Here is a 574,290-nt window from a genome sequence, read left to right on the forward strand (position 1 = left end):
AAGAGATTCCCAGTATGTAACTTATGTATTTTTAATTAATTTCTGTCTTGAGTGTGACCTGAAAGTGTCAGTATAGAATAACATCTCTTAACATCACACTTATGTGAACTAATATTGAACAAGCATAACGTGAATCTTTTGAGCATGTAATATTTCTTGGCCTACTTTGCCTCTCTTCTGGGGGTTTTGCTCTTGAATGACTCACTGGCATGAATATATATAGCATTTGTCTAAAAAGGACAGGCGAAGCAAAATCCTCTCCAACAGCTCTCAGCTACCTGCTGCCCTCCAGATGTTTTTGACCACAATGCCCATCACCACCAGCCACCATGAAGGGGGCGGACATCTGGGGGGGGGAAGCGTTTGGCAACCCCACCCGCCATTGAACCCAATGTGTTTTGACTTTTTTTTAAAAAAAAAAAACATTTTTATCGATTTTAACATACAAATTATAAAACATACCACACAAATTATTACAAATACAATCTTGTTGGGCTTCCATCAGCACCTCGGATGATCTTCCATCTTAAACCCTTCTTATGCATTACTTAATTTTGTATTGTCTTTACCTTTCTTATCCCATCCTCACCCCTTCTTCATTTTTACAATACTTCCCATAATACTCCTCACAGAACTTCTTGCAAACCTACAAACGTCTGATCATCACAAATACTTTTCATATAACTCGTAAATTTACTCCAGGCTTCGGTAAATTTCTGGTCACGTCGGTTTTGGATCCTTCCTGTTAGTTTGTCTAATTCTGCATAGTCCATTAACTTCATCCTCCATTCTTCAATCGTCGGCAACTTTTCTTGCTTCCATTTTTGGGCTATTAATATTCTAGCTGCTGTTACTGCATATAAAAAAGCTTACATTCTTTTCTATTTATATCACTTCCCACCATTCCCAATAGAAATGCTTCTGGCTTCTTTATAAATGTATATCTCAACATTTTTTTTCAGCTCATTATATATCATCTCCCAGAAGCTTTCCACCTTTTTACATTCCCAAATGTGTTTTGACTTTATGTGATTTTGGCCCGTGTAAGTTGCACGGTTTACTGTACAGTGGTACCTCAGGTTAAGTACTTAATTCGTTCCGGAGGTTCATACTTAACCTGAAACTGTTCTTAACCTGAAGCACCACTTTAGCTAATGGGGACTCCTGCTGCTGCTGCGCTGCCAGAGCACGATTTCTGTTCTCATCCTGAAGCAAAGTTCTTAAACTGAAGCACTATTTCTGGGTTAGCGGAGTCTGTACCCTGAAGCGTATGTAACCTGAAGCGTATGTAACCTGAGGTACCACTGTACAGCACTTGTCCCAACAGCGTGGTGGTGGTCCTGGAAGTAGGCCCACTTCCAGCGATGACGTTAAGCCCTCTCTGCAGTTTATCTCTCATAACATGATCACAGAGGAAGTCCTTGAGAGCTAATTAAGTTAGAATTGTGCTTCAGGTGATACAGAGGTCCATCAGCCACAGTTCCATTTGTCTGGAAGCACTGGAAGTCACACCTATTTACCATGGCCTTTTTGCACTTGAGTTGTACATTTTTAGGACCCTTTGTTACTCTATTATTTGTAGTTGTTTCCCTGGCTGTTGTTAGACTACAACTCCCATCATCCCTAGCTAGCAGGACCAGCGATCAGGGATGATGAGAGTTGTAGTCCAGCAGCAGCTGGGGACCTAAGTTTGAGAAATGCAGATTTAAAATAATAAAGAATTTGGAACTCTGGTAGTCTGTTCTTTTTTTAATTAAAAAAACCCCAAACATTAAGCAAGTAGCTATGGGTATTCCAGTGTGTAGCTGGCACAAATGCTAATATTTATAGCTCCACAGGTAAAAAGGATTTTGCATGAATATGATGTCCACGTGATCTAATCGCCTTGATCTTGAATATCAGTGGAATAAGCTAGCAAGATATAACTTGGTTTAGCTCTGATTTGCATTTCCACCCACAAACGTTTCAAAATATCAAATAAAATACGATTGTCCTGATTCTGTAGCAGATATAGATTATCTGATTCAACCTCTCCCTCCAATTAATTAGTAACGCTTTCCTAAGTGGATATCTGCCAGCCAAGGCTTGATTCTTGGAAACAAGTTAACTCCTTAATTCCCAAACCACACCACGTACAGGATTTTTAAAGCAGTAGAATGCCTCCACGCAATGTCTGCCACATTGAGCTCCTGAAGCAAGTATGGGATAACAAAACAGGCAGAATATACGGTATTTAGTGCTTGTCTCAGTATGAACATAACAGATTAAGTGCAATTCTAATCACCCCACAGAAACCAGTGTAGCCCTTTCCTTTCCAATAGAGCTTCTGTTGTGCTGCTGGGCACACGAGCACTGTGGCTGGGCCCTTTATGTCAATGTGCTTATCAAAACCTCCCCTAGGAACATGCAGCAGTGTTCACTATCCTTGCTCCTTGTTTGCAGCTCTACTGCTTTTCCTGGAAGTAGTTCAAAGTCTGGGGAAGGACAAGCCACCAGATATTCCTAGGGAAGGTGCAGAAAGGCTGTGAACAGCCGGGCTCTGACGCTTCATGCCTGGGCGAAGGAAGCCTGAGTATATGCTTGGGTTTATCACACATGTACTCATAACGTAAGCTGAGGACTCTCTTTTTTGTTTTCGTAGGTACATCCGAAAAGCACCTGATGGAAGCTTTCTGAGCTAGAAACTGGCTCCAGAGGATTTGGCAACGGTAGCCTTGGAACTTTTGTGAATCCAGTTGCATTTGTGGGGAAATGGCCGAAAATAAAGAAAGGAGTCCTAAAAATCCAGATGTGAGGCCTAAAACCAGCCGGAGTAGAAGCGCAGACCGAAAGGACGGCTATGTATGGAGCGGAAAGAAGCTTTCCTGGTCAAAAAGGAGTGAAGGCAGTGCTGACGCTGAAACGGCCAGCACCTCAGGGAAATCCATGTTTAGTTTAAGGAACCAGGAGAGGAAACACAGCTGTTCCTCTACTGAGCTGGACTTGGAGCGTTCCTGCGGCCACAGACTCCTAGGCCGCTCCCTTAAGCAGAAACTGCAGGATGCTGTGGGCCAGTGCTTTCCCATAAAGAACTGCAGCAGTCGACATTCTTCGGTGCTTCCATCAAAGAGAAAGATCCATATCAGCGAGCTCATGCTGGACAAGTGTCCTTTCCCGCCACGATCCGAACTGGCCTTCCGTTGGCATTTAATCAAACGGCACACTGCCCCCGTAAGACAGGCATCCGAAAGTTGGTTAAGTATGGAGTCGTCACAAGGTGAAGGGAGGAACGGGGAACTCAGGGGCGTTGAGAGTGCCGAAGGAGGAGAGTCAGCGGTTTTGCAGGCATGCAGCATTCCTGACGTTGCAGCCTGCAGGTGCGACCCTCAAGGTGACCCTGCCGCAGGCAAGCAGCTAAGGAACAGCAGGGAGGAAAGTGACATGGACTCGGACGATGAGGTGGTGACTCTATGCACTAGCTCCAGGAAGAGAAACAAGCCACGGTGGGAAACGGATGACGAGCTGCTGCAGCTGGAAACCCCTCCTAAATATCACACCCAGATAGATTATGTCCATTGTCTTGTCCCTGACCTCCTTCAGATCAATAATAATCCCTGCTACTGGGGAGTGATGGATAAATACGCTGCAGAAGCACTTTTAGATGGGAAGCCAGAAGGGACTTTTTTGCTGCGAGACTCTGCCCAGGAAGATTACTTGTTCTCGGTCAGTTTTAGGCGTTACAGCCGGTCCCTTCATGCCAGGATCGAGCAGTGGAATCACAACTTCAGCTTCGATGCCCACGACCCATGCGTCTTCCATTCTCCCGACATCACTGGACTCCTGGAACATTACAAAGACCCAAGCTCTTGCATGTTCTTTGAGCCGCTTCTCTCGACTCCCTTAAACAGGACTTTCCCCTTTTCCCTTCAGCATATATGCAGGACAGTTATTTGCAACAACACGACTTACGATGGCATAGATGCCCTTCCCGTTCCACCCTCTGTGAAGTTGTATCTGAAAGAATATCACTATAAGTCCAAAGTTAGAGTCCTCAGGATTGATGTACCAGACCAGCAACTCTAGAAGACTTTCAGAGAGACCTTTGGGAGTCTCTGTCCTTTTCCCTCTAAATAATTGTTTCCCCCTGAAAAAAATTATTTATAGTCTCAACTGAACTCTGCCTGAGCCTTATGGTCCAAATAGATTTTTATTCTGCAGCTCCAATAGGCAGATTTTTTTGGGGTGAAGACACAAAATCTGTGCTTTTATTGGTAATAATATTCTATAGGGTTTTATGGAATTTCAAGTAGATTTTTTTAAGTTTTCACGCAAGCCTAACCTTTTAGATTGAAGCTAAGTCAAAATGAATTTTGACTTGCCTTTTATATACTGTGATTTATATGCAGTACAGGCATGTTTGAAACACTGTATGCAATGTCTACTCAAGAGTGACTAATTTGTATTTTATACCTTTCTTTGAAAATTAGTACATGGTCCTCTCTATAAAAAGTAAAATTAATGTCTATTTATGATGCTGCTGCTGCTGCTGTGTGGTTTCTTAATCTTGGTCATAACAAAAATATATTATATGTCTTTTGAGTCCATGTGACCATAATCTGGTATAGGGCACAACATAATTTGGTCTTCTGATCATTTTTTACTTGTTTTAAAACTATGTACTGAGCTTAGATTGCCTCGTTTGGAAATAACAGTGGTGCCCCGCAAGACGAATGCCTCACAAGACTAAAAACTCGCTAGAAGAAAGGGTTTTTCGGTTTTTGCGTTGCTTCGCTAGACGAATTTCCCTATGGGCTTGCTTCGCAAGACGTTTTCGTCTTTGTTTGTTCGCTTTTTTCTTAAAGCCGCTTGAAGTGGCGCAGTTGCGACGGACCGTGCTTCGCAAGACGAAAAACATCGCAAGACGAAAAGACTCGCGGAACGAATTAATTTCGTCTTGCGAGGCACCACTGTATCTACCAATAACCCAGAACGATAATGCACCATATTAAGCGATGCCAGTGTAAAAAGTTAGTAAATATTTTACAAGGAATTAAATAATGGGCAGGGCATCCGATTGGGTGCAGACCTCACAAGCTATTAACTATATGTGCTAAAACAAATATGATTAAAATGTGCTGAAGGGGGCACATCTAAGTTCACCAAATCCACTCCTTCCTCTTCCCTGCTCATCCATTCCTTTTACCTTCCTTTCTTCCCAAATAAGACAACACTGGGATAGCTCAGTAGGTAGAACACGAGGTGCTTAACCTCAGGGTCGCAGGTTTGAACCCCACGTTGGGCAAAAGATTCAGGCATTGCAGAGGGCTGGACTAGATGACCCTCGTGGTTCTTTCCAACTCTTCAGTTCTAAGAAAGAGAGATGTGGACCTCCTGCCTCTCTCTCTCACACACACGCACACACATCAGTCTTGCATAGCGTTGCCATGTTTCAAAAAGTGAAAATCTGGACACAAAAGTTGCTGAGCTTTTTTTGGCACAGCTGTTGAGCTTTTTTCTTGGTTTTTGAGCTATTTTTAAGGACATTTGACAAAAAAGTCAACACTTCCAACATGCGTTGCCATACTTCTGGGTTTCCCTGGACATTTTTGAAAATTTCACCCAAACGCAATTCACGGGTATGTCTGGGGAAACCAGGGCGTATGGCAGCCCTAGTCTTGCTTAGATTAGCGCTCTCTTGTCATTTTCCCACCCCCAAAACTGCCCAGCTCTAACCACTGTAGTTTTACATGGTTAAAACTACAGTAACCTTTCTCCAAAAGCGTGGACAGTACCTGGTTGGACAGATGTATTATATCTGCATTCTTCAGGCCCATTGCATAGTTAATACAGGAGAGTATTTTCACTGCAGACATTGGGGGTTCTCTGTGAGCAGAGACAAACAGGTAGCCTGAAGACCGAAGTTTATAGGAAAACACGTCCTCTTTCAGGCATGCGTCTCTCAAAGTATAAATTGAACTAGATACGCGCTTTGTCCTCCCATCTCAAGGACAGCACTGTGTCCCCTCAGGACTAAGAAGTAGATTATTAGGTTTTTTCCTCACTTGCTATTTTAAAATAGCTTTCGAACTCCAGAGGTCTCCCTGGAGAGTCAAGAGGGCATTGGGTCCTCGTACAGCAAGCGCCAGACACTCACTTAGAAATTTATGAATAGGTCTTGGTGAATTACCTATTCTCGAGGCACACTTTTTAGCATTGCTTCCCTGTCATTTAGTTCCTTCTATTTCTTTCATAAAACTACCTACGGTAGTTTTCAGCTTTAATAATATCAATGGGAAGGGTCTTTTTAAAAAAAAAAAAATCAAACCCCAGGCAGTGGTGTAGCTTTCTCTTATTCCTCCCACCCTGAATGTACCTTCCCCCCCACGGGATTAATATTTTAGAATTAATCTTGTTTCATTTAAAAAGAAGGAATCCCAATTTTCACTTTTAAAAGTTCTCAAGACGACCTATATCTGTCCCTGTAGTTGCTCCTTTTAGCTTTTATTTCATCTGCATTCTGATACTATTCCTCCTCTCCTAATTGCTTTGTATTTACATTTGCTTCTCCCTTGTAGCACTGTGAGTAAAGGTAAAGGGTAAAGGGACCCCTGACCATTAGGTCCAGTCGTGACCAACTCTGGAGTTGGGGGTACAGCTTCCGGGTCATGTGGCCAGCATGACTAAGCCGCTTCTGGCGAACCAGAGCAGCGCACGGAAACACCATTTACCTTCCCGCCAGAGCGGTACCTATTCATCTACTTGCACTTTGACGTGCTTTCGAACTGCTAGGTTGGCAGGAGCAGGGACCGAGCAACGGGAGCTAACCCCGTCGCGCGGATTTGAACCACCGATCTTCTGATAGGGGAGGGCTAACTCCCACCCCACCCCATTTCATTGCAGTACAAAAGGAGAAACACTCTGTTTCACAAGCCTTTTAAGTGTGGAATCCAATAAAGCTAGCGTTTTCCTAGAGGCAATGTAAGGACCACGTCTCAGACTATGTGCAGGGGTCAGCAAACTTTTTCAGCAGAGGGCAAGTTCACTGTTCCTCAGACCTTGTGGGGGGGCGGATTATATTGGGGGGGGGAGAATGAATTCCTATGCCCCACAAATAACCTAGAGATGCATTTTAAATACAGTGGTGCCTCGCAAGACGAAAGGAATCCGTTCCGCGAGTCTCTTCGTCTTGCGGTTTTTTCGTCTTGCGAAGCAAGCCCATTAACGGCTTAGCGGATTAGCGCTATTAGCGGCTTAGCGGGCTTAGCGGATCAGCTGATAAGCGGCTTAGCAGATCAGCTGTTAAGCGGCTTAGCGGCTTAGGATCAGCTAATAAGCGGCTTAGCAGCTTGGGAAAAAGGTGGGGGAGGGAAAAAACCCCGCAGGAACTCGCAAGACATTTTCGTCTTGCAAAGCAAGCCCATAGGAAATTCGTGTTGCGAAGCACCTCCAAAACGGAAAACCCTTTCGTCTAGTGGGTTTTCCGTCTTGCGAGCCATTCGTCTTGCGGGGCACCACTGTAAAAGCACACATTCTACTCATGTAAAAACACCAGGCAGGCCCCACAAATAACCCAGAGGTGCATTTTAAATAAAAGGACACATTCTACTCATGTAAAAACACGCTGATTCCCGGACCATCCACGGGCTGGATTTAGAAGGTGACTGGGCCAGATCCAGCCCCTGGGTCTTAGTTTGCCTACCCATGGACATGGAAAACATGTTTGCAGCGGGTGATATCCAGGTAGGTGCTGCCACTAGCACAAGAACATTTGACTGTGCACCAGAAATTCCTCTCCCTCTTCTCTCCCTGCGCACCCCCTAAATCTGTTCTGGGGCTTCCCAGGAATATACTTTTTATATTTTAAACTACAATGAAAGCAACTTATTTTTTAAAAAATGTTTAAGGAAAATCACATGGCATATGTGCAAAGATAGAACCTGCATGTCTGGCGGGGTGTGTGTGTGCACGGGAAATAATGGTGCACAGGGTTTTGGTTTCTGGAACATGGCAACTGCACTTACTAATGTTCATCGCTTGTTACTGTGTGTTGAGGAAGGGGAGTATAGAAAACCTTTTGTTGGAGCCAGAACAAAGGAATGTTATTCCCACCTGCCTTCTCTCTCACTGTCTCTCTCGCTCTCGCTGTGACCAGAGAGAGCCACAGAGCTCCTTCCACCATCTTTTATGCGTCTCTGCAGGAATGTGCTTTAAGTATACCCTGACGCATGAGCAAGCTTGAGAAAGCACCTTTCATGTTGAGGGAACCAGCTGGCAAGAGAGCCGACAGTCTCTGCTGTATGTCTGCAGATTTCCCCAGAGAAGCCCTAATTCCCATTTTCATTTTTCTTAGAAAAGAAGCCTAGTCCGTGCACGGCCTGACACAAGAGGGGAAATGCACAGGTTCCGTTCATTGGTTTTGTCAGAAACTAGCCTGCTCCTGCCTCCCAGTGTTTCTTGGCCAATGAACGAGGTTGTAATAATGACGGACATTAATGAAAACACATCTAGTCAAAGCGAAGGCTGAAGTTGCAACACCCACTGAAGGAGTTTCTGGGTTCATTTTCAAGCCTTCTGCTGGGCGTATTTGCAGCATTTTTAGTCTAGAGCTCGCCGGCACTGCAAATTCCATTCAGAAAAACGGCTGAATAGTCCTGAGAAAGTCTCGGGAGGACAAAACCCAGAAAACATTTGGCTTGCAATGCTGCAACAGCAGTAACATCCTCTGTACTAACATGAATGAAAAATGACCCTAGCTGGGGGAAATGGCTAGCATGGAAGCCACCGTCGTTCTGAGCCAGAGAAAACCAGGATCGTTTAGTTAAAAGCAGAAGGTCAAGGGATAATCTTACAACTTGCTGCAATATTTATGTTTTCTTCTTAGATGTAGCATTCCTTCCTGTGGTGTCTTGTTTCCACAACAGAAGCCCTTTTTCTCCGCCGAACTTTACTATCTCGGCAGGCAAAACAGCTCATCTCATTGGCCACTGCGTGAGCAAAAATAGGGACTGTCCACTCCTTCCGCCCTGCTAGTGACCGCAGCTCTTTTTAGTTGCAGCATGCGACATTTAGGGCCCTCAAGGGTAGAGAGATTCCACGTTAGCCAACCAAATGCCAAGCCAGGAATCAGGGTGAGTTGGTGGCTTATAAAAACTGCACTCTTCTGTAAAGAAGAGACTTTACAGTTAAATTACCGTATTTTTTGCTCTATAAGACTCACTTTTTCCCTCCTAAAAAGTAAGGGGAAATGTGTGTGCGTCTTATGGAGCGAATGCAGGCTGCGCAGCTATCCCAGAAGCCAGAACAGCGAGAGGGATTGCTGCTTTCACTGCGCTGCGATCCCTCTTGTTCTGGCTTCTGAGATTCAGAATATTTTTTGTCTTGTTTTCCTCCTCCAAAAATGAGGTGCGTCTTATGATCTGGTGTGTCTTATAGAGCGAAAAATACGGTAAGTGTCATCAACCAGGAAAGACAGGCTACTCGAAGCCTATCACAATAAAAGCATCCAGTAGGAAAATATTGCCCAAAAGTAGCTGGGAATGGGAGAAAGTGAAGTTATAACAATGACGACTTTTATTGTTGTATGCAGCACAGTGGTCAGGGATGGTAGGTGTCGTCCAAAACATCTGGCAACCTCCCCAACCTGCTGCCCTCCAGATGTTTAGGATACAAGATCCATCAGCCCCAGCTGCATGGCCAATGGCCAGGGGCAATGAGAAGTGTAGTCCCAAACAGGTTGGGGAAGGCTGATTTATTGAATCGAATCACCGTGTGTGTTTATGTATCTGTGGTGACTTGCCTGGGTTATGAATCTGCCACCGTGGTTCCCTTAGTTCCCAGCAGAGTACAGTCATACCTCGGGTTAAATGTGCTTCAGGTTGAGCATTTTCAGGTTACGCTCCACGGCGACCTGGAAGTAACGGAACGTGTTACTTCCGGGTTTCGCCGCTCGCGCATGTGCAGACGCTCAAAATGACATCACGTGCATGCGCAGAAGCGGTGAATTGCAACACGTGCAGACGCGGGTTGCGTTCACTTCAGGATGTGAACGGGGCTCCGGAACAGATCCCATTCACATCCAGAGGTACCACTGTACCCTGTTTGGGTTGGTGGTGTAATCCTACAAGTATTAACCCTTGCAGAAGAAGAGCTCTAGCGATCCGCTTAAGCCTCCAAAATAGACTCCGGTTCTCCAGCTTTTTATAGTAGGGCAGACAACAACAACAACAACAACAACAACAACAATAATAATAATAATAATAATAATGTATCTGAAGAAGTGTGCATGCACACGAAAGCTCATACCAAGAACTAACTTAGTTGGTCTTTAAGGTGCTACTGGAAGGATTTTTTTTATTTTTAATAATAATAATAATAATAATAATAATAATAATAATAATAATAATACATTTTATTTATACCCCGCCCTCCCCGGCAAGAGCCGGGTTCATGGCGGCTAACACCAGTAAAATCTTAATAAAAATATAGTGGGTGGGGAATCCAATTTAAAATACAGGTTAAAATGCAATTTAAAAAGCAGCCTCATTTTAAAAGTAGGCCACAGATCAAAACCATAAGAGGAGGGAAACATAAGGGTCAGACTGAGTCCAAACCAAAGGCCAGGCGGAACAGCTCTGTCTTGCAAGCCCTGCGGAAAGATGTCAAGTCCCGCAGGGCCCTGGTCTCTTGTGACAGAGCGTTCCACCAAGTCGGGGCCAGTACTGAAAAGGCCCTGGCCCTAGTTGAGACCAATCTACTTTTAAAATGGGCTACTTTTAAAATGAAGCTGCATTTTAAATTGCATTTTAACCTGTATTTTAAATTGGTTCTCCCCCCCCCCATTATGATTCTACTGTAATTTTACTGGTGTTAGCCGCCCTGCGCCTGGGTCTGGCTGGGGAGGGTGGGGTATAAATAAAAATTATTATTATTATTATTATTATTATTATTATTATTATTATTATTATCACCCTATGGTTGGAAGCAGCAATGCTTCTGAACTCCTGTTGTTGGAAACCACAGGAGAGGAGGGGTCTCTTGTGTTCAGGCCCTGCTTATGTGTTGGGGCACCTAGTTGACCATTGTGAGAGCAGCATGCCGGACTAGCTGGGCCATTGATCCAGCAAGCTCTTATTACGTTCCCATGTTCCTTAGTCCACCAGAAGACAGGCAGGTGGTCATCTGTAGCGGCCAAAGCTTCTGAACTATTTTTAAGGGCGTTCCACATTGATTGCTAGAGCACAGCCAATCACTGTGGTGGCAAACAACTGGATGCCTGCAGCAAGCTCCTGCTCTTCCAGGAAAAGGTGCAGGCAGCAAATCAGATACAGCTGATAAAATGCACTCTAGGCCTGTTGCCTGATATGCAGGGTTTCCGCTAAGGTGGCTTTCCTACGCATGGCCCAAAAACGAGGGCACAGATGTGCGTAGAATCTGCCGATCCGAATTTATATTTATAGCTGCAGAATTTAGAAATCATGGGAGGAGTTCAACGTCGGGCTCCTCTGATCGTTCCGCCATCTCCTCTTTCTTGCTTTGGGGGGGGGGGTTCTCCTGGTCCTCCAGGGCAGAATTGGGGCATACGGAGAGTGCGCATTGTGCTTCTGCTGGCATGCCAGCTTAGCTGAATCCCGCCCCATTTCCGTAGCCATCATCAAGAGTGTAAATTAGATAGAAATGCAGAACATCTCACTGTACAGGAGAACACACCTGTATGGCAAGTGACCTGTGCACAGTTCTGCTGCCCAGTTGCTCACTGTTGAGGGGCAACCTCAAGACCCCTGTGGGTCTCCTTTCTTAGGGTAAGAGCACCTCAGAAGAACAGTAAGAAAAAGAGGGAACAGCCCTGGGGCTCAACAAGGCAAAATTCATTATTACAGCTCAGGGCCAGCACACCCATAAGGTAAGGTGAGGCGACTACCTCGGGCGACAGGATCCACAGAGGTAGCAAAGCCTGGTGGAGATCTTTATTCAGCCCTTCTTCCTGATATAGATCTTCACTCACCCCTTCTTCCCTGGCAGGGAGAGTGGCATCTTGTGGTTTGCCTCAGGTGTCAAAATCTCTTGCGCCAGCCCTCTTACAGCTCATGGCAATAATTTTGAGTGCCTTATTTATTGAATACCAGGACTTTCTCTCCACCACCCTATTTTCTCTCGTTCTTTAGAACAGTCTAGGACAGGGGTCAGCAAACGTTTTCAGCAGGGGGCCGGTCCACTGTCCCTCAGACCTTGTGGGGGGCCGGACTCTATTTTTTTTTTGGGGGGGGGGGAAATGAACAAATTCCTATGCCCTACAAATAACCCAGAGATGTATTTTCAATAAAAGGACACATTCTACTCATGTGAAAACATGCTGATTCCCAGACCGTCTGTGGGCCGGATTGAGAAGACGATTGGGCTGGATCCGGCCCCCCGGACCTTTGTTTGCCTGCCTGTGGTCTGGGACTAGACTGCCCCTCAGACAGAAGGCAGTTTCAAGCAGGAATGTCCAGTGTGAAGAAGAAGAAGAAGGAGGAGGAGGAGGAGGAGGAGGAGGAGGAGGAGGAGGAGGAGAAGTAACAAATGTTGCACAGCACCTTAATGGACTGTCCTAGAGTTAACATCAAGTTTCTGGTTAAAAGCACACTCTAGCGAAGGTCACTGCCAACACACAACCCTTATCTACAATTAAGGACAGTGGTGAAAATGAAGACAATTCAAGTGAGAAAGGAGGAAAGTGTGCAGACAATGGCTTAAGGGTTATATTCACACAGGCCCTTTGTAAATTTGTGTGTGTGTGTGTGTGTGTGTGTGTGTGTGTGTGTGTGTGTGTGTATCTCCGTCTCCAAACCTTTACACTCAAAATGCTATTCTGTCCTAGGAGAGAAAGATAAGCTTAACTCTTGCTTCCAGAACATCCCCAGTTTGTGAAACATCCCAGTCTCCGCAAGAATCAACTTCAAGCCATAAAAAGATGGCCGTATCTCACTTTTTATAGAAATTTTGTTCCTCATAGAAGAAGAGGAGGAGGAGGAGGAGGAGTTTGGATTTTATATCCCACTTTATCACTACCCTAAGGAGTCTCAAAGCGGCTAACATTCTCCTTTCCCTTCCTCCCCCACAACAAACACTCTGTGAGGTGAGTGGGGCTGAGAGACTTCAAAGTGTGACTAGCCCAAGGTCACCCAGCAGCTGCATGTGGAGGAGCGGAGACGCGAACCCGGTTCACCAGATTACGTGACTACCGCTCTGAACCACTACACCACACTGGCTCACTACACCACCCTATTTTCTCTCGTTCTTTACTACCACTTTGGTAGTAACAAGCAGCTCAAGACATTATGGTGCCTGAAGCAAAGGACAAGAAGGTGTCTTTCCCCAAACCAACTGGAGTGGTACAGTGGTGCCCCGCAAGACGAATGCCTCGCAAGACGAAAAATGCGCTAGACGAAAGGGTTTCCGTTTTTCGATGCGCTTCGCTAGATGAATTTCCCTATGGGCTTGCTTCGCAAAACGAAAAAGTCTTGCGAGTCTTGCGATTTTTTCCCTCCCCCCCCTTTTTCTAAGCCACTAAGCCGCTAATAGCCTTTTAGCCGCTAAGCCGCTAAACCTTTAATAGCCGCTAAACCGCTAATAGCGCTAATCTGCTAAGCCGCTAATAGGGTTGCTTCGACAGACGAAAAAAGCGCTAGACGAAGTGACTCGCGGAACGGATTAATTTCGTCTTGCGAGGCACCACTGTAGTTGAAATTTACTCCAATATTGGGGGCATCCTGCACTGCACTCGAGGGCAGCAGGCTAGCATAGAAGTTAGAGGGCACTCACAGCTCAGTCCACTCTGCAGCTTGCATATAATAGTAACTGGTTTTTTCCCTTCTCTACTCTCCCACTTGGAAAACTGTAGTTGCTATGTGGGACAGTCATGACTCATAATGACCATTAGGCATCACTGACCTGTTTCCCAGCTCTGCATGCTAATTAAAATGGAAACAGTGTCACTAGATGATGAGCAGCCTTGGATGCAACAAACCACATGATGTTCTGCATGTTTGTAACACAGACTTTAGGCTTGCAAGACAGAGCTGTTCTGCCTGGCCTTTGGTTTGGACTCAGTCTGACCCTTATGTTTCCCTCCCTTTATGGTTTTGATCTATGGGCTACTTTTAAAATGAGGCTGCTTTTTAAATTGTATTTTAACCTGTATTTTAAATTGGATCCCCCATTACGTATATTTTTATTATAATTTTACTGGTGTTAGCCACCCTGAGCCTGGCCAGGGAGGGTGGGGTATAAATAATAATAATTATTCTTATTACTACTACTACTACTATTATTATTATTCCTCCGCCAGTGGTCGGAATTTCTTTTTTTGTCATTCAGATCCATTTATTCAGGCCCTACCCTCCAGAGCAGGAGAAAACAAGCTTTCTCCATATTCCATGTGACAGCTCCTCAGATATTTGTGAGGCATGGGTGGCGCTGTGGTCTAAACCACTGAGCCTAGGGCTTGCCGATCAGAAGGTTGACAGTTCGAATCCCCACGAAGGGGTGAGCTCCCGTTGCTCGGTCCCTGCTCCTGCCAACCTAGCAGTTCGAAAGCACACCTGTGCAAGTAGATAAATAGGTACCGCTCTGGCGGGAAGGTCAACGGCGTTTCCGTGTGCTGCTCTGGTTCGCCAGAAGTGGCTTAGTCATGCTGGCCACATGACCCGGAAAAACTGTCTGCGGACAAACGTCAGCTCCCTCGGCGAGTAAAGCGAGATGAGCGCCACAACCTCAGAGTCATTCGCTACTGGACTTAACTGTCAGAGGTCCTTTACCTTTTTTTATCCTGTCTCCTCTCAGTCTCCTCTTCCAGGCTAAGCATACACAGCTCCCTCAACCATTCCTCATAAGGCTTGGTTTCCAGACCCTTGATCATCTTGGTCACCCTCCTCTGCACATGTTCCAGCTTGTCAATACCCTTCTTAAACTGTGGTACCCAGACCACACGACTTCAGGCAGGGCCTGACCAAGGCAGAATAGAGGTACAGTCATACCTTGGGTTACAGACGCTTCAGGTTGTGTGTTTTCGGGTTACGGACACACCAGAACCTGGAAGTACCGGAACGGGTTACTTCCGGGTTTCGGTGCTCGCACATAATAATAATAATAATAATAATTTATTATTTGTACCCCGCCCATCCGGCTGGGCCTCCCCAGCCACTCTGGGCGGCTTCCACAGAAACCAAAAAACACTAAAATATCATACATTAAAAACTTCCCTGAATAGGGCCACCTTAAGATGTCTTCTGAATGTCAGGTAGTTGTCCATCACCTTGACATCCGATGGGAGGGCATTCCACAGGGCGGGCGCCACCACCGAAAAGGCCCTCTGCCTGGTTCCCTGTAGCTTCGCTTCTCGCAATGAGGGAACCGCCAGAAGGCCCTCGGCGCTGGACCTCAGTGTCCGGGCAGAACGATGGGGGTGGAGACGCTCCTTCAGGTATACTGGGCTGAAGCCGTTTAGGGCTTTAAAGGTCAACACCAGCACTTTGAATTGTGCTCGGAAACGTACTGGGCGCCAATGTAGGTCTTTCAAGACCGGTGTTATGTGGTCTCGGCGGCCGCCCCCAGTCACCAGTCTAGCTGCCGCATTCTGGATTAGCTGTAGTTTCCGAGTCACCTTCAAAGGTAGCCCCACGTAGAGCGCATTGCAGTAGTCCAAGCGGGAGATAACTAGAGCATGCACCACTCTGGCCAGACAGTCTGCGGGCAGGTAGGGTCTCAGCCTGCGTACCAGGTGGAGTTGGTAGACAGCTGCCCTGGATACAGAATTGACCTGCGCCTCCATGGACAGCTGTGAGTCCAAAATGACTCCCAGGCTACGCACCTGGTCCTTCAGGGGCACAGTTACCCTATTCAGGACCAGGGAGTCCTCCACACCAGCCCGCCCCCTGTCCCCCAAAAACAGTACTTCTGTCTTGTCAGGATTCAACTTCAATCCATTAGCCGCCATCCATCCTCCAACCGCCTCCAGGCACTCACACAGGACCTTCACCGCCTTCACTGGTTCTGATTTGAAAGAAAGGTAGAGCTGGGTATCATCTGCATATTGATGGACACCCAGTCCAAACCCCCTAATGATCTCTCCCAGCGGCTTCATATAGATGTTAAAAAGCATGGGGGAGAGGACGGAACCCTGAGGCACCCCACAAGTGAGAGCCCAAGGGTCTGAACACTCATCCCCCACCACCACTTTCTGAACACGGCCCAGGAGGAAGGAGCGAAACCACTGTATAACAGTGCCCCCAGCTCCCAACCCCTCTAGACGGTCCAGAAGGATGTTATGGTCGATTGTATCAAAGGCCGCTGAGAGATCCAGCAGAACTAGGAAACAACTCTCACCTTTGTCCCTAGCTCGCTGGAGATCATCAACCAGTGCAACCAAGGCAGTTTCAGTCCCATGATGAGGCCTGAACCCTGATTGGAAGGGATCCAAATGGTCCGCATCCTCCAGGCGTGCCTGGAGTTGTTCAGCAACCACACGCTCAATCACCTTGCCCAAGAATGGAAGATTTGAGACTGGGCGATAGTTGGCCATACTGGCCGGGTCTAAAGATGATTTTTTAAGAAGCGGTTTAATGACCGCCTCTTTCAGCGGATCTGGGAATGTTCCCTCACAGAGGGAAGCATTCACCACCCCGCAGAGCCCATCGCCCAGCCCTTCCCGGCTAGCTTTTATAAGCCAGGATGGGCAAGGATCAAGGAGACAGGTGGTTGGTTTCACTCGTCCAAGCAGCCTGTCCACATCCTCGGGGGTAACGGATTGAAATTGATTCCATGCAACTTGACCAGACAGGGCTCTAGCACTCTCCCGCCCCAGCCCTGCTCCCACGGTGGTGTCTAGCTCCTTCCGAATATGAGTGATTTTATCTGCAAAAAACTTTGCAAAATCGTTGCAGGAGATCTTGGGGTCTTTACAAGGCCCCGGTGGTAAAGGTGGTTCCGTTAAATTGCGGACCACCTGAAAGAGTCTCCTGCTACTATTTTCTGCAGATGCAATAGAGGCGGTGAAGAAAGTCTTCTTCGCCGTCGCTATCGCCACTTGGTAGGCTCGACGTTGAGCTCTAACCTGTGTCCGGTCAGATTCGGAGTGAGTTTTCTGCCACCGACGCTCTAGCCGTCTCAGCGATTGTTTCATCGCCCTCAGCTCCAAAGAAAACCACGGGGCTGTCCGGGCTCCATGCAATCGGAGAGGGCGCTTCGGAGCCAGACAGTCGATAGCCCTGGTTAACTCCGCATTCCAGCGGGCCACCAGGGAATCAGCTGAAAGGCCATCAACATGGGATAAAGCATCCCCTACCACTCTCTGGAAACCATTTGGATCCATTAAGTGGCGGGGGCGGACCATCCGAATTGGTCCCACCTCCCTGCAGAGGGGAAGGGTCGCGGAGAAGTCCAGTTGCACTAGGAAGTGATCTGACCATGGCACTTCTTTGGTTTCATTTTTACTTAGTGTCAGATCACCCACGTCGCTAGAGGTGAATACCAGATCTAAGGCATGTCCATGACTATGAGTTGGGCCCAACTTATTCAGGGACAGCCCCATGGAGGCCATGCTTTCCACGAAGTCCCGAGCGGCCCCTTGTAAGGTCGTGTCGGCGTGGATGTTAAAATCCCCTAGGACAACCAAACTAGGTGTCTCCAGGAGAACATCCGCCACGACCTGAAGCAGCTCGGACAGGGAATCCTTGGTGCAGGGGGGAGGTCGGTACACCAAAAGGAATCCTGTACTGCCCCTATTGCCCAGCTTCCAGAACATGCACTCAGAAAACTGGGTCTTCCCAGTAGGACGCCTGGTGCAGACTAATGACTTCCTAAAAATCACTGCAACCCCCCCTCCCCGCCCACGTGACCTGGGTTGCTGTGCGTAAGAGAAACCTGGCGGGCAAGCGGCAGCAAGGACGGGCCCATCTGCCTCGTTCAACCAGGTCTCTGTCACACAAGCCAGGTCAAATCTTCCATCCACAATCAGGTCGTGGATGGCAGTGGTTTTATTCATCATTGACCTGGCATTACACAGCAACACCTTCAGGTTATGTGGGTTTCCCCTGTTGATTCCAGTATCCATCTGGTCAAGGCCAGACCCGGAGGCAGGGATAGTCTTCAAACAACGACTAAACCTGCCTCCTCGGTAATGACATGGTCTGGTCTTAGCGTAACTCCGCCTCCTGCCCATGATCACCGAGATCGGATGTCCCAGTGCTTCCCCCCCTGTGGAACTTGTCCCAGCCATCGTGTTGGCTGGGGCCTCACTCCCAGGCAGCCCTGATCCCGCAGAAGTGCCAAATCGCAACCCGAGCGTCCACTGTACTCTTACTTACTGTTAATGAATGTTAATGAATTGTTCTGTGGTTTCTTATTATTTTGGGCAGCTTTTAATAATAGGATAGCCTCTCAAGAGTGGTTAGCCTGTCCCCTGCCCATGCCTCCCTTTAACTGGACTCTTAAAACTGCTTTGTTCCAGCAAACATCTTTTAGTTAAATCCTGTTATCCTTTTTTATCAGTTGCTCACACAGGCTTTTTATGACTGTGTTTTGGCTACTGTTGGTTTTATTTTCTTGCTTTTCATTGTCTTGTACTTTTTAGATTTGTAAGTCACCTTGACTTTTATAGACAGGCTGGGTGTTGATGGCAAAAATAAATAACCAATCATTTTAGACACCTGGGAAGTGTGAGGTATAAATAAATAAAAGCACATCATTGTTTGATCGATGGTTTTATGTGTTTAGATACCACGTTCCTGCCAAGACATCTGTCTGCACAGGGCACTATGGGTCTTTGTGCGGCGGGGGGCAGTGTTTGGTACATATTTATATACCTCCCAATTAACCATAGGCTCTTGGTAGAGGGAATGCTCAGAAGCGGCAGCTAAGAAATATGTAAGAAATGGTGTTCAGAATTCCCAGCAAGTACAAAAAAGAGCCTGTTGTCTTTGTCCATAGAGTTTTCTTGGCAGGGATACTGGAGTGGCTTGCCGGTTCCTGCTCCAGGTGCATCACGTTCGGTCAAAACTCTCCACTATGACCTGTCCATCTTGGGTGGCCCTGCATGGCAGAGCTCATAGCTTCTCTGAGTTATTCAACCCCTTTGCCATGGCAAGGCAAAATATGGTTTGAAGCTCAACATCAAAAAAAATGAAGATCATGGCCACTGGTCCCATCACCTCCTGCCAATTAGAAGGGGGGGGGGATGGAGGCAGTGAGAGATTTTACTTTCTTGGGCTCCATGATCACTGTGATGGTGACAGCAGCCACAAAATTAAAAGACGCTTGCTTCTTGGGAGAAAAGCAATGAGAAACCTAGACAGCGTCTTAAAAAGCAGAGACATCACCTTGCCAACAAAGGTCCGTATAGTTAAAGCTATGGTTTTCCCAGTAGTGATGTATGGAAGTGAGAGCTGGACCATAAAGAAGGCTGATCTCCGAAGAATTGATGCTTTTGAATTGTGGTGCTGGAGGAGACTCTTGAGAGTCCCATGGGCTGCAAGAAGATCCAACCTATCCATTCTGAAGGAAATCAGCCCTGAGTGCTCACTGGAAGGACAGATCCTGAAGCTGAGGCTCCAAGACTTTGGCCACCTCATGAGAAGAGAAGACTCCCTGGAAAAGACCCTGATGTTGGGAAAGATGGAGGGCACAAGGAGAAGGGGACGACAGAGGACGAGATGGTTGGATAGTGTCTTCGAAGCTACCAGCATGAGTTTGACCAAACTGCGGGAGGCAGTGGAAGACAGGAGTGCCTGGCATGCTCTGGTCCAGGGGGTCACGAAGAGTCGCACACGACTAAATGATTAAACAACAACAAAAAAGAGCACACCAGCATGGGATTAAACATCCCACCACCCACTCTGTTCCTGAAAAAAAGAGTTATTGCTTTGGAGCAGGCACAGGCAAACTCGGCTCTCCAGATGTTTTGGGACTACAACTCCCATCATCCCTGACCACTGGTCCTGTTAGCTAGGGATGATGGGAGTTGTAGTCCCAAAACATCTGGAGGGCCGAGTTTGCCTGTGCCTGCTTTGGAGTATCAGAAATTATGGGTACCTCTGGGATTACTTGTTTAATATATTATTTAATCCATGGGTAGGCAAACTAAGGTCCGGAGGCCAGATCCGGCCCAATTGCCTTCTCAATCCAGCCCATGGATGGTCCATGAATCAGTGTGTTGTTACATGAGTAGAATGTGTCCTTTTATTGAAAATGCATCTCTGGGCTATTTGTGGGGCATAGGAATTCATTCATTCTCCCCACCCCCCAAAAAATATAGTCCGGCCCCCCACAAGTTCTGAGGGACAGTTGACCGGCCCCCGGCTGAAAACGTTTGCCTACTCCTCTTCCAAGGTGTTTGTGCTAGCATAAGGTAAAGGTAAAGGGACCTCTGACCATTAGGTCCAGTCGTGGCCGACTCTGGGGTTGCTGCGCTCATCTTGCCTTATTGGCCAGTGTACAGCTTCCGGGTCATGTGGCCAGCATGACTAAGCCACTTCTGGCGAACCAGAGCAGCGCACAGAAGTGCCGTTTACCTTCCCGCCAGAGCAGTTCCTATTTATCTACTTGCACTTTGACGTGCTTTCGAACTGCTAGGGTGGCAAGAGCAGGGACAGAGCAACGGGAGCTCACCCCGTCGCGGGGATTCGAACCGCCGACCTTCTGATTGGCAAGTCCTAGGCTCTGTGGTTTAACCCACAGCGCCACCCGCGTCCCTTTATGCTAGCATACATTGACTCATTTCTGGTCACTACCAGGTTGGACTACTGCAATATGTTCTACATGGGGCAGCCCTTGAAGAGTTTTTCAGAAATGCCTTCTGATGCATATGCAGCGGTCAAAGTTTTCGCTTTTCAGCACACATCACACCAGATTTCTATATATATATTTTTGCACTGTTTTCCAATTTGTTTCAGGCACCCTTCCCAAATGCTCATAGGCGCCGACTCCATGGGGCTTGAGGGGGCTCGAGCCCCCTCAAAAATTTTTTTGGGGGGGCTCAGCCCCCCCAATAATCTCAGGCGGGCGCCCTTCCAGCAGAGCGCCGCCGCCGTCCCCCGCCTCCTCCTTCGCCAGCCAGCCAGCCGCGCGCCCTAATCGGAGAGCCCCGGCCGGAAATCCCGCGAGAACAGGGGAATCCCGACTGGCCACACCTCCCAGCCAGCCAATCGGCTGGCTGGGGGGGCGTGGCTTGCCCTATTTAGGGCCGGAGCCACTTTATTTGCATATTCATGAGCTTATTTATTATTCATGAGCTTTCCCGGGCCCCCCCAATATTTTTTCTAAGTCCGCGTCCCTGCAAATGCTTGCTATTACCTTAAATGCCTGAAAATCAGCTCATGCAAAGCACTGCTTCGTCCTGCATGAAGTTGCTCACACAAAATGTTCAGCGGCTAAAGAGGTGCACTTGGTTGGGTGTTATGTTCTGAGTTGAATAGGATCCAAAATGCAGCAGTCTGATTGGTCTTAGAACAATAGGATTCAAAATGCAGCAGTCTGATTGGTCCTAGAACAATAGGATTCAGAATGCAGCAGTCTGATTGGTCCACAGGAGCCACCCAATCCAGCTCCAGGTGGAAGTGAATCCGCAACCTGATTGGCCTACAGATGAATCCTGGAATTAGCCAATCACGTGGGGCTCATTGTGTAAATAATGTATATAAAGCAGACATTCTGGGGGAACCTCCATTCCTCCTCACCGCTATGAGCTGAATAAAGAGCATGAAATCCACTCTCGACTCCAAGTATATTTCATTGGAACACCACAGCTGTCAACGTTTCCCTTTTTTAAAGGGAAATTCCCTTATTCCGAATAGGATTCCTCGCAAGAAAAGGGAAAAGTTGACAGCTATGTGGGACACGAGAGTGGGCCTTCTCAGTGGCTGCACCCCGACTGTGGAACTCTTGCCCAATTGCACGTTGCCAAAAAAGAGGCCAAAACAGGACAACGATTTGCATAAACTTTGCATGTGGCAGTTTATATGTGTAGATGCAGGTTTTTTGTTACTACAAACTTTACTGAAGAATAAAACTTTTACAATCACACAATACAATTTATGCAACAATACAATAGTTTATACAAGAAAATCCTCCCTTTAAAAAAAATAATGAAGTAACTTATTCATACGTACGCTCAAACACACACCTTTCCCCTGTTTTCACCAAAACTGGTTCTGCTTCCTTTTTCAAAGGAGTAAAGGAAATAATTATTAAGGCAAAGAATCTGGTAATCTTTTTATTAACCGCTGCTCTTTGCAGCGCTGTTCAAATAGAGAAAACTTTAGCTGATATCTGTTTTAAGAACCGGTGGAGCAATTTGTGGAATTTAGTCCTTCGAGAAACACTTACCGGGCACGTCAGATTTTTGAATAGGAAAGCGAAGTCAGACCCGTTTATTGTAGTCTGGTGGGAATTGACTGAATATATCAACAAGGAAAAGCTACATCTTCCTTTCTCCACCAGTTTCACAAGACATTCGGGACAAATGAATCTCTCCATGAATAATCCATCACCTTCTGTTTATTACAAGTTATACTTTACATCTCCTAATGTGCATTGCATTGTCAACTAGTGTGCAACTGTGTTGTCATGCTTCTCTCTCATGCTTGATATTTTGCTTCGCCTTAGTCACCATCAGAAGTCCATCTAAGTTCCTTCGGTTTTGATTTTATATTTGCTGTATCATTGAAAACCCATAAATATTTTTTTTTTAATGACAAAACCCACAAACACCTTTCCCCATTCCTCATCTTTTCCATTCAGGGCTATGTTTTCTGAAACTTATTAATTTACTCAGAGCACAAAAGATAGTCATACCTCATGTTACGTTTGCTTCGGGTTGAGCGTTTTCAGGTTGCATCCCAGGGCGACCCGGAAGTACTGGAACGGGTTACTTCTGGGTTTAGCCGCTTGCGCATGCGCAGACGCGCAAAATGATGTCGTGCGCATGCGCAGAAGTGGCGAATTGCGACCTGCACATGTTGCATTTTTTCAGGTTGCGAACGGGTCTCCAAAATGGATCCTGTTCGCAACCAGAGGTACCACTGTAGTCCACTCCAACATCCAATCATAGATGTATAATTTTTTATAGATTTGTTTACTGCATTTATGTATCCTGCCTTTTCCTCTAAGGACCTTGAGGTTGTGTACATGGCTGTTCCCCTCCTCACAACGACCCTGCGAAATAGGCTAGGCTGAGAGCCACTGCCTATCTCAGTAAGCTTCCTGTCCGAGTGGGGATTTGAACCCTGGTCCAGACCCTCCAAGTGTCCCTATTTTCCAGGGACAGTGCCGGATTTACAGAAGCCATCCCAGTTTTCTGATTTGATCCTGGCATGTCCCACTTTTCCTTAGGACATCCCTATTTTCATCAGGGAAATGTTGGAGAGTATGGAGTTATGTGACCCCTGGGCCAAGGAGATAAGTAACTACACAACCTTTAGAAGACATCTGAAGGCAGCCCTGGATAGAGAAGGTTTTTTTAATGTTTAATATTTCATTACTAGTACGTTTCCGAGCACAATTCAAAGTGTTGGTGCTGACCTTTAAAGCCCTAAACAGCCTCGGTCCTGTATACCTGAAGGAGCGTCTCCACCCCCATCATTCTGCCCGGACGCTGAGGTCCAGCGCCGAGGGCCTTCTGGCGGTTCCCTCACTGTGAGAAGCCAAGTTACAGGGAACCAGGCAGAGAGCCTTTTTGGTAGTGGCTCCTGCGCTGTGGAACGCCCTCCCACCAGATGTCAAAGAAAACAACAACTACTAGACTTTTAGAATTCATCTGAAGGCAGCCCTGTTTAGGGAAGCTTTTAATGTTTGATGCATTACTGTATTTAATATTTTCTTGGAAGCCGCCCAGATTGGCTGGGGAAGCCCAGTCAGATGGCCGGGGTATAAATATATTATTATTATTATTATTATTATTATTATTATTATTATTAATGTTGGAAGCTGCCCAGAGTGGCTGGGGCAACCCAGTTAGATGGTCAGGGTACAAATAATAAAGTTGCTGTTGTTGTCATTGAATAGGACTCCCCTATTTTCATCGGAAAAATGTTGGAGGGTATGCTGGTCTCCCAGATTGTAGTCCTACGCTCTAACCACTATTTAACACTGTCAAACCTAGAAACAATGGCTATGTCTTAAATAGAAAAATAGTGCCTCTTGCACTAGTAGGGAAGAGGGGAACTAAGTGAGTCCTTCTGAGTCTGCAGTTTCAAAGTCCCATATGATCTCCTCCACAGTGTTTTTTTTAAAATCTTTAAACCAGACAGCCCTTGAAGCAGAGGACGCCTTCAAAGAGAGCTGCCCTCCATAAAATGGGACACTCTGTGTACATCTCCCTCCTCAAATAAATTTGCCTGGCTTCCTCGAGTTTATTAAGGAGGGTGGCAAAGACTTATTCTGTCCTGCCCTGCCTTTAATCTGATTTAACCTCCTGCTGTGGTGATGCATTTTTAAACAGGCTCTGTTGCTTTATGCGCTTCCCATGCTGCCGTTTTAATTATTTAATTGATATATTGCATTTGCTGTCATTTTCATTGGGTTCTGCATTTCCCCCCCTAATCGGATGCAGTGTGCTTGTTATACCAACCAGGTGCCTCTGGGAAGCCTGCGAGCGGGAGCTGATCATCAAGATGCTTTCCCCAGCTTGTGTTTCTGGACAACTGGTATTCTGAACATAGCTGTCAACTTACAGATTTGAAAATAAGGGACCAGCCGCCTTGAAAATAAGGGATTTTCAGAGCACAGGTATGTTCGACTTCTGAGCCCCTCCGAGCCAAAGGCAGAAAGCCCAGCCAGCAGCCAAACGAAGCCTCAAGCGGTGGTTCCCACAGCGCAGCAACCCGGCAAAGGGGATGCAGCAAGGAAAACCTCCGTCAACTCTCCTCTGGGAAGCGCTGAGCAAAGGCGAGTCCCCAGGCAACGAGGCCGATTTGATCAGCACAAGGCATGCAAGCTCCACCCCCCAGTCGTTCTTAGGCTCCTTAATGGGTGAGCAACGCAGCCAAGCAACACGGTTGGAGCCTCCCTCCTCCCTGGCTGGCAGGGAGGGAGGGAGAGGAGCTGCTTACTTTGAAACCCGGGAAATTTAAGGGACATCATCAATAAGGGACAGCAGTGGGAAACGGCGTTGGGATAAGGGAGTTTCCCGCCAAATAAGGGACGGTTGACAGCTATGATTCTGAAGCACCAGTGGTGTGGAAGTAGACCATTGCCAGGAGGGCCAGCAGCCACTGGTAGTCTTAACCTCCACGAATCAGTCTGATCCTCTTTCAAAGCTATCCAAGTTGGTTATCCTCGCCGCCTCCAGTGGGAGAGAGTTTCACAGTTTAACACTGCGCTGCATTCAGAATTTGCTTTCTTCTGCCTGTTCTGAATCAGACATTCAGCTTCTTTGGATGTTCCCAAGTTCCCTATCCGCTTTCTCCTCTATGTATCACACACACATACACAGAGCACACATTTATTATATAATATTGAGAGTCTTTTTTTAAAAAAAAATCATTTTTATTGATTTTCCAATAAAAAAACCTCCAATTAAATATCCAATCATAATACTTCTATTAAAATAAAAAACTAAAATAAAAAAGATCAAATTATAGTCCAAATTGTGTTTATTAATTTTTTGGGGCTCCGGAGCATATCTCCGCATCTTAGTCCTGCTTCTCCTTGTTGTTTCCCTGTTTTCCACATCTCGATATTGACGCTTCATAATTTTTTGTCCCTGGGTCCAGGATTCTCATTCATGTCAAACGTCATATACTTTCATCCGCCGAACACAGCTTTGTTAATATATATTTTTCCAACTGCCTTTTTATCAGCTCAGCTTCGTCTGATTCCGTTCCAGTTCCAAATCTGTTATCTTTGACGGCGCAGCAACACATTAATTGTCAAAACCTTCCTTTTGAACTTTATTAAACCAGTATCTTCCAAATTAAGTTATTAGGCAAAACTGTTTGCAATATTGAACTGTGTTCCACAATACCAGTCATTTGGCGATCAATTGGCCTTTGGAGACCGCACTCTCCCCTCTCCGGGCCCTAGAGGGGCGGCTGCTAGACATCCCTTAGCCTTCTCTTTCGCTCATAATGAATATAAAAAGCTTCTGCAAACAGCTGCACTGTATAGTGTTCCAAATTATTGTCTCGATTCATCACAAAGCCAATCAGTGTGTGCTAATATTGAGAGTCAATGTGGTGTCAGGCTTGCACCTGGGAGACCGGGGTTCAGATCCCCACGTGCTCATGAAACTCACTCAGTGGCCTGAGGCCATGCACTCAAGTCTCAGCCGAAACTACCTTGTTGCAGACCCCCTCAGTGTCCCTATTTTCCAGGGACGGCCCCGGATTTACAGAAGCCATTCTGATTTCTGATTTGAACCCACAACGTCCCTCTTTTCCTTGGGACGTCCCTATTTGCATCGGAGAAATGTGGGAGGGTGTGGAATTATGCGACCCCCCCCCCAACCCAAGGAGATAAGTAACTATACAGCTTTTAGAAGACATCTGAAGGCAGCCCCAGATAGGGAAGTTTTTCAATATTTGGTGTTTTATTATGTTTTTATATATGCTGGAAGCCGCCCAGAGTGGTTTGGGCAACCCAACCAGAAGGGCGGTGTATAAATAATAAAATTATTATTAGTATTGTTGTTATGGAATAGGAGGTCCCTATTTTCATCAGAGAAGAGTTGGAGGGTATGTTGTTGTAAACGTGGAATGGAGAGTGGGAGAACGATGTATGCCAGTTTCATCTCCTTGGAGGAAAAGGTGAGATAAGAAGAAGAAGAAGAGGAGGAGGAGGAGGAGGAGGAAGAGGAGGAGGAGGAAGAGGAAGAGGAGTTTGGATTTGATATCCCGCTTTATCACTACCCTAAGGAGTCTCAAAGCAGCTAACATTCTCCTTTCCCTTCCTCCCCAACAACAAACACTCTGTGAGGTGAGTGGGGCTGAGAGACTTCAGAGAAGTGTGACTGGCCCAAGATCACCCAGCAGCTGCAGGTGGAGGAGCAGAGACACGAACCCGGTTCCCCAGATTAGGAGTCTTAACCAGTACACTACACAACAAATAAATAAATAAATGCACGCAAACACTCATGCACAAAAACTGTTAAGTTGTGGGCGAACATAGCAGATGACACAATGATTTCTCCAGAGAAGCTCTTTATTGTAAGCTGGACAGAACTGAACAGCAAACAGCTCAGCCGGCCTGCTTTTATAGGCAGCCGGCTATCAACATTGTAGCAACAACAACCCAGGGTTTCCCGCCTAAAATAACTGACGTGGACCTGAGTGAAAACTATCTACACTATCCCCCTGCTGGCCCAGGGTGAGAACTTTAGTACATAACAAAAACCCTGATGCATAAATGTTCTGTTTCTTTAAAAAGGTAAAGGGACCCCTGACTGTTAGGTCCAGTTGCGGACGACTCTGGGGTTGCAGCGCTCATCTCGCTTTATTGGCTGAGGGAGCCGGCGTACAGCTTCCGGGTCATGTGGCCAGCATGACTAAGCCGCTTCTGGCAAAACCAGAGAAGCACACGGAAACGCTGTTTACCTTCCCGCCGGAGTGGTACCTATTTATCTACTTGCACTTTGACGTGCTTTCGAACCGTTGTGGGGATTCGAACCGCCGACCTCCCGATCGGCAAGTCCTAGGCTCTGTGGTTTAGACCACAGTGCCACCCACTGTTTCTTTACAGTGATATAAATTCTGCCTCAGTTCCTTTAAAATGTAACAGCCATCTGTCCTGGGTGCTTTAGCTGAGATTCCTGCACTGCAGGGGGTTGGACTAGATGACCCTCAGGGTCCCTTCCAACTCTACCATTCAATGATTCTATGACTGTAGATACTGAATCACAGGGATTTAAAAAAATTTAAGAAGTTACACAGACTTGTTATGTGTTATAACGACTTTTGCACTTTTAAAACATTTTAAGTGATCTTGGGAGGATTAAGGCCGCAAGGCACCCTGTAAATGCTAAAATAAATAAACGAGGACTCCCGCTCTGTCCTCACAACAACCCTGCGAGGCATTGTTCTGTGAACCCTTCTCTTCCCTCCCCTTTTATGAAGATCACCCGCCCTGAGACCCCACAGCTAATTCTCCCCTGACCCCCTCGCTGGCCCAAGTAGGACCAATTCAGCCAGCTAGCCCTGGGGATTATCTGATTGATTTTTGATTTTTATTGTTATTCATGTTTTTATTCTATCTTTTATGCTGCTTTTATAATTAAGTGTTTTAAAGTGTTTTAAATTTGTTGCTAGCCGCCCTGAGCCTGGTTTTTGAACCAGGAAGGACAGGGTATGAATAAAATTTATTATTATTATTATTATTATTATTATTATTATTATTATTATTACCCAGAGACAGCGACTGGTCCAAAGTAATCACGTCAGCTATGTATTAGTGTGAATTGTGTGAGAGTGAGAGAGAGAGTTAAGGTGGCTGTTTATAATTTAGTGAAAGTCAACAGGAACCTATTGACAATTCTCGGCCAAATTTTGCCCGTCTCCATCACATCGCAGCACGTTAAAACAGAACGCGGAAGCCTGCACTTACTGGCGTGTGCTGAAAACCTGAGGACATACATGTCTATTTTTGGTCATTCCCTAAATGAATCATGTGAACATCATGCCTCGGCATCCCAGCAGACAGGTAAATATATGTAGGCATCAGTATATTTGAGTGCTTCTGTTTCGAAAACCAAACCTGCAGTGCGTTTCTTTAAATAAACTGCCCCCCCCCCCGGGTTCCAGTGCAAAGAAGTCACCCTTGTATGATCCATTCATATATGACCTTACTGTAAAGCAGACACATGCTCTTAAATAATTAAAAATATGGGGGGGAGGTTAACTCAGTTTTTTGTGGTGGGGGGGACGTGCCCTGGGGTGGAGGTAGGGGCTTAGGAAAGAGGCACAAGGAAGCTTTTAGCCAGATCTTCGGCCAGGTTTATTGATGACCCGGTGATCAATTTCATGTTCTTTCCTGGATGTTAAAGCTAATGGGAAGTGAATGGCTTTTAGTTAAACGTGCGTTTTTTTCCCCAGGACTCGGGGACCGAGACCACGATCTGCGAAATGATGAGAAATAAGCTATTCCCTTAACCTTTTTTAAACAGGGCAAACGTGGCCCCCAATGTCATCCTGCCTGCCACTCATTAGAGAAATGGCTCTCGCTTTCGCCCCCCTCCCCCTTTTTTTCATTTTACGAGAGATAACATAACCCGCCCTATTATTTATTCATGAATCGTAGCCATTAAGACGATAAATCAAATTATCAGCTTCCTGTCTCGCTCCGGGTTTAATCATTTTTTATGGCTGGCGTAATACAAAGACAGCTTCCTTCCTATGAAACAGGAGACCTCTGACGACCTATTTATTAGGACCCTGCATTTCCTCCCCATTTTTAAGTCTATCCCGGTCATTTTCTCTGTCAATCGCAGCTGTAATAAAAATCCAATAAGGAACTTGAACATTCATTGAATGGAGCAAAATTACCCATGAAACCAGGGGGCTTTTTAACCTTTCTTGAACATACAGTACTAATAAGTGACTTCTAGTATATTCAAGCTTTTCTCAAAATTACTGTATTTTTTGCTCTATAAGACTCACTTTTTCCCTCCTAAAAAGTAAGGGGAAATGTGTGTGCGTCTTATGGAGCGAATGCAGGCTGCGCAGTTATCCCAGCAGCCAGAACAGCAAGAGGGATTGCTGCTTTCACTGCACAACGATCCCTCTTGCTGTTCTGGCTTCTGGGATTCAGAATATTTTTTTTCTTGTTTTCCTCCTCCAAAAACTAGGTGCGTCTTATGGTGTGGTGCGTTTTATAGAGCGAAAAATACGGTGGTATGTAAGGGACAGGAAATATCAGCCAGTGGAGGTGTGTTCACATCTGAAGCAAAAACATTATATATGTATGTGTGTTCAGATTGCTTCCTCTGTGAAACATCTTTAAGCGGTTTAACAATGAAAACAGCAGCAATAAACACAGAGAGCAACTGCAAACATAAACCCAGTTTCAAATATGATGAAGACTGGGGTAAAGCTGTCCGCTTAAAAGGTTTGTTGGGAAACCAAACCGGAGACGGTGACTGTCTGACATGTAAGAGGAGGATGTTTCAAAGTTAGGGGCCAGCACATTCAAGGACCTGCAGCCTTACATCTTACAAAATGGGACTTCCAGGTGAGCATCTCATCAGGTATCAGCAGGATGCGTTCTCCTGCACAGCGCAGGAATAATGAGAAGAGCCAGCCAGCAGTAGATCACACCGAGCAAGTTGGAGTTTTTATTAGCAAAAACAGGAGGGTCAGGCCTAATGAGCGCAGCATATCATCTCCGGCAGGTCTGGCCTCCATGAAGCCGTTGCTGAGGCTGAAGGTTGGTTCTCCCCAAGCTATCTGAGACTGCGCCTGAATGAAGCAAGCTTCTCCTATGCTCTTTTCATACCTCTTCTGGTTCTGGGAGACAAGGGGGGGAGCTTCTTGCAGCAGGAGGGGGAGATATCCTTGCCTTCTCACCAGCCTGATTAATCTCTGCCTCTTGGCCTTCCTCTTCTCCTGCTTCAGCTTCTGCCTCTGATTCTGGGCTGTTCTCTGCCACAGACTCTCCCCGCTCACAAAGCCTTGTTGCCTCTTCAGCTTCCAATACCTCCTCTTCCTAGTCTCCTCCCTCGGACCACTTCTCATTGTCCCACCACCAATCCCTGGACTTTGAGCCTTCTTCCCTTTGTGGTTCCCCAGCTGGTTCCCCTCACCACTCCTCTGTGTGCGACTAAAGGTAAAGGACCCCTGGATGGTTAAGTCCAGTCAAAGGCGACTATGGGGTTGTGGTGCTCATCTTGCTTTCAGGCCAAGGGAGCCGGCGTTTGTCCACAGACAGTTTCCGGGTCATGTGGCCAGCAAGACTAAACCGCTTCTGGAGCAACGGGACACCGTGACGGAAACCAAAGCGCACGGAAACACCGTTTACCTTCCTGCCACAGCGGTACCAATTTATCTTTTGAGGTGTGCTTTTGAACTGCTAGGTTGGCAGGAGCTGGGACAGAGCAACGGACGCTCACTCCATTGCGGGGATTCGAACCGCCGACCTTCCGATTGGCAAGTCCAGGAGGCTCAGTGGTTTACCTGTGTCCGACTAGTCCATGACAAATAACATAAATGCTAATACGGAAACAGGGATGGGGTGGGTTCAGCCTTATGCCTTCTATTTCCCCCTCCACTTTTTATTTATTTACTATACAGCGGTACCTTGGGTTACAAACACTTCGGGTTACAGCCTCCGCTAACCCGGAAGTATTACCTCGGGTTAAGAACTTTGTCTCAGGATGAGAGCAGAAATCGCACACCGGTGGCACGGTGGCAGCGGGAGGCCCCATTAGCTAAAGTGGTACCTCAGGTTAAGAACAGTTTCAGGTTAAGAACGGACCTCCAGAAAGAATTAAGTTTGTAACCAGAGGTAATCCCTGGGTTCCACTTCTGTGTCTTGAATTCACAAAGCTCAAGTGGAAACTCGGGATTTCTTCGGAGCACAGCTGGGGGAGCCTGATACCCTCCAGATGTTATTGAACCCCCAACTCTCATCAGCCCCGGACAACATGGATCCAACTGTCAGGGGCAATAAGAGCTGCAGTCCCCGAAAAGCAGCCTCTGCACAAAATCTTGATAAGTCAGCTGCGGTCAAAAAGCCACCTTTTTTGTTTTTGTATTTATAAAAGATGTAGATCAACAGAGCGACAGCTCAAAGCATCACATCCCCGGACTTAAGATTGTATTACGAAGCTGCATCCTTCTGCTGGATGAAGGATTGGTTTTTGTTAGAAAACACTGATGTCCTAGATCTGGAAGGGTTTAGCAATGCTTTTGGGTGGCATGCATACTTGTGGTACGACAAGATAAAGTTTCATAAATTGTTCAAAAACCATATTGTCAGGAAAGCTTTATTCATTGTCTGGACTAAATATAAGGACTTACTTGAAAGTAAGACTCCGAGGTGGTTATCACCGACGGAGGCCAAGGCCATAAAACTACGTAACATGGAGAGTGGCTGGGTAAAATACTGTGAGATAATAGAAAGAGTTGGTGATACTTGGAGGTTGCAGAGTTTTGAAAAATTGAAAGGAAAGGTGCGAGACTGGTTTCACTATGCCCAAATTTTAGAGATCTTTAAAAAGGACAAAAAAATTGGCTTCCAGGTGGAAAAATCAAAATTAGAGACAGAACTACTTGAACCTAAGACGAAAGTGCTTTCAAGAATGTATAACTTGTTGCTTAAATGGAACACTCAAGACGAGACAGTCAAATCAGCTATGATAAAATGGGCACAAGACATTGGGCACAACATTATGTTTGAAGACTGGGAAAGGTTATGGACCACCGGTATGAAATTCACGGCATGTAGTGCCTTAAAAGAAAACATTATGAAAATGGTATACAGGTGGTACATGACCCCAGTCAAACTCGCAAAGATATATCATCTGTCTGATAATAAATGTTGGAAATGTAAGGAGGCTGAAGGAACATTCTTTCACCTCTGGTGGACGTGCCCGAGGGTGAAGGCTTTTTGGGAAATGATTTACAATGAGTTGAAAAAGGTGTTTAAGTATACCTTTCATAAGAAACCAGAGGCCTTCCTCCTGGGCATTGTAGGCCAGAGAGTGTCAAAGAAAGATAGAACCTTCTTTTTATACGCAACTACAGCAGCAAGAATCCTTATAGCAAAACATTGGAAGGCACAGGAGCTACCCACGCTGGAAGAGTGGCATACCCAACTGATGGACTACATGGAATTAGCCGAAATGACGGGCAGAATTCGAGACCTGGGAGAAGAGGCAGTGGAAGAGGATTGGAAAAAATTTAAGGACTGTCTTCAAAAACATTATAAGTTATATGAATGTTGAGAATTTGCTAAGTTTTGGGAAAAACATGCTTCAGTATTGAGATTTGATGATGTTGGAAATTAAGTTATGACTGCGAAAAGTTTAAATTTCTAGAGTTTATAATTAGACGAAAGTACAAAAACACATGAAACAAGGTATCAATTTGCTGTTTATTGTTTATTGTAAAGAAAGCAGGGGATGGAAGACGTGGGGAAGTCCAGTTGATTTTGACAAAAGATCTGGAAAAATGATTTTTTCTTTTTATATTTAACTTCTTTTTTCTTTTTGTAAAAATGCTTTTGTCGTGTTGTTGACGATGTATTCTGACCTTGGAAAAAAAAAGCAATAAAAAATATTATTTTTTTTTTAAAAAAAGCATCACATCCCCTGACTGACAATAACAACCTTCTCAGGTTTTTCCTCCTCCAGGCTTGTGAGGAAAACAAGGTTGCGCAGAAAGGGAAACAGCGGGGAAGTATTTTCACTTTGGGAAATAAGCAAGCAGTCCAGTCTGTTGCCGAAATGCCATGTGAGAGGACAAACAGGGTTTGTGTTATCATGTAGGACCGCATAGACCTGAAAGGTGAGGGTTTGTTATGTACTGAGCTGAATCCTAGAATAGGATCCAGAATGCAGCAGTCTGATTGGTCCGCAGGAGCCACCCAATCCAGCTCCAGGTGGAGGTGAATCAGCGACCTGATTGGCCTCCAGGAGCAGCCAATCAGGTTCCTGGAGGAGGTGATTCCACAACCTGATTGGCCTACAGGAGCAGCCCAGAATTAACCAATCACGCGGGACCCATTGTGTAAATAATGTATATATAGCTAGACGTTTTGGGGAAAGTTTCATTCATTGCTACTGAATAAAGAGCTGAATAAAGAGCATGAAATTCACACTCGACTCAAGAGTATATTTCAGGGTTCACTCAGGTCCACGTCAGTTACTTTAGGCCGGAAACCCTGGTTTGTTGTTGCTGCAATGCTGAGAGCTGGCTGCCTATAAAAGCAGGCCGGCTGAGCTGTCTGCTGTTCAGTTCAGTTCTGTTCCAGCTTACAAATAAAAACCTGCTTTGGAGAAATCACTGTGTCGTCTGATATGTTCACCCACAACTTAACAGTTTTGTTTTGTCTCACGGGGTGCAACCCAGAGACACTCAAACCAACACTGTATCTTACGAGAGGTGGGCAAGCGGCAAATCCTCATGAATGAGCCAATTTGTCAGGCGTACAGGAACGTGGTTCTTTGGCAACAGACTTCCGCCGCCGCTGCCGCCATCGCCTGTGGAGCCCAATTGATTCGCCCTCCCCACCCAGCTGCAGCTTGTTGCATCAATTTGTCAGGGTTTAAATATCAATTAAAAGGACGGCTCTCTCCTCGGCCCGCCTCTCCCCTGCTCATGTTTGCTCCCTTTGTTCGCCTCCCCTCCCTCGCAAAACACTAATGAACTGTTTAATGCCCAGGAGGCAATTTCAAATTATCTAGCGTAATGAGGGGGCTGCAGCAGAAGATTTATTACCCTTGTTTGATCATCTGCTAATGCATTATTCTTATTCTGATCAAGAAAACAACCTGGGGTGGCTGGAAGTCCTTTTGCGCCTCTCTGTGGGGTCTTTTCGTTTGGTGGGGTGGTGGTAGTTGTTAGCAATGGACCACACATGGCACAAAGCATCTCAGCCCACCAGCTAATTCAATTCTTGTCTGCCGCTAGGGACCAAATTGGATTAGGCCATTTCCTGGTTCCACTGCAACTATCACAGATGAAAGTATACTGTATAAGCAAACACACAACCCTTTTAACTTTAGAGAAAAGGTGAGGAAGAAGGGACCTGATGGATGTGTATAAAATTATTCCAGAAACGATCCTAGATTTACAGAAGCCATCCCAGCTTCTGATTTGATCCTGGAATATTCCACTTTCCCTTAGGACATTCATCGGAGAAATGTTGGAGGGCATGGAGTTATGCGACCCCCAAGCCAAGGAGATAAGTAACTACACAACCTTTAGAAGACATCTGGAAGGCAGCCCGGTACAGTGGTACCTCGGGATGCGAACGGGATCCGTTCTGGAGCCCCCTTCGCATCCTGAACGCAACATAAGCCGCGACAGTGCGTGTCACGTTTTGCCGCTTCCGCGCATGTGTGTGATGTCATTTTGAGCGTCAGCACATGCGCGAGCGGCGAAACCCAGAAGTAACGCGCTCCGTTACTTCCAGGTCGCCGCGGAGCACAACTCAAACACACTCAACTCGAAGCACATTCAACCCGAGCTATGACTGTACAGGGAAGTTTTTAAATGTTCAATGTTTTATTATGTTTTTATATATGTCAGAAGCCCCCTAGAGTGGCTGGGGCAGCCCATACAGATGGGCGGGTATAAATAATAAAATTATTATTATTATTATTATTATTATTATTATTGTTGTTGTTTTGTTGTTGTTGTTGTTAAATTATTATTATTATTATTATTATTATTATTATTATTATTATTATTATTATTATTGTACCTTGGGTTACATACACTTCAGGTTACAGACTCTGCTAACCCAGAAATAGTACCTCGGGTTAAGAACTTTGCTTCAGGATGAGAACAGAAATCGTGCAGCAGCGGTGCAGCGGCAGTGAGAGGCCCCATTAGCTAAAGTGGTGCTTCAGGTTAAAAACAGTTTCAGGTTAAGAACGGACCTCTGGAATGAATTAAATACTTAACCCGAGCTACCACTGTATTATTATTATTATTAATAATAATTAATTAATTAATTAATTAGGACACCCCTATTTTCATCGGAGAAATGCTAGAGGCTAGGCTTCAACAGGCAGGGATATTTTCCTCCAGGCATGGATGGAGCCCTTTTTCCTTGGGGTTTCAGGAGAGGCTCAAAAAGTGGGGTTTTGAGGACGGCACGTCTAAGCAGGTTTCCAGAAAGATTTATTTTCCATTTTATTAAGCGTGCAGATGCGAGGAAGGAAGAGAGAGGGACGTGAAGCAGTGTCATGGCACAGCGCTGCTGCCATCCATCACGAAACGGGCAACGCAGCGGATACCGGATCATCCTGGAAATGGGTTTGGCGAGCAGTGATGGAAATGAACTTAGAAGCGCAGTCAGCTCCCTTACGGAGCTGAAGGAGAGATTGATTGCTTCCATTATACAGTCTGACTTCCCCTCAAATGACGCCCGAGGCTGCTGGAGTATTCCCACTTCTGTATCCTTGCAAACCTCCTCATGGGAGGGCAGCAAGTCTGAGACCAATGCCCTGGACAGGCAGGCCAGAGGCTACTGGGGGGGGGGGGACCCTGGTATTGCAATTTATGAAAGCTCAGAGGCAGCAGGACCACCCACCCCCCTGCCCCACTTTCCCATCAAACAGCCCCTTGAGCAGGCCCATTCGGAACAAATCTCTTCAGAATGCTCTGCACCCCCCTGCCTTGCAGCAAGTTTGCAGCAAGTCTAATTTATCACCGAAATGTCTATAAAACTCCCCGAGGAAGACCGGTTCTTGTTCCCCAAATGCCCCTCTGCAGCCTAATCTCTTCCTTTGTTCATAAATGGGGAAAAAGGAACCGGTGGGTATTACATTAATAGCCCTGAGAGTCGGAAGAATTAGGCGATTTCCATGGAATTCGCTGGATTTGCTACTGCCGTCATAAATATCCCCAAGGGGTCGGGGAGGGGGCTGGGAGGCCCGGTTATTTATACTGCATTAGCAAAGCCATATTTGGAGAGCATGTTAAGCTGACAGCATGTTCAGCAGAATCGAGTCAGTTCGATAGCAAAGGCGTTGCCCAGTGTTTTTTTTAATGGGGGTACGCATACCCCTAAACATTTTGTGAATCTAAGTTTGGCCTCGATGAGGGGCAGTGTTTCAATAGGAGTAGGAAAATGAGAGTTTCCCTAAACATTTTTTTAAGAAAAAAAGCACTGGCGTTGCCTATTGGTCGGAATGACGGTATTAAGGTCACGGCAGAGGGATGGTGTAATTATGATGATGATGATGAGGATGATGATGTTAATAGGCATTTTGCAAAGCATGAAAGAAACAAGATTCTGCCCAGTCTAAAATATGTATTCCATGCTTCTTGTCCCCTTCCCCATTTTTGCAAACTTGGTTAGGCTGAAAGAGTGAGAATATCCCACAGTAAACTTTGTCATGAACCAGGAATTCAAACCCTGGTTCTCCGTAGCTCAGGTCCAAAGCTCTAGCCACTGTACAAAACGGCCCCTATTGCTAAGTGTACTTGTAATAATAATAATAATAATACTAATACTAATAATAATAATAATAATTTATTACTTATACCCCGCCCATCTGGCTGAGTTTCCCCAGCTACTCTGGGCGGCTCCCAATCGAGTGTTAAAAACTGAAATATACTCGGAGTCGAGAGTGGATTTCATGCTCTTTATTCAGCTCATAGTGTTGAGGAGGAATGGAGGTTCGCCCAGAATGTCTGCTTATATACATTATTTACACAATGGGCCCCATGTGATTGGCTAATTCCGGGATTCTCCTGTAGGCCAATCAGGTTGCGGATTCCCTTCCACCTGGAGCTGGATTGGGTGGCTCCTGTGGACCAATCAGACTGTTGCATTCTGGATCCTATTGTTCTAGGACCAATCTGACTGCTGGATCCTATTCCAATCAGACATTTTGGATCCTGTTCAACTCAGTAAATAACAAAAACAATACAGTGGTGCCCCGCAAGACGAAATTAATTCATTCCGCAAGTTTTTTCGTCTAGCGAATTTTTCGTCTTGCGAATCACGAAATCCCATAGGAATGCATTGAAAATCAATTAATGCGTTCCTATGGTCAAAAAAAGTCCAAACAAAGCCAAATTTGGTACAACAACAGTTTATTAACTGCTCTTTAAAGTCACACATACTGTAAAGAGCAGTTCAAAAATTGAAGGGAAAATAAATTAACTTTATAAACAAAACATGTCTTTGTTTTTAGACAAAGGAAACAAAGTCGCGAGACGTTTTCGTCTTGCGAAGCAAGCCCATAGGGAAATTCGTCTTGCGAGGCAAATCGAAAACGGAAAAACCTTTCGTCTAGCGAGTTTTTTGTCTTACGAGGCATTCGTCTTGCGAGGTACCACTGTACAGCATTATATTCCATTCACTTTTGTTTCGTAGAAATGAGCAGCAGCCCCTTGAGGATTAAATCCCGCCCCCTCCATGACAAAAAGCTTTGAGCACATCATTATTAATACACTTAATGCAACAGGGATTAATGCAATTATCAGCCTGGATTTCCTTTTCCTGCTGGCTGATGGCATGTTGAAACGAGAGTGCTTTGTGTCCACGCCTGTGGAACGCCAGAAGGGAAGGAGTCATACACTCCTCACTTTCAATTGTTAATTATTTCTAAATTTGCATCTCTCAATATAAATCAGCATGTGGATCATGCAAACCTGTATTGTTTTTTATCGCACGGCCCAGCAGAGGGCATTCCACAGCTCCAAGAAAGCAAGGAAGAATTCTGTGCTTCCTGCAAGGCGGAATGTAACTCTGGACTTTCTCAGATGATCTCAAGTCACAGGGAAGTTCATCTGGAAACAGGCACTGAGATATCCCAGAACAGCACTATATCTAGGTCAAAGAAGGCTTAAAGGGACCGGAAGCACACTGCTAATCATCAATAACACACTGAATAACAATTTCAGTGAAATATGACCACACCAGCCCACGCACGTCAGGTGGTGGCATTCTGTTTTTTTTTTTTGTTTTGTTTTGTTGTTGTTTTTTTATAAAATTTTTATTGGTTTTACAAATTTTTTAAACACAAACGAACACATAAAAAGACAAACAAACACGTATAATTTCATAACATTTTTCATAAACTTCTTTTCCGGGACTCCCCCATACCCCCCCTTTCTGCATCCCAATGTTTTAAATATTTTTTTAACAACTTCTATATATACCTTTCCAACCTCTGTCATCTTAGTTATCTCTATCATCTGACCTTATATCGCTGTATCCCTTTATTCCTGAAAACCACAACACTCTAACATTCATCAAGTTTATAATAGTCCTTAAGATAGCTTCTAAATTTTCTCCATTCTTCTTCCACCGTCTCTTTTCTTTGGTCACGGATTCTGCCTGTCATCTCGGCCAGCGTCATGTAGTCCATCACTTTCATCTGCCATTCTTCCAGAGTTCTTGTGTCTCTCCAGCAATGGCTTTCGCTTCTTCGGCAATTTTACGTGTGGTGGAATTTTCCTCTACCAATTTGTTTATAGATTCTGTATTCTGATTTAGTCTTACTGATATTTCTGTTAATTTTTGTGTATTTTCTGAAGTCTGTTTTGTCAGAGACTCCAGAGATTGATTTATCTTGAGCAGGGCTTCTGTCACGGCTTCCATAGAAACAGCTGTCCCTTTTTCTTGTCCTGTTGTTCCTGCAAGTCCGGCAGTTACGCCTGAGATTGAACCTCTTTTCTTTGTCTGTTGCTGCTGCAGCTGTTGTTGTTGTTGCTTGGTCTTGGCTCTTGTGACTATCTCTTCTTGTGAGCCACTCATGTCAAGGTCGTTTCCCACGGGAGTTGTTCCCTACTGGAAAAATCCACTGTCTTAGGCCGTGCCAACCTTTACTTTACCCTCTAGGGGGAGCAAGTCAAAATGGCCAAAGATAAAATGTCCAAATGCAGAAACAAAGGGAATATCCAAAGATGTGGAGAAATTAGGACAATTGAAGCAAGTATAGCTGGAGACTTATAGCTACAAATTGCCACAGTTTCCCAGTAGATACTGTTTCGTATTACTCTAATACACCGTAGCCAAATAATACAGAGACTTTGTATCAAGTGTAACTTTTACAGGAAAAAGTCAGTTCAGTGTCCTATTGTCCTATAAGGCAGACCGTTTCATGCTTTTAAATAGCTGAGGCAGCGGAGGATTTTTCTTTTAATTAAATCATGCAGTTACCAAAGTCTCTTTCACCTCCCCTCTGCCCTGCTAGCCAGAGGGGAGATCTAAGGTCCAAATGTCAGGTTTAATTAAATAAGATCAAAGTTTTAAACGGATGCAGCTTAAAGTTCCGTTGCTTTCACTTTCATGTAGTCAGGGGGAGGCAGACTTCCTTGATTTTAACCTCCCCGCTTTCAGCCCAATTTTCAAATTTAAAAGGGTCCCAATTCTTTTTCTGCTCTTACTCACGGGAATTCAGTCCAGATTTTCTTTTCAGGAAGGAATCGGCGCTCTCCGCTTATGGCGACGCGGCTTCACTCCGCAGGCTGGGTAGCGACTCTCAGCACCGCGCTCACTCCCGATGCCGCTCCGGAGCCTTTAAAAAGGCTCTTTCACAGTACCGGGGGGCGCAAAGGTGCCCACCGAATCTCCTTGCTCTCAGGCTTCCGCGCCTGAGATTTTAAGGGTCCCCCGCTCGCCGTAGCGGGTAAGACACGAACTTGCGGAGCAGTCCTTCTCCGGAGCTCGGAGGGAGGACCGCCATTAAGCGCTGGCACCGACCGGAAGTTCAGGTGGTGGCATTCTGGACTGACTAGTGATTTAAATCGATTTGATTTAAATCAAATGCACCCTGGCCAACATGGCATTTTTTTGTCTTCTCCAGAAGTTTTTCCAGCTGTGCTGATCTGGGGTTTACCCCTTTTGGGGCCAACATGGTTTTATTATTATTATTATTATTATTATTATTATTATTATTATTATTAATACCCCACCTTTTTCCCTGATATGACTGTAGGCCGCCAGGGCTTCTGCCATAATAAATGTAGTCTTTCTAATATATTTTTTTTAAGTTTTAATTTATTTAACATGATTATTACAAAATATAAGCAAAATATTGCAAATACATACATATATATTTCAAATAAGCACATATATATGAAAAAAGGAACAAAAGGGGGAGGAGAAGAAAAGAAAAAAGAAGAAAAGAAAAAAGAAGAAAAAATAAAGAGAAAAGAAGAAGAAGAAGAAAAGTTGGAAGAAAATGTAGTCTTTCTGACAGGCTTCACTGATCTGGTGCCCTCTAGATGTTTTGGGCAACTCAGCCAGCTAGTAGCAAAAACTAGCAAAGACTGTAGTTCAAACACTCCGCTTAAATCCACCAAAGCACTTTGGTGTAGTGGTTAAGAGCGGTAGTCTTGTAATCTGGGGAACCGGGTTCGCTTCCCCTCTCCTCCACCTGCAGCTGCTGGGTGACCTTGGGCCAGTCACACTTCTCTGAAGTCTCTCAGCCTCACTCACCTCACAGAGTGTTTGTTGCACGCCAGGCCCTCCTGTCTTCCACTGCCTCCCGCAGTTTGGTCAAGCTCATGCTGGTAGCTTTGAGAACACTGTCCCACCTTCTTGTCCTCTGCCGTCCCCTTCTCCTTGGGCCCTCCATCTTTCCCAACATCAGGGTCTTTTCCAGGGAGTCTTCTCTTCTCATGAGGTGGCCAAAGACTTGGAGCCTCAGCTTCAGGATCTGTCCTTCCAGTGAGTACTCAGGGCTGATTTCCTTCAGACTGGAGAGGTTTGATCTTCTTGCAGTCCATGGGACTCTCAAGAGTCTCCTCCAGCACCATAATTCAAAAGCATCCATTCTCCGGCGACCAGCCTTCTTTATGGTCCAGCTCTCACTTCCATACATCACTAATTCTATAATAGTGTTGTGTGTGTCTATATAATATCTGTGTGTATATCATAGAATTATATCTGTGTGTGTATATCATTCTATGATATACACACACATATTATATAGACACACACCACACTATTATATTTTAGATACAGAGCTGGATAGACACACACACACACACACACACACACACACATATATGCAGCTCTTAAAAAGTACCACTCAAGGTACTGAGTTCGAAACCTCCCCGACCCACCCGAGATACGTGCACTTCCCTCCTCCGGCCAGCAGGGGGCACCACAGAGACTCCACCTCTTCCGGCGGCGGCGGCGCATGGGTTAGGGCGGGGCTGTTTTCCCCTGCCGTCACGTGTCCCCTGCGAGGGGCGGGGGAGAGACTCGGAGCGACTTCTTCGACGGAGGGGGCGGAGCCCAACTCCGCGCCTGCTCGCTGGCGAAGGCAGCGGGGCAGCGTCACGTGATCAGGCCCCTCCCCCCTTCCCCTCACTCGCGACGCGAGAGCGAGGCTCGTTTCCGCTTCCGGCTGGCTAAGGAGGGCGTAGCGGTGGCCCGGAGAAAGAGAGAGCCAGAGCGAGGCTCATTTCCGCTTCCGGCTGCTTCAGGAAGGGCATTGAGGGAAGAGGCGGAGGAGAAGCGGCGGCGGCGTCAGTGGCGGGGCTTCCTCGACGCGCGCGCCCAGGTAGGCCCCGCCATGGGGGGGGGGAAGGGGCCCGGCTGAGGCGAGGGGGGGCTGTGGGGAGGGGAGGGGCGCGCCTCGTGAAGGGGAAGGGGCGGCCCTCGTGGGAACGGAGAGCGGCCCCCGGCAGCTCCAGCCTCCCTTCGCCCCTCGGGCTCCCCGGTCCCTTTGTTTATTTGCTTCAGGAAATCTGCACCCCGCCTGGTCATAGGGCCGAAAGCAACCTCAAAGCGGTTCCCAAAAAATTAAGACCAGAACGGCGAAATGTTACTACAGTGGTACCTCGGGTTACAGACGCTTCAGGTTCCAGACTCCGCTAACCCAGAAATAGTGCTTCAGGTTAAGAACTTTGCTTCAGGCTGAGAACAGAAATCGCAGCAGCGGGAGGCCCCATTAGCTAAAGTGGTGCTTCAGGTTCAGAACAGTTTCAGGTTAAGGACGGACCTCCGGAACGAATTAAGTACTTAACCTGAGGTACCACTGTATTATTATTATTATTATTATTATTATTATCATCATCATCACAATCATCATCATCAATGTTTCTTACGGCAAACAGCCAGTGTACTAAATCCAGAATTTCTGACAATAAAAACGATCAGCATGGGATTTAACAATCAATATGCTATTTAAGTGGAATAATAAATAATAAGAATAATACCAACATCAATGTTTCTTACAGCCAACAGCCAGCTTACTAAAACCAGAATTTCAGCATAGTTCTTTACACAGACAGTAAAAACGATGAGCATGGGATTTAACAATCAATATGCTATTTAAGTGGAATAATACTAATATTATCAATGTTTATTGTGGCAAACAGCATACTAAAACCAGAGTTTCTGCATAGTTCTTCACATAGACAATAAAAACAATCAGCATGGGATTTAACAATATACTAATTAAGTGGAATAAAAATAATAATATTTAGTATTTATATCCTGCCCGTGGTTCCTGCACATAGAAAAGCATAATAAAACATCAGACATTAAAAACTTCCCAATACAGAAATTGTGAAAGACCCACAGCCCCACTTTGACACAGACCAAAAGTTAAAATGCAAAAGGAGGTCAAAGTCGCCTCTGCTTTCTGAGCACCTGGGCAGGCTTGCCTAAACAGGAATGTTTTCGGTAGGAAGATTCCCTCTGAATTCCTGTTGGCAGGGAGTTCCACAGGACTGGGCCCATGGTACTGAAGGGTCTGCTTTTTTTTGCCGTCAGGTGAGCCTCAACAACTTGGGGGGTCAACAACACTCCTGATCTCAGCGGTAGAGCTGGAGTACAGTGGTGCCCCGCAAGACGAATGCCTCGCAAGACCAAAAACTCGCTAGACGAAAGAGTTTTCCGTTTTGGAGGTGTTTCGCAAAACGAATCTCCTATGGGCTTGAATCTCCTATGGGCTTGACGACAATGTCTTGCGAATTCCTGCTGGTTTTTTTCCTTCCCCCCCTTTTTCTAAGCCGCTTATCAGCTGATCCGATCAGCAGATAAGCCGCTAATAGCGCTAATCCGCTAATCTGTCAATGGGCTTGCTTCGCAAGACGAAAAAACTGCTAGACGAAGAGAATCACAGAACGGATTCTTTTTGTCTTGCGAGGCACCACTGTACAAGGGTTCAGGTTACCCATGGTCAGTTTTGCTCCCCAGTCAGTTGTCTCTCTCGTTTATTATTAGTGTTAGTGCTACAGCTACATACTCTCCTGGAAAAGGTTTTGAGAAGGGCAACCAAAATAATCAAGGGGACATATATATGTAGTTCCTTTTATTTAGTCTTGTTGAAGCCATTACAAAAGACAGATCAAGGGGGTGGAACAATGCAAACCCCCCCCCCATTGGAAAGGTTGCTGCATTTGTTGCTTTTTTCAGTTTAGAAGAAAGGTTGGACAATGTGTGTGTGATAGGAGCATACAAGATTATGCATGGTGTGGGAAAAGCAGATAGTGTGAAGTTTCCATTTTCATGGTATCAAAACTCTTTAGGACACCTGAGGCAGCTGAATATTGGAAGCATCAGGATAAAGTACAAGTGCTCATTCCTGCAAGAGGCAGTAAGAGGCCCCTTCTCAATGGCCCCTAGCTATAATGGCTATGTTCTCACCCCAGTGTTGGAGGCAGTATGCCACTGAATACCATTTGCTTGGAATTGCAAGTGGGGGAGAGGTGTTGTTCCGTAAGCACCTGTTTAGCCTCTGTGAGAACAACTAGATGGACAGCTGGCTTGATCCAACAAGATACAGTGGTACCTCAGGTTACAGACGCTTCAGGTTACAGACTCCGCTAACCCAGAAATAGTACCTCGGGTTAAGAACTTTGCTTCAGGATGAGATTAGAAATCGCACAGCAGCAGTGGAAGGCCCCATTAGCTAAAGTGGTACTTTAGGTTAAGAATGGCCCTCCAGAACGAATTAAGTTCTTAACCCAAGGTATCACTGTATTTGGTTGGCGACTGTGAGAACAGGCTTCCTCCAGCAGGGTGGTCTTTTGTTCTTAAGCCTCGTGTTCTTAAAGACAGTAGGTTTGGGAAGCCTTGATTCCAACACAGGTGCTGGGGAAATAGAGTCGATAGGGGAAGAATATGTTGTTATTTTAACGACATGCAGTGGGGGGGGGGTGGCGGCTGGGAGAGTCCTGAGCTGAGGACCAGGTAGTCCCCATGTCTCCATCGTACATATGCCTCAGGTACATCACCTTAACCTGTAGTAAGGGTGGGGGGGGAGTTGGGGAAAGCCATGATACTTTACCTTGCAGCCTTATGTAAGGATTAAGGAGGAAATACCTTTGAGCAATCTAAGCTCTGCATCAGTGGTTTATCAATCCACAGGCTGAAGTAAGCCATGGAAACCTAAGTGACTCGGCTGGGTGCTTATTGGAGTAAGGGAGAAGCCCTGCATATCCTTGGTGATAAATCCTTGAGGACCTAAATATAGGTCAATGATCGCACCCCTGAGGAGGAAGTAAAGGTGCATGGAAATTACCTGAGGCATCCCAAGCTACAGCTGACTGGTGTGTGGGAATTCCTGAATATCACCATTTGCCAGAAACCACAGCCCTGTCCCTGTGCTTGGGATGCCTGGCAAAGTTGCAGTGAGGATGAGAGCAGAATGAAGAAATTTTATTTCTGGCCTGACTGTGCTGGCTGCCAGTTAGTTTCCGGGCCCAATTCAAAGTGCTGTTTATGGCCTATAAATCCCAATACAGTAAGCCCACAACTTACGCAGATTTAACTTGTGCACATTCAGCTTCACACATATGGCAAAACACAAATTAAAAGGGGAAAAGCATTCGCGGAAAAAAGACTTAGGCAACCCCCCCCCCCCCCGCTATTGAACCCAGTATGTTTTGACTATAGACGATTTTGGCTTTAGGCACAATCCCCGAAAGATGACTCCCACATAAGTTGCGGGTTTACTGTACCTCAGGGACCACCTTTCCCCATATGAACTGACCCAGACCCTGTGATCATCATCACCTGAGGCCCTTATTCATGTGCCCCTTCCACAAGAGGTCTGGAGGGCAGCAACACAATAAACGGGCCTTTTCTATGGTGGCTCCCCACTTGTGGAATTCTCTCTCTGGTGAGGCTTGCCTCGCACCTTCATTACTTATCTTTAGGTGCCAAATATTAACGTTCCTCTTTTCCCAGGCCTTTGGCCTTTTAAACTGCTTAGTTTGTTATTTTGTTATGCATTTTTGTGTTTTTATACTGTATACCATCCTGTGATCCTTGGATGAAAGACAGTATATAAATTTAATTAATTAGTAGTAGTAGTAGTAGTTTCTATCTAGGAAAAAACCCAAACCACTCTCATGCATCAAGACACTGATACAAAGTGTTGCTGACAATTGTAAATGAGATGCTGTAGTTGTGGGGCTTGGAATTTAGCCATGTTTACTAGAAAGTAAATGCTAGTGAGTTCTGCTGCCAGAGGAGTGCGCCTAGAATTACAGCTGTGATACCATCACAGGTCTCCATGTCACTCTTCTCTCTTAATACCTAAAGAATAGCTGTATTTTATGTATGAACAAACGCTTTCTCTGCTGGCACACCCTTTAGTGTTTGTGTGTATAAAGATCAGGTATGCCCTCTTGCTTTGCTGTTTGTTAACACACAAGCTTTATAAACTTCATGGAGACCCACGATCAATATTTGCACTCCTGTGGCAATCTAGAAAGCAAGCTGTCGCCGTACATGTTAACGTACACTGTATGGATTGTGAATCCCTACTGCAACATTCAGTAGACGTCTAAAGTGCCTCTCTGTTTCTGTAATGCTTTTCGCATTCTGCATCTCTAGGACCAAATCGGATGGAAAATGCCCCCCCCCTTCCACATCAAATCATGTGGGGGCCTCAGGTGTCTTCTATCACTTACTGAAGGTTTTTTTCGGGCGTAGGGTGTTCTGGCACGTCCAGAAATGGCTTATTCAAAAACAGTTTCCAGTTAAATGATGGTTTTTCCCTCCCTCCCGTTCCCTAGGGCTCAGTATGTTTAAGCAATAATGCAGTATGTTGGTGCATTTCCTTATTTTTTATTTGGGTTTGTGACATAATAATAATAATTTATCATTTATACCCCGCCCATCTGGCTGGGTTTCCCCATCATCATGGTTCTTACGTAAATAACTGACCACAGTTTTCCATTCTGCTAGGATGATTCCTTCCACCTAAGATTATTTTGTAGGGCAAGGTTTAATGAGCCACTTAAAAGCTGAAACTGCACCACCTCTGGAGATATTTGTTGATCACAAGTGCTGTTTTGCTTCTAGTGAAGTGGTGCCAAATGGTTGCCAACAATGAAACAATTTAAGCTAAGCCATGAGGGAATTGAGACAATTTAGCTCTGTGTTGTCTGCTGAGATTTCAGCAGCTAGACAATTTGCAGACAAGAAGAATAACACAGGATTCCAGATACGCTATCGTTTGTTCATAGGTAGGTATGATTAGCTGTTGTGAAGAGGTCGGCTAGTTGGTCCTTTGAATGCATCAGAATCACGTTTCTCTCCCTCGGAAGCTTTTACTGCTGTTTCTAACAAACCACGGTTTAGCATTTTGTTCTAACCCAAGCAAACTGTGGGTTGTCTTGCTGAAACAGACAAACTTCAATCCTTGCTTTATGAACCTTACTTGTTTCAGTAAACCATAGTTAAAATGAACTTCAAGGTTGGACGTACCACTAAACTGTGGCCAATTGAAAACGGAGGCAAAGGCTTTTGATCCCCTTATGGTCAGGGGAGGAAGGTCGTGTGAGAGCCTGAGACTTGTCCAGGTTCAATCCCATAATGATAAACCATAGTTTATCTTGACACTCTATGGGCTGAAGAATATGAGACAGTGATTCACCCTGCTCTGACCAAAGGATCAGATCAGCAAAGAAGATTCTTGGAATAGCATTAAACCAGAGCAGGTCAAAACTTGGTTGGGGTTGCTTCCTGGTCTGATCAACAAGAGAGCTTAGCTTGCTGTCGTCACGCTGTTCTCTCAGATTTCATTTGCCCCTGCCTTATTTGAGCAATTCCTCCAACACACAAACATGTCCCTACCACAAAAGTATCCAGAAGTCCTGGGGAAGTTGTGCAGCCAGGCTGAATTAGTTTCAGTCGCTTGCGTGCGCTTGTTGTATAATCCAGTTTCACTGTTGCAGAATTCCTGGCTTCCCTTGGTGGGTGCGGCTGTGTAGCTAGTACCAAGGACCTTTGCATCTCTGTCATTCTGGTCATAGCTGTGCCAATCCAAGGCTTAGTCAGCAGCTGGCTTAAAGGTCTTGCCTCTCTCCTCCATTCCCCTTCCTCATTCATGGCATGGGTGTGACAGCACAGAGGTCATCAAAGCCCGCAATTAGTGCTGAGAAGCTGTTCTATTTTTAGGCTTTGCCTGAGTGTTGATCAGGATGGGGAGGGAGGAATAACTCTTGGTTACACTCCTGCTAGAGTAATTCAGTACAGTGGTGCCCCGCAAGACAAATGCCTCGCAAGATGGAAAACTCGCTAGACGAAAGAGTTTTCCGTTTTGGAGGTGCTTCGCAAAACGAATTTCCTATGGGCTTGCTTCGCAAGACGACAATGTCTTGCGAGTTCCTGCTGGTTTTTTTTCCTTTCCCCCCTTTTTCTAAGCCGCTTATCAGCTGATCCGATCAGCAGATAAGCCGCTAAAAGCCGCTAATCTGCTAATCCGTCAATGGGCTTGCTTCGCAAGACGAAAAAACCGCTAGACGAAGAGAATCACAGAACGGATTCTTTTCGTCTTGCGAGGCACCACTGTATTTCTGTTACTTCCCTGCTTCTCTTCTTGGAAACTAAGGGTTGCTGTTGTCTGACTAGACCCATTGGGATTAATGGACCTAAGTTTGCCTTGTCCACTGGCTCCAGTGGCTCTGCTTTGAGTAGGACCAACATTGCGTACAAATCCAGAAGAAAGAAATGTTACACACACATATGCAAGTGTGAATAAGAACAGAGCCTTCTGCCAAGAGATCTGTCCCAGCCAATATTTGTATCTTGCACAAGTGCCTCTACTGCACTTAAGATATTAAGCGCATCAGGGACACGGGTGGCGCTGTGGTCTTAACCACTGAGCCTCCTGGGCTTGCCGATCGGAAGGTCGGCAGTTCGAATCCCTGCAACGGAGTGAGCTCCCGCTGCTCTGTCCCAGCTCCTGCCAACCTAGCAGTTCGAAAGCACGGCAGCGCAAGTAGATAAATAGGTACCGCTGTGGCGGGAAGGTAAACTGCATTTCCATGCACTCTGGTTTCCGTCACGGTGTTCCTTTGCTCCAGAAGCAGTTTAGTCCTGCTGGCCGCATGACCTGGAAAGCTGTCTGCGGACAAACGCCGGCTCCCTCGGCCTGAAAACGAGATGAGCGCCACAACCCCATAGTCGCCTTTGACAGGACGTAACTGTTAGAATTTCAGCTCCGGTCGTCCGAGCTGATATGGCTCATCTTCCTTTGAGCCCAGCAGAGCATTAAAACAACAAAGTCCACAACGGAAGGATGAGGCAGGCATGGGCTACATTGCTATGCTTTATTACTAAGCTATACAGAGAGCAAAGAAAAACACATCTCCTCTCTATGAGAGCAGAGAGCAACTGAACAAAAGAAACGAAAGAACAAAGGGAACAGGAAACCAGTAACATCACATCCCGTCTCCCTTTCCCGTGAGAATCCAACAGTATCTGGACTTTCTGGAATGTAAACAGTCCTGTGACTGCAAGCAGCTGCTCAGTGAGAGAAACAGAAACTAACAGTAACTGTCCAGAGGTCCGTTACCTTTTTACCTATTAAGAGCACAGGGAAACTCTGGCCCTCCAGATGTTTGGAACTATACCCATCATCCCTGACCACTGGTCCTGTTAGCTAGGGATGATGAGAATTGTAGTCCAGAGGGCCAGAGTTTGCCTATGCCGGATCAAGAAGATTCCTGCTGCGCCAGACCAAGGGCATCCTGTTCTCACAGCGGCCAGCTGTATGCCCATGGGAAGCCCACAAGCAGGACCCGGGCACAACCGCAGTCCCCCTTACCTACATTTCCTGTGCAAGTGGTATTCCTAGGTAGACTGCCTCTGATATTATGGGTACTTGATGTTGGTCCGGATGGGTTGTAGGACGTCCTGTGCGTCAGGGGATTCAGCGGGGCTCCTCTGTGTTCCCCCATTGGGTGGGGTGGGGTGGGGTGGTTTTGCCACTCCTCTCTGGATCCCTCATTACCCCAGTTATGTTAGGATGACCAGAATGGGTGGATCACATGGAAAATAGGAGTATGCTAAATTTGGGGGGAGCATCTGCTCGTGCTCTTAACTGTAATTAAGGGTTCCTTAAGAACAACTACCTTCCATATGTACCCTCCGGGATCTTCTGTTCAGCATAATATATAAGGCATTGTTTTCAGGTTTGGCAACTGGGCCCAAGGCCTTAGCCTCTTCCATTGTGCCTCTTTGGCGTGCCTTCCCCAGGGAGGGCCAAATGACCCCATTGCTGTATGCCGGCTGGTGCCAGATGAAGACCCAGATCTCTAGGGAGGCTTTTGAGGGAAGCGGAATGGATGGAGGATTCTTGTCTGTTCTTGTTTTCCCTGCTGATCTGCTGAACTTTCTGGATGCCTGTTGTGATTACTGATTCTACTGTTGAAACTTAACTGTTTAGCTCATGGTTTGATTGTGCTTGTTGTACGTTTTCAACACTTCCTCGGGGGAAGAAATATGGGATAGATTTTTCTCAAGTTATTGTGCAGCATTTAAAGGGGTGAATGGCAGCGGCAGGTGCTTAGGAAGGGGGGTGGCAAAGGTTCTGAGGGTGGGAATAGTTCGTTGCAAATTGCAAGCATTCAATTATGTATTGCTCAGTGTTAAATGCTGACCCAATAACTGATGTGCCGTCAGCAGATTTACTGACACAGTTGTGTCAGTTGCCTTTAAAGGCAGAACTTCTTGCTAAACACGGGTAGCTCCGGCTACCTTGACCTGGAGAGTTTGTTCTTCTGACGTGTGTATTGTGATGGTTCCATTATTTTTCTTTTGTGATGCTCTTCCTGGCTGGGGACTCAGTCCTTATTCAAGGGTCTTAGTCAGAATCTTTTATCCTAGGGAAAAGGGATGTTGTCTCCTAAGACTCAAATGAGCAGCAAGCGCTCACTTCAACTGGTCCCTTGCACTAACATGGGGCCCTTTTCATTCACAGTGATACAGGGACCTTTTTATCCAGCAGAAATAGGCAGCAGCAGCTTTTATCTAGTGCAGTGATGGCTAAACTTGGCCTGCCAGCTGTTTGGGGACTACAATTCCCATCATCCCTGACCACTGGTCCTGTTAACAAGGGATGATGGGAGCTGTAGTCCCAAAACAGCTGGAGGGTCAAGTCTGGCCATCACTGCATCTAGCAGGTCCAACCAATAAGATGATTTGTGGTTTTACAGGATGCTACCAATGTTGGGTGGGGTTGTTTTGATTTATACAAACGTTGTTGTATGTGACTTCTTTCTTTCCCTTTTATGATATTGTGTATTAATGTTTTTAAATGTACCTCTGGTAACAAGTGACTAATAAGTCCCATTAATAATAATACTGACGCTGATGGCACTGATACGGTGGCAGCGGGCAGTGACTCAAATACAGCCGTACCTTGGATCTCAAACTGCTTAGTTGCCGAACGTTTCAGCTGCTGAGCGATCGAAAACCGGAAGTGAGTGTTCTGGTTTTCGAATGATTTTCAGAAGCCAAACGTCCGGCACGGCTTCTGCAGCTCCTGAAGACAATTGGAAGTTGTGCCTTGGTTTTTGAACTGTTCTGGGAGTCGAACGGACTCCTGGAACTCATTCTTTTTGGCAACCAAGGTTCGAATGTAGTGGTTTGTAGGAACCTAGTTGATGGTGAAGGTGGCTGAGCATGCAAAGGCTTAATGACGTGCAGTTCAAGAACTCTCATTTGTGCACCAAAATGCGCTTCATCTAAATTACATGCCTGCTGTAGTCTGAAATTCTGCATTAAACCAATCTCATTTATTTCTTTTACAGGAAAATGTCAGCTGCTGACGACTTCTCGGTAAGTCTTCCAAGTTGGCTACTTTCTAAGTTGCAACCAGGGGATTTGATTTAAATCAAATTGATTTAAATCACTAGTCAGTAAGACTTGATTTAAATCATTTTTTTACAGAAATACTCATTCTTGCTGCTATAATCTTAATATTTCTTTAATATAATCTTAATATGAAGGTTTCATTTTTGGAATAAATTCTCAGAGTAGTTTTTACAGTTATATAAAAAATTACTGATTTGTAATTATGTATTAGAAATACATAGACAGATAATTATGAAATTATTGTGAGGTTTAATAAGTTAACTTTATATTTGGACAACTTTTCTGCTGTATATTTAAATAACTATTTATTTAACAGAAACAGTAACATTATAGCATATGCATCCATGTTTGTTAACTGATGTGGTTAAACGGGTTTTTTTATATAAAAAAACTTAAACTGAGTTTTGGGCACACATGAAAAACTTAAAACAAATCCTTATTTCCTGATGAATAACCTTTGGACTATAATGTAACTTAGTTAGAAAACTATCTTTAGAAAGATTTCCTCCCCAAAAGCATTTTATTTTAAAAATCCAATTTAAATAAAAAATACCATATTTTTTATTTTTATTTTTAAAAATCAATGATTTTTATCCACCCTTGTTGCAACCAATGTGTGATTGCATCGAGACCAATTCCGATGTTTGAACAGATGATGGTGTGTATTCCAATGCAAACCCAAGAGCTGAATTTTTTATGGGGAAAGAAGCACATTAAGTTGCTATAGCTTTTTCCTCTGACCCTTGAATGTTACGGTTGAGCTGCTTCACTTTGTTAATGCAGTTAACCTCCCCCATCCCACATAATGTTAGTGGTTAATCTCTGCCCACTGGGACTATAACCTGCGTTGTTGGGCGGGAGAGTTTGAGATTGTCCATCTGACAAGCGTGTGGTTGGAGCCCTGATAAGAGGAGGCAGAAGGTTTAAGAGAAAGCTTTTCCGAAGAAGGGAAGGCAGGGCCTAAACCATGGAGACATCTTGATAAATTGCAAGGCAGAGGCGACGTCAGCGTGGAACAAATGTGGAATGGAGGGAGGGAGAGAATAGGCAGGCAACCATGGACTGGAAATGGCCTGAACAATTGTGACCCACCAGTAAGCTATGTGGGTTTGCAGAAAAATTCCCAGTGCCCCAAATCAACAGAGACCGGATTAAGTAAAATTGTCTTACTATAACAACACTTTTTAAGGTTTAATGAGAAACCTCACCATCCCACTATATATAAGGGTCTAGTGAGTTCTGTTTCAGTGTATCTGAAGAAGTGTGCATGCACATGAAAGCTCATACCAAGAACAAACTTAGTTGGTCTCTTAGGTGCTACTGGACAATTTTTTTATATATTTCAACACTTTAAAAAGTGGCTTGTTAAAATCTCCAAGCTGTATAAATAGTTTTTCCCCCTTAATATCGAACAGTGTTTGAGCTGATGTGCTTACCTGGGGGAAATTTGAGAAAGGCACACTTAACCCGGCAAGTTCACATGTTAACTTGGAAGTGGTTTTACTTGGGATACTTCAGAGTTGACCATTGATCGCCTTAACCTTCTCTAAAGAACAGTAAAGCGGAGGTGCTGAAATCTTGGTTGGTCACAGCGAGAAGCCGGCCGCCCCAGAGTCGGGTCAGGACTCACCGGTAGAGAATTTGCTGTGGAAAGGCACAGTGAGTTCCCCCATGTCTTGAATCTGGTGTCCTTCGATGGTGGGATGAGCAAGGAAGGTATCAAAACAGTCTAGAGAGAGATGAGAGGTTGTTCGTATGTGGCTGATGCCAGAGATGGTGGTGGTGATGATGATGATAAAGTGTAGGCTCCTCTGGTGGAGTAGCAACAGTGGTGGAGTCTCACCCCGTGTTTCGTTTTCCTAGCTGGCGGATGCTCTCCCGGACACGTCTCCTGCCAAGAACGCCTCCTTGGGCAACACGAAACCTGCTCAGCAGCCCGGCCAGCCCCCCCAAGCCTGGCCCACATCCAACCCCTGGAACAACCCGCCAAGTGCTCCCCCCGCGGCAATGTCGGGGCTGCCTCCCAGCACGTCCACCTCCAACGTCCCTTTTGGACCCCCACCCACAGGAATGTACCCTTCCCTCCCCCCCGGAGCTCCTGCCCCCTTCCCGCCTCCTGGCTCGGCTTGCCCCCCTCCTGGCACCCCTTACCCGCCCCCAGGCCCTGCCCCACCCGGCCAGTACCCTCCTCCAAACATGTCCTTCCCAGAACTCCCCAGGCCCTACGGGGGCCCAGCAGAGCCGGCCGCGCCCCCTGCTGCTGCCGTCGGGCCGTGGGGGTCCATGTCTGCCGGAGGAGGGTGGGGGCCCGCCGTGGGGGGCCAGTACCCTGCGCCTAGTGTGCCGTACCCACCCCCGGGGCCGTATTCCACTCCCACCCAGGCACCGGGGGCCGCTCCTACAGTGCCGTGGGGCGCCGTCCCCCCCGGACCATGGGGTCCTTCGCCACCAGCCCCATTTCCCCCGCCCACAGGGTCCTATCCGGCTCCAGGACTGTACCCAACGCCGCCGAATCCTTACCAAGTGCCACCTGCGCCCGCTGGAGCTCCGTCCATGCCGGGGGGCCTTCATGTGAGTACAGCAAACTGCTTCTTCTTCTCCTAACAGTCCCTTCATTTGCAGCTCGGCTTCAGAAATGTCCTCCCCCAATTGCTGTGCTTCATCAGAGCCAGCGAACCTCTTCAGAGGCAGCTGTTGAATTGCAGCTTTTAATTTGATAAGTTTTCCATATTCTTTTTATTTGGGGTTTTTATTTATTTATTAGATTGATATACCGTCCCTTCATCAAAAGATCTCGGGGGCGGTTCACAAGATAAAAATACAAGATAAAAGCGCAAATTGTTAGAACAGAAACATCAAAACAGTAACCCTCCCTCCCTCCCTCCCTGATCTTCTAAGGGAAGCTTTTCCATGGCAGCTTGTCTTAGGAATCCCTGCGTATAACAAAGAATCGGGGGGGGGGGTGTTTTCTGGAGTGCCCTCTGATGCGTAGTGTTTGGCCTGCCTTGCATCATCTTCTCACAGTGGTCAACTTGATGCCTGTGCGAATCCTGCCAGCTGTCAGGAGCTCGTCCTACACTCGACTAGGACCCTGGCATAGACACATGCCCGACTGGGATGTTCTCTCCCTCCTGGTCGATCGTTTGGGAGCTTCAAAATCTTACTTCTGCCCGAACATCACAGCGACCGATGCCAACCGACACTGGCACACTTAGGGATCTGCAGAGTCTTCACAGTTGCGTAACAGACCTCAGCAACTCAGCATATTGGCTAATCTACTTTATTTACATATAAACACACACGGAGCACTGCAACATGGCTCCTTCTCTCTCTAGCATCAGACAGCAGAGAAAAAGAACAAAGGACAATAGTCCCACTTCACGGAACACAGTAACACAAACATCCTGTCTCCGTCACTTCCCACTCTGTGGGGTCAAAACATACACCGTCATGTGATAGACAACAATCCCATGACTGCAATCATGGAGCAGCCCCTTCCCCACCTGTGATTCCAATGCAGCTGGCATCCTAGTGGCTCCCACAGGGGCGGGAGAACATCCCCATTGTAGCCAGCAGTGGGCAGCAACCTGCTGTTGGGGGTGGGAAATAGCCAAGGATACATTGCTAAGTGCAGATCATAGCCTCTTCTGCCCATTTCAGTGAGTCACGTTTAGGCCCTTACGCTTCAGGGGAAAAACCTATTGGTGAGTGACAATGGTCTAAAAAACAGGGAATCTCTAGGCAAGGCTTCTGCTGGTCAGAGGGTGTGATTTCCGTATGCAACACTAATCCTATCCCCATAGCATGTTCTGTAGTCACTGCAAGAACAGCCCTGGTAGCATCATTTTTTAAAAAGAAAAGAATCTGCTGCCTGTCTAACACTGTCCTTTTCCCCATGCAGATAATAAACTGGCCTCAGTCGCACACAATAGGCTCAGATATAGATTTAGATCTGTTGAGAGAAATGCGCGTTTAATGGCGTTGCACATTTGTCAACCCCTCAACCCTTCGTCTGGCTCCTGGAGCAAACCCTCTGTAGTTTGATCTTGGAACTGCAGAATTTGACTGACCTCTCTCTCTCTCTTTTTATTCTTTCCCCCAGCCTTACCGTTGAACTTGTGCCGGGCTGATGAAGTGCAGTCTCCTCACCTACAACTGCTATTTACAAGAGAAGTTAAACATTCGTTTTCTGTAACCTTTTGGAGTCTCAAAAGAGCTCGCTCGCCTTCTGCCTGCTCATCTGAGGCACGGAGGAGGACTCTGCGTAAGCTGGACTCTGTTCAAATGCTGAAGTAACCTTTTTGTTTGTCAGTGAATTAGGATAAAACATGCCCCAGCTGCCCGATCCTTGCTTGGGAGGTGAGGACCCCACCATGGAATATGCGGCTGTTTGCCCAGAGAGTTAGGACTGCTCCAGAATAGTCCAGGAATTTGATGGAAGGCCTGGACCCATTGCTGGACTTATGTCTGTGTGTTCAGGTTAATCAAGTCAATTCAATAAACTCGGTGTATTCTGGAGAAATTCTTGAACAGATAGGCCAGACACATTACGAGTCACTCATCAAACTGAAAAGAAGCAAACCATGTTAATCTGGAGGCAGTTCTCCACATCGCATTCAATTTATCTTAGCCATGTTCTGGGAGATAGTTGGCAGAGATTTAGATCTGACACTTGATGTCTAGCCTCCAGGCAGCTGTGAACATCGTTGCACCGCCCAATTTAGGTGTTCGGGCAGTTCGGATAGATCATTCTGAGGGGCTAGTCTGCCAGCCGAATTAGACTTCACTGTTTTCATTAAGAGAATGGATTTTCCCTCTGAAATGGTCCACATATTAAATCTAGAACAAGAACTGCCATTGGGTTGACTGATGAGCCCTGATAACTTTTGGGTTGTATTTGTCCTTCAGATGGAATTAAAATGTTTATTGTAGTGAGGAGGCAGGAATCCGACCAGAATAATCCTCTTCTTGCTTAGTGGCTCCAGAACCCATGGTCCTTGCATAACCGCTGCCCTCACTTGGGAACAGATGGTGTCTATTATCAGAACTCCACAAAGCGCAGTTGCACCTTCACCTGAGTGCTGTCGTCTTGTTCCCAAATCAGATGGCAGAGTCTAATATCGGATTAAATAGGAAGGTCGTTCTGCAGTGGGGCGTGTCTCCTGAAGTCTGTTCTCAGGCCGTCTTGGTTCAACAAAGTAAATTGCGTATAGCCAACACCGGGCAGTGGTTGCAGCAGCAGTTTTAACTTGCCTGTGTGTGTACTTTCCCCTTCCATTCTGGCTTCTCAGACTTCGTCCCTAGGCTCTCCTTCAGACAGCCCCTGTAGGGGTGGCACCATGCGCTCATCTGGTTGCTGTTGGCGTCAACAGTGTTGCAGGACAGGACAGCCTTGCCAGTAAACCCACAGTTTAGTTGTCTGCAAAACCAGCTGTGTTGTCTGTTTGACAAACCTCTGTCTGCTCATCCAAAGGATTCATAGGCAAGTGACCATTTAGAAGCCATCTGTGGGAAATGGCTCTGCAGGAGGGCACCCTGTTGCTCATCGGTGTCTCACCCCTGAGAATTGCAAGGCTGGGTAGAGTAGAGATGAGATGTTCTTCTCTACCGGCTGCAAAAAAAAAAAAAAAAAAAAAAACTGGTTAATCATGGCAGGACTAGGTTTCCCTTTGGGTTCCTTCCGACTCTACGATTCTGTGCTGTGGAGTGGACATGGAACAGGGAGTTTAAACAAACAAAATTTTAAAAATCTGCATGTGTGTAATGGAGGGGCCTTTCCAGTCTGTGCTTGTGTAAGTTTGTGGCAAGCGTTTATTTCCCCTTGGCTGCATGCCTTCCTTCCATGTTGCACTTCTCTGATGGGGATATTGCACCCTCCCAGAAATTCAGAGCCTAGTATTTTCTTGGTTGTGGGGAAGGGAGAATGCATTTTGCCCCCTGGCTAGCACATTCATTGTTGTTGTGATTTGCTCGGTGGTATGTGACTTTGCAACACCCACAACTATCGGATATTGTTCAGTGTGGTAATTGAGGTTAGTGACCGGGGACAATTCCCCTCTCCATCCCCAACTCCACCAGTTTTGTCAAGAACTCCAAGCCTAATAAACCCTGAAGTAAAAGTCCTGCTAACCTTTCAAAAAAAAAGAAAGAAGCAACCTTTGGTTTTATGTTCTAATATGGCTCTTTGAAGTCTGTGTACTGTGCTGCTTCTGTGCTAGAAATCCCCGCCCTGCATGCACATTCAGCAAAGTTATTTGTTCTCCTGTTTGGTGGGATGCATTATTGGCACTGAACAGGGACTTGCCAAAGTATGCAAAAGCTAAAATGAAGCGTGGGCATGCATTGACCTGTGGAAAGGCCCCAGAATCGCCGTTTAGCACTTGGGAGTCGTTTACCGTACTTGCCATTCTGTCAGGTTTTGGACAGGGCGGGAGTGGTTTGTTCCAGGTCTGAAGCGTGCGATCTTCTGAGGTGTGCAGGAGAGAAATGCGAATGTACCTTCCATAGACCAGCTTAAGACGATCCACGTGTATGTCTTCTGTGTGCTTTTTTTTCTTAAAAAAAAAAAGAACTCTTGGAAATAACGAACGATAAAGGAGTTTTTCACAAGGCTGGAGCAGACCAGTGGTCGTGCCGAACCTCAAGCTCATAGGACAGACTTTTCCAAAGGTCCGTTCAGTGCCTCCACCCTGAGGCCGCCCTTCTGTAGAGACTGCAGGATTTGTAGTGCCCCTGGAGAGGATGAGGAGAGAGACCGTAGACCTGGCTAAGAGCGCATCGCATCGTCTGTGAATTCAGCTGTAACCCGCTTGGCTGAAGCTCCTGCAAAAGTAGGTGCTAAGATCCCACGAGAAACTGTAAGGGCCTTCAAGTCTCGTCCAGCCTCCCTTCTGTTCCTATTGATCATGCACATGCAAAAGTGTTGGGGAGGCGGTGGAGTCACAAAGTGTGTGTCCTGTCCCCGGCCAGCAGCCAGTGCAAACAAGCGGTGGTATCTCACAGCCAGGACAAGGGGGTGGTTTTGGCTATACACTGTTTTCACCTTTTGTGTTGGCTTTGGAACCTAAACCCCGCGTAAGATGCGGCTCTGCTGCACCATGCAGGTGTACTCAGAAGTAGGCCCCACTGAACTTGACGGGACTTATTCCCAGGTAAGTGGGTATATGATTGCAGTCATTGGACCAAGCAGCTTGGACAGAAAGGCTGGCTGGCCACTGCTTCATCTGTTCCAAATTAAGAAGATGAAACCTGAATTCAGGGCTCTGCAGATTTATTAAACCTCTGCCCAGATGCCATGCCGAGAGAGAGCCTGGATTCTGTGCGGAAGTTTGTGCAGGGCACCACCCGTAACCATTCACTACTTTGGCATAATTCTGGGGTGCTAGGAAGCGGCAGGAGCAGAGGACCAGGCAGGTTGCGGAAACCCCAGTCAGTGACAAACACACCCTTGGAAGATCTGCCGCAGTTTCTGAAAGCTGAGATCCTGTGTCCGGATTTCCACGTTCTCTTCCTTTTTCACTTCCCTCAGAAACGCTGCCCAAACACAGCAGCAACTAAATAGGAGTCGGTCGACAGATGCATTGCTCTGGTTCATCCTTCCCACAGCCAGGCGCCTGTCAGATGTTTTGAACTGCCAACTCCTGTCACCTGGGTGGGCCTTGATGGGAGCTGGCAGGCCTAAACATCTGGAAGGCTGTGGAGAAGGATGCTCTGGTGACACCATTTGGATAAAAGGGATCATGCATTGCTAATTGGCATCTGTCCGTCTCAGGAGACGATGGAAAAGTGCACCTTCAGAGACCGATACAGGAGAGAGATGTTTTGTTACAGCTGGGGCAGATGAGGGTGTCCGGTTGTGCCACTGCAGGTGCACCATGGCGTATCTTCTCTCTGTGCTCCCTCCCAGTGTGCATATGTGGAAAATATATATATATCAATCAAAGTTTCTCTTCTGGGTATATATGGAAAAAGTCACAGCAGTATATGCAAGGGAGATGGAAGTCCTCTGAATTAAAATGCATTTTGCATCTTTGTGCTCGGCTCCTCCAGGAAACATTTTCCAAAAATAACAAATAAAAATCCAAAATGGACCAGACTTGGTTATGGACAAAGCATCCTTCCTGGGGATTCACGATCTCTGCTTATTATCCCTTGATGTTACTTGGACCGCTCCCACCCACCCCACCCCCGGTCATGAGACTACTCTTTCTCATCCCAGGCAATTGTTCGATGCTGTGTAGTAAAACTTTTTAATCATTCTGTCCAGAGTGTGAGCAATTTCTAGCCCAATTGATGCTTGTTATGCAATGGAATTTGTATCAATCTGTACTTTGTGAGTTGGGGTTTTGTTTTGTTTTTTGAGGGGGGAAAACTGCTGAGAAATTTGGGGTTGGGGTTTTTTTTGGCTTGTGCTTCTGGGGTGGATATTTAACTGCATTTGTTTACAATATGGAATTATTAAGCAATCACACTTCTGAAGCATAGACCATATCACCTGCTGCTGTATTATTATTATTTTTCTTTCTAGATGATAAATTTGTTGTATGATGGTAGTGAAGAGGCTTTAAATACAGGATTTGATATTTTTTGAAAATGCTGTCATTTTTTGTATACAATTGGACATTAAACGTATTTTCAAGATGACGGTGTTCAGAGTGCTTAGAAAGGCTTTTGTCTTAGGTGATGAAAGCTTCCTCCCACCTCGCTATATGACAATAATCCAGTACCCTATCTTAAGAACATAAGAGCCTGCAGGATCAGGCTAGTGGCCCATCCAGTCCAGAATTCTGCTCTCACAGCCGCCAGCAACTGGTACAGTCATGCCTTGGAAGTCAAACGCATTGCAAGACGAACGTTTTGACTCCCAAATGCCGCAAACCTGGAAGTGAGTCTTCCGGTTTGCAAACGTTCTTTGGAACCCAAACGCCCGTCACTGCTTCCGAGCTTACTGCAGCCAATCGGGAGCCGCACCTTGGTTCCTGAACGGTTTGGAAGTCAAACGGACTTCCGGAACAGATTCTGTTAGTCTTCCGAGGTGCGACTGTATTCAGAAGCATTTATGCCTCCCAAGAGTTTTAAAGTGGTTCTTTATCTCTAGTCACTTCTGTGAACACACAACCTGACTGTCTGTCTCTGTTGCATCCCAAAAGGAAGGAAGGATTGGACTCTGATTAATATAATACACGCAAGACTTGACCAGCAAGACTCTGGGAGGAGGTACCAATAATAATTCTGTCCACCCCTTGGCCCAGGTCGTTTTATTAACAAAAGAACTTTTTACACAGTGTTCGTAAGAACCAATCAGATTTCCTCCGAGCATTTCAAAAAGCCCCACGTGGGGACAAAGTTAAAGTTAAGACTACAAAGATCTAATTTGAGCATGCATACATTCTGAGAGTAAATAACACAAGACTAGAGGAATGCATTCAGCAAAACCCCGGAGGTCATAAACAGGAGAGGAAGGATGGCAGTACAGTGGTGCCTCGCAAGACGAAATTAATTCGTTCCGCGAGTTTTGCCGTCTAGCGAATTTTTCGTCTTGCGAAGCACGGTTTAAACGGCTTAACAAAGTCGCAAGACGTTTTCGTCTTGCGAAGCAAGCCCATAGGGAAATTCGTCTTGCGAGGCAAATCGCGGACGAAAAAACCTTTCGTCTAGTGAGTTTTTTGTCTTGCGAGGCATTCGTCTTGCGAGGTACCACTGTATTTACCATCTCCTTGTGAACACTCTTCCTGGCCCTTAAGATCTATCTAATTACACTGGGCAACAATTTTTTACTTTTTGAATGTTGTCTAGATTTCTACAACTGATTTAGGGTATTTTTGCACTGCTGAATCAGGAAATGGCACCCGTTTCTCTCCATCAGGTCAGGTTTTTGTGCTATGTTGATTTGAAAAAAATCAGATCTTGTGACAAAATCAGTTACATTTTTGTGGCATTATCAGCTGATTTTTGTCAACACATATCATCCTAAATATGTTTTTAAGAGAAAAAAATGTTTTTCCAACTACATATATTGATTACCTGATAGAAACATCGATTACTGTAAACTGAATGGTGGGCATTGCTAAAGGTAAGTACACGTAAATTGCATGTTGCTTCACCATTTTTCAAACTTCAGGGCTTGAACTTCCGTTTCTTGGAACTCCTGGAATGCTCAGCGGCAGGGAGGTCTCTCTTCAGAGTCCAACAGTAGTCGGCCAAAATGACTGCGTCCCAGCGACCCTGATACCTGATCTCCATCTTTTTCATGTCCTGATGGAATCTCTCCCCCTGCTCGTCACTCATTGAACCCAGGTTCTCAGGAAACCGGTCCATATGTGAAAATAGGTAGTACATCTTGATGCTCATGTTGCAGCCCAGGTTTCTGAAAGCAGTCAGCATGTTGTTGACAAGTTCTGCGTAGTTTCTGGCCTTATTGTTGCCAAGAAAGTTCTTAACTACCAGAACAAATCCTTCCACGCTTCCAGTTCCACTTCGTTCATTGAGTTTCCGAACTCTGGATCTCTGATGAGCTGACGGATCTGAGGACCGTCAAAGATGCCAGCTTTCAACTTCTCCATGGTCAATCCTGGAAAAGCCTGGCACAAGTAAGTGAAGCAGTCACCATCCTTGTCCAGAGCCTTGGTGAACTGCTTGATTAAGCCGAGCTTGATGTGCAGCGGTGGGAAGAGTATTCTGTCTCTGTCCACCAGAGGGTCATTGATGACGTTCCTTTTTCTGCAAGGCACCAATTCCTCCTGCACAGGCCAGTCCTTCTTCGTATAATGCTGAGCACGGTCCCTACTATCCCACATGCACAGAAAACATGGGTACTTGGTGAAGCCAGACTGTTGTCCCAATAAAAAGTTCACCATCTTCAGGTCAACACAAATAAACCACTTCTGCTGATCATAACCAATTTTCTCCAGCACATACTTCACCCCTTCATAGTTCTCCTTCAGTGTAGTTGAGTGAGCCAGGGGTTTTGATCCCCCAACTTTATGCTTTGCAGCACCAATTTATGGAAGATTTTGAGGTTTTATGACTTCAAACTGATCCCTTTTCGACATAATCACCCAGAACTATCAAACCTGAAGACTTCTTGTCATTAAAATAATCATTTCCAATCAAAACAATTATTCGACATGGCATTTTACCCCCACCAACTTCTTTTAAGATGCTCCACACAAGCGTACATGTGAACAAAAATGTAAAAAAAAACGACATGTGGCCATAAACTCAAAAACTTGACCTGATTGAGCAAAACCAATGTGATTTTTTGATTCAGCGCATCGGATTCGCCCTAAATCAGCTGAAAAAACGCAGTCAACAAATTTGTTGTTGACCAGTGTTATTAACAAACTACATCAAAGCTACCTTCTATCTTTATGACCCAGGATGCCTGGGGAAGCAACCAGTCTGTGTTTTTGAATGCTTATATGTGCCTGTCAGGTGTAGAGAAAGCAAATTGCAGAGGTGCAGAGGTTTGTGGGATTCGACCAGAAATGATTGTCAATGAATCAAACCCAGTCAACGCAACGCTTTCATCGCGGACACAATGGCTTGCTCCGTATTTCATAATTCCTCATAGCAACAACAAAATAAGCTGCAAAAACAAAAATGCAAAATAAATAGCAAAAACAGACAGACCTCAGTGTAACACTCAAAATGGAAGTATGGCACTCAAAACAGGGCATATTCAGCTTCTGAAAAAAAGTTAGCAAACTGGAACACTTCTGGGTTTGCAGTGTTTGGGTTCCAAGTTGTTTCAGTACCAAGGTGTTTGAGAACCAAGGTACCACTGTATCAATTGAAACTGTCATTTCCTTCTTCAACCAGGAGAGGGCGCAAGGTCTACTGTCTTTAAGCACAGACCTGCAACCCTGGCATTTTGGGAAACACTTCATTTTCTTGCAAGATGGTTACTCCTCTCCTTAGGCTGGATTTGCACATGCAGCAGGAGGATAGGTAGAATAGCCTTTACATCTATCCCAGCCAATCCCCCTGCAGTGCAGAAATCTCAGCCAAAGCATTCATGACAGATGGCCACCCAACCTCTACTTAAAAACCCCCAAGGAAGGAGAGACCAGAACCTTCTGATGGAGTCCATTTCTGTGCCTTCACCTTCCCTGCCTGGACCTAAAGTGGAATATTGCACTCTGCTGCTTCATTTGGCTACAGACTTATCAATGATAATAATATAATAATTTATTATTTATACCCCGTCCATCTGGCTGGGTTTCCCCAGCAACTCTGGGCGGCTGCCAACAAAATATTAAAATACATTAGTCTGTTAAACATTAAAAGCTTCCCTAAATAGGGCTGCCTTCAGATGTCTTCTAAAAGTCTGCTAGTTGTTTATCTCTTTGACATCTGATGGGAGGGCGTTCCACAGGACGGGTGCCACCACCGAGAAGGCCCTCTGCCTGGTTCCTTGTAACCTCACTTCTCGCAACGAGGGAACCGCCGGAAGGCCCTCAGCGCTGGACCTCAGTGTCCGGGCTGAATGATGGGGGTGGAGACGCTCCTTCAGGTATACTGGACTGAGACCGTTTAGGGCTTTAAAGGTCAGCACCAACACTTTGAATTGTGCTTGGAAACATAAAGGTAAAGGTACCCCGACCATTAGGTCCAGTCGCGGACGACTCGGGTTGCTTGCTCATCTTGCTCTATAGGCCGAGGCACCCGGCGTTTGTCCACAGGCAGCTTTTGGGTCATATGGCCAGCATGATTAAGTCGCTTCTGGTGAACCAGAGCAGCGCATGGAAACATCGTTTACCTTCCTGTCGGAGCAGTACCTATTTACTTGCACCTGACGTGCTTTCAAACTGCTATGTGGGTAGGAGCTGGGACCGAACAAGGGGAGCTCACCCTGTCGCGGGGATTTGAACCGCCAACCTTCTGACCAGCAAGCCCTAGGCTCTGTGGTTTAGCACACAGCGCCACCCGCGTCCCACTTGGAAATGTACTTGGAGCCAATGTAGATCTTTCAAGACCGGTGTTATGTGGTCTTGGCGACCGCTCCCAGTCACCAGTCTAGCTGCCACATTCTGGATTAGTTGTAGTTTCCGGGTCACCTTCAAAGGTAGTCCCACATAGAGCGCATTGCAGTAGTCCAAGCGAGAGATAACCAGAGCATGCACCACTCTGGAGAGACAGTCCGCGGGCAGGGAGGGTCTCATCCTGCGTACCAGATGGAGCTGATAAACAGCTGCCCTGGACACAGAATTGACCTGCGCCTCCATGGACAGCTGTGAGTCCAAAATGACTCCCAGGCTGCGCACCTGGTCCTTCAGGGGCACAGTTACCCCATTCAGGACCAGGGAGTCCTCCACACCCGCCCGCCTCCTGTCCCCCAAAAACAGATAAGAGCTGTGTTCAGGATTTGGGTGTTTTTATTCCTCCTGTGTTTTGGGGGACAGTGTAGGTATGATCGGTTCTTGCTTACAGGGCAAGAGAAGCAACATTGGCTTAAAGCGCAACCAAGAATATTAAGCTGCAAGCAGAGCTGCTTATTTCGTGCTGTTAGAAGGACCTTCCCAACGAGAGGCCCATGGAGTCACAAATGCACTTTAAACCACTTCCAGAGCTGTTTTGTGGGGCGCAGCCAAGGAACTCTGGCAAGGGATTCCTGCGGCTTGCCTTCTAAAACCTCATTTCCAAAAATGGGATCTCAGAAACATGTCTCTTGTTAACATGAACCCACGATTTGCATGCAACAAGGGGGGGGGGCTTGGGTGAAAAACAGACCTCTGGTTCCTTGAGGGCAATTGGGACGCAGAAATAGTAAAAGCCAACACTTCTGCCTCAGGTGATATGCTTAACACACCTTGCACAATCTCCCAATTGCAACCTTTGCCAATCTTGGCTCTCTTGTCTAGATGATGTTGGGACAACAATTTTCATCATCCCTGACCATTGGCTAAGCTGCCTGCGGATAAAAACAGTTAAAAGCAGCTACATTAAAAAATTAAAATCAGCGATAAACTAAAAACACAGCAACATGCAAGATTTCTGCATGGGCTTGTCTATGCAGAAATCTTCCTAGTAGGTGTTGCAAAAAGTGCTGTGAAGGTTTCTTCCTAATAATAATAATAATAATAATAATAATAATAATAATAATAATAATTTATTATTTATACCCTGCCCATTTGGCTGGGTTTCCCCAGCCACTCTGGGAGGCTTCCACAGAGACCAAAATACACTAAAATGTCACACATTAAGAACTTCCCTGAACAGGGCTGCCTTAAGCTGTCTTCTGAATGTCAGGTAGTTGTTTATCGCTTTGACATCTGATGGGAGGGCTTTCCACAGGGCGGGCGCCACTACCGAGAAGGCCCTCTGCCAGGTTCCCTGTAGCTTTGCTTCTCGCAGTGAGGGAACTGCCAGAAGGCCCTCGGAGCTGGACCTCAGTGTCCGGGCAGAACGATGGGGGTGGAGACGCTTCTTCATGTCTACTGGGCCGAGACCGTTTAGGGCTTTCAAGGTCAGCACCAACACTTTGAATTGTGCTCGGAAACGTACTGGGAGCCAATGTAGGTCTTTCAAGACCGGTGTTATGTGGTCCCGGCGGCCGCTCCCAGTCACCAGTCTAGCTGCCGCATTCTGGATTAGTTGTAGTTTCCGGTTCACCTTCAAAGGTAGCCCCACATAGAGCGCATTGCAGGAGTCCAAGCAGGAGATAACTAGAGCATGCACCACTCTGGCGAGACAGTCCGTGGGCAGGTAGGGTCTCAGCCTGCGTACCAGATGGAGCTGGCAGACAGCTGCCCTGGATATCAATAGGCAGTGAGTTCCACAGTTCCCAGGTTGTTGCGTGGATTACTGGAATAATGTATGTGAACTGCTTCAAGGACTTGAAAAGGGCTGGAATAAATTGCTACGGGATGAGATACAGTGGTGCCCAGCAAGACGAATGCCTCGCAAGACAAAAAACTCGCTAGACGAAAGGGTTTTGCGTTTTTTGAGCTGCTTCACAAGACGAATTTCCCTATGGGCTTGCTTCGCAAGGCGAAAAACGAAAACGTCTTGCACGTTTGTTTCCTTTTTCTTAACACCGTTAATACAGTTGCGACTTGACTTCGAGGAGCAACTCATAGAACGCGGTGTGGTAGCCTTTTTTGAGGTTTTTGAAGACTTTGGTGATTTTTGAAGCTTTCCCAAAACTTCTTTTGCAGCCATTTGGTAAGTTAAACTTTTAAAACTTTTTGGGGGGTTTTTGGATTTTGGGTTGGGGTGTTTGGAATTCAAGGACTTGGTGTTGGGGAGGGGTTTGCAAGAATCTGGAAGCTTGTGTGTGTTTTTTCTGCATTTTTATGATTTTCTGTGACCATTGGGCCACTCTGCTGTTTTTTTAAAAAAAATCTGGATTTGAATTTCTGTGTGGTGGGTGGCTGGCAGAACAGTTGGGGAGGGGGTTCTTCAGCAAAAAGCAAAGAGTGGAAGAGGAACCTTCTTCGAGTTGTCCCCCAGAGTCTTGGAAAATGTACTGTACACTTTGTTGATTTTTAAATGTTTTTCTGTTTAGAAACTTAATTTATTGTTCCTTCAATTTTGGAAATGCTCTTTACAGTATGTGTGACTTTAAAGAGCGCTTAATAAACTCTTGTTGTACCAAATTTGGCTTTGTATGGACTTTTTTTGACCATAGGAACGCATTAATTGAATTTCAATGCATTCCTATGGGATTTCGTGCTTCGCAAGACGAAAACTTCTCTAGATGAAAAAACTCGCGGAACGAATTAATTTCGTCTTGCGAGGCACCACTGTACTCGAGGCAGCTGCTTTGTGACTCACAGCAGCTTTTGTTTTTTTGTTTTTTTTAATAATCTTTTATTAAGTTTTATCAATAGAAAAATTCAGAAAAATACAAAAACAGAAAAATACAAAATTACAAAATACAAAGATACAAACATTAAACACAAAAAAGAAAAAGAAAAAACACATATAAAAGAAAACAAAACTCCCTCTTTTTTTGATTTCTCATCTTTAGTTAACTTATTTTCCTGACTTCCTCACGCCTCCCTTTTTTGTATCCCTTTTAAAAATTGGTTCAGCAAATTCATATCCAATTTAGCTTATCTATTATCAATCCCGTCTTACATTTTACCTTGTTGCTAGAACCCCTTCAGTTCATTTCAACGTCATCAGCATTCAGAAATTTTACAATGTTTCTGTAAATAATAATAATAATAATAATAATAATAAATTTTATTTATATCCCGCCCTCCCCAGCCGAAGCCGGGCTCAGGGCGGCTAACAACAATAAAACAGTACAAAAGTACAACATAAACAACATTCTAAAATCATTCATTATAAAAATTAATTAATTCAAGCCACTGGCAACCATTGGGCCAGAGCTCTGCGAAGATTGCCGAGGGAGGGAGTCAGGCTGTGCCCTGGCCAAAGGCCTGGTGGAACAGCTCTGTCTTGCAGGCCCTGCGGAAAGATGTCAAGTCCCGCAAGGCCCTGGTCTCTTGTGACAGAGCGTTCCACCAGATCGGAGCCACAGCCGAAAAAGCCCTGGCTCTAGTTGAGGCCAGCCTAACCTCTCTGAGGCCTGGGACCTTCAAGATGTTTTTATTTGAAGACCGTAGGTTTCTCTGTGGGGCATACCAGGAGAGGCGGTCCCGTAGGTACGAGGGTCCTAGGCCATATAGGGCTTTAAAGGTTAAAACCAGCACCTTAAACCTGATCCTGTACTCCACCGGGAGCCAGTGCAGCTGGTATAGCACCGGGTGAATGTGATCTCGCAGCGAAGACCTCGTAAGGAGTCTCGCTGCAGCATTCTGCACCCGCTGGAGTTTCTGGGTCAGTCTCAAGGGCAGCCCCACGTAGAGCGAGTTACAATAATCCAGTCTGGAGGTGACCGTCGCGTGGATCACAGTGGCTAGGTCAGGGCGAGAGAGGTAAGGAGCCAACTGCTTAGCTTGGCGGAGATGGAAAAATGCCGCCTTTGTTATAGCTGCAATCTGCGCCTCCATGGAAAGGGAGGTGTCGAAGATTACACCCAAACTCTTAACGGACGGTGCTGGCACTAATTGCGCCCCCGCAAGAGATGGGAGTTGCCCCCCCAATCCCATATCGCCCCGTCCCAGCCACAGGACCTCTGTCTTCGAAGGATTTAGCTTCAACCGGCTCCCACGTAACCATCCAGCCACAGCTTCCAAACATCTGGTCAGTGTGTCTGGGGCCGAGTCAGGATGGCCATCCATCAACAGATAGAGTTGGGTGTCATCGGCATACTGATGACAACCCAGCCCAAAACTCCGAACAAGCTGGGCGAGGGGGCGCATAAAGATGTTGAAAAGCATCGGGGAGAGTATCGCACCCTGAGGTACTCCACACACCAAGGAGTGGCGCGATGACAATTCCCCCCCAAGCGCCACCCTCTGTCCCCGACCAGAGAGAAACGAGCGCAGCCATTGAAGGACTGTGCCCTGGATCCCCACGTCGGCAAGGCGGTGGTCCAGAAGTTCGTGATCGACCATGTCGAAAGCTGCTGATAGATCTAGAAGAATCAGCAGCCCCGACCCGCCTCGATCCAGCTGTCTACGAAGGTCATCTGTTAGGGCGACCAGAGCCGTCTCGGTCCCATGACCAGCGCGGAAGCCGGACTGGAATGGATCCAGAGCCGATGTTTCATCCAGAAACCCACCAAGCTGTTCAGCAACCGCTCTCTCAATCACCTTACCCAGGAACGGAAGATTCGAAACCGGGCGGTAATTGGATAGATCTAAAGGATCTAATGATGTTTTCTTTAAGAGCGGGCGCACCACTGCCTCCTTCAGTTCCCCTGGGAATGTCCCCGTGCCAAGGGACAAATTGATGATATCCCCCAGGAGGGCCCGCACCTCGTCTGGACACGCTCTAATCAGCCAAGACGGGCATGGGTCGAGAGGACAGGTGGTGGGCTTTCCAGCTCGGAGGAGTCTGTCCACATCGGCTGGGGATATCTGGTCGAAGTGGTCCAATACTGGACCCGAGGACAGTCGAGGGGCCTCCAGTTCCTTTATTGTATCCAAATTGGCAGGGAGGTCATGGCGGAGCGACAAGACCTTCTCCGCAAAAAAGCTCGCAAATGCCTCACAGCCGTGTGTCAATTTGTTATTTAAATTTGGCTGTCCCTCAAGGGACGTTAAAGACCTGATTATACTAAATAATTGCGCTGGGCGAGAGCTAGCGGATGCAATGGAGGCCGAGAAGTATGACTTCTTAGCAGCCTTCACCGCCATCTCGTAGGTTTTCATAAAAGCCCTATAAGATGTTCTTGAGGCTCCGTCACGGGCACCCCGCCATACTCGCTCTAGCCGTCTGAGGTCCCGCTTCATTTTCCGGAGCTCCTCGGTAAACCAGGGAGCCCGGTTTCTGCGGGGTCGCAGAGGGCGCTTAGGTGCGATCTCATCGATGGCTGCCAGGAGCTGGGCATTCCAGCCCTCAACAAGCTCAGTCAATGAGTCGCCAGGGGGAGCAAGGTCCCGCAAGGCTTGGCGGAATCTCTCAGGGTCCATCAGCCTCTGCGGGCGAGCCCAAATTGGCTCGCCACCTAAGCAGGGTGGGGGTGGAAAGTCAATCCTGGCTTTCAGAGCGTAGTGATCAGACCATGGCACCTTAATCGAAGGAGACATGATCACATCTATACCGACGCCAAAGATCAAATCCAGCGTGTGGCCTGCTTGATGTGTGGGGCCCGAAACAAACTGGGAGAGCCCTAGTGTCGCCATGGAAGACACCAGGTCCAGAGCCTGTGAGGAGGGAGTGGCATCAGCATGGATGTTGAAGTCCCCCAGTACCAATAGGTTAGGGAACTCCAAGGCCCAGCCGGCCACCGCCTCCAATAGGCCTGACAGGGTGGCTGCTGGTGCGCTAGGTGGCCGGTACACCAGCCAGACAGCCAAGCTCTCCTCGGAGCCCCACACTAGGCCAACACATTCGATGCCGGGGATCGATGGCGATGGTAGAGCCCTGAAAGGACAATCTTCCCGGATTAATAATGCCACCCCTCCCCCCCGGCCCACAGTCCGCGACTGGTGGAGGACAGAGAAACCCGGGGGCGCCATCTCTCGTAAGGTAACTGTTGCCCCTTCGCGCACCCAGGTCTCCGTCACACAAGCCAGGTCGACCCCCTGCGAGATAAAGAAATCTCGCAGGGTGGCGGTTTTATTGCCTATAGACCTGGCATTGCACAGCACCAGTGACGGAGGTGAGTAATCCTTGCTCACCCTACCCTCGTCCCTCGGGATGGGGCGCAGATTGGAAAGGGTACGAGCGTATCCATATCTCGATCCCCTTCGCCTGTAACATCTGCCCCCACCGCCATACCTCCCTCGCCCCTCCACGGTAGCAATCCCAGGCCTCATAGTGGCCTCCATTGATGGCAATTAATAGTATTCTTTCGTAGCCTAGAACAATAAAACCTTAAAACAATAAAAACAAAAAACAAAAACAACCCAGAAAACAATAAAACAATACAAACAAAAACTGCAAAAAATACAAATTCATCAAAATCTAACAAATTCCCCCACCCACCCAAATATCCATCCCACCCCCATATATAGAATCGAAAGGGAAAGGGAAATATTAAAAAACAAAAACAAAACAAAACATGTTAAAAACAGCTCTGCACTCCTCCAATCTTCTTCCACAAGCTCTTCTCCCTGGTCTCGGATTCTGCCAGTCATTTCCGCCATCTCCGACTCACAGCAGCTTTTGCAAGAGATAAGTGTGTCACATCAGAGATTATACCCATGACTGTGACTGAGATCTGGGTCCTTCCTGCTCACGAGGTGACCCTGCCGTTATTGAGCAGGACACACCTAGGAATGAAGAAAGCAGCTGATATGAATTCCAGCTCTTGGTTTTCTGTATACTTTCAACAATATTTAATCATTGCACTTATATCCCATTCCCCCCCCCCTCCTGTGAGGCAGATTAGACTGAGAGACAGTGACCAGCCCAAGGCCATTCGTGACTGAGTGGGAATTTGAACCCAGATCCTAAACTGAAACTCCTAACAGCTGCACCAAGGGAGGGGAAACTGTGGCCCTTTTAGATGCTGTTGCACTACAACTCCCATCAGCCCCAGCTAGCATGGCCAGCGCTCAGGGATGATGGGAGTTGGAGTCATTATATTCATTGGGACTAAAAGAAACTCATTTTTGGAGCTCACACGTATCCCAGGCATATTTACTCAGAAGTAAGTCCTATTATGCCCAATAGGGCTTTCTCCCAGGTAAGTGTACACAAGAGCGCAGCCTGAGCTTTGAGACGCAGACTTGCTTTAGGGCATGGGTAGGCAAACTAAGGCCCGGGGGCTGGATCCGGCCCAATTGCCTTCTAAATCTGACCCGCGGACGGTCCAGGAATCAGCGTGTTTTTACATGAGTAGAATGTGTGCTTTTGTTTAAAATGCATCTCTGGGTTATTTGTGGGGCACAGGAATTTGTTCATTCCCCCCAAAAAATATAGTCCGGCCCCCCCACAAGGTCTGAGGGACAGTGGACCGGCCCCCTGCTGAAAAAGTCTGCTGACCCCTGCTAGGGAGTTGATAGTGAATTGCCACCACCTGGCCTGTGGAAATACTTGCTTCCCACCTGGGGCAGACCAACACTCGTTGTTTATAACGTTAAAAATGCGTTATTAAAATGCAACACCAGAGAGCACTGTAGAGCAGCAAGCTACTGCCAATGGAAAGTTGTTATTCAGCATTGTAGAAACATTTAGCAGATCATTGTAGATGCAGCCCTGGTCTACCTGCAATCCGGTAAATATTAGGAAAACATTGCAAGTTTCGGGTGTAAAAGGCTGCTCCTTGTACACAGTGGAGCAAATTCAGTGGATGAGATGAAAGGTTCAGACTGATTAAATTTCTGACCTGCCCTTCCATGGGAGCCCAGGGTGGCAAAGAATGTATTTAGACTAGCCATACTAGGCTAGGAACAACTTTCTCATGGTATGAGTTGATCAACAGTGGGAAAAAGGCTACTTTCTATGGAAGGTGATGGACTCTCCTTGGTTACAAGATTTTAAGCTGAGTACCTGTCAAGGATGGTGTAGCGATGGATTTAATAATAATAATAATAATAATAATAATAATAATAATAATAATAATAAATTTATTTGTATCCTGCCCTCCCCGGCCAAAGCTGGGCTCAGAGCGGCTAACAACAGGTAAAAATAGCACAGTGTACATAAAAATCGCACAGTCAATTAATTAAAATACATTCTAGAATATTCTAGAATGTAGAATGAATTTCCTGTATTGGTGGGGGGGGTTGGGCTAGATGACCACTGAGGTCCCCTCAGATTATTTGAAAGCGGGGGAGGGCGGGTTCAAGAGAAGGCCTCTGTCACCCTCTTTTGAATTTTAAGAGATTTCGGAAACAGTTTATGAAAAAAAATTCCACTGAAGTCAGCCAAATGCCTCCAGGTGATACCAGAATTACTCCCTCTCAGCTCCTGGGTCGCGATCTGGGTGTCCCATTCCTCAGAGGGGAGTGAAACTGTGGCATATTTCACACCCTTTTTTGAAATGCTTTTGTGCATAACTGCGGCTGGGTGGTGGATGCCTCATGACTCATTGCTTGGCATTCAAAACTGTTTTGAGCTAAGCTTAACAAAACAACCATCATAATAAAACGGTGATTTTTCCCCCCCTCTAGCAGTCCTCCCGGTATTTTGGAATCCAACACGATGCAGGAAACCACTGGACCTCATTGCAGCACAGGCATGCAAGGCATAGAAAGGGCTAGTTGAGTCTATACGACATGAGCCTCTTCATCTAACACCAGTCCCGAAAGACCTACATTGGCTCCCAGGATGTTTCCGAGCACAATCCAAAGTGTTGGTGCTGACCCCCATCGTTCAGCCCGGACACTGAGATCCAGCGCCGAGGGCCTTCTGGCGGTTCCCTCACTGCGAGAAGTGAGGTTACAGGGAACCAGGCAGAGGGCCTTCTTGGTGGTGGCGCCCTCCCTGTGGAACGCCCTCCCATCAGATGTCAAGGAAATAAACAACTACCTGACTTTTACAAGACATCTGAAGGCAGCCCTGTTTAGGGAAGTTTTTAATGTTTGATATTTTATTCTGTTGGGAGCTGCCCAGAGTGGCTGGGGAAGCCCAACCGGATGGGCGGGGTATGAATAATAAATTATTATTATAAATTATTACAGTGGACCCTTTGCATACGAATATATTTCCTTCCATGGGTCCAAAAATTGTACCCCAAAAATTGGCAAGTAGAAGTGCCGCTTCTGCACATGTGCATGGCGTCATAGAGCGATTCTGCGCATGTGCGCATGGCGAAATCTGGAAGAATACACTTCCGGGTTTGCCACGTTCACACCTGAAAGTTACGTTACCCAAAGGTAACATTAAACCGAGGGTCCACTGTGTTATTATTTAATTCTGTTGAAAAGATTTACGCTCAACTCTTACCCATTGTGCCTGCTTGACTGTTTTGGTGGGATTGGCAATACTACAGCTGCCCCGTAACACCCATTCCACATTTGTAAGAACTTGACCATTTAGTGTAGCAGAACCTACACTTTGGAACTCCCTGCCTCTTGATACCAAGCACTGTATTCTTTTTGGAGCCTGCTAAAACTATTCTTATGGAAGTGAGAGCTGGACCATAAAGAAGGCTGATCGCCGAAGAATGGATGCTTTTGAATTATGGTGCTGGAGGAGACTCTTGCGAGTCCCATGGACTGCAAGAAGATCAGGCCTCTCCATTCTGAAGGAAATCAGCCCTGAGTGCTCACTGGAAGGACAGATCCTGAAGCTGAGGCTCCAAGACTTTGGCCACCTCATGAGAAGAGAAGACTCCCTGGAAAAGACCCTGATGTTGGGAAAGATGGAGGGCACAAGGAGAAGGGGACGCCAGAGGACGAGATGGCTGGACAGTGTTCTCAAAGCTACCAGCATGAGTCTGCCCAAACTGCGGGAGGCAGTGGAAGACAGGAGTGCCTGGCATGCTCTGGTCCAGGGGGTCACGGAGAGTCGGACATGACTAAACGACTAAACAACAACAACAAAACTATTCTTGTTTAGACAGGCCTAGCCAGGTGCTTAGAAAGTTTGTGTGAAATCTAACCTGTTTTAAAACTTTCTGTAAGTTTTAAACTATCGTTGGAAATGTTTATTGATTTTATTTTTATCTTATTGCAAACCACTTTGAGGTGGTTGGTTTCTTTTACAATCAAGTGGTGCAGAAACATTAACGGAAATGAATAAAACGAAACAAATGGAAAGCAATGGGCAGATGCTTGAACCTTAAATCTCAGTTTTTGGATGTTAAATGGGACCCACATTTTCCCCGCAAACTCATAAACTTCATGATATTACGCCTGCCCGTGAGGGACTGTGCCACTTCACATTTATCTCTGGGTGAATTTCAACCACTGCCCTCTGCTGCTCATGAACATTAGCAGAACCTCACGAAAAGGCAAATCTTTGTGACCCCTTAGGAAGCCGTCCACGTTGCACATGCAGATGAAGCGTGGAAAACAAGTTCTGATGAATCATCCATGTGTTTGTTTCCATAGCAATAAGATCAGCTGTTCTAAGGCTCTTAACCAGTGCTTTTTTTCCCTTAAAAAAATATTTAGGGGTACTCTCATTTTCCTACCCATGTTGAAATACTGCCCCTCAATCAGGCCAAACTTAGATTCACAAAATGTTTAGGGGTATGCGCACCCCAGAAAAAAGCACTGCTCTTAACTCCTACGAGGCAATGCTCTTCTCTTGCCTTCTGCTAACCTGGCACCGCCCAGAGGTTTTAGGACTACGGTTCCCATCTGCTGGGGGTGTTGGGAGTTGTAGTGCAGAAACCTCTGGAGGCGCCCGGTTAGCAAAGGCTGCTGTAGTCTAATCTGAGCCAAGCCTTGGCATATGACTGCCTGGTCAGAGGCCTTGTGACCTTCACATTGCAATTTCACCTTTGTCCTCTTGAGCTGCTCTCACCCCCAGCAATACAGGAATAGGCAGCTGTCCCGTACGGGGATCAAACCTGCAACCGTGGCATTTTCAGCACCACGCTCTAACCAGATGACCCCAACCCCAGCAGAGATTTAAAACTGCAAAACATGCAGAGAAGTAGAACGTGAAAATATAGGCAGAGGGCCTTCTCGGTGGTGGCGCCTGCTCTGTGGAACACCATCCCACCAGATGTCAAAGAGTGACTATCTGACTTTGGAAGACATCTGAAGGCAGCCCTCTGTATAGGGAAGCTTTTAATGGCCGATGTTTTATTGTTTTAATATTTTGTTGGGAGCAGCCCAGAGTGGCTGGGGCAACTCAGTCAGATGGGAGGCATATAAATAAAATTATTATCATTATTATTAGCTGTCAGGCCTTTATTATTACAATAGGTGGGTGTGGGGCCAAAATGTCATCCGTGCCCTTGAAATAATCGTGGTCCCTTTTTAATGTTACAAAAGCATCCTACTGCTGGTCCATTTCCAGAACAAAAATACGAATAAAATACTATTTTTAAATCAGTGCTAGTTGTTGTTGTTTAGTCATTTAGTCGTGTCCGCCTCTTCGTGGCCCCCTGGACCAGAGCACGCCAGGCACTCCTGTCTTCCACTGCCTCCCGCAGTTTGGTCAAACTCATGCTGGTAGCTTCGAGAACACTGTCCCACCATCTCGTCCTCTGTCATCCCCTTCTCCTTGTGCCCTCCATCTTTCCCAACATCAGGGTCTTTTCCAGGGAGTCTTCTCTTCTCAAGAGGTGGCCAAAGTATTGGAGCCTCAGCTTCAGGATCTGTCCTTCCAGGGAGCACTCAGGGCTGATTTCCTTAAGAATGGATGCGTTTGATCTTCTTGCAGTCCATGGGACTCTCAAGAGTGATAATACTTAGTACTAAAATACTAAGTGTTAAAGTATCAATTCTTAATACTAAAATGCTAATAAAACAGTGTTTTTATTAGTGCTAGTACTTAGTACTAAAATACTTAGTACTAAAGTGTTAATAGTACTAAAAGACTAATAAAAATGACACCGACCACCCGTCCATAATATACCTGGACACATTCTCTATGTGCTACTCGAACAAGTGCCTTTTTTTCTCTTGTCTTAAATCTCCCTGAATGTCTACAAGCTCAAGCCTTAGGACAGAAGGAGGGGAAAAACTTTCCCATGTACTGTACACTTTCTCCCTGCCATGCAGATATTTGCAACCTTCCCCCCGGTCTCCTCTCTCTCGCCTTTTCTCTAGAGGGAAAAAGTCCCCGCCGCCACCCCTTTTCCTCGTAGGGGAGTCGCGGACATCCTGGACGGGGCGGGATGCCGAGGGGAACCCCGGCTGGGTGGGTGGGGGGCAGCCCTAGGGTGGGTGGCACCCGTGAGGGCCAGGCTGCAGAAAAAGGCGGTACAAGGTCGTGGGCGGTGGGGAGGGGCATTTGGGGGGCGGGACACCCGACGGGGCGGTCCCGGGACGGGGATATGAGACGCCTGGCCGGCCCCGCCCGAGCCCGTCTCGGCTGCTGCTTTCCCCCTTCTCAGTCCGAGGTTTCGACGGGATCCTGCCAGGTAAGAAGGGCGTCGAGGATCGGGCCCAGGAGATTTTGGGGGCGCTGGGGGGGGGTTGGCCGACCTTCCACACCCCACCCCGAGAATGGTGCCACTTTTGGGGGTTCCTTTCTCCAGCCCCCCACCCAGCTGTCGGTGTTGAGAGACGGTTCCAAAAAGGGGAACCGTCTGAATTTTGTTTTTGGAGGATGGGGGTCTCTGGTCCAGGAGGGCGGGATTTGCCAGCTCCAAACCCCCGCCGTCTGCGATGACCTCCCGGCGGAGATTTGAGGGGTCCTCCTCCTGCCCCCGGTTTGGGCATCTGCGCCCTCGAGGGGCGTGGAGGAGTTGGCTAAAGAGACCCCCGCCAAGAGCGCATCTGGCTCAGAGCTGACTTCTCCGAAGCTTGCAGAAGCCGTCCAGGGTCAGCCCAGCCCAAACCAAAAAGGAGCCGTAGAGAAAAAGAGCCTTTGACGTCTCCTCTGCTCCCCCCCAGCCTCTGTCAACGTCTGAATATGTGGGTTTGTCAAACTGAATCCGTAGCCTATTTCACAGCATGGAGCTCTGCCACCCTGCGAGGGTGATTCATCCCCGTCAGATATTAAATCCACACGCATGGATCTTGCAAGTTACATAAGGAGAGGCTGCAGGATCAGGCCCATAGCCCATCCATGCTCTAACCCAACTCCCTAGAGACTGCGATCTACTCACAGAGTTTAAACTGGCAGTGATCTACCCAGTGGCGTAGCGTGGGTTGTCAGCACCCGGGGCAAGGCAAGTAATTTGCCCCCCTAACCCGTGGATTTGCGCCCCCTAACCCGTGGATTTGCGCCCCCTAACCCTAACCCCCAGATGTTGTGCCCGGTGCGGCCGGCCCCCCCTGCACCCCCCACGCTACGCCACTGGATCTACCCCCTTTCTTTGGGAATTTGGGTCAAAGTTGTTGAGTTTTTTCAGGGAGGAGGTAAAATGTTGAGCTTTTTTTTAGGGGAGCCACAGTTGTTCAGCTTCTTTGGGGGGAGCCAGTGATCTACCAGTGATCTACCACAGATGTCCAGTGATCTGCCGGTAGATCACAATCTACCTGTTGGACATGCCTGCTCTAACCAGCTGAGCTATCCATGGATTAGACAAAAGAGCAGGGGACAAAATGTTGGTTCTGCTCCGCCTGCGCATTTGCAGACAGCCATGCTTTGGAGGTGCTTCGGATTGGACCTGCGACCTTCTGCATGCCCAGCATGTGTTCTAGCCACTAGCACTGCAGCGCCAGTCCCCAAAGCTGTGGGGTGCACCATCAGGTTGCCCTTTCACATCCCACTACAGCTGGCCAGCAGCGGGTCGGACTCTGTGTCTCTGCAGAGGCAGGGCAGGGCTGGGTGTAAGGCACAGCGGGGAGAGTGGAAGCCCAGAATGCAGAATTGTAAAGTAATGGTTGTTTTGTGCTCAAATCTACGCGGAATGGGGTTGGTGTGTGGGAGAAAAAAAGGACAGATTTAGTAGTGGTGCAGAAATATTGAACTGTGACTCTGGATTTGGCTTTTGGCACATGTTGGCAAGCAGCCAAGCAGCGAAAAGGCTTCTGCAGTTGTACAGAATAGTTCTGCAATCCTGCATGCAACAGCCTCTTCTGTCTCTTTCAGAAGTTGCTGTTTAGGTAAGGTAAAAGGTAAAGGACTCCTGGACGGTTAAGTCCAGTCAAAGGCAACTATGGGGTTGCGGCGTTCATCTCGCTTTCAGGCCAAGGGAGACAGCATTTGTCCACAGACAGCTTTCCGGTTCATGTGGCCAGCTTCTGGCGCAATAGAACACGCGACAGAAACCTAGTTGCTGTTTAGCTTCAGTTAGGTCACATCTGCATGGATCTCTTTCCACAGAGCTATAGGTAGCAAACGTTTGCTTTTTCTGCATCCAGTAGAAATCCATAGCACCGATACTGAGAACCAGCTGGGTGCGGTGACTGTGCTGTAATTGATAATCGCAGTTCATATCCTGTGTTTATGTCCAAGATCCAAAACGGCTTACAATCCAGATTCCTGTTTAGTAACACTTGCAAGAGAGTCTTCCGTCTGTATGGGCAGAGGCAGTGATGCTTCTGCAAGCCTGTTGCGTGAGACCACGGGAGGGCAGGGTTTCCCCCTCTCATTGAACCCTTGGCTTGGCCACTGTGGGAACTGGGTGCTAGACTTGGTGGCCCACTGGCCTGATCCAGGAGGCTCCTCTTAGGGCGCAACTATCATAGAACAAAGGGACGTGGGTGGCGCTGTGGGTTAAACCACAGAGCCTAGGACTTGCTAATCAGAAGGTCGGTGGTTCAAATCCCCGCGACGGGGTGAGCTCCTGTTGCTTGGTCCCAGCTCCTGCCAACCTAGCAGTTTAAAAGCATGTCAAAAGTGCAAGTAGATAAATAGGTACCACTCCGGCGGGAAGGGAAACGGCATTTCCGTGCGCTGCTCTGGTTCACCAGAAGTGGCTCAGCCATGCTGGCCACATGACCCAGAAGCTGTACGCCGGCTCCCTTGGCCAATAAAGCGAGATCAGGAGTGCTCTGATGGTGTTTCCTGCTTGGCAGGGGGTTGGACTCGATGGCCCTTGTGGTCTTTTCCAACTCTATGATTCTATGATTCTATGAGATGAGCGCCGCAACCCCAGAGTCGGCCACGACTGGACCTAATGGTCAGGGGTCCCTTTACCTATACCTATAATAGAACAACAAAACAACAACACCACAAACTGGCTTATAAGTATAAAACCAAATTTACTAGAATAATAGCTAGAATAGAGGTAGACTTGTAAACATTTAAGCAACAAACATACTAAGGTGCCATGTGCAAAACAAAGCCTGGAGATACTGTAAACATGGAGTGGATAAATGTACAACTCTATCTTAACAAGTGACATATGCAGTAAATGTTATACAGACTGGATAAATGAACCGTTCAGCAAGTAGCGTAAGTCCAGGCGCAGAACGGCAACCCCCTGCCGCTACAAGGGAAGGGTAGTGCACTGGAGAATATGAAAAAGTTTTTGAAAGCTGTTTTCCAAAGATTGAACTGGATGAGATGTTCTTCAATGGGTCTTGAGTTGGAAACACAAAGCCGTATGCATGGATCAATCACGGGAAGGCAAATCAAAACCACCACCCCGATGAGAATAACGCAAGTGGGCAAACGGAGACCTGTTTTCCGGATATATTACAGGTTTCGCTACAGGCTTCATCAGTCCGAAAAGCCAGTCATACAAAACGGTTTGCTCAGGATAAAGAAAGTATTCCAACTATTATAGAAACAACAGCAGCAAAGGGAGGAACTGACTTTGGCCAGTTCAAATCCCATTCATCAGCTCAGCCTACCTTTCAGGGTTGTTGTAATGATAAGGTGGCGTATGCTACATCCAAGCATTGATGCTGACCACATCCAAATATGCCACCCTCAGCAAAATGGGAAGAAATGGTGCAAGGTGCCTAGGACCCTCGTACCTATGGGACCGCCTCTCCTGGTATGTCCCACGGAGGACCTTAAGGTCCATGAATAAGAATAGCTTAAAGGTCCCAGACCCTAAGGAAGTCAGATTATCCTCCCCCAGGGCCAGGGCCTTCTCAGTGATGGCTCCGACCTGGTGGAATGCTCTGTCCCACGAGACTAGGGCCCTGCAGGACTTGATTTCCTTCCGTTGGGCTGTAAGACAGAGCTATTCCGCCTGGCCTTCAATTTGAATTAGCCTGATCCTCTATTCCCTTTTCCCTTTCCTCTTCTATGAAGAAACCCTTTCTGGGACCCCACGTTTAAATTCTTCCCTGGTCTCCTTGCTGGCCCTGGTAGGACCAATTTGGCCAGTTAGCCCTGGTGATCATTTGCTGTCTACTGACTGGGTTCCCCTCCCAATGACCCATGAATTTTTGAATTTTATTGATATTGATGCTGCATTTTATGTTGTATTTTATGCTGTTTTTAAGTCACATTTTAATCAGTGTTTTATATTTGCTGTTAGCCGCCCTGAGCCTGGTTTTTAAATGGGGAAGGGCGGGGTATAAATAATAAAAATTATTATTATTATTATTATTATTATGCATTTTAATAATAATAATAATAATAATAATAATAATAATAATAATAATAATAATAATTTTTCTTTATATCCTGCCCTCCCCAGCCAAAGCCGGGCCCAGGGCGGCTAACAACAATAAAATAATACAACATTCTAAAATCATTTCATTATAAAATTAATTTAAATCAAATTGATGGCAATCATTGAGCTAGAATTCTGTGAAGATTGCCAAAGGAGGGGGTCAGGCTGTGCCTTGGCCAAAGGCCTGGTGGAACAGCTCTGTCTTGCAGGCCCTGCGAAAAGATGTCAAATCCCACAGGGCCTTAGTCTCTTGTGACAGAGCGTTCCACCAGACGGGGCCACGACTGAAAAGGCCCTGGCTCTGGTTGAGGTCAGCCTAACCTCCCTGTGGCCCAGGATCTCCAAGATGTTTTTGTTTGAAGACCGTAAGGTCCTCCGTGGGACATACCAGGAGAGGCAGTCCTGTAGGTACGAGGGTCCTAAGCCAAATAGGGCCTTAAAGGTTAAAACCAGCAAATGTTGCTAACTGCCCTGAGGTCTTCAGATGAAGGGTGGTAGACAAATAAAATAAATAAAATAAAGGTTGGTAATAATGATATAGTAGTGTTCGCGCCTGATGCCAGCTTGTGAGTGCATTTTATTTTGCAGATAAATGCAGTGCTTTTTTTCCTGGAGGGACACAGGGGGACGCATACCCCTAAACACTTTGTGAATCTTAAGTTTGGCCTCATTTAGGGGCCTACTCAATATGAGTAGGAAAATGAGAGTACCCTAAACATTTTATTTAGGGGGGAAAAGCACTGGATAAATGTATTGTATTTTGCAGAATGCTTAGACAGCTAAATGTGAAGATATCTAAGCAGTGTATCAGAGCAGAGGGTTAAAAAAAAAAAGTTAACGGAAACTTTTGTGCGATTTGATTCTGGTGAGACTTCCTGGTTTACAGCTGCTCTGCCCCCCCCCCCCCCCGTGACTCCCAGCTTTTTCTGCGGTGGCTTTTTCATTTGCCACAATGTCAACATCCCTCCTTTTGAAATGACAGCCGTGTGAGAATAGAAGGCCCCTTTTCTGTTCTCCCTTGCTTGGTAATGGGCGAGGCTCTGTAATCCCTTGGGCATTATTTCTGCATTGTAGATCTGAGCCCCGCCCAGCGCTGATGCTCAGCACAGCCTGTAGCCCTTGACCGTCCAGGGTGCTCCCAGCTGGGGAGGAGCCCATACCTATGGGGCAGGGTGGCTGCTTTGGGTGAAGAAGGACACAGGTTCAGTCCCCAATGGCCTCTCCAGTTCTTTCTTTCTTCTTTGGCGATCACTCTTAGATTGTCTTCCATAAACAATGAGTCCATAAGTGACTGTGGAGGCCAATTCTGGACCCACACGTCCTTCCACAGTGGGGACATAGGTTTCCGGGCGGGAGCTGATCACGGTGTGGATTTGCCAAGCGTGGCTTCCTCTTAGCACGTTTCTCCCTTGCGTCCTGAGTTCAAGTGTCTTCAAAGCCCATGACACCTTTGGTCAAGGCTGTTCTCCAACTGGAGCGCTCGCACGCCAGTGTTTCCCAAATGCCAGTGTCTATACTACATTTTTTTAGATTTGCCTTGAGAGAGTCTTTAAACCTCTTTTGTTGACCACCAGAATTACGCTTTCCATTTTTAAGTTCGGAATAGAGTACAGTGGTACCTTGGGTTACAGACGCTTCAGGTTCCAGGCGCTTCAGGTTACAGACTCCACTAACCCAGAAATAGTACCTCAGGTTAAGAACTTTGCTTCAGGATGAGAACAGAAATTGTGTGGTGGCAGTGGGAAGCCCCATTAGCTAAAGTGGTGCTTCACGTTAAGAACAGTTTCAGGTTAAGAACGGACCTCCAGAACGAATTAAGTTCTTAACCCGAGGTACCACTGTAGTTGCTTTGGAAGACGATAACCAGGCATCTGCACAACATGACCAGTCCAACGAAGTTGAAGAATCATCACTTCAACATGGGTGATCTTTGATTCTTCCAGTACACAGTAGTGGGTGACAGACGAGACCCTTGAGAGCTGCTGTAAGTCAGAGTAAGCAACACTGGGAGAGATGGGCCAGTGAATGTGACTCAACAGAATATGGCTTCATCCATTCAGATCTGGTCTGAACTGACACACTCCTAATGTAGCAACTGCTTCTCCGGGTTAGAACAAAGATCTGTCTCGACACATCTTCTTCACAAGCACCTTGGCAAAGGGAGGGTATTTGCAATGTAAAAGCAGAAAAATACATAACATAGTAACAAATGAAAACAGTTACAGACACACCCCAGTTTAATAGGCCTGTGAGGAAAGGAATGTTTTTGCCTGGCGCCTAAAGATATGTAACAAAGGCGACAGGTGAGCCACCCTGGGGAGAACATTCCACAAACGGGGAGCCACTGCAGAAAAGGCCCCGCTCTCAGGTTGCCACCCTCTGGACCTCTCGAGGAGGACGGCATACAATGAAGGGCCTCAGATGATCATCTCTCTGGAGTCACTTCAGAGATGCACTTCTTGAGGTTTTGCGGTCCTGAGCCATTTATAGGTCGGGCCAGATTCTGCGTAATATGAGCATATGTCCCAGTAAGTAACCTGGCCACTGTTGTAAATAAAAATATGCCCTTTTCCCTTATGGGGTATCCAAGAGCCCATATAGAGTCCTTACATAGGTTCCCTATTGGTAGGAGAAAATAACAGAGGCCAACCAGAGAATATTGAGAAGCAAAGCAGCTAGTAAGCCTGATCTTTATTGATCTGTTGCAACAGGGTACTCCCCTCACACGCAGGAAAGGAGGAGGACCCACAAAAATGCTGTGCAAGGGCTTATAAAGACTTTTAAAATTCCCATCCTCTAGATCCAGACCACCCCCAGAAACATTATGCATACATCACAGAAGGGGTGTAACCTAAGACCACCCCTCAGATACATCCCACCTACATCACAGAAATTTTAATGTTGTTTTTCTCCTGTCACAGTTTATCTCCTGTCTGGCAAGTTACTTGATTGGATTGCCTGGGGAGCCTGGCCATTCTTTTGTAGTGGTAAAATACTTATTTCCTGGGCCAGGTCACAGGCTCACACCTTATTCAAACAGACATATCCTTCAGACAGGATTTGTGAGGAAAGAGACAATGGGGAGGCTTTTCCAGTTTAACCTTGCAGAGAAAACATTTGGTCAGTTTAGGAATCAAAATGGTTCCAGGTTGGTCTTCCTGTGTTGATCTATGTATGTGCAGTTATGAACATTACCATATATCTAAGACCATAAAATTCCTATCACACCACTTAATTCTGTACCAGCTGAAGTTTCTGCAGCATCTTCAGAGGCAGCCCCACGTATGATGTGTTGCAGTAATCTATCCTAGAGGTTACCAGAGCATGGAGGAAAGAAGTTAGGCTGTCCCTGTCCAGATGGGGGCACAGCTGGCCCACCGGCCGAAGCTGATGGATGGCGCTCAGCGCTACCAAGGCTGCCTGAGCAGTGCCAGATTTACGCATAAGCAAAACAAGCTACAGCTCAGGGCCCCACCCCCTTGGGGGCCCCAGAAAAATCTGAAGGGAAAAGATGTACATTTCCAAAATGTAAGATAAAAAAACAAATAAAATAAAACCTACATACAGCAACAGTGTTTTGTTTTGTGTAGGCTCCTATGATGTAAGGCATGGGTAGGCAAACGAAGGCCCGGGGGCCGGATCTGGCCCAATCACCTTCTAAATCCGGCCTGCGGACGGTCTGGGAATCAGCGTGTTTTTACATGAGTAGAATGTGTCCTTTTATTTAAAATGCATCTCTGGGTTATTTGTGGGGCATAGGAATTCGTTCATTTTTTTTTTCTTTCCAAAATATAGTCCAGCCCCCCACAAGGTCTGAGGGACAGTGGACTGGCCCCCTGCTGAAAATGTTTGCTGACCCCTGATGTAAGGTAATGGGCCCCGCCTGCTAGCCTGCTCCCTAAGGAGAAAGGACAGCTGGACATATAAAGGGCCCCATTACCTTCAGTAGTTTAGGGTCTCATCCAACTTAAATCCAGCCCTGCGCATGAGCCTCAAGTGAAATGGAGGCTGAGTTTTATTTATTTAATTCTAGCATTCCTCTCCCAGTTTTCTAGCATGGGGCAGATATTCAAAGCGGTGAATGACATAAGGAAAGCATTAAGAACAGGCAGCAATAACAGCGAGATAGTCGTGCAGAAACAAAACCATGCAACCCTTTTGATCTCGGCTGCCTGCAATTGTGTTGAAGGCAAGGGAGTTAATTGCCTGTTTGGTACTTCAGAGGCCCAAAGAGAATGGGATTCTGTTGTCTAAATAGTTGGTGTTCCAAGAGGGCTGCCATTATCAGAGTTTTGGAGCCTCCTGATTTGTGTTTTGTAAAGGCATTCTCTGCTTCCGGGAGAGCAGCCTGGGCTTGCCTGCACCAGAATGGACTTGGTTCTTGAAAGGGCATTGTAATGGCAGGGAGGGATGGTGAGGACGGAAGGAGGAGCATATTCAGAAAGATGCAGTGTCCTTTCCATTGTTGACATTGCACACAGTCCTGCAATAAGGTGCTTTAAGGCATGGGTAGGCAAACTAAGGCCCGGGGGCCGGATCTGGCCCAATCGCCTTCTCAGTCCAGCCCGCAGACAGTCCGGGAATCAGCATGTTTTTACATGAGTAGAATGTGTCCTTTTATTGAAAATGCATCTCTGGGTTGTTTGTGGGGCCTGCCTGGTGTTTTTACAGGAGTAGAATGTGTGCTTTTATGTAAAATGCATCTCTGGGTTATTTGTGGGGCATAGGAATACGTTCATTCCCACCCCAAAAAAATAGTCCGGCCCCCCACAAGGTCTGAGGGACAGTGGACCGGCCCCCTGCTGAAAAAGTTTACTGACCCCTGCTTTAAGGCATCCCCAGCATCTGTCTGCAAATAATTCTATTGTATTCCTGGGCACAATTGTTCAGCTCTACAAATCTATGATTCTATGAACTTGTGCTTTAAAGAGTCTTGTATTAAGTTTTCTTGATCACCTCTGGTGAGTCACAGTTGTCTCCAGGTGACCAAGTGGGAAAGTTTGTTGTTGTTGTTGTTGTTGTTGTTGTTGTTGTTGTTGTTACTACTACTACAGGCCATCAATATGCTAGAAAATGCTCATGCAGGTATGAGTAGACCAGGGGCAAGTACCTTTCTCTCTGAGCTAATCTTGCAAATAAGTACACAACTTTGTGAACTTGGAGGAAGAATAATAGTGCCTTTGAGCATGGTCAGAGATCCTTACCTTCAGCACTGAGTAAACACAGTTAAATTCCTTGTGGTTAGGGCCAGGATGATACATGCTAGATTTTCAGTAAGCGTACTTTGAGAAATGTTTTGCGTGGTTGGTACTAAACTGGCATTTGTTGCTAAACTTTGCAACAAAGCTCAGGGAGAAAACAAAAGCAAACTCACCCAGTCCCGTTGGGCTGGTTTAGAGCAGTGTTTCCCAACCACTGTTCCGCGGCACACTAGTGTGCCGCGAGATGTTGCCTGGTGTGCCGCGAGATGTTGCCTGGAGGGAGGCGGGCGAGTCGGGCAGCGAGAGGTGGGGCGGCGGCGGCGAGGAGAGGCCGCCCAGCGCGGGGCTCTCGCCGTCTGCCTGCCTGGCTGCCTGCGAGCTCGGCGGGCAGCGCCTCCGCCCGCAGCGCCCGCCTCGCGGCTCTCATTCCCTGCCCCTGCCAAAGCTCACCCAGCCAAGCCGCGCTCTCCTTCCTGCCTCGCTTTGCTGCCTCCTCCCACCCCCAAAGCTTGGAGGTTCCCCGGCAAGGGGGAGGGGGAAAAATTGAAACTTACACTTTCGTGCGTCCCTCCCGGCGTGACGCTGCGCGCTGACGTCACGGGGCTGTAATGGTGGTGTGCCTCGAGATTTTTTTCATCAAACAAGTGTGCCTTTGCCCAAAAAAGGTTGGGAAACACTGGTTTAGAGCTGGCTATTGAACAACCTCTACCTATCCTAATTTGATTGCCTAATTGGGCTGGAATGTTTGGCATGAAGGCTCTCTGTTTCGCTGTAGCAGTTAAACAGGGTGGTTGCTCAGCCTTGCAATCTTCAGGTCTGATCCCTTTTCTCAGTGACGCTTGCCTAAAACTCTGATCATCTTAAATCTCACTGCCGCAAAACCTGGATTCTGCAGCTGGAATAAATTGCACAGGAGTTTCTTCCTCAATTGATAGTTGGTTTGCAGGCAGATCTGAATCTTGAAGTCTGTTTCGTATTGCAGATGAAGGTCTTGATAAACTTCCTCTTTGCGTACCAAATACCAAAGTGCCTGTAGTGTAAGTCCACCTTCAGGTATCAGGTAGAGGTGAGTCACTAAAGATAAGCAGGAATCCACATGCCTGGGATATAGTTTCTGGCTCTTGAAGGCTCCATTCTGTCTGATCCTCGCTATCCCGTCCAGGATGAAAGAAACTATACACACAAGATAGACTTGGGCCTGCCTGCCTGATGGGAAAATCAGACTGATTTAAGAGCTGCAGAAATTAAGTAATATGCAAATAGGGTAGAGAATAGGGATGTCAGGAGCATCCCAGATCATAAGATTTCAGGGCTCAAAGCTGAGAACTAAGGTAATGTCATTGGGGAGGGGGCACACACTGATGATGTCACAGAGATGATGTCATGGGAATGCCACTAAGCACGACACATCAAGCATTAACCTGAAAGACCTACATTGGCTCCCAGGATGTTTCGGAGCACAATTCAAAGTGTTGCTGACCTTTAAAGCCCTAAACGGCTTCAGCCCAGTAGACCTGAAGGAGTGTCTCCACCCCCATTGTTCTGCCCAGATACTGAGGTCCAGCGCCGAGGGCCTTCTGGCGGTTCCCTCATTGCGAGAAGCCAAGTTACAGGGAACCAGGCAGAGGGCCTTTTTGGTGGTGGCGCCCGCCCTGTGGAACGCCCCCCCTTCAGATGTCAAGGAAATATACAACTACCAGACTTTTAGAAGACATCTGAAGGCAGCCCTGTTCAGGGAAGCTTTTAATGTTTAACAGGCTATTGTATTTTAATATTTTGTTGGAAGCTGCCCAGAGTGGCTGGGGAAACCCAACCAGATGGATGGAGTATAAATATTGTTGTTGTTGTTGTTGTTGTTGTTATTATTATTAACTGCAGTCACTATGACCTTTTGCAGAGATGGAGTCACCGAGCTACGGTTTTTTCAGAGATCCCCTTGAAAAGGGGTTGACTACTAAACCGCTTTAGGAATTGTATCTCTGCGAAGAGAATAGGGGTCTCCTGAAAACATTCAGCACCCCTTAACATATGACAGCTCACAGAATTATTTGGCGTTCACCATGTCTCTTTAAAGTGGCCGTGGCTTCAGGTTTCCCGGCCCTACAAAGATGCCATTGGGGGATTGAACCCGGAACCTTTTGCATGTGTGGACAGAATCTCCCATAGCCGAAGAAGCTGAGCATGTGCAGAGACCTTGCCAGCTCCTAATAGGACAGAAACTGGGTAGTGCACCATCTTGGAGTGTTGGAATTGGATGGAGTGGGGAGTGACCCGAATTCTGATCCTCCTTCATCTTGCTAGGTGACCTTGAACTGACTCTTATCCTCACAACGACCCTGCGAGCTGTGCCAGGCAAGCCCCAGGTACATGCCTCTGCTGAGGCCAATGATAATTATAATCTATTACCTATACCCCACCCATGTGACTAGGTTGCCGCAGCCATTCTTTCCTTTTTCTTTTTAAACAAAATGTTTATTACAAAAGAAAAGGTCCTCAGACCACACATATGTACATAACCAGGTGTCTGGGGATTGGAAAATTCATCAGCCAGCTCTATGGATAGCAAGAAGCCTTGCACTTTCCTTCATCGGGGTACTGAATACTCGTGGTGCAAAAATGATTCGAAGAGCAGGCAGCTGCTAAGAAGATGCTATTGGCTAAAGCCATCAGTGGACCGTAACAGTCTCTTGGTGATTACCCTAAAGAAAAGCTCTTTGTTGGACTAGGCTCTCAAGCACCTACAGCCTGCTGACAGCCTGTTATTTGCCAGCGATTAGGGGGTTCCTCAAGGGACACAGGTGGTGCTGTGGGTTAAACCACAGAGTCTAGGGCTTGCCAATCAGAAGGTCGGCGGTTCGAATCCCCGCAATGGGGTGAGCTCCCGTTGCTCGGTCCCTGCTCCTGCCAACCTAACAGTTCGAAAGCACAAAAGTGCAAGTAGATAAATAGGTACCGCTCCGGCGGGAAGGTAAATGGCCTTTCCGTGCCAGAAGTGGCTTAGTCATGCTGGCCACATGACCCAGAAGCTGTACGCCGGCTCCCTCGGCCAGTAAAGCAAGATGAGTGCCACAATCCCAGAGTCGGTCACGACTGGACCTAATGGTCAGGGGTCCCTTTACCTTTAAGGTAGTCTCTGTGGGAGTATATTGTATTTAAAAATGTGGTATCAGAGTTTTTAGGGGGCTAAACAGGTTGGGATAGCTGGGAGAGCAGGCATGTTGGTTTTTGAATGTCTGATGTAGATTTTTTCAATTTTGTTGTTCTGTATGGGACACCGACAATAAAGATTATCGTATCATTGTATCGTAATTGATATTCAGAAGCATTGCTGCCTCCAACTGTGAAGGCAGAGCTGAGCCATCGTGGCTAGTAGATATGAGAGTCATCTTCAAATATCTCAAGGGCTGTCACATGGAAGAGGGAACCAGCTTGTTTTCTCCAACTCTGGAAGGTAGGACTCGAACCCATGGCTTCAAGGAGATTCCGACTAAACATCAGGAAGGACTTTCTGACAGGAAGAGCTGTTGGACAGTGGAATGGTCTCCCTCAAGAGGTTGTTGACTCTCCTTGAAGTTTTTTTTTAGCAGAGGTTGGATGGACATCTGTCAGGGATACTTTAGCTGAGATCCCTGCATTGCAGGGGGTTGGACTAGATGACCCTTGGGGTCCCTTCCAACTCTACCATTCTATGATTCCATGGTGAAAAGGTAAAGGACCCATGGGTACTTGTTTAGTCGTGTTCGGCTTTTTGTGACCCCATGGACCAGAACACGCCAGGCACTTCTGTCTCCCACTGCCTCCCGCAGTTGGGTCAAACTCATGCTGGTAGCTTTGAGAACTACATGGGTAGTTAAGTCCACTCAAAGGTGACTATGGGGTTGTGGCGCTCATCTTGCTTTCAGGCCGAGGGAGCTGGTGTTTGTCCGCAGACAGCTTTCTGGATCATGTGGCCAGCAGGACTAAACCGCTTCTGGCGCAACGGAACCCTGTGATGGAAACCAGAGTGCACAGAAACATGGTTTACCTTCCCGCCACAGTGGTACCTATTTATCTACTTGCACTGGTGTGCTTTCGAACTGCTAGGTTGGCAGGAGCAGGGACAGAGCAACGGGAGCTCACCCCATCACAGAGATTCTGTGATAGCCCTCTCCTCCACGAATCTATCCTTATCGTTAATGGCAGGGAAGGATAAACTGTAGAAATAGCATACTTTTAATCAAATCAATCATGGGTGGGGTGAAGTGATGAGTCACCGTTTTGCAACGTGAACTGTTGCCACAAACCTCGCAGGACTGTTGTGAGGAGGGCTTCAGCAGGGCAGTGCTTGTCGTGCCAATGCGCCGTGGGTGCATTGTAAGTAAACTGTGTAGGGCAAATACACTTTCTTAACATGAATGGGGAGCATTTGATTTGAGTCATGGGCGTGTCGAGGCCTGAGTGAGTCATATTTGCACAGAGCTTTCGCCTGAAGCCACGGACAACGGCTGTGTGTTTTCCCAAAGTGGATGCTATGGCAATTTCCCCGAATATCTCTTTGAAAGGGCGTGTTCGTGCGTGTTTTGTAGGCTTTCTATGAAGTTTGTGGGTCTCTCTCTTTTCTTATTTGGCCAGCTTTCAGGGGAGTGTACCCTCTCTGAAAGACAGCTCTGTTTGTGTTAAGAAGTGGGGGGGAAACCTGAAATATGTTCCTGGGCGGTCTTCGCTTCTTGTTCCAAGATGAGTCAACATCATGTGTATACTCAGAACATAGACGGAAATGAATTGGTAGCAGATCTGGATGGCTCACTGCTAGAAAGCAGGGAGAAATTCCATTCGGTTTGCATTTAAAGGCAAAGCTACCTAATTCTCACTGTTTGAAACAACACAAGCGCCGAAAAACTAGAGAACTGAAAAACACCCGTCCTTTGAAACTGGTGCAGTTCTGGATTTCGCAATGCCCTTCTGCAGCCAAGTAATGTGCAGGTGCTGCAGTAAAGTCTTTATGAAGATGTACACAGTGAAAAGAAAACACGAACATGCTTTATATTAGGCAAAATGGCAAGTAAACATTTAAAGAAGTTTGCACTCCAATGCTGGTGAATTTACATGAGTGCTTGAAAGCAACATCTGGATTCTGAGCTGTTTCTTTGCCCAAAAATAAATAAATCCCAGCCTTTATCAAGCTGGTGCTTCTCCAGATGTTTGGGGCTACAACTTCCATCAGCCACAGCCAGCAAACATCTGGGAGGGGCACCAGGTTGGCAAAACTTGCTCTATCCATTGCACCACAAAGCCTTCCTTGGCTCTGCCAATATTTGCATTTGGCCAGTGGAATCTATGGCTGCTGCCTTGCACTCACCTGTTCTCTTTTTCTGTTTTGTTTCAGGAAGATGTCTGACGGCTTTTCAGTAAGTATCTGCTCTCCTGATGCAGTAGTGCTTTTGATGCCAGTTTAAAAAAGGACTACTGTGTTGTTGCTGTGACCTGAGACCTCACGTGGTCTTGGCCTGAGAAAGCAGGGCGCTTTCTGTATCATCCAGAAAGCACCAGCCATGGTTTCAGCTGAGACATTTAATTGCACGTTTAGTCAAAACCCAGTTAAAACTATATATCGGGGGTTTTCCCCATCTATAAGATGCCCCCATGTATAAGACGGCCCCTATTTGGGGGGCAACAAACAATCACCAGTCCACACTCGGCACTATCCGTGTATAAGATGCCCATTGATTTTTGACATTACAGTGGTACCTCTAGTTACGGACTTGATCCATTCCGGGGTGTCATTCGCACCCCAAAAAGTCTGCAACTAGAGCACTGCTTCTGTGCATGCACGCAGTATGACAGAGCGCTTCTGCGCTAGTAGCATCCGTGCAGCTATCGTTGCAAAATTAAAAGTCTGCTACTTTGGAATATCTGCACCTATCTTTCCTAATTTAAAAGCCTCTGGGTTTTATTTTTACAAAAGTTAATTTGAATTTCCCCCCCCCCCATCTCATTATAGAGTGGACGCTCGGGTTGCGAACGTGATCCATGCAGGATGCACGTTCGCAACCCGCAGCGCCACGTCTGCGCACGTGCGGGTTGCAATTCGACGCTTCTGCACATGCACAAAGTGCGATTTAGTACTGTTCCGGTACTTCCGGGATTTGACGGGTCTGTAACACGTAAAAACGCAAACTGAAGCGTCTGTAACCCGAGGTATGACTGTATCTCATTTCCCAGAATGATTTTATTACCTTACAAGGCCACCGTATATGATTTTTCTTTACATTTCCAGCAAATATTTGGACCTCTTATACATTTTTGCTAACTGTTGCTTTGTTCTCTACACAGTTGTCTGATGCCCTATCTGGGGGCGCCAACAACCCGAACGCCAACCCAAATGCCCAGCCAAACCCGTGGGGAAATCAGCCCGGCACTTTCCCAGGATATCCCGGAGCGTTCCCCGGCCCATATCCTGGAGCACCCGGCGCATACCCGGGGGCCCCTGGCGCGTATCCTGGGGCCCCCGGCGCATATCCAGGGGCCCCTGGCGCGTATCCTGGGGCCCCACAAGCAGGTGGCGGATACCCTGGAGGCCCACCCCAGCCAGGCGGATTTCCCAGCGCACCTGGAATGGTTCCACCAGGTGCCTCCGGCATGTATCCTGGCCCCGGACAGCCCCCAAGTGGCGGAGGAGCACAGCCGACCGCACCGCAGGGTGGAGCCGGATTCCCATCTTCCGTTCCGTCCGGAGGAGCACCTTCCGGCCCATTGGTGAGAAACTTGCTTGTTTGCGTGTGCGTCTAGGCTAGGAAATCTCTCTCTCTCTGATCTGTCTTAATTTCAGAAAATGTATACACTGCATTGACGGTAAGCAATAACATCAAAAGCGGCTTGCAAGATTTAGGGTTCTGTCTCTTTTTAAAAAAGGAAACAAATACCCTTTGTTCACAGAACGGAAAGTTACTCCTGGATGAAGCTGTGAATAGGATCAGTTTGCAATATTCCCCATAGATAGGTTTTTCTGCTGGACACCAATTGCCCACTCAAAACTCCATTCCAGAGAATGATGTATTATTTTACTGTTGTTAGCCGCTCTGAGCCCAGCTTCGGCTGGGGAGGGCGGGATATAAATCATCATCATCATCATCCTCATCATCATTACATGAGTTCCGCAGCTTAAGGCAAAGATCTGAGGGTTGGCAGAATTAAATTAAACTAGCCAGAGTCATTTCGTTATTATTAATTTATACCCCACTTTTATATACTGATTTGTATACCGCTTCTATGCCCAAATGTTTTCTATTCCTATCTGGTACCACAGAACAGAGAAACATCTGACCAAAATTGCTGTGGAAATAATATTTTTTGATGATTGCACCAAGGTTTTTCCCCTCTCTAACTTATTAGTTGTGGCTTTAAACAGTTATTCTATTTTACCTATATTTTGGTGATTTGTTTATATTTTATATAATAATAATAATAATAATAATAATAATTATTATTATTATTATTATTATTATTATTATTATTATTATTATTTATTTATACCCCGCCCATCTGGCTGGGCCTCCCCAGCCACTCTGGGCGGCTTCCAAATGAATATTAAAATACTATAATACAGTGGTACCCCACAAGACGAACGCCTCGCAAGACGGAAAACCCGCTAGACGAAAGGGTTTTCTGTTCTGGAGGCGCTTCGCAAAACGAATTTCCCTATGGGCTTGCTTCGCAAGACGAAAGCCCATAGGGAAATCTCCGGGACAGCGGGGAAGCGCAGCGAGTCTTCCCCACTGTCCTCGGACCTCCTCCGAAGGCTGGTGGTGGGAGGAGGGCTCTCCTCCCGCCGCCAGCCTTCAGGGCAGCCTTCCGAAGGCTGGCGGTGGGGCGGGGAGCCCTCCGCCCGCCGCCAGCCTTCGGAAGGCTCCTCCAAAGTCTGGCGGTGGGGCGGAAAGCCCTTCTCCCCGCGCCAGCCTTCGGATGGCTGTCCTGAAGACTTGCGGTGGGAGGAGGGTTTTCCTTCCCACCGCCAATATTCAGAATGCTGTTCTGAATGTTGGCGGTGGGGAGGAAAAACCCTCCTCCCACCGCAAGCCCCGGGAACAGAGGAGAAGCGCTGCGCCCCTTCCCCTCTGTTCCCGTACCTGTCCTGAAGGCTTGCGGTGGGGAGAAAAGCCCTTCTCCGCACCGCCAGCCTGGCAAGCAGTTTCCATAGGAACGCATTAATTGATTTTCAATGCATTCCTATGGGGAACCGTGCTTCGCAAGACGAAAAACTCGCAAGAAGAAAAAACTTGCGGAACGAATTAATTTCGTCTTGCGAGGCACCACTGTACATCAAATATTAAAAGCTTCCCGAAACAGGGCTGCCTTCAGATGTCTTCTAAAAGCCTGGTAGTTGTTGTTCTCTTTGACATCTGGTGGGAGGGTGTTCCACAGGGAAGGCGCCACTACCGAGAAGGCCCTCTGCCTGGTTCCCTGTAACTTGGCTTCTCGCAGTGAGGGAACCGCCAGAAGGCCCTCGGAGCTGGACCTCAGTGTCCGGGTAGAACGATGGGGGTGGAGACACTCCTTCAGGTATACTGGGCCGAGGCCGTTTAGGGCTTTAAAGGTCAACACCAGCATTTTGAATTGTGCTCAGAAACGTACTGGGAGCCAATGTAGGTCTTTCAAGACCGGTGTTATGTGGTCTCTGCGGCCACCCCCAGTCACCAGTCTAGCTGCCGCGTTCTGGATTAGTTGTAGTTTCCGGGTCACCTTCAAAGGTAGCCCCACGTAGAGTGCATTGCAGTAGTCCAAGCGGGAGATAACCAGAGCATGCACCACTCTGGCGAGGCAGTCTGTGGGCAGGTAGGGTCTCAGCCTGCGTACCAGATGGAGCTGGTAAACAGCTGCCCTGGACACAGATTTGACCTGTGCCTCCATGGACAGCTGTGAGTCCAAAATGACTCCCAGGCTGCGCACCTGGTCCTTCAGGGGCACAGTTACCCCATTCAGGACCAGGGAATCCTCCACACCTGCCCGCCTCCTGTCCCCCAAAAACAGTACTTCTGTCTTGTCAGGATTCAACCTCAATCTGTTAGCCGCCATCCAACCTCCAACCGCCTCCAGGCACTCACACAGGACCTTCACTGCCTTCACTGCTTCTGATTTGAAAGCGAGGTAGAGCTGGGTATCATCCGCATACTGATGAACACCCAGCCCAAATCCCCTGATGATCTCTCCCAGCGGCTTCATGTAGATGTTGAAAAGCATGGGGGAGAGGACAGAACCCTGAGGCACCCCACAAATGAGAGCCCAGGGGTCTGAACACTCATCCCCCACACCACTTTCTGAACACAGCCCAGGAGGAAGGAGCGGAACCACTGTATGACAGTGCCCCCAGCTCCCAGCCCCTCAAGACGGTCCAGAAGGATGTTATGGTCGATGGTATCAAACGCCGCTGAGAGATCAAGCAGAACTAGGAAACAGCTCTCACCTTTGTCCCTAGCCTGCCGGAGATCATCAACCAGTGCGACCAAGGCAGTTTCAGTCCCATGATGAGGCCTGAATCCCGACTGGAAGGGATCCAAATGGTCTGCTTCTTCCAGGCGTGCCTGGAGTTGTTCAGCAACCACTCGCTCAATCACCTTGCCCAAGAATGGAAGATTTGAGACTGGGCGATAGTTGGCTATATCATGAGCTGCTTTGAGGTTGTCTCCCAGGTCCTAGACCAGTGTTTCTGAAGCTTTTTTCTTCTTTGGGCCACACTTTCAGAAGAAAAATTTGCTCACACCTCACCAAATTTCCTCTTGATAAGGAATACATTGGGAGGGGACTATTCCTAAAGGTAAAGGTAAAGGGGGTGGCGGTGTGGGTTAAACCACAAAGCCTAGGACTTGCTGATCAGAAGGTCGGCGGTTCAAATCCCCACGACGGGGTGAGCTCCCGTTGCTCAGTCCCTGCTCCTGCCAACCTAGCACTTCGAAAACACATCAAAGTGCAAGTAGATAAATAGGTACCACTCTGGTGGGAAGGTAAACGGCGTTTCCATGCGCTGCTCTGGTTCGCCAGAAGCGGCTTAGTCATGTTGGCCACATGACCCGGAAGCTGTATGCCGGCTCCCTCGGCCAATAAAGCGAGATGAGCACCGCAACCCCAGAGTCGGCCATGACTGGACCTAATGGTCAGTAGCAGTGCTTAAGTTATAACATGGAACACAACTATGATCATGAGATGTCCAGAAAGTACAAAACAATGCAGCTACATAAGAACATGTAATATTCCCAAAATAATTATAAATGAGCCCCTTACATATGTACCTTAAGTATGTATACAAATTCAGTGAGAGGTGTGTGCTTGCTTTTGCCGGGTAATCTCACTTATATTAGGTCTAATTTGAGGCAAACAAACCAACACAAAGAAGCCTTTCTCTTTTCTGATCTTGAAAATCCCTGATCTCAACAATATGCTGTGCAGAACTATAGCCAATGGGTTGCTGATGCTCTTGCTCTGAGTTTGGAAAGATAACTAGCCGCTATTCTGCAAATAAATAAATAAATATTTTGATACTATACACTGAAATGTTCACATGTTCCTGTGATTGTCCTTGAATCTTCCTGCCACACCCATTGAGACCCACTGCCCTCCACCAAAACTCTGAACATTATACCATCTTTTGCAGAAAGTTCCCTGTGACATCCCACTGCCGGCAGGACTCCAGCCTCGCACTTTATTGACCATTGTTGGGACGGTGAATCCAAGGGCAACCTGGTAAAGATGGAATATAATAATAATTTATTATTTATACCCCGCCCACCTGGCTGAGTTTCCCCAGCCACTCTGGGCAGCTGGAAAAGGGCTTGGGGGGGTGGGGGTGTTCCAGTTTTCTGTAGGAGGGGATTGCATGTTTGGGGCCGAATTACGGCTGTGTTGTCTCCCTCTTACTCATGGGTAGGCAAACTAAGGCCCGGGGCCTGGATCCAGCCCAATCGCCTTCTCAATCCAGCCCACGGACGGTCCGGGAATCTGCGTGTTTTTACATGAGTAGAATGTGTCCTTTTATTTAAAATATATTTCTGGGTTCTTTCTGCCTGGTGTTTTTACAGGAGTAGAATGTGTGCTTTTATTTAAAATGCATCTCTGGGTTATTTGTGGGGCATAGGAATTCATTCATTTCCTCCCCCCCAAAATATAGTCTGGCCTCCCACAAAGTCTGAGGACAGTGGACCAGCCCCCTGCTGAAAAAGTTTGCTGACCTCTGCTCTTCCCTGTCCCTTCTCCCTAGGCTCACAACTAGGAAGCCATAGATAAGGGTGGAGATGTGCTATTTTGAGTCAGCCAGGGGGAAGCGCATGAATGAGCTGGCTAAGCATGCTCTAGACCGGGCTGCTATCCCACATATCCTCCAGGCAAATCGTCATCTCTGAGCGGCTTTTCACAAAGCTTACGCAGTCGTGAAGGAAGATGAGGACAGGTGACCTCACCTAGGCCCGAAGTCACACACCCCCCTAAGCAGGCGCACGCATCCTTCGCCCGCAGATTATAGCGCTGGCCCAAGTATACCAGCCTGTACCTTCTTGGGACGAGCAGCCTGTGACTTCCTGGGACGAGCCTTTTTAAGAAAAAGGCTGTCCAAAGATTAAGAGGGGGGAATGAAGGAATGTGAGGACAGGTGACCTCACCTAGGCCCGAAGTCACCCCCCCACCAAAGCAGGCTCAAAGCTTCTCAAAGCTTTTCAAAATCATTTTCTCAGCAGCTAAGCATCAGAAACATTCCGCTTGCTGTAACTAAAAAGATTGCAACAAGGTAGAGAACAGAGCCCATTGTCTTCTCAGGCCTTTCTCAGAACCACATTGCAACTTGCTTTCTCTCCGGGAACCATGCCAAAACACAAGAATGAAACAACGGGAACACTCTGAAACCCCCTCACCCCCTTTCCTGCCAAGAGTCCACAATAGTTCCAAGACAGCTTTCTGTACATGCTCAGGAACCTCAACATGGGGCAGGACTCCTGAGGAAGGAGAAACGGGGAGGGAACTAGAAAGGGGTATATATGTTTGTGCACATTACTGTGAACTCGTGCATGCTTTTTGTGACTTATCACACTTGCTCCTTCTACCAGTTCATGGATGGTAGAAATAAAAGCATTTTCTCCGAAACTATTACTTGAGTGTCTGTTGACTCCCACTTCCCTTTCCCAGGTGCAATATTTTTCCCACCCGAGGGCAAAGCCTCATAAGGCTACAGTCGTTAGGATCAGTGGTTCCCAAATCGTTTTGGGCCCCCGACTGCTTGTTTCCATAAACCCATCCCTGGTGCCTCCCTAGCCGAGCCTATAAAGAGCATTATCCAGAATAGTGGTTTGCACAAACCGCTAAGATAGGTAAAGGTAAAGGGACCCCAGACCGCTAGGTCCAGTTGCGGCCAACTCTGGGGTTGCGGCGCTCATCTCGCTTTATTGGCTGAGGGAGCCGGCGTTCAGCTTCCGGGTCATGTGGCCAGCATGACTAAGCCACTTCTGGTGAACCAGAGCAGCACACGGAAACGCCGTTTACCTTCCTGCCGGAGCGGTACCTATTTATCTACTTGCACTTTGACCTGCTTTCGAACTGCTAGGATGGCAGGAGCAGGGACTGAGCAATGGGAGCTCACCCCGTCGCGGGGATTCGAACTGCCGATCTTCTGATCGGCAAGCCCTAGGCTCTGTGGTTTAACCCACAGCGCCACCTGCATCCCTAAGGAAGATAATAACACAGTGAAATTCAGAACAGCAACAATTAATGGTGCATTTATTCAAAATCCAGTTAAAAGGTTAAGTCAACAAAATTGACGAACTTGATCCCTGTGATACCAACTTTTCAGATAGTCATTTATATCTCTAGTGCCCCTGCCCCTCCTTCTTGTTACTCACCCCCCATGTAATCTGACCCCCCAGGGGGGCAGGACCACCCACTTAGTTAGATGTCACCCTGTCTTTATTGAGCTTTCGTCCTAATTTGCTTAGGGTGCATATAATTTCCCCCATCCTTCATCTCACACTTTTAAATGCATTTCCTCATCACATTCCTTACTGCAAAACTGTGTTTATTATTATTATTTGAAAAGCCATCCTGGAACTCTTAGCCGGAAAAGAGCTACAAATTGCACACCCATCAGCCAAATTTGCTCTGGCAGCTAAGAAGTTCTGTCCCAGCTCTGTTAATGCTTTCTAATTTTAAATTTTTATGCTGTACATTTTTTATGCTGAAAATGTTTATAGGTTAGGTTGTGCAATTTCAGAGGAAAGCCTTGCTCTTGCCCTCTGCTGTACATTGTAAAGACCTTTGGCTTTATGCAATAAATTGATTATTCTTTAAGGGGATTTGTTGGACTCTGGGAGAACACTGTGACTCTGATAACAGCGGTCTTAATTCCTGGCTCCCACTGTGTGATTTATGATCAAATCTTGAGACATTCCTCAGGAGACGGTTACAGCTTGTGTCTCCCTGTTGCAGCATTAAAGTGGATTTGAAGAAGGGCAATGACATCGCCCTCCACTTCAACCCCCGCTTCAATGAAGATGGCAGGAAAGTTATTGTTTGCAACACCATGCTTCATAACACCTGGGGGAAGGAAGACCGGACGGCCCCCAGGTTCCCTTTCGAGGCTGGCAAACCTTTCAAGGTAAAGGGGGGCACAGGGAAATGGGGTTCTCTCTCTTAACTGAAGCAGAAGAGAGATGAATGAGTTAAACGTTTGTGCTGTACAGTGGATGCTCGGGTTGCGAACATGATCCATGCGGGATGCATGTTCGCAAACTGCAGCTTCTGTGCATGCACAACCGCTGAAACCTGGAAGTAACGCATTCCAGTACTTCTGTGTTTCGGCGGGTTTCCGTAACCCAAAAAAACACAACCTGAAGCATCTGTAACCCGAGGTATGACTGTATAATGAAAGCACTGGCTGAAATTGATGTTTTAATGATGGGCAGCTTATTTTACCATGAAAATTAATTGCTGCATTTCCACAAAGAGCTGTGCCTAAAGCAGTGAACGACAACTTCCATCAGCCCTAGAAAGCATGGCCACGGGAGTTGCAGGTCCCCACACCTGATCTAAATCCACAAAAATTACATCTGCTTCTGGACCACTCTGTTTCATTACACCATAAGCCTGCCACCGTATTTCTGCATTGCCTCTAGTAAACATCCATCATTCAGTTAGCAACATATGCATTTCAGCAGCAGTCTTGCTTAGTGGTTATAGCAGTAAGAATAGAAGATGACCACAACCTAGATTGGACGGTTTCAGCCTCCCGACCAGATGTTTCTGGCAAGACCACAAGCACCCAGTATTTAACATTTACACTTTTTTGTTTTATCAACTCTAGTCTCATTTTCCATTTATTTGCGTATTTGATGCATTATTTGTGTATTTGATGATATATAATCAACAAATACTGAGGGTAAGGGGTTTGCAAACTCCTGCCGTGTGAGCTGTGTCATCTTCAAAACTACAGCTTTGTCTTCAAATTAGGGGTAGTGAGCTGTACATTTAGTAAAACCACCATTTACCACATCCTGTACCAGAACCAGGATTCCACGACTTGACTGTACAAAATTGCATCAGCAGCTAACCGTGTGATGACTTTTCCGCACAGGAAAACAGCTTTTTTAGATATATAAAAAATATATGACTGCTTAATTGTCATTTCTAAGTGGGGTACATAAAACAAACCATACAAAGGATAGAACAATTAAAAATCACCATAAAACTAAATACCAGCATGTAATGCCTGCTGGAAGAAGAGTCTTTGCTGTGTGCAGCAAGGAGGTTGCCTACCTGATCCCAAGTGGGAGGGAGTTCCACAGGCTTAGACCTGCAGCAGTGGTTTACGGACTTGATTCAAGAGTAGAGCCACTGAAATTAATGCAAGTTAAGTTAGTCATGGCCGTTAATTTCAATGAGTTTACTCTTAGTAAACTTCAGTTGAATATGGCCCTAAGCCTTGATTGCCAGAGTGCTAGGAAGCCATGCTCTGTTCAAAGAATTTGGAACTTAAGTTAATCTCTGCTCACAGCCTCTGCCAATCTGCTTTCCTGGTTCTTTCAATGTTTTGAACGCCTCTCCTTTTCCAGATCCAGATTCTGTGCGAAGCGGATCACCTGAAGATAGCAGTCAACGATGCCCATTTGATGCAGTATAACCACCGCATCAAGGAGCTAAACCAGATCAACAAGCTGTGCATCAATGGCGACATCACCCTCACCAGTGTCACACCAACAACCATCTAACCCAAGGCTGCAGCAACCCAATACGCCAACTCTGCGTGCATTAAAACCGCAGCTTTCGTTTTTCTAAAAAGATGTCCGGCTGGCTTCGCTTTGTAGGGCAAAGTTTAATAAAAATATATATACGCAGGACCAGTCAAGGAGAGGCTGAGTGTCATATGTAAGTCCTCAGAAGCAGGTTTCTAGTCCTTATGGGCACCAGAGGGTTAGAAAGGGTGTTGGCAATGGAGGGAGGATGGAGTGGGGATGCAGCTGAGCAGGACTGCTAGGAGGGTTTCTGATTTTTATTAGTAACTTTTTAAAAGCTAAACATCCATCAGATATTCAAGCAAATAATAATAATAATTTATTATTTGTACCCCGCCCATCTGGCTGGGTTTCCCCAGCCACTCTGGGCGGCTTCCACAGAGACCAAAAATACACTAAAATGCCACACATTAAAAACTTCCCTGAACAGGGCTGCCTTCAGATGACTTCTAAAAGTCTGGTAGATGTTTTTCTCTTTGACATCTGGTAGGAGGGTGTTCCACAGGGCGGGCGCCACTACCGAGAAGGCCCTCTGCCTGGTTCCCTGTGTAGCAGGAACCCCCCCACCCCAATCATTCTGTTTGCACAAACTTCACACACACTCACACTCACACACTACATATGCCACATTTCTGTTATAAATTCATAGAAAATCAACCATACATCGGATTTGCACTGTTCCATTTTTTACTCCATGTGACAAAGACTATTTTAATATCAAAGGAGGGTGGCTTGGTTTCTGGTCAGCCATAATCTCTTCAGCATACCAGCACATCCACAGGAGCCCTGCCCAGTTGCTATGTCAACCCTGATAATCCCAGACAGAAGACAATCAAAAATCACAAAGAACAGTGGATTCACCACAGGCTGAAACAAAGGACAATGATCAGATCTTCCCTCTGGGGGCAGGAAACTGCAAACTCCCCATTGTCACCTGGAAAGTACTCATGGGGAGGGGGAAAGGAGGAACCAGCCAGGTGACAGGACACTCAGGTTACCACCACAACTCCTCCCTCAACCCCTCCTTCCTGAAATGTATGCATGATGTCAACCCCTCCTTTCTGTAATGTATGCATGATGTTTCTGGGGGTGGGCTTGACCTAGAGGAGGGGAAATTCAAAAGTTTTTATAAGGTCTTGCAGCCCATTGTTCTGGGTCTTTCCTCTCTCTTGCAAGTGAGGGGAACACCCTGATGCATCAGTTCAATAAAGGCCAAGCCTACAGGCTGCTGTTTTGCTCCAAGTTATCCTGGTTGGTGTCTTTACTTTTTGTCCAAGAGAGCCCTCAGATTTTTCCGTTAACAGTTGGCGACCACGAAGGGACACTTGGTTCTCCTGTAAAGGTGAGAGGGGAGATGGAAGGGATCGGGCGCCACTGGGCAACCTTAGCCCAGGGATCCTTCTTCCTCTCCCTGCCTCCTCTTTGCGGGCGGTAATCAATCGTCACCAAAAGCTCAACCAGGGGAGCAAAGGCGAGGTCAAGCCGGCTAAAAAGAAAAGGATCCTGAGATTCGCGGGGGACATCTTCGAACGTGAGTATGGTTTGAAGTAAATACATTGGGAGGGGGGTGGAAAAGTAACGTCCCCACGACAGCCAGACTTTCCTTCTTTCATTTCTGACGGTATCCTTCGGAGTCGGCCGGGTACGTTCTCTCTCTCTCTCCTTTTCTCCCCCGATTCTCCCCCTCGGAGGGTGGCCAGGGAAATCGCGGAACTTTTCTGTCTGACGTTATCTCTCGGGGTCGTCTAGGAACGTCAAAACCTTTCCCTTTCTCTCCCCACAAATTCTTACGCGGTGCTTGGCCGGGGAAATTGTGGTACCTTTTGCTGTTTTCCGGCGTTCCCCCTCGGGGTCGTCCAGGAACGTCTTAATCTCTCTCTCCTTTTCTCCCCCGTTTTCCGTCTTGGAATTGAGTCCGGGAAAGCGTGGCTCCTTTACTGTTTCTCTGACGTCTTCCCTCGGAGGCGTCTCTACAATTTGTTTTCTCGACCCCCGATCTGGCACTGCACTGCACAGGCGTCCAGTAGGGAGCCCGAACTTAGTCCAAAAGGCTAGGCAGGAGGCTGTTGTGGAGGGTAGAAGGGGAGGTAGAAGTTTTCGGGCCAGGTGTCCCGAGGTAGAAGTTTTCGGGCCAGGTGTCCCGAGGTAGAAGTTTTCGGGCCAGGTGTCCCGAGGTAGAAGTTTTCGGGCCAGGTGTCCCGAGGTAGAAGTTTTCGGGCCAGGTGTCCCGAGGTAGAAGTTTTCGGGCCAGGTGTCCCGTGGTAGAAGTTTTCGGGCCAGGTGTCCCGAGGTAGAAGTTTTCGGGCCAGGTGTCCCGAGGTAGAAGTTTTCGGGCCAGGTGTCCCGAGGTAGAAGTTTTCGGGCCAGGTGTCCCGTGGTAGAAGTTTTCGGGCCAGGTGTCCCGAGGTAGAAGTTTTCAGGCCAGGTGTCCCGTGGATGAAGTTTAAGTTCATGTATAAGATTTATTGAAATGAGTTTGTAGCTTGAAGATAAGTAGGAATTGTGTTAGTCAATGGTACTTTGAGTACTGAAAGGATCTTCTATCTGTCCCCCCTTTCTTTCCCATTGCCTTTCCTCCCTTGTGTGTGTGTTTCCACTCTTTCTGTCTTTAGCGTACTTCGTTAACGAAAAAAAAAAGCCCAATAATAACATATGAGAGAATGGGAGCTCACTAAACACCCTAGCTGGACTCCTCCTGGCAACAAAGCTTCCATGAAGCCTTTTGCCCCAGAGAGGACTCTAATATGCCCCTCCAGCTTGTCATCTCCAATTAGAGAAAAAAATAGAAATAAAATAAAGGGGCAAAATGGTCTTTCCAAGTACAAAGTACGAGACCGCTGTAACTTTTAGTGGGTGGCTTAGGCCCACCACCTAGAACCCAGGGCACAGTGGCCACCTCAGGGATCCTTCAACAAAATCAGGGTGTGAACTCTTAGGGAGAGCTGAACACATCAAATTTGTGTTGTTAAACTATAATCTAAAGCTAGAACATGAAACTGTAAACTTAATGGTGCTCAGAGGCAAAATAAATAAATAAATAAATAAAATGAATAAGAGATGTATTCAAAGATTTAGAAATATTTCAAGGGTTTGTATTTACATTGGCCTTGGCATCCACAGACTGTTCTTAAATGCACATAGTTTTAAATTGCAAGCTTGCTTCAAAATTTTAAATCTAAGGAAGCCATGTTGCGCCTATCGATCTTAAAACAAAACAAAATGGAGAATGGAGTGTGCAAATGTTTGTTATTTGAGAGAGGCTCTAAAAGAGAGTTTCCCTCCCAAGTGGTGAAATCCTGTATACGTGCTACTTGTGTTCTGAAAGGGGGATTACCCCACCTCTTTCTTCTAGTTTTAAGTGAGGAGGGTGATTCTAAGTCTAATGGCAAATGATGTTTGTTGTAACTTTTAAGTTTGTGAGAAGGAGAAGTTAACCTAATGTTTCTGCTGCAAAAGCCTAGTTGAGCACAACTGCTCTCTCAAGCTAAAATGCAGTGTATGTATTTCATTAAGCGTATGCCTATAAAAGTATGGTGTTCATTCTAAGAAAAAATATTTGAGTCCAGTTTTAACTTCGATTTGATTGGACAGAAGAGTTATTGTAAGGCTCCTGATATCAGTCTCTATAAGACTTCATGGCCTCTTTTGTTAGAAAATGCCCCCCCCTCCCCCTTGTTTTTTCACTCTGCCTCTTTCAGTTGTTTTCTCCCTTCTTACTTCTGTGCTAGGTAAATTTACTCCCGAGTAAGCTTCCTTTAAAGGAAACTGCAAAGGGGGGAGGGGGCAACACTTGTGTATTCCCTTTAAAAAAATCAAATCTAGGGCTGCTTTAACTGTGCTTTATAAGAGATCCTCTCAGGAGTATAGATGTTTCCTTTCCCAGCTGTAAATCTGTACTTAAATGTGTATGCCTCTTTGGTAGTACAAATCTTGCTGTGAAATCTTGCTGTGAACCCTATATTTTGGAGGGTTGGACTAGATGACCACAGGGTCCCCTTTCAACTCTCCCAATTTGTGGCTGTGTGGAAGACCATGTGTCTGCAAGCATTGGAGGGTAATTCTTAAATTCTGGTGTGGTAATGGAGTTGAAATTCAGCCTAGCTTTGCTCTTTAGTTTTAAAAGGTGAGAGGTGAAGCCCAACTGGTAATATCAAGCATTTGAGTGATTACAGTGTTTGCAAATGGTAAGGCTGAAATGGCTGAGAATGTTAAAAAAATAAAAAAATAAAAAAAAACAACCTATGAATTCTAACTCTGGCCATTTTTACTCATAAATAAGAGAGCGGTTGATTGTTCCGCGAATGGCCAGAGGGATATTAGCCCTTTCCTGTACATAAAGGAAGCAGTCTCAGTTTGCTTGGGCTGAAATTGCTAGCTTTGGTGAATACTTAAATTGCTGAGTTTCTCTTTTTGGTTTAAAATCAAACCCTGTTTTCAAAATCTACTCCTTACCCTTCCCTTCCCTTATTCAAATGGTAATTTAGCCAAAGGATGCAACATTTTCAATAGTATAAAAGGTTTGCTGAGACATGAACTCTGCACATGCACAGAGGCTAGATCAGCTAAAGAAGAGAGAGAGAGGAAGGGGGGAACTGTAAGGGGGGAGAGGAGGTTTCTTCCAAATGTAAAAGAAAACTTGGAACCACTGAGGAACCATTGAGGGAAATCACCCTTAATCTGTCTTTCCTCCAGGGGCTACTTAAGACAAAAGGCTAAAAAAAAAAAAAGCTTTCCAGGTTCCAAATCTTAACATGCCAAATTCTTTTCACAGGTAAATATCAGAGCATTCCCCCCCCCCTCAATGGGAATTTTAGGAACAGCATTTCCTGACAGACTTCTCACATGAAATAATTTTCCCTTTTAACAGGATATGTGAACCCCGATAACAAAGTGTTTGTCCCTTTTTCCTCCCACAGCAACTTTCTTTCTGTTCTGTGAAACAAGTCTGAATCCCTGCTACAGTTTGACTTCCATCTCTTTGTGGCTTTGACACTTTTTTTTAAAGTTACAAATAATCTGTTTTCATTTATTTAATCTGTCTCTCCATGATGTCTATGAAGTTAATCGAAGCACAACCAAACATTGTTTGTGGAATGGTATTTGTTTACCTTTTTGCCTGAGCATCTCTTATTAATTCTGTCATTTTGGCTAGTGCAAGGTACCTGCACAACTTTAAATTGCCATTCATTTTCTTGGTATTAACTCATTTCCCGTATTAACATTACAGTTGATGTTGTCACATCAAAAAACACTATTTCATTTTCATTTGGGATGTTAGAATGCCAAAACAGATTACTTCAGGTTACTTATTAATTGTGTGTTTTAGCATTTATTTATTTGGTTCCTCATAGGTCTTTTTGTGTGTGTGTGTTTTACTTTGGGGACATGTTCATCACATGTTGAAAGTCAGTTTCATGAAGTTCTTTTATCAAATAGCACATGGTGAATTTAAAGTTTTTTCCCCCCCATGGTTTTCCCATTTTTTTCAGTCTAGTAGTAATCTGCGTGGTTTTGATAATATATTTAATAATAATTCTTTTCTAAATCTGATGTCTTTGTGTCAAGTTTGTTTTCATCTGACTGGTAATCTAATTTTTTGCTTTCTTTTGTATTCTTAACCTTTGTATTTTTTACAGTTCTCTTTCTCTCCAAAGTGAAGGAAAGCAAATGAACTTGGCAGATAATAACAGTAGTTATAGGAAAATGTGATAATAATATTGGAATGAATGAAACGCTTAATTCGCTAAGATTTTTATTATTTGCAGCTTCCCATGGAAACTGGAGGACATCCTTTTGCCTTTTACCCCTTCCTTTTCTAACTGTCTTTAAGCCCCAAAACCCTGCCCCTTACAGGATATCACCTATACAGATGTGCAATGATGAAAAGCAGCAACAACCCCTCAACTCAGTTCTTCCGTCATCACAAGACACCAGAGTTTTCAAGTGCCCACAGCTATCTCTTTCAAAGGATATAGACTGCAAGGGGGGTGGAGTTGACTTGCAAGGACATCTTTTCACTTGAACCTCAAGCCTCTGTGCTCCAGGATTCAAAAGATACATGCGTAAAAGATCACAATTGTGTCAAGATATGCAACTGATATTTAATTAGTTTGTTTTGTATTAAGCGTTATTATGTAGGAATGTTGAAATGTGTCTGACAGTGTGTTATTTCCACAAGGGGGGTATTTTTGTGTGTAATTTTTATGTTTAATGTCTTATTGCTTGCACACCAATTCTCATGCATTTTATACTTTCTGATAGCTCACACTATTGTGTAGTCCAATGTTTAGATAACCACATTTCATTGTCCAACCTGGCACTCTGCCAACTTTCCCTATCCATTTTAAAATGTGCAAAAACTTGCTTTACCAAGGAGAAGCTTATAAGATACATGAAGGTGCACATGCTTTGGTTTAGCAGGAATGATCCCTTATAGAGTTAAATTGACTTATTTGGACAAAGTGCCCTTTTAAGAACGGTTTTCCTTTAACAGACTGGTTTGAAAGGTTGAGAACCATGGGCACATAAATTCAAATTGGACTCAGTTTGAATTGGGCAAGTGTATCCAGGCTGCAATTAGCTCTTTGATCCTTAAAGTGCAAGTGAGCAACTCCCATGACTGCAAGACCAGAGCCTGTAATAATAATAAAAATCCCATGGATTTTGGCCAAGGCAAAGACATTTCTCTCAGGACGTGTCCGAAACCTGTGCCAACTGTGGTGGGTGCCAGGCTACATGATAAATATGAAAGCCCTAAGTGGATTCACCAGGGATTGCCACTACTGCGACACCATGCCGATGTGAGACCAAAGAAAAGCTACCTTGACACCTGAGAACACACAAATGGCGGGGGGGAAGCAAACTGCACTTTTCAGTCATTAGTGGACCTTCCTGCCTAAATGTAAAGCATAGATCACTATTGAGAAAATATTTCTTCCAAGGTGCTAGAATACCACAAGTAACTGAGCAACAAAATATTAATTTACTTGATATCCTATGTCTAACTATGTGCACTGTCACACCATTATATTTCTATGCAAATATCCTTAAAGTAGCATGATATCCAAGTCCCTTTCAGGTTCACATGGACACACACATCTGGGACGGAGAATACCAGGTTATTATTTACCACCTTAAATTGTGCGGAGAAAAGGATTGCAAAGTAGCCACCTTTGCAATCTTATCTCCGAAGGGGGGAACTGTAGCAGGAACCCCCCCACCCCAATCATTCTGTTTGCACAAACTTCACACACACTCACACTCACACACTACATATGCCACATTTCTGTTATAAATTCATAGAAAATCAACCATACATCGGATTTGCACTGTTCCATTTTTTACTCCATGTGACAAAGACTATTTTAATATCAAAGGAGGGTGGCTTGGTTTCTGGTCAGCCATAATCTCTTCAGCATACCAGCACATCCACAGGAGCCCTGCCCAGTTGCTATGTCAACCCTGATAATCCCAGACAGAAGACAATCAAAAATCACAAAGAACAGTGGATTCACCACAGGCTGAAACAAAGGACAATGATCAGATCTTCCCTCTGGGGGCAGGAAACTGCAAACTCCCCATTGTCACCTGGAAAGTACTCATGGGGAGGGGGAAAGGAGGAACCAGCCAGGTGACAGGACACTCAGGTTACCACCACAACTCCTCCCTCAACCCCTCCTTCCTGAAATGTATGCATGATGTCAACCCCTCCTTTCTGTAATGTATGCATGATGTTTCTGGGGGTGGGCTTGACCTAGAGGAGGGGAAATTCAAAAGTTTTTATAAGGTCTTGCAGCCCATTGTTCTGGGTCTTTCCTCTCTCTTGCAAGTGAGGGGAACACCCTGATGCATCAGTTCAATAAAGGCCAAGCCTACAGGCTGCTGTTTTGCTCCAAGTTATCCTGGTTGGTGTCTTTACTTTTTGTCCAAGAGAGCCCTCAGATTTTTCCGTTAACACCTGTAACTTCACTTCTCACAGTGAGGGAACCGCCAGAAGGCCCTCGGCACTGGACCTCAGTGTCCGGGCAGAGCGATGGGGGTGGAGACGCTCCTTCAGGTCTACTGGGCCGAGGCCGTTTAGGGCTTTAAAGGTCAGCACCAACACTTTGAATTGTGCTCAGAAACGTACTGGGAGCCAATGTAGGTCTTTCAAGGGGAAGGGGAAGGGGGTGGGAGAAACATTTCAAAACTTATCAGTATAGGAGTACTGGCACCTTCAGAAGTCCTAAGGTCCAACATTGATGAATAACGATGCCAATTCAATTTGGACTTGTGGGTGACCATACCAAAATGGTAGAGAACCGGGGTCCTTTAAGTGGTGCTCACCAAACTTAACATTATCATGCTTATTAAATTTGTGTTCAGCCTTTCATCTGTAGAATCCCAGGGCAGTTCATAACATAATCACCTCGCCCCAACAGCGTTCAGTCTTGCCGGCATACCGCGGGCAAAAAAACCTCCCAAACAATACTGCTTTTATTTGGACTAGAGCAAACTCTGCTGTGGACCCTTTTGTGGACCCCAGGTGTATGTGTACCAAACTTTGGGAAACTGGCCCGGAGGATGGGCAGGGTTCGTTTTACAGCCTCTTGTGGTTCTGTAAGAGGAAGTTATCTTCCTCCCTAGAAGTGGAGGTGAAAGGCAAAGGAAGGCATAATCCTGTGAACAGCATGTCCTCCAATTGAATCTGGCAAATCACAGCATAAACTAGGTTAAAAAGCAACAACCCACAGAGCTTTCTTATTCACATGAATGGTGCAGGTCACAGCACTCACATTTTCCTGGCCCAGATTAGCACAGAATACACCCCACCCAGTTTGTTACAATACAGGACAGGTCTGAGCTGAAACAGAAATTGATCCAGAACTGTTTTGGGGGAAATCTTAGTTGATTTTGGGAGGGAAGAGGGATTATGGATGAGGAAAGATGTTAAAGTACCCACATAGATGATACTGAAAGGCAACTCAGAAGACACAGACCAAACTTTAATAAACATTTAATAGGAGTACTTAAAAACAGAAAAAACACAGTAAATTTCCTTTTACCCACTCCCCTCACCCACCCCGGTTTGTAAAATCAATCTTATTCTGCCCCTTCTAATTAAGTAAGTGGAGAGAAAACAATGAGGTCGTTGCTTGGGTTGGCCACAAATTTCTCCGCCTGGTTCCTCGGAGTGACGAAAAGGCTTTCATCCAGGCTGGGCTGTGGGGAACAAATAAGGAAGGTTATATAATATAATATAATATAGACAGGAAAGCAGTAAATAAATCATGTCCATGGAAATCAGGTGCATGTTGCACACTGCTGAAAAATTCAAACTTTTGGAAGGAGGCTAGAAATCTGCTCTCCTGCTTTAGAAAAAAACTTTATGGCAGCAAAAGCAGTTTGACAGCATAATGTGTCAGCATCGCCCTTGAGCCAGTGCCACTAACTGGACTCATCCACTTCAGCCCCGACTGGGATAGGCGCGCTGGGTAGCACTTCCAGAGACCACCTTCTGCACAGGAACAGGTCAAAGTGCTGTGGACTCACAGCTTAGAGTTGTCAGCACCGGATTCACTCCCACAAGAAGACAGTCGTTGCACAGCAGAGTATAGCAGAGTATAAATGACTCGGAGAGCAGCTCTGTAGAATATCTTCCTTTATTCTATCTACAACTATTATACAACTATATACAGAGCTAAATGAGTCTAAGCATAAATGAATGCTGAACCGCACTGAGTGTCTGCAGCTGCTCTTAGCAGCAACCTTATCTAAACACACAATCTCTCTCTAACACTCAGTCTCTCTCTCCGACACACTGACTGACTGACTCTTTGATGTGGTGCTGGAGCAGAATAAGTAGAGAGCAGAACACGCCTCCTCCTCTCTGGAGAATCAGCAGACTCCTCAGGAGATTCTTGGATATGGGAGGGGTGAAATCTCCTCATAATGGACTCTCTCAGAAAGTGATGAGCTCTCCATCATTCAAAGTTTTTAAGCAGAGGCTAGATGGTCACCTGGTTCTTTAACTGATTCCTACACTGCAAGGGGTTAACTCCTTTCGGTCCCTTTCCAACTCTACAATTCTATGACCTGCACTTCCCCTCTTATTTCAAGACAGAATATACATTCATCTGCCTCCTCTCAATAATAGCCAAGTGATAAAAGACTGACAAGTGCTTTCACAAACAGCATCCAAGCTCTTTTCATTGCTGTGTGCCTTACACCCACTTCACACTTGCATGCATGCATGCAATGAACAGCTTTCTTAGCAGAAGTGACTCAGAAGCTTCTTGCTTAACAGCAACTGCCTCCAGGGCTTTCAAAAAAGTGACCTAACCGGTTGGCGCAGCAAACAGCCTAAAAGGGAGATCAAGGATCCTCCCACCAAATTTAGAGATACCATCTGACAGATAGATAGTTATCATAAACTGTAGTGTTACAGTTGCTTGTCATAAGCAGAAGTAGTTCCCGTGTGGATTAGAACGTAATACACTGAATTGCCTCATTGCCCAGCCTTAAGAGAAGTTAGTTACCCTAACTTTCCCCCTAGGCTTTTGATCTGCCAAAGTAATGAAGGTGACAAGGCTGAGCGATATATCATTGTATTGTTCAAAACTGGTTTGAAGTCCAGATTGTGATATCGGTTTCATAACTTTTGACCTGGCAATATATTGTGAATCGTGTGTGCATGCACGTGCTATGCAAAAATTACAATGCGGGGAAAACTGTGAAACTGCATTTCCTTAACATTCCGCACCCCACCCCTCATCCCCTATTGTTGAATTTAGATTGTAGGCTGCTTTGGGGCAGGGACCTGCCCATTTGTTCTAATGAAGCTGTCAAATGCTTTTCAAATAAAGAGTCAAGAAGCTGGATAGAATGCCATCCAGAGAAATTTTCACTCTGAGAAAAAGATCCGGTGAGGAGATGTGTTCATGCTCAGTTGCTCTGACGAGCCCATGGCTGCACTTTCCTAATAATCTATGTCCATTTGTTACTGTTTTCTAAGGAGTTGGGGTTTTTTTTTTGGGGGGGGAGGTGAAAGAGAAAGGGCTTCTTGACATAAGCCTGATTTCATTGCACCAGACAGCTGGAGTCCTTTGCAACTCAATGCAGCCTCCTTATGGCACATCATAATCTGCATTATGCTTAATCTCCATGTAGAAGACTAGGGGTTTTTTTACTCTAAAATAATGTTTAAAAATGGGGTCGTCTTATACACGGGGGTCATCTTCCCCCATTTTCATAAATTTGAGTCCCCCAAAATAAGGGGTGTTATACACAGAAGAATATGCTATATATATTTAACAGGAAACCATGGCATCAGATTCGTCGCAGTAATTGGAGAAATGTTACAGTTGCTAGTCTTTAGAAGTCCACCCAACCCAATTAGCTCCTTTTCAAACAAACATACCTGGAGTTCAAGCACTGCAGCTTCGCTGGAGAAGTCACCGAGAAGAGAACCTGGAAAATAAGGATATATTTCCGGTGGGCTTTTTAACCTAACTTAGGTCTGGTTCAGTAATATGTAGGAGAGGGTTTCTAGTGGGCTGTGTCAATAAGGTTTGAGGATACACATCTCGTTACCAAGTACCTATGGTTCATGAATGACAACAGGGTCTCCCCACTGTCGGAATGCAACCCCTGCACAAATGGGGAGTTGCCTGTAACAAACAGGAAATATTTTCATTTCAAGATATAGTAGTCAAACACAAGGAAGTGTCAGCAGGGTGAGAATATAGGAGCAACGAGACACCCACCCCCAATGCTTAACATGTGAACTTGGAGGTCTGCCACACTGTTCACAATGAGACTTCCTTTTCCTGAAAAACAAGCCTGGGGTGGCAGCCTAAAGGTTCTGGGCCAGAATGAACAAACCCTGTTAGCCCTTGCAAGGTCTAGAGCGAGTGGGGTTCCCCCTCGTCTCCCACGGGCCCCCATATTGGCTCAGTGGGGTTAAGAGAGCCTCCAAACAGCATTTGTTACAGGCCTGTGCTCAATTCCTCCTTCCATCTACAGCTTAAAGCAGCTGATCACGCAGGCTGTACCCCCATAGAAGATTATGCCACAATGCATTTTTTAGTCTTTAAAGTGCACCAAAAACACAATGTGGTGAGTGAGATACAAGCAGCTCCTTGAATTCAAATTCCGAACTGTTCACGTCATCACAGAATAATACATGGACCTCAGCCAGAGGTTCTTCCCGCTGCCTAAAAAGCCCCATGGAAATCTACCTGTTTGACATTCTGGAGTGGGCAGCTCTTTAGCCTGGGAGCAGGTTCCTTCAGGCTGGGAATCCTCCTTGGGGCTCCATGAAAGAACATCCTGTTCGCCCAGATCTGCAATCGTCTGTTTCACCTCTTCTGCAGCTTCTGGAACTTCTATTTTATCAATGGAACCTTCCAGGCCCTGAGAATCGGTAGAAATCAAGTCATCCATATCACACAAGGGTGATCCGCTGTCACAAGTGGTTGTTTGTATATCCTAAGAGTTCAGGAAGGAAGAGAGAGAGATTTCAAGGAGCAGAATGAGAAGGGGGCCATTCTGAACTTTCAGGACAGGCACACATTCAACATAGACGATACAACTTACAGCAGCTTCTTTCGCCATGTCTTCTGCTGCAGCACAGGGTTCCTCCGCAGCTTGGATGTCACTGGGGGGAGACCACACGTGTTCATCATCAGTCAGAAACTTGCATGTTAGGTTTTTAAAACGTTCATCTTGGGGGAAGGTGTGCATGGTGTGAATGACAGCTGACAAGGGCAGCCCAAATTCTCCCTCTCAGTTTACGTCCAAGATACTGGACGAACAATTACAAGGGCAAAGTTTACAGCGTGAATTAGCACAGAGAAGCACTTGTCTGAAATGAACAGCTGCTTCTCCCAGGCAAATATGCCAGCAGCAGGATCCCACCCCCTGCCCCAATTGCATCTTTCCTGCAGCTGGAACAAAATGTTACAAAGCTGTGTTCAGCACTGGAAGAGACTGAGGTGACAGAGCTGTACCCGTGGCCAACAAAAACTGGGTTATGCATTTTTGCCGGAGGGAACTGAGATGGGAGAGGAAGGCAGCGCGTTTTTAAGTTGTGCTCTCCGCAAGGGCATTTTCAGCACGAGTTAAAATGAACAGCTTCCAATGACAATTCAACTCCAAGCCATACAACCAATCATCTGGCACAGGGAAAAGAAGGCAGAGGTCTGGAGCAGAGCGCTGTGGTGCAGGAAGAGAGCAGGTCTTGGTTGTGCCCCAAGAGGTGGCAAAAGCAAATGAGGGTTTCAACTTTGGTGTTCCAATCCTCTAGCTCAGTGTGGATTGCACCCAGCAGCTGCAACTAAACTGCTCAACAGCACCAGCCTTCATAAACCTTGGGGGCTGAATGGAGCCTCTATTCACCAAGACAGAATACTGTGGTGGGGACAAATGGAAAGCGGACCCGTTTCATGCTTTGTGTGTGAACACCCAAAATAATTTTTGCCATTTACTGTGCAAAACGCTGTGTTTTCCTTGTCCAGGGAAGGGGGAGGCTGTGGCCCGATGATGCTGGACTACAGTTCCCATCATCCCTGACTGTTGATCACATTGGTGGGAGCTGTAGGTCAGCCATATCCGGAGGTCCACAGATTCCTGACCCCGGAAAAGATCTGGAAATAGCCACTGACGAGGTGATTCATCTGGATCTCACTAACACAGACAGTGATTTCTGCACCAGCCGAAAAGGGCTCACATTCCGGCCAAAAGCATACCATTGTTCAGAAATGCAGCAGAGGTCAGTTCTGGCAGGTTCCAACACCGCACTCGGATCCGGAGGAGGAGGAATGGCGTTGGACGTGGTTGGCGTGCCTAGCCTTACAACACAGGTATCTGCACAGCTCTGAAGCAGGGCCCTGTTGGCAGATCTTGGAGTCATCCGCCTGGAAGTCCTGCTTGTAGATTGAGGAGTCCTGCCTGTGCGGTGGAGAGAGGAGGAATAAGTCAATGGATATTCTATTAGGATGTCATGCATGTCAATAGAAAATCTGAATTCTTCAGAATTGCCCTGTGTCCTGAAACATATAGAAACTGCTTAAATCTGACATAGGGGATGGCGGAAGATTGGCTCCAGTCTCCCTTCCTGTTTGGACTGGTGTGCCAGCTGTGTCCACTCAGAAAACTAGGAGATGGCTCCCACCATTCATACCCTGAAAACTTCTCAATGGGATTGCTGAAGAATATCCTTTGTATGTAAATACCCTGGAAAATGAGCTAGGAACTTTAACAGGTACAGAGTACAGAGTGAAATCCTCACTGGCTACGGGGCCCAATTAAAGGAGAGGTCTTAAACCAAAGAACTGAGTCTTCGCACTTTTGGAGTTGTTTCAATAAACCTTTGTGCTGTGTGGTGGGTGTGTATGTCTATGGAGAACAGGAAGAACACACACTGCCTCTTAGCTCACAGTATGTATAACCAAAACATTTGGTCTGGGGTAGAGGCTGGGGAGATAAATTCATGGTTCCCCTACCTACTATTCCTTTTCTAAAGAGAGACCTGCTTCACCATCACCTCCATGCTCCTCATTCCCAGTAACTGAGTAAGGCATGCTCACTAGAAGCGCACTAGACTTCCAGAGGTGCCCCCTGCAGCAAAGAAGCTTCCCTTTCACGCCCAAATTCACTCACAGAAGGAACTGCTCCAACACTGACCTGGGAAGGGCCTGGGTGATTCAATTTTGAAAAACCCTCCATCGAACGTCACTTTCTCCACTTCCTTTGGGGTTTCTTGAACTGCAACTTCCACCATCAGCCCTTCTGCTTTCATCCTGTTCTTCACGGCTGCCTTTATCGCTGCAAGGCGCTTTCGGGCTGCTCTTCTTTCAACAGAGCCACCCCCTGCTTTGGTTGCCCTTTGAGGGGCTGCCTTCTTCTGAAAGACCAAAGGCAGGACAGCATTTTCTCCCCACCTTCTAAGAGCTCAGACAGAAAACTGGCACAGTGCAGGACCCTTCAGCCTTCCGGATGTAGATAAATTACCCGCACCCCTGCCGTGCTTGCTGGGGCTAGTGGGAGATGAATTTAAGCAACACGTGAAGAACTAAAGATTCCCCATGCCTCCCACAGCAGCCAGGGAAGTGCCAATTCAAATCTCAGCCAAAGCCTGAAACCAGACTGGCCTGAATCCAGGAATGTCTATAGCTGCTCCGCCACAACCCTCTCAATTATCTACCACAGAAAGGAAGCATTTGTGACCAGGCAACAGTTGCTACAAATCTGCTGCGTCCAGACCTGGCTTTTTCAGTAATGGTTGCAGCTTAAGTCCTGCAAACTTATGATTGCAAACTTTGGAACTAGCTGGCACAGTGACTTTAAAGGTAAAGGGACCCCTGACCATTAGGTCCAGTCATGGCCGACTCTAGGGTTGCGGCGCTCATCTCGCTTTATTGGCCAAGGGAGCTTCCAGGTCATGTAGCCAGCATGACTAAGCCGTTTCTGGCGAACCAGAGCAGCGCATGGAAATGCCGTTTACCTTCCCGCCGGAGTGGTACCTATTTATCTACTTGCACTTTGACGTGCTTTCAAACTGCTAGGTTGGCAAGAGCAGGGACCGAACAACGGGAGCTCACCCCGTCATGGGGATTCAAACCGCCGACTTTCTGATCGGCAAGTCCTAGGCTCTGTGGTTTAACCCACAGTGCCACCCGTGTCCTACAGTAACTTTAGGGCTAGCCAAATACAGCTGGCCTATTATCCTGTGGGACCAAACTTCACCAACCTGAGGACCTCCAAATGTTTCAGACTACAACTCCCATTAGCCTGTGCCAGCCCAGCTGTGCTGACAGGGGCTGATGAGAGTTGTAGTTCCAAAATATTTGCAGGGCCCCCAGGTTGACAAAAGTTCCACTGGGATATAGAGCCCTCTAGTGGTGAACTATAGAATGACATGGACTCCACTCACTACGGAAACAGCAAAATCGCTGGTTAGATTAACAGAATTGTTGGAAGGGACCCCAAGTGTGATCTAGTTCAACCCCCTGCAATGCAGGAATTAAAGCTAAAAGTGTGCAGATGGAACCCTGACTTTTTCTCCTAAAGGCACTCTTTGATTTACTTCTCTAGAACACATTTCAAGCAATCAGTGTACTTCACACTATCTCCGATGAAAAAGAAGAGTTTGGATTTGATATCCCGCCTTTCACTCCCTTTAAGGAGTCTCAGAGCGGCTAACATTCTCCTTTCCCTTCCTCCCCCACAACAAACACTCTGTGAGGTGAGTGGGGCTGAGAGACTTCAGAGAAGTGTGACTGGCCCAAGGTCACCCAGCAGCTGCATGTGGAGGAGCGGGGAAGCGAACCCGGTTCCCCAGATTACGAGACTACCGCTCTTAACCACTACACCACACTGGCTCTCCTGAAGGTTGACCAGTGTTATTACCACCACCGCATACTGAGAGCAGGGGGCTTGCCAAAGGCCATGACCTGGAGGTTGCAAGTCTTACAGATCACTCTTACTTAGCAAGCATCTCTCTCTGGCACCTTCTACTATTTGAACTGTGTGTTTGCGCACAAATTCAAAGAACCGCACAGGGCTCCCCCTCCCGACTCTGGTCAGAGTGCCCAGTCTCCCACCCTGCCCTGTTGGTCAGCAAGGGGGTGATGGGTGTGAGGATGGGGGATGGCATGGGCCACTTTTTGGTCGGACGAAACAAAAACATGATCCCCAATGAGCTTACAAACCAAAATACAGCACAAAGGATACATGGGTCAGCGATGTGAGTGCAGTCTGTGATTGTTTCAGTCGCAGCTGCTGAGGCTACGTGACAGTTACCCTAGAGAGAAAAGGTTGGTTTCCTGCCTAGAGGCCTAGTGAAGATCTACTCCAAAAAGTGAGAGAAGTATTTGTGGGGGTTTTTTTAGCAACCTCCTGGAGTTGCTTTGGGAAAGTCTGTCTTTTGGTAATCCTGTTAGACTGACACCCCAAGAGCAGAATTACAGAAGCCTCTCATACCTTGAGGGGTCTCTTGGCCTGGACATCGTCTGCCATTTGCCATCCATTCTCCTGGAGTTTCCTCAAGTTCTCAAATTTTTTCTTTACGTCTTCTACCTATATTCAGAAAACCAAAAGCAATGAGAAACAACGACGGTAGGACTAACCAGCTCAATTAGTCTTATTTATTAAACTGATTAATGTTGCTTGTTACTTAAAAGGTTCCCAAGTGACTTAAATTTAAAACTTCACTTGGCTGCATTCTTTGAAAAACAAGACAAAGAGCCCTTAATGCCCAAGAAATTTACAGGGTAAAAGACAAAGGGTTAAACGTGCAGAAATCATGAAACAGCTTCCCAAAGCTGATTTGCACACAATGCAAGTGGGAAGGATAAATGTCCTGTATTGAAGTTGTGGGATGACAATGCGCTCTTGAAGAACCACCTGAATATGAGACAAGCTTTAAAAAACAGAGATCTTACTTGGAAGTTCACCATATCCCAGAATCCATCCAGATCATCACAGGTTGTTTCCTTTTCTCCGCGTCTGAACTCACAGTTATCCACCAGCCCTTCAAACTGCTTGAATCTCTCAGCTATCAGCAGCCTGGTTTGCCCAACAGTGGTACGGACAAGATCTTTGGCTGTGGAAATGAATATTTCATTATGTATAATAAAGTGTTTGATGAGACATTTAAGAAGCCTAATTCGTACAAATCTCGCTTGTGTAGCTTGGGAGTGTCAAGGCCAAAGTCACTCGGGCCAACAGACTCGAGCAAACTGTTCCATCCAGGACAGCAATTTTGCAACTCCTCCTTCAGCTTCTTCACTTACCATCCTCTGGAATATCCGCCTCAGCTGCTCCATCCCACTCAAGGCAATGTGATGCCAGTCTCTCCGCCTCGCACCGAAGGAGGTTTCTTTAAAAGAGAAGCACACAGACAGAATGAGTACAGTCATAAAAGGTAAAGGGACCCCTGACCATTAGGTCCAGTCGTGACCGACTCTGGGGTTGAGCGCTCATCTCTCTCTATAGGCTGAGGGAGCCGGCGTTTGTCCGCAGACAGCTTCCGAGTTATGTGGCCAGCATGACTAAGCTGCTTCTGGTGAACCAGAGCGGCACACAGAAATGCCGTTTACCTTCCCGCTGGAGCAGTACCTATTTATCTACTTGCACTTTGATGTGCTTTCGAGCTGCTAAGTTGGCAGGAGCAGGGACCGAGCAACGGGAGCTCACCCCGTCACTGGGACCTTCTGATCGGCAAATCCTAAGCTCTGTGGTTTAACCCACAGCACCACCCGCGTCCCTGAGTACAGTCATACCTCGCGTTAAATGTGCTTCAGGCTGAGCATTTTCAAGTTTCGCTCCGCAGCGACCCGGAAGTAATGGAGCGCGTTACATCCGGGTTTCGCTGCTCACACAGACGCTCAAAATGATGTCACGCACATGCAGCAAAACTTGACCCGCCCTCCAGAACGGATCCCATTTGCACCCAGAGGTACCACTGTACGTGGCAATACTGGAGACAGGGTGGGCTTCACACAAACTTTGCTCCAATTCCCAGCCCTTTAAAGTAATTTGCATTTCCATTCCACCCTTCAGCAGCAGAGCTTCAGGTGGCATCCATAGGGGTTCCCCGCTTCTTCCTCACAATGTGCCCTGCGTTGGAGGTTTCACCGAAAGAGGGTGACTGCCTTGAAGTCATCCCGGGAGTTGTGTGTCCAGTCTTGCCAGGCCCTGGCCCAACAAACCATCCACAACATCACACATGACCTTGGTCTCTCAGCCTAACCAACCTTACATGATTGTTGTGAGGATAAAATGGTCCTCAAAAGCTTATTTACCATTTGAGGCCCCGCTAGTATGACTGCATTAAATTCCGTTATAGATATTGCTGCATATATTGAGTATTGTACTAACGACGGACAGCATAAAATGGTTTTAAGGAAATAATAACGATAAATCTGGGAGAGAGGTAATCTCCTTGGATGATTAATAAGTTCTCATGCTGTTCTATTAAGTCGTAAAACATCTGTGGAGGGCTTTCCCAATGCCAACTGAGCCAACCCCTCCATTTAAGAGTTCAGATGTGTTTGAGGTGTCAATGGGCTCTGAGCTGAGTGAGAAGGAAAGTGTGCCAGATTAATGGGCTAAAAATGAGCTTTAGAGACAGTGCAGCTCAAAGGGAAGAGGGCAGCTAACTAAAATGTATTTTACTGGGTCAGGCATTTTGCTCTGCAGTTACTTTGATGGCAAAGTGAATCTCATACAAAGCAGAGGGACTACCCATCAAGAGAGTGTTCCGTCAGCCAGTGTTCTCTTCAGTCACGCTCCCAAGTGCATCAGTCTGGACCCCTCCGCCCTTTTGTACAAACCTGAAATAGGGCACATTGTGTTGTGGCTCTCCAACTGGGTCGGATGAATCGCTTGCTGGCAGATCCACTTTCTGTGGACTGATCTGCTTTGCAAAGGGAGTCACATCCATTGTTTCTTTAGTTACACATTCTGAAAGATGAAGGATATTTTTACAGAGAAAACTGCAGAACACTGTAAAAAGTACAGGAAAAAAATCATGCCGCAATATAACTCTGTCAGTCCGCCTGGTTGAACGAATTGCCTGCCTTTTGACGACTTATCAAGTTTAAACTTATACTGTATATCCATAAAACCGTAATACAGTGGTACCTCGGGTTAAGAACTTAATTCATTCCAGAAGTCCGTTCTTAACCTGAAATTGTTCTTAACCTGAGGTACCACTTTAGCTAATGGGGCTTCCCGCTGCTGCTGTGCTGCTGCCACGCAATTTCTGTTCTTATCCTGGGGCAAAGTTCTTAACCCGAGGTACTATTTCTCGGTTAGCACATTCTGTAACCTGAAGTGTCTGTAACCTGAATAGGTGCTATTGGAGGATAGAGGAAGTTGCAACAACTTACAATTCAAGACTGTATCACTCTCCAGTCTCAGCCGCAATGATAAATCAACTTGAGCTTCAGTCCACTAAATGGCACAATCTTAAAAGTAGGTTTAGCATTTTAATTGTGTTTTACGAAGTATTTCGGGTGGACATCACATGAACAGCATGCAATTCCTGTTCCTAAATTTGAGACTTTCATTAGCTGCTTTGAAAGCCTTGTGGTGCTATGAAGCAGGAAAGCCTTACAACAAGCCTATAAGCCAGGTTGGCATTGCAGGTGGAGGGGTTGGGAGAAGGGCAACTTGACTAGGACCAGTTGTGAGTTCAAAGTGGAATATGGGACTTTTGGCTGAAAGTTAGCAACTGTGCTACAAAAGCGCTCTCCCCCCACCCCACCAGACCCACCTGTGTCAGCATCTGGAAATTCAAGTACAGATGGATGTTCCTGAAGATCTGCCTTTGTCATTCCTGGGCTAGAGACCTTCTGTTTAAGCCCACAGTCCTGTGGCAAAGCTTCCAGAGCACCTTCTCCAGGGACATGGCTAGGAAAAATAATAATTTACTTGGCATTATGTTTTACATGTATGTTTTAATGCATTTTTAATCTTTTGTTGGAAGCCACCTAGAGCGGCTGGGGAAACCCAGCCAGATGGGCAGGGTAAATATATTATTATTAATTATTATTATTAGGCAAGCATCTGAATTGACAGAACATTAAAGCATTTAAGCAGTTTAAGTTCCATTAATGACATAGCACAGAAACTCTCCTGCAAGGGAAGGAATGGGGGGGGGGCTGCTTCTCTTACATGGCATTTTGACTGGGTCAAGGCAGTGCACTCATTTGCCACAGCTACTTCAAAATAAACAGCAGGCAGCTTTCCACTGATGTTTTTAATGAAGTCAGGCTTGCAAATATTCAGATCACTCAGGAAATCTGAACACTGGATCTGAGCCTTCAGAATATTGGCCTGAGCCAAGGTGTCAACTCTAAAGGACTTCCCAGATCTCATGGTTCTATCAAATGATGCACATCAAGAGTGGCTAAAGTCCACAGCAATTCATAGTAAAACCTTCGGAGCTGGAAGTACCAATTTTTAATTTCTAAAAAGGACAAGTTTTGCCGAAGTCAGAGAGATGTTACAAAAACATTAGGGCAACTCCTTATCTCATCAGAGGACCCTATGGTAGCCCATTACCTGGTGGTCTCTGCAGGGCTCCAGCAAAGATTGGGCGACAGGAATACATCTGCCTTGGAAGGGGACATTGGCTTGACTTTGTAGGCGGTCAAACCCTCCAGAGGCTTGAACACAAAATTCTGAGGGGCAAACGAGCGCTCTCTCCTTTGTGGTGCAGGAGCCAGGATGATAGGGGCTGGAAGGTTTTCTTTCTCCAGGTTTCCTTTCTTCAGCTTTGCGGCTGTAGCCATAGGGATTTGGGAGATCAGAGGCTCCACTGAATGATTCTCTTTCATGCCACTCAACACCTGTAACAGGACATAAAGGTTTTTTTTTGTTTTTCTTGAATGATATGGACTTTTCTCAGCCAGTAAGGAGCAGACAACATGTCACCCTAAATGCATTGTAAGGGCGACACACACACACACACACACACACACACACACACACACACACACACTCTTTCCATCATCATAACACTTCTAGAAATATGCATGCAGATAGGAGAACTAGAAAAGCAAATAACATTGGAAATGTTGGCTAATGGGAAGCGAAGTCCATTGACGTATGGAGAGCCACCCAGTCCCCAAACCCTGCTCAAGATTCTTAATCTTTCCCCCATTACATGTTGATAACAGCAATCTAACAAACAGGGCTGTAGAGATTATTGATATGAAGGTTGCAGTGTCTGAAACACTAGGAAAAGCCAAGACACTTACTGTTGCCTTTGCATTTCTGACCCCTCTCTGCTGCTGCTTGCTGTTACTTGCTTCCCTTTTCTGCGGCGGAAAACCTAAAACAAGAACAGCTGCAAGGTTCTGAAAAGCTCATCAAAACAAGGAAGGACAAGTCAGAGAAGTTTCTCAAAAGCTTTCTATGGGGACACATCCCAGATATTTGAGAAGGGCAGTTGTAGTGAAGAAGCAAAGCATTGTGGGGAGACCAAAAAGGCCAAAGGATTTATGGGGAATGCGTTCTTGTTGCTTTAAGTGGAGACTTGCTGTCTATGGGAGTGAGAATCCTTATCGTGGGCATCTGCAAAAAGAAACTCTCCAAGTGATTAGTGGTATTCTAGCACCTGGTACTTAACAAAGCTGTTTGGGTGTGAATGAGTTATCAACCCTAATCACTCTGAGAATGGGTATCTGGTGAGTCTCTGAAAATAAGGAGGAACCTTTTGATCCAAGTTCCTGAGAATTAACAAGCTCAGCTGTCCCAAGTTAAGTTATTAGTCAATTAGCTGACCACTGGTGAATTTAAACATCATCAAGAATTTTGATTGGATGGGAGTTCTGTTTCCAAGTGAGTTTTAGAAATAAAGACTCTGAGAAAGTAGCCGGGGTGCACTCTGCAACCCGCCCCTCTGTCAGCTTACCACCTTGCTGATAGTCGTCCTGCCTGTGGGTCTTTGTAATGAAGATCTTTTCTGTCTTTGAGATGCAGATTCCATTGAGGACTTTGAAATTACACTAACTTTGCCTTTGTTCTCATTTGTAAGTATGTTAACTAGCTATACTTTACCACCTTATTGTTTTCTGTTTGAACTGTATAAGAGAATGTGCCTACTTTTAAAAGTATGTTTAAACCTGTCTTTTTTAAATAAATTTTAAAAAGAGAACTTTCCTTGTCCTGTGTGCCATTCTGGGGGGAAGTCTGAGTCCAGAAGCCTGACCAATCAGTTTCGCACTACCTGTTGAATTTCTGCCTGTATTTTTTGTGAAAGTAACTTGCAGGGCAGGGCAGCCGGTAACTAGGAAGCATAACTTTCTCCCTTGAGTTAAATTTTCTGGTGCCCTGGTACAAGGGAGTGGTGGCAGCAACTACCCTTTTGATGCGTTTTGTCCTATAAAAACCTGAACCTGACCCAGCTGGATGGTAAGGACAGGTGAGGGATGGGCGCGTGGCCGGAGCATTACTACAGCAGTAATATTTAGAGCGCTGCTTCCAGTCAGTGTACAGACTATTGAGCTAGATGGACCAACGGCTGACTCAGTATGAGGCAGCCTCCTATGTTCCTGGAGGAAAAAAACATGTTGAAAGTTCAATTTGGGCCAAGAAGAATATGCATTGCTTGACTGTTTCACTCCCCAATCCACAGCTATTTACTACCTCACTCACCTGCGCTCACAGCAGGCCGAGATATCTGTGGTATTTTGGTCAGAGCAGCAGCGGTGGCCCTTGTAGCTCTTCTAGCAGCAGTTGTGGAAGTTGAAGGCTGAACCCCTGAAGGTGGGGGGGAGAGAAAGAGATGATGTGTGCTCCTTAAAACATTTCACATTCTGGATGCAAGACGTCAACAGCACAACCTACTCAGAATCAAGTCCCACTGCGTTTTAGCAGAGGCTGTACGTGGCATTAATTCACAGAAGACCTGATAACTGGACAGGACCTGCCGTGGGAGCCAATAGATTTCTGTGCGTGGCTGTTGGGAGTCACACTCATACGATTAACAAATGCAACCAATTCCAACTGCAGCCACATTGCTTTGCATGTCCAGGAGTTCAATGGAAGACTTGAACTCAGAGCTCCAGGAGCAGTGCTTTCGCACTACGCTATCCAGAAACTCACACATATAGTAGCCCCAAAAGGTCTGGGGCAATCCTGCAGTGTTTGGATGACGATGCATACCTTTCCTCTCTTTGGAGGGTTTGTCTACGTAGATCTGCCTCTGGTTATGCTGAGCTGTTTGCGGAGTGGAGCCCTTGCTAGGTACCATCTAGAGAGAGAAATGGAGTCAGGGTTTCATAAATGCTTAACTTTGTTACTGTGAGACAGACACACACACAAAAGGAGAGAGAGAGAGAGAGAGAGAGAGAGAGAGAGAGAGAGAGAGAGAGAGAGAGAGAGAGAGACACCACCGGGATGAAATTTACGGCATGTAATGCCTTAAGAGAAAATATTATGAAAATGATATATAGGTGGTACATGACCCCAGTCAAGCTTGCAAAAATTTATCATTTGCCCGACAATAAAAGTTGGAAATGTAAAGAAACTGAAGGTACATTCTTTCACCTTTGGTGGACGTGCCCAAGGATTAAGGCTTTCTGGGAGATGATTTATAATGAAATGAAAAGGGTATTTAAATATACCTTTCTGAAGAAACCAGAGGCCTTTCTCCTGGGCATGGTCGGCCAATTGGTGTCAAAGAAGGATAGAACTTTCTTTTTGTATGCAACGACAGCAGCAAGAATACTTATTGCAAAGTATTGGAAGATGCAAGATTTGCCCACTTTGGAAGAATGGCAGATGAAGCTGATTGACTGTATGGAACTGGCGGGAATGACTGGCAGAATCTGTGACCAGGGAGAAGAGTCGGCAGAAGAAGACTGGAAAAAATTTAAGGACTATTTGCAAAAATACTGTAAAATTAAGGAATGTTGAATGATGTTGGATTGAAATTAAGTGGTTTCAAGCTGTAATGGTAAAAGGAATATGATAAAATGGTTTTCTTTTTGTAAGCAAGAATTTAAAGTTATAATAATCTAAGATGTTGGAGAGAAAATAAGGTGTTTTCTTTTTCTTTTTTTAAGCTGTAATGCTTTGAGATAAGGATTTGCTGTATAAATAATTTGAACTGGATATACAAGAAGGGGAGGTATGAGGAGGTCGGGGAAATATGTTATGAGAAAATAAGTTGTGAAATTTATGTGTTTTTAATGTTTTTATGTTTGCTTTTTTCTTTTTCTTTGTAAAAAATTGGAAACTCTAATAAATTTTTTTTTTTTTTAAAAAGAGAGAGACAGAGAGAGAGTTTACCATCCATTTACTTCTACAGGGCCTTCCTTTAATTCCCAATAAGACAATTACCTCAGTTATATGAACCTTACATCTATTTTTGCAAATAAACCCACTTGCAAATATTCTGGCCAAACATATATAGGTAGATTAGGATTTACTTTGCCATTATTAAATTTTTATAAGGGCTCAAATTAACATAAAACATTTGCAAAGCTACAAACTTTTTGAGTTGGCTATGACCCTTAATTTCAAGCTGCAAACACATAACACACAAACCTAACCCCATATGGAAAAATAAATAACAACACCAACAATAAAGACTACCTACCCCTGGTTTATTACCAAGCTGCCATAGTTCTAGCAGCTCATTTTTCTGTTCAAACCACATGTAAAAGAATAAAAATGTAAGACAAACCACTGATTGCGGTGGTCTAGCTGGTGGTCTGATTGATTCTTGCAATTGGTTCTTCACCTTTGACCTTGTTAACCGCGTTTCCTAGGAATACCCAACAGATAGAGTAAGCACACATCACCCCCAGAAACACACATTTCCTACTAAATTTTAAACCAATAAAATTTATTTTTAAATAAAAAAACCTGTATTTGCACCTCCTAACCAGAGTAGCCAACCATATGAAAGAATGGCCAGGCTGTCCAAAATCAGTGACCATAATCAGGTATCCTGACAGACACGAAAAAAGCAACTCTCAAATTTATGTGACAGACCACCACCTTCTATGATGTATGCATGATGCTTTTAGGGTGGTCTCTACTGAAGGGGTTGGACAATTTCAAAAGTCTTTAAAGGTTCCTGCACACTTTATTCTTGGTCTCTCTTACCTCCTTACCAGGAGAGGAGGGAGCTTTGTTGGAACAGAAAAATAGAGACTTGCCTTGCTTTCACTGCATCCTGCCTCCATCCATTTGTCTCTGATGGATTATGGACTTAGGGGACTCAGAACCTTGGGGAGTTGGGCAGCAAAAGCCACCCCCCCCCATTCTTCTATAACATACCTATCGGCATACCTCTGTGACCAGCAAACCCCAGGGCAAACCCCATGCTCAAATTTGTTCTTACAAGGTACATTTATCTACTTTGAGGTGAAAACCTGTGTACACAGTACCGTTTACCCTACACCCAGTGCGCTCAAACTGCCAGTTTGGGAAGTGGTATACACACAATGTTAGCTACACTCCAGATCTATCCTGTCATTTCCTTTGAAATATTGTGCTTTGATGCACTCCCCTCCCCCCTAAAAAAACCACCAGTTTTCAAACTGAAAGAATGGCCTAGTTGTGCTTAAAGCCAGTAATGTGTGCACAGCCCAAGTCACATTAGAAGGTTGCATGCATACAGTGGTGCCCCGCAAGACGGAAAACCCGCTAGACGAAAGGGTTTTCCGTTTTGGAGGTGCTTCGCAAAACGAATTTCCTATGGGCTTGCTTCGCAAGACGAAAATGTCTTGCAAGTTCCTGCGGAGTTTTTTTCCTTTTTCCCAAGCCGCTAAACAGCTGATCCTAAGCCGCTAAACAGCTGATCCGCTAAGCCGCTAAACTGCTAATGGGCTTGCTTCGCAAGACGAAAAAACCGCAAGACGAAGAGACTCACGGAACGGATTCTTTTCGTCTTGCAAGGCACCACTGTATCTTATTTTTTCCCTGATCAAAGCGCTTGAAATGAGAACTTATGTACTTTCCTTATCCTGCTTCAGGGGACAATCTTATTCAAAACAGCCTACCCTGGCAAACGCCTGCTCTGAAGGCCCTTGACTTTAATAATGGAACACAAGTGACTGTCAGCACCACAATTACACATAACACACATCAATTATTAGAGTGCCCATTGTGAATCAGGCTGATTCCTTCCTTCCTTAACCACTACCCACCAATCCCTTTTTTTCTGGTCCACGTAAGGCATACCACCCCTCCAAAATCAGAACCTATTTCAAACTATAATATTCAACTCTGGTTTGGACAAACTAGGGCAACCCAACAACATGGAAAAGAAACACAGGAGAGTTAAGTACACGTACCACACTTGCTGCTTTTGTTACAGTCTCCCTTGGCTTGCTGAGCACCGGTATATTTGATGGTTTTGAAAGGAAGCCAGCTGCCTCTGGTTTGAATTGCCCACATTTAAATACAGGCTTTCTCTGCTCTTTTAACTTCCGTAGTTCTTTCTCAGCTTTGTAACGCTGTAGCATTTCCAAACGCTCCTGTTCGCGAGACTTAGCTGAAGCACTTGATTTCTGGCCTACATGGAAAACAAAAATAACTTTAGATCCCATCAGAATAACTTCAGAGGAATTAACAGTCCAATCACATCTGTGTTTACATCAAAACATCTCGTGGATTTCAATATGATTTACTTCCAAAAGGGACCTAAATTGGAGACAGCCATATTCATCTACCTATCCACTATTACCCCAAGGTCTCATTCCTGGTCATTCATTGTCATTTCAGTCCAGAGGATAAAATATGCAAAATTAGTATTATCTGCCACTACATGAATCACTTTACACTTGTTTACATTGAATTGCACCTGTCATTTTGTTGCCTGTTCACCCACTTTCAAGATATCTTTTTGGAGCTCTTCACAATCTTTTTGTTTTAACCACTCTGATAAATAATCTACTATCATCAGCAAATGAACCTCTCCCACTGTTCACCTCTAACTTAACATCTTAACATTTGGGTGCCTTAGGAATTCTGGGGTGGGTGACGTCTGAACTTGGTCATTTATCAGTTTCTGTTTTGTTAATAAGGCCTCTGTAGCACATTAACTTTGTAGGTGTAGGAAATTCTACAATGACAGAGTCTAAAAATCAGTGCTTTGTCAAAGACGAGTTGCAAGTCTTTACTTACTTGACTTTGTGCTGCTCCTTAGGAAGTATCCTTCACCTGACTCCTCCAGCAGTGAAGGCTCACCATTTCTTGATGCCTGTGCGTTGACATCAATGAGTCCAAACTGCCTGCCTTTATTAAATTCCTTGTGTCTGCTCTCCTTTTGGGAAATGGACTTTCGGTGGGCAAGTTTTGTCTTCAAGGCCTCCGTACTTAGGTCCTTTCTGTACCGAGCAGCAAAAGTGGAAGCCATCCTGCTGTTTTCTACCTGTGAAGTGAGAAAGATTATAGGCTATGGATGCCCGCCCTTTTGTGGCACCCTACTTCACAACAGTAGTGATGTATGGAAGTGAGAGGTGGACCATGAAGAAGGCTGATCGCCGAAGAATTGATACTTTTGAATTATGGTGCTGGAGGAGACTCTGGAGTCCCATGGACTGCAAGATCAAACATATCCATTCTGAAGGAAATCAGCCCTGAGTGCTCACTGGAAGGACAGATCGTGAAGCTGAGGCTCCAAGACTTTGGCCACCTCATGAGAAGAGAAGACTCCCCGGAAAAGACCCTGATGCTGGGAAAGATTGAGGGCACAAGGAGAAGGGGACGACAGAGGACGAGATGGTTGGACAGTGTTCTCGAAGCTGGGAAAGATGGAGGGCACAAGGAGAAGGGGACGGCAGAGGACGAGATGGTTGGACAGTGTTCTCGAAGCTACCAGCATGAGTTTGACTAAACTGCGGGAGGCAGTGGAAGACAGGAGTGCCTGGCGTGCTCTGGTCCAGACACAACTAAACAACAACAACATATATAGGGTGCCTACATTCTGGACTGGTTGCATGGCAATTACTTTGATAAAATACATATTTTGTTATGTGCAAATGGCTTGAGACACCTATTAGGTCCATAAGTTACCATATAGCCTATATTCAACACAAAAACAGGGACAATTTGTTGTTGACAAAGGACAGCTGGAGATATAAAGGGCCCCATTACCTTCAGTAGCTTAGGGCCCTAATCCAGCCCTGCCCCAGACATCCCATTAACAGTGGGGTTTTTAATTTTTACTAATTTAAAAGCTGATATCATCAAGTAAAGATTCCAAGCAATATCAGGAATAACTTGATGATAGTAGGAGCTGTTTGACTGGAAAAGAGGTGGTGGACTCCCCTTCCTTGGAGGTTTTTAAGCAGAGGTTGGGTAGCCACACTTGCACAACAGACTTCTGCCTATGCAAACAGGACCTCCCATGTGCAGATACACACTTCCCAGGTGTCTCCTTGGCAGGCAGAGTTGGAAGACCCTCTGGAGAAGTTTGGGGTGGGATGCTCATGGGGCTGGCAGGGAGAAGACAGGAAAGCAAAGTCTGTCACATCCGCTGCCAGGACAAAGATCTTGCCCTAGAGGTTTTTTGGACTGCCCTCCAGTTCACTTACATTGACAAGCTACTTGCTTTGATGCGAACATAGGTAAATGGTATTGCAACAAAACACTGTTTAAAAGTACTATAGGACCTACCCACATGATGCTGACCCAAACGTACACTAACACTATGCAGTAGAACCAAAGAACATTAGCCCATCTCTCTCCCCTCCCTTTTCCTCCAATTACATGATGTCTATGGCAACAGTGCCTCATACTGAACGAAGTGTGAAAAAGACCACAGATTGAAAATGAAGACACAAAGTGTACATGTTTGTTACTTTCCATTACAGATTTTCTTCTGTTACAAAGCAAACTTTAAAAAATGAAACTGAGTCAGACATTCCCCCCCCACCCCCGTTAGTACAAGGTACTGCCTGCTTTAGGAAATCAGCCCTGAGTGCTCACTGGAAGGACAGATCCTGAAGCTGAGGCTCCAAGACTTTGGCCACCTCATGAGAAGAGAAGACTCCCTGGAAAGACCCTGATGTTGGGAAAGATGGAGGGCACAAGGAGAAGGGGACGCCAGAGGACGAGATGGTGGGACAGTGTTCTCGAAGCTACGAACATGAGTTTGACCAAACTGCGGGAGGCAGTGGAAGACAGGAGGGCCTGGCGTGCTCTGGCCCAGAGGTTCACAAAGAGGCGGACACGGCTAAACAACAAAAACAACAACAAATGCCTACTTTGCCTGCAATAGGAGTCTTGTATAGCTCAATATACAAGAAGAGCGTAGTCCAGCATCCAGTTCTCACAGGGGACAATGAGGTGCCCCAATGCGGAACCCTCAAGCAGGATTTGAGCGCAACAGCACCTTTCCCCACTTGCAATTCCTTGTAAATCGACCAGACAGAGAAAACTACAATATCCCTGCATGCAGAGGAAGTGGCTACTTGAGGATGTGCAATCAGGAAGAATGTAATGCTATGAAACAGCATCCTGATGCAGGGGTCAGCAAACCTTTTCAGCAGGGGGCCAGTCCACTGTCCCTCAGACCTTGTGGGGGGCCAGACTATAGTTTGAAAAAAAGATGAACGAATTTCTATGCTCCACAAATAACCCAGAGGTGCATTTTAAGTAAAAGGACACATTCTACTCATGGAAAAACATGCTGATTCCTGAACCGTCCACGGGCCGGATTTAGAAGGCGATTGGGCCAGATCTGGCCCCTAGTTTGCCTACCCATGTCCTGAGATATTTGGATGGGGGTGGTTTGCAAATTTAACACATAGTAGTAAGTTCCTTATGTATGGAAGTGAGAGCTGGACCATAAAGAAGGCTGATTGCCGAAGAATAGATGCTTTTGAATTCTGGTGCTGGAGGAGACTCTGGAGACTCCCATAGACTGCAAGAAGATCCAACCGATCCATTCTGAAGGAAATCAGCCCTGAGTGCTCACTAGAAGGACAGATCCTGAAGCTGAGGCTCCAATACTTTGGCCACCTCATGAGAAGAGAAGACTCCCTGGAAAAGACCCTGATGTTGGGAAAGATGGAGGGCACAAGGAGAAGGGGATGACAGAGGACGAGATGGTGGGACAGTGTTCTCGAAGCTACCAGCATGAGTTTGACCAAACTGCGGGAGGCAGTGGAAGACAGGAGGGCCTGGCGTGCTCTGGTCCAGGGGGTCACGAAGAGGCAGACACGACTAAACAACAAGAACAAGTAAGTTTTCTGCTGCAGGATCAGGCCAAAGGGGGCCCAGCATCTAGATCTCACAGTGGCCGACCAGGTACCCCAGTTGGGAATCCCACTTGTGGTTCCCACCAACCGGCACCCACAAGCATTTGCTTCCTCCCACCTGCGGAGGCAGAGCAGAGCCTTCGTGGCCATTGACTCCAATGGGTCTACTCCGAAAAGGACTGGCATCGCAGGCCACCTAATATCCCGGAATTATTCAGAGGACAGCGCGCTCGTTGGAGAGCAGCCGCGATAGCAGCCTCCGCGAATCTACTTAGCCCTAGCCGTCCAAGTAGGCGGCTATCTTGTGGCAGGGAGTTCCGCAGACACGCTCCGCGAAGGAGGACTAACGTTCGGCCGAAGCTTCCCCACTCATAAGACGACGAACGAACCGCCGAGGGACCGGTCCTCCCCCCCCCCTCAGTCCCTTCTCTCACCCCCCCCCCATTTATGGGGCCTTCTCATTCCCCACGGCCGCCCGCTCAACTCACCAAACGCGGCCTACCGGCTCCAGCGTCGACCCCCGAACCGCCTTTCGGCTCTCCTCAGATTCAAATATTATAGTCCCCGCCGCTGATTGGTCTCCGGAGTCAGAATGCAGGCCGCCCATTGGCTGCTTTGCCCACCAATTGGAGGCTCGCTTGCTCAAGCGCGCTTTGGTGGGGGGTGGAAACAACAACGTCGGCCCCGCCTTCTTCTTTCGGGCCGCGTCTCTCTTTTCCACGCCCTCCGCCGCACTCCAGGGCCACTGATTGGCCCGAAGTGGAGAATTCCGTCACTCGCTCTTTCATTGGCTCCGAAGCGGATAACTCAGCCACTCGTTCTTTCATTGGCTGGCTTCTTCCTTTCAGAGAGCCGCTAGCATAGAGGTAGGTAGAATGTAGAGTCACACGCATATTAGGAACTGGCGGGACTCGATGCTCCTGGAAACTCCAGGAATTCGATGTTCTTTTTTAAAACGTAGCTTCTACTGCAACCGGCAAGCAAGCAACAGAATTTCTGTTGTGTCCCCCCCCTAAATCAGGTCTTATTTATTTAATGTGAAAAGAGACAAACATTGATTCTATTTTTTAAAGAATTTTAAATCGTAGAATAATAGAACTGGAAAACGTACCAAGGGTCATCTAGTCCAACCCTGTGCAATAAGGATTCTTATTGCATGGATTCATGCAGGAATTATACATGACAAATGGCCACCCAACCTCTGCTTAAAAACCTCCAAGGAAGGGGAGTCCACCACCTCTTTTCCAGTCAAACAGCTCTTACTATAATCAAGTTATTCCTGATATTACTTGGAATCTTTACTTGATGATATCAGCTTTTAAATTAATCAGTAAAAATTAAAAACCCCACTGTAAATGGGATGTCTGGGGCAGGGCTGGATTTAGGCTCTAAGCTACTGAATGTAATGGGGCCCTTTATATCTCCAGCTGTCCTTTGTCAACAACAAATTGTCGCTGTCTTTTGTGTTGAATATATGCTATATGGTATTTGATGGACCTAATAGGTATCTCAAGCCATTTGACATAAGATTGTTATCAAAGTAATTGCCATGCAACCAGTCCATGCAGAATGTAGGCACCCTATATATGTTGTTGTTTAGTCGTTTAGTCGTGTCCGACTCTTCGTGACCCCCTGGACCAGAGCACGCCAGGCACTCCTGTCTTCCACTGCCTCCCCCAGTTTGGTCAAACTCATGCTGGTAGCTTCGAGAACACTGTCCAACCATCCTCGTCCTCAGCCGTCCCCTTCTCCTTGTGCCCTCCATCTTTCCCAACATCAAGGTCTTATCCAGGGAGTCTTCTCTGGTGTACTGGAGCCTCAGCCTCAGGATCGTTCCACCAGTGAGCACCCAGGGCTGACCTCCCCAAGAATGGATAGGTTGAATCTTCTTGCAGTCCATGGGACTCTCAAGAGTCTCCTCCAGCACCATAATTCAAAAGCATCAATTCTTCTGCGATCACCCTATATATAGAAATGAGCAAGTGATATTTTACGGCGCAGGCTAGCAGGCAGGGCCCATGACTTCCATCATAGGAGCCTACACAACACAAAACACTCTTGTTGTATGTAGGTTTTATTTCATTGTTTTTTTATCTTATATTTTGGAAATGTACATCCAGTTTTGTTTTCCTTTCAATTTGGGGGGGGAGAGAGATAGAGTGGGGCCCTAAGCCATAGCTTGTTTAGTAAAGGGACCCCTGACCATTAGGTCCAGTCATGACCAACTCTGGGGTTGCGGTGCTCATCTCACTTTACTGGCTGAGGGAGCTGGCATACAGCTTCCGGGTCATGTGGCCAGCATGACTAAGCCGCTTCTGGCGAACCAGAGCAGCGCACGGAAACGCCGTTTACCTTCCCGCCAGAGCGGTACCTATTTACCTACTTGCACTTTGACGTGCTTTCAAACTACTAGGTTGGCCGGAGCAGGCTTATATGTAAATCCGGCACTGGCCTGGGGGGGTTAGTGGAAGGCTGGTGCCTTTGGTGGGGGCACATCATGTTCCTGCTGAGGCACTTGGTGCAGCTTTGGTCCCCTGCACCCCGAACTCAGCTCTCACCTAGTAGCTGTCCGCATGAACCAGCAGCTACACCTCATTTGGACCTCCCTTTTGCAGCCCCTTCCCTGAGACTACACCCAACCCAACAAAATATGTCTAGCATATATTGCTTTCAAAAAGTTGCTGCTTTCACTGGGGGGGGGGGGAACTATTCTCTATTTGTTACTGTTCCAAGGGAACCCGAAAGATGCGCCGTGCGCACCCATATTACATTTATTATGTCTATGTTCAACAAGAAGAGGAAGTGGGTGGAGCTCAGAGACCGGAAAAAGAACTTCCGCTGCCCTTTTCCCCACGTTGTTGATTCTGTTGCTGGTTTAACCCGAACTTTTGCAGAGCCAGGTTTTTGCTGTCTGTGAAGCCGCTGCAGGTCAGTTGGTGGTTGGGGTGTTTCTTTGGGGGGCAAATATTTCTTTCCTCTGGCTTTCCTGTCTCCTTTCTTTCTATTTGTTAGATCCAGCCCCGACTTTTTTTAAAAAAATAATTTTTATTGAGTTTTCCACTTAAATCATATTCACATTTTGTTACATAATTCTATGACTTAATATATTACTCTGTAAGAGCACCGACCTCCTTCCCTCCCTTTTTCTGACTTCCACATAACTTTCCATATGCTTCGCATTTCTATAAGCACTTATTTACCCTTTGTCAAATTATAATACTTCACCTTGTTATTGGTAAATCAGTTCCTTATATTTACATTACAAAACATTTCAATTCAAGCCTACAAACGTTTTCAAATGTTTACAATTTTCTTTCATGTAAAATATAAATTTGTTCCAGTCCTTTTGAAACAGTTTGTCACGCTGATTCCGAGATCCAGCCCCGACTTTTCGCATTGAAGAAATGCACGTAGTTTCGTTGGAAGGCGGTCAGCCTGTGGAACTCGCTGCCACAAGGCGTAGTGACAACTGGCTTTGAAAGGGGATTGGGCAAATACATGGAGGAGGGGGCTGTCAATGGTTGCAAGGCACGAGGGCTATATATTAATTACAGGGAATCGCACGTGGGAATAATGTTGACATACCTCGTTCCTGCTTCTATACATACCACGGGCCTTTGGCCAGCCCATGTAAGACTAGGAAGCTGGACTCAAGGCGTCTTTGCTTGATCCAGCTGGACTCTTCTTCCTTGATCACTTACCAAAGAGCTGTCTGTACTTTTCAGTGAAATCAAGATACTTCGCTGAGCCTGGTTAATAATAATAATAATAATAATAATAATAATAATAATAATAATAATAATAATAAAAAATTTATTTGTACCCCGCCCATCTGGCTGGGTTTCTCCAGCCACTCTGGGCGGCTTCCAACAGAGATTAAAAATACATTAAAACATCAGTCATGAAAAACTTCCCTAAACAGGACCGCCTTCAGATGTCTTCTATAGTCAGATAGTTGTTTATCTCTTTGACATCTGATGGGAGGGCGTTCCACAGGGCGGGCGCCACCACCGAGAAGGCCCTCTGCCTGGTTCCCTGTAACTTCGCTTCTCACAGTGAGGGAACCGCCAGAAGGCCCTCAGAGTTGGACCCCAGTGTCCAGGCTGAATGATGGGGGTGGAGACGCTTCTTCAGGTATAATGGTTATAATATTCGTAGTGGTAATAGCCCATGAAAACTTTTTCTTATCTTCCTTTGTGCATTTATATGTCAGGTATAGAGATAGGGATATATAGCAAGTGCTAAAGAGACACAGTAAACAGTTTAAAAAAATACATATTTTTGTTGCATCATATGGTATTATTTTAAAAGCCAGGTTTATGCCAGGGTGGGGTGTATGACCTCAGTTAATACTGTCAATATTTTCTGTGCAGTAGATTTCCAGCAGATCTTTGTGTCCCCTTACCTAATCTTTCCAAGTAGAGATGCAGCGATTGCAGCTGGGGTGTTTTCCATGGGCCCAGCCATTACACTCCCATAAACTGACATAATGCTAATGATAATAATTTTATTATTTTTACCCCGCCCGTGTGGGTTGCCGCAGCCACTCTGGGCAGTTGCCAACACTCATAAAAACATAATAAAACATTCAACATTTAAAAACTTCCCTGAAAAGGGCTGCCTTCAGATGTCTTCTGAAAGTTGTATAGTTACTTATCTCCTTGTCATCTGATGGGAGGGTGTTCCACAACGTGAATACCTTGGCAGAAAGTACGATATATATCCATTTAACTATTCTGTCCTGCCAATTAGCTACATAGGATTATCTTCTCGTCCGTTTTCCCCTTATTGCTAGTGGTGTCGTCAAATATTTGGCAGGGCACAATGCATGGTTTTGCCGGGGCTGCATTTTCGTTCTTAGGTCACAAGTTGTCTGGACCACATATTCTGCAAAGTCACTGGCTGAACCGCTTACTCCTCCCCAACTTTCCCGCCCCGACCTGGCCACAGTGATCCATGCGATGGTCACCTGCAGGCTTGACTACTGTAATTCGCTCTACGCGGGGCTGCCCTTGAAGCTGTCCCAGAAACTCCAGCGGGTGCAGAATGCAGCAGTGAGGCTCCTCACGGGGTTTCTGCATGGGAGCATATTCACCCAGTGCTTTTCCAGCTGCACTGGCTCCTGGTGGAGTACAGGGTCAGATTTAAGGTGCTGGTTTTGACCTTTAAAGCCCTTCACGGCCTAGGACCCTCGTACCTATGGGACTGCCTCTCCCGGTATGCCCCACGGAGAGCCTCAAGGTCCATAAATAGTAACACCCTGATTGGTCTCCGGAGTCAGAATGCAGGCCGCCCATTGGCTGCTTTGCCCACCAATTGGAGGCTCGCTTGCTCAAGCGCGCTTTGGTGGGGGGTGGAAACAACAACGTCGGCCCCGCCTTCTTCTTTCGGGCCGCGTCTCTCTTTTCCACGCCCTCCGCCGCACTCCAGGGCCACTGATTGGCCCGAAGTGGAGAATTCCGTCACTCGCTCTTTCATTGGCTCCGAAGCGGATAACTCAGCCACTCGTTCTTTCATTGGCTGGCTTCTTCCTTTCAGAGAGCCGCTAGCATAGAGGTAGGTAGAATGTAGAGTCACACGCATATTAGGAACTGGCGGGACTCGATGCTCCTGGAAACTCCAGGAATTCGATGTTCTTTTTTAAAACGTAGCTTCTACTGCAACCGGCAAGCAAGCAACAGAATTTCTGTTGTGTCCCCCCCCTAAATCAGGTCTTATTTATTTAATGTGAAAAGAGACAAACATTGATTCTATTTTTTAAAGAATTTTAAATCGTAGAATAATAGAACTGGAAAACGTACCAAGGGTCATCTAGTCCAACCCTGTGCAATAAGGATTCTTATTGCATGGATTCATGCAGGAATTATACATGACAAATGGCCACCCAACCTCTGCTTAAAAACCTCCAAGGAAGGGGAGTCCACCACCTCTTTTCCAGTCAAACAGCTCTTACTATAATCAAGTTATTCCTGATATTACTTGGAATCTTTACTTGATGATATCAGCTTTTAAATTAATCAGTAAAAATTAAAAACCCCACTGTAAATGGGATGTCTGGGGCAGGGCTGGATTTAGGCTCTAAGCTACTGAATGTAATGGGGCCCTTTATATCTCCAGCTGTCCTTTGTCAACAACAAATTGTCGCTGTCTTTTGTGTTGAATATATGCTATATGGTATTTGATGGACCTAATAGGTATCTCAAGCCATTTGACATAAGATTGTTATCAAAGTAATTGCCATGCAACCAGTCCATGCAGAATGTAGGCACCCTATATATGTTGTTGTTTAGTCGTTTAGTCGTGTCCGACTCTTCGTGACCCCCTGGACCAGAGCACGCCAGGCACTCCTGTCTTCCACTGCCTCCCCCAGTTTGGTCAAACTCATGCTGGTAGCTTCGAGAACACTGTCCAACCATCCTCGTCCTCAGCCGTCCCCTTCTCCTTGTGCCCTCCATCTTTCCCAACATCAAGGTCTTATCCAGGGAGTCTTCTCTGGTGTACTGGAGCCTCAGCCTCAGGATCGTTCCACCAGTGAGCACCCAGGGCTGACCTCCCCAAGAATGGATAGGTTGAATCTTCTTGCAGTCCATGGGACTCTCAAGAGTCTCCTCCAGCACCATAATTCAAAAGCATCAATTCTTCTGCGATCACCCTATATATAGAAATGAGCAAGTGATATTTTACGGCGCAGGCTAGCAGGCAGGGCCCATGACTTCCATCATAGGAGCCTACACAACACAAAACACTCTTGTTGTATGTAGGTTTTATTTCATTGTTTTTTTATCTTATATTTTGGAAATGTACATCCAGTTTTGTTTTCCTTTCAATTTGGGGGGGGAGAGAGATAGAGTGGGGCCCTAAGCCATAGCTTGTTTAGTAAAGGGACCCCTGACCATTAGGTCCAGTCATGACCAACTCTGGGGTTGCGGTGCTCATCTCACTTTACTGGCTGAGGGAGCTGGCATACAGCTTCCGGGTCATGTGGCCAGCATGACTAAGCCGCTTCTGGCGAACCAGAGCAGCGCACGGAAACGCCGTTTACCTTCCCGCCAGAGCGGTACCTATTTACCTACTTGCACTTTGACGTGCTTTCAAACTACTAGGTTGGCCGGAGCAGGCTTATATGTAAATCCGGCACTGGCCTGGGGGGGTTAGTGGAAGGCTGGTGCCTTTGGTGGGGGCACATCATGTTCCTGCTGAGGCACTTGGTGCAGCTTTGGTCCCCTGCACCCCGAACTCAGCTCTCACCTAGTAGCTGTCCGCATGAACCAGCAGCTACACCTCATTTGGACCTCCCTTTTGCAGCCCCTTCCCTGAGACTACACCCAACCCAACAAAATATGTCTAGCATATATTGCTTTCAAAAAGTTGCTGCTTTCACTGGGGGGGGGGGAACTATTCTCTATTTGTTACTGTTCCAAGGGAACCCGAAAGATGCGCCGTGCGCACCCATATTACATTTATTATGTCTATGTTCAACAAGAAGAGGAAGTGGGTGGAGCTCAGAGACCGGAAAAAGAACTTCCGCTGCCCTTTTCCCCACGTTGTTGATTCTGTTGCTGGTTTAACCCGAACTTTTGCAGAGCCAGGTTTTTGCTGTCTGTGAAGCCGCTGCAGGTCAGTTGGTGGTTGGGGTGTTTCTTTGGGGGGCAAATATTTCTTTCCTCTGGCTTTCCTGTCTCCTTTCTTTCTATTTGTTAGATCCAGCCCCGACTTTTTTTAAAAAAATAATTTTTATTGAGTTTTCCACTTAAATCATATTCACATTTTGTTACATAATTCTATGACTTAATATATTACTCTGTAAGAGCACCGACCTCCTTCCCTCCCTTTTTCTGACTTCCACATAACTTTCCATATGCTTCGCATTTCTATAAGCACTTATTTACCCTTTGTCAAATTATAATACTTCACCTTGTTATTGGTAAATCAGTTCCTTATATTTACATTACAAAACATTTCAATTCAAGCCTACAAACGTTTTCAAATGTTTACAATTTTCTTTCATGTAAAATATAAATTTGTTCCAGTCCTTTTGAAACAGTTTGTCACGCTGATTCCGAGATCCAGCCCCGACTTTTCGCATTGAAGAAATGCACGTAGTTTCGTTGGAAGGCGGTCAGCCTGTGGAACTCGCTGCCACAAGGCGTAGTGACAACTGGCTTTGAAAGGGGATTGGGCAAATACATGGAGGAGGGGGCTGTCAATGGTTGCAAGGCACGAGGGCTATATATTAATTACAGGGAATCGCACGTGGGAATAATGTTGACATACCTCGTTCCTGCTTCTATACATACCACGGGCCTTTGGCCAGCCCATGTAAGACTAGGAAGCTGGACTCAAGGCGTCTTTGCTTGATCCAGCTGGACTCTTCTTCCTTGATCACTTACCAAAGAGCTGTCTGTACTTTTCAGTGAAATCAAGATACTTCGCTGAGCCTGGTTAATAATAATAATAATAATAATAATAATAATAATAATAATAATAATAATAATAATAAATTTATTTGTACCCCGCCCATCTGGCTGGGTTTCTCCAGCCACTCTGGGCGGCTTCCAACAGAGATTAAAAATACATTAAAACATCAGTCATGAAAAACTTCCCTAAACAGGACCGCCTTCAGATGTCTTCTATAGTCAGATAGTTGTTTATCTCTTTGACATCTGATGGGAGGGCGTTCCACAGGGCGGGCGCCACCACCGAGAAGGCCCTCTGCCTGGTTCCCTGTAACTTCGCTTCTCACAGTGAGGGAACCGCCAGAAGGCCCTCAGAGTTGGACCCCAGTGTCCAGGCTGAATGATGGGGGTGGAGACGCTTCTTCAGGTATAATGGTTATAATATTCGTAGTGGTAATAGCCCATGAAAACTTTTTCTTATCTTCCTTTGTGCATTTATATGTCAGGTATAGAGATAGGGATATATAGCAAGTGCTAAAGAGACACAGTAAACAGTTTAAAAAAATACATATTTTTGTTGCATCATATGGTATTATTTTAAAAGCCAGGTTTATGCCAGGGTGGGGTGTATGACCTCAGTTAATACTGTCAATATTTTCTGTGCAGTAGATTTCCAGCAGATCTTTGTGTCCCCTTACCTAATCTTTCCAAGTAGAGATGCAGCGATTGCAGCTGGGGTGTTTTCCATGGGCCCAGCCATTACACTCCCATAAACTGACATAATGCTAATGATAATAATTTTATTATTTTTACCCCGCCCGTGTGGGTTGCCGCAGCCACTCTGGGCAGTTGCCAACACTCATAAAAACATAATAAAACATTCAACATTTAAAAACTTCCCTGAAAAGGGCTGCCTTCAGATGTCTTCTGAAAGTTGTATAGTTACTTATCTCCTTGTCATCTGATGGGAGGGTGTTCCACAACGTGAATACCTTGGCAGAAAGTACGATATATATCCATTTAACTATTCTGTCCTGCCAATTAGCTACATAGGATTATCTTCTCGTCCGTTTTCCCCTTATTGCTAGTGGTGTCGTCAAATATTTGGCAGGGCACAATGCATGGTTTTGCCGGGGCTGCATTTTCGTTCTTAGGTCACAAGTTGTCTGGACCACATATTCTGCAAAGTCACTGGCTGAACCGCTTACTCCTCCCCAACTTTCCCGCCCCGACCTGGCCACAGTGATCCATGCGATGGTCACCTGCAGGCTTGACTACTGTAATTCGCTCTACGCGGGGCTGCCCTTGAAGCTGTCCCAGAAACTCCAGCGGGTGCAGAATGCAGCAGTGAGGCTCCTCACGGGGTTTCTGCATGGGAGCATATTCACCCAGTGCTTTTCCAGCTGCACTGGCTCCTGGTGGAGTACAGGGTCAGATTTAAGGTGCTGGTTTTGACCTTTAAAGCCCTTCACGGCCTAGGACCCTCGTACCTATGGGACTGCCTCTCCCGGTATGCCCCACGGAGAGCCTCAAGGTCCATAAATAGTAACACCCTGATTGGTCTCCGGAGTCAGAATGCAGGCCGCCCATTGGCTGCTTTGCCCACCAATTGGAGGCTCGCTTGCTCAAGCGCGCTTTGGTGGGGGGTGGAAACAACAACGTCGGCCCCGCCTTCTTCTTTCGGGCCGCGTCTCTCTTTTCCACGCCCTCCGCCGCACTCCAGGGCCACTGATTGGCCCGAAGTGGAGAATTCCGTCACTCGCTCTTTCATTGGCTCCGAAGCGGATAACTCAGCCACTCGTTCTTTCATTGGCTGGCTTCTTCCTTTCAGAGAGCCGCTAGCATAGAGGTAGGTAGAATGTAGAGTCACACGCATATTAGGAACTGGCGGGACTCGATGCTCCTGGAAACTCCAGGAATTCGATGTTCTTTTTTAAAACGTAGCTTCTACTGCAACCGGCAAGCAAGCAACAGAATTTCTGTTGTGTCCCCCCCCTAAATCAGGTCTTATTTATTTAATGTGAAAAGAGACAAACATTGATTCTATTTTTTAAAGAATTTTAAATCGTAGAATAATAGAACTGGAAAACGTACCAAGGGTCATCTAGTCCAACCCTGTGCAATAAGGATTCTTATTGCATGGATTCATGCAGGAATTATACATGACAAATGGCCACCCAACCTCTGCTTAAAAACCTCCAAGGAAGGGGAGTCCACCACCTCTTTTCCAGTCAAACAGCTCTTACTATAATCAAGTTATTCCTGATATTACTTGGAATCTTTACTTGATGATATCAGCTTTTAAATTAATCAGTAAAAATTAAAAACCCCACTGTAAATGGGATGTCTGGGGCAGGGCTGGATTTAGGCTCTAAGCTACTGAATGTAATGGGGCCCTTTATATCTCCAGCTGTCCTTTGTCAACAACAAATTGTCGCTGTCTTTTGTGTTGAATATATGCTATATGGTATTTGATGGACCTAATAGGTATCTCAAGCCATTTGACATAAGATTGTTATCAAAGTAATTGCCATGCAACCAGTCCATGCAGAATGTAGGCACCCTATATATGTTGTTGTTTAGTCGTTTAGTCGTGTCCGACTCTTCGTGACCCCCTGGACCAGAGCACGCCAGGCACTCCTGTCTTCCACTGCCTCCCCCAGTTTGGTCAAACTCATGCTGGTAGCTTCGAGAACACTGTCCAACCATCCTCGTCCTCAGCCGTCCCCTTCTCCTTGTGCCCTCCATCTTTCCCAACATCAAGGTCTTATCCAGGGAGTCTTCTCTGGTGTACTGGAGCCTCAGCCTCAGGATCGTTCCACCAGTGAGCACCCAGGGCTGACCTCCCCAAGAATGGATAGGTTGAATCTTCTTGCAGTCCATGGGACTCTCAAGAGTCTCCTCCAGCACCATAATTCAAAAGCATCAATTCTTCTGCGATCACCCTATATATAGAAATGAGCAAGTGATATTTTACGGCGCAGGCTAGCAGGCAGGGCCCATGACTTCCATCATAGGAGCCTACACAACACAAAACACTCTTGTTGTATGTAGGTTTTATTTCATTGTTTTTTTATCTTATATTTTGGAAATGTACATCCAGTTTTGTTTTCCTTTCAATTTGGGGGGGGAGAGAGATAGAGTGGGGCCCTAAGCCATAGCTTGTTTAGTAAAGGGACCCCTGACCATTAGGTCCAGTCATGACCAACTCTGGGGTTGCGGTGCTCATCTCACTTTACTGGCTGAGGGAGCTGGCATACAGCTTCCGGGTCATGTGGCCAGCATGACTAAGCCGCTTCTGGCGAACCAGAGCAGCGCACGGAAACGCCGTTTACCTTCCCGCCAGAGCGGTACCTATTTACCTACTTGCACTTTGACGTGCTTTCAAACTACTAGGTTGGCCGGAGCAGGCTTATATGTAAATCCGGCACTGGCCTGGGGGGGTTAGTGGAAGGCTGGTGCCTTTGGTGGGGGCACATCATGTTCCTGCTGAGGCACTTGGTGCAGCTTTGGTCCCCTGCACCCCGAACTCAGCTCTCACCTAGTAGCTGTCCGCATGAACCAGCAGCTACACCTCATTTGGACCTCCCTTTTGCAGCCCCTTCCCTGAGACTACACCCAACCCAACAAAATATGTCTAGCATATATTGCTTTCAAAAAGTTGCTGCTTTCACTGGGGGGGGGGGAACTATTCTCTATTTGTTACTGTTCCAAGGGAACCCGAAAGATGCGCCGTGCGCACCCATATTACATTTATTATGTCTATGTTCAACAAGAAGAGGAAGTGGGTGGAGCTCAGAGACCGGAAAAAGAACTTCCGCTGCCCTTTTCCCCACGTTGTTGATTCTGTTGCTGGTTTAACCCGAACTTTTGCAGAGCCAGGTTTTTGCTGTCTGTGAAGCCGCTGCAGGTCAGTTGGTGGTTGGGGTGTTTCTTTGGGGGGCAAATATTTCTTTCCTCTGGCTTTCCTGTCTCCTTTCTTTCTATTTGTTAGATCCAGCCCCGACTTTTTTTAAAAAAATAATTTTTATTGAGTTTTCCACTTAAATCATATTCACATTTTGTTACATAATTCTATGACTTAATATATTACTCTGTAAGAGCACCGACCTCCTTCCCTCCCTTTTTCTGACTTCCACATAACTTTCCATATGCTTCGCATTTCTATAAGCACTTATTTACCCTTTGTCAAATTATAATACTTCACCTTGTTATTGGTAAATCAGTTCCTTATATTTACATTACAAAACATTTCAATTCAAGCCTACAAACGTTTTCAAATGTTTACAATTTTCTTTCATGTAAAATATAAATTTGTTCCAGTCCTTTTGAAACAGTTTGTCACGCTGATTCCGAGATCCAGCCCCGACTTTTCGCATTGAAGAAATGCACGTAGTTTCGTTGGAAGGCGGTCAGCCTGTGGAACTCGCTGCCACAAGGCGTAGTGACAACTGGCTTTGAAAGGGGATTGGGCAAATACATGGAGGAGGGGGCTGTCAATGGTTGCAAGGCACGAGGGCTATATATTAATTACAGGGAATCGCACGTGGGAATAATGTTGACATACCTCGTTCCTGCTTCTATACATACCACGGGCCTTTGGCCAGCCCATGTAAGACTAGGAAGCTGGACTCAAGGCGTCTTTGCTTGATCCAGCTGGACTCTTCTTCCTTGATCACTTACCAAAGAGCTGTCTGTACTTTTCAGTGAAATCAAGATACTTCGCTGAGCCTGGTTAATAATAATAATAATAATAATAATAATAATAATAATAATAATAATAATAAATTTATTTGTACCCCGCCCATCTGGCTGGGTTTCTCCAGCCACTCTGGGCGGCTTCCAACAGAGATTAAAAATACATTAAAACATCAGTCATGAAAAACTTCCCTAAACAGGACCGCCTTCAGATGTCTTCTATAGTCAGATAGTTGTTTATCTCTTTGACATCTGATGGGAGGGCGTTCCACAGGGCGGGCGCCACCACCGAGAAGGCCCTCTGCCTGGTTCCCTGTAACTTCGCTTCTCACAGTGAGGGAACCGCCAGAAGGCCCTCAGAGTTGGACCCCAGTGTCCAGGCTGAATGATGGGGGTGGAGACGCTTCTTCAGGTATAATGGTTATAATATTCGTAGTGGTAATAGCCCATGAAAACTTTTTCTTATCTTCCTTTGTGCATTTATATGTCAGGTATAGAGATAGGGATATATAGCAAGTGCTAAAGAGACACAGTAAACAGTTTAAAAAAATACATATTTTTGTTGCATCATATGGTATTATTTTAAAAGCCAGGTTTATGCCAGGGTGGGGTGTATGACCTCAGTTAATACTGTCAATATTTTCTGTGCAGTAGATTTCCAGCAGATCTTTGTGTCCCCTTACCTAATCTTTCCAAGTAGAGATGCAGCGATTGCAGCTGGGGTGTTTTCCATGGGCCCAGCCATTACACTCCCATAAACTGACATAATGCTAATGATAATAATTTTATTATTTTTACCCCGCCCGTGTGGGTTGCCGCAGCCACTCTGGGCAGTTGCCAACACTCATAAAAACATAATAAAACATTCAACATTTAAAAACTTCCCTGAAAAGGGCTGCCTTCAGATGTCTTCTGAAAGTTGTATAGTTACTTATCTCCTTGTCATCTGATGGGAGGGTGTTCCACAACGTGAATACCTTGGCAGAAAGTACGATATATATCCATTTAACTATTCTGTCCTGCCAATTAGCTACATAGGATTATCTTCTCGTCCGTTTTCCCCTTATTGCTAGTGGTGTCGTCAAATATTTGGCAGGGCACAATGCATGGTTTTGCCGGGGCTGCATTTTCGTTCTTAGGTCACAAGTTGTCTGGACCACATATTCTGCAAAGTCACTGGCTGAACCGCTTACTCCTCCCCAACTTTCCCGCCCCGACCTGGCCACAGTGATCCATGCGATGGTCACCTGCAGGCTTGACTACTGTAATTCGCTCTACGCGGGGCTGCCCTTGAAGCTGTCCCAGAAACTCCAGCGGGTGCAGAATGCAGCAGTGAGGCTCCTCACGGGGTTTCTGCATGGGAGCATATTCACCCAGTGCTTTTCCAGCTGCACTGGCTCCTGGTGGAGTACAGGGTCAGATTTAAGGTGCTGGTTTTGACCTTTAAAGCCCTTCACGGCCTAGGACCCTCGTACCTATGGGACTGCCTCTCCCGGTATGCCCCACGGAGAGCCTCAAGGTCCATAAATAGTAACACCCTAGTGGTCCCGGGCCCTAAGGAAGTTAGATTGGCTTCAACCAGAGCCAGGGCCTTTTCAACACTGGCCCCAGCCTGGTGGAACGCTCTGCCTCATGAGACCAGGGCCCTGCAGGATCTGATTTCTTTCCGCAGGGCCTGTAAGACAGAGTTGTTCCACCTGGCCTTTGGCTTGGAGCCAATTTGATTCCCTCCCCCTCTTTCTTTTTCCTTTTTCCTTTCTCCTCCTGTGATGAGGCTGCATTTTAATATTTTAATGTTTCAATATTTTAATGTTGTATTTTAATCTTGTTTTTAAGTTGTATTCATTCAACTTGTTTTTATTATTGCTTGTTAGCCGCCCTGAGCCTGGCCTTGGCTGGGGAGGGCGGGGTATAAATAAAAATTATTATTATTATTATTATTATTATTATTATTATTATTATTATTAACTGAAACGAAGACTGCAGTCTTGGGGTATATCTGCTGACATTAATCCTGCATTCAGCCAGCTTCTTCTCTTCCCCCTTCTTGCCTTCTCCGTGGTCTCTTTTTGCTTATAGGATTGCACTGCCTTATACTTAGTACGCAGGTAGATGGACTGCCTGTACCGGGAGTTGCTCTCCAAGCAGGAATCTGCTGCTGTCAGAGACTGAACGTAGGATGCTCTGCATGCGAGACAGATTCTCTACCACTGAACCACACCTCTTCAGAACTACCTTATATTTTTAGTATCTGCATTGTGCGTAGGAAGCTTCCTAAGCGTTTAAGGACAATCGTGATGCTGATTATTTATTAAATTGTATACTGCCCTTTGCCCGCAGGTCTCAGGGGGGTTACGACCTGTAATCACAATACAGTGGTACCTCGGGTTACATACGCGTCAGGTTACAGACTGCTAACCCAGAAATAGTGCTTCAGGTTAAGAACTTTGTTTCAGTATAAGAACAGAAATCGTGTTCCAGCGGGGCGGCGGCAGCAGGAGGCCCCATTGGCTAAAGTGGTGCTTCAGGTTAAGAACAGTTTCAGGTTAAGTACGGACCTCTGGAACGAATTAAGTACTTAACCCGAGGTACCACTGTATAAAAACACAAGACACATATAAAAAATAAAAGCAAAAACAACCCAATAACCACCACCCCATCCCATTTTGAAAGGGAGGCCAGTGAAGAAATGGCCCGTTCTCGTGTTGCTAACCTCCGGACCTCTTGTAGAGGAGGCACATGAAGAAGGGCCTCAGAAGATGATCCTAGGGTTCGGGGAGGTTCATTTGGGAAGAGGTATTGTGGTCCTGGACACAGGTGGCGCTGTGGGTTAAACCACAGAGCCTAGGACTTGCCGATCAGAAGGTCGGCGGTTCGAATCCCCGCGACGGGGTGAGCTCCCGTTGCTCGGTCCCTGCTCCTGCCAACCTAGCAGTTTGAAAGCCCGTCAAAGTGCAAGTAGATAAATAGTGGGAAGGTAAACAGCGTTTCCGTGCCCTGCTCTGGTTCACCAGAAGTGATTTAGTCATGCTGGCCACATGACCCAGAAGCTGTACGCTGGCTCCCTCGGTCAAAAAAGCAAGATGAGCGCCGCAACCCCAGAGTCGGTCACGACTGGACCTAATGGTCAGGGGTCCCTTTACCTTTACTATTGTGGTCCTGAGCCGTGTAAGGTTTTATAGGTCTAAACCAGCACTTTGAATTGGGCCCCGAACATAACTGGTTTATAACTGATTATAATGTGTTTAGCTAAGCTTCTCTCTGACCTGTCAGGAGTAAGCATGGATCAATGGTACCAAATAGTATGGGAAACAGCCCTACTAGAAAAATTAACCAATAAACTGAAACTGACACAGGGACAAATAGAAGAAGACGCCTTCACCCCGGTATGGCTCCCCTTTATCACATACACAGCCCAACAAGACAATGACAATAATCCACCAACAGCATACAAATCAATATGGCTAACCTGATCCAAAACACCCACCCACCTCACTCACACACGAAAACAAAGACCACCACAGCCAACCACAAATGAACAACCACACCCTAGGCCAACCCCAACCTCTCTCACCACCAAAGGAACACAAGTGAACAGCAGAGAACCTGCACAAGCAACATTGACACCAAACCCTACATATAGTAAGTAAAATAGAAATATCGCCACCTGACCCCCCCTCTCCCCCCCACCTTTTTCCCCTTTCTCTTCCTAATGTCTAAACAAATGAAACTGATTTGTAAAAATGTTACATGGGGAAAATAATAATAATAATAATAATAATAATAATAATAATAATAATAATAATAATATTATTATTTATACCCGCCCTCCCCAGCCAAGACCGGGCTCAGGGCGGCTAACAACCAATAATAAAAACAAGTTGATTAAAATACAATTTAAAAGATTAAGGTACAACATTGAAACATTAGGGTGCAGCCTCTTCATAGGAGGAGAAAGGAAAAAGAAAGAGGGGGAGGGAATCAAACTGATTCTAAGCCAAAGGCCAGACGGAACAACTCTGTCTTACAGGCCCTGCAGAAAGAGATCAGATCCCGCAGGGCCCTGGTCTCAAGAGGCAGAGCGTTCCACCAGGCCGGAGCCAGTGTTGAGAAGGCCCTGGCTCTGGTTGAGGCTAATCTGACTTCATTAGGGCCCGGGACCTCTAGGGTGTTGTTATATAGGGACCTTAAGGTCCCCCGTGGGGCATACCGGGAGAGGTGGTCCTGTAGGTACGAGGGTCCTAGGCCGTGAAGGGCTTTAAAGGTCAAAACCAGCACCTTAAATCTGACCCTGTACTCCACCGGGAGCCAATGCAGCTGGAAAAGCACTGGGTGAATATGCTCCCATGGCAGAGACCCCGTGAGGAGCCTCGCTGCAGCATTCTGCACCCGCTGGAGTTTCTGGGACAGCTTCAAGGGCAGCCCCGCGTAGAGCGAATTACAGTAGTCAAGCTATGCGAGAGAGAGAGAGACATTGCACACACTTTTGTAAATCAAGAAAATCTTTAATTAAAAATAAAATGAAGCTAAGCTTCTCTCTCTGGCCATTTGCGTCTAGGAGGAAAGATGGTGCGCAAGTTGAAGTTCCACGAGCAGAAGCTCCTCAAGAAGCTGGACCTGGTGAACTGGGAGGCTGCCTCCGGGAACCTTGCCGAGCTGCGAGTCCTCCGCCGCTTCCGCTTGCAGCGCAGAGAGGACTACACCCGCTACAACCAGCTGAGCCGCGCGGTTCGGGAGCTGGCCCGCCGCATCCGGGACCTCGGCGAAGCGCCGGAGTCGGCGGCTTTCCGGGCCCGGAGCACTGCCGCTCTCCTAGAGAAGCTGTATGCCATGGGGTTGGTGGCCTCCAAAAGCTCGCTGGAGCTGTGTGACCGCGTCTCGGCCTCCTCCTTCTGCCGCCGCCGCCTGCCTTGCCTGCTCCTGAAGCTCCGTATGGCCCAGAACTTGAAATCGGCCGTCACCTTTGTGGAGCAGGGGCACGTGAGGGTTGGGCCCGAGGTTGTGACGGACCCAGCCTTCTTGGTGACTCGGGCGATGGAGGACTTCATCACCTGGACCGACTCCTCTCGCATCCGCCAGCATGTGCTCAACTACAATCAAGAACGGGATGATTTTGATTTGGCTTGCTAATTGTCATTTTTTAAAAAGTGGGGGGCACCTTTTCCCAATTTGTTAACCTGATTTATTTATTAAATTTGTACGCTGCCCTTCATCCGAATATCACAGGGCGGTTCACAACATAATAATGCCAAATTTATACAGAATAAACAAAAACATCTATCTCTTGTGCGATCCTTGTGGACCACAGGGGTAGGTAGGCCTGGAATGCTTAGCCCAGATAATCTCCAAGGGCCCCAACATTTTCCCCACTTGGCAGTTAATGCCCTGATTAATGTGGATAGTGTTGATATTTTGGAAGGTAATTGTTTACCGTTGCTTGCAATAGTGACTCAGCTGTCTGGGTTGTGTGTGTAGATCCTAAAGATGCCTGTATCTTATATTCATTTTTTTTTTAAAAATTCATTTTTGACCAACATTATTCTAAGTAAGATAAAAACATGACAAAAAAAAAAAGAAAGGTAAGAAAAAAAGAGATAGAAAAGAGTTTCAAGAGGAAATAAAAAAGATAGTGTTCAGAGATTAAAGAACTTCCAATTCTTCATCTGTCTGCTATATATAAACAATGTGGCTGGGGAAGACCAGCCAGATGGGTGGGGTATAAATAATAATTTATTCTTATTAATCACTTCATACATGCCAATGTAACACCTAACAAAACCACTTTCTTTTTTTTAATATAAAATATTTATTAAGGTTTAACATAAAACATAAGTTTACACAAAACATAGGTTTGCACAATAGGATTTACAAAAATCATAAATTTACAATATAAGAATTTTTAAAACAACAACAAAAAAAACCTCAACAACCTAAAAAGAAAGAAAGAAGAAAAAATCACATAGAAAAGATATCTAGACAAGAAAGAGAAGATAGTAGCTAACAAAACCACTTTCTATAAACAAACATTATCTTCCATCCCCAAATCCAAATGTCGTTGTTTCATTTTCTCATCACTTCATTTTCTTATATCTTACATTCCGATGGCAAAGGTTGAACTGCAATGGCACCTTCTCTTTACTTTAGGGAAGAAAACAAAATGACAGGCTTGGGACTTGGATAACACACAGGGAGAGAGATGGTCTCCACCAGAGGGAGGTGGTGGACTAAAAGTTGTCGGCGCATGCTTGGAAAAGCAAATGGACTGGCTGGCAAAACATACAACACTCCATACAAATACTCTATATCAAACATTCTCTGTGTCATAGACATCTTACAGGAGCACACCAGAAGTGAAATAACGGATTATATTTGACTGCTCCCTAGCAAACAACCCCAAATCTTGATCCATCTTTAATTAAAAAGCCAACAACCAGTATCATTCACTTCTGATCGCGGACTGGATGGCTGCCCACAAGTAATCCACACAGCTATTCTTTTCAAGAATCCCCCCCCCCCTCCCCTGGCACCTCAGCAAAATAATTTCCTCTCTGTCTCTATGGTAACACGTTCCTTGATGGTACAGCAGAAGTCATTCCGTTGCTGAATTTCTTGGCTGGTACCTCAGTCTTTGAATCAATGCTTAGTGTTTGTGCATTTCTCTCTCGCTGCTCTGCTGTGCTGGCCCCAGTTGCGAGCAAGAAACCTTCCCCTCCCTCAATATTTCTCACTTTGACAGTAGCTTTGCCACCGTAATGCGTTTTGAGATGACTGTTACGGTTGGGAGAAGCGAGAGTAGCGTTCTGTGTGTTTCACTGTCACTCAATATGTTTAGAACTCTTATCGTCTTTTTGTAAAATTGATATTGGCTTTTGCCAAGTTTAAAACAGAACCATGCACCTATCAATTGCTTCTGAAAACAACAACAACAGCAACAATAATAATTTTATTTATACTACGCCCTTCCCGGTTCAGAAAACTGGGCTCAGGGTGGCTAACAAATTTAAAACACTTAACCGATGCAACGAAAAACAGCATAAAATACAGTATAAAACGTGAATAACAATAAATTCTGAATTCAAAAAACAATTTAGGGGGGAAATCCATCCGATAAACATTAGATGATCACCAGGGCTAGCTGGCTAAATTAGTCCTATTTGGGCCAGCGAGGACAACGGGAGAATTAGCTGTGGGATCCCAGAGCGGGTAATCTTCATAAAAAGGGAAGGGGAGGGAAGGAAGGGGAATAAAAGATCAGGCTAAGTTCAAATTGAAAGCCAGGTGGAATAGCTCTGTCTTACAGGCCCTGTGGAAGGAAGTGAAGTCCTGCAGGGCCCTGGTCTCCTGCGACAGAACATTCTACCAGATCGGAGCCATCACTCAGAAGGCCCTGGCCCTACATAACAACATGTAGCCACAGAATATGATTCTTTGGCTATCCGTTATTTTCTTACTGCATTTATATGCCACCACTCCTCCAGGGAGCTCAAGGTGGTGTATTTAGTACTCCTTTTCCCCATTTTATCCTCGCTGCAACCCTGCAAGGTAAGTTAGGCTGAGAGTGGGTGACTGAACCAAGGTCACTTGGGGAGCTACGTGGCCGAGTGGGGAATCGAACCCTGGTCTCCCAGGGCCTAGTCAGATGCTAACAACTACGCCATACCAGGGAAGGCAATTTATGATCCATTCCGTGGCGTTCTAAAACGCTTGTTAACTTTCAATGGGTTTTGAGCATGTTTGAATGCTTAGATTGAAATTCTGTATACAATTTAGGGTTGAATCCAGTGCGGAATACACCCCTTGAAGTTAATATACATGGCTAACCTAAATTTCGGGACGCGGGTGGCGATGTGGGTTAAACCACATAGCCTAGGATCAGAAGGTCGGTGGTTCGAATCCCCGCAACGGGGTGAGCTCCTGTTGCTCAGTCCCTGCTCCTGCCAACCTAGCAGTTCAAAAGCATGTCAAAGTGCAAGTAGATAAATAGGTACTGCTCCGGTGGGAAGGTAAACGGCGTTTCCGTGCGCTGCTCTGGTTCACCAGAAGCGGCTTAGTCATGCTGGCCACATGACCCGGAAGCTGTATGCCGGCTCCCTATCAGCCTCTGCCACTATGGCCAGAGATCAGAGCTGATAAGAGCTGTAGTTCCGAAACATCTGGAGGGCCACGGCCTCTGTGTTCCTGTCATTTGTTGTTGTTGTTTAGTCATTTAGTCGTGTCCGACTCTTCGTGACCCCCAGGACCAGAGCACGCCAGGCACTCCTGTCTTCCACTGCCTCCCACAGTTTGGTCAAACTCATGCTGGTCTCTTTGAGAACACTGTCCCACCATCTCGTCCTCTGTCGTCCCCTTCTCCTTGTGCCCTCCATCTTTCCCAACATCAGGGTCTTTTCCAGGGAGTCTTCTCTTCTCACGAGGTGGCCAAAGTATTGGAGCCTCAGCTTCAGGATCTGTCCTTCCAGTGAGCACTCAGGGCTGATTTCCTTCAGAATGGAGAGGTTTGATCTTCTTGCAGTCCATGGGACTCTCAAGAGTCTCCTCCAGCACCATAATTCAAAAGCATCCATTCTTCGGCGATCAGCCTTCTTGATGGTCCAGCTCTCACTTCCACACAGCACTACTGGGAAAACCATAGCCTTAACTATACGGACCTTTGTCGGCAAGGTGATGTCTCTGCTTTTTAAGATGCTGTCTAGGTTTGTCATTGCTTTTCTCCCAAGAAGCAGGGTTTAGTCTGTAAATGAAAAACGAAAAACAAACAAACGTGGCACTTGTAGACAAAGAGATCTGTGTGACACAGGCATTGTTGATACTTCAGAATAATGAAGCAAGCTGTAATTTGTGACAGTAGGAACAGTCAAACTCCAGTTCCCATCAGCCCCAGTTGGCATTGCTGATGGTCAGGGAGTTTGTAGTCCCCCAAAGCACTGTGCGGGCACAAAGTTGCCTAGCCTTGATTTATAGCCTAATGAACCTGTCATTTTAGACACTGCTGCATCCCTAAGAAAATGTTCAGAATGTTTGTCCTTTCCTAGCCTGAAACATTTGCATCTGCAACCAACTTCACCCAACATGCACCCAAATCACAGCTTATACGTTTACGGGCAAGAGGCTGTGTTGTCTTTAATGACTGCCTACGAGACAGAAGCGGGACACGGGTGGTGCTATGGGTTAAACCACAGAGCCTAGGACTTGCCGATCAGAAGGTCGGCGGTTCGAATCCCCGCAACAGGGTGAGCTCCCGTTGCTCGGTCCCTGCTCCTGCCAACCTAGCAGTTCGAAAGCACGTCAAAATGCAAGTAGATAAATAGGTCCCGCTCCGGCAAGAAGGTAAACGGCGTTTCCGTGCGCTGCTCTGGTTCTCCAGAAGCGGCTTAGTCATGCTGGCCACATGATCCAGAATCTGTACGCCGGCTCCCTTGGCCAATAAAGCGAGATGAACGTCGCAACCCCAGAGTCGGCCACAACTAGACCTAATGGTCAGGGGTCCCTTTACCTTACGAGACAGAAACCAGCAGGTACAATTTTTTCCTGGCCTGCAGATACACAGAGGAAGAAAACAGCACCTACTGATACCTGCCTGTCGTGGAGCTCTGCAAGTCGTACCTGTTCAGTGCGCAGGTGCTCGGCAAGTCGCTGCTGCCTTTTTGCAATCTCTTTCCAAGGCTTTGCGTTCACTGCGTAATTGGCACTTTAAATCTGTGGCTGCGCATAGCTGCAACCGGTGCATAATTAAGGTGGCTTTCTCTGACACGACGCAGCAGCAGCAGCCGCCCACATGAGGCAAGCCCTTTCTGCAACGCTGCCTGGCAACTGAGAGCTCCTTCTGCTAGTCATTTGCTATCGCGTTCCCACTGCAGAGGCTTCTGCCAGCATTCCTGGTTCTGTGGTGGCTAAAGTACAAGTGGGATAGCACATCTGAACCTTCCTCGTTCCAGCTTTCTCCAACTCCACTAACTGATCACCTTTCACCTGTGTAAGCCTTTGCATATCAGTAATGGACTGTGTCAGGCAGAAGGTCTTTGGCAATCACTTCTAGCCAAGCAAGATTGCCTTCCATGAACACGGTCTTAACAGTGAGTCCATAAGTGACTGTGGAGGCCAGTTCTGGATCCACACGTCCTTCCACAGTGGGGACAGAGGTTTCCAGGTGGGAGTTGATCACGGTGAGGTTTTGCCAAAGTGCCTTCCTCTTAGCACGTTTCGCCTTTTCGTCCTGAGTTTGAATGTCTTCAAAGTCCATGTTACAGGTAGGTAGCCGTGTTGGTCTGTCGTAGTCGAAACAAAATAAATTCCTTCCAGTAGCACCTTGGAGACCAACTATGTTTGTTATTGGTATGAGCTTTCGTGTGCATACACATCTGAAGAAGTGTGCATGCACACGAAAGCTCATACCAATAACAAACTTACTTGGTCTCTAAGGTGCTACTGGAAGGAATTTTTTTATTTTGTTTCAAAGTCTATGACACCTTTTGTAAAGGCTGTTCTCCAACTGGAGCTCTCGCAGGCCAGTTTACCAACTGTTGGTGTTTATACTTTGTTTTTTTTAAAAAATATTTGCCTTGAGAGAGACGTATAAACGCCATCTCCAACTCCTCAAAAGATTCCATCAATGGTGTCTCCCAAAAAATTTATACACATCACTTGGGAAGACAGGCAAACTAATGCCAGTGTACTGGAAGAAGCAAAGGTCACCAGTGTTGAAGCAATGATTCTTCAACATCAACTTTTTTGGACTGGTCATGTTGTGCAGATGCCTGATGATCGTCTTCCAAAGCAACTACTCTATTCCGAACATAAAAATGGAAAGCATAATGCTGGTGGTCAACAAAAGAGGCAGAAGTTAATAATGTTTTCTTCAACCTTTTAAGGACAGTGCTAGATCTTGCTGTTCATTTTCAAGGTCCTTTAACAGTTATTATTGGGTGGCCAGGAAACGAGAATAAAGTTGGTGCATCTTGCATACCTTCTTCATCTGTTTTTCTTTGTCTTGTGGTTGTTACATTCTCACGGCTGCCTCCTGTTGCCGCTACCACACCTCCTTTGCTTCCTCCCAGCTCTTCCACCTCTTTTTCTTTAGTATGCAATCTGAATATACTTTGGCCTGCTAAAGTTGCCCATGTTCTTATATTAGAACCATGCCTTTGTTAAGCCTTCCCCCTCCCAAAAATGCATGCACGCTCTCACACACGCAGAGTTCTTAGCATTATTATGATGGAAGATTGGGTTAAATTATGGAAAACTGACTTTAAAATTACAGATTGTTCCCTATTGAAGGAGAATTACATGAAGATGATGTACAGATGGTACACAACACCAGTGCAGTTAGGGAAAATGTACAAAACTAGTTCAAATATATGTTGGAAGTGTAAGGAAAAGGAGGGAACATTTTATCATATGTGGTGGGATTGTAAGGTAATCATTTTGGGAAATGATATACAATGAATTGAAGAAAATGTTCCATTTAACATTTGTTAAAAAACCGAGGCATTTTTGTTGGGGATCGTAGGGAAAGACCTCCAAAAAAAGCTGAAAAACATCTTCATGTATGCGACGACGGCCGCGAGAGTTCTGGTAGCACAAGGATGGAAGACTGAAGAAACCCCAACTAAAGAATCATGGCAAGAAAAATTGATGGACTATGCAGAACTGGCAAAATTGACATATAAGCTATGGGACAAGGATAACTGTGACTTTAAGGATGAATGGGAACCTTTCACAAAGTATCTGAAGATGCAACAAAGCGAACTGGACTCCTTGACAGGTTTTGAATAAACATTCACAATTTTTTTACTGATAATAATCAGCTAAACAGTTTGAGGATCTATACAACTTTGTAACATGCAGAAAATAGCATTATTGGAGAAACCAAAGACTGGAAATGAGGGAAGTTGGAGGGGTGGGGTGGGGTTCGGGGGGGGGGAGGAAAAATGGGGGATAAGGATATGTTTTTGGATAATATGTTTTGTTATAACTTTGAATAATAATAAAAAAGAGTTCTTAGAATTAGATCAGACCAAAAACATTCTGCAGGACGGCTCAGCTCTTCCGCAAGGCTTGAAAAAGGCACCAACATTTTGTCACATTCATTGCAGTAATGATTCCAACCTGACCTGGTAGAAAACTAACGGTCTTCATTCACAGAGGTTGAACTGCAAACATTCCGATAGCTTTTTGCTCCCTGAGTGGTTGGAATGTTGTTGAACGTTCTGTGCCATCCCACTAGCCCAGGTGATTGATATCATAGGCTGTACCACCACAGGAACAATGCAATACGGACTAGGGTGCAAGACACCTTTTCATTTCCAGAATGGTTCAGGTGTCACAGGTCCCCTGAATAGCCAACGATTTATTTTATCTACTTTTAAATTAAATTAATAAGCTTAATAATTTATCTGTGATCAAAATAATAATAATAATAATACATTTTATTTATATCCCGCCCTCCCCAGCCGAAGCCGGGCTCAGGGCGGCTAACAACAATAAAACAGTACAAAAGTACAGCATAAACAACACTCTAAAATCATTCATTATAAAATTAATTACTTCAGGCCACTGGCAACCATTGGGCCAGACCTCCGCGAAGATTGCCGAGGGAGGGAGTCAGGCTGTGCCCTGACCAAAGGCCTGGTGGAACAGCTCCGTCTTGCAGGCACTGCGGAAAGATGTCAAGTCCCGCAGGGCCCTAGTCTCTTGTGACAGAGCGCTCCACCAGATCGGAGCCACAGCCAAAAAAGCCCTGGCTCTAGTTGAGGCCAGCCTAACCTCCCTGTGGCCTGGGACCTCCAAGGTGTTTTTATTTGAAGACCGTAAGGTCCTCCGTGGGACATACTAGGAGAGGCGGTCCAGTAGGTACAAGGGTCTTAGGGCATATAGGGCTTTAAAGGTTAAAACCAGCACCTTAAACCTGATCCTGTACTCCACCACCTGACCATTAGGTCTAGTCGTGACCGACTCTGGGGTTGTGGTGCTCATCTCGCTTTACTGGCCGAGGGAGCCGGTGGCCAGCATGACTACCGTAAGCTGCTTCTGGCGAACCAGAGCAGCACACGGAAACACCGTTTCCCTTCCCGCCAGAGCGGTACCTATTTATCTACTTGCACTTTGACGTGCTTTTGAACTGCTGGGTTGGCAGGAGCAGGGATTGAGCAACGGGAGCTCACCCCGTCACAGGGATTCAAACTGCTGACCTTCTGATCGGCAAGTCCTAGGCTCTGTGGTTTAACCCACAGCGCCACCCGCGTCCCTACTCATACACCTTTAGGAGCCAGGTAAAAACATTTCTTTTCAACCAGGCCTCGGGCTGATTAATATTCAGTGGCCTGTTAAATTTGTTAGGGGAAGGGTTATTTTTATTTTTAAAAAACGGAAACTTTTTTTATTACTTCTATCATGCATTTTTATCCTGAGATCTTTGGATGAAGGGAGGCATATCAATTTTTAAAATAATAATAATAATATACATTTTTATACCACCCTTCATCCAAGGATCACAAGGCAGTTTACAATATAGCAACACAGAAGCGCATAACACAGTAACAAATAAATACAGTCACACACATACTGAGTTTAAAAAGCCATAGATTGTTTAATTAGCCAAAGGCCTGGGAGAAGAGGAACGCTTTTCCTGGCGCCTAAAGATATGTAACGAAGGGGCCAGGCGAGTCTCCTTGAAGAGAGCATCCCGCAAGCAGGAGAATGCCACAAACTTCCCTGTGGACCTCTCGTGGATAAAGCCTTGAGGTATTGTAGCCCTGAGCTGTTTAAGGCTTTGTAAGTCAAAACCAGCACTTTGTATTGGGCTGGAAAACTAACTGGCAGCCAGTGCAGTCAAGTCTGAATTGGTGTAATATGCTCAAAGTGTTTGGCACATCCACTGCCTCGCCTGCAGATGTAAAGGAGAAGGGCTGTGTATTAGCCATGACAATGGAACTTCCATGTTCAGCAGCAGTATACCACGATACCAGCTACAGCGGTGCCCCGCAAGACGAATGCCTCGCAAGATGAAAAACTCGCTAGACGAAAGGGTTTTGCGTTTTTTGAGTCGCTTCGCAAGACGAATTTCCCTATGGGCTTGCTTCGTAAGACGAAACGTCTTGCGAGTTTGTTTCCTTTTTCTTAAAGCCGCTAAGCCGTTAATAGCCGCTAATAGCCGTGCTTTGCAAGACGAAAAAACCGCAAGACGAAGAGACTCGCGGAACGGATTAATTTCGTCTTGCGAGGCACCACTGTACTGGGGAAGACTGCGGTCTTAATGTCCTGCTTTCAGACCCTCTAAGTGTCCCTATTTCCCAGGGACGTCCCTGATTTAGAGAAGCTGTCCCGGTTTCTGATTTGATCCCGAAATGTCCCACTTTTCCTTGTTGTTGTTTAGTCATTTAGTTGTGTCCGCCTCTTCGTGGCCCCCTGGACCAGAGCACGCCAGGCACTCCTGTCTTCCACAGCCTCCCCCAGTTTGGTCAAACTCATGCTGGTAGCTTTGAGAACACTGTCCAACCATCTCGTCCTCTGTCGTCCCCTTCTCCTTATGCCCTCCATCTTTCCCAACATCAGGGTCTTTTCCTTAGGATGTCCCTATTTTCATTGGGAAAATGTTTCATTGGAAAAATGTTGGAGGGTATGGAGTTATCTGCCCCCCCCCCAGCCGTCTGAAGGCAATCCTGTAGAGGGAAGTTTTTTAAATGTTTTATTGTGTTTTTACATATGTTGGAAGCTGCACAGAGTGGCTGGGGCAACTCAGTAAGATGTGGGGTATAAATAATAAAATTATCATTATGGAATGGGACGTCCCTATTTTCGTCAGAGAAATGTTGGAGGGCATGTGCTTTTCTGGGTGGCCGCTGTTGACGACAGAGTGAGGGATGAGACATATTTTGGGTCCCACTCAGTCTCCTGAAGGTTTCCTTTAACCATTGTCCAAATGGGACCACACGACTTAGGAGCAGCTGCAAAGGCCAGGGTCAGCAAACTTTTTCAGTCGTGGGCCAGTCCACCGTCCCTCAGACTGAAGGAGGTGAGGACAGGTGACCTCACCTAGGCCCGAAGTCACCCCCCCCCCAACCAGGCCTCAAAACTGTCCAAAATTCCTTTTCTCTCTTTTAAAAATCCACAACTAAAGTTTTCCTCTGCTTTCCTCACAAGATGCTGTTGCATAGGCAAACCGTTACCTTTATCAGTACGAGAGAGCTTCAAAAAGGCTAATGAATAGTCCCAAGACAGGAGCTTTCTGTTCATGCTCAGAAAACTGAGGGGAGGGAACTGGAGGGGAATATTTGCTCTGTGCAAATGGCTGTGAACTTGTATTTGCTTTGTGAATTTATCACGCAGGTGCCTTCTGCCACCCCGGATGGCAGAATAAAGCTTTTTCTCTGATTTATCCCTTTGGTGTCGTTTGACTCCTTCTTCCCTCTCCCCAGGTGCAACCTTTTTCTTACCCGTGAAAAAAGGCCTAGAAAGGCTACAAGACCATGTGGTGGGCCGGACTATATTTTGAAGAAAGAAAAATGAACAAGTTCCTATGTCCCACAAATAACCCAGAGATGCATTTTAAATAAATTCTACTCATAAATAAAATTCTACTCATGTAAAAACACGCGGATTCCTGGACCGCCCATGGGCCGGATTTGGACGGCAATTGGGCCGGATCCGGCCCCTGGGCCTACCCATGTGCAAAGGCATCTAAGCACCTTTCCACCCCTCGAGGAAAATGTCTCCACTGACACGCAGCTCTTATCCTATCTTGAGCAAAAATGGGGAGCTGTGCACAGTGTCTGCAGGCAATTGTTTTCACGGTTAAAGCAAACAGCACGGTGATAAGGTGGTATACGCCCATGAAAAGTCCTGATAAGCGCAATAATTAAATAATCCACTGCCCACACACCAGAGCTGCGGAGGTTTGGCTGATCCCCTAATTACTCTGACAGAATCAGACTTCTTCCTTGGACCGTGATAAGATAGGGCTGTAATTTTATCTCTTGTTTTCTTCATGCCTGGGAAAGGCTGTAATGCTGAGAGGCTAAGTGTCTCGGGGAAAGTTATACAATATGCAGACCATCCTTTAGCTGAAGATTGTCAAAGCTTTGCATTGTGGGGGTGGCTGGTATCAGGCTGCCTGTAAGATTAGCACCACATGTTAAAAACAAAAAGCCCACCAAACCAAATAAACTTTAAAAAACTGGCACCAGGCTCAAGTTAAGGTTAGCACTTTCCGGGGGGGGGGGGCGCGGAGAGAGAAAAATTGGTATTAAACTACAGTGGTACCTCGGGTTATGTACTTAATTCATTCCAGAGGTCCGTACTTAAGCTGAAACTGTTCTTAACCTGAAGCACCACTTTAGCTAATGGGGACTCCCGATTTCTGTACTCATCCTGAAGCAAAGTTCTTAACCTGAAGCACTATTCTGGGTTAGCGGACTCTGTAACCTGAAGCGTATGTAACCTGAAGCGTATGTAACCCGAGGTACCACTGTAAGGTTACCAGTTTTTTTTCAATGAATCCGGGGGCACTTTTCAACTTCAGTAGGAATGATAGGATTTTATCAGGGGATTGATTTGTAAATCTGGGGACTGACCCCAGGAAATGGGGATGTCTAGTAACCATATATTAAACTGGGTTTAAGAGTTAGTACCAAGAGACACGGGTGGCGCTGTGGGTTAAACCACAGAGCCTAGAACTTGCTGATCAGAAGGTCGGTGGTTCGAATCCCCGCGACAGGGTGAGCTCCCATTGCTCGGTCCCTGCTCCTGCCAACCTAGCAGTTCGAAAGCACATCAAAGTGCAAGTAGATAAATAGGTACCACTCCGGCGGGAAGGGAAACGGAGTTTCCGTGCGCTGCTCTGGTTCGCCAGAAGTGGCTTAGTCATGCTGGCCACATGACCCGGAAGCTGTACGCCAGCTCCCTCGGCCAATAAAGCGAGATGAGCGCCGCAACCCCAGAGTCGGCCACGACTGGACCTAATGGTCAGGGGTCCCTTTACCTTTAACCTGAAAGAAACCCAACCTGAAGCTTCTGTAACCTGAAGTATGACTGTATAGAAATGTAAATAAATAAATAATAATAATAATAATAATAATAAAGCCAGCCCCACAACCTGGCACTACTAAAGCGGCCGCCCTCTTACGTTTGAGCCTTTAACACATAGATTTTTGTGCTTTTATACTATGAAACGCGCTGTGATCCTCGGAGGGAGGTACAGTGGACGCTTGGGTTGCGAACGTGATCCATGCGGGATGCACGTTTGCAACCCGCAGCTGCACATGCGCGGGTTGCGATTTGGCACTTCTGTGCATGTGCAAAGAGCAATTTAGCGTTTCTGTGCATGAACTACTGCTGAAAGCCAGAAGTAACCTGTTCTGGTACTTCCGGGTTTCGGTGGTCCGTAACCCAAAAACACACACAACCTGATGCGTCTGTAACCCGAAGTATGACTATATAGAAATAATAATAATAATAATAATAATAATAATAATAATAATAATAATAATAAAGCCGGACCCGCAACCTGGCACTACTAAAGCGGCTGCCCTCTTCCCTTTTGTACATTTTTGTGTTCTTCCACCGCCCTGTGATCCTCGGAGGAAGGGCGGCATAGGAAATGAACCAATACTAATAATAACCCCCATAAGCGTGGCGCTGGGCCCCAGGGCCTTGCCCGCGCCGGGGCTTGTGTGGGTGTCCCGGGGGCTGCGCTTGGCCCTGGGCCCCAAATCCACTCAGCCCCGCGGGGGCGAAGGAGGCCCGCCCGCCTGTCCCTCCCTGCCCCTGCTGAGGCGGCGGGGAGCCGGCGAGGCCCGCCGGTCGGAGCGGGCGCCTGGTCGGCCCAGCCCTGCCTGTCGGCCTGCTGCCGCCGCAGCCTCCCCCGGCGGGCGGCGCCCCACTCGGCGCCGCTGCTCCGCCCCGGGCCTTGGATTGGCGGGAGGCCGCGGCTCCTCCCAGCGCGGGTCGGGGGCCGAGCGAGGGAAGCGGGACGGAGGAGACGTCGGCGAAGGTAGCGCAGGAGGAGGAGGAGGAGAAGCGCCGCCGCCGCCAGCAGAAGGAGCGTCGGAGGCCCCAGAGCCGCCCCCTCACCAGGTGAGGCGAGGCCGCTCGCGGGAGGGCCCGCGCCGGGGGCTCGCGTGGAACCCGCCGCGGGCCTCGGGAACCACAGCGGCGGGCTTCCTTCACCCCCTCACCGAAACAACCCTCGAGGGCGCCCTTGGGAGCCCCACACCCCCACTTCCCGCTTTTCAGCGCTATAATAGGACTTGCCCCCTATATGAGGGGTTCCCCCCCCCTTGAAGGCTTGTAGGGGAATTATCCTTCCCTTTTATTGGGGGGGGTGATATTTGAGGCGGGGTCGTTCGGGTTTCAGCCTCATTTTGGGAAGAGGAATCCCTCCCCCCTGCACATATTTTGGGGTGTCTGTGGGGTCGAGGCGTGGACTCGAGGTGTCTCCATCCTTTTTTTGGTGGGGGTCTGGACCTCCTCTTTACCTTTGGGGGGTGTGGGGGCTTCTCCGTATTCAGGGCTTAAAATCCTGCAGGATTTGGGCTGCCTTTGCATTTCGGGGTTGTTGGTTTTTGTGTGGGGCGGAGGCTTCTTGTCCCCATTCCCCCCCCCCTGCTTGAGTGTAGGAGGACCCCTATATTTAGGATTTTGTCGTGCTTGGGGAATATGGAGTTGGAGTCCCTGCTGCTTCCAGGGTTTGGGGTGATGGAGAGATTTTCTCTTTCCAGGAGGCAGGGATTTGGGGTGAGGGCTCCTTTCTTCACACTCATATTCTTCCCCCCTTTTCCCCTACTCTTTGGGATTTGATTCTGTGCCTTTTGAAGGCTTCCCTTAAGCAAAAAGGTTCCCTTAAATTCGAGGAGGCTTGACCCTGATGCTCGAATTGCAAAGACTTCCTTGTTCCATCACCAGGGACCTCGGAGGAGCTTCACATCTCAGCCCCTTTTTTTGCTTAGGGGATTAGGAAACTGGAGCAATTGCCAGCCCAGGTCCCAAAGGCTCCTTATGACACGATGAATTTGCAACACAGAAGGAGCGTGCAGCTTGCGGATCTTGGCCTCCCACACCTGGGAGCAAGCCCTGTTGAATTCAGCAGGATTTACTTCTGAGTAGACATGATTGCGATTATTTTGCTGTTGCATTTGTTAATCTCTTTTCTTACAAAGGTAGCTCTTTTGCACTGAAGCCAGTTAAAAGGCAATAAAAACCTAAAACAGGCAATTTGGTGTAGTTAGCAAAAGGAAAAAAGGCAGAACTACAAGTCATGCTTTTTATTGTGCCGTCCGTTAATTTAAATGGGACTTTATTTGTTTCTGTCTGTGTATATAGTTAACTGGACATGGTTCCAAAGATTTCAGTGAGCTAGCATATATTTTGCCCTTCAGTTTACTCACTTACTTTTGTAATTTTAAATTTGTTTTAAACTGGATTTAATAATGTGTTTTAATTGTTGCTTCTCGCCCTGGGATTTTAGTGTGAAGGGCAGGCAATAAATTGTAATGGTAATAGTAAGGGAAACCCTGTATGCCTGCTTACACAATTTTTCTCTTACCTGCACAGGTAATTGGCTTGTGTGACGTGTCATGTGCTTCTTTCCAAAGGGAAGGTTTGAGAAGGGACTGTGGACTCTCAGTGCTGGAGTCCTCAGTTTTTACTCCTTGGCTGTAAAAATATAAGGTATGTTCGGGTAGCTCTGTTTGGTCTGAGCTATGAGGAATCCATGATGGGCATGACTGTTGCCTTTTGAGTTGGTGGCAGAATAAGTGGTATTCCTGTGGTAGAATAAGTATCTTTTCACCAGTGCACACTTGTGGATATGAAGAATGAGTCCCATGGTGTTGACTCCTTAATGCATGTGTTTTGTGGGTGCTCCCAGAGAATAAAAATGAATGGTGTTTTTGCTAATGCTATACAAATACTAGCATTCTTCTAAGCTAGTTATGCAATATGTGATCTTGTAAAATGTACTGACTACTGTACCTTAGAAGAGCTAGTTCTTTGGGGAAAAAACTACATCTTCCCACTGCTACCCCTTTAACAGAGGTTCCCATGGCTGCTTCTGCAAGAGGAATTTCAGTCATTCATCTCTTTCCCTTTAAAGAACACCTGCCATTGCTATTGATGCTGCTGGGGGAAAGCAATTACCCCATAACTAGGGTTCCTGCCAGCCAGCTTAACTTAGGAGAGCATTACCTGCCCGCTCCTTTTCCCACAAGGGCTCTCACACCTGTGTAGCTTCTGCTCCGCGGAGGGAACAGATGAAAAAGAAGGTGATTCTGATAATAGGGTTGCCATATCTTGAAGAACAAAAAAGAGGACAGCCTGAGCTGGTGAAAGAGGGGCGCTGGTGTATGAGGCCGCCGCTGCACCAGTGTGCCTCTTTTCCCAACTTGGGCTTGAGCTGGCAGCGGCTACAGTGTGCAGAGCTGCCTTAGCCAACCCCCAAATAAATAAATACCCCCCCCAAATCCCAGACATTTCCTTTAAAATGTAAAAATCCCCCTGGATGGGCCTGTTGGTCCCCCCAAAAGTGGACATGTCTGGTATTTCCCAGACATATGGCAACCCTAGCTGATAAGGAATTTGCTAATGGTGCCTCATTCCCTTGAATCTGTATGGGGTCCGGCTGTAGAGGGGATCTGTCAGTTTCGCCTTTTGCTGCTTCATTAGGGCCAAGCTGTGCAGGCCTCATATTTTATCTTTAAAAATCTTAAGTTGGCAAGCTTTGTTCCCTTCCTCTCTGCTGTCCTGCTACAGTTTTCAGTTAAAATGGTACAAAGTTGAGAGACCCCTTGGGAACTCCATAGGTACATGGATGAGGCTGCACACTGTCCCTGACTGACTCCAGCTACAAAAGCTGAGGCTGCTGAACAGGCTCTTGAGCTGCGGTGTTGTTTGCGAGGGTTTTTAGTTGGGTTGGGTTGTTGTCGCTGTTGGGGTTTTGTGATTTATGTGGAAATTCTTCAGTTTGCTTGTTTATATTTTGATGTTTTATTTGTTGCTTATGACTACTTCTGCTATGTTGCAGTTAGTTATGTATGATTCGAATTGTGGAAAGGTGGCAGACAAATAAATATACAGTGGTACCTCAGGTTACATACACTTCAGGTTACATGCACTTCAGGTTACAGACTCCGCTAACCCAGAAATAATGCTTCAGGTTAAGAACTTTGCTTCAGGATGAGAACAGAAATTGGGTTCTGGCAGTGCGGCAGCAGCAGGAGCCCCCGATAGCTAAAGTGGTGCTTCAGGTTAAGAACAGTTTCAGGTTAAGAATGGACCTCCGGAACGAATTAAGTACTTAACCCGAGGTACCACTGTATATGCCTGTATGTATCCAGTGTTTGAAATTAGCGAGCCACATTTTGCACCTGTCTTCTGACCACTTGCGACCAAGTGAAGATGCCCGGGCACCAGTATGGCGCATGACATCTCCACCATCTGGAGGTGCATTCCTGGGGATCATTGGATCTGGACTGTTTTCACACACTAATACCCCATCCTGTAGAATTCTATCAGTTATATTTTAGCTGCACGACAGAATGAATTTCTGGAACCAAAATGCTTTTTCTATGCAGCCTGAGCAGGAGCAGTCTCCATTAAGAAGAAGAAGAAGTTGGGATAGTCCACTATATATGTGGACTGTCCCTGGATCCCTGTTCTTTAGGTTACCAAAGCTCTTAACCTAGCTCAGGGTTGTCATCTGAACTAGCCAGATGTTTAACTGATAATCAATCACAGTCAGTCCACCATTTGAAAAATAAGACATTAGAGCCATCTTGCCCCCAAATGGCAAACTAGACATTCTGTTTTGGCGCCTGTAACCTTGGTTTCAGGAGCCATTTGGCTCCAGAGTTCCTAACACCATATATATTATAAGCCATATATCTGAAGCAAGGGAGGCCAGAGTGCTACCTTGGACCACACTTGAAAATCATATAATTATGGCAGAAGCTCCAAATATAATGACTGGGAGAAATCGAGACTGAACCTTTCTCCCTAACATGCTAGATAACTTGCATAGCTGAGTGCTGAAATATTCCATTCCCACCTGCGGCAGCCTGAAGTGGATCAATCCAGGAGAAGCTTTACTATTTGATTTTACTGAGAGTATAAACTGGTTCTTGCCAGTTTCTGTGTCCACAGTACCAAATTGCCCATCTACAGTTGCCTGATGTTAGGAATGAAATCCATGCCATACAAACTGGCAGTACAGTGTCTTAGCGGTGAGCTCTGCAAATGCAGCCTATTAAAATGCAGTGGACATTTTTTAAAATAAAAAGTGATGCGTATCTTTTCATCCCTGTTTTCGTGCTTGTATGATCAGTTCTGTTCCCTTCCCTTTCTTGGTCTCATTGCTGTGTGGCAGTTACATAAAGTGCGTATTGTGGAACAGGATTGGACAGAGTGTCGTCAGATGCGCAGTGACACTTCAGGATTCACTGACGACACTCTGCAATGGGCTCAACACAGCGTGCACCGAGTGAGCTGGCACCAGGCTTTAAATGCTTGGCACATTAGTGTCTCTTTAAAAATTCCTTTTCTTGAAGCCTCGGCATTGCGCTCATACTAATTGCATGGTTTTGGGTAGGTTAAATATGCTTATGCCATTTTTAAACAAAGGGCATAATGACAGTAGCTAGCGATTCTTGCTTTGGTGTTTGAGGCTTAAAGAATGTCTACGATGTGCATTTTGAGCCGCGGTTCCGAATATGTTATTAGGATGCCAGCCCTAATCTTTTATTAACAAATGGAAGAATGTGACCCCAGGTTGCTGGGGTGGTGTGTGTGTGTGTGTGTGTGTGTGCGCGCGCGTGCGTCTGTGCGTAAGGATTTTTTTATTTTTAAGTACAGCCTTTCTCAAGTGGATCTACCAATTAATAAGCCAACATGTTCCCATGAATAGAGTGATGGGAATTCACAGCGGATGCAAACTTGAGAGCCATATCAAAATGTGTTGCATCTTTTTTTCTATAGAAGGCATTTGCTCTTTATTTCCACTCTGCCTTGCTTCTCCACCCTCCCACCCAAATGCTCTTCTTTTAACAAATGGACCAAATGGACTTCAGGACTCTTCCCCAGATGATGCCTCTCACCAGCCCTGCTCCCCATCCTCCAAAGTGCCTTCACCTGGCTGGAATGTGTCCTTTACCTGTGATAATTACTCCATATTTCCTGGATGGAGAATTGTGTGTGGGTGTCGGGAACCTATGACAAAAGCCAGAAGCCTTTGACTTCTGTGTTGCGGGAATACAGTGGACTGTACAAAAATAAGGCTTGCATCTGTTTCTCTGCCTACTTTTGCCTCTGGTCCCACCCATGATTTGCATGTGGCCCCTGGAAGATTAGCCATGGCGGAATGTGGTCCTTGGGCTGAAAAGTTTCCCTGTCACAGCTTTGACCCATCACATGGTGGTTTGTGAGGTAGGCCCCTTCCTGCCTGCCTCCTAGTGAGCAGTCCTTCATTAAATACATTTTCATTCCCTCCTGTATACCCTGATAGGGGAATAATAGAGCTGCTCCCCACATGTCTGCTCAAAGAGCTTGGCTTCCCTACAAGCTGGAAAGGAAAACTGCTGTGTCTCTACAAGGAGAGCAGATGCAGACACACACACACTCCATTATGTAGGTGTTGGTTGATTGAGAACACAACTATTCAATGCATCCTCTCTGTCTTGAGAGCTCTGAGCTTTTGCTGTTGCTTTTGACCCAATAAATGTTCCTGGTGTTGTTGTTTTCTGGATGGCTGGGGTGATGGGCACTTCAGGGATCTCATTTCAAACCTCTGCTATGAGCATGCTTGTTGGTCTTATGAAATGTCTCAAAGATGGAAGTAATAATGGCTCAAGCCAATAAGACGGTGTTAGAAACTCAATTATACAAACTAGGTGCCAAATGGCTCCTTAAAGCAGGGTGGTGGTGGTTGTTGTTGTTTAGTCGTTTAGTTGTGTCCGACTCTTTGTGACCCCATGGACCAGAGCACGCCAGGCACTCCTGTCTTCCACTGCCTCCCGCAGTTTGGTCAAACTCATGCTGGTAGCTTCGAGAACGCTGTCCAACCATCTCGTCCTCTGTCGTCCCCTTCTCCTTGTGCCCTCAATCTTTCCTAACATCAGGGTCTTTTCCAGGGAGTCTTCTCTTCTCTTCTCTTCTCTTCTCTTCTCTTCTCTTCTCTTCTCTTCTCTTCTCTGTCTTTCCAGTGAGCACTCAGGGCTGATTTCCTTCAGAATGGATTGGTTTGATCTTCTTGCAGTCCATGGGACTCTCAAGAGTCTCCTCCAGCACCATAAACAGGGTTACAGTCGCCAAAATGAAATGCCTAGTTGCTGTTTTTGGACCAGATGGTTTGAAAGTCATATTTTTCAGTATGATGTTTTGGTTCCTGGAATTCATTCTGATTGTGCAGATACAATATAATGAATAGAATTCTACAGATTGTGTTGCCAGTGTGTGAAAACAGTCAAGATTCAAGGATCCTCCAGGTGGTGGAGACATCAGGCACCATCCGGGTGCCCTGGCACTGATAGCCAGGTGCAAAATGCCCCTCGCGCCTGACGAATTTTGAACACTGCAATAAGGATACTGTAAAGTCGAAATAAAAAACTGGAGCAAAGCACCTTACAAGCTAAAAGCACATTTGAACTTTAGGGGCGGGGGCTGCCGGTAGTTTGGTGCTTAACTGAGCTCCATAATGAATGAATGGTCTGGAGTGCATCGTTAGCCAAACCTGCATTTCCCACCTTCTCTTTTCCAGGGTTTGTTATGCTTACAGGATTATGTGTGACTGTGCAATGTTTTCTCTTTACGGAAGAGGGGAAAGCATGGTGTGGCTTACTTATACATAGAGGTGAGCTGTATTTTTTGTGTGAATTAGCCTGGCTAGACATTTGAACTCATCAAATCAAGAGTAGCTGTGCCTCTGACTGTCTGAATCTGTTTAGAAACCAGCTGGGTGGCCTGGAGGGGATCTTGTAGGCAAGCACACAGAAGCCCAATACTCTGGCTGCCTTTCCTGATGCTCCTGCACCACAGATCCCTACTAAATGAGACTTAAGATAAGCGGGGAGAAGGCTTGGTCAGGCCCTGACCTCCTTAGCTGCAGAGGTGGAGACTACACCACCAGGTGCCTTCAGAGCATCTGATAGCAGCTTGCAAGCTAATGATGGGGGATAATAAAACCCCCTCTTCAGATGCTAATCCGAAGTGTTGGTCCCAAGGCTGACATAAACTGGGAGTGGAACATCTGGCGTAATTTGTGAGCAGCGCCTTCTTAAGAGAGTAGGCAATACACTGCAGCCTTTCTCTTACGGTTTATAGCTTCCTCAAGTCTACCATTGACTCTTCTCTCCCCAGTCATAACATGTAAATGCACTTGTTCCGATCATAAACGTCGCTTCCCCTCTGGACTTTTGCTTGTGATGAGTTTGGCCTTTGAAACCATAGCTGGCAAGTTCTCTGCTGTGCATTTCCTCTTTAATAAATGGATAATCTTTTGCTTCGGGGACTGGGTGTGTTTGGGATACTGAGTGCAAAGGAGGGAAGGAGTGTCCAGAAAGCTAGGGAGTGAAAGAGTCTCATTCACTAGCTGTGCTGGCACTGCATCCAGCCTTGTGCCTGCTGTTGCATGGCACTGCCTATCAGCGGTTTTTATTGGGTTTTCAGTAAACGCATGGCAGCAGCTGAAATAAAAACTAGTGTGATGAACAGTCATTAAACAAACAACGCCACTCCCTTACGCTCACCCTGTTTCTTCCTAGTCTTGTGTGAGTCGCTCCCTTCTAGAAAATATGTATTAAAAAAACCTGGGCTCAGATCTCTTTGCACACTCTTCATAGTATATCGGCCGTTGTTTTTGTTGGCATCCGTCTGACTCGATAGACAATGGAGCGCTCCTCCAGGGCTGAAGTCAAACCACTGCGTTCGCAGTACTGAAGTGACCCCCGGGGTGCAAGCCTGGCCAGTGTGCATGGAGGCCCTGGGCTGCCCAGGGAAAAGACCCCCCTCTTGGACTCCAAAGGAAAGCAGAGCAATATATTTGGCTGGAAGAGTCTTCTGTCTAAAACCCTGTCACATGGAAGATGGAGTAAGCTTGTTTTTTCCTGCTCCAAAGGGTAGGGCTCGAAGCAATGGCTTCAAGTTACAAGAAGGGAGATTCTGACTAAACATCAACTTTCTGATAAGAGCTGTTCAGCAGTGGAACAGACTCCCCCAGAATGTGGTGGACTCTCCTTCCTTGGAGGTTTCCAAGCAGAGTTTGGATGGCCACCTGTCATTGATGTTTTAGTTGAGGTTCCTGCGTTGTGGGGGGTTGGCCAAGATGAGCGTTGGGGTCCCAACTCTACAAATCCATGATCCTGGAGGGCTGCTGCCATGAGTGTAGACAATGCTGATCTTTGATGGACCAATGGCCTTGACCTCCATGTAAGATAGCTTCCTGTGTTCCTGTATCTGTTGCAATAGGACTTCACGCGTTTATAGAACAAGATACAGTGGTGCCCCGCTAGATGAATGCCTCGCAAGACGAAAAACCCGCTAGACAAAAGGGTTTTCCGTTTTTCGATGCGCTTCGCAAGACGAATTTCCCTATGGGCTTGCTTCGCAAAATGAAAAAGTCTTGCGAGTCTTGCGATTTTTTTCGCTTCCCCCCCCCCTTTTTCTAAGCCGCTAATAGCCTTTTAGCCGCTAAGCCGCTAAGCCTTTAATAGCCGCTAATAGCGCTAATCCGCTAATAGGGTTGCTTTGCAAGACGAAAAAACCGCTAGACGAAGAGACTCGCGGAACGGATTAATTTCATCTTGCGAGGCACCACTGTACTGGGTCATCATGAGAACCTACTGATCTAAACACTGTCTGTTTCCATTGTCAGGAGGGCTGGAGCTTGGGAGAGACCTGCTGTTTCAGCATTGAAGCGGTTCAGACTGATAGCTGCTGATCCTTGCCATATCCACACTGGCTTCTGAATGTTGCATGCAGAATACCCCGTTAGCTGGGGGAAATCTTTTGTAGGAACAAGACTGGCCAAGTTTCTCCAGCTGTGCCAGTCTGCAGGTGGCTAAAGAAGTGTCTCGTAAAAATCTGATGGTTGACCTACAACTCACACTTGGGGGCTTAGAGTTTTGTGTGGTGGAAGAGTAGATAGTGTATTTGACCCTGAAGGCACACAGGGGTAGCTGCAGATCATTTCCTGAAATGAGGAGGGTAGGAGTGTAGTAAACTGCCTTACCCCGAGTCACACCATTGATCCATCCAGCCCCGTATTGTCCACATTGAGTTGGGGCAGCTCTCCATCCCTACCTGAAGATGCCAAGGACTGAAACTTGGAAAGCTGTGCTGTACCACTGAACTACAGTCCTTGAAAAGAAGGGGAACTTCACACCTATTTGCCTTTTTTGTGTTTTAAAACAGCTCTACTGCCCTCCTGCCTGTTTCTGGATACAATTCAGAGTGCTGTTTTTAACTTTCAGGCACCTGTTATGGCTATGGCTCCAGGCACAGGTATCTAAAGGACTGCCCACTCCCATACAAACCAGCACAGGCATTTGGGGGGGGGGTCCCCACTGGTGGCTGTTCTCTGGGTGTCTCCAACACCGAAGGGGCAGTGGGTGGCAAGTGTGTTGCGTGACACCCTTTCAGAGGGCAGCACCCAACTACAGCATATCCTCTCCACAGAGAACAGGTGCAGGGTTAAGTTTTAGGTGCTTGGGTGATGACTTCACCAGCCTGTGCTTTTAATGAATGGTGGTTTTGATCTCGTCTGCTGAGAACTTCAGCGTGTTGTTATTTTTGCTGCTCGATGGCCGCTTTTCTAGCACACCATTTTGATCTGACTCTTTTGAACTTGAAAAACTCTGTGTTGTTTCTATTCCACAACTGCTTTTGTTTTCAGTTATTCCCCACTCCCCCAAATGATTTCCAAAGCACGGTTCAAAAAAGTTAAAAGTGAGAGAGACAGATATCTTTGAAATGGACTGGAAAAAAAATCTCAAAATGTCAGGTTTGTGCCTAGGATCCTAAAGCATTTCTCCAGCTGACGTAGACCTAGCGGTTGTGTGTAGTTTAGTCTTAAAACCTCATGGTGCTGTTTTCCTGTTTGGTGTATGTGCACAAGGGAAGGGTAGCCTGGGAGCCTGCATAGATGTAGCTTTTTGCCATCAAAATGCTATGTGTCTTTCGACCTTCTGATATATATATATATATATATATATATATATATATATATATATATATATATATTTAAACATAAGCTGGGGAGACATGGTTGATGATTCCCCCTCCCTGTTTCTTATTGGAGCTTAGTGGCCCATGAAAATCCAAATACGCTTTCAGTTTAGAGAAATGCACAATTGCAAACAATAAGTGACTTTTTCAAAATGCCCTCCAGCGGCGGCAATTTCTCCTTGCGCACAAAGCAGTCCTGTTTACAACTTGGGAGAGTTATGTTAAGTGGTTTTTCCAGCAGATATTTTGAATCCTTTGAAGCTGCCTCCCAGCCATACAAGCCTAGAACATAGGTGCGAAAACCACAGGGGTACCATTTGCTGCTCAAAAGACCTGTTCTTTCCTTCAGGGCAGTTTATTTTGCTAGTTGTTTTCCAGAAAACCCACATTATGCCCCCCCTCCCTTGTGAGCAGTTTGTGGGTTCAAAGGTCACAGTAACTTAAACATGTGTGCTTTTCTGTGCATTTGGCTGTCTGGAGGACCGTAGGAACTGAGCTGCGTGATTGGGCTGAATTAACTGCGTCTGTTGCGTTTCTTATCCTTCTTTATAATGCATTATTTTCCAAAAAGAAAATTAAAATGTGTTAACGCAACCTGATTCCCTATTTGGAATTTTCCCAACCTTGCATCCGAAGCCATGGGTTGTACCCAACAGAGTTGTCTATTTAGTGCAAGGACTTCCCCTCCTTCTCCCCCCCCCCCATGTCCCCTTTTCCAGCCCAGATCTGCTCCAGAGGGTTGGTGGAAGGTCCAGAACAGACTGGGGCAGGGAGATGACACGTCCTCGGCTTCTTTCGATACAGATCCATGGACTTTCAGAGGTGATATTCCACTCAATAGGAGTTGGTGGGAATCGCAAGTCGGGAGAGGGGCTGTTGCACTCAGCTCCTTTGTTCAGGCTTCCCATTGAGGCATCTAGTTGACCACTCTGAGAGCAGGATGCCGGACTGGATGAACTATCCCTTTACCCAGAAGCCAGGCGCTTTTGATGTTCTTAACGGGTGGATTTCTGCCCTTCGCTGCAGCTTCCTACATAGGAATCTACCTTGTGCCGAGTCAGACGATTGGTCCATCTAGATCAGTCTTATCTACACAAATGTTTCTCAAACTTGGGTCCTCAGCTGTTGTGGGGCTACAACTCCCATCGCCCCTGGCTAGCGGGACTAGTGGTCAAGGTCAGGGATGATGGGAGTTGTAGTCCAATAACAGCTGAGGACCTGAGGAACACTGGTCTATACTGATTAGCAGTGGTTCTCCAGGGTTTCAGACCAGGAGACTTTCCCAGTCCTACCTGGGATTTAACCAGGGACTTGTTGCATACGAAAGCAGATCCACAAGCAGCCCCAGGACTCTGCAGTTTGGAAACCAATGGTCTGGCGGGATGCTTAGTTTCGTCTTATCTCCCCTTCTTTCCTTGCCTTTCTTTGTCTCCACAGCCAGGATTTTACCCTAGCAGTCTTGGTGCTTTGATATTGCTGATTTTTCCGTGTGTGTGTGTGTGTTTGCTTCTATCTGCTTGCAGTTCTCTCTTTAAGTTTGTGATTTTGAGCAGTAACGTCAAATGACATTCTGCTGCAGGAGAAGGTCTTGCTGATTAGAGCCAGCTAACTTGGGGGGGAAAGTGAGCGTAATGCTTCTGAGGTCATGAGGGTTTTCAAAACAGCAGAATGCGGTGAGTGTAACAGCTGCAAAAAGCATCGTGTTTAGATGATGCCTGGAGTTGGGCTCTTGCCAGTTTTTAAAAGATAATTGGTTGTAATTCGACAAGCAGTGCGCTGGTTTTGCGGTGCTTGGATGCAAACCTGCGTCTGTCCTGATGGGAGCCAGAGAGGACACTCGTGATTCAGAATTCAACAGATGACAGGGTTGGCTCACTCACATGCTTCGCTCATGTGCGCCTGTGGCTTGTTTCAGCTCTTTTACCGAATAAAGAGAGACTGATGAATGACCACGTAAGCTGCTGTTGTGATTGCTCATGCATTCCACTGGAGTCCACACACCGCTGCTCTTGGTATTAGATCAGAAGGGCTGCTTTGCTATGTCAAAACAGTGTCAACCTATCCCGGCACCTTGTCTGCTACCGTGACCAGCCAGCGGCCTCCAGAAGCTTACTAGCAGAACTTGGAAAAAGATGGTCACCCTCTTTATCAGCCTTCCCCAACCCTGGCACCCTCCAGATGTTTGGGGCTGTGATTCCCATCAGCTGTGTTGGCTGGGGTTGATGGGTAGCGTAAATCCAAAATGGGTGGCACAGGACCTGTAAATTGTATCTCTACATAGCCAGACCTCCAGGGAGTGACAGGCGCAACAGCGCTCATCCATGAGCAGTCCCTGCTTTCGTTTTTATTAAATTTGTATACCGCCCTATACAAACAGGGCAGTTCACAACACAAAGTTACAGCAGCACAAAATACTTACCGGTAATAGAAATAATTACAACAATTAACAATACTAATGTATATAAACTACAGCGGACGCTCAGGTTGCGAATGTGATCCGTGCGGGAGGCACCTTTGCAACCCTCAGCGTCGTGTCTGCACACGTGTGGGTTGTGATTTGGTGCTTCTGCGTGTGCGCAAAGCGCTGAAACCCAGGAGTAACCCGTTCTGGTACTTCCGGGTTCGGCACAGTGCGCAACCCAAAAACGTGCAACCTGAAGCGTCTGTAACCCGAGGTATGACTGTAATAAAAAATATGCTCCCCAACAAAAGCCTCTAAAACAATCCCCCAGCCCACCGATACCAATACAAAAATCCAAATTAGCACGTAACATTTAAAAACAACCCCACCCTCCAGATAAAACAACACCCACCCAAGTCAAAACCCCACCCTTGGTTAAAATAACCTAGCAATTTCCTGCCGGTCTGCTCATTTGCCCTCCACCAGTGCCTGCCTTACTCTAGTAGTAAAAGCGGGGGTGGGGAAGCTACACAAAAAAAGCAGAGTTTCTCTATTCCCCCCCCAAAAAAAACCCCTTTTTGTAGCTGAAGCTCTGTTTGAGCTTTATCCTGCCCATCCTTTCCTTTCCAAAGGCGGGAGTCTGCCTTGGTTACCCTTAAGGAAGAGTTTAGGCTTAACTTGCAGCAACGATGGCGGTGAAATCAAAAGCCACGCGTGCCGAACAGCCTTGTAGTGGCTCTGCTGCTTTTAGTGCATAGGGAAGTCCCTTGTGCTTTGCTCTGACATGCGATCCCTTAAGGTGCTGCCCATCTTGGCATATACTGAAAGAATGTCAGAAATGGCACATGTATTCCAATGGAGTCTTGCATTTGCAGCTCCCATTATTTCCTCTGGCCGTTGTCTCCGGTGGGTCATCCTTGTCACTCATTTTAGTCCATCCCATCAGTTTTTGCCTATTGCTTCTCAGAACCTTCGTTTCTGGCGATGGGCGGGGCCAGAGGCCGAAGTGGGTGGAGCAATGTATGTGGATTTTACCTTTGTTTTGCAGGCTACTTTCTGCACACACTTGCACATGCCTGTACCCTTCCCCCAAGCAAGGAGTATTATTGGAGTTCAACTCGAAAGAGGGTGCAAAGCAGTGCCAGGTAGGGGTGTGGTCTAGGGAAAGGGGGTGTGGCTTGGGAGAGTCCCAGGGGCAGATAGAGGAGGACAGAAGGGCGGCCTTTGGCTTCTGAAAAGAGGCAATTGAAATTCAGCAAGTTCAGATCTCTCATATGTTTGAAGCTGCGTTGGGTTTAGCCACACTTTCAAGTTTCAGAGAAGAAAATAAGGATAAGGTTAATCAAATACAGGTATTTATTTGCTTTTTTGAAGTTCTTGATGGTGGCAATCCCTACCTTTCCAGTTTACCTCTTTCTTTCAGAGACGTGTGGAGGCCAAGAAAAATAAACTGGTACTTGCTCCTTAGCTTTGACGTGAGGCACAAATAAGCTTGACAGCTTCGGAACAACTGATGCTATCAATAGTGGGGATTGTCGTCACTCTTGTGGTTTGTGGTGATCTCTTTATTATGATTTTGGAGATAATAAGGGCTTATTCGTACATGGTAAGGTATGAAAGGTTTTCTCTGTCGTACTGAAATTAACGCCCTGGAATTCTTTTGATAGGCACACCTCGCTTTGGACCATTCTGGCTCAAACACACAGAGAGAGCACTGTGGTGTAGTGGTTGGAGTGTTAGACTAGGACCTGGGAGAGCAAGGTTCAAATCCCTGCCCAGGAATGAAGCTCTCAGCTGGGTGAGTCTCTCAGCCGAACCCATCTGACTAGGTTGCTCTGTGAGCATAAAATGGGGAGAGGGAGAACCATGTATGCTCCCTTCAGCTCCTGTTTATAGGTCTGGAAACTCCGTATTTTGGAGATGATAACCTTGATATTTCTATATTCAGCAATCTGGCCCCTTCTCTGTGTTTTTGACAGGACCAGCCAGTGCTGGGGAGGACTCCAGATTGCTGAAGGACTGGCTTACATGGTCAGGGATGGAAGAGCTACTTTTTTCCATTTTCTTTGACCAGATTCAGCCTTAGAACGATCTATGGGTAGGCTGTTCAGTCTCATGAGAGCCAGTGTGGTGGAATGGTTCAGAGCGGTAGACTCGTAATCTGGGGAACCGGGTTCGCTTCCCCGCTCCTCCACCTGCAGCTGCTGGGTGACCTTGGGCCAGTCACACTTCTCTGAAGTCTCTCAGCCCCACTCACCTCACAGAGTGTTTCTTGTGAGGGAGGAAGGGAAAGGAGATTGTTAGCCGCTTTGAGACTCCTTCGGGTAGTGATAAAGCGGGATATCAAATCCAAACTCCTCCTCCTCCTCCTCTTCTTCTTCTTCTTCTTCTTCTTCTTCTTCTTCTTCTTCTTCATGTGAAAGTGAATGCCAAGATGTTCATAACTATCGTACTCAAATGTAAGTTTCCATGTGTCCTGAGACTTGGGGTGTGTGTGCCGATGACAATGATAAGTGGGGTGACTGTTTCAGTTTCCCCATTCATATGGAGGATGATAGATCTACCCTCCAAAATTCCTAGAAGTTCACCTTATCAGTGCCTCTGAGTCATGATGGCCATATTCTAAGGTCAGGGTGCTCATTGAGGAACAGAAATGGGCTGTGGCCTCCTGGTGGGCTTCCAAGTGGTGTCTCAATGGCCACTGCAAGAAGCAGGATACTGGACTAGGCAGACCTTTTGTCTCATCCTGCCAGGTTCTCTCATGTTTTTCTGATGACTCCAAAGTAATCTGAATTAATGCTTTTATTTCACCTTTAAATGCCTGCAGAATCCACATTCGATGGCAGCATTTTCTGTTACCTCTTAAATGAACCAGGATGAAACATTTGCAGAGGATATTCAATACCCCCTTCATTGTTGGTATCATGTGTAGAGGGACGTTGTTCTTTCCTCTGTGCTTCTTAACATTTAACAACCTGGGGAATTTGTGTAACCTTTCCAGCAACATTAAATCTCTCTGACGGAGGGCTTCTCTGATTTGTCTTGTTGCTGCTGTTTCAGTGTTCCCAGCATTTCTGAACTATTTTTAGCTTGGCTTGTCATTTGGTACTAGGTGTTCTTGAGAACTATTAATTATTAAGTTCACTGGAATTCTTTTGTTGTGCCACTGCCGGTGTTGCTATACACACACACACAGATCAGTACATAGATTTTTCACTAGAAGCTTTATTGCTCTTGGTCTCCGTCTTCCCCCCGTCTTTAGCAGTCAAATTAACTTAAAACATGTGATGTGGCCTTAAAGCAAGGCTTTCCCATAATTTTCATAAGAACATAGGAAGTTGCCTTATACCTAGCCCAGACCCTTGTTCCATCTAGCTCAGGACTGTCTACACCAGGCATGCCCAAAGTCCGTTTCGGGGGCCCGATGGTCGATTTAATCTGGCCCCTGTGGCAGTATATGTCCTGGGGTAATTCAATCCTAAGAAAAGCTCAACAACTTTGGGGTAAAATTGTAAAAAAAAGCTCAACAACATGTTCAGTTCATCAAATCTGACCCTCTTTGAAAAAACTTTGGGCGCCCCTGGTCTACACTGACTAGCTGCCAGGGTTTCAGATAGGGAATGTTTTTAACCCTACCTGCAGACGCTGGGGATTGAATTGGAACCTTCTGCACACAGATCAGGTGCTGCTATTCCCCCTTCTTCACTAATACAGTGGTACCTCGGGTTAAGTACTTAATTCGTTCCGGAGGCCCGTTCTTAACCTGAAACTGTTCTTAACCTGAAGCACCACTTTGGCTAATGGGGCCTCCTGCTGCTGCCACACTGCCGGAGCACGATTTCTGTTCTCATCCTGAAGCAAAGTTCTTAACCTGAAGCACTATTTCTGGGTTAGCGGAGTCTGTAACCTGAAGCGTCTGTAAACTGAAGCGTATGTAACCCAAGGTACCACTGTACTAATATGTATAGCATTGCCTTTAAGTAGGTGTTCGTTCTCTCTCTCTCTCTCTCTCTCTCACACACACACACACACACACACACACCCCAACACACCTTTTGGTCCTTGTTAGCATCTTGCATAAACTAAATTGGTTCCTTTCTGGAACGTGTACACTATTACCTTTACATACATTTAATACTCTGCTTTTTTTTGTTTTGTTTCTGGTGTCTTTTCTCACCTTTTCAATAAGGAGAAAGTGGTGAAGCATGACTTTTTATTACATCAAATAATACTGAACATGCTGGCAATGGCAGCTCTCGACGCTATAATAACTTCTTCAGGCATGTCCAAGGAATTTCTTTCTTAAAAAAAAAAAATTGAATGTATTGCTTAACTTAAAGTCCCAGTTAAAACATGGAGACAGTAATGGCTTGGTCCTTGTAGACAAAAGTTGATGTTGGATAAAATCGACCTGTGCCAATTTTATTTACTTACCTGACAGCAGGCAGTGTTTTTGCTTGCCTGAACTTTGATCTGATTTTACACTTTCTGCCAGTTTGGTTGTTCACAAATGCCACCAAAAACCCAGTCTGAAAAAAACAGGGGTTAGTTTCTTTTGCAGAGCAAACCTCTAACCTTTCTGGTGCTCGACAGCTTATTGGTTCCTTGCTGCTTCTGTTTTTTAAGCCCAGGGGTGGGGATCCTGCGTCCCTCCAGCTGTTTGCTTGACTCCGAATCCCATCTGCCCCAGCCAGCATGACCAATGGAGAAGCAAGATGGGAGTTGCAGTGCAACTGCATCTGGAGCGTCTACATCCCTCCACTACTCTAGTAAAACACTGGAGCCCGCTCTCTCTGGCTGATGATTATTAAACTTGGATTTTAGGGGCTATTTTTTATTTACCGTATTTTTCGCTCTATAAGATGCACTAGACCATAAGATGCACCTAGTTTTTGGAGGAGGAAAACAAGAAAAAAATATTCTGAATTTCAGATGCCAGAACAACAAGAGGGATCGCTACGCAGTGAAAGCAGCAATCCCTCTTGCTCTTCTGGCTTCTGGGATAGCTGTGCAGCCTGCATTCGCTCCATAAGACGCACACACATTTCCCCTTACTTTTTAAGAGGGAAAAAGTGAGTCTTATAGAGCAAAAAAATACGGTAATTGGCCACTGGGAGCAGCCTTCCTGAGATCCAAGCTGCCTAGAGAGCTTGGGATAGGAAACACTGCACAGTAGCCCTGTGGATCTCTGTGGGAGAAGAGGATTTTGGGTTGGGGAATGAAATCTGGAGTACGAGGAGTAGTAGAGAAGGAATCTTGCTCTCTGGCTCTTGTGTTTTATGTAAAGCAAAACACAGAAAAGGACGCCAAGCCCAAATAGGCCTCTGCTCCAAAGCAGCAGCCTCTGAGCCAAGTATCTGCTGAGGTTAGATGGGCTTTGAACCGGGGAAACTATTAGAGTCTTGATTAGGACTTCCCAGGCTTCCAAGATGTCCTTTCTTTGCTTGACATATTTATTGCAGCGCTGTGGTTTTAATAAGATGCTGAACGCCAGCATCCCAAGGATTTTCGTACGCCGGGAATTTTCCTCCCTTGCACGTCCAGCTGTCCTTCCCTTGCGGAGCCAGTAGTGCGGGAAGCCGTAATGCAGACCTGCAAGCTGCTGACCGTGTTTCGAGAGAGGCAACGAGGCCAGTTTTATAATAAATGGCATGGGATTATCTGTCATTCTGTGCCTGCTGCAGAGCAACATTTAATTGCATTCTGCACGTCTAAGCAGACTTCAAAGGAAGGTTTCACTTTTTCAAAAATCATTCCACCACACCCACTGGTGCTGTAATAACTTGCACACAGCTCCCAGTGAACTTGGCCTATTAAACTTGCTGGATTTGTTATCCCACCCCGGGGTTAGAATAAATAGGCCTCCCGTGCTTCTTAGATGCTCTCCATTTCATAATCCACTTCCTACAAAAGCATGACGCTTAATGCAGTGGTAGACCCGTTGACAAATCCCTTTTCCCTTCGGCGGCTGTTGGTGCGTAGGGAGGTAATTTTCAAATTTTACACAGAATCGCAACTTTTCCTGCTTTATTTGCCCAGTCTTATTTTCATTGTGTTAGTGGGCGTTTGAATAACGTCTGTGATGTGGAATTAGTGGAGGCAAACAAGGAAACTCGGATTACAGCAGGTAGATCATTAACAAACTTGTGTTTTCCTTACGACTTAAAACTTCCTTGTTCCGAGGGAAGCTGTTCTGTGGCATTCATCCCCATAGATGCTTAATTCTCTAATAAGGAAGTGGATTTGGTGGGCGCCAGCTGCTGGGAATTGGCAGGTGGGGAGAATACCATTGGTCTCAGCTCCTCCTTGTGGGCTTCCCATCACGGTGACTGCATTGAGGATAGAATGATGGACTAGATGAGTGTTTCGCCTGATCAGTGGTTTGGGTAGTGGTACAATGAGATTCATAGCTGTTTTAAGACCAACATGGATGCTATCTTGTTCCGCCTGTCTTTGTTTATTTTTTTAAAAAAATTTGAGGCATGGGACATGTTATGTTTTGCAGCCCGCATAAGGGAGAAAATATCTGTTGCGCTCAGCTGGCTGTTTTAATCACTGTTTGCACAGTAATTTGAGCCTCTGAGAGGCTGGGAGCCAAATTTGCCGGTCTCTCCCTCTTTTATTCCGGCTGGGAATGCAGGTCACTGGGCAGCGGATGGAATTTTTTTCGGCTGGGTTTTTTAAATTTTTTTATTTTTGAGCCAGCACTTTTTGCTTTTCAGCGAAACAACAAAGGAACTCTCTCACCCGCTTAACAGGGTGGCTTTTCCCGTGGTCTTGCCAATAATGCCCCTTTGGGTCTCGTTCCAATTCCTAACAGACTGTGAGACTCTCCAGGCAAGGACCAAACGGTTCCTGGGGTCTGCAGACGGCTTTTGCATGCTTGAATGTTGCCCCTGTGGGAGGGGGAGGAATTTTTAAACACATGGAAGACAAGTGTTATTGGGGAGAAGAGCCTTCATTATACACCTTTAGGCGCCAGGCAATAAGTTCCTTTTTAACCAGGCCTTTGGTTGATTTGATTGACGTTCTGTGCCCTTTTAAAATATGTTTTTTTTTTTAGGGTGGGGTGGAGTTATTGGTTTGTTGTAGTTTATATTTTGATTATGTATTTTGCGGTTTTGTATTTTGATTTTATGCTGTAAACCGATCTGAGACCTGCAAGTATAGGGCGGCAAATAAAGTAAAATAAAATAAAACTTTCACAACATCTGCTTTTTGAATCAAGTGGTATACAATCAAACCTCAGTTCTCGAACGGCTCTGTTTTGGAACGCTTCGACTCCTGAACGCCGAAAAGCCAGAAGTAACTGCTCCAGTTTTTGAACAAATTTCGGCAGCCAAACATGCTACATGGCTTCCATTTTGAGTTCCCCTATTGTATTGAGGCTTTCGCTTTCGATTTTCGGTTGTCATACGTTTTGGAAGTTAAACGGTCTTCCGGAACAGATTATGTTCGACAACCGAGGTTTGACTGTAGTTGGTTATGTGATCTCCCCCCTCACCTGTAGTCTGAAGTGGTACAGTCCAGGAACATTTTACTCTATGGTGAGCAGTCCCTCTGGCTCAGTATAGTCCACTGACCGGCAGCATCTCTGCAGTGTTTCAGGAAGGAGTCTTTTTCCAGGCCAGCTAGGGATTGAGCTGGGGACATTTTTCATGCAAAGCAGGTGGTCGTCCACCGAGTATGACTGTTCCAGTATATATATATATACATTTTTCTCTCTACGCGTATGTGTGTACCCCACCAAGCATGTCACATGGAATCCTGAGTGATCCTAACACCACAATATAAAAACAGCATTAAGCAATAAACCATTTACCGTATTTTTCGCTCCATAAGGCACACTTTTTTCCTCCTAAAAAGTAAGGGGAAATGTGTGTGTGTCTTATGGAGCGAATGGCATTGCACAGCATCCCTTCAGCGAAGCGGGAGGAGAAACTGAAGGGGCTCCATTTCTCCTCCCGCTTTGCTGAAGAGGCGCTGCGCAGAGAGGGCCACCTTAACCTCACTGAGATGTTGTGAAGTTGTTGTGTGATAGCCCTTATTTAGCCCCCTGAGCAACTTAACAAACAGACAGGAGAACATTATTCTTGTTTTCCCTCTTCAGTCAGTCTTGGATTCCATCACTGCTCAAACCATGTGCCTCTGTCTTTCCAAACGGCCAGATGATCCCATTTTTTTTTCCTGAGGCTTTCTGTGAGAGAATGAAATCCAAGCACTAATGCCTGTTAAAATGCTTCTACTGTTCACTCACAAAATCAAGCTTTTGAAAAGAGGCTCTACAGAAATAAAAGATTCAGAATCTATTTTTTCTTGTTTTCCTCCTCTAAAAACTAGCTGCGTCTTATGGTCGGGTGCGTCTTATAGAGCGAAAAATACGGTAAATACAGTGGTACCTCGGGTTAAGTACTTAATTCGTTCCGGAGGCCCGTTCTTAACCTAAAACAGTTCTTAACCTGAAGCACCACTTTAGCTAATGGCGCCTCCCGCTGCTGCTGTGCTGCCGGAGCACAATTTCTGTTCTCATCCTGAAGCAAAGTTCTTAACCTGAAGCACTATTTCTGGGTTAGCGAAGTCTGTAACCTGAAGCGTATGTAACCCGAGGTACCACTGTAGTCTTGAATCAAAACCCAGTACAGCAGTGAGTGGAACCAAATAGAAAAACCTGCCTAGCAGTTCTTAAAAGCACAAATGCCAGTGTCAGCTGATAGTATTCTGAGATGCCACTCACTTCCCTGTGCTACACCCAAGTATTGCATGCATGCGCAGCCTGATGGAAGCACAGCACACTCATTCCCGTTGCAGAAATGAACTTTCCTGGGATCTACGGATGAAGGGCACTGTGCGAAATAAACAAATAAGTCAGTAGCCTTATGCTGGCCATGGGCTGCTTCCTGGTTCCTCCTGAGGTGGAGGTGAGCTGTTACATTCAGGTCCCACTTACAGGCTCCCTATGGGCACCATGTGGGGCTTTGTGAGAGCAGAGTGCTTGACCAGTAGTGCCCTTATTAAGAATTATATGTGCTTTTCAACTAGAAGGATCCAAAACGATTTTTCCTACAGGCATAAATGGCTCTGCAGAGGCCCACCGAGCCTTTGTGCCCTTCATACCAAAAACAAAACTGCCGTTAGATGATGAAAAGCCGTACGCCTAAGAGAAAATATGTGAGCTCTGTACAGCTGTATATGTGAGCTTTCCCATGGCAGAAAGCACTAACCCCAGAAGCCTGGCAATTAATGGTACTGAGAGCGGCGTGGGCTTTTTCAGTGCAGTGGACTCAAAATCTTCAACAGGCAATGTGCAAAAAAGGGTGTTCTCCCTCTCAACCCCCTACATGCACACTTAATGAATTTTGGAAGCAAACCAGCCGCGATCTGAATAAAGAGCAACAAAGCAGCATGCTGGTTTTTTAGCTGGCCACAGTTACGTTTCACTTCTGGTTTGCTGCCATCTGCTCTCTTGCTGTGGAGTTAGCACTTTCCTGCTGCTGGTGGAGTGTAAAAATCCAAATTAGTTTCCTCTGGGAGATCTAGCAAGTAGTTCTGAGGCTCTTTGGAAGTGGGAGGTGGGGGGGGGGGAATGACATTAGCGGTATAATGCAGGCAGGACTAGTGATTTGGAGCCGGCTGCTTCTGTCGCTGTAGAAAGTGAATAACCTCATCTTGTTAGCTCTCAACTTCATAGAGGATTTCTATTTCCAGGATAAAGTGTGGGAAGGGAGAAACTGGTGCAAAATGAGAGCAATTTTGTCAGAGTAACTGAAGCTGGAATAGAAGGCCAGTAGTTGCGGGAAGTGAGCCTGTAAAACGGCTCAGAGCTTGTTCAGTAGTTGGCAAGGGGCTAGAAACCGCTCTTCTCTTTCTAAAGGCATCTTCAGATGAACTGTTTCTGGAGCCCTCGCCCTGATTTGCTTACAAGCCCTAAACGGCCTCGGTCCTGTATATCTGAAGGAGCGCCTCCACCCCCATCATTCAGCCCGGACACTGAGATCCAGCGCCGAGGGCCTTCTGGTGGTTCCCTCATTGCGAGAAGTGAGGCTACAGGGAACCAGGCAGAGGGCCTCCTCGGTGGTGGCACCCGCCCTGTGGAACACCCTCTCTTCAGATGTCAAGGAAATAAGCAGCTATCCTATTTTTAAAAGACATCTGAAGGCAGCCCTGTTTAGGGAAGTTTTTAATGTTTGATGTTTTATCGTGTTTTTAATATTCTGTTGAGAGCCGCCCAGAGTGGCTGGGGAAACTCAGCCAGATGGGCAGGGTATAATTAATAAATTATTATTATTATTATATTACACAAAGCTTATGCAGGGGTTAGATTGGGGGTCAGCAAACATTTTCTGCAAGGGGCCGGTCCACTGTCCCTCATACCTTGTGAGGGGGGACGACTATATTTTGAAACTCCCCCATCCCTTCTCCACAGCACCGGACGAGCCCCGGTAGCTGCTTACCTGTGCCTTGTGAGTGGCAGTGGCTGGTGGCAGAAGGACAAAGGGCTGGCTCCGGAGAGGGGCTGCTTAAAATGGCGCTCAGCCAACTACAGCTCAACAGAGCACAGCCTCCTCCTTCCTCTAGGCAGGGCGGGGAGAAGCCAGGAGGGGGGAGGGAGGAGGCGCCGTCGCGGTGTGTGTTGGGGGGGGAATAGCGCAGCCCGATCAGTATCGCCACACTGATCCACGCGGCGATTCCTGGGCCGTCTGCGGGCCAGATTCAAAAGGCATTTGGGCCGGATCCAGCCCCCGGGCCTTAGTTTGCTGACCCATGGGTTAGATCAGGGGTCAGCAAACTTTTCCAGCAGGGGGCTGGTCCACTGTTCCTCAGACCTTGTTGGGGATCGAACTATATTTTTTTGGGGGGGGGGATGAATGAATTCCTGTGCCCCACAAATAACCCAGAGATGCATTTTAAATAAAAGCACACATTCTGCTTATGTAAAAACACACTGATTCCCGGAGCATCCATCCACAGGCTGGATTTAGAAGGTGATTGGGCCGGATCTGGCCCCCAGGCCTTAGTTTGCTGACCCATGGGTTAGATCAGGGGTCAGCAACCTTTTTCAGCCATGGGGCGGTCCACCATCCCCCAGACCATGTGGTGGGCCAGACTATATTTTTGGGGGGAGGGGGAATGAATGAATTCCTATGCCTCACAAGTAACCCAGAGATGCATTTTAAATAAAAACACACATTCTACTCATGTTAAAAAACGTTGATTCCCGGACTGTCAGTGGGCCAGACTGAGAAGGCGATTGGGCCGCATCCGGCCCACGGGCCTTAGGTTGCCTTCCCCTGTGTTAGATGATACCCAGTCTTTAGTCAGCATTTGTTCCGATTTGTTTATGGGATGGTTAGATGACAATGACCATTAATTCTGATTTGTTTGGGCTTTGCTTACAAGTCCTCCTGTTAACAATTCAGTCACCCCACACTCTTTCGTGCCTTTCCTCACAACTTTCCTAACTGCAAAAAGTCCCTTTTTTTCAAAGAGTTATGCTACGGCGACAGCACGTTTAACCTATTTTAATGGTGCAAACCTAAATTTATGGTATGCGTTTGAATTCCTTCTGGAAAGGAGTGACTGTCCGCGGGCCCCATAAAACTGTCTTGGACCTCCTGTTTTCTCATTTAATGCTCAAAGGAGCAATGTAGGTCGTAGCCAGTATAAAAGCTTTTTAGAAATGAAATTAATAATGCTATTACTAGTAATAACAACAACAATAATAACAAATCTCATTGTAAAAAAAGGCACCTAAACATTCAGTTGTGGTGACTGTAACCTAGGTTTAAGGTGCTATTTGATGGTTAGCTTAAATATCTGAGTTTCTAACACTGCTTGGAGGGTCTCTCTTTCGCTCCCTCTCTCCCTCTTTCTCTTTCTCTTGTAGCCCTAAGTTTATTTAAAAGGCTTGCAGTCGAATCATGTGCACATTTACCTGGAAGGAGGCCCCTCTGCGACACTTAGGAAGAGAAGCAGCTAATCAGCAGGGACAAACTTCTGATTCAAAGATTCTTTGGGTGGTTGGTCTGCAGTAAGCAGTCTTGATTCAGTAAGGCTGGCATTTTCCCCTTTCCTGTTTTTGATGGTGTCTCCTTTTGCCAACCCTGGATTTCGTCGTTCCTCCCTAGATGAGCTTAAAAGAGAGGGAGGGAAGCATATTCCTGAGAATGTGAAATGCCAAACAAGGACCCCAGCTTCTTGAATGCGAAACGGTTTTTGTTTGGGTCGGGGAAGTGTCGTGTGGCGTTGCCTTCCTTACGGGCTCCTACATCTTGGTCTATTAATAAGCTGCAGGTCTATTAATAAGCTGCAGGTCTATACTTAGCCGAGCAGCAAGGGGTGGGTGTACCGCTGCTTCTGCCTGGCAGGGCCTGGCGTTCCTGGCCTACTTCTGTGCAGCAGAGTGTGTTTGATGGTATCGTGCCTGCAGCTTCACAGCCTGCCGTTGTGGGGAGTGAATGGAAAGGTGCATCGCATGCTTTGCTGCACCCAGGGCACTTGAGGTATTAGATCGGATCGCGCCGTCCGTTGTTCTGGTATCGTTCTGTACAAACGTCACACATCAGACGTTTCAGCTGCCCAGGCAAGTTCAGAATCCGGAATAAAGGCTTCCGCACAAAATGTGTAGACGTAACAGGATCGGGATGAGCTGTGCTCATGTAGAAGATGGAGGGCGGTTAGAATAAAGGACTTTTTCACACCGTGCATGGCTCAGCTGTGGAATTCTCTCCCTCAAGAGGCAGTGATGGCCACCAACTTTGGATGGCTTCTGAAGATGAAATTCATGGAGGATAAAGCAATTGTTGGGTAGTAGCCACAATGGTTGTGTTCCTCCACACCGTTGCAGCAGTAAATGCCTCTAGAATGCCAGTCGCTGTGAGTAATCCCAAGTGAGGAGGAGAGTGATCTTGTTCTTGGGTCGTGCTTGTGAGTTTCCCATTGGGGCCTCTGGTTGTCCACTGTGAAAACAGGATGCTAGATGGGCCATTGGCCTGATCCAGAAGGACTCAACTTTCGTCATTACTTTTAGAAAGATGTAAGTTTCTGGTCCTCAGCATGGCAAAAATGGGAGATCTATATCTATCTATCTATCTATCTATCTATCTATCTATCTATCTATCTAACTAACTGTCTATCTATCTGTCTATCTATCTGTCTGTCTGTCTGTCTGTCTATCTGTCATCTGTCTGTCTGCCTACAACAGTGGGAGGAGGTCTGTCTATCTATCTATCTATCTATCTATCATCTATCTATCTATCTATCTATCTATAGCATTTTGTTGCCTTCATCAGAGGAGCTCAAAAGTGGCACATCAGCCTCACAACAGCTGTGTGCTTTAGGTCTGGTTGAGAGCCAGTGATTTGCCATAGGTCATAAGCTAAACTAAGGAGGAACATCAGTCTGGGTTCAAGACCTTTGGCGATAAAGCCCAAGGGAAAGCTGTATTGCTGATACGTTCTCTTCCAGTGCTTTGGATTTTTACATTTTTTAACGAGGGTTTTTATTTGGCTCCATTGTTTTCTAAGTTTCCTTTGGTTAAACGTCTTACGATGCATGTCGCTAGTTAAATTTAAAATAAACACAGACTTTGTTTCATTGTTGAACTGACTCCTGACCGTTGGGTAGGTCAGGACTTTAAATGATGAAATGAACAATGAATGTTAACCTTTTTGCTTACGGAGCTTCTGAATTTGCATAACAGGATCTTGTCCGAGAACGTTTTTATCCCAGGTTCTGAAATACCCTGATGGGAGGGACTTGGTGGTGAGAGCTTGTAGAGCCATGGGGCAGGGATGGGAATGGAGAGCACGCTGCTACTGTGGCTCCAGTCCTCGCTATGGGACCGAGTCCAGAGGGTAGCATTGGGAGAGTGGTTTTTGGCCCCCTGGTGGTTATGCTATTTTATTTTATCCCCAGTGCTATTTAGTCATAGAACTGTAGAGTTAAAAAGGACCGCAAGGGTCGCCCAGTCCAACCCACTGCAATGCAGGAATCTTTTGCCCAACGTAGGGCTTGAACCCACCACCTTGAAATTAAGAGTCTCACACTCTACCAGCTGAGATATCCCAGCTTCACAAGGTAGTATGTATATGAAGTTGTTGGGAGAGGTCACAAGGATTTTGGGGGCAAGGTGCTTTAGGTGCACTGATACCTGCTGGCTGGATTTCTCCATAACGTCTCAATTGGGAGAGGCCATGTAAGCCCTGGGCTGGTACCCTTTGTGGTCTCCGACTTGCCCTACCGGCCACCACTGGCCAGGGTCCTTGAAAAATGGAAGTGCCCTGAGCAGCCTCTGAAAGCGGCTGGTGATGTCAGAACCTGGACTCCGTCCAGGCAAATCACACACTCAAGGTTTTGGGGTGAGGTTGTCAGCATGCAGAGGGCCGGGAGGCCAGCTGGCTAGCCCTGCCTGGGCCGTCTCCTTCCAGCTGTCCCGCTGCGAAGACCTTCACCTCTGCTCCAACGTAAATTAGTGACCCGGGCTTCTGAGCCAGGGCACACTATCAGCAGATCGAACTGCGCACACAGAATAGGCGTGAGGCTTGTGGAAGCATACTACAACTACAGATTTATTAAGCATAAATCAGGACAAAGAAACATGTTGTCTCTCGTTGTCTCAGAGAGAATGGGAAAAACAAAAGCTATACACAACTGAAGTTCCCAGCAAGCTGGTCTGGAATGTAAACAGACATGTGACACGCAACAATTCCACACGTCTGCTCCTTAAAGTGGAATGGAAATGTCAACAGAGCTTCTGCTGCTCTGTCCCAGCTCCTGCCAACCTAGCTGTTCGAAAGCATGCCAGTGCAAGTAGATAAATAGGTAACACCGCGGCAGGAAGGTAAACGGCACTTCCGTGCATTCTGGTTTCCATCACGGTGTTCCATTGCACCAGAAGCGGTTTAGTCCTGCTGGCCAGATGACCCAGAAAGCTGTCTGTCGACAAACGCCGGCTCCCTTGGCCTGAAAGTGAGATGAGCGCCACAACCCCATAGTCACCTTTGCCTGGACTTAACCATCCAGGTGTCCTTTACCATTACCTTTTTGGTTTGTTCTTGACTTGCTGCTTGGTTTTTTTGTCTGGGGGAGACAATCTGTGTAAATGGCAAAGAGCCTCCCTCCGCTTTGAAACTTGAGGAAGGGGAAGAAAACCTCACGTTTCCCTGAATCACGGGAAGGCTATTGTTCTAGGGCTGCCCCTGTAGGGTCATGGGATAAGCTGGCAGGACTGGGAAGGGCTATCTCTCCGTGGCAGTGTTTGCCATGCTTTGCATGTGGACTGTCCTGGGTACCATCTCAAGCATCTCCAGTCAGAAGGCTCTGATCACAGGTGACCAGGGGGAGGGGACCTCTGCCTGAGACCCTGAAGAGCTGTTTCTAGATGAACCGATCGTGTGAGTTGCTTGAATAACATTGAATTAGCCAAAACAATGGCATTTGGGGCATTTCTGTTGTGTGCAGTGATTTTGCCCAAACATTGGGTGTAGTATGATGATGATGATGATGATGATGAGTCCACCTGACTGGGTTGCCCCAGCCATACACTGCATATTTTGCAGTGATGTTTTGTGGCTGTCCTTGAGCTTTCTGTGTTGAGGGGAGCTATAAATATCCAGGAAGATGAGAGGTTGTGGCTGCTCTTGCCTACCGTAGCTTTTGGAAATTCATTGCCCTCTCTTTCCACTTTGAGTTGTCATTCCCAACACCCTCCAGAGGGAAAGAGGCCTGTGATGTTCTGGGCGGCAGTGCTTTTAATACATCTGGTTGATTGTGTCCTCTGGTAATTTTTATGATGTGTCCTTTTTATAAAGATGGAATGTTTGCTGCCTGCTAATTGCCTGCTGCCCTCTAACCTCCCCTTCCTTTTCCTTTTCAGAAATGCCCTTCAAAGGATTGTGCCGAACACCGAGGGTGCTGTGATGTCTGAAACTGCGCAGAGGGGCTTCTCCCTGAAGGTACTGCTCTCAGTTTGCCCCAGCGAGGTGCCTATGTGCCCCTCTATGTATTTGTTTTGGGCATTTTGGGGGTGCTGTGCAGAAAATCTCTTCCTATTTATACAGTTTGGATGCTGATTTTTATTTTATTTTTAACGGGTGGGAAGGGATCTTTCATTGTAGCAAGAGACTGCTTGGGAGCTTCCTTCTGTTTTGCACTTTACATGTTCCAGTCAAGAGGTATACCCAGATCCAGTACTTTTTTATATTGATTGATTGATTGATTGAATATATAAACCGGCCTATACCTGGAGGTCTTAGGATGGTTCACAGAACAAAACCAACAACCCAATAACCTCCTCCCCCCCAAACCCCCCAGATTTTAAAAGGGCATAGGATGTCAATCAAATCAACCGAAGGCCTGGTTAAAAAGGAACATATTTGCATGGCGCCTAAAGATGTATAATGAAGGCGCCAGGCGAATTTCGCTTGGGAGAGCATTCCACAGTCAGGGAGCCACCTCAGAGAAGGCACCTTGTCTACATCCTCGAGCCTTACCAACTAAAACTCATCCAACACAACAGGACTAGACTTTGCTCTGGACAAAAGGCCCTGTACAACCTGCAAAAGCTCTGCTGGATGACATATGGAGGATGCAGTGGAGGCAGCAATATATGCCTTCTTTGCTGCCTTTATTACCACTAGGTAGGCTCGATAATGAGCCCTTACCAGTGTTTGGTTGCATTCATTCGGATCTCTCCACCACTTGTGTTCAAGCCGTCTTCCAGCTCGTTTCCTCGCCCTAAGCTCTGGAGTATACCATGGGGCCAAATGGGCTCCTTGAAGTGGGAGAGGACACTCAAGGGGCGATTGTGTTAATAGCCTGAGCTGTCTGGGTGTTCCAGAGGTCAGCCAGGGCTTCAACAAGGGCTCCAGTCATATCAGCCGGAACACACACACACCGAGCCGTTTGGAATCCCACTGGATCCACCAGCCTCTGAGGGCGGATCTTCCTAATAGGCCCCCTGCCTCTGCGGAGGGGAGGAGTTGTTGACGGCCTAAATCTCAACAGTGACATGTTGGGCCAGTGACATGTTGGGCCAGCCCCATAGTTGTCATAGCGGCCATGAAGTCCTGAGCCACCCCAGAGCCAGCTGCCTTGACATGGATGTTGAACTCTCCCAGAACCAGCAGTCTGGGAGTCCTCAACACCGCCTCCGAGACCAGCCCTGCCAGCTCAGGCAGGGAGACTGCTGGGCGGTGGGTGGTAAACCAGCAGAATCCCTAATCTGTCCCTATTGCCCAGTGCCAGGAACACACACTCTAGATTACCCCCCAACTGGACAGAGAGCCTGGAGATGGAGAGAGAATCTCTATAGACTCCCCCTCCCCAACCCTCGAGTCTGGCCTGATCCTGCAGTGAGTACCCAGGTGGGCACAGCTGGGTGAGACCAACTCCACCCATCCAGGTTTCAGTGAGACATGCCAGATCAGCCTCTTCACCCATAATCAGATCATGGATGAGGGAGATTGTTTCCTGGGCTGACCTGGCATTCTACAGCAGCAGTTGCAGACCCAAGGGCTGGATGATATGACAGCCACAATTCCCCAGGCTGGGGGAGGGACTGGCACATGGCACACTCACTAAGTGCCTGTGCTGTGTGCCCCTTACCCGGCCTGCCCCTCCTCCCACGCCATACCTCCCCCTACCCAGAACCACTGAAATTGGGCCTCCCCCTGCTCTCCACCGCACCTCTCCTTCCAGGAATATCCCACAAAATGCCCAGTTAAAAACAGTTAAAAACAGTTAAAGCACTAAAAAGACCAATTTAAAAGGATATAAAAATCAAATTAAAAGCAATTTAAAAGAAAAAGCCCTCTCTGCTCAGCAGCAGCAGCAGCTCTTATGAAACCTTTGAGGCCCTGCCCTGGGCCTGGTGGAGAGAGGCGATGTATGTGGTTCTCCTCCTCTCTTTCATCCTTACAACAACCCTGTGAGGTAGGTTAGGCTAAGAGAGGGTGACTGGCCCCCAAGGTCACCCAGTGAGCTTCATGGCTAAGTGCAGATTCGAACCCTTCTCTCCCAGGTCCATGGTCCAACACTCTGAAACATTAGGCCACACTGGCTTTCATGCAGAAGGTAGCTGGACACAAGCAAATATTACAAGTTCAAAAAGGCAAATACTTTCTAGGACGGAACAGTAAGATGCATGTCCCCAGTTTTAATTCAGGAGAATATTGGACCTTGGGTGTATGAAATCTGGGAAACTGTTGTTGTTATTGTTGTTGTTTAGTCGTTTACAGTGGTGCCCCGCAAGACGAATGCCTTGCAAGACGGAAAACTCGCTAGACGAAAGAGTTTTCCATTTTGGAGGTGCTTCGCAAAACGAATCTCCTATGGGCTTGCTTCGCAAGACGAAAATGTCTTGTGAGTTCCTGCTGGTTTTTCCCCCTCCCCCCCCCTTTCTAAGATGCTAAGCCGCTTATCAGCTGATCTGATCAGCAGATAAGCCGCTAATAGCGCTAATCCGCTAATCCGTCAATGGGCTTGCTTCGCAAGACGAAAAAACCGCTAGACGAAGAGAATCACAGAACGGATTCTTTTCGTCTTGCGAGGCACCACTGTAGTTGTGTCCGACTCTTCGTGACCCCATGGACCAGAGCACACCAGGCACTCCTGTCTTCCACTGCCTCCCACAGTTTGGTCAAACTGTACTCAGTGCAGTTGGGGAAACTGTACTCAGTTCTTATTGTCTGCATTGGGATCTTAATTAGTAGAACTTGGGAGACTCCAAGAGACAAAGAAATTCCTGGTGAAACTCACACCCTCCCTCCTAAGTGTTGCACATCTGCTACCACTGCTAGGTGAGCAAAAAGAGACAGTCTTCAAGCCATCCATTCAAGCTGCTTCATTTGGAGAGGTCACATGAGAAGCTTGTTGTGTAAGCTGTTGAATCTGCCTTACGTTGGTGGGGTGAGTCCTCGGTAGATCTGAGAGCTAGCTGGCTGAGCTTTGTAGTTTGCAATCAGCTCAGACTTCTGTTAACCACTTCTGTAGTTGCCTGAGGTGAGCAAGACTCTCCTCCAGGTGACCAGATGGAGCTTTGTAAAACTGGAAGTGCATTGGGGTTTGTGGTGTTGGCGTCATGTTGTTGTTGGACCTTCGATGTGCTACAAAGTTTCGTTGGCAGCTGGGCAAGTAAGTTTTGTGGATCTGTTTGCAAGGCTAGCTCAGTTTCTTAAGTCTTGGCTCAGCCCTACTCAGATCTGTGACTCAGAAGTCATGCTCTAAAATCCCAGGTGTGTAAGAGATGTCTACATTTCCTCAGTCATGAGGAGAAGGCATACTTGGTTCAAACAGAATTCTAGGTCTTGTTTCTAAAGTTTTTGGGGTACAGTTCCCATCATCCCTTACCACTGGTCCTGCGAGCTAGAGATAATAGAAGTTGTAGTCCAAAAGCAGCTGGAGACCCAATTTGGGGAAACCCTGGTCTAGATTCACGCTCTGTGATTCTGTGAGCTGCTCCCAAAAGCAAGTGAGAGTGAGTATCTGGAAAGTAAGGTAAAGGTAAAGGATGCCTGGACAGTTAAGTCCAGTCAAAGGCAACTATGGGGTTGCGGTGCTCATCTCGCTTCAGGTCGAAGGAGCCGGCATTTGTCCACAGACAGCTTTCCAGGTCATGTGGCCAGCAGGACTAAACTGCTTTTGGCACAATGGAATACTGTGATGGAAACCAGACCGCACGGAAATGCTGTATACCTTCCTGCTGCAGCAGTACCTATTTATCTACTTGCACTAGTGTACTTTCAAACTGCTAGGTTGGCAGGAGCTGGGACAGAGCAACGGGAGCTCACTCCGTCGCGGGGAGTCAAACTGCCAACCTTTCCGATCGGCAAGCCCAAGAGGCTCAGTGGCTTAGACCACAGCGCCACCTGTGTCCCTAAATCTAGAAAGTAAACCTGGATTTAAATGGCAGGTAGACCTTGGGTCAACCAATATTCTGGCCCCTCATCTTGGATCCATAAAGCTTTCTATGTTCTTGTCTTCTTGTCTACACGAATGACACCAGCAATTTTTATTTGCAGCTGTGCAGAATTACATAGTGCTCTCTCTTTCCCTGACTCTCCCTCTGACATCCCATGTCTTTCTCACCTATCTTCACTCACACATACACACATAGAGTCTGGAGGGTCTATAAAAGTAGACAGGACCCTACAAGTTCCCCAGTTGGGCTTTACCCGGAGATGCTGATGTTTGAACCTGCGGCCTTCTGTGTGCAAAGCTTGGGCGTTCTCTGCCACAGGAGGCATTTTAATTCCCCAGCCTGCCACCGTGCAACAGGTTGCTTTCTGTCTGGACAGGCCTTGCCCAAGAAAAGGCCTGCAGTTGGGTATAAGTAGGGGGCTCTGAACCCATCTGTGCCTCGCTCAGGCAGGAGCCGGCTCTGCTGCCTGAAGCTGCTGTGGTTCCAGAACACGGGGTTCTCCGCAGCCCCCATCATTCCCATGGTAACAGGCTGATGTCACATCTGGTGAAGGACGTGGTTTCAATGGCTGGATGACGCAGGGCTCACGCGTGGCTCAGGTGGAGGAGCAGATGGACTTTTTGCCGGGCTGAGAGTCCCCTGAGAAGGGCGGGAGGCAAGCAGGGCCGCTTCCTGCACTGAGGACTGAAATTGGGCTTGCAAAGAGGAGACGGTGAATGTGTGAATCAGCTGCCTTTGCTTTCCTGCCTGTTGCTGACCGACCTGGTAGAGAGGATGGCATGGTGCAGGTAAAACCTTTGAAAACAAGCCTTTATTCTGTGCTGGGCATGGGCGGAGAGGAGAGGACCTTTTCTTTCTCATCTCCCAAGTTTCTGTTTGCTTGGGGGGGGGGAGACTTTCCAATGTCGTCTTGTTTTAATTCTGTTCCAATTGCCTCATTTGTTCTCTGAGCCACTCTCTTCCCCGCCCTGCCTCCTCCATTCTCTCCCCCCTCTCCTTTTATACTTAACTAGGAAAGGGAACTCTCCCCTGCCCTCTTTGTGTGATGGTCACATTTTCCGATATCCTATGAGCAGATTCCAAGATTGCAGAGTGGGGTCCCCACCCATTTGATTTGGCTGCAGCCTTTCGCTCCCATGAAAGCAGGGGCCGATTGTTCCGATTCCCTGTGTATATGTGCTTTGGCAAGGCTTGAAGGCACTTCCAATCACGGCTGCCCATTGTTGGCTTGCAGAAGTGGCCCCAAATGAAAAGGGTGCAGCCCCAGGGCAGTAAAGATTATGGGATTGTTCTCCTCCCTGCCCTGCCTCCCTTGTCCTACTACTACTACTAATTTCCATGACATACAACTTTCCCTTCAGCAACTTCCCTGCTGGGACTTCAGTCCAAAGACCACTGCTTGGTAGACAGGAATCTTTGCATCTCTCTGCCCCCCCACCCAAAAATATCTTTTAGTTTGCTCTCTTTCTTTTGTGACCACGTTGGGGATTTCACAGGTGGTGCTCTTGGCCTCATTCCTACGTTTTGGAAGTTTTTAATGCCAATACTGCTTCTTGGTTTAAAAATAACAGCAGATATCAGAAATAGACTGGAAAGAGAAGCTGCTGAATTGCAACTCATTACCAAACTTAAAACCATGGAGAGACCTGGTTTGAACAAAGACATTGGATTCTTATCCCATTATACATGACTAAGCCATTTCTCACCTTCTCACCCCTTGCCTTTTCCTGTAAGACCTATTACAGTCGTTAAGAGTCGTCAACAGGCTCATCTCAGCTATCTGCCAATCTCCCATTCCCACCACCCTTCTGAGTAATACCCCTCCCCACCTTCTCACTATATAGAAGGATCTGGCAACTTCTGTTTCAGTGTATCTGAAGAAGTGTGCATGCACACGAAAGCTCATACCAAGAACTAACTTAGTTGGTCTTTAAGGTGCTACTGGAAGGAATTTTTTTATTTTGACTATGGCAGACCAACACGGCTACCCATCTGTAGCAGATATCAAGGAATTGAAATAGCGCACAGCTGGGTCCCATTTCCACACAGCACATTGTTGAAACAAGGGGTCTCGCTCCTACGGGAGATAGTGATGCAGCCACCAACTTGGATGGCTTTAAAGAGGGATTAGACTAATTGTTGTTGTTGTTTAGTTGTTTAGTCATGTCCGACTCTTCGTGACCCCATGGACCACAGCACACCAGACAAATTAACGGAGGATAAATTGGTAGAGCATAAGACTCTTAGTCACAGGGTTGTGGGTTCAAGTCCCAGGTTGGGCCAAAGGTTCCTTCATTTCAGGGGGTTGGACTAGATGATCCTTGTGGGCCCTTCCAACTCTACCGTTCTATAATTTCTCTGATTCTAAGGGCTACTAGATGCCGTGGCTATGCACTGTCAGAGGCAGTAAATGCCTCCGAATACCAGTTGCTTGAATGGGAGATGTTCTGTTGTGCTCCGGTCCTGTTTGTGGGAGAGGCCACTGTGAGAACGGGTTGCTGAAATAGACAGGCCTTTGGCCTGATCCTGCAAAGTGCTTATGTTAAATTCACTAGTCTGAGTTTAGAGCAGAGGTCAGCATCCTTTTTCAGCAGGGGGCGGTCCACCGTCCCTCAGAGCATGTGGTGGGCTGGACTATTTTTTTTGGGGGGGATAAACGAATTCCTAGGCCCCACAAATAACCCAGAGATGCATTTTAAATAAAAAGACACATTCTATTCATGGAAAAACACGCTGATTTCCGGACCGTCTGCAGACTGGATTGAGAAGTCGATTGGGCCGCATCTGGCCCCCGGGCCTTAGGTTGCCTACCCCTGGTTTAGAGCATGTACTCTACCAGTGAGTATTTGGCCCTTAAGAGTTTGCTAAAAAAGCTCCAGAGCTGGATGGGCAGCTGAACAATATCCCTGGCATTTGGGCTTCCCTTTTTCGTGATTCAAAACCTCTGTTTTAGAGCAAAGTCTAACCAGTCCTAGCTGGATTGAGCAGTCTGCTTGTTTTCTGGGATTCCTTTGAATGAAATGTACTTCATTTAAAAAGGAAAACAAAAGGAGCTGAGTCATGATTTGTGAACATGGTGTTACATGATGAGTGATCTTTGCAGTCCTGTCAACAAAAACTATGTAATTACTAAGAAGAAGGGCTCCAGGTTCAGCAGTAGGTCACCTGTGAGATTGCAAAGAGTTTGCAGGATGTTTACCTTGAGGTTTGTGTGTTATTCCTCCTTTCTTCCTTGTTCCTTGAGAGCCAGTGTAGTGTAGTGGTTAAGAGCGGTAGTCTCATAATCTGGGGAACCGGGTTCGCGTCTCCGCTCCTCCACATGCAGCTGCTGGGTGACCTTGGGCCAGTCACACTTCTCTGAAGTCTCTCAGCCCCACTCACCTCACAGAGTGTTTGTTGTGAGGGAGGAAGGGAAAGGAGAATGTGAGCCGCTTTGAGACTCCTTAAAGGGAGTGAAAGGCGGGATATCAAATCCAAACTCTTCTTCTTCTTCTTCTTCTTCTGGTCTGGTGCCATTCTAGTGGTTTGATTCTCTGTGTTTGGGGATGGGACGGCGTGTTATAAGGAATCTTTTAAACCTCAGACTTTAAAGGCAGTTATTTCCAGACTTAACGAGAGGCTTTCATACTCTGAAATGCAGTTTGTGCTGTACTCTGTATGTGTATGTGAGATTACTTCATTTCAGGGGGTTTGACTAGATGACTCTTGGGAGTCCCTACTCCTGTCCCTTGCTAATTCTGTGCCTCGGTGGCTAAACGTATTCTTGGGCAGAGTAAAGTCCACTTTGCTCCTTCCCCAGGTCCTGCAGATGCTGTACTGCCTAGAGCTAAGCCGTGGCTTGACATAGCACTGTGTCCAAAGCTGGGATCATGGTTCGTCTCCAGCTCCAGCTCGTGGTTTGTTTGGACTGGAGCAGGAGAAACCACAGCCTTGGGTTTGCACGCAATGCTAAGCCAAACCATGGCTTAGCTGAGGGTAGCCAAGCAGCAGCAGAATCAAGAGAGGGTCAAAGCAGCCAGGATTTTTCCTTTGAGTACCAACCTGCTCAGTCATTCACACTTAGCCATGTGCTTCCATGTGAAGCAGGTCATTGTATGAAACTGATTTAGTGATTTTTACCGTGTTTTAAGAACCTTGCTTATACACCACTTTTGAACATGGGGAAGAAGTTTTAAATCAATGTCCAGTCTGGTGTTGGACTACACCTCCCATCAACCCCAGTGAGTGTGGTCAATAATCAGGGATGATGGCAGTTGTAGTCTGGCAGCACATTGGCTACTGCACTATACTAGAGTAAGTCTGTGTCTACACACACAAACACACACTGAATCTTTCCTGGGATCCACAGCTGGTTCTTGGTTTCTCTGCAGTTAAAAGGAAACAATTCTTTAAAAAGTGGAGTGCATGTGTCTTGCCTTTTAAAGAAAACAATCCTGAATGGGGCAATTTTTTGTAGCCATTAGTTTCCCTGATTGTGTGTGTGTGTGTGTGTGTGTGTGTGTGTGTGTGTGTGTGTGTGTGTTTGCAGCGCAACTCCTCTCACAGCCATGGGCTTTTTGCTGGTGGTCCAGCACATCATTTCATTCCTCTGTGGACTTTCCCCCCTCCATTCTTCAGGGTGTGAGGCTCTTCCAGCGACTTTCCAGATACTTGTCAGTGTGAGCTGGGAGGGTGTGTGTTTTAGTAGCGGTGATGAAAACAGCAACCCCCAGCTGGAAAACTGTCAGCTCTCCAGTATCGGGGCTGTAAAACAATGCTGGGATCACCCAGAATGGAAAAAGCAAGCGGCTTGGATTTCTACACACACACACACACACACACACACACACACACACACACACTCTCTCCTTGGAAGAAGTGATTTGCACAAAGTCTTGCAGAATGTTTATTAGGGGCAGTGAAGACACTTGGAGGTTTCTCTGTGTCTCTTCCTCTCCAGCAAAGCAGCTTGGCCAGTCCCAGCTGGGAATCATAGAATTGTAGCATTGGGAGGGACCCTGAGGAATATGCAGCTGTCCCATACAGGGATCAGACCTGCAGCCTTGATGTTAGTAGCACCATGCTCCAAACAACTGAGCTCTCCAAAATCTCCCACAGCTGTGGGGAGCATGCGATCCTCCGGATGCTGTCAGACTCCCACTACCCCAGCCAGTATGGCCAGTGGTCCTGGCGATGATGGGAGTTGTAGTCCAACAACCTCTGGAGGGTCTGTGGTTCCCCATGCCTGGTGCACGACAAAAGGAAGAGGCTGCATGTGTACAACATATGCACACGACACTCAAATGGAAGTGGCCCCCTTGCTGCAATGAGTGAGTGTGAGAGAAGGATGCCACAGTGATTTATTGCTTTCTCCTTTTTAGAGGTGGGGGGTTAAACTAGGGTTAAACTGGGGAACAGTCCCCGGATTTGCAAATCTGTCCCTGGACAAATTCTGTCTCCGGAATGCCCCCCGATTTGCAAATCTGTCCCGGGAAACGTGGCAGCGGCAGCCCGGAGCCAGCCTGGTAGCGCAGTTGGCTCTGGCTGGCTTCAGGAGCTGCTCGCTGCCGTGGCGCCCAACATTTTTCCACGCTGGAAGTCCCCATATGATGTGTTGCACACAAGACACATCATAGGGGGACTTCCAGGAGGCAAACTGGCAGGCGCCATGGCAGCGAGCAGCAAGCAGCTCCTGAAGCCAACCAGAGCCAACTGCACTACCAGGCTGGCTCCAGGCTGCTGACTGCCGCTGCCACTGCTGAAGGGGAACTGGGGATGTCTGGTGGTACAGATCTCCTGCCCCCTTCCCCCTTTGTTTTGAATGATCAGGGGAGGCTCAGGAGTTGTGGACAGGCTGCCGTTGCCCAGTTTTTTAAAAAACCTCTGCCCATTTATGTTTCACAGGGTACGAAAGAAGGGCTTTGCACCTTTATGCAATATGCATGTGTGCTTGGGCCCAGGATCTTTTGCCTCACCATCCCCACTACTGACTCCCTGTTGCTACTCAGCAAAAAAAAAAGGGGGGAGGGGTCCCCGGATTCATTGAAAAAAATCTGGTAACCATAGGTTAAACATTCACAAACAGCCACTTCTGATGTAGTTCTGAAACAACCGCAGGTAGCCAATAGTGTGTTGTTGTTGTTTAGTCATTTAGTCATGTCCGACTCTTCGTGACCCCATGGACCAGAGCACGCCAGGCACTCCTGTCTTCCACTGCCTCCCGCAGTTTGGTCAAACTCATGCTAGTAGCTTCAAGAACACTATCCAACCATCTCGTCCTCTGTCGTCCCCTTCTCCTTGTGCCCTCCATCTTTCCCAACATCAGGGTCTTTTCCAGGGAGTCTTCTCTTCTCATGAGGTGGCCAAAGTATTGGAGCCTCAGCTTCACGATCTGTCCTTCCAGTGAGCACTCAGGGCCGATTTCCTTCAGAATGGAGAGGTTTGATCTTCTTGCAGTCCATGGGACTCTCCAGAGTCTCCTCCAGCACCATAATTCAAAAGCATCAATTCTTCGGCGATCAGCCTTCTTTATGGTCCAGCTCTCACTTCCATACATCACTACTGGGAAAACCATAGCTTTCACTATATGGACCTTTGTTGGCAAGGTGATGTCTCTGCTTTTTAAGATGCTGTCTAGGTTTGTCATTGCTTTTCTCCAAGAAGCAGGCATCTTTTAATTTCGTGGCTGCTGTCACCATCTGCAGTGATCATGGAGCCCAAGAAAGTAAAATCTCTCACTGCCTCCATTTCTTCCCCTTCTATTTGCCAGGAGGTGATGGTGTAACTTCTCCCTGTCGTTACCTGAAAGTTTGGTGGGCGCAGAGTCTGGGGTTGGTGATGGGCATGGGCTGAGTGCTTCCTGGTCCTATTTTCCAGCTCTTTTGTATGCTCTTCCAGACATCAGGGGGAAACCAAGATCCCCCTGAACCTGCTAAGTTTCACGGCGGGGCGTAGGAAACACCTGGCGACGAGGCAGAGTAACAGATGAGAGATTCTTGCTTGTCCTTTGACTTCACTGCATTGTGAGTGCACTGTTCACAAGGATCTGTTTCAAACGCAGCCTTGGAGCATCAGTTTGCACAGCCCACCTGCAAGCCATCCTGTGTAAAGCAATTTACGTGGCAGTGCGTGGATGTGCAAACCAGCCATAAGGTTCTCAGAATTCATACAAGAGGCCATAGGAAGATGGTAAGCTGCCTCACATTGAGTCTAGCCATTGGTCCATCTAGCTCAGTACTGTCCACACTGACTGGCGGCAGTTATCATAAGGTTTCAGGCAGGGAATCTTTTCCAGCCCTACCCGAATATGCTGGAGACTGAACCCTGAAGTCTTTTGCATGCAGCTCTGCCTCTGAGCTGCTTTTGACCTTCCTCATAGTGTTTCCTGGGCATATGCTGCCTCCCAAATATCTGAATGGTTCCCAGTTCCCTTTTCAGCTCTTAAATCTTCCTCCCTTCTTGCTGCCTCAACAGCTTGGCTTCCAGAAGCAGCAGAATCCAAATCCTGCCAGACTGGAAATGTGTGTAGATTCAGTGTTTGCAGTGACAAGTGCTTTGCCAGCTCTTTGAATCAAGGCTTGAGGTGTTCCCCATTTTGCCTTAAAAACAGGTTATTCAGGAGGACACGAGAGAGCAAGTGGGAAATAAAACCTCAGTTATCAACATTCCTTAAGCTGTAAGTCACTTTCTGCTTTCGATGGAAAGTTAGCAATGTGGAAAGTGGCTGCTTATTTTTCTCCCAAAGCCCCTGATCTGCCTGGAGGTAGGCACTGCTGCTGTTCTTGCATAGTCCTCCCAGGCATCTCCTAAGCTTTGGCCCTAGTTAGATTTGAATCTCAAAAGAACCTAGTTGACTTTTTGAAAGGCCCATCAGGTTGAGATGCTTTGATTACCAGAACAGATAGAACATTTAATTGAATATCCTGGTTGAATGTCTTTCATCTACCACATCAGGCCACCCTGAAGCCTAATTGGGTGCATACAAATGGCACGCTCTATCAGCCACGAAGCGGCGCTTTTGAAGATGTAAGGTATCAGAAGACTCCTTGTTTCTGCAGTCACAGAAAACAAAGACCGACCGCCTAGAACAGGGACGTCCAAAGTCCGTTTCGGGGGCCTAATCTTGCCCACCGGTTGGTTTAATCCAGCTCCTGTGGCGGTTTATTACCTGGGGTAAAATCCTAAAAAACCCCTCAACAACTTCAACCCTAAAAAAAGTAAATAACTTTGGTTGGCCTTCACGGCCCTTCACATCATCAAATCTGGCCCTCTTTGAAAAAAGTTTGGACGCCACTGGCCTAGAAATTCTTACTGAGACTGAGGGACCTTTACAAACGACCTGCAGCAGAGAAATGGTTGTCAGGAGCCTCCAAACTCTGTCACAGGTGATGGTTATACATGCTGGCATGCGGGGCTTCAGGCATGTGGGATTGGAGAGCCTTGGCCAAACCTTGTGGCCAGTTGCAGCTGTGTGTGTTTGTGCAGGTGCAATGTTTCTGCATGGCAGGGGTAGCTAATGTGGTGCCCTCCAGATTTTGTTGGACTGCAGCTCCCAGCATCCTTGATCACTGGTGTCCTGAACCCTGGTGTACCTGGCGACCAGTCCTGCTGGTGTATACAGTCCCAAGGGCAAATGCTGGCAAGTGGTCCGGAAATACGGTCCAGGTTCAATGCAGCAAGCCAAGTCCAAAGTGCGACAGTCAGGAAACGCAGTCGAGGTTCAGTTCAGTGTCACAAACCGGCAGGACAATGGGGAAGAGGAAGGGGATCCCAGTGAAGGGTGCAGTCGTGATTGGTACATCCTGGGGCAAGCTGGGGGTGGAGAAGGAGAGGTTGGGGGCTTGGAAAGTACTCACAGGGCAACAGAGAAGGGCAAGGGGATCGGGGTCACTGCACATGGACCAGGGGCCTCCGTCTCTGTGAACACGCAAGCAGGAACACAAAGGAGGAGGAAAACAATGTGTAGAAAGAAAACTCCCATAAGAACCTGTAATTAAAAATACCGATGCCTCCCCCTGAGCTTTTAATATTGGAGAACTTAAGCATGCTCGTAAATCCAAAGTTTTGCAAAAAAAAGTATACTTTTGTGTGTGTTCTGCTCTTTCCATTGCATAGGGAGCAGTGGCAGGTACGCTCTAGGACAGCGTTTCCCAAACTTGGGTCTCCACTGGTCCTGCTAGCTGGAGACCCAAGATTGGATAAACCCTGCTCAGGGAGGCTGAGGCAGGCAAAGGCCCAGAACCCAGCTCCCTAGCTGGCCAGGTGGGGCTCATTAGCTCTGGGAGGAGGGTTGTGATTCCTCAGCCGGATTAGGCTCCGGACAGGTGAGGTTCCCATGGCCTCGTCAAGCCCAGATGCTGCAGACCAGCACCTCAGCTCTGCTCCCCCTTTAAGCCTTGACTCCGAGGCTGCTCCCTACGTCTCAGAACCTTCCGAGTTTGTGGAAACGGGGCTCCCTCTGGTTCCTGCGCACTGACCCCCATTCCCTCACCATCCTCTGTCACCCCGTGAGTACCACCTACACCCCCAGCTGCTCTCATGGGGACCTGGTCTTTTCTTTCCACCGAGTTGTATCCCATGCTGAATTCCCATTGCCTGCTGGGATGGAAGAGTTCAGGATGCAGAGCAAGCTTCTGCAAAATTGGGACCAGTTTGAGGACGGTCTTGCGCTGCTACTTACGGGAGTAACCATGATGGAACAATCAGACTGGGGACTCAAGCCCATCTCATCAGGTACACGAAGGTGGCATTGTAGTTGGCAGGTATGGAAAGAAGAAAACTTTAAGGTGGGAGTTGAATGAGATGCAAAAATTACAGCCGGTGATAATTGGAACTTAATATATATGTTAAATAGGCACACCTTTAAGCCTTCATAGTGGCAGATTAGCGATTGCTACTGAGATGATTATATTAACACCTGCACATTTGCAAGGCACAGTCCAAGATAATGCAGAGATATTGCTATCTGTGTAAGCAATTAACACATGTGGTGTGATTTAAAAAATTGTTTGTCTCCAGTTAATCCACAAGTGATGGCATTAAACGTCTTGATGAATTCGGCAGTTTCATGTTGTCCTTCACTTGTTCCAGAGCAGCCACCTACAGAGTGTCCTGGGAGGTTGAGATGTTCTCCCATTAGCTTTTATGGATATTGCCATTCCTGGTGTCCGATTTGCGTCCACTCTTCAGCAGGCAAGATGCTAAACAAAGTAGTGGGTGAGGGGCAAGAGGGTGAAGATTGCACAAAAATTAGGCTGCCCTCATGGCTACAACATCAACCTAATTCCCCCCCTCTTTTTTATAAAGTCTCTCCTTTACTCCCCTGCTTTGAGTAACATTTTTTCCTGATGAAGGGTCCTGGAGAATCCAAAAGCTTTGCCACTCTTTGGTGATAGCTTGGTTAGTCCCATAAAGTTATTGCTGAACTGTTGGTTTGCTTCTCCTTATGGACCTTATGGACCTCTGTATGAACTCCTTATAGTACCTTTATTTTTTACCCCAAACCCCAATATATATATATATAAATGGTAACACAGGGGTGTGGCTAATCAGAAAAATTAAATAAGGGTGACTTTCCAGGAAGAAGAGAAGGTGGCAGGGCTACATTCTGGTGCTGAGTTCAGTTGCTTTTCACAGGGTGAGATACGCTAACCACCTGCTCACATTTGATGGAAAACACACACACACACATATGGGCTGTGGCTTAAAAGAGTTTATTTCCAGAAAAGCACTGCAGATTAGAGGCAACACAAAGGACAAGATAGTACACTATTTTTTAGAACTGGCCTTCCCCTGCACAAAGGAGGTGTGAGTGAATTTCTGTCGGCAAGAATGCCGTTCAACATCTCATCTGTTCCACAAAGATAACGCACATGAATTTGCCCCTTATCATCATCTCTCAAATGGAGAGTCGTTTTCCATATAGCCAGAAAGGGTACAATAACAGAGTCTATCACTGCTGGTGGTATTCTGCAAACATCCCAGCGCCTCCTGTTGGGGTTTGCTTGTGCTTCTGCCTGCATGTTGGGGGAGGGCCGGGTTAGGGCTGAGAATGGGTCAGGAGGCCTTTGTCCTTTCCCACCAAATCTTAATAATAATAATAATAATAATAATAATAATAATAATAATAATAAATTTTACTTATATCCCGCGCTCCCCAGCCGAAGCCAGGCTCAGGGCGGCTAACAACAATAAAATAGTACAAGATCAGTATTCAGCTACGATCTCAGAGCCCTGTTGGTGCCCAGTATTGTATTTGTTGCCCTATAAGACTCACTTTTTACCGCCTAAAAAATAAGGGGAAATGTGTGCGCGTCTTATGGAGCGAATGCAGGCTGCGCAGCTATCCCAGAAGCCAGAACAGCAAGAGGGATTGCTGCTTTCACTGCGCAGCGATCTCTCTTGCTGTTCTGGCTTCTGAGATTCAGAATATTTTTTTTCTTGTTTTCCTCCTCCAAAAACTAGGTGCGTCTTGTGGTCTGGTGCGTCTTATAGAGCGATATAGAGCGAAAAATGCGGTACTTCTCTCGTGCTTTTGTAAAGTGCCTTCTGGAGAACACTATGATGGGGACAGCAGTGTTGGGTCTGGTAGGCATACAGTGCACAGACATTGAGCTGAGATGGGTGGTACAGGCAGTGGGAATAGGAGCAATGTGAGGAGGGCAAAGAGCGGAACAGGGCAGTGGTGACGCCCCTCCCAACCATTACAAGAACCCTTCTTGGGTTCTCCATCATCATGAGGCACCGTAAAAGCATTTCAGAGCTTTTCAGTTTGATCACGAGGACTAGGCACACTCTGTTTTCTTGCTAGATAATAAAACTGTAAGTCTGTCATCTCACTGCAGTTCCCATGGCCACCAACAGGTGGCCATGGCAGTTCCAATGTGATGACAGACTAGCAGGAAAACAAGCAGGCAGCATGGCTGGCAGGCACCCGAAAAGAGCTGCATAAAGGCATGTGGGAGGCACACCAGAGACCAGTTTGGCAAGCCGCTCTCTGAAGGACAGACTGCGCTTGGACAGACAGCTCTCGGAAGCGCCTTCCACCCTCCTTTAAAAGATGCTGGGGGTTGGGACAAACTGTGAGGGGTGGTGGCTTCAGGCAAGCTGTGAGAGGGAAGAAGAGGGGTGGTTAAGGTATAAAGGGAGGGGCTTTGGCCAGGGGGGGGAAGGGCTTGGCAAAGCGGTGGCAGCCCCTTGTTTAAAAGGGATATCTTTTAGTAGTAGGGCTGCCTTCAGATATCTTTGGAAAGTCATGTAGTTACTCATCTCCTTGACATCTGGTGGGAGGGCGCCACCACCGAGAAGGCCCTCTGCCTGGTTCCCCGTAACCTCACTTCTTGCAAGGAGGGAACCGCCAGAAGGCCCTCAGCGCTGGACCTCACTGTCCAGGCTGAACGATGGGGGTGGAGACGCTCCTTCAGGTATACTGGACCGAGGCCGTTTAGGGCTTTATAGGTTAGCACCAACAGGAGCATTAGCTGTCAGAGTGTACTTTGGAATTTTTGCATTGAGGTGGGAGAGGGGAACGGGTCTTTGTATGCAACTTTTTGTAAGCCAATAACTCAAACCACTGAATACAGTGCAAAGTTTTATCACTGCTTTCTACTAGCAGTGGGGAAGAAAAGGAAATTTTGTATGAAAGATGGAAGATGTTTTGTTACATGACTTTTTGTTGTTGTTGTTGTTTTTAAAGCAAAACTTAAAAACCTAAAACTAAATTTGCATTACATGTATGAAAATCAAGAGTTAGCTTTTAAAGAAAAATCTGGCCTGTATATCCAAACTTCAGGGTATGTACTCAAATAAAACATTGTCAGAGCTAAGGGGGGGGGGAAGGTTAGCACCCACCAACCCTTTGAATTGTGCTCGGAAAGGTATTACAGTTTCCTAGTAGTAGTGTGGTGGCAGACCTACGCCTGTGTCTGCTTACTCAGGGATTTTAGATCTGCAGAAATTTGGACTGAGTGCAGGAAGAGAGTCTAACCAAGGCTGTCGTTCTGAAGCCCTTGACAAGATTCCGGATGCAGCGCTGCAGAGATGAAGGCTTACAAAGCCACGTGCTGCCACCTAATTGCCAGTATGGCCTGTTTAGCAACTTGGTGGCACGATTTCCTAGATACCAACCAGTATTTAACCAGATGACATTCCACTGCCTTGGCACTGACTAATCCATATATTTTTTTCCAGCCCAGGGCTTGTTTTCCACCCTGGGCTCTGCCTGCAGGTCACGTGTTTGTGTCTGACGTTTTCCAGGCTTCCCTCCAGGTTCTCTCCAGTGGGGAGGCAAACGCTCTTGTGTGGAAAAACAACAATCCTACACTCAAGTGAATTGGGGGGTGGGGAGGTGCGTGGAAGAGGGAGAGGTACACATGCTGTAAGGAGCAGATTGGGAAAAAGTCCCCCAGCAGCTGTGCTTGTGCTCATTCTGCAGTCTCCTCAGCCCAAGGGGCTACCAAGGGCAGTCGCTCCTGTGGTGTGTCAGCCGGTACTCCTCTGAAATCCAATATGTTGCCTGGATTTTGAAAGTCAGCAGCATAAGCAGTTCTGCTGCTCCTACTTTCCGCTTCCCTATAATGCGAGGGGTCTAAGGACCAGAAAAAGGGTGAAACATCGTATTATAGGACCAACCCATCCTTTGCCAAAAGACAATGGCAAGCTGTTCGATGCCACAGCATCCTTCTTCCCAAGGTGCAGTTGTTGAGAACGTGTGTGGCTGTCACAGGAGAGTGGGGAGGGGGAGGATGGGACATTAGACTGCAGCTCAGGGGCAGAGTATATACACTGTGTGGGCAGGAGATCCCAGGTTGTTGCCCTCCCTCTGTCCTGAGAGATAAAGAAGCGTGCCTCTGGGGGCAAAGTCAGTCTGCTGGAGAATCACAGCGCCTGCTGCGGCTGCAGAGACCAGCAACTCGTAACTGCTGCCTCCCGCGTTGTTTTTGCTGCGTTGGGAGCACCTAAGTGACATCCCTGGGTCTCAAGCCTGGATAGTGCATATGGAGGTCCTGGGCTGCCCAGATGACAAGACCCTGGTCTTGGCCTGGCTGATGTGGTCCAAAGGAAAGCAGAGCAATGTGTTTGGCACCAGCTTGGCTGCAGGAGTTGCTGCAAGGAGGTGTGCAAGGCACCATCTAACAGGCTGTGTATCAGGTTTACTCCTTAGCCTTTTAACCCACCGAGGCTTTGACACCCATCAGCTCCCCTCATCTGGTTTAGCCGCTCAGTTGAAGCTGTTTCCTGGGGTGTGGCCACTGTGGCATGCTGACAGCTTCTAGGAGCCACAGGCGAGAGCTGAGTGCAGGGGACCGAAGGTGGACAAAGTGTCCCAGAAAGAGCACGATGTGTCTCCCAGCAGAGATACTACCCCCTCTCCTTAACACCCCATAAACCGCCATACATTACTAGGGAGACAAAACTCCTATCTGAAACCCTGGAGATTTGCTACCAGTTGTTGTAGACCAAGCGTGGCAATGGGATGATCTCCCATCATCCTTGACCACTGGCCATCCTGTCTGGGTGCAGTAACAACTGGAAGGCATCAGGGCAAGGCAGGCTGGTGGGTGTCAACTCTGTATGCTGCACCCAAAGTCATCTGTGAGCAGGGGTGCCCTCTGGGTATTACTCGACTGCAGCTCCCATCATCCTTGACCACCGGGGAGTTGCAGTCCAACAACGGTGTGGTGCAGTGGTTAGAGTGTCAAGGCTAGGATTTGCAACACCAGGGTTCAAATCCCCACTTGGCCATGAAGCTCCTTGGGTGACCTTGGGCCAGTCACTGCCTCTCAGCCCAAGCTGCCTCACAGGTTTGTTGTGGTGGTTAAACGAGGAAGGGGAGAACCACCTTGTATTCAGTCTTCACTGGAGAGCCAGCGTGGTGTAGTGGTTAAGAGCGGTAGTCTCGTAATCTGGTGAACCGGGTTCGCATCTCCGCTCCTCCACCTGCAGCTGCTGGGTGACCTTGGGCCAGTCACACTTCTCTGAAGTCTCTCAGCCCCACTCACCTCACAGAGTGTTTGTTGTGGGGGGAGGAAGGGAAAGGAGATTGTTAGCTGCTTTGAGACTCCTTCGGGTAGAGATAAAGCGGGATATCAAATGCAAACTCTTCTTCTTTTTCTTCTTCTTCTTCAGCTCCTTGGAGTAAAAAGTAAGGCATAAATGTGATAAATAATAATAAATAGACATTGCTGCATGAGGCGAGCCGGTTGCCTGACCCCTGTAAGGCACCTTCCTGTATTTTTACGCTTAAAACATGCAGTTCCTTTAATAGCAGCCGCAATGCCGCTGGTGTGCATAACGCACAATGGTTTGTGTATCTTTGATGCGTTCTAACAACGCCTCTCTGTTTTCATCCCCCCCCCAGCGTTTTTTAGGTGCCAAAGACCCAGTTGACCGCCGTGTGGAGCGAGATAAGTTCAGGCAGGAGCCCCGCCGGAGGACCGGGATGGATTGGCTGTGACAACCTGCCGCAGGTGGAGGTGGAGGGGAGAGTTATGATGAAGAGTTCCTGCCGAGCTGGCCTCCACCGGGAACTGCTGAATTCCACATCCTCCGCGTTACACCCGGTCAAACGGTACGGTTAGATGCAGAGTCCCCATTTCTCTACCTCAGCTGCCTTCTGATAGGCTCTTGGTGGCTGAAAAACCCATTTTTAAGCAAGGATCCCAAGGCAACTGGGAGGAACACTGGATTCCTGGCAATTTATAGACTCATTTTGGGTCCTAGGCGACTCTCCTACAAGGAAGGGGGTTTGTGTCAGAATTGCAAAGGGAAAGTCTTTTATAGACTGGGTAGCTGACTAGAAAACAAGAAGCAGAGGATAGGAATAAGTCAGCTATTTTCCCAGTATGTACAGTCGTACATTGGAAGTCGAATGAAATCTGTTCTGGAAGTCCGTTCGACTTCCAAAACGTTCGAAAACCAAATCACTGCTTCTGATTGACTGCAGGAAGCTCCTGCAGCCAATCAGAAGCCATGGAAGCTCCGTCAGACGTTTGGGTTCCAAAATAACATTTGCAAAGTGAAACAATCACTTCCGGGTTTGCAGCGTTCAGGAACCAAAACTTCCGAGTTCCAGGGCGTTCAGGATCCAAGGTACCACTGTTCTTCATTATCAATATTTGTGTCCCTTGCCTGCCAAAGTAGGACCCTCGAAGCAGCTTATGACAACAATGATCGGTTAAAAAAAACCCAACACCCTAGGAAGGAAAAGCCACCCTCCTAAGATGTGTCTGGACCTTCATTTCTAACTCCCTTGTGCTAAGACAGAAGATGCAGGACTCCTGCAAAGCTTCATGGGTGCTTGAGAAATCATGCTAAGGTCATGGCTTAATTCTGGGTCAGCATTCTCTGCTCTGAAGTCCCGACAGGATGACGGGTCTTCCGCTCAGCCTTAGAAATAAAATCCAAACAAATAATCAATTTGAAAAATGAACTCAGTCTTGAGAGGCCGAAAGTGAGTTTGTTCATTGTTACTGAAGTTCCTTCTTCCTGTAGTTTTAGGGTCCAATTTATATCAGAGCCTTCCCCAAGCTAATACCTCCCTCCCCCCAATATTTTGGACTAGAACTTCAATCCGCCCCAAGCAGCATGGACTGTAGCCAGGGGTGTCGTCCTCTCTCTGTTTCTCTCTCTCACACACACGTGTTTATGTGTGTATGCACACATGTGCATGTATGAACACACAACTCCCTACCTACTCTATAAAAAAGCTATCCCATCTCCTCTTGATCTCTCAGCTCCTTGTGTACAAAAACACACTTCAAAAATCATCAATGGTTTCAGTTTTTAATCCGTGCATTTCTCTCTCTTTTTCCTAGAATATCTGGCATGCACTTAAAGCCCTATCTCAAGTTACAGAAGAAAGAACGGCCTCTGGAAATAAGCCTGGACCCTCCCCGAAGCCCACCAATGAGCCAGCCGAGGTTGGCAAAAGAGGAGAAGCCCAGCAGCCCCGAGCCAAGCCTCTTTCCAGCCCCCTCTCTCCGGAAGCCATTGGGGACCCTCTCCCCCAACACCATCGGCAGCAGCAGGAGCCACGCGGAAGGGCCCGGCGGGAAGGAGAGGAGAGCCGCCCTCCCGGCCACCATCCACCAGGGGGACGACGGAGAGGGGCCACTGGACATCTGGGCCATCGTGAAGCCGGGGAACACAAAGGAGAAGGTCGCCTTCTTTGCGGCCCAGCAATGTGGCGACCGCAGCCGGATGCTCTCTGTGAAGAACAAGAGCACCTGGGACATTGACGGGAGGTCCACTAAGCGCAGGAAAAAGTCGCTGGATATCAAGAAGGCCAAAGTCCACCTGGAAAGGATGAGGGAGGCCAGCGGGAGGTGCTACCAGCCTGAGCCATTTGCCTGTGGCATCGAGCACTGCTCTGTCCATAATGTGAATGACGGCCTGGAGGGGGGCTTCCCGGGACGGCCCCTGTCTGTCGTCGAGATGGTTGCTTTCTTGGAGCAAAGAGCCAGCGTCTTGCTGGCCGACTGCTCCAAAAACTGCCCCAGTGCCTCTGCTGTGACCAAGTTCCCTGGCCAGCCCAAAGCCGCTCCCCTAGCCTCTCCCGGACCTTTTCCCACCTCGGGAGTCTGCGAAGCTCCCTCTGAAAAGGCAGCCTGCGGGGCGAGCGGCAGCAGCAGCGATGGGGAGCAGCAGGCAGAGCCCCTTCGAGTGCTGGACATGGTGGCCAAGCTGGAGTCGGAGTGTCTCCGGCGCCAGAACGAACGCGAAGCAGGGTCACTCTCGAGGAACAACAGCTTCCGGCGGAACGTGGGGCGGATGCTGCTGGCGAGCGGGGCGCCTCCGGAGAACGACGCCGGCAAGGCGCCCCCGGAAGCTCCCAGCCAGGAAGAGCCCTGTCCGCCGCTGGCAGGCCAGCTATCTTCGATCGCAGACGCCCGTGCTGGGAACGGCCTTCTCGTGCTTGAGCAGGGAGGGTCGGTCTCCTCCAGCCGCGGCTGGCTCGGTTCTGAGAAGGCAAGCAAACCCACATATCCGGAAGCTGCTCAGGCGCCCCCACATTCCTTGCACAGCAGAAAAGCGACGGTTGATTGTACGCCGAAGGAGCCGGCCACTCTTCCCAGCCTGGCTCCCAACGCGCGAGTGAGAGAGTCTGTAAGCATTAGTATCTCTGTCACCAAGAGGGACGCCGGCTGCAGAGCCGCCCAGCCTTCCGACGCCGCCTTGGGCGAAGACCCTCTTCCGGGCAGACTCTTCTTGCTCCTGTCCAGGTGCGAGCCCCCCCAGGAGTGCCTGCGCTCGGGGGAGACCCTCCACGAAGAGTGCCGAGGGGGCCCTCAAGGGAAGGAAACCTCCCTGGGCGATGAAGCCCTGCGCCTGCCTGCCCTTGCTCCCGGGGAGCCCCAGGAGGCGCCCTCGGAAAGCGCCCCGCAGGCCCTCGCCTCCTCGCGCCTGAAGCGGCAGAGATCTCACGACTTCCTGGAGACCAGGTTCAAAATCCAGCAGCTCCTGGAGCCGCAGCAGTACCTGCTTTTTCTGCCGCACCACATCATCGTCAAGATTTTTGGGCTGCTGCCCACCCGCAGCCTGGTGGCGCTCAAGTGTACCTGCGGGTACTTCAAGTTCCTCATCGGGTACTACAACATCCGGCCCGCCGACTCCCGCTGGGTCCGCGACCCCCGCTACCGGGAAGACCCCTGCAAGCAGTGCAAGAAGAAGTACACCAAGGGCGACGTCTCGCTGTGCCGCTGGCACCCCAAGCCCTATTGCCAGGCGCTGCCCTACGGACCCGGCTACTGGATGTGCTGCCACAGGTCCCAGAGGAGCGTCCCCGGCTGCAGGCTCGGCCTTCACGACAATCACTGGGTGCCTGCCTGCCACAGCTTTAACCGTGCTCTGCACAAGAAGCCCAGGGAGGCGGAAGAGGACTGTTAGCATGCCCTCCCTGGCGCAGTCTTTGTGGAGCCTCACTTCCTAGGTGGGGAGGGGAAAAGATGTTTTATGCCTTGTGATGTTTACACTGTATATAATTTTGTGGGTGGTTTTTTGTTTTTTTTTTGGTCCCCCTCCCCCTTTCTATTTCCCGCTTCCACAGGGCTATGAAGAAACTGCACATGACTTCTAAATCACAAGAGCCTTTTTTAACCTTTTAGAGAAAGAGAGAGAGAAATAGCCCTTCCGTGTACATAATATTCCCAGAATCTCCTTGTCCATCAGAGTGACTTGACAGCTGGTTGACCAACGTTGAAGATCACTACAACGCAGCTACGAGAGTGTTGCGGCTACAAGTCCCGTGTTGTCGTCGTTGTAAAAAGCAACAACTGTGTCTCATTTTCAAATCTGTATATCCTGTACAAAAATATACATATATAAATATATATAAATATAAATATATATTGAAAATGTTTCTGGAAGGAAACTCTAAATAGGTAAAAGAGGAATCTTCGAAAAGATGGTTTAACTGGACAACCTTAAAAAAATAGGCTAGAACAAATATTTGTTATATCTTAGGGTGGCAGCAAGCGAAAGAGGGGTGTTTTTCTTAGAGCAAAGAGTGTTGAGAAAAAGCCCTGGCTTCCCATGCCCACCTCACCTGTTTTTTGTTTCATTTTTTTTTTTTACCTTAAAATAAAATGTGCATTCTGAATCTTGCTCTTGCTCACCTCTGTTTTCCTCTCAAGATTTTTCCTCGTTAATGCTCTCTCTCTTCAAAAGGGGTGGTATTGCAAGCATTCTGGCTATGTGAAAGTGTTCTGCGTTATGGTCAGAGAAGCAGGGACAGCCCCGGACACCTCGCTGCTTGGGGCAGGATGGCGTGCCCTCCCTTTTCTGCATCCCCAAGCCCATGGACTGGTAGTTGGGTCTTGCCATACAGCCACCAGCACGGAAGAATCTTCCACTACACCAGAAGGCAGCAGGTTAGTTTAGGGCATCCAGGACGAGGCCACACAGCCCTTGTGCATAGGAGGGCCATACAAAAGGATGTATCTGCCACCTGGAGCAGTTGCCTTGTTTTGCCTAATGAAGACAGCTTATGTAATTGAGGGATCTTGCAGCTGATTTTGAATGACACTTCCCCTATCCTGAGGTTATGTGTGACTCGGCCCACACAGTCCAGGAGGAACCCCAGGGGGGATACAAGGAGCTTCAGGGAGAGGAGGGAAAGAACAAGAAAGAACCTTCCGCTCATGCAGCCATTGGATACAATCCCTCTGTATTTAGCCAGGGGATGTGTATTTAGGACGGTGGGGGTGTTGAAAAACTAACTAGATTTTGAAATTTAAATGTGAATCTTGGCAATTTCCGATTCTGCAAATGTCAAAAAAACAGATGTGCACCTATGCTATGGAATGCACACTCAGTTTTCAGACATTTACGAGGTTTTCTGGAATGCTCAGAATCAACATGGGCATGCTGATGTTTTCCAAATATTTAGGCATTCAGAGTTACATAACCTTCATAGAGTTTACTCCCAATTAATAGACGGTTGCACACTTTGATCAGAGGCAGGTTGCAGCTGCCTCGAGCGCAGTCGCTTCTCATCACACACATGGATTTGACTGTTGGAACAACTTTTTGTTTTGAGAAGCAACTTCCCTCCAGCTCTGGAAGTTAACTTTGATTAATGGAAAAGTGTGTATTTTATTCATAGAATCAAGTAGATGATTAAATTATGTAGTAGACAGTATATGGTTCAAGGTTGCAGAGGACACCAAATCAAGATGAGTAGCAAACATTTAGAAAACGTTGGAGTGTTTCATAGATATCAATTAATTTGAAAATCAACAAGAAGCATGGTTGTGTTTCATGTAGGAGCAAAAGTGCCAACCATCTCTAAAAAAGCCAATGCAATTCTGGGCTGCATCAATAGGAGTATAGCATCTAGATCAAGGGAAGTAATAGTGCCACTGTATTCTGCTCTGGTCAGACCTCACCTGGAGTACTGTGTCCAGTTCTGGGCACCACAGTTCAAGAAGGACACTGACAAACTGGAACGTGTCCAGAGGAGGGCAACCAAAATGGTCAAAGGCCTGGAAACGATGCCTTATGAGGAACGGCTAAGGGTGCTGGGCATGTTTAGCCTGGAGAAGAGGAAGTTAAGGGGTGATATGATAGCCATGTTCAAATATATAAAAGGATGTCACATAGAGGAGGGAGAAAGGTTGTTTTCTGCTGCTCCAGAGAAGTGGACATGGAGCAATGGATCCAAACTACAAGAAAGAAGATTCCACCTAAACATTAGGAAGAACTTCCTAACAGTAAGAGCTGTTTGCCAGTGGAATTTGCTGCCAAGGAGTGTGGTGGAGTCTCCTTCTTTGGAGATCTTTAAGCAGAGGCTTGACAACCATATGTCAGGAGTGCTCTGATGGTGTTTCCTGCTTGGCAGGGGGTTGGACTCGATGGCCCTTGTGGTCTCTTCCAACTCTATGAGTCTATGATCTCTATAGCCAAGTTGAGGCAGTTTAACTGGTAGCAAAGTCTTCTGAGAAAATATCTAACTTAGCATGAGTCACCATGACTCTATTATGCAAGGCCAGTGTTTTACGTTCTCATTGATGGGCCTGGTTTCTGAGATATGTGAGGAATACATTTTCACACTGGAAAAGAGGATGTTGATAAGGTGGGGGGGGGGGCAAATTGAGAAGAGCTTCTAAGATGAAAAAAGGTCAAAAAGGCTTGTAGCTCAGGAGCAGAGCATCTGCTTTGCATGCAGAATGCCCCAGATGCAACGCTCAGCATCTCCAGGCAGGGCGGCTGGGAAAGGTTCCCTGCCTAAAATTCTGCAGAGCTGCTGCCAGCCTGTGTAGACGGCACTGAGGTAGATGGAACATTGGTATATGGCAGCTTCCTATGGCATGACCAGTCACAAGTACAGTGGTACCTCGGGTTAAGTACTTAATTCGTTCTGGAGGTCTGTTCTTAACCTGAAGCACCACTTTAGCTAATGGGGCCTCCTTCTGCCACTGTGCCGCCGCTGCACGATTTCTGTTCTCATCCTGAAGCAAAGTTCTTAACCCGAGGTAGTACCGTATTTTTGCTCTATAAGACGCACTTTCCCCCTCCTAAAAAGTAAGGGGGAATGTGTGTGCGTCTTATGGAGCGAATGCAGGCGGGAGGCTCTGCTCAGCGCTCCCTTTAAAGAGCCGCGTGGAGTGTGTGTGCGGCTCTTTGGGGCTTTTCTCCAAGGAGGGAGAAGGGCTTAGCCGCGCACAGCCTCTCCCGGGAAAAGGGGAGCCCTCATCCCACTGCCCGGGAGAGGCTGTGCGGAGCTAACCCATAAGCCAAGACAGCCAGCGGGATTGCTGCGCAGCGATCCTGCTGGCTGTCCTGGCTTCTGGGATTCAAAAACTAGGTGTGTCTTATGGTCTGGTGCATCTTATACAGCGAAAAAGACTATGTTTCTGGGTTAGGGGAGTTTGTAACCTGAAGCGTATGTAACCAGAGGTACCACTGTATTAGGAAGAGAAGGCAAACGTGTTTTTTTACATTACTAGGACTCTGAGAAGCAACAAAAGTTAACAATATGTTTTGCAAGTTGAAAAGCGCCTCTGGCAGCAGAGAGCCAATCTTGCGGTACCAATGACACATCTGATGTAGATTTGCCCCTATCCTGGCTGGGGCTGATGGGAGTCATAGCTCAAAAATCTAGGCAGCCCCTGCAGGAGAGAACCTGTTTTCTTTGTACCCAGAGACCAGTACCATCATTCCATCTCTGAATTAGTGAATTTCATAGCTTAACCATGTGCCGTGTGAAGAAGTCCCTTTTTCCCCCTGTCCTGAAGCTTCCAGCATCTGGGGATGCTTCCCTGGAAAGAGATCCAGATGTGAAACAGCGGATTTATTGCTGACTACCTCCAGGATCAGAGGCAACAGTTCTCTGGGACCTCACCTGAAGATACATGGGATTAACCCCAGGACCTTCTGCTTGGAGAGCTACAGCCGGTCCGATTGGTGGAAGAAACACATACACCTGCCCTTGCAGGTGAGAGCAGAATAAAACCATGAGATAGATGGGTGGGGCTGCTTGACAACAGTAGCGACAAGCAAATTTTCCCTCTACATTGCAGGCTTTAGGGAAAAGGTGCTATTAGCCATTGACTCAGGGGAGCAGTCAGAATTCCTCTGTGTGCATGAGAGGGGCACATTCCTGCTTGGCAGGGGGTTGGACTTGATGGCCCCGTGGTCTCTTCTAACTCTATGATTCTATGATTCCACAAGTAGGCAGATCTTTCCCCGTTTTGGTGCATTGCATAAAGGTAAAGGGACCCCTGACCATTAGGTCCAGTCGTGACCAACTCTGGGGTTGCGGGGCTCATCTCGCTTTATTGGCCGAGGGAGCTGGCGTACAGCTTCTGGGTCATGTGGCCAGCATGACTAAGCCGCTTCTTGCGAACCAGAGCAGCGCACGGAAACACCGTTTACCTTCCTGCCGGAGCAGTACCTATTTATCTACTTGCACTTTGACGTGCTTTTGAACTGCTAGGTTGGCAGGAGCTGGGACCGAACAACGGGAGCTCACCCCGTTGCGGGGATTCAAACCGCTGACCTTCTGATCGGCAAGCCCTAGGCTCTGTGGTTTAAGCCACAGCGCCACCCTTGTCCCATTGCATTGCATATGGTCTCCCAAATTAGCCACAGAGGCGTAAGGAGCTCTGATGGGACTTTACTTGGGTTATCAGAGCATAGATTTTCAACCTTTTTGAGGCCACAGCTCCCTTGATCAACTACATTCTTTCTGTGGCATCCCTGTGGGGCTCATGAGCCCAGTTACGTCACCCCTTGCCGGCAGAGCTGGCAGCCTCTTACCCTTTTTCAGACACCCTTGCGGAGTGTCCCCTCGGCCTCTCCCCTCCAGGCAGCTGCTACTGCTGCCCCAAAGAGAGGTGCCTCCTCATACTGCCCCATAGCGGCCTGGGAAGAGAAGGCCTCCAGCCTTAAGTGGCCCAACAGAGACTGGCCAAAGGTGGGAGGCAGCAGTGACAGCAGCAGGGCTGCTGCAACAAACAGCTGTGCAAGCCTTAAGCATTAAGAGGAGGGAGGGAAGAAAAGAGGGATGATAAATAATAATAATAATTTATTATTTATACTCTGCCCATCTGGCTGGGTTTCCCCAGCCACTCTGGGAGGCTTCCAACAGAATATAAAAATACAATAGTCTATTAAACATTAAAAGCTTTCCTAAACAGGGCTGCCTTCCGATGTCTTCTAAAAGTCTGGTAGTTGTTTTTCTCTTTGACATCTGATGGGAGGGCGTTCCACAGGGTGGGTGCCATTACTGAGAAGGCCCTCTGCCTGGTTCAATGTACCTTGGCTTCTCACAATGAGGGAACCGCCAGAAGGCCCTCGGAGCTGGACCTCAGTGTCCGGGCAGAACAATGGGTGTGGAGATGCTCCTACTGGACTGAGGCCGTTTAGGGCTTTAAAGGTCAGCACCAACACTTTCAATTGTGCTCAGAAACGTACTGGGAGCCAGTGGAGGTCTTTCAAGACTGGTGCTATGTGGTCTTGGTGGCTGCTCCCAGTCACCAGTCTAGCTGCTGCATTCTGAATGAGTTGCAATTTCCGGGTCACCTTCAAAGGTAGCTCCACATAGGGGCCAGTGTTGCCCGCAGCACCCCTGACCATCATTCAAGGCACCCCAGAGTGTCACGGCACACTGGCTGAAAACTACTGTATTAGGGGGTCACTTTTGTGTTCATAGCAGACACCCAGATGCATACAACACACAATACTGTCATCTTCATAGTGTTCCTTACAATTATAGAAAACCCACAAGGATTCACAGAACTAGCCTCTCCCAAGTCAGAATGAATGGAATAACAACAATAATAAAAACCAAACCAGCCAACCTTAGGAAAACTCCTGTTAAAAGATTTATTGCAATAATACAATAAATTTTTAGAAAAACACACGCATCTGTTAGGTTACAACCCTACCTAGTGGGGCAAGTGGCGCAAGGTTTGCTGAAAAGGCAGCCAGGGGTTAGGGACCCTCAAACGTAAATCCCCCTTGGAGGGTGGAGAGCACTCCTCATTTCAGAAGATTCGCTCATATCTTTTGAGGCCACTGACCCTAAATGCGCAGCCTTGCCTCTGTGGCGCCACAATTTTGACCCGCAAGATTCTCAGCTGGCTGTCTTCAGCCACAACAGTCCGCTAACGGGGAGCCTCTCTGCTCCTCGCCATTCAAGCAAAACACAATCACACCTCAATTGCACTAAAGTTTTGGGCACACACTCCCGGTTTCTCCACATAGCTATATATGTGTAAAAACATTTTTAATATATGTTTGTGTGTATCTATTTATATATACACATATAAAACAAAAACCAACCAGAAAAAAACATTGTTACCCCCCAAAAAAGTGTTTCTGGAAAGGATTTGACACCCTAACGTATTACAATCCTTGGGGCGCACCTTTGTGAATTCCGAGTGGATGCTACACTACGGCGCTAGAGAGGCATCGTTTTAAGACAAAGAAATCAGGACTGACAAAAGGTTTGTGGTTTACTGGCATTTCCTATGAAGAGGGTTTCCCCTCTCTTCTTTTTTAAACAAACCATAAATAAGCAGCAGAATGGATGATGGGGCAGGGAAGGGAACATACGAGTTATATTTACAAGGGGGAAAGGGCGCAGGGCCAGCTGGGAGAACCCAGCAGCTACGAGCCCAGCGTTGAGCAGCCTAACTCCTTTGCAACTAATAAAGTGCCTTCTTTCACAGGACCTCCTTCCACACATATCGTTTCGGACACAGGAGAGACTCGCAGGGCAGTGTCCCACGTTGAGTATCCTTTGAGGCAAAGACAAGTGAGCCCTGCACCACCCGGTTTCCCTCCGGTCTCTCGTAGCTGGGCAAAACCTCACCGGGAGCCTGCGATGATGGAGCAGGCTGGATTACATTGCTGCTGTTCTTCTGCGTTAAGTCTTCGCGGGCTGGGAAATCCCGCCCGACGGGTTTAAAACTGAAAACACTGAACCGGCGGGATCTTTGGTTTATTAACAGAAATGCGCAGAACCCCACCTCCCGCGGGTACGTCTGCCACGCAAGGTTCCCCACGCCACCAACTTACACTCAACTCCAGGCCAAAGTGGGACAGGCGGAGAAACAGAGCAGAAGCACATCACAGAATCGAAACACCCAAGAGCCAAATATTCAGCACCAGCGGCTGGAACCCTCTCCTGAAGACTGCGTAAAAGTGCAGAAATGCCCACCAGCCCAGGCCCATTATCACAAAGGAGGAAGCCTTTTGCCTGGCACGATTTTGGTCTCGGCATGTGTGCTACTCCACAGAAGCTGATGCCCGTAGGACTGCACCACGTGCACTCTGAATCATGGCAGGAAGCATCCTTGGGCTCACACTGCTGGGAGTGGCATGGGCAGGGAGGCTGCCTGCCTGGCACCTCTTCCCCAAGGTGCACACTTGGCACTTTAGGCCGCGGTGGGGTTGCAAGAGAGCAAGGGCAGCAACAGAAACCCACAGCCAACTTCTCCCTTTATTGTTCTGTAACGCATTGGGGGTTGCTACATCGTGCCACTGGATGCTGGACTTCAGTATTCTCCAGTGAACTCAGGCCCAAATTTCCATGGGGGGGGCAAGTGTCCCCTCCCCACCTGCCCTGCCTGACTTGCACCTTTTGCTCACTCATTCCTTGCTGAGTCTTGGCCTCCATGCACACAGGGTCTACGCTGTCTCTTATACACGGAGAGATGGATTTGCATGCTCCGAATCTCCACCCACTAAGTGCCTGAACCAGCACTGGTTTTCTCTAGGGGGCTGAACAAGGAAAGGGTGCATTGTCAAAAGCCTAATTCGCGCCCCCACCCCAATTGCCAAAAGCCTGCCTAGTCAGAAACTCAACCCAGGCTGAGGTCCGAGGGGCACCGTGCTATATCCATCCAGAAGCCGAACTGGATGCAAGAACCAGGAGGATTTCATGGGGTTTTTGACCAAGGAGGAACACAAGCCCCATTGCTCTCAAGCATGAGGAGCACAGGAAAAACAACCCACATGGAACGTGGACCAAACTTCAAAACGAAAGTGCGGCTCCTTTGCACACAAAGAGGATTTGTGACGAGGCAAACCTTATTGTAGCAGTAGAATTGCTCTGTATTGGCAAGTTATTACGGTCCAGGCTTTCTTTGGTGTCGGGCAGCCAGAGCAAGAAGCCAGGGAACACTTGAGCGACTCAGCATAAAAAACGTTCTGCAACTGGATCCATAAGAGCGTGCGCGCGCACACTCACACAAAGGTGGCATGACCTAACATCTATTTTCTCCCCTTTAAAAATAAAGAACCTATTGATATTGAAGAAACATGATGGTTTTCTGTATTAAAATTATGGCAACGGAGATCAGAGACCACAAAGAAATGCAGCAATCTGCACATCTTGCCAGAAGGCTCTACAAATGTGCATTTTGTGCTGCAAATTTTCTCCCCTGTGCACACTTTTAGAATAAACACACACACACACAAACGTAACCCAAGAACCCTGCTGGGAACTAATCACAGGGGATGTGGTGGCCTCATGCACTGGGCAGAAGTGCCACAATAGTTTTCTCTTTGAGTCTTCATGCTTCAAGATGATTTGCCAGGCCACATAACCCCAGATCTATCTCCTTTTTTTGTTTAAGGGACTAAACTAAAAAAGAAACTGAAGTTAACAGACAGGATCCTCCTCCTTTCACCCTCAGCGGAACACGTGGGACTCGGAAGAGGCACAGAGTTCCGTTTTCGGGTGTCCAAAATGCGTGTCAAGGGAAAACAAGATGCAAGGTGACTCTCACGCAGTCAAGCTTGGGCAGATTGAAAGCATCTTCCGGAGGGGAGAGTGTGTTACTCAATCAGAAGTCTGACCCTTGGTGTTCCAGGCACTACTTAGCAGAATTGGGAAGGTTTACTACAGTGTTGGTGGGCGGGATGTGGGACAGGAACTCCCCCCCGCCCCACAGAGGTCCGAGTGTCACCCTAGCGATGTCCAGTGTACGCTTTGAACCAGGAGGTAACGGAGGCTGCGGCCGAGGAGATCATGCCTCCTGCGCTGCTGCTGGCGATGGGCTCCCGCGAGGCCAGCGAGCTCTGGCTCTGAAGCATCTCCACCGTCTGCGAGGGGATGTCGCAGAACCGGGGGCTGGGCAGGTTCTCCCAGTCCGTCCCCAGGTCCGTCTCTTCGTCGCTGACACGCTCGTCGCCGCTCTCGTCCGTTTCGCCGGCGCCGCTGGGGTCCACGAACTCCATCGAGTCCTCCAGGTCGGCGCTGATCTCGAACGGCCCAGACCTGCGGTCGGAAAAACGGACTGGGCTTACGGGGAAAACGACTCGCAAATCGGGACCGGCAAGAGGAACGAAGAGCCCTTTTGCAGGAGAATGGCAGAGCTTTGCTACACTTACAAGCTCTCCAGAAAAACAAGGTTTAAACCGGGCACCCCCAAACTCGGCCCTCCAATGGGACTACAATTCCCATCATCCCTGACCACTGGTCCTGTTAGCTAGGAATGATGGGAGTTGTAGTCCCAAAACAGCTGGAGGGCTGAGTTCAGGGGTGCCTGGTTTCAACTGACTGGTGGATAATAATGCTGTAAGCTGTGGTGTAGGGACAGGAATCCGGGTTCTCATAATATTTGGGAAGGTCTCCAGCGAAATTTGAAGAACACAAGTAAGGGAAAGGGTGTCACAGTCTAACCCTTCGAGGCCAGGATTGGAGCTGAAGAGAAACCAAAGGAACTAAGCTTGCTGGGGAAAGGCCCTAACCCCTCTCTACCATGGTGAACCACAGACACACTCTCCCATATTAAGGATACATTGCAGTCTGGCCAAAGGACCCAAGGGGGCTGGGGAGCAGGGCTGCAGAGGAGGCCTGGCCTGGGAAGAGCCCCAGGGTGAGAGATATAGACTTGGATGGCTACATTCAGCCCCCAGGCCTGAAATTTGTCTCCCCTTCAGGTAGAAGGTCCAGCTTAGCTTCTGGATGCCGATTTCCCTCCAAGCCACAGAGGGTTGCTGCCAGCCAGAGCGGATTCTCCTAGGCTATGTGGACCGCTGCTCCAGTTCAGTATAACGCAGTTTTAGTTGCTGAATTCGGCACTCTGTTCAGTTGTCATGGTCCCATTTCATAGCTCGGGGAAAGCTGAATTAGGAAAGGAGGCCCTGGGGGAGCAGAGGGAGGGAGGAGGTATCCTGGTGGCACAGGGATGGGGAATAATAATAATAATAATAATAATAATAATAATAATAATAATAATTTATTATTTATACCTTGCCCATCTGGCTGGGCCTCCCCAGCCACTCTGGGCGGCTTCCAAAAATATATATATTAAAATACTGTAATACAGTGGTGCCCCGCAAGACGAAAAACTCGCTAGACGAAAGAGTTTTCCGTTTTGGAGGTGCTTCGCAAAACGTATTTCCTATGGGCTTGCTTCGCAAGACAAAAATGTCTTGCGAGTTCCTGCGGGTTCCCCCCCCCTTTTTCTAAGCCGCTAAGCCGCTTATCAGCTGATCCGATCAGCAGATAAGCTGCTAAAAGCCGCTAATAGCGCTAATCCGCCAATGGGCTTGCTTCGCAAGACAAAAAAACCGCTAGACGAAGAGAATCACAGAACAGATTCTTTTCGTCTTGCGAGGCACCACTGTACATCAAACATTAAAAGAACGATGAGGGCGGAGATGCTCCTTCAGATATACTGGACTGAAGCCGTTTAGGGCTTTAAAGGTCAGCACCAACACTTTAAATTGTGCTCGGAAACGTACTGGGAGCCAATGTAGGTCTTTCAAGACTGGTGTTATATGGTCTCGGCGACCGCTCCCAGTCACCAGTCTAGCTGCCGCATTCTGGATTAGTTGTAGTTTCCGGGTCACCTTCAAAGGTAGCCCCACGTAGAGCGCATTGCAGTAATCCAAGCGGGAGATAACCAGAGCATGCGCCACTCTGGCGAGGCAGTCCACAGGCAGATAGGGTCTCATCCTGCGTACCAGATGGAGCTGGTAAACAGCTGCCCTGGACACAGATTTGACCTGTGCCTCCATGGACAGCTGTGAGTCCAAAATGACTCCCAGGCTGCACACCTGGTCCTTCAGGGGCACAATTACCCCATTCAGGACCAGGGAGTCCTCCACACTTGCCCGCCTCCTGTCCCCCCAAAATAGTACTTCTGTCTTGTCAGGATTCAACCACAAGGGGAAGGCTGCGCCAGGCTTAGAAGTGGCACAGAAAGGGGACAAGGAGGGCGAGGTGGTGATGGCAGGGCGCAAAAAGAGGCTGGAAGCTGCCTCTTACCTTCCCAAATGTTCTGTCTTGGGGCTGACCAGGTACATCAGGTTCCTGAGTGTATGCAGAGGATGGAGGAGGTCTAAGTTTACGTGCTGGAAGAGGAAGAAAGCAGAACATCCATCAGGCAAAATGTGCTGAGACGAGGAAGGGAAAGAGTGAAGCCACCCGAGAGGTTAAAAAAGAAAAAGAAAAACCGCATTCACTGTACCTGAGAAAAGCAAAGGTAAAGGATATTGGCATTCAGCTTTTTCACTGCCCACGTGAACTTCCTCCTGCTGAGGTTTTCCCCACAGAACTCACTGCAAGACACGTTAAAAACACATGCACAAACTGAAGAGAGAGCTCTCAAGAAAAGGATCCTCTCCTGTTAGCCTTCTGCAACGCTAGCAAATCAACCAAATCTTGGCAAAACGATGGCTTTTATTCGGCCAGTTGGCAGGAAAGGGAAAAGCGTGCATCTTGCCCATCTCCATTTCTGGAAGGAGGAAAAACTAACTGTTGGGGCACTTCTTCTATGCAGAAATAATAATAATAATAATAATAATAATAATAATAATAATAATAATAATAATAATAATAATAATAATAATAATAATCATGATGATGATGATGATGATGATGATTTATTTATACCCCGTCCATCTGGCTGGGTTTCCCCAGCCACTCTGGGAGGCTTCCAACAGAATATTAAAATACAGTGGTCTGTTAAACATTAAAAGCTTCCCTAAACGGGGCTGCCTTCAGATGTCTTCGATAAGTCTGGTAGTTGTTTTTCTCTTTGACATCTGGTGGGAGGGCATTCCACAGGGCGGGCGCCACTACCGAGAAGCCCCTCTGCCTGGTTCCCTGTAACTTGGCTTCTCGCAGGGAGGGAACCGCTAGAAGGCCCTTGGAGCTGGATCTCAGTGTTCGGGCTGAATGATGGGGGTGGAGATGCTCCTTCAGGTATACTGGACCGAGGCTGTTTAGGGCTTTAATTGTGCTCAGAAACGTACTGGGAGCCAGTGTAGGTATTTCAAGACTGGTGTTATATGGTCTTGGCAGCAGCTCCCAGTCACCAGTCTAGCTGCCGCATTCTGGAAGGAATCCCTTCGAGAGGGGAAGGGTTGAGTCAAAGTTGCAGGCCCTGTGACCCAACCTGTTTGCATTCACCCCCCCCCCCGTGTGTGTGTGTAGGTCCTGTTCAGTAAGCAGAGACCCATGACCAGGGTTTCCCAAACCGGAGTGGCCAGCTGTTTTTTGGACTACAACTCCCATCATCTCTAGCTAACAGGAGCAGTGGTCAGAGATGATGGGAGCTGTGGTTCAAAAACAGCTGGAATCCCAAGTTTGAGAAATGCTGCACAAGAGGTCCCTCCCTATACCTAGATGACGAACCCGGGAGCAGCTATTGGGGCTTTCTGTTTTCTGTGGGAGATTTATCAAATGCACAAAGGTGAAATCCACGCCGCTCTCAAATATCTCCATTTTTTGCTTCCTCTCCGGTGTTACCACATGGGCCTTGGGGAGCTCAAAGTGCTTCACGTATAAAGGTAAAGGGACCCCTGACCATTAGGTCCAATCGTGGCCACCTCTGGGGTTGTGGCGCTCATCTCGCTTTATTGGCCGAGGGAGCCGGCGTACAGCTTCCGGGTCCTGTGGCCAGCATGACTAAGCCGCTTCTGGCGAACCAGAGCAGCGCACGGAAACGCCGTTTACCTTCCCGCTAGAGCGGTACCTCTTTATCTACTTGCACTTTGACGTGCTTTCAAACTGCTAGGTAGGCAGGAGCAGGGACCGAGCAACGGGAGCTCACCCCGTCGCGGGGATTCGAACCGCCAACCTTCTGATCGACAAGTCCTAGGCTTTGTGGTTTAACCCACAGCACCACCCACGTCCCTTGCTTCACATATAATCCCTTGCAATTGTTACAACGTGCAATTGTACAGTGAGTCCAGGTGTTCAGCTGCATTGCATCTACCCTGCGGAAAAGGGGGTCTTTCCGAAATGTGGCACGCGGAGAAATTCCCACAGTGTAAACTGGGGTTCATGCACTTATAGGCCTGGTGCTCAAAACACACGATGCTCCCCTCGCGCCGCCCGCCAGGTTATTCCAAGACAACTTGCCTGTTGTACAGCTTCTTGGGAAGGTTAACGTCAAGTATATGCGACAAAATGTTGACAAGCTGAGTTGCATAGCACAGGGCAGCACTGATGGTATAAGCAGGGTTGTTATGCTCCATGTCTGGAAGGGAAACAATAACAACAGGCCCTCCATCAGTAGGTTGTAAAAGGGCTCCCCCCCCCCGGAGTATCAACTATATACGTCTCCCCAAGAAACAGCCCCATCAAGAAGGGATCCTTAGATCCCGGTGCAGCATAATAGTGAGGGTGCCGAACTAGGACCTGGGAGATCAGGGTTCAAATCACCGCTTGCCCATGAAGCTCAGTTTTGGGCCAATAACTGCCTCTCAGCTCAGCCTGGCTCGCAGGGGTATTGTGGGGATAAGAGAGGAGGGGGAGAACCACGTAGGCTGCCTTGAGCTCCTTGGGAGAAAAGGGTAGGGTAGGAATGCAATAAACAAATACAGTGGTACCTTGGTTCTCAAATACCTTGGAACCCAAACACTGCAAACCCAGAAGTAAGTGTTTTGGTTTGCGAACTTTTATCGGAAACCAAACATGCTCCGTTTTGAGTGCCACGCTTCTGTTTTGAGTGTTATGCTGAGATCTGTTTTGCTATTTATTTTGCATTTTTTGTGGCTTTTTTTCATTTTTGTGACTGTGTGGAACCCAATTCAGCTACTGATTGGTTGTGTGACTGCAGTACATTGTTTACTGCTTTCATTTTATGGATCAATGGTCTCATCCGATAGTAAAATTCATGTTAAATTGCATTTTTAGGGGTTGTTTTTAAAAGTCTGAAATGGATTAATCCATTTTGCATTACTTTCTATGGGAAAGCGTCTTGGTTTTGGAACGCTTTGGTTTTGGAACCGACTTCCGGAACGGATTAAGTTTGAGAACCAAGGTACCACTGTATGGAGGAGTAGAGATGTCAGGGAAGCACATAACCTGCACATAACTTCAACTCACTTTGTCCATGGCTGTGATGTGAACCCTGAATTCTGCCCAGCTCTGTCTTAGGGCCCCTGGGACTTTTGCTTCCACCCACCCACGGACAGGACACAAACAAAAATTAAAACCGTGTTGCGAAACGGTGTATGAATTATACAAGTTATTTATCTTCTCTGAACCCCGAGTCACAAATCTGAAACCCCAGCTGACATTTTTGCTGCCGTTCCGGCTTCTGAGAGTTCTGCAGGCGAGGGATTTGCCGGCATGTTGCGACAACCATGCTGCTGAAAAAATTGCTCTGCCTTTTTTTTTCCAACCAGGAAAGAAAAAGAAAAGGAAAGGAAGCCAAGATTCTTAGGGAGTTAAATTCTCTGCCTGGACCTGTGCTCCACAGCTTTGTGTGGCTGCAGAATCGCAACCGACGGGGGAGCCCTGCTGAAGCACTCCCAGGCTTCCCTAAATTCAGTCCAAGCTATGTGTTCTGCATTGATGTTAGCCACATAATCCGAGTGAAGGAATGAGCAGAGGCTTACCCCCAGTGAGTTTAACTTCAGCCCAGCCAGAGGCTCTGTGGAATTTTTTTTTACCTGGCCCTTGAGTGGTCTTCTTCTCTTCCACCCAGTTGTAGTAAGCAGAATAATCTCCGTTGTTGGGAAGGGTGATCCAAGGCCCCGCGATGCCTATGCTGGTGTCTCCGTTGTGGTCGTCACACACCCATCGCCCGGACAGGTAGGTGGTCCTCCTGGCTTCCGCAAGCTTGCTCACAGTGCTAGAAGTCATGGCGTTGTCGCTCTCGGACGACATGTCTGCGGGGTCCCTGGAAGAAAGGCAAGAGGCTGAATGGCGGTCTCTAAGGAAGGATATAGGGAAGCGGGTGGCGATGTGGGTTAAACCACAGAGCCTAGGGCTTGCCGATCAGAAGGTCAGCAGTTCGAATCCCCGCGGCGGGGTGAGCTCCCGTTGCTCGGTCTCTGCTCTTGCCAACCTAGCAGTTCGAAAGCACGTCAAAGTGCAAGTAGATAAATAGGTACCGCTCCGGCGGGAAGGTAAACAGCGTTTCCATGCGCTGCTCTGGTTCGCCAGAAGCGGCTTAGTCATGCTGGCCACATGACCTGGAAGCTGTACGCCAGCTCCCTTGGCCAATAAAGCGAGATGAGCGCCGCAACCCCAGAGTCGACCACAACTGGACCTAATGGTCAGGGGTCCCTTTACCTTTTAGGGAAGGATATAGCCACCCCCACTAGCGGCTGCTACTGGTGTCCCCTCCATGAACTGGGGCAAACTGTGCTCAAGGGGCTCAAACTGGGCAGAAAATATGGAAATAAATTAACTCCTTTGGACATCGGCCCAGGACTCCAGCTTTTCCTCTAAAAAGCGGGAAAAGAAAACATTGTGGCTAAAATTAAGCACATTGCTTTCAGTGGAATAAATAAATCCATGCTAACATCATCTCCCTTGGGCAGAAAGTGCTTAAAATTGAACATTTAAGGAATTAGCTTCTGTCAAATAAAGGCTGAAAACAAGTGTAAGACAAACAGGTGTTGAGGCTGCAACCCCAAGCAAACTAATTATCCCCACCCAACCAGCCACCTAGAAGCCACCCTTTAGACCACGCAGGGTAAAATGAAGGAAAATTAAGAACCGCACATGTCCCCTTGAGCAGGATAAGCCTATATGGGATAGCTCAGTCGGCAGAGCATGGGACTTAAGCCCCGCATTGAACAAACAGATTCTTGCACTGCAGGGAGTTAGACTAGGAAGCCCTTGTGGTCCTTTCCAACTCTACAATTCTTTATTATTATAATACAATCGTAACTCGGAAGTCGAATGGAATCCGTTCCGGAAGCCCGTTTGACTTCCGAAACGTTTGGAAACCAAGGCGCAGCTTCTGATTGGTTGCATGCCTGATTGTGCAGGCGTGCCGGAAACAATACCGGAAGCTGTACCGGACGTTCGGCTTCCAAAAAGACGTTCGAAAAACGGAACACTCACTTCCTGTTTTTGATCGTTTGGGAGCCAGAACGTTCTGTTGGGACATTGCCTACGTGCTTCTGTGCAGCTTGGCAGAGTGAGCAATTAGTAAGTTGGCTGAAGGCCAGGGAGACTGAGCAGGGGGGAGTTTCTACCTGGAGACATGGGAGCCTTGGCTCCAGCTCTGCTATTGGATGAGGTTGCCCATTTAAGCAGAATGACCCATGACTTCTCTGTGTGTATAGGAGAGTCTTGGAGTGAGCTGAAGTTTTGTTGAGAGAGAGAGAGAGTTAAGATCCATATCTTTAACTTGTATATAGTAACTTGTGAGTCTGCTGTTGTACACAATAAATCTCTAAGAAACCAAGTTACTAGTAGGCAGCATTTTGTTCCTGATCATCCTGCCAGCTTGCAAACAAACGTTTCCAGAAAGTCTGCGTACACTCTGCAGTTTTCAACACATTCAACTCCCAAAGTGTTCGGGAACCGGGGTACGACTGTAATAATGTTATTGTTTGTACGCAGCCCATCTGACTGGGTTGCCCTAGTCAGAATTCTTTGATCCTAAGATATAGTGGTGCCTCGCAAGACGAAAAGAATCCGTTCTGTGATTCTCTTCGTCTAGCGGTTTTTTCGTCTTGCGAAGCAAGCCCATTGAAGGATTAGCGGATTAGCGCTATTAGCGGCTTTTAGCGGCTTATCTGCTGATCGGATCAGGTGATAAGTGGCTTAGCGGCTTAGAAAAAGGGGGGGGGAGGGAAAAAACCAGCAGAAACTCGCAAGACATTGTCGTCTTGCGAAGCAAGCCCATAGGAGATTCGTTTTGCGAAGCACCTCCAAAACAGAAAACTCTTTCGTCTAGCGAGTTTTCCGTCTTGCGAGGCATTCGTCTTGCGGGGCACCACTGTAGAAACGTAGTCACTTTTATAAAATGAAGCCCACTGCAGCTCAAAGGGACTTTCACCCAAGTAAACGTGATACCTTTGCACTGTGGAGAGTGTATTAACTTATGGTCTGTGTGTGTGGTTTGGGGGCTGCACGGCCAGGGAGAAGGCAATCCTGTCCAGGGTTGTAAAGACTGCGGAGAGAATAACTGGGTGCACTCTTCTCACCTTGGATCTAATCTATGCTGCCAGGTGCCATAAGAAAGTGGCAGAGATAGTGCAGAATAGTGCGCACCCCAGAAATGATCTCTTTCAGCTTCTGCCTTCTGGAAGAAGGTATAGGGTTATAAAGGCCAGGACTAGCCGCCTAAGAAACAGTTTCTACGCAAATGCAATTCTGGTTCTAAACGCAGCATAAGGGGTCTCTATTGTATAGTGTATTTTAAAATGAGGTTTCAGAGTTTTTAGGGGGTTTTATGTAGTTTTTCAATTTCATTGTTCTGCATGGGACAATGACAATAAAGATATCGTATCGTATTCTGGTTTGGGTACATACTGGGTGACGTCAAGAGGGAGAAGGACCATTTCAACACAACCCCTTGTCCCCACATTCCCATGGCCTTCCAGTTGCCACCAGGTTTCCTGCCCACAGCTTTGCAGCCAGATGAGGATGGATATAAATAACAAAATTATGATTACTACTAAACCCCACAAAAGAGCACACATATGCCTCTCGCCTGCTGCATCTTGCAGACCGAGGAAGGGAGCACCGTCTCCCGAGCGAGCAGCTCACCGCACTGGTTCGGCAGCTGCCCCTTCCTTCCCTACCTCATGCCAATCTTCACCTCCTCGATAGGGAAGATGACGGAGGTGAGTTCCAGGACATGCAAGCGCCGGAGGCCTGCAAGGTGCTCGTGCTGGCTTCTCAGGTCGTAGTTCCTTTTCTCCACCAGCTCTCCCAGCTTGCGGTTGTGCCTCTGGATCTTCTCCTTCTTCTCCTGATGCCGCTGGGCCCTGCGGTACAGCTTCTGGTTCTCGTCCTTAATTCGGAGAAGCCACTCAGAGTCTGGGGCAGAGCAAAGGCAACGGTTAGCTTTCGCGGTGGAACCGTCGTTTCTTCAAACTGGTGCTGCAACCGGCTCATTCTTTCGATCAGAGATAGCCAGTCCTAGGCAATAGCTTTGATTTTTAACTTCAGCTTGCTTTTTTCCAGCTGTTAACTTGTGATTAATAAAAAAGGGTTAGTTACATTGCTCTAGCAGGAGGGACGCAGGTGGCACTGTGGGTTAAACCACAGAGCCTAGGACTTTCCAATCATAAGGTTGGTGGTTTGAATCCCCGTGACGGGGTGAGCTCCCGTTGCTCGGTCCCTGCTCCTGCCAACCTAGCAGTTCGAAAGCACGTCAAAGTGCAAGTAGATAAATAGATACCGCTCCGGTGGGAAGGTAAACGACGTTTCTGTGAGCTGCTCTGGTTCGCCAGAAGCGGCTTCGTCATGCTGGCCACATGACCTGCAAGCTGTACGCCGGCTCCCTCGGCCAATAAAGCGAGATGAGCGCCACAACCCCAGAGTCGGCCACGACTGGACCTAATGGTCAGGGGTCCCTTTACCTTTACATTGCTCTAGCAGTTGTCTCCCCAACTTGCTTCCCCAGCTGTTGTTGGACTATAACTCCCATCATCCCTGACCACTGGTCCTGCTAGCTAGGGATGATGGGAGTTGCAGTCCAACAACTGCTGGGGACCCACTGCTCTCATGGTTATAACTGGTTGCTTGAACCACTTTATGCCAACTGAAAGAGCCCCCTCAAACGTGCCCAATGCTATTCCGCTACTGAGGATTACAGTGGAAGACTGACAAACAAAGGCCAGACTTTCTTTTGGGGAAGTTGCCTGCCATTACTGATCTTATCATCAAAGAAGCCCAGATAAGCTTCTGGGGAATGCTAAGGTCACATAGCATGCTTTGCAAAACTGTTCAGCTATGGGAACAGGAGTGCCCCAGAGTCTGCCAAAGCTTTTACTGAGGAAGAAGAGGAGGAGGGGAGGTGTTTGGACTTGATAGCCCGACTTTCACTCCCCTTAAGGAGTCTCAAAGCAGCCAACAATTTCCTTTCCCTTCCTCCCCTACAACGAACACTCTGTGAGGTGAGTGGGGCTGAGAGACTTCAGAGACTAGCCCAAGGTCTAGCCCAAGGTCACCCAGCAGCTGCAGGTGGAGGATCAGGGAAGCGAACCCGGTTCACCAGATTACGAGTCCGCCGCTCCTAACCACTACACCATGCTGGCTCCCAGCACAGGCATCACTTACTTCGTGCCATTTCTTCGTTCTCCTTGCAGATCGTTTGCTTCAGCTGCTCAACCCTCATTTTGCAGGACATTATTTTCCACCTCTGAAAGAAACAGAGCAAGTAGAGGAGTTGCCCCCAAACCCACCACCTCAACAGCCTTAATCAACCAATCAGTTTTGTTTCAGGGCCCAAAGGAGCAGCACCTATGATAGGGCTATTTATTATCCCCTGAACTGCACACTGCAATGTTTTCAATCAAGAGGCTTCTTGAGCCCCTCACTAGGTATAAACATTAAATTACTGTGACCCAGAGTAATCCTGGGGCTGGCTGAGTATGGAAATTCAGTGCGAGAACAGCACTTTTTGCTTTCCCCAAAGGCATTATTATTTTAGGGGCAAGTGAGACAACAGATACATCTATTCTCTCAACCAAATTCGCCTTCAGCAAAAAAGTTATAGGTCTTGCTTATCTGCCAGCTATTTGGGCATTGCCTTGGAAACAGAAAGACTGGATGGAGGCTAGAACAGACAGATACTTTTACACCTTCAGAAGAAAAAAGAAATTCCAGCCAAAGTAGCTGTAATTAAGTTCTGTCTTTCTTCCAATGAACTCAAACCATTGCACATGGTCCTCTTCCAGTTCCTGCTTTCTGCTTGAAACAGCCCTGAGAGGTAGGTTAAGCTGGGAGCAAGTTTGACTGGCCCAAGGTCACCCAATTGGGCTTCTTGGCTGAGTCGGGATTTGAACTCAGGTCTCTCAGGTCCTAGTATTACACTTTAAGCACTACATTGCACAGGTGGAAGCATAGGATGAAAGCAACTCTCCTTTGCTAAACTCAACAGGTACAAGACATCCAACAAATTTAAGGGTATACGATCACCCCTTTTAAAATGTACGTTTACTTTGGCAACTGGTAGAGCATGAGCCTCTTAATCTCAGGGCCACGGGTTCAAACCCCAAGTTGGGCAGAAAGATTCCTGCACTGCAGGGGGTTGGACTAAATCACCCTCGTGGTCCCTTTCAACTCTACAATTCTATGATTACAGGGCACTGTGCTCTGTAATAGGTTTGTGTTTATCCTTCTCTGAAATCATCATTAAATGCCCAAAAGGGAGCTGAGGTTTAGGGATCAACCTTACAGGGTTGTTGCATGGCTTACCAAGATAATGAGGATATTGTGCTTCGAAAACTTGGGGGGGAGGAAATGTTATATAAATGCAAAATATTACTACTGGACTGAAGCTGGTGCCCCACGGCACAACCCCACACTCCCCTGGGTATGCATGCACAAGAGATCCACAAGGGCAGGGCTGATATGTGGTTCCTCCTCATGTGAAGAAAACTGCAAGGGTCTACACTGAAAAGTGGCCACTGCGCTTCAATGTGAACTGGAAAACTTCCACAGGACTCACCAGCTGGTCAGTTATCCATTTCCCCTCCATAGCTTTTAACAACCTACAAGAAGAGGGGAGCGGAAGGAGCAGAAGATTAGCTGGCAACCAGAACCACGCTTTCAGCAAACATCAGAGGTTCGAAAGACGATCTGCCTGTGCTTTAAGCCAACCAAAGTAGGTAAAAGAAACTGAACTGGGACTTACTGGGACTGGAATTCGTGCTGCTTGTTTCTAAGGTGCTTCAATCTCTCCTTCTTTTCAGAAAACCTGGAAAAGAAAGAAGTTCAAAGTTGTGGAAGGTGAAGGAGGTCTGCTGTTTGATGGCTCAGCCTATGTGTTTGTTTTTTAAATCTCCATACAGCACTTTGAAATTTAGGTGCTTTATATACCTTAGCTTTATATACCTAAGGGACGTGTGTGGCGCTGTGGGTTAAACCACAGAGCCTAGGGCTTGCTGATCAGAAGGTTGGTGGTTCAAATCCCTGCGACGGGGTGAGCTCCTGTTGCTCGGTCCCTGCTCCTGCCCACCTAGCAGTTCAAAAGCGCATCAAAGTGCAAGTAGATAAATAGGTACCACTCCAGCAGGAAGGTAAACGGTTTTTCTGTGCGCTGCTCTGGTTCGCCAGAAGCGGCTTAGTCATGCTGGCCACATGACCCAGAAGCTGTACGCCGGCTCCCTCGCCCAATAAAGCGAGATGAGCACCGCAACCCCAGAGTCGGCCACAACTGGACCTAATGGTCAGGGGTCCCTTTACCTTTACCATATACCTTAGCAACAGCAGAGCACCAACCTCATCAACTTAAGGAGTAAAAAGATGGATGCAACAATGTCAGACATTTTAATCAGTGTTAGGAAACCCCCAGGTGCCAGGCACATTTTGCGACTGGCACGGGTCCACTTGCGACCACGCAGAGATCTCTGGATGGCACGATCTGTGACTGACATCTCCATCTGGCTGAACACTCCAGCTTTCTTAAGCAGGTAAGCAAAAGGGCTTATTTGTTGTGCTGGTCTCCCACCTTTTTCTCCAAGGAGTACATAGTTCACCCTCCTCCTCAGTTAACCCCAACAACGACCCTGCGAGGTAGAAGGTTGCGACTAGTTCCAAGGTCACCCGGTGAGCTTCATGGCCGAGTGAGGATTTGAACCCTGATCTCCCAGGTCCTAGTCCAAGCACTATACCACCCTGGCTTCCTACAGTACTTCCACTATGCAACAGCTATATATATTACTGTATTTTTCGCTCTATAACACGCACCCGACCATAACATGCACGTAGTTTTTAGAGGAGGAAAATCTGTAGGCATGCCACCCGTAGGCATTTCCTTCATAACACGCACAGACATTTCCCCTTACTTTCTAGGAGGAAAAAAGTGAGTGTTATGGTGCAAAAAATACAGTAAGTAGGTAAATAAATATGAGGAAAGCAAAATGTCACTTAGAGAAGGATCTGAAATATTTTCCTTGATGCTTGAATTTGTTTTATTCTGGATTGTTTTATTAGATGTTTTAATGTGTTGTAAAGCGGTATAGAAATGAAAAGAATAGTAGTAGTAATAATAAAAAGGGCACCTAGATATTCTCTTGTGGCGACCATAGCCATGGTTTAAGGTGCCATTTTGTGATTAGCTTATATATCTGAATTTCTAACACTGTTTATAGAGCGTTTTGGGCACAGCTGTTTGGCTTAACTTAGACCAGGAGTTTGATGAGGGGCAGCTTATGTTTCACTGGAAGACTGCCAGCCAACTTCTGATAGGTCACCTCAAGGCTGACTGTGGCCTGAACCTGCCAGATAGTCCTCATGTTCTTGAGCAGAATAAGAGATTGGGAATATGCAACCACGTGCTGTATCATTCAATGCACTACCCATGGGATTGTGGCAAAAATAGTAACACCACAAGACTGCGGTCAGGCCACTTGTGACCTCCCACATATAATCATTTGGAAAGAGATGTGCACTCGAAGGTATACTGATGACAACTATTGGTTAAACGATTCTGAACCCTTCTTCCCTTCTGTTTCTTTATAACATTGGTATACTGTATTTAAATTTATTAAGTGGTATTGTGTTTTCATCAACAGTAATTTCTGCTCATTCTTGGGAAGAAGGTCCCAAATTCCTACAATTTCCCTATCCCAATTCCCAATTTCTGTAACCTGAAGCGTCTGTAACCCGAGGTACCATTGTAAATGCAAAGTAAGAAACACAAAACACTTACTGAAATTCATACGGGACCGCCTCTCCTGGTATGCCCCACAGAGAAATTTACGGTCTTCAAATAAAAACATCTTGAAGGTCCCAGGCCACAGAGAAGTTAGGCTGGCCTCAACTAGAGCCAGGGCTTTTTCGGCTGTGGCTCCGATCTGATGGAACACTCTATCACAAGAGACCAGGGCCCTGTGGGACTTGACATCTTTCCGCAGGGCCTGCAAGACAGAGCTGTTCCACCAGGCCTTTGGCCAGGGCACAGCCTGACTCCCTCCCTCGGCAATCTTCGTGGAGCTCTGGCCCAATGGTTGCCAGTGGCCTGAAGTAATTAATTTTATAATGAATGATTTTAGAGTGTTGTTTATGCTGTACTTTTGTACTGTTTTATTGTTGTTAGCCGCCCTGAGCCCGGCTTCGGCTGGGGAGGGCGGGATATAAATAAAATTTATTATTATTATTATTATTATTATTATTATTATTATTATTATTATTATTATTATTATTTCTTTTTTAAAAAAAGAAATCTTCCACTACTAACAGCCCATTCTACTGCTTCTAATGCAGGCAGAAACAAGTCACAATCCCTGGCTTAAATTTAAATCTGAAATTGAAACAGGAAATGTGATTTGTTTCATCCTCAAGAAAACCAGTCTGTAGCCAAAATCTGTTCTGAAGGGCACCAGATTGGCAAAGACTGCTTTAGCTATTATGTTACGCTATTTTTGCTAGCTCCTGGAAATAAGTATTTCCACCCCCCATGATGTACAGTGCTTATGACTACTTCTGCTATGTTGCAGTTATGTATTTTTTTCATGTTATAAGCCGCCTGGAGCATGATTCGAATTGTGGAAAGGTGGCAGACAAATAACAGTGGTACGTCGGGTTACATACACTTCAGGTTACAGACGCTTCAGGTTATAGACTCCGCTAACCCAGAAATAGTGCTTCAGGTTAAGAACTTTGCTTCAGGATGAGAACAGAAATCGTGCTCCAGCGGCAGCGGGAGGCCCCCTTAGCTAAAGTGGTACCTCAGGTTAAGAACAGTTTCAGGTTAAGAATGGACCTCCAGAACGAATTAAGTTCTTAACCCGAGGTACCACTGTACTTCTCAAAACTATGACACAATACTCAAAACACCCTGCACAAAACAAGGGGAGCAGGCTGCCTTTGTTTTTACTAACGGCAGGACTTCCTGCCAAACCGTGACTCATCACCAACAATTAAATGTTAACCAAGCTCTAACTTCTTAACAAACAAAGTGTTGGAAGAACGTTTCCTGAAACAAACATTGCATTTCAGCACGAAGTATAATTCAGGAGCAGACTAACAATGAGGAAATATAAATCCTATTGAGATCCAAGTGACTCAAACTTCTGTGAAGTTAAGAGTTGAGAAGCGGGAGTTACGACAGCTATGCTATGTAATATTTCGCTCTTGTGACTTCTTCCTGTTTACAAAAACTAATTCACCCATGACATATGTGAAATCATAAATATGATTTATTTTAATCATACTCTCTCTCTCTCTCTCTAAAGGAACAGGTAGGTAACTTGGGGTGCTCCTGGAACCACTGCTGTCGCTTGAAACCCAGGTAGTCTCGGTGGCAGAGAGTGCTTTCTGTCACCCTTGGCTGCTGGCCCAGCTGGTCCCCTATCTGGACACAGATAGCCCAACTTCTGTGGCCTATGCTCTGGTAACCTCTAGGTTAGATTACTGCAAGGTGTTAAATGTGGGGCTGCCTCTGAAGAGGCTCAGAAACTTCAGCTGGTGCAAAATTCAACGGCCAGGTTGCTCACCAAGAGGAGCTGAGCATATAACACCGATCCTGGCCTGACTGCAATGGCTGCCAATTAGTTTCTGAGTCCTAATCAAAGTGCTGGTGCTGACCTATAAAGCCTTAAATGGCTCAGGACCTCATCCAGGGCCCTTCTCTATGTCCCCCGCCCCCTTCTCAAGAGGTTCAGAGGGCAACAACATGAGAACAGGTCTTTTCTGTGGTGTCCCTGTTTGTGGAATGCTCTCCCAGAGAAGCTCACCTGGTGCTATCATTACATGTCTTTAGGCGCAAGTCTTTCTCAGCCCTACTGAAAATGCCAGGGACTGATCCTGGAACCTTCTGCATGCAAAGCAGATGCTCTTCCACTGATCTACTAGGGCCTATCAAGGAGGGTGTTGGGACTACAAAGCTTACAAAAACCCCTCGAATTCTACGATACAACATCTGCTCTTGCGTCTTGCTTAAGATGCAAGGCAGAAAGTCAGCTACTGTTCCTACCATTTAGAACAGAAAGGTTCAATACTAAAACTGACAGCTTGCTTAAATTAACAAATGTGTACGGTCACCCAGGGTCATGTAAAGAGCTGTTTGTCCCTGTTACAGCACTGAAGGAATCCAACACCTGGGCAAGTACAGCCAAAAGAATTGGGAAACAATACCATCAGCCTGAAGACGACTTTATGCTGCCAGACCAGTGTGGGTTTCCTTCAGGTCTAGCAACATAAGAACAGTACCGCTGGATCTGACTGAGTGCATCCTGTTTCACACTGGGGCAAGCCAAATCCCTTTCAGAAGCCCCTAAGCTGGCCATGAAGACCATGGACCATCCCCCCAATGTTTGCCCCCGCTCCCACCAACAGATGCACACAGGCACACTGACCCACCAGAGGTAAGCTGTAGGTTGCCCTGGGCACAAGAAAGCAACCAACAAAATTTAATACACAATGACAAGTTTACAAGACAGGAGTCTTGGACTCATAAATCACGGAGCTGGAAGGGACCCTAAGGGTCGACAAGTCCAATCAACTGCAACACCCAGTATCCCTGGGTGGGCTGGAACCACCAGCCTCCTGGTTAACAGCCAGACACGCCAACCCCTTGCACCCTGAGTGGCTGGCGAGGTCTATTACCTTGACCTCAAGGGGCAGCGTCCACTTGTCGGCACTGAGCCACATGAGTGCCTTTGAGCATGTGCAGAGAGCCGGAGCCACTTATATACAGTGGTACCTCGGGTTAAGTACTTAATTCGTTCCAGAGGTCTGTTCTTAACCTGAAGCACTTTAGCTAATGGGGCCTCCCGCTGCCACCAGAGCACGATTTCTGTTCTCATCCTGAAGCAAAGTTCTTAACCCGAAGTACTATTTCTAGGTAGCTATGGTTTTCCCAGTAGTGATGTATGGAAGTGAGAGCTCGACCATAAAGAAGGCTGATTGCCAAAGAATTGATGCTTTTGAATTATGGTGTTGGAGGAGACACTTGAGAGTCCCATGGACTGCAAGAAGATCATACCTCTCCATTCTGAAGGAAATCAGCCCTGAGTGCTCACTGGAAGGACAGATCCTGAAGCTGAGGCTCCAATACTTTGGCCACCTCATGAGAAGAGAAGACTCCCTGGGAAAGACCCTGATGCTGGGAAAGATGGAGGGCACAAGGAGAAGGGGACGACAGAGGACGAGATGGTAGGACAGTGTTCTTGAAGCTACTAACGTGAGTTTGACCAAACTGCGGGAGGCAGTGGAAGATAGGAGTGCCTGGCGTGCTCTGGTCCAGGGGGTCACGAAGAGTCGGACACGACTAAACAACACTATTTCTGGGTTAGCGGAGTCTGTAACCTGAAGCGTCTGTAACCCGAGGTACCACTGTATACACTTTCTTTATCCTGGATAAAGCCTTAACCGCAACCGGCCCCACCCGGGAAGCTGAGGTGAAAGGGGGCTGCCGAATTTCCCGCTTGAGGAGCCCCCTCAGGAGAAGCGCAGCCAAGGGGCCCAGAGAGCCCGGGGAAGGGAAGGGGAAGAGGAGGGAGGGGAAGGGCCTGGCCGCCCTCCTCCTCCTCCGAGGCACCCACCGCTCCGAGTCCCGGCCGTCGAAGAAGACGAAGTCCCCCCCGCGGACGCACTTGGCACAGGTGAGGCGGCGCCGCGTGGTGTTGCAGAGGGGGCAGCGCTCCACCGCCACGTACAGGCCCTCGGCCCGGGACTCCGCCTCGGCCCCGGCCTCCGCTCCCTCGGCGCTGGCGCCGGCGGGGGCCACAACCCCGGAGGGCGGCGGGGGCGGCGGGCGCTGCTGTTGCCGCCGCGGGCGCTGCGCCGGGCCCGTCCAGCCGCCGCCCCTGGGAGACGCCATGTTTGCCGACGGGCTCGCGGCGCCCGGCGGTCACGTGGGACTTTGTTTTCAATCCGGGGCATGATGGGAAACAAAACAAGCAGCGGAGGGAGGGAGGGGAGGCGCGCAGCGGGGCTTCGCGGGGGCGGGGCTTCAATGGGAAAGGAGCGGCGGTGACGCATTACGCAGAGGCGGGGTGCCATGAGGGAAGCGGCTCCCATTGGCTAATCCCAGACGGGCCGACGGGCGGAGTTTAAAGGGGAAGGAAAGGTGGTGACGCATTACGCAGAGGAGGGGTGTCACTGGAGAAGCGGCTCCCCTATTGGCTAATCCCAGACGGGCCTACGGGCGGAGCTAAAGGGGAAGGAAAGGTGGTGACGCTCTAAAGAGGAGGCGGGGGTTGAATCGGGGGTGCGGTTCCTATTGGCTGCCTTGCAACCCAATCCCAGGCAGGTGTGGGAGCGCAGCAGGCAGGCATCCCAATCCCAGGCAGGTGTGGGAGCGAAGGAATGGAGGTGACGTATTTTAAGGGGCGGGGATGAATGGGGGCGGTGTTTGATGGGGAAGCGGTTCCTATTGGCTGCCTCCCTGCCCAATCCAAGGCCGACTCCGTTTCCGCTGGATTTCATTCTTGTCCTCATATGATGGATTGATTTGGGAGTATTTTCACTTTTACTTATTGGGTTGTTATTATTATTACGATTATTATTTATTGTATTCTAGTGTTTTGTTGGGAGCCGCCCAGAGTGCCTGGGGAAACCCAGCCAGATGGGCGGGGTATAAATAATAAATTATTTATTATTATTATTATTATTATTATTATTATTATTATTATTATTATTATTATTATTATTATTTCTCTGCGCATTTTTTTCTTTTGCATAGGGTTTAAAGGTTGCCGGCTGCCGAAAGGAGAAGCTGCCTTTGGAACCGCAGGAAATTAAATTTATGTGATTATGAAAGTTAAATATAAACTCAACGGCAGGCAGGGAGTTAAAAGGTTCGCGTTTGAAGCCGAATTTGTGAAATTCACACTTACAGGAACAATAGGAAAACCAAAAAGCAGCTATTCCATAGACAAAGGAGATGGTGTTGGATTTTCGGAGGAAGAGAGGAGAACTAGCCCCGCTGTACATCAGGGAGGGCTGTGTGGAGAGAGTCTCTTCCTTTAAATTCCTAGGAGTTTATCTCAGTGAAGACCTTTCTTGGAAAATCAATACAACCCAGGTGGTTAAGAAAGCCCAACAGAGACTCCATCTCCTCACAGTATTGCGGAAGAACGATGGCAATCAACAGTTGATGATCTCCTTCTACCGGTCGCCAATAAAAAGTGTCCTTTCACGGTGTGGTACGCTGGTTTGACATCAACTGATAGGAAGTGCCTACAGAGGGTGGTGAATACAGCACAAGATATTATGGGCTGTCCCGTGAATCCGCTGGATGAAATAGCGGAAGAACGTTACCTCAGGAGAGTGAGGAAAATTCTCAGGGATGATTCACACCCTGGCCAGCACTTTCTTGCTCTTCTGCTCTCAGGCAGAAGATATAGAAGCCTGATTAGTCGCACCAACAGGGTAAAGAACAGCTTCTATCCTTGGGCTGTTAGGCTGCTGAAGGAAAAGATAACAACAGGGCAACTGACTTTCGGGTTTGGTGGGTGTGCGTCAGTAAACGAGGGGAATTAAAACTAAGAGAGCTGAGTGGGGGGTCTTCGTGTAATCTCACTGTATACAAGTTGTACAAATAACAATAAAGTATTTCAATTTCAATTCTCTGACATCTGCAGTCATCCGGATTTTACCATGTAGTTTCCCAACCAACGTTGTCAGCAATATGCTAATGACACACACCTCTGCTTCTCCTTTATAGGAGTAAATGCTCCGTTTTCTCTTTCCCTGCCTCTTTCCTTGCAACAGTGGTGTGGACAGACATATTTAAGACCATGTTCATGGAAGACAAACATACTTAGCTATGAGTGATCGCCAAAGAAAAAGACGACCTACTGAACTGCTGATGTGCTAGAACCAGGCCGGTTGAATGGGTCTCCTCTAAGACTAACATGCAACTTCAACCAATGTGGCTAGACTATATATTGTTTAATGAATAATTAAAAAAACAACAACAACCCAGTACTTTAATAGTGTGATTTATCTTTACTTTAGACAAAAATACATTTTAAAAACGGGGAACATTTCGATTTCAACAGTATTCCAAGACGCTAACCCGTTCCCTAAAGCATTCCTACAGAACTAGTTTTTGTATTTCATATCTCTTTTATCACATTTCACACTGGTCAAAATTCATAGCCTTTTTTCTGTAAGGAATTCACAAGAAGAAGAATACGATGAAACAGACTGACGGCATCAAACTAACAGAGGATTAGAGGTATTGACTGTCAACAGTCAATTTGTGTGTTTGAGAATTTTGTACTTGATGCTAAAACTCGCCTAAACTATACAATTTATCAGAAAAAAATTAAGAAGCTTTCTTAAAGCCCTTCAGGATCGGATAGATGTTTTCAAATGCTTCATATATTTCAGAACGGTATTTGGCACCTAGGAAAAATGGTTTTGAAACGAGTATTAATAACATTCATAAGAAATGCTAGGGTGCATATGCATGCAAGTGGGAAAGAGAGACAGAAGTGACAGGACAGTGAGGAGCAATGCCCTAAAAATGTTCTCTGCCAGGAGAATAAAGTTGAAGGGGGAAATGGGGGGAAATTTTCCATAGCACAGCCCTTTTGAACTCCTTTATCAGAGTGGGACAGTTTTCGATCATCTCCACTAGACTGGTTACAGATAGGTAGCCGTGTTGGTCTGCCATAGTCAAAATAAAAAAATTCCTTCCAGTAGCACCTTAAAGACCAACTAAGTTAGTTCTTGGTATGAGCTTTCGTGTGCATGCACACGAAAGCTCATACCAAGAACTAACTTAGTTGGTCTTTAAGGTGCTACTGGAAGGAATTTTTTTATTTCCACTAGACTGGTTGAAAAGCCTATCATAGTAGATGACACCTTCCTTCCTTGTCAGTTCCTGGCTTATAACGTTAATTACCATGTCACTTTGGACAAACTGTTTTTCTAGCTCAGCTAGAAAAATTAAATGAAAAATTACATAATTTTACATAATTTACAATAAAATATTACATAATATAATAAACCACTGAGTCTTGGGCTTGCTGATCGGAAGGTCAGCGGTTTGAATCCCTGCGATGGGGTGAGTTCCCATTGCTCAGTCCCTGCTCCTGCCAACCTAGCAGTTCGAAAGCACATCAAAGTGCAAGCAGATAAATAGGTACCGCTCCGGTGGGAAGATAAACGGCGTTTCCATGCGCTGCTCAGCAGTTGGGCTCTATCTCTCTCCTGCATAAATTTTCACAAGCAATGCATTCCAAGCATAAATGAAATAAAATGAAACTGTTCTTAGGCTGCAGTCCAATACCACTAACCTATGCATAAGCCCTGCTGAATTCAATGGGACTTCTGAATAGATAGGTATAGGATTGCACCGATTGTCACACGGTGCAATTTTAGTAGAACAAATGTAAGATGTCCAATTTTACAGCTCCCATACGTTTCAACAGGGCTTGCGCTGGAGATGTTTCCGATAGACTGTGCCTATAGCCTTCACATGCAAACTCCTAGGTCAATAGTTTGTGCTGTATACATCACTTACCAGTTAATACAACTTTTCCAGACACAAAGATAAGCAATACAATCCGTGGTTTGACCATTCGATAAATGAGGCCAGGAAACAGTTCTGGTTCATAGCTATTTAAGAAAGAATTAAAATGCATGAAGTTAGAAAGTCATTTGACATTGTATGTGACTAATGGAAGTGTTTTATGTGACTTTGGGGTTTAATGCATCAGAGGGGAGAGGGGAGATATCAAAAGAGCATCTACCCTCTTCAAAAGGAAAAGGGAGGAAGCAGCTTCTGAAAAGGTCATGAGGGACACAGGTAGTCCAGGTTAGCAGAGCCAGCAAGCATCAGTGTGGAATTATGTGAGAGGATACAACACCAGGCTATGTTCATATGACCGCTTACTCAAAATTGATTGCACGCCACAATGATACAAGCCTCCATTTACAAGCAGTGAAAATGGGGCTACGTGGGGCTACCTTTGAAGGTGACCCAGAAACTACAACTAATCCAGAATGCGACAGCTAGACTGGTGACTGGGAGCGGCCGCCGAGACCACATAACACCAGTCTTGAAAGACCTACGTTGGCTCCCAGTACGTTTCCGAGCACAATTCAAAGTGTTGGTGTTGATCTTTAAAGCCCTAAATGGCCTCAGCCCAGTATACCTGAAGGAGCGTCTCCACCCCATCGTTCAGCCCGGACGCTGAGGTCCAGCACCGAGGGCCTTCTGGCAGTTCCCTCATTGCGAGAAGCAAAGCTACAGGGAACCAGGCAGAGGGCCTTCTCAGTAGTGGTGCCCACCCTGTGGAACGCCTCCCATTAGATGTCAAAGCGATAAACAACTACCTGACATTCAGAAGATATATTAAGGCAGCCCTGTTCAGGGAAGTTTTTAATGTGTGACATCTTAGTGTATTTTTTAGCGTTTTTTTGGAAGCCGCCCAGAGTGGCTGGGGAAACCCAGCCAGATGGGTGGGGTACAAATAATAAATTATTATTATTGTTATAAAGCAGCAGAGGACTAGAACGTGATCTTGCCTTGAGGGCAAAGTGCTCCCTGGTTTGCAACACCCACAAGCTATTTCAGGCATCTCCCGTTAAGTTGTGGGTGAACATATCAGATGACACAGCGATTCTTCAACAGCTCTTGTTTATTCAGAGGCCAGAACAGAACTGAACTGAAGGGTTCAGTCAGCCTACTTATATAGAGCTCCAGTACCATGTAATTGTAACAATTTTCTAAAACTATCCAATCACTGAACGTCACTTTTGATCCCTTATTTGCATAACTATCTACAGTATCCCCCTGCTGGCCCAGGGTGAGAACTTCAGTACATAACATCCCCCAAAACAGGAAGAGCCAATGTTCTGTTTTCCTTTCCAAAAGCGGGATGGATGGACGTACCTACTGAACTGCTGATGCGTGAGAACCAGGCCTTCGAGCCGGATGGGAAATCTCACATCGCAGCTGCCCACCATGTTCTGTATTTTGAAATCCAGGAATTTAGCAGGGAACCCAAGCTTCTGCACCACACGGGCGTACTTCCTGGCTGCCAGCCGAGACTGTTCTTCACTGCAGGTTCACACACACAAACACAAAAAGGGGGGTGGGGCAGAAATCCAGCCACCAAAGGTTTGAGGAGGGCGATAGGTTGGTCTGTGCTTGGCAATGGTTCCATCAGGTTACAGCAGAAGGGAGAGATGGCAAGAAGGAACACCATCTGCTTGCCTGAGACGCCAGCTCTAGCAGGCTTCCCCTCCAACAGCTGTCATTGGACAGTGCACCTTTCATCACGCTGCTGCAGAGGGAAGCAAGGGAGCAGGGCCGCCCCATTGACTCTGCTGAGAGGCTGCAACTTTTGACTTCTCTCCTTGAGCCATTTCCCATCCCAGCTGGTCTAGTGGCCTGAGTTTGCTCCCCATCAAGTGGGGTTACCTTTGAAGGTGACCCGGAAACTGCAATTAATCCAGAATGTGGCACCTTGACTGGTGGCCGCGGGACCACATAACACCAGTCCTGAGAGATCTGCATCGGCTCCCAGTACGTTTCCGAGCACAATTCAAAGTGTTGGTGCTGACCTTTAAAGCCCTAAACGGCCTCGGTCCAGTATACCTGAAGGAGTGTCTTCAAACCCATCGTTCAGCCCGGACACTGAGGTCCAGCGCTGAGGGCCTTCTGGCGGTTCCCTCACTGCGAGAAGCCAAGTTACAGGGAACCAGACAGAGGGCCTTATTGGTAGTGGCACCCACCCTGTGGAACGCCCTCCCACCAGATGTGAAGGAAATAAGCAGCTATCTTCTCTTTAAAAGACATCTGAAGGCAGCCCTGTTTAGGGAAGTTTTTAATACTTAATGCTGTATTGTTTTTAACACTCTATTGGGAGCCGCCCAGAGTGGCTGGGGAAACTCAGCCAGATGGGTGGGGTATAAATAATAAATTATTATTATTATTAAGTGGAATTATTTAATTGTACATCAAAATGAAAAATAACTCTGTATATGTATTGCTGCAGCTGCAACTTTGGAAAATTCCATTGAAGTTAAGCAAGAGGAACAGAGAGCCTAAGAGATTATAATTAACTTAGAATGTCTTTCTGCAAGCTCGCACATGGAGCTTTAGCTTAGATCAGTGTTTCCCAACCTTTTTTGGGCAAAGGCACACTTGTTTGATGAAAAAAATCTCGAGGCACACCACCATTACAGCCCCGTGACGTCAGCGCGCAGCGTCACGCCGGGAGGGACGCACGAAAGTGTAAGTTTCAATTTTTTCCCCTCCCCCTTGCCGGGGAACCTCCAAGCTTTGGGGGTGGGGGGGGGAGGCAGCAAAGCGAGGCAGGAAGGAGAGCGCGGCTTGGCTGGGTGAGCTTTGGCAGGGGCAGGGAATGAGAGCCGCGAGGCGGGCGCTGCGGACGGAGGCGCTGCCCGCCGAGCTCGCAGGCAGCCAGGCAGGCAGACGGCGAAAGCCCCGCGCTGGGCGGCCTCTCCTCGCCGCCGCCGCCCCGCCTCTCGCCGCCCGACTCGCCCGCCTCCCTCCAGGCAACATCTCGCGGCACACCAGGCAACATCTCGCGGCACACTAGTGTGCCACGGAACAGTGGTTGGGAAACACTGGCTTAGATCACATAAGAAAGGTATTCGATTGCAAATCTCCATTTTGTGTGAGTTGGTCTTTGCTCTCTCCCTGGAAGCAGCTGGAGAGAAAGGTGAAGTAATTTCATGTTTCTAAGATGTTTAACCTATGCGTGGACAAGCATATGATACTATGCAATAATTTGGGTGTAACATTACTGTTGCAATTACAGATGGGTAGCCGTGTTGGTCTGCCATAGTCAAAATAAAAAAATTCCTTCCTGTAGCACCTTAAAGACCAACTAAGTTAGTTCTTGGTATAAGCTTTCGTGTGCATGCACACTTCTTCAGATACACTGAAACAGAAGTTGCCAGATCCTTCTATATATAGAGAAGGTGGGGAGGGGTATTACTCAGAAGGGTGGTGGGAATTGGAGATTGGCAGACACCACCCTTCTGAGTAATACCCCTCCCCACCTTCTCTATATATAGAAGGATCTGGCAACTTCTGTTTCAGTGTATCTGAAGAAGTGTGCATGCACACGAAAGCTTATACCAAGAACTAACTTAGTTGGTCTTTAAGGTGCTACAGGAAGGAATTTTTTTATTATTACTGTTGCAAGTCTGTTTTGCAACAAGTTCTATTACTAAAGCTTTTGAACCGTATTTTTGGACTGGACAATTCTTATTTCAAGAAGGGTCCATTTTTATTCACCCTACTGCTTCCAAATGCACAATACCAATACCCCCCCCCCCAAATAAATCTCTTTTCCTTTTGGCTCATTTCCTTTATATTGTGGTCCTGAGGGCAGAGACAGGCTTGTTAGTGACATTTGCAAGGTACCCTGGGAGCCTTATTCAACCACACTGCGAGGTAAAATTGCTTACAAGCAAACAAAATGTTTCCCACATTATTCCAGTTGTTCCTATTTATTTATCTGTCAGGACAGACCCTATTTCTTGGTACTTGTTCAGAGCTCTTGTAAAGTTATAGCTGGGGCCTGAGAATTGGGGTGTTGCAAGCATGTCTCCATTTTCTTCTGTGAAATGTGCAATGTAAACATTATTCAAATCAAACAAATCTGTACGTTATGACTTTCAACCATTTATTACAGGCTTTTTGCTATCCTTTGGGAGGGGCAGAGAACTATGTGAGCAGTGAAAAGCCCCCCCTCTAACCATTGTATATCCTACTAATCGCAACCCGGCCTCCAGTATTTCACTTGCATCACCCACAACACTTCCAACCCTTATATTACAGGGTCAGATTTAAGGTGCTGCTTTTGACCTTTAAAGCCCTTCACGGCCTAGGACCCTCGTACCTACGGGACCGCCTCTCCCGGTATGCCCCACAGAGAGCCTCAAGGTCCATAAATAGCAACACCCTAGTGGTACTGGGCCCTAAGGAAGTTAGATTAGCCTCAACCAGAGCCAGGGCCTTTTCAACACTGGCCCCGGCCCGGTGGAACGCTCTGCCTCATGAGACCAGGGCCCTGCAGGATCTGATTTCTTTCCGCAGGGCCTGTAAGACAGAGTTGTTCCACCTGGCCTTTGGCTTGGAGCCAATTTGATTCCCTCCCCCTCTTTCTTTTTCCTTTTTCCTTTCTCCTCCTGTGATGAGGCTGCATTATAATATTTTAATGTTTCAATATTTTAATGTTGTATTTTAATCTTGTTTTTAAGTTGTATTCATTCAACTTGTTTTTATTATTGCTTGTTAGCCGCCCTGAGCCCGGCCTTGGCTGGGGAGGGCGGGGGATAAATAAAAATTATTATTATTATTATTATTATTATTATTATTATTATTATTATTATTATTATATTCAGAGTCACATGGCTAGGCAAAACATATTTAAAAGGAAGGAGAGAAAGAAAGCTAAGATTTGTAGACAGCTCAATCCTGCCCGCCATGTCGGTGCCCCGTTTATTCTGGGTTCATAGTAAAGTCCCACCTTTTCGCTCCTGTGCAGACCATTTTGCCGGAACTAAATATGAGGGCCGTTGTCCTTGGTTCTCGAATTCTCATGATCACAGCAGCAAACCTCTGAAGTTCAGGAAAAAACCAGATTACCACCTTGCGGATCTGTTTCAGACAAGTGCCTCTGGCAGTATCTTACGAAATACAGAGATTTGACCCGACAGGCGCACTCTGCGCATGCTCATCCTTCTCATTTCTGAGGCTCTTGCAATGGAGGAATCTACACGACCTGTTTTCCACAAGCCCTTTCTATTATTACACTTATATGGCACCTTTTCTAGCAAGGAGTTCAAGGCTGTGTACAAGGTTCTCCTCCAGCCCAGTTCATCCTCACAACAAACCTGTGCGTTGGCTAGGCTGAGAGATAGTGACTGGCTCAAGGTCACCCAATGAGCTTCATGGCTGGGTGGGGATTCGAACCGTGGTCTCTCAAAGTCATAGTTCAACATTGTAGAATTGGATGAGACCACGACGGTCATGTACTCCAACCTTCTGCAATGCAGCAATCTTTTGCCCAACGTGGGGTTCAAACTCATAACCCTGAGCTTAAGAGTCTCATGTTCTACTGACTGGGGTACCCCAGCACCTCCATCTCTAGAGTCCACCAAGTCTGAGCCCAACCAGAATCTCAAAGGGGAACAATTTCTCAGAAGCATGGCACCAAACAGCTTCCCTGGGGCTTACCTTTGGGTTGAATTCTGCATTCCTAGCTTGAAGGGCAATGTTCTTGAGGTCCAGCTTACAAGCCAAGTTTACAGTGGCCACTATATTCCTAGGAGAACAAGGGAGAAACATTGCACATTGAAGACTTCATTTACGAGGAGATGCAACAGATTGACAAAGGTGCCTTTAGTGCTTAGAAGTGGCATGGATAAGTTCATGGGATGCATAAAAAATAATTAGAAGTCACTTGAAAGTAATAAATAGGCTAAGGATTAGTATAAGAATGTGTTGTAAAACATTAAGGACTAGAATACTAATAAAAGAGAGGAGGATAGTAAATGGAAGAAGTCAATTTCAATAGAAATATGATTTTAGAGAACTGTTACAAGGTGATACAATGAAATTCAGTTGGGGGGGACTGGATGAAGTCAGTTAACAATGTAAGGTAAATTGGTTTTCGGAAGAAATAATTCTTTTTATGTTTTTCTTTTGTTCTGTAATGTGTTTTCTTTTGCTGTTTTTTGTAATGTCTTTTTTTTCTTATAAATTTGGAAAAGGGAGAAGGCCCTCAAGTGGCTAGCAGCAGCATCATCATCATCATCATCATCATCATCATCATCATCAGTAGTAGTAGTAATACCCTGCCTTTTTGCCTGATGGGGACAAAAGGTGGCTTCAGATAAAAATAAGAACAACCAAAAACATAGAAAAATAACAATTAAAAAAAAACAATTAATGATTTGCTGGATAAAAGCAACCAGGGTAAAGGCAAAGGTAAAGGGACCCCTGACCATTAGGTCCAGTCGTGACCGACTCTGGGGTTGCGGCGCTCATCTCGCTTTATTGGCCGAGGGAGCCGGCGTACAGCTTCCGGGTCATGTGGCCAGCATGACTAAGCCGCTTCTGGCAAACCAGAGCAACGCACGGAAACGCCGTTTACCTTCCCGCCGGAGCGGTACCTTTTTATCTACTTGCACTTTGACGTGCTTTTGAACTGCTAGGTTGGCAGGAGCAGGGACCGAGCAATGGGAGCTCACCCCGTCGCGGGGATTCAAACCGTCGACCTTCTGATTGGCAAGTCCTAGGCTCTGTGGTTTAACCCACAGTGCCACCCGCATCCCAAAAGCAACCATATTTCAATCTATTGATTTTTGTACTTAATACAAATATAACTTTAACCCACCAGGGGGCACTATTTGTGTAGAATGCTAACTAGAACTTGTTGAAACAAAATTTAAAAAATCCTTACAGTAGCACCTTAGAGACCAACTAAGTTTGTTATTGGTATGAACTTTCCTGTGCTTGTTTGGTTAGCCTCTGTGTTTAAGTTAACTCCACCCCTTAACGTGCCCAAGGATTAAGGCTTTCTGGGAGATGATTTATAATGAAATGAAAAAGGTATTCAAATATACCTTCTTGAAGAAACCAGAGGCCTTTCTCATGGGCATAGTCGGCCAATTGGTGCCAAAGAAGGATAGAATTTTCTTTATGTATGCCACAACAGCAGCAAGAATACTTATCGCAAAATATTGGAAGACACAAGATTTACCCACTCTGGAAGAATGGCAGATGAAGGTGATGGACTATATGGAACTGGCGGAAATGACTGGCAGAATCCGAGACCAGGGAGAAGAGTCGGTGGAAGAAGATTGGAAGAAATTTAAAAACTATTTACAGAAATACTGCAAAATTAATGAATGTTAGAATGATGTTGGATTGAAGTTAAGTGGTTTTTAGCAGCAATGTTATAAAGGAATATGTAAAAATGGATTGTTAATAGGTGATAATTTAAAGTTATAATATATTAAGATAAAAGGTTAAGATAAAATCAAAGAGGGAAAGGAATTGCTGAATTAACTAATTGAACTGGAATACAAAAAAGGGAGATGTGAGGAGGTCAGGGAAACAAGTAAATGAAAGATAAGATATGGAAAGACTGATTTGTTTTTAACTGTTTTTACTTCGTATTTTCATTTTCGTTTTTTTGTTTTTTCTTTTCTTTTACTTTTTTCTCTTATTTTTGTAATATGTTGAAAACTTTAATAAATATCTTTTAAAAAAAAGTTAATTCCATCCCTTAAAAGCTGAGCCATTTGTTGTTTGCTGTTCTCTCCAGACGAGATGTCTGCTATTTCTCTCCTATCTCCACTCATCCCGTAAACAGTTCCTGCATAAATAAAGCCTTTGAACTCTACAAACTACAAGAGTGACTTTCAATCTAAGTCACCCAAGCTTCAAGGCGCTCTAACAGGAATGAACTTACTGCAACTGTGGGACGATGCCAGAAGAACTTTCTGAAGCAGAGGCCATAGGGGTCATCGGGTTCATGGGAAGACAGGTCCCAGAGGCATCGGGCATCCTAGAAGCATCGGGCGATGGTTGAGTTGTGTTTTCATCCCTCTGTCGGGACAGGCCACTACCATTCAGGAAGATGCCACTGTCTTGCGATCCTGACTGAGAGCCGTGCTGCTCTCCCAATGACATTGCACGGCCCTCATGTTTGTTATCCGGGCTTAAATAGTCAGGCAGGAAGCTGAGGTCAATCGAGAAGTTGTGGGTCTGGTCGTGCGGAGAATGAAACGCTGCCCCCTGGTAGGAGGAAGGAGGCAAGTGTGCCGCAAAGGGGCTCATGGGAGCAGACACTTGCAGGCTTGACGGTGGAAAGTTATCCTATCACAACATGGGAGAGAGTAAAAACAGTCATCACACTTCTGCGTTAATAGGACATAAGAAGAGACGGCTGGCCCCATCTAGTCCAGCATCCTGTTCTCACAGTGGCTTGCCTGTGGGAAACCAGCAAGCAGGATTCGAACACAAGAGCAGTTTGCTAGCAGTTGCCAAAAGCCCTTTGCTATAGGTAAAGGGTAAAGGGACCCCTGATCATTAGGTCCAGTTGTGACCGACTCTGGGGTTGCGGCGCTCATCTCGCTTTATTGGCCGAGGGAGCCAGCGTACAGCTTCCGGGTCATGTGGCCAGCATGACTAAGCCGATTCTGGCGAACCAGAGCAGCGCACGGAAACGCAATTTACCTTCCTGCCAGAGCGGTCCCTATTTATCTACTTGCACTTTGACGTGCTTTTGAACTGCTAGGTTGGCAGGAGCAGGGACTGAGCAACGGGAGCTCACCCCGTCGTGGGGATTCGAACCGCCAACCTTCTGATCGGCAAGCCCTAGGTTCTGTGGTTTAACCCACAGCGCCACCCACATCCCCTTGAGACTCCTTAGGTAAAGGTAAAGGGACCCCTGACCGTTAGGTCCACTTGTGGCTGACTCTGGGGTTGTGGCGCTCATCTTGCTTTATCGACCGAGGGAGCCAGTGTACAGTTTTCTTGCCAACTCACTAATTGTCCGCTTCAAAGCTGCCGTTTCTCACAAACCTCAACACCCACAGCTACTGGGCATTTATTCAGATTCTGGGCATTTATTCCGATTTGATTGCGGGGAGGTTAGATGGTGTTGTGTCAAAGCAAGTGCTATCCCACACATTCCGGCACACTTCCCCTTCTTAGAACGTCCACCAACACTCAGCCTCAGCTCGCTATCTGCAATTTGGGAATACGCTAATTAGATTTGCCCCCCTTACTTAGCCATGTTCATAGCTTAGTGGTGCAGCACATACTTTGGATGCCAAAGATCCCAAGTCCAATCCCTGATGGATGACTGGGGCAAACTATTAATTATTATTATTATTAATTGCAAAACATACAACACAAACAGAAAAAACAATACCACAATGACAATATTAATTGGCTACACATCACCTAACGTCACACATATTTTTGACTTCCGAATCACCTCATTGTGCTTTCTAAATATTCTTAACCTATACGCACTTCCTATTATATCTATTACATCTCAGGAACAATTTTTTACAGCTATAATTCTCTTTAATATTCAAGATTCAATCTATACCTGTCAGGAGATTTGCATTTTCACAGTATTGTTTTAAATATTCTTTCAATATTGTCCATTCTTTGCTCACTTTCTGACTTTCTTAGTCTCCCAGTCATTTTCGCAAGTTCCAGGTATTCTATCATCTTCACCTGTCGGTCAAGCTTTATAGGAATTAAGTCGCCTTTCCATTTTTTTGCTACCAGAATTCTGGCCGCTGTGGTTGCAAACATAAAGATGGTTCTAAAGCTGTTGTTGTTTTGTATTTCAGTGGACATAATGCCTAACAGAAAGCCTTCTGGGTTTTTTTTGAAAGGAGAATTTAAAGATCTTTTAAAGTTCGTTGTATATTATGTCCCAAAATTCTCGTATCCTCACACATCCCACCTGGGATTGGGACAAACTCCTGCCTTAAACCCTGCTACCTTCTGGGCCACATGAACCAATAGGCTGAATCAATATAAGGTATATTCCTATGTTCCTAGATGCTAAGCAATAGGAGCAGTACAGAATTAATATGACCAGAATCAATCAAAATAAATGTGGAAACAACACACTTGCTCAACTTGTTCCAATGGCGTGACTGGGAGTTTTGCTAGTTCCACAGTAAAAAGCGGATAGCCACCTTTTACTAAGGCCTGCAGGTATTCTTTGACTCTGGCAATACTAGCAGGAAAAAGAGTTGCCCTTTCAAAATAGATTAAACCCCAGCATCCTTCATTTTACCTGGCCTGTACCCTGGTCCAGGTAGTTTTCCAAGGATAAATCCTCATCCATGCTTCGTTTCCCTATTCGACAGAAGAGCAGGTCAATGGTTTCCAGTTACAGTATCGATGGAGAAAGAAGGTGGAAACTGCTGTAGCAACCTGGAGATCATCTCTCCAGCTGGTGATGTTGGGAGTAAATGACTACAGGTGAGTTGAATTAAGAAACACCCTTAATTGGAGAAAAGGGAATCAGGTGGTCTCAGAAAGCCAGAGCAGCTATTCACTGGGAGATTTCTCCTGACTGCTCTCCAAATCTGTTGGTATTTACAGGAGAATCTCACAGGCTTACCCAAGCAAAGCTGTGCTGGTCATACTATAACACCTGACTTCCATTTGACCGTGTGCAACCAGAACTTCAGTCATATAAAGGCTTCAAAATTACCGTATTTTTCGCTCCATAAGACACACCTGACCATAAGACGCACCTAGTTTTTAAAGGAGGGAAACAAGGGGGGGGGGGAAATATTCTGAAAGAAACAGTAGATGTATGATTTTTGTGGTTCATGCTGTGGCCACAGACATGTGATCTGATGGTGAATTTGGGGTGACCCAATGCAAAAATCCTGAGGATCCATGTGGATCCATGCTTTGTAACCACGTTTTTGTGCCATTGTGGCCCCATGCAACAGTGGGTGCATGGTTTTTTTGGTGCAGGCTGTAGCCATGGACATGCTATGTGATCTGATGGTGAATTTGGGGTGACCCAATGTAAAAAACCTGAGGATCCATGGGCTTTTACTTCCCCCCTCCCAGGCAGCCTCTGCTAGCATCCCTTATCTCTCTTCCGATCCCACCCATCAGCTGTTTCCTTTCAACACTCTCTTCCCTTTTGTTTGCCTTAGTGTCTTTTCCTTAGCTGGAGCAGTTTTTTGCTCCTCCTTTTATTCTAATTTCTCTCCTTACTGCTTTAGTCTTCCTGTTTCCCCCCTTTGCAAGTTCTCTGTCTTTACCTCCCCGCTCCCAGGCAGCCTCCTTTATTGCTAGCGTCCCTTATCTCCCTCCCCGGGCAAAGGATTAGAGGCTTTGTTTCAACACCCACTTCCCTCTTTCAAAAAAAAAGAAAAGAAAAAAGCATGATCTGCTTTTTGCCCCTGGGCAATTTGGCTCCAGGGACCACACATTTGCTCCACAAGACGCACAGACATTTCCCCTCCTTTTTTAGGAAGAAAAAAGTGTGTCTTATGGAGCGAAAAATATGGTAAACTGGCTTCAAAAGGCGCAACTTTCCCCAGTGTAGCCTGGGAACTGTAGTTCAATGAGCCCCTTTACATCACTGCAACAACCTCCAGCGTTTCTCCACAGGGAACCACATAGTTAAAACAGGCATGAAAATAGCTTGTTTGTGAAAAACCGTATCTACTCAGATGCTGGTTCATGGGCATTTGCTAATGCGGTTGTGTGTAAAAGCATGCATCTCAGCACATGTATGTTCATGTATGCTAAAAGCAGCAAAAATGTTAATTGCCTCCAAAGTGGAAAGAAACAGAAGTCCCAGCAAAGGAAGAATGGATACAAAAACGTATGGAATATGGAGAAATGGCGAAATTTGCCGGAAAAGTAAGAAATCAAGATAACAAATAAAAGAATGGAAATGGTTGGTTGAATATTTCCAGAGAAAATGATTGTAAAATTAGTGAAATGTATAAAATCAGTGAAATGTATGAAGTCGAAAAGTATAAATAAATATATATATATATATAAAGCATGCATCTCAGTGGCAGGATAATCTTGGACATGGCTTCCTGGAGAACGAGGAGTGGCTTTGTCTTGGGTTACATCCATACCAGAAACAGGCAGCCCTGTTTAGGGAAAGTTTTTAGTATTTGATGAATTCTTGTATTTTAATCTTTTGTTGGAAGCCGCCCAGAGTGGCTGGGGAAACCCAGCCAGATGGGCGGGGTATAAATATAATAATAATAATAATAATAATAATAATAATAATAATAATAATAATAATAATAATAATAATAATAATTTATTATTATTATTATTATTATTATTATTATTATTATTATTATTATTATTATTATTATTAAAAGAACATGGCTCCCCCTCAAGTGCTGGGAGCTATAGTTCACACCCCTCACCGAGCTACAATTCCCAGCACCCTTCACAAACTAGTTCCCAGCCATGTGGTTTGGGTGTATCGTATGGATGTGACCTTGCTTGCCTGGTTTTCCTGTTCCTCTGGAGATCTTTGAAGGCGATGAAGAGCAGATAGCCAGCTAAAGCTGTGGTACCGGTTGGAAGACTGATCGTCCCCCAGAGCACTTCAACAGAAGGAAAAGAGCGTAGGAAGACACCCACAAAGCATTAAACATGTGGCAGAGGTCGAGTCTCCTTTTCAGCACGGGGCCGGCTGAATAGAGACGTCTTGGGATTTGTTGGGATTAAATGTGTTCCAAAGTAACAGACCATCAAGCTGGGCTTGATGTAGGAACGTGCCTTCCACCGAGTTGCACCATAGGCACATGGTCACCTTCTCACCAAGCTGTTTGGCACTCGTCTTGTAGCCCAGTCCAGCCTTGTGCAGGTCTACAATCTTGTCCCTGACATCCTTGGACAGCTCTTTGGTCTTGGTCATGGTGGCTACTTTGGAATCTGCTGGATTGATTGCTTCTGTCGACAGGTGTCTTTTGTACAGGTACTGTTAACGAGCTGGGATTACAGGTAAGACCTCTCCCTTACAGCAGGTGCTTCTAATCTCAGCTCCTTACATACAGTGAAGATACCAGGTAGCCTGACATCTGGATGGTCGATAGGGGACCAAATACTTATTTCACTCATTATAATGCACATCAATCTCTGACTTTTGTCTTCTGGGTTTCTGGGGGGTTTTCCTGTTATTATTCTGTCTCTTTTGTGTGCATGCACACTTCTTCAGAACAAACGTAGTTGGTCTCTAAGGTGCTACTGGACAATTTGCTAATTATTTTTATTTATTCAAACTCTTGGACTACACCAAAACGGCAAAACTGACCAGAAAGCTCAGGAACCAAGAAGACAGAAACTTCAAAAAAGAATGGGAAAAATTTATAATTTATCTTGGAGACCACTGTAAGCAGATGAAAACATTAGCAGAATTGCAGGAACACTTGTAATGTAGCAAGTACTATGGAGATAATGGAGTTACGTATATAAAATATGGACTACTGAAAAAATATGCAGTAGAAAAGGTTAAAAATAGGACCCATGGAGGGGAAGGTGAGAAGTCCAGAGATTCAGAGAAATCTTTAAATGTGGATGTACTGTATATGGTTGTATTGTTATAATTTTATACTTGTAAAATCAAATAAAAATAATTTTTAAAGATAATTTGCACATGCTAATTTATACATAGGTGCATATATGGAAATAAGTTATGATATACGCAGAAACACATCTCACCCTAGCCAGGAAGACGGTGATGTGTGATGTGTGTGTCTGCTCAATCTGTTGTCTAGGTGCTCACTGTTGATGGGCAGTTTCCAAGGTTCCTGCCCTATTCCCTTATTCTTTATATTTAAACTATTCTTTCTCTTTGGACTTTGACCAGAGCGTCCTTTGAGCAGAGGATGCCTTCAAATCAAGGATTTCCATCTGTAAAGTAGGGCACATGGCCACCCAACTTAGCAAGAAAAGGATGGTTACAAGGGCCCTAAGGAGGTCAGACTATCCTCCACCAGGACCAGGGCCTTCTCAGTGATGGCTCCGACCTGGTGGAATGCTCTGTCCATGAGACCAGAGCCCTTCAGGATTTAACCTCCTCCCGCAGGGCCTGTAAGACAGAACTATTCCGCCTGGCCTTTAATTTGAATCCAGCCTGATTTTTTATTTCCCTTCTCTTCCCTCCCCTTTTATGAAGATCACCCGCCCTGAGACCCCACAGCTAATTCTCCCCTGGCCTCCTCGCTGGCCCAAGCAGGACCAATTCAGCCAGCTAACCCCCGGGATTATCTGATTTTTGAATTTTATTGTTATTCATGTTTTTATACTGTATTTTATGCTGCTTTTATAATTGTTTTAAAGTGTTTTAAATTTGTTGTTAGCCGCCCTGAGCCCGGTTTTTTAACCAGGAAAGGGCGGGGTATAAATAAAAATTTATTATTATTATTATTATTATTATTATTATTATTATTATTATTATTATTATTATTATTACAACAATGGTTGCCTTAATCCAAAAGATCCCACCTCAGGTAACTCTGAGGCGACTGTCAGCAGGCAGAGATCACCATGAGGGACTTTGGTAGTGAGCGAGTGAAAAAAGACAGTACTGTTTGATATAAAGAGAGTGTTTTCTGGTACCTTAAAGACTAACAAATATACTATGGTGTAAGCTTTTGAGGACTCAAGGCCATTTCATCTGATAGAGGTGTAAGATTTCACTTCAAGCCTTTTGCAAAGCAGGCCTGAGAACTCAAAAAAGACTCAAAAAGGGGGGAAACTTCCAGAGGGGTAGAAGTGTTAATCTGTGCAGGAAAAGCAAAGTCTTGTAGCATCTTTAACCAATTTATTATGGTGTAAGCTTTGGGACGCCTGCTTCTTGGGAGAAAAGCAATGATGAACCTAGACAGCATCTTAAAAAGTAGAGACATCACCTTGCCAACAAAGGTCCGTATAGTTAAAGCTATGGTTTCCCCAGTAGTGATGTATGGAAGTGAGAGCTGGACCATAAAGAAGGCTGATTGCCGAAGAATTGATGCTTTTGAATTCTGGTGCTGGAGGAGACTCTTGAGAGTCCCATGGACTGCAAGAAGATCCAACCTCTCCATTCTGAAGGAAATCAGCCCTGAGTGCTCACTGGAAGGACAGATCCTGAAGCTGAGGCTCCAAGACTTTGGCCACCTCATGAGAAGAGAAGTCTCCCTGGAAAAGACCCTGATGTTGGGAAAGATGGAGGGCATAAGGAGAAGGGGACGGCAGAGGATGAGATGGTTGGATAGTGTTCTCGAAGCTACCAGCATGAGTTTGACCAAAGTGCGGGAGGCAGTGGAAGACAGAAGTGCCTGGCATGCTCTGGTCCATGGGGTCATGAAGAGTCGGACACGACTAAACAACAACAACAACAAAGCTTTGGGAAACAAGAGTCAGCTGCACGAAAGCTTACTCTAGGAGGATGGGTGGAGAAAATACACACGCACAAATACTGATAAATTGCACATTTTAATGAACTACTGTGAAATAAAACGTTACATTGAGTTTGGCAGAGAACACTGGAAGTGCGGTTTCAGGTTCTGACAAGTTTTAGAATGCTTTAAATAACAGCAAAGGTTGAAAGCTCAGGCCCTTGTAATGACTGTACATATAAATAAACATTATCATTGGGGTATCATCTTAAGTTGGGGAAGCGGAAGTGGCTGATAGCTTGTCTCCTGCTCCGGAATTGGACCCTTGTTGGCTTGCTTGAATGTGTGCTTCCAGCTCCATCACAGTCCAACCTCGGGAGAAGGGAAGAAGGGAGGAAGGGAGGAAGGGAGGAAGGGAGGAAGGGAGGAAGGGAGGAAGGGAGGAAGGAAGGAAGGAAGGAAGGAAGGAAGGGCAGCAATGCAAACAAGACCCGTGTCTCAGCCAGACTCCTACTTCTCTGTGGAAAAGGCCCTTTTCATCAGGGGCGGGGGCGTTTTCCCAACATCAAACATCATTTCCAATGGAGGATTATTGAGGCAGCACCAGTCGGGGATGCGGCCTGTCTGGTTGTAGTATTCTTTCGACACAGAACGACTGCCCAGGATGTCTTGGAGGGCTCCAAAGATTGCTCCTGTAACACGGAACAGAAAGCAGGAATTAAAGACTCTTGGGACAAGAAGCATTTGTTTCATTGGGCTTCATTCGCACTTGGGCACCTCTGGATCGATCTTGGTATGGCCTCAGGGCTAGAGTTGTTATTATTATTTATTATTATTATTATTTGTTAAATTTATATATCACCCTATACCCGGGGGTCTCACATAAAAGATAACAATACATAAAATCAAAGTAAAAACAATAACCCAATAATACCCCCTCCCCCAAAACAGACCTGCATTTTAAAAGGGTACAGAAAGTCGATCAGGTCAGTCAAAGGCCTGGTTAAAAAGGAACGTTTTTGCCTGGCACCTAAAGGTGTATAACGGGGTCAGCAAACTTTTTCAGCAGGGGGCCGGTCCACTGTCCCTCAGACCTTGTGGGGGGCTGGACTAAATTTTGAAAAAAGAAAAAAAAAATGAATGAATTCCTATGCCCCACAAATAACCCAGGGATGTATTTTAAATAAAAGCACACATTCTACTTGTGTAAAAACATGCTGATTCCCAGACCGTCCATGGGCCGGAATTAGAAGGTGATTGGGCCAGATCCGGCTGCCAGGCCTTAGTTTGCCTACCCATGGTGTATAATGAAGGCGCCAGGCAGACTTCCCTGGGGAGAGCATCCCACAGAGGGGGAGCCACTGCAGAGGAGGCCCCGTTCTCGAGTTGTGAGCCCCACAAAGAATCCCAAAGTTAACTCACAGGCGTCTCAGACTTACCTCCTAACCAGGCCACGCAGTTGGGCTTGGCTGGTGGCGTGTGCACTCGGAAGGTCTTGGATGCCAGCATCTCCTTATACTTGGGCTTCTCCACCAGGTGCCTTATCTCTGCCATCAATCTGTGCAGGAATCCTGGCAACATGGCGGTGCCGCCAATCACCAGCAAGTTCTCAGCCAGCTGCTTCCTGGTGTCTATCGGGCACTGGCAGAGAAAGGGAGGAGAGAGAATGATTCACTTGGACCACGGGCTCAACAAGGGCTGGTGTGCAGCTTGCAGGTTTGCCACAATGTCCCTGTTTGTGTAGCGATATACTGATCTGCGGGGGGGGGGGGGGAGGAAAGTGGGCAGCAGATGGCAGGGAGAGGGGCGGATCAACCAGAGGATTGGCAGACAACATGACTGAAACTGCGTGGCTGCCAAGAGGTTCATTGTAGCTTTGCTAAGGAAGCTTATCTTCTGAACTTCCGGCGGAGCCACGGCAATGAAAAGAAGTGTGAGATAACCCTCTGGGGGGTCTCGAGCGGTGTGGCGGTTATTTGAGAGGTTTTGTGAAGTCTACGCGGACCTCAGAACTTCAGGAAGAGATCCTGAGGGACGTGGTACCCAGAAGTGCTCTCTTGCTCCCCGGGTCTTAATAATAGACTCGGGGACGGGATTGAGCTGCGGGCACGAGGGGGGAGCAGCTTCAAACCCACACCGTGAAGTCTCAGGCTTCTTATGAAAGTGGCCAGCTTCCAAAATTAATAACAAATTCGGACTTATAACTGGCGGAGCTAATCCGAGCATTGCTTTAAAACTCTGAACTCTTTAAAATTCGGCGAGTTATGGGGCGCAAAAAGGGAGTCCGTCCCGGCAACTGGGAGAAAATGGCGCACGGCGGAAGGTTGGAGGAAGCTTATCTTCTGCTCTTGGACAGAAGGGCCAGTTAGTTTGCAGAATGAGTGCGCTCTGTATGGTGGGGATGGGAGATTCATCACTGGCGGAGAGGGAGGAACCCAGAGAAGCAAAATGCCAACCATAGTACCTCAACCAGTGAATCCAGGATCAAAGTAGCCACCGATTTTTCTTCGTTGTCCTGCTCAAAAAGTATTTCGACGACAGAATCCCTGTTGGAAAGAAGCAAACGGAGGCTTTTGAGTAATCCAGACGTAGAACAAGGGATCAGAAGACGCCACCCAACTCCTCCCAGCTGCCGAACCGAAGGGGAAAAATCGACATGAGGACACCCACACGGGGCAAAGTTTGTTGCTCCTTCTGTTTGGCTATGCGGGTTTACAAGGCTGCCAGCTGAGCCGTCAGGGATGACAGTGTTTTGGATAGCGACCTCCACATCTACACAGCAAGTCAAAAGAGAACGGCGTTTTTCTATCTCTCTCTCTCTTACTACTAGAACACAGGATAAAACTGAATATTGTAAGATGCAGAACACACAAAATAAAGTCCTGCGCATAGCTAGAATTATGGAATTTCCTTTCCCAAGAGGTAAGGTAAAGGACCCCTGACCATTAGGTCCAGTCATGACCGACTCTGGGGTTGCGCGCTCATCTCGCTCTATAGGCCGAGGGAGCCGGCGTTTGTCCACAGACAGCTTCCGGGTCATGTGGCCAGCAGGACTAAGTCGCTTCTGGTGAACCAGAGCAGCACACGGAAACGCCGTTTACCTTCCCGCTGGAGTGGTACCTATTTATCTACTTGCACTTTGAGGTGTTTTCGAACTGCTAGGTTGGCAGGAGCAGGGACCGAGCAACGGGAGCTCACCCCATCACGGGGATTCGAACCGCCGACCTTCTGATCGGCAAGTCCTAGGCTCTGTGGTTTAACCCACAGCGCCACCTGCGTCCCTTTTTCCCAAGAGGTAATGATGGCCAAAAACTTGGATGGCATTAAAAGAGGATTACAGAAACGTGAGCCCAAGGCAGGCTTCCTCAACCTCGGCCCTCCAGATGCTTTGAGACTACAGTTCCCACCATCCCTGACCACTGGTCCTGCTAGCTAGGGATCATGGGAGTTGTAGGCCAAAAACATATGGAGGGCTGAGGTTGAGGAAGCCTGGCCTAAGGCTATCAATGGCTACTTCTCTCCCCTGTTGTAGGCAGGCTGCCTGTGAAGACCAGCTGCTGGGGAATCCTAAGTAAGGAAACAGTGCTGTTGAACTGTTTGCGAGTTTCCCAGAGACATCTGGCTGGTCAATGGGAGACAACAGTGCTGGACGAGAGAGGCCTCTGGCTTGATCCAGCGGCCAAACTCCTCTTAAAAGGTAAAGGTAAAGGGACCCCTGACCGTTAGGTCCAGTTGTGACCGACCCTGGGGTTGCGGCGCTCATCTCGCTTTATTGGCCGAGGGAGCCAGCGCACAGCTTCTGGGTCATGTGGCCAGCATGACTAAGCCGCTTCTGGCGAACCAGAGCAGTGCAAAGAAACGCCGTTTACCTTCCCGCCGGAGCGGTACCTATTTATCTACTTGCACTCTGACGTGCTTTTGAACTGCTAGGTTGGCAGGAGCAGGGACCAAACAACGGGAGCTCACCCCGTCGCAGGGATTTGAACCGCCGACCTTCTGATCGGCAAGCCCTAGGCTCTGTGGTTTAACCCACAGTGCCACCCACGTCCTTTAAACTCCTCTTATGTCTGTGTTTAAAGGGGGAGGTCGTGGCACGCAGGTGCCACCTGAAATGCTTGCGTGAAAGGTGAAAGTTATTTATTCATTTATTGCATTTATATACCACCTTCATCTTCCTCAAGGTAGTGTAAATGGTTCTTCTCCTCCTCCCCATTTCATCCTCACAACAACCCTGCGAGGTAGGTCAGGCTCAGAGATGGTGACTGGCCCAAGATCACCCAGAGAGCTTCATGGCTGGCTGGAGATTTGAACCATGGTGTCTCTCTCTCTCTCTCTTTTACATTTTTATTGGTTTTTTTAACATATCATTTCCAACAATCATATAACATAACTTCTTATCTTGGAGGGACACGGGTGGCGCTGTGGGTTAAACCACAGAGCCTAGGACTTGCCGATCAGAAGGTCGGCGGTTTGAATCCCCGCGACGGGGTGAGCTCCCGTTGCTCGGTCCCAGCTCCTGCCAACCTAGCAATTTGAAAGGACGTCAAAGTGCAAGTAGATAAATAGGTACCGCTCTGGCGGGAAGGTAAACGGCGTTTCCGTGCACTGCTCTGGTTCGCCAGAAGCGGCTTAGTCATGCTGGCCACATGACCCGGAAGCTGTACGCTGGCTCCCTCGGCCAATAAAGCGAGATGAGCGTCGCAACCCCAGAGTCGGCCACGACTGGACCTAATGGTCAGTGGTTCCTTTACCTTTACCTTCTTGTCTTATACAATATTTTAGACTTCCATCAACACCTCTGATGATTTTTTGTTCTTTTTCACTTAATCTGCATTTCTTAATCTCTCTATTACACTAAATTATCATTAACTAACAATTCTTCTCATGGTCTTTCTTGCAATATTTCAAATGGTCCTCCCTACAAAACTCCTTGCAACCCTACTAGCGTGATCTGTTCATTACCATTTGAACCATGCTCTCTCAAAGTCATAGTCCAACACTCTAACCCCACACTGGCACAATGGATGGGCAACTTATTCTATTATCAAAATAAAAAAAAATCCTTCCTGTAGCACCTTAAAGACCAACTAAGTTAGTTCTTGGTATAAGCTTTCGTGTGCATGCACGCTTCTTCAGATACACATGTGTATCTGAAGAAGTGTGCATGCACACGAAAGCTTATACCAAGAACTAACTTAGTTGGTCTTTAAGGTGCTACAGGAAGGAATTTTTTTTATTTTGACTATGGCAGACCAACACGGCTACCTATCTGTAACTTATTCTATTATTTTATTTTAAAGATAAAATTATTTAATTTTCAGATTTTGAAATTTACAAGCATTCGTCAACCAACCAAAAAAAGGAGAGAATTCCATAAATTCCCATGTACTTCCTCCCCTTTTTGGGTCCTTATGTTAACTTTTTTCCCTCCTGCATCTTCTCTATTCATCCAATTCTATTAGATCACCATTACAACCACAGTCCAACATTCAATTAGAAGTATCATTCCAATCCTGCTAAAAATTTTAATTGTTCACAATGATTTTGAAGATAAATTATATATTTCCCCCATTCCTTATTAACATTTTGGTCTCTCCTATTCCTTATTCTTCTGGTCATTTTGGCCATTCCAGCATAGTACATCAGCTTAATCTGCGACGGATGGGCAACTTCACTCCTGCTTTCACGCTGCAAAACCCCACTGTGTTTCTAACCTGATTGCTCCGTTCACGTGCAAAATCTTCTCTCCGTCCAACGGATAGTCCACGTCTGGAGGTGGAGTGGGGCGCTGCAATACAAGAGAGACTGTCAGAAGGCGAAAAGCAAAAGAGAAGGAAATCAAGTTCATTCTTACTGAAAGGGGAAATCCAGCTGCTTCCTCGCATACCTCAGCGCTGCCGTCGAGGTTGAATTTCGCCGCCTGGATTTTCAGCCCCCGCTGGAGGTCGCTCACGAAACAGGTGCGAACTTTGGAGACGAGCAGAAATGGTTTCAGAACTGTTCTCAGCCTAACAGTCTATACCAGTGGTTCTCAACCTGTGGTTCCCCAGTTGTTGGACTACAACTCCCATCATCCCTGAGCTCTGGCCTTGCTAGCTAGGGATGATGGGAGTTGTAGTCCAACCACATCTGGGGACCCACAGGTTGAGAACTGCTGGTCTATACAGTCCTTTTAATGGGTGTACGGATGGGAGGTTGCCTGCTCTTGACATACTCAGTATACCTGAAGGAGCATCTCCACCCCCATTGTTCTGCCCAGACACTGAGGTCCAGCGCCGAGGGCCTTCTGGCGGTTCCCTCACTGCGAGAAGCAAAGCTACAGGGAACCAGGCAGAGGGCCTTCTCGGGGGTGGCGCCCGTCCTGTGGAACGCCCTCCCTTCAGATGTCAAAGCGATCAACAATTACCTGACATTCAGAAGACATCTGAAGGCAGCCCTGTTCAGGGAAGTTTTTAATGTGTGATTTTAGTGTATTTTTGGTTTATATGGAAGCCGCCCAGAGTGGCTGGGGAAACCCAGCCAGATGGATGGGCAGGGTACAAACAAACAATAAATAAATAAATATAATAATAATAATAATAATAATAATAATAATAATAATAATAAGTCACCTGAGGCCCAGGCGGCCTCACTGTTGCAATGTGCCTTCCATCAGCTTCGACATGTGGCCCATGTGCGCTCCTATCTGGAGAGGGATAGCTTAACTTCTGTTGTCTATGCTCTGTATCCTCTAGGCTGGATTACTGCAATGCATTATATGTGGGGCTGCCTCTGAAGACTGTTCAGAAACTTCAGCTAGTGCAGAATTCAGCGGTCAGGTTACTCACCGGAGCAGGCCGGTTTGAGCATATTACACTGATCATGGTGGAAAAAGCCAATGATTAAAAATATATATATCAAAAAAATGGGATTTTTTTTATTTAAATTGGATTTTTTAAAATTTAAACTGGATTTTTAAAATAAAATGCTTTTGGAGGAAAAATCTTTCTAAAGATAGTTTTCTATTTAAGTTACGTTATAGTGCAAAGGCTATTCATCAGGAAATAAGGATTTGTTTAAAGTTTTTCATGTGTGCTAAAACTCATTTAAGGTTGGGTGTTTTTTTAAATTCTTTAAACACATCAGTTAACAAACATGGATACATATGTTATAATGTTATTGTTTTAGTTAAATAAATTATTTAAACAGTTATTAAGGAAATGTTTATTTTCCCCCTTCCAATAAAGTACAGCAGAAAAGTTGTCCAAATACAGCTAACTTATTAAACCTCAAAATAATTTCATAATTATCTGTCAATGCATTTCTAATAATATAACCAAATCAGTAATTTTTGATATAACTGTAAATACTACTCTGAAAAATTATTATTCCAAAAATGAAACCTTCATCTGGTTGTAAATATTAAGATTATACCAACAAGAATGAGGCAATCTATTAAAATCAAGGCAATCCATTTTAGGAATGGTTTGCTCCCTCCACTGAAATGGGAGGTGGAAATTGCCTACCAAAGTTTACAAATCTGTGCTCCCTTTCCTGGGAATAAGTCCCACTGAACTCAACCTTTCTTCAATCTATTTCATAGCTCTAAAGATGGCGATTTCTGGATGAAAGGAAAGCGAAGATTTGTATGAAGGCAGTCATCTTACCTTTGATGTCTTCTACAATGTCTTCTGGAACAGAACCTAAAATACAGGATGATGATGATTATACCCCACCCTTTTCCCTTACAGGGACTCAAGGCGGCTTACAGATAAAATAGGTTTAGCTCAAACAGCATCAACAGAACTGTAAGCACCCAAAGACAGAATGCACTTAGAATTTAGTACAAATGAGCAGAAGAGTCCTTCAAAATAATCCAATTATTAAAAACACACATATTCTCTACAGTAACAAGACAACTGCAGTGTGTGGAACCTTGCGCCTCATCCTTCAGACACCTGATAACTGTTACGATATAGAAGCAATGCGGCCGCGAGCTGCTAGCTTGAAAGCAAAACATAATGGGAATGTTGGGACTGTTCCGTGGGAAACAGAGGGACAGTCTATTCACAGTGCGAAGCACCGGAATTAGCTCAGAGTGTAATATGAGCTGTACAGGAAGTACAGGAGGAGTTTGTCTCTCGGCTGCTGGAGTTTGAAGAGAGCAGACATGTTTTCTGTAACGCTGCAAAGACAGAAATAAAGGCATGTAAATACATTTCTGTCTATCTCTTTCCCCTGCCGGGGGGGGGGGGCCGGAAAGAGGGGGGGTGTTCTTCTCACGCTGAGAAGGATCGCCTATCGCGACCTGCCGGGGAATGCAGACAGGGAGGTCAACTGGAGATCAAGCCGGGTGCCTGGAGAGTGGCCAGTTTCTCCTGATAAAGGCTTGATTCCCAACATCTGGTAGCAGAGGATGGTTTTGATCCATGAAAGCAACAAGAGAGGTTGATGGATCGTACTTCATCCTCTGCAAGAAACTAAGGAAGATATGGTAGCGTGCGGATGGAAGCTACAAGGACGGCTGAGCACCGGAGGAGGTGTTTTTGCACCAAATTATGCAGCAGAGCAGGGAATATTGTCTCTGAATATTGTCCTCAGGCCCAACTTGAGGCTTCCCAGAGGCAGCCATCGTGAGAAAAGGGTGCAGATGAGTCTTTGGTCTGATCCAGCAGAAGGGCTCTTATGTTTTCAACCAACATGCTCATGGCTGGAAACCAACAGATTCAGTAATGCATGTGGATCACTGCTTCTTAGGGGCAATAAGAATTCATGAACCATTTCTGACACTCCCTTTTCTAACTTGAAAAAGGTTTGCTTTCTACTTTTCTTTTAGTAACAATAATCGGATGGGAGGTGGAAAATGAGCGAGGTCCCAACTAAAGAAGAATGGCAACTTAAGCTGATGGAATATGCACAGATTGCAGACTTAAAATCATAGAATCATAGAGTTGGAAGAGACCACAAGGGCCATCGAGTCCAACCCCCTGCCAAGCAGGAAACACCATCAGAGCACTCCTGACATATGGTTGTCAAGCCTCTGCTTAAAGACCTCCAAAGTAGGAGACTCCACCACACTCCTTGGCAGCAAATTCCACTGTCAAACAGCTCTTACTGTCAGGAAGTTCTTCCTAATGTTTAGGTGGAATCTTCTTTCTTGTAGTTTGGATCCATTGCTCCGTGTCCGCTTCTCTGGAGCAGCAGAAAACAACCTTTCTCCCTCCTCTATGTGACATCCTTTTATATATTTGAACATGGCTATCATATCACCCCTTAACCTCCTCTTCTCCAGGCTAAACATGCCCAGCTCCCTTAGCCGTTCCTCATAAGGCATCGTTTCCAGGCCTTTGACCATTTTGGTTGCCCTCCTCTGGACACGTTCCAGTTTGTCAGTGTCCTTCTTGAACTGTGGTGCCCAGAACTGGACACAGTACTCCAGGTGAGGTCTGACCAGAGCAGAATACAGTGGCACTATTACTTCCCTTGATCTAGATGCTATACTCCTATTGATGCAGCCCAGAATTGCTTTGGCTTTTTTAGCTGCCGCGTCACACTGACTTCAACATATACAGGTGAAACTCGAAAAATTAGAATATTGTGGAAAAGTTCATTTATTTCAGTAATTCAACTTAAAAGGTGAAACTAATATATGAGATAGACTCACGACATGCAAAGCGAGATATGCTTCTACTCCTCAGAGGTCCAATATTGCTCTATTTGCAATCCTTGTTTTGCTGATTTCATTTAATATTCTAATTTTCTGAGATAGTTAATTTGGGGTTTTCATCAGCTGTACGCCATGATCATCACAATTATAACAAATAAAGGCTTGACATATCTCACTTTGCATATCATGAGTCTATCTCATATATTAGTCTCACCTTTTAAGTTGAATTACTGAAATAAATGAACTTTTCCACAATATTCTAATTTTTTGAGTTTCACCTGTAGAATAAGAGAACAAGAAGAACACACATTAAAGAAGATTGGAAAACGTTTACTGTATATATGTAAAATAATTATGTACAGATGAAAATGCTGGCAGCATTAAGATTAATTCAACAGTGAAAAATTTTTTTGATGGACATAATAATGGAAAATTGGTATAGTTTTTGTAAAATATGCAGGGATTTAAGATATGCAATCTGAACCACAGAAAGAGAAAGGAAGTCATTGATATTTCAAGTATGTAAAATGTTTATCTGAAATTGTAAAACAGAAAATTTAATAAAAACTATATTTTTAAAAAATCGAATGGGAGGAGAGGGGATTTAGCACATTCTCCTCTGAACAGTTCCAATAAGCAACACCCGCCTCTCATTAATTGTAATAATAGTTACCCATCACCGAGGGAAGGCTCTGTCCTTTGGTGGTTCCTGTATCCACAGTGCTTTGCTCCAGCAGCTGGTACTCCAGTTCTCTAAAGGATTGCAAAAAAGGTGATTTAGCAAAAAATAGCATTCAGGCAACACGGTGCATACACACAACAAACCATTTCCAACTTTCTGCTCCTAGTACAGTGGTGCCTCGCAAGACGAAAAGAATCCGTTCCGTGAGTCTCTTCGTCTTGCGGTTTTTTGTCTTGCGAAGCAAGCCCATTAGCTGCTTAGCGGATTAGCGCTATTAGCGGCTTAGCGGATCAGCTGATAAGCGGTTTAGCGGATCAGCTGTTAAGCGGCTTAGCGGATCAGCTGATAAGCGGCTTAGCGGATCAGCTGTTAAGCGGCTTAGCTGCTTAGGATCAGCTGATAAGCGGCTTAGCGGCTTGGGAAGGGGGGGGGAGGAAAAACCCCCGCAGGAACTCGCATGACATTTTCGTCTTGCGAAGCAAGCCCATAGGAAATTCGTTTTGCGAAGCACCTCCAAAACGGAAAACCCTTTCGTCTAGCGGGTTTTCCGTCTTGCGAGGCATTCGTCTTGCGGGGCACCACTGTATTTATGAGACGGACAGTGGCTCACCGCCAGCCAATGTTAACTACTCCACAAAGGCCTGCAAGGCAACTGGAGGATGCTCTCACGTTTCAGATGTCATGCTTGGAGGACTGGTGGGAAATCTTTCTCCTTATGAGCAGCAAAAAAAAAAGCTAACGCTATTCTAGGCTGCATCAAAAGAAGTCTAGCGTCCAGATCAAGGGAAGGAATAGTACTACTCTGTTCTGCCTTGGTCAGACCACACCTGGAATACTGTGTCCAGTTCTGGGTGCCACAATTTAAGAAAGATGTTGACAAGCTGGAATGAGTGCAGAGGAAGTGCAACCAAGATGCTAAAGGGTCTGGAAGCCAAGCCTTATGAGGAATGGAAGGAGGAGTTGGGTAAGAGGAGGTTGAGAGGAGATATGAGAGCCATCTACAAATATCTAAAGGGACGTCACATGGAAGATGGAGAAAGCTTGTTTTCTCCTGTTCCAGTGGATTCAAATTACAAGAAAGGAGAATCCAACTAAACATCGGGCAAAACTTTCTGACAGTAAGAGCTGCTTGGCAGTGGAATGGAAGGTTGTGGACTTTCTTTGGAGGTTTTTAAGCAGAGGTTGGCTGACTATCTGTCATGGATGCTTTAGTTCAGATTCCTGCATTGCAGGGGGTTGGACTAGGTGTCCCACAGGGTCCCATTCAACTTTGCAAAAATATTTTCTGACAACTTACTTGTGAATGGCTTTTCCTCCCAATGGTAGTGCCCCCCAGCAGTTCAGAACTGGAATTCCTTCATAGATCTGCAAGCAGCTAAGGATGTTTCATGAATAGTATTTACGATATACCAGGTACAAGAATCACACAAGCACCATCTTTCTAACAGCTCCTTCCTTTTCCATACAATCAACTGACAAGTCAAATGGGCCAAAGAGGAAAGAAGATAAACTTATAGAATCATAGAATCATAGAGTTGGAAGAGACCACAAGGGCCATCGAGTCCAACCCCCTGCCAAGCAGGAAACAAACTTATATTGTTTGGCTCCAAATACAGCAGCCCTGAGCTCTCCAAAAGCTTGAGAAATGTCTTTTGGAGGGCTGGAAGTAATCCAGTGACACACTATCTTTTTGTTTTAATTACAGGTAGGTAGCCGTGTTGGTCTGCCGTAGTCGAAACAAAATAAAAAAAATCCTTCCAGTAGCACCTTAGAGACCAACTAAGTTTGTTATTGGTATGAGCTTTCATGGTCTTACAGGAAAAAGCAAGGGGTGAGATGGCCGAGATAGCTTTATCATGTATAATGAGATAAGAATCCAATGTCTCTATTCAGACCAGGTCTCTCCATGGTTTTAAGTATGGTAATAAGTTGCAATTCAGCAACTTCTCTTTCCAATCTATTTCTGAAATTCTTTTGTAATAAGACAGTTACTTTGAGATCTTATATGGAATGTTCTCCTATTTTTAGCCATCTCACACATTGCTTTTTAATAAAAAATTCCTTCCTGTAGCACCTTAAAGACCAACTAAGTTAGTTCTTGGTATAAGCTTTCGTGTGCATGCTACAGGAAGGAATTTTTTTATTTTGACTATGGCAGACCAACACGGCTACCCATCTGTAATTGCTTTTTAATGTAAGCCCAACTGCAGTCGTTAACAGTCGTCAACAGGTTTACCACACCTATCAGCCAATCACCCATTCCCACCACCCTTCTGAGTAATACCTCTCCCCACCCTCTCACTATATATAAGGGTCCCGTGACTTCTGTTTCAGTGTATCTAAAGAAGTGTGCATGCACACGAAAGCTCATTCCAATAACAAACTTAGTTGGTCTCTAAGGTGCTACTGAAGAAATTTTTTTATTTTCTTTCGACTATCTTTTTGTATTCATGATATGGAAAGAGGGAGAATGTGAGACAGAAAGGAATGGAATTGTGATGAAAGCATGTTGCAGAAGCAAGTGTGACCTCATAAGGCCAGCATGGGTAAGAATCAAGTGACTTCCGAAAGTTTGGCAAAGACAGACATGAGACAAACAGGCCTCTCCACCCACCCAATGATGCCGTTGTGGTGGTTGACTGTGGGAGTTAAAAGCTGTCTTGATTAATGTTTTCCTCTTGAAGTAGTCACACCGGAGGGTAAAAAAAAAGATACAGGGAGCACCATACTTTCTGTGTAGCCACAATCCAAGACCATAGCAGAATTGATCCCAAGGGTCAGGAGAGACATCAGGTGGCCTGGGGCAAAGAGCACAGAAGGAACCTGGAAGGAACACAGAGGTGACAAGCTGAACACATTGCAAGAAAATTTAGAAGGTCTGGAAGCATCAAGCACCTGCTTTTCTGAGGCAACTGGTAGCTAAGGTTCAAAAGGATATGGGCCTATAAAACTCTATAAATTTCTATAGTACCATGCTTTACCATCTTGAGCCCTCATATTCAAATACAGTGGTGCCTCGCAAGACGAAAAGAATCCGTTCTGTGATTCTCTTCGTCTAGCGGTTTTTTCATCTTGTGAAGCAAGCCCATTGACGGATTAGCGGATTAGCGCTATTAGCGGCTTTTAGCGGCTTATCTGCTGATCGGATCAGCTGATAAGCGGCTTAGCGTCTTAGAAAAAGGGGGGAAGGAAAAAAAACCCAGCAGGAACTCGCAAGACATTGTCGTCTTGCGAAGCAAGCCCATAGGAAATTCGTTTTGCGAAGCACCTCCAAAACGGAAAATTCTTTCGTCTAGTGAGTTTTCCGTCTTGCGAGGCATTCGTCTTGCGGGGCACCACTGTAATTATCATGCAGTGAGACAGGCTACTGCTCTTCCCTTTAGATGTATTTGAAAGAGGGAGCTAAGTCCCATCTGCATGATACATTTAAAGCAGCACCACTTTAGACAGCCATGGTTTCCCTCAAAGAATCCTGGGAGCTGTAGTTTTCTACGGGAGCTGGGAGTTGTTAGGAGACCCCCATTTCCCACACAGAGCTACAATTCCCAGAATTCCCTGGGAAGAGTGATTGTTAAATCACTATGGGAATTGCACCCACATAAAACTACATCTCCCAGGGTTCTTTGGGGGAAGCCGCCATCATGTTTAAAGTGGTAGGATACTGGGTTGGACATAATAGTGCAGATGGGACCTTAAGAGTGTTTGTAGCCTGGGACGCCTAGGGCACTAGGTTGGAGAAAGCTGCCCTTGTGATAACAGAGCTGGGCTTTTGGACTGGTGGCGCCAGTGTTCTGGAATTCCTTCCCTGCTAAAATATGAGTGGCCCCCATCAGTACTGGCATTCCGCCGGCTCTTGGAAGACACAGCTGTTTAGACAAGCATTCTCCTGCTCTCTTGATCTGAAGATCCTGTTTTAACCACTGCGCTGTTTTAATGAGCTTGCTGCATATTTTAACTATGGATATTCATTTTAATGTTTCGGTGAAATTGTGTCTTTTAATTACGTAGATGGACTTTTTCAACACTGGCCCCGGCCTGGTGGAACACTCTGTCTCATGAGACCAGGGCCCTGCAGGATCTGATTTCTTTCCGCAGGGCCTGTAAGACAGAGTTGTTCCGCCTGGCCTTTGGCTTGGAGTCAAGCCTTTCTTTTTTCCTTTCTCCTCCTGTGATGAGGCTGCATTTTAATGGTTCAATGTTGTATTTTAATCTTGTTTTTAAGTTGTATTCATTCAACTTGTTTTTATTATTGCTTATTGCTTGTTAGCGCCCTCCCTGAGCCTGGCCTTGGCTGGGGAGGGCGGGGTATAAATAAAATATATTATTATATTAATATTTATAAACAATCCTAATAATTCAGCACTCTTCTGTAGGTGCAAGGGCTCTGATATACACACAAATCTCAATAGAGCTTCCTCTTGCCTTTGACTAGCTCTGTGAATACCTGTCTACCCTGCCTATTCAGGTTGGTATGGAAAACTTTGCGAGTGAGGATGCTCCATAAGCACCACTGGGGCAGGTACGGGGTTCTAGGCTGCACCACCCAGCAGGTTCATGTTGGAACTGCAAAGGCAGGTCTCCAGCACCTGGCCATCTTATTAAGCTCCATTTTTAAGGGGATTGCTTTGCAGGTGCTGTTGTGGAACTGAGCCGAGATCCAGGCTTTGGCCATTATTCAACCGTTAATACAGCAGCTACTGAAAAGCCCAGGTGAGCTCAGCAGCTGCTTTCCCCACAAGCAAGCCAAGAAACCTAGACAAGTAGACAGGTAGCTGCAGCAGACGTCTGGAATGTATTACCTCAAAATATTTGAACAAAACCCTTGTAAGCGTCTCTCTGAAATGGGAGGGGCACAGGACAGACTCCACAATCACAACACGGCGGTCTCGGGGGTTTACCAGCAAGTGCCTGAAAAGTGAAGATGAGACCAGAAAGCAGAATCAACAGCTGGCACCTCTTCTTGTAAAATTAATCACCCCCGGTCAAGACTTTGGTGATTTCCACATACAGATAGGTAGCCGTGTTGGTCTGCCATAGTCAAAATAAAAAAATTCCTTCCAGTAGCACCTTAAAGACCAACTAAGTTAGTTCTTGGTATGAGCTTTCGTGTGCAGTAGGAGAACACTTCAATCTCCCAGGACATTCTATACAAGATTTCAAAGTAGCTGTTTTACTACAAAGGAATTTCAGAAATAGACTGGAAAGAGAAGCTGCTGAATTGCAACTCATTACCAAACTTAAAACCATGGATAGACCTGGTCTGAACAGAGACATTGGATTCTTATCTCATTATACATGACTAAGCCATCTCTCACCTTCTCACCCCTTGCCTTTTCCTGTAAGACCTATTACAGTCGTTAAGAGTCGTCAACAGGCTCATCTCAGCTATCTGCCAATCTCCCATTCCCACCACCCTTCTGAGTAATACCCCTCCCCACCTTCTCACTATATAGAAGGATCTGGCAACTTCTGTTTCAGTGTATCTGAAGAAGTGTGCATGCACACGAAAGCTCATACCAAGAACTAACTTAGTTGGTCTTTAAGGTGCTACTGGAAGGAATTTTTTTATTGTGATTTCCACAGTCACTCAACATAGGCTGCAATCCATTGTATGGGATTCAATCCCTTCAAACACAGTGGGACTTACTTCATTGTAGACGGGACTGCATAGCTAATTAAGAAAACAACAGGAGCCAGAAATAATGTTGTATGGATGGGACTGGGATGGGAGAATGGGCAGAGCCACATGTTGGAACGCTGCCTCTTGGCACAGAAAAATATGAGGAAGGAGACCCAGCCTTCCCTTACTTACAGGCCGGAAAACAGATTATGTTGCTCTTTAAAGTTGCTATGACCTTTCTGAGACAGGACATTTTCTTCATGGTTTATGAAGAGCTTAATTCCAAAAGGGGCTTAAGTCAATTTTGAGAAAAACCCCAATTTTGACAAAACCCCCAATTTTGACCTGGAGATGTTGCCATGAGTCCTACCAATACAAAATAAAAAATCTTGTATAAATTTTGGGCCTAAGTCATTGTTAGCAAGCCTTGAAAATCGTGTCTGCATTCAAAAAAGGCGCTAGCCAGAAATAATTTTCTTCCAAATGGAATGTTGGTCAAAACTGACTCAAGCCCCTTTTGGAATTAAACTCTTCATATGGCATGGGCGGAGAAACTTTGGCTTGTGGGCCGAATAAGACCCAGCACTGGTCCCAATATGGCTTGCGAGGCAGTCGCCCCTACCCAAATCATGCCCACCTGCCCCACACCTGATATCACAAGCAGTAATTCAAGGATGTGGCCTTGAAGGAACAATCAGGACTTCCAAATGAGCTCCTGAATGAAAGTTTACTAGCAGGGCTTGTTGAGTGGTTGACTCTGACAGTGAGCCCCATTTAGATTAGCTGCACTAAGGAGTTTCCCACTAGAAACTCCCTAGTGCTGTCGAGGTGGTTTGCTGCCTGCAGGCGCATTTTGGTTTCAAGCTGAAATTGCAGATGGACATTTTTCTTCTAAAAACACTGTCATTCTGATGTCAGGTGACTGGCTTGCAGGGGAAGGGTGGATCCAATATTATCCAGTTCCCAATTCCCAATACAAGGTTCCAGCCCATCCTGGCTTAGCCTAACGTACAAGCCCAAGCACAGAATTCCTGTGTCTTAGGCTACGTATGATTCAAAGAGTGCTGCAGGTCAGAATGGTCTTTGAGGCAGCGAGGGTGCCCCTTACCTGTTTTACACAGACAATCTGAGCTCAACGCTAAGAGCAGCCACCTCCCGATTCTGGGAGCCTCTTCACAGACGCAGCACCAAATTATGTACAATTCAAATGCGGATGTAGACTTTATAATGCTTGATACAACCATTATGATACTGTATTGCAACAGGATACCTAAGCAATCCATTTCCTAGTCAATCGCTTGTTAGAGGAAAAGTCATTACAGCGGCATATCCTACCTGAAGTATAACATGTGGATGAACTCCTTCAGGTACGAATATAACTCCTCTGTATTGATGTTGTATTGAACAACTTTGACAGGCTGTGAAAGAAGTCCATTTGAAACAGTTTTAACATCGTCATCACGCACACTGAATTGGCTTCAAAAATAACAACAGGTTTTTTCTCGATAGTTGTAATCTAGTAGGAACCTAGTGAACTTTTTCCTGTGCAAGACCCCTATGCAAGCAGCCCATGACTGGTCTAGCTAACAAAGCTCCTCCTTCTCCTCAGTCTCTCTCTCATCTCCTAGTCCAGTCCGCCTTGCTTAGGGTAAGATGCCATCCAATGTCACTACTGCCACCCGACAACTGGTGTTTAGCTAGGAGGATTATTCGCAAGACCCCAGAGAGCTTAAGCACATCCTTCAACCCCTTGTATTTATGGCTACATCAGTTTAAGGCCACATGACTTGTCATTCTATCCTATGAGGTCTCAGCAACTTACACAGAAATGCAGCATCACTTATCCCAGTAATTATACAGATATTGATAGAGAAGGAATTACATCAGATAAATCTGTCAAACACAGGACTTATTTCAACTTATTTCAAAAATAAGGCCCAGCCATTTTTTATGTTTTATTTATTGTAGATGGATGATGGCGGGATGTTTTCGCTACTGAACTCAAGCAACCAAAACAACTAAATCTTGCTTCCCTGTCTTTCCTCCATTTCCTTCCCAGCGTTGAACTCAGATTATAATCTTCTCAGGACACAATAACAATAATACTAAAGAAAAATTAACGTTAGCGTTATAGACGTTAACACAGATAAAATACCTTACATGGATTTGCATTCAATAAGCTTTTAATATACAGCAAAAGTCAGCCATTTAAACAAAAAAAGGGGGCCTACCTTTGAAATTCCAGGTTTCTTTATTTCGCTAGGGATAACACATCTTGGCCCTGTTTCGCCTGCAAAGCCACACCTGGAATTTTACGATTGAATAGTAAATGTGTGTATTTCTATAAATATACCAACCTATTCCAAAGAACTTTGTCTGGATTGGCAACAGAAGAAAATGCTTTTAGCCAGCAACCCACAGTGTCTTTGGTAAAGGCAGCAGCACTGGGTTTTTTTTAATTTTGGAGAAAAGGCGAGTGAGAGGCAGCGTGATAGAAGTTCGTAAAATCACATTATGGCGTTTTGGAGAGCTAGCATGCGAACATACATACATGCATCAATTTATTTGTTGCTGTTTTTTAGTAATAATAATTGAATTTATATACCGCCCTACACCTGGAGGTTTCAGAGCGGTTCACAGAATAGAATCAAAATATAAAACCACAAAATACATATCATCTCAGGGTGATACTACTACTGCTGCTAATAATAACAACAACAGGTATTAATATACCACCTTATACCCGGAGGTCTCAGGGCGGTTCACAGAATAAAATCAAAATATAAAACCACATAAATATAAATATACAAAATATAAAACCACATAAAACCATATAAAAATACAAAATATAAAACCACATAAAATCCAAATAAAACCAATATAAAACCACATAAAATCCAAATAAAACCAATATAAAACCACATATAATCCAAATAAAAGCAACAGCCCAATAACCCCCCTCCTTTACTTAGTGCCCTTTTTGATTCATTTGAATGAAAAGCGGCCTAGAAATAAACCAAAACCAAACCAAAACCAAATTTCCAGGTCTGCGACATCCCTCCTGGAAGTAAATAGGAGCGAAAGGCAAAAATATGACGTCAACTTGCAAAAGGAGAGGTGCCAAAACATCACGTAGTTTTGTGTTTATATCTTGTATTTCTATGCTGTGATCTGCCCTGATCTATGGATCAAGGGCGGTAGAAAATATTATTATTATTACTACAGTGATACCTTGGGTTAAGTATTTAATTCATTCCGGAGGTCCGTTCTTAACCTGAAACTGTTCTTAACCTGAGGTACCACTTTAGCTAATGGGGCCTCCAACTGCCGCCGTGCGATTTCTGTTCTCATCCTGAAGCAAAGTTCTTAACCTGAGGTACTATTTCTGGGTTAGCGGAGTCTGTAACCTGAAGCGTCTGTAACCCGAGGTACCACTGTACTGGGCCGAGGCCGTTTAGGGCTTTAAAGGGCTTTGAAGTTGACATATGTTCTCCTTTCCCCAATACAGTGGTACCTCGGGTTAAGTACTTAATTCGTTCTGGAGGTCCGTACTTAACCTGAAACTGTTCTTAACCTGAAGCACCACTTTAGCTAATGGGGCCTACTGCTACTGCCACGCGATTTCTGTTCTCATCCAGAAGCAAAGTTCTTAACCCGAGGTACTATTTCTGGTTTAGAGGAGTCTGTAACCTGAAGCGTCTGTAACCCGAGGTACCACTGTGTTGTTATTATTATTAACGCGAGGGGGCGGAGAGGGCAATAACAACAACAACAAATAAGCGAGAGGGGGGGCGGGGAGGGTCGGCGACGCCCAGAGGAAGAAGGAGGCGGGGGGGGATAAATCGAGGGACGCCTCTCACTTGGTGAAGGCCGCGCCCAGGTCGATCACCACCGCGGTCTTCTCGCCGCCGCTCCCGAGGCCCTCGTAAAGCGGCATCGCGGCGGCTGCCCTCGGGACGACGACGAGGAGGAAGAAGAGGAGGCAAAACCCCAATAAATGCCAGTTTGGGAAAAGGGGAGGGGGCCTTCTTCACTGGGTGGCGCGCTGAGCTGAATGGCTGGCGGGGCGGGGGCCTTTCGCCTCAGAAGGCGCGTTTCAGGCTGCCCAACATGCCGCCTGATCCCGGGGGTTATTTATGACGCCCTCGTTTCTTTCCGCACGTCTTCTCCTTAACTCCACAGAGTTGTGGTTGTTTGTCTGAAGAGCCACAAGCGCCCCTCGTTTCTCCTCGCCGCCCCTAGGTTCGGCAGGCAATGCGGTAGACACCCCACCGCCGTCGCTGGGCGTAGAGTTGAGGCTGGCGACGGAAAGGGGAGAGTAAAGGGGGCGCAGTCTAACGAAGTGGAAGCCACATTTCCGGGTGTCGTTGGGATGCTCGATATGAAATCTCCCACTTGGGTGTCACGGCTGGTGGTGCATTCACACGAGCTAGGGGGGCTGCCGTTTTGAGATCCCTTCCACAAGAATGAAGAGTGGTCATGAAATATACTTTTGATCATAAATGATTGAAACTGCAAAAGAATAAAAAAACATTCCCTGACGTGTTTTAGGGATGCTAACTACAACTGATTGGTTCAAAAATGGGAAAGGAGTACGACAAGGCTGTATATTGTCTCCCTGATTATTTAACATAACTGTATATGCAGAATTCATCATGCGAAAGGCTGGGCTGGATGAATCCCAAGCTGGAATTAAGATCGCCGGAAGAAATATCAACAACCTCAGATATGCAGATGACACAACCTTGATGGCAGAAAGTGAGGAGGAATTAAAGAACCTTTTAATGAGGGTGAAAGAGGAGAGCGCAAAATATGGTCTGAAGCTCAACATCAAAAAAACGAAGATCATGGCCACTGGTCCCATCACCTCCTGGCAAATAGAAGGGGAAGAAATGGAGGCAGTAAGAGATTTTACTTTCTTGGGCTCCATGATCACTGCAGATGGTGACAGCAGTCACGAAATTAAAAGACGCCTGCTTCTTGGGAGAAAGGCAATGACAAACCTAGACAGCATCTTAAAAAGCAGAGACATCACCTTGCCAACAAAGGTCCGTATAGTTAAAGCTATGGTTTTCCCAGTAATGATGTATGGAACTGAGAGCTGGACCATAAAGAAGGCTGATTGCCAAAGAATTGATGCTTTTGAATTATGGTGCTGGAGGAGACTCTTGAGAGTCCCATGGACTGCAAGAAGATCAAACCTCTCCATTCTTAAGGAAATCAGCCCTGAGTGCTCACTGGAAGGACAGATCCTGAAGCTGAGGCTCCAAGACTTTGGCCACCTCATGAGAAGACTCCCTGGAAAAGACCCTGTTGTTGGGAAAGATGGAGGGCACAAGGAGAAGGAGACGACGGAGGACAAGATGGTTGGATAGTGTTTGCGAAGCTACGAACATGAGTTTGACCAACCAAAGTGCGGGAGGCAGCGGAAGACAGGAGTGCCTGGCGTGCTCTGGTCCAGGGGGTCACGAAGAGGCGGACATGACTAAACGACTAAACAAACTTCATAAATCCTTTGTCAAGTCCTGCATCTTTTGCACTGAACCCCAGACTTCCCGCCCCTTCTTTACACACACACACTCTTTTAAAAAGGAAAAAGTTGCTTACAGGACAACTAGGCACGATCTCCCTTAATTCAGCGTCATCAAATTATCTCTTAAGTTCTAGTATTGGAGAGAGGGAGAAAAACGTCTCATCCACTCCCTCCAGAAAAATGCATTATTTTATATACCTCTGTCATGTCTCTTCTTTCTTGCCTTTTCTCTAAATCAGGGGTCAGCAAACTTTTTCAGCAGGGGGCCGGTCCACTGTCCCCCAGACCTTGTGGGGGGCCCGACTATATTTTTTTTGGGGGGAAATGAACGAATTCCTATGCCCCACAAATAACCCAGAGATACATTTTAAATAAAAGGACACATTCTACTCATGTAAAAACACACGGATTCCCGGACCGGCCACATGCTGGATTGAGAAGGCGATTGAGCCGGATCTGGCCCCCAGGCCTTAGTTTGGCTACCCATGCTCTAAATCCAAATGATGTAAGTTTTCCTCATAGGGCAATTGTTCCATCCCTTTAGTCATCTTTTGTTCTGTGAACCGTATGCTATTATGCCAGACAAGAGTGTAAACAGAGGCATAACATGGCATAACATACCTCTGCCTGGTAGCAGAGCATACACAGCGGCGAGAAGCAAATTGCAGCACGTGTGTAATAATTCAGAACAGACACAAGGCATTCCTTATCTTCTCTTGCCTTTAATCATGAAGTTTAACAGCATAAAACTGGACCTGGTGAAAGCTCACCCATTGTCCCCCTCTCGCATAGAGAAAGAAGGCAGACTGAAAACACTCAGAGTCAAACCCCTCCCGTAAGTGTTTCTAACCACGCCTCAGGAAAGAGACGTCACCAGAACTCCTTAACCCTGTGAGTTCTGAAACCAATAACAAGCCGTCCTGAGACCTCCAGGTATAGGGTGGTATATATATTCAATTAATCATCATCATTGAAATATACTTGGAGTTGAGAGTGGATTTCATGCTCCTTATTCAGCTCATAGTGGTGAGGAGGAATGGAAGTTCCCCAGAATGTCTGCTTTATATACATTATTTACACAATGAGTCCCACGTGATTGGCTAATTATGGGATTCTCCTGTAGGCCAATCAGGTCGCGGATTCACTTCCACTTGGAGCTGGATTGGGTGGCTCCTGTGGACCAATCAGACTGCTGCATTCTGGAGCCTATTGTTCTAGGACCAATCAGGCTGCTGCCTTTTGGATCCTATTCAACTCAGTACATAACAATCATCATCATCTTGGTAGCCCTTTTCTTACTATTTTCTAGCTCTAAAGATTTTTCCTTATTTGAGGTGACCAGAACTGTGCACACTATTTCAAGTGTGGTCTCACCAACATATTTTTACAATGGCATTACGATATTGGAATTTTTATTTCCCTAATGATCCCTAATGATTGAATTTGCCTTTTTCACAGCTGCTAACTTCGGGGTCTGCATCGCCATTGGGCTATCCACTACAACCCCAACGTCTTGTTCCTGGTCAGTCACTGCCAGCTCAGACCTCAGGAGTGTATATGTGAAATTAGGATTATTATTTTTTGCCCTGATGTGCACCCCTTTGCACTTGCTTATATTGAATTGCCTTTGCTATTTTACTGTCTATTTACGCAGTTTGGAGATATCATTTTGGAACTCCATGCACACAATGGAAGAGTGTGCTCTTGCGGGTTGAGGTCAAACTGAATGGTTAGGTACTATAATGGTTGGGAGTTACTCGTGCGTAATCCTGCCCCGTTTGGGCATTAGATTGCCTGGTTAAACCCTCCGGACTGCACAGCCCATCTCAGCGTGGCTGCCCTTAGTCACTCGTAGAATCTGTCTGTGGGCGTTTCTTAAAGCGTTGCCAACATAAGAGTTGTTTGACGCCCAATCGTCTCCGCCTCTCACTGCGCGGGAGTCTCCTGCGCAGGGTGGGCGTGGGCAGCGGGGTGCTTGGGCTCTCCTCGCTAACTTCCAACGAAGAGTCCTGGAGCCCCTGCACCTCCCTGTCCCGTTGCTCTCCTGGATCCCTGGTGTTACACTCATTCTCTTCCCCTTCTTCCCAGCTAAGTCTCCCTCTAGCGCTTGGACCTTCTCCTGCAGAATCAGAGACCCTCTCCTTCTCCCGTGCCTCTGATGTCAGTTCCCTGACAGGTACCATGAGCAAAACTGAAAGGTTTGAGAAATTTGTGCTTGGCAGATCGAGTATTTGAAGAATAGGGTGGGATAAGGAAGAAGAGAGTTAAGAATACGGCTGGAGGTTATTGAAGAAACTCTCAGGATTATTAGAATCTCTTTCCAATGGAAGAATGGGCAGATACAAAATTTCATATTTCATTTTTTCCCCATTTCACTTTTAATTTGTACACCGCACTTCTGTATTGCTATACGCAAGGCGGTTTACAAGCTGAAGAAACAACAAAATAGACAGCAAAGATCCAACACAGAAAAGTAAGAATAGAAACATAACTTTAAAATAAACAACTTACATAAAACAAAGCAGTATTCAGTCATCCATTTGAATATAATAGTAAACAGTATGATTAAATATCAGAAATTATAATTAAACAGTTTATACTTAACAGTTACAAGAAATAATTACTAAACACTAATCAATAAAAATAATGGCAAAATTTGTATAATGGCACTTCATGGGACTTATCCAATAAAGCTGAATAGTGGAAGATTCAAGGTGGTCAAAAGGAAACACAGTAAACTTGAGATTTAACACGCATTTAACTTTGTGCATTCAGTTTTACGTGCTTGGGAAAAACACTTTAAAAAAATTAAAAGGGGGCAGATTATGGGTGGGGGGAATGACTTCGGCAACCACCTGCCACTCACTGCCAGGTGTTTTGACTATATGGCTTTTGGCACGATCCCTTGAACGTAATCCCTGCATACGTAAGTTACGGACTCCCTGTGCATTTTCACACAGCACATAGTTAAACTAGGCAATTTGCTCCCTCCGGGGATTTGACAAATGCAGGGAAGAAAAGGCTATTGGTGGTTACTACTTGCCATTTTAAGGGACGCGAGTGGCGCTGTGGGTTAAACCACAGAGCCTAGGACTTGCTGATCAGGTCGGCGGTTCGAATCCCCGTGACGGGGTGAGCTCCCATTGCTCGGTCCCTGCTCCTGCCAACCTAGCAGTTCGAAAGCACGTCAAAGGGCAAGTAGATAAATAGGTACCACTCCGGCGGGAAGGTAAACGGCGTTTCCGTGCGCTGCTCTGGTTCGCCAGAAGCGGCTCAGTCATGCTGGCCACATGACCTGGAAGCTGTACGCCGGCTCCCTCGGCCAATAAAGCGAGATGAGCACCGCAACCCCAGAGTCGGTCACGACTGGACCTAATGGTCAGGGGTCCCTTTACCTTTACCTTTTACTTTCCATTTTGGCCATGTGCATCCTACATATAAGCTTCAGTATCAAGTAGAGGAAATAAATGTGGTAGTTGCTGCAAAACAATGTGTGAGAAATACTGCACTCGTGTCCCCCTTGTGAGCTTTCCGAGAGGGATCTGGCTGCCCCGCTGTGGGAAAGGAGATGCTCAACAAGATGGACCACTTCTGATCTCATCCCACGGCAGGGCTCTCCTTAGGCACAGTCTGATATTGTTTCCATTAGCATTAATTAATAGGCTGGCCTCTTGAGGTGCCCTTGAGAAAACATCTCCTTGGGTTGGCTTTCCTTCCTCCTCCTTTCCCCTTGCTTATTTCTTTCTTTGCTGTGCTTGTCTAATTTTGCAACTCGCTATGTAGGACAGGGAGAGGAAGGAAATAGCTCAGTACTGCAGGGAACCGACAGATGGTGGTTTAAATTTAAGTTGAGATGCTACTGTGCGGTGTGACTTTTTCAGCGGGTTCCCTCCACCCCTGAAATTTATTCTCTTTACTTTGCAGCACTTATTTGTTCCATTGATTTATGTACACTCTTAACAGACTCTCTAACAAACCGTGGTTAGCCCTGGAAAGCGTAAGGGTATTTCTCTTCCGGGCTTCCTTCCCAGAATTGCAACTTCCTCGTGTGACCTTGGGGTAGTTCAGCGAGAATATCTGTGTATTTCTTTTTACTCAGCAGTCCTGCCTCCCAGGTTGTAACTGCTGACTTGATTCACACCAAGTAAAATATTTTCTACTTCCATCAGCGCTGGAGAGATCAGGAGCGGAGCTGGACTCTGTTCTTTTGGGTTCAAACAAAAATGGAAATCTCAAGAACGCCCACCTGCCGTGCCACAAGGGGGTGGCCTGGGCAGAGCAGGTATAAACTGGCTTGCAGGTTCTGCTTTGCTGCTAGTGATGTTCTTGCAGAAATCATTAAGAGAGAAAATCCAGGTGAGCTAAAGGAAAATTATATGCGTATTGTTATGGATGGAAGGGGAAGGGAGACACAAGGTGAGATGTTGGATGAGGGCTGTAGCTCACTGTAAGGCAAAGGTAAAGGGACCCCTGACCAGTCGTGGCTGACACTGGGGTTGCGGCACTCATCTCGCTTTATTGGCTGAAGGAGCCGGCGTACAGCTTCCGGGTCGTGTGGCCAGCATGACTAAGCCGCTTCTGGCGAACCAGAGCAGCGCACGGAAATGCCGTTTACCTTCCCGCTGGAGCGGTACCTATTTATCTGCTTGCACTTTGACCTGCTTTCGAACTGCTAGGTTGGCAGGAGCAGGGACCGAGCAACGGGAGCTCACCCCGTCATGGAGATTCGAACCGCTGACCTGATCGGCAAGCCCTAGGCTCTGTGGTTTAACCCACAGCGCCACCCGTGTCCCTTGTAGCTCACTGTAAGGAGGCAGCAATTTCTGTTCTGACCTGTATTCATCACAATCAGCACCGTTTTCCGTTCTGCTGCAGTTTGGTTTCCATCAAATACTGTGTTATGCGTATTGCTATCCCCTACCTAAAGTTAAGTGATGCAGATTACATAACTATTTATGTAACCGATGTAACTTACATTCATTACAGTGTAATGGAAACTTCTAAACAATGTAAAAGAAAGTAATTGCATATATTCTGCACACTTAAACGGCTCAGGGCTGCAATACCTCAAGGACCAACTCTCCCCATATAAACTGACCCAGACCTTGTGATTATCATCTGAGGCCATTATTCTCCAGCTTTTTAAATGTGTGTGTAGGGGGGAGTTATTGTTTCATTTTGCTTTTGTTTTAACTATTTATTTTGAGCTCCTGTCATGTATTTTTATCTTGTGAACCACTCTGAGATCTTTGGATGCAGGACGGTATATAAATTTAATAAATAATAATAATAACAATTAGGTGAAAAAGCAACGATCTGAGTGAAAACCAATTGCATTCGCTTATTGAATTCTGTTCCTGACCACAGACGAACACGCAAACTGCAGCCGTTTCTGCTTCCTTTCCTCTCAGAATTCTCCAGTGCTCCTGCTCACTGGTAGATCCCATCCTTTGCATCGAGAAACTCACAAGCTCGATCTCCTGGTAAGCGCACCTGGATGGTGGCTGCACACCTGTAATTCATCGTGGGATGCATCGAATCCAGGAGGAAGCCATTGTTTCTGTTATTATTGTGGTAGTTGATTTGTCCATCCGGCATCCTTCTAGGGCAGGGGTCAGCAAACATTTTCAGCAGGGGGCCGGTCCACTGTCCCTCAGACCTTGTGGGGGGCCGGACTATATTTTGAGAAAAAAATAAATGAATGAATTCCTATGCCCCACAAACAACCCAGAGATGCATTTAAAATAAAAGCACACATTCTACTCATGTAAAAACACCAGGAGGCCCCACAAAGAACCCAGAGATGCATTTTAAATAAAAGCACACATTCTACTCATGTAAAAACACCAGGCAGGCCCCACAAATAACCCAGAGATGCATTTTAAATAAAAGCACACATTCTACTCATGTAAAAACACCAGGAGGCCCCACAAAGAACCCAGAGATGCATTTTAAATAAAAGCACACATTCTACTCATGTAAAAACACCAGGCAGGCCCCACAAATAACCCAAAGATGCATTTAAAATAAAAGCACACATTCTACTCATGTAAAAACACCAGGCAGGCCCCACAAATAACCCAAAGATGCATTTAAAATAAAAGCACACATTCTACTCATGTAAAAACACCAGGCAGGCCCCACAAATAACCCAGAGATGCATTTTAAATAAAAGCACACATTCTACTCATGTAAAAACACCAGGCAGACCCCACAAATAACCCAGAGATGCATTTTAAATAAAAGCACACATTCTACTCATGTAAAAACACCAGGCAGACCCCACAAATAACCCAGAGATGCATTTTAAATAAAAGCACACATTCTACTCATGTAAAAACACCAGGCAGACCCCACAAATAACCCAGAGATGCATTTTAAATAAAAGCACACATTCTACTCATGTAAAAACACGCTGATTCCCAGACCGTCCGTGGGCAGGATTGAGAAGGCGATGGGGCCAGATCTGGCCCCCGGGCCTTAGTTTGCCTACCCATGTTCTAGGGTCTCAGGTAGGAGTCCTGTCCTTCACCTGCACTCTTTAGATGCTGAACCTTCTACATGCCAAGCAGGTGTGCTACCTCTGAGCTATATGGACCCTCCCTTTTGCAACCCAAGCGTTTTCTGCTTTTTTTAAGACTTGAAAGTGCTGTCCAAGCTTGCTATTTATGATTCCACTGGAGGAACCTGCTGGCGTGAGGAACACCCCCCACCCTCCAACACCTATAAGCACAGCACAGGTCTGCGGGCTGGTGGGCAGGGCGAAGGAGGGCCCCCATGGGTGGGAGTCTTGCTACTGCCGCCTGGCCCAATCCCCGAGCCAGTGAGGAGGAGTGGCTGATGAATATGAACAGCAGCCTCTTTCTTCCCCTCCCTCTTCTCCTTTCCTCCTCCCAGTCTCTCCTGGCCATGAAGGCAGCAGAGCAGCTGAGAGGAGGATGCTGAGGACCAGCCCAGATAGCCACCTTCCTGAAGATGCTGCCTAGCTGAAAGGATGGAGAGCGCTCAGGTAAGGCAGGGATGATACAGAGGCCGCCCTGTTTCCTGGCAACGAGGGAGAGAAGTCTAGGTCCAAGGGAGGCCGAGGGAGGGGGGGGGGCGGAACTTGTCTGCAGAGAGACTTCTCCCAAGTCACTTTGCCCAGTAACAGCTAAAAGATCCCTAGACAAGGGATGCTCGCTGCCCTGGCCTTTTTGAGGGCTGGAGATGGAAGGAGGCCTTGATGGGAGGATGCCCGGTCCTTCCCCTTTGCAAGCCTTGCATTCCACAAGAACAGCAGCAGAGCTTCTTTGTGTACTGTTTCAGCAAATGGAGTCTTGCTGCCTCTGCCTGCCTTTTGTTTGGGGATTTGCTTCCCCCATCCCTCCACCTCTCTTTCTCTCCACCTCTCTCTCTCTCTCCCCTTTCCTCCCAAGTTTCTTGGGCACAGATCGAATTTCCCCCTCCGATTCATGGCTTTGATTTCATTCATTTCTCTAGCTCTCCAGGCTTTGGAGCAAGAGCCTCGTTGTGGAATTTCCAAGGTTTAGACGATTGCAAGAAGGGGATAGAAAAAAAAGAGAATTGAGAATTGCAAGCCTTTCTTTGAACTTTTTGTGCGTCGCAGAAATACCTCTGAAGGTTACTGTCTGCTGCTGTCCTTACAGCTCCTTTCCTTAGAAAGGAAAATAATAATAAAAATAAGTGTTTGGCATTTAATGTTCAGAACAGGCACAGGGAATTGGTTTATTCGGAGATGGAAGCGAGCTGGTGGGGGAGGAGCAAAACTTCAGACCATTTGCCATTTGTCTGCTGTGCAGAGATGCTACAGCCCACTTTAAAAATAACATAAGGCGGCACTCTGGTGCAATGATATATAACAAGAGACACATGCTGTGATCTTTGCAGACGGGGTGTTTTGGAGGAAGGGACGGTCATTTTCGTGTGTGTTTTAATTCATAAAAACCAACATATCTGCGTCCCGGAAATTTAAGGGGCCATCTGTTTCCCCACAGAGAAATGGCTAAGTGGATTAGTGCTGTTTGCATGTATCCCTGTAGCAAATGGACCGCCAGATTTTGGAGAAGGTTGGAGGAACAGGGAGGCGAGGCCTGCAAAGCTAGCCACAGATTCACGCTTAAAAAAAGCAAAGAATTTTTTTGGGGGGCGGGGGCACCTGTGCCCAACCCCAGATCTGATGCCATCAGTGCTGATGTTCTGCTTGGGGCTATGACAGGTTCGGTGAACATAAGCTGCCATCCATGTGTTGGTCCCAGGCCCATGCAGAAAAGGAAGGGTTTTTTTAGCCGCTGGTTTGTGCTCTGTGTTTGGCTTAGCTGTGCAGCCCCGAGATATAGGATTGAGGTTGAATCCTGACAAGACAGAAGTACTGTTTTTGGGGGACAGGGGGCGTGCGTGCGTGGGGGATTCCCTGGTCCTGAATGGGGCAACTGTGCCCCTGAAGGACCAGGTGCGCAACCTGGGAGTCATTTTGGACTCACAGCTGTCCATGGAGGCGCAGGTCAAATCTGTATCCAGGGCAGCTGTCTACCAACTCCACCTGGTATGCAGGCTGAGACCCTACCTGTCCACAGACTGTCTCGCCGGAGTGGTGCATGCTCTAGTTATCTCCCGCTTGGACTACTGCAATGCGCTCTATGTGGGGCTACCTTTGAAAGGGACCCGGAAACTACAACTAATCCAGAATGCGGCAGCTAGACTGGTGACTGGGAGCAGCCACCAAGACCATATAACACTGGTCCTGAAAGATCTTCATTGGCTCCCAGTACGTTTCCGAGCACAATTCAAAGTGTTGGTGCTGACCTTTAAAGCCCTAAACGGCCTCGGTCCAGTATACCTGAAGGAGCATCTCCACCCCCATTATTCTGCCCAGACACTGAGGTCCAGCGCCGAGGGCCTTCTGGCGGTTCCCTCATTGTGAGAAGCAAAGCTACAGGGAACCAGGCAGAGGGCCTTCTTGGTAGTGGCGCCCGCCCTGTGGAATGCCCTCCCACCAGATGTCAAAGAGATAAACAACTACCTGACATTCAGAAGTCATCTTAAGGCAGCCCTGTTCAGGGAAGTTTTTAATGTGTGACATCTTAGTGTATTTTTGGTCTTTGTGGAAGCCGCCCAGAGTGGCTGGGGAAACTCAGCCAGATGGGTGGGGTACAAATAATAAATTATTATTATTATTATTATTATTATTATTATTATTATTATTATTATTATTATTATTATTTTCTTCTCTCTCTCTCTCTCTCTCTCTCTCTCTCTCTCTCTCTCGCTGAAATTACATACCCTCCAACATCTTGAGTCCCAAAACTGGAGTGCCTATCTTCCCGCTCGAGTCACATGTGGCCTGCGCAAGATCATGGAGCCCCAAAGATGCACTTTTTGGGGTTATGCTTTCAGGTGCTCCAAAACATAAGATTGCAGCCCTGAAAAAGAGCTATTTTTCCTGGGCGAGATCTAGGCACAAAATAACACAAAATCGCAGCACCCAAAATGGCCACCTTGTTTTCATGCAGGACACCCTGGGTTTTTTTGCACAGCACTTGCGAGGTATGAAATTAGTTTCATACTGCATACTTCTTGATCACGCTATTTTCCTGCTTTTTCTTCAAGGTGTCCAAATTGTGGAGGTTGATGCCATATTATCTTCTCAGCAACCCTGCGAAGCGGACTAGGCTGAACAGTAAAGCTACCTAGCAAAGTAGGCTCCATCTTCTCCATACATTTAGAGCAGTGTAACACAACTTTAAACAGCCATGGCTCCCCCCCCCAAGAATCCTGGGAACTGTAGTTTGTTAAGGGTGCTGAGAGTTGTTAGGAAATCCCTTTGTTTCCCTCATGCTGAGAGTTGTTAGGAAATCCCTTTGTTTCCTTCACACAGCTATGATTCCCAGAGTGGCTTCCCAGGGAACTTGGGGAATTGGAGCTCTGAGAGGGCAATGAAGGGCTCTCCAAACAACCCCCGACACCCTTAATAAACTACAATTCCCAGGATTCTTTGGGGCAAGGGAAAGCCATGACTGTTTAAAGTTGCTTTTAGATGCATAGTAGAGATGGGGCTTAATTCCCCCGATTTCACTCAGGGAAGGTTTGTGTCTGACTGGGGGCCTGAGCTGGACTCTCTTTGTTCAAACAGAACATTAATCTGAAGCGGTGAGGAACTTTTGTCAGTCTCAGGATATCACAAGTTGGTAAATACAATACAGTGCCGTGCAAGAAAAAAAATAGTCTGGTAAGACTGCTGTCTGGAACGATTAAAGAAAACTTGTAGTTTATTGCTCTTAGCAAAGAAAGACATTTTTATGCATAGTGAAATATACTCGGAGTCGAGAGTGGATTTCATGCTTTTTATTCAGCTCATAGTGGTGAGGAGGAATGAAAGTTCCCTGCTTTATATACATTATATATTATCTGGTTTATATACATTATTTACACAATGGGCTGCACGTGATTGGCTAATTCCGGGATTCTCCTGTAGGCCAATCGGGTTGTGGATTCACTTCCACCTGGAGCTGGATTGGGTGGCTCCTGCAGACCAATCAGACTGCTGCATTCTGGATCCTATTGTTCTAGGACCAATCAGACTGCTGCATTCTGAATCCTATTGTTCTAGGGCCAAGAAGGTTTATTGGGCAAGAAGGTTTATTGATCCGTGGGGATCGTGGCACAGTCTCCTCCAACCTGGTGCCCTCCAGCTGCCAAGAAGGACATTGGAAAGCTGGAAGGTGTGCAGAGGAAGGCGACCAAGATGATCAAGGGTCTGTGAAATATACTCGGAGTCGAGAGTGGATTTCATGCTCTTTATTCAGCTCATAGCGGTGAGGAGGAATGGAAGTTCCCCCAGAATGTCTGCTTTATATACATTATTTACACAATGGGTCCCAAGTGATTGGCTAAATCCGGGATTCACCTGTAGGCCAATCAGGTTGCGGATTCACTTCCACCTGGAGCTGGATTGGGTGGCTCCTGTGGACCAATCATACTGCTGCATTATTCTAGGACCAATCAGACGGCTGCATTCTGGATCCTATTGTTCTAGGACCAATCAGACTGATGCATTCTGGATCCTATTGTTCTAGGACCAGTCAGACTGCTGCATTCTGGATCCTATTCAACTTAGTACATAGGTTTTCACATGTGGTCAAGGCAGAACAAAGAAGTTAACACAAACACATGCTAGCTCAGTGGTGTCCAAACTTTTTTCAAAGAGGGCCAGACTTGATGAAGTGAAGGGCCATGAGGGCCAACCAAAGTTGTTTACTTTTTTTAGGATTGAAGTTGTTGAGCTTTTTTTTATGATTTTACCCCAAAGTTGTTGAGGAAGAAACTGACACACGGACCAGATTATACAGACCGGCGGGCCGGATTAGGCCCCCAAAACAAACTCTGGACATGCCTGTGACACTTAGAGAAGAAGCAGGAGGAAGCGAAGTAAAGGAAGCGATTTGCTTCACCAACAATTAGTTATGAAGAAAGGAGGAATCGGTGAGGAGTAGCAGGTTTCCTTTCTATCCGTTGCCCTTCCACTGGTTCACGTAGCTTATTACAAGTGTTGTTGATTTACTCTCAAAGGAGGCAAAGTCCCCACACGCTCAGTGTCTCCATGCCCTGAAAAAAAACATAGCATTGTTGTATTGCCTTGCTGTTGCGATGCATTGATTATCCGGGATTCAAAGAACCCCTCTTTTTGTGTGATAAACCTTTTGCTTCCTGTGAGGCCGGGAGCAAAACTTCAAATCGTGTAATGATTCCTTTAAAAAGAAATAAATAGAAAAGCAATCTGGGGAGGCTGCAGTTTTAAAGTGAGAAACAGCGTGTGTGTTTGTCTGTTTGTGTGCATGCGGAGCTGCTTAAATTTTCTCCCCGCCATTCATTTCTGGTCAAATAACTCCCCTCCCAATATCATTCCCTGCTGCTGGGAATAATAATAATAATAATAATAATAATAATAATAATAATAATAATAATATTTATTTATTTATTTATTTATTTATTTATTTATTTATTTATTTATTTATTTATTTATTATTTATACCCTGCCCATCTGGCTGGGTTTCCTCAGCCACTCTGGGCAGCTTCCAACAAAATATTAAAATACCGTAATACATCAGAATACATTCTAGCTGCTTATTCAACTTGTAATTGTGCAGGGGGAGTGGATATGTCCCGGGGAGGGAGATTTTGTGTATCAAAATAGCTTACCAGTGTAATAAACGTAAATCTGCCCTTATTCCCTTATGGAGGACACAAGAGCCCTTATAGAGTTCTTTGAAGGTTCTCCATCGGTCAGAGAAAATAACAGAGGCCAACAGAGAATATTATAAATAACAGAGAATATTGAGAAGCAAAGCAGCTAGTAAGCCTGATCTTTACTAACTGTTGCAACAGGGTGCTCCCCCCACACGCAGGAGAAGGAGGAGAGACCCAGAATCAAGGTGTGTCCGCCCTTATATAGACATTTTAAATTGCCCGCGCTGGAGTCCAAGACCACCCTCCCGATACATCATACCTACATCACAGAAGGGGCGGTCTACAACAGAAACCTGAGTGCGTTGTTTGCCTCCTTTCTGGCAGGTTACCTGTTAATGCTTACTTGATTGGATCCCCTGGGGAGCCTGGCCAGTCTTTTGTATTGACAAATACTTAGTTCCTGAGCCAGGTCACAGGCTCACCATATTCATACACAGACATATCCTTAAGACAGGATTTGTGAGCAAAAAGACAATGGGGAGGCTCCCCCATCCCCTCCCTCCTTGCAGAGAAAACATTTGGTCAGTTTGGAAGTGAAAATGGTTTCAGGGCGGTCCTCCTGTGCTGCTCCAGACATGTGGTCCACACATCTACGTATGCGCTTGGTTGGTACATTTATGAATATTTATTATATATATATAAAAGACCTTACTTTTTTTATTTCACCAGAAAGGGGTTAAGCACACTCAGCTCCTGCTATCAGCTCAGAACGGCAGCTTTCCAAGGCTGCTTTGCAGACTGTCTCGCCAGAGTGGTGCATGCTCTGGTTATCTCTCGCTTGGACTACTGCAATGCACTCTACGTGGGGCTACCTTTGAAGGTGACCCAGAAACTACAGTGGTGCCTCGCAAGACGAAATTAATTCGTTCCGCAAGTTTTTTCTTCTTGCGAGTTTTTCGTCTTGCGAAGCACGGTTTCCCATAGGAATGATTGAAAATCAATCAATGCGTTCCTATGGAGACCGTCTGGGGACAGAGGGGAAGCGCCGCGCGCCTTCCCCTCTGTCCCCGGACCGGTTTTAAAGCAAGGGAAGGGGCAGCGGGGAGAATCGCTTCTCCCCGTTGCCGCCCCTTGGTTCAAAAGGGGTCCAGGGAGAGAGGGGAAGGCGCGCGCGCCTTCCCCTCTGTCCCCGGAGATTGCGGGGCTGGCAACGGGGAGAAGCAATCTTCTCCCCGCCGCCCCTTGCTTCAAAAGAGGTCCGGGGACAGCGGGGAAGACGTGCTGCGCTTCCCCGCTATCCCCGGAGCTTGCGGGGCAAGCTTCGTTTTGCGAAGCAAGCCCATAGGGAAATGCATCTTGCGAAGCGGCTAAGAAAACGAAAAACTCCTTCGTCTAGCGAGTTTTTCATCTTCCGAGGCGTTCGTCTTGCGGGGCACCACTGTACAACTAATCCAAAATGTGGCAGCTAGACTGGTGACTGGGAGCAGCCGCCGAGACCATATAACACCGGTCTTGAAAGACCTACACTGGCTCCCAGTACATTTCCTAGCACAATTCAAAGTGTTGTGCTGACCTTTAAAGCCCTAAACGGCCTCGGTCCAGTATACCTGAAGGAGCGTCTCCACCCCCATCGTTCTGTCCGGACACTGAGGTCCAGCGCCGAGGGCCTTCTGGCGGTTCCCTCGCTGCGAGAAGCCAAGTTACAGGGAACCAGGCAGAGGGCCTTCTTGGTAGTGGCACCCGCCCTGTGGAACGCCCTCCCACCAGATGTCAAAGAGAAAAACAACTACCAAAATTTTAGAAGACATTGAAAGGCAGCCCTGTTTAGGGAAGCTTTTAATGTTTAATAGATTATTGTATTTTAGTGTTTTGTTGGAAGCCGCCCAGAGTGGCTGGGGAAACCCAGCCAGATGTGTGGGGTACAAATAATAACTACTACTTCTTCTTCTTCTTCTTCTTCTTCTTCTTCTTCTTCTTCTTCTTCTTCTTCTTCTTCTTCTTCTTCTTCTTCTTCTTCTTATAACTGAGCTTTTCGTTCCACTTATGAAGACCTTTTGCCTCATCTACGGTCTCCAAACACCCTTAACTGGGGAGCCCTGAGCAGGAGTGTGGAAATGATCAGCTTTCCTTGAGGGAAGATGGACTTGTGCCGCTGGGTATTATTGATCTGCTGGTTTATACAATATACTCGCCTCCATCCTTTTCTAATTAGAAATCACTAAGGAAGACGATTGCCAAACAAGCTGACCTTCTGCTTTTGGGTGCAGAGAGATGTCTTTGTTTTGTTTTAAATAGTTTCAGATCAATACGTTCTACCTGCATGGTTGGAGACAGTGAAGGCAGAACAGATATAGTTTAAATTTCTATTAATGTTTGATTTGTTTTTTAAAATTATTATTATTATTTCCATGTTTTTAGCTGTTCTGATTTTATCTGTCAGCTGCCTTGAGATGCTGTCAGGGGAGAAGATGGGGTATAAATAAATATATGATAATAACATAACATAATATGATATGATAATAAACATTCAGGCAGTAATTTAAAGGGCTTGTTTGTATGGTTCAGTCTAGAACAGAATGGTACAGTCTTCTTCAGTCTGTAGAACTCTGATATGCAGGAGACATTATCATTATTAATTTGCCTGTTTATAAGATTACTTACCTGCCATTCGCCGTAAGGTACCAGTAAGGGTTGCGAGTTTATAATAATACAACAGAAAACCTAATAAAAGAGTTGATGGATTATTAAAAAAATAAAACAAAACAATTCCCAACAAAAGCAGTGCAGTATAGTTTCAATAAAACAGAAATTGCCGGTCTAAGGCCACAACTGAGTGTCTTGTGAAGTAGAAAAGTCCCTTGCACGTAGAAAGCTAGCCTCTCCTGGAGAAGTGTCTTGGCCTGACCATCTCCTTGATGTGCTAGTTTTCCACATGCAAGGAGATTTCCTATTTTTCTTTTTATGGAGGAGATGCACCTTCTTAGTATGTTTGCATTTAAATTTCTCCCACCTCTCACCCCTTTGCAAAGCAGCTGACCATGGATTAAGGGCGAAAGTATTGTAGCGAAGCACTGTGGGGATGCTTTATTTTATTTTTATTTTTAAAATAATGTTTATTAAAGTTTCACAAACAATAAAAAGTTTCAGAAATTAAACATAAAAAACTACAGAAATGGAAAAATACAAAGACAAAACACATAAAAAATACACAATAAAAAACAGCTAACAAAAGAAGAAAAGAAAAAAAGGAAAGAAAAGAAAAACCAAAAAGCAAAACAGCAAATCGATTAGTATTTTCATATCTTATACTTCAATCACTAGTTTCTTGACCTCCTCACACCTCCCTTTTTGTATTCCAGTTCAAATATTTAATTCAGCAAGTCCTTACCCTATGGCATTTATCCTCACTCAAGATATTAACCTGTTATAAATATCAATTTTCCAATTGTCAATCCCTATTTACATTTTCTTAGAAATCTTTTTACCAATACCACTTATTTTCCATCAGACATCATTTTAACCTTTAACATTCATCCCTTTAACATTCATTAATTTTACAGTATTTCTGTAGATAGTCTTTAAATTTTTTCCATTCTTCTTCCACCGACTCTTCTCCCTGGTCACGAATTCTGCCAGTCATTTCTGCCGCACTGTGGGGATGCTTTAATCGCTGACTGAGCCTGGCACCACAGGGTGGCGCGTTGAGAGATGACAGCTGCTTGCAGTTCTCTCCATCAAGCCTGTCAACAGGCTGTCATGTTCCTTGAACTTCAAGCATGGAGGTATTTGCGATGAGCAGAGCAAGCATCTGCGATCATCATGGGCACCTAGTTCCGACAAATGGCAACCAAACCTTTATCCCAGCTTCCAAATCTGCATCCTTTTGGTGGCATATCTGAACTGTAGGTAAAGGGTAAAGGGACCCCTGACCATGAGGTCCAGTCATGGCCGACTCTGGAGTTGTGGCGCTCATCTCGCTTTGTTGGCCGAGGGAGCCGGCGTACAGCTTCTGGGTCATGTGGCCAGCATGACTAAGCCGCTTCTGGCGAATCAGAGCAGCGCACAGAAATGGCGTTTACCTTCCCGTCGAAGCGGTACCTATTTATCTACTTGCACTTTGACGTGCTTTCGAACTGCTAGGTGGGCAGGAGCTGGGACCGAGCAACGGGAGCTCACCCCGTGGCGGGGATTTGAACCGCCAACCTTCTGATCGGCAAGTCCTAGGCTCTGTGGTTTAACCCACAGCGCCACCTGCGTCCCTATATCTGAACTGTATTGGTCCTTAAATATTTGGCCATGCTCAGCAGGATTAATGGAAGTAGGAGTCTGAAGTGTGTGTCAATATACGGTATTCTTAGCAGTGGGATTAATTTTATTTCTAAACGGCATACAAAAACAGTAAAAATATCAGTAAAAGCAGTTAAAAACAAATATTTGAAACATTTATTTATTTTTATTAAAATCAAGCCATAAGCTAAAAGCCAGATTAAAAACTCATGGCTGCATTCTTTGTCTGGGAAGGCAGCCTAAACAAAAATGTTTTTTAGCAGGTGCCGAACCTGAAAAAGACTCTATAAGGGATCTTGTGTCCCCTTACGGGAATAAGGGCAGATTTTCGTTTATTATACTTGTGAATTGGCGGTTTCAAATTAAACTGAGAACTTAAGAACATAGTGCTGATCATGCCAAGGTTGCAGGTTCGATCCCTGTATGGGACAACTGCATTGGAAGGGGTTGGACTACATGACCCTCAGGGTCCCTTCCCACTCTGATTCAATGAGTCTGTGTGGGCAATCTATCTGGAAGATACCATATTTTTTGCTCTATAAGACTCACTTTTTCCCTCCTAAAAAGTAAGGGGAAATGTGTGTGCGTCTTATGGAGCGAATGCAGGCTGCGCAGCTATCCCAGAAGCCAGAACAGCAAGAGGGATTGCTGCTTTCACTGCGCAGCGATCCCTCTTGTTGTTCTGGCTTCTGAGATTCAGAATATTTTTTTTCTTGTTTTCCTCCTCCATAAACTAGGTGCGTCTTGTGGTCTGGTGCGTCTTATAGAGCGAAAAATACGGTAAACGGTATTTCGAGGAGCTTGTGATCTAACATGGTTGCCCTTCCTGCCTCGGTTCCTTTCCCTTCTTATCTCTTGTTACCTTCTTTGATGGCATGAGAACAGCCTTTAATGTCCTAATCGATCGGGGGTGTGTGTGTGTAAATTGATAGTGCTGGGTACCTTTTTTGATGTTGCACATTGTTTTGAGAAAGTGAGGCATTGGGAGGGGGTGATCAGTTTGGGAGTCAAAATGGTTTCAGGGCTCTTTTCCTGTGCTGCCTCAGTCATGTGGTTTATATCTTTATGTACGTGTTTGCTTGGTACATTTATGAACATTTATGATATGTATATAGGGACGCGGGTGGCTCTGTGGGTTAAACCACAGAGCCTAGGACTTGCCGATCAGAAGGTCGGTGGTTCGAATCCCCGCCACGGGGTGAGCTCCCGTTGTTCAGCCCCTGCTCCTGCCAACCTAGCAGTTCGAAAGCACATCAAAGTGCAAGCAGATAAATAGGTACCGCTCCGGCGGGAAGGTAAACGGCGTTTCCGTGCACTGCTCTGGTTCGCCAGAAGCGGCTTAGTCCTGCTGGCCACATGACCCGTAAGCTATACGCTGGCTCCCTCGGCCAATAAAGCGTGATGAGTGCAGCAACCTCAGAGTTGGCCACGACTGGACCTAATGGTCAGGGGTCCCTTTACCTTTACCTATTATATGTATAAGACCTTAAATTTTTTATTTCAAGAGCTTAACTGAACTGAGAGCTCTCTTTTGCTTCTCGCTTCCAGGTCTTGCTCCCCAGCACCGCTTGCTCTCCTCGTTCCCCCGCACGGCGCTCCGCCGGAATGGGCCCCCATCCGATGGGTTTCCCCGTCTGCCTCTCCCTCTGCCTCATCCTGCTCAGCTCCTGCAGCCCGCAATGCCTCGCTTTCTGGGAGGCGGAGGGGCGGCCCGCGAGACAACTACACCAGGCCTTTCTGGAAGACCCTGGAAACGTGAGCGTCCCGGGTCCAGAAAGCCCCTTCAGCTCACCTGCGCAAGCAGCCGGCAGTGCGGCTCCCGGAAACCTCTACGAAGGCGCCACAGCCGAGCTGGCCGGGGAGCTGTTAAACACCGCCACCACCATCAAAGCCACGCTGCCAACCAGCCTGGATGCTCAAAGTCCTTCAGGACGCCAGGGTTTGGATGTTGACGCCACTGCCTCAACCCCAGAGGTGGGTGGCAGCGAACAGCAGTTGGACCCCAGTGTGCCCAGTAAAGAACTGGGGAGCAACAGGCAAAGCGAAGTCCTGCTTGCCCCGGTTGTGACGACTCCAGACCCAAACGTGAGGGGTGATGGGCTCAGCACCACTGCAGGAGAGCTGGTGGAGGGTGGTGGGGCAGGAGATGGGCTCGGTTCAACGGCGGACGTTTTCGCACCAGGCGCCTTGGAAGGAGGCAGAAGCGCCACAGGGCGACCGGCCACAGAAGAAGCACCCATTTCCGAAACGATAGCCAGCAGCCGCTCCGTGACTCCTTCCCCTCCAGCGGGTCAGTATGTTGATTCTGATCAAGGTCCGGACAGAGACAACCCCTCGGTTTTGAGCGGCACAGAGGGTCCTGTCTTGGCTCCGACTGACGCCGCCTCGGGTTTGCAAAAGGGGATCTCCACGGATTGGGAGCTCTTGAAAGGCGTTCCTAGTGCTGCGGCGACTGTCACACCGCAAAGCGACGACTGGGATGATACAAAATTTGGGCCCGCCAGTCGGGTGGGTGCTCTGGGACCCGTGGCGGAGCTTTATCCCTCCATGGGGGGAGAAGAAGAGGAAGACGATGTGAAGAAGGCTCTGCCGCCGAGATTATCGGCAGCCGCGGCGAAAGGAAGCGAGAATGTTCAGACCGGGTTGGGCCTCGCGTCCGCGGCAAGCGGGGAGCCCACCTCGCCCTCTGCCAGCATGGATCCTGCCCGTGTTGCTGACCCATCAGCGAAAGCCCTCTCTGGGAGCCCAGTGGAAAATGGAGACCCCTTTGCCACTTCCCTTTCCAGATCCGTCGCAGAGACCACCGCTACGACGGACGTGACCAAATCAGATGTCTTCCAAACCCCGAGAGATTCGTCAAGAGGTAAATAAATTCCTCCTTTTGCTTTCAGTTTATTTGGTATGCGTCCCTATGACCCGGAAACTGTACGCCGGCTCCCTCGGCCATTAAAGCGAGATGAGCACCGCAACCCCAGAGTCAGCCACGACTGGACCTAATGGTCAGGGGCCCCTTTATCTTTACCTTTACCCTATCCCGCCTTCCCTTCAAGCTGCTCAACAGGGCATACACAATCCTGCTCCCCTCCCCATTTTATCCTCACACCAGTCCATTGGGATGGGTTATGCTGAGCGGTGGTTACTGGCCTGAGGTTGCCCAGTGATATTCATGGCCAAGGGGGTGGGATTTGAATCCTGGCCTTCCAGGTCCTCATCTAGCACTCTAACCATTACACCACACTCCTCCTCCTTGGCAGTTCGGTTTTTCAAGAATGGCTTGGAATAAAGAGCCATTGGCGAGAGAGGACTTGGCCTACATTGCCATCAGGCAATGAGATCACCTCCTTGGGTGGCACTGTGGTCTAAATCACTGAGCCTCTTTGGCTTGCTGATCAGAAGGTCGGCAGTTCGAATCCCCGCGACAGGGTGAGCTCCCGTTGCTCTGCCCCAGCTCCTGCCAACCTAGCAGTTCAAAAGCACGCCAGTGCAAGTAGATAAATAGGTACTGCTCCAGCAGGAAGGTAAATGGTGTTTCCTTGTACTCTGGTTTCCGTCACGGTGTCCCGTTGCACCAGAAGTGGTTTAGTCCTGCTGGCCACATGACTTGGAAAGCTGTCCATGGACAAACGCTGGCTCCCTCGGCTTGAATAGCGAGACGAGCGCTGCAACCCCATAGTCGCCTTTGACTGGACTTAACCATCCAGGGGTCCTTTACCTTTTTTTTTACCTGCACTTTGGAACTCCCTGCCTGTTGATACCAAGGCGGTGTCTTCAGTGTGCCCTTTCCGATGCCTGTTAACAATGTATTTGTTTAGGAAGCCAGCCTAGATTTTGCGAAAGCTGACACGTGTTTTAATCTGTTTTTAGTCTATTGTAGTTTTTTAAAAATATAAAATTCTGGTTGATTTTATTGTTCTATCTGTTTTGCAAGCCACTTTGAGGGTTTGTTTGATTTTTTTACAGTCAAGTGGCATACAAATAAATAAACCTTCCTTACTCTGTGTCCCTTATCTGCCCAAAATGATCAGAAGAGATTTTATCTTCTTTGAGCCTCTTCCTTGATTCCATTCCCTGTTTGCTGGCTGAGGTCTGGCACCAGAGCCAAGACGGTTGCTTTGGTGTCCCAGATATCCTGTGTATCTGGGCTCTTTGGTATTTGACCTGTATTATAACACTGTTGCTGGCAGCATTCACTCATTCATTGGCCCAGATTGCTCAATAGAGGGTGTGTTCACATTACTGCCTTCAAGGTGTAAGTTGCTGGGCTCTTTTGTGTGTGTGTGTGTGTGTGTGTGTGTGTGTGTGTGTGTGTGTGTTTTCACATCTCCTTTCTGCTCACATCAGCACAGCTTCATTAGTGTTGGATTCATTTCTTTCTTTCTTTTTTGTATGGAATCTCCTGGCCCTTCAGGAATTTTATTTACAACATAACACAGCCCCCCCAATACACAAATCCACCCTCATTAAACGTGAACATAACATGCAGGGAGCATAACATACAACAATACAAACAACTAAATAGAAGACTTCCTTTATCCTGTATCTGGCTTCCTTATTTACTTCTTATAAGCTGTTTCCTTTATGCATAATCATTAAGTTTTTTTTATAATTATAGCTTAAATATCCACAAAGTCTCCTGCAGACATTAATCAAAATCCAGGTATGTATTTTAGGGCACTGTTTTGTGAAGTATTCTCTGCATTTTCCCCATGCTTTTTGAAACTCTTGTCTAGTGTGATCTCTAATTGCCTCGTTAATCTAGCCAGTTCAGTATACTCTAACAGTTTGTCTTGCCATTCCTTTTTTGTTGGCACAGTTTCTTTTTGCCAGTTTTTAGCAGTTAGGATCCTTGCCGCTCCTGTGGCATAGAGGAATATTTTCTGATCTTCTCTTGCTATACCTGTGTCTGTTATCCCTAGTAGATTCATTTCTGTGCGTTCCAGAGAGTGTTGACAGGGCAGGGATGCTGTTTATCCTACTGAAAGGTGTTCACACCTTGGCTTGAGATGAATTAGGTTTAAGGACTCCAATTGGTGTGAAACTGGTTTGAGAAACAACACATCAACCAACTGAGATGTATGCATTTTGGATAATGTCATGTTGACACAGACTAATGTTAATGGAGAAATCTGAGGGCTCCCTAGGACAAAAAACAAGGACACCAGCCAGGAATAGCAGAGCAAAACAACAGCCAGTAGGCTTGGTCTTTATTGAAGACTGTGGCGACAGGACTCCCACCTGCCACCAGGTGGAACAAGATGGAAGCCCTGAACAAAAGAGAACCCAAACTTTTATTAGCTGCTAATCCCCATGTTACACCCCCCCAAACTACATCACTCATACATCACGGTTACATCATGAAAGGGGAGGTCTGGTGGCAGTAATCTGAGCATCCTGGAACCTGCCCCATGGTTCCCCTTGCCCTCCACCAAACACCCATCAAGTGTAACAAAAGAGATATTTACATTTCCCAGTTTCCCAGCAAAGTGAATCACACCCTTTTGTCTTCATCTGGGTTTGTTATTTCTGGAATGGCTACCTGTCTGGCACTCAGGTATCAGGATGCCAGGAATTATCACTCAGGCAGAGGGGCTGCTGAGTAGCTGACCTCACTTGTCTACAGTCATACCTCATGTTACGTTTGCTTCAGGTTGAATGTTTTCAGGTTATGTCCCACAGCAAGCCAGAAGTACCGGAAAGGGTTACTTCCGGGTTTCGGCGCTTGCGCTTGCGCTCACAATGACGTCACACGCATGCGCAGAAGCGGCGACCTGCACACCCGCAAATGTGGGTTGCGTTCCTTTCAGGTTGCAAATGGGCCTCTGAAACGGATCCTGTTTGCAACCAGAGGTACCACTGTATATGAATTTCTGAAGTTTTCCCAGTGAGCCAGTACATAGATACATTTATCAGTGAATCGTTACATTTGGTATTGTGCAGCAAAGGCCCTTTGAATAGATAGGAAGAAACTGTGATGAAGTGTTTTGTGGGGACAAATCACACAAGTCACAAAAGCGATTGTGCTGATTTTGGTAGTGGGCTGCATGTGAATGATATCTGCTGGAGGGGCAACCCCCCCCCAACCTATACTTAAATTCCTGTAACACTAAAAACCCAGCCCTGGAACTGCAGTGAGTGCTCAGCGAATGGTTGTGGTTTGACTGTCGGACTAAGACCTGGGAGACCAGGGTTCAAATCCTCCCCCCTCAGCCACTGGGTGACCTAAGGGCCAGTCACTCACTCTTAGCCTGACCACAACAACAGGGTTGTTGTGAGAATAAAAATGGGGAGGGAGGGAAGAAAATTATGCACAGCACCCTGAGCTACTTGGAGGGAAATTGGAATATAAATGAAAAACTAAACAAACAAATAAATCTTAGCTTACTTATACTGGAAGCCGAACCATGCCTACTCAGAAGCCACTCTTGCTGAATTTGTTGAGAGTAGGATAAGTGATGTTTGATGTTTGAAGCTCAACATCAAAAAAACGAGGATCATGGCCACTGGTCCCATCACCTCCTGGCAAATAGAAGGGGAAGAAATGGAGGCAGTGAGAGATTTTACTTTCTTGGGCTCCATGGTCACTGCAGATGGTGACAGCAGCCATGAAATTAAAAGACGCCTGCTTCTTGGGAGAAAAGCAATGACAAACCTAGACAGCATCTTAAAAAGCAGAGACATCACCTTGCCAACAAAGATCCATATAGTCAAAGCTATGGTTTCCCCAGTAGTGATGTATGGAAGTGAGAGCTGGACCATAAAGAAGGCTGATCGCTGAAGATCTGATGCTTTTGAATTCTGGCGCTGGAGGAGATTCTTCAGAGTCCCATGGACTGCAAGAAGATCAAACCTATCCATTCTGAAGGAAATCAGCCCTGAGTGCTCACTGGAAGGACAGATCCTGAAGCTGAGGCTCCAATACTTTGGCCACCTCATGAGAAGAGAAGACTCCCTGGAAAAGACCCTGATGTTGGGAAAGATGGAGGGCACAAGGAGAAGGGGACGATAGAGGACGAGATGGTGGGACAGTGTTCTCGAAGCTACCAGCATGAGTTTGACCAAACTGCGGGAGGCAGTGGAAGACAGGAGTGCCTGGCGTGCTCTGGTCCAGGGGGTCACAAAGAGTCGGACACGACTAAATGACTACACAACAAAGGATAAGCGGTGTTAGGTTTGCATTCTACAGCTCCCAGGATTCCTGATGCCCTTGCAGGAAACAGAGACTGGTAAATAGGATTGCCAGGGCATATATTTTGCTTCCCCTAAAGTTTCATCCCCCTGATTCCCAAAGAAGAGGCAGGGGAGCTTTCAAAATTCTGGCAAGTTTGCACTTTTAGCCGGCTGCCACAATCAGATGCTGCTCTGGCAGAAGGAGGAGGAGGAGATTTTTTTGACCTTCAGGCTCTGTATTCTGGAGCAACTGCTGCCGCTGTGGAATTTTTCCTGCAGGCAGCACAGAACTTCTGCAGCCTCGGTCCAGTGTTTTTTGGCTGTTTCTTTGCCACTGCAGTGAGCTAGTTTGGGCAGGCCCAGGTTCTGGCGGCGGCCGGCTGCTTTGACGGAAATGTCCCCAAATGAAAAATGGGAAAAACCCAGAGAAAGTGTCATTGCAGGAGGGGAGCCTTGGTCACGCTAGGCTCTGACGCAGCTGGAGAGATGGCAATCGCTGCCATCTGTCTAGCTCTCGCTTTCCGGAGGGGAGGCCGGGTGATCAATGGAGACCATGTGGGTGTGAGGATATTGGAACATATCCGGCTCGGCTCCTGCAATGAACGGCTGTTTCTGCGGCAGGAGAACTAGGTCAGCAAACACTTGCTGCAAGAAGAAAAAAGGGAGAAATTCCTGCCAACTTCTTGCACACGTTGTCTGCTGTACAATGTGCATAGGGGATAAAATTGAACCCGGAAGAACCCCACATTGAAGGCTCCATGCGGCTGAAGAGCACTCCCCAAGCTGCTGCTTCTTTGGCAATCACCCGTAGCCGAGTCAGATTGTCTTCCATAAACACAGTTTTAGCAGTGAGTCCGTAAGTTACTGTGGAGGCCAATTCTGGATCCACACATCCTTCCACAGTGGGGACATAGGTTTCCGGGCAGGAGTTGATCACCGTGAGGGTTTGTCAAGCGTGCCTTCCTCTTATTACGTTTCTCCCTTTCGTCCTGAGTTCGAGTGTCTTCAAAGCCCAGGACACCTTTGGTCAAGGCTGTTCTCCAACTGGAGCACTCGCAAGCCAGTGTTTCCCAGTTGTCTGTGCTTATACTACATTTTTAAAGATTTGCCTTGAGAGAGTGTTTAAGCCAGTGTGAGAGAGCCAGTGTGGTGTAGTGGTTAAGAGCAGTAGACTCGTAATCTGGTGAACCGGGTTCGCTTCCCCACTCCTCCACATGCAGCTGCTGGGTGACCTTGGGCTAGTCACACTTCTCTGAAGTCTCTCAGCCCCACTCACCTCACAGAGTGTTTGTTGTGGGGAAGGAAGGGAAAAGGAGAATGTTAGCCGCTTTGAGACTCCTTCGGGTAGTGATAAAGCGGGATATCAAATCCAAATTCTTCTTCTCCTTCTTCTTTTGTTGACCACTGGCACTACATATTCCATTTTTAAGTTCGGAATAGAGTAGTTGCACCCCAAGTATTACCTTCTGGAAATGTCTATCCAAGTAGGACTGGAACCACTGCAAAATGGTGTCACGCACCCCTAGTTCGGACGGCTGTTCCATTAGGATACCGTGGTCGATGGTATCGAAAGCCACTGAGAGGTGGAGGAGAATTAACAGGGACACATCATACAGTTTCTGTGCCAAAACCGGGCCTAAACTCCGACCGGAATGGACCTAGGAAATCAGATTCTTCCAAATACATTTTAAAAAGAATAGAAAATGAATGAATGAATGAATGAATGAATGAATAAGGGTGCTCTCAATGCATTCGGCTTTCCCTAAATGGGTCGGTCCAGTAACAGATATTTTATCTTCTGTGTTTCCCACCCCACACCCACCAGGCGTTACTCCTGGGGCAGCAACATCCTTCCACGAGGCAGGTGCCGTGCTTCTTCCAGCTGTGACACAAGGCGACTTTAGCACCCAGCAAGCCGCAGGGCCAGAGAAGGTGATGGAGGGAGAAACACCAACAGCTTTCAGAATCTCCCAGCTGCCAGACGACTCTGTGGCTGCCGCTTTCCTCCTTGCCACTAGTTTGCCTGTTCTTAAAACACCGGATGCAAAAGGTTGGTAGACTCTTCTTTCTTTCTTCTTGGCCGTGACTCCATAATAATAATATTACTTTTATTATTTATACCCCGCCCATCTGGCTGGGTTGCCCTAACCATTCTGGGCAGCTTCCAATACAGTCATACCTCGGGTTACAGCCACTTCAGGTTGTGTTTTTTTTGGGTTGCGGACTGCCGAAACGGTACCGGAACGGGTTACTTCCGGGTTTCGGTGGCTGCGCATGCGCAGAAGTGCTAAATTGCGCTGAATTGCAACCCGTGCATGCGCAGACGCGCCACTGCGAGTTGCGAAAGCTGCGGGTTGCGAACATGCATCCCGCATGGATCACGTTCGCAACCCAAGTGTCCACTGTATATGCAAAAACACGATAAACCAGCAAACATAAAAAAACACACTTCTTGATACATGGTCCAGCCCACAGCTTGTGTTATAAAAAAAAATACTGTTCTCTTTCCCTTATGGGGTATCTAAGAGCCCGTATAGAGTCCTTATGTAGGTTTTCTATCGGTAGGAGAAAATAATAGAGGCCAACCAGAGAATATTGAGAAGCAAAGCAGCCTGATCTTTCTTAAACTGTTGCAACAGGGTCTCCCATTCCCCCCACGCAGGGAGGGAGGAGAGGAACTCGGAACAATGGTGCGCAAGCTTTTATATAGACTTTTGAAATTGCTTGCCCTGTAGCTCAAGACCACCCCCCAAAACATCTTACATACATCTCAGAAAGAGGTGGTCCCCAGCAGAAATTTGAGTGTGTTGCTTCTCTCCTGCCTGCCAGGATACCTGATAATGCCTTATCAGATTGCCTTTTCTGGGTAGGCTGGCCATTCCTTTGAGATGGTAAATACCGTGGATTCCGGCGTATTAGGCGACTGGGCGTATTAGATGACCCCCCAAATTGGCAGCTGCAATTTGGGGATTTGCCTTATAAGCCCAGTCGCCTAATATGTTGGGCAGCAACAGGGGGCCGGCTCAGCTCCGCGCCAGGAAAAAACTGCCCAGCGCAGAGCTGAGCCTGCCGCTCGCTGCTGCTGCTTTGGGTGCCACCACCAAGAAGGCCCTCTGCCTGGTTTCCTGTAACCTCACTTCTTGCAGGGAGGGAACAGCCATAAGGCCCTTGGAGCTGGACCTCGGTGTCTGGGCTGAACGACTGGGATGGAGATGCTCCTTCAGGTATACTGGGCTGAGGCCGTTCAGGGCTTTCAAGGTCAGCACCAACACTTTGAACTGTGCTTGGAAACATCCTGGGAGCCAATGTAGGTCTTTCAAGACCGGTGTTATACGGTCTTGGCGGCTGCTCCCAGTCACCAGTCTAGCTGCCACATTCTGGATTAGCTGTAGTTTCCAGGTCACCATCAAACGTAGCCCCACATAGAGTGCATTGCAGTAGTCCAATCAGTGTAGATAATATCGTATAGCCAGTCACCAGGCCTTCCATCCATGCTGAAAGACTTCAGTTCATTTGGCCTTCCTTCTTTGGTTCTGTATAGCAATTAGGATGCCTCCAACTCTGATTCTATGACTAAACCAACAAACAGCAACAATATTAGGAAGAACTTTCTGGAGTTTTTCGACAGCGGGACAGACTCCCTTGGGAGGAGGACCACAGAGGACCTTGCAGTCTTCAAACAAAAACATCTTGGAGGTCCCGGGCCACAGGGAGGTTAGGCTGGCCTCAACCAGAGCCAGGGGTTTTTCGGCCGTGGCCCCAATCTGGTGGAACGCTCTGTCACAAGAGACTAGGGCCCTGCAGGACTTGACATCTTTCCGCAAGCCTGCAAGACAGAGCTGTTCCACCAGGCCTTTGGCCAAGGCACAGCCTTTGGCAATCTTCACAGAACTCTAGCCCAATGGTTGCCATTAATTTGATTTGAACTGATTTTAGAGTGAATTGGTTTTAGAATGTATTTCAATCAATTGATTGTGATTTTATTTAAATTGTGTTACTTTTATTGTTGTTTGCAGCTCTGAGCCTGGCTTAGGCTGGGGAGGGCGGGATATAAATAAATAATAATAATAATAATAATAATAATAATAATAATAATAATAATAATAATAATTTGCCATGGATGCTCTAGTTGAGATTCCTACATTGCAGGGGGTTGGACTCGATGACTCTCGGGGTCCCTTCCAACTCTATGATCCTGCGCAAGAGGTTATTTCCTACCTCTGCCAATAATCAGTATTCCTCCCCCACCGAGCATCCTCAGTTGGTCAAAAAATGGTCAAAGGCCTGGAAACGATGCCTTATGAGGAACGGCTAAGGGAGCTGGGCATGTTTAGCCTGGAGAAGAGGAGGTTAAGGGGTGATATGATAGCCATGTTCAAATATATAAAAGGATGTCACCTAGAGGAGGGAGAAAGGTTGTTTTCTGCTGCTCCAGAGAAGCGGACACGGAGCAATGGATCCAAACTACAAGAAAGAAGATTCCACCTAAACATTAGGGAGAACTTCCTGACAGTAAGAGCTGTTTGACAGTGGAATTTGCTGCCAAGGAGTGTGGTGGAGTCTCCTCCTTTGGAGGTCTTTAAGCAGAGGAGTGCTCTGATGGTGTTTCCTGCTTGGTCTCTTCCAACTTTATGATTCTATGATTCAGTTCTTGTCAGGCTGTTTTGAGGGGGTTCCTCCCCTCACTCTTTTAGGGTGTTTCTCCTAAAGATTTTGTGGTACTTCTGCAAGTCTAAAGGTCCCTGCCACCTGCTGATAACTGGCTTCTACCCTGAAATCACAATGGGAAATGCACACAGATATCTGTAATCATCATGAGAGTGTGTCTGAAAAACCGAAACACCTAAGGATTCAAAATTCAGCCCAAATTTCTTGTTTAGAATAGATTTGAACCACTGTCATCCCCAAGAAATGACTTAGGAATGATGGTGGCTGAGGTGATGCGCTGAAAAGGCCGGCTGGCTAAGAGTGCCGTTTTATGCACATTTATTTGGAAGCATTGTGGGACGGACTTCCAATATAATGTACAAAGGATGGGGGTGGAAGGGAGGCAGGTGGAATAAGGCTAAGCAAGGCAAGCTGAGGTTGGGTGAGCGAAACCTGTGGAAAGGTGTGTTCTCAGGCTCAGCTCTTTGGATGGTCAGACTGGATGTCTGAAGAGATACAGGAAGTATATAGCAGGAGGAAAGTCAAGTCATTGGAACTACAGGATATATGACCTAAACAGTCTCCAGAGGCAATGCTGAACTGAATTTTTGCTAATTGCCTTGTCTGGGCAGCTGACATGGTGCCACAGAGAACAGACAGGCAACTGTTGCCTATTCCTCAGTTCAAAATTTGAGACCTACAGTTGAATTTGAGACTTATATTCTGCGCCCCTTGTGCGCTACCCTTGACAGGTGTGCCGGGTCACGCAGCTGCCAATCATCTTAGCATCCCGACAATGTCATGTGAACCGTTTTCCTTCCCGCCCCCACTTAATTTATTTATTATTAATGTCACAATACATATATGAAATCTTTACACATTGGTACATATACATTATATTCCTAAATTCACATTTTCACATTTCATTATGTACCCACATTTATCCATTTCTTATTTCTTGCCCTGTGTCTTCCCTCCACCCGTGCGTGACTTCCTTGCTATTATTTTGTAACTTTATTATTGAGATTGTAATTTTGTATCTTAATAATTAAACATTCAATCTTAGTGAACCGTTTTCTTTTCCCTGCGTAGTGTGAGATCCAGTGGTGCGGGCAAAGGCACAGCCTGTTGCAACCGCCAACTGTCAGCTGATTTTATGCGCCGGCAGAGGTTCTGGCCTCTGCTGGAACTGCTCTGCGCACCTGACATCATACAGGATGTCATAATCAAAATAAAAAAATTCCTTCCAGTAGCACCTTAAAGACCAACTAAGTTAGTTCTTGGTATGAGCTTTCGTGTGCATGCACACTTCTTCAGATACTTCTTCAGATACTTATCTTCTTCAGATAAGTGTGCATGCACACGAAAGCTCATACCAAGAACTAACTTAGTTGGTCTTTAAGGTGCTACTGGAAGGAATTTTTTTATTTTGACTATGGCAGACCAACACGGCTACCTATCTACTACAGGATGTCATAAGTAAAGGTGAAGGGACCCCTGACCATTAGGTCCAGTCACGGCCGACTCTGGGGTTGCAGCGCTCATCTTGCTTTACTGGTCGAGGGAGCCGGCATACAGCTTCCGGGTCATGTTTCCAGCATGACTAAGCCACTTCTGGCGAACCAGAGCAGCGCACGGAAACGCCGTTTACCTTCCCGCCGGAGTGGTACCTATTCATCTACTTGCACTTTGACATGCTTTCGAACTGCTAGGTTGGCAGGAGCAGGGACTGAGCAACGGGAGCTCACCCTGTCGTGGGGATTCGAACCGCTGACCTTCTAATAGGCAAGTCCTAGGCTCTGTGGTTTAACCCACAGCGCCACCCACTGTCATGCAGAGGGCCAAACAGGGAGTCTGGTGCATCGAATTAGGCCCAAGGGCCAGAGTTTCTGCACCACTGATATAGGATGTAGTCCTATTCTCAGCTCCTGCTTCCATTTGCATGTTCCAAGCTATAAAGGCAGAGGATCCAACTGAGATCTGAGCTCGCATTTCAGCCCAGCGCATAGCTGTCAACTTACAGATTTGAAAATAAGGGACCAGCAGCCAAAATAAGGGACCTGCAGCCTCCCCTGTTCCAGGCACTCCAGTCTTCCTGTCCTCCTGCAGTCTGGTCAAACTCATGCTGGGTAGCTTTGAGAACACTGTCCAACCAACTTTGTAACCAGAGGTTCAACTGACTAGAATCTGAATCACATGCACCACAAGGCCTATGCAGCCTCAACTTAAGATGGCTCCCCCGGCCTGGCTTTGCACTGCAAAGTTTGCAGCGGCACGTGCAACAAAATGGCGTCCAGCATTCAAAAACCTCCTCAGCTTGCATTAACTAGCCACACACAAGGCATGCAAGCGCCACCCCCAGTCGTTCTTAGACTTCTTATTGGGTGAGCAACACAGCCAAGCAACACAGTTGGAGCCTTCCTCCTCCCTGGCCGGCAGGGAGGGAGGGAGGGAGAGGAGCTGCTTCCTTTGAAATTTAAAGGACATCATTTAAGGGACATTTAAGGGACATCCATCAATAAGGGACAGCAGCGGGACATGGCGCTGGAATAAGGGACTGTCCCTTCAAATAAGGGACACTTGACAGCTATGTGCCCAGCGCCTTCCCCGGAGGTTTGGTTCACTTTGCCTCGCAGTGCACGAAAACGGAACCCTTTGTGGTTTTTTTAAAAATAATTTTTATTAAGTTTCTTACAGATATAACACATATCACAACAAAAGAAAAACAGAGAAAAAACAAAAGAAAAAAGACAAGATAAACAAAAAAACAAGGTACCTAAATACCTAAACAACCTAATCACCTAAACAACACAAATTAATTATTATTTAGATTTCTAACCCCATAAACATATTTTGGGCTTCCTCTGAACCCTCCCATCTGAATGTCCTTGTAATTAAAATGTAGCAGTTTTCTGGTATCATTTTTTTTAAAAAAACCACAGTATTCCAATTAAAATAAAATTTCTTAACTTTCCTTTAGGTTCTAAATCTTTTTACGAAAACACTTTGGAGAGGGAAAATTTAAAAAACCAAGGGGAACATCTTTCTTACCGCGCTGATAAAATATTTAATAGGGATGCATTTATAATTAAGCTTGCTGGAAGCAAACTAATTGCGTGGGGACTCTGACGGTAATCTGTTAGCGATGGGCCCTTGGTGTGGCTCAGACCAGCTCCTTGGGATCACCACAGAGAAGTCTTTGAATAATAATAATAATAAATAATAATAAATTTTTATTTATACCCCGCCCGTCCCCGTTTTAAAACCGGGTTCTAGGCGGCTAACAGCAAATATAAAACATGGATTAAAATGAGACTTAAAAAAATAATAAAACAGCATAAAGTACAACATAAAATGCAGCATCGATATCAATAAAATTCAAAAATTCAGGGGTCATTTTGGGGGGAGGGGACTCAATCAGTAGACATCAAATGATCACCAGGGCCAAGTTGGTCCTACTAGGGCCAGCAAGGGCCAGGGAAGAATTTAAATGTGGGGTCCCAGAAAGGGTTTCTTCATAGAAGAGGAAAGGGGAAAAGGGAATAGAGGATCAGGCTAATTCAAATTGAAGGCCAGGCGGAATAGCTCTGTCTTACAGGCCCTGTGGGAGGAGATCAAGTCCTGCAGGGCCCTAGTCTTGTGGGACAGAGCATTCCACCAGGTCGGAGCCACCACTGAGAAGGCCCTGGCCCTGGTGGAGGATAGTCTGACTTCCTTAGGGCCCGGGACCTTTATGCTATTATACAGTATTCATTTGAAGGCATTTACACACACAGACCCTGATGTTGGGAAAGATGGAGGGCATAAGGAGAAGGGGACGACAGAGGACGAGATGGTTGGACAGTGTTCTCAAAGCTACCAGCATGAGTTTGACCAAACTGTGGGAGGCAGTGGAAGACAGGAGTGCCTGGCGTGCTCTGGTCCAGGGGGTCACGAAGAGTCAGACACGACTAAATGACTAAACCACACACACACACACACACACACACACACACACACACAGTGTTTACAAGTGAAAATCCCCACAGGGAGCTGGGTAATAGCCTCTACCAGAACTCATAGCTGGAGCGTGTGATTCCTGGTGCTTTGACCTCCCACTTTAGAGATAAACTTTTTGGCTCATTCCATGTTCTTTTGGCAGTTAAACATTGTGTTTCCTGCATATAAAAGCAGATCTGGTGTGTTTTAAAAATTGCGTCCTACCCTCTCAGCATGTTATCTTTTTGCTTGTCATAGAACAGGCATCCCCAAACTCAGCCCTCCAGATGTTTTGGGACTACAATTCCCATCATCCCTGACCACTGGTCCTGTTAGCTAGGGATGATGGGAGTTGTAGTCCCAAAACATCTGGGGATGGCTGTCATAGAAGCATGGAATGATAGAGTTGGAAGGAATCCTGAGTGTCATCTTGTCCAATCTCAACTAGATCATCCATGGCAGGTGGACACCCAACCTCTGCTTTAAAACCTTCAAGGAAGGAGACTCCACCTTCTCCTGAGGGAGACCATTCCCCTGTCGAACAGCTCATACTGTTAGAGATTTCTTAGAGAGATAGATAGATAATTTATTACGGTCAGAGACCAGCTTATAAAACACACTTGGGGGTACAATCCCAGAAAGAGAACAAACAGTTAAAACAATGTACAACAATAAATTTAAAATTTATAAATGCAATAAGCATGTTGTTGTTGTTGTTTAATCGTGTCCGACTCTTCGTGACCCCCTGGACCAGAGCACACCAGGCACTCCTGTCTTCCACCGCCTCCCACAGTTTGGTCAGACTCATGCTGGAAAAGCCCCCAAGAGCCCCCCCCACTCCACGCGGCTCTTTAAAGGGAGCGCTGAGCAGAGCCTCCCCTCTGCATTCGCTCCATAAGACGCACACACATTTCCCCTTACTTTTTAGGAGGGGAAAAGTGTGTCTTATAGAGCAAAAAATACGGTATATGTTTATGCCTTTATTTTTGGTGACTCACTGGTCCCAAATTTTTTGGCTCCCTGTTCCAGCCATTTTGGGATGGCTGCCACGGCATTTTTATCAAGATACGCATGCCGGCAGCTCATTCTTTATCCCCCCCCCAAAAAAAGCACCACTCAAATCACTAAAGGAAATTAAAAGAAGATAAATGCCGCAAACAAATAATCTGTCTGGCTGCTCCTCAGAAGAGAATGCCAGACTAGGCAGGACAGCTCAGCTTGAACCAGGACGACTGACTCATGATGATGACAAATCCTTTGGGAGAATACTTTGTTCTTAAACTCTAGTATGGCATAAAGTTGCCTTAGTTAATAGCATCTGTGGGATGTAATCCACTGAGAGAAGTCAAGTACAACATTCCTTGTAATGCTAGAGAAGACATGCGAGGGAATGTTTGGTCCAGCCAGTCAAAAACTTCCTGTTTCCTACTGGCTGGAGCATCCTTCCTTTGCATGTGACTAGAGGTGGGCGTGACCTTATCTGTCCAGGTAACAAAAGGACAAGTCACGCCGCACTCTCTCCCTCTTTTTCACTTCCTTCTTCATTTGACCAGCTTCTTAGCTAGGAATGCTCTGCTAGCTTCTCAGCTAGCAGAAGCACTGGGATTATTCCCCCATATGGGGTAGATCCACATGTACATATTTGTAACTTAAGTCTGCCTTCAGGAATCCAACTGTGAACTGATGTGAGTAAACATCTTTTATTGACTTTGAATAAGATTGTCGTGTCTTTATTCTTTTAAGAGCGATTAGAGGGAACTTACCAGGAACATACAATTCAATACTGAATTGTATAATAGTGAGAGGCTTACACAAGCCTGCAACCAGCTATCTGCTGTGCATGTATGAAAAGGGAATGTAAACTCTGCTACATAAAGAAACTTGCTAGCGCAAGTTAGAAAGGATATTAATAGACAACATAGCCTCTTCTGCCACCCTGGACGTTGCTTGTGATGCTCTTGGGCTAGTTTGTGCTCATTATCCTTTTTTTATTTATTTCCAAAACCGAAAGAAGAAAAATTACAAACATCAAATTCAACATCCATATTCATTTTCTAACATAAACCTATTACATAATTAACTAAAATGAAATATACCTAATTACTCTAAACTTCCCTTTGCTGTATACAAATACAACACAGTTAGAAATTTTATACTAAAGCTTTTATATTATAAATAATATTTCAAATTCCCCTATACCCCCTGTTACAGATAGGTAGCCGTGTTGGTCTGCCATAGTCAAAATAAAAAAATTTCTTCCAGTAGCACCTCCTTCCAGTAGCACCTTAAACACACATTTCTTCAGATACTTCTTCAGATACACACTGAATGTGTATCTGAAGAAGTGTGCATGCACGCGAAAGCTCATACCAAGAACTAATTTAGTTGGTCTTTAAGGTGCTACTGGAAGGAATTTTTTTTTTATTTTCCCTATACCCCCTGTTCCCCTTGTGCAGGGGTAAGCAAGGAAATAATAAAAGAATCAGCTGAACAAGGATTAAATTATAACAACACAACAAGACGGAAGAAGTAAAAATAAAAATGAGATCACACATGGGTTTGTGCTCATTATCCATGTGGGTGTTGGGTATACACCAATCTCCTGTTTTCTCTTCCTCTTGCACAGGGTCCGTCACTGCCCTTAGCGGAGAGGAGGAGGAAGATATTTCTGTTGCCAGCTCTCCTGCAACTCTGGGGGACCAGAGAACGCAGGACGAAGGGATTCCAGGAGCGACCGAAGCCATGACAGTTCCGCCGACCTTGGCGTCTTTGACGAAGAGGACCACTGACCCAGCCACGCACCGGATCACCACGGCTGCAACCTATGAGCTTGATAGGCTGGAATCAGAAGGTACCTATGTTAAGGCCTCGGATCTCAGCGCCAGACCACCTGCTCTACGTGCAGAAGGTCCCCGGTTGAGTCCCCATTAGCATCTGCAGGTAGGGCTGGGAGAAACCCTCCTGCCTGGAGAGTCAGTGTTTTGCAAGCTTGGTTCCCCAGCTACGGTTGGACTACAACTCCCATGATCCCTGCTAGCTGGGGATGATGGGAGTTATAGTCCAACCACAGCTGGGGACCTAAGTTTGAGAAACACTAGGGTGGACAACAGTCTGGTGGACCGCTGGTTTGACTTCGGTAATAATAATAATAATAATAATAATAATAATAATAATAATAATAATAATAATAATAATTTATTTATACCCCGCCCATCTGGCTGGGTTTCCCCAGCCACTCTGGGCGGCTTCCAACTGAATATTAAAAACAGTACAGCATCAGACATTAAAAACTTCCCTAAAGAGGGCTGCCTTCAGTTCTCTTTTAAAAGTAAAATAGTTGTTTATTGTTTTGACATCTGCTGGGAGGGCGTTCCACAGGGCAGGCGCCACTACTGAGAAGGCCCTCTGTCTGGTTCCCTGTAACCTTACTTCTCGCAATGAGGGAACCGCCAGAAGGCCCTCGGCGCTGGATCTCAGTGTCCGGGCTGAACGATGGGGGTGGAGACGCTCCTTCAGGTATACAGGACCTTATCACGTTCCCAGGTCCAGTACAATCTCAGTTAACTTGTGCGTTTTGACTTTGCACTGGTTGAAATTGTCCAGATTACATGCACACATTTAAGCTCTTTTTGCGCTGAGTTTTCCCGGTGTGGAGCCAGTTTTTGAACTCTCCTCCTTGCTTACTGTGCAAGTCCCGCTCAGCGCAGGGGCACTGGGATGCTCTCGCGAGATCTCACAGGAGCTCGGACAGCCCCCGTGAGATCTCGCGAGAGGAGCATCTCAGAGGTAAGGATGCCTGACCAGGACAGAACAGTAGGGCTTACATTTTGCACACAGAAGGTGCACACAGTCAGACCCTGGTACCTCCAGCCGAACGGATCAGGGAGTAGCTGATGGAAAACACCTCTGTTGGTTAATGTGTGGAGAAGTGATGGATAGTTGTCGAAGGACCCTGTGTGAGAGGCAGGGAAGAAGAGATCTCCCAGGATGGGAGGATGGGAGAAGAAAGGTGAGAGCTGGTGGGGGTCTACCTTCCTCTGCATGGGACAAGTTAAGATTTATCAAGAGGTGTGGGACATAGCTATTAATGATAAATCAACATGTGCCATTAAGGTAATACGGGGAATACGCAGGAGAAATGATTTTGAGGAGATATGGAGGGTGTTTGTAGAATTTGTACTGTTAAAACAGGAAGGGGTCAAACCATCGCAAGAGGTGTTGAAATTTTGGGAGGCTGCATAGTTCCAATGGAATGGACTCAGTGGTGGGGTGCACATTTTTATTCTTATTTATACTTATTACTTTGTCAAAATAAAAGAGTAATAATAAAAATAAAATAAAATAAAAATAAAAGTTAAGATTTATCTGTGAAAGACAACCCCCCCTTTTATGTTTTTGTTTAGATTAGTTGCTCTTTTACTGTAATATATCAGGAAAGGTCTTAATAAAAACTTATATTGATAAAGGGATTTAACAGGAAATAAAGTAGAAGAAACAGCTGGATCTTCTAGTGGCCCATCTAGTCCACCATCCTGTTCTCACAGAGGCCAACTAGAAGCCTGTGGGAAACCCAAGCACAAAAGAACCTCTTTTGCTTTCCAGCTGTGGAGGCGTAGGATCACCATCCTGGCTAGTAGCCATGGGCAGTTTGTCCTCCCTGATTTTGTCCAGCCCACTTTTAAACTATCCAGGTTGGTGGTCATCCCTGTGGCAGGGAGTTCCATAGTTTAACTATGCACAGCATTCCTAGTTTTACTGAACCACCATTCGTCTCTACCCAGTTGAGTCTTCTTCTCCTCCTCCTCCTTTGGCGATCACTTGTAGCCGAGTAAGATTGTCTTCCATAAACATGGTTTTAACAATGATGTCACGGTCCGGTTCATGGGCAGTCGAAGTCCCGGCAGGGGATGTCAGGATCGGGGGCAAGATGGCGGGGTGGGAGCAGGAACGGGGGTCTAGAAGCCAGGAGTCAGGAAGCCAAGAGTCCGAGGGTCAGAGAGCAGGGAGACACGAAGTCAAGGGTCTGTGGATCAAGAAGCAAGGAGTCACGAAGCGGAGGTTCAAGGACCAGGAAGCAAGAAGCCAAACGCAGGAAGCGTGTTGCTGTGGCAAAGAGCCGAAGGGAAATGCTGACCTTATATCCCTTCCTGGCTCTTGTCACCAGGGGCTGTGAGTTACCAAGCGGCCTTACCTGTGTGGCCACACCTTGCCTCTTCAGAACAAACTTAGGAAGGCTCCAGTCCTGCAGAGTCCTATTGGTCACAGGGCCTGGCTCCTGCATGCACACCTGACAAATAAGTCTGTAAGTGGCTGCACACGTTCTGGATCCACACATCCTTCCACAGTGGGGACAGTAGGTTTCCAGGCAGGAGTTGATCACGGTGTGGATTTGCCAAGCGTGCCTTCCTCCTAGCACGTCTCTCCCTTGCGTCCTGAGTTCGAGTGTCTTCAAAGTCCATGACACCTTTGGTAAAGGCTGTTCTTCAACTGGAGCGCTCGCAGGCTAGTGTTTCCCAGTTTCCTCTTTTGTTGACCACCAGCATTACGCTTTCCATTTTAAAGTTTGGAACAGAGTAGTTTCTTTGGAAGACGATCATCAGGCATCCACACAACATGACCAGTCCAGCGGAGTTGATGTTGAAGAATTGTTGCTTCGATACTGGTGATCTTTGCTTCTTCCAGTACACTGGGATTAGTTTGCCTGTTTTCCCAAGTGATGTGTACATTTTTTTGGAGACACCCATTGATGGAATCTTTTGAGGAGTTGGAGATGGCGTTTATAAGTGGTCCATGTTTTGCAAGTATACAGTAAGGTTGGTGGTACAATAGCTTTGTAAACAAGCAGTTGAGTAGAACTGGGGTGGCCAGGGTGGAAGCCTGTTGTGGTGCACGACTCCTCCCCCCCCCCAAATCCTGGCCATAGTGGCTGCAGCGGCAGCCTGAAACATCTGGAGGGCACTGAGTTGGGGAAGGCTGAGCCCAGTTCCTGCTCTTCACAGCTGTGCTACATCAGCTCTTGTTTACAGCATGTTCACCAGAACGGTGTTATGAAAGCTGTTACCTGCCTGGGTCCTAGTGGGACAGATGGACTATGAATCATGGAAGGAGAGAGAGAAATAGGACATTCCAATTATGATTTTCTTTGCTTGAGGGTAAGATTGGACTTGTTTCCTGCTTGTTCTTCCAATTAGCAATCACTCTTTGGACTCGGCTGCAGGCTTGTTCCTTTGTTATAATAAGCAACATCCCATTTGGGCTCTTATAATTAATGTGCTAATGGGCTTCTGAGCAGGATTCGTTCCAAGGACTGGTTTCTCCCAAGCAACTTATTAAGAACCGCTGCAGCCTAATGGGTAGTTTGTGGCTGTGTGTGTGTGTGTGTTGGAACAGTAATGCTTCTGAAAACTGTTGCTGGAAACATTGGGAAGGGAGCGTGGCTGGGGAAACCCAGCCAGATGGGCGGGGTATAAATAAATAATTATTATTACTAGCATGCGTCAAAAGGGACGCGGGTGGCGCTGTGGGTTAAACCACAGAGCCTAGGACTTGCCGATCAGAAGGTCGGTGGTTTGAATCCCCATAACGGGGTGAGCTCCCGTTGCTTAGTCCCTGCTCCTGCCAACCTAGCAGTTCGAAAGCACGTCAAGGTGCAAGTAGATAATTAGGTACCGCTCCAGTGGGAAGGTAAACGGCGTTTCTGTGCGCTGCTCTGGTTCGCCAGAAGTGGCTTAGTCATATTGGCCACATGACCCGGAAGCTGTCTGCGGACAAACGCTGGCTCCCTCGGCCTATAGAGCGAGATGAGCGCGCAACCCCAGAGTTGGTCACGACTGGACCTAATGGTCAGGGGTCCCTTTACCTTTACCTATTATTCAAAAAGATAAGAACCCATAATAAACAAACAACAAACAAAAAGCATCTGGATATGCTTGTCTAAAGAAAAATGTTTTCAGTAGGCACCAAGAAAGAGCACAATACAGGTAGGGATGTGGGTGGCGCTGTGGTTCGAGCGTCTTTGGCTTGCCGATCAGAAGGTCGGCGGTTCGAATCCCCATGACAGGGTGAGCTCCCGTTGCTCTGTCTCAGCTCCTGCCAACCTAGCAGTTCGAAAGCACACCAGTGCAAGTAGATAAATAGGTACCACTGTGGCAGGAAGGTAAATGGCGTTTCTGTGTGCTCTGGTTTCCGTCACGGTGTTTCGTTGCATCAGAAGCGGTTTAGTCTATGGACAAATGTTGGCTCCCTCAGCCTGAAAATGCTCCCATTATCGCCAGCCAACACATCCAGTGATCATGGATGATGGGTGTTGTAGTCCAACAACATATTGTGAACCGCACTGAGATCTATGGATGAATGGTGGTATATACATTAAACAAACAAACAAACAAATGTGGGGGGGAGCACAAGTGTCTCCCCCCTCCAATTCTACATGAATCTACTTATGTGTCTCAACAGAGGCTTTCCCATGGGGCCTCCCGATTTTTCCTTTTTAAAAAAAAAAGATGCAAAAAGTAAGAACATTTTTGTTCTGATTGCAAATAATTGGGAGGGAGATGCATGTATATGAAGAGAAAAGAATTAGAAGGCCATCAGAGCCCTAATTACAAACTGTTTTTCAAAAAGCAAACATTCTGCTGATTCTCTGCAGTGCTGTTGAAAATGAAAACGAGTTTGCAAAGAAGTGTCGAGAATCCAGCTCGACATCAGTAAGAAAATCAGTCAGAAATCAGTCTCACACCAAGATGACTTGAAGAAAAAGCTTTGGCTTCAGCCGTGCCATGTTTATTGTGTGTAGTAAAAAACAGATCATCCTCTCTCCTCCAGCACTGCGCTTTCTCTGCCTGGTACTCAAAGGTACCAAATCAAAGGAATGCAACCTTGCTTTTGCCCACAGACAAAGAGAGTGTTATGTTACGTGAGCCAATCATCAGTCTAGCATGAGGTGTTCACGTGCCCATCATGCTCTTAGCAATATCTCGTGCTGTAAAATCACTCTGCAATAATAAGAACTCTGCTCATGCTCTTATGTACAAGCAATCATTTTCCCACATGCCCTCTTTTCTTGTTTATATTATAAGAGGGAATCTTAATCAGAATCATATATCTCATTACCTAAGCGTTTATATTTTGCAACATAAATTCCCCTTGTAACCCCTATGGTGGGCCTTGGTCGAAACCACCATGCAATATATTGGGAAATCAAAGAAAGCAAGCATTGAATAATAAAACCAACAATACATGCAATTACAATCAATAATATTTTTCTTAACCATAATCCATTAGGCAACCAAGAAAATAACCAATCCCATGGATCAAAACCTTCAGGTGGATTCAAAGGATTATGGGTTATCATTTGTTCCATATAATCAATAGTAGTGGAGATATTGGTTGATTGATAAGTTATATACATACAACAATGAAAATGAATTAAGGCACAAATTCCACCTTTAGAGGCAAAGATTACATTTAAAGCATAAAAAGTTTATAAAGCAACTTCTCTCATTTCTGACTTTTTTTTTTTGTTAATTATTTTTAATTATTTTTAAAACAAAGATGATAGAATTAAAAAAAAAGCTTCGGTCCAATTTGCCACAGAATAACCATAAATCAGATTGAAGCAAACATGTAGATTTACTGCTCTTTCTCATCCAGTTGAACCAAACATAAAAATCTCTACACGCAGCCTGTTGGTCATAAGTCATGTAAGTTGTGACATTATTAACTGAGACTTTCGGCCTATCACTCATAGTGGTAATATTAAGAAAAATAAGAAGATCCATTAACATACTCATAGGTCCAATTACAATATGGATAATGACCTAAAAATATACTATTATGATTAAAACGAAAACAATAAGGCACTATTTTTACAAGCAACAAAACACAGGTGATAAACTTATACGATTGTCCTTCATATTATTGCTAATCTTAAATGAAGCATTTACTGGAATGCTAGAATACCACCACCAAAAAAGGCTCAAAGCTTTTTAAAGTTTTTTTTTTTTAAATCATTTTTCTCAGCAGCTAAAAAGCACTAGCCAAGCATATTTCGCTTCAAGCATATTCCGCTTGCTGTAACTAAAAAGATTGCAACAAGGTCGAGAACAGAGCCCATTGTCTTCTCAGGCCCTGTTAAAGAACCATATTGCAATCTGCTTTCTGTCCGGGAACCATGCCAAAGCACAAAAATGAAACAACTGGAACACACTAAAATCCCCTCACCCCTCCCTTGCCAAGAGTCCACAATAGTTCCAAGACAGCCCTCTGTACATGCTCAGGTGAACACATCATAAGGCAGGACTCCTGAGGGAGGAGAGAAAAAAAAATATATCTGGGGGGTAAAATCCAAGTGATGCCAATAAGGATGAGAATGGTAAATTAGTCCAATGGCTGTTTCCGAGCAACCTGCGTGGTATTTCGTGGCTCGATTATTGGCATGTAAAAACCATAATCCAGAAGAAGTCACACAACCATTTCTGCAGATACAGGAGCCCATTTGCTGTAAATAAGTCTGATGTATTGCTCCTTGTACTGCTGAGTCAAAAATCCAAGCCCAATGAAACGTGGTGACACAGAGGCAGTGTCCACAGTGAGATGTACCTTAGAAAATGGAGCCAAAGAAGGCGTGTGGGTGACATCCATTTGCCAAATTGCCAGGGGATGCAGGCCTCTAGGGTTGACTGCATCAAAAGAAATGACTGTGATCTTGTCTGCTGGATCCTTATGTCCTTTAAGGGCAGAAAATAGTGGAGACAAAGTGGAAGTGGGCAGGTCCAAATAACTCTTTATCCAATTCAGCTGTCCAAGAATTTGTTGTAAATCCACCAGTTTAAGATGATCAGGGAACTGTAGTTGAGGCGTAACTGGAATGGCTGCAGATGCTGTCAGCTTGTGTCCCAGGTACGTAATAGGTAAAGTCCGCTGGATTTTTTCTTTAGCCACTGTCAAGCCAACAGGTTTTATCCTTTGCAGGATTTTGGGACACGGCGGAGGACAAGGCCGTGGCTAGCTTTGTGCATCTCAGTGCCCACTGACTGGCAGGCTGTAAGGATATCAGCAATGGCTATATTTGATGTTGTCATCAAAGGGCACATCAAAGGATGTTGCTTATGGTTCTCATTTACATTAGTGAACGCAAGCTGGCGTACAGTCAGGTCTTGTGCTGCCAGGTCCTGAACTTGCCGCTTGAAGGTATTATACAAGCGATCAACAAATTGTCCATAGGGCTTTGCAAGGCCCTGTCTGACGCTTCCCAATAGGCCACCGTGCTCATTCCTGTCATCAGGGACAGAGGCCAGAGCCTCTTGGGCTGAGGCTGTGGTGGCTGCCCAATACATAGGATCAAGGGCCAACTGTTGGGCAATAGGAAGAAAATTGCCTCCTCCCGTCAGCCCATCAAGAACATCAGTTTGGGTCAGCATGACGGGGGCTGGGGGTGCAGGAGCAATCACAGGAAAGAGATTTGGAGTATCAGAATCAAAAGGCAGCAACGGAGCAGCAGTACAAAGAGTCTCTTCTTGGAGAGGAGTGGAAATGGGGGGTGCTGAATGCGAAGAATGCAGAGGAGGGACGACAGGAGCCGAAGGAGAAAAAATGTCTGCCTGTTTGGGAGGCTGATAAGATGGTGCTTCTGAAGGCAGCATGAGGACTGGGAGGGGGGGCAAAGGAGCTGAAGCAGCGGCCAGGAGGAGATTTGTAGGAGTTAGGCTTGAGATAGCCTTATAAACCTTACAGCAGGCATGCAAAACTTTGACATCAATCTGAGGATGGTTTTGGAAAAATTGTCCTATCTTTTCCCAGTCTTTTAAACTATAATTCCCATGCTGAGGAAACCAGGGACAGTGAATATCCAATGCTTCTATAAGAGACACGATATCAGCATCTGAGACAAGAAGGCTGTTGCTGGCCAAAAGAGATTTAAGGTCTTCAAAAAACTTTTTCTGTGGTGGAGAGAGAGACTGCCCCATAATGGCAAAAGAAAAAGGGGGGGTTGGGAGCACTCACCAGGGATCCACTAGGTGGATGAACGACGCGTCTGCAGCCCTTGCCGGGCGAGATGAGTGCTGATAAGTCCTTAACGTAGTCCAGAATCACATACACGGGGTACCAAGGGAGCACTCACCGGGATCCATAGTGGATGAAAGACGCGTGGTGAGCGCTGAACGATGAGAAACAACGTGGAGTCCAAAGGTAGTCACACGGGGCACCAAATGTCGAGAATCCAGCTCGACATCAGTAAGAAAATCAGTCAGAAATCAGTCTCACACCAAGATGACTTGAAGAAAAAGCTTTGGCTTCAGCCGTGCCATGTTTATTGTGTGTAGTAAAAAACAGATCATCCTCTCTCCTCCAGCACTGCGCTTTCTCTGCCTGGTACTCAAAGGTACCAAATCAAAGGAATGCAACCTTGCTTTTGCCCACAGACAAAGAGAGTGTTATGTTACGTGAGCCAATCATCAGTCTAGCATGAGGTGTTCACGTGCCCATCATGCTCTTAGCAATATCTCGTGCTGTAAAATCACTCTGCAATAATAAGAACTCTGCTCATGCTCTTATGTACAAGCAATCATTTTCCCACAAAGAAGGTCGTTTGGCTCAGCAAACTTCTACCTTCTCTCTCTCTCCCTGCATTTTCAAACAGCACCCAAAGAAACCCAAACTTGCATGAAAAGCAGGGTCTTGTGTGATACAGGAAAACTGCCTGGTACTGCATCAGACCATTGTCTAATCTTGCTCAGTACTGTCTGCACTGATTGGCAGCTGCTCTCCAGGGTGTCAGGCAGGGACTATTTCCCAGCCCTACCCAGAGATGCCATTGAATATTGACCTTCTGCAGTGAGCTTCATGGCCAAATAGAAATTTGAACCCAGGCCTCTCAGATTCTCCTCTGGTGCTCTAACTGCAATACCACACAGCCCCTCCTCTGGCGAATAACCCCTGCATGCAAATCCGAATGAACACACAAGCTTTGTGGCGAGAAAATCAGGATGAATATTCAGTAAAGGAGGTTGTTTTAAGGAACCTTTGGCTCAGTCGGTAGAGCACAAGACTCTTGATCTCAGGGTTGCGGGTTTGAGACCTGTGCTGGGCCAAAAGTTTCCTGCGTTGGACTAGGAAACCCTAGTCCAGCTCTACAATTCTATGGTTCCGATTTTGTTGCATTTCTGCCTGCAGTTACCGTATTTTTCGCTCTATAAAATGCACTTTTCCCCTCCTAAAAAGTAAGGGGAAAGGTGTGTGCGTCTTATGGAGCGAATTCAGGCTGCGCGGCTAAGCCAGAAGCTAGAACAGCTAGAGGGATCGCTGCGCAGCGCTCCCTCTCGCTGTTCTAGCTTCTAGCTTAACCCCTCAGTCCCTTCCCCCACCTCCCGGAAAAGCCCCCAAGAGCTGTGCTCCCTTTAAAAGAGCCACGTGGAGCATGTGCGCGGCTCTTGGGGGCTTTCCTCCCTCCTCAGGGAAAAGCCTGCAAGCGCCGCACACAAACTTCACGCGGCTCGTGAAAGGGAGCACTGAGCAGAGCCTGGGATGCATAGAGGCTCTGCTCAGAGCTCCCTTTAAAGATTTTTTCCCCCTTGCATTCCCCTTCTAAAAACTAGGTGCGTCTTATGTTCAGGTGCGTCTTATGGAGTGAAAAAAAACGGTAGGTGACGGCAACCTCTGCGCTGGTGGAACTTTATCTGGAAGCCTGCACTTCTTCCCGGTGACCAAGAGATGGCAGTGTTTCCTATTGTTTCTGAGCAATTTAATCAGGAGCAGAGCATTAGGGCAAAATGTTTTAGGAGAAAACAGAGCCATTCTGCATAGAATCTTAGAATTGTAGGTTTGGAAGGGACCCTGTAAAGGTAAAGGGTAAAGGGTCCCCTGACCATTAGGTCCAGTCGTGACCGACTCTGGGGTTGCAGTGCTCATCTCGCTTTATTGGCCAAGGGAGCCGGTGTACAGCTTCCGGGTCATGTGGCCAGCATGACTAAGCCACTTCTGGCAAACCAGAGCAGCGCACGGAAACACCGTTTAGCTTCCTGCCGGAGCAGTACCTATTTATCTACTTGCACTTCAATGTGCTTTCGAACTGCTAGGTTGGCAGGAGCAGGGAACGAGCAACGGAAGCTCACCCCGTCGTGGGGATTCGAACCGCCGACCTTCTGATTGGCAAGTCCTAGGCTCTGTGGTTTAACCCACAGCACCACCTGAGTCCCTAAGGGACCCTGTAAAAGGTAAAGGGACCCCTGACCATTAGGTCCACTCGTGGCCGACTCTGGGGTTGTGGCGCTCATCTCGCTTTACTGGCCGAGGGAGCCGGCGTACAGCTTCCGGGTCATGTGGCCAGCAGGACTAATCCGCTTCTGGCAAACCAGAGCAGCGCACGGAAACGCCGTTTACCTTCCTGCCGGAGTGGTACCTATTTATCTACTTGCACTTTGACGTGCTTTTGAACTGCTAGGTTGGCAGGAGCAGGGACCCTGAGGGTCATCTAAATCCAGCCCCCTGCAATGCAGTAATATGCAGCTGCCCCATACGGAGAATCGAACCTGCAACCTTGGCGTTATCGGCACCAAGCTCTAACCAGCTGAGCTATCCGCTGGCCCCAAATGCCAGGCAGTATGGGGCTGCAGCAACCCACAACTTCCCGATGAGACTTCCCGATGACTGCGATTCCTGCCTCTTTTTTGTTCCCTTGGGGGGTTCCCCAGCTGGAGCCCCCCCCCGACTCGTCGGCAGCACCCAGCCAAGCCAAGCCATGACAGGGGCTACTTGCCATTGGTAGCACCCTGGTGTTAAATGTGTCGTTGCATCAATACGCCTGGTGTTTTGTTCTTAAATGGGAGTAGCTGCGCAGCCCTTCTCGAGCAGAATCAGGACTGCAGTCCTTTCACCCTTTCCTTCCTTGTGACCCTGATTAAAATTGTTGCAGGAATTTATGTATAGGTTGGGGGGGGGGGTTGCCCCTCCAGCAGATACCATGCACATGCAGCCCACTACCAAAATCAGCACAATCGCTTTTGTGACTTTTGTCCCCACAAAACACTTCATCACAGTTTCTTCCTGTCTATTCAAAGGGCCTTTGCTGCACGATACCAAATGTTAACAATTCACTGATAAATGTCTCTATGTACTGGCTCACTGGGAAAACTTCAGAAATTCATCTAGACATGTGAGCTCAGCTGCTCAGCAGCTCCCCTGCCTGAGTGATAATTCCTGGCATCCTGATACCTGAGTGCCAGACAGGTAGCCATTCCAGAAATAACAAACCCAGATGAAGACAAAAGGGTGGGAAATAGGGAAATGTAAATATCTCTTTTGTTCCACTTGATGGGTGTTTGGTGGAGGGCAAGGAGAACCACGGGGCAGGGTCCAGGATGCTCAGATTACTGCCACCAGACCTCTCCTTTCATGATGTAACCGTGATGTATGAGTGATGTACCGTATTTTTCGCCCCATAAGACGCACCGGCCCATAAGACGCACCTAGATTTTAGGGGGGGAAATAAAGGGAAAAAAATTTATTTCCCCCCCAGGTGCGCTGCGCTAATCCAGAAGCTTGGGGCAAGCTGAGGTCAGCGCGCCCCAAGCTTCTGCGTGCCGGCAAGCAGTCCGCTGCCGCCCCAAGCCTCCCGCACCCGGCAGGAGGTCCCGCCGGGTGCGCAAGGCTTGGGGCGGCAGCGGACTGCTTGCGCGCACCTAGAAGCTTGGGGCGTGCTGAGCTCAGCACGCCCCAAGCTTCTGCATGCCGGCAAGCAGTCCGCTGCCGCCCCAAGCCTCCCGCACCCGGCAGGAGGTCCCGCCGGGTGCGCGAGGCTTGGGGCGGCAGCGGACTGCTTACGCGCACCTAGAAGCTTGGGGCCAGCTGAGCTCAGCCCGCCCCAAGCTTCTCGGTGCGCGCAAGCAGTCCGCTGCCGCCCCAAGCCTCGCGCACCCGGCGGGACCTCCTGCCGGGTGCGCGAGGCTTGCAGACACTTGCCCGAAGCAGGGGGAGCCCTCCAGAGGGCTCCCCGTGCTTCGGGCGACAGGCTGCCGCCCCAAGCCTCGCGCACCCGGTCGGACCTCCTGCCGGGCGCACGAGGCTCGCAGGCATTCGCCCCATAAGACGCACCCCGATTTCCCCTTCATTTTTGGAGGGGAAAAAGTGCGTCTTATGGGGCGAAAAATGCGGTAGTTTTTTTTTAGGTGTAACATGGGGATTAGCAGCTAATAAAAGTTTGGGTTCTCTTTTGTTCGGGGCTTCCATCTTGTTCCACCTTGTGGGAGTCCTGTCGCGACAGTCTTCAATAAAGACCAAGCCTACTGGCTGCTGTTTTGCTCTGGTATTCCTGGCTGGTGTCCTTGTTTTTTGTCCAAGGGAGCCCTCAGATTTCACCATTAACAAAATACTACTACTACTACTACTACTACTACTAATTAATCTCCAGGCTGGGCTCCTCCATGGAGGAAATGGCTACTAGCTATTTACGATGGCTTGGCTTGGCTTCCACAGTCGGAAGCCCCGAAGAGCAGAAATGGCCAGAAATACTGAAAAAAAAATCTTTAGACCTGGCCAATTTGGCCAACTATTGCCCAGCCTCAAATCTTCCATTCTTGGGCAAGGTGATTGAGCGGGTGGTTGCTGAACAACTCCAGGCACGCCTGGAGGATGCGGACCATTTGGATCCCTTCCAATTGGGATTCAGGCCTCACCATGGGACTGAAACCGCCTTGGCCACACTGGTCGATGATCTCCGGTAGGGTTGGGACAAAGGTGAAAGCTGTTTCCTAGTTCTGCTGGATCTCTCAGCGGCCTTTGACACCATCGACCATAACATTCTTCTGGACCATCTAGGGGAGCTGGGAGCTGGGATATACTGTTTTACAGTGGTTCTGTTCCTTTCTCCTGGGCTGTGTCGAGAAAGTGGTGTTGGGGGATGAGTGTTCAGACCCCTGGGCTCTCACTTGTGGGGTGCCTCAGCGTTTCGTCCTCTCCCCCATGCTTTTTAACATCTACATGCAGCTGCTGGGAGAGATCATCAGGGGGTTTGGGCTGGATGTCTACCAGTACGTGGATGATACCCGGCTCTACCTCTCTTTCAAATCGGAACCAGTGAAGACGGGGTATAAATATTATTATTATTATTATTATTATTATTATTATTATTATTATTATTATTATTATTATTATTATTATTATCATCATTGTCAGGGGTTTAGGAGCAGAGGCACGGGCAAGGGAGGAAACAGAGAGCGAAGGGGAGGAGGCAGAAGAAAAGATGAGTGATGACGACGACCCGAGATCTCCTAGTCTTTCCAGTGAATCAGAGGATTCACAGAAAGGAGCACCAGTGGCCAGGGCAAGGGGGGCACCCCAGGAAGATAGAGCCAGAGGGGACTCAGCGGGGAGCAGCTGGAAATCGGGACCAGCGTCACCGCCAGGAAGCAGGGAAGAGGAAGGGAGCCAAGGGGGAAGCGCTGGCAGCTCACCACAGGAGGGAGGGCAGGAGTCAGGAGTGGCCACACCTCCATCGGGGAGCGAAGAAACGGTTAAGAGGAAAGTGGAAGGTTGGGCGCGCGCGCCAAGTTCAAATGCAGAGGAAGGCGGCGCAGTAAGCAGCCCCGAAAGGGAACCAGGTCCTAAAGCCCGGCGCAAGGAGGCAGGAGGGTCCGGGTCAGCGTCAGAAGAATCCCGGAAGGAAGAAGCCCCGGGGGGTAGAGGGACCCAGAGGAGGACAGTCAGGCGGAAAAGGTGGAGCAAGGCTAGGATATTAAGTTGGTGCACACGGGGCGGAGACTCAGACGGAGCTTCGCCGATCTAGCTACTAGACGTAGAGTTTGCGCGCAGCAGCGTGAGAATGGAAACTGTAATTCAATAAAGACTTTTACTTAATGATCGCTGGCTAGCGTGATCCTCTGTGAGCTAGGATCTTCAAGCAGCTCTGACAATCATCATTATCATCATTATCATCATTATCATCATTATTATTATCTGCCCTGGATGCTGTAACCGAGATTCCTGAATTGCCTCTAGCACAACAAAATGGTCATCACCTGTTCAGCCTTTCTGCATAGATGCTTCTTCCACTTTGCTGCGGCCATCCCTCTCGTGGACTCCGATTATATCAATGGACCCCTGTGTCTTTCTCAATATTGTGCTTGTTCTTCTCTCTCCTGCCTTTCTAGAGGAGGAGGAAGAGGAGGAGGAGGAAGAAGAGGAGGAGGAGGAGGAAGAAGAAGAGGAGGAGCCGGAGGAGGAAGCAGATGAGGAAGACGATGGCAACGAAGAGGAGAGGGACCCAAATTCCATGGACGAAAGCTTGGACGAAGACGCCAACCTGTCCAGCTTCACTCTTCCTGGGGAGGCGTCTCAGGAACCCCTGGAAGGGCTTGATAACCCAGCCGGGGAGCTCTCTGGGGTCTCCTACCAAGTGCCGAGTGCCATCGAATGGGAACAACAGAACCAAGGGCTAGGTAAGCAAAATGCGTTCTCTGCGGTGGCGGGCAAGTTTTGCGGCAGCGATCCCTCCCAGTACTTTTCTGAGCACAATTCAAAGTATTGGTGCTGACCTTTAAAGCCCTAAACGGCCTCGGTCCAGTATACCTGAAGGAGCGTCTCCACCCCCATAGTTCTGCCCGGACATTAAGGTCCAGCTCCGAGGGCCTTCTGGCGGATCCCTCACTGCAAGAAGCCAAGTTACAGGGAACCAGGCAGAGGGCCTTCTCGGTGGTGGCGCCCGCCCTATAGAACGCCCTCCCATCAGATGTCAAAGAGAAAAATAACTACCAGACTTTTAGAAGACATCTGAAGGCAGCCCTGTTTAGGGAAGCTTTTAATGTTTAATAGGTTATTGTATTTTAGTGTTTTGTTGGAAGCCTCCCAGAGTGGCTGGGGGAACCCAGCCAGATGGGCGGGGTATAAATAAATTATTATTATTATTATTGAAAGTTTGCTGGGGATGGGATTCATTCTCGCAAACTGAGCACCCACACCCCAAAACCCCGTTGTAAATGTTTCAGGCAGCAGCTCAGAGTTAAGCCAGATATTTGGCTGTGTAGGCGACTGACACCCTGTTTTGCACCCTGACAGAAACACCTTTCCATTTTAGGGAATTTGACCTGCTGTGATGTTTGCTTTGCCCTGGGGCCACATTACAGGTGTTTGGAGCCTGTTTTGGGGGGATTCGGATTTGGGAAGACATCTAAATATGGCTGGGTAAACCTGTCCGTTCCAGCCAATGATTTCCCCACGTTTTTTAAAATATTAAATCATGCTTCTAGCCCTCATGTTGGGTGTTTGTGCACAAGGCAGCAGCCAAGAAGGACTTCCAGTGTTTGGACCACTGTTCTGTTTGTTTTCTTTTTCTATTTCCTATTTCTCTTGTTTTCTCTTGGCATTTTTAACGTTCATAAAAAGCTGGGGGGAGGGGCGGGGGCGGTGTGGAGAAAGAATTCCTTTTCATTGGACTGAGAGGGACACAAACAGGAAGGGGATAGTCAGAGGAGGGGAGTCACTGCCGGAAAGGCAGGGTAGAAAGGATCTCCCAGGTGGGAGATGAGAGGGTCTATATCTCTGTTTGTGGATAAATGACAGGATATATATGATATAAGGGATGCGGGTGGCGCTGTGGATTAAACCACAGAGGACGTGCCGATCGGAAGGTTGGCGCTTCGAATTCCCACGACGGGATGAGCTCCCGTTGCTCGGTCCTTGCTCCTGCCAACCTAGCAGTTCAAAAGCACGTCAAAGTGCAAGTAGATAAATAGGTACCACGCTGGCGGGAAGGTAAACGGCGTTTCCGTGCACTGCTCTGGTTCGCCAGAAGCGGCTTAGTCATGCTGGCCACATGACCCGGAAGCTGTACGCCGGCTCCCTTGGCCAATAAAGCGAGATGAGCGCCGCAACCCCAGAGTCGGCCACGACTGGACCTAATGGTCAGGGGTCCCTTTACCTATATATGATATAAAGAGAATGAAGGGCCTTATAGGTATTTTCCCCCATCTTTTTTCTCTTGCTTTTATATCTTTTGGTTCTTTTTAATATTCTTGTTCTCCAAACTAGTTTGATTCTTACTGTATTTTACATCAAAAATTGCCAACATATATATATCTTTAATGGAAAGAGTGAGGTGGAATAATAATAATAATAATAATAATAATAATAATAATAATAATAATGATGATGGAGGGAGATGGTCCTTGAGTTATTGGGGTCCTGAACTGCACAAGGCAAAATGTGGGAAATAACAACAGCAGCAGCAGCAGCAACAACAATAATAATAATAATAGAGGAAATGTGGTTCTTGAGTTATTGGAGTCCTGAACTTCACAAGGCTTTGCAGGTCGAAACCAACACTTTTAATTGGAAACTAACTGGTAGGCAGTGCAGTTCCGCCAGGAATGATATTTAAAAAACCAGAACAGAAATAGGAGCATTGTGTGTGATGTAGCTGTCTTGCGAAAAGTCTTCGTAGCAGCACAAACATCAACACACCACGTTCCTATCATCACGATACCTTCCTTCCGTTTATGATATTTTGCCCTTTTTGTGTGAAAAGCTTGGAAGGGGTGGGCTATCTTGAGAGGAGGGGATATGAAAACCTCCCGCAGAAGCCTTTCTTTTCAGTAAACAAATCAATCACATTTTGTTTGCCCTGAGACCCCGAGAGAGGGTTGCGCTGGAATCCATTAGGAAAAAAAATAATGTACGAAACCGTGTAGTTCTCGGCTTCCAATAACAGGATAATTGCCTCTGACCTCGAGCGGCCGTTGCCTTTCAAAACTTGGAGATCGGCATTAATCAGCAGGGGGAATCGATAGAGCGGGTCTTTCCAGAGAGGTTGTTCTGGCATTGGTAGCTGTTTCCCATTAGTCTATTAGCAATTTGGAACCACCCGACATTTTGCTGTCAGCAGCGGCTGGGCAAGAAGGTTTATTGATCCGTGGGGATCGTGGCACAGTCTCCTCCAACCTGGTGCCCTCCAGCTGCCAAGAAGGACATTGGAAAGCTGGAAGGTGTGCAGAGGAAGGCGACCAAGATGATCAAGGGTCTGTGAAATATACTCAGAGTCGAGAGTGGATTTCATGCTCTTTATTCAGCTCATAGCGGTGAGGAGGAATGGAAGTTCCCCCAGAATGTCTGCTTTATATACATTATTTACACAATGGGTCCCAAGTGATTGGCTAAATCCGGGATTCACCTGTAGGCCAATCAGGTTGCGGATTCACTTCCACCTGGAGCTGGATTGGGTGGCTCCTGTGGACCAATCATACTGCTGCATTATTCTAGGACCAATCAGACTGCTCCATTCTGAATCCTATTGTTCTAGGACCAATCAGACTGATGCATTCTGGATCCTATTGTTCTAGGACCAGTCAGACTGCTGCATTTTGGATCCTATTCAACTCAGTACATAACAGTCTGAAAGCCAAGCCTGATGAGGAACGGTTGAAGGAGCTGGGGATGTTTAGTCTGGAGAAGAGAACACATAGTTGACATGATAGCCATCTTCAGGTATCTAAAGGAGGATGGAACAAGCTTGCTTTCCACTGCTCCAGAGGGCAGTGGATTCAAATTACATTAAAGAAGAGTGCAACTAAATTCAGGGGGGAAATTCTAGCAGTAAGACCTGTTTAGTAGTGAAATGGTCTCTCTCAGGAAATTGTGGATTCTTCTTCCTCGGAGGTTTTTAAGCAGAGGCTGGAGGGCCACTAACTGCATATGATTCTATTACTGCAGTATTGCGAAAGAACGATGTCAATCAACATTTGATGATCTCCTTCTCCACAATAGAAAGTGTCCTTTCATACTGCATCACGGTGTGGGACGCTGGTTTGACATCAACAGATAGGAAGCGCCTACACAGGGTGGTGAATACAGCACAAGATATTATGGGCTGGATGAAATAGCAGAAGATAGTTGGCTCAGGAGAGTGAGGAAAATTCTCAGGGATGATTCACACCCTGACCGGCACTTTCTTGATCTCCTGCCCTCGGGCAGAAGATATAGAAGCATGATTAGTCGCACCAACAGGGTAAAGAACAGCTTCTATTTGTTAGGCTGCTGAATGAAAAGATAACAACAGGGCAACTGACTTTTGGGTTTGGTGGGTGTGCGTCAGTAAAGGAGGAGAATTAAGACTAAGAGAGCTGAGTGGGGGGTGCTCGTGTATTCTCACTGTATACAAGTTGTAAAGGTAAAGGTAAAGGTACCCCTGCCCGTATGGGCCAGTCGTGTCCGACTCTAGGGTTGTGCGCTCATCTCACTTAAGAGGCCGGGAGCCAGCGCTGTCCGCAGACACTTCCGGGTCACGTGGCCAGCGTGACGAAGCTGCTCTGGCGAGCCAGCACCAGCGCAGCACACGGAAACGCTGTTTACCTTCCCGCTATAAAGCGGTACCTATTTATCTACTTGCACTTAGGAGTGCTTTCGAACTGCTAGGTAGGCAGGAGCTGGGACCGAAAGACGGGAGCTCACCCCGCTGCGGGGATTCGAACCGCTGACCATGCGATTGGCAAGCCCTAGGCGCTGAGGTTTTACCCACAGCGCCACCCGCGTCCCATTATACAAGTTGTACAAGTGACAATAAAATATTTCAATATCTTCAATTTCCCATTAGCCCCAGCCCAGCTCAGCTTTGTCCCCTAGCTCCTAATCATGGACTCAGTTGTTGTTGTTGTTGTTGTTGTTGTTGTTGTTGTTGTTGTTGTTGTTGTTGTTGTTGTTGTTGTTGTTGTTGTTTTGTCTTCTTCTTCTTCTTCTTCTTCTTCTTCTTCTTCTTCTTCTTCTTCTTCTATGATTCTATAAGAAGATTCCACCTAAACATTAGGAAGAACTTCCTGACAGTAAGAGCTGTTCGACAGTGGAATTTGCTGCCAAGGAGTGTGGTGGAGTCTCCTACTTTGGAGGTCTTTAAGCAAAGGCTTGACAACCATATATCAGGAGTGCTCTGGTGGTGTTTCCTGCTTGGCAGGGGGTTGGACTCGATGGCCCTTGTGGTCTCTTCCAACTCTATGATTCTATGATTCTATGACTCTATGATTCTATGATTCTTCTTCTTTTTAAAAAGACTTTATTGAAGTAAATCAAACAGATCAATGCAATAAAAATAACAGGCACACAAAAAAGCAGTGCAGGATATCCAAGAGAGACTTAAGATTAGGTTTGTAGTGTGCTTAAAGACCATTAGGGAAACCAAATTTTACATCATCCCAGTGCTGTATTTACGTATAAGCTAAACAAGCTATAGCTTAGGGCCCCACTCTCTTGGGGCCCCCCAAAAAAATTAAAGAAAAAAACACACCACTGGATGTAGATTTCAAAACTGTATTTCAGTTCAACAATTACTTTGATAAAATACATATTTTGTTATGTGCGAATGGCTTTAGATGCCTATTAGGTCCATCAATTACCATATAGCATATATTCAACACAAAAAACAGTGACAATTTCTTGTTGACAAAGGACAGCTGGACATATCAAGGGCCTCATTACCTTCAGGAGCTTAGGGCCTCATCAAACCTAAATCCGGCCCTGTATACGGAAGTTTTTTAATGTTTAAAGTTTTATTAAGTTTTCATATATGTTGGAAGCCTTCTTATTTTCTTATGGACTGAATTTTCCCCTCCCCACCCCTAATTGTTGCCTAAGATTCTTGTCTGCAGGCTAAGACAACAAGAAGAAAGGACCGACCACTTTTAAGGCTCTAGTCTTCAGCCTCTGATCTCAACGCAGTGCCGGATTTACGCAGAAGCTAAACAAGCTATAGATTAGGGCCCCACTCTCTTGCCCCCCCCCAAAAAAAAATTAAAGGAAAACTGGATGTACATTTCCAAAATATAAGATAAAAAACAAATAAATTAAAACCTACATACAGCAACAGTGTTTGGTGTTGTGTAGGTTCCTGTGATGTAAGTTATGGGCCCCGCCTGCTAGCCTGCTCCCTCAAATATCACTGGTTTGCTCCTTTCTATATATAGGGTGCCTACATTCTGCATGGACTGGTTGCATAGCAACATGCAGCATGCGGCTGCAGACTGCAGTGCAGCACAGTTGAATGCAGGTCAAGCTGTTGTACCTGTTATCTAATATTAAAGAGTGCTTGCAGACTGATGATCAGGCAGCATAGACTAAGGGTATGAGTCTTATGCCTGCTGGTTGATTTCATGTAATACATAACTTATTTATTTTGATCCCATTATAAAAATATTCATCTTTATTATTTAGTAGGCCTACACAGCGGTACCTCTAGTTGCAGACTTAATCCGTTTCGGGGTGCCATCCGCAACTAGGGCACCTCTTCTGCATGTGTGTGTGTTGCGAACCCGGAAGTAAACACTTCTGTGTTTGCTGTGTTCATAAGCTGAAAGTCCGTAACAAGAGCAGAATGCAACTAGAGGTACCACTGTATTATTATTTACTAGTACAGTTCCCTATTACCCCGACTTGCTACTATAATACTATATATAAATATTATAATTATATTAAATGTTTTACTTCCTTATAAAGGCCCCCATTACCTTCAGTAGCTTAGGGCCCCATCAAACCTAAATCCAGCCCTGTATTGTCCTGTGGAGTCCAGAGTCCTGCGTGTCTGTATTTGTCGTGTATAAGGTACAAAATGTAGTGAAATAGCTCTTGAGCATGCAGATCTGAGCTTGTAGCGAGGGGGTTCAGGCATGCCCTATCTAGGTGAGTTCACATGGCGAAAGAGAACAGAAAAAGGAGGAAACATAACTTCCTTCCTTCCAGGTGAGGGGCGTGGCCTAATTGCGTCTAGGAATACACCTCTGTGGTCTTAACCCTTTCATGCATTAACTAGCTCCGTGCCCTCTGGTTATATTTGACTACCAATTTTCCACACGAGCTTCAGAGCTTCTGAATGACTCATGAGATCTTAGCGACACTTTCACCTTTTTTTTGAAAACCAAATTTTCATTTTCCTCCGCTCAGTTGCGCAAACTCTGCTCTGGTTCATTATCCCCCATTATCCCTTTGAATCTTAATGAATAGCTGCGGTTGTAATTGCAGCCTTGGTGGGAAATGTCACATTAACACCACTCTGTGTTTACAAAGCCCCGGCGTTTCTCTAAATGGGGAAAGGTGGAATAATTATTGCTTTCATTCGGCCCCGTGACGGATATGTTAAAAGCCGGCGCTCCTGAGAGAGGAGCTTCCCTGTGATTAAGGGAACCAGGAAGTGTCTGTCAAAAGTCTGACACAATGCGTTGATAAATTGTTTTGCATGGTGTGGGGCCAGCATCCGATTAGGACCTGGGAGACATGGGTTCGGCTCCCGCACTCAGCTGGGAAATTCATACAATGACCTTGAGCTAGACACCATCTCTCGGTTGCGACAGTAAGAACAAGGAGGGAGGGAACCGGGTACACTGCCTTGAGCTATCGGCAGGAAGAGTGGGATGTTAATGTAACAAATAAATAATAATAATAAAATCATAGAATTGTAGAATGCAGGAATGTGCAGCTGTCCCATACAGGGATCGAACCTGCAACCTTGGTGTTATCAGGACTACAATCTAACCCAGTGAGCTATCCAGGCTTCATGTAAAATGTAGGAAGGTTTTACTCAGTTGTCTTTGCTATTTAAAATGTGTGGTGTAAGTGGTCATTATTGTCTTGGAAGATGTTTATTAAGGCCAATTCTGGGGTGCTTTCTAATACTTGCTTGGTTATTTTACTTATTTCTCGTATGGTTGTTGTCCAGAATAGTTGGATTTTGGGGCACTCATCTTTCCCTCCCTCTACCTCTTTCCCCCTTTTCTTCCTAATGTCTCAACAAATGAAACTGATTTGTAAAAATGGGGAAAAAATATGAGAGAGGGACATTGCACACACTTTTGTAAATCAACAAAATCATTAATAATAAAAAAAAATAAGTATACAGAATATTTTTATTTTTAAAAGTACAATGAACCAATACAGTTACAGTCCTGGAAAGCAAGTGAAAGCAATTGTAATAAAAAGTTAAAATAAAATAAAAAAGTGTGGTGTTTCGCCCCCCTCCTTTCTCTCCTATCAGAAGGAGATTGCAAACCTAGATCGAAATCTCCATTTTGCTATTAATCCAAAGCTGGGAGGTTAATATTCCCCCTAAACCCTGTTAATCTTTTTAAAAAGTCGTCATTGCAAGTTGCCACGGTTGATGCCGTAAGTTATGGGCTTACGCCGCAGGCATGTCCAAAGTCCGTTTGGGGGGCCTAATTTGGCTCGCCGGTCGATTTAATTTGGCCCCCGTGGCAGGATATGTCTCTGGGGTAAAATCCCCAAAAAAGCTCAAGAACTTCAATCCTAAAAAAAGTTCAACAGCTTTTCGGTAAAATTGTAAAAAAAGCTCAAGAACTTCAATCCTAAAGAAAGCTCAACAACTCTGGCCGGACCTCACGCATGTTCACTCCATCAAATCTAGCCCTCTTTGAAAAAAGTCTGGGCGTTTTATCTGAGAGAACAAATTGTCTCCCTACAGCCTTATCCCTGTTCCAGGTACCACATACTACCAGTTCTGCATTTGTAAGAAATCGACCCCCACTTCTTCTTTTCCTCCAGAGATTTCCCTGCGAAAGCCTGCTCTTTAAAGCTCAATTGGAGCAAACAGCAATCCGCAGAAAACCTGGGCGCTAAATGAATGAATGCTTTTTATGGAGAAAACATGGGGCACTGAATAACTGTGAATACTGTAGTAGATAGGTAGCCGTGTTGGTCTGCCATAGTCAAAATAAAAAAATTCCTTCCAGTAGCACCTTAAAGACCAACTAAGTTAGTTCTTGGTATGAGCTTTCGTGTGCATGCACACTTCTTCAGATACATCTGAAGAAGTGTGCATGCACACGAAAGCTCATACCAAGAACTAACTTAGTTGGTCTTTAAGGTGCTACTGGAAGGAATTTTTTTATTTTGACTATGGCAGACCAACACGGCTACCTATCTACTACTGGAACCATGGAAGGCACCACATTGAGCCGCATGAAATGGAAGTCCATCAACCTCACCAAGAAACTTGCACAGGTACAGACTGATATCTTCTTTCTTACTAAATGCAAGAACCTGGACATTATACCCAAGGGTCTTAGAATTAAGAACCCTCTACAATCCACGTATCCCACTGAATATGCAAGAAAACTATGCAACACTGTGTATCTGAAGAAGTGTGCATGCACACGAAAGCTCATACCAAGAACTAACTTAGTTGGTCTTTAAGGTGCTACTGGAAGGAATTTTTTTATTTTGACTATGGCAGACCAACACGGCTACCTATCTACTACTGGAACCATGGAAGGCACCACATTGAGCCGCATGAAATGGAAGTCCATCAACCTCACCAAGAAACTTGCACAGGTACAGACTGATATCTTCTTTCTTACTAAATGCAAGAACCTGGACATTATACCCAAGGGTCTTAGAATTAAGAACCCTCTACAATCCACGTATCCCACTGAATATGCAAGAAAACTATGCAACACTGTGTATCTGAAGAAGTGTGCATGCACACGAAAGCTCATACCAAGAACTAACTTAGTTGGTCTTTAAGGTGCTACTGGAAGGAATTTTTTTATTTTGTGAATACTGGTCTACCTTTAAAAAAAAAAGATTTAAGAAAGCTTGCTAACATCGAGGTAGCTTGTCATGTAGCTTTGTTTGTTCTGCCTCTAGCAAAATTCAGTTTTGTTCACGATCGTGTTGTAAATTAGGACTTTAGCATTCGGGTGTTTTTTAAATCAGCGACTGGCTGGTGCCTAGCCAAGATTTCACACTGTGAAAATCTTGTTGTTATGGCTAATGGCTCAAAAAGTAACACTGCACCGAACTGATCAAGGGGAAAGAATAAAAAAGCAGAGAGAAGAGAAAGTAATATTAATAAGGGATCTTTCTGTCTAACAGGGAATGATGGCTTTTGTTGATTAAATCTAAAGTTTTTTCACAATTCCTCTCTTAGAAAGGGCACCTGCTTGGGGTATTGAATAATAAGGAAACTGATTTCAATTAAATTGATTAATTGGAGAAAGGCAGTGACTAATACACTAAAAATGATTTTGTCAGTTGACTGCCCTATTGGAAAATGGATGTTCGAGAGCTGAGTCACACCTAATGAAAGCCGCCAGGGCTCATAGGTGTTTATAGGAATTGCAAATATTTTGTAGCCTGCCTTCTGTTCTTTCATTTGATTTTTTTTCCAAAAAAAGAGAAAGCATTATTGGCAATTAATTAAGTTACACAAGAAAAATTATGTGCCGAAGAGGGACTTCCAGTTGAAAAAGACAAAACTTGTTCCTATAGCTACACGTATAATTAAAGACACTAGTCTTCATTGAAAAAAAACACCCTATTAATATTCTGTGTACACAGTTCAACAAATTATTAGATTTTGACCTGTGCAATCTCTGGAGCTGGGAGGATATCTTCATATTTCGTTTTCCTTACTTTCTCATGCTTAGAAATATAGAAAATCTATTCCCTGCCCTAGGTACTTTTATTTTGACTTGGCAAGACAGGTCCCTGCCAATTTTCATTTTAGCAGACAAGGAGACCGAAAGCAAGAAAATGAGTCTGAGTTAGAGGAGGGTGTCAGAATGAGACTCTGTTGTGTTAGCCCTGTGTCCAGGGCAGCTGTTTATCAGCTCCATCTGGTACGCAGGCTGAGACCCTGTCTGCCCGCGGACTGTCTCACCAGAGTGGTGCATGCTCTGGTTATCTCCCGCTTGGACTACTGCAATGCGCTCTACGTGGGGCTGCCTTTGAAGGTGACCCGGAAACTGCAATTAATCCAGAATGCGGCAGCTAGACTGGTGACTGGGAGTGGCCACCGGGACCACATAACACCGGTTCTGAGAGATCTGCATTGGCTCCCAGTACGTTTCCGAGCACAATTCAAAGTGTTGGTGCTGACCTTGAAAGCCCTAAACGGCCTCGGTCCTGTATACCTGAAGGAGCGTCTTCACCCCCATCGTTCAGCCCGGACACTGAGGTCCAGCGCCAAGGGCCTTCTGGCTGTTCCCTCACTGTGAGAAGGCCCTTGGAGCTGGACCTCAGTGTCCGGGCTGGACGATAGGGGTAGAGACGCTCCTTCAGGGATACTGGGCCAAGGCCGTTTAGGGCTTTAAAGATGATCCTCAGGGTCCCTTCCAACTACTTGAGTTGATGCCGCCCATCTGACTGGGTTGGCCCCAGCCACTCTGGGCAGCTTAAAGCAACGTCAAACACAGTCAAACATCACTGTGTCAGCAGTGGGGTTTGTGTGTGAAGTTTCAATAGCCAAGGTATATATAATGCCAAGGCCGACTGAGCCTCTTGGGCTTGCTGATCAGGAGGTCGGTGGTTCGAATCCCCGTGATGGGGTGAGTTCCCGTTGCTCTGTCCCAGCTCCTGCCAACCTAGCAGTTTGAAAGCATGCGAGTGCAAGTATATAAATAGTTACCGCTGTGGCAGGAAGGTGAACTGCGTTTCCGTGCACTCTGGTTTCTGTCACGGTGTTGTTGTAAATAAAAATATGCCCTTTTCCCTTATGGGGTATCCAAGAGCCCATATAGAGTCCTTACATAGGTTCCCTATTGGTAGGAGAAAATAACAGAGGCCAACCAGAGAATATTGAGAAGCAAAACAGCTAGTAAGCTTGATCTTTATTGATCTGTTGCAACAGGGTACTCCCCTCACACGCAGGAGAGGAAGAGGACCCAGAACAATGGCCTGCAAGGCCTTATAAAGACTTTTGAAATTCCCCTTCTCTAGATCAGGACCACCCCCAGAAACATTATGCATACATCACAGAAGGGGTGTAACCTAAGACCACCCCTCAGATACATCCCACCTACATCACAGAAATTTAAATGTTGTTTTTCTCTTGTCCTTGTTTATCTCCTGTCTAGCAGGTTACTTGATTGGATTTTCTGGGGAGCCTGGCCATTCTTTTGTAGTGCTAAAATACTTATTTCCTGGGCCAGGTCACAGGCTCACACCTTATTCAAACACAGATTAAAGGAAGAGACAATGGGGAGGCTTTTCCATTTTTAACCTTGCAGAGAAAGGATTTGGTCAGTTTAGGAATCAAAATGGTTCCTGTGCTGATCTATGTATGTGCAGTTATGAACATTACTATATATCTAAAACCATAAAATTCCTATCACAATATTCCCCCCTTTGGGGCTAGAATTTTTCTTAAAAATTTTTGCCCCACAAATAATAACATCGTATGTTGTAAATGGATGTGTTTGTATAAATATATCATAAAAATAACACATGTTGCGTTTTGCTACTAAATTACTTGTGGCATTCTAACACTTTGGGAGAGACCATTTACTCAATAGTGTTCTATGCTTTACACCTAGCAGGAAGGTAAGGTCCACTAATGACTGAAAAGTGCAGTTTGCTTCCCCCCCCGCCATTTTTGTGTTCTCAGGTGTCAAGGTAGCTCTTCTGTGGTCTCACACTGACATAGTGCTACAGCAACACATCCCTTCTGTTGAATCCCCTCAGGGCTTTCATTTAACCATGTCGCCTGGCATTCACCATAGCTGGCACAGGTTTTGGGCATCTCGTGAGGGAGAGGTCTTCGCCTTGGCCTTTAGCTATGGGATTTTATTATAGGCTGTGGTCTCGCACTCGCACAATGGGAAGTTGCTCACTTGCACTTAAAGGACCAAAAGCTAATTGCAGCCTGGATACACTTGCCCAATTCAAACTGAGTCCAATTTGAATTTATCTTGCACCATGGTTCTCAACTCTTCAAACCAATCTGTTAAAAGAAAACCATTCTTAACAAGGGCAGTTGTCCAAATAAGTCAATTTAAGTCTATAAGAAATCATTCCTGCTAAACCAAAGCATATCCACCTTCATGTACCTGGTGTTTTATGGATCCAGAAGTTTGTCCTTGGCAAAACGAGGTTTAACACATATTAAAATGGATAGGGAAAGATTGGCATAGTGCCAGGTGGGACAATGAAATGTGGTTATCTAAACATTGGACTACACAATAGTGTGAGCTATTAGAAAGTATAAAATGCATGAGAATTCTCCATTGGTGTGTAAGCAATAAGACATTAAACATAAAAACAGTTACACACAATAAATTGCCCCCCTTTGTGGAAATCACACTGTCAGACACATTTCAACATTCTTACATAATAACACATAATACAAAACAAAATAATTAAATATCTGTTGCATATCTTGACACAATTGTGATCTTTTACGTATGTATCTTTTGAATCCTGGAGCACAGTCTTAAGGTTCAAAAGTGGGAAAATGTCCTTGCAATTCAACTCCTCCCCCCTTTGTCAGGTCCACTCCCCCCTTTGGCAGTCTATATCCTTTGAAAGAGATAGCTGTGGGCACTTTGAAAACTCTGTTGTTGCTGGTCTTGTGATGGGTTGACTGAGTTGAGGGGTTGTTGCTGCTCATCATTGCACATCTGTAGAAGTGATATCCTGTAAGGGGCAGGGTTTTGGGGTGACTTAAAAACACAGTTAGACAAGAAGGATGTCCTCCAGTTTCCATGGGAAGCTGCAAATAATAAAAAATCTTAGCACATTAAGCATTTTATTTATTTCAATATTATTATCACATTTCCACATAATTACTGTTATTATCTGCTAAGTTTGTTTGCTTTCCTTCACTTAATTTTTGTTGTTGTTGTTCTTTTCATATTATAAAATAAAAAATTACTCCACATGTATAGAAAGAGAACTGTAAAAATACAAAGGTAAAAAAATAAAAAGAAAGCAAAAAATTAGATTACCAGTTAGATGAAAATGGACTTGACACAAAGACATCAGATTCAGAAAATAACTATTATTAAATAGTACAAAGATATTATCAAAAGCACACAGATTACTACTGGACTGGGGGGAAAAAGGGAAAACAATGGGGAAAACTTAAAATTCACCATGTGCTATCCAATAAAAGAACTTCATGAAACTGACTTTCAACATGTGATGAACATGTCCCCAAAGTAAAACACACACACACAAATGACCTATGAGGAACCAAAAATAAATAAATGCTAAGACACACAATTAATAAGCAACCTGAAGTAACCTGAAGTAATCTGTTTTGGCATTCTAACATCCCAAATGAAAATAAAAGTGTTTCTTGATGTGACATCAGCTGTAATGTTAATAGCGGAATACTGGGAAATGAGTTAATACCAATAAAAAAATGAATGGCAATTTTAAAGTTGTGCAAGTAACTTGCACTAGCCAAAATGACAGAATTAATAAGAAATGCTCAGGCAAAAAGGTAAACAAATACCATTCCACAAAAAATGTTTGGTTGTGCTTCGATTAATTTCATATATATAATGGAAGAACTGATAAAACGAACTTAATAAACGAAACAAATTATTTGTAACCTAAAAAAAAAAATGTCAAAGCCACAAAGAGATAGATGGAAATCAACTAATATAGCAGGGATTCAGACTTGTTTTGCTGAACAGAAAGAAAGTGACTGTTTGCCTTTAAGGGAAGAAAGACAAAAAGAAAAACAAATGCAATTACTTTTTATAGAGTATTTAAATCACTGTTTGCATCCCCTCATTATCATTTGTGCTGTGGGAGAAAAGAAAGGACACTCTGTTAAAAGGGAAAAATTTTTCATGTGAGAGGTCTGTCAGGAAATGCTGTTCCTAAAATGCATAGGCATATACACACCTGTTGAAAGGGAAAATTATTTCATGTGAGAGGTCTGTCAGGAAATGCTGTTCCTAAAATGCATAGGCATATACACACACACACACAAACTGTTATAAAATCTACTCAAGAGAGGAACTCACAGTGGGAGTGCTTTGATATTTACCTGTGAAAAGAATTTGGCATGTCCAGTACTTAACTCTTTTGTATTAAGTAGCCCCTGGAGCAAAACACATTAAGGGTGATTTCCCTCAATGGCTCAAAGTTTTACATAAGGAAATTTGGAAAGGTTTCAGGCTCTCCAAACCTTCTCTCTCCCCCCCTCCTTTCTCTCTCTCTCTCTCTCTTTTGTAAGCTGATCTAGCCTCTGTGCATGTGCAGAGTTCATGCCTCAGCAAACCTTTTATACCATTGAAAATGTTGCATCTTTTGGCTCAATTAGAATAAGGAAGGGAAAGGTAAGGAGTAGATTTTAAAAATAGGGTTAGATTTTAAAACAAAAAAGAGAAACTCAGCAATTCAAGTATTCACCATTCAGCCCAAGCAAAGGAGTGCTTCCTTTATGTACAGGAAAGGGCTATCATTATTGGTCATTTTATCTGGTCATTCGCGGAACAATCAACCGCTCTCTTATTTATGAGTAAAAATGGCCAGGTAAGGAGTAGATTTTAAAAATAGGGTTAGATTTTAAAACAAAAAGGAGAAACTCAAAGCTAGCAATTTCAGCCCAAGCAAACTGAGACTGCTTCCTTTATGTACAGGAAAGGGCTAATATCCCTCTGGCCATTCGCGGAACAATCAACCGCTCTCTTATTTATGAGTAAAAATGGCCAGAGAGTTAGAATTCATAGGATTTTTTATTTAATTTTTTTAACATTCTCAGTCATGGTCAAGGCTAATTCTACTTAACTATATGAATTTTTATGTGCTTAAACTTTGAGTAGACTTTTAAGTCTGGTTTTTGTAAATAATAGACAAAATGATAAACACTAATCACTTAAATGCCTGATATCACCAGTTCTGCTTCAAACATCACGAGCAAATCTGGGCTGAATTTCAACACATCAGTTACAAATTGGGAAAGTTGAAAGGGACCTGGGGTCATCTAGTCCAACCCTAAAATACAGGGTTTATAGCAAGATTTGTACTACCAGAAACACACACATTCACCTCTCACCTTTAAAAACAAAGAGCAAATCTGGGCTGGATTTCAACTCATCAGCCACAAATTGGGAAAGTTGAAAGGGACCTGGGGTCATCTAGTCCAACCCTAAAATACAGGGTTCATAGCAAGATTTGTACTACCAGAGAGACACACACATACTTATGTACACAGACACAACTGGGGAAGAGACCACAAGCCATGCGCCTATCATGTACTAAGGAAGAGGAAAATAAAAGTACCCAACCCTTTTAGCAGATCTTGAAGCTAGTTTGAGTGAGTGTTTACTTCCTTAGACTAAAGAGTGAAAGTTCCTAGATAAATTATCTTTAAAGACTGAAGTGAACATTTTTCCTAAGATAGGGAGAGGATCTCTTATAAAGCATAGTTAAAACAGCCATAGATTTGATTTAAAAGGAATACAAAAGTGACATTTTTTCCTGAACTTGCAGAGGAATAGTAAGCCTAATCTATGCCCCCCCCTTTGCAGTTTCCTTTAAAGGAAGCTTACTCGGGAGTAAATTTACCTGGCACAGAATAAGAAGGAGAAGGGGAAAAAACCCTGAAAGAGACAGAGTGAAACAAGGGGGGGCATTTTCTAAGAAAAGAGGCCAGGACGTCTTATAGAGACTGATACCAGGAGCCTTACAATAACTCTTCTGTCCAACCAGATCAAAGTTAAAACTGGACTCAGATATTTTTCTTAGAAGGAACACCATACTTTCATAGGCATATGCTTAATGAAATACATACACTGCATTTTAGCTTGAGAGAGCAGTTGGTTCAACTAGGCTTTTGCAGCAGAAACATTAGGTTACCCTCCCCTTTGAAACTAGAGGAAGGAGGTGGGGTAATCCTCCTTTCAGAACACAAGTAGCACGCATACAGGATTTTACCACTTGGGAGAAAAACTCTCTTTTAGAGCCTCTTTAACAAACATTTGCACACTTCATTCTCAATTTTTGTCTTGTTTAAGATTGATAAGGCTTCAACATGGCTTCCTTAGATTTAGAATTGGAGCAAGCTTGCATTTTTATTTTAGATGGTACATTTAAGATAAGCAGCTGCTGGATGTTGCCTAAGCACAATTTAAACACTGGAAAAACGTTTCTTAAACACAAATTGAAGGGGACTGTCAGAGTCCAGGCGGGAAGTAAGCACCAACTGGGCTTCTTTCCCATCAGGAGTCTGTGGGTTCATTTCTTTTGATTGAGGTGCACCCATTTTAAGAATTTTAATAGCGCTAGCTTTTACTTTTATACTGCAGTCGGGGTTTTATCCCCACTTTTCAGGAAACACAATAAATAACCCACAGTACACTCAATTTGGACAACTCCGAGAATTTGTACTGTGACACACCGCCGTTCGTCTGGCCTGACTTACTAGGCTGGTACAGCTGTTGGCCTTTCCTGGCTACTAAGCTAACAGTGCGATCAGCGATCTCAACCCCCCCCCTTTGGTCATTACTCAGCCAGGGAGCCCACAGCAACCTCCTGCCTCTTACAATCTAACCTGAGAGTTCCCTACTGGACGCTTGCGTAGCGCAGTGCCAGATTGGGACTCAGAAATGACAAAGAAGGAAAGGAATCAGGTGCCCTTGCTTTCTCTGCTCACAGGTCATCTCTAACAAAGATCGCCATGGCAGAGGTGCGGCTACACCTGGGAGTTAAATAGTTTTCAGTACAGAAGAAAAAGCACGACCTTTTTCTGGGCAAAACTCCGAAGGAATAGGTCGGCATATAGACTGTAGAAGGGAAATGAAAGAAGTCACACACAACTTTTGCCTGGGCATACTCCGAAGGGCTAGGGCTGGTGTTGAGATTGAGGGGACAGAAAGGAGAAGGCAATTTTTAGATGAGGAAAAAAGTAGAAATTTTAGATTTGAAGGGAAAAGGGAGAATTAAAGAATTTTGGTTGCTGTGGTTTAGAGACCCCAACCCACTACCCGTGTTTCCTACTTAATACTCACTTCCGCATGCGCTGTTCCTGGTGATCCCACGATGTCTTGACTGGTTGTTTAAGGCCGGCCTGATCAAGATTTGCTTCCTCTGGTTAGCCCCGCTGAACTCCAAGTTATTGCCAGACCCTGGGACCGATGGAAGACTGGTTATTCCTCCTGGCAAACTGCCTGGTGCGCGCTGGATAACCAGTCCTTCCTCGTTTCCAGAATCCGGGTAACCAAAAGTCCCTTCGTGGTCGCCATCTGTTGTAAATAAAAATATGCCCTTTTCCCTTATGGGGTATCCAAGAGCCCATATAGAGTCCTTACATAGGTTCCCTATTGGTAGGAGAAAATAACAGAGGCCAACCAGAGAATATTGAGAAGCAAAACAGCTAGTAAGCTTGATCTTTATTGATCTGTTGCAACAGGGTACTCCCCTCACACGCAGGAGAGGAAGAGGACCCAGAACAATGGCCTGCAAGGCCTTATAAAGACTTTTGAAATTCCCCTTCTCTAGATCAGGACCACCCCCAGAAACATTATGCATACATCACAGAAGGGGTGTAACCTAAGACCACCCCTCAGATACATCCCACCTACATCACAGAAATTTAAATGTTGTTTTTCTCTTGTCCTTGTTTATCTCCTGTCTAGCAGGTTACTTGATTGGATTTTCTGGGGAGCCTGGCCATTCTTTTGTAGTGCTAAAATACTTATTTCCTGGGCCAGGTCACAGGCTCACACCTTATTCAAACACAGATTAAAGGAAGAGACAATGGGGAGGCTTTTCCATTTTTAACCTTGCAGAGAAAGGATTTGGTCAGTTTAGGAATCAAAATGGTTCCTGTGCTGATCTATGTATGTGCAGTTATGAACATTACTATATATCTAAAACCATAAAATTCCTATCACAGTGTCCCGTTGCGCCGGAAGTGGTTTAGTCCTGCTGGCCACATGACCCAGAAAGCGAGATGAGCGCCGCAACCCCAGAGTTGGCCATGACTAGACCTAATGGTCAGGGGTCCCTTTACCTTAAACTGTCCAGGGGTCCTTTACCTTTACCTTTACCTGTAATGTCACCTGACTTCAGGTGAGATGCTTTTCATGCCCACATCTTCATAGTAGCAGTGTGTGTGTGTGTGTGTGTGTGTGTGTGTGTGAATCATCTCTGATATCAACACCTGCCCCTTGATCAAAGCCTCTTGCCGGATAGAAGCTCATTGATTCTTCCCCGGAAAGGACAGCCTTTCATTTAAGCGATCACAGCGTGAGTTCCTAAGGGGAGCCTCGCTTTATCTTCCGTGTAGGCTTAGCGAAAGGAACTCCCTCCGTTCCGTCGCTTTGATCGCTCGGAAAGTAGCACAGATGGTTTGTAAGTGCCACCAGGAAAGACGTTGCTAAGCTGGCAGGTGAGACAAATCGTGGTTCAAAGCCCCCCACATCTGTTGCTGCTTGGGAGAGAAAATGGTTTTCTCCCTTTTGCACTGGTCTTTGCCATTCGGCGCTTCTGCGCATGCGTGTGACGTCATTTTGCGCTTCTGAGCGGCGAAACCTGGAAGTAACCCTTTCCGGTACTTCCGGGTCGCCGTGGGACGCAACCTAAAAGAACGCAACCTGAAGCAAACGTAACATGAGGTATGACTGTAGAGAAGAAACTTTCATGGAATAAATTAATGCAAGAAGGAACTTTGCGTGCATGCCTATGATGTGCAGGGAGCGTGGCTGCAGGGGGGCTTGGCAGTGAGGGCAGGGGACCCCTTGACCTCCTCTCCCTGCATTCCTTGAATCTAGACATGTGTAATCCCCACGATGCAAACTGCAGTAACTTTTAACAAATCTGCTTTTCGATCTCACACCCTGCTGCTGCTGCTGCTACTACAGTGCTTTTCTAAGGTTTATGACTGCCATAAACGTTTATGTCGTTGTTTTTCTAGTGAGAAGCTGGATGGAAAAGCTGAAAGATAAGGTAGGGAGATCTTCCTTTGTCTCGCTTTGCGTTTGAAGGCAGGTGCTGTCTTTTGCTTTCAGAAACCAGGGTTCCCAAAGGGCAAAATTTGTGGTTTCTGGTTCAGGGGGTCCTTCTGGATGGGCAGCTGGAGAGCAGATCATGAAGAAAGCACGCCAAGAACTCAGGCCAGTGTAAGTTTCAATAGTGGGAGTAGTCCCTACTTGCAAATCAATAGTCAATTGTCAAAAACTAATCCATTCAAAAGTATGTATTCTGTGGCAGCAAGAATATTATTGGCACAAAAATGGAAGCAAGAAGAATTACTGACAAAAGAAGAATGGAGGATGAAATTAATGGACTATGCAGAATTAGATAAACTAACAGGAAGGATTCGACATCTGCGGGACCAGAAATCACAGAAGACTGGTGTAAATTTACAGACTATTTGAAAAGTATTTGTAATGATCAGACTATGTTTGTAGGTTTGCAAGAAGTTTTGTGAGGTGGATTATTGGAACTATTGCAAAAATGGATGAAGGGGAGGATGGTTAGTTAGGATAATTAAAGGCAATATGAATTTAAGAAATGCATAAGAAGTGGTTAAAACGGTGGATCATTGGAGGTGCTGATGGAAGTCAAAAAAAAATATTGTATAAGTGGTGAAGTTTTGTGGTATTATAATTTATATGTTAAAATCAATAAAAAAATTATATATATAAAAAAACAAAAGTATGTATTCTGACAAGGATTACAAACTCAAATAGAGATTGCAAACTCTAACAGAGATTACAAACTCAAACTCATAAAGATATGTGTAACATCATAATTCATTACAGAATCAGAGATAAGAGTTTATGAGTAGAGATACGTTCATGTTAGTCCATAGTAAGATTTGACATGGAGGTCTTAGTTTCAATCATAGAGCAGAAGTCAGAAGTCAATTATGGATCACACACCAGGACAGGGCCCTGTTTCAATGTATTCACCTTCATCAGCTATTGAAACGTACATTGGCCTGAGTTCTTGGTGTGCTTTTTTCTTGGAGACCAGATCCTGACATAGGTTTGAAGGATGGCGGTGACAACCTTCTGCTGTTTGCAGAAAATTGGAAGCACTGAACGCTCAGCTCGTCACTGGACCTCCTAGGCCTGTTGACCTCCATCCTGTTGCATCTGGATTGGACCATTTTCGGTCTCCTTCCTGGTTCTCAACACATGCAGCTCACAACCATGCTTCCATAGCAGCCGCTGGATTTGATCCTCCTCCCTGAGAACCAGAGAATTTTGACCGTGCCAGTCCTCAAGTCAGCTGCTCCCCACGCTGATCACAACTGATTGGGGTAATCCGAAAGACACCCATGCTAGCCAAAATGCTAGCCAAAATGGAGAACGTTTGTGGTCCTTCTACTGCTGCTAAGACCCCAAATCCCATCAGCCACTGCCAACAGCTGGGAATTCTGGGATTTGGAGTCCATCAACACCTGGAGGACCACAGTTTCCCCATCCCTAGGCCAAGGGCTGATTTGCACTTCATTTTGGCAACACGCCATCTGTTGTGTTCGATTGTGGGGTATTTATGGGAGGGCTTCAACATCGTGCTAAGATCTTCAATCTTGGTTGTCCCTCAATTTCCATCCTCTTGGCGTGTTACTCATCTCCTGACTACTCCTGGTTTCACAACCACCACCACCAAAACAGCTACCTAGTCTGAGTAGCGTTCCCATGTGCTGACATCCCTTCCTAGACTTGCCATTTTTGTTCCCCATTCTTGCTTGAACATCCACGATCCCATTCATCACTTTCAGAGGCAGCAGCACCTCTGAATAGCGGTTGCTGGAAACAGCAGCAGGGGAGGGTGCTATTGAGCTCACGTTCTGTTTTAGGCCTTCCCAGGATCATCTGTCTGGTTGGCCATTCTGAGAACAGGGTTTTGGACTAGATCAGTAAGCCTGATCTTTATTAAACTGTTGCAACACGGCCCCGCATTCCCCCCACGCAGGGAGGGAGGAGAGGAACCTAAAACAATGGTGTGCAAGCATTTACATAGACATTTGAAACTGTCTCCCCTGTAGCTCAAGACCACCCCCCAAAACTTCATACATACATCACAGAAAGATGTGGTCCCCAGCAGAAATTTGAGTGTGTTGCTTCTCTCCTGTCTGCCAGGATATCTGATTGCCTTTTCTGGGTAACCTGGCCATTCATTTGAGATGGTAAATACTTAGTTCCTGAATCTCTTACGCATATTGATAGTGTGCTCAGCTTAACACAGGAGTCGGCAAACTAAGGTCTGCGGGCCGGATCAGGCCCAATTGCCCTCTGGATCCGGCTCACGGACGGTCCTGGAATCGTCGCTTGGATCGTTCGGGCTGCGCCATTCTTTTGGCAATTTTTTTGGGGGGCGCCATTTCTACCTCCCCCCACCACGGTGACACCCCCTCCCTCCCCCTGGCTTCTCCCCGCCCTACAGAGGAAGGGAGCTGGGCTTGGATTGGGGCCAGCAGCCAGCCAATCCGAAGCCTCGCCGCCCGTGCCCCCGGACCCGCCCACCAGCCTCTCTGTCCATGGCCGCCCTGTGGGCATCGTGACGGGCGCACAGTGATGGTAGCATTGTGGGGCTTCAGCTGGAGCATGGAGCGCCTGCTGGCCTCACGCCTGGCGCCCAGGAAAGCTGGCCTGGAAGGGAGAGGCGCCGCCACTGCCGCCAGCTCCCAACTGCAGGCAGAGTGGTGGAGGAGGTAGGAAAGGGAGGTGAGGTGAGGAGCTGGGGGAGAGGGGGGGGAGAGAGAAGCCCCCTCCGGCGCATGTGCACTCCCGCGCATGCAGTCCTGCCCACGACAAGGTCTGAGGTGCAGTGAACTGGCCCCCTCCTAAAAAGTTTGCTTACCCCTGGCTTAACAGACACTTGCCAGACTGTATTTACAGGGAGGTGTAAGCCCCTACAGTCTAAAGACAATTGGAAAGGTTTTCCCATTTCCTTCCTTCTTGCAGAGAAATATTTGAGGTCAATTTGGGAGAGTCAAAATGGCTTCAGGATTGCTCTCCTGTAGTATTTCAGACACGTGGTTTATGTACTTACAGTGGTGCCCCGCAAGACGAATGCCTCGCAAGACGAAAAACTCGCTAGACGAAAGGGTTTTTTGGTTTTACGTTGCTTCGCTAGACGAATTTCCCTACGGGCTTGCTTTGCAAGACGAAAACGTCTTGCGCTTTTTTAAAAAAGCCGCTTGAAGAGGCGCAGTTGCGACGGACCATGCTTCGCAAGACGGAAAACATCGCAAGACGAAAAGACTCGCGGAACGAATTCTTTTCGTCTTGCGAGGCACCACTGTATGTCTGTGTTTGCCTTGTACATTTGTGAACATTTCTTTTATATATATAAGACCTTAGAATTCCTATAACACTGAAGTGGCCTCTTTTCCCTACCCTCTTCTGCAGGCTGGTTACATGTCTGGGATGCTGGTGCCCGTCGGAGTTGGCATTGCGGGGGCCCTTTTCATCTTGGGCGCTCTCTACAGCATAAAGATCATGAACCGCCGGCGAAGGAACGGCTTCAAGAGGCATAAGCGAAAGGTAGGCTCCCAATGCCCTCCCTCCCCCCAGCTTCTCAGCCTTTGTAATTTCTGTGCCAGGGCCATGCATGCTGCGTGGCACCCAAGACACGGGGCCAAGCTGGGACTTCTGCTTCAGGTTTCATCACAGATCTCCCCAAAGGACCAAAGTCCATCTTCTTTGGCTCCCTAGCAGTCCTGTCCGATCCTAATAACAATAACAATAACCATTTATTATTATTTATACCCCGCCCATCTGGCTGAGTTTCCCCAGCCACTCTGGGCGGCTCCCAATTGAGTGTTAAAAACAATACAGCATTAAATACTAAAAACTTCCCTAAACAGGGCTGCCTTCAGATGTCTTTTAAAGATAAGATAATAATAATAATAAATTTTATTTATATCCCGCCCTCCCCAGCCGAGCCGGGCTCAGGGCGGCTAACAACAATCAGATAAACATTCAAATAATCACACATTCTAAAAATATTTCATTATAAAAATTAGTTAAAATCAAATTGATGGCAACCGATTAAGCAAAATTCTGTGCAGGTTGCCAGAGGAGGGAGTCAGGCTGCGCCCTGGCCAAAGGCCTGGCGGAACAACTCTGTCTTGCAGGCCCTGCGGAAAGATGTCAGGTCTCGCAGGGCCCTAGTCTCTTGTGACAGAGCATTCCACCAGGTTGGAGCCGCAGCCGAGAAAGCCCTGGCTCTAGTTGAGGCCAGCCTAACCTCTCTGAGGCCTGGGACCTTGAGGATGTTATTATTTGCAGACCGTAGGTTTCTCTGTGGGACATACCAGGAGAGGCAGTCCCGTAGGTACGAGGGTCCTAGGCCGTATAGGGCTTTAAAGGTTAAGACCAGCACCTTAAACCTGATCCTGTACTCCACCGGGAGCCAGTGCAGCTGGTATAGTACCGGATGAATGTGATCTCGCAGCGAGGACCCCATAAGGAGTCTCGCCGCGGCATTCTGCACCCGCTGGAGTTTCTGGGTCAGTCTCAAGGGCAGCCCCACGTAGAGCGAGTTACAATAATCCAGTCTGGAGGTGACCGTCGCATGGATCACAGTGGCTAGGTCAGGGCGAGAGAGATAAGGGGCCAACTGCTTAGCTTGGCGGAGATGGAAAAATGCCGCCTTTGTTATAGCTGTAATCTGCGCCTCCATAGAGAGGGAGGTATCGAAGATTACACCCAAACTCTTAACGGACGGTGCTGGCACTAATTGCACCCCCGCAAGAGATGGGAGTTGCCCCCTCGATCCCATATCGTCCCGCCCCAGCCAGAGGACCTCTGTCTTCGAAGGATTTAACTTCAACCAGCTCCCACGTAACCATCCAGCCACAGCTTCCAGACATCTGGTCAGTGTGTCTGGGGCCGAGTTAGGATGGCCATCCATCAACAGATAGAGTTGGGTGTCATCAGCATACTGATGGCAACCCAGCCCAAAACTCCGGACAAGCTGGGCGAGGGGGCGCATAAAGATGTTAAAAAGCATCGGGGAGAGAATCGCACCCTTAGGCACTCCACACACCAAGGAGTGACGCGATGACAATTCCCCCCCAAGCGCCACCCTCTGTCCCCGACCAGAGAGAAACGAGCGCAGCCATTGAAGGACTGTGCCCTGGATCCCCACATCGGCAAGGCGGTGGTCCAGGAGTTCGTGATCGACCATGTCAAAGGCTGCTGACAGATCTAGAAGAATCAGCAACCCCGACCCGCCTCGATCCAGCTGCCTGCGGAGATCATCTGTTAGGGCGACCAGAGCCGTCTTGGTCCCATGACCAGCACGGAAGCCGGACTGGAATGGATCCAAAGCAGATGTTTCATCCAGAAACCTACCAAGCTGTTCAGCAACAGCTCTCTCAATCACCTTACCCAGGAATGGAAGATTCGAGACCGGGCGGTAATTGGATAGATCTAAGGGATCTAATGATGTTTTCTTTAAGAGCGGACGCACCACCGCCTCCTTCAGTTCCCCTGGGAATATCCCGGTGCCAAGGGACAAATTGATGATATCCCCCAGGGGGGCCCGCACCTCGTCTGGACACGCTCTAATCAGCCATGACGGGCACGGGTCAAGAGGACAGGTGGTGGGCTTTCCAGCTTGGAGGAATCTGTCCACATCGGCTGGAGATATCCGGTCAAAGTGGTCCAATACTGGACCCAAGGACAGTCGAGGGGCCTCCAGTTCCTTTATTGTATCCAAATTGGCAGGGAGGTCATGGCGGAGCAACAGGACCTTCTCCGCAAAAAAGCTCGCAAATGCCTCACAGCTGTGTGTCAGATTGTTATTTAAATTTGGCTGTCCTTCAAGGGACGTTAAAGACCGAATTATACTAAATAATTGCGCCGGGCGAGAGCTAGCGGATGCAATGGAGGCCGAGAAGTAAGACTTCTTAGCGGCCTTTACTGCCATCTCATAGGTTTTCATAAAAACCCTATAAGATGTTCTTGAGGCTCCGTCACGGGCACCCCGCCATACTCGCTCTAGCCGTCTAAGGTCCCGCTTCATTTTCCGAAGCTCCTCGGTAAACCAGGGAGCCCGGTTTCTGCGGGGTCACAGAGGGCGCTTAGGTGCGATCTCATCGATGGCTGCCAGGAGCTGGGTATTCCAGCCCTCAACAAGCTCAGTCAATGAGTCGCCAGGGGGAGAAAGGTCCCGCAAGGCCTGACGGAATCTATCAGGGTCCACCAGCCTCTGCGGGCGAGCCCAAATTGGCTCGCCACCTAAGCAGGGTGGGGGTGGAAAGTCAATCCTGGCTTTCAGAGCGTAGTGATCAGACCATGGCACCTTCGTCAAAGGAGACATGATCACATCTATACCGACGCCAAAGATCAAATCCAGCGTGTGGCCTGCTTGATGTGTGGGGCCCGAAACAAACTGGGAGAGCCCTAGTGTCGCCATGGAAGACACCAGGTCCAGAGCCTGTGAGGAGGGAGTGGCATCAGCGTGGAAGTTGAAGTCTCCCAATACCAATAGGTTAGGGAACTCCAAGGCCCAGCTGGCCACCGCCTCCAGCAGGCCTGACAGGGTGGCTGCTGGTGCGCTAGGTGGCCGGTACACCAGCCAGACAGCCAAGCTCTCCTCGGAGCCCCACACTAGGCCAACACATTCAATGCCGGGGATCGATGGCGATGGTAGAGCCCTGAAAGAACAATCTTCCCGGATTAATACTGCCACCCCTCCCCCCCGGCCCACAGTCCGTGACTGGTGGAGGACGGAGAAACCCAGGGGCGCCATCTCTCGTAAGGTAACAGTTACCCCTTCGCGCACCCAGGTCTCCGTCACACAAGCCAGGTCGACCCCCTGCGAGGTAAAGAAATCTCGCAGGGTAGCGGTTTTGTTGCCTATAGACCTGGCATTGCACAACACCAGTGAAGGAGGTGAGTAATCCTTGCTCACCCTACCCTTGTCCCTCGGGATGGGGCGCAGATTGGAAGGGGTACGAGCATATCCGTATCTCGATCCCCTTCGCCTATAACATCTGCCCCCACCGCCATACCTCCCTCGCCCCTCCACGGTAGCAATCCCAAGCCTCATACTAACCTCCATTTATAAAATAGAAAACAAAACAAACAAAAACAATTATGCCCAAACAAAACCAATCCCCACCCCACTCAATGTCCGACCCCAAAACAAAACAAAATGGAACAAAACAAAAATACATAGATAAAAACCACCATTCACGGTGGTACAACAAAGTAAACAATAAAAGCACCTTTAAAACACCTTAAAATATATGTAAACATATATGTAAACATGAAGATAGCTGCTTATTTCCTTGACATCTGGTGGGAGGGCGTTCCACAGGGTAGGTGCCACCACCGAGAAGGCCCTCTGTCTGGTTCCCTGTAACCTCAGTTCTCGCAGTGAGGGAACCGCCAGAAGGCCCTTGGAGCTGGACCTCAGTGTCCGGGCTGAACAATGGGGGTGGAGACGCTCCTTCAGATATACTGGACCGAGGCCGTTTAGGGCTTTAAAGGTCAGCACCAACACTTTGAATTGTGCTCGGAAACTGTTTCTGACCTAAAAAAGGTAAAAGGGACCCCTGACTATTAGGTCCAGTCGTGACCGACTCTGGGGTTGCGGCGCTCATCTCGCTTTATTGGCTAAGGGAGCCGGTGTACAGCCTCCGGGTCATGTAGCCAGCATGACTAAGCTGCTTCTGGTGAACCAGAGCAGTGCATGGAAACTCTGTTTCCCTTCCCGCCAGAGCAGTACCTATTTATCTACTTGCACTTTGGCGTGCTTTCGAACTGCTAGATTGGCAGGAGCAGGGACCGAGCAACGGGAGCTCACCCCATCGCGGGGATTCGAACCGCCAACCTTCTGATCGGCAAGTCCTAGGCTCTGTGGTTTAACCCACGGCGCCACCTGCGTCCCTGTTTCTGACCTACCCACCCCTTTTAAATGTGCCAACGTACCAGGCAGGGAGTTTTGAGGAGGGGAGGGGAACAAGCAAACGAAAGAAGGTTTCATTCCTTGTCACTGATGTCTTCCCCTGCCTCTCTCTCTCTCTCTCTCTCTCTCTCCCCACCACAGCAGAGAGAATTCAACAGCATGCAAGACCGAGTGATGCTTCTAGCGGACAGCTCTGAAGATGAATTCTGAACCAGACTGCGGCGCCTCGTTTCCTGCCCTCCCGTGACTTTTATTTCCTTCTCCCCCCTCTGTTTCCCTTCTTTCTTGTCTCCGAGGGAGGTGCGCAAGCGTTTCTGCTGTGCCGCCACAGAGGCCAGCCACCTTCCTCTCGCTCACGGGGCAGCGGTGCTTTTACACAACCTGCCCCTATAAGAGGAAAACACACACACACACCGATAACAGCATGCTGCAGCCCCAGTGTATCACACAAATATTGTTATTTTTAAAATATATGTATCTCTGTACGGTCGCGCACGTTCATTTTCCACACACGGCACGCCGTTCCGAATGCGTAGCAGGCAAAGGCGTGGACCCAAAAGACAAAGGACATTTGTTGGGTGTTTGATTTTTATTCCATCTGCTGGCAGTTGTGCTGCCGTCCTTCTGGTGTGAGTCCCTGGAGAGGGCAAGCTTCAAGCTTCAACCCAGATAACTCCTGTCTCTCTCTCTCTCTCTTGCTGGGGAGCAACTTCTGAATACGTTGCGTTACCTGAGCTGGAGTTCGCAGTTTCCAAAATTAGCTGCTCTGTTTAATTGATGAAGTGCCGCCCCAAAGCAGATCCCACCCCCATTGTTCAGGTAGGAACTAGGTAGAGTACGACACAGTGATATGTAGATTAAGATACACCGAAGGCCCATACTAGACGTTTATGTGGGAGACACATCGAGGGCCCCCCACTTTTGTAAACTGCAAAGCAGTTTCGGAGGCTGCAGTTAGGAGATAGGGAAACAGCTGACTCTCCAGGGTTTCAGACGGGCGGCTTTCCCCATCCCAAAACTTGTGTTCTGGGAAACAGGTTCTCGTCCACAGATCCCTTAAAAAATAACGCTAAGGTCCTAGTCCTCATGGATCTGAACAAAGGACTGATCAATGCTGCCTTCACTGGCTGGCAGCAGGTCTTGAACCTGGGACTTGCTGCGTACAAAGCAGATTTTCTGCCACCGAGCTACGCTCCTCCTCCAAATCTGGCAAGCTGGGAGCAGAGAATGGCAGGGGGAAATGCTTAACCCGTTTCCTTTCTGCTGGTTCCCCCCCCTTCCCTCCCTCCAGCTGCTTTTTCACCCGTGGAGGAAAAGATACAAGACCCCTGCATCTTTTTCCTTGACAAGGGAAAAACAGCAGGGTGTGTGTGTTACGATGATTTTGAGTGGACAAACAGGAGGAAGGGGGAGGGTCAAACATGCCCTCCGCTGCTTGTGCTCCTACTGACCTCTTGTGCTTCCAACGTATCATAAGGTTTAGCCTTCTAAGCATGTCAGCCTACATTGCAGAGCGGCTTATTTAAAGACACAGACAACCCATTGCTATGTGGGGTTTTTCTGGGGCTTTTTCCCCAGCTGGAACTCGCCTCTCCCGTGTCGCCATTGCCATTACAGTGGTGCCCCGCAAGACGAATGCCTCGCAAGACGGAAAACTCGCTAGACGAAAGAGTTTTCCGTTTTGGAGGTGCTTCGCAAAACGAATTTCCTATGGGCTTGCTTCGCAAGACGAAAAGGTCTTGCGAGTTCCTGCTGGTTTTTTCCCCTCCCCCCCTTTTTCTAAGCCGCTAAGCCGCTTATCAGCTGATCCGATCAGCAGATAAGCCTCTAAAAGCCTCTAATAGCGCTAATCCGCTAATCCGTCAATGGGCTTGCTTCGCAAGACGAAAAAACCGCTAGACGAAGAGAATCACAGAACGGATTCTTTTCGTCTTGCGAGGCACCACTGTATAATAGAACAAGGGAGGTATTCGCGGTGAGTTCCAGTACCTCTTTCTCTAGAGAAATAGCGCTGAGATTTTCTTCCCGTTGTCAATAGCAAGACCATGGGGTGCTGGTTCTTTTTGGAACCACAGTGTGTGGGGTCCCTTTGCGCCCCCCCATATGCTCCCAGTGCATAAAGGCCCTCCCCTTGCCAGCTGTTGAGTTTTCTTTCACCATGACAGCAGCGTGGTGTCAAAATGCACGGCAAACGCCACGTCTCGCTTGGCCCTGAGGTCACAACCCTGATGATGACGGTGCTGGGATCAATGCTGTCATGGGACACCCCCCCCCCTTTCCCCTGCGGCGGATGCTTCTGTCAAGGCAGCCCAACTCGTTACCGGTATGCCGCCCGTTGGCTTGGGAACTGCCGGCCAAAGGCTTCTGCGGCCCGTCACCTGCAGTCGTGTAGTGTCAAATTCGGAAGCGCAGAGTTCCCGTTGTGATAGTCGCAGCCACTCACCCCTTCTGAGATTATGCAACCTTCTAAGAATATACAATGATATTATAATGATAAAAGAATAAGAATAAATAGAGATGCATTGCAGCGATCAATGCAGATCACCGTTGTTTTGCCTTTCAGCCAGATCTGCTATTTTCTGTGCACGTAAATATTTTGGACGGCTCCAATAATATCTTCCGTTGCGTTTTCTGTGAAGTTCCGTTCCACGTAGCAGAAATTCCAAGCACGCGGTGTTGTTTTCCTTAAGCTGGAGCATCTTATGTTTTCAGTGCTCCTAAATGCTTAGTTCTGCAGCATGCAGAATCATTCTTTCTTGGTCCTTCTCCAGATTGACCCCCCAGGAGCCCATCCTCACTGGCCGACTCACGTCCTTTCCCTTTGCTTGACTCCGGTCAGCACAGAGAGTGAGAAGATGTCTTCTCAGTGGATAAAAAACTCTCCTTTTATGCTGACTGGGCAGCTCTAAGATGCTGGAGACAGGTTCTGCAGAAATAGTATCAGGTCTTTTCTTACACCTGGAGCTTAAATCCACAGCACTTTGCCTGGTGTAAATACACCCCACATGTGTTCACAATCACTTGGAACATTACCAAGACTATGCTCATCTCTGTCCTGTTGTTTCATGGGTCCTCCTTTACGGCTCCATCAAAGTGGACTGGAGGAGGACACCTGCAAATGGCTGATTTCTTCAGCCTTGTGAAAGGTTGCCCAGGGCCCCCAACCACCTGAGAACCAGCAGTCAGAAGGCGGCTTTTTGGGTTGTAGGGAAAGGGGAACGTGTGTTCTAGGTTGCTTTCTGGAGAGACGCAGGGTCAGCTGAACGAGCGTGAGCCAGGGAGAAATGTAAAGTATTGCACTTGGGCAAAAAAAATGAGAGGCACAAATACAAGATGGGTGACACCTGGCTTGAGAGCAGTACATGTGAAAAGGATCTAGGAGTCTTGGTTGACCACAAACTTGACATGAGCCAACAGTGTGACGCAGCAGCTAAAAAAGCCAATGCAATTCTGGGCTGCATCAATAGGAGTATAGCATCTAGATCAAGGGAAGTAATAGTGCCACTGTATTCTGCTCTGGTCAGACCTCACCTGGAGTACTGTGTCCAGTTCTGGGCACCACAGTTCAAGAAGGACACTGACAAACTGGAACGTGTCCAGAGGAGGGCAACCAAAATGGTCAAAGGCCTGGAAACGATGCCTTATGAGGAACGGCTAAGGGAGCTGGGCATGTTTAGCCTGGAGAAGAGGAGGTTAAGGGGTGATATGATAGCCATGTTCAAATATATAAAAGGATGTCACATAGAGGAGGGAGAAAGGTTGTTTTCTGCTGCTCCAGAGAAGCAGACACGGAGCAATGGATCCAAACTACAAGAAAGAAGATTCCACCTAAACATTAGGAAGAACTTCCTGACAGTAAGAGCTGTTCGACAGTGGAATTTGCTGCCAAGGAGTGTGGTGGAGTCTCCTCCTTTGGAGGTCTTTAAGCAGAGGCTTGACAACCATATGTCAGGAGTGCTCTGATGGTGTTTCCTGCTTGGCAGGGGGTTGGACTCGATGGCCCTTGTGGTCTCTTCCAACTCTATGATTCTATGATTCTATTCTATGATTCTATGAGCCCAAAGAAGGCCCCAGGAAACCATAATGTAGCGGAGGGGAAGCAGTTTCAAAAGCAAGACTGAAGTGGATCGGAGCTGGCTTTCAGGCCTCTAGTCCATAGTGAGTAATTCGTAGTGCTGCGCTAAAAAAACGTACAAGGGAGGTGGACTACACATGCCGAGAGCAGCTTCCCAGCCAAGACGGCAGATGGTGAGGCCAGGGTGAAGCTAAGTGGCTACTTTGCAGGGGTGTGGCAGTGGTGCCTCAGACGGGATTGGTGGGTGCTGTTGGACTACAACTCCCATCACTCCCAGCCAGCTTAGCTGAGGAGTTGTAGTCCAGCAACATCTCGGCAGGCCGAGGTAAGTGGGGCATTGCCCAGTTTGCCCTAATGGACCAACCTCTGCTGATAGGAAGCTTAGGACTACGTTGTTTACCCCACACAGCTCAGCGTTGTCCATCCCAGGCTGGTGCTCCCTTCCGACTGTTTTGGACTACAACTCCCATCAACCCCAGTCAGCACAGCTGGAGGAGAGGTACTAGGTTGAGGAGCTCTTGTCTTCCTCAACTGGCAGCTGCTCTTCAGGGTCTCAGGTAGAAGGAGAAAGGTCTTTCCATCACCTGTTAACCGGTCATTTAGCTGAAGGTGGTTAGAGCAGAATCGGCAGGCTGGCACAGGAATGGCTTAGAAAGCGACCGTATTTTCCGCTGTATAGGACACACTTTTCCCCCTCCAAAAATGAAGGGGAAATGTGTGTGCGTCCTATGGAGCGAATGCAGGCTTTCGCTGAAGCCTGGAGAGCGAGAGGGGTGGATGTGCACTGACCCCTCTCGCTCTCCAGGCTTCAGGCAGCTATCCGCAAGCCTTCTGAGCCCGGCGGGAGTTCCCGCCGGGCTCCGAAGGCTTGCGGATAGCAGCCTGTTCTGGGGGCTGGGGAAAAAAATAAATCCCCCCTTTATTTCCCCCCCTAAAAACTAGGTGCGCCTTATGGTCCGGTGCGCCCCATGGAGCGAAAAATACGGTACCTTATGACCACGATGTCCCATCCAGCTCTGTAATGCCCATACAGACTGGCAGAGGCTCTTTGGGGTTTCCCTAGCCCTACCTGGGACCTCATGCACACAAATTAGAAGCGCTACTGCTGAGCAACGGCACTTCCTTTAAAATTAATAGTAAGAGTCTAGTCCTCAAGGTTCTGGGGCTGATGTAAATTGGAACGGAAGCTGCTTTATCCTGAACCAGATCGTTGGCTTAGTATTGTCCACACTGACCTGCCAAAGGAGATGTTCTGCCGTCGAGCGACTGTTTCTCCTGCAGCCCAGACTATCTAGGGTTTCCCAAACTTGGGTCTCCAGCTGGTTTTGGACGACAGCTCCCATCATCCCTGACCACTGGTCCTGCTAGCTAGGGGTGATGGGATTTGTAGTCCAAAAACAGCTGGAGTTTCCCAAGTTTGAGAAACCCTGATCTAGGAAATCGCTAATGCCCACTGATATCTGAACCGTCCCCTGGTCTGGAATGGGATGCCTCTGAATATTTTTAATGTGGGGTTGGAAAGGCAAAAGGAAAAAGAAAGTTTGCGGCAAATGTATATCCCAACTAGTATAGACTTTACATTTGAATTATGCAATAGGTACTGCAGTGGAGGAAGGATTGGACCAGCACGGGGGGCGAGACCCGAGACCCATCACCATCATGGAACCGCCTCAGGGCCTTGGGACATGTCACTTCTGCCCGTTTCCCCACCTCTGCGGCGGGGATTTTAGTGACCTACCTCACAGGGTTGTTGTGAGGACAAACAATAAAGCCTGACAAGCACTTGGCAAATGGAAAGGGCTTTCTGAGAGACGTGAAGCAGCGGCGCCACAATAAATGGATTTAGGTGTTGTTAACAGAAAAATCTGAGGGCTCCTGTAATAGGTATGAGTTACTCGTGCGTAAACTGGTGCCTTTCTCGGTTAATTTGCCTTGTCAAACCTTTCTGACTGCACAGCCCCTTCTCATCGCGGCTGCCTCAGTCACTGGCAGAATCCGTCAGTGGGCGTTTCTTGAACCTCTTCCAGCATAAAAGTTGTTTGACACCCAGTCTCCTCCTCCTCTCACTGCGCAGGAGTCTTCTGCGCAGGGAAGGCGTGGGTAGCGGAGGACCGGGGCTTTCCTCACTGATGTCCAGTGAAGAGTCCTGGAGCCCTCTCTCCAATTCCCCCGTCTGCCCCCCTTTATCCCTGGTGTTGCGCTGATTGGCTCCCCCCTCTACTGAGCTGTTTCTCCCCCTGCTGCTGGGTCCTTCGCCAGCATCATCCGGGAGCCTCCCCTTCACCTCTCGCTCCGATGTCAGTTCCCTGACAGCTCCCTTGGACAAAAACAAAGACACCAACCAGGATTACTTGGAGCAAAACAGCAGCCTGTAGGCTTGGCCTTTATTGATCTGTTGCAACAGGGTGCTCCCCTCAGCCGCAGGAGAGAGGAGGGACCCAGAAAAATGGTGTGCAAGGGCTTAAAAAGACTTTCGAAATTCCCATCCTCTAGATCAAGACCACCCCCAGAAACATCATACCTACATCACAGAAGGGGTGTAATCTAAAACCACCCCTCAGATACATATCTACATCACAGAAAAGGCGGCCTAAAACAGAAATTTTAATGTTGTTTTTCTCCTGTCTGGCAGGTCACTTGATTGGATTTCCTGGGTAGCCTGGCCAGTCTTTTTGTAATGATAAATACTTAGTTCCTGGGCCAGGTCACAGGCTCACACCGTATTCAAACACAGACATACCCTCAAGACAGGATTTGTGTAGGAAAAGACAATGGGGAGGCTTTTCCATTTTGACCTTGCAGAGAAAACATTTGCTCAGTTTAGGAATCAAAATGGCTTCAGGTCGGTCTTCCTGTGCTGATCTATGTACGTGTGGTTATGAACATTACTGTATATCTAAGACCATAAAATTCCTATCACAATATCACGTGTGGAAATGGACACCGAGGGGTACGTCAATTTGGAAGGCGCAGTTTAAGGGGGCTACGTAAGCTGGTCTGGCTACAGCCAGTTATGTGAACACAAAACAACAAGCAACAATCCACTCCATTGAGCAGGAAGAGGGTGTGGAAGATTAACTAGGTGATTTCTGTTCCTGGAGGTACTTCCATTCCTCTGACCAGGCCCTGGAAGCTGTCAAATGCAGGACTAGGAAACCTGAGACCCATAAGATCAGTGTTTCCCATACTTGGGTCTCCAACTGTTTTTGGACTACAACTCCCATCATCCCTAGCTAGCAAGACCAGTGGTCAAGGATGATGGGGATTGTGGTCCAAAAGCAGCTGGAGACTCACGTTTGGGAAACACTGCTCTAGAGATGTTGTTGGACTCAAAATCCCATCAGACTCAACTGGCACGGCCAAAAGGCAGCCAGGGATGATGGGAGTTGTAGTCCAACTAACACCTGAAGGGCAAAAATGAGATTTCCTCATTTCTGTTGTGAAGGAAACCACCTGCTCCTCCTGAGCGATGGGGAAACGGTGACTCTCCAGATGTTGATGGACTCATAAAAAGACACCAAGAGCCGGCTGGATCCGTCTAATTCAGCATCCTGTTCTCACGGTGACCAACCAGATTTCTGTGAGAGATCTGCAAGCAGAAGAGCAACTCTCCCCCCTGTGGTTTCCATACTGAGTTTTCCATATTTAATTACATCTCATTACACAAATCTATAACATAAAGCATTGCTCAGACACAGCACTGACTTCCTTCGCTCCCTCTTTCTGACTTCCAGACATCTTTTACTAAATTCTCGCCTTTCTGTAACCACTTTTTTTACCTTAAATCTTCTTTTTTTAAATAAAAATTACCTCCTTATATGTAAATCAGTTCCTTATTTTCACATTACAAAGCATTTCAATTCAAACCTACAAACGTTTTCAAGTGTTTACAATTTTCTTTCATATAGAATATAAATTTGCTCCAGTCCTTTTGAAAGAGTTTTGTTTCACCGATTCTGGATCTTCCCCGTCAGCTTTGCCATCTCCACATATTCTACCATCTTTATCTGCCAATCTTCCAATACAGGAAGTGCCTGTGAATTTGTCTAATCCCTTTAAAAAACCATCCAAGTTGGTGGGCGTCACTGCAAGTTTCATAGTGTGAAGAAGGACTTGCTTTTATCCATTCCTGAATCTTCCCAGACTCTGCTTCGCGGGTGTCCAGGAGTTCTGGGGTTATGGAAGAGGGAATACCCCCCCCCCCCGTACAGTTGTTGTTGTTTAGTCGTGTCCGACTCTTCGTGACCGCATGGACCAGAGCATGCCAGGCACTCCTGTCTTCCACTGCCTCCCGCAGTTTGGTCAAACTCATGCTGGTAGCTTCGAGAACACTGTCCAACCATCTCATCCTCTGTCGTCCCCTTCTCCTTGTGCCCTCCATCTTTCCCAACATCAGGGTCTTTTCCAGGGAGTCTTCTCTTCTCATGAGGTGGCCAAAGTCTTGGAGCCTCAGCTTCAGGATCTGTCCTTCCAGTGAGCACTCAGGGCTGATTTCCTTCAGAATGGAGAGGTTTGATCTTCTTGCAGTCCATGGGACTCTCCAGAGTCTCCTCCAGCACCAGAATTCAAAAGCATCAATTCTTCAGAGATCAGCCTTCTTTATAGTCCAGCTCTCACTTCCATACATCACTACTGGGGAAACCACAGCTTTAACTATACGGACCTTTGTTGGCAAGGTGATGTCTCTGCTTTTTAAGATGCTGTCTAGGTTTGTCATTGCTTTTCTCCCAAGAAACAGGCGTCTTTTAATTTCGTGGCTGCTGTCACCATCTGATTTGGTATGGGGCACCCCAAAAGGCAGCGAGGCACAACCGCCAGGTTAGCAAAGGTGCGGAAGGTGATTAAGGCAGGTTCCTAGGTTCTTGTTTGAATGGATCTTCGTTTTTTTGATGTTGAGCTTCAGACCATATTTTGCGCTCTTCTCTTTCACCTTCCTTAAAAGGTTCTTTAATTCCTCCTCGCTTTCTGCCATCACGGTTGTGTCATCTGCATATCTGAGGTGGTTGATATTTCTTCTGGAAATCTTAATTCTGGTTTGGTATTCATCCAGTCCAGCCTTTCGCATGATGAATTCTGCTCTGATTGCGACTATTTCTTCTTCCCTGTGTTTGTAGACCTCACCCAGGTTGGTTGGTTGACCTTTGAAGAAACAGCAGACTTAAAGTATAATACCTAGAGACAAAGCTCATGGCCACTGACTCCTCCTGCCCCTTCTCGCAGCTGCCTTTTGTTTTTTGTTCCCCTTGAGAATCTGGCAGAAAGCAAGTTGGGCTCTAGTGAAGTTCCCTCCCCAGAGACCTCCTTGCTCTTTCCATTTTGCAAGCCCTTGCCTCTGCCTGAGCAGCAGCTTCCAATCTGTCCGTCATCCTGTGGGACAGAGACAAGGCAGGCATGAAAACCTACTGAGGTGGGGTGGGGAGGAAACAGCCAGGCGGAGGGGAACATCTTTCTCTCCAGGCACATTTTAAAAAATATATATTTTTAAAGGGGCCTTTTCAGATGTCCCTCCCCTCAGTGAGGGAACAACACTGGAACCCACAAACCAAAGTGGAATACGTTTTCTAACAAGGATGAGAAAACTGTGCCCCTCTGAAGGCTGTTCAAATCCAGCTCCCATCGTCCCACTGAGGATGGCCACTGGGCAGGAATGATGGGAGCTGGACCAGAATGATCTAGCAGGATGGAACAGCTATCCATCCTTGATCTGGAATTGAAGCCTGATGAGGAACGGTTGAAGGAGCTGGGTATGTTTAGCCTGGAAAAGAGGAGACTGAGAGGAGACAGGAGAGGCACCTTCAAATATTTCAAGGGCTGTCACACGGAAGATGGAGCAAGCTTGTTTTCTCCACTCCGGAGGGGAGGACTCGAACCCATGGCTTCAAGTTGCAAGAAAGGAGGTTCCGGTTGAACTTTCAGAAAAACTTTCGGGCATCAAGAGCTGTTTGGCAGTGGAACAGACTCCCACGAGAGGTGGTGGACTCTTCTTTCTTTGAAGGTTTTTAAGCAGAGGTTGGATGGCCATCTCTCAGGGATGCTTTAGCTGAGATTCCTGCATCGCAGGGGGCTGGACTAGACCATGGGTAGGCAACCTAAGGCCCGGGGGCCAGATGCGGCCCAGTCGCCTTCTCAATCCAGCCCGCGGACGGTCCAGGAATCACCATGTTTTTACATGAGTAGAATGTGTGCTTTTATTTAAAATGCATCTCTGGGTTATTTGTGGGGCATAGGAATTCGTTCGTATTTTTTTTCCCCAAAATATAGTCCGGCCCCCCACAAGGTCTGAGGGACAGTGGACTGGCCCCCTGCTGAAAAAGGTTGCTGATCCCTGGACTAGAGGATCTGTGGGGTCCCTTCCAACTCTACAATTCTATATGATTCCAGCGAGGAAATGTTGCGGCCTTTTTAGTTTAGAGAAAAGGCGAGTGAGAGGCATCGTTATAGAAGTTTATAAAATTATACATGGCACGAAGAAAGCAGATACACTAGTGGCCAGAACTGTGGAAACCTTGTGGGAAAAGTGTATTTGTGAGGTTTGATGGCTCATGACACCTGATAGGCTCTCTAAACACTCATGCTCATTGGCTACATTCAAATGAAGGAAAACTACTGCATATCAACCTAAGCAAGTTGTGCTTCCTTTTTCTGGTTATTTGGCTATAACTTTTGACCCTTCAGGCTCCTGCCCCAGCCACGGATCAGCTGGTTCTGGAGGCGGGGAATCCTGTGCAGGCTGGGATCTCTCAGGATCAGCCTCCGAGTCCGAATCCCAGGCCATCACAGCTGCAGGCTTTCAAGCGAGAAAGTAGTTCCTCTCTCTTACAGGGAATCAAGGCAGTCTCTCCCCCCCTTAAATACAACTGTTCACTGGCAAGACAGCCTTAATCAAATGAAGTGAGGCTGCTCATTTAGCTACTTAAATCCCTTTGGCTCTGAGGGAGGCAGAAGAGATAAAGGGTTTTGAGAATCCGATTGCGGGAGAGGATTGAATTCTTTGCAAAGGTGAAAAGGGCTGGCTGTTGGCCAAGGAAGGAGCGCAGAGGGAGAGAAAGAGACATGTGAAGAGACTGCAATGCAGGGAATCCAAAACTGAAGAAGTCCACCGATCGATAGAAGGCGGAGGCTTGCTTTTTTCAAGGTGGCACGCCAAGAGCGCTGACACCCAGGGGCGTAGGCACACCCCTTATCACTCCCAAAGCTTGCCAAGCCTCATTTGAACAGTGACTGTTGCGATGCATCCAAGGGAATGGGGGCAATTGGCAGGCCCCCAGCTGGCTCCAGCCCACCGGCTGGTCGAATTCCAGTCCTCAGTTCTGCATCAATCAGCGACTGCATCAATCAGAAGCCTTTCAGAAGCTGGGCACACAAGTCAGCAGAGATAACAAACTCTTCGCGATGGAAGGGCGGACAGAGGCATATGTAAAGCATATTTACAAGCGGTTTATTCAGCATAGATCAGGACAAAGAAAACATGTCTGCTCTCCTTCATGCCCAAGCAAGAAGGCATAAGGCAAAAGCTATACACAAACGGAAGTTCCCAGAAAGCTGTGCTGGAATGTAAACAGACATGTGACATACAACAGCTCCACACATCTGTTTAGGTGGAACGGAACATCAATATCCTAACAGTGATGGCAGGAAGAGAGGAGAACTGGGCATCCCCCTGGTGCTGTGTTTCTTCAGAACACAGTTATACTACGGAACTCCCCACCACAAGAGGCAGTGACAGTCACAAACTTGGATGACTTTGAAAAAGGATTTGACACATTCATGTAGGAGTACTTCAGTGCTGTTTGCTAGTTTGCCAGAGGCATATACATGGCCCCTATGAAAACAGAATGTTGGACCAGATGGCTTGATCCAGCAGACTCTACTTATGTTGCTACGTTCTCATCAGTTTGTGGATTTTTTTATTTTTTAAGTCCACATGAAAAAGTCCTCCTAATGTACATCTCTCATTATGTACATTTGCATGGAAACCAAAATTCTTGTTTACAAAGCTTTTGTACTACCAACCTTACTGTGTGCTTGTGAAACATGGACCACTTCTAAATGCCATCTCCAACTCCTTGAAAGATTCCATCAACGGTGTCTCTGAAAATTTTTATACATCACTTGGGAAGACAGGCGAACTAATGACAGTGTACTGGAAGAAGCAAATATCACCAGTGTTGAAGCAATGATTCTTCAACATCAACTTCGTTGGACTGGTCATGTTGTGCGGATGTCTTCCAAAGCGACTACTCTATTCCAAACTTAAAAATGGAAAGCATAATGCTGGTGGTCAAGAAAAGAGGTTTAAAGACTCTCTCAAGGCAAATATAAAAAAACTTGGTATAAACACTGACATCTGGGAAACACTAGCCTGCAAGCGCTCCAATTGGAGAACAGCCTTCACCAAAGGTTTAATGGACTTTGAAGATGCTCGAACTCAGGAAGAGAGGGAGAAATGAGAAAAGAGGAAGGCACGTTTAGCAAACCCTCACAATGATCACCTCCCACCCGGAAACCAATTCCCCACTGTTGAAGGACGCATGGATCCAGAATTTGCCTCCACAGTCACTTATGGACTCACTTTTAAGACCATGTTTATGAAAGACGATCTTACTGGGCTACGAGTGATCACCAAAGAAGAAGACATATCTCAACACTTTCTTTTAAAATACACAGTTTTCCTTGGAAATCTCCACTGCGAAGCCTGGGGAAGTGTGAATTTTTGAGGGACAGCTGCATTTTGATGCACAAATTGGTTTGGGAACTGGGAATGAGGTGGGTTCAAATGAAAGCAAACTCTGAACATTAGGTCAGATAAATCAGTCCCCTTTGCTTAAAATAAAATATCTTTCTATTGTGCAGTTAAAAAAAAGAAAGCAAGCTCTCCCACCCCTAGGTGAGGCTGAATAGGGCCCCCTTCACAAGAGAATCTCTTGGGAGGGTGGTCTCCTTGCTACTCAGTTGCTGTTGCAGTTGATGATAAGAGTCTTAAACCCTAGGAACATTTTTCCTGTGAACCTGCAGATTGGGCTCTTACTCCTGCAACCTTTCTGAAACTGATGAGAGTGTTGTCGCTGCTGCTGCAGCAGCAGCAGCAATAATCTACTGACTCAGAAAAGGGCCGTCTGTTATTTGTTGACATCTCCACCTGGCATTTCCTTATCTTGTAGAGTCTCGGTTTTGTCTCAGGATGGAAAAAGGAAGCTCTGACGCTTCACCTCCAAAGGGAGAAACGAGCCGACTTTATGTGTCAGGCATTTTGACAACGGAGGCCCTTTGCTTCTGACCACCTCCTGGCTTTCAGAGATGTCCCAAATGCCCGATGCTCACCTGCGTGTAGATATTTCCTTGGACTGCGATGCTTCCTGCAAACGGCTGCCAGGATGCTTACAATAACACCATCCCCACTGAAGCACCAGGGTTGCACTCCAGAATGGCAAAACGCAGACTATCTGTGCTTTCAGATGCCTCGCCAGACTTTTGCAATTAAAGTGGTGCAACCGATCCAATGCAGAAAGACATAACAGGCTTTTTGAAAATAGGGAAGAGATGGGGAAATGAACTGAAAAGTGTGGGGTGAATGATCAGCAGGAAGACATGTAAACACCATGCAAGCAAATCTCGGCGGATGCTCTTTGCCGTATCAACTCCCCACAAACAAATTAGTAGGAATAATCCGTGTATAATCCATTCTCCATGTAAACTTTGCACAGGCATTCCTCTGTGGAACTACACACAGAGACAATCTAATCTATAAAAGGTTATACCCCATAATTTATTGACTATATTTATTTTAGGGATTTATGTTCTGCCTTTCAAGAAGTTCCCAAGGTTGATTTGTTTGTCGGGAGGTTGCAAAACGTTGTGAAAAACAAGCGTCACCCCACACATTTCCAGGACACTTTCCTTATTGCAAAAAGTCTGATTATTTTTTTTTGGAGGGGGGACATTTTTGTTATGCAAAATCAATTTAACATAAGGAGAGTTCTGATGGACCAGGCCAAGCTAGCATGAACCTTCTGGCAAGAGGGGAGATCTTCCTTCTTTTAAAGTGTGTGTGTGTGTGTGTGGGGAGTTTTTCAGCCTGGGGGCATTCTTCCCTAGTGGGCAGCTTTCTTAGGGCTGCATGCCAATGGTGGGTGGGGCAGATGATAATAATAATAATAATAATAATAATAATAATAATAATAATAATAATAATACTACAGTGGTACCTCAGGTTACATATGCTTCAGGTTACATACGCTTCAGGTTACAGACTCTGCTAACCCAGAAATATTACCTCGGGTTAAGAACTTTGCTTCAGGATGAGAACAGAAATCGTGCGGTGGCGGCGCTGCAGCAGCAGGAGGCCCCATTAGCTAAAGTGGTGCTTCAGGTTAAGAACAGTTTCAGGTTAAGGACGGACCTCCAGAACGAATTAAGTACTTAACCCAAGGTACCACTGTAACAACAACAACAACAACAACAACAACAACAACAACATACCACTTAGAATAATCTCTAAGCGGTGTAAAGGTAAAGGGACCCCCGACCATTAGGTCCAGTCGTGGCCGACTCTGGGGTTGTGGCGCTCATCTCGCTTCATTGGCTGAGGGAGCCGGCGTACAGCTTCTGGGTCATGTGGCCAGCATGACTAAGCCGCTTCTGGTGAACCAGAGCAGCGCACGGAAACGGCGTTTACCTTCCCACCGGAGCGGTACCTATTTATCTACTTGCATTTTGACGTGCTTTCGAACTGCTAGGTTGGCAGGAGCAGGGACCGAGCAATGGGAGCTCACCCCGTCGCGGGGATTCGAACCACCGACCTTCTGATTGGCAAGCCCTATGCTCTGTGGTTTAACCCACAGCGCCACCCGCACCCCTCCTAAGCAGTGTATAAGTGACTTAATACAACAAAAATTCAAACCAGCAGTTAAAACTGTAAAATCAACATTTGGTTAAAATGCCTGCATGAATTTTTGTTTCAAGTCTTTGGCAGCTGCCAGAAGTTCAACAGGTAGCGACTCTTACCTTTGCATAGTAGGCTACAGCCTAGCCATGGAAAAGTCAGGGGTTTCTATTCTACGCCTCTCTCCCTCCAAGCATTCAAGAGGCATCGTTCATAGAATCATGGAACTGTCCAGCTGGAAGGTACAATGCGGGAATCTCATCTAAAACTAAAGCATGCATGACAGATGCCCGTCCAACTTCTGCTTAAAAACCTCCAAGGAAATGAGAAATTCCAAAAAGAATGGTTCAAATTTATGGTATGCTTAGAGAAAACCGTACATCAATAAAGACACTCACAGGACTGAAATATAACTCACAACGTTTACTGTAAACATTTAGTTAGACCACAAGATGTAATGCTGTAATATAATAAGAAATGTATGTCTAAAGTATAATGCAAAAATTTATTAAGGAATTATAGGCACTTATAGAATGTATATATAGTAATCACGCTTAAGCAAGAGCAATGTAGACAAGCCAGTTAATTCGGATAAGATACTTTATAGATTTAAAGGAGAAAAATCTTGTTAAGCTGTATTGTGTTTGAGATATTTGAAAAAAATTAATAAAAATTATTGGGGGGGGGGAACCCTTCAAGGAAGGCAAGCAAAAAACCAGAGGGGTGTGTCCCCCCCCCCCCAGGCAGCCAGGTAAAAAGAGGTCTGGTGGGTTACCGTATTTTTCGCACCATAGGACGCACTTTTTCCCTCCTAAAAAGCAAGGGAAAATGTGTGTGCGTCCTATGGAGCGAATGCAGGGGGGAGGCAGACGGGAAAAGCCCTCAAGAGCCGCACACAAGCTTCGTGCGCTCTTGCGGGCTTTTCTCTAGGAGGGAGACGGGACTGACTGGCTGCAGCAGTCCCTTCTCCCTCCTGGGGGAAAAGCCCCCAAGAGCGGCACCCTCTTTAAAGGCTGCGCGGCTCCTGCGGGCTTTTCTACGAGGTGGGGGAATCCCCCCACCTCCCAGAAAAGCCAGGAGAAGCCGCACAGCCCCTTTAAAGAGCGTGCGGCTTCCGCGGGAGTTGGGGGAAGCTGCAGCAGATTCCCTCCTCCCGGGCTCCCTTTGAAGCAGCAAAGTGGGAGGGGAGCAGCTTACACTCGTGTAAGCAGCTCCTCTCCCACTTTCCTCCTTCAAAGCAACCACGGAGGAGGGAAGGAAGGGGACCATGGATCTTCCGCTGCTGGAGGCTTCAGCGGATTCCCTCCTCCGTGATTGCTTTGAAGCAGCAAAGTGGGAGGGGAGCAGCTTACACTCGTGTAAGCAGCTCCTCTCCCACTTTCCTGCTTCAAAGCAACTACGGAGGAGAGAAGGAAGGGGACCATGGATCCTCCGCTGCTGGAGGCTGCAGCGGATTCCTCCTCCTTGATTGCTGGGAGATTCTCTGGGCAGGAATTCCCTCAGCTTAAGTGGGGTGGGGGAAGTGTGGCAGGTAGGGGGGGTACTGAGAGACACATGTCTCTCAGATGAAAATTGGGGGTGGGCATTGTGTGAAGTGGCTGTGGATCTCCTGCCACAGAACTGTAGGACTGTATAGAGTTGGGAGGGCCACCCAAGGGTCATCTAGCCCAGCCCCCTCACAATGTAGGAATCACAGCTAAAGAACGCCAGGCAGATGGTCCCCCAACCGCTGCTTAAAAGCCTCCAGTGGTGGAGACCCCAAACACCTTCCGAGGTCATAGAATTGCAGGGTTGGAAGGGAACCCCAGGAGTCATCTAGTCCAGCCCCGGTGGACAGCGGGCGCAATCCATCCCGTTGCGCAAGACTAAAGATGCTGTGCAAGGCTAAAGAAGAAGCCAAGGCAGTGAGCGGGATGGATCACGCTTGCTGCCTTGTCTTCTTTAGCTGCACTGGAGAGGTTTAGCTCCTGGCTGGAGAGGTTGCGCGGCTATGGATCCCGCGCACTGTCTTGGCTTCTTTGCTCTTTGGGGCTGGGGGGGGGACCCGGGCTTCCCCCGCAGCCCCGAGAAGCTCTGGGAGAAGTGGACAGGCTGCATGTAGCCTGTCCATTGCTCTTTGGGGCTGGGGGGGGGGATAATATTTTTTTCCTTGATTTCCACCTCTAAAAACTAGGTGCGTCCTGTGGTCCGGTGCGTCCAATAGAGCGAAAAATACGGTATTTTTGTCCTGTGAGACTGAGGCTCCCTGGACATTAAATGATGCCTGATTGACGGATGACTCTCCCAAAGCAAATAAATAACAAGGCATTTCTTTGGGGCAAAAATTACAAATTGCAGCCACAAAACCAGCCAGAGCAATGATGGGCTGTTCATCAACTCCCCCATTTTCCAAGGCAACCTGTCGCACGTTCGGATAGATAGACAGAAGACGACTGATGCTATCGGCCCATTTGCTGAAGCAGAGACACTGAGTTAGCTTCCTGTCAGCTTTGCCGTCTCTTTGTCCTGAGTTAGGAGGACATTGTCTCTAGTCAGCAGGTTTCTTCAGCGGGTACCAAGAGACCTGACAATTAGGGGATGTGCTTGGCTCTGTCAAACACGGGCGGACGCCTTAGGTTGAGTCAGAGCAAATCTAGCACAGCATCTTCTGCAGATAGGGCTGGCGATATCCTCTGCCTGAAACTCTGGACAGCTGCTGCCAGTCAGTGTAGGGGATATTGAACCAGCTGGATTATCATTTGTAATAGCAATAATCATGCTTCAATTTATTATCCGCCATCAGGTCCCGGGGTGGGCTACAGCTGCTTAAATTTCAATATTAGAAACAGTTCAAGCGAATGGCAGTTGTGGGAATAGTGCCCTAGAAATTATAGGTACTCAAAATATGCACAAGGAGGCCTGAGCAAGGGAAGTTTGGAACGCAAAGGTTGAGTTTGCAAGAGAAGGACGGAACAACAAATGTGCAGGAACTATTGCCATAACTGCCGAGAACAAAGGAAGGAGGGAAAGATAAGAAAGTTGCTATGCCTTGTGATTAGACCAACAGAAACTAGGAGAAGAAAGTGCTGCCATTTTGGTACATAACTGTCCTTAATAATAATAATAATAATAATAATAATAATAATAATAATAATTTTTTAATATATTTCCCGCCCATCTGCTGTGTTTTCCCAGCCACTCTGGGTGGCTTACGACGCAACAAAGCATCAAACATTACAAAACGATAGCAAGCACAATAATAATAACAACAACAATATTAGCAATAATAAACAGTTTACACTTTTACCCAAATTAAAATAATTGCCAACCCCAACTAAACATTTAAGCAACATCAACCTTACAAAAACAAAACAGGAACCAAACAAAACAGGAACTTCCTTTTGCTTGGAGGTATATATATACTGTATATATGTATATGTGTATATGTGTGTGTGTGTGTGTGTGTGTGTTTGTGTGTGTGTGTGTGTATACACGCTTGCTTGCCCCCCCATATTTGCATACCCTCCAACATTTCTCTGATGAAAATGGGGATAATAATAATAATAATAATAATAATAATAATAATAATAATATACCCCATCCATCTGATTGAGTTGCCCCAGCTACTCTGGGTGACTTCCAACATATATAAAAACATAATAAAACATTCAACTTTTAAAAACTTCCCTATCTGGGGCTACTTTCAGATGTCTTCTAAAGGTGGTAGGGGCGTCGCATAACTCCATACCCTCCAACGTTTCTCCGATGAAAATAGGGGCATCCTAAAGATAAGTGGGACATTCCAGGATCAAATCAGAACCTGGGACGGCTTGGGGGGGGGTGTGTCTGTATTTGGTGTGTCCCCTCTCAGCTCCTTACTGGTTAAGATGGTGTTGCTCTGGCAAGATCCTGTTTGACCAGGGCCAGCCCAAGACATTTTGGCGCCTGAGGCGAACCACAAAATGACGTCCCTCCCCTTCCAGCCAGGGAAGAAGGGGAGAGTGAAGATCTACATTGGGAACAAGACAGGGAATAACAATCTACATCAGGATCAGCTGTCCTTGTGGATCTGTAGCACCCTGCTTGTGGTTAACGCTTAGCTGGAATGAAATATTCAACGCAGCAACAGAGAAATTAAAATAATAATTTATTTGTCAGACAAATAAATGAGAGGCACAGTGGTATATGGTTACCAAGCTCTGGCCTGGCCTCCTGCCATTATGGCCAGCCCTTATATTCCCTTAATCCAGCCCCCTTTGCTCCTCCTGTGGCTGCCTCTGTCCAATCAGCCTGGTTGGATTTCCTATTGGCTGATTGCTATATCCAATCCTAAAAGATACACCCATATCCTCCTGTCCTTATAAGGAACACAAAGAGCTATATATTGTTACATCTATAAATGACAAATAAGTAGTAATATATCTTACATGTATCTCAACAAGGAATCTTAATTACCAGCTCACCTCTTGCCCTCCTTGCCCTATTGCCTTCTAAAACAAATGGTTAATCTTAAATTTTTATCTTAAACATATGTCAAGGATCTTGAGTTTCACATCAACATTGAAAGATCTCCTTCATTTGAAGGTTTCCAAACAAATGTCTGACAGCCAATATATCAGGACTGCTTGGATGGCGTCTCTTTGTCTAGCAAGAGGGCTGGGCTGGTGTCTGACTTAATTCCAGGATAAATACAACTCTTCTAGCATTTGTTAAATCCTTTCCATAATTATATTTGAGCCAATATATTTAATACACAACACAAATAGCCTCTTAAAAGGAATAAGGTCTTTGTAAAAAGGAACTCAGTTTAAAACAGTTTCAGAAGAAACCTCTTTAGTTTACATCCCCCCCTTCAGCCAGCTGCTTTTCCCAGCTGCTTTGTTTCCATTAGCTCTTCCCAACATTTATTGCCTTCAAACTCTCTCAGTTTAAGAAAGAAACAGCTTTAAAAGACTTCCCAAAATTTCTGCCAGCTCGATGCTTCTCCATTTGGTCTTGGCCTTTTTAACCTTAGAAAGAAGATCTGGCTCATTTTACTGGGAGGCACATTGGCATTATTTTACTATTTACTCATTCCTAATCATGTTTATCTCTGCCTTTTTTTATCTTCTATAACATGTAGGGTCAGTGTCCTCGTTCTTAGCCTGTAATTTCAGCTTTTATGACTTTGAGAATTGTTTTCTGCTATCAATCAAAGGGGCCCCTTGTCTAGGAAGAAAACACTGTCAGTGTTTTCTTAAGCAGCTAGCCTTCTTGCCTGGCATGAAACTTTTGAAAGTCTAAGCTCTCTCTTTAATATACAAGTCCTGATCAAACATTAATAAAATGCAGGCTTATGCCTGATGCCTCAGATCCTTCCGCCTGAGGTGGTCTTCTCACCTTGCCTAATGGGTGGGCCGGCCCTGCGTTTGACTGACAATTGCTGTCTGGTTTCTTTTGGCATCTAAACTGAATCCAGAGGGTATTGGGCATTGAACCCCAATATTTTCCCAACAATAGGGTCTGCCTTGATATGTGGCAACTGCCTATATTCCTAGGACCAGCACTGTGTCAATTATTCTTGTTCAAACTGCTGTTATTCTTTTAGTTATGCTGTACTGCCACATTTTTATCACGTCGTCCTGGCTTTAATGGATTTCCTTTTATGCCCTTATGCAGCCAACTTAAGTTCTCACATCTATTTTGTCCGTTTTTCTTTGTGCCTCAATAAACCATTTAATCGGTTCAAGGTACAGCCGCGAGTCCGTCTGTGGTCCTTGCCCCTGGGTTCAAGCCTTATCCGCTGGGATGCACCCGTGAGTCTAGATTTGCGAAAGAGAGAACACCCCACTCGTTTTTCCCTTTGTGGCGGGCACATTCAAAGCACTTGCTTCTTGGCCTGATTAACAGTTACCTCCACCTTTTCACAATCATGCGCAGAGGCCTGGAGAGCTTTCGGCAAAAAGGCATCTGAAGCCTTATCCCTTCCTTCTCAACCAAAGCTCAAAAGGGAAACGGTGACCGCAGAGCACGTCCCCTGCATTGGACCCCTGTGGTATCTACAAGAGAAAAATAGCCAAGAAAATGACGGCATAATATTGAGCATAACATCGCCGACACTTCGTTTGATCAAACTTACCTTTGTTGATTTCTACAGGAGCCTGGCTAAAGGAACTTTAAAGACTGAATCTTCCTCTTGGACACAATCTGAATGAGTTTTCTGTTTGTGGCTTCTGTAGTAGATCTTGTACCTTGTTCTCTCAATTTTTGGATTTTTAATATAAGATTTATATATATACCTGCCCACCTAGCAGTTCGAAAGTACGTCAAAAGTGCAAGTAGATAAATAGGTACCACTCTGGTGGGAAGCAGCTTATGTGCTGCTTACTTCATACTATTAGTCTATTAAGAAAATTACAGTGGCAAGTTAGAGATCTTATTTTAAAAGAGGAGATCAGAGAGCCGGTGGTTGCAATGTCAGACCAAGACCTGCGAGACCTGGCCTAAAATCCCCACTCAGCTCAGTGTTGCCGAAATCAGGCAGACCAAAATTTTAATAAGGAATGGGGGAATTTTATAATTTACCTTAAAAACCATTGAAAACAGTTAAAACTGTTAGTAGGATTTGAATAACACTTGTAGTTTAATGGTGAGTTTTGGACTATAAAGAGGATGCAAAAGATTTGGATTATTGTAAAAGATGCAGGAGGAAATGACTAAGAATAGGACCCACAAAGGGGAGGAAGAAAGTCCAGGAGATTCTTGGAATCTTGTTTTTATGTTGTATGTTTGTGATTGTAAAATAATTTTTTTTTATGAAGCTCATTGTTACCCAGGGAGGACTCAAAATATACACAGTATTAAATGCCAATCAGGTTGCGGATTCACTTCCACCTGGAGCTGGATTGGGTGGCTCCTGCGGACCTATCAGACTGCTGCATTCTGAATCCTATTGTTCTAGGACCAATCAGACTGCTGCATTTTGAATCCTATTCTAGGACCAATCAGACTGCTGCATTTTGAATCCTATTCTAGGACCAATCAGACTGCTGCATTTTGAATCCTATTCTAGGACCAATCAGACTGCTGCATTTTGGATCCTATTCAGCTCAGTACATAACATCCTCCATGAGAGGTCCAGAGGGTGGCAACACAAGGTCGGGCCTTTTCTGTGGTGGCTCCCGGTTTGCAGAATGCTCTCCCCGGGCAGGCTCACCTGGTGCCTTCCTTACATATATTCAGGCAAAAACGTTCCTCTAGAACCAGGTTTTGAGCTATTTAAGCCATCTTTTAATTTAAATTTGCTTGTGGGGGGGGAGGGGAGTTGCTTGTTTGTTTTCTTTTTTTCATTCTGTGTTTTCATGCCTTGAGCCCTGATCACTATACGGTCACAAGAGAAAGAGAAATAATAAATTGTTGCTGCTGTTAGGCCTCTTTCTCCAGTGAAACTAACCAGAGGACAGATTTCAGCACATCAATTACTCTGCGTAGGACATGCCAAAGTGCCTGCAATTTATTAGCAATCTAATATCGTCGGCAAGTTGATTCTATTTCCCTCTGAGAGCTCCAGAAGCCTGCTGGGCCCTGCTGGGCCTGATCCTGTCAACGCTGGCATGATGCTCCTGCTAAGTGGTCTTACAGCTGGCAGCCAGCAATCTCCCCCAGCAAAATGGCCTCTGCACCGTCACTGGTCGATTAAACGTCAGCGACGTTGACGGAGAAGAAATCTGAAGCGGAAACCTGTGCACAAATCAGAACTGCTTCCTCTGGCCCTTTCTCTGGAGGCTGTGTCTTAGAATCACAGAGCTGCAGAGCTGGCAGGTGTGGGATGTGATACAGAAGGAGCAGTCAAATACAACATTCCTTGTTTTCCTAGAGTGGACATGCAGGGGGATGTTTGGTCCAGCCAATCGGAACTTCCTGTTTCCTCCTGGACTGGGACATATTTCCTCTTGCGTGTGACCAGAGGTGGGCGTGACCTTACCTGTGCAGGTAAAAAAAGCACAAGTCACGCAGCCCTCCTCCCCTTCTTTTCCATCTTCCTTTCGTCGTGTGAACTGCAGTGACTTCCAGTCTGCAGTAACTGGGATTATTCCCCCATATGGGGTAGATCCACATGTACATATTAGTCACTAAGTGTGCTTTCAGGGATCCAACTGTGAACTGAATGTGTGAGTAAACTCCTTTTATACACTTTACATAAGACTGTGGCGTGTTTATTCTTTTAAGAGGGATATAAGGGAACTCACTGGGTCATTACAGTGATGCGGGTGGCGCTGCGGTCTAAACCACAGAGCCTAGGGCTTGCCGATCAGAAGGTCGGCGGTTTGAATCCCTGTAACGGGGTGAGCTCCCGTTGCTCGGTCCCCTGCTCCTGCCAACCTAGCAGTTCGAAAGCATGTCAAAAGTGCAAGTAGATAAATAGGTAGCACTCCGGTGGGAAGCAGCTTAGTCATGCTGGCCACATGACCCAGAAGCTGTACGCCAGCTCCCTCGGCCAATAAAGCAAGATGAGCGCTGCAACCCCAGAGTCGGTCACGACTGGACCTAATGGTCAGGGGTCCCTTTACCCTTTACCTTTACCGGGTCATGTGGCCAGCATGACTAAACTGCTTCTGGCGCAATGGGACACGGTGACAGAAACCAGAGCACACGGAAACGCTGTTTACCTTCCCGCCGGAAGTTTTGATGGATGTAATAATGGAATACTGAATGGTATAGTTTATGTAAAATATGCAGGGATTTATGTTATCCAAAATGAACCATGGAAAGAGAAAGAAAGGAAGTCATTTAATAATAATAATAATAATAATAATAATAATAATAATAATAATAATAATAATAATAATAGATTTATACCCCGCCCATCTGGCTGGGTTTCCCCAGCCGCTCTGGGCGGCTTCCAACAAAATATTAAAAATACAATAAAACATCAGACAAAAAAAACTTCCCTAAACAGGGCTACCTTCAGATGTCTTGGAAAAGTCAGGTAGTTCTTTATTTCCTTGACATCTGACATTTTAAGGTTGTTTAAATGAATACTCTAAATTGTAAAACAGAAAATTTAAGATTTTTTTAAGAGTCATAATGGCTCCGTGGAGCACTGGGATAAGGGCAAACAGACCGTAGCTCAGTCAATCTCTCTCCTGGCCTAACCTACCTGGCAGGGTTGTTGTGAGGCTGAAAGGATGCGCTCGTGTACTTCACTGCGTTTGATATATGGCCAAAGTCCCGCTGCAGCTCAGAAACAAGAGCTTTTAATATTGGGCATTGTTGCTATCCAGAGACTCTTTTCATTAGACTATAGACAATCTATTGTTTGACAGCCTGGGTTACTCTTGTCATATTATTTACTACCTAAATGAAATATTTCTATTGATTGCTCTCCGAGTGGTGCAGTAGAGGCACTTCTCCACGCAGATCCAATGCGCTGGAAGAATTCCCGGAACGGTTGCTGTTTTACGTCTGTTGTAGCAAGAAGCAAAACGCAGAGACTCTTGTGGCACCTTAAAGACGGACAAATTTAGGATGTTGTAAGCCAGGCTTACAGGGACACAGGTGGCACTGTGGGTTAAACCACAGAGCCTAGGACTTGCTGATCAGAAGGTCGGCGGTTCGAATCCCCGTGACGGGCTGAGCTCCTGTTGCTCAGTCCCTGCTCCTGCCAACCTAGCAGTTCGAAAGCACGTCAAAGTGCAAGTAGATAAATAGGTACCGCTCCGGCGGGAAGGTAAACGGCGTTTCCGTGCACTGCTCTGGTTCGCCAGAAGCGGCTTAGTCATGCTGGCCACATGACCCGGAAGCTGTACGCCGGCTCCCTTGGCCAATTAAAGTGAGATGAGTGCCGCAACCCAAGAGTCGGTCACGACTAGACCTAATGGTCAGGGGTCCCTTTACCTTTACCTTAAGCCAGGCTTTCTCAACCTGGTACCCACCAGAGGTTTTGCAGGACTAACCTCACGACTGGACTACTGTAATGTTCTCTGTGTGAGGCTTCCCTTAGAATTGATCTAGAACAGGGGTCAGCAAACTTACCGCGCCTCGGGCCGGTTTCCCCTGCGCTGATTGTGCGGCGGGCTGGAGAGCGGGGGAGCGCATGCCCATACTTTCCGGCACACTTCTGGGTTGGAGGAGCACCGGAAATAGCTTGTGCGCATGTGCACGGGTCTCCTCTGACACGGATGGGCACCGGAAATAACGCTTGCGCATGCACACAAGCTACAGTATTTTTTGCTCTACAAGACGCACCCGGCCATAAGACGCACCTAGTTTTTAGAGGAGGAAAACAAGGAAAAACATATTCTGAATCAAATGTTTTTGAAGAGGCTTTGTGCAGCTATCGCTGAAGCCAGAACAGCAAGAGGGATTGCTGCGCAGCCTGCATTCGCTCCATAAGACGCATACACATTTCCTCCTACTTTTTAGGAGGGGGAAAGCGCATCTTATAGAGCGAAAAATACAGTATTTCCGGTGCTCCTCTGACCCGGAAGTGGGCAGCCGCGCAGTGCAGCCCCAGTAAGAGTGGGCGGCGGCAGCAGGCAGTGGGGGTCGCCATAGGCCAGATAAACGAGTCCCTCAAGCCCTATCCGGCCCGCGGGCCTTAGTTTGGGGACCCCTGATCTAGAAGGTGCAGCTGGTGCAGGCTAGATTCCTAAGGGGATCACATGGCTTTAGGATAGGACTGCCATACATCCAGAATTTCCCGGGCATATCTGGGATTCGTCCGTCGAAAATGGCACCTGGGCAGAATTTTCATAAAACATCTAAAATGTCCGGGGAAGCCCAGGCATATCAACAACTTTTGCGTCCGGGTTTTTGAAATATGGCAATCCTACTTTAGGATGGGAGAGAGGTCCTCTCTGGGAAGGAGTGGTGAGTGAAAGAAGAGATGGAGAAGGGGAGAACTTGCCCAGGGGAAGATGTGGGTGGGAATTTGTCAGGGATTTATTTTTTTTAGTTAGGTTTCCTGCATTGGCCTGGATAACCCTGCCTAGACTTTGTAAGATCACATAGATCAGTGGTTCCCAATGGACAGTCGCACCCCCAGGAGGAATGCTAAGGAGCAAGGGACTGGCAGGGGGTGCCAATAATACATTACTATCAGACTTTGCAAAGCTGGATCAAGTTCATCAGTTCTGTATATTATTATTATTATTATTATTATTATTATTATTATTATTATTATTATTATTAATTTATACCCCGCCCATCTGGCTGGGCTTCCCAGCCACTCTAGGCGGCTTCCAACAAAATATTAAAATACAGTAATGCATCAAACATTAAAAGCTTCCCTAAACATTAATTAAGCGAAATGGAGTCAGTCAGGGCTCTGCCCTTCCAGGCCAGGTAGAAAAAGGCCTGCTTCTTTCTTTCTTTCTTTCTTTCTTTCTCTCTTTCTTTCTCTCTTTCTTTCTCTCTTTCTCTCTCTCTCTCTCTCTCTCTCTCTCTCTCTCTCTCTCTCTCTCTCTCTCTCTCTCTTTCTCTTTCTCTCTTTCTTTGGCGATCACTCGTAACTGAGTAAGATTGTGTTCCATAAACACGGTTTTAACAGTGAGTCTGTAAGTGATTGTGGAGGCCAATTCTGGATCCACACGCCCTTCCACAGTGGGGACACTGGTTTCCGGGCAGGAGTTGATCATGGTGTGGATTCACCAAGCGTGCCTTCCTCTTAGCACGTTTCTCCCTTGCGTCCTGAGTTGGAACGTCTTCAAAGCCCATGACACCTTTGGTAAAGGCCGTTCTCCAACTGGAGCACTCACAGACAAGTGTTTCCCTGTTGTCGGTGTTTATACTACATTTTTTTAGATTTGCCTTGGGAGAGTCTTTAAACCTCTTTTGTTGACCACCAGCATTACGCTTTCCATTTTAAAGTTCGGAATAGAGTAGTTGCTTTGGAAGACAATAATCAGGCATCCGCACAACATGACCAGTCCAACGAAGTTGAGCAGGTCTTCCAGGAATCAGAGCCAACTTAGATTAGCAGAATCACTTTCTAGGCAAAGCCAAATAATATTCGGTAGGCCATATAAGTCTGGGAGCCTCTGCTCTAATGGCTTTCTTCCCACTTCTGTCTCATCTCTCCCACTTTAGTTGCACACATTTTAAGCCTGCCTTTTGAAAAAGAAGATTTGGAAATCATTGCACAATCAACAGCACAAGTCCTTCCTCCACTGTCAGAAGCTCTATACTGGGCACCGTAAGGTGAGGAAGAGTCCTGTTGCACTGTGGTCTTGCTTGCATGATATACCCATCTGGTTGGCCACTGTGAGAACAGGTTATTGGAAGAGATGGTTCTTTGGTCTGATCCAGCCCCAACAACCAAAAGATATGCAGATGACACAACTTTGATGGCAGAAAGTGAGGAGGAATTAAAGAACCTTTTAATGAGGGTGAAAGAGGAGAGCGCAAAATATGGTCTGAAGCTCAACATCCAAACAACGAAGATCAAGGCCACTGGACCCATCACCTCCCATGGACTGCAAGAAGATCAAACCTCTCCATTCTGAAGGAAATCAGCCCTGAGTGCTCACTGGAAGGACAGATCGTGAAGCTGAGACTCCAATACTTTGGCCACCTCATGAGAAGAGAAGACTCCCTGGAAAAGACCCTGATGTTGGGAAAGATGGAGGGCACAAGGAGAAGGGGACGACAGAGGATAAGATGGTTGGACAGTGTTTTCAAAGATACCAGCATGAGTCTGACCAAACTGCGGGAGGCAGTGGAAGACAGGAGTGCCTGGCGTGCTCTGGTCCAGGGGGTCACAAAGAGTCGGACACGACTAAACAAGTAAACAACAACAATTCCCCATTCATTGTGTGTGCTTGTGCACAAGCTTGGAGTCAGTTCTCCCTTGTGAAACTGGGCTGCTGGTGATTTATGCTATAATTAAATCCCCGGCAAGGTAGCAATTTATTACTGGCCCGACAACGTCGGCACTGATATAATTGAGTTATTGCCCGGTGATTTACAATAACGAAGCCGTCCCCTCCAAGATCAGGGGAACACATTTTGCGGAGAGATTATGGTAACAGGAACCTTGATTAAAATGTCTCCGAGGGGGGAAGAAGGCCCGTGGCCACGGAAAGCTTTAAATCATCGCCAGAGATTCCCTCTTGGCCTGGCGGGGAAGGAATCCCAATGAATTTTATTTAATTCCTGTAACGCAGCTGCCTTTTCCGTGAGATGGAGAGAGGTGGGTGCTCTTCCAGAAACCTGGGGACCTGATAAGGAGCAAGGACCCCCAGGAGACCAGGCTGAAGATTGGTTGGATTAAGAAATGTAAGACACTCCCTTATATCAAGTCCATATCTGTCCATATAAGCCTAGCCTTTGCCAACCTAATGCTGGATGCATTGGATTATAACTCCTAACAGCCCTGACTGGCATGTCATAGAATTACAGAGTTGTAGAGTTGGAAGGGACCCTGAGGGTCATCCAGTCCAACCCCCTGCCAAGCAGCAATCTCAGCTAAAGCCTCCATGTCAGATGAACATCCAACCTCTGCTTAAAAGGAGGGAGAGTCCACCACCTCCCAGGGGAGGCCATTCCATTGTCAAACAGCTCTTACTCTCAGAAAGTTCTTCCTGATCTTTAGTTGGAATCTCCTTCCCTGCAACTTGAAGCCATGGGTTCAAGTTCTACCCTCCAGAGCAGGAGAAAACAAGCTTGCTCCATACCCTTCAGATATCTGAAGATGGCTATTGTATCTCCTCTCAGTCTCCTCTTTTCCAGGTTAAACATGCCCAACTCCCTCAACTGTTCCTCATAAGGCTTGGTTTTGTTGCAGGAATTTATGTATAGGTTTTTTGGGGGGGTTGCCCCTCCAGCAGATATCATGCACATGCAGCCCACTACCCAAATCAGCACAATCACTTTTGTGACTTTTGTGAATTGTTCCCACAAAACACTTCATCACAGTTTCTTCCTGTCTATTCAGAGGGCCTTTGCTGCACAATACCAAATGTAAGTATTCACTGATAAATGTATCTATGTACTGGCTCACTGGGAAAACTTCAGACATGTGAGCTCAGCTACTCAGCAGCCCCTCTGCCTGAGTGATAATTCCTGGCATCCTGATACCTGAGTGCCAGACAGGTAGCCATTCCAGAAATAACAAACCCAGATGAAGACAAAAGGGTGTGATTCACTTGGCTGGGAAACAGGGAAATGTAAAGATCTCTTTTGTTACACGTGATGGGTGTTTGGTGGAGGGCAAGGGGAACCATGGGGCAGGGTCCAGGATGCTCAGATTACTGCCACCAGACCTCCCCTTTCATGATGTAACCGTGATGTATGAGTGATGTAGTTTTGGGGAGTTGTAACATGGGGATTAGCAGCTAATAAAAGTTTGGGTTCTCTTTTGTTTGGGGCTTCCATCTTGTTCCACCTTGTGGGAGTCCTGTCGCGACAGTCTTCAATAAAGACCAAGCCTACTGGCTGCTGTTTTGCTCTGGTATTCCTGGCTGGTGTCCTTGTTTTTTGTCCAAGGGAGCCTTCAGACATCTCCGTTAACAGTTTCCAGACCCTTGATTATCTTGGTCACCCTCCTCTGCACACCTTCCAGCTTGTCAACATCCTTCTTAAATCGAGGTGCCCAGAGTTGGACGTAGGACTTCAGTTATGGTCTGACTGAGGCCACAGTTGTAGTCTTGGAATCTTCAGAAAATAAGGACTCACTCTTCCTCCATTCTGCTCTCAGCTTGCTGTTGCTTCTCTCCTGTAAACGCAGGGTCAGTCCCCAGCATCTCCACACAGAGTGTGATGGCCTGGGATTCAGACTCGGAGGCTGAACCTGAGGAATCCCAGCCTGCACAGGATTCCCAGCCTCCAGAACCACCTGAGCCGGGGCTGGGGCTTGAGCCTGAAGGGTCCTCACCTGTGCTGGATCCTCAGGTGCAGGCACCAGCTGAGTCTGCTCTGGCTCCTGAGGTGATGGAGGACCCATTGCCTGCAGGTGCTCCACTCTCAGCCCCATCAGAGGAAGCTGAGGTTGCCTCTGGGTCTGGTAACCCTCCAGCCTCTCCTGAGCTGCAGAGGCTCAGGGCAGAGAGGCGGAGGGAACTAAGTTCCTGCAGGAGGAGTGCTCGCCTCCAGGCCAGGAGAGGTGAGTCACCCGAGGATCGGGGCCGCCCTATGCCTCGGGGCAGATAAAAGCCAGCCAGGTCCAGTCCCAGGTTGCGGGAGCAACATTGTTGGTAGCCTGTTCCTGCCTGCACCCTGTCCTGCTCTTATGCCAGAGTTCCTGACCTCACCCGACTCCCTGCCTTGGACCCAGCTTCAGCTTTGACGGACAGCCTCCATACCGCACCCTTGATCTCGGACTGGACTCAGACCTCGCTGCATGGTTAACCCTCGGGACCAGCACACAGAGCTTGAAACTGCTGCCTGTCAGTGTAAGCAAGGCTGAGTAAGATGGGCCAATGGTCAGACTCAGTCTAATGCAGCCACCTGTTTTCCTACATGACCCCCGATGTTGGTTTGTTGTGGTGCCAGGCACGCATCCTGCCTGCTTCCAGTTAGCGTCTCCTGTAATTTGGTGCAGGGATCTGAAGCCAAGTGCAGGGCAGGTGAACGTTTCGCCACCAGGAGGAGCAGGATCCCAGTTTTTCTGCTGAGATACAGAGCAGACCAGGGAACCGACAGATCTTGCTCTGTTAAGCTGGCTGCTACACCAGCAAGTTTGGAAACTCAGCAGTGGCCAGAGGATTGGAGAAGATCAGTCTACATCCCAATCCCAAAGAAGGGCAGTGCCAAAGAATGCTCCAACTACCGCACAATCACACTCATTTCACACACTAGCAAGGTTATGCTTAAAATTCTACAAGGAAGGCTCAAGCAGTATGTGGACCGAGAACTCCCAGAAGTGCAAGCTGGATTTAGAAGAGGCAGAGGAACCAGAGACCAAATTGCAAACATGCGCTGGATAATGGAGAAAGCTAGAGAGTTCCAGAAAGACATCTACTTCTGCTTCATTGACTATGCAAAAGCCTTTGACTGTGTTGACCACAGCAAACTATGGCAAGTTTCTTAAAGAAATGGGAGTGCCTGATCACCTCATCTGTCTCCTGAGAAATCTCTACGTGGGACAAGAAGCTACAGTTAGAACTGGATATGGAACAACTGATTGGTTCAAAATTGGGAAAGGAGTACGACAAGGCTGTATATTGTCTCCCTGCTTATTTAACTTATATGCAGAATTCATCATGCGAAAGGCTGGGCTGGATGAATCCCTAGCCGGAATTAAGATTGCCGGAAGAAATATCAACAACCTCAGATATGCAGATGACACAACCTTGATGGCAGAAAGTGAGGAGGAATTAAAGAACCTTTTAATGAGGGTGAGAGAGGAGAGCGCAAAATATGGTCTGAAGCTCAACATCAAAAAAACGAAGATCATGGACACTAGTCCCATCACCTCCTGGCAAATAGAAGGGGAAGAAATGGAGGCAGTGAGAGATTTTACTTTCTTGGGCTCCATGGTCACTGCAGATGGTGACAGCAGCCACAAAATTAAAAGACGCCTGTTTCTTGGGAGAAAAGCAATGACAAACCTAGACAGCATCTTAAAAAGCAGAGACATCACCTTGCCAACAAAGGTCCGTATAGTTAAAGCTATGGTTTTCCCAGTAGTGATGTATGGAAGTGAGAGCTGGACCATCAAGAAGGCTGATCGCCGAAGAATTGATGCTTTTGAATTATGGTGCTGGAGGAGACTCTTGAGAGTCCCATGGACTGCAAGAAGATCAAACGTCTCCATTCTGAAGGAAATCAGCCCTGAGTGCTCACTGGAAGGACAGACCCTGAAGCTGAGGCTCCAAGACTTTGGCCACCCCATGAGTAGAGAAGACTCCCTGGAAAAGACCCTGATGTTGGGAAAGATGGAGGGCACAAGGAGAAGGGGACGACAGAGGACGAGATGGTTGGACAGTGTTCTCGAAGCTACCAGCATGAGTTTGACCAAACTGCGGGAGGCAGTGGAAGACAGGAGTGCCTGGCGTGCTCTGGTCCAGGGGGTCACGAAGAGTCGGACATGACCAAACGACTAAACAACAACAACAACAACAACAACAACTGCTCCACCCATTGCAAGTTTGCACAATTGCATGAATGGCAGTTTTGCAACGACAGCAATTCGGAATCAAGGTATCTGCTTTGTCTCTAAGAAAAGAACCTTAGCACCCTGCTGGATCAGGACCATCAAGTCCAGCATCCTGTTCTCAAAGCGGCCAACCAGATGCCTGTGGGAAACACGAAAGCAGGATTCGAATACAAGAGCAACTCTCCCCTTCTCTGGTTTCCAGCAACTGGTGTTCAGAAGCATTGCTGCTTCTAATTGTGGAGGCAGAGCACAGCATCCAACATAGCTTGCAGTACAGTCTGTTCAGACTGTTAAGCCTGAGTGCAGGGACTGTCTGACTGCTGTGCTTGAAAGTTGCTCCTTCTTGACTAAAGAGCAAGGTAAACCTGCTCTAAATAAATGAACAGGTCTCCTATGGGCCCCACCACCCCGGGGAGCAGCTCACGTTCTCTGTTCTCTTGGTTTCCATTGCACACATCGTTAGAGCTGTTCAGCAGAATCCCTGATCTGGACCTTACCCAAAAAGGTTGCACTCTGGCAAAAGTGTCAGAGAAGGCTGGCATATTCCCATTAAATTTACAACAAGCACACATGTCCTTGGGAGACCCTAGGATCTCTCATTCCTGAAAATTTCATCTGGTTGCCCAAGGCCTCAGAATGCTGGACTGCCCTCAGCTAAAGCATCCATGACAGGTGGCCACCCAACCTCTGGAGGTGAAAGTCCACGTCTTTCTTTCTCCATTGCTAAAACTGCCTGTTTACATTCGTCCTGTGCTTCAATGAGAGCCTTTGCTCTTGGAACATCCAGGCCCAAATATGTGGCCTTATAGGACTCCTCCAGTTTGGAGGACACCATATAACTCATCCTTTACTGGCCTTCTACTGTAAGAGCCAGATACAGAACAGGGCAATTGTCCTTTAAAAGAGCAAGCAGCTCCTCAGAGGGGCCAGCTAGCCCTCCTAAGGCATGAGAAAACTTGCCTGGCCACACCTGGTACATATCTCCACATGTGGTGGGAATGCACAAAAACCCAGCCTTTCTAGAATTTGATATTCCAAGAATTAATAAAATAACAGAACAGCTCATAAGAAGAGCCCTGTGGGATCAGGTCAAGGGCCTCTCTAGTTCAGCACCTGGTTTTCACCATGGTTAATCAGATGCCCAATGGCAATGAGACAGTGCCTGCTTGATGTGTAACCAGAGACAGCTCCAAGGCAGGGGTAGGTGCCACCACACCAAAGGCCCTGCAGAGGGTATCTGCTGGAGGCCCTCACCTGCAAAGGGCAGTGACTGATTGAGTATATAATTGGTCCAGAGGTGTATGCTAGAGCCAGGATCTTAAGCTTAGCTTGGTAGCTAATCTGGAGCCGGTGCAATTCTTTCAGCAGTGGCGTAACATAGAGGTGACAGTCTGTCCTGGTGAGGAGTTGAGCTGGTTACAGCTGCCAGGCCAACTTCAAGGGCAGCCCCACATAGATCACATTGCAGTAATCCAGCCTGGAGGTTACCAGCCCATGGAAGAGAAAGCTAAACTGGTACGACCTGGGATAAGGAGCTATCTCCCAGGCAGGCTGATGGGGAGATGTTTTATCGGTTGCTGAGAAATGTCATAGCGGCCATTGCTGCAGCTGGTGTCCAGGCATCTTGGCTCTCCTCCTTGTCATCCACATGCGCAAAGCAATCTGTTTCACGAAAGCACAGGTCCAGGCCAGACAGGCTATAAAATGTTACAGGCACAGCAGAGAGGATTCAACCACAACAAATGTCTGTGGCGCTCCTTTTGCTGGAAGAGTTACCAGCAGCCCTCGATTAATGGCCTTTGCAAAACACACGCAGGGCTTGCAAGGACAACTGCGTGCAAATCATTCCTTACGAGCAAAGCCAGCGAGAAAAGTTTATTAAAAGCTCTCTCGTTTCTCAGAATGGCAGCAAGGAGGCCTGCTTCCAAACCCCTCTGGATCCATGCATATTTGGGGGACTTTTCGGATTTTGTAGGCTGCTGGATCCAATAGGCTCTGTCTACACATGCACAGAGTAGACTGGATAGGAGCTGGTGTGCCTCTCAAGTACTTAAATCCAGCAAGGCAAATCTTCTCCTTTTTTGGAATAACTTATGATTGGGTTTTATAAACAAGGATCATAGGAGTAGTAGATGATACAAACAAATGGACCAGGTCTTTTCATGTCATTTGTCTATCAAAAAAAATAGCACAATACAATTGCAGTACAGTGGTACCTCGGGTTACGAACGCTTCAACTTACGTTTTCTCTTTTTTTAAATAAATATTTATTAAGTTTTCACAAATTTTAAAAAGACATACAACACACACAATACAAAAATATACATACAATAACAAACAAACACGTATAATTTCCACTCCTTTTTTCCCTTAAACTTACTTCATCGACTTCCCCATACCTCCCCTTTCTGCATTCCAATTCCCAAAATTATTTCAGCAAATCCTTCCCCTTGATTTTATCCGATTTTCCCCTTTTCTTTACTTTTACTTAATCTTTAACAGCTGTAATCCCTTACTTTATATAACCACAACATTTTAGCAATCATTAATTTTGCAATATTTCTTAAGATAAATTTTAAATTTCTTCCAATCTTCTTCCGCCGTCTCTACAACTTACGTTTTCTCGGGTTACGAACGATTGTAACCCGGAAGTAAGTTGCCCAAGCTCTCAGAGGCCTCGCCACTGCCTGGAGGCAAACCTGGACATCGGCGGGGCCTACGGAGCTCTCGGAGGCCTCCGCGAATGCCAGGAACCAAGCTCCGACATCTGCAGTACCTAGAGTGGTTCCGTGAATGCCGGGAGCTTACCCCCAACATCTGAGGTGCCTGCAGGGCTCCGCAAATGCCGGGAGCCAAGCCCTGGCATCCAAGGTACCTGAAGAGGCTCTGCGACTGGGCTCCAGCCTCAGGAGCGCTCTGAGGCCTCCACGAATGCAGGGAGCCAAGCCAATTGTGATTGTGGAAGAGGACCCTGAGCCCCCTCCAAACAGTGAGATTGGAAATAAATTTTAATTTTTTTCATCTAAAATACTGTCTTCTTTATTTTATAGTACAGTTGGTTATTGTAGTACAGTTTGGTTATTGCCTTCATTTTATGGATCAATGGTCTCGTGAAACAGTAACATTCGTGTTAAATTGCTGTTTTAGGGGTGTTTTTTCATCGTCTGGAACGGATCAATCCACTTTCCATTACTTTCAATGGGAAAGTCCGCTTCAGGTTAAGAATGCTTCAGGTTAAGTACAGACTTCCGGAACCAATTAAATTAAGTACTTAACCTGAGGTACCACTGTAATGTCCATGACATATAGCTCCTTATGGATGGTCAATGTGTAAGTTTTTAGTTCGTGAACTGATTTAAACAAAAACAAAGGGAAGCATAGTTTATTTGTTAATGTCTCAAGGAAGGCTGTCTCCCAAACTCCTTTGTACCAGTTGTCTACCATTATGCTGGAAAGGTCTTTCTAGTGTCTGGTTATGTTGCATCTCAACACTTGCAATAAATGGTTTATTAATTCTTTATTATGTAAATCCTGCTTCTTGTCGTGAAATATATTTAGTAAAGCGAATTCTGGTTCGACTTGTTGTTCTGTTGTTTTATTAATTCTTGGAATATTGAATTCTAGAAAGGCTGGGTTTTTGTGCATTCCCACTACATGTGGAGATATGTACCAGGTGTGGCCAGGCAAGTTTTCCCAGGCCTTAGGAGGGCTAGCTGGCCCCTCTGAGGAGCTGCTTGCTCTTTTAAAGGACAATTGCCCTGTTCTGTATCTGGCTCTTACAGTAGAAGGCCAGTAAAGGATGAGTTATGGGGTGTCTCCCAAACTGGAGGAGTCCTGTAAGGCCACATATTTGGGCCTGGATGTTCCAAGAGCAAAGGCTCTCATTGAAGCATAGGACCAGTGTAAACGGGCAGTTTTTGCAATGGAGAAAGAAAGACGTGGACTTTCACCTCCAGAGATGGCCACCTGTCATGGATGCTTTAGCTGAGATTCCTGCATTGCTGGACATTGGACTAGATGACCCTCTGCAATTCTACGATTCCTTGTTCCTAAATGACCTGGAGTCAACAGTGGGCAGTTTGGAGGCCATGTTTGAGGGTGACACCAAGGCAGTGAGCACTGAATCAGGCTGCTGTGAGCTCCAGAAGACCTTCTCCAACGTGAAGGAATGGTCAACCTTCTCCACACGAAGGAGGTGCTGAGCCGCTGAGCCGCAGCCCTTTCCCTGCCTTGCCAAAACTTACGACGAAAGAAACGAAAGAGAGCAGGCAATGATTTGTTCACAGAATGAGGTTGCATTCATTAGCTCATGGGGAAATGCTCGTGTTTCTGGAAATGCGATAACCAAGTTGAGGTCCTTGTAGCATTTTGCTTGGTTATCAATTGCACCCCGCGCATATTCTTCGGCCACTGCGTCCTGTTAAAAGGCAATGATATCATTCACCTGGGTTGCTTGCTGCAGGAAGAATTCGCTGGCCATGCTACTGCGGATATTTCTGCTCCCCTTTGCATCAGAAGGTAGCAGAAGAGTCCCTCCCTTCCCTGCGCTTGGCCCTTTGCCCACCCGCGGCATGAAAACTGCTTCTACTAACATTTCTGACTCTCCTGCTTAGTCGAGATGTCAGTCACTTGGATTGGTTCCATTTGCACGAGTCCCTCATTCTGCTTATGCAGAGCTTCTTCGAGGGGAGCAGCCCCGAATATGTTCCTCAATTCGGTTCTTTCAGAGACAAGAGAAAGTTCACAGCCCCATTGGTTCACGAAGGTCTTCCATCTCCTATAGCATTGTCCCCACTGACGGGCAGTAGCTCTACAAAGGTTCAGGCAAGGAACTCTCCTATTCCCCTACAGACATGCCAGGATTTGAACCCGGGACCTTCTACATGCAAGGCAGATGCTCTGCCACTGAGCTATGGCCCTAGAATGGGAGCTCTGTTGTTAGCTCTGTCTTACAGGCCCTGCGGAAGGAAGTTAAATCCTCCAGGGCCGTGGTCTCATGGGACAGAGCATTCCACCAGGTCATAGCTGGAATTAACAACACCACCTGGAGACCCAGGGTTTTGTGACTCCTGATGTACAGGAAAAATTGTTTTGTTAAACTAAAACCTTACACAGTGTTTTAATACAAACAGATAACAATCCTAAAAGGAAGACTAGGTTGACGTCCCCCAAAAGCAGACAGAATGGCAACAGCTAAGAGGCTGTTGACATTCTTAAGGAGTCTCCGAATGTCGCCTCTAAATGGACTGCCATGTCCTGGCTGCGCTTCCTTGTGGCTTGGACAAGAGCCACAGGAGCAATTCTGCAGGATGAGTTTCTTCTACCTTATTATGACCGCCAATATTTATATATGCCCAGCATGTCTACGGAAGGAAAAGAAGAGATTCCCCGAACAGGAGGGCTTGGAAATGACTTGGAACTTTGCAGCTTGTTCCTCATCCCGTATTGTTATAACCTTCAGGTGCGTCTCCTTCCCTTCCCCTTTGTGCTCCGAAGGGTAGGACTCGAACTCATGGCTTCAAGTTACAAGAACAGAGATTCCAGCTAAACACCAGGAAAAACTTTCTGACAGTAAGAGCTGTTTGACAATGGAATGGTCTCCCTCGGGAGCTGGTGGACTCTCCTTCCTTGGGGGTTTTCAAGCAGAGGTTGGATGGACATCTGTCATGGATGCTTCAGCTGAGATTCCTGCCTTGCAGGGGGTTGGACTAGATGACCCTCGGGGTCCCTTCCAACTCTACAATCCTACAATTCTATTGTCTACACAGACTGGCAGCAGCGCTCCCGGGTTTCATACAGGGGGTATCTCTAACCCATGGGTAGGCTAACTAAGGCCCGGGGGCCAGATTTGGCCCAATCGCCTTCTCAATCCGGCTCACGGGTGGTCCAGGAATCAGAGTGTTTTTACATGAGTGAAATGTGTCCTTTTATTTAAAATGCATCTCTGGGTTATTTGTGGGGCATAGGAATTCGTTTATTTCCCCCCCTTCAAAATATAATCCGGCCCCCCACAAGGTCTGAGGGACAGTGGACCGGCCCCCTGCTGAAAAAGTTTGCTGAGCCCTGCTCTGAGCCTTACCTTCCCTACAAACTGCACCCAGCCTTCTGCTTAACTTAAAGTGAAGCAGAATTAAAACTTTCAGCTGCATATTAAAAGCCATTAAAAGCCACATGGAAAAGAGACGTCTTTACTGCCTGCCTAAAATCAATCTGGGATGGGGCCTGATGGATGCTGCGGCTGATTGTTTTTAGGGATGCTAAATTGTCCCAAATGGGGCAGTGCGAGAAATCAATTAAACCCTCTCACCTATCTCAGCATAAAACCAAGAGGTCTGCAGAATCCCTGGGAGGCTCCTGGGCCAATGACCAGCTCGTTCAAAGCCCAGCTCAGGGAAAAGGAGTTTTGGCGTTTCATTAGCCTGCTAATGCCTGCGCAGTCCTTTGATGCTGTTTTGAGATGTTAAGCCGGCAACAGTCAGTGGGGACGTAATGATTTCACCTTGGGCCGCTAAGTAGCATTTTGATCATAATTGCTTTTCTTTCCTTCTGCTGAGACGGAGGATCTGATTGCCGGACCGTCCAGGGATTCTTTACCTTTAAAATAAAATAAAAAATCTGCCTTGCACCCAGAATAAGAAAATGCAGAAGTATCGGGAAGTCGGTTTCTATCGATTTCATGGGCCAAAAAGCTGGGGTCACACAGCTTAAAATCTGCCCCCACCTCAGTAAAGGCTGTGTGGATGGATGAGAATTGAAAAAGATCCTGAGGGTTATCCACCCCCATCATTCTGCCCGGACACTGAGGTCCAACTCCAAGGGCCTTCTGGCGGTTCCCTCATTGCGAGAAGCGAGGTTATAGGGAACCAGGCAGAGGGCCTTTTCGGTAGTGGCGCCCACCCTGTGGAACGCCCTCCCATCAGACGTCAAGGAAATAAACAACTATTTTACTTTTAAAAGGCAACTGAAGGCTGCCCTGTTTAGGGAAGTTTTTAATGTCTGATGCTGTATTGTTTTTAATATTCGGTTGGAAGCCACTCAGAGTGGCTGGGGAAACCCAGCCAGATGGATGGGGTATAAATAAATCATCATCATCATCATCATCATCATCATCATCATCATCATCATCATCTAGTCCAGCACCCTGCTATGCAGGAATCCCTACACGTGGTCCCCAACCCAATTTGAAACCAGGAATGTGCCCTGTCTAAAACCCAGGAGAGCCACTGCCAGTCCATATGGCCTATTGGTCCAGCATCTCATTCCTACACCGGAAGGAGGCGGGTGGCGCTGTGGTCTAAACCACTGAGCCTCTTGGGCTTGCCGATCAGAAGGTTGGCGGTTCGAATCCCTGCAACGGGGTGAGCTCCGGTTTCTCTGTCCCAGCTCCTGCCAACCTAGCAGTTTGAAAGCACACCAGTGCAAGTTGATAAATAGGTACCGCTCCAGCGGGAAGGTAAACGGTGTTTCCGTGCAATCTTGTTTCCGTCACGGTGTCCTGTTGCACCAGAAGCGGCTTATTCATGATGGCCACATGACCCGGAAAACTGTCTGTGGACAAACGCCGGATTCCTCGGCCTGAAAATGGAGAGGAGTGCTGCACCGCATGGCCAAATTCAACTGGATTTAGCTGTCCAGGAGTCCTTTACCTTTACCTACAGTGGAAGGTCACAAACAGGACCCTGAGTACAGCAGCTCCCTCCCCAAAACGATGGTGCCAATGATTCTCTGTGTGAGTCTACAGAATGGCCTAGTATTGCTCAGAGGGGCATTATGGGGGGAAGGAATGGTGCCCCCCTGCATGCCATATAGTTTTGTTGTTGTTGTTTAGTCGTTTAGTCTTGTCCGACTCTTCGTGACCCCATGGACCAGAGCACGCCAGGCCCTCCTGTCTTCCACTGCCTCCCACAGTTTGGTCAGACTCATGCTGGTAGCTTTGAGAACACTGTCCAACCATCTCGTCCTCTGTCGTCCCCTTCTCCTTGTGCCCTCCATCTTTCCCAACATCAGGGTCTTTTCCAGGGAGTCTTCTCTTCTCATGAGGTGGCCAAAGTATTGGAGCCTCAGCTTCAGGATCTGTCCTTCCAGTGAGCCCTCATGGCTGATTTCCTTCAGAATGGAGAGGTTTGATCTTCTTGCAGTCCATGGGACTCTCAAGAGTCTCCTCCAGCACCATAATTCAAAAGCATCGATTCTTCGGCGATCAGCCTTCTTTATGGTCCAGCTCTCACTTCCATACATCACTACTGGGAAAACCAATTTGACCATCCCCAAATGGGCTACAAAATACCACCCTGAAAATTCTGAGGATGCCAAATTTGTCACCTGGCAGCCTGAGCGCCCATCTTTCACTTCTTCCCACTACAAATACCCCGTTCATTTTGCCCACAAGATATAATGTTGTAACTCTCGGAAGATAACCTCTGAACAAAGAGAGGCTTGTCCAAACGCCCTTGGCAATTTTTACTCAAGTGACAGAATTGAGATATTATTGGATGGACTATGCATTGCCCTGAAGGACTTGGCATCTCTCTTTACCGCTAGATTTTTCTCAGGTATTTGACAGGTGCTTGTGTGCTTCAAAATGTAGGGAGGACCCAGCCTTTTAAAGACAATTCATGATGTTAATTACACACCTTGTGGGCTGCTGTAGGTTAGTCCAGGGTGGCACTCCCTTAAATATTTCTGATTTTGCATGCCCTCTTCCTTTCCATTCTGCGCATGCTCTCAAGTGTGCTACGCCATAGCTGCAGCAACTCAGTCGCCCATACAAACTGGGCCTGTATGTTGTTGTTTAGTCTTTTAGTCGTGTCCGACTCTTCGTGACCCCATGGACCAGAGCAAACCAGGCACTCCTGTCTTCCTCTGCCTCCCGCAGTTTGGTCAGTCTCATGCCGGTAGCTTCGAGAACACTGTCCAACCATCTCGTCCTCTGTCGTCCCCTTCTCCTTGTGCCCTCCATTTTCCCAACATCAGGGTCTTTTCCAGGGAGTCTTCTCTTCTCATGAGGTGGCCAATGTCTTGGAGCCTCAGCTTCAGGATCTGTCCTTCCAGTGAGCACTCAGGGCTGATTTCATTCAGAATGGATAGGTTGGATCTTCTTGCAGTCCATGGGACTCTCAAGAGTCTCCTCCAGCACCAGAATTCAAAAGCATCAATTCTTCGGCGATCAGCCTTCTTTATGGTCCAGCTCTCACTTCCATACATCACTACTGGGAAAACCATGGCTTTAACTATACGGACCTTTGTTGGCAAGGCGATGTCTCTGCTTTTTAAGATGCTGTCTAGGTATAAATATAGGGTTTTAAATTATTATTATTATTATTATTATTATTATTATTATTATTATTATTATGAGCTTCCTTAGCTCGGCACCCTGTGCGGGATAACTGCCCGCACCTCCTTAAATCCGGCACTGTCTAGCCTTTCCACTTACAACAATGGTGAGGTTTTTTTTTCTAACCCGAGGGCCACATTTTCTACTGTGCAACCTCGCAAGGGCCACATGCAGTTGATGGGTGGTGCAATGAATATGTGTTTTACCTCTGCACAGTAGACCAGTATTTTGTGCACAGTTGTCTACATCTTCCATCCAGCCAAACAAGAGCGGCTGGGGAAACCCAACCAGATGGGCGGGGTATAAAAGAATTATTATTATTATTATTATTATTATTATTATTATTATTATTATAGGCAATACCAGAGTTCAAGGCATGGGCGCCAGCTCCATGGGGCTGAGCCTTTTTGGTCCCCCTTATATTTTGGGGGCTGGTGCTGGGACTCCCCAAAAGTCCAAAAAGCACTGAGACTACATTTCCCCCTCCTGCTGCTACAGCATAGGTTTTAAGCAGCCTCCTGCCAGTGGTGGCACCAAGCGGAGGAGATGTCAGCCATTGACACTGCATGGCCGCCGCGTTTGGCCCCTCCAGATGTCCCAACATCACATGCCCCCCTCAATCGCCCTCGCAAGCTGGCACCTCTGGTTCAAGGGCACATTCCAGTTAGGTATTATCATGGATTGGTTGGACGCAGAGGAATGGTGGGGAGGAACCAGCTGGGGAACCCCCAGGGGAAGAAGGCTCAGAGCCCAGGCGGTGGTGGTGGGACAACGAAGAGAGGTCAGAGGGAGAAGAGGGAGAAGATGGGGAGGAGGAGGTGTCAGTAGCTGGAGAGCTAACAGGCCTTAGTGAGCTGGAGGAGTCTGTGGCAGAGAGCAGTGCAGAATCAGAGGTAGAAGCTGAAGCAGGAGAGGAAGGTGGCCAAAAGGCAGAGATGAGTCAGGCTGGGGAAGAAGCCCCCTCTTGCTCCTATAAGTTATGGTTACCAGATTTTTTTCAGTGAATCAGGGACACTTTTTTTTTGAAGCTGAGTAGCAACAGGGAGCCAGTAGCGGGGATGGTGAGGCAAAAGATCCTGGGCCCAAGCACACATGCATATTGTATAAAGGTGCAACACGCTTCTTTCTGTTGGGATACTGCCAGGGAGACGGAGCCATCAGGCAGGCCCCAATCCTCTCCAGACGATCACTGGTCTCCCGTGGAACAGCGTCAGTCAATTAGCGACACGAGCCTCAGAGACATTCCAAGACTTGTGCACACCCTTTTCAGCAGTCTCCACAATGGAAGATTCAGACAGGAGAGCATATTTACAGCTTTATTCAACGTAGATCAGAACAAAGGAAAAACATGACTGCTTGCCTCTGTGTCCAGGAAAACAGCCGGAACGAAAACTATATACAAAACTGAAGTTCCCAGGCATGTGATACACAACAATCATGCCTGACCATTTAAGGTGGAACGGAAATATCCTAACATCCTCCCCCCTTCCCTGCGAAACATAAATGCACAGAATTTTTTTTAAAAACTGGGCCACGGCACTGTGCGCCCATGACTCCTGAGCCTTCCCCGATCTCCTTCCCCCTTCCCTCTTTGTTTTGACAGATCAGGGGAGGCTCGGGAGTCACGGGCGGGCGGCCGTTGCCCAGGAGGGGCCAGCCTGGTAGTGCAGTTGGCTCTGGCTGGCTTCAGGAGCTGCTCACTGCCTGCTGCTGTGGCGCAGGAAAAATGGCGGGTGCCACGGCAGTGAGCAGCTCCTGAAGCCAGCCAGAGCCAACTGCGCTAACAGGCCGGCTCTGGGCTGCTGAGGCTGCCGCTGCGACATTTCCCAGAGACCGATTTGCAAATCTGGGGACATTCCAGGGACGGAATTTGTCCGGGGACAGATCTGCAAATCCGGGGACTGTCCCCGGGAACCAGGGATGTCTGGTAACCCTACTACAAGCTCCCTTCCTGCATGTCTCCCAGAACCAGAAGAGGTGTGAAAAGGGCAGAGGAGAGGTTGGGTTCATGCAGGCACAGTCTCTGATTGCTTGGAAGAAACCCGGGAAAGGAGGAGACATGGACAGCTCTGGGGAGGAACGGACCTTTAGCCTTGGCAAGTGATTCATGGGGCAAGACCTACCGGGGTGAGCTGCTGTGCTCATTCGGCCTGACACTCCGCCAAGTCTGTGCCAATCCTGTTCTCACTGACAAAGAGTTAACTCCAATGTGCCTGGTGGCACTGTGGGTTAAACCACAGAGCCTAGGACTTGCTGGTCAGAAGGTGGGTGGTTTGAATCCCCACGACGGGATGAGCTCCCGTTGCTCGGTCCCTGCTCCTGCCAACCTAGCAGTTCAAAAGCATGAAGTACAAGTAGATAAATAGGTACCGCTCCGTCGGGACGGTAAACAGCGTTTCCGTGCGCTGCTCTGGTTCACCAGAAGCGGCTTAGTCATGCTGGCCACATGACCCGGAAGCTGTACGCCGGCTCCCTCGGCCAATAAAGCGAGATGAGCGCCGCAACCCCAGAGTCGGTCACGACTGGACCTAATGGCCAGGGGTCCCTTTACCTTTACCTTACACTCCTGTCAGGTAAGAACACTCAAGGATGGGTGGCAGAGGCAGTGAGAGGCGTGGCCTGGGGAAAGCGGGTGTGGCTAGGCAGGGTGTGTGTCCTGGGGATAGTCAGAAGAGCCAGAGAAAGAGGACTGGAGAGTCCCCCCCCCCCGGCTTACAAAAATGTTGGTGCTCCAGGGGGCTGAGTGCCTATGAGTTCAAGTGGAGTTCCTTAGCATAGGGCATTTTCCTCACCAGTCCAGCTATGAGGTGGAATCTTGTGCGCTGACTCTCCATCCGCCAGCCCCACAAAGAAAGCACAGACAATTGGGGAAGGAATTGAAAATAGAACTGTCAACATCACAATGCCATTGTACCAATCCATTACCTGACCGCAGATGGAACACCGTGCGCCGTTCTGGTCGCCTCACCTCAAAAAGGATATTGCAGAGTTGGGAAAGGTTCAGAAAAGGACAACCAAAATGATCAAGGAGACGGAACAACTCTCCGGTGAAGGAAGGTTGCAGTGTTTGGGACTTTTGTAGCTTAGAGAAAGTGAGAGGAGGAAGAGACATGAAATTTATGAAATTATGCCTGGCACAGAGGAAGTGAATAGAGACAAGTTGTTCTCCGTCTCTTGCAACACTGGAACTCGTAGGCAAAGAAGATGAATATTAGAAGATTCAAAGGAGATTAAAGAAAGAACTTCTTCACACAGCACATAGTTAAAACTATGGAACTCACTGCCACAGTAACGGCCATCAACTTGGATGCCTTTCATGATTGGACAAATTTGTGGAGGGGAAAAAGGCTATCAAGCTCTACCAGTTGTCAGTGTTTAGACTACATTTTTAAAGATTTGCCTTGAGAGAGTCTTTAAACCTCTTCTGTTGACCACCAGCATTACGCTTTCCATTTACAAGTTCGGAATAGAGTAGTTGCTTTGGAAGATGATCATCAGGCATCTGCACAACATGACCAGTCCAACAAAGTTGATGTGGAAGAATCATTGCTTCGACACTGGTACATATGTGAGCATTTAGAGGGTAGCTACAATCAGACATACAGATACGGAGTAGCTAACTCAGGGGTCGGCAAAGTTGTGGCTTGGGCCAGTTCACTGTCCCGCAGACACCACAGTTGGCCAGTGTGTGTGTGCACAAGCATGCGCAAACACTATTTCTGGCGCTACTTCTGGCACAGAGGAGGCATGCGCAGCCGGCCAGCGTCGTAGAAGGCGGTCCCCTCTCTGCTCCACACCGGTTTAGCGCGGTGCATGGGAACCAACCGAGTGGATGCCGGGGGTCCATGGGCCGGTTAAATGACCCCCATGGGCTGCTTGTGGCCCGTGGGCCTTAGGCTGCCGGCCCCTGATCTACCTGTTCATATTTTCTGCCAATGAAACCTTGAGTGCCTGGTCAGATTCTAAGCCATATGAAATGTTTATTGCATATTTACAAAAGCAATGCACACAAGTTAATACATTAGCAGGATTTTTTAAAAAAACGCTTGTAATATTATAGACATTGTACAAAAATTGGAAGTAATCGGAGATAAAGACTTTATTGATGTGCATGAATGAAAATAATATAAAGTAACCAGGGGAAGGGAAAGGATGGAGGGAACTCACGGGATTCAAATAATCCCATACTGTGGATTCAATACTGATTGTGTATATAGTTGTTTTAAATGTTTTATTTCATGCTTTTTTAATGCAATGTTTTTGTGAAAATTAATAATAATATTATACAAGGAATTCTAAGCCATGGTGTCCGCAGTTTCAAATGTGTATATATTTGTTTTAAAAATGTGATCCTGCAAAAAGCAAAGACCAGAAGGAAGTCTCCTTAAAATAAATCATAAAAATAGGCAGTGCATTGTAGGAATATAATGCCCAGTGTTGCTATTTTTACCACGCCTGCTCAAAGCTGAGATGGGTTAAAATAGAGGGTTTTAATGACCATTTGGCAACAGTGACCCGCTTTCCAATGGAGTAAAGTCCAATGGGACTTTGAATGCTTGGGCTGACAGCTGTTTAGAGTCAGTGGGGCTGATCAGGATGCCAACTTGAACGAAATATAGTGGGGGCCTAGGTAAGCCCCGCCCCACACAATTGATCACATGATGCGGATGGCGCTGTGGTCTAAACCACTGAGCCTAGGGCTTGCTGATCAGAAGGTCGGCAGTTCGAATCCCCGTGACAGGGTGAGCTCCCCTTGTTCGGTCCCAGCTCCTGCCCACCTAGCAGTTCGAAAGCACGTCAAAGTGCAAGTAGATAAATAGGTACCACTCTGGCGGGAAGGTAAACGGCACTTCCGTGCACTGCTCTGGTTCTCCAGAAGCGGCTTAGTCATGCTGGCCACATGACCCGGAAGCTGTACACCGGCTCCCTCGGCCGATAAAGCGAGATGAGCGCTGCAACCTCAGAGTCATCCGTGCCTGGACCTAATGGTCAGGGGTCCCTTTACCTTTATCTATAACACTTCAGAGTGTTCAGTGTGCTTCTTGCTGATCGGAAGTACAGCAGTTCGAATCCCCGCAATGGGGTGAACTCCCGTTGACCGGTCCCTGCTCCTGCCCACCTAGCAGTTTGAAAGCACACCAGTGCAAGTAGATAATAGGTACCGCTCCAGCGGGAAGGTAAACGGAGTTTCCGTGCGCTGCTCTGGTTCGCCAGAAGCGGCTTAGTCAAGCTGGCCACATGACCCGGAAGCTGTACGCCGGCTCCCTTAGCCAATAAAGTGAGATGAGCGCCGCAACCCCAGAGTCGTCAGCGACTGGACCTAATGGTCAGGGGTACCTTTACCTTTAGGTAAGCCCCGCCCCACACAACTGATCACATGATGCAGTGCACACACACACACCATTTGAGTGGGAGCGCCCATCAACTTTGTGGCTCCCCCAAATATTTTATTGTGGGGGCCAAAGCCCCCATACCCCCTAGTAGTTGGCTCCTTTGGTACTGCAGGTTTGTTCCCCGTATGGGACAGCTGCATATTCTCTGCATTGCAGGAGTTTGGACTGGATTATCGTTAAAATCCCCCCCCAACCTCTTGAGCTCACGCCTATCCTCTCCTGTCTTTCCAAACTTTTGCTCCTCTCATGCTCTGGGCTTCAGTGAGGAGGCAGGATACCAACGTCCCGTCCTCCCCCCCCCCACAAAAGACGACACAGCCGCCCGGTCCATTTGGCCCCCCAACCCCCACCTCTAGAACCCACGTTTCTCTTCCCGCCCCCCTTACCATAAACTTGGCTCTCCTGATGCTTTTATCGGGTCTTCAACGAGGAGGCAAAACACGACCCACAACACACCTGGTCCACCCCCCCCGATCCCTCTCCCCCCCCATCCTACCAAACTTTTGCTCGCTGTCGGTGCTTTGCAGTTGCGTTGTGGCTGTGTCCCCCCACCCCCAAAAAAGGAGCAGGAATAGGGAGGGGGACTGGATAGCCCTGGGTGAAAGTGCGCAAAAACTTCTAGGTGGCCGGCGTGGGTGCGTATTTGGGGGGGGGGCGCATTTGGACGGAGGAGGAGGTTGGCTCAGCTGGCGAGAGGGAGGGAGGGGAGGGAGAAGTGGAAGGGGGGGGGAGAAGAGAGAGAGGCTGCAGCCTCTGCGATCATGCGGAGGAGCCGCTCTTTGCACGGTGGAGAAGCAGCGATCGCAGCAGCAGCAGCAGCAGCGCAGGCATCCCCGAGCGCAGACGGATCGCGGCGCCCCCGGGTCGTGTCCGCCTCCGCCGCCCCCCCGGCTCCCCCCTGCGCCGTCCCGGGCTGGCTCCGCCGCCGCTATCCCCGGCCGAGCTGCCCCCGCAGCCGCTCTGCATGGACGTCAAGGCGGCGCCCAACGGGGTGGCCACCATCGAGGACCGGATCCTGCGCATCACCGGCTACTATGGATACTACCCGGGCTATTCCAGCCAGAAAAGTGAGCGCGAGCGCCGCGATCCGGGGAGGGGGGGGGGCAAAGGATCTTGGAAGGGGGGGTATTTCGAATTATTATTTTTTTGACGGGTCTATTTCTCCGGGGGGGGGGAGGAAACTGCAGAGAAGTAAGTAAGTGACTCCTTGGTGGGGGGGTGCGGGGGGGGAGAGAACAAGCCAGGATTCCTCCATCTCTTACGTTTACATGCTCCCCCCCCCACTCCTTTTGCAGCTGGAAAGTGGGAGGGGTGGAAGAGAAAGTGCGATGGAGGGGGCGGTGGAGAGGGGAAACGGGGGGGGGGCGGCGGCTGGTCTGTGTCTTCCTTGCTGGGGGGGGGGGTGCCCTCTCCAGACCCCTTTTGCATTTTAAGCTGCTTTGTGATGCGCTGTGGAGGGTGGTTGTTGCAAAATTGTGCACAGGTTTTTTTTAAAAGGTTGTATTTGGGATGTATGTGTGCGTAAAAGCACGAAGGAGCCTGCACTGCGTGTGTGTGTGTGTGTGTGTGTGTGTGTGTGCACGTGTGAAAGAGAGGTTTGCTGCTGCTGCTGGCTAGCAGCTCTTGAGGACTTGCCGCATCAAGTGTCGAGGGGCACGTGGGAACGGGCTGCCCGCGGGATGGGGCTGCAGTAATCGTGCGGGGAGGTCGACCCTGTGAAGCAGGAGGCACAGATTGCGGCTGTGGAGGGACTCCTGAGAGGTGGCGGACACGACAGAGGTGCTTGAAGTGGTGCCTTGGGTGGACAAACGGGGGGGGGGGACTTCTTTGCACATAATGAGCTTGTGGGACTCACTGCCACATGATCCGCCGACAGGTTATCAGCCTAGAGGGATTGTGAAAAGGTTTTGGCCCCAGCCATGGCTGGTGTTCGGGATGGTGAAATTCAGAGGTAGAAAGTGCTCTGAAAGCCCCGTCCTTTGCACTGATTTTAGCATATTTAATCCTGCAGTCTTTTGTCTGCTTACCTGGGAGTAAGCCCCATTGCAGCTAAGCAGATATGTGCAGAATTGTGTTGTGAAGACGGTCTTGGATTACGGCCAAGCTATTTGGAAAAAACACCCCGCGATTCCACATTCTGCAGCGGTGCAAGTTTCCTGGAAAAGTTTCAAGATTTTTATTTATTTTAAACATATATAAACCTCTTTAGCAGAAAGCCAAAAGTGCCTAAGCTGGTGTATTAATAACAGGCCCCGTGGTTATTATTATTGTTTGGTGGAATAACAGCAATAATAATTTGCCACCTACAAATAAACATTAGCAGCATTATCTTTTATCATCTGAATCTACTGGAGATCTGTCACTGCTTTGATTTGCAGTCCAGAAAGGGACCACTGGCATTTATTAGAGCTCAACATGATCCTGAGAGGAGGCCAATATTCAAGTTTTTACGGGCAACTTTTATAACCTTTCATCTACCTGCAGTAAGGAGTGCGGCTTGTTTTGTGCAGAATGGAAAGGATTTTGTCTCTGCTAAGAAAACCACATGCCAGCGCTTTGCCATTGGAACGATAAGATGAACGTTCATTTGTCTAATTTGTCTTGGCTTCTCTGTCTTAATTCACTGTAGTGGAAATTCGGATGCAGTTTTTTGGCTTTTCGCTGCTTCTTTTTTGCAATTCTGGCAGAAAGCATGAAATGGCACATTATGGGGGTTTAAAAGGCATTTTAAGGGTGGCTGTACAACCTGAAGTTCTTAAATCACACGTGCAACCACGGCAGTGGTGAAAGTGAGCAGAAAGACTGCTACGGTTTGTGGTGTCCTGGGAATAGCATCGTAAGATATTGAATGTTTCCATTACAGTGGTACCTTGGGTTAAGTACTTAATTCATTCCGGAGGTCTGTACTTAACCTGAAACTGTTCTTAACCTGAAGCACCACTTTAGCTAATGGGGCCTCCTGCTGCCGCCGCACCGCTGGAGCACGATTTCTGTTCTCTTCCTGAAGCAAAGTTCTTAACCCGAGGTACTATTTCTGGGTTAGCAGAGTCTGTAACCTGAAGCGTATGTAACCTGAGGAGTATGTAACCTGAAGCGTATATATATAACCTGAGGAACTACTAGTTTTGGACCAGGCTTCCCAAAACACTTGGGCAGTGATTCATTTTTTAAAAAGGAGGGGGGTGCTGGAATTTTTCACAACCGGAGTCCTTAATTATTGTGCAATCATAGAATCATAGATTCTATGATTAGGGACCCTGAGGGTCATCTAGTTCAACCTCTTGCAGTACATGAATCTCAAGCATTCAGTGGTAGAGCATCTACAATCACAGGTTCAATCCCCAGTGTCTCCTTGTGGGCCTCAAGGAGATTCCTGCCTGAAATGGCAGAGAGCTGCTGCCAGCCCGTGCAGACAATATGGAGCTAGATGGACCAGTGGTCTGACTCAGGAAGTATAAGCCGGTGCCCTCTGTTACTAAGGAGTGCAGAAGGTAAAGGTAAAGGGACCCCTGACCATTAGGTCCAGTCGTGGCCAACTCTGGGGTTGGGGCGCTCATCTCGCTTTGTTGGCCGAGGGAGCCAGAGTACAGCTTCCGGGTCATGTGGCCAGCATGACTATGCCGCTTCTGGCGAACCAGAGCAGCGCACGGAAACGCCGTTTACCTTCCCGCTGGAACGGTACCTAGTTATCTACTTGCACTTTGACGTACTTTTGAACTGCTAGGTTGGCAGGAGCAGGGACTGAGCAACGGGAGCTCACCCCAAAGCGGGGATTTGAACCGCTGACCTTCTGATCGGCAAGTCCTAGGCTCTGTGGTTTAACCCACAGTGCCATCCGTGTCCCAAGGAGCGCAGAAGAGGAACGGTTAAATAATCCAATCTGGGGGGACTGGATTTCTTCAGCCAAGCTCTTCCTGCCGATGAGGCTAGGAAGTAATGCAAAACATGCTCCTTCTTCCTGATTTGGTATTGTTATTGTTGTTGTTTAGTCGTTTAGTTGTGTCCGACTCTTCGTGATCCCCTGGACCAGAGCACGCCAGGCACTCCTGACTTCCACTGCCTCCCACAGTTTGGTCAAACTCGTGCTGGTAGCTTCGAGAACACTGTCCAACCATCTCGTCCTCTGTCGTCCCCTTCTCCTTGTGCCCTCCATCTTTCCCAACATCAGGGTCTTTTCCAGGGAGTCTTCTCTTCTCATGAGGTGGCCAAAGTCTTGGAGCCTCAGCTTCAGGATCTGTCCTTCCAGTAAGCACTCAGGGCTGATGTCCTTCAGAATGGAGAGGTTTTATCTTCTTGCAGTCCATGGGACTCTCAAGAGTCTCCTCTAGCACCAGAATTCAAAAGCATCCATTCTTCAGCGATCATCCTTCTTGATGGTCCAGCTCTCACTTCCATACATCACTACTGGGAAAACCTTGGCTTTAACCATAACGGACCTTTGTTGGCAAGGTGATGTCTCTGCTTTTAAAGATATTAAAATGTTGGTTTCCCTGATTTCTGATTATTCCGGTAATTTTTGCCATTTCGGCATAATCCGCCAATTTAAATCTGTCATTCGTCTCTGGTGGCCAAGAGGTCTGCAGATGGCTTTGAGTCCTGGCGACTCATCTCTCCCTCCTCAGTTGGAGACAGTGATGCTTTTGGGTACCAGTTGCTGGAAACCGCAGGAGGAGAGAGTTGATCTTGGGCTTCGATCCTGCATCTGGTTGGCCACTGTGAGAAGAGGATCCTGGACTCGGTGGGCCGCCGGCCTGATCCTGCAGCTGCTTCCAGGTAGCAGGGCACTGCATTACCTTGGAGTTATCTGTGTTGTCTTCTTTTGGCTTAGGGCCCTTGTATTTACGGGACCGCCTCTCCTGGTCTGCCCCGCAGAGGACCTTAAGGTCCATGAATAATCATAGTTTAGAGGTCCCGGGCCCTAAGGAAGTCAGATTATCCTCCACCAGGGCCAGGGCCTTTTCAGTGATGGCTCCGACCTGGTGGAATGCTCTGTCCCATGAGACCAGGGCCCTGCAGGATTTAACTTCTTTCCGCAGGGCCTGTAAGACAGAACTATTCCGCCTGGCTTTCAGTTTGAACTTAGCCTGATCTTTTATTCCCCTTCCTTCCCTCCCCCTCCCCTTTTCATGAAGATTACCCGCTCTGGAAATCCACAGCTAATTCTCCCCTGGTCTCCTTGCTGGCTCAAATAGGACTAATTTAGCCAGCTAGCCCTGGTGATCATATAATGTTTATTGGATGGATTTCCCCCCTAAATTGATTTTTGATTTTATTGTTATTCATGTTTTATACCGTATTTTATGCTGGTTTTTTTTTGTAGCATTAATTAAGTGTTTTAAATTTGTTGTTAGCTGCCCTGAACCTGGTTTTCTGAACCGGGAAGGGCGGGGTATTATTATTATTATTATTATTATTATTATTATTATTATTATTATTATTATTATTATTATTTTGAATGGGGTCTGGGGGAAGTTTTGGGGAAGTGACTTCTCATTATTGCAAGAAGAAGAAGAAGAAGAAGAAGAAGAAGAAGAAGAAGAAGAGGAGTTTGGATTTGATATCCCGCCTTTCACTCCCTTTAAGGAGTCTCAAAGCGGCTAACAATCTCCTTTCCCTTCCTCCCCCACAACAAACACCCTGTGAGGTGAGTGAGGCTGAGAGACTTCAGATAAGTGTGACTGGCCCAAGGTCACCCAGCAGCTGCATGTGGAGGAGCGGGGACGCAAACCCAGTTCACCAGATTACGAGTCCACCGCTCTTAACCACTACACCACACTGGCTCTCGCAAGCTCTGAGCAGGGTGTGGGTGTGAGTGTTATCCATGATTACAGCATTTGAGACCTGGCACCTTTGAGCAGAGCTGAGCCCCCCCCCCAAATATATATGGGTGGGAGTTGGATATGGCTCCTGAACAGGTCTCGTATCACCTTTACAGCCCATGGCTTCCCCTGAATCATCCTGGGAACCTTAGTTCAATTGGATGCTGCCAATTGTACCTCTGCCGGGCGTGGTGAACTACAATTCCCAGGATTCCTGGGGGAGGAGGAAGCTCAAAACGTCTTGCAATTGTATCGCGTGGATGTGGCCAGCAGTCTCTCCACATGTTCTTAACTACCCTTTATTCATCACTGTGTTATAATGTCAAAAGGTTGCGCGTATTTGTGGGGGTTGGACTAAATGTCCTCCCGGGGCCCCGTTCCAAGTTGGTGGCTCTCTGGATTCTGGAAGAGAGAAAGAGAAAGATTCTGGAAAAGAGAAAGAGAATCTTCCTCAATGGATCTGGCTTGGCATATTCCCTTGCTTGGTAAATTAGAGGTGATGGGTTGCCATGGGAACCAAATAATAGGCCGATGGCCCTTAATGGCTGGCCTTATAAATGGTGGGCAGATGGGCGACTGGGATGCTTCTACCCCTTGCTAAGGAATGTGGTAACCCAACTGTCTGTGAGGAAAGGGCAGCCTCCAGCTGGTAACAGGCTGAGGGCAGAGGCATCGCAGGCTTAAGCTAGATGTGCCCTCGAATGTATAGCAACTTGGGACGGATCCTGTTTCTCCTCCTGATTCTCACTGCCAGATGTCAGCCTGCTTGCACTGTGACATCACAGGAAAGCCCCTTACGCAGACCCTTGGTCCATCTAGTTCAGTATTGTCTGCTCTGACTGGCAGAAGCTCTCCAGGGTTTCAGATGGGGAGCGTTTCCAGCCCTAACTGCTGACATTTGAACCCAGGACCCGCTGCATGCAAAGCTGACAGCTCATTCCCTTAACCAGGAGCCTTGAGGGGCAGCCAGTGATCTCTCCCCTGAATCTCTTCTCTCTATGGGGCGGGCAGGGTATCCATATTGTAGCCTTATTGGAGTTCACCGATTGGGTCTGCGTTGCTCCCGGACAGGAGGAAGGAAGTCAAATGACACCGAGGGTTGGTTCAGAGAAAGAGTTCTTTATTTCTGCTCTCCAGAACAGCAGAAAGGCACCTGCGTGGTCAGTCCACAGCAAGCCCAAAGAAATGAGAAGTTTCATGCAGTATATATATCCTCCAGGCACCCTCTCCCTCCTTCCCCAGGAATCCAGCCACATCAGCCTATACACGCAGGTTGACACCACATATGTTCCTGCTCCGGTATTCTTAACCATAAAAGGGTATTCCTTCCTGTACTTCTGACCATAAAAGGGTATTCCTGTTCCTACTCTTATCTTGGAGCAAGAGGTCACCAACTCCAAGAACACACTCTGGCGCTGTTCCCGGACTAGGTCTGTGCGTCAGGACGTAAGATAAGACCTAGACATGTCATCCCTACTCCACTGAAACAGCCAAGGTCATCCTTGCCATCACAAACTGATAAAGGAGAGGGCTCTGAGCACAGCCGGGTTTTTGTTTATACATTGACTCAGAGCTCAAGTTAATGGATTTTAGCTAAGGAAAAATAGGGATTTTGGTGCCTGTTTCAAACTGCCTGCACAGTCAGTTTTGGGTTTGGGAAACCCATTCCTTCAATATGGCTCAGTAAGCACTGCATCTCTGGCAGAGTCATGGGGTGTGTGTTTGTGTGTGTGTTTGTGTGTGTGTGGACAGTGTATGAACTTAACACAGCTTCATTCATTTTTGGCTGCTGTTTTGTTAACGTTGTTTATTTTGTTTTATAGATTTCAGGTGTTCCATTGATTCGTTAATCATATAAAACGACTCTTGCTTCAATTGTGACGTTTCGCCTATTTTGTAGTTGTCTCTTTGCAAACTGTGTTCTCTAATTGTTTCACTGATGGCCTGTTGATTCTTCACTGTGATTTATGCTGTATCTCTGATGTTCTGTTATTGTGCCACCAAGTTGCTATTATTTATTGTTTGTCGTCCGCTTTGGGAATCATTTGAATCACAGCATAGAAATATAAGCAATCAGTCAAATCAATTACCGTATTTTTTGCACCATAACACTCACTTTTTTCCTCCTAGAAAGTAAGGGGAAATGTTTGTGCATGTTATGGAGGGAATGCCTACGGGTGGCATGCCTACGGATTTTCCTCCTCTAAAAACTACGTGCGTGTTATGGTCGGGTGCGTGTTATAGAGCGAAAAATACGGTAATCGCTGGGGCAGGTCTAGCAATAGTGTGATGATGCAGCGGCTCAGGGGTGTAGAAGAAAAACACACTGTGCATGCTCAGAGGCCTATTGAGTCTAGGACTTGGTTGCCAGCCATGGCCAGCCAGACTCTTGTAGGGTGTTAAGGCAAAAGACCCTTTACTGTACCTTGTCTAGAGGAGGGTTGGAAAGTCACTGGCCTTGCAGGTGTTTTTGGACTCCAACGCCCATCAGCTCCAGCCAGCATGTCCAATAGTGAAGGATGATGGTGTAGCCTTCTTAGACTTTACTGATTGGGTCTGCGTTGCTCCCGGGAGGGAGGAAGGAAGTCAAATGACACCGAGGTTGATTCAGAGAAAGAGTTTATTCTGCTGTCCGGATAGCAGAAGGCACTTGCGTGGTCAGTCCACAGCAAGTCCAAAGAAATGAGAGATACATGCAGTATATATATCCTCCAGACATCCTCTCCCCCCTTCCCCAGGAATCCAGCCACGTCAGCTTATACACGCAGGTTGACATCACAGATGTTCCTGCTCCGGCACTCTTAACCATAAAAGGGTATTCCTCTTCCTGTTCCTAAACTCTTATCTTGGAGCAAGAGGTCACCAACTCTAAGAGCACTCCTGGCGCCGTTCCTGGGTCTCTTGTCAGACCTGACAAGGTCTGTGGTCTTTGTGGTCAGGATGTAAGACCCAGCTGTGCCATCCCTGCTCTACTTTGGAATGGACAAGGCCATTCATTGCCGTCACGGACGGATAAGGGAGAGAGCTTTGAGCACTTGTTTATACAGCTGGGTTTTGGCTCAAGAGCTCAAGTTAAAACATTTTAGAAATGCTCCCTTGGAGAAGGAAAAATGCGGATTTTGGGCCCCATTTCAAACTGACTGCCCAGTCAGGTTTTGGAGTTTGGGAAACCCATTACTTCCATGGGAGTTGTAGTCTAGCATCGTCTGGCCTGAGGAATAACAACACATATTCTCTGTTCCGGAAAAGCTGTAGCTGTAAAGAAGATTCTTTGTTTGTTTGCATTTATATCCCACCTTTTTCTCCAAGGAGCTCAAATTATCACCTGTGGTTCTCCACCTCCCACACAACAACCCTGTGAGGCAGGTTTGGCCGAGAAGCAGTGACTGGCCCAATGTCACCCAGTGAACTTTGTGGCCAACTGGAGATTTGAACCCTGGTCTCCCAGGCTGTACCCCGACACTCTAACCACTGTGCCACCCTGTTACCCATCGGGAAGGTCTTGGGTTCCAATCTCCAGCCTCTCCTGACAGGGCTAAGAAAGACTCCTGCCTAAAACCTTTGAAAGCTGCCACCTGTCCGTGTACGGATGGTACTGAACAGTGCAGACAATGGCCTGGCTTTTTCCTATAATGGACCTTTTGTGTGGTCCTGTGTGCGAAAAGATTCTTTCCTGGACCACATAACACCGGTCCTGAAAGACCTACACTGGCTCCCAGTATGTTTCCAAGCACAATTCAAAGTGTTGGTGTTGACCTTTAAAGCCCTAAATGGCCTCGACCCAGTATACCTGAAGGAGCGTCTCCACCCCCATCGTTCTGCCCGGACGCTGAGGTCCAGCGCTGAGGGCCTTCTGACGGTTCCCTCATTGCGAGAAGCAAAGCTACAGGGAACCAGGCAGAGGGCCTTCTCGGTAGTGGCACCTGCCCTGTGGAACGCCCTCCCTTCAGATGTGAAGGAAATAAGCATCTATCCTATCTTTAAAAGACATCTGAAGGCAGCCCTGTTCAGGGAAGTTTTTGATGTATGACATAGTGTATTTTTGGTATTTGTGGAAGCCGCCCAGAGTGGCTGGGGAAACCCAGCCAGATGGGTGGGGTACAAATAAAAATTATTATTATTATTATTATTATTATTATTATTATTATTATTATTATTATTATTAATGTTGTTGTTATTATTATCCTCAGGGGTGCCGTTTACATTTTTCCTTCCAGTGTGTAAACTAGGCAGTGTGGGATCGAACCGTTTCCTTCTGTGCTGCCTTAACGGAGCACTTCTCCGGCGAAAGAAATTTCGCTTTAAAGAGCCGAGCCACAAGCGAGCCGTCCTTGCTGGAATAGAACATTTCTGCGTTGGACGGTTTCAATTAGAAACTCTTTGTTTCTTTAAGCTGTAAGACAACCTTCTCGCCCTAAGCAGAAGTGATTCATGTTTATACATGGATGGGAAATGACCCATCACGGTTTTTATTGTTTTTGGCATAATTTCTCTATTTGGCATGGCCTGAGGTGGCTGTGGACAAGACACTTTTAAAAGGCAGTGATTTAAGGAATGTCCGAGGCGAAAATTCAGACACTGGGGAATGCAAAAGATAATCCATAGGTTTTTGGAGACAGGGAAGCTGTGTATCTATAGGTCGGGAGACTGGGAACGGTGGCTCCCCTGTTGCTTGGGGACCGGGGAACTGCAAAAAGACCAGTTCCCGCGTCCCTAATTTTCAGAAAGCGGGTGTCTAGAAAGAAGGGGAGAGAGAGGGGGATGCTGAAATCCACTTTCCAAATGAGCAATGCAGCTAGCAGTAAATTAAAAAAAGGACGAAGCACGATACTCCCTCCTAAGCCTTTTGCTCGTGATGAAAGTAAAGAGAATCTGGCATCAAACAACTGTGCTCTTATTGCAGCAAACTGGCAAAGACGATTATGTAAGACAATTGTTTGTAGGGCGCGTCTGATGGCCTTCGCTGATTTGTCTCCTGCCAGCTGTGAGCTTTTGAAGAGGATACTTGAGGCAAAGAGAGAGGATAATTCTTCAGAACGGATGTGCACAAAAGGAGCACAATGCTTCTGTCGTGCAATGAGCAGCGTTCAGAAATGGGCAGAACCTCCCTCTCTCTGTGGCCCTCCCCTCCAGTTACCTGCCCACCACCAGGATTTTTGTTTGTCTGTCGCTAAACTTCTTTTAAAAGGTAAAGGGACCCCTGACCATTAGGTCCAGTCGTGGCCAACTCTGGGGTTGCGGCGCTCATCTCGCTTTATTGGCTGAGGGAGCCGGCGTACAGTTTCCGGGTCATGTGGCCAGCATGACTAAGCCGCTTCTGGCGAACCGGAGCAGTGCACAGAAACGCCGTTCACCTTCCCGCCGGAGCGGTACCTATTTATCTACTTGCACTTTGACGTGCTTTCGAACTGCTAGGTTGGCAGGAGCAGGGACCGAGCAACGGGAGCTCACCCCATCGCGGGGATTCGAACCGTCGACCTTCTGATCGGCAAGTCCTAGGCTCTGTGGTTTAACCCACAGCGCCACCCGTGTCCTAAAACTTAAAACCTAAACTTCTTCAGGTTCCTATAAACTTCTCTCAACAGCGTTAGAAATTAGCCAGGTGCGTTTTGCGACTAGCGTGGGCCAATGGCGACCACGTGGAGATCTCTGGATGCTAGGATGGCGAATGACATCTCCATCTGGCTGGCCCCTCCAGCTTTCTTAAGCAGGTCAGCAGATTAGCTGATTTATGGCACCTTTTCCTTCAAGGGGACGCAGGTGGCGCTGTGGGTTAAACCACAGAGCCTAGGACTTGCCGATCAGAAGATCAGTGGTTCGACGGGGTGAGCTCCCGTTGCTCGGTCCCTGCTCCTGCCAATCTAGCAGTTCGAAAGCACGTCAAAGTGCAAGTAGATAAATAGGTACCACTTTATAGCGGGAAGGTAAACAACATTTCCGTGCGCTGCTCTGGTTCGCCAGAAGCGGCTTAATCATGCTGGCCACATAACCCGGAAGCTGTATGCTGGCTCTCTCGGCCAATAAAGCGAGATGAGCGCCGCAACCCCAGAGTCAGTCACGACTGGACCTTTACCTTTACCTACCTTTACAGGAGTGCATGGTTCACCCCTGCTTCTCTGTTAGTCCCTACGACGACCCTGCGAGGTAGTTTACGAGGCTGTGACTTGACTCCGAGGTCACCCAGCGAGCTTCATGACTAAGTGGGGTTTTGAACACTCATCTTCCAAATCCTAGTTTGGCGCTCTGACCATTACACCACACTGTCTTCCTAGAGTACTTTTGCTATGGGACGGCTCCATAAATTAAGCAGGTAAATACATATAGGGAGAGCCAAATGTCACTTAGAGAAAGATCTGAACTATTTTCCTAGAAGCTGGAATCTGTTTTATGCTGGATTGCTTTATTGGATGTATAACGTGTTGCAAACCGTTTTGAGGCCCCCCCCCCTTTAAAACATAAAGCAGTATAGAAATGAAATGGATAAGAATAAGAATAAATTATAATAATAATAAATTCCATTGCAAGAAAATGGAGAAGAGGAGGTTAAGGGGTGATATGATAGCCATGTTCAAATATATAAAAGGATGTCACATAGAGGAGGGAGAAAGGTTGTTTTCTGCTGCTCCAGAGAAGCGGACACGGAGCAATGGATCCAAACTACAAGAAAGAAGATTCCACCTAAACATTAGGAAGAACTTCCTGACAGTAAGAGCTGTTCGACAGTGGAATTTGCTGCCAAGGAGTGTGATGGAGTCTCCTTCTTTGGAGGTCTTTAAGCAGAGGCTTGACAACCATATGTCAGGAGTGCTCTGATGGTGTTTCCTGCTTGGCAGGGGGTTGGACTCGATGGCCCTTGTGGTCTCTTCCAACTCTATGATTCTATGAAAAGGGGCCCAGATATTGCATTGTGGCGACCACAACCTAGGTTCAAGGTGCCATTAGGCAATTATAGCTTAAATATCTGAGTTTCTGTCACTGCTCAGAGGCATTTGTTTTCTTCGTAGGCTTTTGTGAGAAGGTTTTTGGAGGCCCAGACACCCCCTTGAACCTGCACCTTTCTGTAACGCTGTCAAGATTTACAGACCTGCCAGAGTGCTTTATCCAAAGTTCCATCGCAGAGAAATAAGCAATGAATAATCTGAAATGTCTTTTGGCACCAGCTAGCACCCTGTTTTTAGATACCGCAAGCCCGATTTCAGGTTACATATTGAAATGGCAGAGAAGAGGTCGCAAGGAGGAAACAATAATCTCGCAGAACAAACACAAATAAAAAGCGTCTGCTTTGAGCCGGGAGATCTGGGAAGTCTACGTCCCAATTTGTTGCATTGAAAATGTCAGCTTCTCCATTCCTGTGTGACACGCTAATCTTTTCTCTCAGCCTGTCATTCTGGGAGGTAGGGGAATCTGTCAGTTCTAGAGCATGGACCAATGGTTTGACTTGGTGTGAATCAATTTCTGATGTTCTTCTGCTAAGCAGTTTCCTGTGTTCAAAAGCTTCACAATCCTGGAATAAGAGGAAGGGGTCTTCTTATTGATCCGGAATTGGTTAATTAATAATAATAATAATAATAATTTATTACAGTGGTACCTCGGGTTAGGTACTTAATTCTTTCCGGAGGTCCGTTCTTAACCTGAAACTGTTCTTAACCTGAAGCACCACTTTAGCTAATGGGGCCTCCTGCTGCCGCCACACCGCCGGAGCACGATCTCTGCTCTCATCCTGAAGCAAAGTTCTTAACCCGAGGTACTATTTCTGGGTTAGCGGAGTCTGTAACCTGAAGCATATGTAACCAGAAGTGTATGTAACTTGAGGTACCACTGTATTTATACCCTGCCCATCTGGCTGGGTTTCCCCAGCCACTCTGGGTGGCTTCCAACAAAATATTAAAATACAGTCAAACATCAAATATTAAAAGCTTCCCTAAACAGGGCTGCCTTCAGATGTCTTCTAAAAGTCTGTTGTTGTTGTTTTCTTTCACATCTGATGGGAGGGCATTCCACAGGTGCGGGTGCCACTACTGAGAAGGCCCTCTGCCTGGTTCCCTGTAGCTTTGCTTCTCACAATGAGGGAACCGCCAGAAGGCCCTCGGTGCTGGACCTCAGTGTCTGGGTAGAACGATGGGGATGGAGACACTCCTTCAGGTATACTGGACCAAGGCCGTTAGCAGAGAGTAGGAAAAAACCAGATACAGTGGTGCCCCGCAAGACGAATGCCTCGCAAGACGGAAAACTCGCTAGTTTTCCGTTTTGGAGGTGCTTCGCAAAACGAATTTCCTATGGGCTTGCTTCGCAAGATGACAATGTCTTGCAAGTTCCTGCTGTTTTTTCCCCCTTCCCCCCTTTTTCTAAGCCGCTAAGCCGCTTATCAGCTGATCCGATCAGCAGATAAGCCGCTAAAAGCCGCTAAAAGCCGCTAATAGCGCTAATCCGTCAATGGGCTTGCTTCGCAAGACGAAAAAACCGCTAGACGAAGAGAATCACAGAACGGATTCTTTTCGTTTTGCGAGGCACCACTGTAGTTCTCCGAATGGAGGGATGCAGAAGGTGGAGATTCCCTAAGGATCAGTATTGGGACCTGTGCTTCATAGCTCTTTCACAAAGTATCTAGAGTCTGAGTCAAGGAGTGAGATGCTGATGCTACTAAATGGTCCAGGGTCATTAAAACAAAAGGATGGCAAAGAGGTTCAAAAGGAACTCTCCAAATTGAGTGGATTGGCAGGGAAGTGCCGAATGCGAGTCAATGTAAATGGGTCTGTAGGGATAGAGGTTGGAGGAAGCTGCTCCGGAAGGTAGGACCCGAATCAACGGCCTCAAGTTACAAGAAAGGAGATTCCGACGAAACACCAGGACAAACCTTCTGATGGTAAGAGCTGTTTGACTGTGGGACGGAAGGCTATGGATTCTCCTTCCTTGGAGATGTTTAAGCAGAGTTTAGATGGCCAGCTGTCATGGATGCTTTAGTTGAGATTCCTACATTGAAGGGGGTTGGACTAGATGACCCATGGGGTCCCTTCCAACTCTGTGGTTCTATGCTTTTGGGCTTCCCTGAAGAGGCATCTGTGTACTGGGCCCGGGGGTAACCCATGAAACGCTGTCCAGGTCCGGTCCTGAATTCAAGGATTTCGCGAGGAGTCAGTCCGACAGGGTCAAGGCAGGACACGAGGCAGGAAACCAGGCAAGGACAGGTACAGGATCTCAGGCAGGATCTGGCATACAGCAATGTTGCTCCCGCAAACTGGGGCTGGGTCCGACAGCCTTTTATCTTTGTCGGGGTAGCGGCCGGTCCTGATCCCCCGGCGACTCACCTCTCTGTTTCGCCTGAAGGCGAGCACTCCTCCTGCGAGTACTCAGGTCTCTCCTTCTCTCAGACCTCAGTATCTGCAGCTCGGGAGACGTTGGTGGGTTACTAGATCCAGGGGCCGCCTCAGCCTCTCCTGACCCAACTGGTAGTGGAGCAGCTGTAAGTGATGGCCCAGCTGGAGGCAAGGAGGTCATCCCCGCATCTGGAGTCAGGGCAGGCTCAGGCCCCTGACTCGGCCCAGCTGGTGCCTGTTGCAGGGGAACCTGTGCAGACTAGGGCTCTTCAGGATCAGGCCCCAGACTTGGTTCAGATGCCACCTGAGGCAAAGGATCCAGTGCAGACTGAGTCGCCTCTGGTTCCGAGTCCGAGTCCCAGGCCATCACAATCTGGTTGGCCACCACGAAAGCAGGAAGCCACCTCAGATGGCCCCTTTGCCAGATCTAGCAGGGCTTTGCTTACCTTCTCAGTGGGATGTTGTCTTTTCGGCATGGACGGAAAACGTTTATGTTTCTTCAGGTTGTGGACAGCATTTTAATGTGGTGATTTTATCCTGTTTTTCTCCTCTGCGACATCTACTCTCCGTCAGGGGGGGGGACACCCCCAAATGCATCTGAAAGGCTGTTTGGTTAGAAAAAGAAACTAGCAAATTATTTCATCAGGAAGTGAGGGCTTTCTTATTCCAACAGACTGATTGCTTTTGATTTGGGGGCTGGTGCTGTGTTGTTTTTATTGTTAATTAGGTGTGTGTTGTGGGTTAAACCACAGAGCCTAGGACTTGCCGATCAGAAGGTTGGCAGTTCGAATCCCCGTGATGGGGTGAGCTCCCGTTGCTCGGTCCCTGCTCCTGCCAACCTAGCAGTTCAAAAGCACATCAAAGTGCAAGTAGACAAATACCGTAGGTACCGCTCCAGCGGGAAGGTAAACGGCGTTTCCGTGTGCTGCTCTGGTTCGCCAAAAGCGGCTTAGTCCTGCTGGCCACATGACCCGGAAGCTGTACGCGGCTCCCTCAGCCAATAAAACGAGATGAGCACCACAACCCCAGAGTCGGCCACGACTGGACCTAATGGTCAGGGGTCCCTTTACCTTTACCTTTTAATAGAACTTACAGTTTTTAGTTCTATTGATGTTTCACTGTTTTTGATTGATTAAAAAACCACCAAGTTTCTAACTGTTCTCATTTTATCTGTAAGCCGCCTGGAGTCCCTGCCAGGAAAAAATGGCGGAATATAAATAAAGAGATGAAGAGGAAATCTAGTTTCAAGGTCCTGCAAACTGCACATTAGCTGTGAGCAGGAACACACAAGTCTTTCCGTTACACCCAATGGTACAAAGGGACTTTGCCCTCTTCTCGCCCCTCTGCCCTCCCCTGCTCCCGAGGGTCCATCAGTCCTCAGAAGCAGATTTCAGGGTGCACACATGGGGGTGGGTGGGTGGGGGCTGCGTAGAAGTGGAGACGGGAAGAGGGGCAGTTTTACTGTGCAGGCAAAAGGCTTTGGTGGAAGCTGTTGCAGAAAAATCTAGGTGCGAGGCTGCTCAGTCACCCAGCTCGTTGGGCAGAGCCCGCGGGTCCCTGCGGAGTAAAGGAAGGAGTCCAGCCCCAACCGGAGCAAATAGCTGTAGACCAAAGTTTATTGCGCAACAGGTTCAAAGAGGAATTTTGAACCCCAAGGATGGGGTGACAAGGACTTTTAAAACTTTCCCACCATATTGCAGAATACAGTTTGTATGGCATCATTGCTACATCATTGCTTCATCATTGCTACATCACTGACATGGCACGAAACGGGAGGGGTAGACAGGGGTTACACTAGTTTAACCTTGGCAAACATGTCCAGATAACAACAACAACAACAACAACAACAACAACAACAACAACAACAACAACAACAACAATAATTTATACCCCACCCATCTGGCTGAGTTTCCCCAGCCACTCTGGCCAGCTCCCAACCAAATGTTAAAAACAATACAGCATTAAATATTAAAAACTTCCCTGAACAGGGCTGTTTTCAGATGTCTTTTAAAGATAGCATAGCTGCTTATTTCCTTCACATGTGAAGGGAGGGTGTTCCACAGGGTGGGCGCCACTACCAAGAAGGCCCTCTGTCTGGTTCCCTGTAACCTCGCAGTGAGGGAACTGCCAGAAGGCCCTCAGAGTTGGATCTCAGTGTCCGGGCTGAACGATGGAACATATGAATTAGCATATGCAAATCCTATGCTAATTGTGCCCTTGTCTTTCCCCACCTCCAATCTATGGGTGATTTGTAAGTGGCTTCCCTGTGGAGTGTAGCCAGTCTTTAGCCTAGGGATCAGCAAGTTTTATCTTGCCTGGGCTGGATCGGACCCGTGGAGATCCCTCCGTGGGCAGGATCATTTGTGCGCCCACGATTTCCGGTGTCTGTGTCTGTGCAGACGCAATTTCTGGCGCCGGGGAAGCGAGTCCCTGCGCCATGCTGTGCCTCTTTAATGCAGCGCACGAGCGGGCAACTCGGTTCGGGGGCGGCTTGTGGGCCGGTCAAACGACCTCCACGGGCTGCTTCTGGTCCATGGGCCTTAGGTTGCTGACCCCTGCTTTAGCCCAAAGGCTGGGGAAACTATGGTTAAATAAATAACCACTAAAATATTCCAATAAAAGGGACGTGGGTGGCGCTGTGGGTTAAACCACAGAGTCTAGGGCTTGCCGATTAGAAGGTCAGTGGTTCGAATCCCTGTGATGGGGTGAGCTCCCGTTGCTCGGTCCCTGCTCCTGCCAACCTAGAAGTTTGAAAGCACGTCAAAGTGCAAGTAGATAAATAGGTACCACTCTGGCGAGAAGGTAAACGGTGTTTCTGTTCACCAGCTGCTCTGGTTCACCAGAAGCGGCTTAGTCATGCTGGCCACATGACCCGGAAGCTGTACGCTGGCTCCCTTGGCCAGTAAAGCGAGATGAACGCCGCAACCCCAGAGTCGGCCATGACTGGACCTAATGGTCAGGGGTCCATTTACCTTACTACAATCTTCCAATACAGTCATACCTCGGGTTACAGACACTTCAGGTTGCGTGTTTTCGGGTTACGGACATGCCGAAACCCAGAAGTACCGGAACGGATTACTTCTGGGTTTCGGCGCTCGTGCATGCGTAGAACTGCCAAATCGCGCTTTGCGCATGCAGAAGACCAAATTGCAACATGCGTGTGCGCAGACGTGGCGCTGTGGGTTGTGGACGCTGGAGGTTGCGAATGTGCCTCCTGCACGGATCATGTTCGCAACCCGAACATCCACTGTATTTGTTAATTGCTGAAGCTAGACATTTCGAACGGGGAGGGGAAATAGTTCATTTACGCAGTCCTCATTTCTCGCTGTGCATTATGCATACTGTTCCAGCTTCTTTGAGTCAGAGGAGGGAAGATTGAGGGGAGGCAAAGAGAGAAAGAGAGAGAGAGAGAGAGAGAGAGAGAGAGAGAGAGAGAGAGAGAGAGAGAGAGAGGGTATGTAGGCTTTTAAGTCATTTGGGTAATTTAGAAAATGTTATACTTAATCTTTTGTAAAAAGTACAGGCCTCTGGTTCTCTTAGCGACACTCCTGCTGTTTCTCTCTCCACCCCCTGTAAGGAAAAAAGAACAAGCTGCTGTTTCAGGAGGTTTCTAAAGCAAACACCCACATATCGTACTCAGGACTAAAAGTGTGTGGGACCCTCGAGGACCCTTTGCTTTCAATAACCCTTGCACAAGTTGGGTTTTTTTTGGGGGGGGGGGTAGGAGGGTGAAAATCCTGCTTCATTTCCAGTTCATGCACTGTAAGTTGCTGCTGAAAAAATGCATTTTTAAAAACACCACAAACTGGTGTTATAAGAAAAATACTGCTTCCTTTTCCTTATGGGGTATCTAAGAGCTAGTATAGAGTCCTTATGTAGGTTCTCTGTCGGTAGGAGAAAATAACAGAGGCCAACCAGAGAATATTGAGGAGCAAAGCAGCTAGTAAGCCTGATCTTTATTAAACTGTTGCAACCGCCCATGTGTGGCTTCCCACATATTAATAATAATAATAATTTTTTAAAAAACTTCCCTATACAGGGCTGCCTTCAGATGGCTCTGGGGTCGGATAACTCCATACTCTCCAGCATTTATCCAATGAAAATAGGAACGTCCCAAGGAAAGCGAGACATTCCGGGATCAAATTAGAAACGGTAAAGCCAGGACTTTCCCTGGAAAATAGGGACACTTGGAGGGTCTGGGAGTTCCATAGGTTTGATGATGCAAAGCATGGAGATAGACTTTCTTCTCTCTCTCTTAAATCTTCCCACATTTGGCTTCATTTGGAGGTCTGCAAATTCTAGTGATGTGAGAGAGGGAGAAAAGCTAACCAAGCTATAGCTTATCGGCCCCCATCTCTTGGGGCCCCCCAAAAAATGTAAAGGAAAAAACAACAACTGGATGTACATTTCCAAAATCTAAGATAAAAAACAAATAAATTAAAACCTACATACAGCAACAGTGTTTGGTGTTGTGTAGGCTTCTATGATGTAAGTCATGGGCCTTGCCTGCTAGCCTGCTCCCTCAAATATAACTGGTTTGCTCATTTCTATATATAGGGTGCCTACATTCTGCATGGACTGGTTGCAGGGCAACATGTGCAAATGACTTGAGATACCTATTAGGTCCATAAATTACCATATAGCTTATATTCAACACAAAAGACAGTGACAATTTGTTGTTGACAAAGGACAGCTGGACATATAAAGGGCCCCATTACCTCCAGTAGCTTAGGGCCTCATCAAACCTAAATCCGGCCCTGTATGCCTGGCATCATTTTATAAGCTTCTCTGTTATGTCTCCTCTTACCGTACTTGCCTTTTCTCGAAAGCAAAAGATCCTGAATGCTGCAACCTTTCCTCGTGGGGGAGTCATTCCATCCCTTTGATCATTGGGGTGGTCTAAACCACTGAGCCTCTTGGGCTTGCCGATCATAAGGTCAGGGGCTCGAATCCCCTTGACGGGATGAGCTCCCGTTGCTCCTGCCAACCTAGCAGTTCGAAAGCACACCAGTGCAAGTAGATAAATAGGTATCACTGTGGAGGGAAGGTAAAGGGCATTTCTGTGCACTCTGGCACTTGTCACAGTCCTCCGTGCGCCAGTAGCGGTTTAGTCCTGCTGGCCACATGACCCGGAAAGCTGTCTGTGGACAAACGCCGGCTCCCTTGGCCTGAAAGCGAGATGAGCGCTGTAACCCCATACAGTGGTACCTCGGGTTACAGCTTTGGATTATGCATTTTCAGGTAACGGACGTGCCAAAACCCGGAAGTACCGGAATGGGTTACTTCCGGGTTTCAGTGCTCACACATGTGCAGAAATGCCAAATCGCACTTTGCGCATGCGCAGAAATTTTGAATTTTTGAAATACTTTATTGTCACTTGTACAACTTGTATACGGTGAGATTACACGAGCACCCCCCACTCAGCTCTCTTAGTCTTAATTCCCCTCGTTTACTGACGCACACCCACCAAACCCAAAAGTCAGTTTCCCTGTTGTTATCTTTTCATTCAGCAGCCTAACAGCCCAGGATAGAAGCTGTTCTTTACCCTGTTGGTGCGACGAATCATGCTTCTATATCTTCTGCCCGAGGGCAGGAGATCAAGAAAGTGCCGGCCAGGGTGTGAATCATCCCTGAGAATTTTCCTCACTCTCCTGCGGCAACGGTCTTCCGTGATGTCATCCAGCGGATTCACGGGACAGCCCATAATATCTTGTGCTGCATTCACCACCCTCTGTAGGCACTTCCTGTCAGTTGATGTCAAACCAGCGTACCACACCGTGATGCAGTATGAAAGGACACTTTCTATTGCGGACCGGTAGAAGGAGATAATCAAATGTTGATTGACAACGTTCTTTCGCAATACTCTGAGGAGATGGAGTCTCTCTTGGGCTTTCTTAACCACCTGGGTTGTATTTATTTTCCATGTAAGGTCATCACTGAGATAAACTCCTAGGAATCGTGTCACACATGCGCGCAGACGTGGCACTGCGGGTTGCAAACGTGCTTCCCGCACGGATCATATTCGTGACCCGAGGTTCCACTGTACAGTGGTACCTCGGGTTAAGTACTTAATTCGTTCCAGAGGTCCGTTCTTAACCTGAAACCGTTCTTAACCTGAAGCACCACTTTAGCTAATGGGGCCTCCTGCTGCTGCCGCGCCGCCGGAGCATGATTTCTGTTCTCATCCTGAAGCAAAGTTCTTAACCCGAGGTAATATTTCTGGGTTAGCGGAGTCTGTAACCTGAAGCGTATGTAACCCGAGGTTCCACTGTACTCGCCTTTGACTGGACTTAAACGTCCAGGGGCCCTTAACCTTACACCTTTCTGAGCCTTTTTCCAACTCTGCAATATCCTTTTTGGATTGTGCACAGGACTCCAAAAGCGGTCGCACCATAGGTTTGTGCAACAGCATTATAATATTGTCCGTTTCATTTCCAGTTCCTTTACTCATGATCCCTAGAAAGGGATTTGCCTTTTTCCACGGCTGCCACTCACAGGGCTGACCCTCGTTTGTCCTCTGCCATGGATGGCTCAGTTAGTCCTACTCGCTATATAAGTTTCCCCTCTTGTAAAATTCCCTTGCCGCTTTTAGCCCAAGGTGCCTTCCCTCACAAGGAACAAACAAACAAATCTGGAAGCTGTTAAGAGTTTGCCTCTGTTTAGGCCAACTTGCCTCTCTTTGATCGGCTGCAGAAGCCGGAGGCTCAAATGGACCCCATCTTTTATTTATACAAATCCTTTGTTCTTAAAGATGTATGAATTACTTCAGTTTGCTAAGCTGCTGTTATTGCTTTGAGAAAAAGCCCCTTAATACGCTGTCTTTTCCACTTCCCTTTTCCACCTCCTCCCCTTTCTTCTGAGTTCTGCAATATGAATGCTGGAGGAAGCCTGCCCATAAATTTCCATTCATCATGTCATATATATGCGCTTGCTATATGGAAGTGGATTTTGGAAGTTTAAAATTAGGGTGCCCTTTAAGGGATCATAGAACCGTAGCGCTGGAAGGGACTCCAAGGGTCATCTAGTTCAACTCCTTGCAATGCAGGAATCTCAGCTAAAGCATCCATGACAGATGTCCACCCAACATCTGCTTAAAAACCTCCAAGGAAGGAGAGCCCACAATTTCCTGTGAGAGGCGGTTCCACTGTCAAACAGCTCTTACTGTCAGAAAGTTATTCCTGTTGTTTAGTAAGAATCTCCTTTCTTGCAACTTGTTTTTTTAAAACAACATTTTTATTAAATGATATTTATTAAGGTTTCAAAGAAAAGAATTACATGAATTAAAAAAAGGGGAAAAAAGACAAAAATAAAAGAAAAAATACAAAATACAGAAAAAAGATAAAAAACACTTTAAAAAAATACATCAATCTTTCCATACCTTACATTCATTTCCTTGTTTCCCTGACCTCCTCACACCTCCCTTTTTGTATTCCAATTAAGTTAGTTAATTCAGCAATTTCTTTCCCTCTTTGTTTTTATCTTAATCCTTTAACATAATATATTATAACTTTGGATTCTCACCTGTTAACAATCCATTTTTACATACACCTTTATAACATTGCTGCTTAAACCACTTAACTTCATTCTGACATCATTCTAACATTCATTAATTTTGCAATATTTCTGTAAATAGTCTTTAAATTTCTTCCAATCTTCTTCCACCGACTCTTCTCCCTGGTCTCGGATTCTGCCAGTCATTTCCGCCAATTCCATGTAGTCCATCACCTTCATCTCTTTTCTTGCAACTTGAAACCATGAGTTCGAGTCCTCCCCTCCAGAGCAGGAGAAAACAAGCTTGCTCCCTCTTCCATGGGACAGCCCTTGAGATAGTTCGCTAGCAGAAGGGGAATCCGGCAACTTCTTCTTCTTCTTCTTCTTCTTCTTCTTCTTCTTCTTCTTCTTCTTCTTCTTCTTCTTCTTCTTCTTCTCCTCCTCCTCCTCCTCCTCCTCCTCCTCCTCCTCCTCCTCCTCCTCCTCCTTCTTCTTCTCATTTCTATACCACTTTTTCTCCTTTTCCATGATCCTCTTTCTGCAAGCAGGTAGAGTTATTGTTGTGTTCAGAGGCTTCTCATAGGCATCTGTGAGAAAAGGATGCAAGGGACTTTGGTCTGACCCTGCAGGCTGGCTCTTACGTTCAGAGGTAAAATAAAATCAAAAAATTCCTTCCAGTAGCACCTTAAAGACCAACTGAGTTAGTTCTTGGTATGAGCTTTCGTGTGCATGCACACTTCTTCAGATACACTGAAACAGAAAAGGAGAAAAGGCAGCTGCTGAATTGCAACTCATTACCAAACTTAAAACCATGGAGAGACCTGGTCTGAACAAAGACATTGGATTCTTATCTCATTATACATGACTAGGCCATTTCTCACCTTCTCACCCCTTGCCTTTTCCTGTAAGACCTATTGCAGTCGTTAAGAGTCGTCAACAGGCTCATCTCAGCTATCTGCCAATCTCCCATTCCCACCACCCTTCTGAGTAATACCCCTCCCCACCTTCTCACTATATAGAAGGATCTGGCAACTTCTGTTTCAGTGTATCTGAAGAAGTGTGCATGCACATGAAAGCTCATACCAAGAACTAACTTAGTTGGTCTTTAAGGTGCTACTGGAAGGAATTTTTTTTTTTTTTTGACTATGGAAGACCAACACGGCTACCTATCTGTTCAGAGGTAAATTACTTAGGTATCTGGTGAAACGTAGTGTGTTTCACACGGCAGCCTTAGTGCGATCTGTTTCCAGTTCTGGCAGGAAGAGATATGTAAAGATCAGGCATCGACTCGCTCAGAACAAACCAAAATCAGGAACTGTGCACTGGATTTGAGCGGAAAGATGTCAAAAGAAAGAGAAAGAAAGAGCAGGGCTCCAGTACTTCTGTGTAGAAAAGCAAATTTCAACAGGTGCTGTTTGTGATGCAAGCTGCACCTGCTGAAACCCCCTCTCCTGCACAGGTGGGATCTATAGTTCAAAACATTGGAGGGCACCAGGTTGCAGAAGTCTGTCATGTTTCTTGGTTCTGACTCCCTTGCTTTGGCTGGCTGGAGAGATGTGCTCCATTACAGAGGAGACACATGGACTTCTGCATTTGTACGCAGAGCAAAGCCAGATCGGGAGGAACATGCTATTCTAACCAGAAGCTGCTGTTTGGAGAGTCAGAAGGATGGCTCTTTGTAGTGTGACTTCAAACCCAGGTGCAAAGCTTTCGGATCGACTCTCCTTGAGATCCTGAACCGAAGTGAGTGATGCATTTGGTCAGGAATGCAAGAATCAGACCGTAGGTGGATTTAGTCCAGCAATGCTCCTAGCAAACCCACAAATGGGGAAGGGAAGCTACAGTCCTCTCCTTTGTGGTTGTCCCACAAGCAACTAGCACCTGGAGATCTGCATCCTCCAGACAACTGCTTTCTTGAGGATTCATCCTGGTTTGCTTGCACTAAGTTCACAGGGAGGTTAGGCTCATGTCAGGGGAACACAATATGTTTAAAGCACATATGTTTAAAGCACAATATGTTTAAAGCACAATATGTTTAAAGCACATAAACGGCGGTTCAAATCCCCGTTATGGGGTGAGCTCCCATTGCTCTGTCTCCACTCCTGCCAACCTAGCAGTTTGAAAGCATGCCAGTGTGAGTAGATAAATAGGTACCACTGTGGCAGGAAGGTAAATGGCATTTCGTAACATTTTGTAAGTGCTCCTTTGCTTCGGCTGCGAATGGACCCCTGAGAAAAGTTTGGTGTGCGTGAATAAAAATATAGAGAGAAAAACATCTGGGTCACACCAACCCAGCACAAACAACAAAAGTGTCTTGCAGCTCCTTAAAGACTAAAAACTAGTTTATTGTGGTAGAACCTGTGTGTCAACCAGATCCCACTTCACAGGAAGCGTGAAACTGTGTCTTCCCTTGGCAGACATATTTGTACATTGGCTTGGGAGTAGATGGGAGGGGAAAGTGGTAATCTCTCCAAGATGAAAGGCCATAAGATTATAAGAAGAGATTGTTGGATCAGGCTCATGTGTGGTCCAGCATCTTGTTCTAACAGTGGCCTGAGGGACGGGTGGCACTGGGGTCTAAACCACTGAGCCTCTTGGGCTTGCCGATCAGAAGGTTGGCAGTTCGAATCCCTGTGATGGGGTGAGCTCCCATTGCTCTGTCCCAGATCCTGCCAACCTAGTAGTTCGAAAGCACACCAGTGCTAGTAGATAAATAGGTACCCCTGTGGCGGGAATGTAAACGGCATTTCCGTGCGCTCTGGTTTCCGTCACGGTGTCCCGTTGCGCCAGAAGCAGTTTAGTCATGCTGGCCACATGACCCGGAAAGCTGTCTGTGGACAAACGCTGGCTCCTTTGACCTGAAAGTGAGATAAGCTCCGCAACCCCATACAGTGGTACCTCGGGTTACAGATGCTTCAGGTTACAGACTCTGCTAACCCAGAAATAGTACCTTAGGTCAAGAACTTTGCTCCAGGATGAGAACAGAAATTGCTTGGCAGCAGCGGGAGGCCCCATTAGCTAAAGTGGTAATTCAGGTTAAGAACAGTTTCAGGTTAAGAATGGACCTCCAGAACAAATTAAGTTCTTAACCTGAGTTACCACTGAAGTCACCTTTGGCATAAGAAGAAGAAGAGTTTGGATTTGATATCCCACTTTTTCACTACCCTAAGGAGTCTCAAAGCGGCTAACATTCTCCTTTCCCTTCTTCCCCACAAGAAACACTCTGTGAGGTGAGTGAGGCTGAGAGACTTCAGAAAAGTGTGACTGGCCCAAGGTCACCCAGCCATAGCTGTCAATCTTCCCTTTTTTTTGCGGGAAATCCCCTTATTCCAGCGCCATTTCCCGCTGCTTCCGGCTGCTATCCCGGATTGTTAGATATCCCATAGACTGTCCCTGGGACAGGTGAGGCTGCTGATCCCTTATTTTCAAATCTGAAAGTTGACAGCTATGCACCCAGCACCTGCATGTGGAGGAGCGGGGAAGCGAACCCGGTTCACCAGATTACGAGTCCACTGCTCTTAACCACTACACCATACTGGCTCTGTACCTTCACCCTTAAGCAAAGCTACAGGGAACCAGGCAGAGGGCCTTCTCGGTAGTGGCGCCCGTCCTGTGGAACGCCCTCCCATCAGATGTCAAAGTGATAAATAACTACCTGACATTTAGAAGACATTTTAAGGCAGCCCTGTTCAGGGAAGTTTTTAATGTATGATATTTTAGTGTTTTTTTGGTTTCTATGGAAGCCGCCCAGAGTGGCTGGGGAAACCCAGCCAGATGGGCCATGTACAAATAAAAAATTATTATTATTATTATTATTATTATTATTATTATTATTATTATTATTATTATTACCTTCTAACAGAGGCCTAACTAGCATTTAGAAACATTACTGCCTCTACAGCGTTAAAAATTAGCCAGGCGCGTTTTTCGTTCTGCCACCTATTTCTCCAAGAAGTCCACGGTTCACCCTCTTCCTCCGTTAATCCCTACAACGACCTTGCGAGGTAGACTGTGAGGCAGGGACTGACTCCAAGGTCACCCAGTGAGCTTCATGGCTGAGTGGGGATTTGAACCCTGATCTCCCGGGTTCCAGTCTGATACTCTAACCACTCAACCACACTGCTGGTGTGCAGCACTAGTGGGGAGAGTGCTGTTGCACTTGGGTTTAACATCTGGGCTTCCGTTGTTGCAGACGGGCCGCTGCCTTGACCCTGTTTTGGAGTCTCGCCTTCAACAATCAATAATAAGGGCATTTTCTGTGTTTCCGTCCTGCATTTACGGAGCTCATCATCAGGACTCGAGATTTGTCTGGCTGGAGACCTTGATACTTTGAGATGCATGTGTTAAGGTCTTTTATTCTTCTGTTTTTAGAAGCAGGCATTTAACCTCCGAGTTGACCTTCGTTTCCTTTTTCTTCCTCTTGAGATAACGCTGCTGATTTCATTTGGATTTCACCATCTCCTCCCCCTTTTGTGTTTAATGCTGTGCTGTGCTTTGATAACTCATTTGAGTTGGAGATCCGATTATAGATCCCCGGAGAAATAAATAACTGTACACTGACGGGGCTTATAAAAGCGCTACTAATAACTTAGATCCCCAAACTTTTGCTTGGGTTTACTGCTGTGCCTCTTGATTTTCCCCCAAGCCTCTGAGCATGTGCTGTGTGCTATTCCTCTGCCCAGGACCCTCCAGTGAGCTCTGTTCCTTTTAGAGGAAGCGGGGCGGGTTGCCTGCGGTCAGAGCGATCAGCTTCAGATAAGCCGGAAGCCTCAGGAAATCTCCTTTTGCAAACAAATCCCCATTCCACTCCCTCTGCCTACATGGGAGTGTGTGGCTTAGGGTATCTTCAATCTCTCTGGAAACATATTTTGAGCCTTGAGATTCCTTGGGGACTTTCTCCCTCCCCACTATTCTGTTGCAGACTGCAAAGCAAAAGATGTTTCTGCACGTTCAGTGGAAAAAGCCACGGCACCCCCGTCTGCAGCTTCTGAACATCACACACTTTCTCAATGACACTTTGAGGCAAGGTGCTTCTGGGTACCGGTCGCTGGAGGCTGCAGGACTTGTGTTCGAATCCTGCTTGCGGGATTTCAAGAGGGGCATCTGGCTGATGGGAAGCTGGACTAGAAGGGCCACTGGCTTGACCCAACAGAGTCTCTTCTGATGTTCTTGTGCCCTTAGGCAAAGGTCAAGAGTTGCAGACTTCGTTTCAGAGCTCTGTATGCCTGCATTTTAAATTGCATTTTAACCTGTGCTTTAAATTGGTCCCCCCCCCCCATTATGTTTTTACTGTAATTATACTGATGTTAGCTGCCCAGAGCCCGGCTCTGGCCAGGGAGGGTGGGGTTTAAATATTATTATTATTATTATTATTATTATTATTATTATTATTATTATTATTATTATTACTACTACTACTACTACTACAGTGGTACCTCAGGTTACATACACTTCAGGTTACAGACGCTTCAGGTTACAGACTCCGCTAACCCAGAAATAGTGCTTCAGGTTAAGAACTTTGCTTCAGGATGACAACAGAAATCGTGCTCTGGCGGCGCGGCGGCAGCAGCAGGAGTCCCCATTAGCTAAAGTGGTGCTTCAGGTTAAGAACAGTTTCAGGTTAAGAACGGACCTCCGGAATGAATTAAATACTTAACCCGAGGCACCACTGTATTATTATAGCAGGGGTCAGCAAACCTTTTCAGCAGGAGGGCCAGTCCACTGTCCCTCAGACCTTGTGGGGGGCCAGACTATATTTTGAAAAGAAAAGAAAAATGAACGAATTCCTATGCCCCACAAATAACCCAGAGATGCATTTTAAATAAAAGCACACATTCTTCTCATGTAAAAACACGCTGATTCCCGGACCGTCCATGGGCCGGATTGAGAATGCGATTGGGCCGGATCCGGCCCCCGGGCCTAGTTTGCCTACCCATGTTGTATAGGATGGCATCAGCTCTCCTGAGTTTTTAAGGGTTTATAAAAGAGACGAAGTTCCTTGAGCCTTGGCGTGAAGAGCACTGGAGTGCCATGATCAAATATTCATGATGAACATTGGTGCTTATTTGAAACTATAAATCCCACAACAGTTTCTTGCACATTCAACAGTTTGCTGATTAGCATTCTTCTGTCTGGGCTTTACGAAGACAATAATAGCAAATGCTTATGAGCTCTGCAGAGTCGTAGTTAGATACACAAATATGTTGGCGCCCCTTGAGAATGAAAAGGAAATTTTCAAGTGTTCCTAAAATGAGAATAAGTGAGAATTTGGTAGCCCTGGGTACTTCCAGTGCAAGATTATTGTGGCCTCCTCTTTATATGAATGGATTTTTTATTATTATTATGGTCACAGACCAAAAACATGGAACGTACAATTAGAAACATGCAACTAGTTTAATACAACTGAAGATAAACATGTTTTTCTCAAAGAGCCAACAAGACAATTCTCCTGGAAAAGAATGTTTCAGCTGCCTTGGTAATATGGGAAGGAATGTCACTTTAAGTGAAACTGTACAAAATCTACTTAAAGTCTTCCCAGGAGGGTTCTTAATGGAGGGAGAGAATTGTCCTCTCTGAACAACTTACAGTGCAGAATAACATCTTCAGCAGTTCTGTTACTCCAGCTCCACACAGGCAGAAACGCTTGTTAACCAGGACCTTGTTTAAATCTTGATACCTTTTTTAAAAAATAACATTTGTAATTAATATTTACATATGTATTAAGGTAAAGGGATCCCTGATCATTAGGTCCAGTCGTGACCGACTCTGGGGTTGCGGTGCTCATCTCGCTTTATTGTCCGAGGGAGCCGGCGTACAGCTTCTGGGTCATGTGGCCAGCATGACTAAGCCGCTTCTGGAGAACCAGAGCAGCACACGGAAACGCCGTTTACCATCCTGCCGGAGTGGTACCTATTTATTTACTTGCACTTTGACATGCTAGGTTGGCAGGAGCAGGGACTGAGCAATGGAAGCTCACCCCATCACGGGGATTTGAACTGCCAACCTTCCGATCGGCAAGTCCTAGACTCAATGGTTTATACCACAGCACCACCCACATCTTTATATCATTTATATCATTGCATTTTTTGTACGTTTTCCAATTCTAATTACGCTAACTACCATAGGCGCCGACTCAATGGGGCCTGAGGGGGCCCGAGCCCCCTCAAAAATTCGTTTGGGGGGGCTCAGCCCCCCCAATAATCTCGGGCGGCGGTGGGCGCGTCCGTGGCTTTTATAGGGCGCCCGGCGCGCACCAGCTCGATAACGGGCACCGGCGCGGCGGGGGGCGCCGGGCCGGGGGAGGAGGGCGGCCGGCCTGTCTCCTTGGCAACCCCATTGAGCAGCGCCGGCTCCCCCAGGAGGGCCATCCCCCCGCGCCGCCGATCGCCAACACCGCCGACGCTGTGGCTGCCCGAGCCCGAGCCTGAGCCCGACCCGGAGCCCGAGCCTGAGCCTGAGCCCGACCCGGAGCCCGAGCCCGACCCCGACCCGGAGCCCGAGCCTGAGCCCGAGCCCAAGCCCGTCAGTCAGTCAGTCAGGAAGGAAGGAGAAATGGGGAGGGAGACGAGGGAGGAAAATTGCGCGCAGGGTGAAGAAAGGAGAAGGGCGAACGAGACGAGCTTCCAACCCAAAAAAGGGCTGGAAGACTGGGAGGATGCAGGATCGGGAAAGAAAGCGACGCCTTCCCCGCCCGCGACGTCGCCCGCTTGTCATTGGCAGCGCAGCGGGCGCCCAGAGGGGCTGGGCACCGGCGCAGGGACGCTCCGCAGCCGCGGAGGACAGCTGCGCGGCTAGCACTGTGTGGCCCGGTGGCCAGGCAAGCTCGGGCGGGGACCCCCATGCAAATCTAAGACGGGAGAAGAGGGCAGAGCAAAGGGGGTCCCTTCCCCAACCTCTGGCTCTGAGACTTCCCTGCGCCCCAGAAAAGCGAAAGGATTTTCTCTTCTTTTTTTTTTTATAAATATTTTATTAAGTTTTCAAATACAAAGTTAGAAACATACACTGAAGAAAAAAGTAAAAGAACAAGAAAAAGAAAAAAAGAAAAAGAAGAAAAGAAAACCAACCATTCAACACATTTTTTATATAACTAACTGGACTTCCTCGCATCTCCCTTACCCTGCATTCTTTATAATAAAGATATCAGCAAATTATTACCTTGTTTCGTACCTTATTTTGTACTTTTCAAATACTATACCTCTAAATTTAACATACTTTTCATCAGTTACTTATATCTTAAATTAAACATAGTATACCTTAGATTTTGACCTTTTCTTACTTAAAATATAATTTCCTGTTTCCCAAATCTAATTGCTGAAGCTATAGTTTCCAAATCATGTAAATTTTTAACATTCATACAACTTATATTGTTTTTGTAAATAGTCCTTAAATTTTTTCCAGTCCTCTTCCGTTGTTTCTTCTCCCAAATCTTGGATTCTGCCAGTCATTTCAGCCAGTTCCATGTAGTCCATCAATTGCGTCTGCCACTCTTCCAGTGTGGGCAAATCTTGTGTCTTCCAATATTTTGCGATAAGTATTCTTGCTGCTGTAGTTGCATACATAAAGAAAGTTCTATCCTTCTTTAACACTTTCTGGCCAACAATGCCCAAGAGGAAGGCCTCTGGTTTCTTGGGAAAGGTATACTTAAATACCTTTTTTAACTCATTATAGATCATTTCCCAGAAGGCCTTCACTTTTGGACAAGTCCACCAGAGGTGAAAGAATGTCCCTTCAGCCTCCTTACATTTCCAACATTTATTATCAGACAGGTGATATATTTTTGCAAGCTTGACTGGGGTCATGTACCACCTATAAATCATTTTCATAATATTTTCCTTCAAGGCATTACATGCCGTGAATTTCATTCCGGTGGTCCATAACCTTTCCCAGTCCTCAAACATGATGTTATACCCAATATCCTGAGCCCATTTTATCATGGCTGATTTGACTGTCTCATCCTGAGTGATTTTCTCTTCAACCTGCCCTCCATCCTCTTGCAGAAAACTCTTTGCCTGCCCTGCCCGTATCTCGTTTTTGCTTTTTAATTCCACACACGCACCCTTCGGACTTCGTGGCAATCGGGCGCGCGGGTGCGTTTCCTAAGAGAGTGAGGACCCCTGCCTCCTCCCCACCTGCTCCCTCGCCAGCCAGCCAGCCACGCGCCCTAGCCGGAGAGCCCCGGCCGTCCCCGTCGCGCAATCGGCTGGATCTCCCTTCAGCAGGCCGTGCTCACAACTCGGCCCAGGGACCCCCAGCAGCGGATCTCCGGCTCAGCTGAAGAATCCGGCAACAAGCCCCCTCCTCCCCAATCGCTCCGCCGAAATACGCTCCAAAACCCCCCAGATAGGCCGCCGGCCGCCAAGTCTAGTGGCGCCCTGAGCGAGGGTCTCTCCCCAACACCGCCACCTCGAACTGCGTTCTCCCGGCTACCCGAGCGAACCAGCGGCAGGACCCCGGTATGGGCCCCCCCAATATTTTTTATAAGTCGGCGCCCCTGCTAACTACAAAATGGCTCAAAATTTAAATAAATGTAGAAAGGTAGAAAATTTCTCATTACAAGTCTTCAGACAACCCTGCTAGGGATGTTAATTGCTTACAATAATCTTTCAAATATCATATACATTTATTCCAGTCCTTTGGGAATAAAGTGGTACCTCGGGTTAAGTATTTAATTCATTCTGGAGGTCTGTTCTTAACCTGAAACTGTTCTTAACCTGAAACACCACTTTAGCTAATGGGGCCTCCCACTGCTGCCGCGCCTCCGGAGCATGATTTCTGTTCTCATCCTGAAGCAAAGTTCTTAACCTGAAGCACTATTTCTGGGTTAGTGGAGTCTGTAACCTGAAGCGTACTTAGCTATCCCAGAATTAGAGCGTCTCTGCAAATGCAGAAAACAGGAACCCGATACTCTAGAGCATATATTCTTTTCCTGTGATTTTGGCAGTTATGCCAGAAAACAATTATTTGAGGCCCTAAAATTTAATAGACAGATTTTTACACAACCAACTGTTCAGGACCTGCTGGTGGACAGCGATGATCAAATTACTTTAATAGCGGCTGAATTTTTAAGTGCTGTCCATGAAGAAAGAATGGACCATGATAAAGGGACTTAGTGGTTTTAATGGTAGGTGATGTTGCTGTGTTGTATTATATTATCTTTGTACATCGATTTATTTCCTGGAGTTAAGAATAGGTCTGGGATAAATTGTGTTCGCTGAGCCCGTATTTTATACAGTCTGTATATGATGTTTGTGTGTTAATGTGTGGTGTATTATGCCTAATAAAGGATTTTGAATTTGAATTTGAAATTCTGAAGCGTATGTAACCTGAAGCGTATGTAACCCGAGGTACCACTGTACTTGATCGTGCTGGTTTCAGATTTTTCCTGTCAGCTTCTCCAGTTCTGCAAAGCCCATCATCTTCATCTGCTACTCTTAGAATCATAGAATCATAGAATCATAGAGTTGGAAGAGACCACAAGGGCCATTGAGTCCAGCCCCCTGCCAAGCAGGAAACACCATCAGAGCACTCCTGACATATGGTTGTCAAGCCTCTTCCCCTCAGCTAATACTCTCACTGGGTTGGGCCACGACCAAGCAGCATCACAGAGGTGGCTGAGCCATTGATGCAGACCCAACACGAGGAAATGCAAAACGAAAATGCTGCTCAGCACTGTGGCCGCCTTCAGCCCTACACGGCGGGGCGGTGTTTCATTTCTGCGCAAAGCAGTGTGAGAAGCTCAGACATCGAAGCTAGGTGCCAAATCCTTAAAACAGGGTCACAGTCGCCCAAACGGAACACTTGGTTGCCATTCTGGGGCTGGACGGCTCAAAAGTCGTATTTTTCAATACAGGCTTTTGTCACAGTGAATCCAGATAAAATATAATGGATAGCATTCTAGAGGATGTGTTACTCGGGTGTGAAAACAGTCCAGATTCATGGATCCCCGGTCATGCACCTCCAGATGGTGGAGGTGTCGGGTCCCATCCTGGCACCTGGGCGTCTTCACTTGGTCACAAGTGGCTGATTTTGTCGTTGTTTAGTCGTTTAGTCGTGTCCGACTCTTCGTGACCCCCTGGACCAGAGCACGCCAGGCACTCCTGTCTTCCACTGCCTCCTGCAGTTTGGTCAAACTCATGCTGGTAGCTTCGAGAACACCGTCCAACCATCTCGTCCTCTGTCGTCCCCTTCTCCTTGTGCCCTCCATCTTTCCCAGCATCAGGGTCTTTTAACAACAACAATTTATTTATACCCCACCCATCTGGCTGGGTTTCCCCAGCCACTCTGGGTGGCTTCCCACAGAATATTAAAATACAATAGTCTATTAAACATTAAAAGCTTCCCTAAACAGGGCTGCCTTCAGATGTCTTTTAAAAGTCTGGTAGTTATTTTTCTCTTTGACATCTAGTGGGAGGGTGTTCCACAGGGCGGGTGCCACCACCGAGAAGGCCCTCTGCCTGGTTCCCTGTAACTTGGCTTCTTGCAGTGAGGGAACCCCCAGAAGGCCCTCGGAGCTGGACCTCAGTGTCTGGGCAGAACGATGGGGGTGGAGACGCTCCTTTTCCAGGGAGTCTTCTCTTCTCATGAGGTGGCCAAAGAATTGGAGCCTCAGCTTCAGGATCTGTCCTTCCAGTGAGGAATCAGGGCTGATTTCCTTCAGAATAGATAGGTTGGATCTTCTTGCAGTCTATGGGACTCTCAGGTGGCCTTTAGCCAGGCGCAATATGCGCCTGGCGAATTTCAATCACAAGGGATCCTGCCATCCCCCTTGGAAGTTTTGGGGTGGTAGTTTTTTTATGGTGTTACTCTTCGTGTCTCTTCCTCTTCTCTCAAACAAAGCCACCCACCGCCACCCCTCCCACCCCCGCGATGATTTCTGCACTGCCACAAAACAGCGGGATGCCTATCTAGTTGTAGAAGTCATGTAAAATCTGACATCTCTTTGAAGAACGCTGCTATTTTGATTCGAGAGGGCTTTGTCGCCCTGTCTCCCCCCGCCTGGGTTTGTTTTTCCGCTTTACTTTGTCCTCGCCAAGCTGCTATTTTGCCGAAATGCTTTTCAGATCAGATTACGGCAAATCAATTGAGCTCTTTGCTGAAGACTTTGTTGCCGGTGGGCGCTGCGTCCAAACGGTCCCAAACTTTGTTGGTATACCATTCGCAAAATGGGTGGTACCACCCTCCCCAGGGGGTGAGCGGGATTATTTTGGGGTGATGCCAAGAGGCAAGGGGGCGGCAGAGTGGCCGTGGCCGGAGGGGTAAAGGACTATCAGACTTCGAATAGCTCCTCTCTCTGGATCATCAATTTTGTTGAGTTAACTAATGAAACTAATAGCTCAGTTGGTAGAGTGTAAGATGCTTAGGGTCATGGGTTCGAATCCTGTGTTGGTGGAAAGACTTCTGCTTTGGGCCAGATGACCGTCAGGGTGCCTTCCAACTCGTTCCAGGATTTTATGAATGGTGCAATTAAGGTGCAATTAAGGGTTACTGCTTTGAATTTTATTGTGCTATCATCTTCCTTAGTGGTTTATGCAAACATCTGTTCAGAATAATGCTTTTTTATAGGGCAAGGTAGGTGTCCCTGAGGGCTAGTTTATGGAACCGGGGGGGAGGGGGTGATCCCCCAAAATTTGGGAGCCACTGGGGCATAGTTCTAGATGTAGTCATTACTGGGCCATGTTTGGTGCTGAGTTGAGTTCAATCAAATGCACGAAGCATTTTGGGAACACCATCATACCTGACAGCTGTAACTCCATTAATTGTCTGCATGATGTGCTCCTCTGAATCACTTCCTTTAAAAAAAGACCCCCCCCCCAGATATATACATTTCACTGATTTCACAATCATTTTGACATTTTAAAACTTGTCTTCCTTCCCACTCTTTCTTTGGTTCCTTAAATTTATTTTTATTATCTTCTGCATATCCAAATTAACTTATTTATTTATCTTCTATAAATATATACTGTTAAGTAGCTGCAGGTTATTACAATAACCCTGCCAGGGTTTTTATCTGTTTACAATTTATTTGTAAATATTCAAGAAACCATTTCCATTTCTTATTCTTCTGGGAAACATTTTTTTGCCATTTCTGCATATTCCATAAGTTCCATACATTGCTGGGGCTTCTTCTTCTTTCCATTTTTGGGCAAGTCACATTCTTGCCTCCTCTGAATCACTTGCTTCCCACATTTCTGGCTCCCTCGATATGGTTTTTCCTCCTCCTTTTTCCTTTTTGGAGTATCCCTTTCATGAGAAAATCTGGATTCAGGGGAGGGAGGAAGTGTCGGAAGGCGACGACTCAGAGGAGACCTTCATGGGACAACGCAGAATTAATGGAGGCACAGGGAGTTTCCTCTCTGCAAAACAAGACAGTATGGAAGAGGCTTTCAAAGGGTGCGTGGAGACACAGCTGCCATTGCTACAATTCCCAGAGTTCCCTGAGAAGAGGGATCAATTGTTAAGCCACTCTGGGAACTCTGGTTTGTGAAGGGAACGGGGGCCTCCTAATAATTCTCAGCACCCTTCACAAACTACAGTTCCCAGGTTCCTTTGGAGAAGCTATGGCTGTTTAAAGTGGTATCAAATGTGGCCTTCAGTATTCCTGAAGGAGCGTCTCCACCCCCATTGTTCTTCCTGGACACTGAGGTCCACCTCTGAGGACCTTCTGGCAGTTCCCTCACTGTGAGAAGGGAGGTTATAGGAAGCCAGGTAGAGGGTCTTCTTGGTGGTGGCACCCGCCCTGTGGAATGCCCTCCCATCAGATGTCAAAGAAATAAATGGCCTTGGCCCAGTATAGATGAAGGAACGTCTCCACCCCCATCGTTCTGCCTGGACACTGAGATCCAGCTCCAAGGGCCTTCTGGCGGTTCCCTCCCTGCGAGATGTGAGGTTACAGGGAACCAGGCAGAGGGCCTTCTTGGTGGTGGTACCCTCCCATCAGATGTCAATCAAATAAACAACTACAGTGGTACCTCGGGTTACGAACTTAATTCGTTCTGGAGGTCCGTTCTTAACCTGAAACCATTCTCAACCTGAGGTACCACCTTAGCTAATGGGGCCTCCCGCTGCCGCCACGCCGACGGTGTGTGATTTCATCCTGGGGCAAAGTTCTCAACCTGAGGTATTACTTCTGGGTTAGCGGAGTTTGAAATCCGAAGTGTTTGTAACCCAAAGTTCCACTGTATCTGGCTTTTAGGAGACATTGGAAGGCAGCCCTGTACTGAGAAAATTTTAATGTCTGATGTTTTACAATGTTTTATACGTGCTGTAAGCTGCCCAGAGTGGCTGAGCAGACCCAGCCAGATGGGCGGGGTACAAATAAAATAATAATAATAATAATAATAATAATAATAATAATAATAATAATAATAATAAAGGTAAAGGTACCCCTGCCCGTATGGGCCAGTCTTGCCAGACTCTAGGGTTGTGCGCTCATCTCACTCTAGAGGCCGGGAGCCAGCGCTGTCCGCAGACACTTCCGGGTCACATGGCCAGCGTGACAAGCCGCTTCTGGCGAACCAGAGCAATGCACGGAAACGCCGTTTACCTTCCCGCTATAAAGTGGTACCTATTTATCTACTTGCACTTAGGGGTGCTTTCGAACTGCTAGGTTGGCAGGTGCTGGGACCGAGCAACGGGTGCTCACCCCATCGCGGGGATTCGAGTCCTAGGCACTGAGGTTTTACCCACAGCGCCACCTGTGTCCGTAATAATAATAATAGTAATAATAATTGGACCAGACAGCCCATAAAGGATGCTTTAAAACAGATAACTGTCACCTGACATTCCTTCAAACCAGAGGCTGTGCTGTACACGGATGGGGAATCTTTTCAAAGCTGAGGGCCACATTCTTTCCTGGGCAACCTTTTGAGGGCCGCATGGTTGTGGTAGGCAGAGCAATTGATATAAATTATACCCTTGAACAGTAGCCTAATTTCTGCACACAGCCCTCTGAATTCTCCATTCGGTCAAGCAATGAACATAGGTAGAATCTACATACACATAAAAACCGTTCTGAAAAAGTTTTTTTTTTTAAAAAAAGCGTTTTTAAAAAGTCATTGAATTTTCCATAAGGCACGCCATCGCCATCTAGTGTTACATTGTATATTGCACTTAAAACATGCTTAAGGTGTTTTATTTGCAGCTATATAAGGTAAAGGGACCCCTGACCATTAGGTTCAGTCGTGGCCGACTCTGGGGTTGAGGTGCTCATCTTGCTTTATTGGCCGAGGGAGCCGGCGTACAGCTTCCGGGTCATGTGGCCAGCATGACTACGCCTCTTCTGGTGAACCAGAGCAGCGCACGGAAATGCCATTTAGAATCATAGAATAGAATCATAGAGTTGGAAGAGACCACAAGGGCCATCGAGTCCAACCCCCTGCCAAGCAGGAAACACCATCAGAGCACTCCTGACATATGGTTGTCAAGTCTCTGCTTAAAGACCTCCAAAGAAGGAGACTCCACCACACTCCTTGGCAGCAAATTCCACTGTCGAACTGTTTACCTTCCTGCTGGAACGGTACCTATTTATTTACTTGCACTTTGACATGCTTTCGAACGCTAGGTTGGCAGGAGCCGGGACTGAGCAACGGGAGCTCACCCCGTCGCGGGGATTTGAACCGCCGGCCTTCTGATCGGCAAGTCCTAGGCTCTGTGGTTTAACCCACAGTGCCACCTGCGTCCCTTTGCAGCTATATAGCTGAGTCCGTAATCAAAGTTCAGAGAGAGAGTGAGAGAGGCGAGGTGTGTGGCTGGGAAGAGTTTCAGCGGCCAGGTGGAATATATTGAGCATATGATAGTCTTAATGGGAGATACAAATGTGGTCGTCTCTCTAGAGATGGATAGAACTATAAGACAAACAGAAACTAAGGAAGGGAGTCTACCCGTAACTTTTTTCAAACTGGTAGAGAATTTTGATGTGATAGATATTTGGAAATTTAAACACCCGCTGGACAGGGAATACACATTTCTCTCAGAACCGTATTAGTCCAGTGGAAGAATCGACCCAGTATGGCTTTTGAGAGAGTTAGTGACACAGGCCGAAAAGGTAGAGGTACAACCCAAAACACTTTTGGATCATAATTCAATTTTATTAGAATTAAAAGGAGAAAAAAATATCCTGACTAGATGGAAATTAAATGAGGAGCTTTTAGACAGTCAGAATATTTTACAAAAAGCAGAAAAAGCCCCGCGGGATTATTTTGAATTAAATTTAAACCCAGAAATATCCAAAAGGGTGGTTTGGGATGCCGGCAAAGTGGTAATGAGAGGGTTTTTTCATCCAACAGAATGCTTATCAGAAGAAAATTAGAGAAGGAAAAAAGAAGTACAGTGGTACCTTGGGTTAAGAACTTAATTCGTTCTGGAGGTCTGTTCTTAACCTGAAACTGTTCTTAACCTGAAGCACCACTTTAGCTAATGGGGCCTCCCACCGCTGCGCCGCTGCGATTTCTGTTCTCATTCTGAAGCAAAGTTCTTAACCCGAGGTATTATTTCTGGGTTAGCAGAGTCTGTAACCTGAAGTACCACTGTATTGAATGAATTGATTGAAAAAGAAAAGGAACTGGTCATAAAACCAGGGAACGAGGTAATAAAACAAACAATAAAAATGCTGGAGAGCCGCATTCAAATCCTGGGGCTCTCCTTTCCCCCTCTGGCACAGAAGGAGGCAGACCTATAGAGCAGGGCAGCTAGGGCACAGTACCTTTTGCCTGGCATACTGTGCTAACACCGAGCGAATCTAAAAATAATTGTAAATGGGTCTAAACATGGAACACGAAAGAAAAAAGGCGGTGGCGGTGCAATGTTAATTGCTGAGCAAACCACCTCTCCGCAAACTGTTTGTTCAGCTCCAATTAAACTTTCAAATTTCCGTCCTGGCACCAGCAAAACCGAAATCGATGGAAACCATCGCCTGACTCAGGGCTTGCTGGGCTGAATTGCAAGATCCTCCCTCCTTTGCAGTTGTTTGATTTGAGGCTGCTTCCAAACAGACCGTCCCCGCCGGTGCATAAAGGGAGTTAATTTCGAACTTGGCTGGGCGCTTGTTTGCAGGTATCTGTCTATCAGTATTCTGGGTAGAATTGATTTTCCTTTCCTGGTTCGGTAATTACTTCTGCAAAGCCTAATTTGCAAAATTGAAAGCAGCAGAGGGGAACCAGGTCGTTCATAATGCGTTTAGGCATTGTTTAGCTTCAGTCTCCTGCTTTTTCTATCTTACTTCCCCCCCCCCCCCATGGCAGATGGAAAAATTATAACCAGAAGTTCATGGGTCTTTGCTGCAAAAGCAATATAGGGACCTCCTACACAGAAACAGGAACTCGGACGGTATGTCACCAAGAGGGCAACCCTAAAAAAAGCACATAGATCACTGAAAACATTTATATTCTGTCTTTCCTGACAGTTCATGGTGTCTATAATAGTGAAATGGAATAAAGCGTAGTTATGAATTGGGAGTGGGGTCAGTCTGGATGATTCCTCAAGTCCCTTTCAATTTTGAGGCTCCTGTATTTGTGGGTAAAATGCCAAACCATTTCTTTTATTGAGGTAATTATTTTGGGTAGCTAATTAAGCACCCCAGTTAGCACAAGCAAGGGATAGCTCAGTCAAAATGCACACGAGACTCTTTTTTTGTAATAATAATATTTTATTGAAAGGTTTTCGATTATAAAGAAATAAAGTGATACACAGAAAAAAGATGAAAATAAAAATAAAAAGGCACAAAATGTGTAGAGAATATTTCCCCAAAATACCCTAACCCATTCTTTTATAAGTTTGATATTGTTATCCTAATACATATGTAAATATTAATAGCCTGATACATTTTGTATAAACTCATTCCAAACATTGTCATATTTGTCCAAATGAAGTCTACATCTGTAAACAACCTGTTCATAAGTTGCAAGTGTTATCGTATTATCGATCCATTTATTGAAGGCAACCATATCTTTATTCTTCCGGTTCCTCAATATAAGTTTCTTGGCTGCCATTCGAGCACGAAGAATCCATTTTGTTGTCCGATTGCTAACGAATAGAGCACGAGACTCTTAATTTCAGGGCTGTGGGTTTGAGTCCCACGTTGTGCAAAAGATGGCTGTATTGCAGGGGGTTGGAATGGATGTCCCTCGTGGTCCCTTCCAACTCTGTAAGATTTTTGTGGAAATGTTCAGCGAGGCAGGAGAGGATATATTGTTTATTAAAACACAATAAAACAACAAACATTAAAACTTCCCTTCAGATGTCTTCTAAAAGTCAGATAGTTGTTTATTTCCTTGACATCTGGTGCGAGGGCGTTCCACAGGGCAGATGCCACTACCGAGAAGGCCCTATGCCTGGTTCCCTGTAACTTCACTTCTCGCAATGAGGCCCTCGGAGCTGGACCTCAGTGTCTGGGCTGAACAATGGGGGGGTGGAGATGCTCCTTCAGGTATACTGGGCCGAGGCCGTTTAGGGCTTTAAAGGTACAAACCTCCATTGGGGAGCAGGTATCAGCCAAACAACGAAGAACAGCAACTATATTCAAATAAACTAATTTATTAATTTTCATCCCAGGGAAGGGGTGTAGTTCAGTGGCAGAAGATCCCAGGCACATCCAATCCTGACCTCTCCAGGTAAGTTTAGGAACAGATTAAATATTGAATAGCAATACAAGAGATTTCAAAAGAGTAACAATTAATTTATTCAAACTAAGGTAAAGGTAAAGGTACCCCTGCCCGTACGGCCCAGTCGTGTCCGACTCTAGGGTTGCGCGCCCATCTCCCTTAAGAGGCCGGGGGCCAGCGCTGTCCGGAGACACTTCCGGGTCACGTGGCCAGCGTGACGAAGCTGCTCTGGCGAGCCGGCACCAGCGCAGCACACAGAAACGCCGTTTACCTTCCCGCTATAAAGCGGTACATATTTATCTACTTGCACTTAGGGGTGCTTTCGAACTGCTAGGTGGGCAGGAGCTGGGACCAAACGACGGGAGCTCACCCTGCCGCGGGGATTCGAACCGCCGACCATATGACCGGCAGGTCCTAGGCACTGAGGTTTTACCCACAGCGCCACCCGCGTCCCTTCCAGTTAAAACTATTTCAGCTTAATTAAACCAACAGAACTGATGAACTTGATCCAGCGATACCAGCTTTTCAAAGACTGATGGTACAACTCCATTGCCTCCCTGACACCCGCTTGCCTCTTTGCACCCCCTAAGCAATCCCACAGCCACCCCACCCCCCGCTGGGGAAGGCATCCTTCGTTTTGGGGACCACAGAGTGATGCGACTCTGTATAAGGCAGAGGCTTCTTTAAGCCTCACCCAAACCTCAAACAGGCGGGGGGAAATCCTGCAAAGATGCCAGAGGAAGACCAGGCAGCCTTTGATGAAGCTGACTGGGACCCAAAGGCAGGGGTTAGCAAACTTTTTCAGCAGGGATCCAGTCCACTGTCCCTGAGACCTTGTGGGGGGCTGGACTAGTTTTTTTTTGGGGGGGGGGAATGAACAAATTCCTATGCTCCACAAAAAACCCAGAGACACATTTTAAATAAAAGGACACATTCTATTCATGTAAAAACATGCTGAAACCTATCCATCCGCGGACTAGGTTTAGAAGGTGACGGGGCCGGATCTGGCCCCCATGCCTTGGCTACCCATGCCCAAAGGCTTCCTAATGAGGTTGCAGCAGAACACCATCAGGGGCTGAAGGAGTTCTGGCTCCTTTTAATTGCAGCCCAGAGATCTGAAGCTCATTCTTTGCAGAGCAACTCAGGGATAAGGCGACTATTTGCAAAGAGGGGGGAAAAAGAGAACAATGATTTGCATAGGGTGGTTTGAATACAGGGATGGACATTCAGTGGCATAGCACGTACTGCTGGTGCCTGGGGCGAGGGCACATGCTGCCCCGTGCGGTGGTGTGCGCTCTGGGGGAGGGGGATGCAGAGAGTGAATGGAGGCTCACCGCTGATGCCGCTGGAACGACCACCCGCCAGAGCCAAGCAGGGTTGCATTGCGGGTGCAGCAGGCATGCACGCAAACAGCACGCTCACGCAGCCCTGCAGCATCACACAGCGGCGCAGTGAGGAGGATGCAACAGGCATGCACCCTTCCTGTTCAGCCTGCAACATCGCTCAATATCCTTGTTGCAGTCACCAAGGGCTGTGGGCAGGCAGGGCGGCGAGGAGCCAAATACCCCCCCAAATGCGCCCAGGGCCACAATCCCTCTGGTCCTCCCCTTGATCAGCATTGGATAGCTCAGTGTCAGGAGTCCAGGTTTCCAGCATGATAACACAGTAAGCGTAGGTAATCAAATAATAATAATAACAACAATTTATTATTTATACCCCACCCATCTGGCTGGGTTTCCCCAGCCACTCTGGGCGGCTTCCAACAGAATATTAAAATACAATAACCTATTAAACATTAAAAGCTTCCCTAAACAGGGCTGCCTTCGGATGTCTTCTAAAAGTCTGGTAGTTGTTTTTCTCTTTGACATCTGGTGGGAGGGCAGGTGCCGCTACCGTCAAGGCCCTCTGCCTGGTTCCCTGTAACTTGGCTTCTCACAGCGGGGGAACCGCCAGAAGGCCCTCAGTGCTGGACCTCAGTGTTCGGGCAGAACGAGGGGGATGGAGACGCTCCTTCAGCTATACTGGACCAAGGATTTATTGCAAAAACAAACAGATAGCTCCGGATGGCTCTAACAAAGCCTCTGACATCATCACTCAAGATGACCTTTCTGAAGATTCCTTCCGCTGTCAGCAGCTCTTACGGCTCTTATGTTGCTTCCTGTCTAGTAGCCCTCCCATTCACTGACTTCTAGGACTTATTGGATTAGTTCCAACCTCTTCCTTTTCTAACATGCTATCTGTGTGTTTGTTCGCGCCTGTTTGACCTTCCGGTGAGCTTTGACTGTGTTCTGGTCTGCTCTCAGCTACTGCCTTATCAGCCTGCCCTTCAAGGTCAGAAATAGCCAAAGTCTCCAGCTGCCGGCTCTCCCCTGCCTGACTAACATCTAAGCTTCTCTGTTTTTGGCTGTTTTCTACAGTTGGCTGCAAACCTTCACTAGGAGCTGGCTCATTCCTGACACTCAGTTGCTTAGAGCTTGGTGCTTAGAGCTTGAGAATGCCAAGGTTGCAGGTTCAATCCCTGTATGGGACAGCTACATATGTCTGCATTGCAGGGGGTTGGGTCAGATGACCCTAAGGGTCCCAACCCTGCAATTCTGTGATTCTATGCAACACCACTGTGCACACCCAGAAACATTGCAGGCTCAACAGAAACGCAATGCATCTCTCCAGAGTAGGAGAGACAGTGACCAGATGGCTGGATGTCTGCTCTGTCTGCTGTCCGGGTGTTCACAGTTGACTGGAAACTTCAAGGCCTCTCCTGCTCTACCTTCTTTTGGGTCATCTTCTTCTTTTCTATATACAGTGGTACCTTGGTTCTCAAACTTAATCCGTTCCGGAAGTCCGTTCCAAAACCAAAGCGTTCCAAAACCAAGGCACGCTTTCCCATAGAAAGTAATGCAAAATGGATGAATCCGTTCCAGACTTTTAAAAACAACCCCTGAAGCAGCAATTTAACATGAATTTTACTATCTAACGAGTCCATTGATCCAATATACAATGTACTGTAGTCACACAATCAGTCAATCAGTCAGTAGCTGATCTGGGTCCACACAGTCACAAAAACAAAACAAAAAAGCCACAAAAACAAAAACGCAAAATAAATAGCAAAAGCAGACAGACATCAGTGTTAACACTCAAATCGGAAGCGTAGCACTCAAAACGGAGCACGTTCAGCTTCCGAAAAAAGTTTGCAAACTGAAACACTTACTCCTGGGTTTGCAGTGTTTGGGTTCCAAGTTGTTTGAGTACCAAGGCGTTTGAGAACCAAGGTACCACTGTATATTTTTTTTGCTAATTGCCCCTCAAACATTTTGTGTCTTGTGCTCATGTCCCGCTTGCGGGTTCCCCACAGGCAACTGTTATCAAGGACTGGGCAGCCTGGCCCTTCCAGAGAAGATGAAGACAGTTCAGAATTACCACAGGGGTTTGAGGGAGGTCACAGCTGAGAGGCAGGTGAGAGGAAAAGCTGGGAAACAATGGGAAAGGAGGAATAAGAAGCACTAGGGGAGTGACAGCCGACAGACTCAGTGTCTTTAGAAAGCATTCCAGACCCCCCTCCATCTCCCAGAACCCGGCAGGCCTTGAAAGTAGGAGAGCAAAGACCTCTAAGGCAGAGGGCACTTTTCAGCACCCGTAACGATGGCTCATGAGGAAGTGGCTCCCAGGACATTTCCGAGCACATTCAAAGTGTTGGTGCTGACCTTTAAAGCCCTAAACGGCCTCAAAGGTCCAGTATACCTGAAGGAGCGTCTCCACCTCCATTGTTCTGCCAGACACTGAGGTCCAGCGCCAAGGGCCTTCTGGCAGTTCCCTCACTGCAAGAAGCCAAGTTACAGGGAACCAGGCAGAGGGCCTTCTCAGTAGTGGCACCCGCCCTGTGGAACGCCCTCCCATCAGATGTCAAAGAGAAAAATAACTACCAAACTTTTAGAAGACATCTTAAGGCGGCCCTGTTTAGGGAAGCTTTTAATATTTAATAGGTACAGTGGTGCCCCGCAAGACGAATGCCTCGCAAGACGGAAAACTCGCTAGACGAAAGAGTTTTCCGTTTTGGAGGTGCTTCGCAAAACGAATTTCCTATGGGCTTGCTTCGCAAGACGACAATGTCTTGCGAGTTCCTGCTGGTTTTTTCCCTCTCCCCCTTTTCTAAGCTGCTAAGCCGCTTATCAGCTGATCTGATCAGCAGATAAGCCTCTAAAAGCCGCTAAAAGCCGCTAATAGCGCTAATCCGCTAATCCTTCAATGGGCTTGCTTCGCAAGATGAAAAAACTGCTAGACGAAGAGAATCACAGAACGGATTCTTTTCGTCTTGCGAGGCACCACTGTATTTTAGTGTTTTGTTGGAAACCGCCTAGAGTGGCTGGGGAAACCCAGCCAGATGGGCGGGGTATAAGTAATAAATTATTATTATTATTATTATTATTATTATTATTATTATTATTATTAGTGAGAGAGACAGCGCGTGTGAAGATTCACTTGGGACAACGCTGTTATTCAGAGAGGCTGCATTCCCGAGCCTCTGTCTGTGAATACTGAATAAAAGCAAATGGTAAGGACTTTTTCCTGGTCTTGTCCGTTCTTGGCAGCTTGGTTTCTTTGCTGCCTGACCTCTGGCTGGCCAGTGCGAGAACAGGATTCTGGACTAGATGGGCCCTTGGCCTGATCCTGCAAGCTCTTGTCAGGTTTTTATGCATGGTGTGCAGTCCAGCAGACCGAGCGGTCCCAGGGGACTGTGGCCAGAGCTCCGCCTCTCAGACCCTGCTTGTCCCTGGGAGAGAACAGAAGTTCCCTGACCGCATCTGCGGCTTTGCTCAGCTGCGGCCGGTTCCTGATTAAAAGCATCCGGGAAGCCTCGCATCCTTCCAGCCTTGCCTGCTTTGCCAGGCGCTCCTATTGCTTCAATCAATTTTAAATTTGTGATACTGATGATCGCAACAGAAGCCGCTGCCTGGTCACGTGGCCACGGGGAGCTAAAAATACCACTCTCCGCGGAGCTTTACTTATTTCATGCTCCGAAGCCCCAGAAGTGTTTGTTTGAGGGGAAAAACATATTATGAAGATAGCACTTAATGCTATTCAGACACACTTCACAAATAATTTACCAGGGGAGGGGAGGGGAAATAATATCCACTGGAAATCGTGAGCTCCTGGAGTGCCTGGCAATATTTATCCTAATTACGGCGCTAGTAAGCTTTGCTTGCCCTCTTCAGATTTGCGTCTTCTCTTTATCGTTTCTTTACTTTTCCTCTTTATACCACCCTTCACCAAAAATGGACATAGAATCCTAGGGTTGTAGTGTTGGGTTGTTGTTGTTGTTTAGTCATTTAGTCATGTCCGACTCTTCGTGACCCCCTGGACCAGAGCACGCCAGGCCCTCCTGTCTTCCACTGCCTCCCGCAGTTTGGTCAGACTCATGCTGGTAGCTTCGAGAACACTGTCCCACCATCTCGTCCTCTGTCATCCCCTTCTTGTGTCCTCAATCTCCATCAGGGTCTTTTCCAGGGAGTTTTCTCTTCTCATGAGGTGGCCAAAGTATTGGAGCCTCAGCTTCAGGGTCTGTCCTTCCAGTGAGCACTCAGGGCTGATTTCCTTCAGAATTCATAGGTTTGAGCTTCTTGCAGTCCATGGGACTCTCAAGAGTCTCCTCCAGCACCATAATTCAAAAGCACCCATTCTTCGGCGATCAGCCTTCTTTATGGTCCAGCTTTCACTTCCATACATCACTACTGGGAAAACCATAGCTTTTACTATACGGACCTTTGTTGGCAAGCTGTTGTCTCTGCTTTTTAAGATGCTGTCTAGGTTTGTCATTGCTTTTCTCCCAAGAAGCAGGCGTCTTTTAATTTCGTGGCTGCTGTCACCATCTGCAGTGATCACCCAATCTCTGTTTAAGAACCATCAAGGAGGGAGAGACCACTACTTTCCAAGGGGGTTTACTGGCAAATGGCTGTCAGAAAGTTCTTCCTGCTCTTTAGTTGAAAATTCCTTTTTTTGTCATTTGAATCTGTTGGTTGGCGTTGTACCCTCCTGAGCAGGAGAAAGCAAGCTGTTTTCCATCACAGGGATGTGCAAAAATAGGACAACCATTCCCATATGTTATACAGTTAACACAAGCCTGGCTTTACTCCATCAACCTGACAAAAAAGATGGGGTTTTAACTTGCATCTAAAAGGATATAAATTTGGAAGGAGAGTCACTTCAATGGGTAGGTCATTCCAAAGATGTGGAGCCACCACAAAAAAGGCTCTTCCACGAGTCCCTGCTCTCACTGCTCACTGAACACCAGGACCACCAGCAGCTATGGACAAAAACATACCTGTAGATTCCGACTAAACATCAGGAAGAACTTTCTGACAGTAAGAGCTGCTCGCCAGCGGAACGGATTCCCTCAGGAGGTTGTGGACTCTCCTTCTTTGAAAGTTTCTAAGCAGAGGTTGGATGGCTCTCTGTCATGGATGCTTTTAGTTGAGATTTCTGCATTAACACCCTCTTCTTTCAGTAATTGAGAAGACCACGCATTTCACAAATTAAAAATTGTTTACTTACAAACTCCCCAAAGGTCAAATTCATGTGATTCAGAAAAATTGCACTGGCAGGAAGACTTGGCTTAGTTACAAAATGGTGAGAGTTCCTCAAGTATGGCTTGTGAAAGCCATGCAGTCTGAGCTGGAACAACCAGCTCAAATCTCTTTACACATTGAGTGGACTCCTTTTAGATCTATTTTTCCTTGCAAACCACACACTGAGGTTCACGGGTTGACTGGAGGAGAACAAATTCCTAGTAAGGTGAATTCCTAAGCTGACAGGACAGCTTACTCTATGGTATTAACCCATTCGTGTGTTAATCACGTTGGTTTTCTGAGACTGGTTATCCCACAAATTCAAGTCAGAAACATCACCAGGGAGAGGACGCCATAGTTATTTCCAATCTCTGGTGATTCCAGCCCTTGGGAATTCTTCCTTGGTAAGCCTCAATCCTGGTTTCTGTTCCTTGGCTGCCCTAAATAAGCCCTCCCTAAAGTATTTGACGGGACGCAGGTGGCACTGTGGGTTAAACCACAGAGCCTAGGACTTGCCGATCAGAAGGTTGGCAGTTCGAATCCCCGCGACGGGGTGAGCTCCCGTTGCTTGGTCCCTGCTCCTGCCAACCTAGCAATTCGAAAGCACGTCAAAGTGCAAGTAGATCAATAGGTACCACTCCGGCAGGAAGGTAAACGGCGTTTACGTGCGCTGCTCTGGTTCGCCAGAAGCGGCTTAGTCCTGCTGGCCACATGACCCGGAAGCTGTACGCCGGCTCCCTCGGCCAATAAAGCGAGATGAACGCCGCAACCCCAGAGTCGGTCACGACTGGACCTAATGGTCAGGGGTCCCTTTACCTTTTTTAAAGCATTTGAAACCATGATTTTCACCTCTTATCATTTGCCACTGGACGTTCATGGTTTAGGACAGCCTTCCCCAACTTGGTGCCCTCCATATTTTTTTTGGACTATGCTTCCCATGAGCTTGGCAGGAGTTGTAGCACAAAGTACCTGGTGGACATGCAGCTGGGGAACGGTGTTCCGAACCCTGAACACAGGTGACAAATGGTTGGGGATCAAGATAAGGTTTCCAGCCATTAGAGGGAGGGAATATATTCATGACTTCAAAACATTTCGGATGGGAGCGAGTCAAAGCCAGTTGACTGGAGAAAGACGCTTCTTTGCTGCTGCTTGGCTACTTACCCTTCAACTCACACAAAGCTGCTTCCATCTGGCTGTTGACACAATAAATACATGAATCAAAGAAGCCAGCAAGCTGTTGCAAGGTGCCCTCCTTTATTTGTTCTTTCTTTTCCTCCCCTCTCTCTCCTTTTTTCCTCTTTAGCCTTGTTTTGTTTTGACAACAAAGAAGCTCAGGAATCCCTTGATAACAATTATTTAGATAATCATTCCATCTGAGTAATAAAGAGGCATTTCCAGCTCGCTACAAAGAGCTATCATTATTGTTAATTGTTCACGCAGCCCTTTTTCGCAGGCAAAACGCTTCTTCATTGGCTGCACACGGGCTATTATTTCTGCGGCGCAAATGAGGAGATGCCACAAGCAAAATTGCGCAAGTAAAACATCGGTGGATCGGGCAGCTGACAGAATTAAAGGGAAGGCGGCAGGATTGGGACCTAGCTTGCGTTTTAAACTAATGACTCAAATCCATCCTGCAGGGTTTGTGTACGTAGACTAAAACGTGCATATTAGATAGATTGAAAATGGTTGCGTGTTTTTTTTTAAGCCATAAAATTGCAGACTTGGCAGGGGTCCCCAAGAGGTCATCTAGTTCAACCCCCTGCAAGGCAGGGATCACACCATAAGAATCCCTGGCAGATGGCCATCCAACTTCAAATTAAAAACCTCCAGCAAAGGAGAGCCCACGACTTCCTGAGGGAGTCTGTTCCACTGTCAAATGGCTCCTGCCATCAGAAAGTTATTTCTATTGTTTAGCTGGAATTTGTCATTTTTGCCACTTGAATCCACCAGTCCTGTCCTATTTTCCAGAGTCCTATCCTCCAGAGCATCAGGAAACAAGCTGTTTTCTGTCACAGGGATGCACAATTAAAAATAGGACAATTATTCCCATATGTCACACAATTAACATAAGTACAGTTGTACCTTGTTTCTCGAATTTAATCTGTTCTGGGAGCCCATTCGACTCCTGAAATGGTTCAAAAAACTAAGGCGTAGCTTCCGATTGGCTGCAGGAGGTTCCTGCAGCCAGTTGGAAGACGTGGTAGACATTCGACTTCCAAAAAACGTTTGCAAACCGGGACACACACTTCCAGCTTCCAGACATTTGTTCAGTGTGTCTGGGGCTGACTCAGGATGGCCGCCCATCAACAGACAGAGTTTGAGTCAATCAACCTAGCAGTTTGAAAGCACACCAGTGCAAGTAGATGAATAGGTACCGCTGCGGCGGGAAGGTAAACAGTGTTTCCATGCGCTCTGGCTTCCATCACGGTATCCCCTTGTGCCAGAAGCAGTTTAGTCCTGCTGGCCACATGACATGGAAAGCTGTTTGCGGACAAACGCCGGCTCCCTTGGCCTGAAAGCGAGATGAGCGCCACAACCCCACAGTCGCCTTTGACAGGACTTAACCGTCCAGGGGTCCTTTACCTTTTACCTTTTTTACCTGAGCTGCCCAAACGGCAAGACCACACCCTCCCGCAGCCTCGCTGATGTGGTCCAAAGGAAAGCAGAGGAAGATGTTTGGCACCAGCTTGGCTGCAGGAGTTGCCGGAAGGAGATGTAGAAGGCCCCATCCAACCGTCTTAGGGACTCCACTCTGGATTTGTGTAGAGTTTACTCCTTAGTTCTTTCTTCTCCCAAAGATGTCCTGCAAGGCGGTGGAGGTTTAGGACCAGAGTCTTCCTTCTCTGAGTTGGGCTGGCTTCCCAGGCTGATGAGCCCCATCTGCCTCTCACTCCCATCTACAGCACGTGCAGAAACTGCAATCTTGACTGTTCATCCCACTCTTGGTCTCGTCTGTTCCATCTGCCAGAGCCTGTCTTCACATACAAAGGAAGTCCCTAACTCACTGAAGGCTTGAGACCCATCAGCAACTCTCACCTGGTTTAGCTGCCCAGTCGAAGCCATTGTTGGGGTGTGGCTGCTGTTGCCTGTTGACAGCTTCTAGGAGCCACAAATAAGAACCACCTCAATCTTGAAGCAGAGCAGTTTCTAGTCTGCAAGCCAACCTTCCTCGCTGGTGGTGGCAGCTGCTGGGAGTTGTTCTCCAAAGCCCTCGTAGGGGATGAAGGCAGCAGATATTTCTCCTCCTCTGGGTTTGCTCCCAAAGCCTTTCTCACGAATGAGTAAAGATACAAGGCAACGGTGAATCTATCAGGAGTTCAGCCTACACTTGAGTAGGACCCTGGCAGAGACACATGCCCGACTGGCATGTTCCATTCCCTGCTGGTCGATCGTTCGGGAGCTTCATAAGCTTTCTTCAGCCTGAACATCACAGCGACCGATGCCAACAGACACCGGCACACTTAGGGATCTGCAGAGTTTGCGCAGTTGCAACTCAGCATTTTGGCTAATCTACTTTATTTACATATAAACACACATGGAGCACTGCAACATGGCTCCCCCTCTCACTAGCATCAGACAGCAAAGAGAGAAAAGAACAAAGAACAATAGTCCCACTTCACGGAACACAGTAACACAAACATCCTGTCTCCATCACTTCCCACTCTGTGGAGGCAAAACATACACCGTCATGTGATAGACAACAATCCCATGACTGCAATCACGGAGCAGGAATTCTAACAGAATCAGCTATTCTTCAAGGTGCCATGGGTCTCTGTGTCGTCCTTCACCAACTTGGCACCCTTCAAATGTTTGGGGCTACAACTTCTGTCAGCTCCAGACGGCACAGAGGGCACCAGGTTGACGAAGAATGGCCTCAGTTGTTTTCGCGGCAACATGCTAAAACAGCCTCACCCCAACCAGATACTTCAAACTACAGTCCCCACCACCTCTGACCAGTAGTGGGGCTGGCAGGGGCTGATGGGACTTGTGGTCCGGAAGATCTGAAAAGCCCCCAGCTGGGGAGAGCTAGGCTAAGCCCATTTCCACAGAGCCAACTGCTCCATTTTTAGCACAAAACCCATCCCATGCAAAGAGGCAAACCTGGGCCCAGGAAGCGTATCTACTGCTCTAGAAAGATGACATTTAATATTATTGAAATATGCCAGCTTTGCAGGCGCTTGTTTACATGCAATGTAGGTCACTAACCTAAATTTAAATGGTACCTTTCCTTAGGGACGCGGCAGGGTTCGTTCCCTCGGGGAATACTCCCAGGAAGGCACGGCTGGCGATCCGAGGGGCAGATGGATGACCTGCTTTCTAATTGCGCTGCGCACGATGTTTGCATAATGGGTGGAATTTGCAGCTGGAGTCAAAAGAGGGCAAGCCTGTGGCGCTGCCCTTAAATTGGTGGCAATGGGAGGCCGTAAATTATATGCTACTGCTGCTGAGCCCTTTCGCAGAGGCTCTTCCCCCAGTGTTGCTGAAGGAAGGCAGGTGAACGTTATGAGACCCACTGTGGTGTAACGGTTAGAGTGCTGGACTAGGACCCAGGAGACCAGGGTTCGAATCCCTGCTCGACCATGAAGCTCGCTGGATGGCCTTCATTTTCAAAGAAGACGAGACAGATTCATGGAGGAGTGGGCTATCGATGGTTACTAGCCACAGTGGTTGTACCCAGTGCTTTTTTCCTAAAAATTGTTTAGGGGTACTCTCATTTTGACTCAAGAAAATCACCATTTTATAGTTCAAATAACTAACAGTAAATGGAGAGAGCTCTTGCGGTCAAATCCTGCTCCCTGGTTTCCCATAGGCATCCGGTTTGCCACTTTGGGAACACAATGCTATGCCTTCCAACATTTCTCCGATGAAAATGGGGATGTCCTATTCCATCAACAACAACATTATTATTAATAATAAAACATTAAACCATTAAAAACCCTTCCCTATACAGGGTGCCCTCAGATGTCTTCTGAAAGTTATATACTGTAGTTCATGGGTAGGCAAACTAAGGCCCGGGGGCCGGATCCAGCCCAATCACCTTCTAAATCCGGCCCGCGGATGGTCCAGGAATCAGCGGGTTTTTACATGAGTAGAATGTGTGCTTTTATTTAAAATGCCTCTCTGGGTTATTTGTGGGGCATAGGAATTCATTCACCCCCCAAAAAAAATATAGTCCAGCCCCCCACAAGGTCTGAGGGACAGTGGACTGGCCTGCTGCTGAAAAAGTTTGCTGACCCCTAGTGTAGTTACTTATCTCCTTGGTTCGGGGGTCGCATAACTCCATACCCTCCAACATTTCTCCAATGAAAATAGGGATGTCCGAAGGAAAAGTGGGACATTCTGGGATCAAATCAGAAACCAGTCTCTGTAAATCCAGGGCTGTCTTTGGAAAATAGGGACACTTGGAGGGTCTGGGATGCTGGATTAGATGCGCCATGGGCCGGATCCAGCAAACCCTTCTTACGTTTGTAGGGGTTTATACACCAGCACCTTGATCACAGCCTGGGAGCTAATTGCCAGCCAGTGCAAATCTCTTTCTTTTTCTTCTTTTGGAAGAAGAAGAAGAAGAGTTTGGATTTGATATCCTGCCTTTCACTCCCTTTAAGGAGTCTCAAAGCGGCTAACATTCTCCTTTCCCTTCCTCCCCCACAACAAACCCTCTGTGAGGTGAGTGGGGCTGAGAGACTTCACAGAAGTGTGACTGGCCCAAGGTCACCCAGCAGCTGCATGTGGAGGAGCGGAGACGCGAACCCGGTTTCCCAGATTACGTGACTACCGCTCTTAACCACTACACCACACTGGCCCAGTGTCCTCTCAGCCCAGAAGACTGCTGCATCTCTCCATCCTTGAGGCCTGGGGTCAGCGGCAGACTTGGGTACTGTGGCAGCCTATGCAAGGCTGACATCTAGCACCCTCCCAGGCCTCCCTCTGCCTTCCCAAAGGTGGGTAAGGAGGTGTCCGGCTTTGGGAGGGAGGCACAGGGCTCTGGCATGGTCCTAGAGCCCTCCAATCTCCTTCCCAAAGCTGGGAAAGTGCTAGGCTTTGCGAAGGAGGCTTTGTGAGTGTCTGGAGGCGGTTGGAGGATGGATGGTGGCTAACAGATTGAGGTTGAATCCGGACAAAACAGAAGTACTGTTTTTGGGGGACAGGAGGCGGGTGGGTGTGGAGGATTCCCTGGTCCTGAATGGGGTAACTGTGACCCTGAAGGACCAGGTGCGCAGCCTGGGAGTCATTTTGGATTCACAGCTGTCCATGGAGGCACAGGTTAAATCCGTGTCCAGGGCAGCTGTGTACCAGCTCCATCTGGTACGTAGGCTGAGACCCTATCTGCCCGTGGATTGCCTCGCCAGAGTGGTGCATGCTCTGGTTATCTCCCGCTTGGACTACTGCAATGCGCTCTACGTGGGGCTATCTTTGAAGGTGACCCGGAAACTACAACTAATCCAGAACGCGGCAGCTAGACTGGTGACTGGGAGCGGCAGCCGAGACCATATAACACCGGTCTTGAAAGACCTACATTGGCTCCCAGTACGTTTCCGAGCACAATTCAAAGTGTTGGTGCTCACCTTTAAAGCCCTAAATGGCCTCGGTCCAGTATATTTGAAGGAGCGTCTCCACCCCCATCGTTCTACCCGGATACTGAGGTCCAGCACCGAGGGGCTTCTAGCGGCTCCCTCACTGCGAGAAGCCAAGTTACAGGGAACCAGGCAGAGGGCCTTCTCGGTAGTGGCACCCGCCCTGTGGAACGCCCTCTCACCAGATGTCAAAGAGAACAACAACTACCAGACTTTCAGAAGACATCTGAAGGCAGCCCTGTTTAGGGAAGCTTTTAATGTTTGATGTATTACAGTATTTTAATGTTTTTTGGGAAGCCACCCAGAGTGGCTGGGGTATAAATAAATTATTATTATTATTATTATTATTATTATTATTATTATTATTATTATTATTATTATTATTATTATAGCAGGACCCTGCCAGAGCCTCACGCCTCCTTGTCAAAGCCCAACACCTTACTTATCAGGCTTTGAGATGGTACCCCCTTGGCTCAGTACCCGATGCCACTCATACAGCCCTAAATTGGACCCTGCTGGGGTGCTGACTCTTGCAAGGGACCTATCCAGTCCAAATGTTCTCAAATGTTTTTGCCTTCCCCCATGTCACAACCCCAACCCCAGCTCTCACAAGGCACCCAGTGCTCCACTTCAAAGAAGCTTCCAATCAAAACGATGCATTTTGCTGGGTTCTGGCGTTTTCTGCCTCTCTCGTCCAGTACATTTCCAAAGGAAAGCAAGAAGGTTAAGATTTGATCTCTGGAGTATTCCCTGTAATGGTCTGAAAAAAACTGACAGAAGAGTTGTCTACAGAAGCAAAAGATGAATGTGTGTGGGAAGGAATAAGCTTTTATGCCTTGTTTTGATAATCAAGGCATTCAAATGCTTTTCTTTTTTAAAGAAAAGTTTGTCTGGGTCAGCTCAGGCTGATGGGAGTTGTAGTTCACAAGCCCGGTGAGGAGTACAACTCCTTAGAAATCTCCTATGGAGGAGAGCTCACCATTTTCTGGGGGAGTCCATTCCCCTGTCAAACAGCTCCCACTTTTGCATGATACAGTGGTGCCTCGCAAGACGAAATTAATTCGTTCCGCAAGTTTTTTCTTCTTGCGAGTTTTTCGTCTTGCGAAGCACGGTTTCCCATAGGAATGCATTGAAAATCAATCAATGCGTTCCTATGGAGACCGTCCAGGGACAGAGGGGAAGCGCCGCACGCCTTCCCCTCTGTCCCCGGACCTGTTTTAAAGCAAGGGAAGGGGCAGCGGGGAGAATCGCTTCTCCCCTGTTGCCGCCCCTTGGTTCAAAAGGGGTCCAGGGAGAGAGGGGAAGGCTCGTGCGCCTTCCCCTCTGTCCCCTCTTTTGAAGCAAGGGGCGGAGGGGAGAAGATCAATTCTCCCCGTTGCTGCCCCTTGCTTCAAAAGAGGTCCAGGGACAGCGGGGAAGACGTGCTGCGCTTCCCCGCTATCCCCGGAGCTTGCGGGGCAAGCTTCGTTTTGCGAAGCAAGCCTATAGGGAAATGCGTCTTGCGAAGCGGCTAAGAAAACGAAAAACTCCTTCGTCTAGCGAGTTTTTCGTCTTCTGAGGCGTTCGTCTTGCGGGGTACCACTGTATACAGATTCTTAACAAACAGAAGATGCCCATTTAGGTCAGAGCCAATTCCATATCAGGGCAGGAGTGAATGAAGAGATCTTGAACCTGTTTGGTTGTTGGCATCCATCTGTCTTGGGATACAAGAGAGCAGTGCCCCTTTGGGAGTGAAGTCAAACCATTGGAGAGTTACAGCTGTGACTGTAGAGACCGATAGAGGACCACAGCTTAAGGCGGGCAGTAGGAGACCAGGGAGACATGATGATCTCTCCCACCAAGGAAGGCAGCTCATCCCTTACGCCAATCAAGCTGAGCTAATAATAATAATAATAATAATAATAATAATAATAATAATAATAATAAAAAATTATTTATATCCCGCCCTCCCCAGCCGAAGCCGGGCTCAGGGCGGCTAACAACAATAAAACAGTACAACAGTAACTGCTGCCTTCCATGTTGTTTTTTTGCTGTGCATGGAGGTCTTGGGCTGCCCAGACGACAAGACCCCCCTCTCAACCTTGCTGATGTGATCCAAAGGAAAGGACAGTGTAGGAATAACGGAGGACAACCGGAGGTTGGATGCAGGTGAGCTGTGCAGAAGCACGCTGGCAAGCATGCTCCAAGACAAGCTGCCGGCTAGCTCTGTAGAGGCTCCTTTTATTAGCACACTATGCAAAACCAGTCAGATACATTTGGACTGTGACCTTTACACATCTTCCAATCCCGAGATCATGGGGTGGTGCAAAGTTATTTTGGCACCTGTTTCCACTGCATCATTTTCCCCTTGAACAATGTATGATGAAGGAGACAAAGGTCACAGACAGGGCACGGCAGACCACTAAGAGAGCAAAGGTTAGAGAGAGGGCATGATGTTCAGACAGCTGTGGCTTTGTTTTTTTTTAATAAAATTTTTATTGGTTTTTCACAGTTTTTATAAACACAAACAATACACAATACAAACAAACAAACACACAAACAAACATGTATAATTTCATATCCCTTTTTCTTAAACCTTACTTCGCCGACTTCCCCATACCTCCCCTTTCTACATCCCAATTTCCAAAATTATTTCAGCAAATCCTAACACTTGGTTTTATCAAATTTTTCCCTTATTCTTTTTCTTTTACTTAATCTTTTACAGCTGTGATCCCCTTCCCCCCCCCTAGAACCACGACATTTTAGCACTCATTAATTTTACAATGTTTCTTAAGATAAACTTTAAATTTCTTCCAATCTTCTTCCGCCGTCTCTTTCCCCTGGTCACGGATTCTGCCGGTCATTTCAGCCAGTCCCATATAGTCTATCACCTTCATCTGCCATTCTTCCAGAGTGGGTAGATCTTGAATCTTCCAATGCTTTGCGATAAGTACTCTTGCTGCTGTGGTAGCGTACATAAAAAAAGTTCCATCTTTCTTTAACACCAATTGGCCGACAATGCCCACAGACAGCTGTGGCTTTGTCTGCAGATGTGCTCCACATCTGACGGTCACGCGGTCAGACAGCTGAGGCCTGGCTACGGGTGGAAGTGTGCTCCACACCCGGCGATCATTCCTTCAGCAGAGCAAGACACCAGCTTTGGCACCAGCTTGGCTGCAGGAGTTGCTGGAAGGAGGCGCCATCCAACCATATTAGCAACTCCTCTCTGGATTTGTGTAGGGTTTACTCCAGGGGTCGTCAAGGTTTTACCAGCCTGGGCCGGTCAAGTCCCATGGAGATCTCTCCACGGGCTGGATCGCATGCACACAATTTCTGGCATCTGGGCATGTGCAGACGTGATTCCCGGCACCGCAGAAGCAAGTCCCTGCACCGTGCTGTGCCGGTTTAGTGCAGCGTGCGAGGACTCGCTGAGTGGGCGGCTCGGTTCGGGGGTGGCTCGTGGGCCACTGTGGGCTGCTTGCGGCCCATGGGCCACACGTTGCCAACCCCTGGTTTACTCTTTAGCTTTTTCTTTTGTTGGAGATGTCCTGCAAGGCAGCGAGTATGGATTACTCCTCAGGGTTTCAAAGCCTTCCTCATGAATGAGTATGTGCAGAAACTGCTTTCTTGACCGTCGGATCCCTTCTTGGTCTTGTCCACTCAATCCTCCGGAGTCTGTCTTTGCATGCAGGGGGAAACCCTCACCTGGTTTAGCCAGCTAGTTGAAGCCATTCCCGGGTTGTAACTGGTGTTGCCTGTTGCCAGCTTCTAGGAGCCACAGGTGAGGGCTTCGTGCCGGGTGGGGACCAAAGCTGGAGGACAAACTACTGCAGAAGGAGCATGATGCGTCCCCCACCAGAGGTACTTCCCCAATCTTGAAGCAGAGCAGTTTTTATTCTACAAGCCTTCCTTCCTCACTGGCTTCTGGAAGCTGTAGTCCAAAGCCTCTTGAGAAGGCTGGGAAGAGGCTGTTGTATAAACTGCTAGTATAAAAGCCTTTCTTCCTTCCCGTTTACTGCAAGATAAGAAGAAATCATGTTTCTAAGATGCCTTGGCCAGACATGCTCACGGGAGCTTGACAGCCGGGGTGTGTGTGTTGTTATTGTGAGAAACAGAGACTTAGAGCCGTTCTGCTTCAGGTCCCCGGACCACCAGAGCCGAAATTCTTCCAGTTATCTTCCATTTATCCTCACTTCTCTGTGCAGTTTACCCGGCTGGCATGGGCAAGGCTTGCAATGTGGTGTGAAACGCCCGTCCTTCCAAGAGGCGGCGGCTGCTCAAATTGTTTATCTCTTGCTTTCTAACTGCCCCAAGGGGGATTGCAAGAAGAGTCTGGCTGGATCAGGCCAATGGACCTTCCTGCCAGTATCTGCTGCTAACACTAGCCGGCAAAATGTTTCTGGAAAGAGAAACGTCGCAGAATTTAGTTTCGGCTCGCATCTTTTTGGAAACCCGCTTAGTTCACACTTGATGGACTGATATGCAGCTGTGTACCGGCACATTCGGGATGCAGGTGGCACTGTGGGTTAAACCACAGAGCCTAGGACTTGCCGATGAGAAGGTTGGTGGTTCGAATCCCCGTGACGGGGTGAGCTCCCGTTGCTCGGTCCCTGCTCCTGCCAACCTAGCAGTTCGAAAGCACGTCAAAGTGCAAGTAGATAAAGAGGTACCGCTCCGGTGGGAAGGTAAACGGCGTTTCTGTGTGCTGCTCTGGTTCGCCAGAAGCGGCTTAGTCATGGTGGCCACATGACCCGGAAGCTGTATGCTGGCTCCCTCGGCCAGTAAAGCGATATAAGTGCCGCAACCCCAGAGTCGGTCATGACTGGACCTAATGGTCAGGGGTCCCTTTACCTTTAACCTTACCGGCACATTCAGTTGTGCAGGGTCTCTTCACCATAGTCAAAGCCATGTCCCTTTCTAAGATGGTGCACTAATATTATGCAATGGTAATAATTAGGGATAATTAGGTCTTGCAACAATCAGTGCAAGTTGTGTGTATTGCTTTTCAGCCAGATCTACTATTTTTTGTGCACGGGCTACGGATTTGGAATGCTCCAACATCTTTTGGAATGATTTAAGTCGTGTTTTCCTCAAACTTGTATGTAACAGCATTCACACACCTTTTTCTTGAAACTGAAACACCCTGAGTTTCCAGTTCCTCTTCTGGGAATGAACTCCATGCACCGTGTGAAGAATCGGGAGGGTGAATACACCAATTTTGCCTCCTTTCCATTTCTCGTTTTTCCAGTCCTCAGTTTAGAGGTTCACATTTCCACATCAGCCGGCTTTTAAAATAAATCCACATGAAAATTTGTTGACGTTTTAGTGGAAATTTATCTCAACATATACAATCTTACCCTAGTGTGCACTCTTTCATACATGTTAACTGCTTGGAGAACTCACTGCAAAATTCAGGGAAGTGCAGATTTTGAAAAGTGGGCGTGTTTCGGTTCACTTACTGCTCTGGAAAGTGCCAATGGGATCTGTTTGCCTTTCAGTGCAAACTGAATCTAATTCCAGCCAGCCATCCCTGGCCATCCCTAGTGAAGAAGTCCTTTATCCTGTCTCTCCTGAATCTTCCAGCTTTCTAAAGGTAAAGGTAATGACTCTGGGGTTGCGGCCAACTCTGGGGTTGTGGCACTCATCTTGCTTTACTGGCTGAGGGAGCCGGTGTACAGCTTCCAGGTCATGTGGCCAGCATGACTAAGCAGCTTCTGGCAAACCAGAGCAGCTCACGGAAACACCGTTTACCTTCCCGCTGGAGCGGTACCTATTTATCTATTTGCACTGGTGTGCTTTCGAACTGCTAGGTTGGCAGGAGCTGGGACTGAGCCATTGCTGTCAACCGTCCCTTATTTGTCAGGAAAGTCCCTTATCCCAGCGCTGTGTCCCGCTGCTGTCCCTTATTGATGATGTCCCTTAAATTTCCCGGGTTTCAAAGGAAGCAGCTCCTCTCCCTCCCTCCCTGCCGGCCAGGGAGGAGGGAGGCTCCAACTGTGTTGCTTGGCTGCGTTGCTCACCCAATAAGGAGTCTAAGAACGACTGGGGGGTGGAGCTTGCACGCCTTGTGCCAATCAAATCGGCCGCATTGCCTGGGGACTCGCCTTTGCTCAGCGCTTCCCAGCGGAGAGGTGACGGTGGTTTTCCTTGCTGCATCCCCTTTGCCGGCTTGCTGCGCTGTGGGAACCACCGCTTGAGGCTTCGTTTGGCTGCTGGCTGGGCTTTCTGCCTTTGGCTCAGAGGGGCTCAGAAGTTGAACATACCTGTGTTTGGAAAATCCCTTATTTTGGCTGCTGATCCCTTATTTTTGAGGCTGCTGGTCCCTTATATTCAAATCTGTAAGTTGACAGCTATGGGCTGAGCAACAAGAGCTCACCCAATTGCGGGGATTCGAACCACTGACCTTCTGATTGGCAAGCCCTAGGCCACAGCACCACCCGCGTCCCCTTCCAACTTAGTTTGAAGGCCCCAAATTCTAATATTGCAAGAGAACAAAGTGTCGTGATGAGCAACGGGCACTCTGCCAGTGCTCAGCCATGGCAAAGACATCCAGGAGCGGTTCTGCAATTCTGCAATTGCAAGGAAAGCAATTAGCGCTGGGTGCACTTTCCCCAACTTTTGAGACGTGTCAGCATTCAGCGTCCAACTTCGCCAGCAGAATTCTCCTGAGGCCAGCGGACCACCCTGGGGAGGCCAAAATAACACTGGAGGTGGGGGGTGGGGAAAGTGGACTTTCTGAGAAGCTGTAATAATAGTTTTTAAGATGAGCGAGCCGGCAAAAAGTTAATGGCATTGCAGTCCCTTCTGCTATTCAACGGGGTCCCCCCCGTTCCACCTTTCATTCCTCAGCCATTTGGGACTTAAATAGGGAACAGCTCACAGACCTCACAAATGAGCGCATTAGAATTCCAAGCAGTTTCATAATTCAGATTTTCAGAAATCTTGGGTGAGCTGCTGGCACAAAGCACCTGCTTTATTGAGGTGAAACGGTTCACAGCCGCTCACTGGGGGAATTGTCATTTGAAAGGCATGGATATTTTCTCTGTGTTTGGATCCTGCATTGAGTTCCTGGGGGAAAATGAAGATCTCCTTCCTCTTGTACTTACGTTAAGCTGTATTATATCGTTACAGGAGAGCTTAGAGCCGTCTTTCCCAACCAGGTGCTGCCAGATGTTTTGGCCCATGGCCCATGGGAGTTGTAGTACAAAACATCTGGCCAAGTGGCCCGTACCATGCCCTGTGGGGGAGGGATTAATCATAGAATCATAGAGTTGGAAGAGACCACAAGGGCCATCGAGTCCAACCCCCTGCCAAGCAGGAAACACCATCAGAGCACTCCTGACATATGGTTGTCAAGCCTCTGCTTAAATACCTCCAAAGAAGGAGACTCCACCACACTCCTTGGCAGCAAATTCCACTGTCAAACAGCTCTTACTGTCAGGAAGTTCTTCCTAATGTTTAGGTGGCAAGGGGACGGCAGGGGGCGCTGAGGCAAATGGCGGTAAGACTTTGAAAAGCTGATTTCACTGGATCAACTTCGTCAGTTTTCCTGAATTAATTAAACGAAATAATTTTAATTGGATCCTGAATACGTGCACCAATAATTGTTACTGTTTTGAATGTTACTGTGTTATTACAGTGGTGCCCCGCAAGACGAATGCCTCGCAAGACGGAAAACTCGCTAGTCGAAAGAGTTTTCCGTTTTGGAGGTGCTTCGCAAAACGAATTTCCTATGGGCTTGCTTTGCAAGACGACAATGTCTTGCGAGTTCCTGCTGGCTTTTTCCCCTTTCCCCCCCTTTTTCTAAGCCGCTAAGCCGCTTATCAGCTGATCCGATCAGCAGATAAGCCGCTAAAAGCCGCTAATAGCGCTAATAGCGCTAATCCGCTAATCTGTCAATGGGCTTGCTTCACAAGACGAAAAAACCGCTAGACGAAGAGAATCACAGATTCTTTTTTTTTTTTTTATAAAATTTTTATTGGTTTTACAACATTTTTAAGAAAAACAGACAAACATTAAAAAAAGACAAACATACACGTATAATTTCAAACATATTTTCATAAACCTCTTTTCTAGGACTTCCCCATACCCCCCCTCTCTGCATCCCAATGTCCATAGTTCAACTAGCAACTCCCAATTATTACTTTCCGATCTCTATCATCTTAGTCCTCTCTTACACCCTGACCTTATGTCCCTGTACCCCTTTGTTTCTGGAAACCACGACATTTTAACATTCAATAAGTTTATAGTAGTCCTTAAGATAGCTTTTAAATTTTCTCCATTCTTCTTCCACCGTCTCTTTTCGTTGGTCACGGATTCTGCCTGTCATCTCGGCCAGTGTCATGTAGTCCATCACTTTCATCTGCCATTCTTCCAGAGTGGGTAGATCTTGTGTCTTCCAATACTTTGCGATAAGTATTCTTGCTGCTGCTGTGGCATACATGAAAAAAGCTCTATCTTTCTTTGTCACCAATTGGCCGACAATGCCCAAGAGGAAGGCCTCTGGTTTTTTAGAAAAAGTACATTTAAGTACCTTTTTCATTTCATTATAGATCATTTCCCAGAAGGCCTTAATCTTCGGGCATGTCCACCAAAGGTGATAAAAGGTACCTTCAGTCTCTTTACACTTCCAACATTTATTATCGGGCAAATGATAGATTTTTGCCAGCTTGACTGGGGTCATGTACCACCTGTATACCATTTTCATAATGTTTTCCTTTAAGGCATTACATGCCGTAAATTTTATACCGGTGTTCCATAACCATTCCCAGTCAGCTGACATAATGTTATGTCCAACATCCTGAGCCCACTTAATCATAGCCTATTTAACTGTTTCATCCTGCGTGTTCCATTTCAACAGCAAGTTGTACATTCTAGATAAATTCTTAGTATTGGGTTCTAACAGTTCGGTTTCTAATTTTGATTTTTCCACCTGGAAACCGACTTTCTTGTCCTGTTTGAAAAATTCCATTATTTGGCGATATTGGAACCAATTTTCTACTTTATGCTTCAATTTCTCCTGACTTTGTAGTTTGAACTTATCTCCATCCTGTTCTAAAATTTCCCAATACTTCGGCCATCCGACCTCCATATTGAGTTTTTTCACTGCTTTAGCCTCCACTGGTGACACCCATCTAGGGGTTTTGTTTTCCAATAGATCTTTATATCGTATCCAAACATTAAACAATGCTTTTCTGACAATGTGGTTTTTAAAGGCACTGTTAACTTTATCATACCAAAGATATGCATGCCAACCAAAAGCATTATTGAAACCTTCCAGATCCAAGATGTCTGTGTTCTCGAGGAGCATCCATTCTCTGAGCCAGCAAAAAGCTGCTGCCTCATAGTACAATTTTAAGTCCGGCAGGGCAAAACCCCCTCTTTCTTTAGCATCTGTCAATATTTTAAATTTAATTCGGGGCTTTTTGCCCTGCCAGACAAATTTCGAGATATCTTTGTGCCACCTCTTAAAACATTCCATCTTATCAATAATCTGCAAGGTCTGAAACAAAAATAGCATTCTAGGCAATACATTCATTTTAATTACTGCAATTCGGCCTAACATTGACAATTTCAAATTTGACCATATTTCTAAATCTTTTTTAATTTCTGACCAACATTTTTCATAATTGTCCTTATACAAATTCTGATTCTTAGATGTTAGATAAACCCCTAGATATTTGACCTTCTTGACCACAGTCAAACCTGTTTCCTCTTGAAATTTCTCCTTTTCCATATCTGTTAGGTTTTTCCCTAAAACTTTGGTTTTTTGCTTGTTCAACTTAAATCCCGCTACCTGGCCGAACTGTTGTATTATTTCTAATACCTTTTTCGTACTAGTGTTTGGCTCTTGCAAGGTCAATACTAGGTCATCTGCGAACGCTCTTAACTTATAATGTTTAGCTCCGACCTGCACACCTTTGACCTGCTGGTCATTTCTTATCATGTTCAGCAACACCTCCAGAACTGAAATAAAAAGTAATGGGGAAATCGGGCACCCCTGTCGTGTTCCTTTTTCTATCTTAAGCTCCTCAGTCACGACATTATTTACAATCAGTTTGGCTTTTTGTTCAGAATATATTGCAGCCATACCATTCTCAAAACCCCGGCCTACCCCCATCCCATGAAGATTCTTCTTCATAAAACTCCAAGAAATATTGTCGAAGGCTTTCTCCGCATCCACAAAGATCAATACTGCTTTAGTGTTTATATTCACCTCTAGCTTTTCCAGAATGTCTATTACATTCCTTACATTGTCTGCCAGGTGTCTTTTAGGGAGAAAGCCTGCTTGGTCCCTATGAATCATCTCCATCAAAACTCTTTTGAGTCTTTTTGCCAAAATATCTGCAAAAATTTTGTAATCCACATTAAGCAATGATATTGGGCGGTAGTTCTTGAGTTGGGTCTTTTCAGTCTCTGACTTTGGTATGAGTGAAATATATGCCTCTTTCCACGATTCAGGTGCCCTTTTTCCTTCGAGGATCTCATTACAAACTTCTCTTAATGGTTGAGTCAACCATTCCTTCAACGATTTGTAGTATCTAGAAGTCAGTCCATCTGGTCCCGGAGATTTGCCCAATTGCATATTCTGAATGGCAGCCTCTATCTCTTGTTCTGATATTCTCTGGTTCAAGTCCATCTTACTTTGATGAGAGATATTTTGTAGTCCATATTTTCCAAGGAATTTGTCTATATCTTCTTCATTTTGCGGGCCTTGAGTGTAAAGTTTTTTGAAATAACTTAAAAAGCAATTTCTAATTTCATTGGGTTTAGATATATTCTTTCCATCCACCTCCAGGCTTGTAACTGTATTTAGTTTCTGCCTTTTCTTCAGTTGCCATGCCAAAAGTTTGCCACATTTATTTGCTGATTCAAAAGTCTTTTGCTTCATTTGACTTATCTTCCATTCAATCTCTTGGTTCATCAATTCCATATATTGTGTTTGATATAATTTAATCTCTCTTAGGATGTCCTGAGACTTTGGTTTTGTTCTTAATTTCCTCTCTCCTTCCTTTATCATTTCCAGAATCTTCTCTTTTTTCTCATTTTGTTTTTTCATCTTTATTGAGTTTTGTTGAATCAAAAATCCTCTCATCACCGCTTTACTTGCGTCCCAGATCACTCTTTTCTCCACGTCGGTCCTCAAATTTATTTCAAAGTAGTCTTTTAGAGTCTTTTGGGCCTTCGTGAGAATCTCCTTATCTCGAAAGAGGGTGTCATTCATTCTCCATCTAAATTGACCAGTTATTGCGAGTTTCATCTCCATCTTCACGGCGTTATGGTCGGAGCAAGTTTTTGGGCAGATTTCCACTTTCTTAATCTTTGGGGCCATTCCACTAGTAACCCAGATTTGATCAATTCTGGTCCAGGTCTTCATTGCTTGGGAGAAAAAGGTTCCCTCTCTCTCCAGAGGGTTCCTTGTTCTCCAAATATCTATCAAGTCCATATTTTCAGTCATTTCAAAGAAAGTCTTAGGGAGTCTCCCTTCTTTGGTGACTGTAAGTCTTTGTGCCTTGTCCATATTAGTGGAGACCACGCCATTCATGTCTCCCATAATTATCATATTGTAATCCAAATAGTCCATCAAAGTTTCATGAAGTCTCTTAAAGAAGTCGGATTTGCCTTCATTTGGTGCATAAATTCCAACAACTAGGAATTTTTCTCCTTGTACTTGTATCTCCACAGCCAGATATCTCCCTTGTTCATCTTTGAATATCATTTTTGGAGCCCATTTCTCCTTCACATATATTACAACTCCTCTCTTCTTAACTTTATCTGATGAAATAAATTCTTGTCCTAGCCTTTTATTTGAAAGTAATCTCCTGTGGGCTCTGGTTATGTGAGTTTCTTGTAAGCATATCAAGTCCAATTGTTCTCTATTCAATATATGAAATACTTGTCTTCTCTTCAAAGGCCCATTGAGCCCATTACAATTCCAACTAAGGAATTGCAAAGCCATCTTGTTATTTTCCTAAGGCTCCTCCAACAGCTCCGAGTTGTTGCTCTTCTTCTGATGGTGGTGGTTTTTGTCCGAATGAGAGATTCAGGATGTCCAGTGCTCTCCTCTGTTCTGCAAGTACGTCCACAGTCCCCTTCTGTAAGTCCTCCTGGTATCTTGCCAAAAATTTGTCTTTATCTTGAATTGTCTTTATTTTCACTTTCTTTGCCTTGTAGTCGAATGACAGTCCTTGTGGAAACTCCCACCTGAAACGAATAGAGTTCTTCTTTAGCAGGAGAACCAAGTCCTTGTAAAAGTTTCTTAAGTCCAAAATGTATTTTGGGATGTCTTTGAAGATCTGTACAGCTGAATTTCCAATTTGCAGGGCCTTTTCAAAGTGTAATCCTAATATTTTGTCTCTTTCTTCCTTGGATCTGAGTGTAATCAGACAGTCTCTCGGTGTCTTTCTATCTTGCTTTTTACCCAATCTGAAGGCAGTCGTAATTTTGATTTCGTCTTCCTCAAGGTCCCAGCAATCCGCAAACTCCCGTGTCAAATATTCCACAAGGCTGTCTCTTTCATTCTCCGGAATCAGTCTTAATTTTAAATTTCTCTCTTTCCTCTGTAACTCCCACAAGGCCAAAGTTGCATCATGCTCGTAGACCTTCTTGGCAAGTGGCTCTAATTTCTCCTGCGTCTCTCCGGCAGTGGCTTTTGCCTCTTCGGCAATTTGGCGCGTAGTGGCGTTTTCCTCGACCAATTTGTTTATAGATTCTGTATTCTGGTTTAATCTTGCTGATATTTCTGTTAATTTTTGTGTGTTCTCTGAAGTCTGTTTTGTCAAAGACTCCAGAGATTGGTTTATCTTAAGCAAGGCCTCTGTCACAGCTTCCATAGAAGCGGCTGCTCCTTTGTCTTGTCCTGTTGTTCCTGCTGATCCGGCTGTTGCGCCTGAAATTGAGCCTCTTTTCTTTGCCTGTTGCTGCTGCAGCTGCTGTTGTTGTTGTTGTTGCTTAATCTTGGCTCTTGTGACTATCTCTTCTTGTGGGCCACTCATGTCAAGGTCAATTCCCACGGGATTATTCTCCCTTGGAAAGTTCCACTGTCCTAGGCCGTCAAGTTTTACTTTATCCTCTAGAGGGAGCAAATCAAAATGGCCATAGGACGATAGCAAAATTTCCAAATACCAAAACAAAGGAGACAGTCCAAAAAGTAAGAAAAAGGGGGATTAACACAGTCAAAGTCAATGTTGCTAAATACTTATAACTTCAGATTGCCACAGTTGCCCAATTTATACTGTTTCTTCTTATAATATACAATAGTCAGGCAGTGTGGAAACTTTGTATCAAAGTATCACTTCACAGGGAAAAGTCAGTTCAGTGTACTGAGAAGGCAGACCGTTTCGTATTTTCAAACAGATGAGACAGCAGAGGTTTTTTTCCTTCAAATAAATCATGCAGTTATTGGTCAGATTCACCTCCCCTCTGCCCTGCTTGCTAGAGGGGAGATCAAAGGTTTAAATGTCCGGTTTAGCTGATCAAAGGACAAGTTTAAACGGATGCAGGTTTAGAGCTCCGTTGCTTTCGCTTTCATGCAGTCGGGGGGAGGCAGACTTCCTTTGTTTAAATCTCCCCCGTTTTTAGCCCAATTTTTTAAAATTGAAAGAGTCCCGGTTATTTTTCAGTTCTTACTCACGGGGAATCAGTCCGAATTTTCTTTTCAGGAAGGAATCGGCGCTCTCCGCTTATGGCGACGCGGCTTCACTTCGCAGGCTGGGTAGCGACTCTCAGCACCGCGCTCACTCCCGATGTCGATCCGTAGCCTTTAAAAAGGCTCTTTCACGGTACCGGGGGGCGCGAAGGTGCCCACCGAGTCTCCTTGTTCTCAGGCTTCAGCGCCTGGGATTTTAGGGGTCCCCCGCTTGCCGTAGCGGGTAAGACCCGAACTTGCGAAGCAGTCCTTCTCCGGAGCTCGGAGCTAGGACCGCCATTAAGCGCTGGCACCGACCGGAAGTCGAATCACAGATTCTTTTCGTCTTGCGAGGCACCACTGTATCTTCCTTAGTAGGCCATGGAAACTGCTATTCTGAATAATCCTTTTTCTAGAATAAGGGGCACTGGGGATGAGTTTTTGGAAGCAAGGGAGATGTCGCCCCCAAAAGTTTGGAAACTACTGCTTTGGAGTTATGATAGAGCCTGAGAGTTCATCCTAAAATATAGGTCACTTGCTTTAAACTCTGCAAACTCATCACAGCCAAAGTCTGCTGTTTCCTAGAAATTCTCACAGCGCAATTAGCCTTGTTGCCACCTGCCCTCGGCTTGACTGCATGGAATTCTTCCCACCTGCTAGAGTTGCCATATTTTGAAGAGCAAAAAAGAGGACACATTTGCCGACTTCTGCTTTTAACTATAGATCTCTATGACGACTCTCATCGTGAAATAGAGGACGTGTCCTGGAAAAAGAGGACATATGGCAACTCTTCCTGGACATCTTGTGGACCTGCTGGACGTATTTTCACACTTGGGAGAGAAAATGCTCACTGGAGTGAGTGTGTGTTTGTGTAAAATTCCCCTTGGGAGTTCAAGTGCTTTCACCAAATCCCCAATCTGACAGACTTTATTCAGTAATGCGTTATAGCACAGAGCAAAGGTAAAGGGACGTGAGTGGTGCTGTGGTCTAAACCACAGAGCCTCTTGGGCTTGCTGATCGGAAGGTCAGCGGTTCGAATCCCCACGACGGGGTGAGCTCCCGTTGCTCGGTCCCAGCTCCTGCCAACCTAGCAGTTGAAAAGCACACCAGTGCAAGTAGATAAGTAGGTACTGCTGCGGTGGGAAGATAAATGGCATTTCCGTGCGCTTTGGTTTCCATCATGGTGTCCCGTTGTGCCAGAAGTGGTTTAGTTCTTCTGGCCACATGACCCGGAAAGCTGTCTGTGGACAAACGCCAGCTCCCTCGGCCTGAAAGCAAGATGAGTGCCGCAACCCCATAGATGCCTTTGACTGGACTTAACTAACCAGGAGTCCCTTACCTTTACTTTTTACCTTTAGAGCACAAAATGCAATAATCTGCGAGAGCTCTCCATGAGGACACACACAATGTAGGCAAAATCTATGACGTCTTAGCTGTTTATCCTTTACCCAACCACTTTCCCCCACTCCAGGACCTCACCATCTCTCAAACAGCCACAGTCCTTGAAATGCAACTTACTGGTATTCAACCTCCCCCCTTTTACTGTACATATCAGAACCCTCCTTGCACCTTATAAGTTACTCTCACCTGCAGTCAAAAACAATCTAAACCACAGACCGACAAGTCGACATAAGGAACGGGAGTTAAACAGCAGCAGAGGTAGAGTGAGGACTGTTTATTGAGAGCAGAGATTCTGATTTGCTTGCGCAATGCTTACAGGCAGGTTAGACGATGTTCATCTTTATTGAGTCTTTCTGATTTATCTGTGGGGCAGTTACAAGGCAAAAAGGCATCCTAACACTTCAAGATTCTTCTTTGGCAATCACTTGTAGCCAAGTATGATTGTCTTCCATGAAAATGGTCTTAACAGTGAGTCCATAAGTTACTGTGGAGGCCAATTCTGGATCCACACGTCCTTCCACAGTGGGGACACTGGTTTCCGGGCGGGATTTGATCACAGTGTGGATTTGCCAAGTGTGCCTTCCTCTTAGCACGTTTCTCCCTTGCTTCCTGAGTTCTGTTGAGATTCCTGCTCCGTGATTGCAGTCATGGGATTGTTGTCTTTCACATGACGGTGTATGTTTTGACTCCACAGAGTGGGAAGTGACGGAGACAGGATGTTTGTGTTACTGTGTTCCGTGAAGTGGGACTATTGCCCTTTGTTCTTTTCTCTCTTTGCTGTCTGATGCTAGAGAGAGAGGGAGCCATGTTGCAGTGCTCCGTGTGTGTTTATATATAAATAAAGTAGATTAGCCAAAATGCTGAGTTGCTGAGGTCTGTTACGCAAGGTGCGCAAACTCGGCGGATCCCTAAGTGTGTTTCGGCATTGGTTGCTGTGATGTTTGGGCTGAAGAAAGCTTTTGAAGCTCCCAAACGAACGACCAGGAGGGAGAGAACATGCGAGTTGGGCATGTGTCTCTACCAGGGTCCTACTCGAGTGTAGGACAAACTCCTGACATGTTCAAGCGTCTTCAAAACCCATGACACCTTTGGGAAAGGCTGTTCTCCAATTGGAGCGCTCGCAGGCCAGTGATTCCCAGCTGTCGGTGTTTATACTATGTTTTTTAAGATTTGCCTTGAGAGAGTCTTTAAACCTCTTTTGTTGACCACCAACATCATGCTTTCCATTTTTAAGTTCGGAATAGAGTAGTTGCTTTGGAAGACGATCATCAGGCATCCACACAACATGACCTGGCTGGTGTGTGGCAGGGCTGGGGGATGAATCCCGAGGGCTGCATCTGAACCCAAGGCGTGAAGTTCTCCACTCCCTTGTCTAAATGCCTCCCTTTATTTTGTTGCATAATATCTATTCTAATCGGAATTGTCTTCTTCCCAATGCTACGAAAAGGAACTGAACCATGTCACTGCAAAATATTTACATAATGCATAATCTCATAGACTTGTGTTCTAGAAAATAATCAAAGAAGACACAGGTCTTCATTTGCATAATGCATACATTTTGCAAAATTCAGCTTTTCTTGCTGCAGATTGTTTTTATATAAATAGTGTGCACACAACTCTGATTATAATCTCCCAGCTTTCATTAACTCTCTGGTTGCTTGTCCCCACCAGCCACAAATAAGAGCTTTCTCTCTTTTTCTGCAGCAAGAGCCTTGCTTATAAAAAAGAACATGATTTGGAGATTTGAAATGCAATATTCCAGTCACAGGCCGACGGGAAGGACCAGATCTCAGGGGGCCAGAGAGAAGATTTGTCCTTAGCTTCTTTTAATCATTGAGTAAGACTTGCCGATCAGAAGGTCAGCGGTTCGAATCCCACCGACAGGGTGAGCTCCCGTTGCTCGGTCCTTGCTCCTGCCAACCTAGCAGACGAAAGTACGTCAAAGTGCAAGTAGATAAATAGGTACCGCTCCGGCGGGAAGGTAAACGGTGTTTCCGTGCGCTGCTCTAGTTCACCAGAAGCGGCTTAGTCATGCTGGCCACATGACCTATAAGCTGTACGCCGGCTCCCTCGGCCAATAAAGCGAGATGAGCACTGCAACCCCAGAGTCGGTCATGACTGGACCTAATGGTCAGGGGTCCCTTTACCTTTACCTTAAGTTGGCTGTTCCCATCTATTGCAGGGAAGTGGGCAAAGCAGTGATGCCGGCAACGTAACAGTCTCCTCTCAAGAAATATCAGCTGTCCTGTGTTGTCCATGGAGGCACAGGTTAATTCTGTCCAGGGCAGAAGTCTACCAGCTCCATCTGGTACGCAGGATGAGACCCTACCTGCCCACAGACTGTCTCGCCAGAGTGGTGCATGCTCTAGTTATATCCCACTTGGACTACTGCAATGCTCTCTACATGGGACTACCTTTGAAGGTGACCCAGAAACTACAACTAATCCAGAATGCGGCAGCTAGACTGGTGACTGGGAGTGGCCACCGAGACCACATAACACCAGTCCTGAAAGACCCACATTGACTCCCAGTATGTTTCTGAGCACAATTCAAAGTGTTGGTGCTGACCTTGAAAGCCCTAAACGGCCTCGGCCCACTATACCTGAAGGAGCGTCTCCAGCCCCATTGTCCAGCATGGACACTGAGATCCAGCTCCAAGGGCCTTCTGGCAGTTCCCTCCCTGCGAGAAGTGAGGTTACAGGGAACCAGGCAGAGGGCCTTCTCGGTAGTGGCACCCGCCCTGTGGAACGCCCTCCCATCAGATGTCAAAGAGGTAAACAACTACCTGACTTTTCGAAGACACCTGAAGGCAGCCCTGTTTAGGGAAGTTTTTAATGTTTGATGTTTTATTGTGCTTTTAATATTCGTGGGTGGTGCTGTGGGTAAAACCACAGTGCCTAGGACTTGCCGATCGTATGGTCGGCGGTTCGAATCCCCACGGCGGGGTGAGCTCCCGTCCTTCGGTCCCAGCTCCTGCCCACCTAGCAGTTCGAAAGCACCCTTAAAAAAAGAGTGCAAGTAGATAAATAGGTACCGCTTTATAGTGGGAAGGTAAATGGCGTTCCGTGTGCTGCGCTGGTGCAGGCTTGCCAGAGCAGCGATGTCACACTGGCCATGTGACCCGGAAGTGTCTGCGGACGGCGCCGGCTCCCGGCCTCTAGAGTAAGATGAGCGCACAACCCTAGAGTCTGTCAAGACTGGCCCATACGGGCAGGGGTACCTTTACCTTTACCTTTAATATTCTGTTGGAAGCTACCGAACATTGGCATCAGCTGGCGCGGATTTTGGAGATCTCAGCGGCAAACCTTGAGCGTGTTGCACATATGCACGCAAAATTCCCCCGACGTTTAAAAATTCAATTTACTCTCCTTTTAAAAGAGAAGCATGGCAAGCCCATTAGCAGGGAAAGGGAACATATGTTTCCCCGTGCTGAGCAGCTTGGACATGCTGCAGGCGGCAGATCGCAAGAGACGCTCTTGGCACGTAGATTTTTAAAAAGCGACATCCCTCCCTCCCCTGTACCTCCAAACAGCTATCGAGATAATTAATCATAAGGCAAATTAAAGTTCTGAGCCTGGAATGCCTGTGCCGTACCTAGGCCACAGTTTGAGAAGGATGCTGAATAGGGCCTGCTGCTAATGCTCACCTGTCTGACCTCACCTGGGGAGGAGTCCCAGGTGAACCTCGGATGTCAAACAGAGTGGATTGGCAAGGCATCCTTCGCAGAAGGAGGTCCTTTATGTACTTGAAGATACTTCAAAGGTCTGGGCCTAATTGCTCCCAAATGTAGCAGAGATAAATACAGAAATCTTTTCAACTTTATTTTTATTTTATTTTTTTTAAAAAAGGCCCTTCACTTTTTTGTTTTGAAGCGCAGGAAAATCACAGGAGAGGGTGACGCAGCTCCTGCCGATGGAAATTATCCCTGTTGTCTGTCATTAGGATGGTTATGAACACCTGTGATTTCAAGTACGATAATAATTGCAAACGTATTAGCTTGCATGGAATGTATGAAATTGTGTGGAACAGGTGGATGAAGCACATTCGTCAGGGATTGCTGGATAAGTTAAGCAAAAGGCCCCGAGTTCAGTTCCCAGAACATCCAGGTAGGACTGGGAAAAGATTCCCTGGCTGAAATCCCGGAGAGCCATACTGAGCTGGATGGACTGGGGGTCTGGCCCAGTAGAAGGCAGCTTCCTATGCACCCATGTTTGCATGGCAGAGAGAACGTGTGTGTAGTCAGCTCACCCCTGTCCCACATGGGGAGAAAGATGTCAGAGGGAGGAATGATCAAATACTGATGGCCCCCAAACTGGGGGAGATTAGCAGCCAAACCTAACGCGTGCATATTCTTACTAGTTAGCCTGAGAAGGGGTTAATACCATAGTACTGAATTGCTGGTAGGCAGATACTCAGACCATAGACGTTCAATTGGTAGAGAGGGCTCTGTGTGATGTCATTTCCTCTCCTCTCCTAGAGAGCATAGAGTACTTCCTGTTCCCCTGCTTTGACCAGCATTGAATGCAGACATGTCTCTGTTTGCCCCAGCTTTAGGCACATTCCTGAGGCTGGTTATACTGTAAATATAAGTATTTTGTCTGCCTAGTTTTTACTGCTGCCATTGCTGCAAACTAACACAAGATTACAAGTAAGTAAATTATAACGTTAAGCTTTCCTCCCTGGTTGATTCTTTATTAAGCAGGGTAAGAAAGAGGAACCATTTTCCTTCATAGCGTGAGTTGCTCAGAACAAGGTGATACGGAAGGGGGGGCATGTCTTCTTCACCTCCTTCTTCGCTACAATATATCCATTTATTTCCAATTGTCAATGTCAAAAGGGACTAAAATCTATAAAATTCATAGAAAATCAACGTGCCAATTTGCACAATTTCTCTAGGACTCCATGACACCTCCTCTGTCCTCCATAATCCCTCAAGCAAGGTGTCAAGACCCTAATCCTGTCAAATCACTCTGCCAAGCCTTTCCTCCGGGCAAGGCCAGGTGGCAGACCATGCATACATGGACCATTGTCTTCTCATCAGGTACTCAGGATGTGCTTATCTGCGCATATCTCCAGCTCTGCATATTCCCCCCTCCCTCCTCCATATGTTAATCCTGTGTGACCCAACCTCTTCTTAATGTATTCATGATGTAATCTGTGTAACCCAACCTCTTCTTAATGTATTCATGATGTAACTGGGATGTATTTTGCACTGTATTCTGGGACATGGAGGGAAATTTCAAAAGTTCATGTCACCCCTTTCTCGCTGTTCAATCTCGCCTTGAACCTGTTGCGCAATAAACTTGGATCTTCTGCAGTTTGCTCCTGTCTCCGGCTGAGCTCATTTTCCTCCGCAGGGACCCGCGGACTTAGTCTGACGAGCTGGGTGGCAGAGCAGCCTCGCACCCAGATTTTACCGTAACAAAGGTTTTGCAGATGAATTTATTTTAATTTTGCTGCCAAGGATGGGATTTTGAAACTCTGTTCAACCCACACATGTGAGTGCTTGGTGGGATAAATTGCAATTAATATATCCTCTCCTACCTTTTAAAACCCATTCCACACAAACTCCCAGTGGCTTCATTTATACTTTCAATAGCACAGAGAATAATACAGTGGTACCTTGGTTCTCAAACACCTTGGTTCTCAAATGCCCCAAACCCAAAAGTAAGTGTTCCGGTTTTCGAACGTTTTTCGGAAGCTGAACGTCAGATGCGGTTGTCAGCTATTGTTTCCAGGGCGCCTGCACCAATCAGAAGCTGCAACCTGGTTTTTGAACATCTCAGAAGTCAAATGGACTTCCAGAATGAATTAAGTTTCGTGCTTTTGCTATTTATTTTGCGTTTTAGTTTTTGAGACTTTTTCGGTTAATTTGTTTTTGTGACTATATGTGGAACCCAGTTCGGCTACTGATTGATTTTGATTGTGTGACTGCGGAAATGGATAAAAGCCCTCCATTCAAACAATGACATCAGTGCAGGTAGGGAAAAATAATAATTTTTATTTTTATCCTCTACAATACTGTCTTATTTATTTTATAGTACAGTACATTGATTATTGCTTTCATTTTATGGATCAATGGTCTCGGTAGATAGTAAAATTCATGTTAAATTGCTGTTTTAGGTTTTTTTAAAAAAGTATGGAACGGATTAATCCATTTTGCATTACTTCCTATGGGAAAGCATGCCTTGGTTTTGGAACACTTTGGTTTTGGAACAGACTTCCAGAACGGAGAACCAAGGTACTACTGTATTGAAGCTGCCAAAGGACTCTCCCAGTGCCACTCTCTGTAGGACTGGAGCAACCACAGAACAGTCCCCCTATTCCTCTCCCAGAGCTACGGTTCCCAGAGTTCCCCTTGAAGAGGAATTGTCTGTTAAACCTCTTTGGGAATTGTAGCTCTGGGAGGGGTATAGAGGCGTCTCCTAACGGCTCTCAGCAGCCACAACAAACTACAGCTCCCAGAATTCTTTGGCGAAGCCACGACTGTCCAGAGCAAAGTCGTACTGCGTCAAATCCACGGTCTAATGTGGTCCTAACCGCACACAGCATTGTCATGGGAACGGCACGCAGGATTATAACACGAGAGTTTGACTTTTTAAGCGGCTTTCCGTGAAGGTTATCGCATCAGCGCTAGCAAAGGAGAGACAAGCTTCTCCTCTTCGAAACACTCTCTTGACTTAACATTCCTAGGCAATTTATAATTCATGGGGACACTGGGAAAGGTTTGAATTTCCCCCTGACCTACTTAGAGCAACAATGGCTACATCTGTGCAACATGCACAAGATCACAAATTCATGGGTTTGCAAATTTATTCTGCGGTGGCCAAGACCTTCCCACGACATCTCTCCACCCAAAGTCTCCCGCAGTATAATGCAGAATTATCTAAACCTGCGGTATCCTGAGTTTTGAATGGAGAGTGCAATTAGTGAAAGTGATGGGGCAGTTTCTGAGGGAATTACCTCTCTTAAACAGTTGTCATTTGGGGTAATTACCCTGCTGAAGCAGGGGCAAAATTGGAGCAAGCTTACCCACCGGTTAACAGTTTCATAAACTGTTAGGGAAATTTTTAATGTTTTATCGTGTTGTAAATTTTCTGTTGGGAGCCGCCCAGAGTGGCTGGGGAGGCCCTGCCAGATGGGCACGGTATTAATAATAATAATAATAATAATAATAATAATAATAATAATAATAATAATAATAATAATAGCGGGTCTTTTTCAGGACAGTGGAGAAGATTTCTCCAGAAAAGTGGACTAGAAAAAGTATTAAGAATTTCTCAGATCTTGAGGGAGGGGGAGAATTCAGACTATGAGCTGGACATTTTGATTTTCAAAGTCGGCATTCTCTGAGGGATACTTGCAAAGAAAATGACTTTTTAGGTTTTGTTAGCTGTTGTTGTTTAGTCGTTTAGTCGTGTCCGACTCTTCTTGACCCCCTGGACCAGAGCACGCCAGGCACTCCTGTCTTCCACTGCCTCCCGCAGTTTGGTCAAACTTGTGCTGGTAGCTTCGAGAACACTGTCCAACCATCTCGTCCTCTGTCGTCCCCTTCTCCTTGTGCCCTCCATCTTTCCCAGCATCAGGGTCTTTTCCAGGGAGTTTTCTCTTCTCATGAGGTGGCCAAAGGATTGGAGCCTCAGCTTCACGATCTGTCCTTCCAGTGAGCATTCAGGGCTGATTTCCTTAAGAATGGATAGGTTGGATCTTCTTGCAGTCCATGGGACTCTCCAGAGTCTCCTCCAGCACCATAATTCAAAAGCATCCATTCTTTGGCGATCAGCCTTCTTTATGGTCCAGCTCTCACTTCCAAACATCACTACTGGGAAAACCATAGCTTGAACTATACGGACCTTTGTTGGCAAGGTGATGTCTCTGCTTTGTTAGCTATTCAGTACCTTACCCCGTGGCTTGCTGGACATCTTAGGAGAAGGAATGGCTGCCCCAATACCCATTTCCTCCACGTAAGGCTTCCCATTTTATCCTCACAACCTTGTGAGGTAAGCTAGGCTATGAAACTGTGACCAGCCCAAGGTCACCCAGTGAACTCCATGGCTGTGTGGGGAGATTCGAACCCAGCTCTCCCCGCTTGCGGTCCCTAAACGCTTTCTAACTACTACTCCACGCTGCCCCAGATCTTTGGCACTTTTGTATCTTGAAACAAACCAGGTTCCTTCGTTTGGTGCAATGTTAATTCCAGCCATGGGACTTTGTGGTTTTCTCGGCCCATAATTTGGATAGTTATTGTTGCTGCAGACTCATAAACTTCCCTAATATTCCCTCTCTTTTCTCCCAGCCTCAGCAATAAAGCCTTGGCTGCCCCTGCAGCAATTTCAGCTGATTAATCAATGGAGTACTTGACGTCTGCCATATGTTATGCTTGAAACTCCTGCACTTTTTTTTTAAAAAAAGAAATTTATTATAAGAAATCTGAGCGGTTGGTAGAATATATATTTTTTTGCTTTACGAGCAAAAAGTGTCCCTAGCGCAGCTTCGGCCGAACGGGGCGGCCATTAAATCACAGGGATGTTTGTTTCGCTGTCAAGCTCAGGTTTGGACCACGTGGAGCCTAAAAATAAGAGAGGGCTTTCAATTTTGCATGTTCAGGCGATCCGTCACCATAAGCTAAATGGATGGGTTAAATGTGCTATTTAAATGTGCTCAGCAAAGCGGTGGATCGTTTTCCTCCGCTGAAATATACTTTCCGGTGCCGGAGCCAGCGCTGCAAATCCACGGCGGTTAAATTATTTACGGGCAGAAATGTCAATGTTTGGAGATGCCGAATGATCTTATTGATAGAAGCAACTTCGGCGTTTTGATGCTCTGTGATCTTTTAGAATTTATTCTGTTGTCTGTGGGTGGTTGTTGTGCTTATCCTCTTTTGTTTTGGTGGCATCCATGCGGCATTTTGCCACCCAACCGAGTCTGCAGAAAGCAATGCGCAGCACAGAATTGGGAGGGGTCCCGGCGGTCATCTAGACCAACCCCGGCTAATGAAGGAAGTCTGCTCCCACAACAGCCCTGACAGGTGGGCATGCAGCCTCAGCTTGGCTACTAGTGTCACAACCTATTTGCAAATTCAGTAGGCAGGATTTGATTAATGAGAGTTCATTAAGGGATCTCATCCAGTCCATTACCGAGGCAAGACAATGGTCCGGCACATTCACTGTAGAGGGAAAGGAGAAGCAGAGCTTTGTGTCATCAGCATATTGCCGACAGTGTATTCCAAAACTCCAGATAACCCCAATCAGCGGTTTCATGTACTGTATTTTTTCGTGTATATGACGCTCCCCTCCTCCTCATTCACTACCCGTGTATAAGACAACCGCCAATTTTTGCCTATAATAATTTAGCAAAAAAGCATTGTCTTATACATGGAAAAATACGGTAGATGTTAAACACCATGCGGGATAAAATCAGACCCCGAAGAGCCCCACACTGAAGGCTTCCATGGGGCTGAAGAGCGCTCCTCAAGCAATAAAAGGTAAATGTAAAGGACCCCGGCATGGTTAAGGTGACTTATGGGGTTGCGGCGCTCATCTCGCTTTCAGGCTGAGGGAGCCGGCATTTGTCCAGAGACAGCTTTCTGGGTCATGTGGCCAGCAGGACTAAACCGCTTCTGGCGAAATGGGACTGTTGGATAAAAATCTCCCTTCTCTTCCACTGCGCTTCTGGCAACATACATCATAATGATATACAGTCAAACCTCGGGTTAAATATGCTTCAGGGTGAGCGTTTTCAGGTTACACTCCGTAGCAACCCGGAAGTAACGGAATGTGTAATTTCCGGGTTTTGCCGCTCGTGCATGTGCAGACACTCAAAATGACATCATGCGCATGCGCGGAAGCGGCAAAACACGACCAGCGCATGCACAGACATGCAGTCGCATGTTACGTTCTACTCAAGATGTGAACGGGGCTCCGGAATGGATCCCGTTCGCATCCAAAGGTACCACTGTATGCACACTAAGCTTCTGGCAAAACACAGCTAGAACAGTGAGATGTCGTAGAGCTAATCTACTATTTATTTACACACTCGGTACAGACAAAAGTATAATGGCGTCCGTTCTCTCCAGCTTCGAGAGAACAAACAGAACAAGTGAAAGTGAAAGTACATTACAGCAGAAGAAATAAGACTGTCTTCCGTTTCCAACAGTCTTCTCAGACAGGCATGTGATTTACAACAATCTTATCTGCAGCATCGGAGGATTGAAATTGCTAACAGGGACACTGTGACGGAAACCAGAGCGCACGGAACAGTGTTTACCTTCCCGCCGCAGCAGTACCTATTTATCTACTTGTACTGGTGTGATTTTGAACTGATAAAACAAAAACAAAACAATTCCTTCCAGTAGCACCTTAGAGACCAGCTAAGTTAGTTATTGATATGAGCTTTCGTGTGCATGCACACTTCTTCAGATACATTGAAACAGAAGTCACCGGACCCTTATATATAGTAAGAGGGTGGGGAGGGGTATTACTCAGAAGGGAGGGGGAATGGGTGATTGGCTGATAGGTGTGGTAAACCTGTTGACGACTGTTAATGGCTGCAGTTGGTCTTATGGGAAAAAGCAAGGGGTGAGATGTCTAAAAATAGCTTTATTATGTATAATGAGACAAGAATCCAATGTCTCTATTCAGACCAGGTCTCCCCATGGTTTTAGGTTTGGTAATAAGTTGCAATTCAGCAACTTCTCTTCCCAGTCTATTTCTGAAATTCTTTTGTAATAAGACAGCTACTTTGAGATCTTGTATAGAATGTCCTGGGAGATTGAAGTGTTCTCCTACTGGTTTCTCTGTCTTGTGATTCCTGATGTCAGATTTATGTCCATTTATCCTTTGAAAGCACATCAAAGTGCAAGTAGATAAATAGGTACCTCTCCGGCGGGAAGGTAAACGGCGTTTCTGTGTGTTGCTCTGGTTCGCCAGAAGCGGCTTAGTCATCCTGGCCACATGACTTGGAAGCTGTATGCCGGCTCCCTCAGCCAATAAAGCAAGATGAGCGCCGCAACCCCAGAGTCGGCCATGACCTAATGGTCAGGGGTCCCTTTACCTTTACCTTATCCTTTGGTGCAGGGTTTGGCCTGTTTGTCCAATATAGAGAGCTGAAGGGCACTGTTGGCATTTGATGGCATACACAGTGTTAGAAGATGAGCAATTAAATAGTCCTGAGATGCTAAGTTGGCAGGAGCTGGGACAGAGCAACAGGAGCTCACCCCGTCGTGGGGATTCGAACCGCCGACCTTCTGATCGGCAAGCCCAAGAGGCTCAGTGGTTTAGACCTGCGTCCCCCCCACTCCTCAAGCATCATCCTCTGGAAATGAGCATCCAAATTGGACCAGAACCACCGCAAAGTGATGCCACCGATCCCTAACTCAGACAACCGCTCCAGAAGGATACCATGGTCAATGGTATCGAGAGCGGCTGAGCGGTCCAGGAGAATTAACAGGGACACATTTCTCCTGTCTGTCTCCCGACAAAGGTCATTTTGTTCACACTTGTGAGTGCAAATATGTTGGGAAACTGTGTATGTGCAGCTACTCACATACAGCCAAAAGGTCATCTGAAGGAGTAAGTCTGCCTTGAGAGCTAGTGTGGTGTAGTGGTTAAGAGCGGTAGTCACGTAATCTGGGAAACCGGGTTCGTGTCTCCGCTCCTCCACATGCAGCTGCTGGGTGACCTTGGGCCAGTCACACTTCTGTGAAGTCTCTCAGCCCCACTCACCTCACAGAGTGTTTGTTGTGGGGGAGGAAGGGAAAGGAGAATGTTAGCCGCTTTGAGACTCCTGAAGGGGAGTGAAAGGCGGGATATCAAATCCAACTCTTCTTCTGGTGATACAGAAGGCATGGAGACAGCTCCATGATTGATCAAGCTCTCTCAAGGGAGTGATAATTAATGGCCTACTAACTGGAATGTATTAGTTCCGAGTTCTGTGTGTCAGTGTAGGAGTTGTGAGTCGTAGAGAGCTAGCAAAAGATCTGTGTTCTGTTCCTGTAAATAGTCCACTGTATATAATAAACACCTAACTACAAGTTCCTGGTTCCTGCTTCGTCTATCCTGTCTGCAGCCAAGTTGCCAATTGCTTCCATGGATTATGCGTTTTCTCTGCTAGGTCTGGCTAAGGTCCTGCAACTATTCAGAAAGTTGTGAAACACCAGTAGGTTTCGCCAATAAAATATTGCACCTGCTGCATGCAAACCTGCAGCGTGGCCCTCCTTGTGAGCCGGTGTGTTGGTAGGCAGCTACAGTGGTACCTCAGGTAACATACGCTTCAGGTTACAGACTCCACTAAGCCAGAAATAGTACCTCGGGTTAAGAACTTTGCTTCAGGATGGGAACAGATATCGTGCTCCGGCGGCGCAACAGCAGCAGGAGGCCCCATTAGCTAAGGTGGTGCTTCAGGTTCAGAACAGTTTCAGGTTAAGAACAGACCTCTGGAACGAATTAAGTACGTAACCAGAGCTACCACTGTAATGCACATTGCAGAGACCCTCACTTGCTCCACTCAAAAAACCTATTCTGCCACTTGTCTTATCAGTCTGATTTTGCTGCGTCAGACCACACGAGGTTCGCGCAGGTAGTGGAACACTTTTCTCTTCCTCGTAGGATCTTGTGCTTATAGTCCAGGTGGGGAGGAGAGAGAGAGAGAGAGAGAGAGAGAGAGAGAGAGAGAGAGAGAGAGAGAGGAGACATTTGCTGCATTATTCACTCGCCCAGAAATAGATTATGTTCCAAGAGTCATCTTTGGGGAACAGATGGCCTCAGGTAACAGCAAAACTCCCAGTTCATTCGTGACGTCCTTTCCTAGGTTTGCTTTTGTGGCGACCACACAGGGTCCCTGGACCTTTGACGGTCTATTGATCCCTGTGCCACCACTGTGATTGCCTCTTCGCTGCCACCAACCCGTTTCCCTCGGGTACACACGGAGTCCAGACAGTTGTCAACGTTAACAAATAATCAAGTTTATTTTTATAAGCACGAACAAGTTTAAGGTTTCAGTTAATTTTTCTTGTCAGTTTCTTAATCTTAGTTTCTACACTGACCTAACAACTTCAAACTGATTAGCCCAACTATCTATCTGACTCCACCTAACAGTTCCTCTCACTCTCTCGCCACACAACTCGACCAACCCCCAGACTTATCCTCCCTCTTCCTTCTCCAACTCCCAACTCTCAACTGACTTCCACACAACTCCAGCTCTAACTCCTCCCCTCCGGCTCCCACTGGCCAAACATCTTCACACACATTTAAGCCTTTCCTTATGACCCACCTAGGAGGCAAACGCCACAGCTGCTTCGAGGGAAGGGCACAACTCAAACCTTTATTTTGCGTGTGGGGTAGGGTGAAACTTGGGTCCAGGGACTGAATGTGGCCCCCAAGGCCCCCTCTATCTGGCCCTTGGAAGTCTCACCAGATCATGCACCTCGCTGGCCTTGAGTGTCTTGGCTTCGCCGGAATGTGCCCTTAAAATGCCTGCAGCAATCTGGAAAACGCTTTAGCAGGTGCCAGGTGTACATGAAAATGGCTCAAAGTGAAAGCAAAGAGTCACAGCATTTCACAGTGCCCCCCCACCCTTCATTTTAAATCTGCAAAGCACGGGTTGATCGCCCAAAGACATAAAAAGCCACCATCATTTTGGAATTAAAACTGATTTAGCATGGGAGTCACTTGAAGTGCAAGTTTTTTGCCTCCCTCTCATAACGGGCATGTGGCTTTTAGCTTGTTTGCAAATGATCGAGAGTTAGGGGTTAGTAGGAAGGTTGCCAAGTTTGCTGACGGTATTAATTATAAACACATAAAATAAATAATGGGTGCAGACAGTGTTGACAGCTGGCCTGCTATTAGGGCAATCGGTATTTTAATGCTGGTTCTAAATAGGTTTCCTTTTAAGTATTGTTTTTAGTGAATTTTTTTTCTTTACATAGTATTTTAAATTTGAGGTTTTAAAAATAGCGTAAGCCGCCTTGAATCCCAGCTTGGGAGAAAGGTGCGATATAAATAGAATCAGAGAATCATAGAATTGTAGAATTGGAAGGGACCACGAGGGTCATCTAGTCCAACCCCCTGCAGTGCAGGAATCTTTTGCTCAATGTGGGGCTCAAATCCACAACCCTGAGATTAAAGAGTCTCATTCTCTGCCGAGTGCAGGTCTACCACTGCCTTGGAGATTTTGAACCATCTCTAGATGACATCCCTCTAAAGGAAGAATTATGGTCCTGGGCTGTACTAAGAGATGAATAATGAAAGTGGCTTCTGCAAGCCCTTCTGGTTTCAAAGAGATGGCTAGAATGGTAAAGGTAAAGGATCCCTGGACAGTAAAGTCCAGTCAAAGGCAACTATGGGGTTGCGGCGCTCATCTCGCTTTCAGGCCGAGGGAGCCAGCGTTTGTCCACAGACAGCTTTCCGGGTCATGTGGCCAGCAGGACTAAACTGCTTCTGGTGCAACGGGACACCGTCACGGAAACCAGAGCGCACGGAAACGCCATTTACCTTCCCGCCAGAGCAGTGCCTATTTATCTAATTGCACTGGTGTGCTTTCGAACTGCTAGGTTGGCAGGAGCTGGGACCGAGCAATGGGAGCTCACTCCGTCGCGGGGATTCGAACCGCCTACTTTCTGATCGGCAAGCTGAAGAGGCTCAGTGGTTTAGACCACAGTGTCCCCCGCCTCCCCAGAACAACCACTACTCTGTGATCTCAAGGGCTCAGTGCCCTTTCTATGTAGGAACGCAAGGCTTATAGTCCTAGAACTGTGTAGTTGGAAGGGACCCCAAGAGCCATCCTTGCAGTGCAGAAATGACAGGTAAAGAATCCCTGATAGACAGCCATCAAATCCCAGTTTGAAGCCGCTATTGAGGTTTTTAGTCATCAATCTAGATTAGATACCTATTTGAATGTGTAGGCTGCCTATATAAAATACAGAAAATAAATAAATAGAAATCATAGAATCATAGAGTTGGAAGAGACCACAAGGGCCATTGAGTCCAACCCCCTGCCAAGCAGGAAACACCATCAGAGCACTCCTGACATATGGTTGTCAAGCCTCTGCTTAAAGACCTCCAAAGTAGGAGACTCCACCACACTCCTTGGCAGCAAATTCCACTGTCGAACAGCTCTTACTGTCAGGAAGTTCTTCCTAATGTTTCGGTGGAATCTTCTTTCTTGTAGTTTGGATCCATTGCTCCATGTCCGCTTCTCTGGAGCAGCAGAAAACAACCTTTCTCCCTCCTCTATGTGACATCCTTTTATATATTTGAACATGGCTATCATATCACCCCTTAACCTCCTCTTCTCCAGGCTAAACATGCCCAGCTCCCTTAGCCGTTCCTCATAAGGAGGAAATAGAAAATAAACTCTCGGTTTTCAGTGTGGGGACATTCCGTGTTCTAGCTGGAGATGCCCAGAGTTGAACCTGTGATCTTCTGCATACAAGGCAGGGGCTGTAGCTCTGAGCCATAGCACTTTCTTCAAAAGGGCCTTTTGTTCTCCTTTTGATACCAAATCAAGGACTAGACCTTTTTTCAGAGAGTTCTTTGGGTTTTTTAAAGCATCTTATACGCATACACAAGCGTGATTTTTATTTCTTTCTCCTGCTTCTTTCATTCCACTTCCTATAAAAGATCTCAAAGTGATTCAACGACTTTAAAGAAATTAACAGTAAAAATCAGTTACAACGATTTCAGATGCAAAAGAAATGGAAAGGATTTTAGATAAGAAACCATTAAAAATAAGTTCAAATATAAAAACAGTTTCGAAACTAATGAGGATTGGAAGCAGATTAAAGAAACAGCAACACTTCCCCCTAAAAGGTTTACTTACCTCTTGCCTTTTCTGTCATTAAGGCGGCTAACATCAAAAATCAGTAGAAACGACACATTTATGCAACAGGTCAAAGGGACAGTAAAATTAATCAGAGTGCCGCATGCAGTCCATGGTCAAAGGATCAGAGGTCAGCAATCAAATCTCAGGCTCAGTTAAGAAGTCTGCTGAAGTTACGAAACGAGAAAAGGTTTGCTGCTGCCCAAGAGGCAAACAGTTATGTGGCCAGGCATAAGATCTGCACATTGCTGCATTGAGTATATATCTTTCTATATAAATAAAAATGCAAGGCTGTCATCACGCAACCCCATTGGGGGATTCTGCATTTGCATGAAGGCAGGGGACGGAAGGGGAGCAAAAGAGAAGGCAGGTTTTAGAATGGCAATCTTAAACAACATCAGGTTCTTTAATAAAGCAGGTATCTGAGGAGCTCTGAGGATATGGAAGGGCTAGAAGGAGCTGTGAAGGAATGGGAGTTTGGGTGAGTTGTAAAGGGAGTGAGGGGTAAGCTGGCAAGGCAAGGATAGGGGTTTGGTGTGGGTAGGGGGTAGGGGATGTTGGTAAGCAATCTGAGCAGGGGCAACAGCCCCTAAGTGTATATTACATAACTGATGATGATGATGATAAAATGTGGTTTTCCTGGAACAAAAGGTTGCTTTCTTTCTTCTCTCTTGTAATACTGCTGCAGGTTTCCTAATAGCCGTCCCCTCCTCTTTCTTCTCCACACATGAAGAATCAATGAGGACTTTCCCTTTTGCACAGCTCCCCTGCAGTTTTTATTTAGTGTCATGGCCACAGGTCACTTTGCAACGTAGCCTGGGGATTTGTAGTGTAGCGGTGCTTCTTATTGCTTGAGTAATACTATCAGAACAAGCGTTCCCACCTCGCCGCAAGCACGTTAAAGCCCTCCTCTGACTTGCCTGCCAGCTCTGAGCTAATGTTAAGCATAAATTCTCCTCCTTAACCGAAGCCAAGAATAGAAAACAAGCCGGTTTGAAAATGAACCCTTTGAGAAGCTGAGCATCCTCTGCTCAAGCGAGGCGTCCTTATTTCAACTGCAAAGATGAAGCAGTGGGTTGGGCACGCGCCAGGGGTCGGCAACAGGATCAGGCCAATTTGCTCATCTAGTCCAGCATCCCGTTCCCAGATGCCCTGGTGGGAAACCCGCAACCAGGATCTGAGCACAAGATTACTTCCCGCGGTTTCTAGCAGCTGGTATTCAGAAACTTTACTGCCACTGACCCCGGAGTCACAGCATAGCTGTTGTGGCTACTCACAAATTCCCGATTTCTCCCAATTGAGGTGCAGAGTGTTTGAGGACCGGAACATTCGCAGGAAAACTAAAATGCTTGTTTGCAAATCTATGGTACTACCAACAGTGGCATAGCGTGGGTTGTCAGCACCCGGGGCAAGGCAAGTAATTTGCTCCCCTAACCTGTGGATTTGCGCCCCCTAACCCGTGGATTTGCGCACCCTAACCCTAACCCCCAGATGTTGCGCCCAGTGCGGCCGGCCCCCCCTGCACCCCCCACGCTACGCCACTGACTACCAAACTTACTGTATGCTTGTGAAATGTGGACCACTTATAAACACCATCTCCAATTCCCCAAAAGATTCCATCAACGGTGTCTCCAAACAATTTTACACATCACTCAGGAAGACAGGCAGACTAATGCCAGTGTACTGGAAGAAGCAAAGATCACCAGTGTTGAAGCAATGATTCTTCAACATCAACTTCGTTGGACTGGTCATGTTGTGTGGATGCCTGATGATCGTCTTCCAGAGCAACTACAGTGGTACCTCGGGTCAAGTACTTAATTCGTTCCGGAGGTCCGTTCTTAACCTGAAACTGTTTTTAACCTGAAGCACCACTTTAGCTAATGGGGCCTCCCGCTGCCACTGTGCTGCCGCCGTACGATTTCTGTTCTCATCCTGAAGCAAAGTTCTTAACCCGAGGTACTATTTCCGGGTTAGCGGAGTCTGTAACCTGAAGCGTATGTAACCCGAGGTACCACTGTACTCTATTCCGAACTTAAAAATGGAAAGTGTAATGCTGGTGGTCAACAAAAGAGTTTTAAAGACTCTCTCAAGGCAAATCTTTTTAAAAATGTAGTATGAACACCGACAACTGGGAATCACTGGTCTGTGAGCGCTCCAGCCTCTGGAGAACAGCCTCTACCAAAGGTGTCACGGGCTTTGAAGACACTCGAATTCAGGACATCAATAGCTTTCCTCTTCAAAATCAACCTTACCAACAAGAATACTTATTGCAAAACATTGGAAGACACAAGATTTGCCCACACTGGAAGAATGGCAGACGCAACTGATGGACTATATGGAACTGGCGGAAATGACTGGCAGAATCCGAGGTTTGGGAGAAGAAACAATGGAAGAGGATTGGAAAAAGTTTAAAGACTATTTACAAAAACAGTACAAGTTGTATGAATGTTAAGAAATTGCACGATTCAGAAAAGTATGGTTCCAGTAATTTGACTGTGGGATATAGAAAATGAAGTGATATGTAAGAAAAGGATGAAGCTTAAAGCAATATTTATGTTAAACTTAAGTTAAAACCAATTGACTAAAGTTACTTTAAGTTAAGAAATATAGCATCTGAAAAGTACAAAATAAGGAATGAAACAAGGTAACAATTTGCTGACATTTTTATTATAGAGAATGCAGGGTAAGGGAGATGAGAGGAGGTCCAATTAGTTATACAAAAAATGTTACGAACAGTTGTGTTTTTCTTTTTTTCTCTCTTTTATATATTTTGTTGGTGTATTTGTATTTGTATTTGCTTCTCTGTTTGTTATTTCTTTTGGTGAAGGGATTTTGTGTGTTCAATATGTGTTTTTCTGTTTTATGTTTGAAAACTTAATAAACTATTTATAAAAACAAAACAAAATCAACCTTACCTTGAGCAGGAATGCCAACCATCCTGGAGTCCAGGGGAGTCTTAGCAGGTTGAATATAGCCTACTGGTTTTATTGTTCATAGGGCTAACCAGGCAGACTCTTCCTCTTTTCTCAGGGCTACATGGACAGTTCCTGTTTTCTGGCTTCTCTCCCCCAGGATACCTGGGACCTCTACCTTCCTTCGGCATGGAGACCTTTGGCATAGGGATATTGATGAGTCCACCAATGTCTTGTGCTGGTGGGAGGCACCAGTTGGGGAACCCTCAAGAGAACCCCTGGGGGAGCAGCTGGGGAACCCCCCAGGGGAAGAAGGCTCAGAGCCAGGGGATTGGTGGTCGGACGATGATATGTGGTCAGAGGGAGAAGAGAGAGAAGACAGGGAGGAGGTATTGGAAGCTGAAGAGGCAATAGGGTTTAGTGAGCAGGAGGAGTCTGTGGCAGAGAGCAGTCCAGAATCAGAGGCAGGAGAGGAGAGAGACCAGGAGGAAGATATGAGTAAGGTTGCTTGAAGACGCCTTGGAGTCTCCCCCTCCTGCTACAACCAACTGCCCTCGGCCCTTGTCTCCCAGGACCAGAAGAGGTATGAAGAGGAAGGAGCAAAGCTATGGTTTTCCCAGTAGTGATGTATGGAAGTGAGACCTGGACCATAAAGAAGGCTGATCGCTGAAGAATTGATGCTTTTGAATTATGGTGCTGGAGGAGACTCTTGAGAGCCCCATGGACTGCAAGAAGATCAAACCTATCCATTCTGAAGGAAATCAGCCCTGAGTGCTCACTGGAAGGACAGATCCTGAAGCTGAGGCTCCAATACTTTGGTCACCTCTTGAGAAGAGAAGACTCCCTGGAAAAGACCCTGATGTTGGGAAAGATGGAGGGCACAAGGAGAAGGGGGCGACAGAGGACGAGATGGTTGGACAGTGTTCTCGAAGCTACCAGCATGAGTGTGACCAAACTGCGGGAGGCAGTGGAAGACAGGAGTGCCTGGCGTGCTCTGGTCCAGGGGGTCATAAAGAGTCGGACACGACTAACGACTAAACAACAACAACAACAACAACAACACATTAGTAAAGAAAAAGCGTTTTATACGTGTTATAACACTGCGACACCAGATGGCGCTGTGGAGTTCTGTCTTTTGCCAACGTAGTTTCCCAATTTGAGGCTTACAATGAGCTTTTTCTGAAACGCTTCTTTGATGTGTCTAGACCCAGCCGGGAAGAGCTGTCTGCCAGTGGGACGATCTTCTTTGGGAGGTGATGGGCTCTCCTTCCTTGGAGGCTTTTAAGCAGAGGTTGGGCAGCCATCTCTCATCTGTGATCTAGTTGAGATTCCTGCATTGCAGGGGGTTGGGCTAGATGACCTTTGGGGGTCCCTTCTGGCTCTACAGTTCTATGATTCTATGCTATATCTATGGGTGGGTACAGAGTCTCGTGCAGCAGCATTTTTGTCGGATATTTGGTGCCCATCTGCTTCCAGGGGGTGGGTGTGTAGATCAGAACGTTGCCCTTTAAGCTCTTCTTCCAAAGAGGTAAAAAGAACATAAATAATTACTTCAGCTCTGGAGAGTTCTCCAAGAACCGCAGCTTTCATTAAAAGGGAAGATTTCTCTCCCCCCCCCCCCAGCCCTGGCCTGCTAAATCCCAAATGTTATGTTAATTCAAAACCTAAAGCATAGATTTTAATTGCAGGCAAGTCAAGCAACGCTCTTCCCAGAACAGCTTTTAACTCTGTGCCTGGGTACAGATCTCCTCCTCCCTCCCCACCCTGCTACCCATAATTAACCATTGTAGCTGTGCTGGTTTTAAAATGTTCCCATGTTTGCATCTTAGGACACTTAAAGGGTGTGTGTGTGTGTGTGTGTGTGTGTGTGTGTGTGTGTGTGTGTGTGATGGCCTGGGATTCGGACTCAGAGGCTGAACCTGAGGAATCCCAGCCTGCACAGGAGTCCCCGCCTCCAGAACCCGCTGAGCTGGGGCAGGGGTCTGAGCCTGAAGGGTCCTCACCTGTGCTGGATCCTCAGGTGCAGACACCAGCTGAGTCTGTTCTGGCTCCTGAGGTGATGGAGGACCCATTGCCTGCAGGTGCTCCACTCTCAGCCCCGTCAAGGGAAGAGGAGGTTGCCTCTGGGTCCGGTGACCCTCCAGCCTCTCCTGAGCTGCAGAGGCTCAGGGCAGAGAAGCGGAGGGAACTAAGTTCCCGCAGGAGGAGGGCTTGCCTCCAGGCCAGGAGAGTCACCTGTGGTCCGGGGCTGCCCTATGCCTCAGGGCAGATAAAAGCCAGTCAGCCCCAGTCCCAGGTTGTGGGAGCAACGTCGTTGGTAGTCTGTTCCTGCCTGCACCCTGCTCTTCTGCCAGAGTTCCTGACCTCACCCGACTCCCTGCCTTGGACCCAGCTGCAGCTTTGATGGACAGCCTCCATACTGCACCCTCGACCTTGGACTGGACTCGGACCTCACCTCTCGGTAGCCCCCAGGACCAGGACAGGGGGGCATGTTTTGTTTTGAAGCAGGCCGGAGTTAAGTGATGCTCAGCGCTAGTGGAATTGGCACGTCGTTCACGAATCTGCTGTCAGGAGTGTCAGGGACAGGTCTGCGATAACTCAAAAGGTGTCCACGAAGTTAACTCTGTATTCAAAGAAAGTAACATCTCGGGCCTAGTGAGCAAAGCAACTAGGACTGAAGGTTCCTGCCTTCCCACCGCTCTCTAAGGCTCCTCCCTTAGCAATCTGAGGCTGTCTCTGTTTGCTCCTCCCTCTTCACCTCTTCTGGTCCTGGGAGATCAGGGGGCAAGGGAGCTGGTTGCAGCAGGAGCCGGAGACTCCCTGGATTATTCATAACCTGACTCATCTTTGCCTCTTGGCTCTCCCCTCTCCATCCTCTGCTTCTGCCTCTGAGTCTAGACTGCTCTCTGCCACAGACTCTTCCTGCATACTAAACCCTGTTGCTTCAGCTTCCGACACCACCTCTGGATTTGGGTGCTGGCAAGCATTGTAGTCTAAGGCGGGCCACTGTCCCCTCGGTTCCATAAACCTGCCCCCTTACCCTATCCTATAAAAAGCACCATTCAGAACAGTGGTTTGCACGACCCACCAAGAAAGAAAGCAATGCAATGAGATTCAAAACAATAAATTGCATACTTATTCAAGGTCCGGTTAGAGCTATTTAGTTTAGTTAATTCAACAAAGCTGATGATCTTGATCCAAAGTTGGATGGTCATTTTCAAAGTTGGATGGTCATTTGCACCTCCAGCTTCCCCTTAGAACCGTCGCCTCCCAGGTCCAACACTGTGACCACTATACCACACTGTCCTGCTTGCAAGCTTCCTGTAGCACTGGGATGGGGAAACCTGTTGCCCTCCAATTGGACTCCAACTCCCATCATCTCTGACTATTGGGCATGTTGGCTGTGGATGATGGGAGTTGGAGTCCAATTGGAGGGCAACAGGTTTCCGCAGCCCCAAGTTATCAGTCCTTTGAATTGTTGGAGAAGGGGTTTTTCAATACAGTAGTACCTTGGGTTAAGTACTTAATTCGTTCCGGAGGTCCGTACTTAACCTGAAACTGTTCTTAACCTGAAGCACCACTTTAGCTAATGGGGCCTCCCACTGCTGCTGCACGATTTCTGTTCTCATCCCGAAGCAAAGTTCTTAACCTGCAGTACTATTTCTGGGTTAGGGAAGTCTGTAACCTGAAGCGAATGTAACCTGAAGCGTATGTAACCTGAGGTACCACTGTATGTATATATCCCCCCCCCCCCGCGTGTGTGTATTTTTCCTCTCTGCTTGTGTTTGTGTGCCATTTGCTACTTCACGTCCTAAAACGTTTTGGACTAACGGTGGCATCAAATTGCATTAAGTTGCTACTCTGAAATATCTGTGTGTGCATGTGTGTTTAAGAGGTTGAGTGTTAAAAGCATCACCCTGGGGAGAGTGTCACTGTCTTGAAGTAATTCCTGCTGAGGCCACTGACAGCTCTCTGAAATTCAGGTGCTGAAATTCAGGAATTGTAAAAAACCTTTTTTTCAAAGCGCTGCTACGACTCAGACAGACCCCCTCCCTTTGCTGTTGGATGGGGAGAATCATTCCATGCCTGATCTGCCCCCCAAACCCTAAATAATTTTTCCCCCTTGTGACCTGGATAGGAATAATTTAGCAGTCTGTCTGTCCTGTCTGTCTGTCTGTGTCTCAGGTGATGCTTCCTAACTCACTCTGAGCACTAAAGCCTTGTCAACTGTGGAGATTGTGGTCTTCCATCAGGACCTTCTCTTTATGGAAATTTATTCCAGTATAAAATATGCACACGCCAGAGAATTCTTCACAAAACTGTTTTTTCCACCCTTAGTTTGCTGCCAGCTTATTACCACAGTGGGCGATGAAGGCAGCCCCGAGGCGTCGGATTTTTAACCTTGCCGGTAGATTAAAAAACAACGTTGCATTTGAACAGGAGAAAGTTTGTGGTGCTCCCCCCCCTGCCCCCATAATCCCCCCGCCCCCGAGAAAAGTAATTCTGGTGTCTTGTGCTTCCTTCGTGAGGTGAGGGGTGGATTGTATGCTTTGCATTGCAGGTTTAATGTGCAGTTTTAAATGTCTGAGTGATGGAAGGAAGGGTGAATCTCTGGAACGCAGCTAGGCATTGAGAGGAAAAATGGAAAAGCTGTATTGTTTGTGGCATCTGATGCCTCAGGCACCGACTGGCTGAGCTGAGCATCCCAGCAATAAAGCGGGTAGAGAATGTTGGCAGTTCGGCTTATTTGAGGGAAGGGGAAATTGTCAGTTTGGCTGGGATGAAAATCTCACAGGGGCCACAAGAGGACTGTGGCGATCACACAGGGCCCCCGGACGTTTGACAGTCTATTGATCCCTGTGCCACCACTGTGACTGCTTCCCCACTGCCACCAACCCGTTTCCCTCGGGTACACACAGAGTCCAGACAGTTGTTACCATTAGATCAAATAAGCAAGTTTATTTTCTAAGCCTTAACAAGTTTATAGTTTCAGATAATTTTTCTTCTCAGTTTCTTAATCTTAGTTTCTATACCGGCTTATCCTTTCCTGAACTGCTAACTGATTACCCCAACTGTCTATCTGACTCCTATCAGTTTCTTTCACTCTCTCACAACACAACTTGACCAACCCACAGACTTATCCTCCCTCTTCCTTCTCCAACTCCCAACTGACTTCCCAACACTTCCAACTCTAACTCTAAGTCCTCCCCTTGGGTTCCCACTGGCCAATCACTTCACACTCATTTAACCCTTTCCTTATGACCCACCTGTCGGCATTTCCCTTCGACTGAGCCTTTGAAATTGCCTCCGACAAACAATTAATGACCCGGAGCCTTTGATAAGGCTCCAAGCACATTCTTCACTCAGCAAAGTTCCCAGCAGGGAAGGATGAGATCGTATGAGCTACATGTTTAAAGAGTTTTATTTCTAAACTACGCAGAACAGAAAAGACACCCTCTCTCTACGAAAGCAGAGAGCAACTGAAACAAAGGAACAAAGGAAACAGGAAACCACTAAAGTCACATCCCGTCGTGAGACTCCAATAGTATGGAATCCCAGGAATGTAAACAGAGTCCTGTGACTCCACGCAGCTGCACAGTGAGAAACAGAAACTAACACCACCTAGGAGGCAAATGCCACAAGGACCTTCATGGGGGCAGCCTCGCCTAGGTCAGTGCCGAGTCATCTGTCCCCACAGTGGGGACATAAGTTTCCAGGCAGGAGTTGATCATGGTGAGGGTTTGCCAAGCATGCCTTCCTCTTAGCATGTTTCTCCCTTGCGTCTTGAGTTCGAGTGTCTTCAAAACCCTTTGGTAAAGGCCATTCTCCACTTGGAGCACTCGCATTTGTCGGTGTTTATACTACATTTTAAAAAAGATTTGCCTAGAGAGAATCTGTGAACGTCTTATGTAGACCACCAACATTACGCTTTCCATTTTTAAGTTTGGAATAGAGTAGTTGCTTTGGAAGATGATCACCAGGCATCTGCACAACATGACCAGTCCAACGAAGTTGATGTTGAAGGATCATTGCTTCGACACTGGTGATCTTTGCTTCTTCCAAAGTTCACCTGTCTTCTCAGATGATGTGTAAAATTTTTCAGATACACCGTTGATGGAATTGGAGTTGGAGATGGTGTTTATAAGTGGTCCACGTTTCACAAGCATACAATAAGGTTGGTAGTACCATAGCTTTGTAAACAAGGTTGGTAGTACCATAGCTTTGTAAACAAGAAATTTGGTTTCCCTGTGAATGTCCTCAAAAACTCTGCACTTCAGTCAGGAGAAAGCTACACTCATAGAGCCCAGATGATGTTGGATTTCAGCATCAATGTCTGACCTTGTGGAAAGATAACTGCCCAAGGACTTGTTTTCATTTACCTCCTCCAAAAGGCCATTTTTCAGGGACCTCCCCCCCCCCCGAATTCTCCCCTCCCTCCCTCACAAACAAAGTTCTTCATGTTGCTGGTAAGATCGTCTACTTGTGAGTCGCGCGTCCACGAGCAAGCCCTTCCTCGCTTTGTAAAATGTGCCTCCCTCTGATCTTGCAGCCTTATTCCTTGGCACTGCTCCAGAAGAAGTTAAGAGGGTCTAAAATCCATTTGCTTTCCCTGAAAATAGCTGCCTATCGATTGACCGGCGTCCAGTGCTACAGGAGGGTGCTAAAATGATTCCCCTTCTACAGACGGGAGGCTGGGAAGCTGTGTCCCAAAGCGGCTTGGCTTTCAAATGAGAAGGCATTTAAACAAATCTCTGCAAGTAGCTTCCAAGTTTTGGGTTGGGTGTTTTGTTTTGTTTTGTTTTGTTTTTATATGTGGGGCTTGGGATGCCCCTAATGGGATGCAATCTCTGGGTTCCCCCTCTCCACCTTGCCACTGTTGCTGGTGCCCGTTGGTTTATCACCATCACCATCACAGAATCATAAAATTATGGAACTGGAAGAGACCCCCCCCCCAGGCTCACCAGCCCCCTGCAATGCAGGAATCTCATTCATTCATTTCATTTTGACACCGCTTTATATTTTAAAGAAAAAGTCTAAAAGTGACTTGCAACAACATTAAGATATCCAACAAGGTAAAAAAAGGTAAAGGTAAAGGTACCCCTGCCCGAAGGCCAGTCGTGTCCGACTCTAGGGTTGCGTGCTCATCTCACTCTAGAGGCCGGGAGCTGGCGCTGTCCAAGGACACTTCCGGGTCACGTGGCCAGCGTGACGACGCTGCTCTGGCGAGCCGGCACCAGCGCAGCACACAGAAACGCTGTTTACCTTCCCACTATAAAGTGGTACCTATTTACCTACTTGCACTTTGATGTGCTTTCGAACTGCCAGGTGGGCAGGAGCTGGGACCGAACGACGGGAGCTCACCCCGCCACGGGGATTCGAACTGCCGACCATATGATCGGCAAGTCCTAGGCACTGCGGTTTTACCCACAGCGCCACCCGCGTCCTTATCCAATAAGGTAGAAGAAAGTAAAAAAAACAAACACCAAAGTATACTTTGTGATCGACATAATTAACAGGAAAACAAAGTATTATCTTAAAGATTTCAAAATAATCATGGAACTTTGAAGTGTCAGGCATAGCCCTACTGGCTTTAGCCCAAACGTAGCAGAGTTTTCCTGCACAGCGAGGAAGCTAGTTGCGGCAGTAATGACTAGTCAGCTAGACTCAGAATAACTATTTACAGGATTTATTAAAAGGAAAAATAAAACCAGCAGAGTTTCTGCATACAAATAAAAGCAAAATAAATCCTTCCTTCCTTTCTCTCTCTCTCATAACCATACACAGCACTTCTAACTCCTAACACACCTCACATCAAACTGTGCTAGCAATCCCTAGATAACAGAGTTGAGTGCTGCTCGTTAACCAATCAGAGTGAGTAGTTTCTAGGTCAAGCAGACCTGGGCTTTCTGCCAAGAGTAAATTGACACCAGCTGGAGTTAATTGGTGAAGCTAGAATCTGCAAGTTTCTCACGAGAACCAATTAACAGAAACTGAACACCCCCTCACAGATTCTGCTGAACAATTAACTCCAAATACACCTATGTAGGAGATCATTTTTCCAGCAAACCTAAACCCTTGCACATTCGCTTGTTCTTTATCTTTGCCAATGGTTTAGTTAACACATCTGCTACATTTTCTTCACTTGACACATAAGTACAGGTGATTACATTGTCTTGTACACAGCAACGTACATTTTGGTATTTTACAGAGATATGTTTTGAACGCGATTTGAAGCCCTCTGTTTTACTTAAGGTTATACAAGCTTGATTATCAATGTAAACTTGTACTGGTTCTCCACAATTCACATTTAAATCTGCCATCAAATGCTTGAAATAAATCACCTCGTTGCACAATTCACTCAATGCGGCATACTCTGATTCCGTTGATGACACACTTACAACGTCTTGCTTGCGTGACCGCCAGCTGATTAAAGCTCCGCCGACCATTATGACTAGCCCTGTGACAGACTTTCTATCCGGCAGATTTCCCCAGTCACTATCACAGTAGCAACTCAACATTTCATCCTCGGAAGAATTTAATTGTAACATATAGCCAATTGTCTGTTTGAGATACCTCAGAACTTGTTTTACCCCTTTCCAGGCATTTAGTGTGGGTTTTGAGACCAATCTACTTAATATGCCTACTGCATAGCTAATATCAGGTCTGGACCACTGTGCTATATACAATAAACTTCCAATTACAGAGTGATATACATCAGGATGTTCAAATTCAGGACTCTCATCTATATGGAGTGTTTTTATGAAACCTGGATCCATAGGCACCGCTGCCCCTTTGCAATCCTGCATCCTGTATGTAGTCAGTAGTTGCTTAACTTTGTTCTGCTGACTAATTAGGCAGCTGCCATCTTGGGCCCAGCACACTTCCAACCCTAGATATGTCCTAACCGGGCCTAAGTCTTTTGTACACCCACCTGCAGCCTACAATCTTTGCCCCCTCAGGCGCTGCCACTGGTGTAAAAACCTTGTGCTCATTCAGAGAGGACATCTCTTCCTCCATTGCCTGTTTCCAGCGCTCTGCCTCCTCTTTTGGTAACTTTAACACCTCCTGAAAACTCTTGGGTTCTGCACTTACACTAAACACATTTGCAGTATCAGGAGAAAAACGCACTGGAGGCACTCCTTTGTTTTGTCTTTTAGATCTTCTGGGAGAAAATTTTTCTTCTGACCCACTTTCCTCCTCAGAACTACGACCTCTCTTTTGTTGCTTGGCAACTGGTCTCTGGCTAACTTCACTTTCCTGAGAGCTCTTATCTGAACTTTCCTCCCCCTCAGACTCTGATTCTCTGTGTTTACCTTCAGAGTCATGAAGCTCCTGGGAAGGTTCAAACCAAACCTCAGTATTGGCATGTAGTCTCTCCCAGCCACTATGTTCACAAAAACTGGCATTCCTGGAGATCACAATGCCATTTGTCCCTTCAGCAAAACGGAAACCTTTTCCCAGCTCCTGGTATCCCACAAACACTAACTGTTTGGTCTTAGGATCTCCCTTCTTTCTCATTTGTTTCGGAATTAATACCCAGGCTTTTGATCCAAACACATGCAAATGGTCAATTTTAGGTTTTTTCTGAAACAATTTAAAGTACGGGGTTGTACCTATTGTTTGATGAAAGAGCCTATTTTGGAGATAACACGCGGTGAGCATGCTCTCCCCCCAATAAGACATGGGTAAATCAGCATCATCAAGCATGGCAAACATCATATCTTGTAAAGATCTGTTTTTTCGCTCTGCAACGCCATTCTCCTCTGGGGAAAAAACGTTCGTTTTTCTATGCCCAATGCCACGCTTTTGTAACCAATCTCTAAAGGCATTTGACATAAATTCGCCACCTCTGTCCGTCTGAATCCTTTTGAGCTTAATGGACAGAAATCTTTCCACAGATGCCACCCAGCCTTTAAACTTAGTGAACACGTCACCCTTATTTTTCATGGGAAAAACCCAAGAATAACGCGTGGCGTCATCCACAATTGTTAGTGAAAAGCGCGATCCACCCCTGCTTACAGCAAATGGACCAATTACGTCCATGTGAACCAGCTGTAGCGGTGACTCACTAACTCTGTCACTTCTGGGGTAAGAGACTCTGTGGGTTTTAACCTTTTTACACACATTACAATCAAGGTACTTGTTACAACTCTTTAAATTACCCCCATCAGCCAATTCAGACATTTTTAGTACACTTTTCCAGCAAGCATGCCCCATTTTCCTATGCAATAAGTGCACACAGTTGTCATGTATAGCTTTGTTATTCACTGCAGGCTGAGATTTACTGACTACTGCTGCAACTTGAGATCCTGCTTTAAGCCAAAACAAGCCTCCCTCTGACTTAGCAGTGCCTAAAATCTCACCAGCCTTCTTAATAATGCAACTGTCTCCTTCAAAATGCACTTTAAACCCAGCTTTCAGCAAACAATCTACAGACATCAGATTGCTCCTTAATGAAGGCACGCAAAGTACATTTTGCAGGCATTCACGAAGACAAGGAACATAAACTGCACCCCCCGAAATCACTTCGGAAGTACTTCCGTCTGCTAGAGCCACCTGGCTGCGCTGTGCTGAGTTCTTGGAAACAAACAATTCATCTGAATTCACGATGTGGCGAGACGCTCCCGAATCGACCACCCAGACCACTTGTTTCTCATCAGCAATCTTGACCTCGCCGGTCACCAGCTGAGCCGACTGTTTTCGTTTGAAGAAGTTCTTTTTCCGCTGCTGCTGCTGCTGATCTTGTCTCTGCTCCTGCACCGGCAACTGAGACTTGACCAACTCCGGACATTGTCGTTTTAGATGCGCTGAAGACCCACATCGGAAACAACGCCTAACAGGAAACGCTGACTCCTCACCAGTACGCTGCTTTTGCTTCACCTCTGGCACGGCATGAGAACTCCTTCCAAACTGCCCGCCAGTAGAAGTCTCTGCAGCCACTGACCTTTCTTGCCTCTTCTGCCATTCTTCAATCAAACGCCCAGTAACGTAACTGACTGATAAATCACGCTCCTGTATGCCTTCTAGAGACAAAACTAAATTATCCCAGCTTTCCGGGAGAGAACTCAAAATGATAGCCACCTTCTCCTGCTGGTCTAATGCACAGTCTCTTTCCTGGAGCGCAGAAAACTTTAACTGTAAACTGTGTAGGTGTTCCTGCATTGTAACCCCAGGCTGTAACATTGCCTTGTACAATGCCTTGCGAATGAACAGCTTGGAAACCGCTGTCTCACGCACATGGAGTTCTTTAAGTGCTTGCCACACATCTCTAGCTGTCTTGATTCCCCTCACATACGGCAACTGGGAATCTTCCAGCCCCAAGACAATTGTGGCCCTTGCTCTTTGGTCTTTATCGAGGTCTTCATCATCAGGCTTTGCAGGAAACTTACTCACCACTTGCCAGAGACGATCCCTCTGCAGCACTGCCTGCATGCGTTCCGACCACAGCAAGTAATTGGAGTCATTCAGACGCTCAAAAGCCATCTGAACTGGTTGTGAGGCCATCTTGAGAGCGATGTCCCTGGAACCCGGAACCAGCTACTCACGACCACCGAGAGAGAAAACAGGAACCACAGCACCCAGCACTCACACACTGCAGCTGTTGTCCTTGTGTCCACTGCGTCACCAGCTCACCACGGTCAGGAACCAGCCAGAGAACAACAACTTCTGGAACTACTGGAACCAACGCCGTTGATGCTGACACCACCGCAACTCAGGCTGGCAGCACAATACCCATAACCTCATGGAACTTTGAAGTGTCAGGCATAGCCCTACTGGCTTTAGCCCAAACGTAGCAGAGTTTTCCTGCACAGCGAGGAAGCTAGTTGCGGCAGTAATGACTAGTCAGCTAGACTCAGAATAACTATTTACAGGATTTATTAAAAGGAAAAATAAAACCAGCAGAGTTTCTGCATACAAATAAAAGCAAAATAAATCCTTCCTTCCTTTCTCTCTCTCTCATAACCATACACAGCACTTCTAACTCCTAACACACCTCACATCAAACTGTGCTAGCAATCCCTAGATAACAGAGTTGAGTGCTGCTCGTTAACCAATCAGAGTGAGTAGTTTCTAGGTCAAGCAGACCTGGGCTTTCTGCCAAGAGTAAATTGACACCAGCTGGAGTTAATTGGTGAAGCTAGAATCTGCAAGTTTCTCACGAGAACCAATTAACAGAAACTGAACAAATAAAACATTACAAAGAAGCCCAACGACAGAGTGCATATTTGACACGGCAAAGCTAACCCCAAAAAGTTATCTTAAAACATTTCACAAGAAAACAGTACTAAAGGGAGACAACAAATAGAAAGTGCACATTTAAAACAGCATAATTGACAAGGGATCAAGTTTTATCATAAGCAAAGAATCTGCTGCTGTGGCTGCCAATCCTACCAATGGTTGTTTGTTGTTTAGTTGTTTAGTTGTGTCTGACTCTTCCTGACCTCCTGGACCAGAGCACGCCAGGCACTCCTGTCTTCCACTGCCTCCCGCAGTTTGGTCAAACTCATGCTGGTAGCTTCGAGAACACTATCCAACCATCTCGTCCTCTGTCGTCCCCTTCTCCTTGTGCCCTCCATCTTTCCCAGCATCAGGGTCTTTTCCAGGGAGTCTTCTCTTCTCATGAGGTGGCCAAAGTATTGGAGCCTCAGCTTCAGGATCTGTCCTTCCAGTGAGCACTCAGGGCTGATTTCCTTCAGAATGGAGAGGTTGGATCTTCTTGCAGTCCATGGGACTCTCAAGAGTCTCCTCCAACACCATAATTCAAAAGCATCGATTCTTCGGCGATCAGCCTTCTTGATGGTCCAGCTCTCACTTCCATACATCACAACTGGGAAAACCATAGCTTTTACTATACAGACCTTTGTTGGCAAGGTGATGTCTCTGCTTTTTAGGATGCTGTCTAGATTTGTCATTTCTCCCAAGAAGCAGGCGTCTTTTAATTTCATGACTGCTGTCACCATCTGCAGTGACCTACCAATGGTGGTTCATGGCAAATAGTGGCTGTGGAAGCTCAGGCTCCGTGACCCGGGTTTGTACCAAGAGGCAGCCAAGATGGTCTCCAGCCTCTCCTCCAGCCTCTGCTTTTGTAGCTGGAGTCAGTCCAGGCCCTGTCCTCCCAGGCCAGGTGGGGAAAGGCCTGCAAGGCAGGGAGGTGGTCTTCCAGGACTCAGAGCCAAGGGGGTTTGTCCACCCTCTGAAGGCCCGATCCGAGAGAGAGCAGGTGAACAGGTAGCAACAGCAAGGAGGAAGCCGTGTCGGCCCCCACCCCCTGTAACAATTTGGTCTCCCTGGCCTGGAATGGAGAATTTGGGGGTGCATTTCCATGCAACACCCAATATGATGGCACTGTAGAGGGTTGAACTAGATGACCCCCTGGGTCTCTTCCAACTCTGCAATTCTGTGATTTTATAGTCTGCCTTTCTGGGGAGGCTTCGTTGAGCTCTGGCGTGGTGTAGCGCAGCAATGGGGAACCTCAGCCTCAAGAGGGGGAAATGTGCCCCTCCAGACCTCTCCATCTGCCCACTCAGGTTTCTTCCCTTCTTTTCACTCCCCGCCGCTGCCATGCGCACTTGGGACCCTCTATTTGTGTGGGGTCTGTTTGCACGCACCCCTTGCTTCCTGCAGAGGAGGTTAACAGCACTCCAGCCATTGCAGAATCTGCTTTTGTCTCGAGCTGCAAACTGCCGCCACATCAGCAGTCCGGTCACAAGTACACCTGCCTGACTTCATTCCTCAGGCAGGCTCTGCCAGAGCCCGTCTGCCTTCTTAGCTGGAGGCGATGCGCGCTCAGGAAGGCAGGCGAGACATGCGGAAGGAGCATCAAATGCTGCCAGCTAGCGGTGCTCGCTTTCCTCTCTTTTGAAATCCGAGGCAAGGCTGGGTTATCAACCCAGGCAGCTGTCTTGCAAGAACATCGGCACTGGCGAGAGGGCTGGAGATTCTCTTCTGCTCTGCCGCTTGCAAAACGGTTTTTCTGTCCTCTGGCCTGGTTCTGGGTGTGGGTTCTCAGCCCTGGAATTGCCTCTGAAGCCCAGAAGCAGAGGAACAGCCTTCCCTTCACTCACAGAGGGAACCAGATCTTGCTCAAAATAGCTCTGGCAGTAGAGTCTGGCTGGGTGAGAAAAGGGGACGGAGACAAGGATGGAGACAACTTTTCTGCAGCCTCCCCTTCAGCTTAGTGGTAGAGCATCTCCTTTGCATGCAAAAGTTCCCAGGTTTGATCCCTGGCATCTCATAGCATCGTAGAGTCACAAGGGATCCCCAGGGGTCATCTAGTCCAACCCCTGCAATGCAGGAATCTCAGCTCAAGCATCCACGGCTGATAGCCATCCAACCTCCAAGAAAACCTCCTAGACAGATTCACGAGGAATCTGCTCCACTTTCGAACCACTCTTACTGTCAGAAAGTTCTTCCTGATGTTTAGTCGGGATCTCCTTTCTTGCAACTTGTGTTTTTTTAAAAAAAATGATATTTATTGAGATTTTACAGGCAATAAAAAGTTGCAAGATTAAAAATATGAAATAAGAAAAATAACAATAATATAAGGGAAAAAGATAGAAAAATACAAAAACAAAACACAAAAAAGTAAGAAAAAGTTAAAAATAAATCAATATTTTCATGTCTTATATTTCATTTACTTGTTTCCTGACCTCCTCACACCCCCCTTTTTTGTATTCCAATTCACATAATTAATTCAGCAAATCCTTACCCTCTATCATTTATTTTTACTCAATATCTTAACCTATTATGACTATATATTTTAAACCATTGTCAATCCGTATTCACATATTCTTGTTAATCTTTTTACCAATACCGCTTATTTTCAATCCAACATCCCTTTAACATTCACTAATTTTACAGTATTTCTGCAAGTAGTCTTTAAATTTCTTCCAGTCTTCTTCCACCTCCTCTTCTCCCTGATCTCGCTCCTTTCTTGCAACTTGAAGCCATGGGTTCGAGTCCTACCCTCCAGAGCAGGAGAAAACAAGCAAGCTCCCTTCCTCCATGTGACAGACCTTAAAATATTTGAAGATGGCTATCTTATCTCCTCTCAATCTCCTCTTTTCCAGGCTAAACATACCCAGCTCCTTCAAGCGCTCCTCATAAGGCTTAGTTTCCAGACCTTTGACCATCTTGGTTGCCCTTCTCTGCACATGTTCCAGCTTGTCAACATCCTTCTCATATTGTGGTACCCAGAATTGGACACAGTATTGGAGATGTGTTCTGACCAAGGCAGAATAGAGTGGTACTCTTACTTCCCTTGATCTGGACACTATACTGTCCAGTATATGAAAGCGTAATGCTGGTGGTCAACAAAAGAGGTTTAAAGACTTTCTCAAGGCAAATCTAAAAAAATGTAGTATAAACACCAACCACTGGGAAACACTGGCCTGTGAGCGCTCCAGTTGGAGAATAGCCTTGACCAATGGGCTTTGAAGACACTCGAACGCAGGACGCAAGGGAGAAACGTGCTAAGAGGAAGACACGCTTGGCAAATCCACACCGTGATCAACTCCTGCCTGGAAACCAATGTCCCCACTGTGGAAGGACGTGTGGGTCCAGAATTGGCCTCCACAGTCACTTACGGACTCATTGTTAAAACTGTGTCTATGGATGACAATCTTACTTGGCTGCAAGGGATCGCCAAAGAAGAAGACTGTACTTCTGTTGATGCAGCCTAGAATAGCGTTAGCCGTTTTTGCTGCTGCATCACACGGTGGACTCCTGTTCAGCTTGTGGTGCACCAAGACCCCTAGATCCTTTTCACATGTACTACATCAGGTGTCCCCATCTCCAGGTAGGGCTGTGAGTTTTGCTACCTATCTGTGTAGACAAATCTTCAGATAGATGGACCACTGCTCTGACTTGGGATAAGGCATCTTCCAATGTCCCTGCAATTCTGCATTCAGTGACTTTCTCAGGAAAATTTACAGTATTACATTCTCTGTTCTGGATCACTGCCATTGCCAACTGACATCAGTTTTTTAAAAACCAAAAAATAATAATAAATCAGCAATTTGCTTACTCTACATTTCCATTCCTCAAACAGAAATGGTCGCATCACAAATTTAAAAGCCTCTCATAATTTATTTTTCACTTTAATCTTATTTTTGTGTGATTTCTCCAAAAACTGCTATAGTCTGTACATGTAAATTGAAATGTTTGGATATTCTATTTCCTTTTCTTTCTTTTGTTTTTAAGTTATTTACTGAAATAACTTGGGGCAAATGATTGTTCTGTGTGGAGTAACGATGCACAACTTCAGCCGCATCTTGGCTGAAGTTTTGGGCTCGCTTAGCAGGGCTTTAGGACCCGGCGGAAGAAGCTGGTGAACACGCTGTTCTTTCCACCACCATAAAAAGGACCGAAATAGGTTCGCTCATGTTCTTTGGAAGAGGAAATATTACTCTGCAAAGTGTTAATCACTTGGAGGAGGTTGGACCCAGAATGTTCAGACAGGAAAATTCATTTCTCTGGGACACGGGGCTGTTAATACAGGCTGTTCCCTTAACGAGATGGGCTTCTCCTATTTAACTGAATAAATCCTTGCGACTGAACACCTCTGATTTGTAGCTGCCAAGCTCAAGTGCCATCTGATCAATATTGTGCCCTGTCCGAGAAAATGATCCTCATTTGAGAACTGACCACCATGTCCTCAAGGTGAAAGGCTCATCTTTCAATGAGTACAGAAGATGCCTCATCAACTCTCTCTGAACTTTTTGGAAATTGCGAGGGAGATGAAGGGGCAGCACTGATGATGGGGTGCAGAGACCAGGTGTGGTGAAAGTATGTGTAGAAGAAGAGAAGAAGAGTTTGGATTTGATATCCCGCTTTATCACTACCCTAAGGTAGTCAAAGCGGCTAACATTCTCCTTTCCCTTCCTCTCCCACAACAAACACTCTGTGAGGTGAGTGGGGCTGAGAGACTTCAGAGAAGTGAGACTAGCCCAAGGTCACCCAGCAGCTGCATGTGGAGGAGCGGGGAATCGAACCCAGTTCACCAGATTACAAGTCCACCGCTCTTAACCACTACACCACACTATATGTTTCAACCCCCCCCCCCAAGAAAATTCATCACACACATGAAAGGACACTGGTTTGCATAACATTTGCATATGATAATTAAGAGGGCCAGTAGTGATGTATAGAGATGAGAGCTGGACCATAAAGAAGGCTGATCGCCGAAGAATCGATGCTTTTGAAGTATGGTGCTGGAGGAGACTCTTGAGGGTCCCATGGACTGCAAGAAGATCAAACCTCTCCATTCTGAAGGGAATAAGCCCTGAGTGCTCACTGGAAGGACAGATCCTGAAGCTGAGGCTCCAATACTTTGGCCACCTCATGAGAAGAGAAGACTCCCCGGAAAAGACGCTGATGTTGGGAAAGATGGAGGGCACAAGGAGAAGGGGACGACAGAGGACGAGATGGTGGGACAGTGTTCTCCAAGCTACCAGCATGAGTTTGACCAAACTGCGGGAGGCAGTGGAAGACAGAAGTGCCTGGCGTGCTCTGGTCCAGGGGGTCACGAAGAGTCGGACACGACTAAACAACAACAATTGAGAGGGCAAGACACTTTCAGCTTGTGGGCCAAATGAGGTCCAGCTGGAAGTCAGCAGTGCAAAAGATCTTCCTCTGTAGGCTCAACCTGGGATATACTAAAAAAAAGTTAAATTGCAAAAGAAAGAAAGAAAAGAAAGAAAGAAAGAAAAGGGTGGGAGTGAATCCAGAGTTGCACCCAAAATTCATGGTTTGGCTCCCAGTACGTTTCCAAGCACAATTCAAAGTGTTGGTGCTGACCTTTAAAGCCCTAAATGGCCTCAAAGGTCCAGTAGGAGCGTCTCCACCCCCATCGTTCTGCCCGGACACTGAGGTCCAGCTCCGAGGGCCTTCTGGCGGTTCCCTCCCTGCGAGAAGGGAGGTTACAGGGAACCAGGCAGAGGGCCTTCTCGGTAGTGGCACCCGCCCTGTGGAACACCCTCCCACCAGATGTCAAAGAGAAAAACAACTACCAGACTTTTAGAAAACATCTGAAGGCAGCCCTGTTTAGGGAAGCTTTTAATGTTTGATGGTATTTTAATATTTTGTTGGAAGCTGCCCAGAGTGGCTGGAGAAACCCAGCCAGATGGGCGGGGTATAAATAATAAATTATTATTATTATTATTATTATTATTATTATTATTATTATTAGCCCAGCTGGTGGCCAGTCACTGGTGTCTCTCCCCCCTGCTCTGCTCCCCCCTTGTCTCTTAGACCCAGAAGGGCAGAGGGGAGTTTGGGGATGAACAAACGCAGTCTCCAATTGCTTGGGAGAGGAGGAGACACAGACGGCTGTGGGAAAGTGGGAACCTTTAGTCTTGGCAACTGATTTCACAGAGTAAGACCTACAGGAGATGAGCCGCTGTGCTCATCTGGCCTCACACTCAGCCAAGTCTGTGGAGATCCAACTTTGAGCTGTGTGATTCACAGGCCGGCTTGCTCTGTGGCACCCAACTCCTTGGTGAGGCCAGTCAGGTCTCTGTAACACGGGGACAACTAACAGAACTCCTCTAGATGACTCCAGGGTTTGAGCAGGCAAAAAAGGCAGTTCTTCAGGTAAAGTCCATATCTCCTGCCCAGACCCTGAGACAAGCACCTCAGGCTCTTCTCTTTATGTTCCCTAGTCCAAGGTAGATCTGGACGGTGGCGACAAGAGACGGGGTCTTCTCTGTAGTAGCCCCAGTTCCTGCAATGCTTTCCCCAAGGCAACCTTCCTGGTGCCAACCTTGTCACTGTTTCAGCACAAGGCAAATATATTCTTGTTTTGGGCAGCACCAACGATACATTTTTGGAGTGTCAAATGTGGTCCGTCTCCCCAATGTTTATGTGATTTTATTACTTTGTAAATCACCCTGGGGTTTCTTATCATTTAGCGGGACATGATGCATAAGGTTATGTTGGCATCTGTTTGTTGGCTGCATTTTAACATTTTAATATTTTACTGTTTCAATATTTTAATGTTGTATTTTAATCTTGTTTTTAAGTTGTATTCATTCAACTTGTTTTATTATTGCTTGTTAGCTGCCCTGACCCCGGCCTTGGCTGGGGAGGGTGGGTTATAAATAAAAATCATCATCATCATCATTATTATTATCTCGGGAGACAATGGAGGAGTGCGCCTTTGGGGGTGAAGTCAAAACTGTTTAGAGGTTACAGCAGTACAGGATACAGGAGAGACATGTTTTGTTGCAGCTGGGGCAGATGGAGGTGTCCAGTTGTGCTGTTGCAGATGCACCACGGCGTTTTTCTGTCTCTGCTCTCCTCCCAGCAGTCGTTCCTCCTCTAGTCACTGCCAGCCTCCATGTCACATTTGCAAACTTTCCCTAAAACCTCACCTTCCTTAAACAGCAACAGCCTGATTTGCAAATGTATTTATTATTTCCTTCCTTGGTTGAAAGCCAAGCCCTCACCCGGAAGACTTCAGATTCACTTGAAGACTCTTCTTTCTCTCTTCAACAGCACAAGACCCAGACCTAGCACTTCTTTGATCCCTGGGGGCGCCCCTCAGAGAGTTGAGTGCTAATTCATTGTAAGTACAGCTAATCCAACTCCTGCCGCCCAGACTGATCACAGTGACTTTCCTCTCCTCTCTTTCTTTCTGATTTTATATCGTAGTTAGCACCTAATCCTCCTTCAGTCCTGCAGGCTTTGCTATGTTATCTGCTCCGCTACAATATGGTGAGAGAAAGCAAGATTTCCAGGCGAAAGTATTAAGGAGGATTATATGGAGATTAGACCAGAATTAGAATGAGAGACAGACAGACAGACAGACAGACAGACAGGGGGAAAATACCCTCACAATGCTAGAAGTCATTTGCAAAAGGAATTTTAAAATTTCAGCTTTTGGAATGTATTGTTTTGCAATGGAGGGGCATTTGAGACTCCTTCTGTTCACTTGGAATGGAGAGGGCTGGGTGGACAACAATATCTTCTGCCCGCCCTGACATCTTTGGGCTCCTCCAGACGGACCATTTATTAAATCTGTATCCTGATTTGCTTGCAAAAGCTTCCTCGTTCTCCTTCTGATTTGTTTGCGAGGCGCTTATCTGGCAATGAGCATTCAGCCTGATTTGCTTGCGGGGTGTTTGCATGTCTTCCCAATTAACCTTCCGTTCATCCCACGCATCTCAAAATTCTGGAGATCAGGCAGATCCCAAATCCAAGACGTATTAGCTATTTATGTTTGTGTGTCTCATTTCTCAAACGGATCGCCCCTGTGCCACCCGATTAAAATTCACAGGGCATCCTGTATCAGTTTCAAGCTTACCTTCCTCAAAGGGTGTTTCTGGGGCTGCTGGCATCCTTGCAAGGTTTCCATGCGAGCTTCTTGGCTTTTGAAGTGAGTGTGTATCAAGAAGTCTGAAGTTCAGGGCAGGGGCAAAGTCACATATTAAAGGTAAAGGGACCACTGACCATTAGGTCCAGTCGTGGCCGACTCTGGGGTTGCGGCGCTCATCTCGCTTTATTGACCAAGGGAGCTGGCGTACAGCTTCCGGGTCATGTGGCCAGCATGACTAAGCCGCTTCTGGCGAACCAGAGCAGCACACAGAAATGCCGTTTACCTTCCCGCCAGAGCGGTACCTATTCATCTACTTGCACTTTGACGTGCTTTCAAACTGCTAGGTTGGCAGGAGCAGGGACCGAGCAACGGGAGCTCACCCCGTCACGGGGATTCGAACCGCCAGCCTTCTGATCAGCAAGTCCTAGGCTCTGTGGTTTAACCCACAGCGAGTCACATATTACGGAGGCACAAACTCAGCTCTCCCTCTCAAGGTGGACAACTCAGTTGGTGAGAGCGGGGTGCTGATTGTTGCCATGCGTCCAAGAGAACAGGGGCAATTGGCAGGCCCCCAGCTGGCTCCAGCCCACCGGCCAGCAGCCGGTCGAACTCCAGTCCTCGGTTCTGCATCAAAACTGCGATTCAGAGCTTCAGAAGCCTTTCAGAAGCTGAACATGCAAACCAGCAGAGATAACAGACGCTTCGCGACGGAAGGACAGACAGAGGTATATGTAAAGCATATTTACAAGCAGTTTATTTAGTATAGATCAGGACAAAGGAAAAACATGTTGTCAGGGGTTCAGGGACAGAGGCACAGGTGAGGGGGGAGACGGAGAGCGATGGGGAAGAATCCCAGGACTGTGAGGAAGAGGAGGACAATGACTTGAGGTCTTCCATGAGTCTCTCAAGTGAATCGGAGGATTCCCAGAAGGGGGCGCCCCTAGTCAGGCCAAGGGGGTTCACAGGGGGGACATGCCAGGGGCAGGGAAGCAGCAGGGAAACCCCGAGTGGGAGTGGGAGATCGGGGCCGGCTTCCCAGCAGGAACGAAGTGAAGAGAGTGGAGTTCCCAGTGCGACACACGGAGCAGAGCAGGAAGGAGACAGGGGAAGGAGATCGGGGCAGAACGTCCTGCCGGAAGAGGCGGAGAGTAGTACAGGGAGTAGTGTAAGTGTCAAGAGGAAGGTCAGGGGTAGCGAACGCGCGCCAAGTTCAAATGTGGAGGCGCGCGGAAATGGAGAGAGCCCGGAGGAGGAGCCTGGCCCCAAAGCACGAAGGAGGGGGGAACAGGCATCTGAGGAATCCGCTTCAGGAGAGAGCAGGAGAGAAGGGACCCAGGGGGGCAGAAAGACCCTGCGGAAAAGGAAAGACAGGAAGAGGTGGACTAGCACAAGCCTCTTAAGCTGGTGTAGGGGCGGGACCGATTCAGAGGGGACTTAAAACGTCTAGGCTAAGAGACACGGGGCTGCGCGCCTCGGTTGTGAAAGCAATAATGAACTGCAATAAACATCCTTGTATATAAGAAGAACCTGGCGTTGGTCTTTTGTGAGCTGAGACCTGAGGCAGCCCTGACAGTAAGTCCCCTCCCAAAGATACGCAAAATTTTTTTTTGCAAAGCTCACGAAGTTTGGCAGCCATGAGTATGGAGCAGCAGATAGCTGAGCTACGCAACGCAGTCTCCCAGCTTACCACTGAGGTAGCGATCTCCCAGAAGAGGGGGGAAGAGGCGGAAAAGCGGTGCCAAGATCTGCAAGCCAGGTGGGATCATGCATGCCAGGTGGGATTCCCGGGGGCCAAAGCTGCTGGAGTAGCACTGGGCAGAAGAGGGGGCAACTTAGTAGCCCACTTCGATGGGAACCTGCAGCAGTACCCCAGTTTTAGAGCAGACGTAGAATATGCGTTGCATTTGCTTCGCGACGACTTTAAAGATGAGGAAGAGAAAGTGGGTTTCATTGTGTCCCACTTGCATGGGGAAGCGAGGGCTTGGCTGCGCAATCTGTGGCGCGAGGATTGCCCTGCTCGAAGGGACTCTGATGAATTTATCAAATGCATGGACGCTTGCTTCCAGTCTAGCGTGGATGTAGATGTAGCACGCCAGCAGATGCATGGTTTAAGGCAAGGCAAGGCTTCAGTACGTCAGTACCATTCTCGCTTTTTCGCCTTGCTGAATGTGCTGCGATGGGAGAAAGATTCTCTGGCAGTCAGAGACTTGTTTTGGGAGGGGCTCTCTGGCCCTGTGAAAGACGAACTGGCAAGGGGGGACAGACCTAAAACCCTGGCAGACGTGGTGCAGCGGGCGCTTGCCATTGGAGTACGCCATGAAGAACGCCCTTGGCGCAATGAGGGGGGTAGCCAGCTTCACGCACCGTCTAGAGTGCCTCCCTTCTTTCCCAGAGATCCAGGACGTACGCGTCCCTCCCCTCAGCTGCAGGCAGGGGAGGAGCCGATGGAACTGGGGACTGCAAAGGCTCAGTCAGCAGCCGGAGCCCCAGCGTCCGGAGCAGTCAAGACAAAGCCTCCTAGAGGGAACAGGAAGTGTTACATCTGTGACAGTGGGACGCACATGGCCAAAGAGTGTCCCCAGAGGCTCCAAAAGCACACTGCAGCCTTAGCAACAGTAACTGCAGCAGCACAACATGAGGAGCAGTTTCAGGGAAACGGCAATGCCTGGCTGGAAGCTCAAATGCTGGGGCACAGCCAGGCGAGTCAGTAGGGCAGTCCCCAGCGCTTTTGCAGCCTACAGACCCCCTGCCACCTAAGCCAGTGGTGCAGCTCACTGCAACTCTCCAGCTACCTAATGGACGCACCCTAGAAGTCCCCATTACAATTGACAGTGGGAGCAACGCAGACTTCGTAGGGGGCACTTCGTCAAGCAGCATCGCATAGAGCTCCTACCAGCCACGCTGCCTTTGAACGTCGTCACGGTGGATGGCAGGAAGTTGCTAGGTGGGCAGGTGGTGCAACAGACGCCACCCATGGTGATGCAGATTGGCAATCACCGAGAAATCATCAGTTTCAACGTCACCCGCCTGTCAGACACGCCTATAGTGTTAGGCATGAGTTGGCTGGATAGGCACAGCCCGACCATGGCGTGGTACCAGCGGCAGCTCACCTTCGGCTCGTCCTATTGCGCACAGCATTGCATCCAGACCGGTCAGGAGGAGGAGGGCCAAGAGGAGGGGCAGCAGCTACGTCTCAGCATGGCGCAAGCAGTACCCCTCAAGTACAAGGAGTTTTTGGAGGTTTTCTGCGAAAAGGAGGCAGACCAGTTGCCACCTCACTGGCCCTACGATTGCGCTATTGACCTCTTGCCAGGGACAACGCTGCCGCCTGTGAAGCTGTATTCCATGTCCGAGGAGGAGCTGCGGGAGCTCAGGGAGTTCATAGATCACAACCTGCAGCGGGGATTCATCCGAGAATCAAAGGCTGTAGGGGGCAGTCCTGTGTTTTTCGTGAAGAAGAAGGACACGCCCCAAAAAAGACTGATAGTGGACTTTAGATTCATAAACTCTAAGACAAAGCCCGCGGCCTTTCCCATGCCCAAGATTGACGACCTGCTCGCGACGGTGCGGAAAGGAAAGATATTCACCAAGTTGGATCTCCGCGGAGCTTACAATCTCATACGCGTGCGAGAGGGTGATGAGTGGAAGACGGCCATGTTCACGCCGTTTGGCACCTACGAATACAGAGTTATGCCGTTTGGTCTCCAGAATGGCTCCCATTATTTCCAAGCTTTTATGCACCACGTGCTAGCGGGACTCCTCTACAAGAAGTGCGTATGTTTCCTCGACGACATTCTTCTCGGAATCGCCGGAGGCTCACGAGAGCGACGTTAAGGAAGTCCTGCAGCGGCTACGGGAGCACAGGCTCTACGCCAAACTGGAGAAGTGCCAATTCGACGTGACGGAGGTGGATTTTCTGGGCTATAGGCTGTCCGACAGGGGACTAGCCATGGACAGCGCCAAGGTCCGCGCGGTGTTGGACTGGAAGAGCCCGCGAACGCGGAAGGAGGTCCAGAGGTTCGTCGGTTTCGCCAACTTTTACCGCAAGTTCATCAGGGGTTTCGCCAGGGAGACGGCAGCTATCACGGACACTCTCAGCTCCAAGAAGAAGAAGTTCACCTGGACGGACCAGGCGGAGCAGTCCTTCAGGAGGCTTAAGAGTCTCTTTGCGTCCGAGGAACAGCTGTTACACGTGAATCCCGGCAGGCCCATGAGGGTGGAGACTGACGCATCTGACAGAGCGGTGGGGGCCGTCCTCTTGCAGGAGGACCCGCAGGGGTACTGGAGGCCCTGTGCTTTCTACTCCCGGAAGCTCAGCAAGTCGGAACAGAACTACACCATCTGGGACAGGGAGTTGCTGGCCATCCACGCAGCTTTCAAGGCATGGAGGCACTTTCTCATCGGAGCCAAGCACACCGTGCAGGTCTGCACGGACCACAAGAACCTAGAGCACTGGCGCACGGCGAAGCTACAGAGCCAGCGGCACATACGCTGGGCGGAGTTCTTTGCGGATTTCGATTTCAGAATCGAGTACATCCCAGGCGACAACAATGTCATAGCAGATGCGCTCTCCAGAAAACCGCAGTATCTCGAGGAAGCGGCACCGGCGGCAGCCAAGCACATTTTGCACCACAGGCGTGGGCGTGCGCTTCAGCCGCCGTGGACCTGGAGGCGGTGCGGCGCGCGTTGCAGGCGGATCCGTTCGCACAGTCCAAAATGGAAGAGGTGCGGAGAGGCACGGCGAAGGATGACGAGTTCCAGATACGCGACGGCCTGCTGACCCGTAAAGGTGCTCTCTACGTTCCGGGAGACGATCTCCGTGCGAAGGTTCTGCAGCAGTTGCACGACGCACCCAGCGCTGGCCACTTCGGCAAGGAAAAGACGATGGAATTAGTGGCCAGAGACTTTTGGTGGCCCCAGATGCGAGGGGAGGTCGCGGAGTACGTCGCCAGGTGTGACACATGCCAAAGGTCCAAGCCAGTGCACCAGAAGCCAGCGGGACTGCTGGAACCGTTGGAGACGCCACTGCAACCGTGGGAGAGGGTGGCGCTGGACTTTGTCACTGATCTGCCCAGTTCGCGAGGCAAGACGGCGGTGCTTGTGGTTGTAGACCTGTTCACCAAGATGGCGCATTTCATTCCTTGCGCGAAGGTGGCGACAGCGGAGCAGACCGCCAAACTGTTCATCGACCACGTGTTCAAGGTGCATGGCTTGCCACGGTCCATTCTGTCCGACAGGGGGCGCCAGTTTGTGTCCAGCTTTTGGCAGAAGCTCCTAGGGATTCTGCACGTCAAAATCAACCTGTCGTCGGCGAGACATCCGCAGACCAACGGCCAAGCGGAGAGGGTCAACGCGATCATGCAGCAGTACCTGAGATGTTACGCCAATCAGCGACCCGCGGCTTGGGTGGATTACCTGCCGATGGCTGAGTTTGCTTACAACAACACGAAGCACGCGTCGACGGGGGTGACGCCGTTCTTCGCTAACAATGGACGGCATCCCAGAACCTTCCCGGGGCTCGTAACGACGGGGGAGGGGGCGCCACAGGACGCCAACCATTTCGCAGCAGAATTGCAAGAGGTCCACGACGAGTTACGGAGACATTTGGAGCTAGCCAAACAGGCCTATAAGGTGCAGGCAGACAGACACAGGAGGGAGGGGGAAGACATCCAGGTGGGAGACTGGGTATGGTTAGCGGCCCAAGCAATGCCGGCCAAGTCGTTAGCTAAAAAGAAGCTAGGACACAGGCAACTAGGGCCGTACCAAGTTGAGGCCAGGATCAATCCTGTAGCGTTTCGACTGGCCCTCCCCGAAGGTTCCAGAATGCACCCGGTCTTTCATAGGTCGGTGCTCACCCCTTACAGGGCCCCACACAGATTTCAGGAGTCAGGGACGGCACCAGAACCGAGCAGAGAGTCGCCCAAGAGGGGGAGGTCACCTAGGGACGAACCAATCAACGAGGTCACAGAGATTCTGGACTCGAGATGGGGGGAAGAGGGAGTAGAATATTTTCTCGCCAGGGAGGGCGCCCCGGCCAGCGCCAACAGTTGGGTGCCGGACTACGCTTTGGACGAACCCCTCCTCAAGGACGAGTTCCATGCCCTTTTCCCACACAGGCCCATGCCAGCACAGTTTTTCGACGATTGGCTTTTTACGCCCACACTTTCCGCCAGCACGTTCCGAGGGTTCTCCTCCGCAGAGGAGACGACGCCAGAGTCGAGCCCTCCAAGGGGATCGTGTTCGGGGGTGGACACCGACACTCCTTACTGGTGGGACGACCAACCAGAAGAGGACTGGCGCACGAGGTGGCGGATGGGTCCTTGGCAAGCAGACCCCACCCAGGCAACAGGGGGAGGGGAGGACGTGAACATGTTGGGAGAGGACCATGGGTTTGAGCACACAAACAATGAACTGGAAGCAGAGGAGATCGACGTCGACGACCTGTGTCCGGCAGCGACCTCCGCAACGACGGAGCCCCCGGAACCTGCGCCCGAGCAGCGGGAGGGGGGAAGGGGGGGCTTCGAGGGGGGGATGGATGTCAGGGGTTCAGGGACAGAGGCACAGGTGAGGGGGGAGACGGAGAGCGATGGGGAAGAATCCCAGGACTGTGAGGAAGAGGAGGACAATGACTTGAGGTCTTCCATGAGTCTCTCAAGTGAATCGGAGGATTCCCAGAAGGGGGCGCCCCTAGTCAGGCCAAGGGGGTTCACAGGGGGGACATGCCAGGGGCAGGGAAGCAGCAGGGAAACCCCGAGTGGGAGTGGGAGATCGGGGCCGGCTTCCCAGCAGGAACGAAGTGAAGAGAGTGGAGTTCCCAGTGTGACACACGGAGCAGAGCGGGAAGGAGACAGGGGAAGGAGATCGGGGCAGAACGTCCTGCCGGAAGAGGCGGAGAGTAGTACAGGGAGTAGTGTAAGTGTCAAGAGGAAGGTCAGGGGTAGCGAACGCGCGCCAAGTTCAAATGTGGAGGCGCGCGGAAATGGAGAGAGCCCGGAAGAAGAAGAAGAAGAAGAGTTTGGATTTGATATCCCGCCTTTCACTCCCCTTCAGGAGTCTCAAAGCGGCTAACAATCTCCTTTCCCTTCCTCCCCCACAACAAACACTCTGTGAGGTGAGTGGGGCTGAGAGACTTCACAGAAGTATGACTGGCCCAAGGTCACCCAGCAGCTGCATGTGGAGGAGCGGAGACGCGAACCCGGTTCCCCAGATTACATGACTACCGCTCTTAACCACTACACCACACTGGCTCCCGGAGGAGGAGCCTGGCCCCAAAGCACGAAGGAGGGGGGAACAGGCATCTGAGGAATCCGCTTCAGGAGAGAGCAGGAGAGAAGGGACCCAGGGGGGCAGAAAGACCCTGCGGAAAAGGAAAGACAGGAAGAGGTGGACTAGCACAAGCCTCTTAAGCTGGTGTAGGGGCGGGACCGATTCAGAGGGGACTTAAAACGTCTAGGCTAAGAGACGCGGGGCTGCGCGCCTCGGTTGCGAAAGCAATAATGAACTGCAATAAACATCCTTGTATATAAGAAGAACCTGGCGTTGGTCTTTTGTGAGCTGAGACCTGAGGCAGCCCTGACACATGTCTTCTCCCCTTCGTGTCCAAGTAAGAAGCATAAGGCAAAAGCTATACACAAACGGAAGTTCCCAGCAAGCTGTGCTGGAATGTAAACAGACATGTGACATACAACAGCTCCACACATCTGTTTAGGTGGAACGGAACGTCAATATGCTAACATTGAGAGCGGGGTGCTGATAACACCAAGTTTGCAGGTTTGATTCCCCTTATGGGACACCTTCAAATTCCTACATTGCAGGGGGTTGGACTAGATGATTGCCGGGGGTCCCTTCCAACTCTAAAAAAATACTGTGATTCTAAATTCTAATTCTAAATGTCACCTGTTTGACACACGTGCTTCCCAACAAGTACCTGTTGCACTTGCATTTTACAACAGTACATTACTACAGTAAAAAAAGACCCCATCCAAATGTTATATGCAAAGCAGACTTCTGTCGTTTCCATAGCTGAGCCTTCTGCACCAGATCTTGTGACTCCATCAGGATCCTGGGGCAAGGTGTAAACAAGCTTTTCCCAATCTGGTGCCCTCCAAATGGTTTGAACGAAAGCTTCCATCATCCTTGTGCATGGGTCACGTGATCTTCTGGAGAGTTTGATGAAGAATGCAGTGCGACTCAAAAGCTTGCATGCTGAATTGCGTAATACTTCCCCTCCCCTCCCCTCTTTCGCTTTCTCAGCTTTTTGTCTGGCACAAAAGGGAAAGCACATATTTGTCTAATTAAGTGTGGAGTGTCTAAAACGTAAAAGGAGATATAAGGCCGGGATGCTCACCACGCCGACACTCTGATTAGTGGCTTCTTCACAAACACATCGTAAGTCCAGAATTGGAAGACGTAAGTGGCTTTCCCCCCCTTCGCCCCAGATTTGTTCGTATATAATTATTTGACATCCAATTACAACCAAATTATTCTTGCTCCAACTCATAAAAATAAATAGAAATCTATTACTGCGCCCGACAATGTCGTGCAGCACGCTTGAAATTAATAATACAGATTTCTTTCTCTATTGATGCCGCAGACAGTCTCTGCCTGCCCCCAATGATAGTTTATTCTCACCATGTTCCACTGTCAGTGAACAGCTAAATTACTATCTTGAAAGATTAAGGAGCCCATCATCTCTCTTTAGGCAGGAGAATCCTTTGAGACAGCCCTCTGCTGAGAACGAAAGGCTTGCAAGATGCCTGCTTCGTGAAACTGTGTCTCAGATACATTGGGTGCTCTGATGTCTGATTTTGCATCCTTGGGGGCTGTTCTAGCCTAGCGAAGCTTGCTCGGGGGGCTAAAACCATCTAACTCCTTCCTGGGATGTTCAAAGTCATAGCAGGAAGTTGCGTTATACAGTGGTGCCTTGGTTCTCAAACGCCTTGGTACTCAAACAACTTGGAACCTAAACACTGCAAACCTGGAAGTGGGTGTTCTGGTTTGTGAACTTTTTTCAGAAGCCAAACGTGTTCCTAATTGAGTGCTACGCTTCCAATTTGAGTGCCACCCTTCCGTTTTGAGTGTTATGCTGAGGTCTGTCTGTTTTTGCTATTTATTTTGCATTTTTGTTTTTGTGGCTCTCTTTGTTTTTGTGACTGTGTGGAACCCAGTTCAGCTACTGATTGGTTGATTGTATGACTGCAGTACATGGTTTATTGCTTTCATTTTACAGATCAACGGTCTCGTTAGATAGTAAAATTCATGCAAAGTTGCTGTTTTAGGTGTTGTTTTTAAAAGCGGATTAATCTGTTTTGCATTACTTTCTGTGGAAAAGCACGCCTTGGTTTTGGAACAGCTTTGGTTTTGGAACGGACTTCCAGAACGGATTAAGTTTGAGAACCAAGGTACCACTGTACTGAGTCAGCCTATTGGCCCATCTAGCTCAGTACTGCCCACACTGACTGGCAGCAGCTCTCTGGCATTTCAGGCAGGAGTCTCTCCCAGCCCCACATGGCAATGTCGGGGGTGGAACCTGGGACCTTTGGCATGCAAGGCAGACGCTCTACCACTGAACTACAGGCCTCCGTCGAGGGCTCAGAACATAAGAGCCCTGCTTATCATCGTTGTTGTTGTTTAGTCGTTTAGTTGTGCCTGACTCTTCGTGGACCAGAGCACGCCAGGCACTCCTCTCTTCCACTGCCTCCCGCAGTTTGGTCAAACTCATGCTGGTAGCTTCGAGAACACTGTCCCACCATCTCGTCCTCTGTCGCCCCCTTCTCCTTGTGCCCTCCATCGTTCCCAACATCAGGGTCTTCTCCAAGGAGTCTTCCCTTCTCATGAGGTGGCCAAAGTATTGGAGTCTCAGCATCAGGATCATAGAATCATAGAATCATAGAGGTGGAAGAGACCACAAGGGCCATCGAGTCCAACCCCCTGCCAAGCAGGAAACACCATCAGAGCACTCCTGACATATGGTTGTCAAGCCTCTGCTTAAAGACCTCCAAAGTAGGAGACTCCACCACACTCCTTGGCAGCAAATTCCACTGTCGAACAGCTCTTACTGTCAGGAAGTTCTTCCTAATGTTTAGGTGGAATCTTCTTTCTTGTAGTTTGGATCCACTGCTCCGTGTCCGCTTCTCTGGAGCAGCAGAAAACAACCTTTCTCCCTCCTCTATGTGACATCCTTTTATATATTTGAACATGGCTATCATATCACCCCTTAACCTCCTCTTCTCCAGGCTAAACATGCCCAGCTCCCTTAGCCGTTCCTCATAAGGCATCGTTTCCAGGCCTTTGACCATTTTGGTTGCCCTCCTCTGGACACGTTCCAGTTTGTCAGTGTCCTTCTTGAACTGTGGTGCCCAGAACTGGACACAGTACTCCAGGTGAGGTCTGACCAGAGCAGAATACAGTGGCACTATTACTTCCCTTGATCTAGATGCTATACTCCTATTGATGCAGCCCAGAATTGCATTGGCTTTTTTAGCTGCCGCATTACACAGGATCTGTCCTTCCAGTGAGCACTCGGGGCTGATTTCCTTCAGAATGGAGAGGTTGGATCTTCTTGCAGTCCATGGGACTCTCAAGAGTCTCCTCCAGCACCATAATTCAAAAGCATCAATTCTTCGGCGATCAGCCTTCTTGATGGTCCAGCTCTCACTTCCATATTTATCATAGAATCGCAGAATTGGACAGGACCCCAAGGGTCATCTAGTCCAACCCCCTGCAATGCAGGAATCTCAGCTAAAGCATCCCTGAGAGATGGCCATCCAACCTCTCTTAGAAACCTCCAAGGAAGGAGAGTCCACAGCCTCCAGAGGGAGTCCATTCCACTGTCAAACGACTCTTACTGCGAGAAAGTTATTCATGGTGGTTAGTCGGAAACTCCTTTCATGTAACCTGATGTCAGGTGTGTGCGTGCAGGAGCCAGGCCCTGTGACCAGTAGGACTCTGCAGAACTGGGGCCTTCCTAAGTTTGTTCTGAAGAGGCAAGGTGTGGCCACACAGGTAAGGCCGATTGGTAACTCACAGCACCTGGTGGCAAGAACTGGGAAGGGATATAAGGTTAGCATTTCCCTTTGGTTCTTTGCCACAGCAACACGCTTCCTGCCTTGCTGCGTTTGGCTCCTTGCTTCTTGATCCTCGGACCCCTGACTTCGTGACTCCTTGCTTCTTGATCCTCGGACCCCTGACTTCGTGACTCCTTGCTTCTTGATCCTCGGACCCCTGACTTCGTGACTCCTTGCTTCTTGATCCTCGGACCCCTGACTTCGTGACTCCTTGCTTCTTGATCCTCGGACCCCTGACTTCGTGACTCCTTGCTTCTTGATCCTCGGACCCCTGACTTCGTGACTCCTTGCTTCTTGATCCTCGGGCCCCTGACTTCATGACTCCTTGCTTCCTGACCCTGAGACCCTTGGCTTCTTGACTCCTGGCTCTCTGACCCTCGGACTCTTGGCTTCCTGACTCCTGGCTTCCGGACTCCCATTCCTGCTCCCACCCCGCCATCTTGCCCCTGGTCCTGACATCCCCAGCTGGGACTTTGATCCCCCATGAACTGGACCGTGACACCTGAAGCTAGGAACAGGAAAAAACAAGCTTGGTCCCTCTTTTGTATGACAGCCCTTGAGATATTTGAAAATTGCTATCATCTCTCATCTCAGTCTCCTCTTTACCAGGCCAAACATACCCAAGCTCCTTCAACCATTCCTCATAAGGCTTGGTTTACAGACCCTTGATCATCTTGGTCTCCCTCCTCTGCACACTTTCCTGCTTGTCAATATCCTTCTTAAACTGTGGTGTCCAGAACTGGACACAGTATTCCAGGTGTGGTCTGACCAAGGCAGAATAGAGTGGTACTATGGCTTCCCTTGTACTATGGTTTTCCCAGTAGTGATGTATGGATGTGAGAGCTGGACCATCAAGAAGGCTGATCGCCGAAGAATGGATGCTTTTGAATTATGGTGCTGGAGGAGACTCTTGAGGGTCCCATGGACTGCAGGAAGATCAAACCGATCCATTCTGAAGGAAATCAGCCCTGAGTGCTCACTGGAAGGACAGATCGTGAAGCTGAGGCTCCAAGACTTTGGCCACCTCATGAGAAGAGAAGACTCCCTGGAAAAGACCCTGATGTTGGGAAAGATGGAGGGCACAAGGAGAAGGGGACGACAGAGGACGAGATGGTTGGACAGTGTACTCGAAGCTACCAGCATGAGTTTGACCAAACTGCGGGAGGCAGTGGAAGACATGAGTGCCTGGTGTGCTCTGGTCCAGGGGGTCACGAAGAGTCGGACAAGACTAAATGACTAAACAACAACAACATGGCTTCCCTTGATCTGGGCACTAGCCTTCTGTTGATGCAGCTTAGAATAGCATTTGCCTTTTTTGCTGCTGCATCACCCTGTTGACTTGTGTTCCCTATGTGCTTTTCACATGTAAAACCAGGTGTTCCACATCTTAAATTTGTGCATCCGTTTCTTCCTGCCTAAGTGCAGAGCCTGCCGTTTGTCCCTATTGAAACTCATTTTGTTAGCTTGCACCCAGTTCTACAATCCGTCAAGGTCGCATTAAATTCTGAGTCTTCTGTGGCATTAGCTACCCCTCCCAGTTTGGTGTCACCTGCAAATTGGATGGGCACCCCCTCGATTCCTTCATCCAAGTCGTTTATAGAGACGTTGAACAACGGGCTCAAGACAAAACCCTGTGTTACCCTGCTAGGCCAGTGGCTCATCCAGTCCATCATCCTGTTCTCACAGTGGCCAACCAGATGATGCAATGGGAAACCCACAAACAGGACCTGAGTGTCAGGATTCAGGGAATCAGCTTCCTCCTCTGTGGCAGCAGATACCGTATTTTTCGCTGCATAAGACGCACCTAGTTTTTAGAGGAGGAAAACAACAACAAAAAAATATTCTGAACGAAACAGTGGATGTATGAGGATGTATGATTTTTGTGGTTCATGCTGTGGCCACAGACAGAGTTTGGGGTAGCCCCATGCAAAAATCCTGAGGATCCATGTGGATCCGTGCTTTGTAACCACGTTTTTGCACCATTGCAGCCCCACAAAACAGTGGATGCATGGTTGTTTTTTTGGTGCAGGCTGTGGTTATGGACATGCTGTGTGATCTGATGGTGAATTTGGGGTGACCCAATGCAAAAATCCTGATGATCCATGGGCTTTTACCTCCCCCCTCCCAGGCAGCCTCCTTTATCGCTAGCATCCCTTATCTCTCTCCCGATCACTTACCGATCAGCTGCTTCCTTTCAACACCCCCTTCCCTCTTGTTTGCCTTAGTGTCTTTTCCTTAGCTGGAGCAGTTTTTTGCTCCTCCTTTTCTTCTAATTTCTCTCCTCATTGCCTTAGTCTTCCTGACTGCTCTGCTTGCAAGTTCACTGTTTCTACCTCCCCCCTCCCAGGCAGCCTCCTTTATTGCTAGCGTCCCTTATCTCCCTCCCCGATCACTTGCTGATTAGCGACTTAGTTTCAACACCCACTTCCCTCTTTCCCCCCCCAAAAAAGCATGATCTGCTTTTCTCCCCTGGGCAATTCGGCTCCAGGGACCATGCATTCACTCCATAAGACGCACAGACATTTCCCCTTACTTTTTAGGAAGAAAAAAGTGTGTCTTATGGAGCGAAAAATACGGTAAGTAGAACAAAGGAAAAGGAGTCTTCTTATCAGTTAGAAACTTTAATAATAACAGCGAGAGAACAAAGAACACATCTCCTAGAAATGGCGGTGCTCCCAATTAAGGATACCACCCCCTTACGTCTCTATTAATCTACATCACGCCTACGTCTTGTAATCTGAGCTTGTACCCTCTGTGCTTTCTGTTCTGACACTTTCTGAGCTCTTCTTGACCTTGGGGAGAGCGGAAGAATGCTTTCCAGAGACAGTGAATCTGTTAACCTTCTCTCTCCCCCAGTGTTTCTTCTCCTAACTGCTCCCCATCCGGTATTTCCCAGCTACTGCCTTCCGAACTATGTCCCTCTGCAAACCACTGTTCCAAATCTAGACTGTCCTCCTACTCTTGGGAAGATTCAAAAGCAGGGGGAGGGGGTGGCTCCCACAATTCCTCCTCAGTGCAGCCTTTCTCAGCACAGTCCTTGACACTGAGCATAAGAACAACTCTCCGTACTTGTGATTGTCAACCACTGGAAAACTAATAAATTTGTCTTCGTCTGGCAGTAAGGCAGGGGTGGGAGATTGTGAGTTTCCAGGTGTTGCTGGACTACAAGTCTCAGCTTGGCTGATCATTGGCCACTCTTGGCGGGGTTGATGGGAGTTGTAGTCCAAGAACATCTAGCGGGCAAGGCTCAAGGTAATATTAATATATAAAGCCCTAAATAAACTTGGGACCAGTTTACCTATGAGATCGCCTTGCCCCCAATTGGCGGAATTGGCACTCTTACAGGTGTCACGTAATATCCGTTCTGCATTCGGAAGAGATCAATCTTTTAGTGTGGAAGCAGTTACACTTTGGAACTCCCTGACGATTGACACCAGGCAGGCTCCTTCGCTGTACTATTTCTGGCGCCTGCTAAAAGTGGTTCTGTTTGGAAAAGCCTATTTGAGTGCTTAGAAAGCGGAGGTCAATCAGTTTCAGTATTTTAAAGTTTTAAATAGGGCTGTGATTCCTCCCCCCCCCTCAATTTTACTCGTTTACCTTTTGCAAACCGCTTTGAGGTTTTCTTGCATTTTTTACAGTCAGGAGGTGTGTAAACAAAGGAAATAAATAATAGAGGACCACAAGTTTCAAGGTGGAGCTTGAAGTCAGGTACCCACAGGTTGTGGAAGCCCGTGTTTGGAGTTGGTAACGACACCCCTGACAAGTGGTGATGAGGAATTCATTCAAATTCTGGGCCTCTTCAGCAATGTGTGGGGAGCAAAAGTGGGGTTAGGGGGTAGCATTCTCCAACCAGGGAGATTTCTGGGACAGGGAGGTGAAATTTGGGCAAAGCTCAACGCTGCCACCCAGAGCTTCTCCAGAAGACTTTTTGTTTCTAGGTGACCAGGGACGATGGAAGCTATAGATCATGGGTAGGCAAACTAAGGCCCGGGGGCCGGATCCGGCCCAATCGCCTTCTAAATCTGGCCCACGGACAGTCCGGGAATTGGCGTGTTTTTACATAGTAGAATGTGTCCTTTTATTTAAAATGCATCTCTGGGTTATTTGTGGGGCACAGGAATTCGTTCATATTTTTTTTCCAAAATATAGTCCAGCCCCCCCACAAGGTCTGAGGGACAGTGGACCGGCCCCCTGCTGAAAAAGTTTGCTGACCCCTGCTATAGATCCCCAGATGGGGTCCACTGCTTCCCTTGCATAGCTGCGACCTCCCCACTGCCTTGCCCTCTGTCCCCATAAGCAGCAGAGCCCAAGAAGCTAGTGGGGCAGCTCCACCCCATTGTGAGAACTACTCCCCCCCCCCACATTATTTTTTACTTGGCCCAAATCTGTCTCGAGAAAAAATGGAGTGTGCGTCCGGGGGGGGGGGAGTTATTCCGCTGGTACCTCGTTTAAGCAGTTGTCATCCGGGGTAATTACCCTGCTTAAACAGTGGTAAAGTTGGAGCAGGCTTACCCATCAGTTTATGACGGCAGGATTTTTTCCAGGAGAGTGGAGAATATTTTTCCAAAATAGTGGGCTAGAAAATGTATCAAACTTTTCTCAGATCTGGGGGGAAGGGTCAGAATATGAGTGTGACATTTGGAGCTTGGTTATTTTCATTTTTAAAGTTTGCATTCTTGGAGGGATACTTACAAAGAAAATGACTTTTTAAGATTTATTGGTTAAGGTTTACTCCTGAGCCTTTTCTCCTGAGTAGCTAACCCTACACAAATCCAGAGTGGAGTCCCTAAGGCGTTTGGAATTAGTATTACAATTATAATTAAAGGTAAAGGGACCCCTGACCGTTAGGTCCAGTCGTGGCCGACTCTGGGGTTGCAGCGCTCATCTCGCTTTACTGGCCAAGGGAGCTGGCATACAGCTTCCGGGTCGTGGCCAGCATGACTAAGCCGCTTCTGGTGAACCAGAACAGCGCACGGAAACGCCGTTTACCTTCCCGCTGGAGCGGTACCTATTTATCTACTTGTACTCTGACGTGCTTTCGAACTGCTAGGTTGGCAGGAGCAGGGACCAAGCAACAGGAGCTCACCCCATCGCGGGGATTCGAACCGCCGACCTTCTGATCTGAAAGCCCTAGGCTCTGTGGTTTAGACCACAGCACCACCCACGTCCATCCACACAATTACATTTATTTAAATTTCTATACTGCCCTGCATCTGAGGATCGCAGGGTGCAGTTTACAATATAAAAACACAAAAATACACACCATAGTAACCAACAATACCCCCCCCACACACAGTTTAAAAGGCCATAAGTTGTTTAATTAGACAAATGCCTGGTAGAAGAGCAATGTTTGCTCTAAAATGATGACTTCCAATGAACCAACCTGTTTAAAATCAAATCAAACCTGACAGTGCTGTCAGTTTAATGCGTTGTCAGTCCTCACCAGCACACTCTCAGCTTTGCGAAGATTGCTGCTGTTATTGCCTTAAAGTGTTTACCTGGATTGGGAAGGAAATTTAAAATCACACACCGCCTTTCCCCCCTTGAGTGGCACTTAAAGTGTGGAGCCTGAAGTTCCCTTCGTATCTCTTCCCCGCCCAACTTTGCATCGTTTCCTTGTTTGCTTCCATAAATCACAGTAATATTCCAGCCCTGTGAAATGAGCTGATAATGGCCCTGTCACTTGTCATCTAGTGTCTTAAAAGCACGGAAGATATGACAGCAGATGGTGAGATTGTCTCATCCTGCTGGCTGGCTGGCTGGCTGGCCTCCCTGCGAGCCTTTGCAAAGGTTATTTGGTGAAAAGCCAACTTGAACCTGGAAGGCTAAGGATGCCGCGGTCTAGGATCGCCGCAAACCTATACAGCATCTTAAAAAGTAAAGACATCACCTTGCCAACAAAGGTCCGTATAGTAAAAGCTATGGTTTTCCCAGTAGTGATGTATGGAAGTGAGAGCTGGACCATAAAGAAGGCTGATCACTGGAGAACTGATGCTTTTGAATTATGGTGCTGGAGGAGACTCTTGAGAGTCCCATGGACTGCAAGAAGATCAAACCTATCCATTCTTAAGGAAATCAGCCCTGAGTGCTCACTGGAAGGACAGATCGTGAAACTGAGGCTCCAAGACTTTGGCCACCTCATGAGAAGAGAAGACTCCCTGGAAAAGACCCTGATGTTGAGAAAGATGGAGGGCACAAGGAGAAGGGGACAACAGAGGACGAGATGGTTGGACAGTGTTCTTGAAGCTACCAGCATGAGTTTGACCAAACTGCGGGAGGCAGTGGAAGACAGAAGTGCCTGGCGTGCTCTGGTCCAGGGGGTCACGAAGAGTCAGACACGACTAAATGACTAAACAACAACAACAACATGATCGCCGCTGATCTCCAGCACTAGAGGCAAGTGGCTCGGGTTCCTTGGTTTGGTGTTTTGCGAATGAGAGAGGCAGTGGTGTATTGGTCGGCGTGTCAGATTAGGACCTGGGACAGACCAGAGTTCGAATCTCCACTTGGCCATGAGGCTCAGTGGTTGACCTTGAGTCTGCCCTTGCCTCTCAGGCTAGCCTACCTTGCAGGGTTGTTGAAGAGATCAAAGGAAGAGAGGAAGAAACATGCACGCTCCTTACGGGATGATGGGATACCAATGCAACAAGCAAGCAAACAAATAATATCCAGCGAACACTTGGGATTGTGCACTCTGCCTGCTCCCCTCCATGCAAATGGTAGTTTCTATGCACCTAGGCAGGGACTCAGGTAGCGCTGTGGGTTAAACCACAGAGCCTAGGACTTGCTGATCAGAAGGTTGGCAGTTCGAATCCCCGCGACGGGGTGAGCTCCCGTTGCTCGGTCCCTGCTCCTGCCAACCTAGCAGTTTGAAAGCACATCAAAGTGCAAGGAGATAAATAGGTACCACTCCGGCGGGAAGGTAAACGGTGTTTCTGTGTGCTGCTCTGGTTCGCCAGAAGCAGCTTAGTCATGCTGGCCACATGACCCGGAAGCTGTATGCCGGCTCCCTCGGCCAATAAAGCAAGATGAGTGCTGCAATGCCAGAGTCGGTCATGATTGGACCTAATGGTCAGGGGTCCCTTTACCTTTATGCACCTAGGCACTGCCAGCATGAGACAGCAGCCATATGCCAGGTAATGAAAAAATGAACCTATGCTGCTAATTGTTGTAGTAGACCAGTAAAGTGGTACCTCGTGTTAAGTACTTAATTCGTTCCGGAGGTCCGTTCTTAACCTGAAACTGTTCTTAACCTGAAGCACCACTTTAGCTATTGGGGCCTCCTGCTGCTGCCACACCACTGGAGCACAGTTTCTGTTCTTATCCTGAAGCAAAGCTCTTAGCCCGAGGTACTGTGGTGTAGTGGTTAAGAGCGGTAGTCTTGTAATCTGGGGAACCGGGTTCGCGTCTCCGCTCCTCCACATGCAGCTGCTGGGTGACCTTGGGCCAGTCACACTTCTCTGAAGTCTCTCAGCCTCACTCACCTCACAGAGTGTTTGTTGTGGGGGAGGAAGGGAAAGGAGAATGTTAGCCGCTTTGAGACTCCTTAAAAGGGGAGTGAAAGGCGGGATATCAAATCCAAACTCTTCTTTCTGGGTTAGCGGAGTCTGTAACCTGAAGCGTCTGTAACCTGAAGCGCACGTAACCCGAGGTACCACTGTATAAAATAAGCAGCACATAAGTGGCACACAAAACACTACCAAACCATTCTACGTCCTAAATCTTATATTAATAATTGAGACTGAATCTTCATTTTGGACAGAATTTGAATGAGTTTTCTGTTTGTGGCTTCTGTAGTAGATCTTGTACATTGCTCTCTCAATTTTTGGATTATTAATATAAGATTTAGAATGTAGAATGGTTTGGTAGTGTTTTATATGCCAGGTAATGGCATCGACTGGCCACTTAAACAGGTGAGGGTAACTGATGGGTCTCAAACCTTGGTGAGTTAGGGACCTGACCAGGCATCCCCAAACTTGGCCCTCCAGATGCTCTGGGACTACAATTCCCATCATTGCTGACCACTGGTCCTGTTAGCTAGGGATGATGGGAGTTGTAGTCCTGAAACATCTGGAGGGCTGAGTTTGGGGATGCCTGGACTTGACTATCCCCTGTATGCAAAGAATGGCTCCGGTGGATTGTGGGTTATAACCAATTGTGAGGAGCAGATGAGGTTTGTCAACCTGGGAAAGTGGCCCATCTAGGAGAAGGAAATTTCTGGTGATTAAACCTCTAGTCTCTTGCGGCTATACTCATTCGTTGGGAAGGCTTTGGGAGTAAAACCCTGAGGGATAATCAACACTCGTTGCTGCGCAGGACATCTTCAGGAGAAGAAAAGGCTACAGAGCAAACCCTACACAAATCTGGATGAAATGCCATTTACCTTCCCACCAGAGCGGTACCTATTTATCTACTTGCACTGGCATGCTTTTGAGCTGCTAGGTTGGCAGGAGCTGGGACAGAGCAACGGGAGCTCACCCCATTGCAGGGATTCGAACCGCCAACCTTGCAATCAGCAAGCCCAAGAGGCTCAGTGGTTAGACCAGAGCGCCACCCGGTTCCCACGCTTTGGTTTTTCTTGGGCTTGCTGCTGTGGTGGGAAGGTAAACAGCATTTCTGTGCGCTCTGGTTTCCATCACGGTGTTCCGTTGCACCAGAAGCAGTTTAGTCCTGCTGGCCACGTGACCCGGAAAGCTGTCTGTGGACAAACACTGGCTCTCTCGACCTGAAAGCGGGACAAGCGCCACAGCCCCATAGTCACCTTTGACTGGATTTAATGTCCAGGCGTCCTTTACCTTTACCTTACACCAGGCATCCCTAAACTCAGCCCTCCAGGTGTTTTGGGACTACAACTCCCATCATCCGTAGCCAACAGGGCCAGTGGTCAGGGATGATGGGAATTGTAGTCCCAAAAACATCTGGAGGGTGGAGCTTGGGGATTCCTGCATTACACAAATCCAGAGTGGAGTCCCTAAGACAGTTGTATGGTGCTTTGTACGCCTCCTTCTGGCAACTCCTGCAGCCCAGCTGGTGCCAAACGTCTTGGTCTGCTTTCCTTTGGACCGCACCAGCGAGGCTGAGAGGTGGGTCTTGTCCTTTGGGCAGCCCAGGACCTCCAGCTATCCTGCCCAGTTTTGTGCCCTGGGGGGGGGGGTCGCTTCAGTGCTGCTAAGACAGCAAAAACAACTTGGGGGGGTGCAGCAGTTACAAGTTATAAGCTCAACCTGATGGTGCGAGATATGAGGGCGACAGGTTGCCTTCATCGGTAGGAGAGATCTACTGCCTACCGTAAGCTATGCTTCACGAATAGCTGCCCCAGCTGCAACAAAACATGTCCCTCCCCTATCAGTCTCTACAGCCAAAGCAGGTGCTGTAACTCTCCAGCGGTTTGACTTCACCCCCAAAGGCGCACTCCTCTGTTGTCCCCCGAGACAGACGAATTCTAAGAACCAAACAGGAAGCCCTGGAGGAACAGGAACCTGGTCAGATATCAACTCCCTCTACCTCCCTGGTGATCTTGGGCCAGGCGCTCTCAGCCTAACCTACCTCAGAGGGTTGTTGTGAGAGTAAATTTGGGTGCGAATGGTGACTACAAGCCCTGTGAGCATCTTGAAGGAAGCACATTATTATTATTTTTAATGCAATCATTGGAAACATTTGTCAATTAATTTCCTTTCTCCGCAACCTAAATTTCCTTTTCTCCCGCAACCTAAAATGGGAGTCTATAATGCTTCTTGATCTTGCCGTTTAAGTGTACACTGGTACCTCTGGTTAAGAACTTAATTTGTTCTGGAGGTCCGTTCCTAACCTGAAACTGTTTTTAACCTGAGGTACCACTTTAGCTAATGGGGCCTCCCGCTGCTGCTGCGCGATTTCTGTTCTCATCCTGAAGCAAAGTTCTTAACCCGAGGTACTATTTCTGGGTTAGCGGAGTCTGTAACCTGAAGCGTCTGTAACCCGAGGTACCGAGGATTTTGATTTCTCCTGCTAAAGATGCTATTTGCTCCAGTGATTCTGGGATGAGCTCTGCAGCCGTGTGTTTTTCTATCGTCTCCTCCGAAACACTGCTTTTGTCTGCCGTGTTGATTTCCAGGACTTCCCCCTCGCTCTGTGATATTTAACTAAGCGAGCTGAGAGCACCGGTTCCCCTGTCTAATATTAGACCTCACCGGCAGAGAAGTGCTTTCTATTCTGGTGAGATGCCGCCGACCTAAGCTCATGCATTTTCATGGCACGAAGGGCTCGCAAAACAGCGCCGCATCTTTCCTTTCGCTGTGCCGTTGCCGAAAGATAATATGCCTCCTTTGTGGGCTTTCAGGGGGGGGGGTCGTTTCATTGCGAACGGGGTGCCTTGATTCAGAAGGGGCTTGCTGTCTCTTAGAAGTGGAAAGAGGGTTTTTTTGGGGGGTGGTAGGGATCAAATATTAAGAGGGGTACTAAGATCTCTGGCCATGCCCAAGAACTGTGCAAAGTGCTGTCTCTGAGGTCAAGCCTTGTCTGAATGTGTTGCAAATGGTTTCTCCGGGAAACAGCAGATCTGACGGCAGCGTCTTCCGAACAGCATCTCCAGGCACGGCAGAGAGGTACCTTGTGGCACAGGGCAGGGAGGGGGGCAGCCCTCTCCCCCCAAAAAATGTGCGGGCAAAAGGCGGCGAAGAGGACGTAGCGTCTCAGTGGAGGGCGATTTCCACAGAATGAAGAAACATACCGCGAGAGTGGCACCTTTGCAGCCCTTCAGTATTTCCACATTAAATTCAGCTAGATCAGACGGTAAATGCCATTTTATTTCCTCCTATGTACCTTCCGACCTATCCCCCCCCCCCCGCCAAAGAAACCAGTAATTTTTCATTTATATTTTTGTGTGTGCGTGTGTGACGGAAAGGCCATTTGTTGGAATGTTGATGGAATACTTTTATTTCTTAGTTTTGGTCATGCGGTCCCCATAATGTCTAGCTTTTTCACTGTATTGAGATCCATTTCTGGCAATGGGGGGGGGGAGAAGGGGGGGGGAGACCAAACAAGGGCAAAAAAAGGGGGGGGGGAGTTGTTAATCTTTCATTTTTAGTTTGCGAAGTCCTCACAAGCCAGCTCTCTCAGATTGCCTCTGTCTCCCAATACTATTTCAGTGGGGGAATCTTTCATTTCTCTCTCTCTGTGTTAGGAGTATTTTATGATGTTGCAGCTGGTTGTGAAGATTGTCTACTTATCCTGAGTTTCAAATAGTAGAAAATGGGGGGGGGGGGAGAGAGAGAAAAGGACAAGAATCAAGTTTTCTCAAATGACATCGCCATGAATAGCTTTAATCCAGGAACGTGAAAGAGAATGCACTTTGCACACCTGTCCACAGGTGTGCCCTGTTGATGGAAGAGATGGAGGCGGAATCCACAGAACTTCCAGAGTGGGCTCACCTGATCTGGGTGGAACAGGACTCTCAAGGGCTACTAGCAGGATGGCTGTGCTCTGCCCGTAAAGTTGGGGGGGGGGCAGCAAAGCTTCTGAATACCAATTTCTGGAAACCACAGGAGGGAGGAGGGCTCCTGTGCTAATGGCCTTCCTACAGGCATCAGGCTTGACCACTGTGAGAACAAGATGCTGGACTTGATAGGCCATTGGGTTCTTATGAGCCAGACCAGATCATGAATCGACTTTAGTCCACTGTGGAATCCTCAGCCTTGAGGTGGTCCAAGAACTCCAGTATGTGTGTGTGTGTGTGTGTGTGTGTGTGTGTGTGTGTGTATATATATATATATATATATATATATATATATATATAGGGATGCGGGTGGCGCTGTGAGTTAAACCACAGAGCCTAGTACTTGCCGATCAGAAGGTCAACAGTTCAAATCCCCGTGATGGGGTGAGCTCCCGTTGCTCGGTCCCTGCTCCTGCCAACCTAGCAGTTCCAAAGCACGTCAAAGTGCAAGTAGATAAATAGGTACCACTCCGGCGGGAAGGTAAACGCCGTTTCCGTGCGCTGCTCTGGTTCACCAGAAGCGGCTTAGTCATGCTGGCCACATGACCCGGAAGCTGTATGCCGGCTCCCTCGGCCAATAAAGCGAGATGAGCGCCGCAACCCCAGAGTCGGCCACGACTGGACCTAATGGTCAGGGGTCACCTTTACCTATATATATATATATATATATATATATATATATATATATATATATATATCTCACCTAGTTTTCCCATTGCAAAACTCCAGAAGAGGTCATCCAACTGCCCACGGTCTGAAGGACCTAATGTGTGGGTCTTCTTCTTCAGACCATGCACTTTTTATAGAATACAGCAAGTCCCCCATAGGAACTCAGATACGTAAGCTAATCGTCATATGGCACCTTAAGGGGACGCGGGTGGCGCTGTGGTCTAAACCACTGAGCCTCTTGGGCTTGCCAATCGGAAGGCCGGTGGTTCAAATCCCTGCGACGGAGTGAGCTCCTGTTGCTCTGTCCCAGCTCCTGCCTGTTGGCTTTTTGCAGTATAGTGACGCTGCAGAGAGCTTGCTGGGGAGATCATGCATTAAAAAGAAAGGACTCAAAAATAACTTAAAGAAGGTTTTAATAAGAAAAACAAAAACTCCATTTACACTAAATATATTAACAAACAAACATGACCCAACCACCAACCCATCCCCCAGGGTAATGGGAGAGCTAGGTGCTGCTCCTTATATACTCTACCCAAATGCTGACACGCCTTAATCAAATACAACTCAGCAGCACCTGCTATGTTACACAGCTGTAAAGCTGGGTCTCGTTAGTTTGCTCTGGCCCTTGCTCCGGCCCCTTAAAGACATACACATGGAGTGGAACAATGATGAACCTTTACATGTAAAGAAACCATTTAACACTGCCAACCTAGCAGTTCGAAAACAGGCCAGGGTAAGTAGATAAATAGGTACCACTGCGGCGGGAAGGGAAATGACGTTTTCATGCACTCTGGTTTCCATCACGGTGTCCTGTTGCTCCAGAAGCAGTTGAGTCCTGCTGGCCATATGACTCAGAAGGCTGTCTGCGGATAAACTCTGGCTCCCTCTGTCTGAAAGCAAGATGAGCGCCGCAACCCCATAGTCGCCTTTGACTGGACCTAACTGTCCAGGGGTCCTTTACCTTTAACTTTATCATATGGCACCTTAAACCCATGTTACGGTCCCCACAGTGCAATGTCTCACCCTGACCTAGCCACTGTGATCCACGCGACAGTCACCTCCAGACTTGATTATTGTAACTCGCTCTACGTGGAGCTGCCCTTGAGACTGACCCCAAAACTCCAGCGGGTGCAGAATGCCGCGGCGAGACTCCTTACGGGGTCCTCGATGCGGGATCACATTCACCCAGTGCTATACCAGCTGCACTGGCTCCCGGTGGAGTACAGGATCAGGTTTGAGGTGCTGGTTTTAACCTTTAAAGCCCTATATGCCCTAGGACCCTTGTACCTACTGGACCGCCTCTCCTAGTATGTCCCACGGAGGACCTTACGGTCTTCAAATAAAAAGACCTTGGAGGTCCCGGGCCACAGGGAGGTTAGGCTGGCCTCAACCAGAGCCAGGGTCTTTTCGGCCGTGGCCCCGATCTGGTGGAACGCTCTCTCACAAGAGACTAGGGCCCTGCAGGACTTGACATCTTTCCACAGGGCCTGCAAGACAGAGCTGTTCCACCAGGCCTTTGGCCAAGGCACAGTCTGACCCCTTCCTTTGGTAATCCTCACAGAACTCTAGCCCAGTGGTTGCCATTAATTTGACTCTGAATTGATTGTAGAATGTATTTCAATTACGGTAATTGATTGTGATTTTATGTAAACTGTGTTACTGTTGTTAGCTGCTCTGAGCCCAGCTTCGGTTGGGGAGGGTGGGATATCAATAAAATATTATTATTATTATTAACAAGATTACAAAGCTGAAAATGAATTGTGCCTATCGTCAGCACAATGGAGATGTCAGTCGCCATCCTGGCATCTAGAGATCTCTACATGGTCGCAGTTGGACCCTCACCAGGTGCAAAATGCGCCTGACACCTGGGGAATTTCTCGCACTGGTTCCGTCGTCCTTGGACAAAGCTACAGGAAAGCACCTTGGCTTCCACCCCTGCAAAAAATGCCTGTTTGGAAAATGGATGAGGGTCTAGTGGAGGAAGGTCTTATCTGTGCCAGCTGGAGGGATTATTGCGCCAAGGAGAAGCTTGATTTGTGACTGGGATCCAATTGGAGTGGTGGCGGCAGCAGTGGTGGGCTGTTCAAAGTGGATCTGGTTCCATGGATGGGTCAAGTAGTATCCTTAGGATCTGGTGTGGCCAGCTGGTTCCAGGATCAATTTGCTGGGAAGTCCCAAGTATGCGGCTGCATGGTGGATTCACACAAGTCAGGGAACCCATGCCAAGATCAGTTCATAATCTGGAGTGGCTTTCCAGTGCAGGTGCCATCTTGTAGGTAGGCCAGGAGGGTCTAATTTCAAGCCAGGATAAAAACCAGGTTTGCAGTCCCGTTTTGGGGAGAGGAGGTGGCTTAAAGTGCAAACCGTTGTTTCCTAGTTTAGGTGGAACGACAAACAGTGGTTTGCAAAAACACCGTGAAGCAACTGAGCACTCTGACTGTACAAGGGGAGGTGAGTGTGGAAGTCCACTTCTGAGATCGTTCTTACGGTTCCATATATTGGTTTGGAATTATGTCCAAAATGAGCAATTGAATAATATATGCACATACCGTACATGATATAGACAGAGCCTCTCAGTTAAAAAATAAATAAATCTGTGTTTTTAATTTGGGCTGGTGGAGAGCTATGTCTGTTGCATTGATATAGTGTTTCATTTGATAGTTGTCTTTCTTATTTGGTATTTACATCCCTTGAAACTTGTAACTCGCCTGGACCAGGAAGCATAGCTGTCAACTTACAGATTTGAAAATAAGGGACCAGTAGCCTCGAAAATAAGGGATCAGCAGCCAAAATAAGGGATTTTCCAAGCACAGGTATGTTCAACTTCCGAGCCCCTCCAAGCCAAAGGCAGAAAGCCCAGCCAGCAGCCAAACGAAGCCTCAAGCCGTGGTTCCCACAGCGCAGCAACCCGGCAAAGGGGATGCTGCAAGGAAAACCACCGTCACCTCTCCGCTGGGAAGCGCTGAGCAAAGGCGAGTCCCCAGGCAATGTGGCCAATTTGATTGGCACAAGGCATGCAAGCTCCACCCCCCAGTCGTTCTTAGACTCCTTATTGGGTGAGCAACGCAGCCAAGCAACACAGTTGGAGCCTCCCTCCTCCCTGGCTGGGAGGGAGGGAGGGAGAGGAGCTGCTTCCTTTGAAACCCGGGAAATTTAAGGGACTTCATCAATAAGGGACAGCAGCGTGAAACGGCGCTGGGGTAAGGGAGTTTCCCGCCAAATAAGGGACAGTTGACAGCTATGCCAGGAAGTGGAGTGGGAAGATTCCAGCTGATCAAAGGGAGCAATTGCTGATGGGACACAGTTCATACCTAACTTAAGAAGATCTCAGACTATTGCCCCTTTCTTACACCACAGAAAACTAGTTTATTTTGCTTCTCTCTCTCTCCTCACCCTTTATAAGGGGTGATTCATTCATGACTCGTGCTGACGACAGATGCATTGTAAATCCCACCCCCCTCAGAAAATGTCATTTTCAGATGGGCTAAAGGGACCGTTTGGGATATCCTGCTATGTTTGGTCTTTGAAAAGGGTGAGCACGCAGAACGTTTTGCAGAGCCTTCCATGAACTACGTGTGCTGGAATTTTCCCTCGCTGTCCACACGACATCCTCCGTAATCCAAACAGATCCCGACGCTTTGGGTAAATTAATGCCCTCATTTTCCTTCCCTGTGTAAATCCGCATTGTCTCCTGGTGTGGAAGACCAGAAATTCTCCTTTAAAAAAAATATTGAATCAAAATCTGGTGCTCTAAGCCGATGACAGGATAGGAGACCAAAGCTGCATTTTTATATTTGAAGGATGTTCTGGCAGCCTAAAATCCCAGCACAACACCTTCTTGGTTTACAAATCAAGCTTCTTCTTATTTGTTTTTTTTAAAAAAAACAATATGGTGCTGGGTTGATTCACAAAGCAGGTTTGCTTCACTGGTGCGCGACGGCTGTAAAGAAAGAGAACGCATTGCATTTTTGTTTTAAAGCCGACACGTAGAAGAACCACAGGAGAGGGAGCTCCGGCTGATGGAAATTATCCCTGCTGCTGATCATTAGGATGGTTAATAACCCTGGTGATTGCAAACACCGTAATGATTGCAAGCGTATTAAATTGCATGGGGCAAGTGGATGAAACACATTCGTCAGGTCCTGCTGGATAAGTTAAGCTACGGGTCCCGAGTTCAGTTCCCAGAACATCCAGATAGGACTGGGAAAAGATTCTCTGGCTGAAATCCTGGAGAGCTGCTGCCAGCCAGTGTTGGCCATACTGAGTTGGATGGACTGGGGGTCTGGCCCAGTAGAAGGCAGCTTCCTATGCACCCATGTTTGCATGGCAGAGAGAAAGTGTGTGTCGTCAGCTCACCCCGTCCCACATGGGGAGAAAGATGTCGGAGGGAGGAATGATCAAATACTGATGGCCCCAAATTGGGGGAGATTAGCAGCCAAACTTAACACATGCATATTCTTGCTAGATAGCCTGAGAAGGGGTTAATACCATAGTGCTGAATTGCTGGTAGGCAGCTACTCAGACCATAGAAGTACAATTGGTAGAGAGGGCTCTGTGTGATGTCATTTCCCCTCCTCTCCTGGAGAGGAAGGAGCATAGAGTACTTCCTGTTCCCCTATCTCTTCCTTTGACCAGCGTTGGATACAGACATGCCTCTGTTTGTCTCAGTTTCAGCCACATGCCTGAGGCTGGTTATACTGTAATTATAAGTGTTTTACTTGAATAGTTTTTACTGCTGCCATTGCTAATCAATGTGAGTAAATTATAATTTTAAACTTACTTCCCATGTTGTGGTAAGAAAGATGAGCCAGCTTACTTCATAGCTGGACTTGCTCAAATATCTCAAGGGCTGACGCATGGAAGATGGAACAAACTTGTTTTTTTTCTTCCTGCTCCTGAGACCAGGACCCAAACCAATGGATTCAAGTTTAAAGAAAGTAAATTCCGACTAAACATCTGGTGGAACTTTCTGAGGGTTTGACACGATTCTGCGATCCTCTGTTGTTGGCAATGGAAGTGTGCGCCTTTGGGGATGAAGTCAAACTCAAACTGTTGGAGAGTTACAGCGCCTGCTGTGGCTGTAGAGACTGATACAGGAGAGACATGTTTTGTTGCAGCTGGGGCAGGTGAAAGTGTCCGGTTGTGCCGCTGCACATGCACCACGGCATTTCTTCTCACTGTGCTCCTCCCAGAGGTCATTCCTTCTCTAGTCACTGCTTATTGTAACCTCACAACGAAGTGTTGATCGAAACTCTGCAAACCTGTAAGGTGAATGGCCTGGGTGGGGACGGTCCAGCGCTCTGTTGGAGAGCACACACTTTGCTTGCAGAAGGTCCAATTTGTGGCGCCTCCAGAACCAGCATCAGTCTTCAAGGAAAGATCTCTGTTAGAGCAGAAACTACTGGGGTGGGCAGACAAAACAGCTTTTGCAATGCACAGAAACTGGGTTTCAGAGGCATTTTTCGCATCTCGGACTCTCCTCTCCCTTGGCTGCCCTCTCATTTGTCTATACAAACTGCCAGGCGACTTCAGGAACCTCTGGACCAGGCTGAGCTGCTGTTCGGGGAGAAATAAATAAATGAAGCCCTCGGAACATTTACCAGAATGCATCGGTTCACCTTGAGGGTCAAAGCACAACCTTGCAGCACACTTAGCTGTGTCAGTCTGAAAGGAGACAGTTCGGAGCTTTGCAGCTGCTGTAGGATGAAATATTGATAAGATGTCGCTCCTCAAACATCTGGGAAGAATAGTTTCCCCGATCGAGCAGTGTCACCAAATTAAAGACGATAAAGAGCAGGTCAGAGCTCCCCATTCTTTTGGGGGGCAGGGGATTAAGAAAACAGGTTGGCAAAAACTTCGACGTTGGGTTTTTTTAAATATTGAAGACACCTTTGGTCGTGAAAGGGGCGAAATAAATAAATCAGCTGCGACTCCGGCAGCCAGCTAGCCTAACCTTTCTGCCAAGTCCTTTGTGGGCTGAATTCTGATGCTGCCTGTTTCACCTGCAATTCTCGAGGTAAATGCTGGCTGTCTCTTTCAATTATGCAAGGAGCCTTCGCAGACCAAGTCTAGATTTGGCCCTTTAGGAAGGGAGGGAGGAAAAGAAAGCCTAGATTTGATTTGGAGCATTCCTGCCCAATCAGGGTGTAGCTGGATGTTACAGGGATGTGAGATATACGGCCTTGGTCCAGTATATCTGAAGGAGCGTCTCCACCCCCATCGTTCTACCCGGACACTGAGGTCCAGCACCGAGGGCCTTCTGGGGGTTCCCTCACTGCGAGAAGCCAAGTTACAGGGAACCAGGCAGAGGGCCTTCTTGGTAGTGGCACCTGCCCTGTGGAACGCCTTTCCACCAGATGTCAAAGAGAACAACAACTACCAGGCTTTTAGAAGACATCTGAAGGCAGCCCTGTTTCGGGAAGCTTTTAATGTTTGATGTATTATAGTATTTTAATATTCTTTTGGAAGCCGCCCAGAGTGGCTGGGGAAGCCCAGCCAGATGGGCGGGGTATAAATAAATTATTATTATTATTATTATTATTATTATTATTATTATTATTATTATGAGACTGCTGAGTGGCGGCAACAGAGCTTATGATTAATAGTGCTGATAAATAATACCTGATAATGTAAGAAAAGCTTTGGAACGCCACCTCCCTGCAGAGACACGAGAAGCTTATGGATTGGACAGAGGTGGCTGCCTGTTGGTACCCTGTATGGTTAACTGTTCCTGTCTTTCACCCTCCCAGGAGAGCATGTGCAAAGTACAGTGGTACGTCGGGTTAAGTACTTAATTCGTTCCAGAGGTCCGTATTTAACCTGAAACTGTTCTTAACCAGAAGCACCACTTTAGCTAATTGGGGCCTCCTGCTGCCGCCGGATCACGATTTCTGTTCTCATCCTGAAGCAAAGTTATTAACCTGAAGCACTATTTCTGGGTTAGCGGAGTCTGTAACCTGAAGCGTATGTAACCTGAAGCGTATGTACCCGAGGTACCACTGTATGTTGATGGCTGGAAAAAAACTGGTGGCACAAAAAGGGTGTCACCTCTATCCTTAAGGGTTGGTAAATCGAGTGGCAGAGGTGATAAAATTGACTGAGAGGGTTGTTGTTGTTTAGTCGTGTCCGACTCTTCGTGACCCCCTGGACCAGAGCACGCCAGGCACTCCTGTCTTCCACTGCCTCCCACAGTTTGGTCAAATTCATGCTGGTAGCTTCGAGAACACCATCCAACCATCTCGTCCTCTGCCGTCCCCTTCTCCTTGTGTCCTCCATCTTTGACAGCATCAGGGTCTTTTCCAGGGAGTCTTCTCTTCTCATGAGGTGGCCAAAGTCTTGGAGCCTTAGCTTCAGGATCTGTCCTTCCAGTGAGCACTCAGGGCTGATTTCCTTCAGAATGGAGAGGTTGGATCTTCTTGCAGTCCATGGGACTCTCAAGAGTCTCCTCCAGCACTATAATTCAAAAGCATCTATTCTTTGGCGATCAGCCTTCTTTATGGTCCAGCTCTCACGTCCATACATCACTACTGGGAAAACCATGGCTTTAACTACACGGACCTTTGTTGGTAAGGTGATGTCTCTGCTTTTTAAGATGCTGTCTAGGTTTGCCATTGCCTTTCTCCCAAGGAGCAGGCGTCTTTTAATTCCATGGCTGCTGTCACCATCTGCAGTGATCATGGAGCCCAAGAAAGTAAAATTTCTCACTGGTTAAGAAAAGCATTAAGGGGCCTTTTGTATGAAGTGGTTTTCTTGTGCCGAATTTATGAGGACCAGCTATAATTTAGATTAGGGGTGGGGAAACATTTGGCGCTCGGGGGGCCACATTCCGTTCTGGATATCCTTTCAGGGGCCACAAGATGGTGGGCGGGGCCAGTGGCAAAAGTGGGCGGAGCAGTGAGTGCAAACAGATTATTGGTTTGTCTTTGTCACCCTGAGATCTACGGGTATAGGGCGGTATACAAATACTAACAATAAGAATAAGAATAACAATAATAATATTTTGTACAGAAGTAAGGCCTGCTGTGTTCAGTAGGACATTTTCTCTGATGGTAGAGAGTTCCTAGGAAATCTGAATTGGACCCTGTGTTTCAGTTCTCTTTCTGTTTAGGAATGTGCGAATTATTAGGTAGGTTTATCTGTCATTGAGAACTGAATCTACTGAGAAGGTTAAAATATTAGCAGGATTTTAGCCACATGGGTGGCGCTGTGGGTTCAACCACAGAGCCTAGGACTTGCTGATCAGAAGGTCGGCGGTTTGAATCCCCACGACAGGGTGAGTTCCCGTTCCTTGGTCCCTGCTCCTGCCAACCTAGCAGTTCAAAAGCACGTCAAAGTGCAAGTAGATAAATAGTGGGAAGGTAAACGGCGTTTCCGTGCGCTGCTCTGGTTTGCCAGAAGTGGCTTAGTCATGCTGGCCACATGACCTGGAAGCTGTCTGTGGACAAACGCTGGCTCCCTCGGCCTATAGAGCAAGATGAGCGCCGCAACCCCAGAGTCGGCCACGACTGGACCTAACGGTCAGGGGTCCCTTTACCTTTACTTTACTATGGATAATTTTGAAGGATAAAACTTGGATAGTATTGGTATGCAGTTGTAAATATTATCACTAGGACCCATGGAAGAGATGGGGGAAGTCAGGAGATTCAGAGTAATCTTGATATTTGGATTTTGAATTTGTTGTTGTTATATGTTTATATTAGTTAAAATCACATATCGATATATATATATGACTACTTAATCTGCTGCCATCCCTAGTCACAACACTCTTTGGCTTTTGCTGCACGAGACTGACTCATCTATAACTTTGGAAAACATATTTTGCTCTCCGCTATATACAGTACCAGGGACACAGGTGGAGCTGTGGGTTAAACCACAGAGCCTAGGACTTGCCAATCAGAAGGTCAGCGGTTCGAATCCCTGTGACAGGGTGATCTCCCATTGCTCGGTCCCTGTTCCTGCCAACCTAGCAGTTGGAAAGCACACCAGTGCAAGTAGATAAATTGGCACTGCTCCGACGAGAAGGTAAACGGCGTTTCCGTGCGCTGCTCTGGCTCGTCAGAAGCGGCTTAGTCATGCTGGCCACATGACCCGGAAGCTGTACGCCAGCTCCCTCAGCCAATAAAGCGAGATGAGCGCCGCAACCCCAGAGTCAGCCATGACTGGACCTAATGGTCAGGGGTCCCTTTACCTTTACATACAGTAGCAACCTTTTCTTCTTCTTCTGCAACTCATATGCTTTTGTAGCATTAGATGCTGCAAATGTTCAGTCTGAGTAAGAAAGGGGACTGGAGTAGTTGGGTTGGGTTCTGAGCTACCACCCTCCCTCTCTGCTGTAACCTCAAAATGCATCTGCCAAAATGAGAAGAGGCAACTGCCGTGGACAATGCCATCATTCCAGGCTGATGTCCCCAACTAACCTGTCAGATGTGTCTAGCAAAGACTCCCTGGACCAGTTTGAGCAAATGGCATCAACTTCAGCAAAGATACTTGAGATACTTCCCAGCATGGGAAAATGGGAAATTCCGCCTGGGTCAAAGCTGCCATCACCAGAAGACTGTGAGAGGGTGCTTTCTAGGTAAACCACCATAGGATGGTGGCTCCCAGCTCTTGCTTCTCAGGGTGGAATATGTTTCATGAAAATAATAATTCTGGAGCTGAGACCATATCTTTGGATATTGAAGTCCTCAAGCAAGTCTGGCCAAGGTTGTCCACCATGAGGAAAAGGACTCCTGGAAGTGCTGAGAAGACCTCTCTTCTTTATGATTGCATTGCCTGCCCCTTTACAAACATGGCCATTGGGGTACCTCCCAAACTTGACTTTCACACCCACAGTGTGACTTATCTGCCTTGTTGAGAAGGCCGGTGGAAAGGACTCAAGTGAGCTAGCGTGAGGCTCACTGTTGTCTTTGTCATCTGCACATGGGCAGAGACTGCCCTGCGCATGCACAGTCACATACATATATAATTGCATGCCTTTGTAGAAACGTTCTTCTGATTTGTTTTGGTTCTAGATGATGCAATGAGAGTGTTTTCTGGTCCGTGAGTTACCATATCGTGGCACTTCAATTGACGGCGGTTTGTTTTCAGGTGGACAGTTTTCTTACACACACACACAAATGATTTGATAGAGGACAATATGAGCCAAGTAGTGGTGCCCATTGGACTGGTAGTGTGGGAGGCAGACATACCAACTGTACCAATGACAGGGTTGAGGGCCAGAGCCAACTAATTCTAGTTTTGCTCCCACCTTCCTCCCCACTGAGTTCTACAAGGGCACACTAAGGTCACATGCGCAGCATACATTTAAAGCATGATGCCCACCCTCAAAGAATTATGGGAGCTGTAGTTTGTTGAGGGTCCTACCCCAGAGCCACAGTTCCCAGACAGGTTAATCAACCAGCCCCTCTTCCCATTGTAGCTCTGCGAGGGGAATAGAGACCACATTCCCTCAACTCTCAGTACCTGACACAATCTACGTTTCCCAGAATTCTTTGAGGGGAAGCCATGACTGTTTAAGGTGGTATCACAGTGCTTTAAATATAATGTGTGCAAGTGCCCTGAGATGGAGGAGGAGGAGGAGGGGGAGGAGGAAGAGGCTGACAGGCCAGCTCCCTGGGCTGGTTGTAAGTAAACAGGTAGGTAGGTAGGTAGGTAGGTAGGTAGGTAGGTAGGTTGGGGGGCTGGCTGAGGGTTGGTGGAGTGGATCCCCATTTGCCCAAGCAGGCCAACTTGCACCGGCCAAGTCCTTTGCCCTCCCAATTTTGGGGAGCTTATCCGCCAAACTGATGCACGCCTCTTTCTCCCCAGGTGCCTCACGATCCTCTGTCGTCCGATGCAAGCCGGGAGCCAACTGCCCCAACACGCAGAGTGGCCTCCGCAGGCAACATTCCCCCTTGTCTGCCGCTGAAGATTCTGCTGCTCCCATTCTAGAGCTGCAGAGTCGAAGTCCCTCCGGATTTTGCCGGCACGGCAGAGGAGAGAGGCAGAACAGATCAGGTAGGCACCCCGTAGCCTGAGCGTCACGGCTTCCTTTTGTGCCTTCGGTACCAAAATAAAATTTGAAAAAAGCCTTCCCTGTCCCAACAAGGCATGAATAGTTTATTATTGATGATGTTAATAATAATAATAATAATAATAAGGTAAAGGGACCCCTGACCATTAGGTCCGGTAGTGACCAACTCTGGGGTTGCGGCGCTCATCTCGCTTTATTGGCCGAGGGAGCCGGCGTACAGCTTCCGGGTCATGTGGCCAGCATGACTAAGCCGCTTCTGGCGAACCAGAGCAGCGCATGGAAATGCCGTTTACCTTCCTGCTGGAGCTGTACCTATTTATCTACTTGCACTTTGATGTGCTTTCGAACTGCTAGGTTGGCAGGAGCAGGAACCGAGCAACAGGAGCTCACCCCGTCGCGGGGATTCGAACCGCCGACCTTCTGATTGGCAGGTCCTAGGCTCTGTGGTTTAACCCACAGTGCCATCTGTGTCTAATAATAATAATAATAATAATAATAATAATAATAATAATAATAATAATATAAAAATAAAAATAAATGCATTTATATCCCACTTTTTTCTCCAAGGAGCTCGAGGTGGCCTCCTCATTTAATCCTCCACAACAACCCTGTGAGGTAGGTTAGGCTGAGAGAAGGCAGTGACAATCTCAAGGTCAGCCAGTGAGCTTCATGGCCGAGTGGGGATTCGAACCCAGGCCTCCCAAGTCCTGGTCCGAAACTCTATCCGCTAGCTCTCATTGACCCCTACACTGGACCTACGTATTTTGGGAGTGGCACAGCAAGGGAAGGAAGGTTGTGTGAAGAAAGACACTCCGCTCTCTGTCCTCCATCCAGGCCCAATTCAGAGGCAAATTCCAGCCAGGCAAAGACCGCTGCGGAGGGTGCAGAGAACGCCGAGGGGTGTGGTTTGGGGAGGGGTATAGCCTGCAAAGAGTCCCAAGGGCAAGAGGCCTGGAGGGCTGCATCTGAATCCTGGACCTGAGATCTACTACCCCTGAGTAAAGAAACTAACCCAAAATATGGTGGGCTCCCAGGTTGATTCGTACCCCTCTCTTGTGGCTGGGTTGTTTTTTGGCGGGTACGAAGGATGGCTGGTCAAAATGAGATGTGTCGTGTCACGTTGCAAGTTTGCAGCGAGCAAGTTGCATCGCAGAAGACTTCTCAAGTAGGACATATGAGCCCCGGGGACAGAGGTGGAGCTAAACTGGATCCCAGGGGCCTCTGAAAGGCAGTTCAGTTTTGCCACCGAAGCAGCGATGCTTTTTCTTTCATTCATAGGCAAAGAGAAGAGAAAGAAGAGAGAAAACCAGAGGAAGGACCCATTTTTGAGATTGTTAAAAATTGAGATTTGGACTGGGGGGGGGGTCTTTTTGTTTGCTTTTTTGGAGGATATTTTGAGTGACTGCCTGTGTGTTTTTTTGGGGGGGAGGGGTAGCGGGCTTTGATTCCTATGTTTTTTGGTTTTTTTTTGGGTGCCAATGTTTTATCTATTATTTAGGGCGAGGAGGTTCAGAGTACAGTGGTACCTAGGTCTTTGAACGTAGTCCGTTCTGGAAGACTGTTCAGCTTCCAAAACGTTTGAAAACTGAGGCGCAAAGGGAACTGAAAAAAATAACATCATTTACTTCCTGGTTTTCGGTGTTCAAAAACCGAAACATTTGGCTTCTGAGACACTTGAAAACTGAGGTACCACTTTATTTCCAGCTTTCATGCTGTGAAATGGGCGCTTTGCGGTGCCCGTGATAGTTTCTTAGATTTCCAAATGTGCCCTTGGCACATTTTCAACGCCCCAGAAGGCTGGGGACCTCTGGCCTTCTGACCTTCTGATCAGCAAGTCCTAGGCTCAGTGGTTTAAACCACAGCGCCACCCACGTCCCAGTCATTGTATTATAACCCTGTTTATTGTTTTATTGTTAGTGGTTCTGCAATGCTTCCCTCACAGGCAGAGCTGTCTTAAGCATATGCGGCACCGGGGTGCAAAGATCCGTCTGGTGCCCCCCCCCAGGGTGCCCAGTCCCAGGTGCGCAGGAGGGCGGAGCCAGCTGGCCACCTCAGCGTCTCTCTGGCTCTGTTGCCCCCAAACCCGCGGTGCAGTTCTGCCCGCAGCAGAAGAGCTTACCATAGTGCTCTGACTAACAGGCGGGCTCTTCCGCAGACTCAACTCTTGGGCCCTGGACTCTTGGTCTGGTGGCCCTGAGAGCCTGGCACCCGGGTGCCGCGCACCCCTAGCGCCTATGGGTAAGATGGCCCTGCTCACTGGTACCCTTTTATTACCACAGGTCTGCACCAGACACTGAGCTGGGGGGGGGGGGCGCCATCTTGAAGCCCGGTAACTGAGGCTCTAGGCCTTGGGATGGAGACATGGGGATCTGACAGGGTCCCAGAGTCCTCCCTTCTCCAGCTTTGGGGAGGAGGTGGGAGGGCTTTAGAACCCTGCCAGAGCCTTTCTTTTCCTTCCCAAAGCCTGGCGCCCCCTTACTCACCATTGGGAAGGAAGTACAGTGGTGCCTCGCAAGACGAAATTAATTCGTTCTGTGGGTTTTTGCGTCTTGCGAATTTTTCGTCTTGCGAAGCACGGTTTCCCATAGGAATGCATTGAAAATCCAAAAGGAAACAAACTTGCAAGATGTTTTCATCTTGCGAAGCAAGCCCATAGGGAAATTCGTCTTGCGAAGCAACTCAAAAAACGAAAAACTCTTTCGTCTTGCGAGTTTTTCGTCTTGCGGGGCATTCGTCTTGCGAGGTACCACTGTACGAAGACTAGGAAGGAGGTTGCCAAATTTTTAACTCATGCAGGGTACTTTAGTACCCAAGACGACCACTGATCAACATCTGGAGGGGTCCTGTTACACTACGAAACCTGGACCGGAGAAACATCAACCAGAATATTTGTGGTCACTGGGAGCAGCCACTGAAACCTTTTAACACTGGTCCTGAAAGACCTACATTGGCTCCCAGTACGTTTCTGAGCACAATTCAAAGTGTTGGTGCTGACCTTTAAGGCCCTAAACGGCCTCGGCCCAGTATACCTGAAGGAGCTTTTCCACTCCCATCGTTCAGTGCCAGTTCCGAGGGCCTTCTGGCAGTTCCTTCCCTGCAAGAAGGGAGGTTACAGGGAACCAGGCAGGGGGCCTTCTCGGTAGTGGTGCCTGCCCTGTGGAACGCCCTCCCATCAGATGTCAAGGAAATACAGTGGAACCTTGGTTTTCGAACGTAATCCATTCTGGAAGACCATTCAACTTCCAAAATGTTTGAAAACCAAAAACTGAAAGCAGAAGCCTCAAATCAATAGGGAAACTCTAAATGGAAGCTGCATAGCACATTTGGCTTCCGAAAATCGTTTCAAAATGGGAGCAGCTACTTCCAGGTTTTCAGTGTTTGGGTTCCGAAATGTTCGTGGATGGACACATCCGAGAACCGAGGTTCCACTATAAACAACTACAGTGGTGCCTCGCAAGACGAAATTAATTCGTTCCGCGAGTTTTTTCGTCTAGCGAATTTTTCGTCTTGTGAAGCACGGTGTTGGAAAAGTTTTGGAAAAGCTTCAAAAATCACCAAAAACCTCAAAAAAGGCTACCACACTGCGTTCTATGAGTTGCTCCTCGAAGTCAAGTCGCAACTGTATTAATGGTGTTAAGAAAAAGGAAACAAACTTGCAAGATGTTTTCGTCTTGCGAAGCAAGCCCATAGGGAAATTCGTCTTGCGAAGCAGCTCAAAAACCGCAAAACCCTTTCGTCTAGCGAGTTTTTCGTCTTGCGAGGCATTCGTCTTGCGGGTCACCACTGTACCTGACTTTAGAAGACATCTGAAGGCAGTCCTGTTTAGGTTAGTTCTTAATGTTTGATCTTTTGCCGTATTTTAAATATCGGTTGGGAGCCACCCAGAGTGGCTGGGGAAACCCAGTCAGATGCGTAGGGTATAAATTGTTGTTGTTAAAAGTTGCAATATTTCGGCAGGAAGTTATGGGGCACACACTGATTGAAGCAAAGCGGTATGTCCGACCGGATGGTCAGTGGTCACATGCTAGCAGTGGGAGGGGCCAGGGGGAAAGTGGGCAGAGCAAGCAATGCAAATTTTGCTTTTGTACAGTAGGATAGTTTTTGTGTGGACTCACTCAGAGCCTTCTCTATGCTCTATCCAAGCAAGGAGGACGCATCATCATCAGAGTTCACTGACATATGCTAGCCAGACGGAAAACACTCCAGGAGAGCACAAAGCAGGGTGGGTAAGGGGTGTGGCCAAGGAGGGGTGTGGCCTAGGGAAAGTTCTGGGGGCCAGGCAGACAGACCTGGGAGGCCGCATTCCATTTCAGATTGCTCTTTATCAACCACTTGGAGGCTTCTAGGAGAAGGAGCCTGGGGGAAGACTGCGTTGTCTCCTTGCCTTGAGGTCTCCTTTGGGGTGGTGCTGTGAATTGGGCTCAGAGGGAGAAGGTGAGGAAACGGTGACCGGAACAAGGGAGATGGGTTTGGTCAGGGAGGAAGGGGTCCATTGAGGCCATTTTGACTGCACCCGACACCCCCCTCCAAAAAAACCACAACAACCCTGGAATCAGCACTATGTACAAGCAAAGCAGCAGAGGGGGAAACAGCTGCCACAGGCAGAGATGTATGAAGAACATACAGTGAGAGTGTTTGCCCCACCCAGGAACCATTCTGGGCCCAGGCATAGCACAAAAAGCCTTCTCTAGAGGCTTCAGACATTGGGGGCAGTCACACATAATGCTAAACCATTGTTTGTTCAGCAAACCTCAAGTCATCTCACAAAGAAGCCTGCAGCTTTTGCCTTGTGCCTCCATCTCAAGGCTGTCAGGCTCAGATGTAGCAACAAACAACCGCTAAAGTGATCCACGGTCTGCAGGTCATCAGCAAACCATTGTTCCAGGTCATGGTTTGTTGCCAGAAAACACACAATCGTTCATCTACTGGGCTGGGTTCAGATGTCCAAACAAACAGCGTTTGGGCTAAACAACCATGGTTTTGCTTTGTGCATGAACCAGGTTACTAGTGTGAACCAAATTCCCAGAATTTTCTGGCCTGGTGATGCTCACTTTCAGTCAACAAATGCATCTGGTTCCATGCCTTCTTTTCAACACCAGCTGTGTGGCCTGGGGTTCCTCCTTTCAGATATCGGAGGTGGTCTCGATTCCCCTTTAACAGTCACCACTGCCTCTTTTTGCAGGGGAAGACGGGACCCAGGGCCACGGGGAGAATGGCAGCCAGGAGAGCCACGTTCAGACCCGGTGCGAGTCCTGCACGTCCACGTTCCTCAAGATTGTCTGGGGATTTCTGATCATCCTCTCCGTCTCCTCCTCCTGGGTCGGAACAACGCAGATTGTGAAAATCACATACAAGAACTTTGATTACCCGTTTTTCATGACTTGGTTTTCCACAAACTGGAACATTATGTTTTTCCCAGTATATTACTCCGGGCATCTTGCAACGGCGCAGGAAAAGCAATCTCCAATCAAAAAATTCAGGTAGGCCTATCATTTATTTCATTCCTATCCCACCATTTTCTCCAGGGAGCCCAAGGTGATTGACATGGTTCTCCCCCTCCTCATTTAATACCCACAATGACCCTGTGAGGTAGTTAGGCTCAGTATACCTGAAGGAGCATCTCCACCCCCATCGTTCTGCCCGGACATGGAGGTCCAGCTCCAAGGGCCTTCTGGTGGTTCCCTCACTGTGAGAAGTGAGGTTGCAGGGAACCAGGCAGAGGGCCTTCTTGGTGGTGGCACCCTCCCTCCCATCAGATGTCAAGGAAATAAACAACTATCTGACTCTTAGAAGACATCTGTTTAGGGAAGTTTTTAATGTTTGGTGTTTTATTGTGTTTTTAAATATTCTGTTGGGAGCAGCTCAGAGTGGCTGGGGCAACCCAGCCAGATGGGCAGGGTATAAATAAATTATTATTATTATTATTATTATTATTATTATTATTATTATTATTAATTGAGGCACTGGCTGGCTCAAGGTCACAACCAGTGAACGTTTCATGACTGAGTGGGGATTCAAACCCTGGCCTCTCAAGTCCTAATCCAGCACTCTAAACCACTACACCATGCCGGTTCCATTACGATGGTGAGGAGTCTTCCTGGGTAGAATTGATCGAAGGCCCATCTCTCAAGCAAACGCAAAGCTGGGAAGATGCTGGACTCAGGTCACACTTTGACATTTATTTTTTGTGTTTGTCCACACCCTGGATTTTAAGACTCCTGTTTTCTTTCCCTTGTGTGTGCAGGGAATGCAGTCGGATCTTTGGCGAGGATGGTCTGACGCTGAAACTCTTTCTTAAAAGGACAGCTCCCTTTTCTATTCTCTGGACTTTGACTAATTACCTGTACTTGCTGGCTTTGAAGAAGCTGACGGCCACGGACGTCTCGGCCCTATTCTGTTGCAACAAAGCCTTTGTCTTCCTGCTCTCGTGGATTGTACTGAAGGACAGGTTCATGGGTGTAAGGGTAATGACCTCTGCCATTCCCTCTCGTTCTCGTTCTCGCTCCCCATTGTGGGCAGGCCATGCGCCATGTTGTATTTACAGTGAATATAACCAGAAGGGGCATCAACTTTGGTAGAGATGGTTTTGGTGAGCTGAGTGATTTAACAGCCCCCAGGCGATTCTGAAAACCTTGGGTTGCGTTCATGGGAGTCATTTTTATGGAGAAATCTCACCACCAGGTCGCTTTTCCTTGTGATTCTTCCACAAGGAAGGTCTCATAAATGTTGCCCTCTGGTGAGGAAACTGAGATACAACAATGGGGAAACTAAGCCACTAATAATATATATACCGTATTTTTCTCCCTATAGGACGCACTTTTCCCCCTCCAAAAATGAAGGGGAAATGCGTGTGCGTCCTATGGGGCGAATGCAGGCTCCTTGGCTTCAACGATAGCAACGCGAAGCCTCTGAAGCCTGCGCTCCTTAGGCTTTGCGTTGCTTTCGCTGAAGCCAGGCGAGTCTGCTCTTTGAGGCTGGCAGTGGGGGAAAGCAGCGCTTCCCCCACCGCCAGCCCCACAAGCTGGGTCGAAAAGCCCACAGGAGCCGCACACTCTTTAAAGAGCGTGCCGTTCTTGGGGGCTTTTCCCCAAGGAGGGTCAAGGGACTGACTGGCCATTTCAGTCCCTTCTCCCTCCTGGTCAAAAAGCCAGCACGGCTCCTGTAGGCTTTTGTGGGAGGTGGGGGAATTCCGCCACCTCCCGCAAAAGCAGGGAGAAGGTCTTGGAGTAGCGCACAGACTGCGTGCAGCCTGCCTGCTGCTCCCAGTGCTGTGGCAGGGGCATGTGTGTGTGTCATAATTTCCCCCTTGATTTCCCCCCCCCCTGAAAACTAGGTGCGCCCTATGGGCCGGTGCGCCCTATAGGGCGAAAAATACGGTATACAGTGGTACCTTAGTTCTCAAATAGCTTAGTTGTCAAACAAATCGGCTCCCGAATGTCAAAAACCCGGAAGTAAGTGTTCCGGTTTTGGAACTTTTTCGGAAGCCGAACATCCGAGTGCAGGAAGCTCCTTCAACCAATCGGAAGCCGTGCCTCGGTTTTCGAACGGTTTCAGGAGTCGAACGGACATCCAGAATGGATCACGTTCAAGAACCAAGGTTCCACTGTAATGCAAACTTATTTGCTGGGGTTGTATCTATCTTTAACTCCTCAGGAACACATTTTTAAGGAAAACTAACTGGAAGAATGACTGGTAAATGTTGGATTGTAGACATTGCTAGTAGAATTTCACCCTTATTGGGGGGGGGGGGGGCAGAGGCACTCACCTGATCTCCCAAGAACTGGGTCCCTGTTGCTTCTCTGTAAAGACCGGGGTGGGTGTTGGTATTCTTGAGAGTGTATGGATCAGGGCCATTGTGCAAAATGAAGAAATACAGCTAATCAGCCTTCCTTTTATCTAATATCGATGCCAGTAAGGACGTGGTGGGAAATATTTCCCTTAGAATTAATGATAGTGGAACAATTATGCACTAATAATAATAATAATAATAATAATAATAATAATAATAATAATAATAATAATATCTGGCCGGGTTTCCCCAGCCACTCTGAGTGGCTCCCAACAGAATTAATGGTAATAATAATTTTTAAAAATAATAAAACAAAAGACATTAAAAACTTCCCTAAACAGAGCTGCCTTCAGATGTCTTCTAAAAGTCAGATAGCTGTTTATTTCCTTGACATCTGATGGGAGGGCGTCGTTCCACAGGGCGGGTGCCACCACTGAGAAGGCACCCTTTCGGAAAGATTGAAGGATGTGTGCTGCAAGGGATTGTTTAAGAAGCAAATGCTACCCATCAGTATTAAAAAGAAAGGCTTTTTTAATGCCACCGTTCCTGATTTCTATTTCCGTAGCACAACAAAGCCCCAAATGCTCTCCCAAAATAACCTGTGCATCTTTTTAACTCGCGGCACCGTCAATTAATGTTTGCCCTTACCAGTTAAAATTGTCCTCCCGACGGCAAATTAACTGAACGAAAGCTTTCGTGGGTTAATCCGTTGATTAAACCGATTTGAGCTTCCTGCTCCAGTGTTTATTCCATGGTTCTCTCTGTCCAATTTACTCTGCCCCTTAATGAACACACGTATAAACTAGAGGAGGCAGATAAGCAAACCGGTGGGATGAGCCGATGGAGGAGGATGCCTTCTTGTGCCGCGATGCAGAATGAAGGAGCCGGGAGATCTTTGCGGGGAATTGCAAGGAGAGAGGGGCTGTTGTACTCAAGATCAGCTTCTGGGCTTCCCAAGGGTATCTAGAATGCTGGAGTGGAGAGTGTGGTGGGAGAAATTTGGTTCCATTTGTATTTTAATATCTGCACTTCTCTGAATTTTGAGGTGCGGTTCTGCAGCCAAGGAACTGTACCTCGGGTTACAGACGCTTCAGGTTACAGACTCTAACCCAGAAATAGTACCTTGGGTTATGAACTTTGCTTCAGGATGAGAACAGAAATCGCGCAGCGGCAGCAGCGGGAGGCCCCATTAGCTAAAGCGGTGCTTCAGGTTAAGAACAGTTTCAGGTTAAGAACAGACCTCCAGAACGAATTAATTTCTTAACCTGAGGTACCACTGTATGGGGACACAGGTGGTGCTGTGGGTTAAACCACAGAGCCTAGAACTTGCTGATCAGAAGGTCGGCGGTTCGAAACCCCGCGACGGGGTGAGCTCAGTCCCTGCTCCTGCCAACCTAGCAGTTCGAAAGCACGTCAAGTGCAAGTAGATAAATAGGTACCGCTCTGGCAGAAGGTAAACGGCGTTTCCGTGCGCTGCTCTGGTTTGCCAGAAGTGGCTTAGTCATGCTGGCCACATGACCTGGAAGCTGTACACCAGCTCCCTTGGCCAATAAAGCGAGATGAGCGCTGCAACCCCAGAGTCGGCCACAACTGGACCTAATGGTCAGGGGTCCCTTTACCTTTACCTTTACCACTGTATACAAAAATGCATGTTTTTTTGTGAAAATACCATGCAAGCGTCTCCCCACAAACCCAGGGGTTATGTTCCTGGGAACCGTGCGTATATGTGAAATCATATATGGTTGGGAACACCACCTAAAAAGCCTCTAAACCCTTGGAAACCCTTGAAAAACTCTTTTAAAAATCCGCCGAACTCCACCACAATCGCTCCCTCCAAACCTCCTTTCTCAAACTCCAACTGTCCCCAGGCTCCTGGAATTGCAGTTGCAAAGGCCCCTGCGATCGCTAGCTGTTTCCCCACACTTTTCGCACAATTGTTGCAGTTTCCCCGCTCTTTCTGGGCCATTCTAGCCCTTTACGCAGCTTTCTGCAGCTTTAAATCAATTTATTCGATTGTTTTGCGGTGCCACGCGTTATGCATGAGCTCAAGTGGGGAGACGCCTGCACAAAAGGGCATTCTAGTAAGGGAAACTGCTTAGCAGAAATGTGTATGTTTGGAGAATGAATTTGTGCTAAAATGCTTTCGAAGAAGGTTAGAAAAATTCACGGAGGCTAAAGCTATCGTGGTTGCTTCTGCTCTGCTTGGAGGCAGTAATGCGGCTGAACATCAGTTGGTGCAAACCACAGGATGGGAGAGGGCTCTCGCACTCGGGTCCTGCCTGCAGGCTTCCTATGGGGATTTGGCTGGCCACTGTAAGAAAAGGATGGTAGATTAGATGGACTATGGGCCTGGTCCAGCAGGAAGGCTCTTCTTGGGTTCTCATGGCTCCAAGGCTCTTCCTCAAGAAGCAGTCTCCTCACAGAGTGTAGCCCAAGTTGGGTCATGCCTCCTCCTCCTCCTCCTCCTCCTCCTCCTCCTCCTCCTCCTCCTCCTCCTCCTCCTCCTTCTTCTTCTTCTTCTTCTTCTTCTTCTGTGATCCCTCATAGCTGAGTAAGATTGTCTTCCATAAACACAGTTTTAAGAATGAGTCCATAAGTGACTATGGAGGCCAATCCTGGATCCACATGTTCTTCCACAGTGGGGACATTGGTTCCCGGGTGGGAGTTGATGACGGTGTGGGTTTGCAAAGCATGCCTACCTCTTAGCACGTTTCTCCCTTTCGTCCTGCGTTCAAGTGTCTTCAAAGCCCAGGACACCTTTGGTAAAGGCTGTTCTCCAATTGGAGCGCTCGCAGGCCAGTGTTTCCCAGTTGTGTTTATACTACATTTTTTAAGATTTGCCTTGAGAGAGTCTTTAAACCTCTTTTGTTGACCACCAGCATTACGCTTTCCATTTTTAAGTTGGAAATAGAGTAGTTGCTTTGGAAGATGACAATCAGGCATCAGCACAACAGGACCAGTCCAACGAAGTTGATGTTGAAGAATCACTGCTTCAACACTGGTGATCTTTGCTTCTTCCAGTACAATGGCGTTAGTTCGCCTGTCTTCCCAAGTGATGTGTAACATTTTTCGGAGACACAGTTGATAGAATCTTTCTATTTCTCACCCAAATGACAGTGTGCTATCATAAACAGGCAAGTCACAAAGATTTAGCAAGATCTCAGAGGCTGCCTGCACCGTCGAGAAACACACACCAGCAACGTAAGGTTCCCCATTCACACTGCGTACCTTACAAAGTCCTTGATGAGTACTCTTCTCGCCCTGTTAGCCCCAAAAACCGTCATTCCTTCATCCATTGCAAAAGACCAATAACAGAAACAAATCTGGCTTGGGAGCAGCCTTGCCCAAATTGCTTTTAAATCTAAAATATCCTTAAAAATCATAGAATCAAAGAATCGTAGGGTTGGAAAGCTACACCAAAGAGTTATCTAGTCCAGCCCTGCAAGGCAGGAATCTCAGCTGAAGCATCCATGACAGATGGCCATTCAACTTCTGCTGTCAAACAGCTCTTACTGTCAGAGAGTTCTTCCTGAAAAAGTCCCTCCGCCAAATTTTGTGAAAACAGGATATGCGCTGTTATAATAATAATAATAATAATAATAATAATAATAATAATAATAATAATAATTTATGTATACCTCGCCCATCTATCTGGCTGGGCTTCCCCAGCCCCTCTGGGCAGCTTCCAACAAAACACTAAAATACAGTAATGCATCAAACATTAAAAGCTTCCCTAAAGAGGGCTGCCTTCAGATGTCTTCTAAAAGTCTGGTAGTTGTTTTTCTCTTTGACATCTGGTGGGAGGGCCTTCCACAGAGCGGGTGCCACCACCAAGAAGGCCCTCTGCCTGGTTCCCTGTAACTTGGCTTCTCGCAGTGAGGGAACCGCCAGAAGGCCCTTGGTGCTGGACCTCAGTGTCCGGGCAGAACGATGGGGGGTGGAGACGCTCCTTTAGATATACTGTTACCAAGACAACCCCCTTGTTGTCCCCATAGTCTACACCGGGTGGGGGGGGGTCCCCAAGTGGGCAGTGGGGTTACCGGGGTGGGGAGCGCTAAGGGATATAAATGACTATCAGACTTTGCAAAGCTGGTATCGCAGGAATGAATGAATGAAGCTGAATAGTTTCAACTGGATTTTGAGTAAACGTGCAATTAATTGTTACTGTTCTGAATTTTCTTTTGCCATTACCTTCCTTAGGGAGTCCTGCAAAGCACTATTCTGAATAAGAATGCTTTTAAAAGGGTAGGGGGCACTGGGAAGGGGTTTGTGGAACAGGGGCAGAAGCAGTGTCCCCAAAAAATTGGGCACCACTGGCCTGTGCTTCCATTATGGTGGTCTGTCCCCACTCAGAGCCCCCTATTCAGAGGGAAAATATGAGAGAGAGAAGAGAGAGAGAGAGAGAGAGAGAGAGAGAGAGAGAGAGAGAGAGAAAGAAATTAGTTTCCGGGCCCAAGTCAACGTGCTGGTTTTGATCTATAAAGCCTTAAACAGCTCAGGACCTCAATACCTCAAGGACCGCCTCTCACCATAAGAACCTACCCGGATCCTAAAATCATCTTCTGAGGCCCTTCTTCATGTTCCTCGTCTCCAAGAGGTCCAGGGGGTGGCAACACAAGAACAGGCCTTTTCTGTGGTGGCTCCCTAGTTTGAGAATGTTCTCCCCAGGGCGGCTTGCCTGGGGCCTTCCTTATATATTTTTAGGTGCCAGGTGAAAACATTCCTTTTCCACCAGGCGTTTGGCTAATTAACATTATATGCCCTTTTAAATGTGGGGTTTTTTTTGAGGGGGAGGTTATTGCTGTGTTCATATTCTTATTTTTATTAAGTATGTTGTGTTTTTTACGTTGTGAACTGCCCTAAGATCTAAAGATGAAGGCCAGTATGCAAATTTAATGAACAAACCAACCGACAAACCTCACAGCATCTCTTTCCGAGTGACACAATTGCTCTAAATTTCTTTCTTTGTGGATTACGCAGATAGTTGCTGCAATCATGGCCATCACTGGAATCGTCATGATGGCGTACGCAGATGGTTTCCAGGGCGATTCGATTATCGGGGTCGCGTATGCCGTTGGGTCTGCATCGATGTCGGCGCTGTATAAGGCAAGTCCTTGCACACTTCCTTGCTATCTTAATGCTTTGAAGGAGGAGAGGAGCAAAATTCGACCTGCAGGAGAGCAAAGCAAGCTCTCCATGCTGTGAAGGCCCCTTCCTTCCTTCCTTCCTTCCTTCCTTCCTTCCTTCCTTCCTTCTCTTCTCTCACCTGATTTACATTCTGCGCCACGTGCGTCAGGGGAAAGTTACGAGGGAGATAATTACTTTTGTGGCCCACCAAGGAATCAGCTTGGCTTCCCTTTATCGAGTCTTAATGAAAACTCTATTATTCCGCCGCGGTGAGATTAGCATCTGTGAGTCCCTCATTTTCCGCGCCGGTGTTTTTATCGACGCTCGCTGTGCATGAATGGGAGAGCATGCTGAAATGTCGAAGGAGGACCCCTCCAGTGAGAGGAGGGTCTCACTCATGACACCCCTCTTTTTTTGGAAGTCCAGCCTTACAAGGATGCAAGGGATTCTTACCAGGGCGCTAACAGTCAAGAAACAGTGAGGAATCAACTCTTATCAAAAGTGCACCCTTACAAAGCTACGAGAAGGCTTGTCCGCCAGTCCTACTGGGTGGCGCTGTAGTCTAAACCACTGGGCCTCTTGGGCTTGCCAATCGGAAGGTCAGTGGTTTGAATCACCGTGACGGGGTGAGCTCCCGTTGCTCGGCCCCAGCTCCTGCCAACCTAGCAGTTCAAAAGCACGCCGGTGCGAGTAGATAAATAAGTACCGTTGTGGTGGGAAGGTAAATGGTGTTTCTGTGCACCCTGGTTTCCATCACTGTGTCCCGTTGCGCCAGAAGCGGTTTAGTCCTGCTGGCCAGATGACCCGGAAAGCTATCTGTGGACAAACGCCGGCTTCCTCGGCCTGAAAGCGAGATGAGCGCCGCAACCCCATAGTTGCCTTTCACCGGACTCAAACGTCCAGGAGTCCTTTAAAGGTAAAGGAGCCCCTGACCATAAGGTCCAGTCGTGGCCGACTCTGGGGTTGCGCGCTCATCTCGCTTTATTGGCTAAGGGAGCCGGCATACAGCTTCTGGGTCATGTGGCCAGCATGACTAAGCCGCTTCTGGCGAACCAGAGCAGCGCACGGAAACGCCGTTTACCTTTCCACCTATTTATCTACTTGCACTTTGACGTGCTTTCGAACTGCTAGGTTGGCAGGAGCAGGGACCGAGCAACGGGAGCTCACCCCGTCGCGGGGATTAGAACCGCCAACCTTCTGATCGGCAAGGCCTAGGCTCAGTGGTTTAACCCACATCGCCACCCGCATCCTTTACCTTTCACCTAAGTCTCTCAGCTTCTCCTAGGTGCGCACCTGACGTGGCAGTTGCTGCCACAGAGCTGCATGCAACCTGCTTCTGCTCCTCTCTCTTCAGTCCTCTCCTGGTCCTGGGAGACAATGGGAGCAGGAGGAGCTGTGGAAGCCCTTGACTCTACCCCAGACTGAACTCTCCTTCCCTCCTCCTGCACCCATTCTTCACTCTTCAGTCCTGCAGTTCGTCCTGCCTCTTCCTTTTGTCTCTCAGCTGTTTCTCCTGGTTCACTGATCCCTCCTTCCATGTCAGCCTCCAATCCCTCTTCTCCCTGTGCCCAGCCAGTCCCTGACCATGCCTCCCCAGTTCAAGAGCTCTTTGCCATCTTCTGCAATGGGCATGACAAACTTCCAGCCTATGAACTCAAAGCAGCACCCAAGAGCTGGCTGGTTTCCCCCCTGGACTCTCCCAGGTCATGCCCACACAGGCCCCGCCCTCCATCCAGACCATGCCCCTCCACACAGGCCACACCCCCTCCTCACAGGCCACGCCCCTCACCAGCCCTGCCCTTGTTGAGCAGAGTGAGGTGGCCGCTTCAGGTCGGAGCTTTTGCGCGTCCCAAAAGGACACCAAATTGCTATTTCAATGGGTAGATAGTCGTAGAATTGTTGGGTTGGAAAGGGGTTCCAAGGGTCATCTAGCCCAACCCCCTTCTTGCCCCCAGGATTCCGTGCCTCAGGTGTCAAAATAACGTGACCAGCTTTGGGGAAGTTGCACCATAGCTTTAGGAGGGAGGCTAACCCTTTGCTGAACTGCCTCGGGCACCAAAATATCTTGATTTGCTCTGTTCCCCAGCGACTGGGGAGGTTGCACTCAGACTGAACTGTTTCCCCCTCCCCCCCCCATTTAGGTTCTGTTCAAGATGTTCCTGGGGAGCGCAAACTTTGGAGAAGCGGCCCATTTCATTTCTACCCTTGGCTTTTTCAACTTGGTCTTCCTTTCCTTTACACCGATCATCTTGTATTTCACCAAGGTGGAGTATTGGTCGCCCTTCTCGGCCGTTCCCTGGGGCTACCTGTGCGGAATAGCCGGCCTCTGGCTAGGTATTTATCCCTGTTTTATTGCTTTACCTGAATGTTTACGATTTGCACAACCATCTCAAGGTGGCTGCGTGGAAGGTGGAGCGAGCTTGCTTTCCCTGCCCCAGAGGGCAGGATCCGAACCAACGGATTCGAATGACGAGAGAAGAGACTCTGACTAAACATCGGGAAGAACTTTCTGATGGCAAGAGCTGTTCAACAGTGGAACAGACTCAATGCCAGTTGTCAGGGGTGATGAGAGGTCCAACAATATCTGGTTGGTTGCAGGTTTCCCATCCCTGACCTATATTATTATTATTTTTATTATTATTATTATTATTATTATTAGGTAAAGGTAAAGGGACCCCTGACCATTAGGTCCAGTTGTAACCGACTCTGGGGTTGCGGCGCTCATCTCGCTTTATTGGCCGAGGGAGCCGGCGTACAGCAGGACTAAGCCGCTTCTGGCGAACCAGAGCAGTGCACGGAAACGCCGTTTACCTTCCCGCCAGAGCGGTACCTATTTATCTTCTTGCACTTTGACGTGCTTTTCAACTGCTAGGTTGGCAGGAGCAAGGACCAAGCAACAGGAGCTCACCCCCATCGCGGGGATTCAAACTGCCGACCTTCTGATCGGCAAGTCCTAGGCTCAGTGGTTTAGCCCACAGCGCCACCCGCGTCCCTTATTATTATTATTTGCTAAATGTATTGGTTGCTTTTTTCTTGCCAAAGGCAACTGAAAGCAACAAACAAACAACTGACAGCCCACCCACAGATCTGTTAAAACGAAGAAAAAAACAGAAAAAATAATATATTTATTTCCTTGATGGATTACATGTTGCATAGTTCTTACCGGAGGGCTTTCAAGAGGGAGGGGTGGTAAGCTGAAGGCGACTCATTTTTTATGTTTATTAGCTACGAGCTGCGAAAGGGTTGTAGCTCAATAGTGGAGCAACTGCTTTGAGTGCAGAAGGTCCCATTAAGGCTGAGTGAGGCATGCGCCTAACTTTCAAGTCCCGCTCCTTTCGACGAAGAGCTGTAGCCCTAGTTCATTTTGCTGGGGCACATGCCCTATAAAACCCACACGGACTTTAGGTAAAGGCTCAGCAAGAGAACATTTGCTTTGTATGCAGGCGGTCTCAACCTGTCAGAGACGTTCCCCTTCTGACAGGCAAGAGAGGAATCCAGAAGGGAAGGGGAAGAGCCAGAGAGTACAGTGGTACCTCCGGTTTCGGATGGGATCCGTTCCAGGGCTCTGGTCAGATCCCGAAGTTTTCACACGTGGAGGTGCCTGTTCTGCGCATGCGCGCGGGGCAAAACCCGGAAAAATACCGTATTTTCCCCTCTATAAGACACACTTTTTCCCTCCTAAAAAGTAAGGGGAAATGTGTGTGCGTCTTATGGAGCGAATGCAGTCTTTGCAGCTATCCCAGAAGCCACAACAGCAAGAGGGTTGCTGCTTTCGCTGCGCAGCGATCTCTCTTGCTGTTCTGGCTTCTGAGATTCAGAATATTTTTTTACTTGTTTTCCTCCTCCAAAAACTAGGTGCGTATTATGGTCTGGTGCGTCTTGTAGAGCAAAAAATACGATACTTCTGGGTTTGCCGTGCACATATCCCGAAGGATACGTAACCAGAGGTGCTCGTAAGTAGAGGTACCTGATTCCTTCACACAGTGAAAGCGAGATTTCTCACTCAGGAATGCAGCCTGGCAGTTCTGAAAGTAACACAGAGCAGAGAGAAGAGGGGGAAGGGATAGTAGGACCACAGTCTCCGAAAAGTCGGAGATTGAGTTGTTTGGCAGAAAAGCGCATGACAGGAAAGAGGTGGGGGGGAAAGGTGCAGAGTATCTTGCTTCAACCAGAAAAAGAAGCTAGATCCGTCAACTGACTCCGAAGGTGACGAACGAGTGAATGAAGCTCAGACTGCTGAGCCCTGTAATTGCTGAATAAATCTGAAGTAATAAAGCTATCAGAGGCTGCGTCTTGTGTGGGAGAGACTATCAAACCTGACACAACCCCCCCCCCAGCTTTTTAGACTTTCAAATGGGTGACATTCCCAACCCAATCTCGAGATGCTAGGTAATCTGTTTGTATCTTCCGTGAATTTGTTTAATCCTCTCTTCACGCCATCCAAGGAGATGGCAGTCACTTTCTCCAGTGGGAGGGAGTTCCACAGTCTTTCTTGACTTTTCCCAAAATTCAAAGTCCCAAACCCTATAACCTTTCCTCATAGGTCGCTCCATCCAATTCATCATTTTGGTTGTCTTTTCCTGAACAGGTGGGATTTGTCATCCAGGGGTCAGCAAACTTTTTCAGCAGGGGGCCGGTCCACTGCCCCTCAGACCTTGTGGGGGGCCGGACTATTTTTTTGGGGGGGAGGAATGAACGAATTCCTATGCCCCACAAATAACCCAGAGATGCATTTTAAATAAAAGCACACATTCTGCTCATGTAAAAACACGCTGATTCGCAGACTGTCTGCGGACTGGAATGAGAAGGCGATTGGGCCAGATCCAGCCCCCAGGCCTTAGTTTGCCAACCCATGATCTAGAGCAGTGTTTCCCAACCTTTTTTGGGCAAAGGCACACTTGTTTGATGAAAAAAATCTCGAGGCACACCACCATTACAGCCCCGTGACGTCAGCGCGCAGCGTCACGCCGGGAGGGATGCACGAAAGTGTAATTTTCAATTTTTTCCCCTCCCCCTTGCCTTCCTTCTGTGCCAACCGCCAAAAAAAAAGCCAAGACTTTAGGGCAGCAGGTCGACACGGAAGAAGCTCCTACTTAAGGACAGGTGCGACGGCCGTGTCCTCTTCTGCCACACTTGGCAGCCCTGCCTCACGGTCGTGACTCCCACCCTGATTTCTCCCCGCAGGTCGAGCGGCACAGGCAGCCCAATGTGTCCAGCCCAGACACAAGCCCCGCTTCCCCACTCTAGATCCTGAATGCGACCAAGTGCTCTGGACTCCCGAGCAGGGTGGGAATGAGGACTCGCATCTGGTAGCCTCCGGGCTCCTCGCCTGCTCGAGGGATGGCATTGCAGGCAAGCTGCCGGCCGTCGCCATCGCCGCCCCCTCATGCGAGTGGACCTGCCCGGAGTGGTGGGCCGGGGGAGGCTCGCTCTCTGTGGGGATGTGGCCCGCACGCGCGGCCCCGCTTCCTCCTGCCCAGGGCTGAGCTCCTTACCCGCGATCTCGGTCTCGCGCACGTGGATCCCACTTATTCCGAAGCTCGCGCCACTAGCCGGGGCTCTCACACCGTGCCAGGGCGAGGCGGCGCGGCCCACTGACGTCATTGCGGCTCGCCGCCGCCCTCGACTTCCCTGTTCCCTCCCCTCCCTCGGGTCGCCGTGGTTACCGAGGACTGCAAGCTGCTCGGGCGAGCGTGGGGCATTAAGTGGGAGAAGGAAAATTAAAATTAAAACTCGCCTGAAGGCCGCCTCTCCGGATATGAAGCTATCTTTCGAATTTTTTTATTTTTCCCACGGCACACCAGGCAACGTCTCACGGCACACTAGTGTGCCGCGGAACACCGGTTGGGAAACACTGATCTAGAACCTTAGGAGGACAAGGCACTCTGGAAGAAAGATTTATTTACTGTATTTTTTCCTCTATAAGACTCACTTTTTCCCTCCTAAAAAGTAAGGGGAAATGTGTGTGCGTCTTATGGAGCGAATGCAGGCTGCGCAGCTATCCCAGAAGCCACAACAGCAAGAGGGTTGCTGCTTTCACTGCGCAGCGATCTCTCTTGCTGTTTTGGCTTCTGAGATTCAGAATATTTTTTTTCTTGTTTTCCTCCTCCAAAAACTAGGTGCATCTTGTGGTCTGGTGCGTCTTATAGAGCGAAAAATACCGTGTTTGCCGGTTCTGATCCTGGTGGTGCAGAAGATCTCTTTTTCTTCTTTTTCTTCACAACCTCATACTTTGCTGTTTTTCTCCGCAGCTTTCAACATCCTGGTGAATGTCGGAGTTGTGCTTACTTACCCAATCTTAATATCTATCGGGACGTTGCTCAGTGTTCCTGGCAATGCAGGTATAAATAATGCCTTTTGATCAATGCAGTGGCTCTGCGTGTGGCCCGGGTTACTTGCTTATTTATTTACATAAAATTCCTAAGCCACACCCCCTAATGAATTGAAAAAAATGTTTAAAAGCACCTTTCAAAAAAACCCCAACAACAACCCCAGAGTCCTTTTTGTTGGGGATAATTCAGATGGAAATTCCCAGGTGTCAAAAAAGGTTATTTATGTATGCCACTACTGCGGCCCGTGTATTGTTAGCCCAAAAATGGAAAATGAGTGAGGTCCCAATCAAAGAAGAATGGCAACTTAAACTGATGGAATATGCGCAGTTTGCGAATCTAACATATAGAATAAGAGAACAAGAACAACATTCGTTTAAAGAAGATTGGGAAATGTTTATTGACTGTATGGGGGGAAATTGTGTACACTTGAAATTGCTGGCAGCATTCAGATAAATTCAACAGTGTAAATAAGTTTCCATGGGTGTAATAATGGAATATATTGAATGATTTAGTTTATGTAAAGTGTGCAGGGATTTATGCTATGTAAAATGAACCATGGAAAGAGAAGAAGTGAAGTCATTTTATTTTTTAAGGTTGTTTAGTGAATATTCTTAATTGTAAAACAAGAAATTTAATTAAAAATTATACATAAATTCTAATAATAATACATGGGGTAGGAGCAGGGCTGCGTTTAGGTTTGCTGAGGCTCTAAGCTACTGAAGGTAATGGGGCCCTTTATATGTCCAGCTGTCCTTTGTCAACACAATTTGTCGCTGCTTTTTGTGTTGAATATATTCTATATGGACCTAATAAGTATCTAAAGCCATTTGCGCATGCAGAATTTAGGCACCCTATATATAGAAATGAGCAAACCAGTGATATTTGAGGGAGCAGGCTAGCAGGCGGGGCCCATGACTTACATCAGAGGAGCCTACACAACACAAAACACTGTTGCTGTATGTAGGTTTTATTTTATTTGTTTTTCATCTTATATTTTGGAAAGGTACATCCAGGTTTTTTTCCCTTTAATTTTTTGGGGGGTCCCCAAGAGAGGGGCCCCCTAAGCTATAGCTTGTTTAGTTTATACATAAATCCAGCACTGGTAGGAGGTGGAAAGGTGGAACATGTATGTAAATAATAATAATATAAGAACCTCTGTCTTTCACTGTACAAAGACAGAAGCCGAAAGAGTCCACCCACTTTCTTTTTTTTTAATAAAATTTTTATTAGGATTTTCTCATTTTTTAAGACAAACACACAAAAACATAAACATCAACATTACACACAAAAAACACATATAATTTCAAAATCTTATTTTCCTAACCACTTTCCCAGACTTCCCCCACCTCCCCTTCTTGCATCCCCATTCAAAATTTAGCCCAGCAAGTTCTTTATACCCAAATTAATCCCTTATTAAGATTTTATTTAAATCATCTTAATTAACCATTTTCAAACTTCTGTACCTTATTTTAATACCCACATCAACCTCTTTTTCTAAGATCGATCCACATTCCCTTTCACGAAATTCCCAATCATATATATTTGCAAAAAATCTTAACAAATAAAAACATATACTTGTAACCCTTTGGATTCTAAAGCTCCTCCCCCCCTCCCCCGGTTTTGATCCCTCCCAAAAATTGTCCTTCTATCTGACAGTTCTCAGCCTGGATCTATCACGTCCGAGGCCTTTAAATCTCTTTCAGTCCCTTTCAGCCGGTTTTGTTGACAGTCCTTTATGTTGGACATCCAATCTCGGAGCATCTTCGGCCCAAAAGGGTCCAGATTTTTTCCAACCAGTCCTCCATATTCAAAGGAAGAGTCCAGATCTTGCTTCTTGTTCTTTCCAAGTCCAAATATCCCAAATGCCTCAAACGCTCCAATTTTCACCTTAGCCAAATTTGAAATCCATAAGTCTTTCGGACTCCCCATGGGGAAAAATCCCCACTCTTCATTCTCAATTTCAAACCAAATTTTTGACTTCCGAACTTTATCTTCCATATATCCTGACCTTGGAGGCCTCTGGTTGTCCTTTTTCACTTGCGTCATTTCTGCTCCTTCACATTCCTCCAAAACAGCACATATATCTTGCTTCCCAGCTGTAGATTCTTCTTGAGTCAAGTCCACCACTTCAGCAGAGTTGTTTATTTTAAAATTCAAGATTGTCAGATTCGTAGCCATAACAGAACTCTGCTCTTGCAGCTTTCCCAGAAATTCAAAGACCCTATTCAACTCTGCTTGTAATTTTCCATCTGCAGCCATTGTAATGTTCCAAATCCCCTCTAGAGGGATTTTGGTTACTAAGTGTTCTTTTTCCAACAATCCGGATATTTTGTTATTGTTGCCACTCTAATTTTAAAAGCTTACAGTCCAATGTAACAAAAATAACCGACACAAATGACAAAAAACTGAATTTCTTGACTTTGACAGCTCCGTTGACAGCTGTCAAACTCTGTAAATATCTTCACAGGCTCCCTCGCGGATCACTCCCGGATCCGGGGGGGGGGGGTTGCACTTCAACTCTAAAGATCAGTTCAAATCCTCCAGCAATAAACTTATAAGTCCAAATCGTGAAGTTAAGAATTTTATCTCAAAAGGAGAAAGAAAGTCTCTCGATCTTAGTTGTTTAATTCTTGCTTTAGATTGCCTGCAAGGGGGGGGGGGAGGCGGACTTCCTTTTGGCACCTCCCCCAGTCGTACCGAATTCAATTAAAAGAAATTTTTAGTTCCAAATTCCAAATTCCGTATTACTCACGGGTTGTTGCATTTTAAGTCCAAATATTCAAGGAAAGAAGTCAGCGCTCTCCAGCCATGGCTTGCCGCTTCACTCCGTGGAAGAAGCGGTCTACTCACAGCACCACGCCACTCCCCGCACCCTCTCCAAAGCCTTTAAAAAGGCTTCTTTGTGGGTTGGGGGGGCGCAAATGGTGCCCGCCGAGTCACCAGGTCCACAGGCATCCGCGCCTGTGGTTTCTAAGGGTCCCCGTGTCGCCGCCGCGGCAGGACCCCTCCTCCACCGAGCCGATTCCCTCCGGAGCTCGGAGGGAATCCGCCATTAGCTGGTCGCACCAACCCGGAAGTTGAGTCCATCCACTTTCCCCTCTGCCCACCCATGACATGAGGCGCTCAGGATGAGACTGCTCCCCTGACCATAGCTGTCAACCTTCCCCTTTTTTTGTGGGAAATTCCCTTATTCCAGCGCCATTTCCCGCTGCTTCCCACTGCTATCCCAGATTGTTAGATATCCTGTAGACTGTCCCTGGGACAGGTGAGGCTGCTGATCCCTTATTTTCGAGGCTGCTGATCCCTTATTTTCAAATCTGAAAGTTGACAGCTATGCCCCCGACCCCATCTCTCGCTAATCTCCTTGCTCCCCTTTTCTCCCCAGCCGTCGATCTTCTCAAACGCGAGGTGATCTTCAGCGTGGTCCGTTTGGGAGCCACCACCATCATCTGCCTCGGGTTCCTGCTTATGCTCCTTCCGGAGGAATGGGACGAGATCACGCTGCGATTCATCAACAGCCTGAAGGAGAAGAAGGGCGAAGACCACCCTGAGGACGTCACGGACTCCAGCGTCCACTTCCGCAGCAGAAGTCGAGTCAACGGGACTGTGTCTATACCGCTGGCTTAGAGCCGGCCGGGCTTCAAGTTGCGTGCACGCCAGTGTATATTCTGTGAATATGATTTAATAATTCCCTCCCCACCCCTCGCCCACTTGTATGCTTTAAAAAGAGACAGCTTTATTTTAAACAGGAATGGATTGTAAATTCAACGCTAAACACATCAGATACCTAAGCTGTTTACATTTGTACACTTTATCCAGGAGTAGGTGCAAATAAGGACAATAAATTCCTTTTTATACAGAAACGCAAATAAAAGAAAGCTGTATATGTCTGTGTTTGGTTCTGGAGGTTGGCGGGGGGTCAGCGTTTGGAATTTGCGAAAAGCGCCGTGGGCACCAGCAACAAAATGGCTGCCGTGGGAGTGCTGGGGGACACAAAATGGCTGCCATGGGGGACGGACGTGGTGGGACACAAAATGGCTGCCACATCTAAAAGAGCGGAAGAAGGGACCAGTCCACAAAAAGCAGCTTGTCGATGGGAAAAGGCACCTACAGCACCCACCGCTGTGATTGCGGTCAGAGGGGGCCCTTGGCGCCTCTCCTCCGTTCAGAAGGGAAGGGATGGAGGGAATCCAGTTGTGGCATCTAATGAAATTTTGGGGTTTTTTTCCCTGAAGGGGGTTGGCTCAGTGTAGAAGAGGCCAAGTGAGTGCAAATGGGAACCGACTGGGTAGATTGTGGGAGCTACTGGAGGGTGCATTGTGATATCATTATTATTATTATTATTATTATTATTATTATTATTATTATTATTATTATTATTATTATTATTATTTCGCCCATTGTTCTGGGTCTCCCCAGCAACTCTGGCCGGCTTCCCAAAAAATATTCTTCTTTCTTCTTTGGAGATCACTCCTAGCTGAGTAAGATTGTCTTCCATAAACACGGTTTTAACAATGAGTCCGTAAGTGACTGTGGAGGCCAATTCTGGACCCATGCCCTTCCACAGTGGGTACAAGTGTGCCTTCCTCTTAGAACATTTCTCCCTTGCGTCCTGAGTTCGAGCATCTTCAAAATCCCAACAGAATATTAAAAACACGACAAAACATCAGTCATTAAAAACTTCCCTAAACAGGGCTGTCTTCAGATGTCTTCTAAAAGTCAGATAGTTGTTAATTTCCTTGACATCTGATGGGAGTGCGTTCCACAGGGCGGGTGCCATCACCAAGAAGGCCCTCTGCCTGGTTCCCTGTAACCTCACTTCTCACGGGGAGGGAACCACCAGAAGGCCTTTGGAGTCCAAAATGACTCCCAGGCTGCACACCTGGTCCTTCAGGGACACAGTTATCCCATTCAGGACCAGGTAGTCCTCCACACCCGCCGTCCCCCTGTCCCCCCAAAACAGTACTTCTGTCTTGTAAGGATTCAACCTCAATCCGTTAGCCGCCATCCATCCTCCAACCGCCTCCAGACACTCACACAGGACCTTCACCACCTTCACTGGTTCTGATTTGAAAGAGAGGTAGAGCTGGGTATCATCTGCATATTGATGGACACCCAGCCCAAACCCCCTGATGATCTCTCCCAGCAGCTGCATGTAGATGTTGAAAATCATGGGGAAGAGGACAGAACCCCGAGGCACCCCACAAGTGAGAGTCCAGGGGTCTGAACACTCATCCTCCCCCCACACACCACTTTCTGGACACGGCCCAGGAGGAAGGAGCGGAACCACTGAATAACAGTGCCCCTATAACAGATCCCATGACTGCCACAAGGTTAATAAAAGCTTTGGAGAGTTTATCCTGATCAGGGAAACAGCACCAGCAGAGTGTTCATTAAAGGTAAAGGGTAAAGGGACCCCTGACCATTAGGTCCAGTCGCGGACGACTCTGGGGTTGCGGTGCTCATCTGGTTTTATTGCCCGAGGGAGCCGGCATACAGCTTCCGGGTCATGTGGCCAGCATGACTAAGCCGCTTCTGGCAAACCAGAGCAGCACATGGAAATGCTGTTTACCTTCCTGCCAGAGTGGTACCTATTTATCTACTTGCACTTTGACGTGCTTTCGAACTGCTAGGTTGGCAGGAGCAGGGACCGAGCAATGGGAGCTCACCCAGTCGCAGGGATTCGAGCCGCCGACCTTCTGATCAGCAAGTCCTAGGCTCTGTGGTATAACCCACAGCGCCACCCGCGTCCTTAGAGTGTTCATTGCTACAGCCCAAATCCACTTCACAGACACACTTTTATAGGTGCTTTAATGTTGGAAAAACCAATCTCAGATCTCTGTTGATGTGTTGAGTTTCACACCAGTGTGCATTTTCCAGAATGGTAAAGGACCCCTGACAGTTAAGTCCAGTCATGGACAACTCTGGTGTTGTGGCGCTCATCTGGCTTTACAGGCCAAGGGAGCCGGCATTTGTCTGCAGACAGTTTTTCCGGGTCATGTGGCCAGCATGACTAAGCTGCTTCTGGCACAATGGGATACCGAAACCAGAGCAGCACACGGAAACACTGTTTACCTTCC

General features: G+C 47.0%; 11 protein-coding genes and 2 long non-coding RNA genes across 25 annotated transcripts in view; 9 read left to right on the forward strand and 4 right to left on the reverse strand.

The window, feature by feature from the left end:
* SOCS4 (suppressor of cytokine signaling 4) overlaps positions 1-4,513 on the forward strand; it is a 16,760-nt gene extending 12,247 nt beyond the window's left edge. The window contains exon 2 of the mRNA XM_081193412.1: positions 2,642-4,513. Within this exon, the coding sequence (XP_081049538.1) occupies positions 2,752-4,062 (1,311 nt within the window). The 5' untranslated portion in view covers positions 2,642-2,751 and the 3' untranslated portion in view covers positions 4,063-4,513. The remainder of the gene's footprint in view (positions 1-2,641) is intronic.
* A 37,476-nt stretch (positions 4,514-41,989) lies between these two features.
* Positions 41,990-58,244, forward strand: MAPK1IP1L (mitogen-activated protein kinase 1 interacting protein 1 like). Its single transcript, XM_081194553.1, has 4 exons — positions 41,990-42,136; positions 51,633-51,660; positions 53,560-54,267; positions 55,799-58,244. The coding sequence occupies exons 2-4, from the start codon at positions 51,637-51,639 to the stop codon at positions 55,808-55,810; spliced, it is 744 nt and encodes a 247-aa protein (XP_081050679.1). The 5' UTR covers positions 41,990-42,136; positions 51,633-51,636; the 3' UTR covers positions 55,811-58,244.
* Positions 58,245-77,085: 18,841 nt separating this feature from the next.
* LGALS3 (galectin 3) lies at positions 77,086-101,866 on the forward strand. 2 transcript variants are annotated; one of them, XM_081194241.1, is made up of 7 exons: positions 77,169-77,209; positions 88,816-88,877; positions 91,880-91,901; positions 92,827-93,249; positions 97,139-97,227; positions 99,952-100,120; positions 101,574-101,866. In XM_081194241.1, the coding sequence occupies exons 3-7, from the start codon at positions 91,884-91,886 to the stop codon at positions 101,727-101,729; spliced, it is 855 nt and encodes a 284-aa protein (XP_081050367.1). In that variant the 5' UTR covers positions 77,169-77,209; positions 88,816-88,877; positions 91,880-91,883; the 3' UTR covers positions 101,730-101,866. The 2 variants fall into 2 exon arrangements, with proteins under 2 accessions (XP_081050366.1, XP_081050367.1); XM_081194240.1 differs by lacking the exon at positions 88,816-88,877 and having other exon boundaries at positions 77,086-77,209.
* LOC308587474 lies at positions 84,546-391,301 on the forward strand. 2 transcript variants are annotated; one of them, XR_014008404.1, is made up of 3 exons: positions 84,546-85,822; positions 230,205-231,886; positions 391,138-391,301. It is a non-coding gene; the product is annotated as an uncharacterized lncRNA (long non-coding RNA). The 2 variants fall into 2 exon arrangements; XR_014008405.1 differs by lacking the exon at positions 391,138-391,301 and adding an exon at positions 260,835-261,257.
* Positions 86,517-101,972, forward strand: LOC308587467. The gene is made up of 3 exons (XR_014008402.1): positions 86,517-86,690; positions 87,180-88,755; positions 101,957-101,972. It is a non-coding gene; the product is annotated as an uncharacterized lncRNA (long non-coding RNA).
* On the reverse strand, positions 110,717-133,057 carry DLGAP5 (DLG associated protein 5). The gene is made up of 19 exons (XM_081191800.1): positions 132,955-133,057; positions 129,387-129,633; positions 128,555-128,775; positions 126,937-127,017; positions 125,412-125,499; positions 124,902-125,006; positions 123,503-123,576; positions 122,805-123,091; positions 122,014-122,150; positions 121,070-121,199; positions 119,528-119,613; positions 119,177-119,337; positions 118,716-118,811; positions 116,418-116,637; positions 115,481-115,682; positions 114,330-114,390; positions 113,972-114,221; positions 113,152-113,201; positions 110,717-110,954 (listed from the first exon to the last, which is right to left on the reverse strand). The coding sequence occupies exons 2-19, from the start codon at positions 129,616-129,618 to the stop codon at positions 110,853-110,855; spliced, it is 2,583 nt and encodes an 860-aa protein (XP_081047926.1). The 5' UTR covers positions 129,619-129,633; positions 132,955-133,057; the 3' UTR covers positions 110,717-110,852.
* Positions 144,632-151,604, forward strand: IMP3 (IMP U3 small nucleolar ribonucleoprotein 3). Its single transcript, XM_081194708.1, has 3 exons — positions 144,632-144,772; positions 150,119-151,322; positions 151,551-151,604. The coding sequence occupies exon 2, from the start codon at positions 150,127-150,129 to the stop codon at positions 150,688-150,690; it is 564 nt and encodes a 187-aa protein (XP_081050834.1). The 5' UTR covers positions 144,632-144,772; positions 150,119-150,126; the 3' UTR covers positions 150,691-151,322; positions 151,551-151,604.
* On the forward strand, positions 163,474-215,658 carry FBXO34 (F-box protein 34). Of its 3 annotated transcripts, none has more exons than XM_081192340.1 (4): positions 163,474-163,629; positions 192,039-192,117; positions 211,420-211,629; positions 212,876-215,658. In XM_081192340.1, the coding sequence occupies exons 3-4, from the start codon at positions 211,550-211,552 to the stop codon at positions 214,944-214,946; spliced, it is 2,151 nt and encodes a 716-aa protein (XP_081048466.1). In that variant the 5' UTR covers positions 163,474-163,629; positions 192,039-192,117; positions 211,420-211,549; the 3' UTR covers positions 214,947-215,658. The 3 variants fall into 3 exon arrangements, with proteins under 3 accessions (XP_081048466.1, XP_081048467.1, XP_081048468.1); XM_081192341.1 differs by lacking the exon at positions 163,474-163,629 and adding an exon at positions 164,150-164,289; XM_081192342.1 differs by lacking the exons at positions 163,474-163,629; positions 192,039-192,117 and adding an exon at positions 196,621-196,870.
* ATG14 (autophagy related 14) lies at positions 223,319-242,228 on the reverse strand. Its single transcript, XM_081193054.1, has 10 exons — positions 241,938-242,228; positions 236,084-236,146; positions 235,898-235,940; positions 234,505-234,586; positions 233,022-233,259; positions 229,926-230,155; positions 228,384-228,505; positions 226,490-226,576; positions 226,288-226,373; positions 223,319-224,289 (listed from the first exon to the last, which is right to left on the reverse strand). Exons 1-10 carry the CDS (start codon positions 242,213-242,215, stop codon positions 223,980-223,982), a joined length of 1,539 nt encoding a protein of 512 aa, XP_081049180.1. The 5' UTR covers positions 242,216-242,228; the 3' UTR covers positions 223,319-223,979.
* TBPL2 (TATA-box binding protein like 2) lies at positions 244,390-363,616 on the reverse strand. 2 transcript variants are annotated; one of them, XM_081193988.1, is made up of 7 exons: positions 363,128-363,616; positions 253,815-254,221; positions 251,573-251,660; positions 250,863-250,954; positions 247,247-247,414; positions 245,873-245,967; positions 244,390-244,749 (listed from the first exon to the last, which is right to left on the reverse strand). In XM_081193988.1, exons 2-7 carry the CDS (start codon positions 254,180-254,182, stop codon positions 244,670-244,672), a joined length of 891 nt encoding a protein of 296 aa, XP_081050114.1. In that variant the 5' UTR covers positions 254,183-254,221; positions 363,128-363,616; the 3' UTR covers positions 244,390-244,669. The 2 variants fall into 2 exon arrangements, with proteins under 2 accessions (XP_081050114.1, XP_081050113.1); XM_081193987.1 differs by lacking the exon at positions 363,128-363,616 and adding an exon at positions 256,170-256,585.
* ACTR10 (actin related protein 10) lies at positions 261,337-281,255 on the reverse strand. 2 transcript variants are annotated; one of them, XM_081193364.1, is made up of 13 exons: positions 281,067-281,251; positions 279,438-279,510; positions 278,542-278,624; positions 276,386-276,494; positions 274,302-274,409; positions 272,884-272,951; positions 271,578-271,657; positions 268,905-268,940; positions 267,146-267,225; positions 266,973-267,046; positions 263,723-263,804; positions 262,698-262,899; positions 261,337-261,950 (listed from the first exon to the last, which is right to left on the reverse strand). In XM_081193364.1, the coding sequence occupies exons 1-13, from the start codon at positions 281,141-281,143 to the stop codon at positions 261,769-261,771; spliced, it is 1,254 nt and encodes a 417-aa protein (XP_081049490.1). In that variant the 5' UTR covers positions 281,144-281,251; the 3' UTR covers positions 261,337-261,768. The 2 variants fall into 2 exon arrangements, with proteins under 2 accessions (XP_081049490.1, XP_081049489.1); XM_081193363.1 differs by having other exon boundaries at positions 266,973-267,225; positions 281,067-281,255.
* On the forward strand, positions 289,567-360,622 carry ARMH4 (armadillo like helical domain containing 4). Of its 4 annotated transcripts, none has more exons than XM_081192116.1 (8): positions 289,573-289,748; positions 300,758-302,072; positions 308,202-308,426; positions 317,628-317,860; positions 332,151-332,433; positions 351,633-351,664; positions 355,084-355,218; positions 359,738-360,622. In XM_081192116.1, the coding sequence occupies exons 1-8, from the start codon at positions 289,734-289,736 to the stop codon at positions 359,804-359,806; spliced, it is 2,307 nt and encodes a 768-aa protein (XP_081048242.1). In that variant the 5' UTR covers positions 289,573-289,733; the 3' UTR covers positions 359,807-360,622. The 4 variants fall into 4 exon arrangements, with proteins under 4 accessions (XP_081048245.1, XP_081048244.1, XP_081048242.1 ...); XM_081192117.1 differs by having other exon boundaries at positions 289,574-289,748; positions 317,628-317,852; positions 332,146-332,433; XM_081192118.1 differs by lacking the exon at positions 308,202-308,426 and having other exon boundaries at positions 289,572-289,748.
* Positions 391,302-407,259: 15,958 nt separating the features above from the next.
* SLC35F4 (solute carrier family 35 member F4) lies at positions 407,260-572,096 on the forward strand. 4 transcript variants are annotated; one of them, XM_081193161.1, is made up of 8 exons: positions 407,260-407,403; positions 548,758-548,946; positions 554,145-554,442; positions 555,207-555,426; positions 561,732-561,857; positions 564,020-564,212; positions 568,130-568,219; positions 571,596-572,096. In XM_081193161.1, the coding sequence occupies exons 1-8, from the start codon at positions 407,301-407,303 to the stop codon at positions 571,835-571,837; spliced, it is 1,461 nt and encodes a 486-aa protein (XP_081049287.1). In that variant the 5' UTR covers positions 407,260-407,300; the 3' UTR covers positions 571,838-572,096. The 4 variants fall into 4 exon arrangements, with proteins under 4 accessions (XP_081049287.1, XP_081049289.1, XP_081049290.1 ...); XM_081193162.1 differs by lacking the exon at positions 407,260-407,403 and adding an exon at positions 536,252-536,579; XM_081193163.1 differs by lacking the exon at positions 548,758-548,946 and having other exon boundaries at positions 407,261-407,403.
* Positions 572,097-574,290: the final 2,194 nt, after the last annotated feature.

The sequence above is a fragment of the Podarcis bocagei genome, assembly GCF_964188305.1.
Source record: "Podarcis bocagei genome assembly, chromosome: 1".
In the NCBI taxonomy this organism is placed as follows: Eukaryota; Metazoa; Chordata; class Lepidosauria; order Squamata; family Lacertidae; genus Podarcis; species Podarcis bocagei.

Coding starts and splice junctions, on each gene's coding strand:
- MAPK1IP1L (XM_081194553.1), top strand. CDS start 51,637: ATGTCAGCTGCTGACGACTTCTCG. Junction 51,661..53,559: donor CAGCTGCTGACGACTTCTCG/GTAAGTCTTCCA, acceptor TCGTTTTCCTAG/CTGGCGGATGCTCTCCCGGA.
- LGALS3 (XM_081194240.1), top strand. Junction 93,250..97,138: donor GAGCACCTTCCGGCCCATTG/GTGAGAAACTTG, acceptor CATCTTTTGCAG/AAAGTTCCCTGTGACATCCC. Junction 97,228..99,951: donor GTGAATCCAAGGGCAACCTG/GTAAAGATGGAA, acceptor TCCCTGTTGCAG/CATTAAAGTGGATTTGAAGA.
- DLGAP5 (XM_081191800.1), bottom strand. CDS start 129,618: ATGGCTTCCACTTTTGCTGCTCGGTACAGAAAGGACCTAAGTACGGAG. Junction 125,007..125,411: donor ACCCTCCAAAGAGAGGAAAG/GTATGCATCGTC, acceptor CCCCACCTTCAG/GGGTTCAGCCTTCAACTTCC. Junction 121,200..122,013: donor ATTTCCAGATGCTGACACAG/GTGGGTCTGGTG, acceptor TTCATCTTTCAG/AATGTGTAACTAAAGAAACA.
- IMP3 (XM_081194708.1), top strand. CDS start 150,127: ATGGTGCGCAAGTTGAAGTTCCACGAGCAGAAGCTCCTCAAGAAGCTG.
- FBXO34 (XM_081192340.1), top strand. CDS start 211,550: ATGATGAAGAGTTCCTGCCGAGCTGGCCTCCACCGGGAACTGCTGAAT. Junction 211,630..212,875: donor GCGTTACACCCGGTCAAACG/GTACGGTTAGAT, acceptor TCTTTTTCCTAG/AATATCTGGCATGCACTTAA.
- ATG14 (XM_081193054.1), bottom strand. CDS start 242,215: ATGGCGTCTCCCAGGGGCGGCGGCTGGACGGGCCCGGCGCAGCGCCCG. Junction 233,260..234,504: donor GAACGAAGAAATGGCACGAA/GTAAGTGATGCC, acceptor GCTCTGCCCCAG/ACTCTGAGTGGCTTCTCCGA. Junction 226,374..226,489: donor TTTACCTTTGCTTTTCTCAG/GTACAGTGAATG, acceptor TTCCTCTTCCAG/CACGTAAACTTAGACCTCCT.
- TBPL2 (XM_081193987.1), bottom strand. CDS start 256,220: ATGGATGAGGATTTATCCTTGGAAAACTACCTGGACCAGGGTACAGGC. Junction 247,415..250,862: donor GTCTGCACAGGAGCGAAAAG/GTGGGACTTTAC, acceptor GTGAACCTGCAG/TGAAGAACAGTCTCGGCTGG. Junction 245,968..247,246: donor ACGCATCAGCAGTTCAGTAG/GTACGTCCATCC, acceptor TTTCTTAAATAG/CTATGAACCAGAACTGTTTC.
- ACTR10 (XM_081193363.1), bottom strand. CDS start 281,143: ATGCCGCTTTACGAGGGCCTCGGGAGCGGCGGCGAGAAGACCGCGGTG. Junction 271,658..272,883: donor GGAGGAAAAGCCATTCACAA/GTAAGTTGTCAG, acceptor GCAATCCTTTAG/AGAACTGGAGTACCAGCTGC. Junction 263,805..266,972: donor CACGTGAACGGAGCAATCAG/GTTAGAAACACA, acceptor TCTTTCCAACAG/GGATTCTGTCGTCGAAATAC.
- ARMH4 (XM_081192116.1), top strand. Junction 308,427..317,627: donor TAAAACACCGGATGCAAAAG/GTTGGTAGACTC, acceptor CCTCTTGCACAG/GGTCCGTCACTGCCCTTAGC. Junction 355,219..359,737: donor TCAAGAGGCATAAGCGAAAG/GTAGGCTCCCAA, acceptor TCCCCACCACAG/CAGAGAGAATTCAACAGCAT.
- SLC35F4 (XM_081193161.1), top strand. CDS start 407,301: ATGGACGTCAAGGCGGCGCCCAACGGGGTGGCCACCATCGAGGACCGG. Junction 555,427..561,731: donor ACAGGTTCATGGGTGTAAGG/GTAATGACCTCT, acceptor TGGATTACGCAG/ATAGTTGCTGCAATCATGGC. Junction 564,213..568,129: donor AATAGCCGGCCTCTGGCTAG/GTATTTATCCCT, acceptor TTTTCTCCGCAG/CTTTCAACATCCTGGTGAAT.